Source organism: Amblyomma mixtum, chromosome 3, assembly GCF_055824585.1.
Source record: "Amblyomma mixtum isolate Tamu chromosome 3, ASM5582458v1, whole genome shotgun sequence".
Classification (NCBI taxonomy): Eukaryota; Metazoa; Arthropoda; class Arachnida; order Ixodida; family Ixodidae; genus Amblyomma; species Amblyomma mixtum.
This window is the reverse complement of record NC_143014.1, coordinates 397,653,183-398,229,898: the sequence shown is the minus strand read 5'-3', so window position 1 is coordinate 398,229,898 and position 576,716 is coordinate 397,653,183. Positions and strand designations below refer to the sequence as shown.

The window sequence follows — 576,716 nt, the reverse complement described above, 5'->3', positions numbered from 1 at the left end:
GGACAGTAGCCGGCGTCGTCGTCTCCATGGAAGGAACTCCACCAGCGAGCTCCGGTCACGCAGGGATCGAAGTCCGGAGACAACATCAAGAAAACAAATAACTTGCCTCAAGAATATGACTTAGGAGAGTTTCTAGGCAAAGCTAAACTCACTGGCATACCGGACTTTTTGAAGTTACGTCTTCTTACTAAGCCATGGTCGCCAAATGTCACATATGATTTTAAGAAGGATGTAACACCTGGAAAGAGGCCTTTTCGACATCAGTGGCTGGGAGATTACGCCCCCTGGCTTGCGTACTCAGCGACAGCGAAAGGCGCCTTTTGTCGTTTTTGCGTCATTTTTCCTCCGCGTGTTCACCGGGGTACTCAAGGTAGTTTTATCGTGCGCGCTTTCAGTAACTACAGAAAAATGCACGAGGCGTGCAGGGATCACGTAAAATCCCAATGGCACCAGGAGGCAATGACGGCCTCACAGAACTTTATGGATGTGATGAAAGGCAAGCAGCTACCCGTTGTACAGCAGCTGAACAGAGCACTGCACGCGCAAGTTGAAAGGAACCGTGAGAAACTATTTCCAATAGTTTCCACCATTGTCTTTTGCGCGACGCATGACTTGCCGATTCGCGGCAAGCAGTCCGATAGTGGAGTCTTCAATGATCTGCTTGACTTTCATGTAGAAGCTGGAGATACTCTACTTCAGGAGCACTTCGCTTCTTCTGCTGGCAATGCCAAGTACACTTCTGTCCGCGTCCAGAACGAGATCATCACAATCTGTGGCGACATCCTGAGAGAGCAGATAGTTACCGAAACTAACAAAGCGTTTGCTTTTTCCGTTCTTGCTGACGAAACTGCAGATATTTCAGGAAAAGAGCAGATGTCTATAGGCGTTCGCTTTATTGACAAGGCGGAAGTCGAAGTGTGCGTTCGAGAGCAGTTTTTGGGATTTGTAGAGCTAGAGCAATTAAACTCCGCTTGCATCGCCGCGGCAATCTTGAAGCTTTTGACGAATGTCGGACTGATTCTTTCGAACCTCGTTGGACAGGGGTACGATGGATGCTCTACAATGGCTGGAAAAGAAGCTGGAGTGAACAAAATTATACAAAAACAGTTCCCCAAGGCACTATTTTTCCACTGTGCAAGTCACAAACTAAATCTCGTCATCAACGATTTGAACGACGTCTCTGAAATTCGAAACACAATTGGGATAATCAAACAAACCATAAACTTCTTCCGCGAGAGCGTGCTCCGGAGAAAATTGGTGCCCAACATTCCGATGCTGTGTGAGACAAGATGGTCTGCAAAGTACAAGTCTATTAGGATCTTCTCTCAGCATTACGTGGCCATAGTCGAAGCACTCGAGCAGCTCGCGTCCACGGAATCATGCTCGAACGCTGCAACTAGACAACGAGCTCACATCCTCTACTGCGCAACAACAAGCTCATCTTTCATCGTCTGCTTGCATATTGTAGCGAAGTACAGCGCTCGGCTCGAACCAGCTACGAACATTCTGCAAGGTGTATCCATGGACTTCCATTCTGTGCATGGCCACATCACTGAGCTACAACGTATTTTTCGCGGCCACCGGACAAACGGTGTAGAGGAGTTCTCTAACATCATGAATGCAGCAAGGGAGGCAGCCAATCACTTAAATGTGGTGATATCTGTACCAAGACAAGTCTCTCGTCAGGCCCACCGAGACAACTACGGGATTCAGTCGCCAGAGGAATACTACCGTGTGGCAATATATGTGCCGTACTTGGACTCCCTCACTGCTTCTTTAGCTCGGCGCTTTTCTGAAAGCAATGAGAGGAGCTTCAAACTTCTCCAGCTGCATCCATCAAAAATGAAGCACTTGAGCCGTGTTGAGTTCGCTGTTCTCGCCGAAGAACTCCAGTGCTTTTACGGCATCGACAACTTCAAGGAAGAGGCCATCTCTTGGTACGAGATGTGGTGCAACAAAACTGGGGACCCATCAGAAATAACTTACTGCGAGCTTCTACATCAGGCCAAGACATTCTTCCCTGGTGTTGCAAAAGCCATTGAGGTGGCTCTGGCTTTGCCAGTTACTACCTGTACGGTCGAACGCTCCTTCAGTACAATGAGGAGAGTGAAAACGTGGCTACGCTCAACGATGACAAACGACAGACTGGACGGCCTTTGTATGATGAGTGTGCACCGAGAGCGTGTAATGAAGCACAGAAATGAATTTATCACCAGTGTCATCACGCAATTCGCCCAGAAAAATCCGAGGCGTCTACAGTTTCTGTTCAAGGAAGACTGACTGAGTGACTGTCGTTGCGTGTTTGTGAACATATTGTGCTGTGTGCTGGTCATCAATCCGGGTGTGTCGAGAACCCGTATGAAGCAAGATTGAGCACTCTTCTCCACGAAGTGATAGTATCTTTTTGCATTTTTATTAATTTTAATTGTTTCTTCGTTGATAAACTCCAATGTATCTCTCCTAGCCTCGCTTTAATTTGCTGTATGTAATTTTTCTTTCATGTGTGTATTTTACTTATTTATTTTATTTGCATATAAATAAATAAATTTACTCCGCAAATAGTGCCTTTTTGCTACGAACATACCCCCCCCCCCCTCCGGCGCCAACAACCAATGGGGCCCCCCCCTGCAAAAAATTCTGCGGACGCCCTTGCTTGCCTTTGTATATTAGTCTCATCCTGCTCACTTTACAGTCTTTTGGAACCATGGAGGAAAAAAAAACTGAGGAGGGAGCGGCCGGCGACAACCTTGAAGCCTAGTCTTAACAAGTAAAGATATAGTAAAAAAAAGAGAGTGTGTCCCCCCCGTGATCACACCACGTGATAGCGTGCGGTAAAATCACGACCCCCTCTATAAACTTCCGACCTGTTCATGCTGGCGCTCCCCCCTGTCGACAGATTTGCTTTTGCTTGTCTAGTTTTTTTAGTTCGCCAAACTGCCGCTGCAAGCCGTGGAGCTGCAACTTACCCCCATCTAAAGTCACTCTTAGCGAATGCAGTCAACAACAGCATTAGGGCATGGCAGCATTAACACCGTTTCCCGCTATGGTGCACTGTTGCGTTCTTTTCTGCAAGTCAAGAGGGCGGCGGGCAAGGATCACGACTGGGATATCGTTCCACGAGTTTCCCGTTACCGAAATTCGACACGAGTGGTTGAAGAAGATCTCTCGACAGGCAGAAGGTAAGCTGCTGAGAAAGTTGAATTCCATACACCGTGAGAATTGGCTAAATGACTAGTCAGTTTTCACGTCACGTGTCTACCTGTCTACGATATGCAGCTAGAAAGCTAGACTATTGTGTTTTGGTGTAGTATGTTTGCTGACGGCTAGAAACACAAGCGAGGCTCGTGGACGTCGCTTACAGTGCTGAGCAACTACATTTGCCTTTTGTCATGCTCTAGCCTGACCAAGCCGTGCACATGGCCGTGGCAGGGGTACACGTTTTATTTTGATGAGAAGCTTGTTTTAGTGCATTTTACTCTGTTTTGTGCGAACGCTGTGCTTTGACAAAACTATGACTAACCCGGCAGAACAGCGTGGTCGTTCTCATCAAAGGCGACAGGTACAAGTGCAGCTGTCGTTAACGCATACAGCCGGTAGTAAATTGGAGTAGTGATTAGATACTCAGCCTACAAGCATTCCTTAAGTGTCATGCAGTGGTCTCCCCATTATTAGTAAATTTTCTGCTTCCATTGCCTGCCACCAGAACTTTGTGATGCAAAACATTACACACACATATATTCGCAGGCCCAGGGAAGCAGCCATGGGTGCCGAGCGACCGCAGCAAGGTCTGCAGCTTGCATTTCAAACCTGAAGACTTCAGGGAAGAATTGAGGATATGAAAGTTGAAACCAGATGCCATACCTTCAATATTCCCAAGTTACCCAGTCTACCTGCAGGAACCACCCAAGAAGGAGCGAAAAGCTGTGAAAAGGAATGCTGTGCAGGGGCTGTCGGGAAGCAAGCCTCATATGAAGGCCAAGAGAACTAAGCAAATGTTTTGCATCAATATTCTCCATTTGGGCTCACCTGAATATTGTGTCTAATATAGGCTTCATCACTTAACTCGAAAACCACTAAACATATATATACAAAAGAGGTTCTTAATGTTCCAGGCCAGACATCCCCAACCCTGATTGCTCTCCATCTGAAAGGACCGACCAACAGACAAGCATAGGTGTGTCTGACAGTGATACAGCCCATGAAGATGCTGGAATATTGACAGAAGCACTGTTGCTACTTTCCCAAGGTCATTCACAGGTACCACCGGTGAAGGTACCTGTGAGTGAATTTCCATCTGTGCTTCCATATCTGCCTTCACCTGAATCTGCTTTTTGTTTTCCTGAAACATATGAGAAGCCCGAGCGTAGCAAGTCCTCCCACAGCCTCACAAGTTCATCAAAGGCGACCAGGCCATGTGCAGTTCAGATGAGGCTTTCTTTCTCACGGATGACAAATCTTCTGAGGCAAGTGAAAAACCTCACCCGGAAATGTCAAAGGCTCCGGAAAAAGCAGGAAAAATTGCAAGGAGAGCTCACTGTCTTGAAACAGCAGACAAAAAAGATGGAAGTTTTGATGAAGAAAACAAACGTCGCAGTCCTCCAGGTACGAACTGATCTCTATTTGAACATTCTTTTACAAAAGTTCCCATTCATGCATGCAGCCTGCGACGTGTTATTCAATGTCATACTTGCAGGAAAAGGTGGAGGAGAACAATGAAAAAGCACTCTTTCTTCAAGAGTAGCTGGCTTTCATGAGCAGAAAAAAAAGGGCGATGGCGAGAGGAGACAATACGCAAATGCGTTCTTTGGCATGCAAAGTCACCAGCAGGGTACCGCCTTCTTCGGGAGACTGGTGTCTTGTCTCTGCCAAGTCGGTCTACTCTCAAGCGGTACATTGGTGCATGTACTGGAGAAGTAGTGTCCTCTCTCATCAAGCAGCGCCTTCACGCAGAAGTGAAACTGCACTCCAAAGAGGTAAGTAATTTTTTCCCTAGAGGTGAAAATATCAGAGCCATGGTCTTGTGTAATTCTTGCAGACTCGCTGTGGATCCCTAGTGATGGACGAGATGTCCCTGTTTATCAGAAACAGTCAGATGCCGTGCTTGGATTGGTGGACCTTGGAGGAGCTGAAGTGGACTTTGGCTTAGAAGAGGAACTCGCAACTCATCTGCTCTGTTTTGTCTTTGTAGGACTTTCTACCCACTACAGGTATATAGGATATTTGGCTAGTGCACATGAGCGTCACGTGGACCTGTGCAAATTGTTTTCAATCCCGCAAGAGAATATCTTGTCATTCACCTGACACTGAGTTTTTTTACAAAAATTTCAGGCTCCCTGTAGGGTATTACTTCACTAAGGGTCTGACAGGAGAGCAGCTCGAGCTCCTTGCTCTGCAAGTGATGACATCAATCGAAGAAGCCGGCTTTCAGGTGGTGAGGTTAGTTGCTGATAACCACAGCACTAACTGCAAGTTTTTTGCCAGCTTGTCCGGCGGCCATATACTTCCTGTTGTCACGTGAGTAGTTGCTAAGCCAGACTTTCGGTATACGTTGCAAAGCCTTTTATTATGGATAGATCTCCTATCATAACAGCAAAATATGCTAAAAGCAAATATGTACGGTTAACAGTTTCACTGACTTGCTAACAGTAGTGACTGTTTCCGTCCAGCCACCCTCTTGATCCAGATCGGCCACTCTTCCTTTCATTTCATTATTGCCATGTAATCAAGAACGTAAGGAATCAGTTCCTGGACACAAGAAGGATTTTCAGGAATAATGGAGTGCTGATCGTTCCAGACTACCTGAGGTAAAAGTGTAGCTTTTCTTGCCTTTACAAAAACATAGTGTAACATTGAATTTTGTCACAGGAACCTACATGGCATACAAGAAAAGCAAGGTGCTTTCAAGCTCATCAGGTGCTTGACGAAAAAGCCCCTTTGGCCGAGTAACTTTGAGAAGATGTCTGTCACCAGGGCGGTTGCCATCTTTTCTCCTCAGGTAAAGAACACAGATTCGTTTATTTGTAGCAATAATGCACATTTCTCACCCCTGCAGTGTGACAGTGGTCAGCCTGGTGATAATCAACAGGAATATAATTTCATTCTAGGTAACGTCAGTCCTCAGGTTTCTCGAAAAACATGGATGCCAGCTTGGTGCTTGTGGATTCGATGGGTCTCTTCCAACCATCGAATTTATGGAGCTTGTGTACAAGTGGTTCAGTGTCCACAATGTTAAAAGCATGACACTGTTCTGGTTGAGCAAGAGCCCCTTGAGGATGCCATTTTATGGTCCAGATGACGAAAGGTATGCCAGGTGATAAGCTGCTTGTGATTGCCATTTATCTTGCATTTATGTGAAAGCATATGAGTGGCCACACTTTCCTTGAGATGCACGGTTTTGTACATGGGTATTCTTTCCCGATAAAATTGAAACTTTTGTGGCTTATATATATGCTAAGCAAAACTTTCTAAGTGATCACATTATACATCATTTATTCCTGCAGGCTCACTTGGTTTGAAAATGAGTGCCTTGCCTATTTCGGAAAATGGAAGAAGTATGCCACATTCAAGCTCGAGTTCTTGTCCGAGGAAACATACGAGGCACTCAGAATCACTACAATGTCAACTGTGCTTTGCACCAGGCATCTCCTTAGCCTTGGGTTCCATTTCGTTTTAACTGGAAAGTTCTCCAGCGCCGATGTGGAATCCTTGTTTTCAACCAAATGACAACTCAGTGGATTAAACGATAAAACTGATGCCTATGCGGCACTGTCATCACTTCAGAAGATTTTAGTGACAGGCATTATCCATTCTTCCCCAAGTGGCAATGTGGGCAGTGTAATAGGCCCCGTTGGGGAGGCCGCAACTCTTTCCCCGCAACTTGCATCAGTAGCAGCACCCCAGAAAGACATCAAGAAGCTTCTGGTTCCTCACCTGGCTGCACTGGAGCGCTACCCAAGTGTGTTTGCATCATTTTATTAGTTATCACTGTCCATTACTCACAGAGGTTTCTGTTATGAAAACATTCATGTCATGAAGGTAAAGTCTATCCAGAATTTTTAGGACTTGTGTCGAAAGCTGACATGCAGCTGCATCAAAACAAGAAATTTTGAGTGGCAGTCATAAGTCCTCTGTTATAGCTGCTTAGTGGCTGTTGCTTTCTGACACATTTATAAATTGCTGAAATTAGTTCACTTTGCCGCAGTGGAGGCAGACTGCATTGTAGTACAATTTTTTATGTTGCTACTGAATCATTCATACTAATTTCCAACCTTTCTTCATTTTCCCAGGTCCACCTCGACAAAGTATGCAAACGAGCACTCTGGCACTGATTGCTGGGTTCCTTGTTAGAGCAGTGCAAGATAATTTGAGCTGTGAAGGCTGCCTATCAAAGATACAGGCTCTAAAATCAAGCTCAACCACAATTGCTCTGATTGCAGGAGTTGATCGGGGAGGGCTTTCTTATCCCACTTTGGCGTTTGTTGGGTTTGTCAGCCTGCTTGAAAGTACAGCCTCTACAGCAGCTGCTGTCCTTGTGAAAGGGCTGCAACCATTGAAGAGATTCTCCAGCACAGTGCTCCCTGCACTTATGAGGAATCCTTTTTTTGACTGCAGCATGAATAAGAGTGTGTCACACAAAATGGTTCTCCTGAATTTACTTCTAAGAAAATTCATGAGGCCTTTCTTGGCAAATTTCACAAAAAATTTAACTGAGGCACATGCAAAAAGGAAGCTACTGAACAAAAAACCTTTGTCAAGGAAAGTTCTTAAAGTATGAGTGTATTTTTCACTCGTAACAACTGTGTAGGCATTTTTATCATTTTTTGTGCATCATCGGGCCACAACATCTGCTCTTTGTGAAAGGGCCACAATCACTGTAGTAGATTTAAATGTATGTGTTTTTTCACCACTTCTAAAAATTGTTATGCAATTTAAGCTTACTTACTCAGTTTTTCATCAATATGACACATACTGTTTCAACTGGAACTGCTTTCTGTAGGTATCAGGGTTTATTTTTTTTAATGGAAGTGTTAGTGTTCTTTTAAATATTTCTTTCCAATGAAAATGCATTGAATTGCTGTTAATAATGCTATCCTTTTTATCTGCTTAATGCTCTTTGTCTAATTTGCTGTACATGTCATCTTTTGATCTTGAGTTAAGTGCACTTTGGTATGCTGTACAATCGCCAAAGTATTTCTGGGAAGCCGGAGCTAGTCAGGCTGCTTCTCAGCTTTTTCTCCGTGCCTTCCTCACCTTCATGATGAAAATTAAAGGAACTATTATTATTCTGTGTGGTTTCATTTTAGAATTTGTCAAGTCCTAGGTCAGTAGTCGTAGCCGCTAGAGCAGGGCTGATTTTATTCTGCCAGAGGAAGTGGGGAACTGATGCCTGTATAGTACTTGCTTCAGATTTGATGTTGGTGGGCTGTCGGTAAATTGCTGGGTGCTAGGCAGTGGGAGCTTGAACATATACGATTAGGTCCTTAGTCATACAGCCTAATTTTAACTAGTAGTATACTGGTTGTACTGCGCAGTGTTAATGATGGTGGGTTGCACATTAATAAGATATGTTCTGCTGGTCTGAACATTTCAGTTTCAGATTACTGATTTTCCTGCATTTGTGATGCTCCAAATGCAATGTCTGCAAATGTGAACAGAAATCGTCACTACAAGTACTGGTGCTGGTGCTGGAATGTACCATATATTCAGGGAATAAAACTTTGCTTGAACTGTGAGCTTGCTTCTTACCTCTATTTCTTGCAGTGCAAAACTGCTACATACAGCTGCGTGCAAACGGTTTACAGCATGGAACTTGCATGGAATTCCAAATTTTCGTCCATTAGTACTGAGCATGGAAACCGTGAAAATTTGTAGCAGTCATAACGAGATTTGACCGCTATAGCATTTCACTTTGAGAAGGAATGCATTCGCTGCAGCAGAATATCGTTCCTGAATTTCACTCTGCAGAGACTTTTAAGGTGGATCTAATCTTAATAGGTGTTGATCAAGATCAACCACCCAGGTTCATGTCAACCACGGATATCCATGGTAGGTCCGAGTAAGGTCCGAATCTCCAGTGCCAGGCTGGGATGTCCATAGGGCATGCCTACGTATGTCCATATTCGGATATACGCATCGGAGATTCTGTGTATGTCCGATGGACGTTCTTTATCGGATGGCTGGCGGACATCCGCAGGCGGATGTCCGAGGAATATCCGTAAACATCCCTCTTGGGATGTGAGCTTAATTGGCATATATATTTTGTTTTCCCCCAGACAAACATTTTAAAACATTCTAGTTTGCAAATGAGAAAATTCACACAATCACATTTCTACCACCAACTAGTTTATTATTAAAGGGTCCCTGAAAGGGGTGTCTGAGGTTGGCAAACAAATACTTGCATTATGTAGAGCGTAGGCCACTGAACGTTCATGCCGCGTACAATACATCAAAGGCGAGTAGATAATTTACAATACATTTTCAAAAACTACCTCTCCCGAGCCTCGCGGCGACCAGCGGCGGTGAACTTCCGCCCGAATCCGTACTCATTACGTCAGTTTGTACTCTTTACGTCACAAGTGCTGGGCTATGATTGGTTCGCGGTGCCAGCGTGAAATCACGCATTTAACAAACTAGAAGCTCTAGATACTTCACACTCTTACTCTTTTCGGAAACATTTCGCATTTCAGCAAGCAGAGTTGTCGTTTATATGCATGTTTACGCAGTTATTGTGTGTTTGGTGTCAGAAATTAGTACTGCACTTCCGGTTTACAATGTTTTCGTCTGCTCGTGCCGCTTTTGTCACTCCGCCGGCGCCGCCGTCGAACCGAATCGAGAATCGAGGTGCGATTTGGAGTCACGCACTACTGATTTCTGTCGCGACCTCCGTCGCATGCGCAATCAAAATGGACCGGCCGTGCTGTGTCGTTGGTTGCAAAGCCAGGGTTCGGCAAGATGTTGCCCTTCGGCACTGTCTGCCGAAAGATGGAAGTGAGCGAGCCGTCGTCGTCGTCAGGATTCAGCGCTCGATTTCTGAACGGCGTGTCCTTAAAAGCTTGGCCGACTCGCTGCACCGATCGTCGCTTGCGAACTGCCGCCCCACTACAAGCAGGGAGACACGGAGCGGTGAGCATCGCTGCGCCGCCCTACCCAAGCTCCGCTCACAAAACGTGTCGCACTTCGCCGCCGTGCAGCAATGCCTGAGCGCTGCTCGGGATGGTGTACAAATATCACAAGGAAAGATCGCCTTGTTATCAGAAATACTTCTCGAGCAGCGACAAAGCACGCCTGCTTATGTTGCGAGCTTTCGGCAACGGCACCGCTCGCGGGCGCTCAGGGCGACGAGCTCTGCTGCTGCCTGGCTGCCGTGGTCGTCGTTAGGCCTATTGCCTCTTTGGCTTCGAAGCTGCAGCGGCCGGCGCTTCGGAAGTACAAGGTTTACTCTACACATCGCTTTGCAGTCAACAGCATCATCTCACAATAAAATAATAGTATGGTCACTTTCCGCGACTCCTTCTGCAGCGAAGCGAGCGGGCGCCAGGCGAGCCGGACCCCACGTCGGACCAGCGGCAGCTGCGAGACGGTTGTGGCAAGAAATTTGCTCGTATCACAGTCGTTACCTTTACCAGCAGCTCAGTATTGGTCAGCGATCCTCAAAAATGACACATTTTTCACATTTCTTATCCCAGGGTTTATTATTTACGTCAAGAACACACTTTAGCTCGTTTTTATGTCGCCGGCAGACGGGATCCAGGCTGGCCGGCCGGCCGGCATGCTCGGCGTACATCACGTTCGCACAAGAAAATGCAAAACAGCCATGATACCAGCGAGGATGCTTCCTAGATTCGAGCAACGAAAATGTCTGTGCAATAGTGGATCTTTCGGCAACGACACCGCCTGCGGCAACGCCGCGCGACGAACTGCGCGCTGGTCCCAGGCTGCCCTAGTCGTAGCTAGGCCTATATGGTTTCGCATTGAAACCGCAGCTGACGGCGCTTCGGAAGTTGCATCTTCGAAAAACGCAGCGCGAAAAACAAGACACAGGTAAGGTGTAGACAGGACACGAGCGCGTTCTCACGACTGAATTTTTTATTAGGAAGGATATCAGAATATATATCAGAATATATATATATATATATATATATATATATATATATATATATATATGTTTTTCGCGCTACGTTTTTCGAAGATGCAATTGCTCCGACTAGCCCAGTTTAGCTTACTTGTGCTTCGGAAGTTGCCTGCGCTATAATAAAAGGCCTACTATTCACATCGCTTTACTGCGAACTCGTCCCATAATAAAAGATATGTTCGATTTCCACGATGCCTTCAGCAACGGAGCTAGCAGACGGTAGGCGAACTGCACTAAGTAGCAGCAGCACCAAATCGGCTGTTGGATTAAATTTGCTTGTATCGCAGTCATCACTTTTACCAGCAACTCGGTATTGGCCAACGATCGTCAGAAATTATGCATTTTTGACATGCATCTATCCAAGGGCTTGCTATGGACGAGAACAAACAATACTAGCGCGTTTTTCAGTCGCCGGTGGCCGGCATCAAGTCTGGCAGGCCGGTCCGGCGTGGCTCGGCCCCGAGCGCCCTGAGCAGCGCGCTGTACGGCATCATGACGCTGCCGCTCTCCGCACTCGTATTGGCTCCCGCTTCCCGTCGTTGCGTTTTCCGCGCGCGGCTTGTCGTAGACATCCGGCAGGTTGGACGCAGGCGACGGGCTGCGATCGGTTGTTACGACGTCGTTCACAACGGCGCGCCGCAGCGAATCGCACACACTTTTCGCACATGTGTCCCCGCCTTAAGGCTGAAATCCCATTTCGGCACTCATCCGCAAAAGTCGTTCCTTCTGCTCGGGGTCTAAAGTACGAGAGAAGCCGCAGCGACAGTTGCGAGACACAGGTGAACATAGCAGACAGCGGGAAAGCGAGCGAGCGAGCGATCGAGCGAAAGAGCGCGTCAACCGGAAGTAAACAAACCGATCTCGTCGATGACGTAATTGTGGGCGGAGCATGGTCCCGGCCTGTAATCTTTATTTTTTTTATGGTTCGCTCCGGTGTACGAGTTGAGAGGGAAAAGGCTGGTGGTCATTTTTAATATCCATTATCTCTGGTTCCGCACAAGGTAGATCAAAAATTTTTGCGGTAGGATGATGGATCGTTCAATGTCTATCAATACTTCGACTTCTCTTTGCCTACATGGACACCGTTTCAGGGACCCTTTAAAGGGACACTGAGGAGAAATTGAAGTTGGCTTGTATCGACAGAATACCAGCTCCTGATTACAAAAACGCCACTCATACTGACAACAAAGCTCTTGTAACGTAGAAAAGAGCAAGAACCAAAATACAGGTATCGCCGCCACAGGCCAAACTCGCAAGTACAAGCGTGATGAGATCATAGAACAAAACAGTGTTGCTAGAACGAATGGTTCTATAGTCGGATACAACTTAAGTCTGCAGTGAAGCTCCGCCCACATTCAGCCTTCGCGCACAGAATTTCTCCACGACGAAAAAGTAGTCCACGGCTTAAACGCTTCTTGTTCCATAAACAAGAAGCTTATGACAAGCAAAAAATTATGAGCTCTAGAATTTTTATACACAGATTGTTTGATATAGCCAAACATTGAAAAGCTGATTTAATTTACTGTTGCGATTGGCCAGCGGAGTAATACAAGACGCCGCGGACCGCGGCCCAGTGTTAGCAACTGATGTTTTTTTAAGTTGTATCCTACTATAGCAACACCAGGAACCGAGAAACCATGCATCACTGAGGCGCAGCCAATGCATGCGCAAATCTCCTTGACGTCGCCAGATGGCGCCACGTGCCCGGCTGCTACGCGCGCTCCTGAAGCATCGGGACAAATCAGCGCCTGTTTTCCGGCGGTAGGCGGGCTCCCGGTATTCCGCTAGCGGTAACAAGGTACACGGTATGCTAAAGGTGTCTATTTGCGAGAACTTCGTTGACGACTTCGAGAACGAGATCCATCGTAACGCTGGCAAAACGCCAGTGCAAACGTAATCGAAGCGACTGTAGCGACGGCCGCAATAGCCGATAGATGCCTTCAACGTGAGGCCAGCGGTAGCTTTCTTTTCGGCTGCTGCTAGGCCGCACTGCTGGCAGCCAGAAATCACGGAGTCTTCGTTACGTCATGTGCACGTCATGTTTCACGTCTCTTACCCCCGTATTCACAAACCACACTTGCCCTTATCTTTAGCGCCCCTTCACTTTTCTGCTCCTTAACGCGTTTCAGAAACAGACCTTACCCTTAACGGTCCCCTTTAGCCCAACTTAAAATTCAGGTAAAGGGAGCCATTTAAGGTGCCAACCCAGGCACCTTAAACTGCTCCTTACCACAATTCAACATGGCGGCGTGCTACGATGACGACTTCAGTGATGCTGAATTCCAATGGCAGATCGAGACCGCTCCGTCGGATCGCATACGGAGCGCGTCGGAGCGCGTAGATTTGCCACCTCCCATTTTGCGATTGGAATGCCAGTGCTCCCTCGGGAGCGCGATGCCAGCGCCGCAGCGGCGAGCCGCGGAAACTAGGCGCGCCGCCGGAGCGGACGCCCTGCTAGCTTCGTGTTCGAGTGCGACAGGAGTTGCGCGAGGCGCGATCTCCGCGCTGACAGACGCCGTCTCGGCGAAACAAAAAGGAGGTAGTACGAAGGCCGTAATGTAAAACCAAAACCAAAGCGTATGTACAGGATGGTCCACTCTCCGTGAACACGCGAGTATGCGGCCGCGGTCTTCGGAGAGCCAGTGAGTCTGTCCCTACCGTTCACGAAAGAAGTGGCGGACGACGCGCACGCAAGTTGCTCGCTGCTCGATTTTCCAGCCTTGCGACTGCGAGACGCAAACCGCTGAACCAATCAGCGAGACAGTCGAGCTTTCGGCAACGACGCCGCCCGCGGACACGCCGAGCGACGAACTGCCGAGCGACGAACTGCGCTGCCCCCCGGCAAACGCTTCTCCCTGGCTGCCGTAGTCGTCGCTAAGCCTAACTGTTTTTCATCGATGCCGCAGCTGAGGGCGCTTCGGAATTGGTCAGCGCTGTAGTAAAGGTGCTACTCGTGTCACCGTTTTACTGTGTTCCTCGTCTCATAATAAAATAAAGACATGATCGATTTCTGCGACGCCTCCAACAGTGGAGCTAGCAGACAGCAGGCCAGCCGCACTGAGCATCAGGAAGAAATTTGCTTGTATCGCAGTTATCACTTCTACCAGCAACTCGGTATTGGCCAACGATCCTCAAAAATGATTCATTTTTTAAATTCCTCTACTCCAGGGCTTGTTATGAACGCGAACAAAGAATATTAGCGCATTTTTCTGACGCCGGCGGCAGGCATACAGGCCGGCACACTCGCAGTCCGTTTCAGACGAATCTTCACTGCTGGACTCTGAGCTTTCAGTGCCCGAGTCGGAACTGTCACTTCCATGAAGCAAAATTAGTGCCGCACGGCTTGAAGCAAGATCATTGCCGTCCACTGTTGACTGGAAAGTGCGCGGCTGTCCCGGCTCGCCCGGCTCACCACGTAGCGACGACAGGAACGAAGTGGCTGCTGCCGGTCGCAACAGGAAGCAGACGCGGCGGAAAAGAAAACGACACGCGAGGTTCCAGTCAAATCCGCCGATTTCGGCGGATCAAGTATCGCTGCTCCACGGAGCGATCCGGGATTTACGCCTGATCCCGATCTGCCACTGGAACATACAACTCGCGCTCCCATTTTACCATTGGAATACGACTGATCCAAACCGAGCAGAAAAACTTGATCCCGATCTTCCATTGGAATTCAACATGAGTTCGTCGATTTTGTTCGCCGCGCGGAAGATGTCATCGATGACGAAGGGTACAGTTTTGCGCACCCGTTGCGGCGGAACCTTAGGGATCGCCAGAATCCCATGGAAGTGTACAACAACCAGGAATTCCTCGCAAGGTACCGCTTTTCCAAGGCTGCTGTGGCCAAGCTTCTGTCCATGTTGCCGCTGCGCCAGAACACAGACGGACGAGGTTGCCCTGTGCCGCCGCTGTTGCAACTGCTCGTGACGCTGCGTTTTTACGGAGCGGGGACCTTTCAAGTGGTCTCCGGAGACCTTGTAAACGTGTCCCAGCCGACAGTTTCCCGAATTGTAACTCGATTGTCGAACCGACGTCGAGAAGCAAACACTCGCAAAAGAGGCGGGCGGCGTGAAATCAACAAGCACATTATTGTGACGGCTACACTACAGGGTGGCCTGCAAAAGAAGAAAAAATGTCAAAATTGGAAAATTGTTTGCCTAAAATCTCTGATGCTTACTTGCAAGCGTGCTAGGAGAAATTTTTATTCACTTTTTGTCGTAGGAATAAATTATTCGTGTATCTCCAGATGATTCCAACATAAAAACGCGAGTAGCCTCGCTCCCATATCACCAACATTTTCGGATAGGAGCCCCTTTTCGTAAGGCGCCCTTAAAATCGCGTAAGGTTGGTTTTTGAGGCTGACTTCAGCCTTATCTTACGTTTCAACCAACTTAGGCCGTCCTTGCCGAAGGCCCACTTGAATCCCAAGTTTGAATCAGAGCGGCGGGAAAAACTTTTTCAACTTCGAATCCAAATTTCTTAGAAATAAATGCATCTTTCGCTGCCGGCCAAGTGGCAACAAAGCCATGACATGCCGAACTATCGGATTTTACTATAAAAAAAAATATTAATAGTGCTCTCCTCAGTGTCCCTTTAAGATTGATTAAGATCACTCAACTATGGTGTTGATGTAAAAGAACCAGAATTAAACTAATTGCTTGGCTTTCTGGCGCCAGTGCTCAAAATTTGCGCCCTTTTATCTTGCAGCACTCCTTCGAAGCAACCGAGGCATGTAGCCATGCATGCAGCCTTCCATGAAAACAAAACTGACTAAACTCCTACCAGGAGCCGCGGCAGAGCGACAGGCCTTAAAGTCGATCCAATCCAATCCATCAGTGAATAGTTGCGGCGCGATCGTCTCGTTGAGTCGTTGGTTTTCGCCGCGTGGTGCTCCTTTGGACCTTTACTTTTGCTGCAATGTGCGGTTTGTTCGCTCTGTGGTTGCTTGACTGTGCTACAAATGTGATGTGTCACCTACGCGTTCGAAAAGACCTTCGTTTGCTTCTGAAGCTCTCGTGAAAAAGCTCCAGTCCCCTTGCCGAGACATGCTTTGTTGCTTTGGATGAAGAAGCGGCCATGGTGTTACCACTTGCGAGGTAAGTAACTGTGCTTGAAAATTACTTTCAGGATGTTGCTGTGGGATGGGTAAAGCGCATTAACGCAGTTGTACTCTGTTGCGCAACTTGTTTGCCACGGAGTGGAAATTACAAGCACTATATGCATTAGCTGCCGCAAACGTGTTTCTCGTGTTTGTGAAAAAAAGTTGAGACGGTGTGTAGTTGCATGGTGTGAATCTTAAGGCGCGTAGGTTCATAACTGCGATAAAACAAAACGCACGAAAAGCATAGTGCCAGGACGGTGTTAGTTTTTCAGTGCTTCATGACTGAGTTTTTCTTACTTTTCTGTTGCCTTTGCAGTGTGGATGTGGCCCGGCTACCGAGTGTATTGGTGCCTACATTAATTATGCCAAGCCATGGAAAGCACAGGTAGGTTGAAAATGTCATATAAAAGTTGTGCATACTTCCACAGCTTATCAATTTGTTCATTAGGCTTGCCAAATGGAAGTCTCCCACCATCCACTATGCAGTACTTTGCACTGTGCAGTAGCATTGTTTAGGACAGCTTAACTGTTGTGTTAAATTTGCGAGCTTCAGTCACACATTTTTCACTTACTTACCAATCACTGAGTGCAATGAGCTCTTGCAGTGCTTTGGTATAACTTTGCCAAACATGTTATGCCCACAGGGCTCAATGCTGAGCCAGATAGCAGGACCATATATGGCACCCCTAGAGCCACATGTTCCTGGATTGTGACCAGACCTCTCTTCCTTTCTCCTGTGCAGCTGTGGATCATCAAATATGCTGTCAGTGCCCTGATGCCCACAGGGCTCAATGCTGAGCCAGATAGCAGGACCGGACCCAAAAGACGCGGGTTCGATCCCGGCCGCGGCGGCTAGAATTTCTTTGGAGGAGAAATTCTAGAGGCCCGTGTACTGTGCGATGTCAGTGCACGTCAAAGAACCCCAGGTGGTCTAAATTTCCGGAGCCCTCCACTACGGCGTCTCTCATAGCCTCAGTCGCTTTGGGACGTTAAACCCCATAAACTAAACCAAACCAGATAGCAGGACCATATATGGCACCCCTAGAGCCACATGTTCCTGGATTGTGACCAGACCTCTCTTCCTTTCTCCTGTGCAGCTGTGGATCATCAAATATGCTGTCAGTGCCCTGATGCGTGCTTCATCAGTGAACCCTGTGGGCTTTGTAGTTTCGACAGAGATTGTGTTTTGCTGCATCGTTGACAACGTGTGGTATAAGTTGCTCTCTCATACTTTATTTTCTTGTCCATACAGTGTGGATGTGACTGACCTAAGCTAGCAGCTATATAGTGCCTGCAGCGTACAGCAGCAACCTTCAGGTAAGTTTGAACTACAGTGCAAGTCTGACCCTGTCACATAATGGATACTTTCCTTCTGTTTGCTCTGTGCAGCGGAGGGTATCTAGCTATACTGCAGTGTACTTGTACAGTAATGGATAAAAATTTGTGGGATGAGAGTTCTTTGTAAAATATTTTCTCTGTGCTGTTAGCCAGAGCAATTCAATCAAAAGCCTGGAATCATGAGGGGACATGGGTACTCGATCTTATTGAACAAATTTCAGCTGACTGCCTGGTGAGGCAATGCAAAAATAAATATTTTCGGAAAATCGGCATCCAGCAAACTTTTCTCTATGAGTGTACCTTGTGCACAGTCTAGTCATTAGCTAGCTTGCAACGGTGTGGTAAGGATCCCTACTCTTACACTTCAATTTTTTTGACCATCAGTATGGAAGTGACCGCCTGTGGGAGTAGCTGTGGTGTCTTGCAATGTAAACGCATTTTTCATGAACTGGTACAAAGCTCTGCAGTGGGGCATTTGTTTTTGCAGTTTTTTGGAACAGCAAAATATTTCGTATTGCAAGAAATATTCTCAATTCTGTTGCTTACAGCTTATTAGTTTTTCAAGATGTAAACATGCTTTCGGAGCTACAGATGACTAATTTACTTGGCACAGTGGAGTTACTGCATACAACTGAATGGTGTCTGTCAAATTTGTTTGCTCTAATGGCATATTCTGAACTTAGTGTTTACTGTTTTCTGCAGAAGACGGCTTGGCTACAAATTCATCATGGTCTGTACAGTATCCTTCCTGCTGCGTTAATTGTATCTATGGCCAGCTTGAAGAATTCCTCGTGAAGACTGAAGACAGCATTTGTCATAATAAAATCATCCCGACTTTGATATGCCTGCCATTTTGGTTGATTGCTTTACAGATTCATGCCAGCAAGGTGTACGTCCGATTTCAGACACTCTGCTGGCTTTTAATAAGCCCAGTGGCCCTGCGAGGTGCACTGATTGGTGGTTGTAGTACTGACTTGCCTCATAATGGTGAAGAAGGCATTACCTGCAAATATCCTCAAAAGATCCGCCGGCGGATATCCGAGATGGATATCTGTCGGCAGTCTAAATAATTATATTTGTACCTCCGTCGGAGGTCCGTGCGAGAGCCGTTGGACGTCGGCGGATCTCCCACGGATATCCGTATATCCACTAAAGGACATACTTCGAACGTCCGATGAATGTACACTGGTTGATTGGGATATATATATAGTATTGCAAACAACAGGATGTCTAAAAGTGTTGAACCAGAACACATGTCCTTTTCTAAGATTAAAATCCTACGGAAATAAAGTTTTTCAGCACAAGATTTTCATAGGTAGAGTATTAAAATTGGCTATACTACATAAAGCTTGGCTTTCTGCATAACATTCCTATGGATCAGAAGCGCTCACAAGAGTTGCTGAATGAAGTCCAGTTTGCCTCGTAACGCTTTTATCTGAAGCATCCTCAAGGTGATGTAGCCGCAGTAATGAAAGCGCGGGGCACCTCCGATGCGAGATATGCGGCAGTTAATGCCAGCGAAGCTCCACTGACGCTCGAACAGTGGCCATAACCGCGAGAATTAACGGTGTTAGGGGTCATTGTGAAGGTATTGTAGGCGCGAATAGTCGCTGCAGCATGTAGCGGCACGCCGACTTGTGTTGCCTGATCGTCCTTAGAAGGTCGCTATTACTAGACCCCAACGCGTAAAACACGGTTAACGGAACCTGGAATGAGCAGGTCGTAAAGTTAACCGACTTATACGGTTGACAGTGTAAGCTAATTGTATTTTTTTCGCGCTGCAGGAACTTGGTTTTCAAGATCAATCTATTGACTAGCCCATGCACGAATTACTTTTGCACTAGACAGCAAAGCGTTGCTGCACAAAATGAAGCAAGGAAAGGAATATAAGACTTGCATTTTCCAGGCCATGCGCTGTATATCACTGTTGTTTGTTTTTCATACTTATGCGTTCCCACGGCAAAATCGCTCGTGCATCAGGTAGTCAATCGTATTTCGAAACCCGCCGCTACGGCGCTTCTAATGCCCAGAGTGCTGCTTTGAGACGTTGAACCCCACGAACCAGTCAATCTACGTGCTAGGAACACGAAAAACAAACAGAAGAACGCGCACAGCGGTGCGCCAGGACCACCCAAGACCGTCGCGCACGACATCGCGTCGTCTGCTGTGGGTTTAGGGTCATAGAGTTTCTTACTTTTACCTAGAGGGAAAGCTGGCGGCGCTGCCCTTCAGCCACCATGGACGCTCAAAGCATCATGGGGCGGTGAGCTACTTGTTGCTGAACAGTCGTAGTTTTTCGGGAACACGGAGTGTTATTACTAAGATGTTTCATTCCAAAAACGCTGTTCGTGTGTGCGCAGACGACTTTCGCGCGAACGCAGTGTGCAAAAACCATAGTAGTAAAAACGCATAGCCACACGACGCCAATAAAAGGTTTCACTTTTCCGAAATACCTTTAAAAAACTTCTTGAAGTATCTAAGCAACAACATTTTTTTTTAAAACGTTTTTACTTTTAAAAATGCGCCTGTTAATTACGAAATATTAGTTTTTATAGTGTTCAATTCTTGGCCAATAGGAGAGCGAGTCGTCTCTTATTTTGGGCAAACTTTGCACTTAAATCCTTTTCTGCTCGTTTGTTGCAATCATTAGACAAGATTTTCAATGTTAGGACGTTTGTAGTTATCAAACAGTTTTATTTTTTTATTATTTTTTGGCCAAAAGTTGCATTTCCGCAACAAGTAGCTCACCGCCCCATGATGCTTTGAGCGCCCATGGTGGCTGAAGTGGTCTCGAGGGGTCGCCATGCAAACTCCCATAGACGGGCTGCCAGTATTCTAGTTCACTATACCTCTAGGTAAAAGAAACTCTATGGGTACAGTTAGGGTGCCTCGATACCAGCGCTGCTTTTCAGGGTGGGGACACCCACTCCTTTCGGCGCCATCTTGGTTCTTTCGAATGCGCTGGATATGTTGCGGCGGCAGGTTATCTATCGGTCAGAGAGAAGCTAGGGGACGGTATGGCTGCTTTTTCGACGGAGCATGTCATGTACTGTTTCTTATTGGAACAAGTTAAGCCTGTATGGGCTTTAATTCGTGGTGCTTGCTGCAGTTGACTTTTAACAGCGCTTCTCACGCGCACTGCAGCATTCGTCTTTCTTGTCAGTCGTTCCTCTCGCGCTGTGCCTTTTCTTTGCTGCACGAAAATTCGGTTTTAAGATGACCTAGCCTCATCGTCATTCCACTACTTCTCCTTTACGCTCGGAAGACAAGAACCAGGCAAGAACATAGTGTTTAAAGGGGTGGAGACACCAAATTTGTGGTTCGCGCGTTCTTAGTTTCAAACGTTTCTTATGGCTCCAGGAAGCATGATACACACTCAAAGATTCATATATTCACAGTGAATAATTTATTATAGCATTTTTAGGTGAACGATTTTCGGTTTCGGTTTCGGAACGCCGAGTTGTACAGTGACGTCACAGAGGGGGAAGATCAACTGCTTCGCTTGGTCACGTGGGCCCACAAAAGTTGTGACGCACCTACTGCTGCATCGTCTGCTTTCCCACACACGTGCTGACCAGCGCATACGAAAACAAACAACTGCACGTCTAGTCCCAGCAGCTCGGATTCTGACAGATCTGATTCCAACGAGTGAGGACATCGACTTTTTTTTTGTTCGCACGCTAATATCGCCTTCGCGGGTTCGCGTGAGGATGCGAAACACTTTGCAAAATGCCAGTAAGCATCGCTGCGCCGCTCTACCCAAGCTGCGCCCACAACCGGTGTCACACTTCGCTGCCGTGCAGCAGTACCTGAGCGCTGCTTGGGATGGAGTACAAATATCACAAGAAAAGACAAGATCGCCTTGTTATCAGAACTGCCAGCTATACTCGAGCAGCGACAAAGCATGTCTGCTTATGTTGGGAGCTTTCGGCAACGGCACCGCTCGCGGGCGCTCCGGGCGACGAGCTCTGCTGCTGCCTGGCTGCCGTGGTCGTCGCTAGGCCTATAGCCTGTTTAGCGAGCGGCCGGCGCTTCGGAAGTCGCCTGCGCTATAATAAAAGGCCTACTTTTCACAAATAGCTGTAGTGTTAACAGAATCATCTCACAATAAAATAATAGTATGGTCAATCTCCTCGACGCCTTCGGCAGCGGAGCTAGCGGGCGCCAGGCGAGCCGGACCCCGACGTCGCGCCAGCGGCAGCTTCTAGGCGCGGTTGTGAGAAATTTGCTCATATCACGTTGTTACCTCTACTAGCAGCTCAGTATTGGTCAGCGATCCTCAAAAATGACACTTTTTCCACATTTCTTGTCCCATGGTTTATTATTTACGTCAAGAACACTCTTTAGCTCGCTTTTATGACGTCGGCAGACGGTATCCAGGCTGACCTACCGGCCGGCAGACTCGGCGTACTTCACGTCCGCACAAGAAAATACAAAACAGCCATGCTTCCAGAAAGGATGCTTTCTAGATTCGAGATACGACAGCATGACTGTGCTAAAAGTGGATCTTTCGGCAGCGACACTGCCTGCGGCAACGCCGGCCGACGACCTGCGCGCTGGTCCCAGACTGCCCTAGTCGTCGCTAGGCCTAGCTGCTTTCGCATATCGACTCCGCAGCTGAGGGCGCTTCGGGACTGGCCAGCGCTCAGAAACGTGCTCCGCTCGGCACCCATTTACTGTGAATTCGTCCCATAATAAAAGATATGCTCGATTTCCACGACGTCTTCAGCAACAGAGCTAGCGGACGGCAGGCGAACCGCACCAGGTAGCAGCAGCACAAAACCGACTATGGGATGAAATTTGCTTGCATCGCAGTCATCACTTCTACAAGGAACTCGGTATTTGCCAACGATCGTCACAAACGATGCATTTTTGATATTCATATATCCCAGGGTTTGCTATGAACGTGAACAAACAATACTATCGCGTTCTTCAGCTGCCGGCGTTCGGCATAAGACTGGCGCAGGCCGCCCGTGTTTTGGTATGTGTTTTGGTATGACGTCACTAAAACTTTATTTTTCTACACCCCTTGTGACGTCATGGTTGATGGCGCTAGCGAATGGGTCTAGGTCGTGAGAGTGAGCATTTAGGTAATCTTTGGAACCGAATTAAAATATTTTTTAAACGTTTGTTGCGTCCAACACCTGGCTGTGACTGCCCTTGCATACATAGGAATCCCATAGCAGGCTTTTTATAGCTTCAAAATTTGGTGTCTCCACCCCTTTAATGCACGTACCCGTTTGCCGAGGCAGGGTGAGACCTGCATGCCTGTTTTCTTCGGTTTCTCTGAAATTACGGGGTCCTGCACACAATGCTCACATTTCTCGCGTTCAGCTTGCTTGTTCCTTTCATATAACAGCAGACATTACACGAGAACAACGCAAAAAACTGAGAACGAAAGGGCGAAAGACGCGACTTTTTGCATTGAAATACACAGCAGACACCCGACTTCCGGGACAAGCCGTCCAACTTCCGGTGGCTTCACTCGCGTTCGTCTCGGAAAGTGGGGATGCGGCATCCAGCCACCTAGTGGAGATCAGTGGCGCCGGCCACTGCGGCCACTAATCTCCATGAGTTGGTATAAAAAAAAACTTTTTTCCCCCTCCATGGCTCTATTATAGCTCTATGCATAGAGTTTCTTACTATTACCTGGAGGGATAGCTGGCAACCCGTCTATGGGAGTTTACATGGAGACTAGGGGCCCGATTCTCGATATTCACATTCGCCTGTCGGCGCCATATTGCCTCTCTGATTGGCTGTCAGAAGTGTCAATCGCCGTCAATGGGCGTGTCAATCAGGGTCGGTTACGCGAGCACTTTTCGCGGTGACGTCGATTTGACGTGGCACTGAAAATGCATTTTCGTAGCGCTTTTCTTGGTGCCCGGCTGGTACATATATGTGATTGTGAAGGGAAAAGAAGCTACAAGCGGTCCGTGCGAGAGCACTTGCGCTCGACTTGCCAATTCGGAGAAAATAGCTGCACACCGGAAATGGCAACTTCCTAAAATCTGATTGGTTGGAACAATATCACGTAAATCACGTGATAGGCACACATTTTTGAGTGATGTCAGAATGACGTTTCATCACGTTTACGTTGTGCCGCCATTGCAAAAAATGGCTGAAATTCGCCGCCATCATTTCGCCCGGCGAAAGGTACCCGAATCATGCAAATGAGTTAGTGAAATGCTGATTTATACGGCGTTAGGTAGCCGCATTTTAACGGGTATTTATTTCAAGACAAAACTAAGCTTACAAAAGTCTTGTTTTGATTGCACAATGTAATGATATCGCGTTGTAAGAGCTCATCTGAAATAAGCAACCCTCGAGAGCGTTAATAGTGAAGGCTTAAGCGTACAGCCGCATGGGGGCGCTAACTGCTCTCCCGTTGCAAACCCTTCGCTCGCGGTGAGAAATCATCCGTCCGTGCGGTTAGTGAAGCGCGAAAATTGCTCGAATGGCGGTGCCGGCGCTGCGATTTGCTGCTCCTTGCATTCATTCGTCGTTTGTTAAACCCTAGAAGTGGGAAAGGTGAGCGACTTTCGAGGTCACCGCGATGCTTTCGAGTTGTCTCTGACTAGACAGCTCGTCTGTGCAATCATCTGACGAGGCATATATGTGGTGGCTATGCAAGGATGCATTGCGGCGAGAAGCAGTGCCGAACTGTCGAGCTCTGAGGGACGATCGCCAGCTGTGAAACGTCGCTGAACGGATGGGCTTTGCCTCGCGTGATGAGCGGATGACGCGAGAGGTGTTCGCGCGGCCGAGCAACAAACTCCAGGAATGTGTCGGGCTTCTTGACGAGACATCCGTGTGTGTGTAGCATCATTCTCATTCCTTTCGCATGCATGCTGGAGATGACTTTAAAACAAGAATCCGAAATTTGTATTCGGCACTTCGCGTTGCTTTTTTCATACTGTGTTTCAGTTTTTGCACACAGCGCCAAGTTGAGAAAACAAAGCCTAGCATGCTAGTACGTTGATCGATTTCTTTGTGTTTGGTGTTGATGAATGTGAAAGGCAGCATCGGTGAAATCAGCTGAAAGGCGTCGTTTCCTTAAGTGTGAAAAAAAAAAAAAATGCGTGAAATTGTAAAAGAATACTATAACCTGTCTTAAGCATTATTAATGAAGCACACTAAAGTGATTTCGCTATTCAAGCTGAAATTTTCATAACAGTGTTACATCATCAGTTACGCAGCAGTCACGTGGAAATTACCGTAGGAGGGTGGAAAAAATTATTTCTCTAAGGGCACACGGAAAACAAATATATATGAGTCTTGTACATTTTATTTACAGGTGTGGTGTTCCTGCCGGTGAAGGTTCCAGCTCACAAGAATCTGTGCGGGATCCATCCATGACCCATTTATGTGCAGTCTCTCTCCATGTGCTGCCCGCATGGAAATCGTTAAACTGGTGAGCACGTGCTTAGTGTGTTGTGGCAGGCATGAAGGGATAGCATGTTTGCCTGCAGTAAGATTGCATGCGGCTAATGATATCTGTCTGCATTTATATATAGTTTATTGAGCAAGGAAGAACAGTGTAAATAGAACCACATGTAAATTAATCATGTCTGTACTTTTCAGGTGACAGTGGAGATAGGTGTGGGTGACACGCAGTGTTGTTCTCTGGCTTTGGATTTCTCTTAGTGACCGCAATGTCAAGGTAGCCTCATTTCAATTGGTGCAAAATGAAAAAGCATGCATATACTAAAAAACTCATGGTAGTCATAAACAGTTGAACTTGTGCCCTTCCTTGCAGTGCATTCTGTGGTGGTTTTCTTGAGTATAAAAAGTGTGTATTAATTATTTGTATCCGTCAGTTTGGGAAATGTGTCATCAAGTACCTCTAGCTATATGGCAACACTTCGTTTTGATACTAATGATTGATTTTGCAGTCAGCGTATTTTACATTTGTGCGTAAAACTAGACAATAGTTGAACTTGAGGCTTCAACAATTTCTCATATTTGGAAACGCAATGTCTAGCTCGTTGGAAGATTTCAGTGCACAGCGTTGATTAATGTGCAGGTGATGGTTTGCATCTTATGCAGATGTGGTGGACTACTCTCACCGTGGGGTCTCGTGTGCTCGGGAGCCATGATGCCAGATTCATCTTCGCTCACCCCTCGGCTGGACTGGCTGCCTAGCTGGGTGGTGATACCGGGTTCCTGAACGATTACATGAGGTGTCTGCAAAGGTGTCATGGTCATGGTACGCCATGGTCAAGAGTTCTCTGCAAAGGTCAGCGGAGCTTGCACTGTGCAACACAACATATTCATCCACACTCAGCTGCAGGACCATGACACCACTGGCAGGTGGTGATAACAGAAGGAGCACCAACATCTACAGCAGGGAGGAGGACACAGCACCATTTGGATTCTACCTGACAGACAGGAAGTGCATGATCAGCAGCTGCTTTCGAGAATTGCACTCACTGCCGTGATTGTCATGTGTAGCTATGCCACAAGTAATCAGCATACATTTGCTCTGCTTCAAGTTTGATAGCATACTGCCAGGAAGCTGATGAAGTCTTCATCATTTTGGTGCTGTTCTTTGAATAGGACCATATTGGTGATATCCATGACAGTAGAAATCATTTTTGTCTGGTGCTGCAGTTTTGTGTGAGTCAGGAAGTTTTGACATTTTTCAAGCGCTAAGACAACAAGGACGAAGAAGGAACAGACAAGGACGAGCGCTCGTCCTTGTCTGTTCCTTCTTCGTCCTTGTTGTCTTAGCGCTTGAAAAATGTCAAATCTGCACCAACTAGCCCGATCCGCTACCCTACCAGTCAGGAAGTTCCCCAAGTGTTTTCAGCCTACCGTCTGCCAACTTTCTGAGTGCATGCTTCAACACATGCTTTGGTGATTGTGAAGAAGTGCCATCCCTTCGTGTGGTGCCTCCCTACGTGTTCTGCTTGTACACAACGCACATTTTATTTGGTGCTTAAGTTCAGTGAAGGACAGGAAAGCACCAAAATGTTTTCCTTCCAGCACCTGGGTGTTGACTGGACATGCTTTCACCAATGCATTGTTTGCTTTGGTGTTTGTTGAGAGCCAGCAGTCCACAACATGCTCAACATACAGCATGGTCGCTGTGTCTCTAGTCATTTACAACATCTGTTCTTCAGGGTGCAATACGTCTTGTGTGGCACTGTTTGTGTGATGAGATCACAACATGTTTTGCCTCATGGCATTTGGTTGCCTCTGTCTGCTTGCTTTTGACTGCTTCTTTCACATGCTGCACGTAGTTATACAGCAGTGAACTATTTTTCCTGAAGGAAAAGTCATGTAATTGTTTCACGGTCAATTTCCCAGATGAAAATGCAAGGCCTGGCCAGCGTTCTGACACGTGTACCCATTCCCATCTTCTAGCTGAAATTTGCACCCCTGACGAAAACCTACAAATTGTACATTAATTCAGTTGAAGGTAACTGGAAGTATAAATTATGCAGCTGGACATAATTTGTGTTTCAATAATAAAGCTCTAAGCGCTGGCATTTTGTCCTTCTTTTGTGTTGTCTTTCACTGCGCTGTTTTTCCAATTCGTAAAACATGTATCAACCAGCCCATATTTGCCCTCTTCTGGAACTCCAAATGGCATTTTGTAGCTGGAAGGGCATGATTCGGTTCAATAAGTTAGCTGGAAATGGATCATAATAGTAGTAGTAGTAGTAAACGCTATTGATTTTTCTGGGTTACACATACGGTCTTCCCAGGTTCGGGATCTTTTTCTCTTTCCAGGATTTGAGGTCCAAGATCTTTTTCTGTGCTGGGCTATCAACCTTGAATGCAACCTTGAATGGAAGGTCACTGCCCACCTGTCCTCCCAGTGAAACTGTGTTAGATCCCATTTTCATTGACTCATCCCCTTGCACTTTTCATTCATATAAGTTGGGGTTGCTGTTTGGTCATTTTAAGACAAATCCTAGACAACCTGTTTACCCTCTGCACCCTTAGTGTGACTGGACCGTATCAGTGTCCGTGCTGCCATTTTTCTGTTTAGCAAAGGTGGCTACTTCAGCTGGCTACTTAAGTTTGCAAACTAGGCAACACTAATGTGCATGTACACCACTGTCAAACGGTTATGAAAGATGAGTCTGTCCCAAAAAAATTCTTATCTCTGTAGACGAGACATATTCGTCAATGTGTATTGTTGCACTAGGTAATGATTCGCAGTTAGGCTGCATAATGAATTCTAGGATGCATGAAGTTCAGTGATGGAAATAAATTATTTTGCCAATAATGGCTTCCACAAACTTTTCACTCTGCATGTAAAAGACACCTCACTTTTTTTGAGCAAATTGCAACACCTAAGAGGCAATGCAACTTGTCTCGCTCCCCAGAAATGTAGGGGCACACTTAAGCTCAGCATTCATGGGTATCACACAACAGTGTTCATGGCTCCCTGCAACGGTTTCTCTTCACACACACAGTCACTGTTCTTCATTCATGTTCACACATTTATCAGAGTTGCCTCAGCACAGGTTCCCAATTCTTGTCTTTGAACTCTTCCACACTGCAGTTCACCTATGTAATGTTATTGTAATTAGTTTCTCACTAATTGGCACATCTCTAGTTCACTGCAGTAATTACATTGCTAGGCTTCAAATTAAGCCAACAGCACCCACACATCACTCCCCCCCCCCCCTCCCCCCCCCTTTGTACCTCAGCAAAGTCAATGTGCCTACACGGTCTAGTTGGTAGCGTGCCTGGCTGGCGATCCAGGGGTCATGGGTTTCAAGGCAGAAAGAAATTTATTAATTTTCTGTACGTAAAATCTATTATTTTATAAAGTGAAGTAGTTTCAGACGTGTGCTGACGTTTGATTCAGATTACAAATCCTCTTTTCAGTGACTTTCACTGTGGACATCCACGCGTGAAGCTTGTCTTTTGACGCAATGCCGGCTGGATAACACTGGGTTTTCTGCTGAATGGCAGCCTCTCTCCTTGACAGTGGTGTGTGCAGGCTTTCCGTACCTTTCTTTTCTGGCTGCACATGGCACCCAATAACTTCTTAGCACTAATTGCGATGCCATCACATACCATACAGCACTAATAATATTACCTGGTGGTAGTCGGAAAAACAAATTATTCTTATAGTGTGAAAAAAGAATAGCAGCCTGTTTCCACCTGACTTGGTTTGGTTTCATACTTCTGCTAGAACTTTCAGAGAAATTAGCCAGCAAAGCTGTACAAGACGGTAATTTTTCAGGGAGCTTAAATTTTATGCACAGGCACTTGCAATGACTCCAATTTCATCAACATTTTGCAACCTGTTCTATCATTATATTGGTGGTGAATAGCTTCTGTTCATTTATTTAACACTCTCCTCGTGGAAACTCTGAATCAGACTTGCTTACCATTTTTCAAGCTGCCTTAATCATGCTCAAAAAAACAATTTACCCTCCATGTGCACACACCACTAGGCATTTTAAGTGTTCTGTTTTTTTTTTTCATGCAGTGGAGTGTAGTACATACATAGAGGGGAGAAATCTCCAACCTGTCACTTATGCTCGAGCACCAGAGCGGATTTTAAACGCTCATATCAGGCTTGCCCAAACAAACCGAAACCTCCTTTCCAAGGGGTGGAATCACAGGAGCGATGGGAGGCTTCTCTGCGCAGCTCACAGGCAGAGCTTCAGCTTTGCATCATGGCCTGGGCCTTGAAGGTTGCTGCAGCCAAACAGTGCCTGGTCACCTAAAGTGGCCTGAGGGCCGTCGCCGACCTCTTCAACACCCCTTCACTAACCCTCACCTGATCCACTGAAGTGGGACTAATAAAGTTATTACCAACCAAGGGCTGTAATAGCCTTCCTGCCAACGCACTTCACCATGGTACTTTTGAACTGCTTCTTTGAACAAATAATCTCTGAGCTGTACACAAGCTTTGTTCTCAGTACAGGTAGGCCCTTTGTTATTGGAATGTGGTAATCTACTGTTGCAGAGCAACTTCGATTAGTCCTCAGTGTCCTTTCAGACATTTGCCGACATTTCAGCACCTACATCTGGTATGGTGCCCTTCACTGAACTGTAGATATCATATTTTGAGTGTACATAGAGGGTTGTCTATTTTAGTTCACAGTAAAGGAAGGTACTTCGAGAGTGAACGCATTTCATTGAGCATTACTCTCCTGCAGTGCGCAATAGTGGCATCACGGGGTCTTTATTGCATCAGTGTATGGTGTAAATGTTGCCTAACGGCATTGTGATCCACCCCTCAAAGAAAACCAACAATGGCCCTGATATGTATGTGGTCAGGAGTGTGCACAGAGGGAAAGTCATGCATTTGCACATCAGGCTAGAAACATGACTGAGGCCTCTTGTAGATTGCTCGTGGCGTGCACAGGGCTTGCCAAAACCAATCCACATCATCCAATGTTATCATGCTGCATTAAGAGACCTTTTGCTAGAATACCACTGCTTGTCTGTGATGCTGCCTCCCTCAAATACTGTGGGTCATGTTAGCCTTGCATTTATTGCCCCCTTTGTGTGTTATCTTGCTGCTGTGCATGCTTGTGCTTTTCTTGTTGTGTTGCTGTTCTTCCTTCTTAACTCACCGTTGTTTTTGTTATCCTTCAGCTCCTTGACCTGACCCAGAGCCATGTTCAGGCTTAATATGACATGCGCACTAGATAATACGCGTGTATGTGCATGATATGATAATAACTTGCATGCACGTTAAAGAACCCCAGGTGGTCGAAATTTCCGGAGCCCTTCACAACGGCGTCTCTCATAGCCTGAGTCGCTTTGGGACGTTAAATAACCCCAATAAACCAAACCGATAACTTGCATGAAGCAAATAAAGCAAGTGTCTTGCACACTGCATTACCTGTTTGTGATGTGGCATCACACTCCACCTTCATTATCCCCCTCTATATTCGTCCCGTTCCCCAATGTTGAGTAGCATATGTGAAGATATCTTTTTCCAGCCGACTTCACCTTTCTTGACATCACACATTGCCCTCTTACAAGGAATCTTGCTGCATTGAAAGGAGCTGCCTGGTGCTGCTGTGGATGCATTACTGTTGTCCTACAGCAAAGGAATTGTAGGGATGGGCATGACAAATTTTGTTTCACCTCTCACATTTTGGTGCGTACTTGCATCACACGAGTGGTGTACCTGCCTATATGCCCTTGGTAAGTGCTGTGTGCTCATTGTTAGACAGAATTAACAAGATTGAGGGCCTTTTCAAACATTGAAATCAAATAGCATTATTGAAAGCCTTTTTTTATTTGAATGAAATTATGTACCTGCCACTCTATGCCATGCATTCGTGAGGTGCTTTTATATAAAGTCCGTGAAGTCTGCTTGCAGGCAGGCTTAGTTAATGTTCACAAAGCAAAAGATGAGTGCCATGTCCTATTGAGATTAAGTGAAACGCCAACACTGTGAAATACATGCTTCTGTTCACAGTGGACTTTTAGCTTTGTCTGTTTTTCTTTAAGTACTGGCGGGAAACAATATCTCCCTATTTTGCTTTCGCATTTGACGCTTTTGATAATAAGACGTACGCGCTCATAGCGTTGCACTTGACGCGATTCGCAGTCGCGTTTCGTGCGCGGCCGCTTGCAAACGTAACCAAGGGTAGTGTTAAGGTCTATGCACCTGAAGAAGTGACACGGTGAGGTAAAGCTTTCCAACGCCACTGACGCGTTGAGATTACGATCGAGAGCCAGCCGTTTCTCCGCCAATTCCTCTCCCCGTGACGCTGATCGCATCTCACAAGTACGGAGACGCGACACGCTACGCGATGGCTTCGGGCAATAAGCGTTCGCTTCATGCAGCACAATTACCGCTAAACTCTTATTTCCGTGACGACCGGCCACAGGGTCTTTAGCGTCGCATTCAGCACCATCACTGTGCGGCGAGTACGCCGAGACCGCCGCCGCAACGCAATTCACCGTCCATCTCTACGGCGCTACTTAGCTAACTCCCCTTCGCGCCGCAACTCGGCGGTGTTTTTTGTACTTGGCGCCAAGTAGCAGACGACACCGTTTATTTTTTTGTCATACTTTTTTCTTTATTCTTCAATGTCGTCATTACATTCTGCTGTTACGCATTTTCGGACCGCCCCGATTTACACGTCACGGGTACGCCCCGCTCATGGCGGATTGGCGAATATCGAGAATCGGGCCCTAGAACACTGTAATGGAGACCCCTCGGCACCACTTCCGCCACCATGGGCGCTCAAAGCATCATGGGGCGGTGAGCTACCGACTGCAGAACTTCAACTTTTGGCCAAAAAATAATGCAAATATAAAGCTGTTCGATAGATACGAATGTCCTAAGATTCAATATCCTGTCTATAAATTGCAACAAACGATCAGAAAAGCATTTAAGTGCAAAGTTTGCCCAAAATAAGAGATCGCTAGCTTTCCTATTGGCCAAGTAATGAACACTACAAAAACTAATATTTCGTAATTAACAGGCAAACTTTTCAAAGTAAATATATTTTTAAAAAAATGTTGTTGCTCAGATACTTTAATAGGTTTTTTAATGGCATTTCGAAAAAATAAACCTTTTATTGGCGTCGTGTGCTGTGCGGTTTCGCTACTATGTCTTTTGCACACTGCGTTCGCGCGAAAGTACGAACAGCGTTTTCGGGATGAATAATCTTAGTATTGACACTCCATGCTCCCAAAAAATTACGACTGTTCCGCAACCTTCCCATGATGCTTTGAGCGTCCATGGTGGCTGAAGTGCAGCGCCGCCAGCTTTCCCTCTAGGTAATAGTAATGGTGTCTTCGACTGGTCGTTTCAGATCGCTCTAGAGCGCTCTGAGATGCAGCCGCACGTTCGGCTGGTCGAAATCAAGCGCTCTGACTACATTCGGCTGGTTCTTTCAGAGCGCCCGCCTCCAGCTCAGAGCGCTCTGAGGCGCTCCGAGAAAAAAGTCGGAGCGGCCCCGAGATGTGTTCACGTGACAGAGCCACTTCCGCCGTCGTTGCTGTCGCTGACACCAGCGGCAGCGGCGGCGCCACTGCGGTGTGGCGGTTCCGGAAGTTACGTCCTTTTCTGCTTCCTGTGCTTTCGCTCTGAAAACTTGTTGACCATTCGGCTTGACCGGTCTCGCCATGCGCTCGGAGCTAGAGCGGCTCTCACTTTGCCAAATCCGAACCGGATCGTGGGAGCGACCAGTCGAAGACACCATAAGAAACTCTATGGCTCTACGTAACCGTGGATGGCAGCCATCTTGCTACTTCGCTCATGGTTCCCTGCAAGATACAGGCGGCCTATACTTCGTCTCACAAGATGTTTGCAGCACTCAAGGAGGTTATATTAAAACTTTTAATATAACCTCCTTGGCAGCACTACGGAAGGTAGAGCTCTCTCGTCCAATCAGGACTGCAGAAACACAGAAAATAGTCCCTCGAATATTTGAGGAGTGTATGACTATTAATCAAAACAATAAGAATTGCAACTAAAAACATGGTTTGGACAGGTATATTTAAATGGTAGGGAGTGTTTCAATCACTGGTGATATTACCAGACAAAGCCCGTACGGACACAGCTCTGCGGAGGCCTGCTGCGAGGTAGTGATGCGTCGCCACTTTCCAACATGGCGTCGGTCGAGTGTGTTGTGTCTCCTGTGTGCTCTACATCGACAGTGCGCTGTTTCCCCAAGCAGGCGAAGCAGGTGGCTTCGCGACAACAGAGGAACTGATCAGAACAGGTTGCGACAAAAAAAAGTGGGGCTAGTCCCTTTGGAACGGGCGTCCGCCTGTCCAAAAACAAACCAAAAAAAGAATAAAAAGACATCAAGCACCACCTGCTAGAGGTAGAAAGAAGCCACCTGGACATCAGGTGGATCGAGCCAAAGGCGCGAAGGAACACACTAATGTAGTGCGCGCCATCCTGATTGGACGAGAGAGCTCTACCTTTCGTAGTGCTGCAAACATCTTGTAGTTTAACGAGTACCTGGCAACTTCGCCCAGCATGGCCGCGCGCTGCGCAGTGCGCGCTATAGTGCGCGCTAAAAAGCTGTGCGAGGAACGGTGCTGTGGCTTACCGTGGCTTGCTTACGTACTGTGTTGATTTCTTTTCTTGTTCACGTGCAAAATATGTTCGCAACTGTGAGCGCACAAAGACAGTTACAGGTGGTGGTGCCGCTCATTACGTGTGATTTGTGTTTGTGTGAGCCGAGATCAACGAGGATTGGTGGTGAGGTTCGGCAAGGTTTGTTTTGATGTACGGGGCGTTATAAAAGACGCGGTCTCTGCGTACGACGTCGTGATCTTGAACCGGGAAAAGTATGCGCACGACGCGACCTTAGCCAGGAGGCGCTGCCTTAGCGCAGCCACGGCGGCGAAAGTAGGATGCGATCTCTAGCAGACGAAACCAGATCTATCGCGACTCACAGATGGACGTGGGGATTGCCTTTTCGGCGCATTCAGACCACGGTGTAAGAAATATTCTTACACCGTGATTGAGACTACTCAAATCGGCAGCCGGACGTACTGCTCGGCGCGGCGTCGTGTGCTCCGCATGCTCACGCTGGCGTTGCAGTCTGTAAATAAAGCGATGTGCGGTGGCAGTTCTATTCCGCTTTATTTGAAGTGATTTTACGGGGGTATCCGAACTGCTGACAGCGAGATTCGTGGCAGCTAAAAGTTGCGCTCAAAAGCACAACGCCGTGCTCGTGACGTATCGCTCCGAATCAGAACTGACCCCTTACAACAGTAAGGCCCCGACCCTAATCGTCGTCGGGCTGACTCGGGCGCGGGACTCGATTTTCGGTTGGTGCTCCTGATCACATATAACAACAGTCAAACTCTACGACATACGTCAGGTCGAAGCAGGCGCAGCATTTTCTAAAGGCGCGGCAAGCGCTGCTGTCTATGCAATTAAACGTACCTCTGGTATGAAACGAAGCACATTCAACCAATGAGAACTCAAGCAGCAGTGACTCGCACTTTTTTTTCTTTGTTATAGTTTTATATCTGGTGGATGAATGAGAAATTTCTTTTGTGAAGGAGTAACAGCTAGAACTGGTTGTTTTGTGCAACATGACCTCTCCTTAGCTAGCTTCACACTCTACCTGTACTTCGTGCTATAGAGCATGTTCATACTTCAACAACTGAGGCAACGCAGCGCAAGGATGAGGACTAGCAAAGAAAGAAAACAAGGACGCTGATCAGGTGTCCGAAAATCGAGCCCGCACCGTGATTAGATGTGGGACGATAAAAAGAGCAAAAAATAAAGTGTCCCTGCCCGTGCCACTAAGTATATGGGCTTGTGAAAATAATAAGCCCCTGCCTGCACGACCGAGGTATAACAGGCTTAATCCAATTTGAAGATAAAAGAAAAGGTCCGAGGGCAATGGTATAATTTTACCACCCGCAGGTGGAAAAAAATGAGGGGCGAAGGGGGGGGGGGACTACCCTCCGGCGCCATGAGCTTCAACGTAACACCGTCGCGCGGCACATGCCGCTGGTCACGTGTTCTGCGGCGGCAACCAGGACTGCGGGCTGTGCTCTGTTTGGCCACTGGTTTGGCCCTCTTCCACCCCTCTCTCCCTGAGGCCGCAACGCGAGTTTTGGCGGGAAAATTTTGCCGGGCCACTGTGATAATTACCCGGAGAAATGGCCGGTAGTGGAGGACGCTGTACCATTAGCGGGAAATTTGCGTGGCTTGGCGGTGCGCTCAACTATAGGGCAGCGCCCGAGCATGGCCATCGTGCTTGGAGCGCGGTTTAACGACTTCGCTGAGTTCGACAAAGCGTTCCGTGAGTTTCAAGTGCAGAACAATGTCCTTTTTGTAGTTAAAGCTACAAAGATGGTGGAAGTGGCGAATGCGCGGCTCAGTGCTGGCTTGGAGCGACTGGAGAAAAAGCTGAAATATGCAAATGCGACATATACATTTGCAAGCATGGAGGTGAGCTCAGGTGCACAGCAACAGGCGTGCGACCTCAGATACGGTGAGATTCAATACTTTCTTGGTTGAGGTGACTCCATCCAGGGCACTTTGTGGGCTCAGGCCTGTGGTTACTGGTTACTATATTAATGGTTAATGGTTACTATGTTCTCATATGGCAGAGAAAAAAACGTCAGGTTGCAGCTATTTATTTGCAGTGTGCAAACGTTTTGAAAACTGACTGAAATTTTAGTGCAGCGGCACTCGTATACAACTTAAGTCTGCAGTGAAGCTCTGCCCACATTCAGCCTCCGCGCATAGAATTCTTGCACGACGAAAAAGTAGCCCGCATGTTTAACGTTTCTTGTTGCGTAAACAAGAAGCTTATCACAAGAAGAAGAATTACGAGCTCTAGAATTTTGATACATGGATTGTTTGATATAGTTAAAATTAAAAAGATTATTTCGTTTACAGTTGCGATTGGCCAGCGGAGTAATATAGGACGCCGCGGCCTACTATAGACGCATTTTCCGGTTTCCGGCATACGTTCCCGGGCGGCGGCCGCGTTTTGATGGAGGCAAAACTCAAAGGTGCCCGTGTGCAGTGCGATGTCAGTGCATGCTAAAGATAATTATTCCAGAGCCGGGCACTCTGGCACCTCTTTCTCTCTTTCGTCTTTCTCTCCCACCTTCCTCCCTTCCCTTACGGCGAGGTTCCGTTCAGTGTCCACCGAGATGTATGAGACAATTACTGTGCCATTTCCGTTCCTCAAAAAACGAAATACTCACGCCTACGTCCCTGAAGCCTGCTTTGTGGTAGGCGGCCCACAGGGTTGTAAAACCTGCCAAGTGGGTATACCTGGCAGACCTTCACCTGAGTGAAGGCCTTTAGTGCGAAGGCCTTCATGGTAAATGCGTTCTGGGACCTGCCAGGTGTGTGCACCTGGCAGGTCCCAGAACGCATCACCTGGGTTAAGGTCTTCAAGGTAAATGCTATCAGGGTAAAGTCCTTTGTGTCAGTCTAGGTGAATTATACTGAAGGGAAAATTTTCAAATCTGCACAGGTGTCTAGAGCGCGCACTCCGATGCTTCGCGTGAATAAACTGGATTGGCCTGGCTACAGCAATGGTCTTGTCTCTCTCCTTCCACTGCCACACCTGAGCCGGTGAAAAATCTCCCCCAGAACGCAACAAAAAACTACAAAGGTGTGACGCACAGAAAGATGTGCGTTTGATTCAGGAAAATTTGGAGCTACGCGCTACGCTTGCTGGTGCGAAGGCAGCAATGTTTTGCCGAGTTCTGAAGCGGGCTGCTCACCCACCGAGTTTAGCGCATTGTTCTCAAAGGGGTAAGGAAAAAAGACGAAAAGCTTCGACCGTAACATTGGAGAATACTCTCATTCCGTACTTCTTCAGGCGTCTTCCTTCTCGATAGGTAATGCGCACAGCTTTGATTGCTGAAAAAAAATTGATTGTATGCTTCAGAGACAGAGCGATTGTGAACGGATAATTACTAAATACAACATCAGCATTTGTTTCAATCTTCCCGCCATCCCAAGCAACCTGATGTTATTCTGCCGAGATCTTGCTTGAAAAAGACATGACAGGACGAAAGGGCAGGATTCATGGACCGTTAGGTGTGCTGTTAAATTCCTACATAGCAAAATTGCCCCACAAATTAAATGTGACAGCTGTACTTATGAGTTGCAATGTAAATATATCTCCCGAACGCAAGTTTCTTTCAAAGCAGCACTGCGGCAGTGCAGTTGGGCGTCACAAATTTTCTTCATGACAGCAGCTAGGTCGCGTCGGAAGTCTCAATGGCGGTTTCCCTTCTACTTCTTGTTCGTCTTTTTCGAATCCTTCATGTGCAGTATTATAAGCGACGTACCGGTAATAACCCTTGACATTTAAGAAGGCTTAGCGTCTTGCAGTTTAGATGGCGCGGTGGTTGGTAGTGGTTGGTTGGTTTATTGGTTTATGGGGTTTAACGTCCCAAAGCGACTTAGGCTATGAGAGACGCCGTAGTGGAGGGCTCCGGAAATTTCGACCACCTAGGGTTCTTTAACGTGCACTGACATCGCACAGTACACGGGCCTCTAAGAATTTCTCCTCCAAAGAAATTCTAGCCGCCGCGACCGGGATCGAACCCGTCTCTTTTGGGTCAGCAGCCGAGCACCATAACCACTGAGCCACCGCGGCGGCAAGGTGGTTGGTAGTGCTGCAGCTATGAAGTGCAGAAAGGCATTGGACACAAAAGAGATTGTTGCACACACACGAAGTGCTTTGTAGTTCGCAGGTGTACTTTTCTCTCGACTGTGTTCGATGCCTTCTAGCGCTTTAGTCACATCATGCGAGACTAGCTATCCCGCCAGGTGACCTTCGTCAACAGTGAAATTCACTGAAACTTTTTTCTGAACAAATCGTGTATTTATTTGACGAACAGTACTCCAGTAAATATCAGCAACACGCCGAAAAAAAAATCAGTTAACAACATTGGGTGAGAAATTTAAACAAATTTAAGAAATTAACATATTATATTACATGATGAGACCGTAAAAATAAAGCAGTCGATGAATCTAAATCACATGTAATGTCCAATAATTCTCAACGAAGCCGAATCCACGAGGTCGGCCAACGGCGGAGCTCCTGACGTGTCCGAAATGTACTTGTCCTTGAAGCGCTGGCCAAGGCGATCTTCAGCTTCAAGTACATAATCATGCCAGGGGCGCTGCCGGGCGCAGCAGCAGCGGCCTCACGTTGCATCAGTTGAGGTCGAACGCCAGTGCTTGCCTCATCTTCATTACTGTTACGACCGGCTCAATCATTCGCTTTGAGGACGGCGACGAGGAGCGCTTCACTGGCGTTCGATCTACTTCATCTGCGTGTGCGGCGCCCCACAGCCACCCCGCAGGCAGCTCCGACGTCATGCTAGCCGTCGATTGCGCCAGTCGTATACTGCACGACATGTGGTGCGACGACGCAGAGGCCAGACGGAACCACAGCAAGAGACCACCACCAGCGAGGTCTATGGCGAGGTGGAGTGGACGACCGCCAACCTGGACGGACACCAGGCGTAAGTCGACGAGGTCGTCCTCTTCTTCCGGTACCTGGAGGCAACCGTCTGGGCCAGGTTCATCGACAGCGGGGTCTATCGAATGGAGATAGACTCGAGCAGCAGCATGGCCAGGCCCGCGGTGGTTGTGCGGACCATGCGAGCGCAGACGACGAGCGCGGCGTGGCCGGCCTCGATTGCGTTTACGTCCGACCAGCTTTTCATGGTGACAAGTGAGATCACCTTCGTCAGGTTCAGGCACCTCGCAGTCATAGAGAATGGCAACAAGGTCAGTCTGCGCAAAATCGCGATGGCGTTCCAAGATCTGGACGAAGAGCACGGCGTTCTCCGTTGCGCCGGTGAGATGAACACTGGCCACATCTGCGCGAAGACTGCACGCACCTCCCTTGACAAGTGGCCGCTCACTTCCTAGCAGCCAGGCATGAAGCATGAAGTTGTGGTCCCACCGTGGCTGCAGCTGTTGAAACTCGAACCGGTAGGGGTGATGCGGCTTCATCGCAGCTTCCAGTAGAACAGGGGCGCTCCACGCTGGAAGACCACCAAGGGCTCGTAAGCCGCACCAGGCGCCAAGACACGCTCCGCAGCAGGGCCAAGGGTCGACGTTGTCGTCTCTGAGCGCCGCCGGTGCCGCCTGAGTTGGTTCAGTGGAGCGCTGCGTTGCACCGACTTGGGGGCAGCGAGGGACGACTTCACCGATGTCTTCGAGCAGTGCAGCAACAATTACGTGGCTCTTTGGGCTCGAAAACTGTCTGCGGCCAACACGAGACTTTCGTCGCGTGACTAGCGCTGAACGCGTTCGATGGCACGCATGCCGCGTGACACGCGAGGGTGAAATGAGCTCCCTTCATCTTTCTCTTGGTCCTGAGTACCTGGAACGGTGCCCAAATGCCGGCTGATGTGCTTTTTGTGGGCACGCGATCGCCCGTTTGTGAGGACACAATTTTTGTTACAGAGAGAAGCTGTTTAAGCGGTTTAAGTACTGCTGAACCTGGTAGAGAGCGAAAGCTATGGCGTATCGGACAACTATAAGCGGCTTGGCGTCTGTAACGTTGAGTGCGTTCCGGACACTGGATAGGCAGCGCCCCCACTCTGCCACTTAATGGTTGATCGCGAGATCACCTAATGAACGCTGCGGCCGATGCCTGCAGTGCCGCATGTCTGCCACAACGTTGTCAGCGCTAACTCAAGCAGGCCACATCTCTTTCTCTCACTACCCCACGTGCCTCAAAGCGCGATTCAGGCGTCCACTGACCCATGGAGCCAGTTATGCGCACTTCCTTTCCTTAAAATAATCGGAGACTAAAGCGTTGTCAATGCCAACGCCAATGAACGCCGACGGCCTATGGCTTCCGTGCCGCGTTTTTGCCACAGTGTTGTCAATGCCAACGCCTGCAGCGCACATACGTCACTATACCACCACGTAGATTAAAGCGCGACTGAGGTGTCCACTGTCCCAGGGGGCCAGTTGTGCACTTTCCCTTCCTTCACTTTATCTGAAGGTCAAATGAAGGTGAAAACCGCAATCGCCGCGAAGAAAGCCCGAGGTCCATTTGTGGAGCTTTCGCTTCAAAACATCAGTACAGTCAGTTGTTTCGTGACGTCACCGAAGAAAAAAAAAGGAATGAAGAAAGTGACAAGTAGAAGAAGGCGAGAAGCGTAGGCAAGACACCCCACCCAATACTCCGCTGCGGGTATGTGCCATTCCACCAGAGGCCAACAACAACACCAAGGTCCACCCGTTAGGCTTCGCGGTCAAGCTGAGCATCGGCGTCGCAGTGCAAACTGCATGCTTGCCTCGTGCATTGCGCTTGATTACGCTAGGTGAGCCCAGCTGTTCTGGCGTGCTCGCACTTCAGCGGCACCGGAGACGCAGATCTAAGGCGAAAGCCTTTAATGCCTCAACGTTGTAAGCAAGAGTTGTCGACAGAAACGTCACGCTTCTCAATTGGTTGAAATGGTCGTGACGTCACAGTGCGCGAATTTCAAACGGGGCCAATTGTACTTTGGCTAGTAACCACGCAACCAATTAAAGGGATAGTATAGTGATGCTCCAATTTAAATAAATAAATAAAAAACCGAGTAAGAAATTGGTCGAGTAGGGGAATCGAACCAGGGTCTGCAGAGTGCGAGACGAGCACGCTAACCACTCCGCCATGCTAGCTTTTATCTTTGTTGTTCGTTGGTTTGGAATGAACAAAGGCGCATCTAGTGAATGCAGTGTCTTCGTTCACTCCCATCTTCCTCCCTTCCCTTACGGCGAGGTTCAGGTGTCCACCGAGATATGCGAGACAAATGCATTTCCTTTCCTCAAATACAAATTTACCAAGAAGCAAGGCGTAGAGCCGAATGGGCGATGGCGTTCTGTGGACTCCCTGGCAGCGTTGCAAGACGCTGTTGCGTTCCACTCTTAGAGGTGAAGCTTAGCATCTTAACCACACATCAGTGACACAAGCAGCAGCACCGCGCTTAAGGCTTTCACCTCACCGCACTTTAGGTCAACAAAGTGCCCCCCCCCCTGAATTTTAGAATAGGAGAACACTGTTCTAACGGCAGGCCTCAGCTCATGGGGCGCAAGTACCGACCACTTCTAGAGTTGGAGTTATGTTGCGAAGGCAGCACTACGCTTGTAGCCGAGCCATTTCGCGAAGCTCTGGAAAGGCCAAGCGGCGCATGCATGCGTGAGGAGTGGGTGACGTCACACGGCGCACAGCTGGCGCGCTGGGGCAACACCCTCTAGAGATAACTTCTTTAGATAAAATAGATAAATTTATAAAAGAGACAAAATTATTTAGAGGGTGTTGGCTGGGGCCGCCGCCGGAGCCGCCGCCACGCGCTCTCCATCGCCTCGCCGACAGTATCCCCCTCTCTCTCTCTCCCCCTCTCCGATGCGCAGTAGCGATTGCGCATCGCTATCTGCGTGGTTTGTGGTGTATATAAAACTGGCAGTGGCTTAGCTCTGCTCCGCTCCGGCGGACGCAGTTGTTGCTGCGACGCGCGTCTTTCCTTTCCTCTCTGTCCTTCCTCTGATCTTTTAACTCTCCTCTATCTGCACGTGGCAGCGGTGGTGGCTTGGCTCGAGCCAGTAGCAGGCCCGTGCAATTTCCTTTTCATCCTTCTCTCAGTCACAACAACAACAGCTCTGCTATGCCAGGATATACGTAGCGTGAGGTGAGGGCGAGGTGTCCACATCTCGGTGGACGCCTGAAACAGAGGGAAGCCACATAACTGCCCTCTTGGAACTGTGGACACCTCAACCATGCTTTAAGCTAAGTGGTGGTAGTAAGAGGTGTGCGATGCATGCGTTGGCATTGACAACGCTGCGCCAGAAACGCGGCGCTGAAGCCATAGGCCGTCGGCGTTCGTTGTGTTGACTGGCGTTGGCGTTTTACACTCCGATCATTTTAAGGAAAGGAAGTGCGCATAATGGCCCCCTGGCTCAGTGGACGCCTGAATCGTGCTTATAGGTACGTGGGGTGATGAGAGAAGGATGTGAGCTGCAGGCATTGACAAGGTTGTACCCGAAACGCGGCACTGAAGCCATAGTCCATCGGCGTTTATTTCCGTTTGAGTTGTCCACGTTTTACACTATACGACCATTTTAAGGAAAGGAAGGCGCGCGCGCGCGGTGAGGCACTCCAGCTGTGCGTGGCGACGTCACCTGCTCCTCTCGCATGCGCAGTATGGTCGTGCAAGAGCACGCGAAACGACGAGACAGTGGGCAATGTAGCTCACGCAACAATATATGGCTACGCGCAGATGTTGCTTTCGCAATCCTCCAGGTTTAACCAGAGCTAAACCACAGCCAATGTTTTTCGCATGCAACGCGCCTCGGTCGCGTTGATAAGATGTTGACGTGCATACTTTGTTCAGTTGAGAGACCCCCCCCCCCCTATGTAATACCCTCGTAATGAGGGCCTTGAGAGGTTGTGGAAATAAAATAAAAATAAAATATTGGGCTTACTCCTGCAATAAAGAAAGAGGTTCTAAATATTCCTATCTTATTCCTAGCAACAGTACTGAAAAGCTTCGAGCCCCAAGGAGGCAAAAATTCTGCTTTTCCGCAAGAATATTTTTGTGGTGTAAAATTGAGCCTGTGACTCAAAATGACACGCGAGGAATAGTGACACCCTTCGTATGGTCACTTGGAGTGGTATGTGTGTTTGAACGACCCAAAGCAACGTGGGCTATGAAGGACGTTGTAGTGAAGGGCTCCGGATAAATTTCGAACACTTGTGTTTTTTTCTTTAAGTGACATGTATTGCCTCAGGGTATAAGAGGGTTCTAATGGACGATTGAAAAGAATGATTAAATAAATGAAAAAAAAACTTGGTCGATATAATGAATTCGAGGGACGCGCTGTGATGCGGTCCCTGCGCTCAAGCAGTATATGACGAAGGATTGTTTCACAAGAGACCCGCTGTCGCTATGTGCTGTGTTCTCGTCGGCTTCAGTGCCGGGCTAATCCGCTGCAGGCGGTGTATATCGGCCTCAGTATTCCGGTACCTCAGACAGGACACCCCGGGCGAGGATCATCATCATCACCGGCCTGCCTATACGCCCACTGCAGGACGAGGCTTCTCGCATGTCTCTCCACTTAACCCTGTCCTGTGCTAGCTCTGGCCTCCTTATCCTTGCAAAACTTCGTACGTACTCTCACCCGCTCTCCTAACGTTCTACCGCTCCCTGCTACGCTTGCCTTCTCTATATACCAAGTCCGCTACGCATAACGACCATCGGTGACCTTGCCTTCACATTATACGCTCTGCTCAATCTCATTTATCCTTCCTGATTTCGACTAGAGTGTCATTAACCTGCCTTTGTTCCCTCACCAATTCTGCCCTCTTCCTGTCCCTTCACATTCCTTCTATCATTTTCCTTTTCATCAGAGCGGGGATATAAGTCTTGAAATTGAGGCCACATTACGTTTCGACAGGAGTAACAGCAACCCCGACCCTGATCCTCAGAAGTACAACCACCTTTGCACGGCACACGTGTAAATCCGCGGGGGAGGGTTACCGCACCGGCAGGGAGTAGAGCATGTGTTTGGCGCCAGGGGTGCTCTGTTCTTTTTCAAGAGAGGGTAGCATCACCGAGATTGAAGAGTCGAGGCATTGACGAGGTTAGGTTCGCTAGGCGGGTCTTAAATCTGCACGGCTTTGGGAACTCAGGAGGTGACGAGGGACGCACTCAATATGTTTTGGCAAACTTCTGGGCTGTGACTGACGCTTCGGAATAGCCGCGCTACTGTAAGGGCGTCAGTGCGGATAGAAATACGGGCTGTGTAGGGAGCGTGGCCAAGGGCGTCCGCAGAATTTTTTGCAGGGGGGGGCCCCATTGGCTGTTGGCGCCGGAGGGGGGGGGTTATGTTCGTAGCAAAAAGGCACTATTTGCGGAGTAAATTTATTTATTTATAAATAAATAAAATAAATAAGTACAATACACACATGAAAGAAAAATTACAAACAGCAAATTAAAGCGTGGCTAGGAGAGATACATTGGAGTTTATCAACGAAGAAACAATTAAAATTAATAAAAATGCAAAAAGATACTATCACTTCGTGGAGAAGAGTGCTCAGTCTTGCTGCATACGGGTTCTCGACACACCCGGATTGATGACCAGCACAGCACAATATGTTCACAAACACGCAACGACAGTCAGTCAGTAAACAGCAACTGTAGACGCCTCGGATTTTTCTGGGCGAATTGCGTGATGACACGGGTGATAAATTCATTCCTGTGCTTCATTACACGCTCTCGGTGCACACTCATCATACAAAGGCCGTCCAGTCTGTCGTTTGTCATCGTTGAGCGTAGCCACGTTTTCACTCTCCTCATTGTACTGAAGGAGCGTTCGACCGTACAGGTAGTAACTGGCAAAGCCAAAGCCACCTCAATGGCTTTTGCAACACCAGGGAAGAATGTCTTGGCCTGATGTAGAAGCTCGCAGTAAGTTATTTCTGATGGGTCCCCAGTTTTGTTGCACCACATCTCGTACCAAGAGATGGCCTCTTCCTTGAAGTTGTCGATGCCGTAAAAGCACTGGAGTTCTTCGGCGAAAACAGCGAACTCAACACGGCTCAAGTGCTTCATTTTTGATGGATGCAGCTGGAGAAGTTTGAAGCTCCTCTCATTGCTTTCAGAAAAGCGCCGAGCTAAAGAAGCAGTGAGGGAGTCCAAGTACGGCACATATATTGCCACACGGTAGTATTCCTCCGGCGACTGAATCCCGTAGTTGTCTCGGTGGGCCTGACGAGAGACTTGTCTTGGCACAGATATCACCACATTTAAGTGATTGGCTGCCTCCCTTGCTGCATTCATGATGTTAGAGAACTCCTCTACAGCGTTCGTCCGGTGGCCGCGAAAAATACGTTGCAGCTCAGTGATGTGGTCATGCACAGAATGGAAGTCCATGGATACACCTTGCAGAATGTTCGTAACTGGTTCGAGCCGAGCGCTGTACTTCGCTACAATATGCAAGCAGACGATGAAAGATGAGCTTGTTGCGCAGTAGAGGATGTGAGCTCGTGGTCTAGTTGCAGCGTTCGAGCATGATTCCGTGGACGCGAGCTCCTCGAGTGCTTCGACTATGGCCACGTAATGCTGAGAGAAGATCCTAATAGACTTATATTTTGCAGACAATCTTGTCTCACACAGCATCGGAATGTTCGGCACCAATTTTCTCCGGAGTACGCTCTCGCGGAAGAAGTTTATGGTTTGTTTGATTATGCCAATTGTGTTTCGAATTTCAGAGACGTCGTTCAGATCGTTGATGACGAGATTTAGTTTGTGACTTGCACAGTGGAAAAATAGTGCCTTCGGGAACTGTTTTTGTATAATTTTGTTCACTCCAGCTTCTTTTCCAGCCATTGTAGAGCATCCATCGTACCCCTGTCCAACGAGGTTCGAAAGAATCAGCCCGACATTCGTCAAAAACTTCAAGATTGCCGCGGCGATGCAAGCGGAGTTTAATTGCTCCAGCTCTACAAATCCCAAAAACTGCTCTCGAACGCACACTTCGGCTCCCGCCTTGTCAATAAAGCGAACGCCTATAGACATCTGCTCTTTTCCTGAAATATCTGCAGTTTCGTCAGCAAGAACGGAAAAAGCAAACGCTTTGTTAGCTTCGGTAACTATCTGCTCTTTCAGGATGTCGCCACAGATTGTGATGATCTCGTTCTGGACGCAGACAGAAGTGTACTTGGCATTGCCAGCAGAAGCGAAGTGCTCCTGAAGTAGAGTATCTCCAGCTTCTACACGAAAGTCAAGCAGATCATTGAAGACTCCACTATCGGACTGCTTGCCGCGAATTGGCAAGTCATGCGTCGCGCAAAAGACAATGGTGGAAACTATTGGAAATAGTTTCTCACGGTTCCTTTCAACTTGCGCGTGGAGTGCTCTGTTCATCTGCTCTACAACGGGTAGCTGCTTGCCTTTCATCACATCCATAAAGTTCTGTGAGGCCGTCATTGCCTCCTGGTGCCATTGGGATTTTACGTGATCCCTGCACGCCTCGTGCATTTTTCTGTAGTTACTGAAAGCGCGCACGATAAAACTTCCTTGAGTACCCCGGTGAACACGTGGAGGAAAAATGACGCAAAAACGACAAATAGCGCCTTTCGCTGTCGCTGAGTACGCAAGCCAGGGGCGTAATCTCCCAGCCATTGATGTCGAAAAGGCCTCTTTCCAGGTGTTACATCCTTCTTAAAATCGTATGTAACATTTGGTGACCATGGCTTAGTAAGAAGACGTAACTTCAAAAAGTCCGATATGCCAGTGAGTTTAGCTTTGCCTAGAAACTCTCCTAAGTCATATTCTTGAGGCAAGTTATTTGTTTTCTTGATGTTGTCTCCGGACTTCGATCCCGAGCAAGGAGAAAGGGAATCGTCTCGGCTTACTGAGTGACCGGAGCTCGCTGGTGAAGTTCCTTCCATGGAGACGACGACGTCGGCTACTGTCCGGTGATGAAAGGTTGCATCGCTCTGGTCAAATCCGGACTTAAATCCCAAGAAAGGAGAAATGGAATCATCTCGGCCTGCTGCATTACCTGAACTCACTGTTGACAGAGTCCCTTCCATGGAGTCGACGACATCAGCTACTGTCCGGTGATAAAAGCTTGCATCACTCTGTTCAAATGCTACACCGTTGTCACATATCACACCAGAATCTGCAGGGGCGCATTTGGATAACGCTTCGTCAGACAACCGCTGACGCTTGAAGAAGCGCCGAATGTCCATCATTCGGAACCGCGCGAGACAAAGCTGGCTATGGAGTTCTTCGGGGTTGGTAGTGTTAAAAATATATACACATATTGATTGAAAAAACGGTTGAATGCGTACGTTGAAAACAAAAAATGACTATATATACAACGAAAACTTATTTACAAGATAAATGCACGCTCGCAGCTTCATACACCTCGCTCCATCTTGCTCGCGCAACCGCACAGTCGAGTATTTGCACACACACTACTCGCCGCTCGTCGTTTTCTCGTCCGCTGTCTTGATTGTTCTCAGCTTCGTTGACAACCGGCCACTAAAAATACCGAAGCACAAACACAGAGGCGCGCACACATGCAAGGGCCTACTTGCCGCAGTATCCCCGAATACGCACTGTTGGAGTTGAGGGTTCAGGACAGGAGTGCCGCTGAGCGAAGAGGTAGATGGCGAAAGGAGAATAGGTTTATTTACATTTTACATTGGTGGTTAGAAGTGAGACGATTCTGCCGCATCCGTTGTCGAGTTTTATATCCTTCTTGTTCCCTAAAGTCCCTAGGTTGAGGACGCCCTTGCCGGAGTGGGAGGGGCCTAGAGCTTTCACCTGTGCGCACACACACGACACTGCACTCATGGTCACGCCCCCTTCACATGTGGAGTCTGAGGGAAAGAAGGTTGTCGTCGAGGTAGCGTTGACGGCGGTAGGTGATGGCCTCCGGCCAGCCGAAGGTTTCTGCGGGTCACCGACATCTGTTGATCATCAAATGCCACCCGCCGCTCGAGGCCAGACGCGAGGTCACGAAAACGCCGAAAGTGGTTCCTCGTGCTTGGGTCGGATATGAGGCCCGCCAGCTTGTCGCGGTGCTTGGGCACGCCAAAGAGCAACCGGAGACGAGGCCCTTTGTTCCCTGGCACGGTCACGGCAAATGGGGAAGATAACGTTCGTCTCCCCGAGGCGGCGGCGGCGTTCTACACGTGCAGGCACTTTGTGAAGGGGGTCTGGTTTTGTTCCTGCACTCCAACCGGGCAAACTCCGTAATTGAAGTCAGCTGGCACCTGGGTCCTCTCGGTGCTTGTGGTCCATGGCGGCAGGCCCGAAAGCAATCACCCTCAAGTCGCTAGCAGCCATACACAGTAGAAACAGGCGTGCTGGCGGCCACCCGGCGAGACTTGTTGTCGTCGTTCCTAATAGCACTTTGGGGGTGAAAGGAACGCCTCGCGACTTCCGAGGGGAAGGGACACTCGCCACTCCGGTCGGAAAATTTGTTTTGTGTGTTTTTATGGGGTTCGGAGCCCCAAAACGACTCAGGCTATGAGGGACGGAGTAGTACAGAGTTCCGGATAATGTCGACCACCTGGGTCTCTTTACCATGCACTGACATCGCACAGTACATGGGCGCTGTTGGGATTTGAGGCCCAGCCAGAGGTGACAGGCGAGCCAGGCAGGCGCCATCGGGCTGCCTTGACCAAAGGCGCTGGCTTCCGGAGAAGATGCAAGGAACGCTGGTGTGGGGGCGCCTCTGGAGACTGCGTCGCCGTGAACAAAAGCAACTGCTAATCCCCTTTGCCGAAGATTCTGAAAGCGGCGCTTCTACCGAACTGCGCTCTCCCGTGGATCGGAGGAGACAGCGAGCGGCGGCGGTGCCAACTCATCGCCTGCTTGCCCTTGAGCAGCCCGACAAAGCGGGGGTGGACACGGCTGATTTGTCCCTCCCTCCTGAAGAATTCATCGGTGGCCGGATTGTGCACTGTCTGCCTCCGTGTGGCTATCTCTCTAGAGATCAAAGAAACAGGCACCCATCTCAAGACGCCTCGAAACACATGCTCGCCGGTGCCGCTGTATGTCTGCAACGACGCGTCCCCGGACGCGGCACTTCGCAGATGTGACCCAAAGCTGGAAGCGGGGCCGCTTTTACTCTTTTTGCTGAGCGCACCGCCGCCCCTGGTGTGCGGCCATCACTCACGGTTAGAGTGAGTGATTTTCCAGGGGGGTGCAGCCGCCCCCCCTTGCCCCCCCTCCGGACGCCCATGAGCGTGGCAATAGCGGCTAGTGCACTGCACGGGCTCGGGCCGGCCCGAAAGCCCGGGCCCGGCCCGGCCCGCGGGCCGGGCCGGGACATGATCTGTTCTGCCGGGGCCGGGCCTGAAGTTTCGGGCCCGGGCCGGGCTCGGGCTTAAAGCTGCGGACCCGAGCCGGGCTTGGGTCCGTACAGAAACGGCTGGTGTCCGACTATTCATTCACTATTGCAGAGTGAAGTACACAAGGGCGGTACTGGAGCTGCGACACGTATGAGATATGGGTTATAGTACGCACAGAGAAAAATCTAAGCTTTAGTCATTGACTTATTTATTTCGTTATTTCCACGCCGCGGTGGCTTAGTGGTCAAGGCGCTTGATTACTGAGCCGGGGAACCAGGGTTTGCTCCTAGCCTCGGCGGCCGCACTTCTATTTAGGCGGCAAGCATGACACCCATGTACTTTGTAGTATCATTGCTTGTTGAAGAAACCCAGGTGGTCGAAATGATCCGGAGCCCACTGCTTCGGTGTCTCTCTCAGCCCGCCTCCCCTTGGGCCCTTAAGCCCCAAAACAGCTTTTATTTTATAGCTATATTTTTCTCATGTGAGAAAATTCACAAACTAAAGCGCGTTTGGCTTTCTTTTTGATCAGCTGATCGGAACGTCTCGTAAATGAAATAGCCACAACAAGCTCGCGAGAGTTTGTAAATTTCATGTCATAACCACATCTATCCTTCCTCGCTTCTTCAGCCTGGTTGTCATGACAATAAGTGTTTTTCCCTGTAAGTTATCACGTGGTTCGCGCGTTATCTTCTGTTTCATCAGTAAGAGTAAAATTCAGCCGGTCTTAATTGGCCATTGATCGTTCGTCATCCCAAAACATACCTATACACTATTAGAATGCATTCGGGAATAACATTACTTTAGCACGCTTATAGTTTTCAAACACACACCGTGAAATACTCAAGCCTTTTAGCTTTTTGTTTCTGCTGAAAGGCTACCACTTCGGCTATGAGTTCAACCTTTGAGATCGCGTTCACTAAAAAAATGTCATCCCACTGCTCGCTAGGCACTTTTTGAGACTGTGTTGAAGTTCTCATGAGCAGACTCAACACGCCATGTTGAATTTTTGTTGTGACCAGGATGGGCTCGTGTTGGTGAATTATTGAGGCCTAGTTGAAACTCATTGGAAAAGTGGCCACTGTGCTAGAGTTGAGCATTCTCAATGAAATTTCTGCTTTGCGTTCATGTTGAATTCATGTTGTAATTACGGGAGTGAATCAACACGCCATTCTGAATCTTGGCTGGGGTAAAAAGCAAAAAAATCCTGAGAATACATTCGCATTGCGCCAGCTGGACCGACTACCAATGCACTTTTCGGTGGTATATTGGTATTTATTGCTGCAATTTCTCGTTAACGTGAAGCCGCCATCCCCTGTGAGTAGTGCTCCACATATACGCACAAACACGTATGTATATAAATATATATACATACACTCTAGCTCTACACATCCATCATATAAAGAGCATGGGACAGTACTGCACACGAGGCTATAGAATGAACTGACTAAGAGTTCTTTTTTTTTTCTTGATTGCTGACTAAGAGTTCATCTTACGATCGTAAGTGCCACCTCGGCTTCGCCCTTATATAGTCCTACTCAGGGGTGTCCGGACCTGCGCAGGTTGTGGCCTGCTGATCAGCAAAGTTATGTCAGTTATTACTATTAATATTTATTTATTTTATGTGTAGTAGAAGTAATCAAGTTCATATGCGACAGTCTATTATTTGACGACCTTGACTCATTCATAAACAACATAAATAAAGCGTTAATTAAGCGCCCTTTTTTATGAGAGCACATACGAATCCTCCAAAGTAGGTATGACTGAATGAGCATATCGCACTACTAGCACTTTTTTCTATGCAGGACAATGACTTTGAGCGGTTTATGAGAGTTTTAACGGGTGCTGCATGTGTTCTTAATATGTGTAATGGGATCAGGTTCTGTTTACACGATGCATGTCGAAATTATTTCATTTAGTTAGGCTTGGAAACGGCTGCCTTGAGATGATTCAACTTAAATTCTCAACAAAAATTCCATGTAGCAGGTGTTGAGTAGGCTCAACATACATTGAGTTCATGTTGGTTTCCAGTTGATTCAACAGGAGCTCAACAAGGCGTCAACTGAAGCCGCGCGGCAAAATATAACTGATTCAAATCATAAGGGGATGCAAAGGAGTCAATAGACCTTATGCAAAATTGCTGCCATCTATCGGAGAAAAGAAGAACCAGTGGAAATCCGCCATGTTGGAGGATGACAGAAGCTCGTTCCGCCTCTGCTGTCTGGATCTAGGCGTGCCCTGCGTTAGCTTCCTTACTGCTGTGCTGGCTCGAAATCTTATTTCCTGTCACTTGAGCCTGTAAACATGACTGAATGGTCAGTCGACGGGTTTCTGCTGCCCGAGTTTCTAAGTGACTTCGCAGACACTTACTACGCGTCCAACTGGTTTATGGAACAATTTCCAGTGGGTTCCAGTTGGAACCATCTGGGTTCCACTTGGTTCCAACTGGAACCAGCTGGAAATTGTTCCATAAACCAGTTAGGCTGGGAAAGATTTTCACCAGGGGAACGCCACCGAGTACGGAGCTACAAGTTTTTCACGGAGTCCTATGTCAGTTTGCCGACGCTGAACACCAAGAAATGTTCGAAGAAAGTGTAATTTTCGTTTACGGCTAAAAATGTGCGCATTTCGGTCTAGTTTGAGTCAGTTTTTATTTGGTTCGATACTTTTTGCGGACGGGCATGCTGCTTGAATTGCTGTTGTGGTTGCGTTTTCTGTGTGTTGTGTCGGCGCCGAAAGCAAACATAGTAAACTTCACGCTCATGTTGGTAGTGTCGAAAAAAGTGGCCTCTCAACATGCGACGCTTTTCATTTTCCTTGAAAAGTTCATACAGCATTTGTTTGTTTGCCCTAGTGCTCTAGAGCCCCTAATTTGCCCTACTGCCCTAGACCGACGGATAAAACATTTTATTATTATTACCGGGCACATAGACCCCTGGGTCGCCGCACGACCCCACTACACAAGTGCTTGCCATTCTTGGACTATCGCCGTCAAAAACACGTAGTCCGTGAATGCAGCAGTGTCTATGGTTTTACCACGACGAGCAAGCAGTTGTGCACTGAGATTTTTGGAGTATTCTACACGCGTTATGCATTCCCGCTACTAGTTGGAACTATGGTACCGCTTGAGCGGCTGCCCTTACGGTCCTTTCTTTTTTCTTTTACACAAAACACGGTTTCGTGGAAACCGGCCGGTTCAGTGAAATCGCTACACGCATACAAGCCGTCGCTCCACAAAATAGGCACCTTTCCCTGGTCTAACAAAAACGATTGACTGACTTGCAGAGCGCAAACATTCTGTGCCACGGGCACTTGACCCTTGCTAGTGTTTCCGTCGAAACAAATATTCGCTCTAAAAACTAACGCGTGTAACCGCTGCAGCGGATAACGCTAGGAGCGACGGTTCTCACAAAGCGCGACCCGTACCACTGAACAGCTGATCACGATTACTCTCTTAATTGCGAGGCCGATAATCGCAGCACTTCACGGGCAATCGCAGCAGAAAAACAGCTTTTGTGTGACATTTTCTTCCTGCCTACAAATCTTATTTCTAATTTCATTTGCTACATGGCGATACCGAAATGTGTTGCGCGATGTCTCGACATGTAGGGACGGTTCTGCAACATTTGTGCCGCGGATGTCGGGGATCGCAGTCCAAAAATAGAAATGCGCTCAAATCAAGCGCTCTTGCCTTTTTTCCCTGGGCTTTTTGTGACCCTTCTGCGTATACAGCAAGGCAATGAGCAATATGTGAGCATATTGAGGGCGGTTAGACTCGAGCGCGCGCGACGAGCGTGTGCCTGTACGTGCTGTGAATCCGGCGGCTATCCTCCAACATGGCGGATCGCGCGCGGCGACCGCTAGATGGCAGTGCGTTTCGCATAAGGTCTATTGCGTATGCAGCCCTTTTTATTTGGCTCTCGGAACTTCCTACTTTATCCGCGCGCCTACACGAGATCACTGTCCAAAAGACGGGCCTGGCGAGCACTGCTCTTAATCGATTCCTTCTGGGTTAAAAAGAGCAAACTTTCTGCAAGCCAAACTGTGGTTTCAGAATCTTTGTCGGCCAGTTTCTTATCGGTCTAGTAGCAGCCTACTTGCTCAGAGTGAGCAGTATACCTCAAGCCTCACTGTGAAATGGGCCGGGGCGGGCCCGGGCTGGGCTTCACTCCGGGATTCACGGGCCGGGCCGGGCTCGCTAGAACGATAATTTAGCGGGCCTGGGCCGGGCCCGGGCTTGAAGCCGCGGGCCTGGGCCGGGCTCGGGCTTCAGGTCTCGGGTCCGGGCCGGGCTTGGGCCTCAGATTGAGGCCCGTGCAGTGCTCTAATAGCGGCCACATAGAAAACCGCCTCTTGGACTGCAATAAGCTCCACACAGAAACAAGGAGGAGGTTCCGGTAGCCGAAACTTGGACAGTAAACTGCAGTTGCTCTTTCACAGGCCTGGATGCTTGCATCCACGTAGATAACCATGGAGCCGATGATAATCTTCCTCAGTAATTCGTCGTAAAGGGACGACGCCGCATGAGTTAACGTTGGTGGACGCATATCTGTTGGTTGCTGACAATCAGTTCACCCAAATGCCAGCGAGCAAGAACTGGCAGTGGCAGTTGCTGAAAGGAGTGCGATGAATCGTAAGCCCTGCGCGCTCGGGCAGCGTGCGAAAGGCTGGCCTTAAGACTACTAACATCGTGACGCTGCACGAGCCCATCTAGTGCTTTGCTCTGTGCATTTTCGGAGAAGGCAAAGGATGGCCCTCATTGACAGTCGATAAACGGCTACAGGGTGATCCTATTGTGCACTTCTCAAATGCTTAAAATGGGCTTGGTAAACGAGGTACCGTTGCACAGCCGCCCTCACCAACTGCCATGCAACAATGGCGCATTCCAGTGGACAAACAAGAGCAGTCAATAGCACTCCTCAAAAGTGCTTTCGCGAGAGCGAGCGCCTTCCACTGGACGAACCAGAGTGGGAGTGCTTTCGTCCAGCGGTAGAACAGTAGCAGCTTCACTGCAGCGAGCGCCTTGAAGAGCAGTCCATGCTCGTAAAAAGTCACGGACATTAAAACGTTCTATCCTTGCCGTGGTTCGTGTGTGCGATTTTGGTGATTTTGGAGAGGGAATTCATAACATTGAGTGAGTGCAGATGGGTATCGAGTGCACTTTTGGCATCAGTGGCCTGAAATTACATCGCAGGAAACAGTGGGACGTGGCAGTGTGACCCGGTCTGCCGATCAATGCCGTCGTCGCTTGTGGAAAACAAATTAAGCTCTTTCAGTCAGTGAAAACGGTCACCAAACATGCTTCGGGATAAAGTGACTTCGAGAGAAAGTGCTGTTAACTGAAAATGGCTTTATTATTCATATTTTTTAGTGTTCAGATGCAAATGCAATTTACTTGTCTCTATGCCGACCTGCCAGACTGCCAAAGTTGGAGCCAGAGGCCCTGTCAAGCTGTCAAACGGCAGCTTTTACTCCATCCACCCCCCCCTTCATCATTTGTACCATAATGGCAAATGAATTCAATTGCAAATCAAGTATTGGTTACATCGTAGAAAGAAAGTAAGTACAATTAGCGAGAAGCGCCAGTCCTACGAACGCGATGTCAGCAACCCGGCTGTCGAGTGTTTCCCAGGCGGGCGACGGCATCGGCGTTTCCTGCAGAGTGGTCTCACTGCGTAAACAAGCTGGTTGGTTGGCTATTGGGGTTTAACGTCCCGAAGCAACAAAGGCTATGAGGGACGCAGTAGTGAAGGGCTCCGGAAATTTTGACCACCTGGGGTTCTTTAACGTCCACTGACATCGCAAAGCACAAGGGTCGGGTAAAAAGCAAAAGCACAATCGAAGCAAAAGAGAAGATATTATTTAACATAAGTAAAGCGAAATTCGCTTTTCATGTCGCAACTGTTTGTACGCAGCTTTGTAAACAAGTGTGTGCACTCGTCGTAATCAGCGTGTTCCTGGAGAAATCTCGCGCTCACGCGGTAAATTCTAGATGGCGTACTATTACGTTAACGTGCTCATTTAGTGAGGATACGCGCTATATTTATTAAAAAGCATCAGAAAAAAGCGAGCAGAAGTTGTCTAAATCAACAACCACAGAGGTGAAGCTGCAGTGGCATCCGAACATTTCGAATGTCTGCGCGGTGCTTCGACAACTCGAATGCTATATCAACCGAATGCCGCTGAAAAACGTCGTGTACGAGCGCTACACTGTTAGAAAAAAAACACCCAAAAGGGAGTAAATGTCTTGTCCTCTAACGCACACCCAAAAGGAGGTTGTTTTTATTTACTCCCTTATATATGGGAGTTATTAAGGAGTGAAACGGGAGTAAATTTTTTACTCGCTTATAGCAATAGAGCCCGAAAATGGCGTGATGTTTATAGTTTATTTATACTCATTCAGGCTCATTTACAGTGACAGCGGTGGAAACGGGCAGTAGCTCTGCGGGACGCCGGCAACCCAGCTTGGGAAACTGCGCTGCCCTAATGTAACTCCGCGTCCCGCATTCTATTCGCCGTCTGCAAGCCCAGCGGCGGCGTAGGCGGCAGGAGTCGTCTGCTTGTCGTCTCCCTTTGCTGTACGAGCTCGTTTGGTTGGCCGTGTGTGTAGATAAAGGGATGTAACATTATAATCAATACTTCAAAACTGAGAAGGAGTCGCTGGGTAGTTTTCACGGACATGTACCACGCTGTATATGACTAAAAACCAGAGCATAAAAGTTGAAAACACTCCTGATGGTAGTTTTGAATGGCAGTGTTTGCTTCCATATTCACTTCATTAAGGCTTGGCTTTTCAATATGACTGAGGAAAAAATTAATGTAGCCTCATGAGCTCAATCAAGAGCTCGGGGTTGACACTATATTCTATCACAGTTCCATGTTCATGAAACACATAATCTGCTGCAATACACTGCGAGGACCACACTGAAAAAAGCCTGTGAGAATTAGGCCTAAGCGGGGGCTGTAACGGGGTGGCGACACAAACAAAGGAAAGTTAGGTATGGTTAGAGCACTGGAGGCTTCACAGGAGCAATTCAATTATGTACCGTACTGTAGCGGAAAACGGCGACAAGCCGATATCTTGTACCGCGGCAGGCGCCCGTGAAGGAGCAGAAGTGAACGGAGATCCAGCGACGATGGTAACCAAGCGGTCCTCACTCACCGTCATTATCAGACGACTGACCAGAAGCAGACGAGACGCTAGGTGGCGGGGCGGATTGCACAAAATGGTGTTTTTTTTACTCCAGTTCGGCACTGGTGGAGTATTTGGCACAATTAACTCCCTTTCTAGACTGGCGTAAATGCTGGTAAATCCTCATTTTAACGCCATTATTCCCTCATGGAAGTAAAATGGAGGACAGTCCACCTTTTTACTCCCCATTCATGGAGTAAATGTTTTCACAAATGGAGTAAAAAGGGTGGTTGCCACCATTTTTACTCCCTTTTGGGTATATTTTTGTTTACAGTGTAGATAGGCAGTCGAGTCGAATAACATACGGTTCGAAGCCATTTGAAACACCTGGCACGCACCCAGAGGACAGTGGGTAAGAAAACATCGTCATGTGGTAATGTGCTCCTGGAGCGCAGTGGCCGTTCCAGTGGCAGTGCAAGTACTCCTTTCGCCAAGTTGCTACTAGCGTACTCCTCCAATCCTCTGTTTCTGTTCACCCACTGGAATGCGCCATAAGACGAAAGCGATGCAACTCAAGAACGAAGCGGCAAGGTGACCCTCAAACGAGGCTCTGCAGCCAATGGTGTTGAGCGAGTTTCCTGACGCCGTGGTTAATCCTATTAAGGCACGGTTATGCCCACTCATCTGCCACCCCGCGCGATTTCGCGCTAGCAGGTTCGAGGGGATCGGTCAAGGGGAAAAGGGGAGAATCAGCACAGGGGGAGAATCGGTCGGCGCCATGGCTAAAGGAGCTCTTTTGTGAGGCATTTGCCGCTTCGTTCGTGGGATTTATCAGACTGTAGAAAAAATTCTAAGAATATGGTCTATAGCGCCCATCATAAAAGAGCGACCATGATTCTTCAAAAAGAAAGGTTAACAATCACATTTCATGAATGCCGTCATGAACTCGGGAACCTGGCCGAGTTTGTTTTCCAAGTGAGCAGCGCTGAAGACATTTGCTGCACGTTATCTTTGTACAAAAGCCCATACATAAAGTGAATACCCATCATGGCGAAACCGTTACTTTCGCTTCCACACATCAGACGCTTTGGTGACAGATCACACAATATCTCTCTGTTATAGCTGCTATGGCAGCAGGCACGAAGAGAGAAGTGTTCTGGTCGAGATATCGGTCCATTGAAACAGCTAGGTCTGCATTTTTAACTTGACAGTGAATATGTCGATTCCTTCCTCTCATGAACGGTTGTCCATCTTCGAGGTCGTTGCATATGGCTAATAAGGCAGGCCTCGAAAAACCATTTTTGCGCAGGGACGAGCACTGCACAGGGTGCGGCTGCCAGATAGCAGCGCCGGATACCTGGTGCTGCTCTGTGCCTTCCGTGGTGCTGTTTACAGAGCAGAATCGACCATAAGTGTTCCCGGCCCGCAATCGAAGAACCGCCGATTCTCCATGTACACACCACGGACAGCGAGCGCTTGGCCAAGGTGTCCACCCGATACGCAAGCCGGGTGCAGAGCCGCCAGCTTCGTAGCGGGGACGGTGTCGATGTCTTCGGCGTGTCCGAGGTTGCCAGTCTTCGAGGTGGTCGTGCGGAGGATGTGACGCGGCTCGCCATTGAGCATCAGAGAGCCATTCGTGGACAACGGCTGTTGCACCTGATGAGCACGGGAACCCTCTGCCTGGTACTGCTCTGTGTCTTCCATGATGCACTTAGCTACGGCGTATCGAGCCCCAATGTTCTTCAGGGAGGCCCTGGGCCCAGCGCCGAACGCTCGTGAAGCCATACCCTGGAGGCAGCAGGCGATGACCGTTTGGCTGTGGCGGTCCCCCGGGACGCACAACAGTTGGAGGGAGATCCGAGCTGGGTCACTGGGCGGGCGACTGACGGAGAACGTCGAGGACCGCCAGGCACCAGGCATTATCGGCAAGACGGCTGAAGGCTGAAGCGTACGACGAGCAGAGGGTAGGAGCAAGGGAACGTTGTTGTTGTAGCCTTTGACAGAATGGCACATACCCACGGTTTGGTGATTGGCCAGGGTGCATAGCGGATAAAAACACACTGATGTACATTATTTGGATAACTTCTTGACTAAGACTAGAATTTTTACACAAAAATGAAAAAGGAGAAGCAGCGAATTCTCATTCAAACAGAGGAGTCTTCCTGATGAAATTATATAATCGTGAATATAATCGCACACTCGTTGCACTTGGCGCTTGCTCCGAAGAGGAGAAGAATCGGAATAGATAGAGGAAGCCCTAACCGAGCGAAGGGGATCTCCAACTAAATTCTGCATAGAGCAGTGAATAGCCGGCAGAAGAGGAAAAAGTGCTTCATGGACTCAATTTCGTCACAAAACTCACACAGGTTGGTCATATATGACCCCGATATACGTAAAGATTCAGCCGCTGTAATCTGCAGCCCAAGAGGGTCATGGACACCTCACATGGCCTTGAACTGCACATCCGCACACTCCAAGGAAATGCCAGGTGCTGAAAATCCACAGCATCAAGGAGAGGCTTATGGCTCAAGTAGTAGAGATGCTGAAATCACTGGAAGCGTGATTTAGTCAAGTAGACAGTCTGTGGGACGAACGGGACAAGAGGTCCACCGAGGGCGGACTTTGCTAAAAAAAACAGCCCTCTCATTAGGAACAATGTCACAGTGCTCAGGGACCCGGTGAAAGCGTACTTCTGTAATATGTGGGGGAATAAAAAATTGAATAGAACGGCTCATAGCAGTATCCCTCGATTTTTCGAGCGCTCTCAAGACAGAAAGCCTGTCTGAAACCTGAGAGATATACAGGGAGTTTCACGTAACATGAACCAAGGATTAATAAAAAAGTCATGAATACCTTCTTCCGCAAACGAGCAAACAGAAAGTGACATGGAAGAGCCCCAATGGTGAGACTAAAAATGAAATAGACTTCATACTGTGCGCTCACACTGGCATCATACAGGATGCGGAGGTCCCCGGAAAGGTCCGTTGTAGCGACCACAGAATGATAAGGGCTCGTATAAACTTAGATTTGAAGAGGGAGCGGAGGAAACTAGTGAAGCAGAAGGCTATTAGCGAGTTAGCGTTAAGAGGGAAAGTAGAGGAATTCAGGATTTCGCTGCAGAACAGATTTTCCGCTTTAACTGAAGAAGACGACCGTAATGTTGAAACAATGAGCGATAATCTCACAGCTATCATTACGGAGTGCGCCATAGAAACAGGCGGTAGGATGGTTCGACAGGATACCGGCAAGCTATCTCAGGAGTCTAAAGACTTGATCAAGTAACGCCAAAGCATGAGGACGTCTAACTCCAGAGACAGAATAGAACTAGCACAGCTATTGAAGTTAATAATTAAGCGCAAGGTAGCCGACATAAGGAAGTTTCACATGGAGAAAATCGAGCATGCTCGAAAGAGCTGAGGTAGCCTAAAAGCGGTGAAGAGAAAACTAGGCATAGGTAAAAAGCAGGTGTATGCGCTAAGAGACAAAGAGGGCAATATCATTAGCAATATGGATAAGATAGTTAAATAGCTGAAGAGTTCTATACAAATCTGTACAGAAACGAATGTAATCAGAACGTTTTGAGACAGGCAGTAGAGCACAGCAATGGGACATCCCGCCAGTAACGAAGAAAGAAGTAAAGAAAGCCTTAGGAGCAATGCGAAAGGCAAAAGCAGCTGGTGAGGGTCAGGTAACAGCAGATTTGTTGAAGGACGGAGGAGAAATTGTGCTCGGAAAACTATAGCCACCCTGTATACGCAATGCCTTGTGACCTCGAGCGAGCTTGGAAGAACGCTAACACTATCCTAATTTCTAAGAAAATTGACATCAATGACTTAAATAATTACAGACCAATCAGCATACTGTATGTAGGCTACAAGTTATTTACTTAGGTATAATTGCTAATAGGGTCAAGAAAACATTAGTCTTCAATCAACCAAATGATCAGGCAGGCTTTCGTAAAGGATACTCGACAATAGATCATATTCACACGATCAATCAGGTGGTAGAGAAATGTGCAGAATATAACCAACCCCTATATATAGCCTTCATTGATTACGAGAAAGCATTTGACTCAGTGGAAACCTCAGCTGTCATGCAGGCATTGCGGAATCAGGGTGTAGAAGAGTGTTATGTGAAAATAATGGAAGATGTTTATAACAATTGCACAGCTACCATAATCCTCCATAGAGTCAGCAATAAAATCCCAATAAGGAAAGGTGTCAGGCAGGTAGACACGATCTCGCCAATGCTATTCACCGCCTTTTTACAGTAGGTATTCTGGGGCCTGAAATGGGAACAGATGGGGGTAAGAGTTAATGGAGAATACCTAAGTAATCTGCGATTCGCTGATGACACTGCATTGCTAAGTCACTCAGGGCACGAACTGCACATGCAGAAAGCCAAAGTAATGTTCAACAGCTAGCAAGGGAACAACAGTTCTCAATTCGCAGCCAGGCGCTGGAAGTAGTAAGATAATATGTCTGTTTAGGGCAGGTAGTGACCGCTGATCCGGATCATGAGAGGGAAATAACTTGAAGAATAAGAATGGGGTAGAGCGCATATGGCAGGTTCTCTCAGATCATGAATGGCAGTTTACCAATATCCCTCAAGAGAAAAGTACACAACAGCTATATCTTACCGGCACTCACCTATGGGGCAGAAACATGTAGGCTGACGCTATGCAAAGAAAAATGAAAGGTGTAACGTTAAGAGTTCGGAAGAAGGCGGAATGCGAGAGGGAACAAACACGGGTTAGTGATATCCTAGTCAAAATCAAGAGGAAGAAATGGGCTTGGGCAGGGCATGTAACGAGAAGGCAAGACAACCGCTGGTCCATAAGGGGATTCCAAGAAAAGGCAAGCGTAGCAGGGGGCGGCAGAAATTTAGGTGGGCGGATGAGATTACGACGTTTGCGGGGATACAGTGGCCGCGACTGGCAAAGGACAGGGTTAACTGGAGAGACATGGGAGAGGCCTTTGGCCTGCAGTGGGCGTAGTCAGGCTGGTGATGATGATGATGGCGTCCCAGAGCTGGTTAAAACCGAATGCATATTTTTCTTCGTCATGTGGCGCTCCTGAAATTCCGCTTAATTAGTTAATTCCGCTTAATTAGTAGAGATCTCACAGAATTTGCGCGAAGATTGCGAATTAAGGAATTCTTCGCCGAAAAAACGAACACCCCGATTACTAGCCTAGCTCTTTCCTGTAACACGTGGTCAACACGTGCTCACCCTACTGCAGTAACCAGCCTTAATCCCATCCCTCTCAAAGCCGAAAGCACGTGGACGCCGGAAGCGCAGCAGAGTCCCGAATTAGACTTGTACATTAAATCTGTCTCGAAAGAAATTATAGACCAAACAAAGCAAGCTCGAAAACGCAGAAACGTCACCCCAACGGAACAGGCTACTCTGAACCACTTAGCTTCTAGAACCGATATAGTCATTAAGCCTGCAGACAAAGGAGGTAGCATAGTCATCCTGCCGGCCGAAAAATACAAAAAAGAAGCTTTTAGGCAACACAACAACCCTTGTCATTATAGGAAATTAGATTCAGATCCCACTTCCGAGTTCTGCAAATTGATTCTGAACAAACTGGCAAACTTATTATCAAGGGAACTAATCACGCAGTCCGACTACCACTTCTTAAATCCGCTAAACAAACAGGCAGGACGCTTTTACCTACTTCCCAAAATCCATAAGGTTTCCGCAGAAGACTTGTTTACCGCAGATATCCCCGGCAGACCTATCGTTTCAAACAATAACACGCCCACAGAGAACTTATCAATTTTCCTGAACAACTATCTTGCAGATATTCCCACCCACCTCCCTTCCTTTGTCGAGGATACACCGCACTTTCTCCGCATAATCGAATCTCTGAATGACGCTTCCATTATCCCAGCAGATAGCATACTTGTCACACTTGACGTCGCCGCTTTGTACACAAATATTCCCATAAATGAAGGTATCGACGGCCGCCGCGGTGGCTCAGTGGCTATGGTGCTCGGCTGCTGACCCAAAAGACGCGGGTTCGATCCCGGCCGCGGCGGCTAGAATTTCTTTGGAGGAGAAATTCTTGAGGCCCGTGTACTGTGCGATGTCAGTGCACGTTAAAGAACCCCAGGTGGTCGAAATTTCCGGAGCCCTTCACTACGGCGTCTCTCATAGCCTTAGTCGCTTTGGGACGTTAAACCCCATAAACCAAACCAAACCAAGGTATCGACGCACTCTCCAAAATTCTAACTCAAAGTCCTCACCCGCACGAAACTGAAGTGTACCTCACGCTACTTGAATTGGTACTAACACTCAACTACTTTGAATTCGATTCTTCTTATTACCTTCAAGTATTTGGAACAAGCATGGGCACTCCCTTCGCACCCACCTACGCGAACATTTTTATGGGGCTACTAGAATCTAAACTTCTAAATTAATTTCTAAAAAAACCACTTATATACCTGCGTTACATAGACGATATATTCATGATATGGGAGCATGGGGCTGAGACCCTGAAGACATTCGTCACAAATTTCAATTCATGCCACTCCAGCATTAAATTCACCTTCAACTCCTCGAAAACGCAAGTCAATTTCCTTGACACCACTGTCCATTTAGAAAATAGCAAGCTCAAAACCACACTTTACAGGAAGCCCACTGACCGACAACAATACTTAGATTTCACTAGCCATCATCCAAGACACTGCAAACAAGGTATATTCGTAGGACAGGCAACGAGACTAAGAAGAATATGTAGCGACGACGACGACTACCTGAAACACCTACACTCGCTAAAAAACACACTAATCACCAGAAACCATCCACAGACAACCCTTAATAATGCGTTGCAACGAGCAACCACTTTGAAACGAGATGTAGTTCTTAAAAAACGAACAAAAGCTAACAGTCAACTACCTCCTGCACTTATAACGAAATACTCAAACGCGCTTCCAAACATAAACAATATCCTGCGGAAATACCACCCCATTTTAACTGGTAACGACCGTCTCAAGAAAATATTTCCCGACGCACCAAGGGTAACATAAAGACGCAACACAAACCTGAAGGACATCCTGATGCATGCTAGGCTCGGTAAGAAACCACCACCGACATTAACTTCATGCTCTCGACCTAGATGCAAGACATGCAAACATATACAAAGGGACACTACGGTTAAAAGTACGGCAAACGATTTCAGTTTCGATATAGAGACCAGTTTTGACTGCACATCGTCCAATATTATCTACATGCTCCAGTGCTCCTTATGCCAGAAACAATATATCGGAGAAACCGGGCAAACAATGAGTGCCAGATTAAACGGGCACCGGGCTGACACGACACGGAATGAACAGAAGGCAGTGTCGACCCATTTTAATCAACGCCATCACAAATTCGACGAACTCAAATTGTTCATTCTTCAGCCAGGCTTCAAATCGACTAGGGACAGAAAATACAGAGAAGCATTCCTAATCCACAAATTTAAAACACTGCAACCAACAGGGATTAACATGTCCAGAGGAAACCTGGAATCTCTCAGGTACATTCCAGGGTTAGCATAATTTTAAATTAACAAATGTCTTGCACGTGCTCAGACCATTTCCTAGAACCTCGCGTAAGTATATTATCTGTTCAGGAGGACACGGGGGCGCGATGGGGGGCGCGGGCGTGGAGGTAGACAGGGAAAAGCGCTTGTCCCTGTCTGCTTCTATGTCCGTGTCTTTTGTTGCGCCCCTGTGTCCTCCTGAAAAGTTATGAATCAACACGCCCAAACACAAGTACTTCTGAGTATACTATAGCTCTTTGCACCCTTCTCATGTCATAGCTTCCACCACATTTCCGGCCTTCTCACCCTCTCCCTTTGTTCACCTTTTTTTTTCTTTCTCCTAGCCCTTACTATCAGTTCTCGGAAACCATGACATTCCTGTTACCCCCCCCCCCCCCCCCGACTCCTCCTTTTGGCTTTCTCTAAACTCGACCATTCCCCCCCCCCCTGCCTTGTCCTTCCTTGGAAGTGCCCCCCCCCCCCCCCCGTTTTCTTTCTCCTTCCAGTGCCAGCCTATTTTGTTTGCCTTGTTCTCATTTCCCTGTACCACGCTGACTAATCCCATTATCTGAGTTTTTCAGGTTCACCCAGCGCCAGCCCCCCGTCGCAGCCCCTTCAAAGCCTTTGTTCAACACACCCCCGGGCTTTATAAGTTTTTCCACTATTGCAGCTTAACGAATCAAGATTCACCTCCCTCCCCTTCCTGACACGCATCCCCTCTCACACCACTTTCCTTCCCCACCCCCCGGGCCTTCCTCCTCGGAGCGAAGGCCCTATTTATTTAATCCCTGCCAATGATGAACGCTTTGCCCAGACGAAGACAAGTCCCCTTGTCGAAACGTTGGCTCAAGCAACCTGAGGTTTTCCCCTCCCTTGTTCATTTTGTGATCGCTTAATTAGTTAGTTAGCTAAGCAAGTTACGCAAAATTTTTAAACTTCGCTTCACGGTCGCGTGCGTTTCATTAAGCTCTAAAGGGGGTTACGAAACAACCGATTGAGTTTTTTGTAGGAAAATATCTTTTACGTGGTCCTTTTTTCCACCTTTTTAGGAAAGCCCGCGAAATATGGAAAAAATCCACGTGATTGCGTTCTTGCGCTACCCTATTGCAGCGCTGCCGAGCGCATCCTGAGCGAACGAAGCCTGCGTCCTCACCGTCTCGAAGTGAGCGGCAGAAGCCGCTCTCAGCATTGAAAGCGCGTCAGCACAATCTTCGTGAACATGGAAAGCGCGCGGCGTGATCCGCGATAAGTGATAAGCAGGCCATCGACAGCCAATTCAGACGGAACTTCTATTGAACCATCGCATAGGAAGAACAAAAAAGGAAGTGGAGTAGCGTACTTCATGGCAGCCTCCGTTTTTTTTTTATTTTTATCAGTTTGCCGCCGGTCGAATTGAGCGGTGGCCACTCACTTGGACACGGTCACCGCGCACGTTTAGTTCGTTCAAAACATGGTTGGGAGCACTCGAATAGGGTAGCGCATGAGTGCAGTCACGTGGCTTTTTTTTCACAGTTTGCGGGCTTTCTTTTAACGCCAAAAAAAAGGGCCGCATAGGAGATGCGTTGCCGCAAAAAACTGAATCGGTTCTTTCTTTACCCCCTCTACAACTTAAGGGAACGCACGTGACCCTAAAGTGAATAATAGCAAGTTTGCACAATTAATTTTAGCTAATGAACTAATTAAGCGGAATTTAAAAAATACTCTGAGGAGCGCCACGTGACGGGAAAAAACAGAGGGCACGGCAGCGTTCATCGGAACATGCCACATTTTGCATGGCTTGTTGTGCAGGTGCTTCTTCTTCTCCGGCCGCTGTCATGTTCTGCGCACCCGGCTTCCACGGAGCAGGCGCCGCAGAACCTTCTATCAAGAAATGCTTGGGAAACAGCAACTTCTTCTGAATGTTATCCGGACTACAACAAGACAGTCAGCGTCTCACCGCATTGGAACCACAGGGCAGTGACGTCATCGGATCCCCCTATAAAGGCTGCACGCATCCACGATGGGCTCAGAGGGCACGGCAGCGTTCATCGGAACATGTCACATTTTGCATGGCTCGTTGTGCAGGTCAGTTTTCACAATTCATACCATTGCTTACGCACCAGTTGCTATGGTCTTGTGATGCTGCCGTGCCCTCGGACGTGCATAAGCATTCTTTATGATTGTTGGTCTGTGTTCTTACTTTTATTATGTGGTGATGTGGAAACGAATCCCGGTCCTGGCAGTGATAATGAGCCAACACTGAGCACAATCTTGGCAGAAATAAAGGGTCTGAAACTTACTGATTCAAAGCGCGACGCTACCCTTGCAGAAATTAACGAAAAGCTGTCCAAACTAGACGAAGTGCTCACTATATCCAAGGCAAACGAAGAGAAGATACTAAAGCTCGAAGAAACAGTTCAGAGCTTACAGAGTGTTGTGGCTGCACAAGAAAAACAACTGATAGATTTTGAGGACCGCAGCCGCAGGAATAACTTAGTAGTCTTCGGAGTAAAGGAAGATGCTAGTGAAACCCGGTCTGATCTCGAAAAAAAATTTCTTCAAGACGTTTGTATTGACAAACTAGGAGTGAATATTGATTCTCTGGAACGTATACACAGAATTGGCAAAAAACGCGATGATCAACCAAGTCCTGTTATTCTTCGGCTCTACAACTATAACGAAAAAATAGCCGTACTTACGAATGGCCACAAACTCAAAGATTCCGGAGTGTCAATATCGGACGACTACTCGCAGGCAACTTTAAATATAAGGAAACGGCTTTGGCAATCCTATAAGAGCGAAAAACGCCCCGGCGACAAAATAAAGCTCGTCTACAACAAACTGCATGTAAATGGTAACATTTATGCTTGGGACGAGCAGAATAACTGCAGGGTATTGCTGCACAAAGCAGCCTCCACGTCCCAAGATTGACGAACAGATACCACTACACGCGCTGCGGAAAAATCACTTCGACTAATATGTTTGAATGCGCAAAGTTTGTGCAACAAGCAAGACCGACTCGAACACTTATTACTCTCCTATGATCCACACGTGGCGATTATATCTGAAACTTGGCTTCATGCCGACATTCCTGATAGCTGCGCCGTACCGCCTTCATACACATGCTACAGAAAGGACCGTGCCACGAGGGGTGGTGGAATTGCGATTCTCGTGAAAGCTGGATTGTCTTCTATCCTTTTGCCCGATGTTTCCACTTATCATGAAAGCGTCTCGTGTAGGCTGATGTTCTCAGGCAACCAAATAACTATTGTTGGCATCTATAGGCCTCCTGGGGCGGGACCAGATTATCTACTGGAATTATATGATCACCTAGAAAAGTATTTAAATCAGAATATTATAATTGCAGGTGACTTTAATCTTCCCCACATTGACTGGGGCACCATGAAGTTTAGTCCCCCCGATGCAAGCAGTTCAGAAGTATTACTTGATACATTGTTGGCGTATAATCTAGTCCAGACTGTACACTCTCCTACACGCGTAACTAGTTCAACTTCATCAATTCTAGACCTCGTTTTATGTTCCGCAGGCATAAAAAACTGCATTACTGAAGTTTACGAGGGCATTTCTGATCACAAACTAGTCTATTTTACCTGCATGCTCCCTCGTCAAATGGGAAAGTGCATGCCAAAATCACACACTGTGAAGCATTTTGACGCGGCAGACAACCCACGTATTATGCATTATCTGGAAGATGCTCTCTCATCGTTTTGTGAGGACGACGTAAATGCTTTGTGGGCGAGGTTTAAATACCTCTGCGATTACTGCATACGAAACTTTGTACCGGAAAAAATAAAGAAACTAGGGAGGAAAAACCCTTGGTTAACCCGAGATCTAATACAATTAAAACGAAAAATCAAGCGCTACAGGAAGAAAAAGAATAAAAATGCGTCAGTAATCACAGAATTAACCGCCTCCTTCAAGCACGGATTGCAAAAAGCAAGAGACAGGTATTTTTCCGAGACACTTGGTCGTTTTGCAACGGAAAATCCTCGGAAATTCTGGCAGTACCTGTCGAATAAGGAAAATAAAAAGTTAGAGCAAGTAACGGTTGACAGGGTAGTTGTCACAGACAAAAAGGAAATGGCAGACAGGTTCAACCTTTATTTTCAGAGCGTTTTTTCAAGACCTGATGCGAGGATTGATAACGCGCCAGTTAGCGAAGGCGCAAGCGACATTACTATCTCTTTGGAAGGTGTTACCGAACTTCTTTTGCGATTGGATCCAAAAAAATCAGCAGGTCCTGATAATATTCCCGCAGCATTCTTAAAAAGGTATGCAGAAATTCTGGCTAGATTTCTCGTCGTAATCTTCCAAAAATCTGTAGAGTCAGGCGTTGTACCCCATGACTGGCGTGTTGCGCGTGTTGTACCCATATTAAAGAAAGGAAATCCATCGGAAATCAATAATTACCGCCCGATATCTCTCACCTCTATTCCTTGCAAATTAATCGAGCATATCATACTCAAATACTTGAACAGTTTTTTAGACACGAATGAAATCATTAGCAACAGGCAACATGGCTTCCGGCAACGTTTTTCCACTACTACACAACTAATTGATACCGTACATAACCTAACAAGAACTCTCGACAGTGGGGGTCAGGTCGATATAATTTTTATGGATTTTTCCAAGGCGTTTGATAGGGTTCCTCACTCTAAATTAATAACTAACATGAAAGAAATAGGTATCCCTTCCCATATCATCGCTTGGGTTATGTCATATTTACAAAATAGAAAACAATATGTGGAAATTGATGGCAACTGCTCCCGCTTTTTAGATGTTCATTCAGGTGTTCCCCAGGGCTCCGTCTTGGGGCCTGTTTTATTTAATATTTATATTAACGACCTGTTAGGCGTTCTGGAACTAAGTACGTCGGCCAGGTTATTTGCTGATGACTGCATTATTTTCAAAAGCATTAATTCTGTATCCGATCAACTTGTCCTAAATTCGAACTTGCAGCTTCTTGCAGACTGGTGTCAGAAGTGGGACATGACAATTAATTATGACAAAACCGTTTATTTATGTACTACGAATAAGATCAACAAAATGAAATTTGCGTATGCCATTGGAGACAACAGAATTAGTCAAGTGGAAGAATATAGATACCTGGGCGTGACTTTAACATCTGATCTTAAATGGTCATCCCATATCTCCAACATCTGTTCCTCTGCAAGAAAAAAGCTAGGCTTTTTAAAACATAAATTAGGCAATTCTTCAAGCATACTTAGACTTCAAGCGTACAAAACAATTATTAGACCTACTCTTGAATACGCCAGCATAGTATGGGACCCACACACCACAGCCAACATAGAAAAATTAGAGAAAATCCAGAGATTAGCAGTAAGGTTCATATACAACCGGTATAAGCGAAGGGACTCTCCATCCATCATGTTACATCAGGCAGCCCTTGAGTCATTAGCTGGAAGAAGAAAGGCTGCCCGGCTGCGTTTTTTTTTTCACTCTTTGTATCTTCAGAAGCTAGGCATTCAGCCACATGACTACTTCGAAAGGGACACAACCAGACCTTCGAGACATAAACATAATCATAGCATCAGGCCAATATTTGCCCGCACGAATCTCTACAAATATTCATTCTTCCCAAAAACAGTATCCGAATGGAATTCTCTGCCTCATGACTCACCTCTCCTGCCTTCAACCATTTGAGAACTTACATATCTGAGTGTATGGTTGGAAATGTTTATCATTCATTAGCAGTGCATAGTGTGCTTCGTTGCCTATGTGCCTGTGTTTGGGGAATGTAGTACATTCACATAGTGTATTTGCTTTGTAACCTTGTTTTTTTGTTATTATATTTTCTTGTCATGATTTCTAACTTCACCATTGTTGCTGATCCTAAGGCATTGTATTTACTAACAAATGTATGTACCCTCTCCTGCTTGGACCGATTCGGTCTGCAGTATTTTGTAAATAAATAAATAATTGTGCGCGGTTTCGCCCAGCTCCGGTGAGCCACTTTTTTTTTCCTTCGCCCATGAAACACCCTGTATACTGCAGGGAATCCTTATTAAGGACTACTCAGTGGCCAGAAACTCAGCGAAAAAATAGGGGTATATTAAGGGGCTCGAAATGATTAACTGCAATCAAGGTAAATGCAAATCGCTGCCTTTTCATTTTGCTGGGAGGCGTCTGTAAAAACGGCAATACGGTTGGGAAAGTTACCTAGGTACTCCTCTATAAGGTTCCCATTTAACCGATTGGCAGGCAGATTCTTAGCGTTCCCTGGGAGGGTGTCGTCAAAGGAGACTACCGTGTCGGCCCGCCTTTGGTTAACTTGTACTAAAGAATTCATTAATACAGAAATTTTCGACAGCAGGGGATTATCGCACACAGCCCGAGGGAGCTTATACCTAGGCCAAATAGTACCAAAGAAGAGAGTTGGGTTCGTTGTAAATATGGGGTTAGCCAATCCAGGAACAGGTTCCAAAGACCTTAAAAACTTCCGCACAGTGAAAAGCTGAAACCGCGAATTTAGATAAAGTATCCGCACCTCCATGCACAACAGGGCATTAGCCACCGTTTTAGGCAGACCTAAGCAAAGGCGCAGAGCGCGTCGCTTCGTAAGAAACAGGGGTTCAAGCTTGTACCTTGGGCACCGAGAAAAGATAACGGAGCCGAATTCTCAGTATTGGCCATACATATATGTCTTATAAAGAAAGAGCAGAGTGTACCGACGCATACCGAATTTTTTGTTGCTGATGCTCACCAACCGGCCAAGGGCACGCTCACCTTTAAGCGCAACGCTTGTACTTTGGGGCCGCCAGTCTTACTGCGGGTCATGTATTATACCCAAATATTTAATAGAATCAACTTTCGGGATTAGGATAGAGTGATGCGATAAAGAAATGTAAAGAGAGAAAGGCTGCAGGAAAACATGTTGATATGTTAAAGTTGATATTCAAAGTTAGCTCCAGGCTGTCCAGCAAAACTTCAGAGCATTTAAATACTCTTGCAACAATTGGTACAGGGTATGAATATTTTTGGCAGAAGCGAAAAAAACAATATCACCCGCATACACATAAACTTGGACGACCGGGTGAATAGGGTTAACACACGTTAGTATATTAAACAATAAGGGCGAAAGAACGGAGCCTTGTGGGACACCTCTAGACTGGGCGTATCTGTTTGCATTATTCATTCGTGCATTCCTTCCTCAAAACAGCTCTTCTACTATTTCGCTTATAAAGCATCCCGTCTTCGTATGCTTGAGCGAGTTGTCATTACGGAACTCGTAAGCTCGTGTTTCATTCAAAGTCCTTCATGCAGCAACCTACGTATGAAATATACTGTTGATTTTTGTATCAAGCAACTCTGACTAAGAGGCTCTACTGTAAAATTTGGTCAATAAAAATTTTGAACAACAATACAGTTGAACACAGCCTTGGATTTGGGTAAATGCACGTGACACGCAGAAACGTGTAGAGATGAGTTACTCCCTGCATTTGATGCACTGACCATTTTTAATCGTTAACGTCGGTATTCTGATGATTGATTCGAAGGCCGTCGCTTCCTAATACAGCCCCCGCATGGAGGCCTGCGGTGCGAGTCCTTCGGGGTCGCCTCCACACTCTGGCCAAGGACGGATGAAATTCAACGTTCCAGCTTTGAGCACGCACTGACGTCCGATGGGCCCGCCAAGGGGCCACATGCTTCACCCCGAAACTGCTGCAGGCAAACGCACTCGGTTGGTCAGCGGTGCGTCGCCCATGCGCCGACACTGTAGCGCTAACCAGCGGCTGCATCGAGGTCACGCACTACATGCCAATGTTCCCTGGATAAACTGCTAAGCAGAGGGTATACTGTATTTGTTCTGGTAGTACAGGTGTTCTGTATCTGGCCAGGTTGAAGAGGAAGGGTGATAATACATCCCGTGCGGGGTTCCTCTGTCCCCTAGTTCTATTGATTTAGATTTGAGGGAGCGCATATCGAGTTCCAGGGTTGTGTTGCTCAGGAATGCTTTGATATAATTAAATCCTTTCTCCAATTCCGCCATGAACGACAGGCGCTCTGGGATCGTGTGACGTGAGACGTTGTCGAAAGCTTCTGAAGCGGAAGCTTAACTGCGTTAGGTAAAGCCAAGGTCACCGTGTCTGGAGATGTCTGCTTCATTTGACGTGCAGATAAGGCAAAGCAATGGAAAGACTATGCAAAAGAACCGAAGCTTGGGCCAGTTGGTATTGATTCATATTGAAAACCAAAATAGACACAGGTACGACAGGATAAATGCTATGGATAAATGGATAAATGCAGGACAGCATTTATCCTGTCGTACCTGTGTCTATTTTGTCCCCGTTTTTTCGTGCTGCTACGTTTTCAAGATGGAACAAAGGAAAAACTCATGACTGGTCCCCTGGGTTAGTGGACACCTCGCACTTTAAGCTACGAAACGGATGCATGCCAAATGCCAGCGAGGAAGAACCGGCAGTGGCAGCTGCTGAATGGAGTGCGATGCATCATGAGCCCTGCGCGCTCGGGCAGAGTGCGAAAGGCTGGCCTTAATTCTACGAGCATCGTGACGCTCCACCAGCCCAGCTAGTGCTTTGATCTCTCGATAAACGGCGGCGATCTTACTGTGCACTTCTCAAATGCTTGGAATGAGCTTGGCAAACGAGGTGCGATTGCACAGCCGCCCTCACCAACTGCCATGCAACAATGGCGCATTCCAGTGGACAAACAAGAGCAGTCAATAGCACTCCTCAAAAGTGCTTTCGCGAGAGCGAGCGCCTTCCTCTGGACGAACGGGAGTGGGAGTGCTTTCATCCAGCGGTAGAACAGGAGCAGCTGCGCTGCAGCGAGCGCATTAAAGAGCACTCTAGGCTAGTAAAAAGTCATGGACATTAAAACGTTCTATCCTTGCCGTGGTTCGTGTGTGCGATTTTGGTGGTTGTGGAGAGGGAATTCGTAACTTTGAGCGAGTGCAAATGGGCATCGTGTGTGCTTTTGACATCAGTAACCTGAAATCAACGACTGCTTACATCGCAGGAAACAGCGGGACGTGCCGGCGTGACTTAGTCTGCCGATCAATGCCATCGTCACTTGTGGAAAACAAATTAAGCTGTTTCAGTCAGTGCAAACGGTCACCGAACATGCTTAGGGATAAAGTGATTTCTAGACAAAGTTTTGTAAACTGAAAAGAGCTTGTGGGGTTACTGACACGGTTCGGACCCTGAACTCAGGGCCAACGCCACTCCGCTAGCTCGACCACACCTGTGGCCGCGAAGAACACACCTCCGAGGAATAAGCCCGCAGGCAAAACCTTTAATTGGGATCTCCCAATGTCTTTCCTCGGTCGCGCGCAGGCAGCAGCGGCAGGCAACAGGCACAGGACACAGGCACAGGGGACAGGCACATAACAGTTCGGGTCACCTGGGCCGCCGCTGATGTCGCGTCCGCTCTCTCTCAAGGCTCGCTGTCAACTCTCCATCCGACTGTCCCGTGGGCGCGGCCCGCGCGGCCGCCGAAACCGAGAGCGGTGGGCAAGGAGGGCTGCCCACGTGACGACGCGTAGAGCGGGCGCCTCCCCTCCGCTCCCTCCGCCGCTGCGCCTAGTCGGGGGCCGCCCGAGGAAGAGCCGCGGTAGGCCACGAGAGAGAGAAGGGTGCATCCGGCGGGCGAGGGGCAACATGGATCCCCACAAGCTATATGCTTTGTATTTTTTTTTCGTTTGTATTCAGATGCAAATGCGATTCACTTGCCTTTATGCCGACATGCCAGACTGCTAAAGTGGGGCTCGTGGCCCTGTCAAGCTGTGCAACGGCAGCTTTTAACCCCCCCCCCCCCACCCATCATTTGCACCATGATGACAAATGAATTCAAAATCAAGTGCTGGTTACATCGTAGAGAGAAAGCAAGCACAATGTAAACGAGCAAGGGTACAATCGAAGCAAAAGACAAGATATTATTTAACGCAAGTAAAGCGAAGCTCGCGTTTCATGTCACAAGTGCTTCGTACGCAGCTTTGTAAACAAGTGTGCGCAGTCGTCAAAATCACCGCGTTCCTGGAGAAATCTCGCGCTTACGCGGTGAATTCTGGATGGCGTACTATTACCTTAACGTGCTTATTTAGTGATGACACGAGCTATATTTATTAAAAAGCAAAAGAAAAAAGCGAGCAGAAGTTGTCTAAATCAATAACCGCAGTGGTGAAGCAGCAGTGGCATCTGAACATTTCGAATGTCTGCGCGGTGCTTCGACCACCAGAGTGCCACCTCAACCGAATGCCATTGGAAAACTTCGCGTGGCAGCGCAAGATCGGCAGTCGAGTCGAATAACATACGGTTGAAAGCCATTCGAAACGCCTGGCGCGCACACAGAGAACAGTGGGTAAGAAAACATCGTCGAGTGGGAAATTGCTCTTGGAGCACAATGACCGTTCCAGTGGCAATGCAAGTACTCCTTTCGCCGGGGTGCTACTGGCGTACTCCTCCCTGCCCCGATCCTCTGTTTCTGCTCACCCACTGGAATGCGCCATAAGACGAAAGCGATGCAACTCAAGAACGAAGCGGCAGATGCCCCTCAAAAGAGGCCCTCCATGCCAATGACGTTTACCGTGTTTCCTGACACAGCGGTTAATCATATTAAGGCATGGTTAATCCCCATTCATCTGCCACCCCGTGCGATTTCGCGCTAGCAGGTTCGAGGGGGTTGGTCAAGGGGAAATGGGTAGAATCAGCCCAAGGGGAGAATCGGGCGGCGCTGTGGCTAAAGGAGCTCTTGTGAGGGGCATTTGCCGCTTCGTTCTTGAGATTTACCAGACTATAGAAAAAATTCCAAGAATAGGATGGATAGGGCCCATCATAAAAACAAGCGACCATGATTCTTCAAAAATAAGTTAACAATCACATTTCATGGATGCCGACACGAACTCGGGAACCTGGCCGAGTTTGTTTTCCAAGTCAGCAGCGCTGAAGACATTTGCTCCACGTTATCTTTATACAAAGCCCACACATAAAGTGAATACCCATCATGGCGAAACCGTTACTTCCGCTTCCATACATCACAAGTTTTGGTGAAGCATAAGACAATATGCCTTTATTATGGCAGCTATAGCAGCACGCACGGTAACAGAAGCGTTCCTGTCGAGTTATCGGTCCATTCAAACAGCTAGATCTGCGTTTTTAACTCGGCGTTGAATATGTAGATTCCTTTCTCTTAGGTACGGTTGTCCACCTTCCAGGTCGTCGCATATCGCTAATACGGCAGGCCTCTCAGAACCATTTTTGCGCAGGGAAGAGCACTGCACAGGGTGCGGCTGGCGCATAGCAGTGCCGGGTGCCTGGTACTGCTCTGTGTCTTCCGTGGTGCTGTTTACAGAGCATAATCGACCATCAGTGTTCCCGGCCCGCAATCGAAGAACCGCCGATTCTCCATGTACACACCACGGACAGCGAGCGCTTGGCCAAGGTGTCCACCCGATACGCAAGCCGGGTGCAGAGCCGCCAGCTTCGTAGCGGGGACGGTGTCGATGTCTTCGGCGTGTCCGAGGTTGCCAGTCTTCGAGGTGGTCGTGCGGAGGATGTGACGCGGTTCGCCATTGAGCATCAGAGAGCCATTCGTGGACAACGGCTGTTGCACCTGATGAGCACGGGAACCCTCTGCCTGGTACTGCTCTGTGTCTTCCATGATGCACTTAGCTACGGCGTATCGAGCCCCGATGTTCTTCAAGGAGGCCCTGGGCCCACCGCCGAACGCTCGTGAAGTCATACCCTGGAGGCAGCAGGCGCTGACCGTTTGGCTGTGGCGGTCACCCGGGACGCACGCCAGTTGGAGGGAGATCCGAGCTGAGTGACTGTGCGGGCGACTGACGGAGCACGTTGAGGACCGCCAGGCACCAGGCATTATCGGCAAGACGGCTGACGCGTACGACACGCAGTGGGTACGTGCAAGGAAACGTGCACCAGAAGCTAGAAGCTTTCTTCTTTCACACGTCATGATGATGATGATGATGTCCTCGGGCTCAATGGCAGATATACCCACGGTGGCGACTGGCCAGGGTGCATAGTGGTTACAAACGCACTGATGTACATTATATTAATAATGTTCTGACTTAGATTAGAATTTGTACACAAAACTGTAAAATAAGAAGCAGTGAATTCTCATTCTAGCAGAGAAATCTACCTGATGGAATTATATCGTCGTGAATATAATCGCACACTGGTTGCACTTGGCGCTTGCTCCGAAGGAGTGGAGAATCGGAATAGATAGAGGAAGCCCTAACCGAGCGAAGGGGACCTCCAAGTAATTTCTGTGGAGAGCAGTGAATCGCCAGTGGAAGAGGAAAAAGTGATCTATGGACTCAATTTCGCCACAAGAATCACAAATATTGGTCATAGATAACCCCGATATACGCAAAGATTTAGCCGCTGTAATCTGCAGCCCAAGAGGGTCATGGACACCTCACGTGGCCTTGAACTGCACATCCGCACACTCCAAGGAAATGCCAGGTGTTGATAATTAGCTGCAGCAAGGAGAGGCGTATGGCTCAAGTAGTGGGCCTATAGGTCCATCGCGGACGGACGTAGGGAAAAAAACAGCCTTCTCATTAGGAACAATGTCACAGTGCCCAGGGACCCAGTGAAAGCGTACTTCTGTAATATGTGGGAGAATAAAAACTTGAAGGGAACGGCCCATAGGAGTATCCCTCGATTTTTCGAGCGCTGTCAGAAAGGAAAGGCTGTTTGAAAGTATAACCTGGGAGATATACATTGTGTTTCACGTAACCTGAACGAAGGACTGAAAAAAGTCATGAATACCTTCTTCCGCAAACGAGCAATCAGGAAGTGACGTGGAAGAGCCCGAATGGTGCGACTAAAAATGAAATATGCTTCATACTGTGCGCTCACCCTGACATCATACAGGATGCGGAGGTCCCCGGAAAGGTCCGTTGTAGCGACCACAGAATGGTAAGATCTCGTATCAGCTTAGATTTGAAGAGAGAACGGAGGAAACCAGTGAAGCGGATGGCTATTAACGAGTTGGAGTTGAGAGGTAAAGTAGAGGAATTAGAGAACAGAGAGTAGGGAACAATTTTTCCGCTTTAACCGAAGAAGACGACCGTAATGCTGAAACAATGAACGATAATCTGACAGCTATCGTTACGGAGTGCGCCGTAGAAGTAGGCGGTAGGATGGTTCGACAGGATACTGGCAAACTATTTCAGGAGTCTAAAGACTTGATGAAGTAACGCCAGAGCATGAGACGTCTATCTCCACAGACCGAAGAGAACTAGCGGAGCTATTGAAGTTAGTAAATAAGCGGAAGGTAGCCGACATAAGGAAGTTTAACATGGAGAAAATCGAGCATGCTGTAGAGAGCGGAGGTAGCCTAAAAGCAGTGAAGACAAAACTAGGCATAGGTAAAAACCAGATGTATGCGCTAAGCGAAAAAGAGGGCAATGTCATTAGCAATCTGCATAAGATGGTTAAAGTAGCCGAAGAGTTCTACACAAATCTATGCAGTAGCGAATGTAATCAGAACGTTACTGAGACGGGCAGTAGAGCACTGCAAAGGAACATACCGCCAGTAACGAAGGAGGAAGTACAGAAAGCCTTAGGAGCAATGCAAAGGGGGAAAGCAGCTGGTGAGGATCAGGTAACAGCAGATTTGTTGAAGGACGGAGGAGAAATTGTGCTAGGAAAACTAGCCACCCTGTATACGCAATGCCTCCTCGAGCGTACCAGGAGCTTGGAAGAACACTAACATTTTCCCAATTGATAAGAAAGGAGACGTCAAGGATTTGAAGATTTACAGACCGATCAGCTTACTGTCCGTTGCCTACAAGCTATATACTAAGGTAATCGCTATTAGGCCAGGACAACCAAATGATCAGGCAGGCTTTCATAAAGGATACTCGACAATAGACCATATTCACACTATCAATCAGGTGATAGAAAATGCGCAGAATATAACCAACCCCTATATATAGCCTTCATTGATTACGGGAAACCATATGACTCAGTGGAAACCTCGGCTGTCATGCAGGTATTGCGCAATTTGGATGTAGAAGAATGTTATGTGAAAATATTTGAAGAGGTTTATAACGATTGTACAGCTACCATAGTCCTCGATAAAGTCAGCAATAAAATTCCAATAAGGAAAGGTGTCAGGCAGGGAGACACGATCTCGCCAATGCTATTCACAGCCTGTTTACAAGTATTACGGGGCATGAAATGGGAACACATGGGAATAGGAGTTAATGAAGAATACCTAAGTAATCTGCGCGAGCCAGTCTGCAAGCATGACTGTGCAAATTTGCACTGTCGCGCTTGCAGACTGGCTCGCGCGAATGTTGCAAACACCGTCGACATATCGGCCTGCTGGAGCAATGGGGTTGTCGTGCCTTGCCAGCAGCTGATTTCATTCACTCAAGCCACGGTTTAGAGCAGCACCATCGTGACGCGCGAATTCGCTAGTCACGTGATTTTTTTTATTTCGTGGGCTTTCTTTGGAGCTTGGGAAAAAGATACACGTGAGGCTTTCTTTATCGCAAATAAATGGAATGGGGGTTTCTGAAGGTGCGTTCCAACTTTGCTGTTCACATCTGCTGTCTAAAGTTAATATATCGCATTTAGAAAAATTATCTTAATTGCTAATTAATTAATTGCCAACAAAATAATTGCGTATGATGCGCAAGCCGGTTGGTAGCTGTATGTAAGTGGCTTCCTTGGCCTACCTCAAATATCTGATTTTTTAACCCTTGGCTAAAGTTAGCCTGGACACCCTGTACAATGACGGATGTACGCTGCATGCGTTGGCACCATGGTTGGCACTGACAAGTTTGCGGCAGAAACGCGGCACTGAAGCCACGCACCGCCGGCGTTCATTGTATTCATTGGTGTTGACAACGTTTTAGACTCTAAAAATTTTAAGGAAAGGAAATGAGCATCACTGGCTCCCTGGGTCAGTGGACACCTGAATCGCGCTTTGAGGTACGTGGGGTGGGGAGAGATGTGGGCTGCATACGTTAGCGCTGACAACGTTGTGGCAGACACGCGGCACTGCAGCAATAGGCCGCAGCTTTCATTGGCTGAGCAAACTCTCGCGACGCCAAACCGCGTACAGTTGCCCGACAAGCCATAGCTTTCGGTTTTGTTAGAGCACGGCTTTGTAGGCGCTGCTGGGAGCCGTGTTGATGATCTCAGGGTGAAGCTGTAGCGACGTCTTGAGTGGAGAGACCGTTTCTGACTCCCATCATGGAGTCGGCAGGCCGGCCGCGAAGCTACCTCTTCGCACATGATCCCCTCGGCCTGGCCGCCGCTGCTGCCCCAGGAAACGGAATCTACGGTTTGCGTCGCCGGCGCGCTCCGCGGTCCTCGCTCCCGACGCGCGAGAGCCATCGGCGCCGGAATCGCGCCGCGTGCTCGTGACAAAACAAACCAGGTCTTCCCGCACCGTGCGCAAACGAGACGCACATGTAGCAAGTTGAAGAAAAACGAAGAAACGGAGAAGGAACGCACGCAGCTAATCGAGTGATCTCGCACGTTCTACTCCGTTTAAATGCATTAAAACCCTACCATTTGTTTAGTTTATGGCGGGGAAGGGGGAAAGTAAAAGGACAGTGAGGGTGTGAATAGAGGATGATGATGTCATATTAGTACAATGAATTAGGTTGCAGACTAAGCTAGGATGTAGCCATGCATGACAGCATTGTTCACGACTCAGCCAGAAGCAGACACGTGATCACTCGTTCAGCATAAAGCTGAGAGGGTTGTGCTATCCATTAGAGAGCGCGCGATTTCAGTGTGACAAATATGTCAGCCACTTTTACAACTACAATAACATGCAACCAACCCACCATCAAAAACATTGCTCGGGGATCTCGTCCATGAAATTGTAAATTCATTCTGTAGGATACAACTTGAAAAAACAGCAGTTGCTAACACTGGGGCCTTGGTCCGCGGCGTCCTGTATTACTACGCTGTCGAAACGCGACTGTAAACAAAATCAGCTTTTTAATGTTGGACTGTATCAAACAATCCACGAATCAAAATTCTAGAGCTCACAACTTTTTTCTTTTGATAAGCTTCTTGTTTATGTAACAGGAAACGTTTAGGCAGTGGACTATTTTTTCATCGTGGAAGGGTTCTGTGCGCGGGGGCTGAATGTGGGCGGAGCTTCACTGCAGACTGAAGTTGTATTACTGTGATTCTAGTACACTTTAGTTGTATTTTTTCAATACTTCATGAGCACGCTTGACAGCTGTCCATTCAAAAATCATTATATGCTCTCAAAGCAGAAAGCGTTGCGGAGTGGCAATTAAATATAAGAGTTGTGCCAGCTAGAGAAAGCCTCCAGAGTAGCCATGTACGGCAACTTTTCAGGAAGCTTAAGTTTAAAAGCGGTACTTTTATAAATACAGCGTGATTTAACGCATAAAGTGAAAAAAACGAAACGAAAGATGACACGCAGTGCATGTTCTACCTATTTCAGTGGCACCATGTGTAACAGTTTATATCAGAAAACAAGAGGCAGCCTAAACAAGGAAGCTCTTCAAAGTGTATGCTAGATTTGGTTCTTTTTTTTTCTGCTATATTTTGGCAGTAGCTGTGTCAATAATGAATGCCCCAGCTCAGTTCTCACTCATATTTCTCACGACTGTACAGCAAAATACTGCCTTAACGAACTTCATTTGATGATCGTTTTTTGTCATGTGAACGCTTTGCTATAGAATGTTTATTGATTCGGTTTTTGCGGGCTTGACTTCAAGGGTAAGTAAGTACACTATGTACAAAACCCGCCTCGGTGGGGTACAATCGTATAGTGCTCGGTAACAAAATATAACAGTAAGGAACGAGCTGGTACGCTTATTGTGTTCAGAAAATCAACCAATCTGAATTGGATTGTTAATATCGGGGTTGCGACACATGAGGGGCCCGCCTCAGTGGAGAGCTCCTCATTAATTTAGGTCACCTGAGGTTCTTAAACTTACGCAGAAAACGTCACATTTCCGGCTTGGTGACCCGCCGTGGTGGCTCGAGTGGTTAGAGCGCTCGGCTACTGAGCCGGAGTTCCCGGACTCGAACCCGGCCGCGGCGGCAGCGGGCGAAACGAAAAGGCGCCCGTGTGCTGTGCGAAGTGGTGGAAATTAGTCCCACCTTCCTCCGTTCTCTTACGGCGCGGATCGGGTGCCCGAGATGTGAGAGAATTGCTGTACCATTTCATTTCCTCAAAAACAACTTTTTCCGGCATGGTGGTTGTAATCACTGCGCCAGGACTGCAGTGAAATGAGAAATGCACTTTTAAATATACCAGTGTTGCTCAAACACTGTGAATGCTGATGCTGCACATACCAGTACAGAATGGAGGGAAGGAAATACTGTCTGAAAAAGATGGGGTTCCTCAGCAATCGCAGTCATAGAATTATACCCAAGGAGATGATGACTCATCTAGAGGCTCTAGTGCACAGTGATCACAAACTGTGGAAAGAAAGTCAAGGCTGATCTACAGGTTTTCCCACTGAATTTAATCCTAGTGCCAGCAGAAATAATCTGAGCGCCGACAGATATAATCTGCCTGCCATGTAATTTAATCTCAGTGCCATGCACTTAATCTATGCGCCAGCGTATTTAATCCAAGCGCCAACTCGAGCAATGCCAGCGCCAACCAATTTAATCCCAGTGCCAATGCAAATAATACAAGCGCCAGCTGTTTTAATCCAGGTGCCAACCAATTTAATCCGCATGCGGAAAACGAATGCGGTAAACGAATGCGGTAGAATATTCCAGAGCGCAGAGCACAAATGCCAGAAATAAAGCGAAGTTAAGATAATTTCTGAGACCATGCAAGCCTGTGAGTCACATTCTCATGAACTATTTCGGTTTCTTCGCATACCTTGCAACATCAAAGAGCCACTAGCAGCTGTTAAACCTCAGTATTTGATGCAACTCTTGCGGCTTGTGACTGTCGTGTATTAATTAGTAAGCACTGCTGATTATGGGTTGTCTTGTGCGCTGAATCTGCATGCTAGTTACAATTACGGCCTTCATACTGTTTTCATATTGCCGGCCATTTTCATGCAACCGGTGCGAAATGTTTTCGGGAGGCTCTGATAAAGATTCAACACCACTAGCAGAAACAAAAAGGGAGTAGTGTAATACAGAGTTCTTCCAGGTGGGACGAGTCATAGAACCGGAGTAACGGTTCTTCACTTTACGGTTTATTTAGTTTTAAAAGGGAAAGTGAGCGAAGGTACACCGGAGCTTACAGCCTAGGTCAAGAATGGCTACTGGCGGCTGCCTTATAGCGGTGTTAACAATCTAGGTTTATACAAGCACAGAAGGGGCCGTCTTTGAAATGCAGTTTTATTTTCTGTAGGACATTAGGTCGAGCAAAGTGTGACCTCACACTTTTTACATGTCATCTTCACGCAAAACTGCTGGTACAAAAGAAAAGTTATGGCGGTCGAAAGCAGCGCACTCTATTCGCTGCACTTGCTGCATACAGTGTCGAGCAGCGTCGAGCAACAAACTGCGCCGATGCTCCCTTTTAGTCAGTCCGGGCGGAGTGGTGAGCGCCAAGTCTCTCCGCTCGCTGAGGAAAGCTTTGACTTCAGACTTGAACTTCGAAAACACTTCCTCTATAGGGTTAAAAAATGGGCTGTAAGGACCTTTTGACGGGTGTCAATAAATGTTATTTCTCTCTCTCTCTGTAAGGAGGCAGCCTCTTGATTGAGTGCAGCTGACTGGCCAGGATTGCCTGTTCTGCATGGCTGTGAGCGGGGGCATTATCAAAAATAAAAACGGCTTCTGAACCAGGCTCTTCACTTTCGACACGGGCTGATATATCGCTCAAAAATTCGTTAAACACGACCCAGTGAACCTTGTCGACAGCCGTCCAGTGTATGACACCATTTGCTGACATACAGGCGATAATGTTAAGGTTTGCGCCTCTGGTGCCAGTCGTCGTCTGCACTGCATGGTTGCCCCTTAACCGCACGGCCGAAGCTCCTTGAACACCTTATGTTATAGTTGGTCTCATCAACGTAAAACCTGCACAAGCGGGGTCCATCACACTGCAGCCACTGCGCGTATGCTTTGCGGGTGCGTTTCACGTCATCTCTGTTGCGGTCGATCGGCCTCTGAGTCGCCAACTTCATAGCCATGCGCATCCAGTAGGCGATCAATGCTACTTGTGCTGATGGCAATTCCGGGCAATTCTTCTTCCACCGCCTGTTTGATTTGCTTCAGCGTGAAAGCAGGGTTGTTGCCCACAATATTTTTGAGAGCCGCTACAACCCCATTTCCGAATTTCTTCGACGTTCCGCCTTTCTTCAGCACCTCTCTATCGGTAGCTGCAATGGACCTTGCTGTCTTTAAATGGATGCCCAGCGTGTCTGCCATTTTTTTCACATCTCCTCCACGCCTTGACACATCGAGAATTCTGGCCCTGTCATGTTCAGAGACTTTGCTGTTCTTTCTTCTTGGTGCATCTGGGGGCTTGAATGGCGGTCCTCGTTTTCGGTGTCCAATTAGGACGTAAGAGCACGGCTCATCGGCTTCCATGGAAGAAAATACTGCGCGTTAACGTCCATGCGAGATGAAGGAAAAGTCGTACACTATCACCTGCTTGTAGTATACGAGTGCGTACTACCACTGTCCAGCTCTACACCGTTGTGCAAATGCAGCCACAATGCGGCACACACAAACCCATCTGCTTTGAAACTTTCTTGTCTTCTGTGTTTTTAACAATGTTTTTTTTTATGTGCCTGAGAAATAAATCTTATTTCTTGAAAAAGAAAGTTCACAGATTTCTAGTAACGTGTGCACTTTTCTGTTGTTGCAAAAGCAGACGACAATCCACAGGAAATGGAGGCGCAAAACTTGCCTTCTGCTTTAGAACTTTCCATCATTGGCTGTGTACCTTTTTTTTCACACGAAACTACGTAGGACTAATCTAGGGTCTGACAAAATAATCGCATCTTTTATTAAAGACATGGATTCAATGTTCCATTATAAACAGTGTGTGCTCCCCGCCGCGGTGGCTCAGTGGTTACGGCGCTCGGCTACTGACCCGAAAGACGCGGGTTCGATCCCGGCAGCGGCGGCTGAATTTCTTGAAGGCGAAATTCTAGAGGCCCGTGTGCTGTGCGATGTCAGTGCACGTTAAAGAACCCCAGGTGGTCGAAATTTCCGGAGCCCTTCACTACGGCGTCTCTCATAGCCTCAGTTGCTTTGGGACGTTAAACCCTAATAAACCAAACAGTGTGTGCATTCGTGCCCTCCTCCGTTCTATAGTCATAATAAAGAGCCAGCTAGTAAGCCATAGCACTGAGCCCCTGTGCACCTTTTTAATGCTGATATTGTGCGCTTTAAGCGGCGCTTTAAAACACTTGTATCAAAGCAGTGTTGGTTATAATATTGATGAAATCTATGTAATATATGTGGACACTTCGCTCAGGCATCGCATGGTTTGAAAAATTATCTCATCTTTATTCCTGGCATTCGTGTTCTATGCTTTGGAGTCTTCTACAGAATTCGTTTTTCGAGTGTGGATTAAATTGGTTGGCACCTGGATTAAAACAGCTGGCGCACGTATTATTTGCGTTGGCACTAGGATTAAATTGGTTGGCGCTCGCATTGTTTGAGTTGGCGCTTGGATTAAATACGCTGGCGCGTGGATTAAATGTTTTGCACTCGGATTAAATTCATGGCCCGCAGATTATATCAGTCAGCGCATAGATTATTTCCACTGGCACTAGTATCAAATCCAGTGGGAAAACCTGTAGACGTCAAAGGGGTTATTCTCTGCCATCTGTCCAGGAGTTTCCTATTGAGTCAGTTGACTCATCTGTCCATCCGAACTGAACCGCGCCACGCAGCCGCCATGTTGCTGCCAACATGGCGCCGCCAGCAGCGTGTGTTGATGAGCTAGTGCAACATATTTCTTTACACACGCGAAAACCTTTTCTCTTGGACGGCTGCGTGAGCCCGTTTTTGACTCTGTACACAGCGTGGCTCTACCTGTGGACGTGTGTGTACGGTGTGTCTGAGTACTACGAAGCCGGACTGATCGCACTCGCCTGCATAGCGGTCGTGCACATACTGACGTGCTTGTTCTGCCACTGGTCGGTGCATGTTCGGTGCCTCCTTTCCTGCAGCAAGGTAGGTCCGTCCCAATTAATCGAGTTCGAGGGGCTTGTTGCTTTGCCAGCAGGGCGAGTGCAGTATGCCGGCTGCCACATGTGACACGCGTTTTCATGGTAACCGAGCGAGCTAAAGCGGGCTGCATTGACCGGCTCGTTTTAACGCCGCTCATTGAACGATTTCATTCTTTCCCCCTGGAAACCGTGCCCCGCAGATTGCTATCGTTTGCGGCAGGCCTGTTTTATTTGTGCCTTTTACCTTCATGTTTGCGCAGTGTGTGCGGTCTGCCGCGGAGATTTGTGTGTTAAACATCGTAGGGTTTCCGGCGTACGACGCGTTTGCGTTGGTCATGTGGGGGGAATGTGAGGCGGCGCAGACTAGGTAGTTCAACTTTGTTCCACGCATATCTTTCAAAAGCAGCTGTGTTTGAGCCGCGGTAGCCGTGGGTTTCGACCTCAACCCACGGCCACCGTTTCACGTCGCAGCTGTCCGAATACCCGGTGAATCGCGATCCACCGACGTCCCAGAAACGGCGCCGGGTCTAGTACCTACGAGCGGGGGCGCCACGCGAGTACAGCCACTGTTAGAAGAAGGAAACCTCTCCACTCGCTTTGGGAGCCACCCGAGAACCACTTTTAGGAAACCTGTCAGTCTGAGTGGTCTGAGCTTTGCGCGTAATTCGAATACGTGAGCACTGGAACGTTGCCCGACTCCGCGGCGAATAGCTTTTCGGACGGATCCGCGCCTCGAAGCTTGCCCCAGTGCTTCCGCAAAAGGTCCACGTATACTTCCCAAGCCCCAGCCTAACAGTTGGCTTGACCGCCGTGTTGCAGGCGGTGTAGTCAGTTTGTATGAGCGGTAAACACGCCACAGTTGCTTTCGGAAGCAGTCGCCAGCCGGCAAAAGTCCCCACGGGGAAATATGGGGCTCACTACCCGTTGGCGGCGGGGCCGCAGATAAGTGGTTGGGCGTTGCAGCAGGGAACGCCGACAGCTCCCTAGGTGACCCGTAACTAGGTGCCAATGCAGTGCTTGGCCTGCTTTTGAGCGTGTGTCTATGACGTACTCTGCTGCTGTTATTCTTTTTCGTTAAACACTAAACGGGGGGGGGGGGGGGGGGGGGGGGGGACCTTTTTCTTCCTTAAGCTTATTCCACTTGTTTAAGCGGGGTCGTTGTTTCTAATGAGTGTCTTCCATATTTTACTATGCTAGAGTGTCAAGCACTTAGGGGATCCTGGATGTGTAGTTGAAAGGTGGTTGCTTGGAACTCCTGCTTGTATAGTTTAATGAATTTTTGTTTGATGTATGTGAGGGCTGTATGAGCTTCTGCGAAGTTTTGTTAGTTCTCTTGCTGTTGTAATGAAAATTGGAAGGGCTGGAAATGGAAAAATAAGTGTACCTAATTAGGGAAGGTTTCGTTCGGAAAATACCTGACATTTTCTAATTTTAAGCCATACGTGAGTCAAGCAAGATCCGTCTAGGAAGGAGTTTGCAGATTTAAATAATTACACATAACATTTGTCACCTTGAAAGACGCAGTTTATTTTTGGGTTTGTCTTGTATCATGATGGCACAAAACGAACAATGGACTTCCTTTCCTCGAAATCACTTTTTCAATGAGAGTGTAGCCCCAGTCCGCCAGCCAGCGTTTCGACATGAGGACTTTCTTCGGTTGTTGAGAATCCACCTTCAGTTTCCTCTCCTTGCCATTGACTTCTGTCATAATGATATGCTTCTAAATTTACTTTGCAATAAATTTTTCATTCAATATTTTCAGCAAAAGCTTGGAGATTTTATACGGGCCAAATCTGCTCCTTACCCCTCCTCATTATACCCATTTTCTTTTATATGCATGCTATAATAGCTACAGAGCACGCGGGTTCGATCCCGGCCGCGGCAGTTGAATTTCTTTGGAGGAGAAATTCTAGAGGGCCGTGTACTGTGCGATGTCAGTGCACGTTAAAGAAACCCAGGTGGTCGAAATTTCCGGAGCCCTCCACTACGGCGTCTCTCATAGCCTTAGTCGTTTTGGGATGTTAAACCCCATAAACCAACCAACCATCACTTTTGATGTTAGCTTAACTTGCCAGTTGGATATGTCATTCAGGCATTTTAAGCCTTAATTAACCTATGAAATGTTCTGGTTAACCTTTAATTACTCAGTTCTAATCAATCTGTGCAAAATAAAACACCTTTATTTCCAGCAGCAGGGCTCACATGTATTGGAAACTGCAGAAAACGATTCTTCCAACAAGGGTGTCATTTCCCGTATCATTTCCAGTCAGATGACTCAATTACACTTCAGAAATGGCATTAGTGAGAAGTTTTTAAGGTGCATGTGGTCATTGGTCTAGTGAACTGAAATTTAACTTTCCACTCCACCGATCAGATTGAAACATAATGGATATGTTCTTGAATATTTGAAGAGTTGTTTGAAACTTTAACCCAAAAAAGCATTTTTTTGGTCAAAATCATGGCCTCTTGTCCACATCCTCCATTAAGGGCCTCACGTGATGCAGTGGCACAGTGCGTAGATTTTTTCTAGATTGCCTTACTTTTCACACAAAAATATACTTGCCAGGAAAGCGCTGCTGTGTGTGTCTTCTTCCTTGTGACATGTCCTTATGCTTACTGCGGTTAGACCTTATCTGCTGGTCTGTTGTACTGCAAAACTTGTCCGAAAACCTCGAGACAGAGTTGCTTCTCTACTTTTATATGATGCAAGGTGGCTGTTATGTTGCATGAGCAGGTGAAACATAGGATGATAATATTGCTTAGAAAGTGCACAACTGTTTGCTATTTGGGGATTGCAGGAAAGGGTGCACCTCTTCTTGATTGTCCTTTTATCTTTGCACCCTGTTGTGTTTCATAAATGGGCACTAAAGGGAAATAAATATCAGTGGAAACAAGGAGTTTTAGTAGACTGATAGGTTGCCCTTCAAGAGCACTATCAGAGTATTTTCTGCAATCAAATGTGACGGCATTGCTCAGAAAATTGCCAATGAAGTTCACAATTTTCTCATTCTTTTACACAGCCATGCAATGTGGGTGGTATTATGTCACTTTTGTGACATGTATTCTTCCGAGCTGTTTGGAAAATCAGAGTATGGTGATGATCAATTTGTATGGCTCAAGGGCAGCTTTGGCCAAAGCGCGTGCCATGGCACAGGGTAGTTTTATTACGCGAGGTTGGATCCAAGACGCATTTTCCAAGCATTTCACCCTGATGAAGCCGAGCACCAGGCCAGGGGAAAGCTTGTACCTGCTGTATGCCTGGTGGCAGTGGGGCCGGCACCTAACGCGTACGAGGTGGCTGCTCAAACCGTTGTGCCACCGCTTCGGTTTGCAGATCTGAGTAAAGGAATGATAATGAAGCCGTTTGGTCCGTTGACCAGATAGCCTTTTTTTTTTACAGTATTTATCAACAGAGGGCACTATCGTACTGTTTACTGTTAGCATCACTTACATATTTATTTAGGCTGATTTTACCACTGTGTCTGTTTAAAGAGCATGAATGACATGATAGCTTCACCCAGCCTGACTGGGCAGTGTGTGGAGTGCGCAGCGCTTTGCATTCTTGTATCTTGGCCACTCGTGGCTTTGGTTTCCTGTTTTGACTGCTGGAATAATGTTGCATATGAAAACAAGGGAGCCCATTATGGCTCGCGAAGAAGTCTTTTGGACCTTGCACTTATGAAGTGTTTTAAGGAGGTCGCAATAGTCTTGCGCATTTACGTAATATTCTGGATTGTCCATGCTTTATTCTTGGTAGAAATGACATTTATCTTGAAACACTGATCTCTAAGTCTAGCCGGACTTGCTATTCTCTTTTAGTATCTTTTTTTTTAATCTGAAGTTTGAACATTAATGAGAAAAGGGGAAAATAAGGCGAGGGCTAAAGGCGCAGCCTGACAATGGCTTTTGTTTCATCCTGCAGTCACAGCAAACAGGATTCAAATATAAACATAAGTTACGGAAACAATGTGCTTGTGTAATAAAAAGGCATCCATGCACACATCTTACTGTAGAGTTACATCGTTCACAAGCACTTAGTTGGATAACAATTTCCAAACTGTACGCGTACAAAACATGCACTGAAATCAGTACTGTTTCTTAAATTGTTCAATACAAGAGGGATTTGATAATTTACATGTCCTATTGTACAGTTAGTGAAAACTTGTGGTGTTAATATGACTGCTCTGTTTCATCTGTTTTGGGAAGCCTTGACAGTTTCATACCCTTCGACTTCTCTCCATGCCTTCCCAGGAGCCGAACCCGGCGAAGGCAACGCTTGCAAAAGTTGTGCCCACACCCAACAATGGCTCGGCCGAGCTTGTCCGCCTCCACATGGACAGGGTATGGGTGAAGTTCTCATTTTCTTGCCCTTCACTGCGGTGCCCCTCATAGCCTGAGCCGCTTTGGAACGTTAAACCCCTATAAACCAAACCAAACCAATCTTTTTCTTGCTCGCTTTTTGTGCCGGAATTGTGTGATATTTATGTGACACAGCTGGTCATGCCTGGTTTGTTGCAGAGGTGTGGGATGCACATTTTGTGCAGCAAACATTTTGGCCACATTTTCAGCCTGGAGCTTCTTCAATGTTTAAACTTGCCCCTCATTCTCACTGGAGATAACATTCAGTACTTGATGTCTTAAGTTTGTTAGCTCGGGTTATTTTCTTCCAGCCATTATCGGTTGTATTGTTTATAATGCCTGAAAACCAGTTACGTTTCACCTGATTGATTATACAGAGTGCTTGCATGTCACATTGTACAGGGGGTGTCAGAATTTTCTTGCTGAAAATACTGCAGTTTACGGTTGCCAAGTTGAAAAACTTGCCTTAAATTGATGTGTTAGTACATAAGCCAAGCAGTGTCAAAATTGCTGGTAAAAGTGGCACCAGACGCAAAACGCATGTTGTGGAGATTTTGTTTTTTCATTGAAAGTTGTGAATAAATAATTTCCTACATCAGAGGAGGTTGTTTCATTTAGTTTATAAATGCTTTTGTGTGTAAGGAACGAGAGAGAGAGAGAGAGATAGGACACACTTCATTGGTGAATAAGTGGTGGTGAACTGATAGATTGTTAATGGTGTTAGAGTGAATGGCATTAAGATTTGGCACTGCACAGATAGCATTGAAGCTGAACACATTCACTGCGGCAGCGATTTTTGGCGCCCTAATCCCTGTGCGTCATGGCCCACTGTGTGCCACCGTTAGATTTTCTTGGGTGTGGTGGTAGCCTCTGGCGAAATCAACTTATTGGAACCAATAACAGATGGCACTAGCAACCTATCGTGTGGTTTAGTGAACTAGCACTAAAACCCCCACTCTCAGATTTCACTCAAGTTTGTCTCTCCGAAACCTCTGGCATTGTGGTCCACCTGCCATGCTGGGCAGATGGCAACCTGCCAGCAGGCGTTATGGCCAACTATGCAAAATGCTTTATGGCTAAGCACTCTATGGCCGCAGGTGGATTTCGAACCCGTGGCGACGCGAAAAGGTCAGCTTCGCTGGCTGCAGCCGAACATTCCTTGTATTTAACTGCCAGTCTCTTGCACTGTGCTTTGGATGTCATCATCTTCAACTTCCATCCGTGTGCAATGGAACCAGAACACACCGCTATTGCATTGCCCTTTTATAAAGGGCTGGAGACACCAAATTTTTGGTTGGCGTGTTCTTTGTTTCAAACGTTGCGTATTGGCTCAGGGCACATGATACATGCTTCGCAATTCATATATGCATGGTAAATTATTTATTGTTGCATTATTTATAGTACTGAGCGATTTCGGTTTTGGTTTCTGAGCGCCGAGGTGTGCTATGATGTCACGCCCAGGGAAGAGCTGCAACCCTTGCCACGTGCACCCCAAAAGTAATGACACATGGTGTGCTGCGTCGTCTGCTCTCGTACACATGCTTTGCATGCGAGCACCTTTTGAAACGCCAGCAAACTTGGTCGCTACTGAGATATGCTGAGGAAAGCCAAGCGAATGGGGCACGACACTGAGTTCTGAAAACAAGCGGCTCGCTTGGACCGATCTCGGTTGGCGTACTGCGTATGCCAACGTGGTTTCTACGTTGTATTTAGCTTTGCTACACTATGCCGATGCTTAGCGGACGTCTGTGTTGGTGGCTCATAGCCGACAGCGCGTCATTCGGCCGATCCCCTGGTCCGATAATAATGACATGATGCCCCTCTGTTCATACCGACCAATACCCGTCGCTGTCTTCGGAGTGCCGCGGGACTGCTCCAAATCTTGTGGCTGCTAATTTCGATATCTGTTGGTTTTTTTTTTATGATGCTTGTTCAGCAAACAGTCCATGTATTCACTAAATGAACGCTTCGAGCCAATTCTACAGGATTCAGCATTTACCGCACGAGTGTGTAATTTCCCCAGGAATGTGCCCATGACGACAACTGCACGTCAGTGCTACTTTTATTTACATATGGTTGTATGTGCACAGGCAGTAACTGCACATTTATTCAGCATGAAATATAAGCTATATTCTCAGGATGAACAATCTCTTCTCTTTTGCGCTGGTTGTATATTTACTTGTTCACGCAGTGCAATAACTCTGAAAGAATCGCTGATGAATGCGAGCGCCAGCCTGGGGAATGCTGCATAGCCAGATTGTTGACACCATGTAGGTCTGGCGTTTCTCGCTCATTGTAACTGCTTTTTGTGATATGTCCAGTACTTGACTTTTAATTTCTTTATCTAGAAGTATGTTGAGCGCTCATTTGAAATAATTGAAATGGCTTAATTTGTTGTCCAGAAGCGATGCTGACGACTGCTACTGGGTGCCTGCTGCTTTAGTCGGCAGACTAGGTCACACCGCCTAGCATTGGTACTTCCTGATCAATATGTGTGTCCTGATATCTAAGCCATCGTTGATTTCAGGTAACGGTTGTCAAAACTATGCTCGATGATCATTTGTATTCGCTAAAACTTGGTAACTCGCTCTCCACAGTCACCGATACTGCATATACAGACTGTTCCACAGTTAAATGCGTGCCGTAGAATGCTTCTTTCAGCTAAGCAGATGAATTTTTTGAGCTCAGATTTTGCACAGAAAGGCCATTTAGTTGGCAGAATTGTTTTGTACCACATATGTTTGGGGTATTTGCTTAAATGGGTAGGAAGAAGTCGGATATTCGCCCAGTCTGCGATGACAACGAAACAAAACAAGCAGCTCTGTCAGCAATTGCACCGGTGGCACCATCTTGTTTGTCGGCCGTGCAGATTATGTAAAGGAGTGGGGTGTTTTGCAGGATTTTTGAAGATGCCCCTTCAACTGCTTTATCAGTGACCACAGAAAATTTTGTTTTGCACTAAATTCTAAGACCTTGAAAAAGCGTCTTCAGACCACTTTCAAAATGCTCCCCCACCCCCTCCTTTGCCGAATCTGCATGGCTGGCAAACAAGATGGCGCCACCGTTGCAATTGCTGAGAGCATGGCTTGTATTGTTTCATCGTCGCTGCAGATGATGAGAATATCCGACACCTGATTGAGTTAGGCGAGTACCTCAAACAAATGTTGCATAAATCAATTCTGCCTACCAAATGTCATTTCTGTGCAAAATCTGAGCTCAAAAAATTTGTCGGTTAGCTGAGGGAAGCATTCTGTGGCATATGTTTAATTGTGGAACACGCTGTACGAATCCTGCGGGCAAGCCAGGCCTACTCATACCGGTGCAGAGTGTCAAAGGGTGAACATATGAAATGTAGTCACCTGTTTCGCTTAATCGTAGCATAGACAACAGCAACTAGTCAAGGTGCCGTCTCATTGACATGAAGGTTTTACTTGGCCGTCAATGCTAGTGCCAGCTGATGCATCAGCAACGGCATATATATGCTGATCAGCTCACTCTCCATGCAGTCGCCAATGTACTGCCTGGCTGTTGTTGTGTGTTGTCGTTCATTGTACATCAGATTACTGTGCTGTGATGTTACTAATAATCACTGATATCGTTCCCAAGGGCGTAAAATGTTTTGGCACCTGGTGTGCTTGACAGGCAAGAGAGGAAGCAATGCACCGCTGTTAAAGATGAGGCAGTGGGGCCCTAAGTTCGGGACTAGAATAGCTGCATCCACTGCCTCCGCACATTGCACCAGCCATTGTTGGTGGCATTTTTGACATGGGGTTGCTTGAAGTGAAAAAAGATTGTGCACTGCAGTGTGATTGGCTAGCTCAGATATACATTTCCGCCTTTGCTTGTCTAGAGAAGTTTTATTGGTTTCCAGAGATATCTTCTGTCAAAGAAGAACTCTAGTTTGGGCTAGTTGGTTCATGATTCAACAGGAAAATGGCGCAAAAGACGTGGACAAAAGAGACAAACACAATTGGCGCTGGTCCTGTTGTGTTTGTCTCTTTTGTCCACGTCTTTTGCGCCATTTTCCTGTTGAATCTGTCAAAGGATTGGGTGTTCATTTTGGCACAGGCTTACAGTTCTCTGCTTTGGCTTCTGGCTTGTGTGGTCTGAGTACAAATGTATGCAAACAGGTGGGACTGTGCAAAAACATCTTGTGTCATGGATACTTGGCTGCTTGCAAAAATATTCCCACTTTGACCTTGTCCCCTGTAATAGCTTGCCACAGCTTTCTGGGTGACTTGCTGTTGCTTTGTACAGAGGCAGTAGAATCCCACTTTTTTGTTTGCCGATACCTGTGTTTGCTGCTGGAAGTGACTGCCACCTGGTGCAATATTTGCAGGTGGAAGGGTCGGTGTGGTTCCTGTTCCAGAAGACCAAGTATGTGTACGACTTTGAGCGCAAGACCTTCCGTGGCATCGAGTTCCCCACGGGGCTGCCCATGCGCCTCTACCAGGAGTGCAAAGGATACGTGGATGATGCCGAGTTGGCCGCAGCCGAGCGCCAATACGGCAAGAACGAGTGCGCCTTTCACTTGCATTGGTCATTGCATTGCATGCGGACCTTAACTGCCATTTTGGTAAAGCTGCTCGGCTGTTTAGCACTTGGGCTCAGTTTTCAGTCAGTTTTCAGCCTCTGCAGTGTACCAAGCTTTGGTAGCCCTCTGGCAGCCAGCAAGTGTGCTCCTGATGAGAAATAGCATCATGGCCTCAGAGGCTGGCAACCACTGCCATCTGATCTGAAGGTCAGCCTTGAGGGGAAAGCTGTTTTATATTGCATACGACTGTGTCTTGTTGCTGTGTATGGCTGGTATGGGCTCCTATGGTGTGAAAGGAAAGCCATCAAGACGCGTTACCTTGGTGCAGCTGGAGACTGCATACTGCCCTGTGCATGGAGGGATTAAGTTGCTTTCTCTGAATTGCTTCTGATTCGGAAAATATTGGCTGTTAACCTTTTTTCCTCAAGGACATCAGAGGTTGCTGCCGCCTGCATTGCAGGCAGTGGACGCACTCACTTATGCATGCATCGGTGCTATGTTGGCAGTAGTATGAATGAAGCGCAGTGATGCAAGCATGTGGCCCTGTCGTGTGCTCTGGTGAAGTGTATATCCTTTGGGAGGTCCTAACAAATATTGAGTAGCAATTGGACTCCCGCGTCTTTCGTTGGGTCCCACTCTTGAATGAAAAAGCTTGTGAATGTCACATGCTTCTTGACTGAGAAGTGGACAGCAGTCACTCAAGGGTGGGCAGGCGATAATTCATGCAGTATGCACAGGCTTGGATTACTGCATGTTTCTCGTTAGGTAGTCCACGTGATTGGAGAAAAATCTTCTGATCTGATCTGCAGTGCTTGTCAAGATTTTTGTGTTCTTAAAGGTGCACTAAAGAGGAATCTGAACTTGTCTTTTTACCGCGGGAGCTCGATCTACACATTCCGAGCATTCTTAGAAACTTCGAATTATTGTCCTGTGCAGCCAATTTCCCTAATTTAAATCGGATTAAACGTCCCGGCTTCTGCCTTTTTTTCAAACTTGCCGCAGACAGTAGGAGCAGTCAGCTAACGTCTGGAGTGCCTTTCAGGCAGTCGCGTGGCGGCTTTGCTTTCGCTTTTATTTTGTTTTTTAGGTTTCCATGAATAAATAGATCCAGTCAGAGGCTGCATAACTGCAAACTAGGTCCACTGAAATAAAAATACGCATGGACTCTTTGCTTTTGCTGATCACTATGTATCACTCCGCCGATGGCAGAGTGGCAAGCCGCCACGGGACTGGCTGAAAGGTTGGTTGACTCCTCCCACCGTCTGCGGCGAGTCCGAAACGGGACGTTTAATCCAAATTAGGGAAATCAGCCGCACAGGACAATAATTCGAAGTTTCTAAGAGTGCTGTAGCAACGTGTAGATCGAGTTCCCCCTGTAAAAAGACGAGTTCAGATTACTCTTTAGTGCACCTTTAAAATGAGTATAGACATCTAATTTGAAGCTCAGAAATTACTACAGCTACCTTCCGGTTATACAGTGATGCCTCCCAGGCAATATAGATCATTGCATTGGCAGGGAGATATTTGATTTCAGGCTTAAATGCAGGCCAGGCAGGGATCTGGCTATGCAGAATCCATCAGTAGCAACATCTAAGAGGCATTTCGTGTGGTAAATGACGTAACATTTGGCCGTGTATAAATGGCCGGGAACAAGTCCCGTCATCCACAAGGATATCTGCTTGAATCCATTTCCCATGCTTCTGCGTACGGCTTTTGTTCGTTTTGTATGATTTGAAATTTCTGATGATACGAATTTTTTCGTGACCCTGTGAGATTTGTATCACTGAGGTTCTACTGTATGTGATTGCGTACCATTGAGGGCTGCTGTTGTGGTGCTCCCATTAACCACTGACACTATGTCAGGCTCATCAACCTGGAGATTGAAATCGAAACTGATTGTGATAAATGCTCTAGTAATTAGTTTGTTGCACTGCTCTCGTGCTTTTCAAATTGCATCTCCTCCACCATTGCCTCCTCTATTTCAACAGCTGCTTTGGTTTGCGTGCCTCAAGTCGTTTACGTGTTGTTGTATGGCGCTGCTTCCATGGAGAGCTGGCTTACGTCATTGCACGAGCTGCTCTCTGAAGTGCCTCCTTGTGAAGGAAACAAGAACAAAATTTGTTCACTTGTTCCCTGCAGTTACAGGGTGCTCTCCCCCTTTCACTGCACGTGCGGAGCAGGCATGAAGGAATTGGAGAGTTGAAGAAAGGGTTGGAGGAGAGGGCTTGATTTATTGAAACTGGCTGGTGTGGCTGGCATTGAGCTTAGTGGGCATTGCCTCCACATAGGACCTTGTAGTCAATTCAGGGACAAAGTTGAAAGCACGAATTGTATGTGCATACTCTCAATATGGGGTGATACCATGACCACACTTCAAGAGAGACCGAAACTGGTCCGAATAGATGTACTGTCTCGGACTTCTCATTTGTGATACCGTTTGGACGGACGCCATTCCGAATTCCTTTCTTCAAGCAATGTAATGCCAAAACTTCTCTGGAGATGAGAGCAAAAAATTTTTCAAGGGCGCATTTTTTATAATGATCTTAGCTTTCTTGCTGCTGCTGCTGCCTTTCAGCAGTATGTGCAAGTTGCACATTCTGTTTGTGTGAGCCGTGAAAAGATGTTACCTGCACTGTTTTTTGCTTCTTAGTTTGTACTACACAAACCATTTCTTCATTCATTAATCCATGGATTACAGTAGCCTAGTATCTTCCGCTTGAAGGGCACAATGTCTGATGTGTTTTAAAGCCACATTCTTGAAAAGGCATAGCTGGCCATCAGAACAATCATTGAAATCGTGAATGGTAACAAAGAAGCAAACATGAGCCAGTACATCAAATAATACGTTGACGTCGCTGACGGGAGAAAAAGACGGAAAAAAACACAATATATTTTCTTTCCCTTTTTGTAAGAAAATTCGATTGCAAAGGTGTGCTCATCATTTTGTGACCTGAAACACCGTCAGAGACGCAGATATTGGCAAGTGACGGGTCTAATACAAGATCCTGCGTTGTTCTCAAAGTGGGTGGCCCATTTAAATGAGTGTGACGTGTTCTGGAGGGAGATGAGGCCAGCAAAACTTCCAAGGTAGGGCACGGAGTGTGCAGTTGCTTCATTTGATGTGCCTGCTGCCTTTTCAGCCTGGAGATGGAGGTCCCCGAGTTTGGGGCGCTGTTCAAGGAGCGTGCCACTGCGCCCTTCTTTGTGTTCCAAGTGTTCTGTGTGGCGCTGTGGTGCCTGGACGAGTTCTGGTACTACAGTGTGTTCACGCTGTTCATGCTGGTGGCCTTCGAGTGCACCCTTGTGCAGCAGCAGCTGCGCAACCTGTCCCTCATCCGCAAGATGGGGAACAAGCCGTACATGATACAGGTGTGTGGCTGGCACTGCCATGCCTCTCATTAGTAGGTGCAGAATAGAAGTCAGTTTAAACTTATGGGCAGCTGTATAATGCAGCGGATATTTCCCTATGACAGCAAAGGTGAGCAGACTGTATTGGAAAGAGGAAATTGCAGAAAATTGTGTATTATCTCAATATGGTAATAATGATAAAATATAGCAACAGTAATGTGCCTTATGCGAGAAATCAGTGCATACTTAAAATTGTGCAGCTCAGAGCGTCGAAGTACAGTGAAGAAAATACAGAAGGGTTTTCAGTTGACTTCTAAATGCACAGAACATGTTTACTTGATAAGCATCCCTTTATGCAGCGCACAGAGGAAGAAAAAGAAAGCATGAGCTTTTGTTTAGGCCAAGGTATCCAGTAAGTGTTTTCGAAACGCTGTGCAAAATGTTGACCATATATGACATGATTGGCTGCTGTGTGGTAATGGATTCCTGATTGATATTCTTAAATACAAGACTTGCCTGCTGTAGTTACTGCTGGCTTTTGGTAATGCATACTGTATATTGCTGCATATAAGTCGACAGTTTCTTTCCAGAAACAGTTGTCTGAAATTGTGCGGTTGATCTATATGTGGAATCATTCTGCTTGAGGGGTCTCAGGTAGTTTCGGCCGATCCGCAGATAGTGCGCGCCTCGTGGCGGTGCCTGTTCCTGGCACGATGCATGGAGCATCATTTGTCCGAAAAAGAAAATAATTCGTGTGAAAATCTGTTTCACTGTGAAAATTCGATTTGCGCCCAATTTGCCTGGCTTGCTCACGCTGGCAGTCATTCCTCTTGACAGGCAGTAAACAGAACAAGAGCAAACTTTTAAACTCCAGAGCGGGGGTCACACCAGAACCTGAAAGCACAGGAGCACTGGCAGTTTGATTTGGCACTAGTCAGGAGGCTGCACGCAGCAGGGTGGACCGCCATTTCATGGTCTTTAATCTCCATTTGCTTCTAGTTGCTGGCCGTGCGATTGCATTTATTTGTCAGGTGAGGGCCCCCAGTTTGGGGGGTTGTCCTATATCGGAGCTGACTTACCGTATTTACTCGATTCTAACCCGCCCTTGATTGTAACACGCACCCACTTTTCAAAGTCAGAAAAAAATTAATTACAATGATGATTGTAATGTGCGCCACATTTTCATGATTTGATACACAACATCACCTTATTTTAAAGTGTTAGCTTTTCTTTGCTGATTCCTTTGCACCTTTGTCGGCGTCTGTAGTGCATACCTTGGCAATGCCCCAAGATGCTGTGCTCCGATAGCATCATGGCACGTTTATCTTTCCATGGGAGCTCTAGTGGGGGTGGTGTGCTCAGCAAACTTGGCAGAGGGCCAAATGAAATGAAATCAAATCAAATAACTTTATTTCAGCATCAACAGTGAAATTGCAACACTCAGGATGCTGCAGGGTGCTAGCAAAAAGCCTGTAATGGCTTGATAAAGGCCAGCACCCCGTTTATAAAGCGAAACAGCAGGGGACAGAGAGGAGCAAAGAAAAGCCTTACAAGCATAGCAACGGCATTATAAGAACCACGTACATTAGGTGACAGGGCTAAAAACTGGGTGGCACAAGATTGCATATGTTAACCGTAACTTCAGGAACGATGCACAGACTGCTGTATAGGTTAGTTTGACAAGTTAACGGAGGCATTCAGAGCTTGTGGCAGTTAAGGATTTTTGTACTCAAATCTAATGCGCATGTCATTTTTAGGCAATTTTTTTCCAGAAAAAAAGTGCTCGTAAGAATCGGAGCAAATACGCTATACATGGCAATATACGGTAGTGAGTTATTTTACTCTGAAAACCTTGTGTTATTTGTATGAACCAACTAATGTACATCAGTACTATTAATTAGCATACCTCTGCAATGAGCCTGCAAAAGAAAGGTGTCCAATTTTTCGTGAGTCTGAAGAGTTGTTGAAAAAATATGGAGACTGCAGTAGCTATCGGAAATGTGTGATGTTAAGAGTGTCTGTTTCTGTAGGAATTGAAGACATGAAAGGTGAGTGTTGTAAGCATTGTCCCATGCTTATATACTGGTAATTGCTGTAGGGGGGGGGGTAATGCCAGCTATTCAGGTGGGATGTGCTGTCTTTTTTCATTGCAATGGTGTCTCCATTGCTGTGACAGTGACTTCAGGCTTTGCACATTGTTTGTTCTTTAGTGTATCGTAGTGGGAATGAGCACCAAAAACATGAAATATTTTTCAACTTAATTTGTGAACATATTGGTGCAAGTTGTTTCAGTTGACCTCACATTTCAAGTTCAAGAATAGCCTTGGTGTTTGCAGCTGTGACTGTGCAAGCAACTCTGTGACAATGTGCTGTGGTCCCTTCAGGTCTACAGGAACCGAAAATGGCGGCCCATTCTCAGCTGTGACCTCATTCCTGGAGACATTGTGTCAATAGGTGAGCTTGCCATTTTTGGAATGACCTCTCAAATGGTGCACAGGCTTGTCTGGACTGGAGTTTCATCCAGAGCTTAACACGTTCACTGTGGCAACGATTTTCGGAGGCCTAATCCCTGTGCGTCGTGGCCACTCTTAAATTTTCTTGGGTGCGATGGGAACCCCCCAGTGAGCCTCTAGCGAAGCCAGCTTATTGGAACTGATATTAGATTTCAATAGCAACCTGGCATGGGTGTTTTTCACAGGCTCGTTGAAAAACCTGGTCTGTCCCATGGCTTCATTGGGCCACTTGGTATTTGTGCCGCACAACATAAATACATGAGGTGACCCACTGGTCACCTCATGTATTTATGAGAGCAACTCCGACCAATTGTTCTCGGTAAACATTGATTCTCTGGCTCTTTCTGGCTGTGTTGACATTTGTCTGGCAGCAAAATGTGCGTTTATCGACGGGAAAATTGGATTCAAAAACCTTCCTGCCATTGGATGCAAACTTGTGATGTCCTTACTTAAAAGGACAGGTTGCCACCATGTTGAGGTGAATGGCAGTGTCGATGAATCGTTATCGATGCATGCGTTACGTAGGAAATCGGCTGCTGATGGTGAAGCCTGTATTTAGCGTGATGGTCTTTTCTAGCTTACAAAAGGCCCATTCTCTTTGTGGTTGGAACACGGTATTCTGTCGATGCAGGCCACCTTTTATTTTTCCTTAGTGTCCCTTTGAACATCAGCTTGCATCGTCTAGCTGTTTGTGCAGATTAGTGAAATTGCTTCTGCAAGATAGTCAAACCTCGATATAACGAACACGGATATTGCGAATTATTGGCTATATCGAACTCTTCTTAAATATTTTTGCCTAATTCATGCAATTTCTACTTTATATATCGAACGCGGTTGGCCATGAAACGGGTATATCGAACTCCCCGGCGGCAAACTGTGCCCGTTCGGATGGCAGGCGGCAGGCTTCGCCGCACTGCACAAGTGACTGGTGGTGATGCGGCACGCGTTCGCACCAAGGTTTGCACTTTCATCTCGCACTCGCCAACAGCGGCGTGTAGGGTTGCAGTCCGGGAGTCAGCATGCGTTCATGCTTCTGGCATCCGTCGACAGCGCCATGGAAGCAGTACTGGTGGTTGTGCGCATGCAGCAACAATCCTGCGCTCATGTTGGCTGTCGCGGAGGTGGTGCAAACTGCGGCAGCTTTCGCTCTGACGTACCGCTTGCCACGCGACGCGGCTGTGATGCGGAGAAGCCACACTAGCTGGCGCTTAACCTGCGCTTGCGGTGCTGTGCGGGGGAGCCAACCTAACTGGCGCTCGGTATTTTGCGGTCTTCGGAATAGCCGCGAGCGTCTTCGAAACGCCACCAAAACCTGGAAAACATCTATCCGCTTCTCATGTAAGGATCGCCAGAATTGCTGTCCTTTCAATGACTAAATTGCGCCGCTATTGCGCGCGTTTGGGATGAAACTTTATATTACAAATTTCGGCTATAGCAAACTGTTTTACGATTTTTTACTAGTTCGCTATAACAAGGTTGCACTGTACTTTCAAAATGTTCTGTACCACTGAAATCTTAAGTCACAACCATGACTCAGTTCCATGGCATGTCATTTGAAACATCATAGGTAATCCTGATATTTGGATTTAGTGGCACGAAGTTTCATTTGCCATGTGTTGCACTGAGGCAAAATGTATTAGGTTGTCCTGCAGTGTAGTGAGATCGGTATTAGGGCTTCAGATCTCCCAGTAATTCATGCAGGTGTCGTCAAACGCTTTTGTTGGTGAGCTTGTTCTGTTTGGTAAATGTCACTGAGTAAGAATAGGGGCCAAAGTACTTGCCCTGTGGTACACCGGAAACTTTGTTGCCAGGAGGGGAATTGTATTTTTTGGGAGTAAAAAAAATCTGGTTACTCTTATGCTTAAAGCAAGCTGAAATATTTTCGGTTGTTAGAATCCAAATTAGGCTTACTGAATTGAAAAAGCATGGTTGGCTGGGCCAGTTGATGAGAAAAAAATAAAGAAACAGGTATAGGAATGTGTGCATTGAAAGATTGAACACAACTAATTTATTCTTTTTAAAAAATGCTCGATAGAGCAGGACACGCCTGCGCACATAGGTCACTGTAGAACACACAAAAGGCACAAAGCTATCACACCACCACCTCAGAATAGCTTCGTTAGATATGTGAGTAGAGATTGTCTTCCAGGAACTGAAATTCTTTGGCAGAGTATAGACTGCCACTGAGTATTCAGTAATGCAATAGCTGATCATTGGTACATCTTCTTCCGTTACTATGAATCAGAGAAAAAAGAGTAAATTTTCCTGATTGCACAGCAGGGAAATTTGTGCATAATTTGGATTGCGAACCCTATTTGTTCTCCTACCAATAGCGTGGGCAAATAGTGAGGAAAGTGCACATAGTGTTGAAGACATGACATTTGCACTGTGCTTCATAGCAACTTTTTTGATGTGTGAGACTTAGCGAATGCGTGGTACTGTTTTGTTTCTTCCTTTTGCTGGCCCCATCCTTCTGTTGTGGAACATTCTGTAGCTGTAGCTGTCTTGAAAGAAACTCAGCAACTGACGCCAGGACCTGGTTAGGTAATCCGGCCGACCCTAGGTGACCAACCTGCTCTTCGTTGCTGCTGTGCAGGACGTAGGGACAGTTTTTTTTGCCAAGCATTAGTGGGGCAGAGGTTGGCTGTTCTGTTTTTTACCAGTTTGGAATGTGAAGGCGTACCCTTGCTTAGTTGTGAATAGTTTTCTTATTGACTTGGCTGCCCGGGTTTTATTTTTCCTTTGGTCCTAAAAATTTGTTCTTTGAGTGGCAGTTACCTTATGCCATGCCTAATAAGCGTCCCTTTAAAAATCGTTTGACATTGGTTATGGTTAATAGCCTTTCATCAGTACAGGCAGTGAGTGTCCTTTTGAGCATTTGCTCCATCTTGTACGGCCACATTTAAGTTTGTGTGCTAATCAGCACTTCTGGCAAAGCAGTGCACTTGCACTGGGCACCAGAAAGGACAGGCTGAATGAAAATGCCTGTGACGGTGTGAGCAGGGAGTCTGGGTGATAATTCCTGTTGTGCCAGGCCCAGTGTGCCCAGTGCTTTTGCAGCGCAGGGGAGAACAGTTAGGCGTACCTGCTTGCTGACATGTTTCTTTCTGTGGCACAGGCCGTTCCCAGAATGAGAACTTGGTTCCGTGTGACATGCTGCTGCTGCGTGGCCCGTGCATCGTGGACGAGTCCATGCTGACTGGTGAATCAGTGCCGCAGATGAAGGTGAGTGCAATTGGTCCGCATGGGCACTGTGCAGTCTTATTCCTCCTGCCATTCTTGCTGCTGTGCCTTATGTCATTGCTTTCCCTCCTTTCAAGATTCCCTTCCCTGTCTCACACATTTGTGTCATTCTTTCACCTCTTGGTACAGGAGAACCCTGCTGTTGCGTTTTACGTTTTTAGCGCACCTGTCAGCTGTGAAGCCTGTTGCACACTTCACACCTGACAGCCTCGCTTCTCACTCAGACGATGCGTGTATGTGTGAAAAAGACACACACGCGCTTATGGCGGAAAGCACAAGGAGCGGGGTCGGCCTGATTTCATTTCATTGCTTGGGGATTGGAGCACCTTCTTCTCGCTCTCACTGCTAATATGGAGAAAGAAAGGAGAGTAAAGAGGGGGGGGGGGGGGAGACGCTGTGGTCTTCCTCGAGGCCACTGGTGACAGCCACAAGGTCGTCGTGCCAGCTCTGTGTTCGGGGAACTTACAAGAGGATGATGGTGACAGCAAAACCAAAACTCAGGACGGGTGCATTGTCCTCGTCTTGGCACGCTACGGTGGCCGGCAAGATAGATGTGCTGAGGCGGCTCATGAATTCACTACATGAACAAGACATGCGTAACGCCACTGCTGCTGGTGAAGAAAGGGCAGAAATAAAGGACCATTTTAATTGCAAATAACAATTTTTCCCTTGAGTTATCCGCAGCACATTTTTGGCAGATTCTTAGCATGCTAAAAGACAAATTTCAATGTAGTGAAATTTCAGTATTACGAAGTAAACTGCCGATTTTACCAAGTTTGTTAAATTGAGGTTTAACTGTAAAATAGAAATTTTGGCTGCAAGCTCACAATGGTGCAAAGCACAATAAAATGTACGATTTAAATGTACGATTTTCTCTTAAATTGCTGAAGATTAGGGGCCTTCGTAATTGCTTGGGACCTCCTTGACACCACTACTGCCTTCCTTAACACCCTCACCTAATCTTTTACCTGACTATTTGTTCTGTGCAGTGTTTTATAAGTTTACCAGCTTTTTTTGCATTTCCGCATTACTTGAGCAAATAACTGCTGCTGCATGAGAAAAAAAGTTAAAGATGCAGGAAAAATTTACTTGAGGCTGCTAGTCGAGCACTTCTTTGTAATGCCCGTTTGTCCCTCGGTGGCTTGGTGCAACAAGCAAAATATGCTGAATAGATTGTGATATAGTCTTGCTTACCTGTTGGAGGAAACAAAAAGCTTTTTTACTTCATGTTTTTAGTTGTCTAAGACATCTTTGGGTTTAGCTAGCGCTTGTTGCCCCTTTTGTGGGCCATGTGCACAATGTTTTGGGAGAGACGCTGTTTGAAGGCTGCTTGTTGACCATCATTTAAAAGTGTTGTGTCAGCCTTTTTGTTGCGCTGCCAGGGTTCATGGTGCAGTCCCAAGACATTTCTCCCACCGCATCGGGCGTCGCATGAAATAGAAGTGGTAGGTTAAGCCGAAGGGCTGAAAGCTCTTGAAGCTGAAGTAGCCAGTTGGAATCATTGCGTGTAGTCGCTCACCATTACACCACTGACGCATGTGTGTGGCAGGAGCCCGTGGAGGATTTGGATCCGGAGCAGCTGCTGGACATGGAGGCGGACGGCCGGCTGCATGTGCTCTTTGGGGGCACCAAGGTCCTGCAGCATACGCCCCCAGCTAAGGCCAGCACTGGACTGAGGCGTGAGTTGACTGGGCCATTCCTTTTTTTACACATGCACTTCGGATCAACTTGGGAGCGCAAGCTAGCTGGCAAAACACTTCCACATCTAGAATTAAGAACCACTGGCACTGGGTCATGTTAGTGGCGCTTCATTCGTGATGGGACAGATAACAAAAAAAGTAGCATGTCTGCAATTGCTGCAGAGTTGAGAAAACTGCTACTTTTGTGTGCTCCTGGGCGCCGTGCATTGCCACGGATGTTGAGTCAGCATGGGATATGCATGGCAGGAAAGAACTGCATTCCAGTGTAACTGTGCTGAAATTACTGATGGAGGACAAACTGCATTCCCTATAGACAGAGTGCTCACAGTGCTTTGGAAACACTAATACCGTATTTACATGAATATAGCGCAAGTTTTTTTCCCTCGCTTCATCGATTTCAAAACACATCTTGCATTGTATTTCAAACCAAGATACAAACATTACGTGATCTTTTTTTCTTACTGCTACTTAAAGGGAAGCTGAGATGGTTTCTTGAGAATTCTACATAAGAATTTGAATCTATGAAGCTTCTAGGCAAAGCATGCTGGGTATTTTTGCACTAGCATTTAAAATGGCAACGTAACCGTCGTTTAAAACCGTGACGATGTTCAGGCTTCTCCTCACTGCGTTGGAGAATGTGGGGAAGCTCGTAGTGACGTCATTGTCGCCGAAATCTCGTATGTCCGCTGCCTTTGCCTGCATGCTGCTGTGCGTCATCCAGTGCCGCCAAACAATGCTTCGTGAGCTTCACCTTCGATGGCATTGGCCTTCTTTGATGAAACAATTGTTTCTTAGCTGGAAACGTAGCGGTGGCGTACTTGACGTCATTATATCAGGGTCTCTACCCATTGCGGTGCACTGCAGAGAACACACATAGCACTGGTAGTGTGGTGACAGTAGTGATGGTTGCTGCATGGGAAACTGTGAATTAATGCATCGAAAGCTTTGTTGCAGTCGATGATGTCGCGCACATTTCTGAAGTGTTTGTTCTCAAACAGTATTGCTGTATCTGTTGCTTCCTTAATTTTGCATGCCGTCTACATTTTTTTTTCTTCCAAGCCTGCGACATCTGAGCTGTAGCTGCTTGAACAAACTAATCGCGTTATAATTGTAATATATATTTTTCACATTTTTGTTAGGTGTCAAACTCTCCTCTCGCATTACATTTGTGCTCGCTTAATATACGGGCAAATAATGGTAGTTTGACTGCAAATGTGTTCTGCATACTTGTTAATACAGTTCTACCTAAAGTGCTGTTTACAAATAAACAAATTTTTCATTCCTTTTAAACACAGCCACTAATTTCATTCATGTTCAAGAAGGGAAATGCATGAATTTCCTTCGTGCAAGGAAGCAGTTGCTCTGCCTTTTCAAGGCGAGGTTTTGTGAAACAAAAGCTTCTTATGTTGCTGTTGTAAACAACTTTATTCGTAAAGAAGCTTTTTAACTCTTGCAACTTTAAACTTGATGCTCTGTGTTTGCTCCAAATGCAGGATTTTGTGCCTGAATAGCTGTGGTTCCAGAACTCATAACTGGTGAAGGGCCTACAAGGTGATGAAAAGTCTTTGGAGGCTGGGCTTCTTGTAGAGCTGTAGCTGACTGTAGTTTCCTCTGGTTCTGGTCTCCTCCTCAGTGTGATCTGAGCTCTCAGCCCTCCTTGCTTAGCTGGCTGCTACATCGAAGGTGTGCTCAAACACCTTTTGCTGAGACTAGTTCTGGCTCATCAGCTAGCTGATGGTCTTGACCCGAGGCATGGCGGATGCTTTGTGTGCCGTGGCCATTAATAATGTTTCTTGCGCCTTTCAGCATCGGACAACGGGTGTGTGGCGTACGTGCTCAAGACGAGCTTCGGAACCGCCCAGGGCAAGCTGCTGCGCACGATCCTCTTTGGGGTGAAGCGGGTGACGGCCAACAACCTGGAGACGTTTGCCTTCATCCTGTTCCTCCTCATGTTTGCCATTGCGGCTGCCTCCTACGTCTGGATCAAAGGTGACCTCCTGGTGCTCTTCTTGCACAGCCTGGTAGAGGGCAGTTGGTGCATGATGGTACGAAGAGTGGAATGGCATGTGGTCCCCTCCATTCCTTTTCTGTGTCTGTGGCCTGGTTGGCGCCTTGCCGTGGCAGTGATTCGCATATTGGGCTACTCCAGATACTACTAGTATCTGGAGTACTAGTAAAGGAGCACACACACACAGCCTTGTGTGTGTGTGCTCCTTTCTGCGAGGCATCCGTTTGTTGGCTGTTTTCCAGCATGTCACACCAACTAGCCCAGACTCAAGTCCTTCTGCTGCTCCAGAGTTTGGAGAGGGCGTTTTGAAAAAACAGGTCGGCCTGTATGTGAGTGAATACAGTGTGAGTAAATACAGTAACGCGTGTAAGGGCCACACTTTTTTTCCAGATTCCTGGGCCAATTTTTGGGGTGCGGCCCATGCACACAATGTGCGAAAAAAAATTTTTTTTAAGTAAAAACACGCCAGTCATAGAATGAGCGGCATTTATTTTATGTTCAGCCATCACTCGCGGAGTCTTCCGACTCCGAGCTGGTGCTGTGCTCTAGTGCATGCTCATCCCACCAGAAGTTGTAAATGCATAGCCGTTGTTCCGCACCTCCATCACACAGCAGAGCAGCTCTTCTTCCAGTTCGGGAAATTGCACGCCTTGCCTCGGAAAGCACACTTTTTGCAGTTTGTGTTCCTCAATGCATCCCTTTGGTTGCACCATTGTCGGACGCACTTCTGTGCCATGTCGAATTTCCTGTGTTCAAGAGCAAAATCCCAGCCATGTAGCTATTAAGGTGCTTGCCCACATCGTGCTAAAATTGTAACGCTCGGCAGCAGCATATGAAAGCCACAACTATGGTGAGCTAATGCGCTACCGCAACTCCTGTGCCTTTGACAGCCATAAAAAGCTTGTGCTGGTAATACTGATGCTGATATGGATAGCAGGAGCTTGCAGCAGAGGAAAAAGTTGACGATGATGGTGATGACCCGCGGCCTCGGGCGTCATCCGTGGACGGCACCAAAAAGCTCCTGTGTGCATGCGTGGCCTCTGCAATCAAATGCATTGTTGCTCACAGCCAGAGCTGATTGCAGAGTTCACGGCACGTGCATTTCGAAGGCTATTCTCGCGTGGGTCGGGGAAAATTTGGGTGCGGCCCTTACGCAGATCTTTTTTTTAATATTTCCTTCGGGAAAACAGGGTGCGCCCCTTACATGCGTTTATATGGTAAACGAAATGCCAGAGTACAGGTTACAAACATCTTTGTTTGCACATTATTTGTTTTTCTTTTCTCCCAGGCCAACCCATGGGGAACTATAAAACAAAGAGCGGTGGTGGAACGAAGCAAGGGGGGGAGGGGGGTGTATGTATCGACATTTATTTACATTTGGAATCAACTTTTTTTTGGCCAGCAAGGGCTATGAGTTTGGGGAGTTGACTTTTACGGGGCAGTACGGCAATTGCAAAGTTCGTCCAATCAAGGTAGCGCATTCCCAGAACAAAACTTTTTGCCTGGTTTCCATTGTCTTGCTGTACTGAGTTAGTTCGAAAACCCAGTTAGTTCTAATATTTTTCAGTCCCAGTGACTTCAAATTAATGAGGTTTTACTGGACTCTGTTTTTGGACGTACAGTGGACAATTAAATTGAAATCAATTTTGCAAGAAGCTGGTACAGTAGAACCCTTCTATAGTAAACTCGTGTACAGTAAAGTGAAACTGCAGTCCCATTTTGCCTCCCATAGACGACTGTACATTTTTTTTTCTGTTACAGTAAAGATTAAAAAAACAAACAAACAACTATAGTAAAGAGCATCTGGCCTTGGAGACATACCTCCCGTGGAATGACGACAATACTGCATGCGCAAAGCCGACATTCGAAGGCAGATGCATACGATTAAACGATGACGATTAGACAATGCTTTTTTTTTTTTTTTTGAGATAGCTTCACTACCATGATCGGAAGCTGTGAGGAGAAGCCAACTTATTAAAGTCCTTGGGGCGGTGAGGCAAAGCGCGCGGCGCACATGGGGGAAAAAAGAAAAAAGCTGGCTATGAATGCAGAAAGAAGGAGCCGTGGGTCGCTGAGAAAGCCAAGACAGTAAAAATGCAGTGAAGAGTAAGGAGGGGGAGAAAAGGGCGAACATTCGCAGCACAGCAGCGCGAAGCACAGGGAACGGAGGCACAGCAGTACTGCATGAGTAGTACCGCCGTGCCTCGATTGTCGCACATGTAACTGTTGCCTTTTAAAAATGGGGGGGGGGGGGGCACTACTCTAGAAAGTGAATGCTTGCTCACTGTCATTGAAACTCGGGCTGGTTTGTATATAACTGCTGGGACCATCTCTGCTGCCAAATTTCATTATTCAGCTGGGAGGTTTTCTTGAAAATTCGAGCGATGAATATAAAGTGGGGTGACTTTCAATCTTGTGAGTCCTTTTTTCTCATTCATCGTCTTTTCAGTAACCTGCCAGCTCAGGAAAACTATTGTCTCAATATTACTTGTCAACATTACGCTCCGTTTCATACACAGCAGGCAACGCTGCGGAGGCTGCGGAAGGAGTGTGTCCGTGAAACCATATTACTCTGCCACGTATCATTCTTCTCGAAACTTCGGGGAGCATTTGGACAAAAACAAATAGAGATGTAAAATGAAGTGGTAGCATTAAAAGTCACGATTTAAGCTGCGAGGCGCTCAGTGCTCAGGCCCACTGGTTATAACTTTAAGATGTGTGAACTACTTTTTGTGTGCGGATTGAGTAAGAGCGATTTGCTGCACCATCCGCGTATCATATTGCCACATGTAAATCTTGCTTCTCGAAGTCTCAATGAGTCGCAGGACAAAATTGTTGCAAGAGGTAAAACGAAGTCCAGAAGGTGCCAGCCACTGCACTTTAGGTTTGTTGCAATGAAATAGGCTCGTGTTCACTTTGGTTGTGTAGCGAACTACTTTTTGGGTGCGCACTTAGCCTGTGCGAACAGGTGCGCTACCTTTGAAAGCGTTGCCTGCTATGCATGAAACGGAGTATAATATTGTAGCAGACTTTCTGGAGCGAAATTTTGTGAGGAACACAACTGTGCACTCAGTTTGTCTATTTTTTCCTTTTTTTCTTCAGACTAAAACGTGAGTTTAAAAAAATGGTGCAAAATGAAAAACCAGTGTCATTCTTTATGTGGTAGCATTCTTTTAAAATATAACAAGACTAAGAAAAATAATTTCACAGTTCTCTGCTCTGGACATCCCCAAGGCCACATAAAACAAAGAATTGGAAAAAATTACCCTTATTTTCCAAACGATGGTTTTTCCAAACAGGCGCAGCCATCCTTGTCATAAAGGTTGCATAACATGCTTCATACTTATTCTCGAATAATGAAATTTAGCAGAGACGGTCCCAGCAGCGATGTAAACTAGCCCCACAGGTTTCAATGAAATCGAGCCAATGGTTCAGAAGTTCGCTCTTTAGGGTAGTGTCCCCCCTTTGGTGACGCTGAGGCTACGGAAAATGACGCTGTGTTCATGCAAAACTTTTTTTTTTCACATGAAATCAAGCTCTCGTTATATTTGTAGCTACATTGTATTTATGCAAATGTGGTACTTCCTCAAGACGTAAACAAAATCGTAAACACAACAACTTTCTCACCGCAGACCCACACAAATTTTGGATACACTTAACAAAGAAGAAGGATACAGTTAGTAAAATTCGTTTGAATAACAGAGAAAGTAAGGATCCTTACGACATTGCATCAGCTTTCAATAATTACTTTTCTTCAGTGTTTTCTACTGACAGTAGGCAGGAGCCTGAATTTCGATCCACGTGCCTTATCTTACCAGACTTACAAATATCTGTCGAAGGAGTTTTTGCAGCTCTACTCAATTTAGACAAAAAGAAGTCGCCTGGGCCCGATGGCATCCCAAATGCGTTTCTCTCCCGCTACGCAGAATGGTGCGCGAAATATCTTGTCATCATTTACAATGAAAGTCTTTTAAATTCAGAAGTTCCGGCTGACTGGAAGACTGCAAAGGTCATCCCTATCCACAAATCGGGTGACAAACTTTGTGTAAACAACTACAGGCCAGTTTCACTCCTGTGTACCTCGGGTAAGGTTATGGAGCATTTCATTTTCAAGCACTTGATTTCTTTTCTAGAAAGCAGTAACTTCTTTTCTAGTAACCAGCATGGGTTTCGGCGTGGCCTGTCCACCGTAACACAACTAATTCACACAACCAATGAACTTTTGGCATGCATTGATCAGGGTGGGCAAGTAGATGCAATATTTCTCGACTTTGCGAAGGCCTTTGATCGCGTTTCGCACCGTAATCTAATAATAAAACTCAGACATCTATTACAAAATCAGCGTCTTGTTCAATGGCTCGATTCCTACCTCTCTGAACGGCACCAGTACGTCCAGATCTCGGGTTCCAATTCTATGCCAGCTCCAGTTCTCTCAGGAGTACCCCAGGGCTCCATTCTCGGTCCACTATTGTTCCTTATTTACTTAAACGACTTAAACTTCGACTCCCCTGTACGGTGCCGTTTTTTCGCTGACGACTGCGTTGTATATCTGCCTATTCAAAATGCGGAGGATCACCACGTGCTGAATGACTACCTTTCAGAGGTCTCAAGGTGGTGCCTAGTCTGGCAAATGTCACTAAACACGTCTAAGTGCTCAAAAATGACATTTACGCGTAAAAAGTGCGCTCTTAATTACACATACACAATTAACGGTGCAGCTGTCTCCCCCGTAAACGAATACAAATACTTGGGGGTTGTATTCAATAGTAACTTGACTTGGAGTTCGCACATCGGGCATATAGTCTCAAAGGCGTCCAACAGGCTTTGGCTGTTAAGAAACCGTCTAAGGCACTGCACATCTATAACTAAATTAGCAGCTTACACTGCACTCGTACGGCCATTACTGGAATACGCAGATGTGGTTTGGGATCCGCACACCCAAGTAGATGTACAGCGCATTGAAGGCGTTCAAAGGAAGGCGCTTAGATTTGTCTACAACGCATATGGAAGGCACGTTTCGGTTACTAATCTATTGAGGCAATCTGAACTGCAGACACTTCAATCTCGTCGCAAGTTGCACCGTCTAAAAATGTTGCATGGGATTGTTAATAACTTAACAAACATTCATTTTGAGACCTACATGGCATACAACACTTCACGACCAACGCGCAATAAACACAATTTGACAATCATGGTGCCACGGTGCCGAACGAAAGCGTATCAGTTTTCTTTTTTTCCAAGAACGATATTGGAATGGAACGGGCTTCCGTGTGACGTGGTCCGTTTGACAGATCAGAAGTCTTTTTTATCTGCTGTCATATCGTCATTTTAAGCGCAGTGTATTCATTCATGCTCTTTTGTTGGCTTTCTTTTGTATGTTTGGGTAACCGAGTGCATTTAACTTTGCTCTTTGTCTTTCTATAAAACCCTGTGTGTTAGCTTTTGCTTCTTTATTCGCATTTTTACTTGCTTTGTTTTGTCGCGATGTACGATGTACCCTTGTACCACTCCTGCCTTGGCCACCAAATGGAGGCTGGCAGTATTGAATAAAATAAATAAATAAAATAAAATAAATGACATGTGATAACTGAAAATAAATGATTATCACATAAAGGGGCAATAAGAGCAGGATAGAAGGTATTTGTGAGTGTTTCTTTTGTAAACCTACACTGTGTTTAGTAAGTAGCCAATTAATTACCAGAGAGCATCCTCAGAGCCATGCAGTCACTAACAACTGATATAGTAAAGACCTTAATACAGTAAAGATTTTTGCTGGTCCGAGTCACTTTGCTGTAGAGGGTTTGTACTCTATAGCTAAATTTGTAGATTGAACCACTCTGTGGACTGTTGCAGCCTGCTTTGTGTTTTATTCCTAACTGTGCTCTCTTATACCCTTTTCTCTGTTACCGTAAAAACACGTGTAAGGGCCGCACCCGTGTATGGGCCGCACCCCGTTTTTCCAAAGGAAATGTTAAAAAAAAATAAATCCCTGTAAGGGCCGCACCCGAACCTTCCATGACCCAGGCGGGAATAGCCTTCTAAATGCACGCGCCGTGGCCTCCGCGATCGGCTCCGGCTGCGAACAACGGTGCGCTCGATCACGGAGCGCTTAGATCGCAGAGGCCAAGCACGCGCACAAGAGCTTCCAAAAACCGTCCATGGATGGCGCCTGAGGCCGCAGCCATATCATCATCATCGTCAATTCCCCCCCCCCCCCCCCCCCCCGCGATTTCCTGCTATCTAATCGGCATCAGTATCGCCAACTCCAGGCTTTTATGGCGTATTAGCGCGTTCGCCGTAGTTGTTGTGGCTTTCGCGTGCTGCCGCCGAGTAATGCAGTTTTAGCACGATTGGCAAGCATCTTATCAGCTACACGGCTGGGAGTTAGCTCTCGAACGCAGCAAGCATGCGGCGGACAGGGAATTCGACGTGGCCGAGAAGTGCGTCCGATGACCGTGCAATCAAAAGGGGTGCATTGAGAAACACAAGCTGCAAAAAGCGCGCTTTCCGAGGCGAGCCGTGTGAGTTTCCCGAACTGCTCTGCTATGTGATGGAAAGCGGAACAACGGCTACGCGTTGACAGCGGACATGCTGCGCGGCTTCTTTGGGATGAGCGTGCACCAGAGCACAACACCAGCTCAGAGTCGAAATACTCCGCGAGTGACGACTGGAAGCAGAATAAATGCCGTTGATTCCCTGATTGCTGTGTTTTTGCTTAAAAAAAATTTTTTTTTCTAAATCGCGTGTATGGGCCGCACCCCGAAAATTGGCTCCCGAATCTGGAAAAAAAAGTGCGGCCCTTACACGCATTTATACGGTATTTTACGCACTTCTTCTGGCTTGCAACTGTTTTATTTTTTTGTAATTCTCTATTTGTGCAAGGTTACCCGTTCTTAGATTGAAGACAGGAGCGCATAATGGAGTTAAAATTCAGCTTTGCGGAGCGTCACACGACAGTGATGTCCATGTGGTTGTGCACGTGCTTGCAGAAACCATGACAGCTCCCTGTGCTGCGTGTGCTTCCTTGTTAGTTTGCAGGTTCCAGCGTAGGCTAGATTCATGTTTACGCCTGTAGTGGATGAGCATTGTGATGGAGGCAAAGCGCTAGTGATTGTGTACTGTGCGATGTCGATGCATGTCAAAGAACCCCAGGTGGTCTAAATTATCCGGAGACCTCCACTACGGCGTCCCTCATAGCCTGAGTCGCTTTGGGACGTTAAATGAAACTAACCGAACCAGCAGTGGGTGAGCCTGCACATTTCATGTGGTTCAGTGTGGAACCATGGTACACTGAGAATTTTACCTAGTGAAAGTGGTCTCGGCTCATTGTGCCTCAAACTGAATTCATATAACAGGGCTCAACTCATCAAGATGTAGTGCCAGCGTGCACCCATCAACGAGCAATTGGTTAGCCCGGTGTTTCGCTGTACACCCAACTCTGCTGGGTGTACTGAATGTGTGACCGATTGCCTGCCCCCCTGCTCTCCCAGGCACTGAGGACCCGACACGAAACCGCTACAAGCTGTTTCTGGAGTGTGCGCTCATCCTGACATCGGTGGTGCCCCCTGAGCTGCCCATCGAGCTCTCCCTGGCGGTGCACACCTCCCTGCTGGCACTCACCCGGCTGGGTAAGACCTCCCACAAAGGGTCGGAGCATTTCATGTTCAGTGGGGCAGCGGAAGCTGTCACAATGCAACACATGGTGCTCCAATCACTGTTTCTTCCAGACACATGCATGATTTTTTTTTTTTTCCGTAAATCTGTTCTTATTCTGAAAGAGCTCCTAGTGTACTGCGAGCTCTGCTGCCCAGTTGGGTAGATAAACTGAGTGCTGAATTCTGAGGAGTGCACTTGGAATGCGCAGGAGCAAAAGAAAGTAGCTGACTCTTAAAAAGATGCTCACCTCTTTTTGTTCTGGCGCAGTGTGTCTTTGATGATTCTTCGATCAGCGATGCAAGGCTGAAATCGTTGATTGAGGAAAACAGGTTGCATTTGAACTCAAAAATTGAGAAAAGTCACACTTCGCTTATGATCATAGTCTTGCCATGAATACGACTGAACTCCACGACAGCAAATTCCAAGACAGCCAAGTTCATACCACAACCAAGCGTTCCTGATTGTGCCCCTTCTGTGAACAGATTTCAGACTGGCGTTCAGTTTCAACGTTTTAATGCGACAGCATTGTGGACCCCTTTTCTCCAAAGTCACGGTAGTGTGTTCAAGCCCATGTAAATTTCACTTCCAGTGGCCCTTGCAAAGGAAAAGCTCTGGCTGACGCATGCCGTGACATCACTCCATGAAGCGCGTGTACACACTGGTGCTATAGCTTGAGGGGAGCACATGATACTTGAGTGCTGTACCCAGGCAGCCTCTGATCACATCATGATAGTGCAAGCGCCGCATTCGTCATGCCAGCTTAGTTCTCCTCCTGCTTTCAAAGTGTTTGGGCGTGTGTAATGTTGACTTCCAATCCTTCCACCTTGTCTGGCAACGGCAAAGATGCCACGACAGCAGCCCATCGTGCTTGGCGACCGGAACAGCTGTGGCTTAAACGCCAATGCCAACACGAGGAACAAAGTTGCTCTGGGCTCCAGTGATGCCAAGACGCTCAAATGAAGAGCCTGTGGTGGTCCACCTTAGCGTCGGTAGCAGCGGCGACGAACAGCAAGAAAATGTGAAATGAGCTCCAGCCATGAAATGAAATGAAATGTTTATTCGGCCATATTTACAATATGCCCCCGGGGAGAGGCAAAAGGAGGCAGACAAAGCATGCCTCCTGACGAGGCCAACACCCCGGCAAAAGGAAGAAAACTGAAAAGAAGTAGATTAAGAAGGATTTTTCAACTTAGAAATGCTGCTTCATCCCTGAGCTGGGGTCAGCTGTCTGAGTCACTTGAGTACTTCGGCAACTACTTTCCGGACAGGATTTTTGTTCACCTAGCTCATTTCACCAACATGTGTGCACTGCAGAAAGACGGGAGTTCAGCTGAATGCCACACCGGAGGAAATCAAGATTTTTTTGTTGTTGTGATGCACAATAGATGGTGCCTTTTACAAGAAGGGTCCCTACTGAACAGTTTGTTAGGAACAAGCCCAGTCCTGAAGGCATTCAGGTGTTTGTGCACCACAGTTCAGACGGCATGGCTCATGATTTTGAGTTATACCAATGTAAGGGCACTGGTGTAAGCACACACCAGTCTCACTTGGGCCTTGGTAGGTCTGTGCTAATTCATCTATAGAACACCTTCCCCTTGGTGAGAACATGAGGTGCTGCATGGACAGCTACTTTTTGTCTTTGCCGCTCTTCTGAGAGCTGAAATGGCTTGGTATTTTGTCTTCCGATATGATTAGGTCCCACAGACTTCTTGGCTGGGAGCTGAAAATGGAGAAGGAATTGAAGAAGGAAGGGCTTTAAACTTAAACCTACAACTTAAAGATTACCGAGGAAGAGGATATGGTCATTGTTCGGTGGCACTACAGTGGTCCTGTTAATGTGCTCTCCATTGTTGTAGGATTAGGGAACCTCCCCAAGGTGAACACATGGAGTGAATCAGCGAAGGAACACATTGACATAGGCTGCCCGTGGGTATGTGCTAAGTACCATTTATGGGCGGCGTAGACATGCTGGATTTTTTGATGTCATCGTATCCCCTCTGCAGAAAGACCAAGAAGTGGCTGGTAGGGATAATCTTCAACTTCATTTCCTTTGCAGTTTGCTACAGCTTGACTCAGTACATCCGTGACATGATTGAAGAGGCACTCCCAAAGAAGGAAGTGAAGGATGTCGCGGCATTCCAGTCAGTTATTTCGCAAAGCTTGATTGCAAGCAACAGGAATGCACCAGTAAGGGAGGCCTAGCACCTACTTCACAAAACCTGTTCAACAGTCTCGTAATGGCAGGCCCATGCTGACTAATGCCACAATATTTGACGGCTGCAGCCACTGGCTGACGCATGTGACTGCACACTTCCCACAAAGGTGCCAAAACACAGGCTGTGTCTCTAAGCCTCGCATTTGCTGTTGCAGGTGTAAAGTTTTCCTCTGCCTCAGTTGTGCCGAGGATTGCTACTATGAATTTCAAAAGAAAGTAACAAACCAATTGGGGTGCAGAAGTAGGTGCACTTTGGAAAAGCACTGTGAAGTACTCCTGAAAGGTTAAGGGTACCTGCAAATCACTGTTTCTTGCATAAATGGTTGCTGTCATATTTTTCAGCCTAGAGGCTCCAAATGTACATATGTACATGCCATGAAAATGAGGAGAGAAAGGCTAAGCGGGCGGCCGAGACGGCTGAAGAACGAGAGGAACGTATCGCGAAGAGACGCTGCCAAACTGCTGAACGACAACGGCGGCGTGTCGCTGCCGAGATGTCAGTAGACGAAGCTGCTTTTGCAACGTATATCCTGGCCTAGCTGAGCTAAGCCACTGCCAGTTTTTTTCGCCCACAACGCCGACGCCGGATTTTCTGCATAACGGGGCCGTTAACACTATCACATGAAAAATGTTCATAATAAGTGACGAGGCGTTGTTATTGAGAGGTATCACACTAGATGATCCTATGGGAAGGGTAACAAGTTGTTAACAGCAAGGACCGTGTCCAAGTAATTTCCTAACACGAGTGTATTTTGATGCCCCCCCCCCCCCAGGGAGCAGTGGTGAATTGCACCCCCGTAGCCTTCTGTGGGTGAGCCTGTGTGTCCCTTTGCAGGGGTGTTCTGCACGGAGCCCTTCCGGATACCGTTCGCGGGAAAGGTGGAGATCTGCTGCTTTGACAAGACTGGCACCCTCACCACAGACAGCCTGGTCGTCGAGGGCATTGCTGGGCTGAAGTGAGTTGCAGTGCTTTTGCAAGGGCTCCCTGTTTCACATCTTGTGGGGCAACCATTACAGTGCTGTGCCTTCTGCTGCTTGCCCCGTGGGTCTTGCTGCTTAATACACCCTCACCCACACAGAGCAAAAGGTGCCAGGTTGGACGTGTGTGTCCACTGAATGCTGATGGCATAGGCCGGGATTAATTGGTGGTCAGTGGGAGTGGTCTTTGACCTGCAGTGGACGTAGTAGTTGGACTGATGGTGGTGAGACAGCTTGCATAGCCTAGGTTCAGGGGGCATTTGTAAGAATTGACTCGCATGATGGTGTATGCTCTGAAGCCTCACGTGCGTCTCCCATTTTTCTTAGGCAGAGGATTGGCATTGAAGATAAGGGTGCTGATGTGGTGCACAGATAATCTGTATGACTTTTAACTGCAACGCATTCACCTTCGAATCTGTGTGCCGCCCACTGTGTGCCCCATGGCAGTTGCCTCTTTATGCTCACACAGCTCACACCACAACTCGGGCCTCTTGGGTTTGTATTGTCCACTGTTTGGCACAGCTTGCTTGGGTCACGGAATAAAAAAAGCCAAGATGTGACACCATTTGGGCAGCATGCAAAAATCTATGTGCCATGCAGAAAGGTGTTTGAAAGCAATCAGACATGGATGGTACTGTGTGTTCTTGAAAATAAAACTGCATCGCTGCAGTTGGCGTTCACTGCAGTTGGGCTGCTAGCAGCGTGGCTGAGCAGTTAAGCCTAATGAATGCACTGCCTGCACTTTCAACCGACACAAAAGCGTGTCTTGAATTGCGGGAGAAGGCAGATAAAGTGCGGCACCATGCAGCAATGTAGAACAAGTGGATAGCGGGTCTTTATCGCAAAGCAGCTGCGTGCATCCATGCTGTAGCCATCAAGAGGGGTGATTCATAGAGCTGGCTCCGGGCAGTGTGAACCGTTTCGAGCACGGGAAAGGGCACGTACAAGGTTGGACTTTGCTTTCTCATTCCACTGTGTAACTACTGCCAGCCAGCAGTCAGCACTGGTACATAGTGAGGCACAATAAGGGAACGCTTGTGGTATACAGGCAGTTAGAACAGACCTTTGGAACATGAAATGGTGAATCATGGACTTGCCTATTTTGATCAGTGTGCTCCTTTTTATTTCTTTTCTTTTTGTTTATTTATTGTGATGTGCTCACTAACAGCCATGGGCCTTTTACAGTGGTGCACACGGAGCAGTGAAAGGGGAAGGAGCAGTGAAAAGAACAAGAAAGAGAGAGCAGCAGAAGTGCAATTAAAACGGTGTTGATGATGGCATTGACAACAAATGATAGAAACAGTTAACAGTTGAAATGTGTGACGAGTCCCAATGAGGACAGCAGGTTTTTGCCTGCAAGATTTCAAATCCTGGTGAAATATATTAGGACCACATGGTGCCATGGCGTTATATGTGCACATCATTCGAACAATGGGGCTTATTTTGAGCAGTGGCACATCAAACACATGGCTTTGTCGCATGGACCGTCCTGGCACTTGAGGCTTGACCAGAGATGCCAGGGGCATGCAGTCAGTGTGTAAACACTTGAAGAGGAAGAGAAGGTCCTGAGACTGCCGTCTAGTCTCCAAATCGATTACTCCCACAGCATGCAGGGCAGCCCTGTAATTGTCTTGAAGGAACATTGAAGTCGCCAAAAAGTGCAACGGGGTAGTGCTCCGGACCAAGGCCATCGGCAAGAGGTTCGAGGGTACGCTCTAAGGCATCAGCCCCAAAAGATGGTTTTGGGTAGTATAAGCTAACAGGGAAGCTTTTTGTGCCTTTTAGGTTAACTTCAGTCTAGAGGCATTCGTTGTGAAATTCCAGGTCATTGCGGCGAAAGGGACGGAAAAAATTTTTTGATAGCAAGGAGAACACTGCCACCATATTGCTTGCCAGTCTGTTTGTAATTTCTGTCACAGCGGTAAACTTCAAAATCATTATGAAAATAGAAGAGATTTCCTTGTGAAGTCAGGACTCGGTTATAAAAACATTCATACTTTATGTGAAGGCCACGCATGTTCTGATAATTTAAGGACAGTGAGCTAGCCATCGCTAATCGTGTTTACGAAATGATTTGATGAGTTGGACAAATACCGTAATATAGGTCGGACCGGAATATAGGTCGACCCCCCAACTAACCAATTCTAAAAATGAAAAACATTTTTTTCAATGGCAGAAGTACCGAAAAACACCCTTACCTTGAAAGAAATGCGACTCAACCGGTTGCACAATGGTGACAGTATTTATTTTCATTTATGGGCTGCTGGTAAGTACATCCGGCCAATTTTTTAACACTATCGCGCAAACATCGCCTCGCGTGCTTGTCACCGTCTTATTAACGGTGCTGAGCGGCGAAACAAACGAGATACGCATATGCATCCACACGCGCTTACTCTCGCTTCTTTCGCTGCTCCGTGCCGTGATAAGGTGCTGACAAACACTCGAGGCGATGGTCGCGAGATAATGTTAAAAAATTGGCCGGGTGTACAACACAGAGAAGGGCACAAAGTGAGCAAGCTACTCCGAGTCGTCAGAGTCGGCCGAACTTGAGTCGGATGACGATTGCTTATCGCTGCCCACGTCCCACAGAGCGTCATCCTCTGTGCCGTCTAGCGCGTTGCTAATGCTGTACTTCCTAAATGACTTGCGCACCATCTCTGCGGGCAGAGATTTCCACGCTGACGACACCCAGCCACAAACAGTCGCAAGCAGTGGACGTCGCAGGCGGCCGGTGGGGGTGGTGGGGTTGTCGCCCAGCATCCATTCATTGTAGAGTTCGCGCACACTCTATCTTTGAACGGCTTGTTTAGCACAACGTCTAGTGGCTGCAGCACAGATGTCAATCCACCAGGGATGACCACAAGGTCTGTCTTGCCATCGCCCAGGGCCCGCTTTACGTTGGCTGTAAGGTGACCTCGAAACGCGTCCAGAACGAGCATGTTTGCTCGCTCAAAGAGAGCACCAGGTCGCCGCTTCCGCACGAGCCGGATCCACTCCAGCATTAATGATTCCGTCATGAAACCCTTTTCATAACTGTGCGATGTCAGTGCACGTTAAAGAACCCCAGGTGGTCGAAATTTCCGGAGCCCTCCACTACGGCGTCTCTCATGGCCTTTGTCGCTTTGGGACGTTACACCCCATAAACCAACCAACCTTTTCATTAACCCGGACGATGACGTCACGTGGGAACTCCTCTTTCGGCAATGTCTTCCGTTTAAAAATGATGAAAGGGGGCAGCTTGTACCCATCGGCTGTGCACGCGAGCATCACTGTGAATCGCGAGTGCTCGTTGCCAGTCGTTAGAAGCTCCACTTGCTTAGCTCCTTTTTCTGAAACAGTACGACTTGAGGGCATGTCGAACCAAACGGGCGTTTCGTCGGCGTTTCCGATTTGACCCATCATGTAGTCGCGTCGGTGCCGGAGTGCAATCACATATCTCTGAAACTCGACCAGCTTATCTTCGAACTCTTCGGGCAGTTTCTGGCACACAGAAGTACGGCGCCGTAGCGCAAAGCCCTTCCTCCTCGTGAATCGCCGCACCCAGGATGGCGAGCCCTTAAACTGCGCCCTCGAGAATCCAGACGCACGCGCGATCTCTATCGCTTTCACGCGGATGTGTTCAGCAGTCACAGGCAGCGATCTCGCACGCAGCTGCCGGACAAACTCCGCAACCTTGTCCTCCAGTTCCGGATACGCTGCGGTCCGCCCACGAAATGATGTTTTTTTCTGGTTGCTGCAAGTTGTAATGCGCATCTTCTGCCTCCGCCAGTATCAAACGCTCTTTTCGGATACTCTAAATTTGCGCTGTGCCGCCAGGTTGCCGTGAGCTTCCATGTACTCGATCGTCTTTTTCTTGAAGGCTACGGTGAACTGCCGTCGGCTTCCGCTTATTTTGAAAAAAAGGTGGAAAGCAGCGTTTAGGTAACCAAAATAACTTTGTCAACGGAAACACAAAATGGCTGTGCCATGAAACACAGCGCTGCTGCCGATGGCGATGAAGGCTGTTGACTTCAGTAGCCTATTGTTGCAAGACTTCCATAGTTTTTCTGCCAATGACCGGTATATAAGACGGGGGTCGACTTTTCGGCATGGTTTTTTGAAAAAAAATTCGACCTATATTCCGGTTTTTACGGTAATGTTGCTTTAACGCATCTATGAAAGCGCGGAACAGTAATCCAGTAGGCCACATACAGAGGCATAAGTATGTACTATTAAAAAACCTAGCACTGTTCATGTGTCTACTTGCGCAGCACAGGGCATCAGCCTTTTATTTCGGTCAGGCTGTTTGAAATGCATGTACGAGGGGGTACCCAAAAGAAACCGGACTTATTTTTGTTTGAACTTATTTGTTCACATTTTAAGCACAGACCTCCAATCGCCTTCAAAGTATTCCCCACTGGGAATGATACGCTTGTCGAATCTTTCATTCCATTTTTCAAAACATTGTTTAAATTCATCTTTTGTGATGCTTGACAGTGCCTCCGTCGTTTTTTTCTTCACCTCAGCAACATCAGCGAAACGCTTTCCATTCACCTATTTTTTCATTCTAGGAAACAAAGAAAGTAGCACGGGGCAAGGTCGGGAGAGTATGAGGGTTGAGGAATAGGGGTCATGCCATTTTTGGTCCATAATTGTCGTAGAGACAGGGCTGTGTGAGCAGGGGCATTGCCATGATGGACAAACCAGTCACCCGACCGCCACAAATCTGGCCGCTTCCACTGCACACTGTTGCCCAATCTTTTCAAAACATCCAAGTAGACAGCCTGGCTAACTGTCTGACCCTGCGGAATAAATTCTCAATGGACGACTCCTCTCACGTCGAAAAAACAAATCAGCATTGTTTTGAGGTTTGGTTTCACCTGACGAGCTTTCTTGAGGCGAGGTGAATTTAAAGTTTTCCATTGGCATGGTTGTTGCTTTGATTCAGGATTCGATTCAGGAACACTTGAGTTGTCCCCATAGCATCGTCCTTGTACGTCTTTCTTAATATTTCAAGAGTTTCCATTCAAATTTTTCCGAGCAAAAATCAGAATTTCACCGGCGCACGCTGTTCACGAAAGTCAGCCATTGCAAAAACGACGTTCACACAAAACAGTCGTCACTCTAAAATTCTGCCTAAACTAGCCTGACCTCCTTCAACGACGGCACTCGGCTTACTGACTCTGGAATGTTCGTTCTATGTGCTCCTAGTGGCAAAACGCGGTACCAGAGAAGCTTTGCCGACCAAAAAATTTAGTCCGGTTTCTTTTGGGTACCCCCTCGTAATTCAAACATTTTCTTGTTTAAGTTTGAGCTATCGAGAATTGGTTGTAGCTTTTCTTCTTTCATTATTACCATATATTATAGGTATGGTTTCTTTTGTCATACTGATTGTAAATGCATGCTGAGACACTCGATCCTGTAGCCGTTTGTGCTGCTCGTGCTGTTTCCACCCTGCCATCTGTCAGTGGATTCAAATCGGAGCCTTGTGCCGGAGGAAATAGGCCCCTGAGCTGATGGGGGGCTGCTGCAGGGACCGGCCCGAGATGTGTGCTGTGTCCGAGGCCCCCCTGGAGAGCGTCCAGGTGCTGGCCTCGTGCCAGTCCCTGGCTCAGCTGGACGATGGCCTGGTGGGGGACCCCCTGGAGAAGGCTGCGCTCACCGCCATCGAGTGGAACCTCACCAAGGGTGAGCTATTCCCAGGTGGCCTGGGCCACCTGCTCACGCTGTCTTCGCACTCTTTTGTTACCACGGGAAAAAGTGACTTTTTGACAGGTATCGGGGAAAACTTTTTTTCCCGCAAAATATGTGAGGTTTACAAAAGCATAAAATGCATGAAAATAATGGCAGTAGAATGGGTTTTCCGAAGATTTTTATTTCAACACAAATACTTGGCATTAATATTGCGGAAAAAATTGCTGAGTGCACAAAAAGAAGTTGATAGTTTGAAAAGTTGAAAGTTGGAGGTGAGAATTGCGTAGCATTAAAGTGGCTGCTGCAAAAATGGGGCAGAAGCGCGCATGCATGCCCCAACTTTGCCTGCTCTGCGCAACCTCTCTCTTTGCTGCTGCCTTCCTTTCACCAAAAGTTGCTCAGGCGAATGGAGAGCCTTTGGCAGGGTCTTTGGGCCATTCTGTACATGTGAATGATCACGAAAGCCTTGCAAATTCAAGAGGAGCTTGTTACCAATATTACAAGTAAATACAAGTAGAAAAAAGAAAAAAGAAAGTGCCAGACAACAGTGTACATTTTTTTTTTTTTACACGCACTTCCCGGCTGCTGCGTTTCTTTAGCGTGGTGCTGTGAAAAACGTAACAGTGAGCTTCTACTGTATGTGGCTTTCAAGCTGTGATGTGTGAAAAACAGCAGTGCTTGAAGCATTCCGAGGGGATGTGGATCTGCTTGGCTTTCAGGGCTGCTGTACAGGCATTTAAGTGACTGGCATTGGTTGTAAAAAAAACAGTTGGAGAGAGCACAAATGAGGCATCACCGCAGGCTAGAGGGAAAAGTCATTTGAAGGCAGCCTCGGCAACCATTGTTCAGGAAAGATGTGTAGACTCTGAGCCCTGCTGTAGTGTCAGTTTTCTAGAACGAGTGTTCTTTCCATGTCCCTCTGGTTGTTGCATTCAGCAATCTCTGCTCAGTGCTGATGGCTCTTGCTGCTACTGGCAATGTATTTTGCGTCTGAAGCTGTGTTCCACGGAGGGGACCTGTTGGCCCTTTAGGCAGATATCTAGTGGCCGTTTCTCCGAATGTCATCTGCTTAAGTGTCCAGCCTGCTCCTCTGAATGGTGTTTCGCGTCTGAAGCTGTGTTCCACGGAGGGGACCTGTTGGCCCTTTAGGCAGATATCTAGTGGCCGTTTCTCCGAATGTCATCTGCTTAAGTGTCCAGCCTGCTCCTCTGAATGGTGTTTCGCGTCTGAAGCTGTGTTCCACGGAGGGGACCTGTTGGCCCTTTAGGCAGATATCTAGTGGCCGTTTCTCCGAATGTCATCTGCTTAAGTGTCCAGCCTGCTCCTCTGAATGGTGTTTCGCGTCTGAAGCTGTGTTCCACGGAGGGGACCTGTTGGCCCTTTAGGCAGATATCTAGTGGCCGTTTCTCCGAATGTCATCTGCTTAAGTGTCCAGCCTGCTCCTCTGAATGGTGTTTCGCGTCTGAAGCTGTGTTCCATGGAGGGGATCTGTTGGCCCTTTAGGCAGATGTGCAGTGGCCATTTCTCCGGAAGTCATCTACTTAAGTGTCCAGCCTGCTCCTCTGAATGCAGAGTGGTGGTTCAGTACCTGAACAGGGGTCGGCCATTTTCAGGAGACTGTGTGGTCCCCAAGAAAGGCCGGGCCCCCGGCCTCAAGATCTTCAGCCGCTTCCACTTCAGCAGTGCCCTCAAGCGCATGTCCGTGGTGGCCGGCTTTGTGTCTCCAGGGGCCATGGAGACCACCCACATTGCAGCCGTCAAGGGTGCCCCCGAGACCCTCAAGCACATGGTGGGTCCCCACTAGGGTTGATGGCCCTGCATAGGGCCCACTCTAGGGAAGTGTGCTAAAGGTGTCTGACCAGTAACTCTGGGAGGGCACAAAGCCTCAGTGGCACATCAGCTTTACTAACCTCACGCCACTGACTGGGCTCAAATGGCAGACATTTATTTATCCAGTTTTTTTTTTACACAGTGCTGCGGATGAAAGCAGGAGAGGGAACACTCACTATAACATGGAGACCACAACAAATAAACAAGATCAAGTTTTATGCAGGGTTACTGAGGAAGTATCTAGGTGCACAACATGGGGACATGCAGTAATGCTTCACAAAGAGGAAAGAGCTTTCATTTTCTAGGCAAGAGCATTAAGCACTCATGGCGTTGCAGAAAGGAGGGGTGGGTCTTGAGACAAGGAGTTTGAGGGGGATATTGACGAGTTTGAAAGAATGAATATATTTTTAGAAATTTGTGGATGCAAAAATTGGTTTGATACCACAACTGTGCTTGCGCCGAGAAGCTCCGGATAGGTGTTTTTCAAAGTAATCTTGCAGATGGATGCCTAGTTGATGAATGTACAACAGGGTACAAAAAAATGTTGCTGGGTGACCTTTCTTCTCTTGGCCAGTGGTTGAAGTCCTGCTTGCTCTGAAATGGTACAGGTGCGGACAAAAGTAAACGGAGTAAGCAACTGTCCGGGAAAATTTTTCACGCGTCACCTAATTCAAATTTCCAGCAGTGGTGTGCGCATGCTGGTAGTGGAGGTTGGTGGGCTTTTTTGTAGACAAACAACGCTTCTTCATTACCAATGGAGAAAGCGTGATTGCACTTCAAACGCAATAGCGTGCTCTGTTTACTTATGGCCGCGCCTGTACATAGCAAGTTTCTTCACTTATACTGGCTATGTACAATCGAGCCCCGATATACCGTGTATACTCATGTAATGGCCGTACCCCCCAACTTGGCAGCTGGTAATTTTGAAAAAAGAAAAAGTCAGCCAAAAGAATTGCTTCATGTGTGCATACTTTTGCCCTCGTAGTACATTCTGCTGGGAGCTAATAGACGATGATGCCTGCGGCATTCGGTACTACCACGGACGCGTCTTCCTGCGCGCCAGACTCGGCCTAGAACCATGAATACTATGTGCTTCAGCGCTTCCAACTCGTCTTGTGCACATGGTGTTCATACAAGAAAAGACGAAACGTTATTCTGCGCAAGAGCCGGAATGGGATGCTGCAGCACTAGTGGCGCGTTTCCTTGTGGAGATGCACCACATTAGCGCGCCGTTTGCCTGATGTCACTAGCCCTAGCTTCTTTGCATCGAAGCCACAGCAAAGGTGCTTGGAATCATGTCCTAGCTTACCGTCAAAGGTCTGAACTTGGTACCTGTTTCCTGTGTTCCCCCTTTTGGAATTTCCTGGCTTCAGTCTTCCAGAGTCCAGTGTGACAACTTGCACTGTTCATGGTAGAGCTGCATTAAAGGGCCGCTGAGGACAATTCCCTTCCTAGTTTTGTTCCGAGTAAAAATCGATTCTGTGGCTCTGTCTGGGTATGTTGTGGTTGTCTGGCAGCAGAAAGCTCATTCGTGGCTGAGAAAGTTGAGTTTAAAAATTTCTCCGCCACTGAATTCGAATCGTAACGTCTACAACAAAAAGGACTTCGTTACCACTGTATTTTAAGTGAATGGTGATGTAGCTTAACCTCCAAGATCCACGACCAAAATTGGTTGCAATGTGTGCAGTTAAGTCGCGAAATCTAGCTGTGTTGGAGCCGCCGCGGTGGCTCAGCGGTTACGGTGCTCGGCTGCTGTCCCGAAAGACGCGGGTTCGATCCCGGCCGCGGCGGCTAGAATTTCTTTGGAGGAGAAATTCTAGAGGCCCGTGTACTGTGCGATATCAGTGCACGTTAAAGAACCCCAGGTGGTCGAAATTTCCGGAGCCCTCCACTACGGCGTCTCTCATAGCCTTAGTCGCTTTGGGACGTTAAACCCCATAAACCAAACCAAACCTAGCTGTGTTGGCAACACCGTTATTTTGTTCCTTGGTCTTTTCTAGCTTATATAAGCATTGTTTTCAGGTAGAGTGGTCTCTCTGCGTAATATGTTGATACAGGCCTGCTTAAATTTGTCCCTAGTGTCCCCTTAAAGAGGTGAAAGACGAAACAAGAGGCAGTGGGACAAGTGCAGGCTTTACATTGGGCTGCTTGGTGCTTTAGCGTTACTCTCAGGAGGGAGTCAGTGGTCTGTCTGTGAGTGTTTGTGTTGTGAGCAGTGCACCTCTGTGACCCTCCTGCAATCTGCCAGCATTGCTTTTGTTGGGGCTCATCTGTGGGCGCGCTTGCATACCTGCCAGGTCTTCCGAATTATCCGGGAGACTCCCGAATCTTGATGCTTTTGTACGATTGTACGACCAAAACAGAAATCTCCCGGAAGCGCTCCCACGTTTGGCCAAATCCTTTTTCTAGTCTGGCCACATAGCTCCAAGGCTGTCTACCGCTTGACACCAATTGACATCGTGATCAGTGAAGGGTCTAAAAAGCGTAGTCGGCCAAGCGCAGTAGTGAAAACTGCCAGAACTACTTCCGCTTTGCTGTTTGAGACTGTAGCGCCGCCACCGCCTGGTGCGGTTCAGGCGTGGCGCTACGGTCGGGTTTTGTCTGAAGTTTCAGTGGCCAAGGTTCTGCCTATAATGTTTCTACACTAACACCGGTTTTTGCTTAGGCAACTTCCGTGCTTGCTTCTGTTCTTTGTTACCTTCGGCAGTTGAGTTGCATGGTCGAGTGCAGTTTTCTGGAGGCGTGCGTTGTGTGTTGTTTGGCCGCGTTAACGTAGTCTTCGGCCATGGCGCTAAGCAGAGAGCGCAAAAAATATCTCCAGGTCTTTTTAAGGCAGTATACTGCTGAGTTTGGATGTATTGTGCTGTCTCGGAAAGGCGAGCATCATGCGTTCTGCACAGTCTGCAATTGTGACATAAGCATCTCGCACGGCGGCAGAACGGACTTGTCTATGCACATTTCATCGAAGAAGCACTCAAGCAACCTTCAGTGCCAAGACAAGCAGCAGCGTCTCCAAGATTTCTTCAGTGCACAAGACGACAGCGATGTCATCCGTGCGGAGTGTTTGTTTACCGATTTCTTGTTGGAACATAACATCCCGCTGAGTGCCTCTGAGTACGTGGGACCTCTGTTGCGCAAAATGTTCCTGAAGTCTGACGTTGCGAAGCGCTACGCATGTTCTAGAACCAAGACGACAGCAATTGTCGGTGAAATGGCGCGCCACGCGCAAGAGAGCACGGTGAGTGCCCTGAAAAAGAGTGTGTTTTCAGTGGCCGTGGACGGCAGTAACGATAGTCAAGCGCAGCTGTACCCGATCGTCGTTACGTATTTTGTTGAAGAATTGGGCGTGATTGAGAGTAAGCTTCTTGCGCTGAGCACCGTAGAGGGCCAGTCAACTGGGCGCAATATAGCCAGGTTGCTGATAGATACTCTGAATTCCTTGGACATACCATTGTCTAACTGCATAGCTTTTGGCTCTGACAACGCCAACGTCATGCTGGGAAAGAAAAATGGCGTAGCGGCAGCGCTAACTGAAGCCCATGAGAACGTTATTATAATTGGCTGTTCATGCCATTTAATCAACATTGCAGCAGAAAAAGCGGCGTCTTGTCTCCCAGCGAAGGTGGACGAAGTCCTCGTAGATATTTTTTTTTATTTGGAAAAAAGTGCAAAAAGAAAAGCTGCCCTTAAGCATTTCCAAGAAATGCATAACGTTGAGTACCGAAAAATTCTAAAGCACGCGCCAACCTGATGGCTGTCGCTTGGTGCCTGGAAAGGTTATTGAATCAATGGGGACCTCTGTTGAGTTTTTTCTTTCATGAAGTGAAAAAAGAGGGCACAAGTGCGCAATTTCTGTCGTACTACCAAATTCCAAAGACTCCAGTGGTGCCAGTGCAAAGTGCAGAACTGGAACACATGCTGTGCAAATTGCAGAGAAAGAAGGCAGCAGGTGCTGCACCAAGTGGCAGTGAAAAAGGCCACTGATGTGGTGGACCAGAGTGGGCCACCATGCATAACACGTGAAGAGAGGCTGTTTCAGTTTTTGAGCTCCGACCTCAATAAAGCGTGCTGTCTTTTTTTGAATGACACCATTACTGCCTTTGAGGCATTGAACTGTCGGCTGCAGTCTCAGGCTCCTCAAATACACGTATTGCAATCTTTACTTTTTGGGCTTCTTGAAGACCTCCTTTCAAGGTTTGTGCAGCCACGCCTTCTAAAGGAACACAAGGACCTACTTACTGTTGATTACCATGACAAAGATGGACAGAAGGATGATGAAGGCATTGTGGTGGGACTGGAAGCCAAACGCATTGTTGAGAAACTCAAGCCAAGTGAGCAAGAGCAATTTTACGAAGCTGTTCGGAAGTACATGATCACTGCCTGCGATTATATTCGCCTCAAATTTCCTTTGGCTGAGAATGCAGTAATTAATTCTAGAGTCGCAGATCTGAAATCCATCGACACTATGTCCTTTCAGAATGTGCTTTTCTTTGTGGAGCGGTTTCCGGCCTTACTACCACTTAAGCAGCAAGAGTCGAAAGACCAAGCTTTGAATTCTCTGGAAATGCATTTTGTCAAACTTCAGGCGTTTGACATTCCCCAAGATGTGCTGCAAGAGGAACGTGCTGACAAGCAGTGGAGCGCCATCTCCCAGCTGAAAGGTGCAGATGGGCAAAAGAAATTTAGCCGTATCTCTGCAGTCATGCTTGGAATTCTCTGTGTACTACACAGCAATGCTGAATGTGAGAGGCAGTTTAGTGTTGTAAAAAAAAAAAATCGCACCCAGTTCAGATCATCGATGTCCGACACAACCCTTGGTCACATTCTTTTGGCTAAGTGTCGCAGGGGCGAACACTGTTACTCTCGGCAGTACTCAAAGGAATTTCTGAAAAGGGCAGCGTCTGCCACATCGAAGGTTCCCCAACAGTGAGCAGTGATGTGGTGCGTAAGTGGTTTTTCAAACAAAAACCACCCTATTCCCGCTCTTTTGAACCAAATAAAAACAACTCATTCAGTATAAATGCCTAGTAATTCCTTTCACCCCCCCCGGTCTAAAGAAATCTCCCTAATGCCTTTTCTGTGAACCTGGCAGGTATGCGCTTGGACTTGGTGTAATGTGTCCTGCTGCTTAGGCTGAAACTCAAGAAAAGCATAGCACATGTGCCATGAGTGTGCTTTTAAATCAATGCTTTATTGCTCCCAAATGCTCCAGATTGAAAATGTTGCTCCAAACTGCTCCTAAACTGACTTTCCTCTGCTCCAAAGGGCTCCAAATTGGAAGTTTCAGTGCTCCAAAATTGCTTATAATTGGATTTTATCAGTAGCATCACAGTATGAAGAGAACTAGTGATTGTACCGGCTTCGTTAAATTGAGGTTTAACTGTACGAGCATTTCACCCAGTGCATTATGTGGACACCATGGCTCCTCTTGGGTGAATGAACTGCAGAGGTGGTAGCTAGTAGAGCTTCTGGGAAGCACCTTATTTACTCGCATAATAAATCCACCCTCCACTTGTGTCAGTGAGAATTTTCTTTTGATGCAATAGCATTTCGGTTATTGTGTTACAAAAACTACCCGATTTTTCCGTAACGAAATTCCTTGATTGGTCTAGAGGGTCGTGATGTCATCAGCGCCACCAAATTTGAAAATTTGAGGACAAGAACATTCCAGTACCTTCCATTGGATTATCATATGGGATTATACTAATGGACCCACCCTTCCACCTTAATCGACTGCTAGTCATCCTTAATCCATTTTCTGGGGTGGGCTTACTTCCAGAATTTGGGGGGGGGGGGGGGGTCCTTTTTTTGGGACATTTGGGGCTAGGCCAACTTCCAAATGGTATGGCACTTTTGTTCTTTAATGTCGTTAAGAAAGCCCAAAAAGTTTTTTTTTTTAAGTGCTTGGAAAGCCGGTGAACACTTGAGCATCGGAGAGGAGCATAGCAGTTTAAACCAGAGCGTTATGAAACATCCTCTGCATCGAAATGATGTCGACGAGGAACCAGGACCTTCAAACCCCCAGCAATTTCGTCAGCTCGAGATCGGGAGTGAAAATGCCCAACCCCTCTCACACCACAGGTAACGCTTAAAACATCCGCGTTATACACCCATAACCATCCTTCGAGTTTTTTTTAACCTCGCGTAAAAAACGTGCACTTGAACTTGGGGGCAGATGTTCAGCATGTTCGCTCATCTCGCCGCGACTGGCCAGTGTCGTCAACTTTCACAAAGTCGTTGGATCGTGCTGTGATACAGAAACACCTTTTGAAGCGAATGAGGATAAACATCAGTGTCATGGAGTGCGCCTGACTACGTGCTTTTTTTTGGTGATGGGCGGACGGACAGGTGTATAATATGAATCTCAAAAAAATCTGTTAAAAGCTTTTTCCCTGAAGTAATGAACCCTCCCCCCAAATTGTTGTCTCTTCCTGAAAGAAAGTGGTTAGTTTAGGGAGTGAACGTGGTAAATGCTTGTCCTAATTGCGCGTGCAGTTTGCCCACGTTCCTGAGGATTATGACGAGGTGTACCTGCGCATGTCACGCCGTGGTGCTCGGGTGCTCGCCATGGGGCGATGTGTGCTTGGACAGCTGAGTCATCAGCAGGTAGGGCTCTTCTTCTCTTCACTGTCATTGTGCCGGCTGAAATTTGGTCCCATCTGGATCTTGGAAGCAGCTGTTGTAACAGCCGGCCAGATCGGTTTTGTTTCAGCTTTCTGGTACGGTCGGATACAAGTCAAGCAACAAGTGGCTTTTCCCTGTCAAAGGACTCCCTTTTAGCCCATGGCGTCGGCCGGTACTCATGAACGTGCTAGCATAAGTAGCATGACAATGCAGTTCAAAAGGGTTGAAAATTGGGCGAGTTGGTACGAATTCATACTGGTGTGGCACCACAGGGACAGGGACAGAGACAGAGTGACAACACAAGTGCTCACTAATAACTGACAAAGTTTATTAAAAGCACAAAAAATATATAGACGAAACCTATGGTTACATGCACAGTCATAACATGGTTACAAGGGTTACAAGCAAGAACACGCGTTAAATCGCAACGAATCTATCTGTTATCATGGTTTAGTGTTCTTTGAAGATAATCAACCTCGGCGTCAAGCAGTAGCAAGGATGGCAAACTCACGCATACATCTGCCGACGTTTTTATGCGGAAGGCCTCCATAATCTCCCGGGAAGTCTTATCTTTATGCTTTCAGAGAATGCGCGTTTCCTTGAACAATGGGGCACACTTGTGGCTTTTTACATGCTTAGCCAGGTGCGTCCCCGAACTCCCGTCAAGGGACCTGGCATGCTCCTGGAGGCGTACATTCAGACAGCGTCCAGTCTGCCCCGTGTAGTGTCGACCGCAAGTTAGGGGAATGGAATAGACCACACCGCAAGCACAGTCCACAAAAGGGTTGGAGTGCTTCACCCCACAAGCGTTCCTTCTCTCCCGCGGTGCGTCACACCTCTCAATGGCGGCACATATCCGCCCTACCTTATTCTTGGCTGAAAACACCAAGTCCACCTCATAACGGCGAGCCACCTTTTTAAGGCTATGAGACGCACCATGTATGTAAGGGATGCGGTGTGGTCTATTCCATTCCCCTAACTTGCGGTCGACACTACACGGGGCAGACTGGACGCTGTCTGAATGTACGCCTCCAGGAGCATGCCAGGTCCCTTGACGGGAGTTCGGGGACGCACCTGGCTAAGCATGTAAAAAGCCACAAGTGTGCCCCATTGTTCAAGGAAGCGCGTTCTCTGGAAGCATAAAGATAAGACTTCCCGGGAGATTATGGAGGCCTTCCGCATAAAAAAGTCGGCAGATGTATGCGTGAGTTTGCCATCCTTGCTACTGCTTGACGCCGAGGTTGATTATCTTCAAAGAACACTAAACCATGATAACAGATAGATTCGTTGCGATTTAACGCGTGTTCTTGCTTGTAACCCTTGTAACCATGTTATGACTGTGCATGTAACCATAGGTTTCGTCTATATATTTTTGTGCTTTTAATAAACTTTGTCAGTTGTTAGTGAGCACTTGTGTTGTCACTCTGTCTCTGTCCCTGTCCCTGTGGTGCCACACCAGTATGACAATGCAGGGAGTGGAGTGACAATGTAGGGAGGGGGCTGTGCCCATCAATTCAGGGAGAAGACCATCCCCTTTCATCTTCCACTCCCTAGTCATGCTAGCAGATTCATGAGAATCAGCCGACAGTGTTGGCTAGAAGAAGGCCATTTGAGGGGGGAAGAGTCACTTTTTTCTTGGTTTGTATCCAACTTATAGCTCATTTTGCTCTTCTTTGAGCAACTTCTGTTGCAGTGCTTAGCACCACGGACAGTGCTGTGTTGAGCTGCTTTTGGCAGTGTAGCTTGGTGGGGTGTGCAGCAACAAGAGAGTCAAAGCCTGTCTATCATTTTTGCCAAGTCGGTATTCTCTGCAGTGCCTTGTGAACTTAAAGGGATACTCAAGCAAAATCTGAAAATTGAACAAAAACGCTGAAAATAGATTCTCGGAATGTGATTACACCGAAATCTAGTCGTCACTGCGCATATTTTTCAGCGGATGGTTTTATTTTCGATGTTTCATGAGCGCGCGTCAAGCCCTCCCGGCCAGCCAAGGTGAAGAGCGTGACGTCATGGCACCCTCCCTTGGCGACAAATATGGCGGCGCCCTTCGATGCATGAAACCTCGCTTCGGACTGGTTGCGTCGTTGTTACTGGCTTCATCAGCGCGTTCACTGGCCATAGATGGGCCACTGGTCTTTCGCTTCGTCTCCTGTCGCCCATAAAAAAAGTTACGAGTAATAAATTTGCTTTATTTTTTATTTAGAATGACGATTTTGCCCCCTTTAGGCTAAGAGGAGTGTCGGTTTGTTGACAACAATGCTTCCCCTCTTAACCACCAGATGGCGCCACTAGTCTGAACATCGCCACTAGTCTGAACATCGTCGTGCTTCTGTTTTAAAAGTGAGAATGTTAGAAATGGCGTAAGGTCCGGAAAAAGTAGCTGCATTTAGCGGACGTAAGCGTGCATACGGTTATGGTATGTAGACAGCATCGATTAACATTTTGACATATCTGTGTACGCCGTGAGCAGACGACAGACATCGAAAAGCCGCGAGTAGCGATGGCAATCGTGCTTCTGCGGGAACGGTGGGCGCGCGGGTGTAATGACGTCTAGTCGCAGCTTCTACAGGCTGCCGCCAGGTGCAACGATACGGCAGTAAATCGCGAAAAAAAGCGTGTTATCCGCCTTTTGCGCTAAAATGCTTGTCATATTTATCAATTTTAGCAGTCAAGCTCTTGTTTACATGCAAAAGAGCAGCTCCAAAAGTTTGGTTCAGTATCCCTTTAATGGACTGTGCACCCTCTAAATGGTGAGCAGTGCCATCTCTCAGCTGCAGCGTCGAGCTCTTTTTCGTGCCACCAGTCGGTAGGCTGACGCTGTGCTCTTTCGGTGAGCTTGCATGGCAGTGTATCTGGGACTCCTCCAGGTGCGAGACCTCACACGAGACAAAGTGGAGCGGAACCTGGACTTTGTTGGCTTCCTGGTGATCTCGTGCCCTCTCAAGAGTGACTCACTTGCAGTCATCAAGGAGATTCAGGCCTCCAGCCACCATGTGAGCTTCACCAGAGCTTGTTTCTGGATCTGGTAGACTGTACCACATCTCTTTGCAGCACTTGTCTTTCATGCCCCGATTCTTGATGACGTCAAAGGAACGACCACATCTCTTTGCAGCACTTGTCTTTCATGCCCCGATTCTTGATGACGTCAAAGGAACGCAAGGATGAGAAGATGCGCATACAAATGCTAACTGTCAGCTGGAACATTATTCAGCTCATGGTCAGCTGAAGAAAAACCTTTCCCAGTGCTCTAAATTTCAAGGTGGCTTTCCTTTACTTTTTACCACACCTGTGGAGGATATTGGTTGTACTTATAATTATTCCGACATTAAAATCTTCACTGTAACTGCTGAGTAACTTGATCAATTTTAAAGGGGCAGCTGCTATAGTGTTAACCCTTTCCCTACTGTGGGAAAAATGGCCATATTTTTCGTTTTTCATTAAGCTTTCTTGGTCCAAGAACTAAGAGGTTTAAAATTTAATGCAGTACGTCAGAATGAGGTCAGTTAGACACACTTCTTAGCAATATGAGCTTCAGTAAAATGTTTCTTGTCTTATTATTGAATGTTATTTGTGAGGCCACGATTTTTAAATAAAATTGAAACTATATTTGCAAAAGATATGCTTGTATCCAGAAAGAAGAAAATTGTAAAGAAGCTCTAGAATACCATGTATACTTGTGTTAGGGCCGCCCCCATGCAGGGGCTGTACCCCTAACTTGGCAGCCGGTAATCTAAAAAAAAAGCGAACTGAAGTAATTATTTCATGTGTGCGTAATTTTTCCCGTGTGGTACATTCTGCTGGGAGCTGTTATATGGTAACTGCCTGCGACACTTGGTACGACCATGTACATGTCATCCTGCACGCTGGACTAGTTTTGCCTTGAACTGCGAGCACATGGTTCCTTAGGACTGTTAACTCGTCTTATGCGCTTGGTGTTCGTGCCAGAAAGGGCAAAACGTTAAGATGTGCAAAAGCTAGTAGGGGGTGCACTCATGCTAGCGGCACATTTCCTTGCGGCGACACGCCGCCTGCCTAGCTTGTGCACCGATGGAATGCTTGCCGAAATAGCGTGGCGTTTGCCCGGTGTTGCTAGGCCTAGCGTGCTTAGCATCAAGTCGGAGTGGCCGGAGCAACCGGCCGCCCCGGCTGCAAGGCTTAAAATGGCCAGGACAGTTTTTTCCGGCATGGGGGTACTAACGCTCTTGCATTAAAAAGTTTAGCTCTTACCAGAGTATGTACGGCATACAAAATGTCTGCTTATCCATTAGCAAATACCTTTGAAAAAATCAAAGTTCTAGTTTGTAGAGTCTTCCGACTAGAAAGCAAATACTTTAGGCAAGTAAAATCGAATGAGACAAGTAACACCTGTAACATCAATGCCCTCTTCTGGATTGGTTGTTGAGCTGAGCAAAGCAGGCCCAAATAAGAAACTAACCTAGTCACTGCCACCAGTGTTTTGGGCTGGCTTCTCAGGTCTTTTCTGCCCTCAGAGCTAAAGTCGGTTGATGAGGTGAAGTGCTAGAGGCCTGCATGTTGTGCAATGTCAGTGCATGTTAAAGAACCCCAAGCTGTCGAAATTGTCCAGAGCCCTCCCCTGCACTGCGTCTCTCATAGCCCGAGTCGTTTTGGGATGTCAAACCTCATAAACCAACCAAACCAACCATTCTCATCTTCTACACTCTCCTGTTTTCACAAGCGGTGCAGAAATCGCCACCACGCAGGAAAAAGACAACTGAACAGGAAATTAAACTGCAGATTTCTAGCTTCGGGGCAGATAGTGCATCATGTTCAAGAACGGTGCGGGAGCGTTTGAAATTGGCATGTAGTTTGAGTGTGCTTTGGTCAGTCACCCTCTCAGCCAGGCCTAGGAGGAGCTGGGCTGCCTTTGGTGGTGCTGACTTTGCCCTGCTCTACTGCAGGTGTGCATGATCACTGGTGATGCCCCACTCACCGCTTGCCATGTGGCCAGTGAGCTCAACTTCATCTCCAACCAGCGGGAGACTCTTATCCTCACCGAGTCCGGGGACGACAGTAAGTGTTTATCCTCACACTTGCATCTCTAAAGCTTTGTTGAATATTTGCAAACACGAAGTGAGTGCGTGGCAGCCTGCAGTGTTTATACGAATCTAATGCGAGTTCTTTTTCTTCACTTCTTCAGTTTTGGAATGTGTCTCGCATTATATTCGGAACCAAGGTGTGACTATAGCACAATTTTTTTTTGCCTGCTGCTGAAGGTAGCTGCAGCAATTTTCGCCACAAGACTTGCAAGCATTTCTGCAGTATTTTCCATAAAATAATATTGATGCATTCTTTGCTTCCGTGTTTTTGTATGCCGTCATCTTTTTTCATGTGTCCTTGGCTGTAGTTAGCTTGAACTGCGGAAAATTGCATTTTAATCGTAATACAGTTAAAACTCGATCTAACGAAACCCAATTTTACGAAGTTCCCGATCTAACAAACAAATTTTAATTCCCCGGCAAGTACCCATAGGGTTCAGCATTCTGAACAACCCATAATAACAAAACAAATGATCACTAAACCTGATTAACGAAGGTTTTCTCTAAATACAGTAAAACCTTGTTGATACATTTTTTTAAAAACACGAAAAAAAAATTATTATCCAAGAAAACATATGATCCGTACTCACCTTGTTTTTTAAAAAATTGGCTCGAAAATGATATGCAAAAATATTTATTTGCATTGTCACTGCCTGAAGTAGTCGGGCAGTGTTCACTGGTGAAAGATGCGACCAGTGGTTAGGTACAGCTGCTTCTCTAAATCGCGCAGGCTCTGATCTGCAGCTCTGTTTTCTTTAGAGCAGAAAAAACTTCGCAGCGTATCTAGTCCGGCAGCGGCCTGAGCAAACGTAGCCGGGATGTCCTCTTTGTCGTAGTTACCGTCGAGCTCTTGCTGGGCAAAATCCTTTGCTGGGCAGGCCACAGGGCCGAAGCGGTGGCCTTGTGGTCGAGCGTCCGCCTCGCATGCGGGAGGTGCAGGGTTCGATCCCCAGTGCCACCGGGTGCCCAACGGTAATACAGTGGGTACAAGCTCTCCCCTGGCCTGGTGCTCGGCTCTTCTAGGGTGAGATGCTTGGGAAAAGGGCCGTAGACCAAACTGTTGCATTGACGGGCCAGTGATTCGTTCTGCCGTCAAACAGCAACCCTAAATCCACCTCGTCCAGTAGGAGCCCACGTGTGGCCCTTTTTTTTATGACTGCTGCTTATGCTGCTCTGTGCCACTGGATCAAGGTTCAGTGAGAGTTGTGCGTTCTGTCGAAAGAACTGCAGGCGACGGTGTGTGCATCGCGCGAGAAGGGAGGCGTTGTTGCGCAGACACCAGGGCACTGAGGGAATTTACCTTTCTTGCAGGAGGGCTGTTTTGTCCTTACGGAGGAGGAGAGGCCATGGTGCTAGGGCATGCGCACGTGCCCAGTGACAGTGCATTAAGGCTTTGCTCGCGTTTGAAGCAGGCTGCGAGGTCGTTCGAAACTTGGCTTAGCCCGCGAGGGGTGCAGCGGGGTTTACGGAGCTTCTCCCAAGCGCACACCCTAAAAGAAAGCCGGGCACCAGACCAGGGGATGCTTGTACCCATTTTTACCGGTGGGGCGGTGGGTTTCGAACCAACCACCCCGCGCTGCCGAGACGGGCGCCCAAACTACGAAAATCCTTGCTGGGCAGGCCCAGCTTTGTGTTGTGAGAGTAGGCAACACCTGGAATGGCATCATTTTTTCAACTGCACATTCAGTCAAAAAAACGTGCTCAGTAACACATCGGAATTAACTCGTATAGTAATTACAGCTGTGTTAAATGAAAGCTTTATGTTCACTTGCCAGCCAGTGGGAATGCGCTTTGTTATATCGCTTTATTTCAGCATCACAAAAAAAAAAAATACAACACCACAATCATAAAGCCAGAATGCCTCAACTCGGTCCAGTGCTCCATTCACTGCTGCAGCAGGCAAAAAAAAAAAAATGCTCGTATGTGTGCATGCCTTGTAAATTGCAGTGAAAATGTGTAAATGTGTAATTAGGCACCAGACGCCATTATTTTGAAGTTAGCAAAATTACATATATACTAGTCAGCCGCCACGGTGGCTCAGCGGTTATGGTGCTCGGCTGCTGACCCAAAAGACGCGGGTTCGATCCCGGCCGCGGCGGCTGGAATTTCTTTGGAGGAGAAATTCTAGAGGCCCGTGTACTGTGCGATGTCAGTGCAGGTTAAAGAACCCCAGGTGGTCGAAATTTCCGGAGCCCTCCACTACGGCGTCCTTCATAGCCTCAGTCGCTTTGGGACGTTAAACCCCATAAACCAACCAACCAACCATATATACTAGTCAAACACATTTAGAAAGGAGTTTATAGCTTGTCGGATTGAGTACCTCACCATTGTCCGTAATCGATGCGAGTTGTTTGTTTCAGGCAAGCTCTTCATTGGGTGTGGAGTGCAGCTGTCTCATCTTGGCCCCAGAGGGAGATGATGGAAAAGAAAAGGCTCACAAACTTGCGCTGCCTGTTGTGGCAACCTCGTGAGCTCCAAGGACTTAATGTAGTGTTTAGGAAAATTCTCACGAACTTGCCAGGACTGCACTTTCACGAGCTGATCAAACTGAATTCTACAGCGGCAGCCGTGGGAGTAGTGTTCCAGGAAGATAGTTGCATCGGGCGGTTTGTGAGCACAAAATGAGAGGAACCTCCTCCCCTGTTGTCAGTAGAGTCCTGAGAGGAAAGAGAGGACTTCCTCGCGGTCTCTTCCCTCACTGCTGCAGCCACTTTGAAGAGCAGCATAGCAGCGTAGCTAGAGTTCCTCAGTGTTCAGCTTCGCCATTAGCGGAGGGACAGCTAGGCCAATAGGGGTCATAATTGTCAATTTGCGGCAGCGCAGGATTGTTCCGGAATGCTACGTGGTGTTTGAAATGTTACAGATTGTGTTGGAAGGAGGAGCGAGCAAAGCACTTGCTCAAGTAATGTCAGTTAATCCCATGACATTAATTAGGCAGAGGGGCTGAGAACACTTTAGGCGTTTTCAGTCACTCTGGCAGCCATCTGTAACATGTTGAAAATGCTTGTGCTCTGAAGTTTTGGCATGAACCAGTTGGCACCGTCTGGTTAAGGTGAGTCTTCTTGAAGGCTTCAGTTTTCCAGGGATTTTTCGATTATATAACAGCACCCACACATGATAGGATGTCAGTTATTTGTATCTTAGAAGTGAGTTCAAACCGTCAGCATTTCATTTGGAGCTATCTTCTCAGGTGCATCGTGGGCCACAGTGACCGCGAGTTGGTGAAAATCATTTTGGTTGGTCCAGTGGGGGAAGTGATTGATCCTCGGGGACTTCTCTGGTGCAGGGTGGGAGTGGGTGAGCATTGATGAGACGGAGCGCATCCCCTTGGATGAGTCGTTGAGTGACCACAGCCTCTACATAAGGTACAACCTCTGCATCACTGGTGAGGTGAGCAGCCACTCTTCCGTTCCCTCTAAGCTTTCACCAATGCAGCGGGACTCGAGGGGTCATGGTTGGAGCCTGAAGCCTTAGTCTGAGATTTCACTCGTTTGCTTACCCTAAAAGAATGCAACATTTTCTTCAACGGGGGAGGCAAACTAACTTCAAGGCACGAGCGAATGGACACTGTGGCAAACCATGAAATCTGCGTCGTGTTCAAAACTAGTTGATGTGAAGAGGCAGGCAGTGTTATCACATAGCAGTAAGGTTACTTTGCTCAGGCTACTTTACACAGCAGTAACTTTACTTTGGATCAGGCTAAAGTGGTCCGCACTTGGGCAAAGCCGGGTTGTCTTCACGTGTTGCAGAGAAGACTGCCAAAGCAAATCTTGCTCTTGTGCTTCAGGGCCTGAGCTACCTGACAGCGACGGCCAACAACTTTCTGAGGCGGATGCTGCCTCACGTTCGAGTCTTTGCACGTGTTGCCCCAAAGCAAAAAGTAAGTCTATCGTTTCCTGTGCCGTTTTGATTCGCATGAGAAATTCACTTTTTTTTCATGAGAAATCTTCAGAAACGTGGGGAGTTGGTTCATTATGCCGGGTAAGATTTATTAGCTAAAATTTTTAATGAAGAAAATGGGATAAAAAGCGTGGTAATTTGAAGTCAGATTGCATTTTGCATGACCCCATCCGTATAAAATGTAGGGTTTTTCTTTTGTTTAGAAAAAAAAAAAAAAAAGACGTTCACAGAAATGTTTGCTGCTTAAATAGAGAGCGCAACAGTATGCAGCCTGTAATGTGATGTGAAGTCCACGAATGTGAAGTCCCACAAAGGGCAGGAAGCAAGGAAGAGGAAGTTCATTGAGGTGTCTTCGCTCGTTTGACCTTGCCGTGTGGCATCTGTGTTGCTTCCTGCTGGCTGTGTTCCCTTGTACTGTGGAACTGGCTAGAACATCTCGGTCGTGATGTTACGTACTGCGCAGTATACAGGGTGTTTCACCTAAGACCTTACACAGTTTTTAAAAATAGCCTTTTTTGAGTTAGAAGATGAGTTAAAGAGCGCTTTTTTCGTCATAGCAATGTCAGCGGTGTAGTGCATCAGAATACAGCTAAGACGAGGTAATTAACAGGTTGGTTAACTAACCTTGAATGGTTAACTTTTTAACTATTACTGTTAGGCTCCATAATTATTGAGGGTCGTGTAGCCCACCGTAAGTAATATCCATATCAGTTTTTAGAATTTCGAAAATGCGGTTACCCTCAGCTCTGTGGTGCAACAACTTTTGGCTCCAGTGCGCCAAAATACATGCGCTTTCGAGAAGCTTGCAGGCAAAGCGACCTCTCCAGCGCACGTAACTCGTCAAAGTAGCCAAAATTTGCTCCACTACGGCACCTCTTTCTCTCTTTCTTCTTTCACTCCTACCTTCCTCCCTTCCCTTACGGCGCGGTTCAGGTGTCCGTCGATATTATGTGAGACAGATACTGCGCCATTTCCTTTCCTCAAAAAACCAATTTACAATTTATTTACAATTTAGCCAAAATTTGCTGGACAACAGCGCCAAGGGTAACCGTGTTTTTGAAATTCTAAAAACTAATAAGGGTATTGCTTATGATAAGCTATGCACCTCTCAGTAATTAAGGAGACTAACAGTAATAGTTAAAAAGTTAATTATTCATTATTAGTTAACCAGCCTGCTAGTTAGCACATCTTAGCTGTATTCTGTTGTACTACACCGCTGACAATGCCATGCCGAAAAAAGCACTCTTCTAACTAAAAAAATTACCGACGATTACGTTACTTCCTAATGCGAAATTTGAGCGCAGCAAATAAGCTGTTTCACCTTTTCGATAGATTGAGGCAAAGAAATCGAGCAACACATGTATGCGCTATCACAGAATTTTTTTTAAGCATGAAATGCTTTTAGCTCCCGTTGTCGGCAGTGTGGTGACGTCACGCCGAGACCGAGAGCCATCATCCGGGCACTGAAATCCACTCATCCGGGCACTGAAATCCACTCATCCGGGCACTGAATTCCAGTCATCCGGGCACTGAATTCCAGTCATCCGGGCACTGAATTCCAGTCATCCGGGCACTGAAATCCACTCATCCGGGCACTGAAATCCACTCATCTGGGCACTGAAATCCACTCATCCGGGCACTGAATTCCAGTCATCCGGGCTCTGAAACGAGAACATCCGGGCACCGTACGAGACTTAACGAGATTTAACGAGACTCTCTAAGCCCTCCTACGCGACCGGCATGCAAGCGCCGGTTGGTCTCCAAGTGAGACAAAAAATAACTGCTGCCAGTGCCTTCTCATTGTTTATCAAGATATCAGTGGAGCTGTGGGTTTGATAATGCACGGAATTATAATTTCCGATTTCTAATAACGCGTGCAAAAAGCACATAAATGCCACGTTACACTTCGTTGTCATACGTGATCCGGGGGAGAAGCGCTGCGTTCAAAGGGCAAGGCATCGCGCCGAACGGGTGGTGGCGTTCCTCCCTTCCTTTACGGTGCGGTTCGGGTGTCCACCGAGATGACATTAGGCCCGTAAACATTTCATGCTTACTCTACTCTCGTTTACGGGAGAGGCAGAGATTTTTTTATTTTTCACACGTATTCGCAATTTCGGCTCGGGCGGTGCACATATACAGATCCGCCGCCACCGATCTGGCTCTCTGATTGCCACCGCACAGGGGTTGCATTGGAGGAGGAGCGAAGAAAGGAATTAAGTTCGAGCCGGCGCTTTGACAACCGGAGACTCGCAGGAAGAGGGGGGAGGGGGGCGGCGTGTACACCCAGCGGCAAACGATGGGGGCAGAAGCGCGCGCAGCAAGCGGACAACACGATAAAGGGAGGAGGGAAGAGATAGCAGCGACTGACTGATGCCGCTGACGCCGATAGCGCTGGGGGGATGAAAGGGGGGCAGAGCTGGTTACTAGGCCGACGACAACGCCGACGACGACGCGAAACCCAGGAACGGACGCCAAAGAGCTGCGCTCTAAAAAGCCTATTTTTAAAAATTGTGTGAAATCTTAGGTAAAACACCATGTGCATGGACACACTAGCATGGTCACATATCTTTGTAGGGGCAATTCTGTTAAGACGAACTTTTGATGAGACGGCAGATTTTCTGGTGCCTTCGCGGAATTGTGTTTGTCACATTATACAGTGCGTTCCACAATTAAATGCACATTGTAGAATGCTCCTTTCAGCCAAACTGGTGAACTTTTTGTGCTCAAATTTTGCACAGAAATGCCATTTCTGTGCGAAATTATTGGCCAGAATTATTATGTGGTACATTTGTTTGGAGTTTTTGCATAAATCGATCAAAAGATGCTGAATATTCGCACTGTCTGCGTGAATGAGCATGAGTGAGCGGAGGTGTGGAGGCAAGATTGGAGTCATGCCTGTTGAGTGCTTGTTAATATCGAGCATTTGCTAGTAGGGCAGTGATCTGTGTAGCGTGGTATCGCATGGTTGAAATATTTCTTAGTCTTTAGTTGGGTTCACAAGGCGCATCCCCTGTCATGGTCCCTGCCAGTTATCCTTTGTCCTCATAGTAATATTGGTGCTCGAGGGTCCCTGGCCTATGTCCACTATTCTGTAGTGTGTCTGAAGTGCAATTGATTGAAAGGTGTTCTTGGTCCACTGGAGCACGTTTGTGCATCAGTGACGTGATGTAAGTATGCCTGCCTAACCTGGATTGTCTGTCCGTAGGAACAAGTGATCACAGCCCTCAAGAGTCTCGGCTTCGTCACCCTCATGTGTGGCGATGGCACCAACGATGTGGGAGCCCTGAAACACGCTCATGTCGGTGAGTCATTGCGCGTGCACTGTTGCTGCTTGTCAGCTGCATGGCATGTATAGCTGTGTCGGTTGCGTTCTTGCAGTGTAGTTTTCTTGTGAATAAGCTGCCCCTGTCGCAGTCTTAAGATTTGGCGTTGTTTGACTTTGAAGTGAACGACATTGCATATATTGAGAATGACATTTGCCCTCTTTCAATGGTGCACAATAAAATTTGATGTCGGCCTCCGCGGTGGCTCAGTGGTTATGGTGCTTGGCTGCTGGCCCGAAAGGCGCGGGTTTGATCCCAGCCACAACAGTCGAATTTTGATGGAGGTGAAATTCTAGTGGCCCGCATGCTCTGCAATGTCAGTGCACGTTAAAGAACCCCAGGTAGTTGAAATTTCTAGAGCCCTTCACTACGGCGTCCCTCATAGCCTGAGTCACTTTGGGACGTTTAACTGCCATAAATCTTAGAATGTGATGCAAATTCATGAACAGTAACAATGGCAATTGGGCAATAAAATTACAAATTAAGAAGTGTTTGTTCAAGGTCTTTGTAATGTAATGTAGTGTAATATTGCTAAGCACTTCGTCTTTTTTATATTCATTTGGAGCCAGGAATCCAATTTTACATCGCTGATTCAGTAGTACCTTTCCATTGCAAGTCAAGACAAGACTCAAGCAAGAATCTGCTTAATGTAAACAAACATGGCGCAGCAAGATGGTAGTGCAAAGTGGTGTGAAGTCTATTTGAGACTGGCATTCATGAGGTGAAGGCCTTTGCTTTGCAGGCACAGCCATTGTGACTTTGTTGGATGTTGAGCGAGCGCAGCAACTGTGTATAAGGAGCTGGTGCAGTGAAATGTAACTCGGGGCAGCTCACTTGGTAGTAACCTCGTGCTGCTGAGATCAAGAGTAGTAGCTTTCTGTGGCAAGCTACTGTACGGATGGCTTTTCACTAAAAATAACCTAAGTGCAATAAAATGCAAAAAATAATGACTTCTTTTATTGATGGTGGTGTACTGATTTCGAATTATGTGGGGTTGGTTTTCACTGCTTTGACACCAGCATTGGACAGTAATCACTCTGTTTAATATTGAATGCAATTTAGTTCGCCATGATCATTTGGTCGGGAATGTCATTCAAGCTAATGCCATAAAATAATCTCAACTGGACTGCGAAGCCACAATAATTTTTTATATATACAGTCAAGCCCACTTATAACAATATTCAAGTGCCATGGAAATACCATTGTTATAGCCAATAATTGTTATAACAGGGTTGTGCCAAAAAAAGAAAAGATGACAAACTTCAGAGCATTTATTGACAGTAAATATCCGGAGTGGTTTGATTGTTCTAATGCCTGTAAAAGCTCGTTAATTCGAACTTCAGGGAACCGGAACAATGTTCACCGTTCACCGATGACCAAAGCACCGCCATCACTGCGCCACCGGGAGTTTCGCGCACCTCCGCGTCACAGGAATCAAGCCGGCTTTCCGGAAGTGATTCTTACGGGAAATTCAAGAAGCATGCAGAACTAAGGGTGCGGTGACAGCTGAGAAGAGAAAAACCATGCTGGCTGCACGCACGCGCATTGCACTGACTGATTGGGGGTATGCATGGCGCGCGTAGCCAATGCAGCAATGCAGCAGCTCTCCTGACGCGATGACGCCTGCCTCTTTTGCTTTTGTGGCGTTGCTGCGCCAGCTTAGTCCATTGGTCGGCCCCACATGTGCGCACTTTTGTGTTGTAAGCATGGTTTTGCTGGTGTGGTTGTAGCATTCCCTTCTTTTTTTTCTATAACGGTTGACGTTCAATTACCGGATTTAATTGTTATAACCAATAACGTGCCTTGACAGCATTGCTATAAGCAGTTTATTTTACCATAGAACACAAAGCAAAGCTGATGGTGCCATGACTGACCATTGTTATATCCGATATATTGTTATAACCAGTATTGTTATAAGTGAGCTTGACTGTACTCTTATTTTCACTGCTCCCATGGTAACCAAAGTACTGTAGGCCAACAATTGCAGGACAGTTAAACCTGGGTGTAACAAACCTCCATACGTATAGCGAATGCCTTGATATAACGAAGTTTTTTAATTGCCCGACGCCACCCCCATTGAAGTGCGTATATTTGAGACCTCCACGCAATGAACGTGCAGCGGCGGTTGACCTTGATATAACGAACTCGCTAAGCCGACTATCCCTTAGCTTGTGCTTAGTTAAGAAATTTGGCAGAAAAGTTTCACGACGATAAAGCATGAACTGACGTGAGAGGAACGTCAACGATTGCAATGAGCGACCGCAGTTCAGACAACGGGTCGTGGTCAAGTGCCGTTGGCGCAGCTCCATTGCTTTCATGTTTGGAACGCCATACCACGTGGCACTACAACAGTTCATGCTCAAAAGCAGCGAAAAATGATAGGGCATAGGCAAAAATGAAACGGAAAGAGCAGTGCGCGCCCATCGCTGCCGCGTGGCTGCTGGAGCGATTCCGGGGCCGATAGCTCTCGCGCGTCGGGACGCTGGAGCGGGGACGGCGGAGAGAGCCAGCGACGCAAGGTGAAGAGTCCGTTTCCTGGGACAACAGCGGTGGGCAGACTGAGAGAGGGAACAGGGAGGGAGCATGCGGGAAGAAGCGTACCTCTGCGGCTGTTCTGCGGCGGCAGCACGACCACGTGCGCTCTGCTCTAGCTCGGCTGTGGTACCACTGTCTCTACCACTCTCCCATCCCCACTCGTGGCGGTGTTGCGCCAGCCGCAGAGAAGGCGGTGGCAGTCGCGCTATCAGCGCGATCGCGAAACGTTTGTCCGCTTTTATAACTTCGAGCAACTCTGTTTTATTAAACATTTTAAAGATGATTTCACCTACATTTATTTCTTGTTTTGGTTTCCGTTCTTTAGTGTTCTTTCGACTCTTCTTGCAAAAACTGCATGTAACGAAAACGTGCAGGTAACGAAAAATCTCTGACTTTTTTCAACTTCGTTATATCCAGGTTTAACTGTAATCACGCATTAACTTTAAGTTGTAAAAAGTGCAAAAAATTTCGAGATAAACTGTTTATCGACATATGTCAAGTGTCCGTATTTTCTGCTCACTGATTGTGCATTATAGAAGTTTAAGCCATCTGTCTACCCTTACTTTCCAATGTGAGCTCCATGACGCAAGCCAAGTGCTCCGCTGTAAATTATAATCTGGCTCCTAGTTTCCTGTGATTCCACAAAAATCGCCGATTTCAGCATTATTCGCGGAATTGTGTTTCACAGGCACATTATGCAGCCTGTTCCGCAATTAAATGCATGCTGTAGAATGCGTCTTTCAGCTAAACTGGTGAATTGTTCGAGCTCAAATTTCGCACAGAAATGACATTTGGTTGGCAGAATTTTTATATGATACATTTGTTTGGGGTACTTGCCTGAATCATTCAAAAAAAGTTGAACATTCGCACCGTCTGCATTGACGACGAAGCAAAACAATGCGTTATCTCAGTGACTGCACCGGTTGTGCCATCTCATTTGTCGGCTGTGGAGATTCGGCAAAGGAGGGGGGTTGGTTGAAGATGCTTTTTCAACTGCTCTATCAGTGGTCACAAAAAGCTTAGTCTGGCCAAAACGCCACTGAATTTCAAGTGTTTTGTGGAGAAGTGTCTTCAAACCTCCCGCAAAACACCCCCCTCCTTTGCTGAATCTGCATGGCCGTCAAACAAGATGACACTGCTGGTTCAGTTGCTGAGATAACAGCTTGTTTAGTTTTGTCGTCGCCACAAGTGGGGCGAATATTTGGCTTTTTTTTATCCATTTAGGCAAGTACTCCAAACAAATGTATCATATAATAATTCTGGCGAATAATTTCACGCAGGAATGTCACTTCTGTATGAAATTTGAGCAAAAACAATTCACCAGTTTAGCTGAAAGAAACATTCTACAGCGTGCATTTAATTGCATAACACGCTGCACAATGTGGCTGCAAAACACAGTTCCGTGAATAATGCTGAAATTGCTATTTTTGTGGAATCACAGGGGCCAGATTATAATTTCCATCGGAGCACTAGGCTTGCGTCATTGAGCTCACGTTGGAAAGTAAGGGTAGGCAAATGGCTTGAACTTGTACAATGCACAATCAGTGCACTGAAAATTTGGGTACTTCACATAGCTCGATATCCAGTTTATGGCGAAATTTTTTTCACTCTTTACAACTTCAAGTTAGTGGGCGATTACTGCAATTGTTGGCCTACAGTACTTTGGTTACTATGGGAGCAGTGGTAGTAAGAGTACATATGAAAATTTATTGTGCCTTTGCAGCCCAGTTTTATGAAATTGTGTGTTCAGGCTGTGACATTACCCAGAATTTTGTATTGCTCTGTGTTGCTCTGACAGCTTGTTGCTTGAAGTTGCAGATGCAGTAGTGCTCAAAGCGGGCTTGTGTGGAATGTAGCAGCGTCCTATGAGCAACTCGGTGGATCAGTTGAGCCATCCTGCATGCGACTGTAGCTTAGCCCCTGTTTGAAATGGGATTTGCAGGGGTAGCTCTTCTGGCCAATGCACCGCCAACCCAGGACCGGAGCAAGCGCAAGAAGGAAGACGGTGCCGGCGCAAGCAACCATGCCGATGGAGCAGACGGCGCTCCAGATGCGGTGAGCTCCCGCTTGGAGGCTATGGCCGCCCGCGGTCGCGTGGGCAAACGGCCAGACGGCAAGCCGAGCGGGCCCAGGCCGGGATCTCGAGCTGACAAGATGGCTGATGCCCAGGTAACGCGCTTGTCACCCTGGCTCCCTGCCTGGTGCATCTCCCTCTCCTGGGCTCCCGTCTTGCGCCTGGCCTCTGCTTGACTGGTGCCTCCTTGTGTGCACTGCTTTCCATGTGTCCCATTGGTCCGTGGAGGAATCTGTGTGCACTGTTGGTGAGCAGCGTTGGGAACTGCAACTCCTCTGGCTTCTGCACGCAGCATGCAGACTGCAGCTTTTGTGGGCAACTGGGTCCTTGGCCTGAGCTTGCTGGGCAAAGAATGCGTGTGGACTGGGTTTTGGTTCTTCTCTGCATCGCGAGACTTGACTCTCTGCTCAACGGTGTCGTGCATTGTGGCTGGGTGTTGTGTGTAGTGTGAGGTACTGCTTGAGGGAGGTTTGCAACTGTGTGCCTCGCGGTTAAGCGAGTGCTTGTCATGGTCGCGTATTTTCCCACGACTTCTCAGGGGGTGTGCTCAGATAAGCGTTGTGTGTGAGTGAGTCTTGCTCTCTCTGGTGCGCTGGTCTACTCTGCTGCTCATTTGAAAGGGCCAAGGACGTTATCAGCCTTGTGCCCGTGAAGAAGGAAACTTTCAGGCACCACTACCAGTACGCACGTCTGTTGACGATGCTGCAGCACTGAGCTGTGGGGTAACTGTGGCATGAAATTTTTACGCTTACCTCTGTGCATCATTGTAAAAATTCCCAAGTGTGCTAGGAAATTTCACGGGTATGATGGTAGCCTTTTGTGAACTAATTAGGTGTGCCTTGCAATGACTTGCCTTGTGCGATGAAATGGGCCCTGCATCATTGGCTGTGAAAAGCAGTGTGAACAAAAAAAAAGAGAGCAGAGAAATTTTGCAGCACCTTGAAGAGACTTTGCCCTAATTTTTAGAACAAGGCTAGGATATGCTCTTACCTAAATCAGACATAGACAGGCCGAAAAATGGTGAACAGGAAGATAAAAGTAAGATATGGTAGAATCTAAAAGGGATCCAGTAGAATCCCGGTGATACAATTACAGCTGATCTGAATTCTGTGCAGTGCAGAATTCTGAATTATATGATCTGAATTATATGCAGTACATTAAAGCTCAGGATGATGTGAATAATTTTTTGTGCCTTGGCAAGTGGTACAAATATGCAATCCACTGGGCGCCTTCCAGCGTGCGCCCGACGATGATGAGGCCATTTAAAGGGAACCACTTGGCAACATTGAGGGAAAAAATGTCCAGTGGAGCACTACGGACTTTTTTAGTTGAAAATAACTGAGCCAAAAAAAATAGATATGTATGTAATAACTCCGTAGCCATAAGAGGGGCTTGCTCAGATTGAAGGCGGCAGGCTTCGTTGCACTACACAGGTGGCTGGTGGTGGTGCGGGAAGCATTCGCCCGATGCCTTTATGTTGCATTAAAGCCTCACTTGCATTTGATTAGAAAGGCCCTTTCTTTTAAATGTAAGCTGGAAATCCTGAAGAAAGTTGACAAAAACCCGGAGAGAAAGCATGCTGACTTAGTGAAAGAGCAGCAAAAGAGCTAGGCTTAGCACTGTCGATGCTCTGCACCATTGTGGGGCAGTGGGATGTAATCATGAGGAATGTGCAGGTTTACGCAGTTTGTCGCATTTTTCTCGGCAATGTAGACGGGGCAATCGTCCAAATGAACAGAACAGCATGTACTTTTCCGGCCGTAAATAATCTCGAAGATTATATTTTCTTTGTTTTCGTATTCAAGTTGGCTTGTTTTAGATTATACGAATTTTGGATGGTGTGAATATTTGATATTTCACGTGGTCCTGGGGTATTCATATCGTTGAGATTCTACTGCATTCATATAATCATGCTTAGCGGAGCGCTCCAACTGGATCTCATGGACCGCTTTTTGATGGGCTCTGTATCGCTGTATGGATGTTGCTTAGCTGGAAATGACCTTGTAGTGCAGTTAACTGAGCCATTGAAGGGTCTTGCAGTCCAAGATACTTGGGTAGAGGTTTTTGCCAAGTTTTGTCGGTGCGTATAGGTGTCCATGCCTGTACTATCGAGAGCATGCCTGCTGTGCGTGCTGAATCATGCCAAACTACATGTGAGCACTGCCCGACTGAGCACTCAAGGTGCCAAGTCTGGGGCACGGCGTGATCTCGAGCAGCTCAATGCAGTGTGCGCGCTGCACCGGTCTCAGCAATAGGAGCGTTTCGTCAGGTGGCACCCATATGTAGCTTGGCATGGTTCAGCACGCACTGGCAGGGTTTTCTAACTTTAATTACGATAGTGCATTGCCATCAGGCCTGAATTTCTTGGCAGAAGGTCGTGTCAGGTGCTGGCCCTCACTGCTGAACTGTGTGAGCTGCTGGACTTTTCCTGCACATGGGCGACTAGCAGTGATGTCAAGTTAGGCCTTAGCCATGATGAGCTGTATAACATCAAGGGTAGCCATGACGTCCGCTTTGTGGACAAGCTTGAAGGGCAAAGATCCCACTTGAAAGATGGTGTCTCGGTCTTGCATTCAGCACTGATGTGTAAAACAGATGGTGGCGGTGGTCCTATTCAAGCAACCTGTGAGGTTTAGTTTGATGATGGCGCGCAGGTTACTCTGAATTGCTTCTGTTGGCTTGGCAGCACATAGTTCCCCTGTCTGTGACAACAACTTTGAGGGCACTGTGCTGGAAGAGGATTTATTCGCCTGAAAACGGTTGCTGGTTGAGGCAGTTAGCAGCTGTCCTAATCCATCCATCTCTGGGTTGGGGAAAACGTCAAGCAGGTCTATCCTAATCTACTTGTCTCCTCAGTGGTTGGCTGCAAATATTGTGCCAACCTTGTGAGTGGAATCTGTGGCGACCCTGGCAGGTTTAGATCTGTCTCCTCAAACTTGGTCGCCTTTTGGTTTTTCCTTCGGGTCATCCACCTGCATGCTTTACACTGCCAGGGCCGCAGTGTCGTGTTTGTTTGTTTGTGTGCACCTGTCACTTGAGCATGTCCATCTGTTGTTGCACTTTGTGTGCAGCCTCTGATGCCACTCACTGGCATTGTCTGTGGCTTAGCATGCATTGTTCATTGGTGCAAGCAAGCATGCAGGCAGCCCCTTTCCACCATCGACCCAGGTGGACGGCAAGTAGTGTTAGACATCAGGGCCTGTCTGCTTTGTTTGTGGTGGGAACTGTGGTTGGGTGCCGGCTGCCCGGGGAACATGGTGGCTGTAACAACCCTCCATTTGTGTGGTCTATTTGCATGAGCTGTTGAGAGAAGCAAGTTTGGCAGCTTGAAAATTTCATTTAGCTTTGCCGCACATGGGGCACACAGTTGCAGTACGGAAATACTATTGAGAGCAGATTAAAAATTCTTATTTTGGATGTTGTTTGTGCACAGCTTTCATGTCCCTGTAATTTTTGTGAACAGGTGGGTAACTGTCTGTTTACTTCACGTAAAGGCTGCCGGTGCGTGTCTGACAAGTGAGGTCAGGTCTTGTAGTGTACGTTAGTGTAGCCTCGTTAGGTGTAGTTTTGTATGTTGGTGTAGTCGGGACTGTGCAACAAACTTCTCAAAGTAACCCAGAAAGTGCATGTCTCCTGAAGGAAGGTAACCCAAAAAGACAAAAGGTTAGGACACCACTGTTGCATTTTTCACGGGATCACGGAAAAAAAAAGTAACAGTCAGAAAAAGTAGTAGCCAAATGCAGTGAAACCTCGTTATAGCGAACTGATGATGATGATGAAAACGTTTATTTAAAGCCACAATGCCTTAGTTGAAGGGAAGGCTCATCGGGTCCCTAGTCCGGGACGCCGTTGGTGAAAGCCGCTGCCCGTGCTCTGGCGACGAGGGCTCGTTGTTCCTCGAGGTCCGAGCTGGACAGGGCCGCCTCCCAGCCCTCCCGCGTTGGCTGATTTATGATCTCAATGCTGTCATTTTTCTGACAAGCCTATACCATATGCGAACTGGTAAAAATTGTAAAGTAGTGCAATATAGCTGAAATTTGCAATATAAAATTTCGCCAAAACTCGTGCTGGAGAAGCGAAATTTAGTCAGCGGAAGAACGGTAGTTGGGAGAGACCTGTTTCGTAGTTTTAGCACCACTTCGAAGCCGTTTGTGACTGTTTCAGAGGCGGCAAAACACAGAGTGGCGTTGGCTTTCCCGCACAGCATGATCAGTGAGTTTTACAGGCAGAGCAGTACTGTGGGTCTAAAAATTAATATGCAGAAAACCAAAGTACTGTTCAACAGTCTCGGAAGGGAACAGCAGTTTACAATTGGTAATGAGGTGCTGCAAGTAAGGGACTACGTCTACTTAGGGCAGGCAGGGATCGCAGATCCATATCTTGATTCAAATAACTAGAATAAGATTGTGACAGAAGCCAACAGCCACAGAAACCAAGGGCCACAGGGGATTTTTTTTTTAATTAATATGTTTATTTTGTGGTGTTGATCAATTTAGAATATTACTGAATATCTTATCGCTTAAAGCTAATTGATAGAAAAGCGGAAGAAAAAACAACCACATGCCGCCGGCGGGATCCAGGACTCAGGACTTACTCAGGTAACTCAGGACGTTCTACGTCCCCCGCTTATTAACGTGGGTGGCGCTGATGAACACTCTCAAGGTTAGATTACTTGTAAACATAAATACCCGCGAAAGCAGAAGGTTTGACAGCCGTCGCCGTAGCTCAGAGGTAGAGCACCGGACGCGTAATTCGGAGGTCGTGGGTTCGGATCCCGCCGGCGGCATGTGGTTGTTTTTTCTTCTGCTTTTCTATCAATTAGCTTTAAGCGATAAGATATTCAGTAATATTCTAAATTGATCAACACCACAAAATAAACATATTAATTAAAAAAAAAATCCCCTGTGCCCCTTGGTTTCTGTGGCTGTTGGCTTCTGTCATATTTATAACGAGCCCCTCATTCCCCTTCCGTTGTTTGCTTAATAGAATAAGATTGGGGTGGAGCTCATTTGACAGGTTCTCACAGATCATGAATGGAAGTTTACCAATATCCCTCAGGAGAAAAGTATACAACAGCTGTATCTTACCGGTGCTTACCTATGGTGTAGAAATGTGGAGGGTTACGAAAAGGCTTCAACTTAAGTTAAGGATAGTGTAGTGAGCTATGGAAAGAAAAAAATGATAGGTGTAATGCTGAGACAGGAAGAGCGCAGAGTATGTCAGGGATCAAACGTGGGTTAATGACATCCTAGTTGAAATCAAGAGGAAGAAATGGACTTGAGCAGGGCATGTAATGCGAAGGCAAGATAACCGCTGGTCATTGACGGTAACGGAGTGGATTCCAAGGGAAGGGAAGCATAGCAGGGGGCGCCAGAAAGTTAGGCGTGCAGATGAGATTAAGAAGTTTGCGGGGATATTGGTGGCTGCTGCTGGCACAAGACAGGGTTAATTGGAGAGACATGGGAGAGGCCTTCGTCCTGCAGTGGGCGTAGTCAGGCTGATGATTATGTGAAAAGAAAAAAAGAAAAAAAATTCCTATTGTCATGGTTGTCGTGGTTTTAACATTCATGTGCTTCCTGAGTGGGAAAAGCACTCCGCGAAATCACTAGAGGTTCCTCTAGAGGAACCACTAAACCCCCCATAAGCCGTAAACCATCACTATGAACAAAGATTGGATTAACTGTATGCCTTTGTCAGTGTCCGTTTAAGGGCAGTCATCTCGCTGCATGTATTTGTGCATCCTGTGGCCTAGTGCTGTGGCCTGTTGTGTGCGCCTAATGGGATCTTTTCACTGTCGCCTGCGTTACAGAGGCAGCTGCAGAAGCTCCTGAAGGACCTGGAGGAGCAGGACCAGGCGCAGGTGGTGAAGCTGGGCGATGCCAGCATTGCAGCCCCCTTCACATCCAAGCTGTCATCCATCCAGTGCAGTGAGTCCTTGTGCTGATTGGTTTGTACTGTCAGACTGAGACTGGTTTCCCACCACGTGTAGAACGGTGTGAGGATGGCACAGGACAAGGAAGAACGTGACTACAGTTCAACCTCGGTTTAACAAAGTCGGTAAAATCGGCAGTTTATTTTGTCTCGTAGCATGCTAAGAACGAGCATCCTCTGCCAAAAACGCGCAGAGGATAACTCGCGGGAAAAACCTTTGTTTACAATTAAAGTGGTCCTTTACTTCTGCCCTTTCTTTGCCAGCAGCTACGGCGTTTTGCGTGTCTTGCTTATGTTGTGAACTAGCGAGCTGCCTCAGCACATCTGTCATGCCAGCCACCTCATGGGTGACAGGGACGATGCACCTGTCTTGATTTTGGTTTTGCTTTCATCATTATCCTCTAAGTGCCCTGAGCACACCACCGATATGACGCGTTCAGTCACTGCCGCAGCTGCGACCTTGTGACCGTTGGCGGCAACCTTGCTACGGGCCACGGTGTGTGCCCCCCTCCCCTTCCCCTTACACTCCTGTCTTTGTCCGTGTCGGTGAGAGCCAGAAGTATCCTCCAATCACCAACCAGAGAAATGAACTCGGGCCTACCCAGCTCCTCGTGTTTTCTTGTGTAAAGGTGGATTCAGACGAGCGGACCGGATCGCGGATGGTCCGCGCGCTTCAGCGCAGTTATCGTGACGCGTGACCAAGCATCTGCGAGTCGGTCCAGACATCGAGCATTCACACGAATGCAGTGGACAATCCACGCGTACTCTCCCCCGCGGCATGATTTCGCTGTTTGCGCGGCTGCAAAAACTCGGCTACCGAGAGTTTCAACATGGACGCCGAGTGAAAAGTCTCTCTGCACTGGCTGCAGCCATTGAAGTGTCCGATCTGAGGGTGACGAGGAAGCTTTCGCGGCTAAAAAGCAGTTATGTTGGAGAAAGCCATGGTTGGAAAGGAAGTGTTTGGGCGTGCAGAGATGCAGTGACTGCTGCGTAGGGGTGCATGTATTGAAATCTACGAGTGCACAGCAGGCACGCCGCGGCATCTCTCAGTACTCATCATCAACTTGTTGCTTTTATACAAGGCCTGGCATTACCCTGGGCCTGCGCTTTTGTGCATGTGCATGCTGTCAGCTGATTCTCTGAAGGAAAAGGAATTGATGTGACTAGTGCAAGATGCTCTGATGCTGTAACTGTGGTGGACATTGCTTTGAAATGCCGCAGTGTTAGCCCCAAGCTCAGACAAACAGGAAATTTTGTGGTTTCTGAATGCTTAGGTGTTTTATTCAGTAACTTCAAATTGGAAAGGGTGTGGTGAAAATTTAATCGAATAGCAAATAGTATTCACCAACTATGTTTGCTATTCAATTCAATTTTCACCACATACTATTTGCAGTTTCGAATATTCATGCACCCCTAGCAAATATCTTTTTCACAAAACATGTCTTCATGGTCACCGAACTTGCACAGGTCTATTTCTGTTTAAGAGTGAGCATTGACAAAATTGCCATTAATGTCCATGGAACTGCAGTTTACCAGCTGACGTGGTGCTTCCCTCCAGGCATTAAAAAACAAAATTGTTGAATGTGTGCATTGGGGGAGCCCTCCAAGTGGGAGACCAAGAAAGTTTTTGGAGATTGAACAGGCATAGCAAACCTTGATGGTCAGTGCCCGACATATAGCAGCGCAGTCATTGCCTCAGGTCGAGTGGAACTTACTGATGTCCTTGGAAGCTCGAAGAAAGAGTTGAAGGGTGGATATTATCTGGGCAAGTTGGCAGGGATTCATTGGTAAGCAGGAGAAAGACCGGACCAAGTGCTGATCAGTTCTTGTTCCTGCCTTTCTCCTCTGTTTGTGTAGTCAACATTGCACTGAAACTAAATGACTTCAAGTATCAATTATCACTTGAGGCCACTTCTCTCTAGGCCGCTTCTCTTGGAGAGAAGCTCACCAGGTAATTTAGTCTGTGATTTATTTGCGTGCTAGTGTGCTGAGTTGACCAGTGAATTGAATGGCTGGCTGGCTGCTGCTTTGTGTGATTTATGGCTGAATTTGCCTATGAGCTGATTGTTTGCTGACTGTTGTGCGCAGTTTGCCACGTGATCAAGCAAGGCCGGTGCACCCTGGTGACGACCTTGCAGATGTTCAAGATCTTGGCCCTCAATGCTCTGGTCCTTGCGTACAGCCAGAGCGTGCTCTACCTGGATGGCATCAAGTTCAGCGACACCCAGGCCACCCTGCAGGGGCTTCTTCTTGCAGGATGCTTCTTCTTCATCTCGCGCTCCAAGGTGGGCATGATTTGATGGTGTCTAGAATTATGATCTGAACAAACTAGTACGTGTGCTTGTTGGTTTTGTCTGAAACACCAGAGACAGGACATGGAGCGGTGTTGATTCTGACTGTGAGTATAGTCGTCCGTGGCACAACCTGACGTATCCTTCATGATAGCACTGCCAGGAAGGCAGCACTCCGTCTCTTGACCACACGCTTACTGAGACAGATACTGTAGAGGCTCATTAGTCCGAAGCTTGCTGGTCAACAGAGGCTGGCTTTATCAGGCTGATTATTGAACTGTTCTGAAAGGAAGGTGATCAGAAAAGCCTTATTCTTCCCGGTTCATCTTCTTTCAATCTAGCAGTTAAGTCATGCTATTCTAATTGCCAACTAGCCCATCTTTCTGCTTTAAATAGGTAGGGAAAAAAAAATTGCTGAAGAAACCTGTCAGCTCCGTCAATATGGGACTGTTTAACCTTGTGGCTTACAGCACATATGGTCACGTTTTCTAGAAGGTAGGCCAAAAGCACGGCACTTTGGAGTCGTCACTTGCACTGAGCTAAACTGCAGTTGAAAGCTTGCAGTTGAGCAACTGCTTTTGCACTTGTGCAGGTCATCATCACTGACCACTATATTCAGATGCGCTGGTTCCGTTGTCTCCATACATGTTTGTGCACATCCTTTTCTGTTGAGTGATTGGCATAGTTCATCAATGCTTGTTGGCTGAGCTTTGCTGCCATCTATGTGGCAGCACATGGTGCATCAGAGCAACAATGAATTCTTGGAACACACAGTGACCGCTTGTTTTCCTCGACAGACGCCTAAAACTTTAAAGCCTGCTTTCACTTGCCGAGCAGGGGGTGGGCTACGGTATTTTCTGCAGCAGAACTGTGCATGTCTCCATGAACATTCTTTGAATGAGAAAGAAGAAAATGTGTGCAAGTGCTTGTGCTCCAGGCAGCAAGAGAGGAAAACTAGGAAAAAGAGCAATGCAGTGAAGCCCAGAGTTGTGAGGCGCATGGGTCAGTAAAGTGGAAATGCCAGGTCTGGATGCCAGCGTGCAGAGTGAGCATTATGCTGAAACTTGTAACAGAGGCATTCTGGGTGCTTCAGACATCCAGTATACCGTATTTACCCAATTCCAACGCGCCCCCGATTCCAACGCGCACCCAATTTACGGCACCAAAAAAAAAAAAAAAATCAAGCCTCGATTCTAACGCGCGCCCAATATTGGTAATGAAAAAAAAAAACTACAAGCCCCGCTTCTAACGTGCATGTGACTTCCACGAATGAAAATAATTTGCAACCGTTTTTGTATTTTAAGGAGAGATGCGGGTGAAAAAACCGATTTTTTTCAATGCACCGACGAAGTCAATTTTGTATTTTATTACGTTTTGTATTCCCCCAAGACTCTTCTTTTATGTATAAAAAAAAATCACAGCCGATAATCAATAGGAAGTTAGTAAAAAATGCAATTAAAGCACTCGCGGTGGCTCGCAAAAGTGCGAATTTGAGCGAATTTCGGGAACGCGGCATTTCGCTGCACGGCGTCGCCCGCTCTTGAATTTTCGCGGGGAAGTAGGCCTACCCATCACCTACCAGAAGCCACTTCGGCAGCGGCGCATTCTTGATAAAAATACGGAAAAAAAAGATCGTTTCCCGCCCGAGTCAAGCGTCGCGACTGGCCCTTCAAATCACGTGGTACGATCGGAGCCCTTCCATTGGCTACGAGCATTCCACCGCACGGTCGGACGCAAACGCTCTTTCTTCGTTCTGCCGCCACCGAGACGTGAACCAACGCTTCTGCCCGGGTTTTTCTCCTTTCTCCGCTACGGATGTGACTGAGAAACGAGATTTTCGTTCACGCAAGTTCCTGACAAAGTGCAAGCGGAGAGCTCCGGCGACGGGAGGTTCGTCTGCTGCTAGGCGTAACTGCGGCAACGGCGATGCACCATTGGATCCTTCAAGCTTCTTGCGGAGCATCCATGACTTTGTCGGTGCGTCTGAGCGAAAGATAAAAATGTTCGACAGCCAAAACAAACGTAAAAACGAGCGCGGAAGCGCTGTTATCTGTGAGATCGGCATGATGCACGGCCTCGCCAGAGGCGCGGCGTGCCCCGCCTGCGGACGATGTAATCTCTGTCAGAGAATCGGCCGCGAAACAGAAAGGACTGTCATCGTTTTTGGAACTTTACCGCCGAAATGACGCGCTTCCGACAACCATTGTTTCATCAACATATTCTTCGAGCCGCGTATCTCGATCGTGCAAAGGCAGTGATGAGGCGTCCGCCCGCGGCAGTGCACGGGATAACGTCGCAGTGAACGTGGTCCGTGGTCGCTGAGCACACGACCAATGACAAGCGCCACACCGGTTGAAAACGCTTCCTGCGACGCAGAAAACGACGAGCAAACGTGCTCCCATGTTTGCCAGCAGTTAGTGAGCTCCCACATCGTATAATGGCGATGACGATGGGCAGCTATGGGGCAGTTTCGGTTTCCACTCGAATCCAACGCGCATGCGATTTTGAGACGTATTTTCCCCGAAAAAAGGTGCGCGTTGGAATTGGGTAAATACGGTAATTTGTAGCATAAATTTTGGGACCATTGAAGTTGACCGAAATCGATAGTGTGTTGATTTTGCATTCAGATTTCACATACTGTATGTACCACTTCAGTGCAGTGGCAGCATTGAGAATTCTGAGCCTCATCCTTGAACACCACCTATCGCAAGGAGTGCCTTGCGATAGTGTATGCCATATCAAAATTCTGCCCATACTTGTATGGCAGGCCTTTGAAAGTTGTGACTGACCACCACACACTGTGCTGGCTGGCCAACTTGAAGGATCCGTCTCTCCGCCTCACTTGCTGGAGCTTACGATTCTAAGAGTTTGATGTCCATTGGCCATGGATGTCGCCTTTGTGAACTACTGTCTCCATTCGTACACTTGGTTCCTTGACAGACTTGAGTCACCATACTGGACCTTCATTCTGTGATGAATTTCTATACAGAGACCGAATAACCAAACACTGTTTCTTCTTGATGCAAGTTGCTACTGGGGCGGCCATTTTTACGCTGTTCCTGTAGTGGTGTTTCTGTATCTTCACATTGGTGCCACCTAGTGAACACGAGGCGCACTGTTAGGAACATGCCTACCAATTTATAGGCTACTGGCACCATCTTTCGCTTTTTTGTTACACTTGTGTGGTTTTCATTTGACTGACCCTCGTAAAATTCCAATCGGGAAGTGTGGAAGGCATAGGGGACATAATCTCACCACTACTGTTCACTGCATGTTTACAGGAGGTACTTGGAGCACTGGATTGGCAATGATTGGGTATAAATTTTAAGCTAGTAATCTGTGATTTGCTGATGACAGTGGCGTGCTAAGTAACTAGGGACGAATTGCAGAAGATGACTGAGGACCTAGACAGGAAAAGCTGAATGATGGATCTAAAGAATAACAGAGCTTTGTTGAGTAAACTAATGAAAATGAAATAATGAATAAAATTAATGTACCGTATTTACGCGATTGTATGTTGACTCGAATGTAAGTCGACTTCCCCGTAATACATACAGTCAAACCCGGATATAACGAACTCGGATAAAGCGAATTATGCTTTATATCAAACACTCGGAAGTTCTAACATTACGCATGTAAAATGTACTTTTTATAACGAACTACACATTGGATAGCACAAGGACAAACACAGAAGCTAACAGGACAGGTGCTGGCTGTTTGTCCTCGTCTTTTCGAGCTGCTCTCTCTAGCCATGCAACAAGATCAACAAGCCCAAACCACTACTCTAGTACACACTGGATATATCGAACTCTGAGCACCTGCGATTGGTCACCAAACGCCCGCCAGTGTACTGCTGCTCTGCCTCCGGGTAGTTTCAGGGCAACCATGCTGGCCAGCCATGCTTCAGTGAAACCCGTGAAACACAGGAGGAGTGGGAGCAGCTCTTTAAAATCCACGCAGTCGGCCAGCCTCGCTTTGCAGCGCTCCTATTTGACAGCTGCCTACCACGTGATCAAATACGTGCGAGCAGCTCCAGACCTTATCGCACTGGCTTCGGGAGAGGCAGCACAGCATCCTACAAGTGCTACGAGACATAGTCGTCCTCCATGCGTTTTTTGTTTGCATTTGCGAGTCATGCTGCTGTTCTTCTCTCTTGACTCCGGCTGTGCCTGTGTTGCTGCGTGCTTGCTTTCTGGTGCTTCATCCTGCAAGATGATGACGAAACAGCGGAAAGCCGTGCCGAGGAGCTTGCAACGAGTAGGCGCAATATTTGCCTCCTCCTGGTTAACTGTTGAGCACACCACTACTGTGTCTCACTCAGAAACATTGAGCTTTGCTTCCTGCCACCGAGCGCAACAGCAGTTTTACAGCCACTTAAGGCATCATCCTTGGGTTCAAGCTAGGCTACCGGAAGCACGTGGCAGAGTGGCTTTTAGTGAAACTGCGGGTTATGACGAGCTAAAGATTAATTTGCTGGCTGCAATTGAAATGATCAGTCATGCCTGGCAAGACATGACTCGAGATGCTCGAGACCACCATGCTTGAGAGAACTGCTTCCATCATGCTGGACTGTGTCATGAGGATGCGGAAGCTGCGAGTGCGGTGTGCGCAGTGCAAGACGATAGTGACGTTGCCATGCATCGGGAAGAGCTTGCCGATGTTCCAGACGCTGTGCTAACAGAAGTTGCCTTCGAGGATTTTCTGACGGATGATGACGACATAGCCGTGATAGCAAGTTCGTTGGACTCAGAAATTGTCTCCAATGTGCTGGTGTCTGGTGCCATTGTGCAGCCGCCTCCGGAAGATGATCGCCCTCACCTGATGCTTCACGAAGCGGTTTCTGCTACCTGTGTGCTGCGGCAATACTGCTTGGGAATACCAGGAAGCAGACTGGAGTTTGTTGAAATGATGTCTCATGTTGGAAATGAGATTCTCATTGATGGAGCAAAACGCTGTGTTCAGGAAAATAATTTCTGCCTACTGTGAATACTAGGTGTACACTTCTCGCCAATAAATTACTTTTGGATTCATGTTGAGTAGCATGGTTTTTCTTTCATCAGCATGTTTTCGCTCCACTGTTCACAACCTCGTATATGACGAATTTGGTACTCAAGTTTGCTGTAAGCGGGTTCGAATATATCAAATTATTCCATATATCAAACAAATTGCGTTGACTCATGCTGTTCGTTATAAGCGGGTTTGACTGTATGTCAGGAAAAAAGGGGGGGGGGGGGGGTGCCCATGGGCACATTCCATAGCGCAAATGTAGTAGTCACTGGACTACTCATCCACAGTTGCGCCATCATTCTCACTAATGCTGCCATCGTCATCACTGCTGCAGTCCCACAGCATATCGCTGTACTGTCGTCGTCCAGCGGAACAGCTGAATAGTACCGTATTTACACGATTGTAAGTCGACTCGAATGTAAGTCGACACCCCACATCACAATTGTGAAAAAAAAAAAAAAACGAGGTCATTTAAACTTGGCCTTTATTAGTAGAACTAGAACGCGACAGTACTATCCTGTGGCCTCCGCTGATCACCAGCCGCTATCGGCTGCCGCACGCGGGAGTGCCCGTGGGCACATTCCAAAACAAAAATGTCTTAGTCACTCGTCATATCGTCCTCGCTAGCGCTGCCGTCGTCATGTCGTCATCGCTGTTGCAGTCCCACAGCTCGTCGTTCTAACATCGTCATGCAGTGAAATCCTGCACTTCGCAAAAAGCCACATCATGACATCGCGAGCAACAGCTGAAAATTTTGCCTCGTTGTAGCTGCCACTCCTGTATCACTCAGTGCGAAGGTCGAACTTGCGGCCTGGCGCGCAGTTCGTTTCTTCGGCATAAAGAATGACAGACATCTTGAATGTAGCCGCGAACGAGCACCGGTCGCTTATCAGACCTGAAGCACAAATGACGAATGACGAAGCACTACATTAAAAACTTGTGAAACGCGGCCGGCAGTAGTCGAATGCGTCAGAGCCAGAGAGAAATTACGCGCGAGCGGCGTCGGCTCTTCCGTCGGCTACCGACACTCCCTGGTGCCGCTGCGGTTCGGAGGGGGGTGCCGCCACGATTGGAACAGCAGCCCTTCCATCAGCTACCGACGCTCCCTTCGGCGCCGAGTGCGCGGTTGAAAGTAAACAAAAAAAAAAAAAATAAGAGTAGAACGCGAAGGCGCTATCGGGCCGCCGCCGCTTATCAGCATACGCAATCTGCGGCCACGTGTGGGGAGTGGGTTGGTGCTGGTTTGCTGCTTATCGACAGCCACCATCAGCGGGCCGCCTCGCGCGGGGCGGGGATGGCGGTTCTGCGCGTTGACATAGCTGCTCAAGGCAAGAACGATGCGACGGAGCCGCGGAGGCAAGAACGATGCGACGGAGCCACGCAGCAAAAAATGCAACCACGCTTGTCTCGTTCGTTTCGCCTTTATTTATAGTGTGATGCTTTGGTTTCGATTGTAAGTCGACCCCCCCACTTCGGATTTTCAAATTTTGAAAAATGGGTCGACTTACAATCGTGTAAATATGGTATATTGCCTCGCTGCAGCCACCACAACTGCATCACCTGCCCCGAAATGTCGAACGTGTGGCCTGGCACGCAGTTTGTTTTTCGGCGCAGAGAATGACAGGCGTCATAAATGTAGCCGCGAACGAGCACTGAACACTTACTGGACCCAGAGCACTAATGACAGCTGGTGAAGCACGACAGCAAAAACTGGTAGTGTCCGGCAGTCAAGTCAGATGCTTCAAACAGAGCGAAAGAGAAACTATAGAGAAACCATGCATGAGCGGCGTTGGCTCGTCCTTTAGCTACCGACACTCCCCAGAAGTGCTGCTGTTCTGAGTGGCGGTGCCATCACAATTTGAACAGCAGCCCTTCCATCAACTATAGACACTCCCATGATTGCCGAGTGCTTAGTTAAAAGTAAAAAAAAGAAAAGAAAATTCTTTCGAATAAGTGCGCAGAATAGCCGAAGGGGGTAGAGCCTGAGAGCAAACATGAAATTGCAACCATGCCACAGCATCCTTGATATGTCATTTATCGCACCTTTACTGATGGTGCCATGCTTAGGTATTGATTTTAAGTTGACCTCCCCAAGTTGTGATTTTCAAAAGTAGGTTGACTTACAGTCGTGTAAATATGGTAGTGTTTGACACTTTGGCAAGGGAACAACAGTTAACAGTAGGCATTGAAGCATTGGTAGTAGTAAGCAAACACAACTACTTTAGGCTGGTAGTAACCAGATATCTGTATCACGAGAGTGAAGTAACTGGGAGCATAAGAGTGGGTTAAAGTGTATTTGACAGGAACTCTAAGATCGTGAATAGCAACTTACGAGTACCCCTCAGGAGAACAGAGTGTAATAGTTGTATCTTGCCAGTACTCAAATATGGGGCAGAAACTTGGAGGCAAATGAGAAGGGTTGAAATGAAGCTTAGGACAGCGCAGGAAGCTGTGAAAAGGAAAGTGGTAGGCGTAATATAAGAGACAGGAAGAGAGCAGAATAAATCAGGGAGAAACATCAGTTAATGCTATTGTAGCTGAAGTCAAGATGAAGAAATGGGGGTGGGCACGGCATGTTTTGACGGGAGCGCCAGTGACAGTGGTTTGTCGGGCTATATTGGTTAATGCATACAGCTGCACCAGCACACGCATGTTCAGAACGCCAGCAAGATGGTGTGACGCTGATGACAACTCCATCCTATTTTTGCTGTCAGCAAAGTTGATTCTGTGCGGCTCAGTTTGGCTATGGTGATATTTGTCCGACAGGTCAAGACTCACTTATTGCTGAGAAAACTCAAACTTGTGATGTTAAGACTGAGAAGGATCCCATGATCATAGTTTGGAAGTGAATGATTGTGTAGCGTAGCATTGGGGATCTGTGCACCAAACACTGTCATGGCACCGCCACGCTGTGCTCGCAAGAACGGCAATACCCATGTTTAATTTTTTTGGTCTTTCACAAGCTGAGTTCTTAGTGAAAGTAGCCTCTTTTTTTTTATTAGAAAGTGGTAATCTATGAATACAGGGCAGCTTCATTTTATCGTCAGTGTTCCTTTTGACTGGAGGCATTGCAACTGGGGGCACTGGATGAACAGCGTGCACCTTTGTTCTCTGTGCAGCCCCTGAAAGTCCTGTCTCGTGAACGTCCTCTGCCCAACATCTTCAATGCGTACACTCTGCTGACGGTGCTGCTGCAGTTTGCAGTCCACTTTGCCAGCCTGGTGTACCTGGTGCAGGAAGCCACTGCACGGTCGCCCGCTCGGTGAGTTCGTTGGTGTTGTCGCCCAGCACTGGATGTGAGGCAGGGTGCGATCCAAATACCACTGTGCTTCATGCACTCCCGCTGGAGTTTCCCCCCTCTGGGGCACCACATAGTCTGTACTGAGTGGCCCTCTCTCGGATCCTACCCTGATGGCTGGCCCCGACTGGATGTGGCCGTTTTCTGTCTGATTCATAATCCAACCTTGCCAGCATACCTGCATAAGAGCAGTTAAAGTTTTGTTGTGTAGACATTTGCATCGGGCGAGGGAGTTGTCGGAACGCCTCCTCTCTGAACTGTCTGAAACCGGTTCTGCGCCCGCTTCCACTGTATTAGCATGAGGCTACAAAAACCGGAGGCTATGAAAACGGAGCCGTGCTGAGCGGGAGCAGCAGACGGGTAGCAGATGAGACATCACGCCAGAGAGACGCTCTTCCGGGGCATCGCCCTACCACTTTGTGCTAGCCCGTTGTGCTCTCAGCCCTTGTGCCGATTATTTGAAGCCCTTGTAAGTACATAGTGTACATAAACGTTCCGCTGACTCACTGCCGCCTCGACCATTTCATTGCTCAGCTCTGCGCAGCAGTGGCAGCAGGCTGAGATGCTCCAGTAGCAACAGTTGTGACAGGGTGGGAGGCCCAGTCGTAACAGTGGTAGCAGTGGTGGGGTGCCCTAGTCCCAACAAGGCCTACCACTCGTACGCCTGAAGCTTCACAGGATTCCAGCGCCTCCAGGGAGGCGATGGATACCACCCCCAGCACGGCTGTGTTGGAGGGGCGGCAAAACTCTGGAGAAAAAAAAGGGAAGCCAAGAATAATGCCTCCTGAAAAGTTACATTTCCCTAGCTGCCAACACACTTAAAATATAGCATATTTGGTTCAGTGGAACTGTAGAGGAATAATGAAACTACACAGACATTACAAACATACTTAAGTCAACGTTGCCCATAGATTTGTGTCTTCAGGAGACAAACCTAGGGCCAAAACACACAAATATCTTGAAAAAATTCCAAATTTTTCGACGAGATAGAGAACGGTGAGCAGGCTCTTAGGTGGCATTGCAATCATAATGCAAAGCGGCGTCCCTGCACGAGAAATATCATTGAAAACAAACTTTGAGGCATCAGCAGTCAGTGTTGTTACACACAAAACAATAATAATATGCTCTGTATACATACCACCACACCTCACAGTTACTATCTGCGATTTGGAGAGACTGTTCCAACAATTGCATGAACCATATGTGGTAGTTGCGGATTTTAATGCGCACTCCCCTTTTGGGGCAGTGAGCGCACAGACACCAGAGGCCAAATATACTTACAAGTAACATATGCCTAATGAATTAAGCAAACAAGGGAAGGGGAATGAGGGGCTCGTTATAAATATGACAGAAGCCAACAGCCAAAGAAACCAAGGGGCACAGGGGATTTTTAATTAATTTATTTATTTTGTGGTGTTGATCAATTTATAATATTACTGAATATGTTAGCGCTTAAAGCTAATTGATTAGAAAAGCAGAAGAAAAAACAACCACATGCCGCCGGTGGGATCCGAACCCACGACCTCCGCTAACATATTCAGTAATATTCTAAATTGATCAACACCACAAAATAAATAAATTAATTAAAAATTCCCTGTGCCCCTTGGTTTCTTTGGCTGTTGGCTTCTGTCATATGCCTAATGAATACAGGCAAAACCACATATTGCTGTCCCAGCTCAGGAAAAATGAGCTGCCTTGATTTAACCTTCGTATCACAATCAGTTTTTAATGATTTTATTTGGCATGTTTTAAATGATACTCGAGGAAGTGATCACTTACCCACAGTTTTAAAATTATCATCCTCAATACAAATCATTACAACACGACCTCAGTGCTGGAAACTCCAACTAGCTGACTGGTCACTGTTTGCGGCAAATGCCACATTACATAAATAATTCGACGATGGACTAAGCATAGACGGAATAAAAGAAAAATTTACCACCTTCATAATTTCTGCTGCAAAGATAGCAATTCCACAAACATTGGGACAAATAAGAAAAAATCGTAAAGTTTGGGGGACACAGGCGTGCAGACTAGCAAAAAAAGAACAAAACAATTGCATGGGGAATATTTCGAAGGTACCCGACAGTGGAGAACTTGCTATTGTTTAAAAGGGCGAGGGCCAAAAAGGGACGCATTCGCAGAAGTGCCGACAAAATGTCCTGGAAGAAATATGTCTCCACAGTAAACAGTTCACTACCATCCAAGAAATTGTGGGATGAGGTCCGTAAATTCTGTGGCGACTATTCTTCCTATTCTTTTCCACTTCTGTCCACTCCTGGTACATATACAACATTAGAAGAACAGGCAAACATTAGGTGAGCACTTTGCTGCTGTTTCCAGTTCTTCCAACTGCGCAGAGACATTCCAAAATTACAAAAGCTTTGTATTTGTATTAGTACTAGCAGATAAACAAAAACTTCCCACAGGAGCAGGCATGAATGAAAACTATAACACAAAATTTACTATACAGGAACTAAATAGAGTCCTATCTGCAGGCATAGACAGCAGCAGGCCCAGATAATATATACTACACCATGATTGTACATCTGTCTGAGGCTGCCGTTGAGGCACTCCTAAAATTCAACAAAACCTGGATTTCAGGGAAGATACCTGACGCATGGAAAAAAGCCATCAAAGTGCCTTTCTTGAAACCTGGAAAACCATTGTCAAGTCCTGGTAGTTATTGGCCAGTTGCACTTACTAGCTTTGTAGCAAAATCATTTGAAAGTGTGGTGAACATCCGACTAACCTTTGTTCTTGAATCTGGTCAGCTTCTCAACATACACCAGTGGGGGTTCAAAAAAAGCATGTTCCACCATAGATCATCTTGTCCGTCTTGAAAACACAGCGCGGGAGGCGTTCATACATAAACAGCATTGTCTTGCGGTCTTCTTTGACATACAACACCAAGGCATACAAGGCATACAACACCACATGGAGGGATGTTGAACTGATTGAGTGACTTTCTAGCAGACCGTTCATTCCAAGTACATCTAGGTACTACCCTATCAGTGAATTTCATCCAGGACAACAGTGTACCTGAGGGGTGTAGTCTAAGTACTACACTTTTCATAGTAAAAATGAACTCCGTAGCAAAAATAATCCCCAAGTCGATTATGTATTCAGTGTATGTAGATGACCTGCAAATTGCATGTACATTCTCCAGCTTATCAACGTGTGAGAGACAGGTACAGATGAATGTAAAGAAATTGGCTAATTGGGCAGATAGAAATAGATTCAAATTCTCCCCACAAAAATCAGTGACTGTGCTGTTCTCGCTCTAACGAGGCTTACAGAGTGACCCCACCCTATACCTCAATGGATCTCCCCCTATACCTCACTGAAGTTGTGTTACCAGTAAAACAGGAAAACAAGTCCTTGGGAATAACAGTTCATAAAAAGCTTACATTCCTAAGTCACATAAACAACTTCATAAACTTCATAACTTCATTCATAAACAACAACAACAAGAAAACATCTCGAACCCTAAACGTACTCAAGGTACTTTCTCGAAAACGCTGAGGTTCCGATAGAACTTGCCTTTTGCACATTTATCGCTCTCTGCTGCACTCCTGTTTAGATTGTGAATGTGTGGTTTATGGTTCAGCCAGGCTGTCAACTACACCCAGTTCACAACTTAGGTCTTCGTCTTTCGACCGGAGCATACAGGACATCTCCCATAAGCAGCCTTTATGTGGAAACAAATGAACCATCCCTAGCAGACAGAAGAACAATGCTCACGTGCGCATATGTACTGAAACTAAGATCTCTAGCGAAACATATTTGCTTTCCAATTGTTACGAAGCGCACCTCCAGAACACGGTCCAACATTAAACCACTATCAAACAGACCTCTGCTTGTCCGTTTAGGGAGAGTTGCGAAAACTTGGAAATACGGGACAGCCCTTCTGTCCATTGTCACCTCAAGGCATGACCCACTGCCCCCATGCTACAGCCTTCCCACTGTATGTGACTTCACATTAACACATTTCCGAAAAAAAACAAACACCACAAGAGTACATATTACAGGAATACTGGGCATTATAAGAAAAACATGAGAACTACACAGAATTTTACACTGATGGCTCAAAAACAGCAGACTGTGTCGGAAGTGCAGTTGTACAAGGAAACTGGCAAAAATAGTAAGGCTTCCTAAGTGCACATCCATTTTTACTGCCGAATGTTATGCAATCTCTGTAGCTATAGGCACAGTAATAAATAACAGCATTCAAAAGAGCATAATATGCTCAGATTCACTTAGCGTGCTCTCGGCATTATATGTCCAATACGGAGACGGCATAAAATTACTCCTATGAAACTTTCTTGGTGACTACAGGTTTTCCATTCACTGAGTATGGGCTTCATTAATGCAGTTTGTTATTTACTTCACTGTCCCAGGCTTCCTGCCATTTAGCCTTGAGATTACTGTGTATTAATTTCAAGCAGTCTCTATGGGGTATGCTGACTTTCTTGATTTCATGACTGCGAGCTTGTGCAACACATTCATCGGCTCTTTCATTACCGTCTATTCCAACATGGCTTGGCACCCAGCAGAATTTATTATATGTCCCCATGTTGAGATTTTTTCTATGCTGTGTACTATGTTTCCTACAAAGGGCTTGACTGCATTTTTGCAGTGTTCTTGTTCCTGAGAAGAAGGCTGAGGTTTTGTATTTGATGGTTTGGGAGCCTTGAGATTCTTGCCCAGACAAGGATGGCCGATGAGGTTACCTTGACCCTCTTTAAAGCTTTCCTAATAGCCAATTTCAAAGTTCCTTTCTTTTCTCACTACTGACAAATATGAACTAAAGTTTTAGTCCCCCTACACCAATGATGGGTTTTCACATGTTTGCAAAATTCAGCAGAAAAAAATATTCCTACTCCTTGAGCTTGGCGCATGATAACCTTAGATGCTTATGTGCCATTAAACCCAACACAACACATGTCCTGTTACTGAACCCTGCACGAGTGCTCATGTTTGTCTTTCTTTCTTTGTGTTTCTGTCCTGGTTACGCTACAAATATGTATAATTTGTCACCAATCCAGCTAGCCCAACATCTAACTCTTTTTAGAGTCATGGTACTTGGGGAGCAGAGAAACAGTGGGGCTTGCTCCTTGCATGGCGTAACCTAAATGAGCTCTGTGGGGGAGTGCATCGTGAAATGCAGTGGCGTTTCTGGTAATGAAAGCTCCGGAAATGGACTGCCTTTTACGAGACGTGTCTTCTTTGTGCTGCTCCAGGCCTGAGAAGTTTTCCGATCGGGAGGACGAGTTCAAGCCGTCACTTCTTAACAGCACTGTGTACATAATCTCCATGGCACTTCAGGTCTCGACCTTTGCCATCAACTACAGGGTGAGTATTCGTGTGTGTGTTTTCTTTATTTTTTTGTGTGGCCAGATCCTGCAACATTGAGTGCCACTGCAGTAGACTTCCAGTATTGTAGATAACCTCTATGGATATGTGAATATGCATGTGCATGTGCTACCAGAGCCCGCCCTGGCTCCGCACCGTGTGCCTGTGCTTCCACGCGCATGCCGGAGCCGGTCTACGCATGCTTGCGGCAACAGATGCGAGCAGGCGGAAGCGCAGCGCCTGGATTTGTACCTGCCAGTGGTCTCGGGTGTCTGCAGCCACTCTACCTGCAGTGCACACACGCCATAACTGTCACGGCAGTGGGCATGAATAGAGAGATTTTCGGATAGCGCAATCTGCTTTCGCGCATTGCCAGTGTGCATGCACTGATTGGTCCTGATGGAGCAGGTGTGCAAACTGCAGGCCGGCGCGTGGCACCTTGTGGAGTCCTCAGTGTGATCTGTGCATGCACAGTGGCTCCTTGTGGAAGCGAATTGCGCTATGCTTAAACCTCTCAAATTGTCGGACGCGCGGCTCTCACGACTTTGCAGTTTCAGTTGGCAGTATGCATCACAGATGCACGCTGCCAACTGAAAATCTTTGGTGACACTGCAAGCAGAAGACAACAAACACTGTGACAGAGACGGAGACCTGAAAATGTGAACCAGAGGTCATCAGTTCATTGATAAAAACACGTCACAGCCAAAGCATTCTTTCTTTGCATGTTCTTGGGCAAATGGGGAATGTGCACAAGTAGCATACTCTTCTCAGGTGCGATAATTTAAAAGGCAAGTTGCCTCTGTCTGTCTTAACAACAGTTTTGATCTGCTGAGACAGAAATGTGTTTATTAATGCATCAGAATTGCTTGTTGCATGGGAGCAGTGATACAGTTTGAAGAAAGGGTCAGTACAGTCAAGCCCACTTATAACAATATTCAAGTGCCATGGAAATACCATTGTTATAACCAATAATTGTTATAACAGGGTTGTGCCGAAAAAAAGAAAAGATGACAAACTTCAGAGCATTTATTGACAGTAAATACCCGGAGGGGTTTGATTGTTCTAATGCCTGTGAAAGCTCGTTAATTTGAACTTCACGGAACCGGAACAATGTTCACCGATGACCAAAGCGCCACCATCACTGCACCACCGGGAGCTTCACACACCTCCACGTCACAGGAATCAAGCCAGCTTTCCGGAAGTGATTCTTACGGGAAATCCAAGAAGCATGCAGAACTAAGGGTGCGGTGCCAACTGACAAGATAAAAACCGCGCTGGCTGCACGTAAACGCACTGCCCCGACTGATTGGGGACACGCATGGCGCGCGTAGCCAATGCAGCAATGCTGCAGCTCGCCTGACGCAATGATTCCTGCCCCTGGGACACGGGAAATTTGTGAAGTGGGGGCCGTGGGGAAGTTAGCAAAGAACAGCGGAAGATGGGACAACGTATGCGCTGCCAGCGCCAGTCATAGCTCAGTGTAAAAACAAAGAAAAACTCGTCTGCACATTTTTTTTTCTGCGAGCGGCGCACCCCTCAGAAATACCGCTCCGCCAAGGCTCCCTATCATGCTCCCTACTTTCTTCTCTGCATGGGCCTTTTTTTTTTTTGCCTCGCCACGGTGGCTCAGTGGTTACGGCGCAGGTTCGATCCTGGCTGCGGTGGTTGAATTTCGATGCAGGCGAAATACTCGAGGCCCGTGTGCTGTGCGATGTTAGTGCACATTAAAGAACCCCAGGTGGTCGAAATTTCCGGAGCCCTTCACTACGGCGTCCCTCATAGCCCCAGTTGCTTTGGGACGTTAAACCCCAATAAACCAATAAACCAAACCAATGGGTCTTTTGCTCAGGGGAACGCATTCACTGATTCTTTTGCTTTCGTGGCATTGCTGCGCCGGCTTAGTCCGTTGGTCGGCCCCACACGCGAGCGCTCTTGTGTTGTAAGCATGGTTTTGCTGGTGTGGTTGTAGCATTTCATTGTTTTTTTTTCTATAATGGTTGACACTCAAGTACCAGATTTAATTGTTATAACCAATAATGTGCCTTGACAGCATTGCTATAAGCAGTTTATTTTACCATAGAACACATGGTAAAGCTGATGGTGTCATGACTGACCATTGTTATATCCAATATATTGTTATAACCAGTATTGTTATAAGTGGACTTGACTGTAGTACTACTTTCAACACTTAGAGAAGTCTGGGATGCTGGTGCTTGTGATACACTGTAAGTACAGTACAATGATGATGAGGGTGTGTATAATAAAACATTAATTGGGGTTAGTGTGCATTTAGCTTTCACTTCTTTTGTCGGATACTCAGGCAGCGGTTAATCTGTCTAGTCTAGATTTCAGCATGCTTGTACTGTCCACTTCACCTGCATGGTTATCACATGTTGTAAAAGCACACCAGCGAGGTCACAAGGGGGGCGCCACAAGCAACCAAATGGGGCAAAATACGCAAGGACTTAGTGTGCCAGCAATTTTTCTCGCTCACTGTGCAAGATTCATGTGGAAATGCCCGCTGGTCCGCAGGGGTACCCTTTCATGGAGAGCCTGAGTGAAAACAAGCCACTGCTCTATAGCCTGCTCATATCGGGGACCTCGGTCGTCGCACTTGTGATCGGCATTGCACCTGATGTGGCCAAGCAGTTTGAGATCGTCCCATTTCCAGCAGACGTGAGTGTTTGGTTGTTCTTTGGTACTTCGTTTGTTGTAGTTTGCTCACACCTTCTTGTCTGTGTGGCATGTTGTGCAGTTATTGTGTACGCTTGTTTTGAATTTATCCGGAAGATAACTGCGCCCAGTCTGCATTTTTAATAATGGTTATGTAATCAACACATTGTTTTTTTAGGTATGAGGTGGAGCCTCCGCGATGCGGCCACTGCGCACTTGTGGGTCAGAAATGAGAGGGAGAAAAAGTGTTATTCTCTGCTCCTAGAGTCTTGAGAGTTTTTATGTTTGGAGTCCCTAGTCCAGGACTCCCACGATGACTGCGGCAGCTTGGGCCCATTCAGCATCACATGACATGTCACTGTGTTGTGCCACGATGTAGTCTACAACTGGCAGTGATCCTTTTGTTTTAGTCCACTATGATAAGAGACGGGGTAAACATGGAAGCGGCCTGGCTTGTGAAGGATATCAGAAGGAGCCAAGTTGCCTCTTTGGTCGTTCTCAGTTTTCATCAGAATCTAGAAATTGCTTATCTTAGGCTACAGAGTGCAAGAAAATTGCGGGCGACATAAACATCAGGCTCTAAGCCAGCCCGCACAACTGCACTACATACAGCGCAACCTTTGTGCTGGAGCATCTTAATGGTGTGGTTTCGTTTTCGCACCTTGGGTTCGTGACATAAAAGCTTTTAGGCCAGTCATCATCAGCCTTACTATGCCCACTGCAGGACAAAGGCCTCTCCCAAGTCTCTCCAATTAACCCTGTCCTTTGCCAGCTGTGGCCACCGTATCACCGCAAACTTCTTAATCTCATCCGCCCACCTAACTTTCTGCTGCCCCCTGCTACACTTGCCTTCTCTTGGAATCCACTCCGTTACCCTTAAGGACCAGCGGTTATCTTGCCTTTGCAGTACATGCCCTGCCCAAGCCCGTTGCTTCCTCTTGATTTCAACTGGGATGTCATTGATCCGCCTTTGTTCCCTCACCCACTCTGCTCGCTTGTGGTCTTTTAACATTACACCTTTCATTTTTCTTTCCATAGCTCGCTGCGTTGTCCTTAACTTAAGCTTAACCCTCTTTGTTAGCCTCCATGTTTCTGCCCCATACGTGAGTACCTGTACGATACAGCTGTTGTATACTTTTCTCCTGAGGAATATTGCTAAACTGCCGTTAATGATCTGAGAGAGCCTGCCATATGTGTTCCACCCCATTATTATTCTTCTGGTTATTTCCCTCTCATGATCCAAATCAGCAGCCACTACTTGTCCTAAATAAACATTTTCCCTTACCACTTCCAGCACCTCGCTGCCAATTGTGAACTGCTGCTCCCTTGCTAGGCTGTTGAACATTAGTACTGCGGTCTTCTGCATGTTAATTTTAAGACCTTCCATTCTGCTCTGCCTGTCTAACTCACTGACCATGCTTCGCAGCTCATCTCCTGAGTGACTTAGCAAGGCAATGTCATCAGTGAATCGCAAATTACTTAGGTGTTCTCCATTAAGTCTTATCCTCAACTGTTCCCATTCCAGGCTTCAGAACACCTCCTGTAAACAGGTGGTGAATAGCATTGGCAAGGTCATGCCTGCTTGACACCTTTCCTTATTGGAATTTTATTGCTGGCTTTATGAAGGACTAGAGTAGCTGTGCAGTTGTTATAGATATCTTCCAGTCTTTTCACACACCATGATTCCTCAGTGCCTGCATGACAGCTGAGGTTTCCACTGAGTCGAATGCTTTCTCATAATCAATGAACACTATATATAGGGGTTGGTTATATTCTGCGCATTTTTCTATCACCTGATTGATAGCGTGAATATGGTCTGTTGTCAAGCATCCTTTACGAAAGCTTGCCTGATCATTTTTTGGTTGATTGAAGTCTAAGGTTGTCCTGACCCTATTAGCGATTACCTTAGTAAATACCTTGTAGGCAACGGACAGTGAACTGATTGATCTCTAATTTTTGAAGTCCTTGACGTCTCCGTTCTTATGAATTAAGATAATGTTAGCGTTCTTCCAAGCTTCTGGTACGCTCGAGGTCATAAGCCATTGCGTATACAGGGTGGCTAGTTTTTCTAGCACAATCTCCCCGCTGTCCTTCAAGAGATCTGCTCTTACCTGATCCTCACCAGCTGCTTTCCCCTTTTGCATTGCTCCTAAGGCTTTCTTTACTTCTTCTTTCATTACTTTCGGGATGTCCCATTGTTGTGCACTACTGCCTGTCTCATTAACATTCTGATTACATTGGCTACTGTATAGATTTGTGTAGAACTCCTCGGCTACTTTAACTATCTTATCCATATTACTAATGACATTGTCCTCTTTGTCTCCTAGAGCAGACATCTGGTTTTTACTTATGCTTAGTTTCCTCTTCAGTGCTTTTAGGCTACCTCCGTTAGGCCAGTCACGGGGATTTTAGCTCAGAGAAACCAATACTTGAGGACTAAGTGGACTACGTGAAATGTACTCTGCGTTTGGGGCAGCATTTCGCAATCGGCGGTTTGTCTTCAGGCGTCCCGAGGAAGCGTGGAAGGGATGGTCTCGCTCTTGTTGCTGCTCAGATTGCTGCTGTTGTGTCCGTTTCATGAGCCGTCTTGTTGTATTTTGCCAGCAATGCCTTGCCCCCTCCGATAATCCACCGCTGATGTCACGCTTCTAATAAGGAGGTAACTGGCCACCTTCTTGAAAACATTAACTAAGCTCTTTTGCCATGCAAGATTTAACTGTGATACTTTTTTCACTGAATCCAATTGTTATCCAAAGAGTTGTAAACAAGGTTTAAACAAGGCTCTGTTTTTGCTGCAGCCGCTTTAATCCTATGCAGTCTACCTCTAGTAGAACCTAGACTTTGCGTTTTTAAGCCACAGGTGACAAGGCAAACGTGGATCGTCTGAGCCAGCCCGTGCATCTACTCTCGTACAGCGGTGGCCATGCTGCATGTGCCATGGCATAGTCTTGTTTTTGCGCCTACGATCATTTGCGTTTGTGCCGCACTGGTGATGGAACTGCACCAGCAGCCACAACATGATTCACGGCGCCCGTAAATGCTCTGATGCAGCGGCTACAAGTTTTTACCTGGCCTCGCGCTCAGCTTATTTGAGGTGAAATGCTTTGGAAATGGGTCTTCAGCCCCACCTTATGTAGGCAGAAATACCTCGTGCCATGGCACTCTTTGGCCAAAGCTGCCCTTGCACCATAAAAATTCATTACCACCATTAACAACGGCTGGTAATAGTGCACTACTAAAAAAGACAAACTTACCTTCAAGTGCATTAGGAGGTTTGATGAAGCCTTGGCACTGGATAACAGTGCATTCGGTCTAAATGGACATGCTTGACACTATGACAGTGTTGCTTATTTTGGCCTTGAGTCAGTCGACACCTCTCGCAAGTGTTGAGGTTTGTGAAATATGAAACAGTCAAGAGGGAACGACTTGCATGTGTCGTTCACGCTACATCTGTGCGTGTGTATAGTAAGGAAGTCAAGTTGCTCTAAGCCTGTGGTGCGTGGTGAGAGACATTCCACGATCCGCTGGGGACGTGTGTGTGGGTGTGTGAATGCCGCGTGTGTGGAGCATGGTCGTGGTGTAGGCTGAGAGTGCAGTACATACGGGATTGGTACGTTAACTGCGGCACACGAAGGGTACCAACGTGGTGAGGTGGGCACGGCGGTGTGTCTTCCGCTGATGCAATAAAACGTGTCCTTACTACATTTATTGTGACCTGCAAGGCAGAGCCTTGGACATCCATTGACTGAAGTTGTGCCTCCTTTTTGTTGTCCGCAGATGCAGCAAATCCTCCTGCAAGTGCTGGCGCTTGACCTTATCTGCAGCTTTGTTGTTGACCGCGGCTGTCTCTTCCTCTTTGGCAAGGGGAAGCTGCGGAACTCTTGAGTGATGTGTGTGTGGTGCAGTGGCCTGGCAATTCCCGCCTGCAGTGATACACACTCTGTATATGTGTACCATCACTTCACAATGATTATGTGGGACACAGGAGTCTATTTAAAAGCGTGCATGGAGAAGTGAAGAAGAATGCATGCATAGTTTTGTCTTTGAGAATATGTTGTCCTGTCTTCTTGCTTTGGTTTGAAATGTGTCTTTCATTCCTGCAGCTGCTTAATGGCTTGGCTCAGGAAACAGCAGTGCCAGTTTGTCTTTTGCTGCATAAAAAAAAATTATCTGATGATTAACTGACTGTTCAAACGAATTGATATTACAGGAAATGCACATAGTTACACATGACCAAAGCATGTGTGTATCTGTGTACCTTTCTTGACACCTGATTTCAGTAGGATTGCCCAGAGAAGAAGATAAACCTCCAAACTCTTTAGGAGAGAAAGGTGGTTGGGGGTAATAGGATGAAAGAGAGAGAGGGAAAACTTTCATCGTGAGCAAAGGTAAGCAGGTAGGACCCCCCCCCCCCCCTTCCAGGTTTGAGTAGTGCTGTTCTGATGCTCGCTTGCCGCACCGGTCGTACTTGGACGTGGCCTCCGTTCGAGTTAACCGGTGCGAGGCCCGCAGCGTCCGAATTAGCGAGCGTCCGACGCCACAGGCTTGCATGAGCATTGGCCGGGACCGTACCGGCTGTTACAGTTACGCAGATTTCCGAATTAACAAGCTGATACGGGGCTAGCGCGCGATTGACGATGGAGAACCTTGTTTTGACGGCACTCTAATTTTTCCTTTGCTGGGAACTTACAGAATATTGTTACAGAATTACGAGGCACTGCACCAACAAAAGCACCACTGCAGCAGCCAGTCTCAAATGTCTAAATTATAACTGCATTGTGCATACCACATGATCGTAGGCCCAATGGCCGCGGCACAACAAAAACCAGCAACAGCTTGTGCCAGAGCCCTGGCTGGAGCATCGGTGGCACGGGTGGTGCCCGCTGCGCCAGCCAGTGGTCCGGCAGCTAAGGCCCGCTTACAGCGTGCACCAGATGCTACGGTGTCTAGGCAGTGTACCGGAGCACAGGCTTCGGCAGCCAAGTGCACATCTCGCCTCGTGTGAGCGGCTTGTTCTCGTTTCATTGTTTTGCTTCTACAGTAAATTTGCAGTGTGTTGGTACCCGCTATGGACAGACTTCTATCTGCGAGGAGCAGTGTAACCCAGGGTCTGCTGGTTCGAATTAACCGTTGTGGATACCGACATGTTCTAATTATCAGTTTTCCCCCATTGAAATACACGGGGCTGTGCCAGGACTTGGGCGTCAATTCAAATTAACCGTAAGTTTGAATTAACAGAGTTTGATTTCACGAGCTTTTACTGTAGAAGGTTAATGTGCGCCATAAACCGTGTGGGGTAAAATGTATGCCTAAGCGCAAGATGGGTGAAGTGATAGTCTGGATTTGGCGCCAGTGGCAGGAGGCCGCCACCTCTCGACGGAGATTATTGAGGTAGTGAGTATGTTCTCCAAGAGTGGGTAATGTGGGAGTGTGTGCAAATAGGTGAGTGGGATGGGCTCGGCCTCCGCCTTCCAGTGGTGCCCGGACGATAATTTCTCGGGCTGTCAAATGAACGTGCTCATGGCCCGGTAGAAAGGCCATGCCCAGGAGTCCAGACGCTTCGGGTTTTTGGGATTTGTTGCTGGCGATGTAGGATGCTATGCGAGATAGGAGAGATGCATGTCTGTGCGTGGTTGTGGCAGACAGTTTGCAAGTCAGTGGTGATTGATTGTATTTGTTGGTATTTCAAGGGCTATGGCACATTCTTCTGTCTCTGTGCTGTTTCCAATGCTTACTGTGGCCACGGCGACTGTGCCACCCTTCCTGTCAGCCACCGCCGCCGTCACAAAAGGGTGTGTTGCGGCGTCTGTGTATAGAGTTTCCTCATTTTACCACAGATATGGTGCAGGGCTTTAAACGCTATCGCATTAAGGAGCCCGTGTTGCAGAAAAGCTGGCATCGTCGTCAGTGTTGTTGGCCGTGAGCGAACAATCCACGAAAAATTCTGAGAAGCAGCCTAGGTGCCAGGTGGGCCACCTGCCACCGGATTGTGAGCGAACTGTCGTTGTGGCAGGTGGCAGTTAATGATTGGTCGTGAAAGGATGGACGGAAAAACTTTATTTAGCAAGAGAATTCGAGGCCCTCAGGCCTCCAGGTTCTCCGCATGACCCCACTCGTGGTCTGAACGTTCACGTGGTGTTGGTTCATGACGTATGCGGCCCGGCTGATGGCGATCTTCTGCCTGGCCTGGTCCGCTGACCACAGTGAGGTCTCCCAGTCCTCCCAGGTTCGGAGAGGCACCGGCACGGCGGAGGAAGGGGACGCCGGGCATGATAGGAGGATGTGGGTAAGGGTGGCCTTGGGGGGGGGGGGGGGGGGGGGGGGGCACAAAATGCATATGGAGGGTACTGGCATAAATTTAGAAAGATTGGCTGATGTAGGCAGTGTTTGCATCTGCAGGCGACGCCAGATTGACTTCTCTGGTAAGGATGGTTGGGGTGGCAGGTAAATTAGGCGCCCAGCGCGGGAGTTTGTGGTGAACTCAGCAAAAGGGTGCATACGCTCCGAGAAATCCCCACGAGGTCCACCTGTGCCAGGTTTCTAGACCCTTGGGCTAAGGAGTCGGCGGCCTCGTTGCCGGGATTTTCCGAGTGCGCAGGCACCCAGCAGCGCATTGGGGGAAGTGGGGAGTGGGCATGTGCAGCAGGCATTGTGCAGGGGGATGAACCCTGCCCCTGGTAACATTTAGAATGGAGGTTTTTGAGTCACTAATAATGTAATGGGCATCTGTGTATGCCACAGCATGGCTATAGCGGTCTCCTCGGCTTCCTCAGAGGTGGTGCCTGAAGGAAGCTCGAAAGTTAGGGATGTTATTTGTGGGTTGTGGACAGCTGCAGTGGCTCCGTGCTCATCGCAGGCGGCATTGACCCAAACAGCATCGGCTCATCCCCATACCATTTGTGCAGGGCGGCCGCGCACGCCTTCCTGCGATCGTGGTCATGGTGGGGGTGCATGTGCCTAGGTAATGGTTTGACATATATTTAAGTGTGAATGTGGTGGGGAGTGTTCTTAGTGATGTATTGTTTGCAGGGATAGTGATGCCTAGCTGACTTAGTATGTGTCGTCTGGTAACTGTAGCGGCTTGTGTAACACACTGTACTCTTAAGTGGACCTCGCGAAGTTCATGTGGGGTGTTATGGACTCCGAGTTTTAGTAGTTTCTCGTTTCTAGAGTTTTTTGGTAATTTAAGTGCTGCTTTTGTTGCTTGCTGAATTAAGCAGTCTTATCAGGTATGGTGTAGCATAAAGAATTCGGCTGAGGGTATAGGCGTGCACTACGCGAAAGGTGTTCGTCTCTCTCAGCCCATGTGCGCGTCCAGTCACCCTTTTTATGAGTTGCGTGGGGGCTGCGATGTCCTTTTGCGGTCGCTTAATTGTGTCTCTGTTTTTTTTTTCATCCTGTTGAAGTTAAAGTCCTAGAATGCGTATGGTATGGACCTGGGGTGCCTGTCTGACCTGATTTCGGATTTCTATGGGGGTTTGATATGTCCGTCTCTTAGGGGGTATGACGAATAATTCTGATTTTTCTGGTGAGCATGCTAATCTGATTCTTGAGATGAGTTTAGTAACGGTATCTGCTGCCGTTTGTAGTGTGTCCTCAATTTGACCGTCTGATCCGTATGTTGTACAGAATGTGATGTCATCGGCGTATAAAGTGTGACTAAGATGGGGGGATATTCTGTAATTCTGTAGCTAAGGGGATAAGTGTGATGTTGAACAGAAAGGGGGAAAGCACAGCGCCTTGCGGCGTGCCCACATTGGCAAGTGTGTAGGGCGAGATGTGAAGATTATTGATGTAAGCTTGGCAGTCCTGTGTTGGAGGATGGCTTTTATGTAGTTGTATACCCTAGGACCTGTTTGTGTGTTTGTGAGTGCCTGTAGTATTGCTGTGTGTTGCACATTATCAAAGGCTTTTTTCAAGTCTATAGCTAATATCGGCTTAGTGTGAGTTGGTATAAGTGGGTCAAGCATTTCTGATGCTAGCTGTAGCATAGCGTCCTGTGTAGATAAGTGGGGTCTGAAACCGACCATAGTGTGCGGGTATTGTCCCGTGTCATCCATGTGAGCTGTTAGTCGAGCGAGTATGACCTGTTCAAGAAGTTTCCCTAAGGTGGAGGTGAGCGATATTGGTTGCACATTTTTTTTTTTTATTCGAAAAGTCTGCCTTGAGGCATAAGTTGAGAAAAGGGGGAGTGGAATGTAGGTTACAGAAAGTTAAAAGAAGGAGTGGAGACCAGTTTCGGCGAGGTAGTCGCATAGGCTGCTGGTGAAGTGATTGTCCATAGTCCACTTCACATAGTCCCCTTCGCGGTTCCACCACAGGCCGACCTAGCTGGGGTGATTGGCTTGTTGGGCTTTGGGATTAGTATTACTTTCCCATGCGTCCATTCTGCTGGGAGTGTGCCCTCTTACCAGTGTCTGTTATAGAGGCCTGTTGGTTCCTGGATTGATTTATTGTGTAGATTTCTAAGGGCCGCATTTGTAACCTGGTCTTCGCCTGGCATAGGGCCCCTGAGCCTTTGATGTGCTGCCCGTACTTCTTATGCTGTTATTGCAGTATCTAATTTATCATTTGGTTCTCCTGCATAGGGGGGGAGGGCTTGTGGTTGTCCCGGAGTAGTGTGCAATATCCTTTAGCGTAGCTAGAAGGTTATCTGTGTCACGTCTGTGTTGAGGTGTTAGTCTAGCTGTTATGTTGCATGTGTTCGTTTTGGTCTGGGTGGGGTAGGTGTCTGAGTAAGTGCCATGCACGCGTTGTGAGATTCCCTCTTAGCCCTTGACATATTTGTGTCCAATTCTGCTGACACAGTTGCGCTCCATGTTCTGTAATTTGGGTGGCCAGATCATTAATCTTCTGTTTAAGTTTGTGATTGTGCTTCTGTGTAGCATATCGTTTAGTTAAGCTGCAGGGGGCTTCAAGTAAGTGTGCCATTCTGGCATCTAACACTGGCACCTCTTCATGTTTATCAAAGCTCTGCGTATTAGTCTCTTGGTCCTGAAGGAGTTCTCTCACCCAAGACCCTAATTCTTTGTGGTCTTTAGCAAGGGTATTTTGATATTGCTGTTGGAAATTTTCCCAGTTCACCAAACGATGCTTATATGATTTAGGCGTACACCGTGGACCTGCTAGAGTAAGGGCAATGATATAATGATCACTACTTAATGTGTGTGGGGTTCGTTCCTACTGCAGATGCGGGATGTGTCTGCCAGGCGTGAGATCTAGGCTGGTGTCCATCATAAGTAAAAGTATACACAGCGCAAAAAACAGGGACTGAAGAAAAGACACAAACAACAGGACTGGCTCTGAACTAACGACTGAAATTTTATTGAAAACGGCAGAACTTTAAATGCAGACAGGCCGTCACATGTCCAAGAAGATAATGAATTGGCATAAGATTGTCTTACCAGCATCAAACCACTGAAACGTTATCACAGAAGTCGTGAACAACATACAGCCCGAAAATCACGGGAAGGCATGTGCAGCTACTCAAAAAACAGATGACTCAAGAAAAGAAGTCATATCGTATCAAAAGGCTCAGACACGGAAGTTAATAAGCATAGCAAACGCAGAGTCAAAGAGTAAAAGCAAAACAACGAAATAACACCCGAGGAGACCCCCAGCAACAACAGAAGAAGTAAAAATGTAACAAAAGCAGTGACATGAAGTGAGAGAAAACAATATGGGAAAACAAGGCAACGAGCGAAGGGAAACCTAAAAGCACAAAGGTGGAGCTAGCCAATGCTACCATCCAGAAACCCGATGCGATATGACTTCTTTTGATGCGCTATGACTTCTTCTTGTGTTGTTTTTCATGAGTCGTGTTTTTTGAGTAGCTGCACCTGTGTTCCCGTGATTTTCGAGCTGTATGTTGTTCACGCTCTCTGTGATAACCGTTTGAGTGGTTTGATGCTGTTAGACAATCTTGTGCCGATTCATTATCTACTTGGACATGTGATGGCCTCTCTGTATTTAAAGCTCTGCCATTTTCAATGAAATTTCAGTCATTAGTTCAGCGCAGTCCTGTTATTTGTGTCTTCTCTTCTGTCCCTGTTTTTTGCACTGCGTATATTTTACTTAAGATGAGCCACCAACTAGCCCATACCAAGATTTTGATCGATTGGTGTCCATCATCCCAACCGTACCCTGTCTGGTGGGGCTATCGAAATCGTTATGCATGGATAGCTAGGACTGCTGTATCTGATTCAATGGAACCTCTCCTCGGCTGTTTGTATGGTTGCGTGCAGTATCATCATGTGTGCAGTTTAGGTCCCCCACTATTAGTAAAGGTATTTTCTTGGCCTCCTACGCTATTGTCTTAATTATATTAGCGCAGCGAGATACGGGGCTACTAGGGGGGTTGTCTATATTGGAGACTGTTAATGATTCTTTGGTAACATCATTTGGTATGATTTCTACAGTGACGTGTGCTACCTCGTGTGTGTGTTAGTGTATTGTGTGTCTGAGTGTGCGTCTGATGTATGTTGCAACCGTGGGTTTGTCCACGTTGGGTGCATGGTATGCTGTATGTTAAGTATGATAAGTTTTGTATGCATTTCTTGTAGCAGTATAAGGTCGGGGGGTGACGAGTTGCTAGTTATGAGCTGTACTAGAGGATCCCACTTTTGCCTAATGCTCCAGCAGTTCCAGTGCCAGATTATTAATGAGTGGCTGTTTACGTTATGAAAGGAAGGATTAGCTGCCATTTGCTGCACTTGGGGTACTACGGGGGTACGTATTGGCGGTCGGGCTGGGAGGGGGTTGGGATTGAGAGGAATGGGGGATGATTGAAGTGGGTATCCAGCCAATTTGGCGTCAACCGCATGCATGATTCGGGTAACTGCCGCTTCTACCATTGTTTCTACCTTAACAGTAAGTTGGTCACAGAATTTGTTCAGCCGCGCCTCTAGCTGGGCCGTTATAGTTTGGAATCGTTCTTGCATTTGTTGCTGAAAGATTTAGAATTTTGCCTGGAATTTTGCCTCTAGGCGGGCTTCCAATGCGGGCAGTGGCACATCGCTTAACCGCTGCACCACTGCACCCGGAGTGATGTAGGGATTCCCAGGGACCTCGGAATGTAAAGTAGACAATGACAAACCCCGCATTTATCAGCATTAGCGCTATTGCGTCATGTGTGAAACTTTAGAATTTGTAAAACATGCAGGTAAAGCATGCGAAGCCCTTTTGGGCTAGCATTTGAAATGGTGACATAATCGCCTCGGGATGACTTTCAATCTGTGCAGTGCAGAGTGCCAGGGGGGGGGGGGGCGGAGACAGACATATGATGACGTCATCTATGGTGCCGGTGCCTTTCCAATGCATAAAAGCTTGCTTTGAAGGATGGAAACCGCATGATGCCACTGAAGGCAAAGCCCGCCGAGCGTTGTTTGGCAGCAGACAATGACGCACGTTGGTGTGTGGTTGACGGCAGCAGAAATTTGAAATCTTGCTGTCCGTTACGTTACACTGAGTTTGTCCGCACTCCTCCGGTGCTGGGAGGAGAAGCCTGATATTAAATCCTTGATTACGTTGCCATTTTAGAATGCTAGAGGAAAAAAGATCGCATGCAGAGCAACTGCACAATTTCATAAAGTTCGCTTCATTTTCTTCCTCCAGTTGGCCTCCGTGTCCGCCTGGGTTTGCGAGAAAAGGAGCTAAAAGCATTTCATGCTGGAAACTGCGCGCTACAGTGGTATTATAAATGAATTTAGCCCTTGCTACCAATTAAGTATAATTGCTACTTTCTAATCACATTTCCATACTCTGCTGGTATAGGCATTTATCCAGAAAAAAGAGGTCTTCATTTTATGTGTAAGCTGTCTAGGTATGATTCTCTGTTAGCTCATTTCAGGACAAGCCAATTAATGAACAGAGTGTGTATAACCAGCAAATGTCAGCATTTATAGACCGTAAGTGCAGACCTGACCGCACGTTATTTTCGAATACATATACTAGCGCTCAATCACAAAATCGTATCAAAGCTCGAATCAAAACTGGATGTGGAATGAAACCAGTTCCACGACACATTCCAAACATTGTAAACTGTAACTCTGGAATGAAGGCGGGGGTGTCGTGAAGTGCACTGGATGAGGTGCTGAGACGGGGAGCATGTGCAGCGCAGGGAAGGAAGGAGTGCGGGATGGGAGGACAGAGAAAGAGAGTGTGGAGGTGACATGCTGGTCTACCTCATCGGTGTCTCCGATCCCACACTGTTAATAAAAAAACGTCCAAATGAGAGCAAACGGCTTCTCCTCTAGCATGCACCCAAAAGGAGGCTTTATTTACCCCATATAAATGGAAAAAGCCAACAGCCACAGAAACCAAGGGGCACAGGGGATTTTTTTTTTAATTAATTTATTTATTTTGTGGTGTTGATCAATTTAGAATATTACTGAACATGTTATCGCTTAAAGCTAATTGATTAGAAAAGCAGAAGAAAAAACAACCACATGCCGCCGGTGGGATCCGAACCCATGACCTCCGAATTACGCGTCCGGTGCTCCGGAGAGCACCGGACGCGTAATTCGGAGGTCATGGGTTCGGATCCCACCGGCGGCAGTGGTTGTTTTTTCTTCTGCTTTTCTAATCAATTAGCTTTAAGCGATAACATGTTCAGTAATATTCTAAATTGATCAACACCACAAAATAAATAAATTAATTAAAAAAAAAATCCCCTGTGCCCCTTGGTTTCTGTGGCTGTTGGCTTCTTTCATATTTATAACGAGCCCCTCATTCCCCTTCCCTTGTTTCCATATAAATGGAGTATTTTATTTACTCCATTATACAAGGGAGGTATTTAGGAATGCAGGGGAGTAAAATATTTACTACCCACAGAAATTGAGCCCAAAAATGGTGTCACGTTTATTTATACTCATTCAGGCTTTATTCACGTTTATTTATACTCATTCAAGCTCATTCTTAGAGCAGTGCCAGCGGCGGAAAGGGACAGTAGCTGCGGGGGCCGCCAGCAACTCAACTTGGGAAACTGCGCTGCCCTAATGAGACCCCATGTCATGCGTTCTTTGTCTGCTAGTCCAACGGTGGCACAGGTGGAGGCGGCAGGAGCCGTGTGCTTGTCTGCTTTTGGTGTACGAGCTCGTTTGGTTGGCTATGTTCATAGATAAAGGGATGTAACATTAGAATGAATAGTTCAAAACAAAAGGAGTCTCTGGGTAGTTTTCGCTGTCATGCACCACGCTATATTTGTCTAAAAACCAGAGCTGATCAAGTTGAAAATGAAAACACTCTTGAAGATAGTTTGATATGGCAGTGTTTGCTTTCATATTCACTTTAAGGCTTGGTTTTTCAATATGACTGAGGAAAAATATAGCCACATCAGCTTAATCTAGAGCTCAGTATTGAAACTATGTTCCATCACGGTTCCATGTTCATGCGAGGCATTATAATCTGCTGCAACACCGTGAGAACCGCACTGAAAAAAGCTGTGAGAATTAGGCCTAGGCGGGGTTTGTAACGGGGGATGACAAAGGAAGGTCAGGTATGGTTAGAGCACTTGAGGCTTCACAGGAGCAGTTGAGTTATGTAGTTTACTGTAGCAGAAAACGGCGACAAGCCGATATCTTGTACCATGGCAGGCGTCCGGGAAGGAGCAGAAGTTACTAGAGATCAAACGACGATGGTAACCAAGGGGTCGTCACTCATCGCCATTATTAGACTGAGCAGAAGCAGACGAGATGCTGTAGGTGGCGGGGTGAATGGCGAAAAATCGTTTTTTTTTTTACTCCATTGGGGACTTGGGGCGCATTGAGACCAAGCAACTCCATTTAAAATGGGAGTTTTGAGGAGGGGAATCCACCTGTATGCCTCATTGTTGAGTGCAGGGAGTAAAATAGATCATTTAGCACATTTTTACTCCATATTGATGGAGTAAATGTTTCTGCTTATGGAGTTCAAAGGGTGATGCCAACCATTTAAACTCCCGTTTGGGTTGATTCTTGCTTACAGTGCTGTGACATCTATGTGTGAGGTAATTGGTATAATATATCAGTTGTTCTCCTCGTTCGCTTTTAGAAAAAAAAACGAAATGAACTTTCTGGAGCATATGTCACTTCCGTCTTTATTCCATCGTCTTATATTTTCTGTCCAGAAGGCTTGGTGCAAATTGCACACAAATAGTCATGTTGGTGTCTTACTGCTACTGGTTACTGTTTGTATCTCCACCGGACGTACACATGGCGTCAAAATTTTACGGGGCACGTGAGTCTTGAGAAAGCGGAATCTCGTCCCAGCCATTAGACGGAATTAGAAATGGAAATGTGTAGCCTGCGCTTTAGTGCAGGAACACAGCAGACTATAGCTGCCGGTTATTTTCGGGCTGCTCGCCAGTTCTACATGGACACAGCCTTTTCAGTGACTCGAGTTCCCCGTAAACTTTTGATGCTGGATGTACGTTTGCCTTCTTGACCTGCCTTTGATGCAGCTGCTGGCCCACTGGTCTCTGTGGCATGTCAGCTGTGGTGCCGGAGGCCCATTTAGATGAATGATGTCATTTTTAGCCTCGGCCCTGCGGCGAAGCAAAGAATATACCCGCGTGCAAGAGGGAAAGAAAGGCAGGTAGGTTCAGTATGTAAATTTAAATAAAATAAAATTGGGACACTTAAGCTCCGCCTTAAAGGTATGATGCGATAGCGTAATGGGTTAATGGCCATATATGCAGGTCATTCTTTACATTCATAGATCAGTGGGAGTGTACCCCTCCTGACGCAGCGGTTGCGATGCACCACTGCCCTGCGATGGCAGGTGCTGCCAACGGTGGGCCTTGTTGCACTTCCCGAGCGACCAATCATTCCTTTAACTGCCACGGTGGGCGGTTGCTAACTATCCGGAGGGCAGGTTGTGATGACGCCGCAAGGTCACGTGACTTTGGTGGCCACCTACCAGAGCCATGCTCGTGATTTTTCGCTCACAACGCCGACGCCAGATTTTCTGCGTAACGGGGCATTAAACGCTATCGCCTTAAAAATACGTTGCAGAAACCACTACGCTGGTTGTCTATGGAATGCGAAAGAATTCATCATGATACTCGAGACTCGGCTATGAATACAACGATGCAGCGGGAGTATCTCGTGGTGTCGACCTTCCACACGCGTGAGGCACGGCATAAACCACAGTCTATCTTCCAGACAAGCATTTTAATTCGGTAGCATTAAAGGTGTCGCCACCGAATCCCCGTCGAAGTTCGAGACGGAATTCACTGGTCGAGAAAGGTCACTTGGCCCTGTGGTGTCATCACAGCGTGCCTGCCATGGCAGGTGGTACCCTGGCCACTGGGCTATCATCAACCTGCACACCGTGGTAGGTGGAAATTAAATTAATGTTTGTCCGAGGGGGTCACGTGACCTTGTGACGTCATCCCAACCTGCCCATCGGGTTGTGAGCACCTTGGTTTCCGAAATAGAAAATCAAGAAAAATTTTGACCATTCAAAATTTATACATGTTTAAGCCCACGTTTAAGAGAAACGTGGAGGCTAACAAAGAGGGTTCAGCTTAAGTTAAGAACAACGCAGCGAGCTGTGGAAAGGAAAATGATGGGTGTAACGCTAAGAGATCGGAAGAGGGCGGAGTGGGTGAGGGAACAAACGCGGGTTAATGACTTAATGACATCTTAGTTGAAATCAAGAGGAAGAAATGGGCTTGGGCAGGGCATGTAATGCGAAGGCAAGATAACCGCTGGTCCTTAAGGGTAACGGAGTGGATTCCAAGAGAAAGCAAACGTAGCAGGGGACCGCAGAAAGTTAGGTGGGCGGATGATATTAAGTTTGCGGGGATACAGTGGCGGCAACTGACAAAGGACAGGGTTAATTGGAGAGACATGGGAGAGGCCTTTGCCCTGCAGCGGGTGTAGTGAGGCTGATGATGATGATGAAGCCCACTTGAGCTTACAACTGCGGTGGAAAAAACAAAAGCACAATCGCACCATCAGAAAGAGGATAACACAGCTAGAAAGGAAAATAGAAGCGTACGCATTCCAGCTCGAAAGACAGCAGTGAGGCCAGGTATGCGACAGCATGAATTTGGGCATCCGAGTCAGAAAAACACCCGGCTCCTCCTACAATACTTAATTACTCGACCCCACACAGTCCAAAACGGCTCAACGCAATAGACTCGCTCAAATTGTGCACGAACATGAATAAAATGTAGAGGACTTAATCAAAGAACTCAAGAATAGATATCTAAACACAACGCAATCCAACGATCCACTTCCCTGCTACACGGGCGAGCCGAACCCAGAATTAGACGAGCAGTTCAGCACGGCAGAAGTATGGCAGGCTATTCGCCAACTTAAGACATCAGCCCCGGGACCCGGCGGAGTCGCCAACAATATGCTGAGAAATTTAGACCTTGCGTCAGTGACGGCCCTAACTGCCCTAATCTACAAGCATTGGCAAGAGAGTGAAATCCCACAGGAATGGAAACATGCCAGAATCATCTTTATACCTAAACCAGGCAAGCAGCTAAGACCCATCTCCCTCACATCCTGTTAAGGGAAACTGAGTTTCATGGAACATCATTCTTAACAGGCTCCAAGGATACGCAGAGGATAGCAACCTCATAACCCCCTCCATGCTTGGCTTTATAGAGCCCACCTGACCACACGGGACGTGATGCTCCCTACTCCAGCTTAGCGAAGAAGTGGTCCCAAAAGAAGACTAGGGCAATCCTCGGATTAGACTTGTACAAGGCCATTTACAACGTGCAACATGAGGCCATCGTCACTAACCTATCGAGGCTAAATCCAGAACCTTCAACTACATAAGTTCGTTTCTGGCCAAGAGAACGGCAGAAATATCGCTCGGCGGGACAACCTCGGATCCCATTCACTGGGGTGTCGGGGGGGACCCCGCAAGGCTCGGTACTTTCGTCGTTCCTACTTAACCTGGCGCTCGTAGAATTACCGAAACAACTCGAGGCCATACCAAAACTCAGACTTACCTTTTATGCCGACGACGTAGCCCTCTGGATCACTTAAGGAAATGATGGGGAGATAGAAACGCTACAAAGGGCAGTCGATACCATAGAAGCCTACGCCATCGTGGTCCGGCCGGAGAAGACTACGACAGCCCCAGCACGCGAAATACTCCACTCCTTGAACATGAGTGCGTTTGTATTCGCTATGCACCCTGGCCAATCCTCCGCCGTGGGTATGTGCCATTAAGCCTGAGGACATCCATGGGCGTCCGGAGGGGGGGGCAAGGGGGGGCGGCTGCACCCCCCTGGAAAATCCCTCACTCGAACCGTGAGTGATGGCCGCACGCCAGGGGCGGTGGTGCGCTCAGCTACCTGTAGCTCAGCCAAAAGGGTAAAAGCAGCCCCGCTTCGACGCTTGGTCACATCTGCGAAATGCCGCGTCCGGGCGCGCGTCGTTCCGCCGTTTTCAAACCACGCCACCGCCAGCTCTGCTGAAGGACGACCTGTTGCAGACATGCAGCGGCACCGCCGAGCATGTGTTTCGAGATGTGTGTCTGTTTCTTTGATCTCTAGAGAGATAGCGACACGGAGGCAGACAGTGCACAGGGCACAGGTGGTGGTGGTGGTAGTGGTTTATTTAAAAAAAAATAAAAATAAAAAGTGAAGCAAAAGAGTGTTGCCGGCCGCGGCAATTGCTATCTAATATCTTAAGCACCCGAGCTGCAGCCGGCGGAAACGAAAGGGAAAGGGAGAGGATAGTGAGGAGAAGTATAGAGGGGAGCGACAGCGAGAAAGGACAGGGGAGAGCTTTGTACACTATTTACAAAATACAAAAGTAATCAAGTTCGCGCCGCTCGCGCGCTAAGAGGGCACAGGTCGCTCGCTAGAATCAGGTTACGTTCGTACGCCGGCCACTGATGAATTCTTGAGGGGGGAAGGACAAATCAGCCGTGTCCACCCCCGCTTTGTCGGGCTGCTCAGGGGCAAGCGGGCGACGAGTTGGCGCCGCCGCCGCTCGCTGTCTCCTCCGATCCACGGGAGAGCTCAGTGCGGTAGAAGCGCCGCTTTCAGAACCTTCGGCAAAGGGGATTAGCTGCTTTTGTTCACGGCGACGCAGTCTCCAGAGGCGCCCCCACACCAGCGTTCCTTGCGTCTTCGCCGAAAACCAGCGCCTTTGGTCAACGCAGCCCGATGGCGCCTGCCTGGCTCGCCTGTCACCTCTGGCTGGGCCTCAAATCACAACAGCGCCCATGTACTGTGCGTGTCAGTGCATGGTAAAGAGACCCAGGTGGTCGACATTATCCGAAACTCTGTACTACTCCGTCCCTTATAGCCTGAGTCGTTTTGGGGCTCTGAACCCCATAAAAGCACAAAAACAAATTTTCCGACCGAATTAGTTGCGGGTGTCCCTTCCCCTCGGAAGTCGCGCGGCGTTCCTTACACCCCAAAAGTGCGCATTCGTGGATATTGTGGCAAGTAAGCCCTTGCACATGTGCGCGCCTCTGTGTTTGTGCTTCGGTGTTTTTAGTGGCGGGTTGTCAACGAAGGTGAGAACAACCAAGACAGCGGACGAGAAAACGACGAGCGGCGAGCAGTGTGTGTGCGGTTGCTCGACTGTGCGGATGCGCGAGCAAGATGGAGCGAGGTGTATGAAGCTGCGAGCGTGCATTTATCTTGTAAATAAGTTTTCGTTGTATATAGTCATCTTTTGTTTTCAACGTACTCGTTCAACCATTTTTCCAATCAATATATATGATGACTGTGCACTGAGAGCGTGTAATGAAGCACAGAAATGAATTTATCACCCGTGTAACTACGCAATTCGCCCAGAAAAATCCGAGGCGCCTACAGTTGCTGTTCAAGGAAGACTGACTGAGTGACTGTAGTTGCGTGTTTGTGAACATATTGCGCTGTGTGCTGGTCATCAATTCGGGTGAGTCGAGAACCCGTATGCAGTAAGACTGAGCACTTCGAGTATTGATAGTATCTTTTTGCATTTTTATTAATTTTAATTGTTTCTTTGTTGATAAACTCCAATGTATCTCTACAATCCGCGCTTTAATTTGCTGCTTGTAATTTTCTTTCATGTGTGTATTTTACTTATTTTTTATTTATATATAAATAAATAAATTTACTCCGCAAATAGTGCCTTTTCGCTACGAATATACCCCCCCCCCCTCCGGCGCCAACAACCAATGGGCCCCCCCCCCTGAAAAAAATTCTGCGGACGCCCTTGAGGACATCATCATCATCACGCGCAGACTGGATTTCGTGGCTGCTCAACTGGATGCCGGCGGCACGCTGTCCCGCTCCCGTTTGGCTGAGCGGGTCCTGCCAAATATATTTGTGGAGACCCGATAACGACTTGTGTTTGTGATTCATCTCCACAAATTTGGCGACTCCGGACTTCGGGTCTTTGTTCTCTGCTCCTGTCCAGCTGCGCTGCATCAGCCGCTTCGCTAGGCCTACCACCGCCCGGAGCTCGAGACCCCGCCTACCTTCCATCGTGTAAGCCATGGCCATGGATCCTGCCGTCTCCGTCGCCTCACGCCGCCACCTCATGAGTCCGCGGTCTCCGCTTTCAAGCTCACCGACTTGTGGTCATCGGACTCGGAACTGGTTCCTCCCCATCGAGGCCTTGTTCCGCCGGCACCGGGTCACTTCGCAGGTGACCATGTTCGACCGCGTCATTGGCGCGCTCACGCCTACTACTGCTGCTGTTGTTCGCGACGTCCTCCGCTCTCCGCCTGCCGATCGCCCTTACGATCGTCCTAAAGCGACGCTCATCCAGCAAACTTCTGAAACTGAACCGCGTCGTCTGCAGCAGCTGCTCACCTCAGAAGAGCTCGGAGATCGCAAGCCTACCGAGCTGTTGCATCGCATGAGTTCCAGGCTGGAGACTTCGCTACTTCACACGACTGGCGCATCACAACTCATCCTGCAGCGCCCGCCACCGCAGGTGCTCCTGAGCGTATCTTCGTCTCAGACCCTGAAATCCCTGGCTACGCTGGCAGATAAGATAATGGACGTCGGTTTTCCCTCCGTTGCAACAATTCATCGCCCTCTTGCCCCTCAGCTACCCAGCGCATCTGCTGATGATTGCTGTGTCCGCCTCACCGATGCTAATGAGGAGCTAACCCAGCAGGTAGCGCGGCTTACAGCTGAGGTTGCGGCCCTTTGTACTCTCCGGCCGCGTTCCTCGACTCCACCCCGCCGTACAAGCCCCAGTAGTCCTGGCAACCGTTCTCCGCCATCCAGGACCTATTGCTGGTACCACCGCCGCTACGGCTCTCGCGCACGCCAATGCCGCCAGCCCTGCTCCTTCACGGGAAACTGTCCGGCCGAACGCTGAAGGCGACCGGTGTTCTCGGCTCCCGATCCAGTCGCCTCTTCCACGTCACTGACCGTGTTACGAAAGTCCGCTACCTCATCGACACTGGTGCCGAGATCTGTGTTCTTCCGCCTACGTTGGCTGAGCGACGCCGTCCTTCCGACTCTCCTCCTCTGACCGCAGTCAACGGATCGGACATACGGCCAGAAGTCGGTGACTCTTGACATTGGACTCCGCCGTACCTTTCGCTGGGTATTTATCATCGCTGACGTGCGCTCGCCAATCATCGGCGCCGACTTTCTATGGCACTACAGGCTCCTATAGTTGACATGCGGCAAAGCCGCATCCTGGATTCTGAAACGAGCCTAGTCGTCCAAGGCGTCTCTTGCCGCGATCCACCACTCCGGCTCCTCCAGGCGCACAGCACCGTTTGCGACCCTTGGTCCAGTGTACTTTCCGAGTATTCGGATGCCTTCCGACCCCCGTCCCTTCAAGCACCGTTCGCTCACAGCGTGACTCATCATATTGTGACGACTGGGCCTCCCGTCTTTGCTCGCGCTCGTCTCCTTGCACCGGATCGCTTCGCTGTCGCCAAACAAGAATTTGAGCATATGCTGGAGCTTGGCTTCATTCGTCCCTCCTCCAATCCTTGGGCATCGTTCCTCCACATGGTGCCCAAAAAGACCGGTGACTGGCGCCCGTGCGGCAATTACGGGGCTCCTACAAGGCCACTGTCCCTGACCGCTACCCGATTCTCCACATCCAGGATTTTACATCGGCCCTTCTTGGTTGCACAATCTTCAGCAAGGTCGACCTTGTGTAGGCATATCACCAGATTTCTGTGGAGCCCTCGGATATCCCGAAGACCGCCATTAATAGGCCTTTTGACATGCTTGAATATCTTAGGATGCCTTTCGGTCTTCGCAATGCGGCCCAGACTTTTCAGCGCTTAGTTGACCAAGTCCTACGCGGTTTGACGTGCTGCTTTGCCTATTTTGACGACTTTCTCGTCTTCAGCCCTACGGCAGAGGCCCACCCTGCAGCTCCACCTGCGTCAAGTTCTCGCAAGACTCAGCCACTTTGGTCTTGTGGTCAACGGACCAAAAAGCGAGTTCGGCGTTGCAGAGTTGTACTTTCTCGGCCATCACGTCAACGCCCATGGCATTCGCCTGTTATACCGGCCCGTGTCACCGCCATCAGTAAGTTTCCCCGGCCCACCACCACCCGGCAACTGCGCGAATTTCTTGGGCTCGCCAACAAATATCGGTGTTTAATTCTTCGCTGCGCCGCAATACTGCAGCTTCTCCACGACCTTCTCTCGCGGTCAACGCGGTTTTGCAACAATTCGTCGCTGGTGTTTGGCAGCCAATCGCCTTCTTTTCCAAGAAGCTTGCGCTCCCTGAGCGCCGCTGGAGATGAATCACAGACACAAGTCGTTGTCGTCTCCACAAATATATTTGGCAGGACCCGCTCAGCCAGGCGGGAGCGGGACAGCATGCCGCCGGCATCCAGTTGAGCAGCCACTAAATCCACTCTGCGCGGGCCTAGCAGGCGTGCTGGGGCTGTCGTCGTCTTTTGCGGCCGGGCCACGATGGCACGCTATATTCTCATTCCAAATCTGAGCTTCTAATGAAAAGCGACATTCCGAGGGCACAGAAATCCAACCCCCCGCCAATCAACATAAACGTACAAGCGCAAGGTAAAATCATTAGACAAGTCAATTTTATTTGGATCCTTGGACTGATCGATCATCCAAGAGAACCGTAAAAACAACGAAATAATCGAAAAGCTAAGCGTCTCGGTACGCCAGACCATTAGACTGATCCGACACATAGCAAACAGGAAAGAGGCGTTAAGGAAAATGATCTATGCTGATTGTTACAAACCTTTGTCATCAGTAGGATGGCCTCGCCCTCCCATATCTCCAATTATACAACTGCTAGAAATTAAACATATAAGGACTTATCAGGCAGGCCTAAAGGCACTCCCCATCAACACCTCTACCGACAAGCTACTGCAACTCGTTCTGCACAACACGCTAGGCGAGTTGACTGAGGCCCATAGGAGAATGCAAGGGCTCAGGCTCGCTCGCACGAGTGCGGGTAGAGCGATCCTAGAAAGGCTCGAAATTAACGCGGAACCGCTCAGCGCGGACACCCGTCAAATCCCGTACTTCGTCAGAAACGTAAAACCATTACCGAAAAACATGCACCCCGTCCACCACGAAGGAAGACGCAAGGCCAGAGCAAAAGCCAGCCAAGAAACTCTGGGGCCGACCGGAAGTAATGTACGTAGACGCGGCCGCTTACCCAACACCCGAGAAAGCGTACGCGATAGCCGCGGTGACTGCGGAAGGCCAACTAGTAGCAAACGCGACTGTACGAACAAACTCTTCAGAAGTAGCCGAAGTGGCAATTGTCTTGGCGCTGACAAACCCACGAGCGGAAGTGATTGTCAGCGATTCAAAAGCAGCAATTAGTAATTTTACAAAAGGGCAAAATATCTCCTATCTCCTTGGGGATTCTCAAGAATTACCGAAGGACAGGAAAGACGTGGAATTGGTCTGGGTACCGGCTCACTCGTCAAACTCGGGGAATGAGGCAGCCCACGATAAAGCTCGAGGATCTATCGGCCGAGCTGTAGATGCTAGCTCGGATGTCGGAATGACAAGAGACGACCTTAATACCTATCGCGAAATAACGCAGCATTAGAGGCTAGAAAGGCTAATATTCCCACCTCCGCTTAAAAACCTAACCAAAGAACAGGAGGTACTGTCCCCGCTGTCCTAAGCCCTGTGCGCTCGGATAGGTTCCCGAGTGCAGCAAATGCAGTGGTAAAGCCACCGTAGACCACATCTGTGGCTGTCCGTCAGATCCCCTTCCAATATCGCTTCAGAGGCTCGCGCACCCGGGCTCGTGGGAGACCTTGCTGCTCAGCTCCGACCTGGAGACACAAGTGCAGGTCGTGACAAGAGCCCAAGAGGTCGCCGCCAGTCTCCACTGACGACCACTTAGCAAGATCAACTAATCTACATGTTACTCAAGCCGATAATAAAAGTTTTCCAATCAATATATGCAAATGTCGTCACCGTCACAGCCTGGCGGATGCCTGCTACAGCAGCTATAGCTGACCAAATATGACGGTTGATGGATCGAAAATTGCAAAGAAACTTACGCACACAGAAGTTGCGACTGGAGATGCGACAAATGTGAAATCTAATTTTTATTTATTTTATTCACAGACCCTGCAATCACCACGCGGTTTTTTTAACAGGGTGGTACAAGCATGTTTAGCAATACAATGACATGCACAGAAAATGCACTTTACACAGGTTAATGCAATTGGAAGTACGATAAATGCACCGGATAGAGGTTGAGCATACAGGGTCTGTCCTTAAAGTAATGAGACAAGTCGCAGTGTGGCGCCTGCATGCGCTTACCGCTTTTGGGAGAAGGAGGGGGAACCTTCAGCTTCGCAATGCAAACACCTCAGTTGGCTTCGAGCAGGTCAAGCGAGTGGACGCCCTATTGAAAATATTGAGCGTGAATTCTGCGTGCCTATCTTTGCGTGTTTATTGCCACGCAAAATGCGACGATTGAACGAGGTCGCAGAACGCGAGACATATTTCACATAATTTGCGCAAGCCGAGCAAGCTCGCAAACGCGAGACATCTCTCACATAAGTGCGCAAGCCGCGTAAGGCTCGTACAGCAGGAGACATCCTCGCGTAATATGCGCAAGCCGGGTGAGGCTTCCAGAATGTCCGAGAGCCAAGGGTGAGTCCCAGAATGTTCAAGAGCCGAGTCTGGCTCACAGAGCACTAGACAGTGTCTAATGGAGTTACCATCATGATACCGATAATACCTTGCATGGCTGCAAGGCTCCTACATCACTGCTCAACACGGTACGCTAATGTACTGCATTAAGGCCTCCTCATCTGTCTGTCACTGCCTCATTCAGCATGCATGTTGTGAGATAACAAGCTTTGCAGAAACGGTGCTTCGTGGGATGGCTCTCATGTGTGTAGCATGCTTGCAAAAGGACATAGATAAGGTCACCTTAACTGGCTTTATTAATGCCACATCCCTCATGATGGGTGCCACACAGTGGCTAAACAATTTCTTCAGTTTCTCCAAGTCCAGCAGGTTGGCGTCTTGATACAGGTTCTCACTATGCAGCACCTGCAAAAAGGTAGGAGTATATGCAAAAAAATTCAGTTAATCTGTTTTCTGGAAATTCCAGAAAAGGGCACAAGTACTTCTTCCATTAATGAACCAATGATGATTTCGAAAAGTTTCAGGTTTGAAATACAGACACTGGAAAACCCGACTCAAGCACGCAGACTGCTCAGCATCAAACCTGCACAAAATCTAATAACCGTGTCACACAGGCATTTTGAAGGCTTTCAAATGGCTATTAACTCAACGGCACTTGAATACAGCTAAATGGGCATTTCCAATAGCCACTGAGTCCCTAGAATAGTGTGGACATCTATTAAGATTTTGAAGGCTTTTCAGTGGTAGAAATTTGCACTCAGACATGGAGCACTCGCAACTATACACTAAGGAATAAAATCAAAGCAATTTAATCGCTGAAAGAATACTCAACATGAAATGTACAACTTATTTCACTAAAAAAAAAAGAAGGCTAGCCACAAAACACTGCAGCAAGCATATTATCACTGTTGCCAATAGCACAAATACAATGAATACCACCTTTTCAAAACTGTGTGAGCACTACAACAGCTTCCCAGCAAAATTATCAACTGTGACAGTGGCGCCACAGCAGCTTGGTGCGAGATGATGAAATATCTCTACGGCGATCAAGTATTCTGTGTAGCAGTGGCATAACTCCCAAGATGAAGTGCAAATCTCGAAGCTCAATCTCCCACCTTAACTGTTATCTTTAAATACATATTTAAATTCATTGGAGCGTGCTGCAGAAGTAGGTGGTCAGATCATTCGAGAGGATACCTGCAAGGTATCTCAGGAGACGAAAGGTCTGATGAAGAAACGCCAAAGCATGAGGACGTCTAACTTCAGAGATAGAATAGAACTAGGAGAGCTATCGAAGTTATTTATAAGTGCAAGGTAGCCAACATAAGAAAGTTTAACATGGAGAAAACCTAGCATGCTCTAAAGCATGGAGGTAGCCTAAAATCAGTGAAGAGAAAACTAATCACAGGTAAAAACCAGATTTATGCGCTAAAAGACAAAGAGGGCAATGTCATAAGCAATATGGATAAGATAGTTAAAGTAGCCGAAGAGTTCTGCACAAATCGCTACAGTAGTGAATGTAATCAGAACGTTACGGAGAGAGGCAGTAGAGCATAGCAATGGGACATCCCGCCAGTAACGAGGGAGGAAGTAAAGAAAGCCTCAGGAGCAATGCAAAGGGGTAAAGCAGCTGGTGAGGATCAGGTAACAGCAGATTTGTTGAAGGACGAAGGAGAGATTGTGCTAGAGAAACTAGCCACCCTGTACACGCTTGCCTCGTGACCACGAGCGTATCAGGAGCTTGGAAGAATGCGAACATTATTTTAGGAGAAGGTAAGTGACGCCAACCAAGTAAAATACAGGAAAAACACGACGTTTCGGGACCGGCTCGGCCCCTTCTTCACGGTGTGACTACGGGCGAGCGCAGCTTGGCTTTTTAAGCCCCTGTGTGGAGGACCTGCGGGTCAATGGCCGCAGCCCATGGACGTAGGATGAGGGGAGAGTCCCCAGGGAACGATTAACATTCTCTCGTGTTTGCTGTATGTGCCACGACTCGAGTAGAAGCCTCCTGCGTGGGTTAGCTTCCGTTTCCAATACAATGGTGCTGTCGAAGTCAATTGGGTGGTCACACCCTTCACAGTGTTCGGCCACGGCGCTGCGTTGACGATTCATGTGACGGACGTCCGCTTTGTGTTGGTTCATCCTTTCCGCGAAGTTCTTCGTTTCCCCTATGTACGACGCCGGGCAGACGGAACACGGAATTTTGTACACGACGCCCTGGGCCTTTTCTCTGGGCTGCCGGTTTTTTGGGCGGGGGAGAAGGCGACCGATAGTGCTGGTCGGTTTGTGCGTTGTCAGCACCCCTTCTTTTCCGAGAATGCGACCGAGCGTCTCGCTCACGCCTCTCACGTAGGGGATGCATCCCCTACGTGAGAGGCGTGAGCGAGACGCTCGGTCGCATTCTCGGAAAAGAAGGGGTGCTGACAACGCACAAACCGACCAGCACTATCGGTCGCCTTCTCCCCCGCCCAAAAAACCGGCAGCCCAGAGAAAAGGCCCAGGGCGTCGTGTACAAAATTCCGTGTTCCGTCTGCCCGGCGTCGTACATAGGGGAAACGAAGAACTTCGCGGAAAGGATGAACCAACACAAAGCGGACGTCCGTCACATGAATCGTCAACGCAGCGCCGTGGCCGAACACTGTGAAGGGTGTGACCACCCAATTGACTTCGACAGCACCATTGTATTGGAAACGGAAGCTAACCCACGCAGGAGGCTTCTACTCGAGTCGTGGCACATACAGCAAACACGAGAGAATGTTAATCGTTCCCTGGGGACTCTCCCCTCATCCTACGTCCATGGGCTGCGGCCATTGACCCGCAGGTCCTCCACACAGGGGCTTAAAAAGCCAAGCTGCGCTCGCCCGTAGTCACACCGTGAAGAAGGGGCCGAGCCGGTCCCGAAACGTCGTGTTTTTCCTGTATTTTACTTGGTTGGCGTCACTTACCTTCTCCTAACATTAAATTTCCCAACCAGACAGACTTCTGTCGAATGTTTTCTTTTGAACATTATTTTAACTCATAAGAAAGAAGATGTCAAGGACTTGAAGATTTACAGACCAATCAGCTTACTATCCATTGTCTACAAGGTATTTACTAAGGTAATCACTAATAGAGTCAGGACAACCTTCGAATTCAATCAACCAAATGATCAGGCAGGCTTTCGTAAAGGATACTCAACAAGAGACCACATTCATGCAATCGATCAGGTGATAGAGAAATGGGCAGAATATAACCAACCCCAATATATAGCCTTCATTGACTACCAGACAGCAATTGACTCGGTGGAACCACAGCTGTCATGCAGGCATTGTGGAATCAGGGTGTAGAAGAGTGTTATGTGAAAATATTGGAAGATATTTATAACGACTGCACAGCTACCATAGTTCTCCATAAGGTCAGCAATAAAATTCCTCTATATTCCGAGTTTTCTAACACCACCATCATTTTTTGGCACCGTGACCATATCATACAAGAATGTGAGACCTACTGCATACCTAAAGAAAATATGTGTGTAAGCCAAGCATCAGCCGTTCTATGCAATAAGAAGTCTAAGTGAAAAAGATTCGATGTAAATTAGAGAAAGCCTTGCCATTTTTGTACTTCTGCTTCTATGACTGCTTGCTGGATTTTTTTCTTTAGTTGGAAGCATTCTTCCATCCCTTATCTCTATACACTATTCCTCTGCCAAATGACTGAGTAACCCAAATAGCAATTCCTAAGTAGGGAGGGGGCCTTCCACAGTGACCACACAGGGGCCTTCAAGTTCTTGCAGTAATCAAAACATCCCTTTGTAACACTGGCCTTGAATGCACCACTATACTTTTGTGGCAGGGCAAATACTTATACAATTTATGTTTTAAAACCACACAGAAATCCACAACTGCCATTATGAAAACAACCTAGTAATGTAACCATAAGCGTACCTGGCCAGCATGATCAGCATGGAAAGGCGCACAGCTTGTGTGCAGCTCCTAAAATGAAAGGAAATTCACATGATTAATTGCAATTTCCACAAAGACATTCTTGAAAAATCATGTTTTTGCACCACTCAGCCTCAAGCCTGCCTTATTGCTCCTGCAGCAATGAGGCAAATCTGAGCACAGCTTGAGGTGAGCTGGTGGTATCACATTACGCACCTGACACTACGTGCATCAATCCATTTGTATGAATGAATTTCAGAATGGCGAAGAAGACACACAGACAGGAAAAAATGGTGGGTGGATGAGATTAAGAAGTTTGTGGGGATACAGTGGCCGCAAGTGGCAAAGGACAGAAAATTGGAGAGACATGGGAGAGGCTTTGCCCTGCAGTGGGTGTAGTCAGGCTGCTGCTGCTGCTGATGATGATGACAGCCTGAGCACACCTACAAAGTAAAACTGTGATCTCGACCCAGCAGCACTTTACTGTGTTGAAAGAGAACAGGTACAATTGAATTACTGCATTACCTTGTTATTATCATTAAAAAGTACAGGGCTCTAAGGACTTCCTAATTTACATCGAAACGAATGGGTTACAGTGAACTTTCACGGATTACACTAACAGGCACTGAAAATCCAACACAGCTGCCCAAGAGAATATTAGGCAGCCGCGCTAGCCTTCTTTTGCGCTATGCTACCTGATACCAGATTAAAATTCCAGAGCAATTTACTCATACTCTAGCACTGGGATACGTTATGCCCCAGACTGACGCAGCTGTCTTACTAAAGGCAGAGAAGCTTTCAGTGTGGGTCATGTGTGCTGTGGCGTGAACACATGCACAGCATCGCCTGCTACCATTCAAGTCCTCTGTGTACACAAATGCAGGTGCAATAGAAAACCCACATCACAAATTTGGCTAGTCTGGTCGGCCAAGCATGGGCCAGCTGATAGCACGAAGCAGCAGGTGCGACACATACCATCATCATCAGCCTGACAAGGCCCACTGCAGGGCAAAGGACTCACCCATGTCTCCACATTAACCCTGTCCTTTGCTAGGTGTGGCCACCATATCCCCGCGAACTTCTTCATCTCATCCGCCCATCTAACTTTCTGCCGCCCCCTGCTATGCTTGCATTCTTTTGGAATCCACTCCATTACCCTTAAGGACCAGCGGTTATGTTGTCTTCCCATTACAAGCCCCGCCCCGGCCCATTTCTTCCTCTTAATTTCAAGTAGCATGTCATTAACCCGCATTTGTTCCCTCACCCACTCCGCCCCCTTTTGGTCTCTTAATGTTAGACTTATCATTTTTCTTTCCATAGCTCACTTTGCTGTCCTTATCGTTTGGCACGTGTTTTTTTCTTTGTAATAAGGCATAAAGTATTATACACGGATTACCACATGGCATCCTCCTATGACCGCTAAATAATTTATAATCAAATTTCTTTCTCCTGCTGTATTTGTTTCGGTTTCGACAGCTGAATGATGGCTGTGACTTCAAAGCGAGGTTATTGGTCACGTGAGGCATGAAAAACTGCAATACAATTGGTACTTCTGGCTCTTAAGGAATGCTGGCGTCAGCGCTGTAGCGAATTAAAACGATGAAGCAGCGATTATAAGTGCAGTTTTTCCACGCCTCACGTGACCTATAAGCTCTCTTTGATGTCATAGCCATAGTCAAATTGTTCACCGAAACAGGATGGCAGAAAAAGTTGATTATAAATTATTTAGCGGTCTCACACGAATACCAGATGGTGATTCATGCACAGTAGTGTCTTCCGCATCATTATAGAGAAGAAAACATGCCACCAAGATTAGGTGTCTATACTCTTTTAAGCTGAACTCTCTTCATTAGCCTCCACGTTTCTGTCCCAAAAGTGAGAAACATGCAGGCTAAAGAAAAGATTTCAGCTTAAGTACCAAAGTGGCTCTAATCACACGATGAAGCGGAAAAACTCTCGACAATTGGACAGAGAACAAATAGGAATTCCAACAAAATTTTAGATTCTTGTAAGGCTATCAAGCATTTCTGAATATTGTAAACTGCACTTTCACACATACAGTACGCATGTATGCCAAGCTCACATTCAGTAGCCCTGTTTACCGGCTGTAATTATCACGGTCTGAGCTCAGTTACAGATTTAAAACCAGCCAAAAGATGCAACACAGGAAAAGAGAAGAAAACAGGTTGGACTATCAATTGAATTTTTTGTAAAGGAAAAGAAGGCTCGCATGAAGATGCGCCACACATGACTCACACCAGCGAAAGGCAGGACAACAAATAACTGTCACTGATATACAAGCACGTCATCTAAAAGAGAAAATTCTTTCCGTTGAAGATTGACTAATGGCTTCGCTACTCATACAGCCGTTGCCTTGGAGATATGCATCAAATACCTTACAGATTTGTTTACCACTTCTATACACCACTGAAGTGTCACAGAAATCAGGCGTACATACTGATGGGTCATCTTATGATTTACACTCACGACATTGGCACTGTAGTGCCAGATTAGAAGCTGCCTTCCCCCTAACGAGTTAGTGCTCACTCAGGAACACATTAAAGACACCTGCACATATCCCTGAAGTAGTTTCTTGCACAAGCTAGCGGAATGTGATAAACCACTTCCTGCAAGTCCTGAACCTAGTTTTATGGGATACCATACTGCTATCCCGGTTTTTAACAGCAGTGCAAAGGCCATCAACACAATGATTGGCGCAAAAATTACATTTAATAATTTTCCCGCCACTCGATTTGAACTCATGAAGTCTACACAAAGGACTCCATGATAACCGTTCTGAGGTGAATGGCAGTTCAGCCTAGCCTCTGGAATCTGTGCCAAAAAAAAAAACGGAGTCAGCGCATCGCAATTTACTTCCGAAATCAGCCGGTGCTGATGAAAATTGTATGTTTTGCTTTCTCTGGCTTATAAAGCTCCACTTTCAGAAAAAGTGTCGTCTTTGTGGTTAGGATGCGGAACTTCATCATCACAGGTCAACTTCAGCTTGCCATCAGTGTCCCTTTAATGCCTCAAAGTTGAACAATAGCTCCATTCATAGAGGAGGGCTGTGCATATATTTCGACCACCAAAGATTCTTTAACATGCACTGACATTGCATAACACACGAGCAAATATGCATTTCGCCTTGTCGAAACGAAGCCACCACAATTCAATGCCGCGTCTTTGGGCTCAGTAGCCGAACACCAATGCAGTAGGCCACAGCAGCAGGTGAAAAACAAAAGAGAGCCCTTAATAGGCAACCTAACTTGCCAAAATCAACATAACGAGGTGTAAGGGTTCGGTAGCGTTCGCGGGGGTCATCAGAATGCGGCTGGGGTGCTCAAAGCGAAGCGTCTCCTTTCTTGGAACGCGGCCGCTCGCGAACGCGCCGGCAGGTATACGGGTGTCCCCCCACCCGCGGTACTGATTCGCACACGTGCTGGCACGGATGTCTATTTGTGTTTGTTTTTGTTTATTTAGTGGTAGAGAGGGTGGTTTTACCTTGTTGAAGCCGGAGGGCTGGACATGCCCTTGAAGAACCAATCATGTTGAGACCGCAGCATGATTGGAAGCTATGGAATGTGGGCCGGGCCTTTAGGGCTTTAAAACCGGGCCCCGGAGCTGGAAGCGGGGTTCTGCGCTAAGGTCAGATGCAACGCATCTTCGGCAACGCCGAGCAGGGGCCTCCCCTAGTATTAGCCAGATCCACCTTTTTGTTGTTTGTCTTTTGCCGTTTAATTTGTCTCGAGTGTCTAAACTTCTATACGCTGTAAATATCTGTACATAAACCTCAGTTATTGCCTTTTTTTTATCCCTGCGTGTCAACTGATCACACGAGCGTCTCTGACGTGGCACCCCTGGTGCGAAGAGCTTCAGTTCGAGTTACCAACCATCTCTGGCGGTGCACCTGTAGTGCAAAGAAGAAGAAGAACCTGATCTTTACTGGCGCAGTCGACAGGATCCTGCGGCCATCGGAAGACGGCGCAGGAAGAAGACAAGGCAGGGAGAAAGGTGACGACAAGGCGACAGGTCAGCGATCGTGAACGGACCTGCGGAGACACGGCGGCAAGGACGCAAGGACCACGGCAGTAGTCCAGCGACGCGGGACTGCGTCCGGTCAAGGAAGCAGCGCGTCGGGAACTCGACGATCACCGGCGGCGGACCAGCGGCGTGCGACAGCTCATCGCAGCGTCCGGGGAAAGTGGCGGTGGACCCCGACGCCAAGGAGCTGGCAATGCGGATCGACGCATCGAAACCGTGAGTTTCCTTGGTCGCATTGTTCACGTCCCTGTGTTCGAGCCGATAGGACATCTGAGGGGTACGGAAGGCGGTATGGAGAGCTATCCAAGCCTGCCCTCACTTGATGTGAGGTACCAAGTGGAATTAGCGAAGGCGCGCTTAGCGTACTTTCAGGCTGAACTTGCGAAAGTAAATGGAGGAAAGGCGCCACTGTGCGAGGAGAAACCTCAGGATGTTAAGTGCGTCTTGGAGGAATTAGAAGCAAAGCGCCAGCAGCTAGCGCTGGAGCTCGCTGAGCTCAAGGAGTCTAAGAGAGCTAGTGAACTAGCGAGGGACAACTACTCCGAGTCTCGAGAGGCGAGGCCGCCTGTGCTAGAAGACAAAGGAATATACCTGTCAAGCACAGGTCAAGAAAACAGCCAGGCAGAAGAAAAGAGGGAGCCAGCTTTCCACGAAAGTGCAATCTCTCGTGAAGAAAGTATCGTGACGGAACGCAGCGTCGCGGTAGTCGAGGCGGTGAACGCGCACTCCGACGATCCAGCTGCACAAGTTAGCTCAACCCCTAATGAGACCAGGGACGCGGACGCGAGTTCAGGATTGTTGGAAGTCACTCTGACAATTCCGAAAACGCAGTCCCAAGCAAGCTGTGAAAAAGAGCATTTCGTGCAGCAGGAAACGGTCGGTGAGGACAGACGTCAGATCGGCGAGCGAGTGAAAGGAGGAAGTCTGGCGTCGCCGCAACCGCACACTGTGTCGGGTATGGAGCATGAAGTGCCCCGTAGCGTTTCTGGTGGCAAGAGCCCTTCATCCGAGGCAAAGAGCGGAGGTGGGCCTGTTGGGCCGACCGGGCAGAACGCCGCGCAGATGAACGCACCCGGTGTGTGCCCGACCAGGTCAGTTGAGGACCCGGAAAGGTGTGGCGACTTGCCGCAAGGCAAGCCCGGGTCAAGTGACTGTCAGGAAGCTCATGGAGCCTCGGAGTCAGACTATGCCACGGGGCCAGCGGGCGCTGATCAAGCACGGAGCGGCGGTTTCAAAGTTTGCTCGTGCAGTAAAGGTGCAGATGACCCCGGGCGAGGTGGAGTGGCAGGAGGCAGGTGCGTGGTTTTCACGCTGAAAGTCGACGCGAGGAAGAGTATGTTCCGTGCTAGAGGTCGGCGTATCAAGTGTAGCGAGACTGGCTGTACTGCTATATTTGGACGGGCCAGGGGCTATGCTCTTTACGCACCACGCGTGTCGTACTGGTGCGCCGGAGAGAGAGTGCTCTCAAGTGCGTCGCATGGTCAGAGATTTTCACCTATCGATGACCAGGACGTGTTTGATCCTGGAGGGCACCGTCTTTTCAGTTCACGCCCCGCTGTGGCACCAGCCTGACGAGCATAGTGGCCATTAGGTGTTAATCGTGTCGAATGAGGCACGTGTGGGCTCGAACGCGCACAGGGACGCTCGGTGCGACTAAGGAGGCTCACGTGGCCCATATCAGTGCTACTGAACGCTCTAGTTGTGAGTGTCGGTGTGTGTGTCGAGCAGGACGCGGGTGTGCATGCTGGTGAACTGGGTGCAACGCACCAACTTGGACGCGTGTTACGGCGCACGGCAGGCATGCCACCGTGTGAATTTGTGGAATTTGCTGATGTTGTGTGTGCATTTTGCATTTTGTTTTGGTTTTGTTGGTGCCAGCGCTGGTGTAGCTGCGGTATGTCACCCACAGGGTGGTTTTGTGACCCGTACCGATCCCTTTGTTATAATTCTAAAAGTGGCATTTGAGCCCTTTGTAGAATCTTGGGAAGGGCGTGTAAGGGTTCGGTAGCGTTCGCGGGGTCATCGGAACGCGGCTGGGGGTGCTCAAAGCGAAGCGTCTCCTTTCTTGGAACGCGGCCGCTCGCGAACGCGCCGGCAGGTATACGGGTGTCCCCCCACCCGCAGTACTGATTCGCACACGTGCTGGCACGGATGTCTATTTGTGTTTGTTTTTATTTTGTGGTGGAGAGAGAGCTCTATTTTACGGCAGCTGGAGGGCTGGCCAGGCTCTTGAAGAACCAATCATGTTGAGAGCACAATATGATTGGAAGCTATGGAATGTGGGCCGGGCCTTTAGGGCTTTAAAACCGGGCCCCGGAGCTGAAAGCGGGGTTCTGGGCTAAGGTGAGATGCAACGCATCTTCGGCCACGCCGAGTAGGGGCCTCCCCTAGTATTAGCCAGATCCACCTTTTTGTTGTTTGTCTTTTGCCGTTTAATTTGTCTCGAGTGTCTAAACTTCTGTACGCTGTAAATATCTGTACATAAACCTCAGTTATTGCCTTTTTTTTATCCCTGCGTGTCAACTGATCACACGAGCGTCTCTGACGTGGCACCCCTGGTGCGAAGAGCTTCAGTTCGAGTTACCAACCGTCTCTGGCGGTGCACCTGTAGTGCAAAGAAGAAGAAGAACCTGATCTTTACTCGAGGGGTCACACAAGTAGCAGTGGACTAGGAAAATAAAAGCTACTTGTGTCGGAAGATGTCTTCAGTGCTTACCTCAAAAGCCTGCTTGCTTGCTGGGCATCCTAGCACCAAGTGAAAGGCTGGCACAGCCATACTGGAGAGCTTGGAAGAGGCATTGCTGGTAAAGCTATGTGGAGATTGCTGCAAGGTAAAAAGACACATTTAACAGCAGCACAGTGCAAAAAATGGACTAGAATCAAGCATGTAAGGCAAAGTGCAAGGCACAAAAAGGAGCCGGTCGCAGAATGGAACACAACTGTTTAACCACATTTCGAAGTGGGCCAGGCAACAAGAAATTCATAACCACGGCAGTCATTCACAACCTAGCCTCAGACGAGACATCACTTGCATATCGATATCCAGCATCGTTTCTACAATACATGCCACCATTCAAAAGAACAGACCACAGCAGGACGATATTTTCAGTAGAAGGCTGGTTTGCTTCAAATTCTGCATGCGTCCCTCAATTTGAAATCTGGCATGATTAGCAATGATTTCACATTCTCACAGGTATGATGAATTAATAGTGCCAATTGCAGAAAAACCACACTTTTTCCTTTAACATCAAATAAGGTATTGGAGAGGTACCTCAGCATATTTAAGTCAAAGTCAGATTTATTTGCGCCATTGGTTATAATCATGAAACAATCAAGTTTATTCTTCGTACATATTAAAGGCTCAATTACCCTTAAATTTCACTGCAACTTCGGGATTTAGGGCAAATGGAGCTAGGGCACCTGTGTGCATTTTGCAGTTGTTTGTACCATTTCAGCTCCGAGCCAAAGTATGAAAAAGCGAATGCCAAAATAGAGGCGAAAAACTTCAGAGCAATTTGTTTTTATCTCACCGTTCTGCTATTCAAGGCTCGACTACACTGGCTCGGCTATAAGTACGAACGCAGCTGGATCATATGGAGCTTCGTACCTTAAATACACAATTTATAAAAGTACAAGTGAAATACAAGTGAAAGAGGAGGAAGCTCAATCCAAACGCATACAGCTGAATCGCAGTCTACGTAGTTAAACTGCTCGAGCGCTGTTACTTCAATTACAGCGTAACATGCGGCGAGAATGTAAAGCCCGGGCCGAAGATCTATTGGTGGGCACATATTCCATTCTCGGCGAGAGATGAATGGCAGTACGGCGGCAGTACGGCGCCGATATCGTGCACCCCGCGATCGGATCAGCTGTGCATATTTGCATGGCATACTGACCAAGACCGTGTGACCACTGACACTACACGCGCATTCATGCCCGTGTGCCGCCAGCAAACAACCTTTCAGCGCTGCGTGCTGCCGCGATACGCACTGCGTCTTCGCGTCTCTGTACTAGCTGTGTTGACGTGGCCAGTTGTGCGCAAAGGCTTTGAAATAATGAACAGGTTCGAAGAAAATTAACTTACCCCCAAGATGCGAGATGTCACCCGGGTAGTGGTCTCCCACCAGCTGCTCCGCCATGGAGGAAATGAGCCCCACCGTCCGCATAGCGTTTCCAGTGAAGGCGCGCAAAGGACGACGCGCTATCCGTCGAGCCCGCTGACGCACGCTATAAACACAGGTTTACTCAGCACCTTACCACGTTTTCGTACATCGCACCAGCGAATTTCACTGCTGTCGGCACATCACATATCGGAAGAGTGACAAATGCTCATGCCAGCGATCGTTCACGCCCTCGGCACCACAAAGGACCACGACAAACGTAGTAACGCTGACCGCGGCCCGCCATGCTGTCCCTCCCCAGACGCTGCGTTCGTTGGCTAGCGCTTCGGCCAGTTCCGGCTTCCTTCGACCCGTTTAGAAAGGCATCGCCTCCAGGCATTCCTCCAGGTCGTCTCTTTCGGGCTCTATGCTTTTGGGCAGTGCGATAGCAAAGAACTAAAACCAAATGAAACTTTCGTTACAAAAATAATTAAGTTCTTGTGCACATATTAGCATTAAAAACTTGAGAAATTTGTGACGCATGGACGCATTAATATGCGTGTCGGTACATTCGTGCGTGCGTGCGTGCGTGAGTGGGATGGTCTAGCTCGTCAAATCCAAAGCCTATCCGACATGCTGCATGGTTTCTGAGATCACCGCCGTGAGCTTCGCTTGTTTTCTCGTGCTGCTGCTGGGCTGTCTTGCGCGCCGCTGTTACTGTGCTGGAATCGCAAAAGAAGAAGGATTACCGGTGTGTGCTGCCGGTGGGCGCGCTCTCATCCAAGAGTAGTAGCAGCTCCCAATTAAGCGATCCGTCGGGGCATATGTGCTATGGATGTCTGGTCGACAACGATAATGAGGTCAGCAGTGCGGTGCCGTCGTTTGATGAGTCGAACCTTTCGGCCTATTGCACTGCTAACTTCGTTGCAAAAATGCCTGGCTCATAAGCAGCGACAGTGGCCATTGTTTCTGTGGTGTGTTTCGATTACAAGACGGCGCCCTTCTACAGTGTGGCTTCCTTGGAAACTTAGTCGGCGGTGTGCCTGCAACACCTGTCGCTGTCAGCTCAAACTGACCGCCTGCGAGCGCTGCCTTCTTTTGCGATGTGAACGGTGACGGGACACTTACTGCCTGTGGCCGGAGCTTATAGCAAAAGCGAAGAGTGTTTTGTGTGAAGGTTTGACGAAGTGCGTGTGTCAGTCTGGACCCTTAGCAAGTCATACGAGATGCGACATGCAAAAGTGGTCCACCAGTCGCTTCAGCAGAAAGGAGTGCGGATGTTTTTTACGTTACTTCAATCGAGAACTGCCCATGCAAATATTTCAACTCGTCCCTTGCCTAAACAGCATAGTTAAGAAGCTAAAGCAACAAAACTGCTGTTTCCATGCTGTATATTGATTCCGCACTCGTGCTAGAGGTGGGAAATATGTAGTAGTTATTGGCGGAGTTACAGCCTATGAAGCACGTGCAGCTTCCTGTAATTGCAGGTTAGGATATGTGCCTTACTTGGTATTGACTTTGTAACCAGACATAGCCATCTGTCAACTAAAAGAAATTTTCTTGCTATAGGATTCTGCAGCATTATGTATGCTTCTGGACACTGAATACCGGGTGCGTCACCTCTCTTGAAAGCACTCAGATTTGTGTACTTATCAGTACGTTTGAGATGAGAAAATTTTATCAGCTTCTTTTCTTTATTTTATAATTAGCTACACAGCATGTCGCAAAAAAAAATGTTTTAAGGAAAAGTATTTCAGTTTAGAGTAGAACAGTTCAACAAAGTTGTTTTGGACATTCTGGTAACTTCAAGATGGTATCTGATGGTTGCATACAGACGCGCAAGTCAAACCTCAAAGGGCATCAAACTTAACAGTACCGCTGAGCTTATCCTTTCGTGCTTTTTATGTGTGTGTAGATCACCTGGGGAAGTTCAGTATTGGATGTTGGATTTCATAGTTCTGCTACAACTTTTATCTTCCTTTCTACACATGAAACATGACTGAACTCGATTACATTCCCCAAGCAAATACCTGACGCCTTACAAGCGTTCCTTACTGTGCACAGTTGTCCCAGTGCATTATATCCACTCATGTGCAGCACACTGTTGTGTTGCTCTTGGTCTCCGAATGTGACTCTCAGCAATATGACGGAATAATAGCACATCCAGATGGTCTTTGTGGTAGTGCAAATTTCAAAACAGATTGATAAAGAATGAAGAGTGTGATACTTCGTCATGCATCATGCAATGCTGGTGCTAATCAGGCAACATGTGTGGTATATATACTTCGCACATTTGAGATTCATTGGATTTGTTCTGGAGCCATACTGGGAATTAATTAATCGATCTGTGATTTGTCACTGAATTTGAGAGAGGGCACTAATTTCTGAACTTTTGACACCAACTGTGAATTCAAAACTGTCTTTTCGTGTAGGCTTACATGGCCTTTTTACGTGTATGTAAATTTATGCTAATGACTTTGGAAATTGCTTTGGAAATGGTTTTGGAAATTGCCTCGTAACATTCCTGTTACAGCTCACAATTCGCTTTCTGCACGTCATGTTTGATTGAACCTGATTATATCCCCAAGCTTGTTTGTTGCACCTAACAAACACTGTTGCCCTTTCAGAGTTATTCCATTGATTGACTCCTTTCGAGTGCAAGCAACAAATGGTTGTGTTGCTTCTGATTTCGAAATATGGCTGTCTGCATGACGGGCAACAACATAAGTGCTCTGGATGGCTTTCATCATGCATCTATAAGATATCTGTAACTTTCAGGATTGGTTAAAGGAAGAACTGAAGGATGCTGTAAGAGTCATTAGCAGCTTGTTTTTTACATTATTTTACTATAAACTTGCAATGTTGACAAGCTCTTGCTCAGTGTGCATGTTGTCATGTACAGGTCCCTGCAGTATCCAAGGAAACCATTTTGCACTAAAAGATAATTTTTTGGTTATTTGTTTGCTGAAGTTGAAAATGATTAATGGGTACTTACGCCAAGACGAAAATTATAAAACAGCAAAACGTGAGCTTATTGCTCATTATTGAGAAGTAATCATTAACTGAATGCTCGAACCTTGTTTGCTTTCACCCTAAATGGGCCTTTACAGTCTCGACAAGTTGCTACTAAGCAAGCAAACGCACACATGGCCACACGCAGCCTCACTGAGCTTGCTCAGTACGCACATAAGCACGCACAGCTTCGGCAAGCCCCCTCTCAGCACGCAGATGTCCACGTACAGAGAGTTCTCCACGAGAGTCCACGATTTTTTACACGCAAAGAGTGTGCGTGAACGTCTATCAGCTCACAGTACGCGCATATGTACACACAGGACGCACAGAATGCGTACAGGTAACGCACAATTTCTGCGCATTTGTGTGCAAAATGAACGTGATCGTACAAAAATCACTGTTCTCGTGCAAACTCACGCAGAGTTTTTTCAATAGGGCGTGTTCAAACATGTATCCCTGTTTCGTCGCTGCGTCGAGGAAACCATGGAGCGAACGTTGGAACAGCGCGACGCGGTGAATCTTTGCAATAAACTGAGAAAATCACCGACCGAGACATTTGACAGCATGTGGTAATGATGCAATGTCCAGATCGCAAGGGTTCCAATGGCACAAAGCATTCACAAATGTCCGTGAAGACGTTCAGAACCACACCGTCAACGTTACCGTCCGTAACCGTCATCGACGGGTGCCCGGACCGTTTCTCATCGTGAACGTCGTCACGACCGTTTGTAAATGCTTTGTGCCATTATAACACTCGATGGGGACATCGCATCGTTCCCACATGCTGTCTTGATCACGCTGATTGACTCGGTAGGGGACTTACTCAGTTTATTGCAAAGCTTCACTGCTTAGCGCTGTTCCAACGTTCGCCGCATGGTTTCATCGACGCAGCGACGAAACATGGGTACACGCTCGAAGACGTCCACTTGCTTCGCCTGCTCGCAGCCAACTAAGCTCGTCGCACTGTGAAGCTCCCCCTCATTCCTCCAAAATCTCTTTCCCAATCTAGTGTATGCACGCGTCACGCGCCGTCTTGTCTCATTACTTTTAGGACAGACCCTGTGTGACATTAAAAAGATAGGTACAGAATTCATTAACAAAAATTAAATATTTACACACTCGGTTACACCAAAGACGCAAAACATTTTGCAAATAATACGATAAATAATGTCACTAAAACGTGATAAGAACGCAGTTAACGTTAGTGCAATGACGATGTTGTTGTTTAGCTGATTCAAATGAATATTTTTCTAAGTGTTGTTACGCAGGGAATACGGGGATATAGTTAGATTATGCCTTTGTTGAGTAACATATCCGGAAGAGAAAGATAGCATTTTTGTTATGTCAGTCTTATAGTTACCCTTAATTAGTCGATATAAAAACTTCAGTCGTGAACAAAGTTTCCTTTGTGCCAAGGAAGAAAGATCAGCCCTCTTTCGAAGACCTGTAACAGAAGTTGTCGTAAATGCGGCTCTTCTTTGTACCTTTACTAGTTTTGTGATATTAGTGCTTGTAAACGGGTTCGAAATTATGACAGAAGAGTCTAAAATAGGCAATGCACCTCATTTGTTAGCCAGGAGACGTACAGGAGTAGTAAACCTGAGCGTACCCTTGAAGAAAAAAGTTCAAGGCTAGCGTTTTCCTTTACATAATTAGTATGAGTACTCTAGTTGAGATCATTCGAGACCCACAGCCGCTATCGCACTCCTCTCTAAAGACGATTTAAACGACCCCATATTTTTATAGCTTTGTTTTTGTGCAAATCAATAAGATGCACGGGCATTTACCCGGAAACGTTTTGGTCGAGCCTTAACTTTGACCATATGTTCTTACGATGCTTTTTTTTTCTCGCGAGGTCGCTACTTAGAAACAGATCTACGAAGATGTGACTGAGACTCATGAAGAGCGTAGAGACGAAAATAAATATCTTTACTTCGTGGCGTAGCTATATTTGTTTCGCAGAAAGTGCAGTAATCAAAGAAGACAGCTTTGTTGAAACTCGTGCACGCGAGCGCATTCCTTCGCTGAACGGTGCTTCATTGGTGCGTTCGTTGGTGAATGTACTTACATCATTTCTTGCCGCTAAAATGGAAGTCTCGTTATTCGCAGTCAGCAAAATCAGGGACTGAAAATTTTTTCGACGTGTACGGAACCGCAACTCTAGTACATGATGATGACTGCGAATTTTCATGGCGCAAAGGCATCCGGGTCCAAAGAGCGCCATGGCACAGGCTGTTTTCGTCTTCTCTTTCTCAAAAAATGGAAGAAACAGAGAACCGAAGGCTCAAGCTACGTATTGGATAGCTTGAAAAGAAAATTGAACACCATGCCATTAACCTTACAAGGAAGAACTAGTATCAAGTATGCAATAGGCTTAACGGGTAGCTGGGACACAAAAATACGTGGAAGCTTCTCCACCACCTTCTTGACCCAGCTAAGTCTAAGATAGTCACCAGAAACGCCACAGAACAGGTCATCCACGCATACCAGGGAAGCGGGGAAGAACTGATGTCGTCGCTATAAGACCAATACGTCAACTCTCATCAAGATGTCGAATTGGACCCCAAATACACTGGATGCGAAAACCCAACTCTGAACGAGCCTTTCACTGACGAGAGGTCTGGGCCGCCCTGAATCAACTCAAGACGAAATATGCGCCCGGACCAGATAAAATCAATAATAAGATGCTGTGTAACCCAGGTCTGAAATCGGTCACCGCACTCACGGACTATTTGAATGAGTGCTGGGAGATGGTAGCATACCCCAATCCTGCAAACTTGCAAAGATGATTTTTATCCCCAAACCCAAGAAGATAAACCCTGATAACCTTATGGCGATCTTTCTTACCTTCTGCTTAGGCAAGGTAATGGAGCACGTACGTTGTGCTTATCGGACTAGAAGCCTAAGCCGGAAACTACTCCCTCCTACCGCACACCAGGGTGAGCTTCAGAAGGGGACTCTGTAGGCACGACGTCATGCTGCAAATGACTCATGTCATTATTAACAGATCTAAAAAGGCAAACACACAGGCCGTCCTGGCTATTGACGTAAAGAAAGCCTTTGATAATGTCTCCCATTATACAAATCAAATCAAATTTATTTTCCAAGAAGTGGATGGTCGCCTGGGCTAAAAGCTGTACAAACAGCTTGACAAAGGCCCAGGAATCCAGTACACAACATAGCAGGAGCAAACAGCAAATTCTAAAAGTTCATTAAACAGTGTTATACAATGCATACGTCACTGTAGCACGAGATGGAAACAAAACAAAAAAGTTGATCAATAATAAAATCAATGGAAAAAGCTCAACAAGGCAGAAAGTTTGTAAATGCGAGTATAATATTTAAAGAACACATGTATGGATATATTATATTTGCACGAAGTAGGTTCTCAATTGCTTAGGACTAAAACCAACAGTGTCTCTATATTTGTTGAGAAAAACGGGAAGATTATGAGCCAAGGATTGTAATTTGTAGTCTGTTCCAAAATGTGGTAGGGTCCATGTGTCAGTGCATTTAGTGTTTACTATTGGAGTGCGATGTTCAAGAGATGCAAGTTTTACCAAGAAATTACCCATACCTGCCGAATCGAAATAAGTTAATTGTAACAAGCGATATTCATAAATATTATCCACACGGATCATATTAAGTGATGTTATTATTGATTGAATATTTTGACGTTGGTTCTAAGTTTACGATGAGACGAATAACTTTTCTTTGCAAGACAAGAAGCTTGTTCATAATTGTTTTAAGTGGTTGTTGTCCATACTAGAGTACAGTAGTTAACGTGAGAAAGGAATAGAGCATAGTAAATTGGCAGTTACTATACTAGAGCACCTAAACGAAATTAGCCCTGGGAGAAAGGCTTAAAGTTTGGGCCCTAGTGAGCGTACGGTGGAACTCCACTTCGGCACTATCAAATCCGACTCAATAGCGCTGGGAATCAGGGGCACCCCTCAGGGGGCTGTCATGTCTCCGTTTTTTTAATTCTGGCACTAATCAGGATCCCGGATAGAATGGCCAATATCCCAGGAGTACAGCACAGCCTATACACTGACGATATTATGGTATGGACAACGAAGGGGGCGAAGTTAAGGCCGCTCTTCAAGCGACCTCAGACGTCATCGATTAAGATGCCAGGAAGCGGGCCTCGAATGCTCCCCTGAAAAGCCGAAGATTATGGTCTTCCACAAGCACAAATAAAACGCGCCCTTAACGACAGGCATGGAAGTCACAGAGGTCCAGGAGATGAGGATCATGGGGATCAGGCTGCAAACGGGCTTCGGGCAACGCGTCCACAATCAATAAACTCAAATGATCAGTCCACCAAACAGCCAGACTAATATACAGAATTACTAATAGAAAATGAATGAATGAATGATCCGCTAAAGCAAAATTTTTTACCGTTACGATCATAGAAGCAATCTTCAGTGATTGGCTTGCTAGCGAGCAACAAAAAAATATCAATTTATGGTCCGAGATTCCATCATGCACTTCGGTAGTACAGTTTGTTATGCTATTTGGACAGAGGATTAGATCTAACACTGCAGCTGATGATTCAGTTACACTAGGGGGGGGGGGGGGGCTAGAACCACCTACTTAAGATTATAAGCTAACAGCATGTCCAGGAGAGTGTCTGCACTTGGTACTTCATGTGTGCCAGCAATCAGCGATTCCCATTCAACACGTGGAAGATTAAAATCACCTGATATTATCATGTTATCTCTTCGGTATTACCTAGCTGATCGTAAAGTTTTAACATAAAGTCATGGTGAACTCCGGGCGCCCGGTAGACACCAACGATAACAATAGGATTACCACAAAAGTCAATGTGGCACAGCACACTTTCATGGTCACTGTCTGAATTCATGAGCTGAGTTTTTGAAACGAAAGCTTCACTACGCTAGGTAAAGCCAAGGTCACCGTGTCTGGTGATTTCACCTTCATTTGACCTTAAGATAAAGCAAAGGGGAAAAAAAGGTGTATAAGTGGCTCCCTGGGACAGTGGACGCCTTAGCCGCGCTGCTACGAAGCCTATGAAGAGCGGGAGCTTCGAAAGCAAAGGAAGGGCGCATATCTGGCCCCCTGGGGCAGTGGACACCTCAGTCGTGCTTTAAGCCATGTGGCGATAGTGACAGATGTGCGCTGCATACGTTGGCAGACAAGTTGTGGCAGAAACGCGGCACTGAAGCCATAGGCCGTCGGCGTTCATTGTGTTCAGTAGCGTTGGCGTTGACAATGTTTAGACTCCAATGATTTTAAGGAAAAGAAGTGCGCACAACTTGCTCCCTGGCTCAGTGGACGCCTGAATCGCGCTTTCAGGTACGTGGGGTGGTGAGAGAGAGATGTGGGCTGCATGCGTTAGCGCTGACAATGTGTGCCAGACATGTGGCACTGCAGCAATCGGCCGCAGCGTTCATTCGTTGCGGTGAGCAAACTCTCGCGATCAACCATTAACTGCTACATGCCAGGGTGGCGCGCTGCCTGTTCAGTGTTCGGAACGCACTCACCGTTACAGACGCCAAGCCGTGTAGAGTTTCCTGATACACCCTAGCTTTCGCTCTCCAACCAGATTCAGCAGTAATTAAACCGCACTTAATTTTTGTAGTGTGGTTTGTGGATTCTAGCTGCTGTCACTGTGCTGTCGTCGCTAGACTAGGCCTCATCCCGTTCGGCAGCGCCGAGAGCTTTGCGCATGGCGGTTTAGTCCGTGATTCGCCTTTGCTCCCTCCCGCTCAGTGAGGGGATGCAGTGGTTGCTGCCTAGTGCCTCGAGGGCGAGGATGTTAGGTCCAGTGTAGTGCCCCGCCTGACGCTCGTGCCGATACGTGTCGGGGGGTCACCCGCCGTCAGCGTGGCGCATTCCTCCTCAGCTATTGATTCCATTAGCTTGCGGCCTGTTGGGGTGGTGCAGCCGTATTTCCACGTGGGGTATGCACATTGAAGTCTCCGAGTACGAGGCTTTGTATACCGTGGTCGTGCGCCTGCACTAAAAGCATGAAGTTGGTTTGGCGGTCGCGCACAGAGCTTACACGTTCAGACGTTCAGCAACCATAGCGTATATGTGTTTCACGCGCTATTTTGAGGCAGTATAGTTCAAGAAGGTGGTGGGAAACGGACTAACTGTCGTGCGAGAGGTCAGTTGCATTGAGGGTGCGTCGAAGTAGCGTTGTTACCAAATTCCAAGTCTGGGCCTTGGAATGAAGTCTGGGAATACGTGTTGCAACTTGGCAAGGTTGGGTGTACGCGAAGTTCCTGTAGGGCGATGATCTCAGGTCTGGTAATATGCGCGGTGATGTACAGTCGTGGGCAATCTGAGAGGGAACGAAGTTTGAGCACTCATTTGATCGTCATCATCATCAGCCTCTCGACGCCCACTCCAAGGCAAAGGCCCCTCCCATGTCTCTTCGATTAACCCTGTCCTTTGCCAGCTGCGCCCTCCGTGTTTCCGCAAACTTCTTAATCTCATCCGCCCACCGAACTTTCTGGCGGCCCCAGCCGCGTTAGCCTTCTCTTGGAATCCGCTCCGTTACCCTTAAGGACCAGCGGTTATCTTGCCTCTGTATTCAATGCCCTGCCCAAGCGCATTTCTTCATCCTGATGTCGAATAGAATGTCATTAACCCGCGTTTGTTACCTCCCGCACGCTGCCCGCTTCCGGTCTCTTAACGTTATACCTATCATTTTTCTTTCCATAGCTCGCTGCGTTGTCCTTAAGCTGAACCCTTTCAGTTAGCCTCCACGGTGAGTACCGGTGAGATACAAGAGTTGTATACTTTTCTCTTGAGGGATATTGGTAAACTGCCATTCATGATCTGAGAGAACCTGCCATATGTACTCCACCTCATTCTTATTCTTCCAGTTGTTTCCCTCTCATGATCCGGATCAGCGGTCACTACCTGCCCTAAATAGACATATTCTCTCACTACTTCCAGCACCTCGCTACGAATTGCGAACTGCTGTTCTCTTGCTAGGTTGTTGAACATTACTTTGGTTTTCTGCATATGCGGTTCGTGTCCTGAGTGACTTAGCAAGGCAATGTGATCAGCGAATAGCAGATTATTTAGGTATTCTCCGTAAACTCTTATCACCATCTGTTCCCATTTCAGGCCCCGAAATACCTACTGTAAATAGGCCATGATAGCATTGGCAAGATCGTGTCTATCTGCCTGACACCCTTCCTTATTGGAATTTGATTGCTGACTATATGGAGGACTATGGTAGATCTGCAATCGTTATAAACATCTTCCAATATTTTCACGTAACACTCTTCTACACCCTGATGCCGCAATACCTGCATGTCAGCTGAGGTTTCCACTGGGTCAAATGCTTCCTCGTAATCAATGAAGGCTATATATAGGGGTTGGTTATATTCTGCGCATTTTTGTATCACCTCACTGATCGTGTGAATATGGTCTATTGTCCAGAATCTTTACGAAAGCCTGCCTGATCATTTGGTTGATTGAAGTGTAAGGTTCTCTTGACCCTATTAGCGATTACCTCAGTAAACACCTTGTAGGCAACGGGCAGTAAGCTGATCGGTCTGTAATTCTTCAAGTCCTTGACGTATCCTTGCTTATGAATTAGGACAATGTTAGCGTTCTTCCAAGATCCTGGTACGCTCGAGGTCTCAAGGGATTGCGTATACAGGGTGGCTAGGTTTCCTAGCACTATCTCTCCTCTGTCCTTCAACAAATCAGCAGTTACCTGATCCTCACCAGCTGCTTTCCCCCTTTGCATTGCTCCTAAGGCTTTCTTTACTTCCTCCTTCGTTACTGGCGGGATGTCCCATTGCTGTGATCTACTGCCTGTCTCAGTAATGTTCTGATTACTTTCACTACTGTATAGATTTGTATAGAACTCTTCGGTTACTTTAACTTCCTTACCCAGATTGATAATGACATTGCCCTCTTTGTCTCTTATCGCATACATCTGGTTTTTACCTATGCTTAGTTTTCTCATCACTTCTTTTAGGCTACCTCCGCTCTTTAGAGCATGCTCGATTTTCTCCATGTCAAACTTCCTTATGTCGGCTACCTTGCGCTTATCTATTAACTTCAGTAGCTCTGCTAGTTCTATTTTGTCTGTGGAGTTAGACGTCCTCATGCTTTGGCGTTACTTGATCAGACCTTAGACTCCTGAGATAGCTTGCCGGTATCCTGTCGAACTATCCTATCGCCTGTTTCTACGGCGCACTCCGTAACGATAGCTGTGAGATTATCGTTCACTGTTTCAACATTACTGTCCTCTTTTTCAGTTAAAGTGGAAAATCTGTTCTGCAGCGAAATCCTGGATTCCTCTACTTTCCCTCTTAACGCTAACTCGTTAATAGCCTTCTACTTCACTATTTTCCTCTGTTCCCTTTTCAAATCTAAGTTGATACGAGCCCTTATCATTCTGTGGTCGCTACAACGGACCTTTCCGGGGACCTCCACGTCCTGTATGATGCCAGGGTGAGCGCATAGTATGAAGTCTATTTCATTTTTAGTCTCACCATTGGGGCTCTTCCAAGTCACTTTCTGTTTGCTCGTTTGCGGAAGAAGGTATTCATGACTTTTTTTGTTAATCCTTGGTTCAGGTTACGTGAGACTCCCTGTATACCTCACAGGTTTCAGACAGGCTTTCTGTCTTGAGAGCGCTAGAAAAATCGAGGGATACTGCTATGAGCCGTTCTATTCAATTTTTTATTCCCCCCACATATTACAGAAGTACGCTTTCACCGGGTCCCTGAGCACTGTGACATTGTTCCTAATAAGAGGGCTGTTTTTTTAGCAAAGTCCGCCTTCGGTGTACCTATTGTCCCGTTCGTCCCACATACTGTCTACTCGACTATAGCATGCTTTCAGTGATTTCAGCATCTCTACTACTTGAGCCATAAGCCGCTCCTTGCTGCAGCGGATTTTCAGCACCTGGTATTTCCTTGGAGTGTGCGGATGTACAGTTCAAGGCCATATGTCCATGACCCTGTTGGGCTGCAGAATACGGCGGCTATATCTATGCGTATATCGCGGTTATCTATGACCAATATTTGTGAGTCTTGTGGCGAAATTGAGTCCATACATCAGTTCGATCCCGGCCGCGGCGGTCGAATTTCTTTGGAGGAGACATTCTTGAGGCCCGTGTACTGTGCGATGTCAGTGCACGTTAAAGAACACCAGGTGGTCGAAATTTCCGGAGCCCTCCACTACGGCGTCTCTCATAGCCTTAGTCGCTTTGGGACGTTAAACCCCATAAACAAAGCAACCAACCAGTCCATACATCACTTTTTCCTCTTCTGTCGGCGATTCGCTGCTCTCCGCAGAATGTACTTGGAGATCCCCTTCGCTCCGTTAGGGCTATCTCTATCCCGATTCTTCTCTCCTTCGGAGCAATCGCGAAGTGCAACCAGTGTGCGATTATATTCTCGACTATATAATTACATCAGGTAGATTCCTCCGCTAGAATGAGAATTCACTGCTTTTTCTTTTCCATTTTTGGGTACAAATTCTAGTCTAAGTCACAAAATTATCCAAATAATGTACATCAGTGCGTTTGTATCCGCTATGCACCCTGGCTAATCGGCCAACGTGGGTATGTGTCATTGAGCCTGAGGACATCATCATCATCATCATCTCGTGTGAAAGAAGAATCGTTCTAGCTTCTGGTGCACGTTCCCTTGCTCCTACCCACTGCGTGTCGTACGCGTCAGCAGTCTTGCCGATAATGCCTGGTGCCTGGCGGTCCTCAACGTGCTCCGTCTGTCGCCCGCACAGTGACTCAGCTCGGGTCTCACTCCAACTATTGTACGTCCCGGGTGACCGCCACAGCCAAACGGTCATCGCCTGCTGCCTCCAGGGTATGGCTTCACGGGCGTTCGGCGGTGGGCCCAGGGCCTCCCTGAAGAACACCGGGGCTCGATACTCCGTAGATAAGTGCATCATGGAAGACACAGAGCAGTACCAGGCAGAGGGTTCCCGTGCTCAACAAGTGCAACAGTCGTTGTCCACAAATGGCTCTTTGATGCTCAATGGCGAGCCGCGTCACATCCACGGCACCACCACCTCGAAGACTGGCAACCTCGGACACGCCGAAGACATCGACACCGTCCCCGCTACGAAGCTGGCGGCTCTGCACCCCGCTTGCGTATCGGGTGGATACCTTGGCCAAGTGCTCGATGTTCGTGGTGTGCACATGGACAATCGGTGGTTCTTCGATTGTGGGCCAGGAACACTGATGGTCGATTGTGCTCTGTAAACAGCACCACGGAAGACACAGAGCAGTACCAGGTATCCGCCACTGCTATGCGCCAGCCGCACCCTGTGCAGTGCTCTTCCCTGCGCAAAAATGGTTTTGCGAGGCCTGCCGTATTAGTCATATGCGATGACCTGGAAGATGGACAACCGTACATAAGAGGAAGGAATCGACATATTCACTGTGAAGTTAAAAACCCAGATCTAGCTGTTTCAATTTACCGATAACTCGACAAGAACACTTCTTTTATCGTGCCTGCTGCCATAGATGCTATAATAAAGGCATATTGTGTGATCCTTCAACAAAGCGTCTGATGTGTGGAAGCGAAAGTAACGGTTTCGCCATGATGGGTATTCACTTTATGTATGGGGTTTTGTATAAAGATAACGTGCAGCAAATGTATTCAGCGCTGCTGACTTGGAAAACAAACTCGGCCAGGTTCCAGAGTTCGTTTAACAGGTCACGTACTCTCCGTCTTCCATTATCCAGTATCTGTAAACTTCCAATATCTGTCAAAATGGCTTTTTCTTCTTTCACTGGTGTCCGCGCACCGGACCCATTTCTTCAGCATCCGGGTCGTCCACCAGTTCCATTTAATCAATGGATGCAAACTTTTGAACTTTACCTGACTGTATCAGGTGGGTCGGCAGCTACCGCCGAGAACAAAAAAGCCCTCCTCCTACAGTCTAGGAGATGAAGGAAGGAGAATTTATTTCGCTCGCGCTGCATCTCAGTGTGAGACGCTAGCTCCCTCATCGACAGACGCTGGCGCTGAATCTCAATGTGAGACGCATGCTCCCTCATCGACAGGAACAGCTGATGCCGCGTCAGACATCTACAAGTCAACTGTTGCCTTACTGCAACAAGGATTAAGCACCCCTTCCAATCTAGTGATGGAACGGAAAAGATTCCACAACAGGCAGCAATTACCGGGCGAGTCAATCACAGAGTACATAGCTGCCCTGCGTGATTTGCTGCAGCTGTGTGATTATGCTGCTCCTGAAGAAATGCTGGGAACGATTTGTGACAGGAGTCTCTTCCCAAAGGGTTAGAGAACGACTTTTGCTGGAAGGATCCCGAGTTACGTTCTCCGGAGCGTCTAGCATTGCGCTGGAGTACAAACAGGTGACTCGCGATGCGCAAGAGTTCTGGCCCCTCTTCAGCCCATAAGGAAAGCAACATCGAATCACCCAGTGTACTCACAAAGGCCGGCACCCAGGCAATTTTGTCCTCGTTTTCCGTCACAAGCGCCGAGCTTTTGTCAGCAACCACCGTCGCTGGCTGTAGAATAACAACATAGACTGTACAGTCCGCGGCACACTCGTCCGAGTTATCCTCCGCAAAATATACAACACCGTCAATGTCGCAACAATCTATGAGGCCACCCAATATCAGGCATTTTCAACCGCAAAATCAGCGTTCAAGGCAGTCGCCTTGTTTTCGTTGCGGATCAAGTCGTCACAGTGCCGCAGCGTCTAATTGCCCAGCTCAAGGCAAGACATGCTTCTTCTGCGGAAAAATTGGTCACTTTGCTTCCTTGTGTAGGCAGCGCTCAGCTGTACGAGAAATACAGCAGGAACAGGAAGAAACAAGCCAGCAAGAACAATTTCCTGTGGAAACGATCCAAGTGACAGAACAAGCGAGGATAGGCTTTCCTGCAATGCAGCTCCGCGATCAGCTGATACCGCAGTCGCACAGCGGAACGCTGGACGAACCGGGTCACAACCAAGGGTCACAACTTGATCTTGCTCATTCTTGTGTTCACTCATCACCAAGCAATGGTCAAGCCTCGGAACTCGAAGAAACAGCGTCCCTGTCCAACCGACTTGAGGTCACAGAAACCCAGGGTGAACATTATGCAGAAAAATCCTTGGCCAGCAATGTTTACGTTATTGACAAAGACCTGGGGCGCGATTACGAGTCGCTCAAAATCGTCTCAATCGGAAAGTGTCTCAAAAAGTGTCCCATTTGCCCCGTTCCTATTGGTCGGTCGTGACCAGCGACCATATTGGTTTTTTGCGTCACCGGCCGACGTCATAAACGTGCAGAAGTGTTGACGTTGCTTACATAATTGTGCGAGCCGATTGAGACGATTTTTAAGGCGGAAGCCTTTAATACCTCATCGTTGTAAGCAGGAGTTGTCGACAGAAATGTCACGCTTTTCAGTTGGTCGAAACGGTCGTGACGTCACAGTGCGCGAATTTCAAACGGGGCCAATTGTACTTTGGCTAGTAAACATGCAACCAATTAGAGGGATGAAGTGATACTCCAAGTAGTGGAACTGAGTTTAGTTAATGCTTAATTAACCAATTAGCCTAATTAACCCTTCTAGTCACGCCAGATAAATAAATAAAACCGAGTAGGAAATTGGTCGAGTTCGAGAATCGAACACCGGTCTCCGGAGTGCGAGGCGAGCATGCTAACCACTCCGCCATGCCAGCTCGATGGTTTGGAACGAACAAAGGCGCGTCTAGTGAATACGGTGTCTTCGCTCACTCTCATCCTCCTGCCTTCCCTTCCGGCGAGGTTTAGGTGTCCACCGAGATATGAGACACAGATACATTTCCTTTCCTCAAAAACCAATTTACCGACGAGCGAGGGGTAAAACCGAATGGGCGATGGTGTTCTATGGACTCCCTGGCAGCGTTGCAAGACGCTGTCGCGTTCCACTCTTAGAGGCGAAGCTTAACATCTTAACCACACATCAGTGACCACACTTTAGGTCCAAAAAGTACCCCCTGAATTTTGACGGGTGTCCACCGAGATATGTGAGACACTTACTGCGTAATTTCCTTTCCTCAAATACAATTTTCATTTTCTTCATTACGGCCTCTCTTTCTGCTTTCACTCCCACTTCCTCCCTTCCTGTACGGTGCGGTTCAGGTGTCCACCGAGATGACAGAGAATTACTGCGCCATTTCCTTTCCTCAAAAAGCGTTGCGTTCAAAGGGCAAGGCATCGCGCCGAACGGGTGGTGGCGTTCCGTGGACTCCCTGGCAGCGCTACAACACGCTGTCGCGTTCCACTCCTAAAGGTGAAGCTTAAGCGTCATTAATTAGCAGTTAATTAGTATTCAGGCATTAGTCAGTAATTAACCATTAATTAGTGATTTGTCATCACCTACCAATTAGTACTCAATTATATGTGACGCCACCAGCGCCACAGAAGCAGCGAAAGTGGTGCGGAAAACGCTTTCGCCTTTACGCACTTTAGACAGTCAAAGTGCCCCCTAATTTTTTCGGGATTGGAACGAGTGGTCTTAAACCGCTTGAGACAGAAAATGGCGGTTGTTTACATCGCCGGTGGCCGCGCGAGCAACGGTGTAAGAGGGTGCATGAAGACGGTTTTGACGTGCCGGACGAGCTGTTTCGACGTTTTGACATAGGAAGGAGCACAATCGCTGTGCGGCGAACTCGCCGTTGAACTGGGAGGTGTGCGGGTGAGTGCGCGGTCAGTGGAGCGGCAAGTGCTGTGCGCGCCTTCGCCGCCGGTGGGTTTCAATACACCGTAGGAAATGAAGTAAACGTCGGCGTAGCCCAACCGACTGTGAGCAAGTGTTTGCGGTGAGTTGCGGAGACCACTGTCAAAGTTAAGTCGCAGAAGATGCGAGCTTTCCGGCGAGACCCTCAAGACAAGGCGGCGGCGAAGGAGGACTTCCTTCGCATAAACTTTCGCCACCGCAGTATCCCCGGCGGCGTCATCCGAGCATCATCCGAACGAAACGGCAACAACACCAACACGAATATCAAGTGCTTAACCCGAAGCGGGCGGCATGAGTTGGTTACGAAGCGGCATGAGTGATTGTTGGCGCAGTGACCGGGCGTGCCGGCTTTTAATTCCCGCAGTGAGATTGCAAGCTCCCAGCAGCTGCACCGGTCTGCTCCCGTATGTCGGCAGTTGCTGCAGTGTAATTATTGATGGTCGCCTGGTATTTTCTGAAGAAAAATAAATAGAACCACGTATCGCCCTTAGAGCACATTTACCATCGATAGCAGGCTAGGTGAGTTCACACTGGCGAGTCGCGAAGGTCGCGCGACAGGCTGCTTAAATCGATTTGTTGCGCTCCCTCCCCGCTCTACATGTGCTTCGGAAACCGTAACTAATTGACCGAAATCGGTGTTCTAGAATACTAGCGCGACGTTTGCAACTCGCCAGTGTGAACTTGCCTTAAAGCTGCCTTCGCCGGTTTTCGAGCCAAGCGCTCCTTGCAAATTGATCTCGGCAGACCCGTAGCAATGACTGCCTTTAAATAGATTTTTCTGTGCACTTAAGGCGTCTGCACAGTACCTTGATTCTATGTAATGTGTAAAAAAAAGGGCAGCCGTCGAATCAACTGATTTTTTTCTGGCTGCCATGTTCACGATGGCTGAATATGTGCGTGGAGGGATAAGGCTGAATCCTTTGAACCAGGCGGCAGCTCACGCCACCTAGCCGACGATGGATGGATGGATAGGAGCGCCCCCTTTGAAACGGGGTGGTGGCAATTGCCACCATGCTCAGCTTTTCTTTATTTATTTTTCTTTTGTTTACTGTGTTGGCAATTCTCATTAAGATTCTCCATCACCTTTGCCTACGGTTTCCTACAATTCTAACCTTATGCCACATCTCTGCTTTTCAGCCACCAATCCTCCAATCCTCCAATCGCTTTTTGCTGACTTCCACTGCAGATTTATTTACATGACCATTATTATCTTTAAACCCTAGGGCCTCAGAAAGAGTGACTGTGCCTGCATCGACATCCGGATGGATACCATCACATTTGATTATGAGGTGTTCAATTGTTTCCACAGATCTACCACGCTTTTACAGCGTCAGCGCACCCTCGCGGCAGCAAAAGTGACTGAAGAGCAAATTTAATTGCAAAACTGAGAACACTTCTTGTTTTGCTTGATGTTGTTAGGTTTGAAACATAGTTTGTTAGGAAAATAAAACATTGTTCATTTTATTAATGGTGTGTTTACAGCGAAATGTTAGCATACGGTCCCTCATTGCGCAACTAAATGCTTCCTGGGTGGAACCCTACCATTAGCCACCACAACCTCGCTGCTAATTCGTTGATTCCGCGGTAAACGTCTCGCGGAGTCTCAAAATTGAGACAAAAACTCGTAATACCGTCCCTGAGGTCTGGCATTCATATCCAGCTGCAAGTGGCAGAGGTGACTTTGTCTTTCCTAGTTGATTCTGTGTCTGCTGTTTCCATCATTGATAACAGTACTTTTTCAAGGTACTTTTCAACCTCTCAACTACTTGAAGCACCTCGTGTAACACTTGTGGATTATTCCAAGCATTCTATTAATGTACTAGGATGTTTCACTGCACTAGTCAAGTATCATGACAGAATTGTTCCTATTCTTTTCTATGTTGTCTCCGAGGGTACTACACTTATTGGCTTGGATGCCATTCGAGCTCTAAATTTATTTATTGTGGGAGCAACCTTGCAATGTTTCCAGACGGTGGCGAATCCTTTTGAGAAAATTCCCTCCGCACTAGCGACAGAGTTTCCGAAACTCTTTTCAGACGAAGTGGGACTAGCTAAAGGGTTCCAGCATGAAGTGAAAGTGCGTTCGAATGTGCAACCTGTAGTTTCCAAACTGCGACGGTTACCACTTGCTATCCGTTCCAAAGTATCTGAGGAACTCGAACGGTTAGAGAAGCAGGACATTACTGAAAGAGTGAACGCTTCAGAATGGATTTCACCGATCGTCGTTATCCAGAAGCCGAATGGAAACATCCGCTTGTGCATTGACTTGCGTGAAGTTAATAAGGCCGTGGCACCTGTGTGTTCCCACTTGCACATGCAGAGGAACTTCTCTATGCTCTGGTAGGTGTTACACACTTTTCTAAGTTGGACTTAGCTTCTTCATACTACCAGATTCCTTTGCATTTAATAGTCGTGATTTAACAGCATTCCTCTCACATAAAGCAGTCCTCCAGCAAGTGGGTCCACACGGACTCCAAACGGTAGCCTTCGCGTCTCGGACCTTGTCTCCTACAGAGCGAAAATATTCAGTGGGCGAGAGAGAAGCACTCGCATGTCTTTGGGCATGTGAACGATGGCATGTGTACTTATGGGATCGTCCATTCACACTGCGAACGGACCATCAAGCTTTGGTTTCATTGCTTTCAAGTCAGGGCACCGGTCGAAGACCGCTTCGAATTGCAAGATGGTACAATAGACTATAGTGCTATAATTTTGACGTTCAGTACCACAAGGAATCTAACAATCAAGTGGCACTTTCTCTACTGCCAGTGCTAGTTTCTGACAGAGTGTCAGATGACAGAGAAGTGGTAATCGCTTACATTGAGCCAGCTTGTACCACAGGTCAGGACTTTAAGACAGTTTTCACAAGAGACGCTTGCCTACAGAAAGTGCAACAGTATGCTGTTTCCAATTGGCCGATTGCCAATAAGTTGCCTTCGGAACTTCAGCCTTTTTTCCGTTTAAGAGATGAACTCTCTATCATTGATAGTCTTTTGTATCGAGCTGACCGAATTGTAGTTCCTATTTCATTGACTAACCAGTCGATTGCTACGGCTCATGAAGCCCATCAAGGGATTGTCCGCACTAAGACATGTCTCAAGGAAAAGTTTTGGTGGCCTGCGATGGACAGGCAAATTGAAAATACTATTAAGAACTGTCCTGTGTGCATAGAAACAGACAAAACCATGAAGACTTCCGTACCTCCTTTACAACCAGTTCCTTATCCAGAGCGGCCATGGCAAAAAGTGGCTATAGACATAATTGGTCCTTTTGAGAAAGCCCCTGCCAACTGTCGGTATGCCATTACATTAGTGGACTACTATTCCAAGTGGTCTGAGGTGAAGTTCACCTCACAAATCACAACCACAGTCATTACTGATTTCCTTCTTGAAATTTTGGCTCATGAGGGTTATCCTGAGGGGGTCATTTTAGACCAGGGTCCGCAATTCATGTCCAAAGAATTCAATGCATTCCTCAGCAGCAGAGGTATCAAACTGAGTCATTCATCCAGGTACTACCCACAGGCCAATGGCCAAGTTGAACATTTCAACCGCACTCTCAAATCCTATGTTCAAATGGCATTGTGTTCAGGAAAGTAAAAACAGCGCTAAATTCTACACAAACCACACAGAAAGACGGACAGGACGGGCGCTGCCTGCCCGACGGGCGCTGCCAGCGCCCGTCGGGCAGGCAGCGCCCGTCCTGTCCGTCTTTCTGTGTGGTTTGTGTAGAATTTAGCGCTGTTTTTACTTTCCTGAACACAATGTCACACCAACTAGCCCAGCAAAAGGTACTGTCAAATGGCATCTTTGGAAAAGCGTCCACTTAAAACTGCTGTGCATGAGTACTTGGGTATCTACCGTTCAACTCCACATGCTACTACAGGCGTAGCTCTGTCAGTATTACTCCATGGCCGGTCGCATAGAACTCGACTAGACATCATTGGATTTTCTTCCGTAGCGCCTTTGTTCCATCGCAATTCATTTGAAGCTATTCAGAAGCTCAGAGAGCGGGTGACACAGAAGCAAACATACACTAAGGAATATACTGACAGGAGGCGTGCTGCAAAGCCTCCACCATTTCAAGTTGGAGATCATGTGCGAGTTCGCAAACACATAGTCCATTTCAAAACTGACAGAGCTTTCTCCAAACCACAACAAATAATTGCAAAACAAGGACCTCCGACATTTCGTTTACAAAATGGAAAGGTGTGGAATGCATTAAAGCTCGCCAAGAGTCAACAATCCAGTTTCCAACAACCAGAAGAGCTTGACTTGTTTTTGATGCCGCTTACATACGACGCCAGGAGCCATCCAACTACATCTACAACTCAAGTCTACACTCATAGTTCTCCTACCATATCCGGACAGCACATGAGTCCTGAACCTCCTCTACGAGTCTCCGCAGAACGTGCGTCACTTCCTTCAGTGTGTGATGATCCTTCAGTGTGTGGTGATCCTTCAGTGTGTGGTGATCCTTCAGTGTGTGGTGATCCTTCAGTGTGTGGTGATCCTTCAGTATGTGGTGATACCGAATCTTCACATAATAGTGCAATTTTTTTTAACAGTGGTCTGTGCCTACAAGTGTCCAGAGTGGTGACAGCCAGAACTCTCACCACTCATTTTTCAAGTAACCAGGTGATCACACGGACTATTCTCCAGGGAACTCCAGGGACTTTTCTCCAGGCCAGCAGTCTGAGAGTCCTCATCCAGAACACGCACAGCGGCCAAAGAGGACTATTCGGAAGCCTTTGTGGCTCGAGAACTTTGTGATAAAGTGACTTGTGTGCTTGTATGTACATTTCTTTGTGTGTATAGGGAGAGAGAGAGTGTGTGTTTGCTTGTTTGTGTCCACATTCAATGTAGCTGTGAATGTTTTTCCCAAGGGAGTAAGTGTGTTTTCTTGTTTGTGTCAATTTTCAATGTATCTGTGAATCTTTTTCCCCAAGGAAGGGAGTATGTTGTATTGTGGTTCATTTCTTTTCCGTACTTGTTTGAGTTCTTATTTCGGTTTTGTGATTTGTCTTGTATTGTTGTCTTGTGACGTGATCTTGTGTATATATAGGCTGTGTCCATCAAATAAAGGGTCTTGGTCTTGGTCATGAGACAACAGCACGGACTCGACTCTTCTTACTAAGACGGCCAACACCACAGGCAGCACTCTCATAAACGTGGCCGCGGTCGCCTCCTGGGCCACCTCCACATCGTGGTGACCTGGCGACCCGCCCCTTCTTCACCAGCGGCGTTCCAGGATGGCAGGCTGGCAGGACCCAGGATTCGACCCGCCGCTTCCAGCGTTCCGGTCACATGGCGTTGGCGGGTGGTTCGCTCAGTTCGAGGCTGCGCTGTACATGAACGGCATCACTATCCAGCCGTTCAAACACGCAGCTAGTCCTCTGCGATATCCCCCTACCAACCTGCTGCGTCGACTCACCTGCTCTGTCTTGGTCTGCCGGCCATACGATGAGCTGCGTGCGGCCGTCCTGGCGGACTTCGGCGCCTACTATGTTCCGCTGCCACTCTACGGCGCAGCCGACCCGCTTTCGCCACTGCCAGCATCTGGCCCTGCACCGGCCTCACTCGCGCCCACACAGCCTTCATCAGAATACTGCGCGCCTCGGCAGCCCCTGACTGCCTTCCCGCCACTCCTGCCCAGCGTCTTCGACCCGGCCGTCCCTATCCACGACACACCAGGTGGTCTCAGCGCGAGCTTTGCCTCACATCCTGCCACCACTACTGTCCTACCCACGTTTTTGGCCCTACCCATTTTTGCTTCACTGCCGTCAATTGACGCCAGAGCCTCCTGCAACAAAGGAAGACTCTGCGGCAGTAGCCGTGTCGTGACTTCCGGCATCACCGTCTCCCTCGTCACTACCGCCAACAGCTGAACAGGCCTGTGCAGCAACGTCGACGCCGCGTCTAGCTGATTCTCAAGAGCTCTCGGCAAAGACCAAGCCTGCTAGCCATCACCCCAGCCCCTCCAAAGGTTCGTACCGCACTGAAAGTCACCCGAAGCAGGATAAGAAGGCCAAACAGATGACAGCAATACCAAGCATGGCGATTGTCACCCGCCCTACATTGCCTGAAAATGACCTGAACCGGTGCCAGAGCCTGTCGCCAAGCCAAAGCAGGGCACTGCTGTGGACCCTTCTTGCTCCTCGCTGGTATTAGAATCTTCAAAGAAGCCTGACAACACTGGCTCGGCCCCCACCCAACGCAAGTGCGCCGGGAGACCACCGCCCACACCCTCTCGCCCGCAGCAAATTTAGGCTCCACCCACGCTGCAGCTTCATCAGCCGCTATCTCGGAGGATTCCTAGGCTGACCAGGCCAGCTGATGTGCCCCCGGTTGCTACCGCGGTGCCGAGGCCGCTTCCGATTGCCGCTACCTCGCCGGCGTTCCCCTTCGTGAACGGATCGGCGCCAGTGGCAAGGGCGCCCCTTGTGTGGCCATCCGTCACGTTCACGCCAGTGAGTGCACAGCTGGCTGTGAGCGTGTCCTAGCAGCAGCTTGCAGTCCCCCACAGCCCTTCCTCCGCCTCGCACCCCGCTGCGCCTCCCGTGGCCGCCCGCCTTGGCAACGGGCAGCTCCGCCCGGCAACAGCTACCCGAATGTCACGACCCGCAGCACGCCTAGCTCCCTCTGCTGTACCAGAACCGCAGGCGCTGGGTTCCCATACCAGGTCTACCCACATCCCTCAACTACCACTGCTCGTCCCTCGATGCCCTCCGAAAGTTCGGCCGCAACGCCGCAGCCAGGGTCGCCCGCCCGAGCCGCGCCTTCGGGCCCGGACTTGGCCAGCCATTTGTTTCCACCCCACTGTTGCACATACCTGCTCCACTTATCGACTCATCGTCTAGGGGGGAGGGGAGGCCTAGCGACCCGCGCGGCAGGCGGTGGCGACATGCGGAAGAGGACGAAGTGTCGTTAGCATGCGCTGGAGAACGCTCGGGACCTTGGCTCCGGCCGGATGCTGCCGCCGCCGCTCCGCTGCTATCTCCTCACCGGCAGCACTCTAATAAATATCTCTCACCGGCAGCACCCTGGGCGACCTCCCCACTAAATCGGGCAGTGTTGCTGTCTTGCTTAGCGACGATGCGTTCGTTGATGCCGTTCTGGTGTTCAAATTGCGCGAACATCTCTTGCGCGCGTTCCATCTTTTCGATGCGAGGCAGCAGTACGTGTAGGCAAGCGTGGCGGGACACCAGATACCGCTCGGCTATTCAGTGTGTTTGGGGAGGCTGTGCGGCGTTAACTAACTCGTCGCGGAAAGTGCTGTTGGGTAGGAGCTCAGGATGGTCAGAAGGCGTCATGAGACTGGCTGCCCAACTCACCCTTGCCGTGTTGGTAGCGACCCACCTTCGAGAGATCTGCAGCTGTGGCGACGCAATATTAGCCATATCGGACACCAGAAGCAAACCCAGCGAGCTGCATATTTTTGACAAAGTCTGTAAATTGCACACGCCGAGGAGTAGAAGACTCCTTCAACTTTGACCATAAGGTGTGCATGCCGTATCGTCTGCTGCCGTATCGTCTGCTGCCGTATCGTCTGATGCCGTATCGTCTGATGCCGTATCGTCTGCCGTATCGTCTGCGTTCCACTCCTCCTGCTGGAGGAGGAGTGGAAAAGGCATTTAGCTCAAGAACAGTGGCTGGTTATTTTATGTGGATATTTGGTTTTCACTGCTACTTCTGCCTCTCTCCCTGTTATTAGGTTGCGTTTGTGCAACTGAGCCTCTGCTGTGTCAAGTTAACTTTCCAGTGATTATATGAATAAACGTTACAGTATATAAAATGTTCTATTCGCGTTTTGTTATCACGCGTTTCCTGCCCCTGTTATTAGAGCTGATTTCTTTATGAGATCCACAGATTGTTTCGGGAGAAATGCTGGCGTGAAGTTTCAGCAATGTAACTCACTTGCGTGTCTGTATAAGAATCAATAAGAGGTGATAATTATCGTAGCGTTTGCGGGTTTGTATGACAGGGACGAAGCATTGTCTCGGGCGGGTATATGGAAGAGAATGAGTGACCGCACAAAGAAAATACCGGCCGAGGGAGAAGGCATATTGCCAATGTGGTCGATTGGAAGACGACAGGAAGAAGCTGCATGTATACTTCCTCCTTATTGCTCTGCTCAGTCTCATTTGGGACGCGCTTACCGTTCCAGCCAGAAGCCGCGGGTGGTCAGGCGCGAGCACAGCGGGGATCTCCAAATCCTGCTGGCAATTATTAGTGCGCGAGAAGGGACCGCAAACGCAGACTCTTTCCTTGTCTGTGTATTCTTTAGTTTGTTATTTTGTTCCTACCTTGGCCGAGAGGTAAGTTAATGGGTTTCCTCTGTGGTCTTCGCGATATATCTGCAGTTTGTAGAGCAACGCTCCTCTCCAAGAAACTGTGATGCGATATGTGCCTCATAGAGACCCCAAGAGTTATGCACAGTTTTTTAATTCCAGTACAACGGCAAGTTGTAAGCTAACTGGTACATGATTGCTCACAAAGCGCAGTGATGAAAGTCGGAATTGTATTTTTTCGGTTTTCTGAAATAAACCCTGAGTTGATTGTCAGCGCCGGTCCTGCATACACACTCCGTCCTATGTCGCTGCGCTCTTTCTGCGTGAAAAAGTCTTTGAATTTGGTGGAAATGTATTATTCTTGTTTATTTTTCAAGCCAGAAACTTTAGAGCTCTTTCTTTTTGCTCATTTCCCAGCTACAAAGGGACAACGGGCCGACTGGTCGCTTATCCAGTCCTCGGGTAGCTGGTCAACGGTGTTTCCCGCCTCGTATTCAGTACCGAAAATGCCCGCTGTGTTCCGACGCCATCGACCCGAAACGACGACTCTGAACCCGACTGAACTACAAAGAACGCCGACTTCACAGCGTTGAGGCGTCGCCATGCAGAGTCTGGGTCGTGGGGCTTCTTCAAAGGCTCGCTGATCGGTTTTGTCACGTGTCAACGCCATCACTGGCGGGGAAGGGGCGCACCGTGCAAAGCGCTCGAGACCGTTTGGCGCGCCGACGGGATGTCGTTGATTAGAGGAGCAAGTCTGATCTGAAGGTGCAAGTGAGATGAGGCACACGCAGCAGGAAGGTCTCCGGGAGAAATTTTCCATAAAACAGACGTTTATTACACTATAAATCACGAGCACACACACACATTCGGTTCCTACGCGACTAAGTGACAAATATTGCTCTAAGAGTCGGTGTTCTGAATTCTACGGTGACCCACTATTACACTCAAAGAAAGTAAAAAACAAAGACGAACAGGGACGCACATTGGTACAGACAGATAAACCTTCTCGCCGCGCGTGCGCTGCACAATTCGTGGCATTTTGTCGTGCTTCGCAAATGACTCGTTCAAAGACGAGCGCTTGGCGCAACCTAAAGCAAAAAGTTACCGCAGGTTTTGTTTTCGTTACGTGTGACCAGCGCGCGTGCCCATCGCCAAGGTCGATTATTGGTTTGGCGTGTGAGCACTGGGGTTCAAACGAAAATATTCAGGTAAAAACAAGGGCTACTGCCTTCCGGAAGCGTTGCTGGTTACTGCTGCCAAAGGAATTTTCAGCATGAATGGACACTGGCATGTGCTGGTGAGCGCTGAATATTTCGTTGCAAACATTTCGTACAGCGTGTTTTTGTAACAAGGCAGCAGTAACAACAAATACATTGCTAGCAAATTTTGTTGATATGAACTGCGGCTATTTATTTCTCTTCAGACGTTCGCGTCTACGTCAGCACTGACGAAAGCGGCACAGATTTTAGGGCTGATACGCATTAAACGTCGGGTGAATTTTTGGAAGATGCCTTACTGTGGGAGGTAAGTGTTGAATGATGGTGGCAAGAGGAACGAAAGAAAATACTGAAAAAGTAAAAAATGCTTTTTGGCTCAGGCTGTACACGTGTCAGGGTGGGTTTCTTTTATTCGAACACATATTTGTTAAAAATAAAAAAAAGACTGCCTGATGTGCCCCCGAGGTGTCTGATGCTCTGTCCTGATAATCATAAAATGGTGTGTGTCCTCCGGTCGACTTTTGCGTGCTCCAGAAGCGAAAGATACCATGGTTACTTAGCACATCGATAACAGCGCGTGGGCAAAGATGTTTACGATGGCTTACAGACAGGCTGCAATATATGTGACACGAGCTCAAGACACAAAAATGCACACAGTTTTGACAATTCATGCATAAATTACCGTTCACGTAGTGTGATGATAAATGTATGGGAACACACATAGACTGGACGAAGTACAGAGTCCCCGCCAGCCCTCTCTTGTTTTTTCCCTTTCCCCTTCCCCGACTTCACACAGTATCCTGCGCTTCCCTTCCCAAACGTTTTTTCTCTTCCGGCGTTCACGCCTTCCGTATTCCTCCTATTGCAGTTGTTTTCATTTCCATTTCCGCGACCCATGCCTAGAGGAGCTACTGTGATACCACTTAGCTCTGCAAACGGTTCAACGAGGCACGCAGCTGTCCTCTCCCTTGAAAAAGCACGATCTCTCCGCATAAAACTGTCCGCTAGAAGCACGCACACATGCAAAAAGCCGCGTGAGTTGGCTTACGATAAACACTCGTCAAGAAGTAGACACTGTTGTACAAACGTGCAAGCACATGACAACTGCCCTTTTCTGCATGGAAACTGAAGCTCTCAGGGCTGCTACTTTAATCTTGGTTTACTACAGGTTAGTGGGTCATTTTCACGCTGAAAGGTGATGAAACACGTCTCTTGTTTCTCGCTGCAGAACGCATATGCAGCTGCAGAGCAATATTCAATAACGCCGTGCCCAAAGGCGCTTACTCTGAAAAACACTAGTGCCTCGAGCCTTCGGAGCCACTTGCAAACGTCTCGGCTGCACATGGTGCTCGGGGCTTCAGACAGACGTTCCTGCGGCATGCGCCGGTGCTTTGCCGAGAAGACCGCGTGCCGAAATTGGCAGCCACCGTCCGATACCGCTAGCTCGCTCGACAGGGCGTCGCTCCAATGCTGTAGGGACTACAGACGCTTTTTGCACGCGCTTCGCTGTGTAAAGAGTGACGAAAGTTTCTTTTGGTAAAAGTTTGTTGCAAGTTGTGAATGTTCTATTCTAGGTATAGTAAAGTCCAGTATGACTTCGGCCTAAATCTTTGTTGAATGACTGATGTCATGCTGTCTACACATGTTGTTCCCCCCTAAACTCCAGTTAAACAGACTCGACCGGATTCGGACTTCTCAAAGTAAACCCATTTTCACCTGTGACAGAAAGTTGTCGACTAGAATAAGCACATGTATCAAAGTTTCGAAGCTGCTCGTGTAGTAATTTTTTTCACAATTTCCAACCTTTTCAGCGTACTCTCTCCGGCAAAGTGGTTAAATGTCGGCGCCAATTTTTTTCTAGGGCACGTCTGATTATGACTGAGAGCGTATGGCTGAAGATTTACGGTATGCCCAAATCGAGTGTTTGTTCATATTTACATGCCCCTGAGCCAAGCGTTGTTTTTGTGCACTGCACCTCGATGCAGGGACTAATTCGCTTCTTTCAGTTTGTCAGCGGCATCGGCTCCGAAAATGTTTGGAGTGAATACAAAGAACGCTAAAAGCTGGCTATCGGAGTCATGGACAAAGGCGTCTGAAATAACTCACTAAATAATAAAAGCCCGCAAAATAATAGGCTTTTAATTTGCTCGTACTCTGCGTGATTTATACGAAATGGTCATAGACTAAAGCGTCCGAAATAACGCCTGACTATAACAAAAGCTGGCAAAATAATAGAACCTTTTATTTCCTCAAACTACACCTAATTTATAAGATATGAAAAAGTAGGATACCCAGCAGCACCTTCAGGCTAGTCAGAGGTGTGCTGAAACTTCGTTAAGCATTCCAAGGCCAAATTTGCGCAAAGTGATTTTCGGAAAGTCGTGGAAGGGCTATCGGCTGTAGCCTAGATTTGCTTTGCAACCCATCATTTTCAGGGCTGCAGTTTCCTGCGACATTTGGGCTGATATTATGTTGAATATTTCTCGAAAGTTCGAACGTACAATAACGCAGTTATTTTCGCTGCCCGTCTATACTTTCAAGTCTTAAGTGAGCACTTCCGACCCCCACTGTACCCGTAACTTTCGCTGAGAAAGTGGGCTGTGAGGCCTAATACAGGGGGAAATTGCCCACTGCTGGATTATGCGAGATGACGGCCTTTACGCTTCCCTTGGGTGCGATCCCGCGGTGCTCATGAAGCTATGGCATCAGTACTGCAGCGAAGATTGTCCGTTTGTCGGAGTGAATTTATTCATCATTATTAAGCCACTCTTTGAAGGCGAGCTAGGATGCATTGTAATGTTATGAAAGCATTGATACGCATTCTACATGGTCTCTGCACATCCCTGCAGAACGCCGGCAACATGAGTCAGCCTGCAAGTGTTCACAGGACGTGCATGAGAGGCCTGCAGGATCAGCACACATTCGCTTGTATGTCACTGTGCCCAACGAAGGATACTTGGACGTCACAAGGTGTCGCGAGAACGCACTTTCAAACCAGCATACACAACCACTCAGATTATGACTTGCTGCGTGCTTACCATCACCTTGACTTAGCGTGCTGCTTTTATTGAAGCCTTAGTTTGCTTGCAAATAGAAAAAAAAAGTTGGCACCGTCACATCATAACGCATGCCATTCGGACCTGCCAGTCATGTAGATACGGGAATGCCAATGTTCGCCAAATAAGGAAAGCGATATTTTTTGGCAGTTGTAATCGAAGCACTGACACTACTCTGCTCTGCGTGTGAAGAATTGTTTTTTTGCGAACGGAACTTTTGTAATGGTAAATGAAGATCAAAGCAAACGACCCAAGCCACTGAACGTACTTGCGTACTTGTTAACCGCCTAACGTATACAGGCTGCTTAAATAAACGTGTTACGCCACCACACCACTGCGTGTTAAAAATATCCACTCGTTCCGGCTGCAATCTAGCGAAAGCATAATACTGTTTAAGTAGCACCTCCAGCAATCTTGCCTCTTATGCTTAGCAGCCGGCAAGCAACTTCTCCACCAAACCCCATGAGCACGTTCGCAGAAAGTCTAATGACAACTTACAACACACGACAGAACTTTATACCAGCATGAAAGACCACACCAAACTTTCTTTCTTTCCTCGATTATGGATATGCTGAAGGGATATGTGGTGATGTGGCAGGTAGAACTCGTTTTCGCCGCTTTTCTAACTGAGAATACTGGCATCCTACAGCATCCACAGACTCGCACATACGCAAAATGAAAGAAGAGAAGAAGGTAAAATCTGCATGGCTCGCTCAAGACGTTCGTAGACTTCATTTCTAACGATTGGTACACCTTTTCATAATGACACATAAAATACACTGCATTCAGCTAGATCCCCACCTAAAACTTTGCCATAAAGAAAAGTATCACGGAAGAATTCAAGTTATTGCCAGATGAAATGGTTTCAAGCGTTCACAACATGCCTATGCGGGTGAATATGATGGAACACAAAAGTTAAACAAAATCAGTGATAACGAATGCGTGCCAGCTTTTCGAAGTGCTAGCGTCGCTTGCGCACAAGTTCAGTATTTTTGCGCTTCCAGCGTCCGGTTTACCTGAAATTCCAACCTGAAGAAAAAAACTGCCACCAACACGCTGGCAGAAAAGTCTGCAGCCACATTCTTTTGTGGATGATTTTAAGAAATGCGCTAAGGACAAGACAGTAACGACAGTACTGAGTTGAGATTCGCGGCAGCACGCGCCACGATGCACAGATGCTGCCTGTAGGACGGTCTAGGTTGCTTGACATTGTTTTCCTCCAACGCATATCACAAAACAATTCCCTTTAATTATGTTGGTAAAGCGTCATCAATTAAAGCCATCGAAACCACGGCATCGTCACACGCTTCTACTCGTCTCGTTCAATACGCCTCCTGCTGGGAAACGCGGCAAGCTTTCGCGGTCCTGTGAAAGAATTCACCAGAGGCGATTGCATCCCAACTGCCACAGGAACGACAAACAGAAAATGGCTGTAATAGATATAAGCAAGAACGAGCACGAACATGGGGACCGTGTAAAAGAAGCTGGCGCTAATTCTTCAAGCGCTGCCCGGTGTGGTTGAACATGTGGCCGTACCTTTTTTGTTTGTGGCAGCGGAGACAAGGAGCAGCTAAATTAAAACGTTTGATATGTGGGGTTTAAGGTCCTGACGCATGGGCACCGAGAGACGCCGTAGTGGAGGGCTCCGGATAATTTCCACCACCTGGGGTTCTTTAACGTGGGTTGACATCGCACACTACGCGAGTATTTTTGCATTTGGCCTCCATAGAAATGCGGCCGCCGCGGCAAATTAAAAACGCGTTGCTAGAAAGTGTTTGAAGGAAACCTCCAACACTATTCAGTTGGGCCCACTTTTCAATGTCCCTACGGATTCAAAAGTTCTGTTAGAGTAAAACTGCGGCGCTCTCGGAAGTTTTTTTTTTTTTCGAGAAAGAAGGCTACGGTTCAACACAAAAATAAAGTGATTTGAAGAGGCGCTGGAAACTTTTACACAGTGATGGGTTTGGAGGTTTGCGAAATCGGGCAAAAACAGGCAAACTCTGAAAGTCAAGTTCGTTAAAGTCACTCGCGACCTTCCTTCTTTGTAGACAGTATACACAAACATGTGCCGCAACAAACTCACAAGACAAAATATAAACAAAAATGACACATTACAAGGGACAGGTGAATCCCGGAGCCACTTGCTGGATCAAGTTCATTCGAAGCCAAACCTGCTTCGAAGCCAAACGCTGCTCGTTAAAAAGCACACGCACACACACACACTCACACGTGATCCTTGTGAGAGAGGTCGGGACTACTCGTTCCATCTAAAAGGGCCATATCTGTATATGACAAGGAACCACGTCACAGCCATTGTTTTGGATATCTCAAGTGCAACCGAGGGCAGTGCGCGTGAGAATACCACAGTGCATGACCAGCTTGAATGGCGCAGCCCCCGCCAGAACGCAGCTGGTCACACCTGCCTATGTCATCTCGTGACCAGAAAAAAAGCAATACGAGAATCGCCCGTCGAGGGATTTTCTCAAACTGCAAGCACGTCCAAACAAAGTGGTGCGCAAACTGCGCAAAATAGCCTTTGCCTTCAAAGGTGCAGCGCACCTTGAAAGGGAGCAAAATAAGTGGCCTGCACTCACTGCTAAAATAAAGACAACCACCCGACGGATGACGCATTTCCCGCTAGCCACAGCTGCGGAATTCCGGGCGTGTACAGGAGACTGATGCGGCCAAATTCAGCAGGAAAATTAGTGAACCTTGAGTACGGTTCGCTGTTGGATTCTTAGCTGTAACTGCAGCCTTTACGCGTTGCTTCTGCGTTCTTACCGCGATCGAAGGAGCAAATGCGTAAGAACATTCGGATTCTTAAAACAAGATTTGAATTCGATCCGTCAGAGGCTCGAAGGATTCAAACTTTTCTGAACGCACCATTTTCTTGTCAACCGATTCGCCAGCTTGCTTACAGTCGCTCGAAACTTCCCCACCGATTTCGAACGATTAGGCACGGCACACGACGAGGCTTTCCCGGGGAGAAAAGTATTGCTGCTTTGGAACAGGTGGCTTGGGCTGTGACTCCCATTGCCCTCCGCGCTTTCGCTCAGGCGTCGCATTTCAGGGCGTATGCGAATAAAAGCTCCCCGAACGCGTTAAGAAAGTGGCCGAGACTCGTTCATGGCTTGGAGTTCCGCTCTTGGTGCTGCGAGGGCCACAGGGACCTCCACCAGAGCTCCCACGAGGACAGGGGCGGCGCGTGCACGGGAGCCAGGGGCAGCGTGCGGTTGTTGCTGCTGGCGTGGCGTCGGCGCCGCCTTCCGTGCTGCTGCTCCAGCTGGTCGTGCTGCTGGCTGGTCACCTCGACGCACAGCACCACGAAGTTGCTGGCGCACGAGTGGCGCTCCTGACCTGCGGCGCGCGGAGGAAAAGCTCGTCTTATTCGCTGCTGCGATGTCGCTTCATTAAAGGTGTCGCTGAAGAGGAATCTGAACTTGTCTTTTTGCCTCGGGAACTCGGTCTGCACGTTCCGAGCATTCTTAGAAACTTCGATTTATTGCCCCATGCGTCTGATTTCCCTAAATTAAGACGGATTAACGTCCGGCTCCCGCCATTTTTTTTAATTCCCCGCAAACGGTGGGAGGAGTCGACCAACGCATGGAGTGCCTTTCAGGCAGTCGCGTGGCGACTTTGCTTTCGCTTTTATTATGTTTCTTTTAGGTTTCCGTGAATAAATAGATCTAGTCAGTGACTACACAACTGCAATTTAGGCCCACGGAAATAAAAATACGCGTGGACTCTTTGCTCTCGCCGGTCGCTATGTATCCCTCCGCCGATGGCAGAGTGGCAAGCCACCACAGGACTGGCTGAAAGGTTGGTCGACTCCTCCGACCGTCTGCGGGGAGTTCAAAAAAAGAGGCGGGAGCCGGGGCGTTTAAGCGGATTTAAATGAGGGAAATCGGCCACACAGGGCAATATTTCGCAGTTTCTAAGAACGCTCGGAACGTGTACATCGAGTTCGAGCAGTGAAAATACGAGTTCAGATTCCTCTTCAGTGCACCTTTAAAGGAGTACAGAGACACCAAGTTTTTCCTTACGCGTTTTTTCCTTGATGATGCGCAAGACATTATTAGGCGTGCACCACCACGTAAAATTGGTGTACGCATGCTGAAGAATTTACAGTTGAAGATATTTTTTTCATGTAGCTCGGCTTCAGCAGCCGTACGGTGACTGTCACGTCAAAAGAAGCTTCGTGATCACTTGAGGTATACATAGACTAAATATGATGGCTGTCTGTTCAGTCCCTATCATTCCCGCTCCCAGGGCAGGCTAGCATAAGAGCTGCACGGAATCAAAATAGCAAAACAGTGATTGCTTCGGTGACGTCATAAGTAGATTTTAGATCACGTGTGACACATTAAACCAGCAACATAATCGCTGCTTTGTAGAGACGCGATTCCTGACCGTGAACCAAAAGCGCACGCCACAGGAGATTTATGTCCGGTGGAGAAAAAAAAAAGTGCTTCACTGTAATGTGCAGTACCCTTGCACCAATTCATAACCACGGAAGAAGCATGATTTAACCTCTGCACTCGCGAGCCGCAGCAGCAGGTTTTCAGCAATAGACAACGTCTGGTGAAGGCACTCCCAAATGAAAGGTCTATTTTGTCGGCTGGGAAGGCGATGGCCGCTGGGTCATCCGACAGCCAGTAAATAATTCCCGTCGGCTGTATGCAGAAAAAGCGATAGAATATTATGTACGCATTATGGACTGTTATAAGGGAGTAATTACTCTGTAGTATCCACCCGAGTACAGCCATACGGCTAAAACAAGTCCATGATTCTTGGACAAAAGTTTTGAATATTGGAATATTGTAAGGTGCTGTTAAGAAAATATTGAAGGCATTAGTCCAGACTTTCGATGCGTGGCAAAATATTTGAAGTTTTTCTATAGCTTTCATCGAGTAATTAAGGCCGTCATATAAAACCAATGGGGAACGTTCCTTACGATAGCAAAAACATTAATAGCAAAAAGAGAAGTCTGCTGAGAGGAGATCTGCGGATATAATGCACGTTATACTGAAGTCTTGCAAAAATTGGGTTCATAAATTATTTTCCGTTGAAAAATGCTTCAGTCCTGAATTTCTGGGTATGAAGGAAAGCTGTAAAGCTATCAAAGAAGCTTCGCAGTTCATGAAAAATTTCTCCTTGTTTGGGGTTCGAACCCGAGACCACCGCCAGACCGGAGCAGTCGCTTTACCAACTGAGCTAACCGGGACGGCTATAATAAGGTATGGCGAGAGCGAATTGATCAACATCTAGACGTGCGAACAGAGCTGGTCCTTTTTCGTTAGCGTCCACCCAAGTGAATTCATAGGGGTGGATGGTAATACACCCTTATAACAAATCTACTGCACCTTGGGGAACTACCCTAAACGATGGATCAAGTATGTACTGTCATTGAACTTGACGAAAGAGAAGTCGGAAAAAAGACTCGGGCCCAAAGTGGCGCACAAGAAAGTGCCGTTTCGCAAAACACAGCACATCCTACCACTAATTGTCTGTCTTAATGCCAAATTTCGCGAAAGGAGGCTTCGTCACTCCTCCAGTTTCGGGATTTAGTACCATCTGATTGCTTCTTGTCCGAAAATTTAAAAATCTGATAAAAACAGTTCTTTACTTTCGTAAAGAAGTTTATGCGTTGCTTAGAAATTCGCGTTCACAGAAAAACGTGGAGGACGAAGTACACAAAATAATGCACAACTAGCAACTGTCTGCCCCACTTCGGCGCCGGAGGCGGTACCGTGGAACACGTGTAAAAACAGAGAAAACACATAAAGCCGTGTGATAAAACATCCACTGAAGTCGCATCAGCGAGTTTTTATTAATTGGTAGCGTGCTTCTTTCTAGGGCTCTGCGATTTAAGTTTCTGGGATGGCTTCTTGCTTGGGCAAGTGCGTATGAACCCAGAAATTCTACCTCCTTATCCGTTAGAGCAACAGACTGGGCGCTGACGCATGCACCCTGTTCTCCGGATTTCATGCTATACACCCTTCTTGTATCTCACGCGTCAGTCTATCTTTAGAGTACACAGCAATGACTGTTTCGTGAAACTTCGCCACACACTACCTGCATCTTTTAAAACGATCGGCCAAACTGCAGGGCGCTGTTAGCAACCTGCATGTGTTTTTGTGCTCTGATAGTCTTCCACTGACGAATCTTTCATTCGGCCGATATAGGCTTACACGAAAGTGGACTCATACACAACACCGGTGGTGCGCGGTATATACTGACACTTGTGCTTAATGTTGCATGTCCTTGCATGACGTCTGCGTCTTGTCTTGTTCGCATTCTCGCACATACCTGTTAGCTGTGAGGAAATCCTCGGCTCATACGCCCGTTGCCAAGCTAGAAACCATCTCAGAAACTGAAAACACACATCCTCGCACGGAAACGCGCCACTGATACGACTTCAAGGAACGTGTAATATCACGTTTTTATGGGTTTTCTTTGTTTTACGTCAAAGGTCCCGTTCAGCGGAGAACCCCGCGTCGTAGCTGGAGTTGGCGTGTCGCGAAAAACCGGATTGGTCGAGGGGTCACGACGTCACACGTGGTGCTGTGGAATTGAAAACTGATTAAAACATTAGATAAATTGTGATTTAAGGTCGCAACGCGACTAAAACGTCATTATGACATGTAAGAATGTAAATTAGTTGCGCTAAAAAGAAAATTGGGGTAACTAGATCGGAATCAACCTTGTGACCCTTCGGTTGCGAGTTAGACACGCTACCCCTATAGGCCATTAAGCAACGCCCATTCGACTTGATTGAAGGCAGCATGTGTCTTGACTGACAGTGTCCGTGTCTGCGAAGTGATCTGCAGAGAGGACCCCAGACCGCTGAAGAGGCCCATTAATGATATAGTGTATCACACATATTTACTAGCGAAATTCACACACACTGGACAAGAGAAGGCGACAGAACACACGCTGGACATTTAACACGGGACAAGAGAAGGCGACAGAACACACGCTAGAACACACGGTTCTGTCGCTTTCTCTTGTCCCGTGTTAAGTGTCCCCCGATTTTTTTTTCAAGTGCCCCGCAAGTCTGCCCCCAGCGGTGGGGTGAAGCTGACTATTGCTAGTTTCGCTTCGTTGTGTGTACTTCGTCCTCTCCTTTTTTGTTTTTCTGTGAATGTAAATCTCGAAGCAGCGCTCAAACTCCTTCAACAGCGTTATGTTACACTAACTAGCCTCAAACAACCTTCGATTAAAAATATTCTTGTCCAGTGGAGATGACATCATTGAGCACTTTGCTGTTTTCGATAAGGCTAATTTTCTAGTGGGAAGAAAAGAAATAGGAAATTCGGTGGGTCTTGTGTAACCGCCAGTATACATACCACGTTGGGAAAATATATCAATTAACAACAAAAAAAGTCGAGAAGAGGGCTCTGGGGAAACGCTTTTCAAAAAAGGGTGGTTAAAGAACCCCAACAAGTTAACTCCTACTAGTCTGTATAGTTAAAATTAAATGTCTATGTTACTACGAATCTAATCTGTAATCGCTAATCTTCACTCTACTTAGGGAAAGAGACACAGAAGGAAGTTCGTATTTTCTTTTCAAGCAGCGACTCCCATTTTCTCTCAATGGTGCATAAACCTACAAAATTAGCGCAGATTATTACATCTAATCTTACTGGCTTAGCGCATTAATCAGCGAAAGCTGATTAGCCTAATCGGCCGAGAGGTCTGGAGTGGCGGGACTCTTTTGACGTTTCACAAACAACTGCCCGGTTCGGAGTCTCACAAGCCCGATTTGGCGTCTCTACGGTCACGTTCATACTCTGCCTTCTTCCGCTTGCGGTCTTTGGTTCGGTCGCGTTCCAGAGCCACTTCACAGGCTCCAGGGACCGCTTGCACGAAGCAGATAGTCTAGTTCCCAGTGTTATCTTATTCCCAGCCTAAACCCTCCATTGGTTCTGAGGAAAGGAAAGGCGCATAACTGGCTCATCGGATTAGTGGACACCTCAATCGCGCTTTGAGGTATACGTGGCGGTGGTGTCCACTTAACGCGTTATACACGGCTGCCGTTGTACACCCTAAATCGTTTCTACTTGTACCAAGCTATTGCAGCTTTCGCTGTAAAAGCCGGGATTCAAAAATTTTTTTGAAGAACACTCCATCGATTTAATCTGCTCCCGGAGAACAGCACCGGGCTCATTCGCCACGGAGCACAAACGAGGAAACCTCCTCACCCAGAAGGCGCGCCTGGGAACCCAGAAGAGAGGAGGCGAGACCGTATCGGGCCGGGGCGCCCGAGTGCCATGCATCGCAGTAGTTCTCCATGTCACGGGAGCCCAGCACGTCGGCACCGTGCCACACCATCTTGCGGTGCCTGCGACGGAAATGTGGGCCCAACAGTGTGAGCACGGCAGCTGGGCCGCCTCAGTAAGTGAACCTGCGCCGTAGTAGTAGCTCGGTACAGCAGTGCAGCAATGCAAATACCGTAGCGCTGGGCCCCAAAGCAGCGGGCTGGAGGGATGCGGGCGTCGCCAGTCTCCACACCTCAAAAGGTGGTAGTTCTGCAACGTTGCGCTGAACAGCCTCGATGCGGTGTTGCCGCCGTTGTATATGGCGCGACCACAGTTGTGTATATGAGGGCAAGTCATGATATTACGTCTGTGGTTCTTGTGGCCATCGCGTAAAGAGAATTCGTAGCCATACATAGGGCAGGGTAAATTTATTTTTACTTGGTATTTTAAAATACACATATTTGAAGAAAGCGTGCATCATCTCTTCCTCTGGGAAAACAGGGTGCTACGTAATGTTAATTTGAGATTCCTTTCATAACCGGCAGAGTTCGCCTCCGACTGCCTTTAGCTCATTTTCGCAAACATCCAAAGTGTCCCCGCTATGCGTGAAATTCGATTCGCAACCACACCCCTGAAATCTTGTAACAAGAGACTTTACTTCCCTTCCCCAGCCTTGACAATATTGCGGATGATCACTTGATTTTAGCCTCGGAAGCAACTCCCTTTTTCGCGCATGAACTGCCGAAATACCACAAACTTTTCTTTATCTTTTATTTTTCTTATATCTTTATCCCTGTACAAAATTTTCATTGAAACTTTGTGCACTTATTTCTTATACATCTAGACGTGGAATGAACTACAAATAATAAAATTGTGCAGTTTGTTTTCTTACTGCGCCATTTTTTCTCAAAATATGCCTGTACAAAAACCTCTGTTTTTGGTAATTAAACTATCATGCAATGACAACTGATGGTGTCACTTTTATCGTGGTTCATTGCACAGCTCCGGCCTTTATGTGTATAAGAGGAAGAGCAATTTAACTTGCGATGAACTAAATTAGTTATGACTGCTGGCGTGAGATGTATATTTGGTTAATTTTTTAAATTAAAAACAAAATTAATTTCTTTTTCACCCGTTTTGAGAATTTTATTAGTAAAAAACAACGTCCTTATTAAGGCAGACAATTTATTTCCTGTTTTCATCTGCCATTAAAAATATTTCGGAAAGTTGCCTCATACCTAAAATTAGCCACCTTACGCATAATACCGGAAAGATGGAAAATCGCGACAAAGGCGGCAATGCGCGTTATGCTGTACCAGAAATGCGTATCGTATAACGGCTGAAACGTTGAGAAAACAAGGAGAATAATTACGTCAAGAGTCTCTCGAATACGATTGTGGAGTGTGTATCGGGCTTCATCTGTCAGATGCACCTGCCGTACGTCGGCCACAATGAGGGATGCTTTAAGGCCGCATCAGGCACCCCAGTCTTTGTTAATAGTCTTTGGTAATATTTCAAAAGTACTGCATTGCAAGCAGTACAGTTGCAGACTAGACTTGGAAAACGGTGAGTTTCTTCAGACATAGAACAGCGTCTCCATTAGTAAAAGTCGACGTGAGCGATGCAGGTGTTGTGAAACAGAGAATTGGCGATCCCTGGGCCGGTGCTTACGGAAAGTTTTAAGATGGCGTACACGTCGCATTTTTTTCCTTTATCGCCCTGAAAGAACATCCGGGCCGGTCTCTGAAATTCAAGTCATTTCTTCGTATACGCCATCCCGATCCACGCCGGTTTCCAACTCATGCCATTCGCCCCCTGTGAATAACACCAACGCTTGTGTTATCGTGAACAACAAAAAGAGCTTTGGTAATGTCAACGGTCATCGAAAGACCTTTGGTTGCCATCGCCCTGTTATTCTGATCAAGGTGCTATGCTACACGTGCCTTACCAAGTGGTGTCGGTGAGGACGTTGCGGCCATCGAATGAGTAGATCCTTGGCGGGTAAGGGAACATGCCACCGCCACCGGTGAAGAGTTCTCGCCACGAGTTGAACACCACTTCACCCTGCGAGAGGATCAACGGCACCGCGTGATCACGGCCCTTTTCTTCTCGACGGTAAAGGAACTTTATAAAGCGCGCTCGTGAGCAGCGCACACCAGCGGCGCCTGAAAGGCGACGCGCAATATGTTGCAATACTGTCTTAAATCGCAGCGGCCACCCAAATAAAAAATAAAGAAAGCCCAAATCGCTGCGCTGCCACTTTCGCCGAGTTCGGGTGGCAGCGCATCGTGATCGTAACGGCTTTCTGCTTTCTTTCTTTCGTTTGCTTAGCAAATGCCCTGAACAAAAACTGAAGTGGTTTTTAATGACAGAAACACTGCTGTGCTTTTGTTTGCTAAGGAGATGTCGATGTAGATTCCTTTCTAACTTCTGTACGGAGCCGCCTAATAGCGTGCTTCACAAAAATCGCACATGCGCTGTTCTGCATGAGAGAGACTTGGAAGGACCGCCGACAAGCTCTCATTTGTGACATCAGCGCATGGCAGAACTCTCGCCTTTGACTCGTTCCCGCTGTTTGGCGAGGGCAGGAGTAGCGGATCTTGACGTTATCAGCGTGTACTGACTGGAGAATTAGGGCAGAGGGAATAGGCGATATGAGATGCTTTCAAAAGGGGAGAACAAACAAAAAAGTCAGCGCTCAGTAAGCCTGTCATATGCGAAAATAACAAAATATCTTATTGAAAAAACCGCGGACACAGCCTGGAACTTCACAGTGGCCTCACACTGCCCGACCTATTGACCCCGACGTCCTCCCCACCTGTCTGGTCGATCTATCGACGCAGGGCCACGCGGCTACTGATTTCCAACCGAGCTGATATTTATATCTTAATCTAATATAGGCCCTAAGTCGTAGCGGCGATCAATGGCAATATCGACTTAGCTGAAAACGAATCAATTTACTTTCAGACGCTGCTTTCGCTTGGATACATTTTGCTCCTTTAATTTTTTTTTGCCGTGTTAATGTTACGGGCTTTCATTTGTTTTCTCTCTTCGGCCGTGTATAACTTTGTTTTCGAGGAGGGCTGTCTTCTGAGCCTACGTCATCTGTCTACCACAGGGCCGTTTTGCTGAAGTGATGGGGCGTCAAGGTTGTGTTCTGCGACACATAACCGCTGCTTTGCTGCACAAAAGTTTGAAGTTGCGCCTGTGTCTTGTCCTTATTGTACTGTGCACTCTAATGCGGGGTCTCGAAGGCGGTGCAGAGAACTCCACCGCGTCTCTATGAGGAGTTCTCACGGGAATATCAGTTACGAAAGATATTTCGCACCAGTTAGCAAGGCGGTCTCAAAAGAGCTACAACAATTGTCGCCGCAGTGCATCCGAGATGACAGCGTTCACTTTTCCGTGATTTCGGCATATGTTCGACAGAGTTAGCTGAAAAAGGTGGCCTGCCAGAATTTTATGCTTAAAAAAAAGTCATACAAGTCTGATGAGGGCCTAAATTGTCACAGCAACGAGCGACAGCAGATTCACCTGGTAAAGAAGTGCGTAAGGAAGATTTAAGAACTTGACGCATCGCGAGTATGAACCATAGTGCACTGTTAGAGACTATACTAACCTCGGCCACCAGCTGCCACTGCGCACATGTAGATGGCGCCAGCTGCTATCACCTGACCCGTCGGTGCGTAGGCGCATGTGCACTGACGGGTGACAGTCCGCAGTAAGGGACGGCGGCGGCGGTACACGCCAAGCGGCCGCGCAACAAAAATATGCGCGCATCATAATTTACCAGTGAGAGCCTGGAGTCCAACGGAGGCCTCCTTTGAGTTCTGAACAACAACAACAACAAAAAGGCGCGCTTTGTGGGGAGAGGTGCCACCTTGAGGTTGACCAGCGGCAGGTCGGCGTCCTTGGCCCGGACGATGCTGTCCAGGTTCTGCACCCGCGAGGCCAGGAGAGCTCGGAAGGTCCCCCGCAGGTGCGCTTGTCGCGACTGGCGATAGCACTCGTAGTCGGCGCCCCGCACCCCGTGCAGGTCGCCCGTCCACGGCTGGTTGAGCGCCGCCACGCGAAGCTGCACAGCGAAGATTGCGTCACTCGAGGCGCGCCGGCTTTTTTGTAGCGAGAGCTGCACTACGCTACCCAGTCGAGCATTTCGCCGTGTGTCTGGGAGGCCGAGAGTGCGCATGCGCGAAGCCAGAGAGGAGCAGCAGGCGCGTGGCGCATGACGTCAGAGTTCGCCGCCGCCGTAAGAGCCGCGCCGGCCGACTACGCCCGCCGGCGCCGCGCGTGAATGAGCGGCGGAGACGCCTGAGCAAAGAGAAGAACTTCTTGCCAAGCGGAGACGCCAAGGTAGCTCTCGCTACGTATATCCTAGCATAGCTGAGCTAAGCCACTGCCAATTTTTCTGCTGAGAAACGACCAGCCTTCCACTGCAAGTGGTATAACAGCTGCGCTCGAGTTCTCCACCTAATTGAGGTGTTATCAAGGACTAAATCTTGCATTGATATACTATCACCCCGTTCTATTGACAAAGAGGCTGCTTTGGATGAAATCGCGAAGAAATGAAGTACAGGTGTCGCCATCCCTGGGCGGTTACGCAAGTAAACTGCTTGTGTGATGTCAGTTCCTTCTAACGCGAATCTCTGAGGCTAGGCTACACCTCCGTTTAGCTGCTAACGGTGATCACTGAGTCCTTTTCGGTGTTCGCGCCACGAGTTTGAATAGGGTGGCGGGAAAGCTTGTACACCTAGCTTTGTCAGAAATAAATGCTCATTTGGCTGCCGGACGAACGTGCATGAACGAAGCCAGAAACAGACAGCCACAGAATCGGTTTTTACTTGGAACAAAATTTGAATAGAGTTTCCCTCAGTGTCCCGTTAAATGATGGGGTCAGCATGAGAAACTCCAAGTCCGCAGAGCTACCTAAATTTGTTTAGATAGTTCTGTTTTCATATTAGAATAGTTTCCAAAGAAGGAATCCAAACATTCTTTAACCATACACTGAGGAGAAAATAAAAACAGCTGAAAATATTACCGAAACGCTCATTTGCATATGGCATGCCGTTACCTGGGTGCCTCTGCCTGAAGGCAGGAAATTTTTTAGACATCCGAGTCACTTTGCACTGGCGACAAAGTAGCCGCTATTTTCAGAGCTTTTCAAACATTTCATTGTGCGCTTGCGCTACAGATTACTTGCAGTACTCTCACTTGTGGTTTCACTGTACTTGTGCCGAATGTATTCTGATGCAACGCGCTATACAAGACTTGCGCATGTCGGTACTAAACGTTTCTACGGAACAAGTATTATTTTTGAGTGTGAAGTTTTTTGGGTTGCATTTTCTTAGAAGGACAAAAAGGTAGGTTTATTTATAACAGAAGCTTTCGTGGAAATCCTGCATTCTACGGATGTCCGACGCCGTTAAACACCAGTCATGTGCCCATCTCTATACTCTAATGTGCCGAACCATGTCAGAATATCTCTTCACTGACACGGCACCATAATGCTATCAGTACAGAACTTCTTTAGAACTCCATAACGAATTCTATAATATTCATTACCGTGCTATGCGCTAGAAAGACGCAGTGGAGTAGTGTACATACTCCCCCGAGGGCAGCTGTTGCCTATCGATGACCCCATGAAAGCCAAATGAAGGCGTTGTAATTACCACCGATGCTGCACACTCAGCATCATTGTGCGCACGCTGACGAGTCATCCTGCCTCGCGCGCTTCCGCTGCCACGGGAGTAGAAATAGGGATGGCCCACCGGGTCGCTTTTGCGAACGAAATACTATTTCAAGCACAGTGACGCGCAGCAAGCCTGCAACGGGAGCAATTCTCATAGAGAATGCTGGCAAAAAATTCAGGGGCCACTTTGGCTCTCTAAAGTGCTGCAAGGAGAAAGCCTTTCCTTGCGCACTGGTTTACATTGATTTCTGTATATTTTACTTGTGTTTTTATTTTTTTAACTTTTTCTTTCTGTTTTCCTTATTTTTATTTTTTGTTGTTTTTTAATTATTCCGTCAGGGAAGGGAGGAAGATGAGAGTGAACGAAGACACCGTATTCACGAGACGCGCCTTTGTTCATTCCAAACCATCGAGCTGGCATGGTGGAGTAGTTAGCGTGCTCGTCTCGCACACCGGGGACCGGGGTTCGATTCCCCGACTTCACCAATTTCCTAGTCGGTTTTACTTATTCATTTTACATGGAGCATCACTATATACCATACCCTTAATTGGTTGCATGGTCACTAGCCAAAGTACAATTGGCCCCGTTTGAAATCCGCGCACTGTGACGTCACGACCATTTAGACCAATTGAAAAGCGTGACATTTTTGACGAGAATTCCTGCTTGCAACGATGAGTCATTAAAGGATTCCGCCTTAAAATCTACTCAAGGGGGCGCGTCTTATAAGAATTCCTTTGGCCGTTACGTCCATAGTGACGGCAGCAACAGCAGGTGGGGGAGCAAACGAGCAATCACAGGCGCGGCTGGTGGCTAGTCGCGGCGCCGCCGCTAGGCACCCTATTGCAGCTGCATCCAGTACGGCCCCGGTGAAAGAATAGGTGTGAGTACAGCTGGGACCCAGACATCACGCTCCGCCAGTTCGTTGCACAACCAGAGCGCCGTTTCATTGCTGAGACGGGATTAGAGCGGGTGAAGCCCGTCAGGCGTGCCGAGCGCATCGTCGTGCTTCGTAATTCGCCGGTCGGCCAGTGAGGCGCACGTTTTTGAAAGTGGCATCGTGGGCGTGTTTCTGCTGCGTCCAGCGTGACGTCATACAACGCAGTTTACGTCACTGGGAGCAGCGACCAATTAGCAGAGGACCAAACGAAAATGAAATGCTGAAATACTTGGGACTAGTTAGTTAGTTAGTTAGTTTATGGGGTTTAACGTCCCAAAGCGACTAAGGCTATGAGAGACGCCGTAGTGAAGGGCTCCGGAAATTTCGACCACCTGGGGTTCTTTAACGTGCACTGACATCGCACAGTACACGTGCCTCTAGAATTTCGCCTTCATCGAAATTCAGCTGCCGCGGCCGGGATCGAACCCGCGTCTTTCGGGCCAGCAGCCGAGCGCCTTGGGACTATATTGACCAAGATACATATAAGACAGATGAAAGCGGCTCCTCGAACAGCGCTCATTACACAGCCGTCGGTGCCAATTTAAAGCGTCACGGTACAGCGTTTGTGCCATCGCTGTGGAATCTTTGATTGTCGTTCACAAAGTTCCACGTTCGAATCACTCTCAAGTTCGGTTCCCTTCCTTTTTAGATTTCTGATTTGCACTCAGATCAAAAACATGCGCCAATAAACTTCGCAGCTGTGATAAAAAATCTGCGTGTTCTTATCCATGCTGCACTGCAGGAATGCATGCGCACTGTTCAATGTTTTGATCTCATGCATGCGCAAGGAACAACAAAAGGAAGGACTGACTTAAGCAACCTTTGTGCACTCTTTTCGTTGCGTCACTTGTAATCACCCACGTGACAGCAGTACTTAGAATACTCGCCTGTTGTCGGTGTCTCGGTGCAAGCTGTTGTTTTAGAGCTAAAGCTCTACTTCACGACCAGAGCTGCAGAAGCCGTTTTATCGCTGAAGCCTAACGTTGAATAAATATATCAATAAAATGAATATTGCCGCAACTGGGTTCCGAACCTTCGGCGGAGCAAACAGATCAGCTTCGCTGGCGAGAGCACTACGCTATCGCCGCAGCCGATCACGCCTTGTGTTGAACGGCAACACACTCTCGCTCTCTGCATTGTACATCGTCCTCTTCACCAACTAATACTACTCTCCGACTGATATCGTCGCCAGACGTGCCGACGACCCAGCAAAACAAAACCATTAGCCAAACAGGCTAAGCACGTGCGTTCGCACGTCTACTCGGTTGAACTACGTTAAAACCCTACCGCCTTTTTAACACTATACTTCCCAATAGTGTCAAGCGTTCCATGTGAGGGCGGTCTGGCAGATGCAAGAAACGAGGACGCTAGCGTTCGCACAAGCATATCTACATACATTTTATGCACGCAACGATCCAACCAGACACACAAAAACTATCGCACACGAAGATACCAAACGCGGACGCTACAAGCACCTGCAAGCGCAGAAAAGAGCATGCGCGGGGGTGTACGAACGCGTGCTCGAACGCAACAGAGAATGCATAAAAAAGAAAGACACTATGCGCGTTCAGAAAGGACAAAAGCTGCAGCATAAAGGAACCTCTCTTTGGTCATCTCGTGAGGTATTGCGCATTCATAAGCGGATAAAATTTGCCTCTTGCACGGCTCTTTTACAAAACTATTCGCTTTCTTCCTTGTGCTTCGCGGAGCACGAAATTAGCGCCAGTTTCTGCCGCGCTGTCATGTCGCACTAATTTCAGGGTATCTACTACATGAGCATGTGCCCTTTGCATAAGCTGCTCCCTGTATGCCAGGTGAATAGAGCATCAGCGCCGTCTGTTCGCGTCGGCTCAAACGTCCACAGTGCACCGCGTTGCCACTGCCCATACTCGCACCTAGGAAGCGTGGGTTCGAATCACGCTATAACCTATACCGTTGCTCATGTTTTAGTTCGTCCTGGTGTGGACGGACGGAGGGAGAAAAATTTGCGGACGCAGGAGCCAGCATTTCTTATCGTAGCGGAACTTCGGCGAGCTGCCTCGCCATTACAACGTTCGGCGTTTTGCGCACTTTCTCGTGGGGTTTGGAGACGAGAACAATGGCGTGGGTAATAGCTTCATTTACGTGCCACGGCAGCTTTCCCTACTGCATGACTGAAGCCCCTGTCATTTACGAGGAGGCTCCACCTTAGACTGTAAGCACTTTTCAAATGCAGGCTGTTTGAGTTAAAAGAGAGCTTTCTTCGACATTTTATAAGCGGTTATATGCATCAGAATACGGCCAATACGTGCTAACAGGTTCATTAGTTAACATCTAATGGATTGATTTTTAACTGCTACAGTTCAGTGCCTGATTTATTTAGTGGTTTGTAGCTCACCGTTAGTAATATTCATATAAGCCGCTGCAGCGCAAAAAAATTTAGGCCCTCACACGGGCCAAACCGAAACCGCGCGGCCGGGAAAGGCACGCAGCCACGCTTTGACGCCCTGTATTGAGGTTTCCAACCAGGGCGTCGCCTCAGTGTTGGCTGGTCTGCCGTGTGGAGCTGGTGCAGGAACGATGGAAGTGGTGGCCCCAGATGCACAAAGTAGTGCAGTGAGGTATGAGGCGACGCCCAGTTTGGAGAGGTATATGATACGCAAGGAAAAAAAAATCCAGCGTGCTGACGCTGAGGGAGTGGCTGCGAGGGACGAGGTAGTTGAGGGCCCCGGATCAACGTGCGCTGACTTAGCGCATCGAACGGGCGTTCTTGCATCTCGCCGGCACTGAAATGCGGCCTCCGCGGCCGGTAATCGAACCCGCGAACTTATGCTCGGTAGCAGAACTCAAAGCAAAAGATGCATCGCAGTAAGAAAAAATGTGGAAAGCTTTGCTACGCTTCCTGTACTACCTAAGGAGGAAACGGTGCCATGTATCACAGCGCCCATCGTAATCTGAGGCAGTGTATTAAATAAACAGTATCTGTTGACCTTTGGAAACGCACGAAAAGTTTGAGTAGGAAAGTTGTGGAGCGTCATTTTGCTCTTGCCGACTAGTGCTACCAGATAGCGCGGGGTGGCCCAGGCCATCCGGATAGCTACGGCAAATGGGGCCCTGAACTAAGAGCTCTGCTCCCGGGGGTCGTGAACCATACTTGGTAACAAAAGTTTCTCTCTCTGTCTCTCATCTTTCGCGAGCTTCCTTCGGTGGCTGCAAAAAGAATGTTGCAAAATGAAGCTTGCTTCTTAGAAATTACGCCACTGAACATTCCCCCTGTAAACCAGATGCAGGATAAGAAGGCGTTACACTGTTATTTCAAGGCGTAGTCTGTTCGTTAGGGGTAGGAATTCGCGAGTTGAAATATCGCCGCCGCATCAATGAGGTTTAGTACGCATTCATCATCTCATGGCTTTCAGGCTACAGGAAACCGCATGTCCCTCTCTGTCTTTCCTGCGTGCCGAATTTTCGCACTTCTTCCGAAGTGCTGCCCCGACCAGCCCATTCTTTCGTACAACCGCAACCAGAATCTGCCATCATCCGAGAAGTTAATACTTCATAGGTGCGCAAATATGATTTGATTGATTTACAGGGTTTAAAAACCCAAAGCGACTCAGGCTATGAGAGACGCCGTAGTGAAGGGCTCCGGAAATTTCGACCACCTGGGGTTCCTTAACGTGCACTGACATCGCACAGTACACGGGCCTCTAGCATTTCGTCTCCACGGAAATGCAACCGCCGCGGTCAGGATCGAACCGGCGTCTTTCGGGACAGCAGCCGAGCTCCGTAACTCAACCACCGCGGCGGCGGTGGTGTGCAAAGCTGGCCTTGGAAAAGTTGAAATGCCGAATTATAAAATGACGCACGGACCAAACTACAAAGGAAACAAGCGCAGAGTAGTAAATGGTGGTTTATTGGCAGAGCTGAATCTTCGTACTTTAGCGAAGCCCTCAGACGGAGGGCCAATTGGACATACCAATACGTGTGTTGTGTGTAAAGCTTTGTTGGTTTTATTACAGCAGCGAAGAGCAAACAATGCCGCGTGAAGGAATGCCCCTCGTAAGTTATGTTTAGCTAAAAAGAAAAAAGATTCAAGTAAACCTTGTCGACGCGCGAAAAGCTTAAAGAGTGATTTTTCACCCTTCAAACAATCAATGGATAAAATTGTTTCGTCAGGCAGAGCCCTGGTTTCTTAGCGCGCTGCAGTTCTAGCAGAATTGGAAGCTCTCAAATAAACATAACAGGTCACATGGTATAGAACATCGAACACGCCGCTTCTCGTATGATTGCGTCTGAAGAGCAACTGTGCATGTTTGCGTGTCTTGACCATCATCTTCAAGCAAACAGCGCATAAGAAGACAAAAATAAAAGAAAAGACCAGGAAACATACTGGTGTGTTCAGCTGGTCTTTGTTGATCTTTACTTCTTGTGCGCTGTTTACTTCAAAGACCGAGAGAGCCAGCAACTTCATTAGCAGAAAATGGCAGTACCTAATGATGCATTTCTGTGTCATTAAGAAAGAAAACTTTTCTTACCTTTCTTTTTATCTGGTTTTCCGTAGCAAAAAAGAGAAAGAGAGAACAGAATCACTGACGATATTTTCCAACACGTTAGGCGGCACATTAAAATACGCGCTACTATGCTACACGAACATTTCGTTGGCCAGCTGCTTACATGGGTCACTCATCCTTCATTACTATACAGAGTGTTTCATCTAAGACTTCACACAATTTTTAAAAATAGGCTTCTTGAGTTAGAAGAAAGCTTTTTTTCAGCATAGCATTGTCAGCGGTGTACTACATGAAAATACAGCTAAGACGTGCTAACTAGCAGGCTGCTTAACTAAAAGTGAATAGTTAATTTTTTAACTGTTACTGTGAGGCTCATATTGAGAAACGTGTAGCCCACCGCAAATAAAATCCATATCAGTTTTTACAACAGCGAAAACGCGGTTAGCCTCGGCGCTGTGGCCCAACAAATTCTGCCTACATCGCACCAAAATGCATGCGCTTTCGAGAAGCTTGCAGTTAATCTCCTGTGAACGTAACTCGTTGAAGTAGACAAAATTTTTTTGGCCACAGCGCCGACGATAACTGCGCATTCGAAATTCTAAAGGCTGATATGGAGATTACTTACGGTCTGGTACATGCCTCTCAATAATTAAGGAGCCTAAAAGTAACAGCTAAAAGGTTAACTATTCAGTATTATTTAACCAACCTGCTAATTAGCACGTTTTAGCTGTACATTGATGTACTACAACGGTAAAAATTCTATGCCGGAAACAGCGGTCTTCTAACTCAAAAAGCCTTTTTGAGATATTGTGTTAAGTCCTTAGTGAAACACCCTGCATACAAAAGTTAAAAAGTTACACAAAGTTCAAGATTAAAAAAAAAGTGATTTTTTTTCACAGAACTGTACAGTCGGGTACAAAAGCTCCTGGACCGCGGCGCCGTAAACGAAACCGTTTGCGCTGTTGTTAGGGGAAAGTCGAAATCCGGTTGCTTCGCCTGCACAGCTGTGGTCTCGAGCTAGCGGCTAATAATGGAACTATCGATTTCGTTTACGGCGCGCACTGGCCAAGGACTTTTGTCCCCAACTGCACTTTTACCCCAAAGTGACTCCTTACGCAGCCCTGAAATTAGGAGTGCACAAAGGTCCGTTTATCTTACACATCTGGAACCAGAATCATAGCCAACGTGAAAGAAGTGTTGTTTATAAAGTTGACGTATTTTTTCTCAGTCAGATATCCAACTTTTGTGTATTCAATAAATACACAACAAAATTACTCACAAAATCCATGTACACACAAAATACACGAATTGCAATTATATCTGGATTGCTACTTTTACTCCTGAAAAAGCATCACTGTGCTGGGTCCCATGCTTCTTAAGAAACAGGTATAAGAGCACAAAGAAAGGAAGGTTTGAGCAAACCGAGTGTAAAGTTTCTGTTCGGTGGTTACACAGAAATAACCCCCGGTTACAGCGTATCCCACTCTCAGCGTCAGCGCAGCCGCTTCCTTTGTTCCTTTTCTGCGCTGTTTCCATGATTCCATGGGTCCGTAGCCACTTCGTTTGGATCCGCGGTGCAAGTGATGACGTCAGGGTAAACGTGCATAGCGACCCAGGAGTGGCATTTAACTGTTTGCGCATTTTGATTTTTCCCGCGTTTCCATAATTCAAATATAAAATGGCCTCATAGGCAGTTATCTGAATAGTCTTCACGCTTACAAAATGTTGTTTTTTTTTTTCTTTTAATGAATGATTAATATTATTAATGAAATGATTAATATTATTAGCGCGAAAGAGCAAATTAGTGAAAATTAGGTGCGATCCCGTCGGGCCGTGTCCACTTTTCGGCCGCACGGGCCAAAGATAGCGGGAACAATTATTTTGGGTTCCAGAAAGATAGAAACATTCCTCTATGCATTCCTTGGTTTCGGTGAATGTTGGCTTCCTTCTTATGTATGTCCTAATTAGCCTCTCATTTCTCTTCCCTTTGTCTGCTCAGTAGCTTAACGAGGATCTCGGTTCTGGAATTCTTGATGCCACAGGTAGCATAAGAGGGTTGTCACACAGTTTCTGCTCTCCCCGTTCGACCACGTTCCTACGTGGTACTCGTGGCAATGCAGGGCGTACTACGTCCGCCGCTATGGACGAGGGTGGCGCTGGTGAACACTCTCAAGGTTCACTTACACTACACATACCTGTAAATACCCTCGAAAGTGGAAGATTGGACAGCCGCTGCCGTAGCTCGGTTGGTAGAGCACTGGACGCGAAATTTGGAGGTCGTGGGTTCGGACCCCACCGGCGGCATGTGGTTGTTTTTTCTGCTTTGTAATGAATTATCTTTCAGCGATAAAATAACCACATTATAAATTTTCCACTGATCAACACCAGCTATAAAGAAAAGATAGAAACATAGCCATATGCTACTTGGTTTCAGGCTATCAAAGAAGTCTGAAGTTCAAAAATGAATTTTTCCACAAAATAAATTCTCACCCCACCTTAAGATGCTTGGACGCAAGCTTAGCCGGGTAGGCTTTTACTAGTAAGCGCCAGAGAGATACTTTATTAAAGGCTTTTGCAAATTCTAAAATTATAGCGCCAATACGAAGGTTCAGGTAGGTTAGCATACAAGTTATAAAAAAACGCCTTGTTAAGTTGTGTTTTACAGGAGTAATTCTTCCGAAACCCTTGTTACGAAGTATGAAAAGAATGATCACCGTCATGATTTCAGAGTGTATAAATGAGCTTGAATGAGTTTGAAACGAGTGACGGGAAGAAATGTTTCACATATAACCCAAATTTTTTCAGCAATAAGTATATCTTTTGCTGCCGAACGAAGGTCAACAGAGCCACAAAAACAAGAAAAAAAAGGTTAGAATTTTACCAAGAGCAGAAAGTACACGAAGTCGCGTCCTCAGTGTCTTTAATTGAAAGCTATGCACTCAAGAGGTTGCTCGCAGCAATCTGAACACCTCCATTTCCAGACTTTGCGCAATCAGAGCTAAAGAGAGTAAGTTGGAAAAATCAGCAAGCACTTTAATATGTCAGTGAGGCCGTACAGGTGCGGACAAAAGTAGACGGTGCACGCTACTGCGTTTTAAAATATTTCACGCTTTGCCTAATTGAAATTGTAGCTGCGGTATGCGTATGCTGGTAGTGGACGCTAGTGCGGTTTCTCAAGCACGAAGTGTTTCTTCATTTCCGGCAGAGAAGGCGTAATTGCACTGAGAACGAAACAGCGCGCTCCGTTTACTTATGTCCGGGGTTCGATCCCCAGTGCCGCCGGGTACCCACCGGTGATACAATGGGTACGAGCTTCCACCTGTCTGGTGCTCGGCTTAACCAGGGTGAAATGCATGGGAAATGGGTCTTTGACCACTCCTCTTGTAGGAGAAAAAAACCCTGTGTCATGGTGCTCTTTGGCCACAGATGCCCTTGCGCCATCAAAATTCACTGTCATCATCATTGCTTATGTCCGAACCTGTACCTGTTAACTTGAGCAAATTGCTATGAAAGGTTAGAAAGAGGTTTCACATAAGATTAGAACGAGAACATGTCTGGAGATGGCGCAGCGCTGACTTCATTCATTTTACTGTTTTCGAGAAGTGACCGAAAATATGCGCTTGTGGCCAATGAGTGTTTTGTACGACGTAGAAATGAAACAGATTTTGGTTTTTTGAAAAAAGTGACCAGGAGCTTTTTTCACATTTTGAACGTGGCGCGAGTATTCTTCACCAGTGCTGAAATTTGTACCCTTTAACTTATGGTCTTATAAACAGATTGTTTCTTCTGTTTTAAAGAATGCATATTTCGCAATTATGGGGAGACAACTTGAGACAACTGTTTTCAGAAGCCTGCCGCACTGCGTAAATAGCACATATAAAATATTATTCGCTTCGTACCAGAACGGGAACCTAGGTGCTAGTTTTCTACCTATGGTCAGAAAAAAAAACTTGATCGCAGATTGTGCCGCCTTTTCTCGCGCCGCCTGCAAACGAAGTGCGGTTTGCACAGCCACGCATTGATGCACGGTTGGTGTCCAGGTGATTTAAGTGACGTCTTTGTATTGCGATTTAGAGCTGGTACCGTCTTTGTCAAAAGTAACCAGGCTGCATGGTTTGCTTCTAGCTCGTACAGTGGAGCCCTTACAGCTTCCCTGAAGCTGAAATGGTCGTTAAAGGTAAGGACTGGGGCTCTTCTTACCTTCCAACAACTTTTGGTCTTTAGGAAAGTCACAAGGGCTCCACTGTACAAGCTAGAAGCAAACCATGCAGCCTGGTTACTTTTGACAAAGACGGTACATGTGCTATAGGCACCGGCATTTATGTCTGCACAGTTCTGGCACACTATGAGCGTGAAGCGAGCTGCGGTCATACAAACAGCTTTAAGTCTGGACCAGCATACCAAACTAGGGCTTTTATTCGTTTATCTCATAGCCGCACAGGGACCAGAACACGTAGAGATCAACGCAGTGGGTTTCGCTGTAGCCAAGCATCGCTGTCAGCTGATGCTTGGCTACAGCCATGACACCATGCCCAGCTTTCCTGGGCGTCACGAACTGGCGCCATCTGTCGGCCGCCAATAGCGAATACCGCGTAGCTGAATGACTGATTGGGGACATTTTTGAAAGCAAACTAAAGCCTCCATTTAAATAATGCGCAAAGATGTTGATACTGATGGTTTACACTTCCTGCACGCTGCAAAATCTGACTCATAAAATGCTTCCTGCGCTCGGAATGGAGATTTTTATCGGCCATTGGAAATCAATGGGGTGTGCCAAACTTTCAAGCTCTTCGCATTAATTTTTTATTCTCAGCGTCATGCAGCACGTGGTGGTAGCCGCACAAACAACAGGCGCTTGACCAGATTTCCTTGTTTTGGAATATACGTTTAAGGCAGAAAGGAAATACTTCGAAAACGAAATCCTAGTTAAGGGAAGTGCGGTGTTGCTAACAGGACACAAGGCGACAATGAGCTAGTCAGAAACTGGAAATTTCTATACATTTTTGAGAACATCTTTTAATACTATACGCCAAAGGAAGGCTGTATGTATTTCAGAAAACTCAGAAAGTGAAGAAAAAAAAAATACCAGGGCCTCCACCTCCAGGCTCGTCCAAAACTTTCGACTAGCAAATGTTCTTAATGCAAATACTAGTCACAGAACATTCATCATGTGTTCGTCGCCATGGCTCTGTTACGTCGCGGGGAGTCGAACAGCTCGCCACCGTAACTAATGCAGAAGTCCATTCTGTGCATGGTTGTTCTTGGCAGTAATCACATTTATATGCAGTCATGCTCAAACGCAATGTAACTGGCCCCTCGACTAAATCGCACTGGTGGGATGCGGTGCTCTATAACAGCGATGCATATGAGAAAAAGAAAATATTTAGTCAAAAACAAAATACCAGAGATGTTACACGGTTTAGCGGTACCATTGTCCTCCTCCTGCTCGGCTTCGGCGCTGTTTTATGCTCGTGCTTACGCGCTAGTGTATTCCGCGATGGCGCGGAGCCTTTCTATAGCTGAGAGTACATAGAGTTGAGATCCTTTTTGAACACTACACAGCTCACCCGCAGAAGTTTGCAGAAGAAACGTTCCAAACACGGGCCTCAATTAGTGATCATAACGGTATGGCCCGAGAATAATTCCTCTCACGTGAAACAATCACTGCGCACGAACACCCCCCTTCTTTACCAATACGTAGCTTGAAAATCAGGACCCTTTGTTGTTTCTGGTCAGTAGTCAACATGAGGAGGCTAATTTCCTCCGGTATTGCGCAATATGAGCACTCCTTTCCATTTTTTGACATCGCATCTTTCTGCACCTCTCTGCATTGCAGGGCCAGCAGCTATGCGCGACGACGGCGCCTATCACCAGTGTGCTGCTTCGGGAGAGGACCGCGCGGCGGCGCCGCCGTCGCTGCTAAGCGCGTATAGTATTAGCTTCACAGCCACATATGCGTGTGGCCAGATGAAACTGGACACTTCCGGTCGAGCTCGGACTGAACAAAGAGCAACCAGAGCGCCGCGCCGCGCTGACGAGACGCCGACCGATCACCTGTGCTGCGCCGGATGTTTGTTCCACCTGACGCCGCGCACAAACCACGTCTCGAATAAAGACAGACACACTCACGCGCAACCTGTGGGAAGCGTAGTTGAACGCTCGAGCGAACGAGTGCACGACAAATTTATGTTCTGTGAGGTTTAACGTCCCGAAGCGACACATGGGCTGTGAGGGTCGCCGTACTGGAGGGTTCCCGACTAATTCCCACCACCTGGGGACCTATAACGTAGACTGACATAACCCAGCAAGCGGGCGTCTGATGCGTTTATGCCTGAACTGAAATCCGGCTGTCGCGGCCGGGACTTGATCCCGCGCCCTTGGGCTTATTGCCACAGCAACTATACACCGCGTTGGGTGAGTACACGACAAATAGTTACCGGCATTGTCCTGTTCCGGCTTTGTTAGGGGAGCAGATATGACTGACGCTTAAGAATGCACGAGTAAACGACTGAAAGACCACCTACCTTTGCTACAGATCCATCAAGCCGCAGACTATCTGGTGGCAACAGTGGCGATGCTGTTGACGTAGTCTGTGTAAATAAACAAGAAAACCAGCGTTGTGAGATCAGAGAGATAATTTTTCACCATCAGTAGAGCATCGAAACAGAGAGACGTGATATAAGCCAACAAGATGCAATAAAACGTGTATGTAGTACAATGTGCTACTGCAATGGGCCCAGCACAGTCTTGGTTCTCTCCTTGCCGCTCGCACAAGGAGGACTCAGGGTGTCGAATCGTATTGGTTCTGAACCGCACGCATAAACTCATTTTTTTTTATTACGGAACCTGGAGATTTTTTTGCGTCATCCCAGGAATAAAACTGCAACTGAGAGAACAAAAATAGACATTCTGTGCTATTTCATAAGCGCTTGCAATGCGTTCGAGCTTTTTTATGTTTACTTCCTGCTGCTGTGTTTGCGGAAGAAGGCGCTCATATTTTCTCATAATTTTTTCTCGTGACAAAATAGCTAGTATGCATGCAAAAAAGTCCCGGTTATTTTGAATGGTAGCTCTGTACGTGCTCTAGCATACATCGCTTCGGCACGAAACTATTTCTAGAGCAGTGCTTCTCGTTAGCTAGTACAGAGTCGATCACACTTGTCTAGAGTGCTCGGACGGTGTGCTTCGGCGCAAATGAACTGAAATCTTTTCGCAGCTGCTTTGCTAGCGGTAAGGCCCTGGTGCCTGTGCGTTCATGTCTCTATTCAGCTGCTTTCCAGTGCAAGAATTATCAACGAAAGTCAATTCCTGCTTCATAATTTCTCTTTATTCGCCACGAACTGCACCTTTCCAGCGCTCTAGACAAGTGTGATCAACTTTGTTCACCTTCAGCCTAGCTTCGTATCTTTGCTGCATGAGATGAGGCAGGGGATGCAGCAGCACCGTTTTGTGCTCAATAGAAAGCAAGTAGTAGCGGTTAACAATAAAAATGATTTAATATTCTATAGTACAGCCTTCGAGAACTGTTTCTCATGCGCGCAAGGGGAGGGCTTTCCGAGAAAGAACTGTGCTACCGAATGCCAAACTTTGGACATTTACAGAAACCCCGCCAGGCATGCACTAGAACTCAAATATATGCACAAAGAACGGTAGACAAACGAAGCATTGCCGGTTTTCTGCCCAACAACTGCTAACTAGCCCCCTTTACTGGTCTGTTGTCAAACCTTGGCTTCGCTCTTTTTTAGATAGACTGTAAAAGGTACACCAGAACATTGCGAAATAAACGTGTACGTTACTAGAATAAAATCAGTAAAGAGCAAATCTCATAGAGCCATAAGAGTGTGTCTCATGGAGCGTAATAAAATTATGGACACGTTAAAAAACATAAATTTAGCGGGAACTAAATGGGCATATCACGCAAGACAGCTCTTTTTTGGCATTGCTAGCTTCTGAAATAACATCACATGGGGGAGGCAACAAAAAGCAAATTACCGTTGTCGTCTTCTTGGGTAGCTGTACCAGAGATCCGAGCTGCACACACACAAAAAAAAAATTCTTTGAGTCCCAAAGCACTCAGAGGCCACGTTGGATGGTTCTCGTTACGTTTCTATCTGAGTGACGCTGCTGTTATTTTCTTTCTCTGCTTAACATAGAGCACCTCAGACGGCCGGATTTTAAAGCTGTGCACCTTTGGAGAGGACAGAGTGAATGAGCGTGGTGCGTGCCTTATTTACAACTCATCGTATTCAAAAAGGGAAAGCATACGTGAACACGAGAAAAAAAAAAAGAAAGAGCAGGTGACGTAAGCAGGCTTCGCGGTTATTGAAAAGAAAAAAAAAGGATGAAAACGCGTTGAAAAACCCTTTGGCCGGACGAGAACAGAACACGAGGAAAGAAATGTGCGCGATAACTTCGAAATAAAATCAAGCGGACATGCACACCAAGTGCCTCGCAGCCAGAGCATGTGCACGAGAGGCGCAGCGAGTATACTCACAGCCACGTACTGCCAGCCACTGCTGACACGGACGAGTAGTGCCTCCTCGTCGAGCACGAACGCCTGTGTTCCCAGGGGGCTGATGTCGGACATGCGCAGCAGAGACTCCATGTTCTTGAACGTCACCGCCTGCAGAGGAAAATACAAATCTGGCTTTTAGGCAGCTGCGGAACAAAGCACGGGGGCCGCACCCTGTGCTCGTTATTTTCAATACGCGGCTTTGTACGCTTTAAATATGTTTGTTTTGAACTTGAAACATTTAAACGCGACACTGCTTGGCTTGAAGTACGTACAGCGCCAGCTGTTATAGCCTAGTGGTCCGATTTCGCGTAGTCAGCGTCCGTCCGTCCCGAGGGCACCTTCGTCGTCGCAGCCTGATGGGGCGAGCGGTCGCAACGCGACCAGGTCACAAGCCTTGAAAGGCGTCCCGGGAAAGCATCCTGATATTCGCCGTCTTCCCTCGCCTCTTTCGACCGCAGTTTGCCAATACTCCTCGCAGGCTACTTGAAGGTCGACTTCACGAAGCACAATTAATTCACCGTCGACTTCGCATTAGGGGACATTGCTCTCGAAACCTATCGAATTCAGTCGACATCACGAACATGTCTTTCGGTCAGGAGTTCAACTGGCAATGGAGCTTAAAAGCAATAACGCCCACGTAGACGCATTTCCGTGATCACAAAAGTGGCATAACCAGGATTCATGCAAGAGAAGGAAACGGTACAGGGTGTATAAACGCAGTAGCGAAGGGCAATAATACATATTACTGTCATTTAATAGTTTGCCAGTTTGCCTTACGGAACAGAAAGCTAGGACAGTAAGGGGCGTTAGAAAGTCTTACAAGCATGCAGGCCCGTTTGATGTTAGTACGGACATAGACAACAAAAAAGTGCTAGTCACGAACCCACCATCACCCCCACAGCAACAATCATAAAACTCGTCATGCTATGCGTTTCAAATTCGTCAATCATTTCACGAACTAGCTAGCGCTCATCACTGTCGCCCCATTAGGGTAAGCGTCCGCCATCTTTGAGATTAGCCGCACATTGCTTTGATATTTTAGCCGACCACATTTCAACAGGCCCTTCGTGATGGAAACGATTTCGTAATCTCACAGTGCGTATGCATCTAAAACAATGCCGTGATGTGTGCGCCGAACCATGTGCGGAGGGAGCCTTTCCCTGCATCGAGGCAGCACTATTTTTTGAAATTTTCGGACAAGACTGCAGCGTAAAAAATGATATTCACAAAAGAAGACACTTTACGCAAGGACGCCCGCCGCAGTTAGGTGCTACATTACGTAGGTTTTATTTTTGACGTTGCAGTTAGGCCCGAAAATTCAAACGAATTCGCCCAGATTTTATCTGATTCCCGAGGAAGTTGCCTTTGACAGTCTGCGAAGTGATAGATCGACATATTGACGTACGTTCCCTGTCTGTGTGGTATTGTCTATGCGTAAGTAAACAAGTAAATTGCTTGAAAGCGCGTTTCACCGCCATGGGTGTTTCAGGAACATTCTGCGGAATTTGTATCGTTAGTAGTAACGAATAGAGAAATTCAGTATTAAATATTGCAGTAGAAAACGAAATGACTTCACCACTCAATTCCCATTCCAAGGAACAAATCAACGGACCTTCGCGCACAAACTCGCGGCATAAGGGCTGAATTGTGGGAGCTAAAGGCACACGTAGAGAACCGTACTGGTATTGCAAAGCCTCAAAGGGACATCCCGAAAAAAAGAAAAAAAGGTTGTCAGCACTAGGACGGCGCAGGAGCAACGAAAGGAAAAATTGACCAGATAGAACTGAAACTAAAAAAAAAAGTACGAAAATTATACCTGACCAGCGCACCTACTTTTTGACGACCAAATTACCGTGGGGAAGGGCAACCCAACGAGCCCAAGGCCAGATACGCCTCGACCCGTACAAAGCTGCATGTCTCGTGAGAACACTAGAAATCGCATTGAGTGCGTTATTTAACAACGTTTTAAGGCGAGCAGCGTAGACCGTTCTCAAAATGAAAGCGGACAGTAGGCGTCCTTTGCGTAAAGCATGCATTATCACCTACACCCTTTTTGCTCATTTTAGAATAAAAGAGCAGTAAGCTTGTAGAAAGACTTAAGACACATTCTCGTGGGAATGAAGCTTGATGCACGAGCAGTTTAGCATTTCGTGCACTGCGCTGTTGAAGTGCTACCGCGAATGGCGTTTGCCTCACCCCTGGCACGATGGAGGGCGGAGGGACGGTGTTCTTGGGCGGAATGTACGCGGGGCCAGGCGGTCCCGGAGGGCCCGGTGGTCCCGGAGGTCCAGGAACAATCTGTCCCCCTGCGAAAGGAGCAGTCAGTGAGCAAGTGCACGGTCGAAAATTTCCACGCATTGCAATGAACAACTGTCACCCCTTCTTCAAGCTCGATTCATCGTCGCCCCGCGGCTACTCTGCAGTGAGTCGGCCAGTCATATAGAGCTCGCACTTAGAGAAATTTTTCAGAACACTGTCTCGCGGCTGCGATGACAGGCACGGACGCAGGTTTAGACGACGGAAGGGCGCACAGTGCAAGAAAACTGCTTATTGGGGTGAACCTATGTCCACAGACACTAAACAACTCAGTGGCGACGATAGCCGCATATGCACTCGGCCGTCGTCGGGGTCAAGAATGTCCGTTGCTATCGGCCGCAGAACTTTCAGCATAAGAAGCTTAAAACACTCATGACAATCCCGAACTTTGCAGGAACTGCCGTGCGCGGTGATGCTCGTTCCAGGGGACCTGGTCCAGTTCGACCTTGCAAAGATAAAGTGTCAAAGCAACGTGGCCTTCGCAACAAACAAAGAATATGAAAAACAAACGCTATAAAGCTTGGCGTCAGTATGACGCTTTCTACTTACTAAGAGGAGATGGGAGAAAACACGGCGCAAATTTTCAAATCATCGCCTTCTTTTTATTGCTCGCATGTATCAACAAACAGCTATTAAAGAATTATTTGTTACCGTCCTGGCAGCGCGCAGTAAATATCAAAAGGCCATCTGAAGCGAAACACAGTAAAATTTTATGTCATTCAGAGTGTCAGACTTAGTCCCAACACCCGGTACAAAATGACACGCCCTTGAAAAATTAATACATTACTCATTCTTGCAAATGAATACACAAGAAGTCGGCTGAATGGGACCCTACATCACCCGTGAGATCTTATCCACACGAAAAGCACAATATGCATGAAGAATCCGGCCCTGTTTTGTTCTATGACCCGCTACAGGCATGTTCGATAAAGCCATGCAGTTTGGACAGCCTCGCTACGCGATCCTTTTGAAGTTCCTGCCTTGTTCTCAACTTTTTTTTTCTGTTTTAGTGTCACAGCCGTTGCTCTTTCACTTAGGTTGCGTCGAATGGGCATGAGATTCGGTCAGAGTTTGCTCTGCTGTCTGAAAATGTTACACAAGGAACCGTTCTTGGCCGGCGGAAAGGGTTCCAAAAAAAAAAATTCAAGCAGTTCCTCTCCTTCGCAATATTTCCGCTTATTTAGTGTTTTGGGGTGAGAGTCTTCAGGGGCGCCAAAACGCTAGGTGGTGACGTCAATGATTGACGCTCTCAGAGCTTTATTCACCTCCTATTTACGCCAATAGGCAATCAATGGTTTCTATTTTCTAAGTTTGGACTACCCTAGAGAGGGGTAAAACAAGGGCAAAGCATTGGCTCAATCAATAAAGCCATGATCGTTACTTTCGGTCCTGCAGAAACCACGATGTCGCGGTTCGCTCCACGTGTAGCCTGCTGCTAAAATAATTCCCTCGTCAGAACGCGTGGCGCACACATTCTCAAAGTTTGACAAGATATAACCGATACCTAAATGCATTATGTGCGATACTTGCGCTAATCAAGAATACTTCGTAAGTGGAGCTAGACAGTACCGAAAAAGTGGCGTGCAGAAAGTTGCGCCTTTTCAAGCACTTTATCACTCATTAAGGCTCACTTCGCATTTTTTTTGCTCTGCTTAAGAAAAAACAATCTCTTCAGCCTTAAATTGAGTAGCAAAGGACGTCCAGCGGATCATGCCAACTAAATATGCCACTAAGTTAATAACATTGCGTTTTCCCCTTTCTCCCGTAATCCTGGAACACATTAACATACATCTTGTAATCTATCATTTTAATACATACCCGGCTCTTTTCAATTTGCAAAACGCCAGTTTCATTATCCGCATCATTTGTTCCTTAGGAGAACAAGCGACGACTATTAGGCTCTCGCACTTATATTATGCTGGGCTATCTTTTCTGCTGCAAATTGCGAGGGAACCGCGAAATTTTCATAGTGCTCACTGTAAGAAAAAACAATAATTCAGATATTTCATGCTGTGTAATGACGATATTGTTACTTTTTGATTTCAACATTTGCTGTGCCGTTTCGAGAATTAGCGGTGGCAGCAGACCGGTGTTACCTCTCGTGTTGATCGTGTTAGAAGTGTCGGACCAATGGCTCAGTCCGGGGGGTCCGGGAGGCCCCGGTGGTCCAGCTTCTCCCTGAAAGCAGACATCCACCCGCAGCTGACACCCCACGCCATCTCTGCAACTGGAATTTTGCCCACCGCGGTGTACGAAGAGATCAAGGGCCTACACACGAAAACTCCCGTTGGTCGAGCACGCTACTCAGTATGGGATATTTGCAAGCAGCGTGTCAAAAGGAATAATGACAACTCTTCTGCTGAATATGTTACAGCAGACAACAATCATGTCGCATTAGCTGGAGGACACTGTGCGCAAATAACGTGAATAGTAACGCTCGACTGAAAGATCTTTGGTCACAAACCTTCTCTCCTCGCCCCGATCCAAAACCGGGAGGCCCAGGTGGCCCGCTCTCGCCCTTTTCGCCCTGAAAGACACGCATATCGCAGTCAGGATCAAGTCCATTTTATTACGATCAAAATGAAAAAAAGTGCTACAGATTCTTTCTAGGTTCAACTGAAAAACGATTGAACCGGTAAAATAATTTTCAGCAGATGCAGCCAAATGAACAACCGTTTCTTGGCCCTTGGTATTCGTTCTGACTATATGTCAAGGACAGTATGTAGGCGATGTCATCAAATACAAGGGCCTACAGCCTAACCCAAAGAACATCGGAGTCATTTTGGCTCAGAGGTCACAAGATGTGGAAATGCTCCGGTGGTGCAAATTTGTACATCAACTGCCGACGTAACTTCACATACTCAGTTGTCTGCTGGGTCCAGTCATACTAAGGTATTGAACGTCACCTCAAACGTTCTGTCACAGTCATTTCTGGCCAAGGCATAGGCCACAGCTGAGCTCGATAATGAGAAAACTAACGTGTTGGTTATTACCGCGTTTCTTAAAAGTCTCAGTACGGCCTTTGCCAAGCTGCAAGTCAGGAAAGGAAGTACCAATAACTTTTTGCGTCATGGTGCTTGCTTGCTGCTGAACGGAACTACAACCTCCTTGACAAAGAGGCACGGATTGTTTCATTCAGTCACATGCTTGAAAGAGTATCTTGGAGGGCGCCGATTTGAGGCTGTAAGCGATCATAAGCTTCTGTTAGCTCTCTTGGATTGAGACATCCGATTCCTAAGTTAACCTTAACTCTTGTGCTACACTGGGGTGTTGTTCTTTTCGGGATACGAGAGTACCTTGAAGTACAGGCCCAGCGGACAGATGCTTCGCACGGGTGGACTTAGTCGGTTTATCTTTCCGACAAGCTAGCCGCCGCGGTGGCTTAGTGGTTATGGTGCTCGGCTGCTGACCCGAAAGACGCGGGTTCGATCCCAGCCGCGGCGGCTGGAATTTCTTTGGAGGAGAAATTCTAGAGGCCCGTGTACTATGCGATGTCAGTGCACGTTAAAGAACCCCAGGTGGTCAAAATTTCCGGAGCCCTCCACTACGGCGTCTCCATAGCCTTATTCGCTTTGGGACGTTAAACCCCATAAACCTAAACCTTTCCGACAAGCACATCCAATGTCCTACGGAGGTATCTATGCTCCAGGGTTGCTATTTAAGATTGCCACTGGTGTCGGTGTGGTGGCCGGGACAGGGCCAGTGTATCACAGCGGTGGTGCAGGCATGCCATATTTGCAGAGAGTACCAGTGAATGCAAAGGGCAGCGCCGGTTTGGCCGCTGCCTTTTCTCGAGGGGTGTGGGCTTCGCAGGACTTTTGAGGTATACAGCAGTTCAACATTGTGGAAGGATTCCCCAAAAGAATAGCGGTATATATGCAATAACGACTACATCGGCAACGGTTACTGCCCCGTGTCTAAAAATGATATACGTTCAGGTCAAAGCCGACCAGATGTCATTGTATTGAACAGTGGTCCGGTATTGGGGACTCAAGAGTTGAAAGTCTTTTTTGCAGAACGAGCCGCCGCGGTCCCTTAGTGGCTATGGCGTTCGGCTGCTGACCCAGAAGACGTGGGTTCGGTCGCGGCCGTGGCGGTCGCATTGCGATGAAGGCAAAATGCTGCAGGCCCATGTACTGTTCGAGGTCAGCGCACAATAAAGAACCCCAGGCGGTCGAAATTTCCGGAGCCCTTCGCTACGGTGTCCCTCATAGCCTGAGTCGATTTGGGACGTTAAACCTCCATAAACCATAAGCCATAAGCTGTAAACAAATCTTTTTGCAGAACGAAAGCGTCCGACAGATAGTTCGCCACTACAGTATAGACATAGCGTCCACTGCTGCAGCGGAGCGGGCGATGGAAACAATTCAAGAGAAATTAAAGAAAGCCGCATCAAGATACATCCGTACGAAGCCTTCGATAATCCTTTTGACATATTGGCCGTCACAATGCATGAAAAGCGGTAGGCCTGCTGTTATACTGTTCGATCTGTAGTTAAAAGCTGCTCTGGACTTCGGCCCGATCTTAAAACTGCTTTCATGCCAAATAAGTTACTAACAATTTTTGCTAAGTAATAAGCATTACTGCTAAGTAATAAGTATTTTAACGCGGAACTTCTCACACTGATATGCAGTTCTCATAGTTGGGTGCCGGCTACAGTGAAATAGGGCTGAGGATTCGAATCTGCGATTGCCAGAAATGGGAGATAAAAACATTTTTTGCATACTTAGGCTTCAACAGTTTGTTATATATAGTTCTGGCAGTTTCAAAACAGATACGGCTTAACGGGTGCCGTTTTATTATCTTTCTAAAAAAAATAGGAGGTGTATTTAATTTGCTTTACTCTGTCGCACTGAAGCACTCTGCTTAAATTATATGCGCGCTGTTTTATCGATGGCTGTGAACAATTACAGAAAAAAAGAAAAGCGTGTCAAGTCTATCTGAAAAACACTGTTGAAGAGTAAGTTTCAAAAAAATGCGGTATGACATCTAATGGTGTGGTAAGGTGTGTTGTGTCGGGTTAAGCGTTCAATAGCTGTACGTCTTTTATGAGGGACGTCGTTGTGTAGGGCTCCGGATTAACTTCGACCACCTATGGTTCTTGAAAACGCACTGAAATCGCACAGCAGGCGAGCATTTCGCATTTTGCCTCAATTGGGACAACGGCCAGGACTCTATCTCGCTGCCTTTAATTCAGAAGCCGAACGGCAAAGCCAGTGAGCAACGTCGGCGGGTGCCACAACTGCACAGTTAACTGAAAAGAAACACTGATGTGCAGGTTCGCCCGAAAAAAAGAATAGCGCTGAACACAGAATTCTCTCTTTCGCGTATAGCTTACAGAGCCGCCGTTTTTCGTCGATTCATAAGAGCAAGAAGAGAGGAAGCAGCACCCACCTTCATACCAGGGAATCCCATTGGCCCTCGATCGCCTGGCGGCCCGCGAGGTCCGGGCTCTCCCCGCTCGTTCCCTGCGTTTGTCGAAGGAGTGGATGTTGGGGTCGGCAGTCTTAAGCACGTCTTTGGCAGATCCTCTTAAGGTATCTGCGGCGCCTATGCGGGCCAGTCCAGATGCCTGCCGGGAAAGGCGGCAGCGCCCTCTAAGGCGAGAGCCACACGCATGCTCATCATTTGAACCATTCTCGCTCGGAGAACCGGTGCGGGCTTTCACTTCACCGCCAAAATGAGGCATTTGTTTCTGCGATCACATCTGCATTTTCGTCGCCTTCTTGGCTGTCATGTGTACGACCGGTGTTGCGCCGGCTGACCTCGTTGCACCGAGCTGGCGTCGGCGCCGGGATACGGAGTGTACAGATCACGCTGTCGCATTGTTTGCTGCGACGTCCCAAAATACTCGAGCCAAGCCAAATTCACTGCAGAATCAAGTTCCCTGAAACTTGCGCTTTACACCTTACCGTCACCACGCACTGGTTGCCTCATGTGTGCGCTAGAAACGTCCGCAAAAAATATATATGAAAAAAGATAGTTAAGCCTCCTGTCTTAGCTCGCAGTGAGATGTGTTGTTACTTTTGATGAGGCGCTTTAATTGTTCATATAGTGGTCATGGTTCTGAGGAAACGAAAGGCCCCGTAATAATCTTCACTTAGCCGATCCGTGACGGAAAGATGAGAGAGGATGTGAAAAGGGTGAGATAGAAACAGTCGTCGTGGTGGATGGCACTGCTTTAATTTTAGCCTTCTGTGATTCTGAAATGCGCCCTGAAATCACACAGCAGAGGGGCGTTTTTGCCTTTCGCGAATTCGATCCCGCGACTTCATAACCCCCAGCCGAACACCGCAGCCACTGAGACACCGCGGCGGTCTTTGTTTAGAAATGTCACGATACACTGTCAAAAGAGAGAAGAAAAAAAAAAAGCAACACGAGCGACAGTGGCAGATAAGAGCCAAATGTACCTCGAAACGCGACAGCGATTTTTTAACATTGCTGAGTTCGTATACGTTGACCTTTTGCCTATTTCATACTCCGCTGTCGCTCCGGCTTTGTCTACGGGAGCAGTACGTTAATTTCTGCATACGCTCATTACTACATTACGTTGTAAAAAGTGCTGAAGTTGAACGATCCAGACTAACTCATTACGGTGTGTTCTTTGAATGTTTGTCACGCAGTTACTTCCTTGAGGAATTGCGAGTTCATACATTGGCCAAAATAATCATAAATGCAATGAGGGGGGGGGGGGTTCCAGCCGCCCGCAAAGCCGCCCGCATGATTTACAGCCGCCCGCACTCTTAATACGAATGACGCACAGCGTGGCTTAGACTGACGCTAGTGCCATGAAGGGTTAGCCGTCGGGCGCGAGATGAGGCTCCATGCGTTTGCAGCAGCTGACGATATCTGGTGTGCAGTTCAATTTCACTATTTGTAGAGCGGAAACGCTACTCCTCCCATGAAAAACCCCAAGGTCATGTAGATCCGAAGAATGACCTTGAAGCGGCGGAGCAAGGGGGTGTGGCTGTGACGTCATACCATACGAATCTCCGTGCCTCGTGGCAGCAGCGGCGCGCGGAGCCAACGGCGTTCGCTCGCCTTCGCAACTGCATTGAACAATGTTATTCAACGCTCACCTCGTAGTTGCGCTGAACCACGTGACTCGCAGTTTATCTGATGAGATAATAAAAAGCGCGAAGGGTTGCTTGACGTTCGCAGGTAGCCATGGAGGAGTCGTACGCTGGAACAAGCGCTTCGGCTGTCTATCGTAGACGGCGTAATGAATCTGCTGATTCTTATAATTAAGAACGTCTACCGGGCGCGTTGGCGAAGGCTAGAGCGAGGAAACGTGCGAAGATTGAAGCAGAAAGCGAAGAAGAACGAGAGGCTCGTCTGGAGAAGCGGCGACCACAGTGGCGTGAAGGTAACGGACGCTGCCATTGCCTCCGCTTCGAAGTTAACCAGATTCTAACCGCAGCAAACTACTTCACAGATCACAAGACAGTCTTCTCTTTAATCAAGCAACATCAAGTCACTGATATGCAATATAGTTAAACCACAACAAACCGTGTCTGACCATGCTGAAATCGAGCTGCTGCTCTGTAAACTGGGTGCAGGCGGGTTGAACCCCAGCTAATTTTTTCCCCCTGCGCCCGATCGCCGCGTAGATAGCGCGCTCGTGAAGGGAGCGTTTTTCTGCGTTTCCCTTGCGGTGGCTGACTTGCGCGCCCAGACAACACGTTGTAGCTTTCTTATGTCGGTAACTCGACATTGCGCGCTAAGTTGCCGCAGCTCGCGCGTCTTTCCAGTTTGGTCCCAAATTTGCCGATCTTAAATTTTGTCGGGCACAGGCGAAAAAGTAGCCAAATCAAACTGCGCACCAGCTAACGTCAGCCGCCGCAAACATGCTGAGGGCATGGTCTCGCGCTGGGCGGCTACCGCTTCGAGGCGCTGGCGTTAGTCCAAAGAGACGCTGTCTGTCATTCGTGTTAAGTGTGCGGGCGGCTGTACAATCATGGATAAAAGTTTACGGGATGCGGGCTCGCGGAGAAAAACCCATTTCAGAGCTGTCAGGCAAAGCTGGTCAATGAAAAGCGTAGAAGTACGAGCGGACAAGTCTGGTTCATCCTACGAATGTATATTAGCTGTCTGGCTATCGAGACAACGAAGAAATATTACATTTTCCGCGAATCCACATCCCGAAAATTTTTGCCCACGGCCCTACGTTACGCTCGCTTTCTAGGACACGGAGAATGATCATCGAGCAGTTTGCCAATAATGTGCTACACGTGGCTTTTAAATTCGCGCACCGACGAAACCAGCTAACCCACAGTTGAACTTCAAAGTGGTTAGGCCTGAACTGCGAGCGCATCAAAAAGTGCTTGCCCATTTTTCATTTTCGCTACTCTCCTTACTGTGCCAGACACGGTTTGGCATGGGAGCTTGGCCATTTTATGTGGGAGCAGTTGGGGTAACCACACACGACAGCATTTACCAAAAAGTCAGCCACACATGCGAGAAGTGCACTTACTTGTCACGTACGTGAGGCCGTCCTGAAAAAAGTAAAAGGAGATAGGACACATATTAGACACAGCTTTTGCATGACAAGTCAACGAAAACTTAAGAACACTAGCACACACCTGCAGACACACATCAGGATTCGCAGACTCTTAGTGGCACTTTTCCACTGCCGTGAATATGTACGCCACTACAGCCTTCTAGTTTCATGCGGTTGACGTAGCCAAGTGCAGTCCGAGGAACTTGGCTACTCAGGCCTAAATGCTGCAACTTCATTGCCTACCTTTCAGAGGACCCTGCCCTATGGCCAAGGCCCAGCCTGTCGTCATACCAGCCCTATCTCTACTCTCACCTTCATTCCGTGTTAGTTGGTGCTGAGTAATGCACTCCCCTAACTCAATCAAAAGGAAACAAGCAACACATCAACAAATCATCAAGATTGCTGTCAGCAAATGCACTATCATTGAAGTAAAGGGGTTGCAGCTAAGTATTCAAAACAAAAGTAATGTCATTCCGGCAGATGATGAAACAAACAAATAAACAAGCAAAAAACAGCGCAAGTCATAAGTGTCCGTCTAAAAAAAAAGAAATTTCTTCGTAGGCAAGAAAAATCGATGCTCTGCTTGCACATATGTCACCGGATTTGCAAATATAAAAATGTCCCGATAATGCATCTCACTGCTTCGCAGGAGGGAGACTAGTAGCGCCGCCAAACAGCCCCATTTAAGAGCGGCGCTTTGAACAATTTCCAAGATGTCTTCCCGCAGTCTGTCAGTAGTTTTGCCACAAAATAGAATAGTTGGACGTTGCACACCATAAAATTCGTATGCGTTCCTTTCCTTGCACTTGTCCGCATTACCTTGGTGCGTTGACAATAAATGTGGCGCTCTCGGACAGTCATGTTTTTACTGTGGCATGCAAGACGCTGCGTCTCGAACACAGGTGCCGTGTGAGCCAAGTGGTTTGACATACTGCGAAAGTTTCAGCTTTCTAGGACAGTCCGCAGTGTCGCGTCTCTCGGGCTGAAACTTTCCCTGTACTTCAGGACGTAGCTCTGCCCATACCTGGATTGCTAAACAAACTTTGATTATTTCTTTATTTTTACTTGCATTTTTTACTTCCATCAACTTATTTCTGTACTCTCTATCGGTTTCTCGCTCACCTGTTCTGTGTCCGACCCCGATAAAAGGGGAAACACCCGAGAAGACAAATCACACTTGAAAAAGTCCACTGATCGAAACGTCAAGTCAAATAAAAATGTTTCCTTTAACGAAGCGTATCCTCCGCTATATACTTTTTAAGCAGTCAAGCACGTCATGCTCTAGCAACTTATACATATATATATACATACATATATACACACACACACACACACACACACACACACACACACACACACACACACACACACACACACACACACACACACACACACACACACACACACACACACACACACACACACACACACACACACACACACACACATACACACACACACACACACACACACACACACACATATATATATATATATATATATATATATATATATATATATATATATATATATATATATATATGTAACAGGATTTAATTCACGACGTTTCGGCTGGAGGAACAGCCTTTTCGAGTGCACTACAGCATTCGAAACACGCAGCTTTTAAAGCACGCTCGAGGTGCAGGAATAGCGTAAAGCACCAGTGAAACAAAGGGGGGGGGCAATGAAAAAGAAGAGAAAGGAAAAACAGAATCGGTGACATCTTGAAAAGGCGAACCCCTGACGGGATGCAGGTAGGCGCGTATATACGTATATATATATACGCCTACCTGTTAACAGAACAAGATGTCTCCGGGAGAAGAGGTAACCGATGATCTGCTAAGCTTAGAGTGGATTCCTAAAGAAGGCAAACGCAGCAGGGGGCGACAGAGAGTGACGTGGGCGGTTGAGATTAGGAAGTTTGATAGGTTTGGGCTGTCGCGGCTGCCGCAGGAAGATCTGAGACAAATGGGAGAGACTGATGTCCTGAGCGTAACTTGCTGATGACTATGCTCATTATGTCTTAGGGAAAGAAAGTTTAGAGAAGCATCGCGGTCAGTTCCGGTTTGTTGGTATTTTACGAGTATTCGCAGTATGCGTGTTAACAGAAGAAGAAAAAACACTGTCATATCTACGGATATTTCAGGAAGTCTGACTTGTAGAAAAACTCGTACGTGTAGACTGACCTTCATTTACCTCAGATCGCCTTTTTTAACTTCACAAAAGTGTCAGTAGTACACCCAAAAAGTCGAGGAAGGGTTGTACAAGGGGTCGAGTCCTATGCCCATTACTAAACATTCCCTATTTATTTGTGATTGGGAGGTCTTGGTACAGTTGTATTTCACCTGGTCTCTGTTTCGTCATTGTATAGTCTGCGTAACCCCAGAGAGAATGTATTAAAAAAAATGCCGCAAAGCCAACGTGCATTCAGTGTGCGAGCCAAGCGGTAGCTGTTGTTTGCTGAATAGCGCCGACAGGACACTCACCGCCCCCAAGAAGGTGCCCAGTCCCGGAGGTCCTGGAGGTCCCGGTTCACCCTTCGGTCCGGGCTCTCCCCTGGGTCCGTGCGGAATCTGCGATCGAGAGATCTCTCTCTGAGGCACACGTGTAAAATAACACAGACGGGTGATTTCTTCTGGACAACGAGAGGCAGCTTCCGCTGGAAGCATGGCGGCGCTATGCTACGCAGGACCGAAACTAATGGGAGCTTGCCCGGCTGCAGGAGTTCAAAGCTATCTGGATTCATTATTTATTCATGCTCACGACCCTGGTCGCACAAGTGAGAAATAGTGCCAGCGGTGGTTTGTGGAACGCATGAAACACTGCTCCACATGTCGCCCTCCCGCATACCTCTGAGTTGAACGGAAGATGATAAAGTGAACGCGGCTGGCATTCTGGTCATAGTTGCATAAGAGCGTTGAGTTGTGGTTGCAATAGAATATGGTAATGTAATACGAGAGACTTTGTTAAGACCCTCTGGCCGTAGAAAGTTTTAGGGGAAACCTAAACGTAGAGGAGGAAAGAACATTTGACGTATACAGACGCACCTCGCGAGTGCCGAATTACCCAGTACCAAAGAGTTTCAGTACAGCCTGCTCTGGGAGATGGCGTACCTGGCCTAACAGCGCAGCCAGAGTGGCCACGTACAGAACAGCGGATATTTCGCTACGATACGCATGCACCTGATGGAAGTTAGCATGTGACGTCCCTTTTTAGTGCGAAAGCAATGTTTCACTAGCAAAGCTGGAAAGCTGAGGTATGTGTGAAGCCTAAACCTTGACATTTGACCTTAAACTTTGACTCTTGACCTTGCATGCAGTTTGCATGCCTTTGAGGTGGTGTTGCCTTAGGTGCTTTCGCACGTCATACTGTTTACCTAGGTGAAAAGCCTGCAATTTTCATTCTTTCTTTTGTATTTGCTTACGAAGATGTGTTTTCATTTTTCCATGCAATTGGTGTCGTTCTCACAATTTCGCAATGATTAAGTAGACCTTTGCTAACATTATATTGTGTGATTGTGCTATTGTGATGATTTTTGTGAAAGCACATTTCCTTCTTTACTCATATCCTGAGGTCTCGTCTACGCTACCCGACAAGGGTTATCTGGGCTTGACAAGCTGTTTGACTACAACTTTTGGCCCAGGTGGCCCATTAGAATTTCTGGTAACTAGTGTTCAATGTTCCGTGGTTTGTGCAGGCAGCGTGAGGACATGCCTATGGCCTTCGAAGAAACAGCAGCCCGCTTTGAGCTGAATGAGCCGCCATTACTGTTGTGGACGGGCACCTTTACCGAGGATAACGGATGCTTTCGGCTTTCGTTATGGCTCCTCTTGCTTTTGCAGCAAAGCGTACGTTATATACTGACGCTATCTTTAGGATGAGCTCTCGATTCTAGTGCATCCGGGCCTACTAAAGGGTGTGGCCTGGTGTTAAAACACCCAGAAGGTAAGAGAAATATTTTAAGTTTTGCCGTCAAGTTTAAGATTACCGGTTTAGACAAGCCAAAAGGAAGCCTTACGAAAACACTTAGAGCATGAACAGGTGGCAGCTTGGGGCCACGCAGTGCACCACTGAAACTGCCGCCAGGTGAAATTCAGTAACGGACGCTGCCTTTTCTGCAGCAGGTGATGCAAAGTTCTGAGATGTTTTCTCCACAACTGCCTGATAACAAAGTTCCGAACGGGGCTCAGTATGGTGCTGCCCCCCAAAAAAATCAGGCACGAAGAAGCGCAGTAACGCGGATCGGAGGAAAGAGGCGCAGTGTAACGTACAGTGCTAAAGTGTGGGTTGGCGGGCGAGGAGGAGGAGAAAACATTTATTAGAACACTGTACCGAATTGGGAAAGGCCATACCATGCTGAATACGCCGGTTCTCGTCCGAGTGAGGAGGAAAAGCCTTTACTGCTGTTCATTCGCCGCGAGAGAAAGTGGAAAGTCATTTTTTTTATAGACCTAGGCGAAAGCAAGGGTAGAGATCGATGGTGTCCACATAAATTCAATGGGCAAGGCAAAGACAAGACACTACGGCGCTTGGAGGCCGAGATTTCGAAGCTCCAGTCGTACAAGCCACAGGTTCTCTGCAGTGCATAGAGCAGACTTGACTTGCAGTGCATCTTTCCTCTAACGTCTTTGACACGTTTTGTGGATGGAACTTTCGCAGCACGACATCAACTTGCGCCACTTTCTTGTATCGTGTAGTGCTGGAAGGCTCTCAGGCAATACAGAACCCCACACAGTCTATGAGGGTGTGGTTGTAGGGCAGTTGGTTACTCACGGGACGGAGGCAGTGGACAACACAACTATGCAGACCATAGACTTAAGCATCTCGGATGCGTGCATGGTCCACTGTTTCTCAAAGTCTGTGAGTTTTTGCGGCCTTTTCCAACAGCCCTTCGCAAGCGTGGGTCGACCGAGCATAAGCGCGCGTGCTGGTTGCTTCCGCCTCTAGGGGCTATTGGCCTGAACGTTTACCCTCTCCTCCCCTTAGGAGACTGGCCTCTCTGTGCAACCTAGTATTCGGCGCAGTACAGTAGAATATTTCATTACGCGAACTTCTCATGCCCTAAGGTTCTGCGCTCAACTGTGGCTCGAGCATCTTCAGAGAAGAGCACATACTGACGTCCCGCAAAGCACGTACCGTTCTTCCGCTCTCGTCCACCAGCAACCCTGGAGGTCCAGGCGGGCCCCGTCGGCCCCGACGACCACGCTCGCCCTTCTCGCCTTTCTGCAAGCAGCGCGACAGAGAATCGCAGCTTCACTCTCACGTTGCACTCATCACGCTAGACTCTCAACATTGTGCATTGAATGCTTTTGCTTTCCCAATGGCGCGGCACCTGTTTCGTTGTTGATTCTGAACCACTCTCTCATGCCTCAGACGGCGCATGTCCAGATCAAGTATCAGTGTTTGTAACTGCTGTCGGCATCCAAAAGACTTTACCTGCCTTCTCTTACGAGATGCAGCCAGGAGGGCTGAAATACGAATGTACTCAAAACAAGAGCAGTATTTCTCAGAAGGACCTATTATTAGGCTAGTGGCATATGCTTTGGAAGAAGAGCGTTGCTCGAAGAGGAAGACACGCTCAGTAACGACACACAGGGAGTGTAGCTCATACTGTGCCTTCTTACTGTGCGTGTGTCTTGCTATGAACAAGAATCTTCTTCACAGAAGCAGCGCTATTTATTTCTTTCAAATGTGGGCGCGCTCACAACTATGTGAACTCCAACAGCACCTTGAAAATCCTGAAGCTCTTCCTCAAGTATGTTTGACGAACTATGCGCCCTTTTGGAGCAGACAGTAGGACTGTATAAGAATTTTGTGACGCAATCGCTTTTCGACAGTATGCGCCCTTGTTTCCTCCTGGCTGTCAATCATTGTACTGCGCATAACGAGACGTGAAGATAAAAATAATTCAAGACAAGCAATTACTTCTGAATATTTGAACAGGTATGACAGAGAGACGACGTCTCGTTAGGATATAAATACACCAAAGAAGCCAACAGTCATTGAAAGCACGAAAAGGATTGGAGAATGTTCACTTTTTGAAGTAGCGTCGTTTAAATGAGGAAATGAATGACGTAATCACTGCATACAGAAAACAGTTTTCGCAGAAGGTAGGCAAAATAACCACACGTCGCCTGCAGGATCCTATCCCATGGCCTCCACATGTCGCATCCATTGCTTCACAAACTGAACTACGGTCGAATATGTTTGTGTTACGTGCAGCATAACCTTGAAAGCGTTTACCAGGGCCACACCCGACCAATACATGCGGTAGACGTGGTAGGCACTGGTATGCCGCAAGTTTCATCCTGAAGTACCACAAAAGTACCTCCTATGTAAAACGATTTCGAAGCTAATTCCCCGCTCTAAACTGTGCCACCTGAAAGAAATTCCGTTCCGAATGCTTTCCTTGATTCCAACGGCTGTTGGCTTCTTTTGTGCATATTTCTGAACTAGATAGTCTACTATGACATTGTAAAACGCAATTTTTCAATTGCAGCCCACACTTATCTTCATTTAACTGCTTGAAAGTATGCACGAGCCAGGTTTCAATACTAAACGTTCGGTGCTTTCTCCCGTGGGACAATTCGCATCACAGCTTTAAGCTGCCCGTCTCATCCTCAGCCCTGCATCTGTCGCCATCATCCAATGAGAAATAAGCTCAGTGCAGTACGCGTAAGTTAGGCAAACCTGCATATTTTCTAGGACTCAGTGCCCTTTGCATTTTTTTTTTAGAATTGTGAAATTTTCAAAGCGACCTACTCTCTACTACTCTCCCTTCAAGTTTCACCTGTCTTTGCAAGCTGGATGGTGCCTATAAGTTGCTGCAACGGAGTTGTATAAAAGCGCACAGCGTTTCAGAGGTCACGCTCTTCACTTGTGATCATGTGCAGGGGAACGAGCGGCCTTCCTGAAATCCCAGCCAAGATGGAAGTAAAACACGCAGCATATATTCCCCTCACGCCACAACTGCTGCGCAAAAGTATTGGGCTCATGGTTGCAGCCTCCATCCGTGATGAATTTTTGCTCAGGTTCGCTGGTGTACTGTTGTGTAAGTGGCCGGTATATTTCGGCACTCACTGCACATTAGAAGTGTAAGGGGCACAAAGCTAAAAAAAACAAAACATTACAATTATTCTAGTTTGGGGTGACGGCGAAACATCAGAGCAGCTACAGGGGAATGTTGGCAGTGCGTATGAGATCGTCGTGCAGAGCTCGTTACCAAATAAGGCTTCGATATCAGTGTCAGCGCATTAGGCTGCTGCAGTTGATCTCCAGAAAATACAAGTAAATCGAGCCACTGCTGAAATGTTGCATGTCAGCCGCGCATACGGATTTATGAGAACACGGAGTCCGTAGGACATGGGAAGATATAGGAAAATCTGTACGCGCTGTAAATATGTTTTCTGGGTAGTTTTCTGAAATCTCTGTATGGTTTCCGCATATTGCCTTATGGTGGGCATGACATCAGACGGAGACTGTAAGTATTTTGATTTTATCGTATATGCGTTGTCCGTAATGATTTCGTATGTTCTATATGGCTTCCGTACGAGCCACAAGGAAACCGTAGAATGAGAGGATCTGCATGTGGAACACTTCAATAGAGGTAAATGCACAGTTCGGTCTCGCCGAGAGGCGCAGGTATGACTGCGCATCAGCTTTTGAAGTTTTCAGACGACACACTGCGGGTTCACCTCTAGAATGATAGTTTTTCCTTCCAGCTCCTGGTAACGAACGTGGCCCGGGTCTCCTCGGTCTCCTTTCATTCCAGGGATGCCATCCAGGCCGGGCTCGCCCTGCGAAATGAGGACATTCAGCCGCTTTGGCAGCGGGTGCTGACAACAGTATTTACGGAACAGGTGCAAACAGGTCGCCGTCGAAAAGTTATCCAAATATTTTTGTTATTGGATTTTAGCATAAGCACCTTAAATGTAGGCAGATCTAAAACAGTAGGAATCGCATTCAGTCCAGCAAATTATCTCACCACACTCTCTCCATTATTCATTAAAGTCTCTCTCTCACCACACACAACTGGCAAGAAACGTTGGTTTGCTCGTGATCCACGTGCGCGGATCCCTCATAGAGCCACTGGATTTTTCAGAATACCGCGATCCTCCTCTCCCCGCCACCGGATTTGGAAGCCTCATTTGGGAGCTCAATATCACGATTGATAGCCAAAAGAAAGAGCGCGAGCAAAAGACTTGACTGCGGGCAGTTAGGAGAGAACTGCAGTATGATTTTTAGAATCCTGGAATTTAGCGACTAAAGAGAATTTTTGCGGACGGGGCCAGAAGTTTAAGGTTCCTCGTTCTCAATTCGTGAAGACGCCGTCAAAGAAACACATGAACGAGTAAAAAATTAAGCAGGCTGACAGATACAACACGACGCAAAGACGCACTCACGGCTCTTGACGAATACGGTTCTGATCTATACGCACCTTTATTTTTATTTATTTATTTATTTCAAGATACTTTCAATCCCCAGAGGAATTATTTTTATTTATTTATTTATTCATTTATTTATTTCAAGATACTCTCAATCCCTAGAAGGATTGTACCAGGGGTGGGTATGCCAAAACAAAATGACACACACTGCGTTTAAATTGAACAAGAAGCAACCATGAATATCAGAGGACACAGGGCGGCGGTGGGGCGGGACGTACAAGATCCCTCGCGAGTCAGAATGGTAACACTAATCAACTGTACTGCATGTGGCCCCATGCAATCTGAAAAAGCTCCAAGTGCTAGAAAACACGATTTCGCAACTTGCTTGAAGGATCTAACTAAATGTAGACACTCCGATGACGATATTTATAACAAAAGGTTGAGCGACCCCAATTGGCACTCGAGGCTGAATGTGTTTTTTGAAACTAAGATGAACAGTTGACATTTGGAGGGGAACAGTGTTACCTGCCTGTCGTGAAGATCGTGAAGGTATAAGAGAAAGTATAACGTACCTCACTGCTTTTTCGCCCCGAATGCTCGATTCGCCCTCGCTACGCCAGCGGGAGGTGACCAATATCAAGAATCTGGTTCATATCTGCCTTTGGTGACGGTGTAATTCACCTTGAAAAGGATGTTGCACCTCAGGACATTATAATCATTTTGGAAAAACACATTTGCCCAGAACTGCCTCTTTCAGCAATATGTGGCCGGCTGTCTCTTCTCGCGTACCTTGTTCTTGTACGCCTTGTTAATGCATCAGTATGCGAACTGATAACTGAAAAGAAACCGCGTTCAACTATTGACTGCAGCCACCACTATTCCATTTTGCATAATGACGTCACTAAGTCTTCGATTACACACAAGTGACCCGCTGTTAAACTCCCAGTAGATGACCACGTGATCGCACTCTGTACCAGCATGGCGCGAGCTGCACCGTTCTTCTGCTCAGGAAAAGAGGTAAGTGTGTGCGTGCATTTTGATCAGCTGCAGTGCGCAGCGGTGATTTTTCCAAACGAATAAAGAACCACGACGCCAGTTTTATGCAGTGCAATACGCGCGGTTCACTGCAAACGTAATGAGGAGTACCTTGGGGCCCACTCTTCCTTGGGGTCCCTGTGGTCCTGTGAAGCCTCGGTCTCCTTTCTCGCCCTGCCAGAGAGAGACAGGATGCGCTTCGTGAAGGTGAGCGCGCAAGCGAGGTAATCAGCCACGTCCTTACCTTTGGTCCCGGCAGGTAGTGGGACAGGCCGCCGAACTCGAGGTCGCCGTCTCGCGGAACCGTGTACACGCTTCCCGGGGGACCCGGCGGTCCCGGTAGACCCACTCCGGGTTCGCCCTGAAATCGCAAGTCTCTAACATGTGTACACCACTCAGAGTAGCAAGCCATCTCGTTTCGAATATTGGGCAGACCAACGCCACCATCAGTGCCTCTCAGACAAGCTGAAAATGGTGATTTAGGCACTTTCATCTCTCTTTTACTTGCTTTTTCCCCTGCGCGCTACATTTTCTGACTCTGCCGGTACAGGCTGGTAAAGTGAGGAACCGCCGGGCAACGCCGCGTCGCTAAGAGTATAGAAAGGGCCGCGCGGCGCCGCAGCCTGAGTGACGGAACATGGGGTTCCAACCCCCCCCCCCCCCCCACCTCCTCAGGGCACACCTCATCGCCGATGAGCGGTGAACGAGGCATCTAGGCTGATCCCATTGGAACATGGCCGGTCTGACCGACTTAAATATACATGAGCCGTTGGCCAGTGATACACCTAGTTTGCCGTTTTAGGTCTTCCTTACCGCCGAATGTTCTCACTGGAATCATCAGCCGAGTTTCTATGTTCCTCTGAAATTTCGTCACCCTTTCTACCCACTATGTACTTTGTTCACTTGAGCTTTGATTTCACCTTCGCACAGAGTTGTGCTCGGATCCATGACCAAGTTTTTATATTCCTTCCCGCGACGCAATTCATGTTTATTGACGTCTGCTTTCAGTGTTCCTTCACCACACTCTGTTTTCACAGGCAGTGTACTTGTGTGCACATCTTAACACTACAGTTGAAGATTACAGCTCTGTGCATACATGCTCGCCTAAGCTGGCCCATCGTTTACGTGTTATGAGCGTTTCAGACTTCAAAGGGAAGGCTTTTTAGCGGTGTCTCAACGTCGCTTTGTTGTCTGTCATATAAGGTACACTTTAAGATAATTTTTAATGCGGTGCAGATTTCAAAGCCACCAGTGAGGCAGACTGGCCTATGCACGCAATGTGAACAGATGAGAATTCACTCAGCTGATGCAGAACAAAGCGGCATTTTCGTAGACGAAATGCATAACAAGTCGTCAGCGAAGTAAAATGTAAAACGCCTTGCATTTGTCGCAGAATGCACTGTACTCAGGACTTTTGTTGATTCCACGGAGTTAGAACATGTAAAATCAATGCGGATTATTCGAAGCTGGACATAAATATGGGCTCACGAATAATTACTTGAAATATGCGATGAAAGAAACATTTACTCGCGATCGGATTTGAAGGTGATCACTTAGGCTGTACAGAAATGAAATCAAGAGCTGCTTCAACGCTTATTTTATTAGAAGAATTAAAACAAAAAAGAAGCAGTAGCGTATCCTACGCGTCCCTCATGCAGCTGCAGCTGCATGTTTGCTGGAAAACACGGGGCCGCCAATCCAGGAAAGACGTGCCTATTCTGTCTGGACTACGCACTTCTAATAACCAAAGCATGTTGTGAGCCCTAACGGACGAATACGTGAAGAAAAAAAGACAACACAGGCGCTGCTACATTAGCAAGTCGCTCATTTTGGGTGGCTCATAAAAGTGGCTTCTATTCTTGTTTGGCACGGCATCTCATATCCTTTAAAAAAACTTGGCTAACAAGTTTGGTGTGCAGTTGTCTTTCGTGGCCGAAAAATAAGACTGGCGAAGTGTGCGCGGCTGTTAAGAGGCTAGGCTAGAAACAGTGCATCGACCAGAGAATCTTGGAGTAAGACATGATGTTGGTGTAGTCGCTTCATAGTGATTGTCAAAAAAAAAAAACTGCGCGAAGACGACTGGACAAGAAGAGGCACAAAGACGCAGACACAAAGCGCAGAACTTCCAACTGACTTTAGTTTGTGAAAACAGGGCGCTTATAAATTTTATCAACCTAACACTCAAGGTACACACGCAAAAACATCGTGCGCAGGCCGAAGGCAGTATCAACAGTGCCACAGTGTGATTAGGACCGGTGGAAAGCCCGGATGTGCCCATCTAAGAATTCGATCTCCTTCCTTGGCAGAGATAACGAAAACGAGCTTTTGTGAGCGGTGCACGTAAACCGGATTATTTCAATAAAAAATATGGTTTGGTTTGGTTTATGGGGTTTAACGTCCCAAAGTGACTAAGGCTATGAGAGACGCCGTAGTGGAGGGCTCCGGATATTTGGACCACCTGGGGTTCTTTAACGTGCACTGACATCGCACAGCACACGGGACTCTAGAATTTCTCCTCCAAAGAAATTCTAGCCGCCGCGGCCGGGATCGAACCCGCGTCTTTCGGGTCAGCAGCCGAGCACCATAACCCCTGAGCCACCGCGGCGGCGATTAGGGCGTAAGATTAACTAGCAAATGAGAGTTCATTCCGGGGAACACTCTTATGTACCCTCTTCACAGTGAGACAAAGAATGCTCAAAGCAAACACCCATACATAAACCCTTCTTCATATATAGTCCCCGGTTTAACAGGCAATAATAATAATAATAATTACGCATCAATAGGACTTTCTACGAATGCTTTTCAGTCTGAACCTTTTTCTCAAGATAAATGCTGTATTCAGAAAATTATTTTTTTTGCCTGGTGCGTAAATTTTTTGAAAAACGCAAAAATTCAAAGAAATACGAAAAAACACCTAACCCACTTTAAAAGGCTAACGATTCTGATTCTTTTCTCATGTGAGAGCCACGTCGAGGAAAATTAAGCAAATGCGTAGGCCACGAAAGAAACAAGGCTGTATCAAAGGAGTACAGAGGCCTAACCTTTGGACTTTTGGTTGCGTGTTTTCTTCTTTGTAATGACGCGTAAGACATTATTATACGTGGATTACCACCTGGTATTCTCCTACGACTGCTAAATAATTCACAATCAAATTTCTTTCTCGTGCCGTTTCTGTTTCGATTTCAACAACCGAACGACGACGGTCGCTTCAGAGAGCGGTTATAGGTCACGTGATACATGTAAAAACTGCTATATAATCGTTGCTTCTACATGTGTTGCCATTCCAACTCTTGAGGAATGCTGGCTTCAGCACTATAGTGATTCAAAACGATGAATCAGCGATTATATCGCAGTTTTGTTATTCCTCACGTGACATATAACCATACTTTGATGTCACAGGCATCGTACGGCTGTTGAAACAGAAACTGAAACAGCATGACAGAAAAGTTCCAGCATAAATTATTTAGCGGTCGTAAGTGAATGCCCCATGTTTATTCATGCATAGTAGGGTCTTTCGCATCATTGTAGAGAATAAAACTTGCCACCAGAGTTAGGTGTCTATAGTCCTTTAACAACTTTTATGGCCCATGGGCCGCGATATCAGGGGCGCTGTGACCAATGCCTTGCACTTCTACAGCCTCCGGTGCGAGCCTCAAACTTAATCACAGCGCCACCTCACCTTGCTAACTACGACAGGACAAACTAAACCATTGAAAGCCCATCAAACCTTATGTAAGAGGGAAGCTGACCATACGGGTGACAAGGGTAGAATTTGCAAGAAAGCAATACCAGGACACAGACGACCTAAAAAAGTATTTAAGGCTAAAAGCCCTCCAAAAATTCAGCAAGTAACAAACATTCGCGACAAAATCTAAAAAAGATTGCACTAAATACTGAATTCAAGGCGAAATTTCTTCGCGAGTACTTTGGAGGGACCGCTCGGTTCTTTAGTGAGAGATGAAGATACATAGACTATCTGTACCCTTAAAATGAGGAAGGTCTTTGGCCGACAGTTCCAAATGGTGCAGATGCTTTGCAGGGTAAACCGCACGGAATATACGAAAATTGCAAAAGAGAAGCGCAGCTGTAGGCCGTCGGTGTATTAAAAAGGCCGGAAAGAAGCTGAAATGCACACAGTCCATTTTTCTACTCAATTGCGAGTTTTAATTTGAGGATGGTTTTCTTCAAAAGTGTATGAGTGGTGTATCTAAGGGGCATGTGCGCTTCCATCATGCACACTGGTTTTCAGCTCTTCATCTTTAGCTTTGTGGCGTCTTTTCCTGACTTAATTTTTCCAGCGCCTATCATCTTTAAGCGGGGTAATTTGTTGACTTTCGGATTTTTGTCTAGATCTTATAGGGGCTTTTTTATTTAGCTTTTGCCCCGCAGTATCTCTTTCTGTTTATTGAGCATGATGTATGACCTTTTCCATGTGTTTTGGGTTCTTATAGATTGCTCAGTTCGCAAAGTGCTTCGCCCATGGCCGCTCATATGCGTTTACTCAGAGCCTTTAATAAGGATGCATTGTTCTGCAATAAAGTTGAAAGTTAGTGGCTGTCCTGCCCACTGTTCACCCTTGTTAGTGTTTCTTGCGCAGAATTTTTGTTACTTCAAAAAGCAAACAACGCACGCAGGATGCAGAATAGCTATGAATAGCATCTTCACAAGTCTCCTATAACAATAGGCGATGGAATGGGCCTGTGTGACAGAAGTCATTCCTTCTATAACAATTCCCGACAGCCCCACCTGCCGTCTCACCTTTGGTCCCGATGGGCCTTCCGGTCCGGCGGGACCTCTAGGCCCAGGGAGGCCGGGCAATCCCGACTGTCCTTGCTCCCCGCGTGGCCCAGGCGGACCCTGCGAGCAACAGTGGTTAGAGCAATGCGCAGGTTAGCAGTCTAAACAACAGATTATAATGCCACCTAGACGTGCACTGAGGCTCCTGTTTTCATATAACTGAATAACTGAACGCAAAGGACGCTGTCATCGGGAATTACCGGTAGCCTCAGGATAATGACCAGCGGTAGTGTTGAGGAAGAAGAGGAAATACCAAAACAGGCTATGGGGATATTGGAAGAGGCCAAGCGCTGCTTAGGAAAAAATAATTGCTCGCGGCTTGGCATTGCCAAGCATAGTTTTTCGCAGGTGGACAGCCCCGCCACTGCCCCAGGGAGTCAGCAGGGAGTTTCCACTGACACAGGGAGCCAGTTATGTGCATCTTCACCTTCTTCATCGCCAATGCCTATTCACTTAATGTACGCCGGCGGTCTATGCTCCTGTGCCGCGTTTCGGCAGCAGTGTTGCCCACGCCAACGCCCGCAGCACACATCTGTTCGTCATTACCGCCACATAGCTCAAAGCCCGAATATTAGTTGGATAGTGGTATTAGTTGAAGAAGTGTGCAATACACAGCGCGAGAGTGTGTTGCAGTTTAACACGAGGCATGTTAGGCTGTGGTGATAGCATAGTGCCCTCGCGCAGCGGCCTTCGAAACCGATCTGTTCGCGGTGCCGCGGGTTCGACTTCAAGTCGTGGATATTTATTTCATTTCTTTTTATTTAATACTTTCACTTGGCACAAACCTACAAACACCGCAAGCGTACAAACATCCCAAAATCTTGCTCGAGGTTGACCCATCGGAACAGTGCTTCCGCACTAATCCGGACTCGGCAGACAGCAGCTGCAGTGTAACGCGAAAATATCCCATTGATGTCACATAGGTCCCTATAGAGGGCGCAATTAGCGGCACGTAGCAGGCGCCACCGGAGAATGCTGTACCTTTCCGACACCCGATGCAGGCCGTGCACAACTCCAAAGTTGCTCACCTGTTGTCCGTCTCGACCTCTGGGTCCTTGATCACCCTTGGGACCCTGGTGGCCCCTCGGTCCCGGCAAGCCTTGAGGTCCTCCCGGGCCTGGCCTGCCGTTGAAGGGACCTGCCCCGCTGAACAGTCCTGACGTGTAGCCGTTGTCCAGCTGCCGATTAAGGAGGGAGAGCAACCTTGCTTTGAAGATACTCGCGGCTCTAGTGTGTCTCGTTAATTTCGAGTGCCTTATAATCACCTTTTTAGTCCGGCTTTTCTGCCCGCTCAGACAGCTTTAATAATCTTAGTGGGAAATACCAATGGAGCTTAGCACAGGCCCCAGTGGGAACGGGAGCGATAGAAGGGTGGAGGTGTAATGAACACGGACCAACACAGAGGAGGAAAATCATAGCTTAGCAGTCCGGAAGTTGCATCCAGAAAAAAAAAAGCACGGACAACTAGATCCTCACATGCCACTTTTCCCCTTTGAATTGCTTGCAAAGCTTATCATAATTCCTGCTTCGTTACCCTCGGAATAGACATTTCCGCGGGCTCACTTTCTCTGTCAGTATCTGCAGACTATAATTTTCACTGATGGCGAACTACTTTTTGGGCGTGAATGTAGCCAACGCGAGCAGGGGCACTAGATTTGACAGCGTTGAATGCCAAGTATGAAATATTGTAAAGCACAGAAGTTCTTATAAGCTATTCGAACCCCGAAGCCCACATATTCCAAAATGGTGAAGAGCACCCCTTGACATAACTCATCCAAAGACTTTTTGAGGTCGAAATGTAACATTGTCAGCTTACTGAAATCGACGCGACAGCATTATAGTAAGCTGCTTACTATACAGATGTTGGTAAAAATAGTCGTTTCCTTCCGGCCACGACTAGTTTCCTTTGATATGCATGCCGAGGTTCTTGTCTTTGTGAATAAATTAGCAGAAAGTGTGGTCAGGTGGAAGGATCCCCTCCTGTATACAGCCAGCCAGAGGTGCGCCGAGGAACCGTCTCTGTCCCTCTCCGGTGGCGGGAACGGCGTATACCTTCCCCCCCCCCCCCCCCCCCCCCCCCTGGGAATCTGGTAGACAGCTCCCGAGTTCGGGGGCGCGTGGAGCTGGGTGGCGGAATACTAAGAGAGGATGAGGGCGGGGCGGCGCCAAGGGGAGCCGGCGAACGGGAAACGCCCCAGAAGCTGTGCCCGGGAGCCAGACCTATAAAGGGGACGCCTCTCCGTTGCGGCACGTGCCAGCCAGCTCCCTGCCTACCTGCTGTTACAAGAAGCTCCCATAGATGGCGCCAGCTAAACCAGCCGCGCAGAGGAAGGGCGCTGCAGCGACAGACAGGGCGACCCGCCAGGCGCCCTGTCCTGTGGGCCGCCTTGTCCCTCTCACCCTCGAATAAACTTCGAGCAGAGGATGACACGGCGCCGCTTGTCGATGCTACGCAGCACGCCCTTCAGTGCACTCGAACTAACACCTATGTAGGCCAGTAAGCAAATGAACCCCAGTTATCCCCACATAAAAGGCCTCCCTAGTTTACTCAGTCACAAATGTACAAGAGGCACGAAATTAACTCAGCACGAAACAGCAGCCAGCGGCACCGAAGGAGACAATCTGTGTCTGGGTCCCAGATAAACCATTTGCCTGCCAGCGATCAATTTAAGTTGCGTGTGTTGTTCATTGAGACCACAGGTGTGGACGAAGCTGGAGATGCGGTCTTGAACTTGAATGAGGGTCGCAGCCGCGGAAAGGGCGCTCAGAAAAGTCATTGCTTGTGTTGCTTTTTCTTGCTGGTTCCTTGCGTCCCGCCAAGATCTTATATGAGTCAAGGCAGCCTTGATTATGCATAATGCTTTTTGCGTACTCGACGAGAAGAGGAAACAAAGGATACTGTTGGGACAAGTGCTTACTTTTTGATCAATCAGGCAGTTAAGGTCAAGGAAGCTTAGGAGAAAAGGGGTATGCTACATCGAACGGCGCTGATCGCACAGTTATGCGGTGTCTAACACGGTTTGACTAATGAAAACAACCAGCAACCTTTACTTTATTCTCTGGAATGAGCGCTAAAGAGCAGCAGGAAGTAAAAAATAAAAAAAACAGCAAGCACCGACCCACAAATCAGTTTTAATGGTGAACCACGAAAGCATGCAGCCAAAATTTCAAGTCATGCGCATATCATGCGTACACAACATAAACTAATATGCAAATGACACAAAATGCCGAGAAAAGTCAGCTCCTTTTGGGAAACCGCAGGAGCCAGCTGGCTGAAGTTGCCTTTCCGCGTAGCACAGATAACCAGTTCATTTTTCTCACCGTTATGCGTGAAGAAAATCATGTCCAGCCGCGAAGGAAAGGACAAGCATTTGTGTGTCCTGTTGTCCCCCGATGCTGATTCGAGGCGTGTGCATTTGTAGCAACCCGCACACTGTTTTATCATTGCGCAGATCTTTTAGTTTGCCATACACCAGCCATATTCGAGCGCCGTTTTCCTAGAAGACTTAACCGCTGTTCTGAGAGCGCTTGCTAGGCTTCCGAACAATTTTGACAAATCCTCCTGTGTCAGAGACTTAGCAACTTAACTTTGGCCATGAGCTGATTTTAGCGCCGCGCATTTTTTCTGAAAACTACAGGAATCGACGACGACTGGGCGGGGGATCGGTGGGCTGACTGCGAGGCTGTCTGTGCATCCTTAACCGCAAAAGAAACAAGAAAGCCTCCTAAGTTTTCTGCCAGCACGTGCACCAGATTAATGGCTTCCTTTAAGAAGAGCAACGCTACGAATGAAAGCGCACAGCGATGTAGCTGGCTTTACAGAGGTAGAGTTTGTTGCAAAATCCCGAATTGCAAGTAAGTTGAACAACAATTTCTTCGGCCGTGCTTGTTGCGTGCACTGGGCGTCAAAAGGTTAATAAATGAGTCACGGAAAAATAAATTCTATATTATTTTTGCATCCATTTTTGCATTCTATATTATTTTTGCATTCCTTCGTGTTTATGGTACACGAGCACTTTTTTGTCAGAATTAGGCTGTATACATGTATACCTATTCAGCCTGGATATAAGGCTGGCGTTGAAATCGTGTTTTTTTTTCTTCTCGCGGACATTCCTGTTCCATGAAATTTTGACGGCGGGTGTACGTTGCCGCTTCGTTACCTGATGCCCTTATTTAGCACATCTGTCCACTGCTTTTTTTTCTGCACCATCACTGGACCAAATACTGCAACAAATGAACCCCCGCTTAGACTCGGAGGAAGAGACAAAGTTGCTGATGCCTTACCTCAAATATTCGCGGCGCGGATGGGCCTGGCTGTCCCGGAGGGCCTGGCAGGCCCCTGGGTCCGGGAATTCCAGGCTGTCCGTCCAGTCCGGGCTGGCCCGGTGGGCCCTGAGGTCCTGGAACACCCTGTGGTCGAATGCCTACGCGTCAGCAACTTTGGCGCTATTTGGTTTGCCAAAAAACACTGACAGCGTCTTTAAGCTGGCTGTGCTAACAATGCTGTGTGTAATGAGCAAGAAGACAGTACTCTGGCATCCAAGTCTGTTTGCTCCTCGTCCTTGTAGGCAATCTCAATGAGGCCGAGAGCTACGTACTACAGCTCATATGGTAATTTAGCTTGCTTGCTTAGCAAATTACTTCATGCACTGACATTTTTTCATCGTTGCTGCCATACAAGCTAACTGTCTTTTTTGATGATTTGCATTAAAGGAAACATTCGTTAGCGAGCAAGTTTAGTGGCATCCAGCCAAGCATCATGCCCAGTGGGTAGCCGCTGTATGTTTTTGCGATTGGTTGAGAAGTTACTGTGCCAAACGATTCCGTACTTCCTACAAGAGAAAAAAAATTGAAGCTGCAGAATCAAACAAGTGGCAGAAAAATAGCAGAGAAAAATGATTGGCAACAAGTGCCATAAGGGCCCCGTGGAACCGGTGCTTTCTTCTTACCTGCGGTCCTGGTGGGCCTTGCGGACCTGGCGGCCCCTGAAGTCCCATGACACCAGGAGGGCCCTGAGCGGTATTGAAATTTCATCAGTGATCCAGGTCGCCTGCCGAGTAGTCTGCCGAAACTAGTTCATGTTGAACATTCGTGCCGAAATGGCGGGAAAGGTAGGGAAACCTCATCCACCCTCATCGCTATAAAAAGGACTTCGTTTGGGGCCAGTCGGACACGGAGAGTCGTGAAGAAGCCTATCCATATATTGTGGTGAAATTTAGAAGCGCGCGTTTAGTCTAAACAAGGCGGCACTCTGTGAAACATGTGCGCGTACAAGACAGCAAACCTACATGTACCAGTTTCTACCTTCATCTTCCCGTCGCACGTTTATGATAAACATCAATTTGGTTAAGTAAGCGACGCATATTCGGTCTCCCCACGTTCTTCGGTAACAGTTAGCGCATGCAAGACAGGACGAACAAGAGTATGGCGGATAGCATGACGCGTTTCCTGTCCGCCCGTCGTCCTGTCTATCTCTGTCGTGTTCGTTCTATGTTGCGCTAACTTGTCATCGAATAAAATGATGCGCGAGGCGTGAACTCGATGCCTCTAACTATTGAACAACTGCGTTTAATTCAGAAAATAAGCGCCACGTGATGGGATACTTGTAAATTGCGAAACACGGCGCCGCACAATATTCTCCTGTCGTATACACCCAGAATATGAAACCAGTACAGTTCTGTACCTTGACTTACAATGAAGCCCGTTTTCGATTATGAAGTGCTGACAAAAAATGTTATTTTTTTTCTCTCTTTAGAAAGTGAGCGTTTATGGCGGGGGTACCAGCTCGCTGTGTGCAGCATGTGGTGCCACAACAAGCTCTGGTGGTTCACGCTATCTACAAAGCGCAACCTTATTTTGGGTGGGATCAAGCGTTGCTTTCTCTGTATTCTTTGGTTCGAGTTAGTTCAGGAAGTGTTCTTGCGTAGCTGAATTTCTGCGTAGGGCGCTGTCCTTTGCTCATCAGCACTGCCACCATTGCACATAACTCCAGCCCGTCTCTCCATGCATGTTGCTCAACGAGACTTTTTTTTATGCCCGTGCAGTGCACAAGGGATGGTGTTCTTAAGGAAACTGTTTGATTTGTAAGTCGACAAAACTTGCATGACACATGGAGATCTGCGTCATAGTTCGGGTTTAGCATTACGGCGGCAGCCCCATCGGAATGTTGCAATGAATTAAAAAACGTGAACTGGGGCAGTATTCTATAAGCTGTACATTTTTCGTTGTACGTTTCTCGTCCATTTAGTCCTCTCTCATTGGTCACTCAAATACACCCGCGGCTCAAATACACTTGCCCCACTGGCTGCCATCGGCTCCTATATGCAACCAATGGTCAGGTCAGGTCGCCTGCTGTTGTCAGAGCTCCACGATGTACCTCACCATTGGCGGCTTATTGTATCCAATTTCAGTCAGTGGTAAGGTGCCGTCTCCATCACAAAGTGGCCGGGTCGCTTGCTAGAGACGCTTCTAAGCGCAGGTATATCCGAATAACCAATGAGAGAGGACCGAATGAACGCAAAATAGACGACGGAAAATGGCAGGTTATTGAGTACGGCCTCTGGTGACTTGTCCCACAGGATCGAGCTATAAACTCAGGCAACACAAAGGTGCAATATAGAACCCTCAAATATCTAGCGCTTAATTTGACCACCAGAAATTGTATTTTCAGCCAGAACACGCTAAACAGTTTTCCTAATACCGTTTCCTAATACAGTGCAAATAAAGCCTGCAAGGAAGCAGCACACGTACAGATGTAACAAAAGACAACTTGATTGCTTTCAATTTAAAGTGAGACTGATAAGGACAAGTGAGTGCTGTAGTAATTAAGTTGTAGAGAATACACACTTGATAATCATCACATTGCACGAGAAGTAGGAGTCAGTGCCAGTAAAAAAGCATTAAAGGCTGAAACTTACACCTGTACATCCTGCGGGTCGGTTTAATTTAATTGGTAGAAGCTATCTAAAGATGGCGCCATTCTCTAATTGGTGGTGGCAAAACTGAGCGCCTAAAGCAGCGTTGAAAAGGTATGCTTTGACTGATTGTGGATTTTTGTGTCGTGTTCCTCTTAAATACACTCGCACTTTACGTTTTTACTGCGTTATGGATCAGTTAATAAATCCATTACTGGTGCGCGAGTCTGGCGTGATTTAGTGTATTGAGTATTTCTGCTTTGTTAATAAGCTCAGTGAGTGTTTCCGTTAGTTCATACTTGTTGTAGACGTACCCTTTCTCTGGCCCCGACTAATCTGTCGGTTAATTTGTCCCGAAAATGGAACGAGGCGATAGGCGCATACTTCAAACTGGGTAATTGAGTAAATTGTAATGAGCAATAATTATCGCAATTAATAAGCAAGTGTAATGAACAAGTAACGAATATTTTTCTTGCACACTTGGTCGTAACTAGCTATACTATAATATATAGACTGTAACAGCGTCAAATAACTAGTAATATGCAGACTTTGTGATAACCTCAAAAGCTCAGTTTTGCAAGAGTCATCAGGCAAAGCCCATGTTACGCATCTGCAAGCTGCGCGTACAGAGCGTTTGCTGAAAAATCACGCACTATCATTGAGCATCTACCAGTCAGCACCCTGAAGACTGGCTGCGTCATCCGCTGCGCTCACCTGCAAGCCGGGAGGGCCATCCTTGCCATCCTGGCCAGCAGGACCCCGCGCAATGGTGGAGTTGGCGGTGCAGTAGCACATGTCCAGCTAGACGACACCAGAGGACACGAAAGGAAGTCAGTGCATGGGAGGAGACCCGTGCAGGATGCGCTGTCAATGATTCGAATACGCCATCGGCCTTCCATTAGTTTTTCATGCGCTACCGCGGATTTTATATTTGTAAGGCTGGTATGGGTGCCCACTCTGAGAGGACCTCGCCTATTCGGTTTGAGAGGGTCTTCTACGACTTCGATTCAGAGCTCGAACCGATCTGGGCTTTCTGGCTCACATGATCAAAGCGACCAGTCGAAGACACCATTAGCTTGCTTAAACATCCAGATTCATTTTGAAGCCGCTGCTCGCAAAGCGTTCGTACGTGTGAAGTGGACGACACATTTTTGGTGGCACTGCTGGTGGCACAAGCCAGAACAATGTTGCGCCTGCAAGAGCCTGCAAAGCATAGTTTCTTACTATTACCTAGAGGGAAAGCTGGCGGCGCTGCACTTCAGCCACCACGGACGCTCAAAGCATCATGGGCCGGTGAGCTACTTGGTGCGGGACAGGCGTATTTTTTCGGGAACACGGAGTGTCACTACTGAGATGTTTCATTCCGAAAACGCTGTTCGTGTGTGCGCAGACAACTTTGGCGCGAACGCAGTGTGCAAAAGCCATAGTAGCGAAACCGCAGCAGCACACGACACCAATAAAAGGTTTCTTTTTCCGAAATGCCATTAAAAAACCCTTTAAAGTGTTTAAGAAGCAACATTTTTTTTTAAAACATATTTCCTTTTAAAAGTGCGCCTGTTAAGCACGAAATATTAGTTTTTGTAGTGTTCATCACTTGGCCAATAGGAAAGCTAGCCACCTCTTATTTTGGGCAAACTTTGCATTTACATGCTTTTCTGCTCATTTGTTGCAATCATTAGACAGGATATTGAATGTTAGGGAATTCTTGATTACCGAACAGCGTTAATTTTTGCATCATATTTTGGCCAAAAGTTGCGGTTCTGCAGTCGGTAGCTCACCGGCCCATGATGCTTTGAGCGCCCATGGTGGCTGAGCTGGTCCTGAGAGGGCTCCACGCAAACTCCCATGGAGGGGTCGCCAGCTTTCCCTCTAGGTAATAGTAAGAAACTCTATGCTGTAAATGTACAGCTGCAGCGGAAATACATTAGAACAAGGGACGTCATCGGAGTGACAAATGTCAGCGTGTGGCTGGCGCGGCGCCCCAGTTTGCGAACACGCCTGGCACTCTTGTTATTGGCGTGTTTGTAACCGCAGCTCTCGAGCGTTCTCATCTGCGGCTCCGGTGGCACGTCACTTGCGATAATCTTTTTCCACTGCTGCTGTACAAGTACTGCGAAAGGAAACGTGTTCCTCCAAAGTCGCCGAACCACGCGCTTTGGTATTTTATTTTTTTCAGAAGGAGGAATGACCCTCGTAGTACTTTTTCACGCCCAATGCTGAGGAGACAAAGCACAAAAAATAAGAAGGCCCGCCGCGAATGTTGCGCACGGTGTATCGGCGGAAGGCTGCCGTGATACCTCTCAACGAAAATGGCGGCGACAATGTAAGCGACGGCCTCTCGCTTGCTGCTGACTCCGCCCATTTGAGTGCATCCTTCTGCGACGAACGCCGCAGCAGGATTTTTGTGTAGCGAACAGCAGATTCCAGCTGTTCGCTAGGCTGCGCCTCTACCTCGGTCGCCTTTTCACCTCCGTCGTCATTGAGAGAGCCGGCAAGATACTGCGCCTCTCCGGCGCCTGCGTGGAGTCTAGCCCCGTCACCCCTGAGAGCGAGCACTGCTAGGAGTGTCAGTGGCACTAAAATTGTGGCCACAGCAGCTGACGCTCATGTAACGCCACAAGTTGCCCCCTTGTGCTGGCCGCTTGATACCGCTGAGGACGACGCCTTTCAGGCTTTAGGTAAGCAGTGGTATTGCACGTGGAATGACAAAAAAAAAATCTCACCTCTGAGATCACGTCAAAATCTGTCCTCGCAGACGTCCGGTCCACATGCTGTACAGCCGGTGTCTTGAGCAAAAAAAAATATAAACCAAGATTTAGGAACCAAAATGTTACATGTAGCGCTGGGATAAAATGGTACAGGAAGTGATTCGATACCCTTCTTCAAATGGCACAATAGACAAGAAGAAAACCTAGTACTGCTCAGCATTTTTCGATGCCGTAAGACGAATGCGAGCACCGGGTGTGTAATGTTAAATGAACCAAAGCGGCGACAGCGATCCATTTACTCGAATTTTAACCGAACCGAAAGTATTACAGCCATGAAAGCTAGCCCACAACTTCCGTCCTCAGCACCGCGCCGCTCGTTTAGTCCTGTTCCAAACAGTGAATTTCTGGGCCAGTAGGTTCATGTCTACTAGGAAAATGAACCAGCGAAAAAAACACTCAAGACGCAGTTGTCCCGAACTGACAGTGTATTGGCTGTTTTACTGTGCGTTAAAATTATGTGTCTAAATAATCACTTCATTTCTTTCATGGCAGGACAAAATTTTACACTGGAATATGACGTAGTCAAGCCATCCTTTTACTTTTATGCTCAGGTATCTGCATCGCAGCATGCACTCCTTACCGTGGCTTCGTAGGCTTCAGTTGCCTCTGCAGCTTTGGAAACGATGCCTGCAAAAACAAAACACCATGGAAGTCCTCCGTCCGTGCCTGACTCCAAGAAGAAAATATTTCCGCTTCGTAAACATCGCATTCTGCCCATAAGGTTCCTTTATGCATGTCTACGACCCATAGGGTGCGGCAGATTTTGGCAGTGTTTTCGCCCCGTAAGAAAGACGAAAGATGCGAATTTTCAAGCGCTGAAGCGTTTGTACGACGGGATGCCGGTACGAGTGGCGCACGAAGTTTTTGCTCAGTGGAAACCTTGGCCGTGATTTCACTTGTTTAACTCAGTTAAGAGGAAAACAAGTGGAATCGCAACAGCTTTCGGGGCTAAGGCTTAGTGTCGATGATTGGCACACCAGCGAAAATTCCTCACTTGTGCGGCGCACGTTCGTGTTATTATTCATTGTTTACCCATGTAGGCATGTTAACGCGCTCTCAGATATGTTTACTATACAGACAGCTGGCTCAGTCCCTCAAAAAAAAAGAGAAAGAAGCATTTGTACAAATCACTGGTGCGCGGATTTATTCGAAGCACTTTTTTTTTCCTGCAAGCGCATCGAAATGTGTCGAAATGGCGCGGTCCAAGAGGTAATTTTGAGTAGAGAGGCGGGAATCCACTCCGAGCCAGAAATATTCTGTGAGAAAACCGCACATACACATGTTCTTGCGACGAAAAAAAAACTAAGAAAAATGCATTGCGCACACAGGAACCCCGTCTTCCTTACTGAAATAGTTGTTAAAAAATCAATCCCTGCTGAATGGTTAGCCAATCATTGAGGGCGTTCGTTTCTCTACCAATTTACTCGACACTGTGAGCGAAGACTATTGCGGCTTGTTACGTAATTCACCTTTTGTTCGTCCATTTTAACTTTACGATACAAATGTCAGAATGCTAAGCTGATTCTCACGTGTACAAGGGAACTAAATTGAACTGATCAAATTTATTTCAGAATGAGCAGTAGTTTGAAGGACCACATTAGTGGTGGGGAGCGCAAAGATTTGATAGAGTGATGATAAAAAAAATGCTTGGGCAAGCTTAGAGGCTCGTACAACTTAAATATTCACTCGTATGGAAAACTTTAAGCCGAAATATTATTCATAGGCTGAAAAGAAAAACTTTCGGTTATTGTTGAAATGTTTATCATTCTAAAACATTCCTTGAAATGGGGTTCTCTGAAGCTAGAGCTTACTGCAGCTCTTTTGACAACCTCGCTTTTTGCAACAGTTAACGGCCATGTTATAATATTATGAAACACAAGAACAAATAAATTTTTTCTTTTGGGGTGTAGAGATTATAACTGCAGACTTGTGTTAAGCGTTGATCCTTGCAGTAAACATTCGGTTCAAGTTTGACTGACTTTCTCAATCTCGATCGTTCGATTGCGAATATCACTCACACCTAACTACATGAGATATACACATGTAGTGGGGGAATTATTTTCATTCCGGGATAACGAAATTTGTTGTAAATCCCATTAAACATTCAGCGTGACAGGGACACAAGCACTACAGAAATAGATGCACAGAAATAGATGTATACAACACTGTGGAAGCACACGCAAATATTTAACTATTTAACTATTTAATTCACGACATACCATTCGCACGCCACGTACTCATTACTACACGGAGTTTGCAAAGCAAGTTTGATGCCGAAATGGTCTCAGTAGCCAGGACTTCCTAAGCAAATGGATTAGCATTACTGCGACGAAGCTGTGTGAAGGAAAAGGGGGCAGGAATGAGCGGCTTCCAGCCACCGTTCAATAACTCCTCGTTCTTCGTTTTCTGACAAAGTTTTCGAGAAATATAGGAAGTCATTTATTGGGGAAAAAAATTGCCTACTGTCCCTCCTGGCCCCTCGAGATTGTTTGGGACCTTTGAGTTGGTCTTCCACAACTCGGACTGCCTGCACAAAACGTCGCGACATACCAATTTTTCGAATTTCAGCGGCGTTAGCAATTGTTTGATATTGGCTTTTGAATGTCGGTACACTAGGTAGGGTAATGGGGAGGGAATTTTTTTAAAATTTCCGGCGCCCTATAACGTTCAACTGGTCTCAGGCGCTGCGCGCGCCAGAGACACAGTGCTCAGGTGAGCGACGAGCGAGATCCTGGTAGAGATGTCGTGTTAGCCTTTCAATGCTGCGAGCCCCAAGTCCCCCTCGCTGTGGCACATGCGCAGACTTGCTGCGGTGTCCGTCAGAATAAATGAGGATAGAATTGAAAGTGGTGCGGAGAAAGTTGCGAGACAATCAGATGCAAGAAAGCAGGCGACACCATGCAGCACTCGTCGTGTTTGTCTGCGCGCTTTCTGTTTAACCTTCTTTGCAGCGGCTCCTGATATTTATTACGTCCCTCCCCCCCCCCCCCCCTTTCTCAAGGTTCGTTAAAAGAACGCTGCGGACAATTGCATCCAAGTACTGTTCGCAGTAAAAAAAAAAAATGGTTCTCTGGTTCTTTACGGCTACGTCCGGTAGCAAAAGACGCATTTAACGGCGAGAAAACTGGGTTGAAATATCTTCCCGCCAGTTGATTCAAACTCGTGACGTCCTCACAGAAAATAACGGGTTGCCCACGTTTTGAAGTGAATGGTGGTGTAGCGTTGCCTCTGGGATCCGCTCCCAAAAATCAGTGTCGACGCACGCATTTTAGTTGCGAAATCAGGCGGTGATGGCGACACGTGTATTTCGTTTTATGGTGTTTTCCAGCTTTTAAAAAAAGCTTCATTTTCGGTGACAGAGGTCTTGTTGTGAATAGAACGCGGTACCTTATCGATGCAGGTCAACTTCTGACTGCGTTCTTATCAGTGGCTTTCCTCCGCACGGCCATATTTGTACTCCAGTCATGGACTTCTACTGCCGGTGGTACTCCGAATGAGTCGTCGAAATAGGAGGCTCCTTGCTTTGGTACCCGCCACTATCGTTGTAAGCAACGATGCGCCACTCTGAGTGCCGCGTGCATTTCTGAAGCGGCCGGTACATCCCGCATAAAATATTTTCCGGCTTAAGTTACTCAAATGCGCTCGGCTAAAGAAGCACCGTGTCAGTGTGACAATGAACAACTACTATTCCGCATTAGCGGTGTGTGAGACGCTTTGTTGCCCTTAAGGAATTAAATAGCTAAATCACTTCAAAGTCTGATGCTGCATTCAATCGAATGCAGCGCAAAGTTGATAACGCTTCAGGTTGATGTACAGAATTTGAGCCAACGTGAATCAGCGCTGCCGCTGATTCGTATTGGCAATTTTGTGGCTTCGGAACCTCGAAAGCTGCACCAATATTGTTAATTCTAATCTCCGTACCTTCACTCCCATAAATAGGCCTTTCTGCAAGCGCCATTTTAATAAAGAATCCCTAACTGACCAGTCGGAAAACATGGTGATCGTGGTTTATACAGACCATAGACCTTACAACAGTAACCACAAGAAATGAAAAATCCTTGAAATGCAGCAATTTTAGGCACAATCTTGAGTATTTAAATAACGCTGGCTGGTTCCCGCTCTCACTGTGGCGGCTAACGTGAATCGTTTTATCGACACTTGGCCACTCACTGCATCCGTTGGTAGTGTGGAACGTGGGGCGCCCCGAGGACCTTGTATGCAGCTATATGCGTTCATTCCGGGCAAAATGTATTAAAATAAGCAAAAAGACTCTCATCATGGAAAACTCAGCTACACAACTGGAGAGCATACGAAAGAAGACACACACACACACACACACACACATACCGGTTGTGCGCGTGTGTTGTCCGTGTGCTTTTCTACGGTTGCAACAAGTCCCCCAAGGTAAAAAAAAAAAAAGAACCAAAACAACTGAAACGAAAGTTAACGCCAGTACTCCCTCGCTTCGTAAGGTAGCGAACCAGGTCTTGCTACTTCTCGTGCTTCGCCGCCCACTGTCTGTGATACAATGGCCTACTTAGCGCTCCATTATATCTGCAGCACAACGCGCGCGAGAGCGACGTGCTGACCTTTTCTTATCATTATTAATCACACGGCCGGAGCCTCATTACAGCCACACCACAGTACAGAGCCACCCTTCAGTCGATTGGCCTTCGCCGGTGAGAAAGAAAAAATGAAAAAGAAAACCGCGCAATAAAGAACAAACAAAAACTCACCGAAAGGTAACAGCGGCGGCGGAATGGGTGGCATGGTGTCTTTTCGACGCGCGTAGAGGAAGAACAGAACAAAACGTAGATGAAAGAGCGATATACGCACAGCAGGCAACCGAGATAGCATGCGGGCGACACACGCACTCAAAGAACGCGCTCTCGTGACATTCCTGACGCCGCCTATTAATGGGGCGCCGTTCTCTATGTCAATGCCGTTTAATCGCCACAGCGCCGCGCAGTGATTGGCATATCCATACGAGTTACTGTATGCGCCGTCTTACGTAGTAACTTCGGAGTTTTGAAGATGAAGGAAATAAAATATGTAAACAAAACAACTATTTACAATTTTCCGTTTCTCTAGGACGTACGCAAGCACAATGAGCATTTAGAAATTATTATCGCAAATAGTGTGGTTTAATGTCCCGAAGCGGCACATGGACTATGAGGGACGCCGTGGAGGAAGGCTGCGGATTAATTCAGACCACCTGGGGTTATTTAACGTCCGCAGTCTCGCCGTGTCCTCAGGGACCGAATAGAGGGCGAGCCAACGTTAATTATTTTACCAGTCTTGGTGGTGCGTTTGGCTGGGAACCGTTAAAACCTGCGGAGACGGCATCATCATCATCAGCAGGCGCCAGGTACCGCCTACTCAATGTTCTATGCCTTTCCAACTTTTAGTTAGCACCGTCCTATGCCAGTCGCCGCCGACCCTATCCCCACAAATTTCCTTATTTATCTCCCCACCTCACTCTCGGCCGCTCCGGGGTAAGCTTTGCTCTCCTTTAGCGTAATTCACACACCGTTGGGTGTCTCTTCTCTGCGTTGCATGGCCAACGTAGGCCTCCTCTTGACTACTACTTGGAAATATGATTAACTCGAGTTTATTCTATATTACACGCTGCACTCTTCTTTCCTCTCAACGTTTTCTATATTTTCTCAGCTCGCTGTGCTAGTCCTATGTTTTAATGATATTTTGGTAGCTTAGAAGTTCTATCCCCAAAGTGAGTACGGGGCCTGTACAACTATTATATGATATACTTGTATTGTGATGTAGTATACCGTCTTTGCCAAAAGTAACCGAGCAGCCGTGACGGCAGCTGAAGCGGGCCATCATCAGCCGAGCGGCGGCGCTGCGGTCCCCGGCGCTGGTCGCTGTTCCCCGGCTGCGAGTGCAAACTCGGTGACGCAAGCCTGCGCTCTTGCCCTCCTTCTTTGGATGATAAGAAGCATGATAAGAAGTAAGCTGGTAGCATGTGCAGAGAGCAGTTTCGCGCTTTTGGAGTGCTGTCATACTGAGCGAGGGTGAAGTCTTGCGTCAGCCAGTTTACACTCATGGCCGGGGAGCAGGGGCCAGCGCCGAAGATAGCAGCGCAGTCGCTCGGCTGTTCGGTTACTTTTGGCAAAAGGGTACACAAGGTATCATGCCCTGAGGCGGTCTGTGGAGCGGTGTGTGAGGCGGTCTGTGGAGTTCTTACTTGGCCCAGATAGCTGAGCGCCCTTATTACTTCCATTGGCCCATTACCTATTTTCGACCATGGCTATACTTTCTCAGGTTGTTAAACATTACTTGTTAATTCCCAAGTCTGTCGTTGTAGTTCCCCTGTTAAGTCCGCAATCATACGCTGGAATTCCCACATTTACTCAGCGGGGCAAAATCCTTACCACATCGCAGGTTATTAAGGTGTTCTATACCGAGAACACTATTAAGGTGTCCTCCAACTCGAATGTCTAGTTAATCCCAATCCAAGTTTTTGAATACCGCTTGTAGGCATGCAGTGAATAACAGCGGAAGCATTGTCTCCCTTCTTGATGCCCGTTTTCTGAATGGCATTGCCTCACTCCTATGGTGCAGTTCTGAGGTCGCTGTGCAGTCCCCGTAGATATTTGATAACGTATTTTTGTTTCCTCCCCGCCCTGGTGCCTCAGCACCTGTATGAATGCTGATGTTGAGGCCCAGATAAGCTTTTTCTAAATGTGCATCTTTAAGTGCGGGAACCCTGTGAGCATGATTCGTGTTGAGAAAATTAGCAGAGCCAGGCTGCAAGCGTCGCTGGTAAGCCAGTCCACGGGCACTAAGGCGATAAAGGAGGCTGACCTTTCGCTACCTTCCGCTCAGCACATCGCTTTTCGTATGGTGTCGCAGAACTTGGTTGCGTAGTGCCTCACGCGAATGGTGACGCGCTTCTGGTCAAAGCCTTCCACTATGTAAGTGCGCCGCAAGAAGGCATCGTGGGACTTCGCTGATCGATACTCGTGGGGCCTTGCTTTCAGTCGTGAAATATTCGAGAATTACCTTCATGTACCCCGTGCGGACATATGTAGTCAGTTGACATTAACGAGCTGGTGTTTTCTTAGTACAATGGGAAACCGAATTAACACCTCTGGGTCTGGTCCACAAGTGTTAGCAGTTTTTATGGCAAGTAGGGACTCCTGCGTTCTATGATGATCCGATTTAATCTCTAGCCTTCTTGACGTGCCGTCTAAAACTGCTTGTCAGAACACATTAGTAAAGAGGAATAGTGTGCGTGTAACTTTTCCGACACAGTCGCACTCTCTAGTAGAAAGAAAACTCATAGCTGATTAACTGAATCAGTCCCTTAATCACTGTGACAAGCATAACGGAACACAAAAGAAAAATGATGGGAACAAGTGCTACGTCGATCCATTCTTTTTCGCTGCATTTTTCAAGGCGTAGCACCGACTGACCCATTCTTGAAGCATGCTGCCTTTAATCACTATCTGAAGGGGGAAGCGTAAAAGGGCTATGATCAGCCGGCTACGGGTAGGAGTGGAAGATGTTGATGGTGAAATTTTCATTTGCTCTTTGTAAGGTAGGAATCGACCTGTGCCCGCATTCTCGGTGCTCCAAAAGCTTCAACGTTCGAGCTAGATCCGAGCTGGACCGTTTTAAATTGTAATTTATTCGATGTTATTCTGACGTGTTTGTAGCAGCCGCGTTTATGTTATACACGCTTTTGCTACAAAATTAATCCTACAGTCACCAAGTATAACCGCTTCCCAGCGGCGGCTTAAAAAGAGGTTCTGAGACACAAATAGAAAGAGAAACGACCCATTCATCTTGCGACTACTATCTCTTCCAGATTATATGCTCAAAGAAGGCTGACCCGCATACACGGTAATTGACAAAGTGGTGCGCTTTTGGCCTGTGCGAAGGGCAAATTTCTCTGAGTGGATATGTGACCTACGGCATCAGTCGCACTTTAGCTTTAACGAGACGCGGCAGCCAAATCTTATTGTCTGCCGTCAACAACGCTTAACTGCAATATAACTGCCTCTCTCTCCTGGTGCATGAAGTTCGCCGCGGTTGTGGCAGTTTAAACCACCTCCGTTGAACACGATGCACTTGTTCTTTCTTCGTTTAATTGTGGATCCAAATCGATATCTTAGATCTTCAAAATTGCTTCCAATAATTAATGAAAGCGGTTGCAAAAACATGGATAACTCACCAAAATCTCCACTTCCTTCGTCGTAGTCCGCGCCAAAGAGGCTGGCATCCTTGAAATCTTCCTCTGCGTACTGAAAAAAAAAACAAGGACGCTGTGGAGTTTCTGTATTAATTAGCATGATGAGTGACATTAAGCTACGCTTATTTGATTGCTGAAAACTGGTTTGGAATTCACGGTGAACGGCCGAAGAAGTTTATGGAGGCGTTCTCCATAAACACTTATACCTATCCCTTTCCGATTGTATCAAGTGCAAACGTCACTTAAACTTGCACTGATAAGAGCGGATGAATTGTGTCCACCTGCACGGGATCTTTTCTGATCGATACTTTGTCAATCGACCTTTCGATATTTACTAGGATATTTACACAGGCATCCGCCATGGCATTGTTAAGCAGTGCTTACATTGTTGCTATTTCAATACACCCAGATAATGTCAGTTATATATCAAGTCGCTAACAGGGCGTCAGAGAATGCAACCGAAAGAATCTTGCAGTCATCATGCGTAGTAGCCGCTAGTATGTTTCTCATTGTGCCTTCGTTATGAACAGGATGAGGTTAGTTAACCAGCATTTATGTATCGGGTTAGATATGGAAAGTTGCCGAAAGTCGTGAGGAACGTTCAAGTGAAGTGTTTGCAAGCAGGTAGCCGCAGCATATACCTCCTTTTCTAGGCGATAAAGGAAACCCGCTAAATTGAAAAGAAACTACAGAGAATGTTTACTACATTCGAATCTGAGCGAAAGCACGGATTTGTGCCACATAGAAGACCACCGTGAGCAGGCAGTGCCGCGAGACGGAGCAGAAGGAAGTTGATGAAGACAACGCTCCCCAATGCACAGGGCGATAACAACAACAGCGAGAGTGCGGTGCAGTTTAACAAGAGGCGTGTTGACTGCGGCGATAGCCTAGTGATTTCGCTGAGCGGCCCTTACATGAGATCTGTTCGCGCAGCCGTGGGTTCGACTGCCTGCCATGGACCGTGGACCCCCCTGCTCCTCGAGGAGCCGCCGCCGCGCCTAACAGACGGTGTGTTTTCAATTGTTCGAAATGGTCGTGACGTCACAGTGCGTGAATTTCAAATGAGGCCAATTGTACTTTGGCTAGTAACCATGAAACCATTTAAAGGGATCGCATAGTGATGCTCCAAGTACATGGGTCTGAGTTTCGTTAATTACTAAATTAATCAATTAGCCTAACCAACCCTTCTAGTCAGACCAGAGAAATAAATAAAACCGAGTAGGAAATCCATCGAGTTGGGGAATCGAACCAGGGTCTCCGGAGTGCGAGACGAGCACGCTAACCACTCCGCCATGTCAGCTCGATGGCTTGGAATGAACAAAGGCGCGTCTAGTGAATACGGTGTCTTCGTTCACTCCCGTCTTCCTCCCTTCCCGTTACGGCGAGGTTCAGGTGTCCACCGAGGTATGCGAGAGAGATACATTTCCTTTTCTCAAAAACCAATTTACCGACGAGCAAGGCGGAGAGCCGAACGGGCGATTACGTTCTGTGGACTCCCTGGCAGCGTTGCAAGACGCTGTCGCGTTCCACTCTTAGAGGCGAAGCCTAACATCTTAACCACACATCAGTAACACAAGCAGCAACACCGCGCTTAAGGATTTCGCCTCACTGCACTTTAGGTCAACAAAGTGCACCCCCCTCCCTGAATTTTATGTCTTTTCCACTGTTTGACCTCTAGCCCAGCTGAAGGTCAAATTTACACGGTCCGCGAAGAACGCCCGAGGTCCCGTAGCGAAGCTTTCGCTTCAAAATGAATATCTCGTACCCCAATGCCACCACGTAACCCAATCGGAAACGCCAAATATGCCCGAGCTCATGAGATGATGGATAAAACCGAGCTCCCATCAATGATCTCATCCTGGGCACAACGATTTTCGCCCATCCCCCAGTCGCGTCAGCTTTAAAAACACCTTCTCCGTTTCATTGCCGGACGCATCGCTCGCTTCGCAACGAGACCTATTTGGTTCACTCGGTCGGTTTGCTCATCGCCACTTTCATGGAGCACACAGCTTGCGTAATAGCGCGAACATGAATGCCGAACACTCCTCTGCGAAGCAGCGCCTTGTGAAAAAAGAGGAAAAAATTTGTTCGCCTATGTCCCGTGGTAAGCCGCAGGCACGAAGCCTTGCGGATGGTAGAGCGGAGGAGAGGGCAGTGGGAGAGAGCTGGATTGGCCGGAACCGACTGATCCTGTTGGCGTTGAAATCAAGAAGGCGTTGCCTTTTAAGACCGGCTTAAAAAGAAACGCAATCGGGACACAAGGTCTGATGTTTGGAGAGTAGACGTGTCGGTGTTAGAGCACGGACGTTAGAAATAAGTCGAAAAGGCGATCCGACGCGCGGTCCGGACCGAAATGCCGGGGACATCAGCCTGGTGAGCGCGGTCGAAGTTCGTACAGGCGCAGACAAAAGTAAACGTAGCAGGCTATTGGCCACCAACATTTTTCGCGTGTTGCCTAATTGAAATTGCCAGCTATGGTGTGCTCAGGATGGTAGAGAACGCCAGTGCGCTTTCTCATGGACGAACAATGTTTCTTCATTTCCTGCAGGGAAGACGGGTTTGCACTTAGAACAAAATCGCGTCCTCAGTTTACTTATGTCCGCACCTGTACAGTGCCGGCGCATTATTTAAGAAAGCTGTAATATGAGTATACACCAGGTGTGTCAGAGAAGCCTGCCACTTATTTTTTAAAATTTGGTTTTGGAGGTAAAGAGTAGATTTTAGTGGCACATCAATACCTCTGTTGGCGGGCGTGAGAAAACAGGCGAATCATGTTAACTAGTGAAGTGATTAGCTAAATTGTAACAGTATACTTTTTAACTATTCCCGATAGGCTCCTGGTAGCCATTAGAGATTGGTAGCCGGCCGTTAGCAATAGACATTTTAGTTTTTATGATTTCGAAAATGTGGTTACCCTCGGCGCTGTGGCTCACCAAATTTGGGCCATTTCTCGTGCTATTAGAAAACCGCGTGCCTGCGAGGAGCACAAAGTGACGTGTAGCCCGCGTCAAAAGTATACTGCCCAAGGGGTTTGCTTCAAAGCTGTTTCGCGTGGCTCCCTAGAACGTCTAGCAGTCCAAAGCTTGGGAGGATTGAGGACGAAAAGCCATTCCTCTTTCGAGAGGTTACTGTCGCTGAGGATGCGTAACGAGGTATGCTGCAGGCCTCACAAGCAAAGCTCTTGGGCTTCGACGGAGGGTATACATCAAAACTCGTTATTCCGTAAAGCACATACCACGCGATAATTTCTGTCCTACCCGCGCAGTGGTGCTCCCCGCTTCTCGCCACTTCACTGCTCCAGCGCGGGCAACGTGTTTTTCTCATTTCTAATTCAATGGTAGACATCGATAAACTTCTATTTATTACAAACTGTGCTTCACGGGATTATTCTTTAGTGTGCTACTTGCGGAGGAGGTAAAAACTGTTATTATTCAAGTATGTGCAGGAGGAGGTTCCACATTTCCTGCCCCAAATACGGCTCTTTGACGTGCAGCCTTCACGTCTGAACCGTTGCTAGTTTAGCAGGCAGATATGCTGGGGCCACTGATTGCATGCAGCATAGCGCATTAGTTTGTCGGCAGTGGTTCAATATTGTGAGACCTCACTGGGACCATCTGTGACGTGAAATGGGTGACGTCACATGGCGCACAGCTGGCGCGCCGAAACCGCCGCCGGAGCCGCCGCCGCAGCCACGCGCTCTCCATCGCCTCGCCGACAGTGTCCCTCTCTCTCTCCCTCTCTGACGCGCAGTAGCGATTGCTCATCGCCATCTGCGTGGTTTGTGGTGTATATAAAATTGGCAGTGGCTTAGCTCTGCTATGCCAGGATATACGTAGCGTGAGGTGAGGGCGAGGTGTCCACATCTCGGTGGACGCCTGAACCAGAGGGAAGACGCATAACTGCCCTCGTGGAACAGTGGACACATCAATCATGCTTTAAGCTAAGTGGCCGTAGTGACAGCTGTGCGCTGCATGCGTCGGCATTGACAAGGTTGTGCCAGAAACGCGGCGCTGAAGCCATAGGCCGTCGGCGTTCGTGGTGTTCACAGGCGTTGGCGTTTACCACGTTTTACTCTCCGTTCATTTCAAGGAAAGGAAGGCGAGTGCGCGCGGCAAGGCGCGCCAGCTATGCGTAGAGACGCCACTTACTCATCGCGCATGCGCAGTATGGTCGCCCAAGAGCACGCGAAACGGCTAGACTGTGGGCAGAGTAGTTCACGCAACAATATATGGCTACGCGCAGATGTTGCTTTCGCAATCCTCCAGGTTTAACCAGAGCTAAAACAAAGCCAATTTTAATTGTCATGGACATTCGTGAAGCTGGTACAGTTCAAACGTAGATTGAAGCTGCAAAACCTAACGTCAGCATTGAAAGCCCTGAAGTCAGTATCTAATATAGTGAATGGTTTATCATGTACGATTTTTTCTGTAACCATTTGCATAACGTGCAGGTAATCATTCTGGTTGCCCCTACCCGGAGGTGAACATAATTCACTACAACAAGCTTGTTCGGCCAATCTACAAAGCAGTCATTTCAATATCCCCTTCAGGCACGACATTCACGCATGCGGACGCGACCTAAACCAAATTGTATTCTCGTATTCAAGGCGAGCTTCCCGGCTTTGCATGGCGCGTCCTAAACATTTAGACCTTGCCTGTCAAGTCCATGGTGCCATCTTGTGCAGATACAGCGAAATGTAGTTGAAGAAAAGAAAAGATGGGTTTCTGCACATTCAGTGGAGGGAAAAAAGAGTAGCTTTTACTTGTACGCCTATGCTCAAGCTGAAGTTGTTGCCATGATCAACATAGTACACACATGGCAGCTCTGTAATAGCTAAGACTGCATGCACCTATCTTGCGTGGCACTGTGGAACACAGGTACATACGTACATCTGTAAATACTAGCGAAGGTTTTTGCAAATAGAGAAACCTGTAACCCAAGCACAAACTGAACGACACCTTGAAGTTAGCTTGGTTACGGGCAACTGCCGCAAGTGGAACAGAAATTTGCCACAGATTGCAAGTTGTTTCACAGATCTCTTCTCGTACTCATATAGCCTTCGCAAATTCTTTATTGTTGCCTTGGACCACAGCAGATATTTTTGTACGCGGTACTCAATACTTACATTGAATAGATAGCGGGGCTGTAATGCACACGAATGGCTGTTCCTCAAAAAGGCACGCATTGTAGCTCGAAATAACGTGAGTTACTTCGTTCAAGGCTTCCTCTGAATTGAGGTAGCAATCGTATTCTTGAGCGCTCCTTATTTCTTACAGCAAGGATGTTATTCTTATTTCCCACTTTCCTGCACCCAATTTGGTTTCCTCATTTTATCCGCACTTTGTTGGGGAATCCACTTTCACCGCTTAACTTTGAACCAAACAAAAAACATACCAAAGAAAGCACAAATATGGCCTTAGTAGAAGATTTAGACGCCGGAAAATATCTATGCTTCGAAAGTTGAACACGGCGGCGCTGATCGCACTTTGAAAGCGGGAAACTATTGACGGCTGTCCTTTACCATAGAGAGATACAAAAGAATGGAAGGCTGGGCCAGTCGATGACGCCTTTCGCAAGAGCATACCGGGGCAGAGAGCGGAACGAAGCCGAAGAAAATATAAACACAGCCCCGACTCGCGACTACCGAAGATGCACTGGATAAAAACTTGCTAATATACGCCTGCAACCGCGCTGCGATGACGTCACCAAATGTAGAACAAGCCAGTCCAGACTTTAAACATCGGTGTCAGTGCACTCGAGTAGTTGCTCAGGGGTATTTGGTTAAGAAATTTGAACTTGCATGCATGAGCCTCCGTTCAGTGTAGCGGTACGGGAAACAATATTCGTTTATTGACAATCGAACGCTGAAAGTTCTCTTGTTTTTCTTTTTAGTTCTTCTCTCGGAGACTTGGCTGGGCTGTTTTGTGTTTGGTGACATCATCGTAGGGGTACTGCGGGTTTATGTTCCCACGATTTTCCCGATAAATCTTTAGTGCGGAGTAGCGCGGCGTTATTCCGTCTTCGCCTTCGCCCTGTCCCGCTCGCTGTCCGTTCCTTCGAAACGATACTTACTACTCTGCCTGTGGAGGTGTTCACCAATTTCTTCTTGCTGGGTTGTTTCTGTTTCAAGTGCTATGGTATGTGACTTATATAAATAAGAGATAAGTTTTAATGAAATTTTGCACAACAGTACAATTTTGTCAGCGTCCACTGCTTGCAAACTCGGGTGCTCAATATCTCCAAAGCCGAAAGTTGCTTTCTGGAACTGCTCCACTATGCGTCAAGCTGGAGGAGTTGGCTCGTTAACACCTCGAAATTCCGAGGGACCTGCTAGACGACGACGAAGAAAAAGATTTACAAGCGCCGACTAATGTGTCGCGGTTGTGTAAAATCGCAATACGTTTAAGGGTTTCTTTTTTCTTTTTCGACAACCTCCTTAGTGACCGTTTAGTTTTTCTCTCGCCAGATGAGTTCGCGCACCTAAGAAATGGCGCTAAGCACCTCGATCCGCCATGTCTTTGACGCCCAGGCTTCTATGGAAGCTTTACTGCCACTGCGCATGCTTGAACGGTGAAGTGGCAAGCGCTGTTCACGGACTTATTCCCTTTGCTGATGGCATTTCTGTATAAGTATCTACTGCTTGTTGAATGCCTAACCCATCTATGTCTGACTTCTCTTTTCTCCTTTCAAACATCCTTCGCGCGTTCTGTTTGCTAAGTCCTGTGCATGTCAAATACTACCTTCGAAAAAAAGAAAAGCCGGGACCACACACAATAAAACTAGCGCAAGGGGCACAACCACAAACAAGGACACATGGCGGCGTAGCACTTTCAACTGACTATATTTAAATGAAGATCACATTTAAACCCCTCAGCGATGATTCCTCAGATTGCATGTGAAAAAGAGGGCGCTAATTTTCCACTGAGCCTACACATTGAACACTTCCCCACGCGTAAGCACTAGTCCGAAATGGGGAAAAAGAGATTTCAATCATGTTGTGGTAACCAAATTAGCGCATCCTAGACGTTTGGAGAGAATCCGGGACACAGTTTACTCTCAGGGCCTGAGGAGGATATAAAGCTAAGCCAGTGACTTGCAAGGCGAGTCTAATGACTTAGGATTCTGTAGAAAGTGTGCAAATAGAGCTAAAGAGCTTTTAAGCGAGTAGTGTGATCTATTGTGCCGAGCAGGGCGACTGGAAAATGCCGTTTGTTGTCGTTCTTAAGAACACGAGCGTGGGATCCGGGACTATGGAGTGCTAAAGAATCGACGATACATAGAAGAGAGACGACAGGGCATGCACTACCTTCAACTGCTTATAGAAGAAAAGAAACGCATAGGTGGTTACACAGCTGTCAATGGAGGGGCAAGGTTCCAAGAGGCGCGAATATGAGCGAGGGAAGGAATTGTCAATACAAGAACAGAGATGAAAGAATGCACCTTCATTACACCGCGGTGCACTGCTCACACCGATCCGGTAGGACTCTACCGATTTTCGGTGTCCCATCTTTGTTTCTGCACAATATACCCGTATCTGGGAGCCGTGCGTCAAGGCTGTAATCCTCGCGGCGATGCTGTAGCTAGGAACTCGTTCTGTGCCGCAGAGGTGTTGACGTTCGCGTAGTCCGTCCTGCACCGCCGATGTGCACATTTCTACGCACCAATGAATGCATTGATATCCCCGTATCCCCAGGCATCCATACGCACCGACAGGCAACCATGAGTGTCTGTAGTGTCCTGTAAACGCATGGGCCGCACATCGCAGTCCGACGAGGGCAGCGACCATGCGCCCTTGCCGATTATGACTCTTCATGACGTATACCACGGATGAATGGTGTCAGAAGCTACCTCTTTGAAGCGGGGCGGTGGCAGGTGCCACCATGCCCGCCATTGCTTTTGAAGCGAAAAGCTTCACTAGGCTAGTCAACTCCGAGCCTCGCGTGTGCTCCGTCGTTAGAAAAAGCCACAGCTGCGCATGCGCGAAACCGAGCGACGTCACGCGGAGCGCAGGTGGCCGCTGCTGCCGCAGCCGTCGTCGCCGCCGCGCGTTGCCGCTTCTCCTCCTCACCACCGTTTTACCCTTCGCCGCTGCCGCGCGGTCGCCTCCCAAGAGGAGAAGGTTCTTTCGCAAGGCGTTGCGAGAACGCGTGAGCGGCGGCGGCGGCCATTGAAGAGGCGGCCATCCTCGCCACCGTTTGACCTTACGCCGCAGCCGTGCGTAGTGATACCTATGCAGCCACCGCGGTGGCTCAGTGGTTATGGCGCTCGGCTGCTGACCCGAAAGACGCAGGTTCGATCCCGGCCGCGGCGGTTGAATTTCTTTGGAGGAGAAATTCTAGAGAGGCCCGTGTACTGTGCGATGTCAGTGCACGTTAGAGAACCCCAGGTGGTCGAAATATCCGGAGCCCTCCACTACGGCGTCTCTCATAGCCTTAGTCGCCATGGGACGTTAAACCCCATAAACCAAACCATAAACCAAACCCGATACCTGTGCTACACGGGAACGTTCGAATGACATCTGAGGCGAATGACATTCGAGGATTGGAATGACATTCGGGCTGGACGGACTCTTGCGGTGCTACACGGCACTTTCCAAACGCATTCGAAAGCCTCAGCTCGTTTTCAGTGTGCAGCGATGACTACGGCGGCGGTCATACTAGTCTGACAACGACACTATATATCACGCTCAAGAGCAGCATGTGATTATAGTGAAATATCTAGTTTACTATAATATGATTGAAATGGGACAAGTTTTTCAGGCCAATAACACCGACGAATTCGATCGGCGGACAGTCAGCCTTGTCGGCGGCCGAGCGAAAGCACGGTGATGTGGCGGCGGTGTGAATATGTTCGCGCTTCTAAATGAGCGAAACGAACGGCTATATTTCACATGTGCACACCTGAAAACTCACCAGCGATAAATGTTTGCCAGGTTAATTTCAGTCGACGACGACTCTGTTCCCTTCCGCGACGACTAGGCCTAGCAAGTCCGCAGGGTTGGTTCTGTGATTGCGGCGGTTGTGAAGAGCGAATCACAAGCTTTAGCGAATGCAAATAGCCACCGAGTGTAGTTTTGGCAACAGTGACCTGAAATCAACTATTGCTTACATCGCAGGGCACGCATATGATGAACGGGATACGCCGGTGTGTCCCAGACTGCCGAGCCGTGCTTTACGGCCAGCAGCAGTCGTCGCCGTCGCTAGCTTGTGGTTAACAAGTTAGGCCGTTTCAGTTAAAGCGAACGGTCGCCAAACATACTTCTGGATAAAGTAGTTTAAAATAAAGTACTGATCACGTCGGAGGAAGCCGGGACAGGAAGAGAGAAGCGCCGATCCAGCGCGATGTGAACAACCCGGCTGTCAAGTGTTTCTCAGGCGTGCGATCCCATCATCGCTTCCCACACATTGTCGCACTGCGTAAACAAGCACTGGTACAACCGGTAAAAAAGAAAACAGACTGTTTAATAGAACTAAAGCACACATCGCGTTTTATGTCATGAAAACGAGCACTCGCTGCTCGTACGCGGCGATGTAAACAACAGTATGAGTGCAATCGCCCTCATCGGCGCGCTCCTGGGGAAATTTCATGCTGACGCGGTGTTCATTGCTGTAATATTATCTTCAAGCACTCCCTTAGACAGAACACGAGCTATTTGCTAAACAAACAGCACAAAAAAGAGAGCAGCGGGTATCGAAATGAACAGCCACAGAGCCGAAAGCTGTCGCACGGCTGTGGGCGGGGCGAAGCGACGGCGGCGGCGACGGCTATTGGTCGGTTCTGTCTGCATTCGCGTTTCGAAGTCATTCCAAAATCTGGAATGTCTCCGCGGAGCTCCGTCGACTCGAATGTCATCTGAACCGGATGCCGTCGAACAACTTCGTGTAGCAGAGTTAGTTCGGCAGTCGAGTCGGGTGACATTCGTTTGGAAGGCATTCGAAACGCCCGTGTAGCAGGGGTAGGCGCGCTTGCCCATAGAACAGGCGCAGACACTTGCCATGGGAGGAGGAGAAGAAGCAACAGTCGGACGGCGCAGAAACACCGATCCAGAAGGGGTAGCTTGGGAGTTGGCTGAAAAGCAGCGAGAGCTTTTCGCTTATCCAGGCTTAACCTTAGCTAAGCCGCAGCCAATTTTTTTTCTTAATATTGCCCTAACCAGTCTCTCAAGTTTAGCGTAACTATCCATGACTTCCATTTTATATTTACATTTAAATTATGCTCACTTCTAGATTTGGAGAATTTTTAATCCTGAACTTGTATCCTTATGTCATCTCTCTGCTTTTGAGACACAAATCTTCCAATCACCTTTTGCTAACGTCTACCGCCGACTGCGATTCACATTACCTTTCTTATCTTCATACCTTAGGGCCTCATGGAGAGTGACTGTGTCTGCATCGACATCGGATACCATCACATTTGAGTATGAGGTGTTCAATTGTTTCTACAAAGTTACATAACACTGCACATGTGTCATCTTGGTTAAATTTATTTTTGTAGCTTCTCGTTCTAAGATGGCCTGGTCTAGCTTCAAAGAGTAGGACACTGCCTCTTAAGTTATCATAAAGCGATTCCTTCCTGATATGCTTTTTCGAATTTCGATACAGTTCTAAATTCTGCTTCTTTTCCATTTACTTAATCCAGTTTTTACCTTCTAATTTTTTACCTGTCGTTTATAGCTCGTTATTTCTCCGTTCTTGTGTCCTACATACATATTGGTTAGCTTCCTGGTCCTTTTGCGCCACTTTGAGTCAACTCTCTTTCTGTATAAGTGTTTAAATACATTAGCTGACCACCTGTTATCGTCAAATTTCATCAGGCGTTCTTTATAAAATATTTTAAAAACTCTGATATTCTCATGCCTCGAACGATGTCTCCCTGTACTGCCTCGTTTAAAGTTTTGCAGCTCTTTATCCCAAGTAGTATTTGGTGCTTTTCCATGTATATTTGTAATTTACCCATACCCCGAGAAGTTTGTACTCTGCAGCATGGTATCTCATGGCCTTGTGCCGTGAGCGCCTGACCTAAAGAATGAATCGTTAAATATCATAAAACCTGATGTATTGGGGCTAAAAGTCAAGCCTAGCTAGACCGTCTCCTTCTCCTCCATAAGTAATAACTAGAGTCTGTAAATCTTCCTGGCTGTCAGCTGTTCGTACAATATCGCCCGCATGCATTAAACCCAGGAGCCTCTGCTCTAGAACCATTCGGTCTAGTCTGTACGGGATTATGACCTAGACTACTTTCTTGTAACAACACCACGCGTCTCAGAGACACCAAGCGTAGTTCCTCTCTGCCTACGCCAGATGGCGACTCTGCCTTGTATCGCTTCTCGCGTTTCCAGTGGCTAACAAGAGAAGACTTTAGTACCGATGGAGTAAAAGCACATTGAAAAAAAAATTGCCCGAACCATCATAAATCTCAAAAGGAAATGCGCTTAGGACATCGAAAATAGATTACAGTAATTTACAGTATCAAAAAATAGCTTGGGATGGCCTCTTCTTTCCTCACGTCAGCAATTTATTCCAATAGTTTTTCTACTATACGTGTTCTTCAGTCGCACTAAACTGAATAAAGCTGCCTATCTTTTCCCACCTACGCATATTTCCCAGTGGCGAGATCACCTGAATAATATTTAAGAAATATGAGCGTGCACCTCAGTTTTCGCACAGTTTTCTGGCAATTTTTCCACGCGCAATCAGTTCATGGAACCAAACGTCCCGCGACATAGCAGTGGCTTCATTAGATTCCGAATTTACCGCAGCGTTAAAGCCTGCCCTTGCTGTTGAGTACTGATATCACTGGTCTGTTTGTCAACTTTTTTTGCGAAACATTCCTTCCACTTACCATGTTTTAAATTTTGTGCGTGCCGTGATAATACCATGCGTTTTTTTTAAGTGAAAGTGTTACGTGCAGGGTACGTACGTAAACAACTAGCTGGAACGCAAGTAAAACGTAACTTTGCCGATCTGAATTCAGTCTGAACGCAATCTGAATCCTTCTAATACAAAGTGACAATATGAGCCTGCATGTTTTCTCTAGCGCAGGCTCACACACACATGATCTGACTGGGGAGTTCCTCAGTACAGTGACGACCACTCATCTTTTCACAGTTTTCGAATGAGTGGACAAGGAAAATATAAATTCTATTTTTCTTTTTAGTGTGGAGCGTATGCCATGCTCTTCGCCGCAACAACACAAAGCACTAGTGCAGAGCAACGCGCCAATAGGTGCGGCCTGATTAAAACAGCAGGGGCTTGTTGCCCCGCCCAGTTACTGCAGTCACATTGAAATTTCCGCGGTCCACGGCCTGAAAAAAAAAAGAAAGCCGGGGAAAGCTTGTACCCACTGTGACCCCATTGGGTACCCGGAGGCACTGGGGATAACAACCCGCAATAGGCCACCGATACCAATAGGCCACCGCTGCGGTGAAGTTGAAGAAAATAAAGGATATAATGCAGAAGAATAAATCCGCAGCTGCCACTTACGTCACTATTTTCCGGCTCCGAGTATTCCCCGCTGCCGATGGTCTGTAAATAAAAAAAGAGAGATTTAGATCCACCTCACTGCGCTAGAATATGCAAGGATAAAAAAAAAGCAAAAAGGAGACTGAGTGCTTCTGATTAGCAAACTCTCAGGAAGCTTCAAGAGTATTCTTGGCGAATTCAAAATAAATGTGGAATAGTTGACGGTGGCGGCAGAGTATGCGTAACAAGCAGCTGGCTGAATCCAAAAACACGCTGACAAGCAACATCGGTGAACCTGATCAGCGGTTCCCAGTCACGACCACATTGCACCGAAACTGGAACACTGACAAGATGTTGGAATTTTTGTCAGACCTCTATCTGTCGAAAGATTTTTGAATCATAACCATAGAAGACGGCCTCCGGTGCTACTACAATATGATTTTCCTTGTCAGACTTCCCTGGAATGCAGCAGGAACGGCCTTTTAAGGTGCGTTACTGGCGAAAAGAGAAGCAGAGTGTATTGATGGGCGAGTTAGTTGAGCATTGTTTAAAACCAGCTCTTGAAGACATGGACTGATAGGACGAGACAGACATATACACTGCGCTGAACTGACAACTGAATTTTATTCATGAAATGTTTCTTTATATACAGTGCAGATCATAAAATCGTCAACAATCAGTCCTGTCCCATGTCACTTTTCTTTACCTTCTCCCTTCCAAAATTGCCCTTTCATTCTCTGGAAATGATAAGGACATGCTGCTCAAGCATGTTTCTTTACAATAAATGATGTTCTTAGCACCGACGATTTCCTGGGCTGGTCATTCTCGGTTTAGGTCGATTACCACTGTTCATCGATGACAAGGTTCAGACTTGCGGGCCCGGCAACAGACAGCGAGAACTCTAGAGAACGGAAGCCATCTGGACAGCAGGACTTTGTGAATAGCGACACAAAACCAACAATACGTGGGAACCTACCACCCCCATCATTATTATGGAAATTAAAAGTATTATAAATATATTAGCGAAACTTGCAAAGTCCAAGCCCGAGGTGCAGACGACCTCGAGAATCTAGACTCACACTGAGCGTCACGTATTGCAGCGCCTGACAGAGTGCAATGGTGTCTTTACTCGCCTATTCCATCACCTGCGCAGAGTATCATGGCAACGAATATTCACGCTGGCTAAAATCTCTGTTTTTCATTAAAGAGCTCTCTCTCTCCCTCTAGTGTGTAGAGGCACTTCTGCTGGCGTGGAAATGCATCGCTCCGCACTTTGAGCATTTCATCGTCAGGTGATTAAAACAAACTTCCTCGGAGACTTCCTGAAGGTAGTCCTGGGCCCGGGCTGAGCACCGAGGAGAGGCAGTACGAGAGACAATGGACATATCATCCGTATGAGCAAAATGTGCGGGGAACTTGGAGAGACATTGACCTAGAGAGAAAACAGGGTTAGGCCCAGAACGGATCCCAGTGGGACACTGGAGAGGGCGGAGTAGCATTGGAATGTTAACCCATGATAGGGAACACTCGGACTGCGAAATCGAGCTATCTAACACAGCACAGGACCACGCAGCCCAGCCTGAGCCACCTTATTTATGAGCAGGGCGTGATCGACTGCATGGTGACATCGAGTTGGACTATGTCCGCAGGAGTGTTGCTATCGAGGCTGTAACTCACGTATTGCGTGTGCGTGGCCAGAGCTGTTGAGCAGCTGCGACCAGGCCGGAAGCTATGCTGGGAATTAAAGGGCCCACGACAAGGTTGTTCTTCATGTTGCAGTTTTGCACTTCAGCAATTAATACAAGAGCCTCTGATCCAATTTCCAAAATTTGGATGCCCAGGGCGCACTGTATATCCGAAAAAATGCGATCGAAATTGTGACCAGGAAACTCCTCCCACCGGCAGAGACCGCCATATTGAATGCTTTCGTGACGTCACTAGGGCACACACGGAGCAACGTCGTCTGCTATCGTTGCTGCAATGCGCGCCGCGAGGTCTCTTGTCCCCTGTACTTTCGCGGGCGGTCGGAGTAGCAGCCGTCCCTCATATATGAGTGACTGGTGCCGCAAAAGCGATAACAGTAACGTATAGTTTTCCGGTAGGAGTCTGGTCATTAGGCCGGTGCGACGTCGATCGACGGTCGGTGGGCTCGTCGGTATGCAGATGCCGTCGCTGACGCAGCGGTATGCCACGCTGGAAGCGACAACGACGTCAACACGACCAACGACCGCGTATCGCAGTCGTGTAAAGAGTGAGTTGCGGTGAACTTTTGCCATATTCTTAAATTTCGGTGGACGGCAGAGCGCCGGCCCCTTGCCCCTTTTGTGACGAGGCCTAGCGAGTCCGCAGGATTCGTGTGTGCGATTTCGGCGATTACGGAGAGTGAATTCACAGCTCTTAGCGCATGCAAATAGCCGTCGAGCGTAGTTCTGGCTACAGTGACTTCAAAGCGACGACTGCCAACATCGCAGGACGCTCGTACAGTAAGGGAGAAGTGCCCATGTGACCAGGTCTGCAGAGCATGTGTGTTGAAGGTCGGTAGCCGGCGGCAGTCGTCGGGGTCGGCTGTGGACAACAAATTCGGCGGTTTTCATGAATGCAAGTGGCGCCAAACCTATTTCCAGGTAAAGCGATTTAAAATCAAGTATTGGTAACATCGGAGGAAGCAGATACAATTAGCAACAAGCGCCGTACGTACGCGAAGAGTTTCCCAAGCAGGCGATGACATCATCGGCTCTTACTGCAGTGTTATCGTAGCGTGTAAACGAGTCAAAACTAGATTTTCTAAGCAAGAGTAGATAATATTTAAGATATGGAGAGCCCACCTTGCGTCTTGGCAAGCGAACAACCAGTACTGTTTGAGCACAGCTGTGTAAACAACCTCAGCGCGGGGCTGCAGTAATCGTAATCGTCGCATTTCTGGCGGACAAGCGCACGCAGAGTAAATGCTAAGTGATGCACTACTATCTTGAAACACTCATTTAGGTGGCGCCGACTATTCGTCGGTGCGGGCAGTGAAGCATTCGAGTCGTGTTGGCTTCTGCTAGCAGCTGCAAAAGGGTTCTACGAGCCGAAAGAAATGTATGTTCGATTTACACACACACATATATACACGCAGCGGGGAGGCAGTCACATTTGGCACTTTTCTCTGCTTCTCTCGTGCCGCAAGGTTACCACAGTGCCACCTTGTGATAATTTGAGTTTATTTATCGAACCGACTAACAGCGGGAAAGAACAGCCAGCGACAGATCGCCACGCCGTTCACGGCGCACATCGGCGAAGGCATGCATGGCACGTGCCGTTTTTCACATACGGGAGCACTTCACTGCTTCTAAGTGTAAACAATAAAGCAGGGGTGCACGGATTTGTTTCCTGAACAGTAAGAAAACAGGCGCCACAAGCAAGTCCGCTTTCCCAAGGATCACTAAGATCGCGTACTGAGCTGAAGGCTTCGGAAACGAAAACACGGAAATTGCACTTTATTTCGCTAAGCTAAACGAAAGAAAACTTTTCGAGCAATCGCCGTCCACGGTGTGCGAGCAAGCAGCCCAACGCAGCGAACAGCGCGCAGCAGACGACGCGGGGCGGGTATGCCCTTGTGACGTCAGCAAGCAGAGATTGCCAGACCAGGAAGCAGCTCGCAAGAAAAGCAAAAAAAAAAATCCTTTTAAAAATATCTACCTCACAGAATCAACTGAAACTGCAGGGAATTGTAGTTTAACTTGTTGGGAATCATATGCAATAAGCGGGGCATGCGCGAAAATAGGCTGCCGTCGCCCCTTTGAAGAAATACCGCGAAATATGAAAAAAAAAAAGAAAGCCACATGACTGCGCTCATGCGCTGCCACGTTGTAGCGCTCAACCGCGTTTTTAACAAACGAAACATGCGCTTTGACCGTACCCAATTGAGCGGCCGCCGCTCACTTCGACGGGCTGCACAATAAAGAAAACGGAGGCTACCTTGAACTACGCGACATCACTGCTTTCCTTTCCTTTTTATTTTGTCTTTGTGATGGCTCAATAAAAGCTCCGTCTGAATTTCTGTCGCTGAGCTCCCTATCACCTATCGCTGATCAGGGCACGCGCTTTCCGTGTTCCAGAAGAATGTGCTGACTCACTCTCAAGATTGGCAGCGGCGTCGATCGCTCACTTCGAGGCGGTGATTGCGGTGAGACGGTGGTTGCGCGCAAAAGCGAAATCACGTAGATTTTATTATTTCGCGGGCCTTTTTAAATGCTGCAAAACTGGACCACGTAGGGGAGAAGTCGCAGCAAGATACAGGATCGGTTGTTTCTTTACCCCTTGTCCCACTTGACGAAAGAGCGCTCGGGCCTAAAGTGAATATTAAATATTTTGGATAATTAGTCTTCGCTGATTAACAAATTAGGCGCAATATAAAAATACTCTGAGGAGCGCCACACGACGGGAAGCAATGTGTCGCTGGTTTTACGCAGCTGCTGTGCCCCGCTTTTTCTTTTAAAACTTGGCTCAGGTTACGTGAAAGACTGTATATAGGCTCTCTCCACCACCGTGTTTCAAGGGAATCAAATAGGTTTTGATGATATATGAAGACTATATGTGGAGAATAACGCATGCTGAGCACACTTCTGCAACGTACATACATCCTATTTTTCGTTGTTCAATATCCTTTCCGAAAAGCAGCTTGTTTTTAAGCACGAAATGCTTTTCGCTCCCATTGTAGGCGCAATGCGGGTAACCTTTAAGCCAGAATGGAAGAAGCGCACGGAGCCGAACCTAAATGAACAGTGGCGAAATTTTCCTTCGCCCACTGGTGCCTATACGTGTGGCGGCGCCACCGAAGCGGCACATGCATCGACAACAGCGCCTTCATAGTCCCGTGGTGGACGAAGCTAGCTGCAGCCTGAGAGGCGCACGAGATGTGGCGGCGTCTGGCCGAGGCGAAAGTCCCAGCCACGTCTCAGCGTACGGTGTACCGCTTGCTGGAACCATCCTCTCTTCTTCGGCACGTGGCGAGCGCTGGTGCCGTGGGTCGCCATCCAGAAAAAGCGGCAAAGAAATCCCGAGCGCGCTGTCACTCGTTAAGAAAAGCTCAGCAAATACAAATAGCCGATGAGGGACGCTTCCCAAGACTCGAGTACGGTTATCAGCATCCATGAACCGTCCTAGAATGCGGTTAGCCTTTCTGCAGTGCATTTCATGCTTCCGTCTACTCGCGACGACGCGGCAGTGTGTGAGTTTTTTTTTCTTGAAGTGTAACGTTACTACGATCGTATTAATAATTGCCGGTGCATAGTTGTCATCCGCAATCGGTCTGTAATCTCTCGTGTCTGTGACACTGCCCTCTTTATGTTTTAATGCTATGCAAGCATTCATCTGTGCTTTTGGTGCAGTTATATTGTAGGCATGGTGTGCTCAAGGTTTTTATAGCACATCTCGGCTGTCCTTCTACATACCTGAAATAACATGATGAGGACCTGCCGCTTTTCCCCTCTGCATTCTCAGGACACCATGCAGATGGTGGAAACTAAACTAGAGCTCTCCAGTCCGGCGTGAATCATAGGCAACGGTGCTTATTTAGTACGTAAAACACCATGGTTTGGAAAGAAAACTTCCAAATTGTCAAACTGGTACGAAACGCTTGACTCCTCCGACGTGAAACGAGTCCAGTTTTCCCTGTGCCTGCCGGCAGAGAATGAGCAAACGGCGAATGGGAAGCCTCCGTGCTCTAGCCAACGTTTCGACCAGAGGACGAAAAACAGGTCGTCTTGTCGGAGCGGTGGCTAGCGAGAGGATGCTTCCCTCCCGCGGCATTCTCCTTCCAAGAATTCCACGTACAACATTCCCAGACAAAAATTTTGAAACTTTGAAAATTGTGAGTCACTGTTATGGAAATATTGAAGGTAATGGTCCATTAATCTGATTTGTAGCAAAACCTTTCTTTTAAAATATTTCCATCGATCGCATCGAACAGTTAAGACTGCTTTAGAGAAGAAATGGGGAACGCTTTTGACGATAGCAACAACGTGAATAGAAAAAAAAAATACAAGCCTGCCGTGTGGTGATCTGCGGTTATATTGAGTGTTGGAGTGAAATATTACATTATATGAAAAAATCGCGTTCGTGAACTGTTTCCCGCTCAAAAACGCTTTTGTCCAGAATTCTTGGGTATGATCCACCACTCTTTCTACCCTGAATCCTGTTTCTGCCGGGTAATATATAGGTTGCGAGAGCATGAAGTACTTGACTGCTTAAAAGATTTCGAAGTATACGCTTCGTTAAAGGAAACATCTTTGGCACGACGTTTCGATTGGAAGACCGATCTTTTTCTAGAAGTTGGAAAAGGTCGGTTTTCTGATCGAAACGTCGAGTCAAATAAATGTGTACTTTAACGAAGCATCTACTTCGCTATATGTATATATATATATATATATATATATATATATATATATATATATATATATATATATATATATATATATATATATATATATATATATATATATATATATATATATATATATATATATATATATATATATATATATATATATATATATATATATATGAGCCAGGCGCCAGAACCACAACATGTTACGTCCCTGGTTTTCGGTGTCGGCTGCTCACAATGCTCAAAAAGCGCAAAAGATTGTTTCTAGAGCGTAAGATAATACTTTAAATCGCTGCCTCTCTATATTTTTAATTGCAGATAGACATAGGTAGGCACCCGACAGCTAGTTATATTCTAGCTTGCTGTTAATGAGTGAGCAATCTTTTGACGTATGTTTAGCAACGTCCACGCACAGTGGCGAACGCCACTTGGTGCTTAAAAAAAAAGTTAGACTTAGGAAAGCCCATGACGGAGTAGAGAAGACGAAGATGCAAGCAGGCACAGTTAGTACTGTTAGCTGGAGTAGCTGGTCAGACATCAATAAGTGCAGGAACACAAGAACGTCACGCTCAAAGATCTGGCTTGACGGCTAAAGACCTAATCGCGAAACGGCTCAGTGGCTTCACTGATCCTTCTCTCCCGCAGAGTCGGCGTTCAGGAGAGGGACGCTTTTGTTGCCATTCATGAGGTATTAATGGCTTCTGGCGATGGCCGGCCGACTCGGAGGAGCGGCTACTCGGCGTTAAACACACACTCCCGCCGGGGAGAAGAAAAACTGCCCGGCGGTGGAAAAACGAAGGAAATCAGCTGACACACGCCGTTTCTGAGTCGGTCCCCGTAAGCCCGGCTGTGCTCGGGGAGGATTTACCAGCAAGCGAGGCTGAAGCCATCCATCAGGAGCTCGAAAGAAGCTCGTTTGAATTACAAAGATGGTCTCCTCCTAGAGCGGGGGGGTCAGCCGGACAAGCCCCTCTGCCGAGAGGGACGCTGCTTACGACGCCGGAAATGAAGTCTTCGATCGGCAAGAGACGTATCATGCGTGAGGATATCATCGTCACGAAGCGTGTGAAACTTCCTCTTTGTTGGCGCTTTTTCCATGGCCATGGTTTCAAGAGCACTTGCTTCCCAGCGCTACGATGGCACCTTTCTCGGGAAGCTGCCGATAATTGTGAGACACAGCACAAAGGCGCGAAAAGGCGCTCGCCTAATTTTGTAGGATCGCTGAATCATGCGTGGCTTTGCCAACAGCGATCAGTCACACTTCTGCAAAGGGCTGGGAAAAAGAGTGTACTTGCATTAGCGCATTTATCAAATAGGAATAGCAATGGAAGATGGGGGCCTAGTTTGTTGTCGTTGTCTAGGATTTCATCACCATCATGATGATGATCTTCATCAGCCTGACTGCACCCTCTGCTGGACAGGGGCCTCTCCAATTAACCCTGACCTGTGCCACCTGCGGGCACCCTATCCCCACAAACTTCTTAAACTCATCCGCCCATCTTATTCCCTGCCGCCCCCTGCTACGCTTGCCTTCTCATGGTACCCAGTCCGGTATCCTTAACGACCATTGATTATCTTTTCTTCGCATTGAACGCCCTGCTAAAGCCTATTTATTCTTCTTGATTTTGACTGGTATATAATCAACCCGCGTTTGTTCCCTGACCTACTCCGCTCTCTTCCTGTCCCTTAACCTTACACCCATCATTTCCCTTTCCATAGCTCGCTGCGTTGCCCTCAATTGAAGTTGAAGCCTTTTCGTTAGCCTCCACGTGTCTGCCCCATAGGTGATTGCCGGTAACATACAGCTGTTGTGTACTTTTCTCTTGAGGGATATTGGTAAACTGCAATTCATGATCTGAGAGAACCTGCCATATGCACTCCACCCCATTCTTATTCTCCTAGTTGTTTCCCTGTCATGATCCGAATCAGCGGTCACTACCTTCCCTAAGTAGGCGTATTCATTTACGAGAGAGAGACAGACAGCGAGAGAAAGAGATACAGACACACGGCAGCCGAGTGCTCAGCAAGCAGATGCTCTGAGTGAAATGCTACTTTAAATGGCGAAAAGAAAAAGAAATAAAGTTCGCGCACTGGTCTCCAAGAAAAGAAAATCATTACGATAAAAAGGGCAGTTTTAAATAAGTGTTGTGTGTGTACATCTACATTCAATCGAGCTACTTTCAAGTAGTTTTATAAAGTTGCAGAAAGTGTTCAGTAAGCGGGGGTGTAGCTCAGTGGTAGAGCGTTCGCTTTGCATGTGAAAGGCCCCGGGTTCGATCCCCGGCACCTCCATGTTTTTTTTTTTGGCACTCTTCTGTTCCATATTTTCTTTTTCACCGGAAACATCGCACATTGTGATTTCAGCGATGAGGAGTCGCTTGCTACCAAATACAGAGTTTGGAAACACAGCTGCCGTAAGTATTAGATTGATAGATAGATACAGAGAGGGGGGAAAGGCAGGGATCTTAACCAGAAAGGATTCCGGTTGGCTACCCTGCACAGAGGAAGGGAATGAGGGGATTAAAGAGGGAAGAGAGAAGGAACAAATTGACACAGGTGCGCAGAGTGCAATTAGAGCTCACCGTTTTCGGGTTTTGTCTTTATCGGAGTTCGGGGTTGAAATTCTTAAAATTGTGCGCTATTTTTCGAGTTCTAATTCGGGTAAGAATCGGACTGTTAAAAAAGTTTGACAATGCGGGATTTTTTGCGTTATTTTCCGAGTAAATATAATTTCTTGTTAGCGCATGTTTTAGTGTGGGACAAGAAATACTCTCTTTTTTACCTGTTACTTTTACAAACAATAAAAAGCTTACACCAAGAAACTTCTAAGACCTGCTTCCTTTCTCATTTATTACAATTATTTCATTCCGTATTTCCGTCCCCGCCTTCAGAGTCTAGTACAGACACCTCCGTGTACAGACACGTCCGTGTCTGTACTGCACCAGCCTTCCTTTGTTCGTACGTTGCAAAAGCATTACACATCACTGCGGCCATTTGAAGCGCCCAGCCGCCTTGGAGCAGGACGCCGTTAGTGTCGGCAGCGCTTGATACAGTGTTGCCAACGAAACATTCCCTATGAGCCATTGTTTTCGCCCCTGGCTTCCGAAACACACTTTTCGAACTTACCCAGAGTATAAATCATGTGTTGAAGGATATTTAAAAGCATCAACCGCTAATCTAAATCTCTATTTAAGAGCAACTGCAAAACACCCGGCAGTTTCCGTACGGTGTCGTCAGTTTTATTCCTAAACTATTTATTCCTAAGCGTGGGTTATCGGGTTTTACTCAGGTTTAACCCAATGTTCAAGGAATCCACTCGAGATGCAAGAATCGGGTAAAACCGGGCTTTACCTAAGCGCGAAGGGCCCCACATATAATTGATGCAAGGAACAAGGATGGGCAGCATTTGCTATAGAGCAAGATGGTACGTCTAAGGTTTAAATTTGGGATGCGTAGAAAACATTGCACGCTGCTAGATGCGAAATAACTTAGGTTGCAACATTTTACAGGTCAAACTTCGAAAAATTAACTATTCAAGCTGCGAAATCAATAAAAATCGGCTCCATAGCTTCCCGCAGGGGCAGGATAACGAAGCGCAATAAAATGATGCGGCTTCAAAAGGAGTTGGTTAACTCGTGCGTTTTATTGCAGCCAGCCCTAATCCATAGAAATAAGGAAAAACGTTTCTGCCAATTATGCATTGTCTAAAGAGAGGTTATAAGCTAAGCGAAAAGATCGAAAGACATTTCGAAACCAGATTGAATACAACATTCCTCTACCTGCTTGTCACAGCCATATTACTCAGGAGACCAAGAAATAAAGGTAAAAATAAAATCATCAAGCTCAGTAAAGCAGCAAGGACCTTTATTCACAAGCTTCACTCACGGAGTTGTGGGGAGCAGAAAGAAGCTCAAACGTTTCGCAAGCTGCATAAACACACAAGGTAGCAACATTCAAAGCCGCCGCGGTGCCTCAGTAGTTTTGGCGCCCGGCTGCTGACCCGGAAGACGCGGGTTCGATCCCGATCGCATTTAGATGGAGGCGAAATGTTAGAGGCCCGAGTATTGTGCGATTTCAGTGCGCGTTAAAGAGCCCCAGGTGGTCTGAATTATCCGGAGCCCTCCACTATGACGTCTCTGATAGCCTGAGTCGCTTTGGAACGTTAAACCCCCATAAACCATAAACCAAGCCTTTTTGCAGAATGGCAGCGTCTGACAGACGGTTCGCCCCTGCACTATAAACCTAGCGTCCACTGCTGCAGCGGACCTGGCGGAGGAAACAATTCAACAGAAATAAAGAAAGCCCTCGCCAACCGGGTGAGCAGAGCGGACGCTGTTGTTCATCGCGATATGGTCGGAAGTAAAAATCAAGGCCATCTGCGGAACAACAAGAATTACATACGAAGCACTGACGTGCTACGTTACAACGCGCGCCGACGCAGGCCACATTTTTTGCCCACAATTGCGTCTGCATTGCAGAGCTCGCCTGGCTAACTATCTGGCTGAAGTATTTCGAAACATTTCTTTTCGTTTTCCTTTCATTCAATCCTCCGTCATTCGTAGTGGCTTTTCTGCTTTTATTTCCCTCGATTAAGCCCGGAATCCAAAAGCAGTTGGGTGGCTCTCCGAGCGACGTAGTTGCACGATTGTTCACCGGGACACAAGGCCTTGACGAATTGGTTCCTGGTGACGACACGTGCCGTTAAGAAGCAGCTGGCAAAGGTAGGCCGGCCTCAGTGGAAGCAGCGAACGATCCACTACACAGGCTAAGCAGAGTGCGTAAGCTCCGCCCACGGCTCTCCACCGGAATGCATCGCGAGTCGCGCGAAGGCAAAAGAGAAAATTAGAAAGAAAAGTGCGTGAACAACAAACGAAATAAACAAGTGATGGGCGGAGCTATATGGCTCAACAAAAAGAAAAGTGCCCGATACGGCGACTAGTGAAGGGGGGGCCCACAGGGCAACATGAAGGTCGCCACTGCAGCTGGGAAGCAGTTGCGAGCAATTTTTTCGTGATACCTCCAGCAGAGAACTTGACAGGCGTGCACATGTTCGCCACCTAGGGGGAACCAGCACCTGTGCTATGCATAGCCGGCCCTCCTTTAGGATGCGGCGGTGCGTAAGCAAAACAACAAATGCTGCCTGGCTTGTACTTGTCTATATATGGTCATGCATATGTTGTTACAGTTATCTCGTATGACAGGACACTTAGAGCGGAGCAGTGCTTTGCTTTCGGGCATATGTGCTCGAGTCTGCGAATGCGTACAGGGTCAATCACACTTAGAGGGAACACGGCTCTGCGTGGCCACGCACCTGCGGAGTGCCATTGCACCTAACCCGTTAACGAATCAATGCAGAGTGGCGCACGAGAAGAGGGACCTCGACGTGGTGCTTCGTGTCATCTGCCCCTTTGCACGGGTTTGCGACCAGCTTGGTCGCAATGGTGCTCCGCGTGTGCGCAGCCACGCGGAGCCGTGTTCCCTCTAAGTTTGATTGACCCTGTACATATGTCTTAAGTAGTTCCTATCTCTACGTTTTTTTTCTTTCTATGATCAATTCTGGCATTTTTTCCTCTCGCTAATAAACTATCGTGCTAGTTTTATAAAGGCCGGCCGCAGGTCAGTTGTCCGGCGGATATTCGGCAGCTTACGCGGTAGGGATCCTTCTTTTTCTTCGTTTCATTATTTTTAATCTCAACAAACTGCTTACTGTTCGCCATGACACAGTGAAGAAGCTGCGGGGAGCGTGCAGCCATTCTGACGCAGTTTTACTTGCACTGCTTCGGGAGTAATGTGCCAAGCTCTTGCATCGATTGAAATTATGCTTGCAGAGTGGAACAATTTTTTTTTTAGGAATAGACGCTCTGGTATTTTATGTTGACAGTGAAAGTAAAATGCAGCTTTCGTAGCGGTTGCACCATTTGCGATATCCTGTTGGCTCTGGTTCCGTGGCACTTCCGGACACTCCGAATATCACAGGGAGACTGGCAAGAACGCGCGTTCTGTTCGCACGTTCATTGGTACGGAATAGCTGTGAGTGGCTCCCAGTATGCTCCGAATAAGGACGTTCGTGACGTCACACCTCATTGTGTGCATGACGCCACGTCTTTATTAATTAACGGCGATTACCTTCGACTCCATATACATTGATATGATACATTTTTACATTCTGCACCATTCGGCTTTAAATTCGCCACAATTCGTCAAAGTCCGGGATGACGTGCCCCCGAACGGGTTTCGGGTGTCCGGTTAGTAGTTTGCGGAGTCTAGTGAGGCCCTTACAATTCGCATAAAAGATAGCCTTGTATTCAGCTCGCGCCTGTATTCAGGTTGCTGGTTTTACTCTGCAGTTTCGCTAATCCTTTAGTACAAGGAGGCGAAAAACAGCTTTTGAGGCTAGTACTATAGGGCCTGGTGGGAACTATACGAGGTCTGAGTCTGCGAGGCAGGCTCCTTCGATTGTGCACACTTCTCATTCTCGGCCTTCGGTCTCACTCTTGCCAGAATCGCGCTAAACCAAAAAAAACCCGGGAACAAAACGAATATGCAAGCGCGCACAGAATCCTCCAATTCGGGCATTCGACGTTTACGCGCCGAGACATGGTCGGAACAAAAAGAAAAAGAGGCGTTCAGGGCGTTGAGGCACACGGCAGGCGCTGTCTCGTCTTGGTGGGCGCGCGTGACGGGCTCGACAAGCGCGCGTCCGTCGCCACAGCGGGGAGCCATCGGCACAAGTGCGCGTGAGGAGCGCACGACGAAGACTTCGGTGGCCGTGACGCCGTTGGCAATTTTCTCTCACAGCACGGAAAGACTTGTTCGCCACGGTAAGTTGGCCTCTGAGGCTCTTTGCACTGTCGGTGGGGTCCAAGAAAAATGAGAGAGCAGTGCAAAAAAAGAAAAAGAAAAACGCACGCTGGGCATTGGCAGATTTAATATAGCCGTTCGTGCCTCAAGATACCCTGGAACCTCAAAGTGCCGCAATAATGAAAGGTATTCGGCACGCCCTTTCACAGCTCAGGCCACAGTAATAGGAGTCGCCTCTGTCAATTACGTTGTGACCTTATTATAGCAGTTTTTGAAACGATTTTAAGTATAACGAAGGGACTACAGAGTGGTTTCCAGGAAAAGTGAGGTCGTGGACCCGAAATAACAAAAGGACAAATAGACGTTTATGCAGAACCTGCGGCGCAGAGTAGGAAGAAAGTCTTTTAAATTAGATACATTCTTTACAAGTTTTCTGAAGAATTCACAGGAATTTTCATTTTTATTGCTTCATAACAAAAGCTGGTCATAGCGGAAAACTGATTCCCGCCAGCGTCGAGCGAGTCATTGGTGCTGAAAATTGAAAATAAATATAAATTAGCCTTAAACCCCACAAAATTATCAATAAATATTTAAAAGCTTCACACAACTTCAACTCAGCGTTTCGCTTTGAATAAGGATCGGCACGGGTCCTGCGGCACTGGTATTGCCTACCCCTCAATATTTACAAGATGGCTGCCGTACGAGTTGGCTTCGCGTCTACGCTCCTGCGTTCACCACAGATTAGATAGCAAGGTGAGTAAAGTACCTGGAGCACAATCTGAGAATGCTAATCCATTTCGCCAATACTATTTAGTGCTCACACTAAGAAGAGAGCGCGTAGTGAAAATGGCTATGTTTTCTCGGGGGCTAGTCGTCTCATGGTTCAGAACATATTATTTTTAAGCGCAACGCATGGAAAAGCACAAACAAGTAGGTGGGACGATCGCTTACTCACAACTGCCCATTTGAAAACACGCCTATATACACACATTCTTCAAGTATTTTATCTGAATGAACAACAAGCAAGACATCTGCGAACGTGTTGTCCGGAAATTTTTTTCTTTGTAACTGAGAGACACCGACGTGTCGCTGACTGATTCATCAGCTCTCTTGAGAATAAAAAATGCTTCCAGATCACGTGCCACAACATCACGACTTCTGCCGAAGATCTCGCTATGTCTTGGTTTACAATCTTGGTTGACCACTTTGGTTTACAATCACATTAAAACTGCCTCCATCTACTGCGACCAGTGCCTCCCAGACGGCGTGTAGTGACTAAAAACAAAGAACTCTTGCCGGTCGTTACAAAGCAGGTCGTTACAAAGCCGATGTCGTGTTTTCTGCCCTTTAGAGACAAGAAAATGGGCAAGAAAGTTCAGCAGAAACACACACGAAAGACGTAAGGCTGTTAGGTACACCATGTTTCCTGGTCATTTTATGCGGAGCGTGGTATGAAAGATTTAGTTCCCATGCGGCGCTGTCCAAACAGAGAGATGAATGAACACGTGGCTTAGAGAACATGACAAAACCATAATCGGAGATTCACTTTCGCATATCGCCATCCATTGTAGGGATTGCGGCAAGAGCAAATGTATGCCCGTGTTAACACTGTCATGTTTTCTTTTTTTTTACTGTGAAAGCACTATTTCACGAGGTTAAACCGGCTCACCGAGTTTGTGTGAAGCTTGACCTTGAGGTGTAAGCAGTGTGCTTACGATTCGCAATAGGTCACTTAGCATTTCGCTTGTAAATAACTCCCCATCAGGTTGACCGATACCAGGACTTGTACACATGCTCTGGCAATATTCCAAGTGGCGATGGTTTCGCTCACTATTTGGTTTCACTTGTTATTTTCAAGTTTTGCTTGATTTTTACCTGGCAAAGATACAGGGTCGGCCCAAAATTACCAGGCCACAGGGTCTGCTTTTGAGTACTATAGCCAAGCAGCCACGACACCGTCGACGCTCTAAATATCTGTAGAGGGTTGCAAAAGTATCGTTCTGACCTCTGACAGCCTTGATAGTTTTATCGGCATTTTAAGTGCCAGAATATACCAATGAAAAGCAGACCGCGTGGCCGGGGACTTTTGACCAACCCTGTAGGTATTCTGTGCCAACACATAGGTGAATGACTAGTCAGAGGATGCCGTATCTGTTTCTAAGCAGGCTGTTTTTTTTTTTGCGAAGAGCGTTTTTAAAGTGTTACTGCGAAAAGTGCAAATTGCTTCCACTTGCCTGTGGAGTAGAGAAAAAATGAGAGTGCAGCAGGAAAATTGGCTCTTCAAATTGATTACAGCAAATGACAGTTTTTCGGAGATGCAGGTAGCAATATAATAAAAAAATGTCTAATATGTCAAGGTCGGGTTTTGCAGAGCTTTGTTCCATATGAGTTGCCACTCTTTTACTCATACCTTGACAAAAATTCTGCGCTGATTGGCCTTCCAGCTTATTTGTTTGAGGAAGTGGGTTTTATAAAGGTGTGCAGCGAATCTCGGTTGTATCGACCAAAGCGATTGAAGCAGAGACCAAATTTAAATGTGTCGCCACTGCTGAAATAACCACATGCGCGTAAACCATCCGCCATCATCAAACAAAGCATTGCTCTTCAGGCTTTGCGGAATTTCCGTACTGCACGCTGACAAAAAGGCGCAAGGTACAGCGCTCAGCACACAGTGTAATAGATTTATACTAGGAATCATACAAACAAACAATATCTGTTACTTATTAAAAAAAATTGATTGGCAATATCTGAGACGCACACAAAAAGTAAAAAAAATTGAAACATATCTATTCCGCTAGTAGGAGAATAAAATATCTATAATATATGTTTCGTGCGCTACTGTCACTTTTTGTAAAACTTCCGGATGGACTGATAGTTCGGGTATTATACCGGCAACCTAACTCATCGGTGACGTTTTTTCTGGGAAACTTTGAAGCTGTCCTTGCAGTACTATTTCGTGCCCGTTACAATGCAATCGTTGTGGGAGAGTTTAATATTGAGCTATCATTCGGCAGAAAAAAATAACTATACCCTTCTCCTCGAATCGTTTGTTTTGCGTAATCTCATCTCAGACCCAACCCATATACCAAGTACCTCAAGCACTTCAATTGACTTTGCACTATGCAACATTGACACAGGTGTGCGAACTGTCACTTGTGCTAGGCTGATTGCTGACCAGTCAACCATTTTCATCGTAACTGAAAAAATCTGCGTAAGCGAAAACGGACATTAAAGAGAAAAATTATTACTAAAATAAATCATGCCTTACTGCGTACAATACTTGAACAAACAATTCTACTTTCACGTATGACATGGGCGTCAATACTGAGTTCAAACAATTTCTAGCTCTTCTAGAAACCGCTATTAACCGTAACTCTGCACTGCCCACTAGAAGATACAGCCAGCCTACATCTGTCTGGATGACAGCTGGTATCTTAAACATATTTGAAGAAAAGGACAAATGGTGCCATAAATGGAAGCAACTAAGATCGAACGACTATTATCTAAGCTTGTTTAGGCGCTACTGCAACTTATCTGTCTCTCTTATGAGAAACAGGAAAAAAAGTATATTATTCGTCACTTGTACAGCAGACTCAGGGTAATACGTAAAAAATGTGGGACACAGTCAACGACGCCATCGGCCTTCATTCAAGAGTGGATGTTCTGCCTGAATCAGCTGATAAAGATATGGCTGAATATTTAATACTCATTTTGCCTCCATAGTGTCCTCGTTAGCTTCACAGATACACATTGATGAAGACTCGCTCAGGATGTCTGAGCGAGCGAACAATACTTGAGCATTACCTCACATATCTATACAAGACATAGTAGCAGCGGTGAGCAGCCTCTTAGTAGGCAAGATGGCAGGCCATATAGTACCTGTGAGACTTAGGTTTGGTTTATGGGGTTTAACGTCCCAAAGCGACTAAGGCTATGAGAGATGCCGTAGTGGAGGGCTCCGGAAATTTCGACCACCTGGGGTTCTTTAACGTGCACTGACATCGCACAGTACACGGGCCTCTAGAATTTCTCCTCCAAAGAAATTCCAGCCGCCGCGGCCGGGATCGAACCCGCGTCTTTCGGGTCAGCAGCCGAGCATCATAACCGCTGAGCACCATAACCTGTGAGACTTATAAAAATCATAATAATGCGAAAATATTATATAGCTCAATTGTGTCCGCAGATCTTGTACTCAAAATGTGTCCGCAAAATCTGTTCACACGATGACGTTACTCTATGTGAATGAATGTGTAAAAGTTTAATATTATTGAGTAATAGACTAATGGTGTTGTATGCTGTGATGAATAATGATGTCGTCACAGCGTTAGTTAGCAAAATCAATTGAGAAAGTAATGTAATTAGGACAAATGAGTTAATCAGTAAAGTTGATAATAACGAAATGATAAACGATGAATTCATCACTAACTAGCGCGACTAATTAAGCGAAGTGATTAGTGCGCCACGCGACAAGATCACTTTCATAAAATGAAAGCCACGTAACATGATGACTTACAAAATTTAGACTGATGACACCACTCCAAAGTCACGTTACAGGATAATGCCAAATTTTGAGAGTGATGACGTCGCACCAAAGTGATGTCCTCACACCCGCGCTGAGTCACACTCGATGCCGCGTGCAGACAGGAGAGAGGAAGAATGATGGAAAGAGACGCGCGGCGCAAAACCGTGTCCGCCGAAGCGACGACGCTGCTTTGAGCAACAGATACCGCAGGTACAGACGAAATCCCAGCGATGTCATCACTGGCTGACCTCAGTGTGGTCGCAGTATTCCCGAATACTTTCGCATCAAACTTTTGAGCAACCGTTCGTCCTACAGCATTCCGGGTGGTGTCATAGCATTTCTTCTTTGCACATAGCTTACATGTTTTAGTCAAGTTGGAGGCTAGCTTGCGACAGGGGTTCGGACCAACGACATACGCACCTTCAGTTGCATGCTTTAAGGCGCGGTTGAGGATCCCGAGATGTAGAGATCTCAGAGCTACTGCGTCCTTTACTTTCCTCACAAAAACCTTTCCTTTCCTCAGAATACATGCTTTCACATTACTCCTCGTAAGCAGACTGAAGTGCCCTCAGAATTTTGACATCTTAAGTAATTTTTATTGCATCTTTTCAATAACATAGTGAAAAGCGGAGTGTATCCTCGTGAACTCAAAGCCGCTAAAGTCACTGCTGTTTCCAAAGGCGGAAAGCGCTCCACACTGTCAAACTACAGGCCAATTTTGGTATTGAGTGTAATTAACACAGTGTTTGTAAAGGTGCTTTGTAAGTGAATACACAAGTTTTTAACTAAGTGGAACATCCTCTGTCCTAATCAACATGGCTTCCGACCACAAAGATCCACTTCCACTGCGGTTGTGTTCCTAACGCAGCTCTTAAAAACCGCATTACATAACAATAAATTAGCTGTTGTAGTTTACTCACACATATCAAAAGCTTTTGACACGGTTGACCATCCGTTATTATTGCAGAAAACGGAAACTTACGCTTTGAGGGAGAAAACTGATTATTTAATCCACAGTTACCTTTCCGAACGGGAGCAATGTGTTGTGGTTAAAAACAATATTTCAGTTCCCGAAAAAATCGCACTAGGCGTGCCGCAGGGCTCTGTACGCTATCACGCCATATCCTTAAAAGGACTATGCGATAAATTAATTGAGATTATGTAAAGCAGACGAGAGATGACACAGCTTTTATCCCGTCACCCTCGCCACACCTCGTACATGCCCTGTATTTGTTGAGTGAAATAAACTGAAACTGAGACAGGCATTCCCTCACTCGCCACCCCAGTGCACGAATATTTGAGGTAGCATCAATTAGAACGAAGATATAGACGATTAAAAATTACGCTCCTCCTCCCCCCCTCAACTCCTGCACGCGGGGCACCAGAAAAAAAAAGAAAACAGCTCTGGGACTGGGCCCTGCCCATGAATACGTCATTCGCTGACATTAGGTTAGCAATTTCTGGTTGTTCGCACCCAGCACCCCAGCAGCAGCGTCGGCAGCATCTCTCCGGTCTCTCTTCGCCTTCCTGGATTATCGCGAGTGGCTCCGGACTCCTGACAGAAAGAGGCGGCAGAGGTAAATTGAAACCACATGCGCGAAGGCAATGCCTAGCTGCTCGCGCTTGCCCGAGGGGGTCGCGCGGCGGCACGAGCAGGCGATTTTCACGGCTACCGGAAGCGTGCCCACGACGTCGTGGCTGCCGTGGCTCCAGCGAATGACAGAGTGTGGTGGCCTGTTGACGTCACGGTACTAGTGATATCTATTTTCACGATTTTAGTTTCAAAATCGGTCACTACGAGGACGCCAATCGGCCCGCGAATTTTAGAAAACACAGTTTTTAAAAATTCACAATGAATTTCCGGCTCAGTTCCGAAGACTCATACTTGGTGTGAATGCTTCTTAGCACCATTTCTAAGCACTGAAAACATTTACAAGCGACTTCCAATTCATTGCACAGTCCCTTTAAGGCGGAGCTTAAGTGGCCCCTCCAAGTTTTCTTCTTTGCAGCGAGATATTCCTTTAGAATCGGTTTATGAATATACACCCCGACAGGCCCTGGACTTAGAAACACGAATCAGGCTAGTTGTGCACTGAAGCTGAAAGAAGAAAAATATTTAGTTGTGTTCACAGGTGCTGTTCGTGCTTCATGCCGGCCTGACTGTAAAGTCCTTTTGCAACATACTGAATGGCGATGCTTGGCCAGAAGCGGCCAGGATTGCCCAGAATGAGGCATTTTGAGCCATCGTTCAAATCGAATGATTTGATTAATTTCGTCGGCGTTTAATGTCCAAAAGCGACTCAGGCTATGTGGGACGCCATAGTGGAGGGCTCCGAATAATTTTAACGTGCACACTTTAACAATCACTCATACTGCACAGTACACGGCCCTCTAGCATTTCGTCTCCATTGAAATTCGGCCGCTGAGGTCGGGATCGAATTGAACGATTTGAATAGGCGCAGTAAGGAAAGAGTTAAACAGGTTTTTCCTCGAGGGTACTCTGAACGCCATCATGGTGCAAGCAGCCCAATGACTCTAATTCATTTGCCAGCCATGAATAGACCCCTCAACGCTTTGAATGTCCAACATTCTAGGACAGAAATTTTTAAAACTTTATAATTGTAAGATATTCTTATGAAAATATTGAAGGCAATGGTCCATTCCTGTGATATGTTGTAAAGCTTTCTTTTAAAGTGTTTCCATCGATCGCATGAAACAATGAAGAAGAAAACCAACGTGGAACGCTTTTAGTTTCATCAAAGCGTGGCTAGAAAAAAAAAAACGCAAGACTGCCGTCGGGTGATATGCGGTTATATTGAATTTTATAGTGAAATCTTCCAATGTATGAAAAAATTGCGTTTCTAAAAGGTTGCCTGTTCAAAAATGATTTTGTCCAGAATTGTTGGGCATGTTTCCTCTTTAAAACATTTAGCACTAAATAGCAGTCTTGACCTTCACAGAATAAATTAATCCGCTTGATTCAACCCTTACATGCGATATTCGTCGAGCAGTACGACTGCATGATGAAAAGAAAGAAACATATGCACGTCTCAAATGGATATATTAGGTAAACTGTTTTTCTGCAAAATTTTGGCGCAAGAAAAACTCTGAAGAAAATGAAGAAAAAGCTTGATTGGTTTGATTGGTATGTTAGGGTTTAACGTCCCGAAGCAACTCAGGCTATGAGGGACGCCGCAGTGAAGGGCTCTGGAAATTTCGACCACCTGGGGTTCTTTAACGTGCACTGACATCGCACAGCACACTGGCCTCTAGAATTTCGCCTTCATCGAAATTCGGCCGACGCGGCCGGGATCGACCCGCGTCTTTCGGGTCAGCATCCGAGCGCTGTAACCATTGAGCCACCGCGGCGGGGTAAGAAAAGCTTGAAGTAACATTTTTTTTTCCAGACAAAAAGAAATATTCAGCCTAAGTGAAGAAAATTTCTGCATCCTGACGAGAGTTGACCCATGATTTGCTATTTTTACAAAACAGTCTGTTACTGTGCATGCTGAGGGGGCAAGTGTCCCCGGGAAGCAAGCCCCCATGTGGCGCCAGCCATTGTTTAGAAAGCGCTCACTGACCCTGACGGGAAAACAGATATTCATAACTCCATACAGTTACCGCAATTCTTCAGGCAGGCTACACCACGACTTCGAAGCCAGTCGAAAGAGCACCTATAGCAGAAGCGATGGCACTGGTCCGAGCCTTCTGCATTTTTTGCGAGTATGCTTTTGCAGGCTAGTTGGTGCCTAAGCATTCTGGGTTTTTTGCGCAAAAGACACGACACAAAAGAAACGAGGTAGACAGGACAAGCGCTTACTAACAACTCAGGTGTTTATTGCCGGAACATTTGCTTAAATACAGCAGCTGCTCTTATCAAACAACAAGAGGGAAAGAAGAGTTCTTCACATACATACATATCAGATCAGCACACATCCCATCATCGCACGAGTGAATGCATGCTTCGAGCTCTAATTCTGCGCAAGATAACTGATTTCTTTTTTTGAGAGCAAAATTGAAGGATTGCTGACACACGAGTTACCAGATTTTTCTATCTCATTAGCCTCAATTATCTCTCTTCCAAGTTGTGTGTTGCACCGGCGCAGTACTGACGTTTTTTCGAGCGCGGGAGCGCAGTTGCAGCAATCTCGAATATGGTGCAATCATTTTGATACCTGAATTGTTCCTGATATCTCTTGCGTGCTCCCTCAGCCTTTCATTAAGGCACCTCCCAGTTTGGCCAATATACTGCTTACCACAGGCAAGCGGTATCGAGTACACAACGCTCTTTTTACAGGCCACGAATCGCTGCTGGTGTCGCTTCGAACAAGCGACGGCCGCATCCTCCGCATTCACTCTCTTGCAATTCCTGGAGAGTTTTTCTGGAGCGCTAAAAACCACTCTAACACCAGCCCTAGCACCGATCTTCCTAATATTATGCGAGATTCCGTGAATGTACGGAATAACCGCCACTTTCTTCCGGTCAATTTGATCGGGTATGCTGGCTGATTTCTTCAGCAGGTTCTCGGCAGTTGATGCCAGCAAGGCCGGCTGGCAGCCTGCGCTCGAAAGGCGCTGCAACTGGACGTCAAAGCTGCGTCCTACCAAATGCAGGTAGGACTTGCTCAGAGCGTTGGAAAGGCACGATTTCACACTGCCTCGTTTTACGGCTTTGGAGTGTGCCGAGCTGAAGGGAGCAGGGGCTTGTTGCCTCTGGGCTCGAAGGCCCAACATACGTGTTCACTTGAAAAATGAAGCCCTATATCTAAACACCTGATGAAATTATCTTCCGGTAACTCGTGCGTCAATTCTAATGGTGCTAGGCACTCTGCAAACGTCGTCAGATGCTTATGTACACTAGCCGAAAAAGATTCTTTGTCGCAACCCACGAACACATTGAAATCATCAACAAATCTAAAAACCTTTAAAACGTTAGTGTCGCGAAGGCAGTCATGCAGCATCTTGTCACGTGTCGCTAAAAAGATATCACTAGAATTGACGCACGAGTTACCGCAAGATAATTTCATCAGGTTTTTAGATATAGGGCTTCTTTTTTCAAGTGAACACGTATGCTGGGCGAGCCCAGAGGCAACAAGCCCCTGCTTCCCATCAGCTCGGCACACTCCAAAGCCGTAAAACGAGGCAGTGTGAAATCGTGCCTTTCCAACGCTCTGAGCAAGTCCTACCTGCATTTGGTAGGACGCAGCTTTGACGTCCAGTTGCAGCGCCTTTCGAGCGCAGGCTGCCAGCCGGCCTTGCTGGCATCAACTGCCGAGAACCTGCTGAAGAAATCAGCCAGCATACCCGATCAAATTGACCGGAAGAAAGTGGCGGTTATTCCGTACATTCACGGAATCTCGCATAATATTAAGAAGATCGGTGCTAGGGCTGGTGTTAGAGTGGTTTTTAGCGCTCCAGAAAAACTCTCCAGGAATTGCAAGAGAGTGAATGCGGAGGATGCGGCCGTCGCTTGTTTGAAGCGACACCAGCAGCGATTCGTGGCCTGTAAAAAGAGCGTTGTGTACTCGATACCGCTTGCCTGTGGTAAACAGTATATTGGCCAAACTGGGAGGTGCCTTAATGAAAGGCTGAGGGAGCACGCAAGAGATATCAGGAACAATTCAGGTAGCAAAATGATTGCACCATATTCGAGATGGCCGCAACTGCACTCCCGCGCTCGAAAAAACGTCAGTACTGCGCCGGTGCAATACATAACTTGGAAGAGAGATAATTGAGGCTAATGAGATAGAAAAATCGGGTAACTCGTGTGTCAGCAATCCTTCAATTTTGCTCTCAAAAAAAGAAATCAGTTATCTTGCGCAGAATTAGAGCTCGAAGCATGCATTCACTCGTGCGATGATGGGATCTGTGCTGATCTGATATGTATGTATGTATGTGAAGAACTCTTCTTTCCCTCTTGTTGTTTGACAAGAGCAGCTGCTGTATTTAAGCTAATGTTCCGGCAATAAACACCTGAGTTGTTAGTAAGCGCTTGTCCTGTCTACCTCGTTTATTTTGTGTCGTGTCTTTTGCGCAAAAACCCCAGAATGCTTCTGCATTTTTATCTGCATGTTTTGTCCCCTCTCCTAGCATTAGCAGTCACGTATCGTGCTCATTTAGCGGCGATGTGCTGGCATCTGCCTTGCGTCTGTTAGATGTGAAAACAGGATACTTATGCAAATCGTAGCCTTTAACAAAAAAGGGGTGAAAAGGGAACGCGAGGAAAAACGCTGTGCAAACATAGCTTGACAAAGCCAGATAGTCTCCCCGCCCCAAGGCAACAGTGACAAGACAGTTTATGTAATCAGCATAACATAATGACATGCCGATAATAATATTATTGGTAGTAAAAATTCGGTCCACTGCTATTCCTCGGCTGATAATTTATTTTGCCGCTGTGTCCTCCTGCTACCACTACCTGGTTCATCATGAACTAACAAAGCAACGTTTGAAAAAAAAAAAAAAGACAGGAAATGCGTTAAGGTGGCAAATGCTGCGTGAAGGCGTCTGAAACAGTTCGCTGCCCTCGGGCATTTCTCTGTCAGCCTCCTTTAACGCCTGCTGGGCTCCGTGGCAATGAACGCGCCGAAGGACACCAGGCTTCGCGGGTTCTTGAAATGAGACTCGAATAAGTCAAATTAACTCCTTTTTTCCCGCGCGTGTACGTAGTTTACCGAGAGGTCTACGGGTAAGTACACGGCAATAAGCGGAAGCTGCGTCCACGTGGGCCGGTCCCCCTCGGGTATGCGTAACTGACGTGCCTCATCTCGTTTTTGTCATGTGTCAAATGAAGCGGAAAGGGCCTTTATGCAAAGGAGACAACGCTCGTGCCTCCGCGCAGGAGCGAAAGGCACCGGAGGTGCGCGCAGCGTGCGTTCAATTTGCATCTACTTGAGCGGATAAGACAGGCGCGTTTTATTTCCGCCGGGGCGATTCTGAAAAAGCGGCCAGATGGCGCTGTCGCTTTTCATTCCTCCGCCGTCGCCACTGCGGCGGCGCCCCGAGCACGCATCGGGCCGGAGCTGAAGGGAGATTCTCCCGGCCTCGCACACCCGGCCCACGTGGGGTTCATCGCATGAAACCAGCGGAGAGCGTTTTCCCTGGTCGAAGGGAAGCTTCCGGCCGACTCCCCATCAGCCACCGCTTGAAACTTCCGCGCCAACATAAGCTCGGAGAGGTAATGATGCCGGTGAACAAAGGAGCTCCCCCTTTATTTGCATGAGAGGGCGTTGCAGGACATATTTCTCGCAGGCCTACGTGATCCAGATATAACTTTCATAATTTGCGCAAAACTATCAAGTATTAAACTTGGAGGCCGCGCATCTAAAATCTCTAGTGCGTTGACAGGAACCCGTCGCGAATGATATACCTGCGGCTACGTCGAAAGAAAGCAACGCGCATGCGCAACGGGAACTGGGGAAGAGGTGAGGGCCGCAAGCGAGCCCTTCAATACTTATTTTAACCAAGCTAAGCTCCTCTTGCATCATCATCATCATCATCAGCCTGACTACACCCACTGCAGGGCAAAGGCCTCTCCCATGTCTCTCCAATTAACCCTGTCCTTTGTTAGTTGCCGCCACTGTATCCCCGCAAACCTCTTAATCTCATCCGCCCACCTAACTTTCTGCCATCCCCTGCTACGTTTGCTTTCTCTTGGAATCCACTCCGTTACCCTTAAGGACCAGCGGTTATCTTGCCTTCGCATTACATGCCCTGCCCAAGCCCATTTCTTCCTCTTGATTTCAACTAAGATGTCATTAACCCGCGTTTGTTCCCTCACCCACTCCGCCCGCTTTCGATCTCTTAACGTTACACCTATCATTTTCCTTTCCATAGCTCGCTGCGTTGTTCTTAACTTAAGCTGGACCCTCTTTGTTAGCCTCCACGTTTCTGCCCCATAGGTGAGTACCGGTAGGATACAGCTGTTGTATACTTTTCTCTTCAGGGATATTGGTAAGCTACCATTCATGATCTGAGAGAACCTGCCATATGCGCTCCACCCCATTCTTATTCTTCGAGTTATTTCCCTCTCATGATCCGGATCTGCGGTCACTACCTGCCCTAAGTAGACATATTCTCTTACTACTTCCAGCACCTCGCTACCAATGGCGAACTGCTGTTCCCTTGCTAGGCTGTTGAACATTACTTTGGTTTTCTGCATGTTAATTGTTAGCCCCACCGTTCTGCTCTGCCTGTCTAACTGATTGATCATGCTTTGCAGTTCTTGTCCTGAGTGGCTTAGCAAGGCAATGTCATCAGCGAATCGCAAATCACCTAGGTATTCTCCATTAACGCTTATCCCCAACTGTTCCCATTCCAGTCCCAGGAATACCTCCTGTAAGCAGGCAGTGAAGAGCATTGGCGAGATTGTGTCTCCCTGCCTGACACCTTTCCGTATTGGAATTTTATTGCTGACTTTATGGAGAACTATAGTAGCTGTGCAATCGTTATAAATATCTTCCAATATTTTCACATAGCGCTCTTCTACACCCTGATTCCGCAATGCCTGCATGACAGCTGAGGTTTCCACTGAGTCAAATGCTTTCTCGTAATCAATGAAGGCTATATATAGGGGTTGGTTATATTCTGCGCATTTCTCTATCACCTGATTGATAGTGTGAATGTGATCTATTGACGAGTATCCTTCACGAAAGCCTGCCTGATCATTTGGTTCACTAAAGTCCAAGGTTGTCCTGACTCTATTAGCGATTACCTTAGTAAATACCTTGTAGGCAACGGACAATAAGCTGATTGGTCTGTAATTCTTCAAGTCCTTGACGTCTCCTTTCTTATGAATTAAGATAATGTTAGCGTTCTTCCAAGCTTCTGGTACTCTCGAGGTCACAAGGCATTGCATATACAGGGTGGCTAGTTTTTGTAGCACAATCTCTCCTCCGTCCTTCAACAAATCTGCTGTTACCTGATCCTCACCAGCTGCTTTCCCTCTTTGCATTGCTCCTAAGGCTTTCTTTACTTCCTCCTTCGTTACTGGCAGGATGTCCCATTGCTGTGCTCGACTGCCTCCCTCAGTAACTTGATGATTAGATTCGCTACTGTATAGATTTTTGTAGAACTCTTCGGCTAATTCAACTATATTATCCATATTGCTGATGATATTGCCCTGTTTGTCTTTTAGCGCATACATCTGGTTTTTACCTATGCCCAGGTTTCTCCTCACTGATTTTAGGCTACCTCCGTTCCTTAGAGCATGCTCGATTTTCTCTATGTTAAACTTTCTTATGTCGGCTACCTCGCGCTTATTTATTAAATTCGATAGCTCTGCTAGTTCTATCCTGTCTGTGGAGTTAGACGTCCTCATGCTTTGACGTTTCTTAATCAGATCTTTAGTCTCCTGAGATAGCTTGCTGGTATCCTGTCGAACAATCCTACCACCTACTTCTGCGGCGCACTCTGTAACGATAGCTGTAAGATTATCATTCATTGTTTCAACACTACGGTCGTCTTCTTCAGTTAAAGCGGAAAATCTTTTCTGCAGCGACATTCCGAATTCCTATACCTTCCCTCTTAATGCTAACTCGTTAATAGCCTTTCGCTTCACCAGTTTCCTCCGTTCCCTCTTCAAATCTAAGCTAACACGAGACCTTACCATTCTGTGGTCGCTACAACGGACCTTACCGAGGACCTCCACATCCTCTACGATGCCAGGGTCTGCACACAGTATGAAGTCTATTTCATTTTTAGTCTCACCATTGGGGCTCTTCCACGTCCACTTCCTGTTTGCTCGTTTGCGGAAGAAGGTATTCCTCTTGCAAGAAGCTTTTAACAAAAAACTGATGAATTAGAGTTACGTTTCAGTCGTTAGCCCGTTTGGGTCAACTGACTCAACGGTAGTGATCTCCATTTCGTAAATGAACGAATGCAGACGGCTAAGGAGATAGCGACAAAGCAGCACGCATAAAACGCACAGCGAAAAAACTTCGTGCCTGTCTCGCTACCAAGGGTAGGTGTAAGCATGGAATGTATCGCAGGAAAGGCGCAGCCTATTTCAGGGCGGCTCATAGATGGCGGTAGCTGCACACCGGTGTTGTCCAGGGCGTTTTGCTTCCGTCATCACCTGCTTCTGTTCTTCAAGCTCCTTGCTTGCTTTTGCGGCTTGAGGAGCCTCCGCCATGAGCCACATTTCTGAGGTAGATAGCGCGTCGGGATTCCTGGTCCTTTACATGCTGGGCAACGCCCTCGGCATCCTTCGCTGCTTTCGCTTTTTGAAACGCCATAGCACTCGCGCCCGCTCTACATCGGCCTTGGCGACGCGTTTGGTCGCCTTGGCCGCCTTCACACCTTCCTGTGCGGGTACGTAAAGTTGCCACTGGCGACACAGGCAAACCTTTCTATCTCTGTGGCCACTGCGGCAACACTACTACATAGCGCCGAGTATCTGGAAGCGTAGAACGCATGGTTGAAATAGACGAAGGTGACTATTCCGAACACGAAGCGTGAGAGGCAGCGGCGGGAGCCAAGAAACGAAAGTGCTCTGTTTGCGCCTGGGCTGGTTTGACTCCCGCTTGGAGCTTTAAGCATGGTAGAGTTTTGTTTTTCTGCTGGACCCCACACGGACGGAAAAGTTTGTAATGTTTCAGACAGAGGTTCGGCTTCATGATCGGCCTCAGATTCGCTGCGGTTTCCGGACGACGTTCCTCGTAGTTTGCCGAGAATGTGAGCTTATAGCGTTTCATATTTACAAATTGCGGAATGACGGCGGATGAAAAAAAGAGAGCGGCGAAGCAGCATGCGCGAACGTCATGGTTGTGACTCCGGTCGCGGCGCTTCTGTTGAGAATGAACACCAAATGCGAAAACGCCCGTGTACTCGCTGCATGGTAACGATGGTAGAAAAATCCAGAGCTCACGAATACGGCGTGCCTCGTAGGGAGGTAGAAATAAATCAACGAATAACGGAAACAGTCAGTTTTTCTTCATCTGTGTTGGCCTTGGCAGGAGATTCAATGCTAAAGCGGACACTGTAAACGCACGGGTTAGGCAAATCGGTTAATCGAACGTTTTAAAAGAAGAACCTAATAATGCGGCTGAATATCTGATCGAAAAAAAATTATTCTATAGCGTTAAAGGAAAGGTCGCAAGACGCGCGAGATTGTGAAACACTGTAATCCTGCAGCGAGTGTGACAGGCAAAGTGTAAGAAAGCGCCTATCCTGTGTTAATTCGCACTGTCTCCGTTTTTAACGCTGTCGCATTGCGAGAGCATTATTCGTTTCTTCACTCTGCCCGTGAATAAAAAGGCGGCATTAACACCAGCCTGTTTCAGAAGCGTCTAAGTGTTATTTGTGGTAGACACGATAAGCACCGTGAAAGGTCCCATAAGGGCTGTTTTAGAGAGGCGCGCCCACCTATCAACAAGAATTGAAGCTGGCGATCATATATATACATATATAGATATAAGGGCTCTCCCTTATGTATATATAAGGGAGAGCGGTAGACATGCTCTGATCTGCACGTGTGCGGTGTGCAAGGACAAGGCTTGGCGTTGCTCTTACTTTCTACTTGAGTTTAAGTTGGTCCAAGATGGCAAAACAGTTGAGTCGGTAGAATACACATCAATTCTGCGTAGGATGTCGCAGGCCAATATGGCACTGTTAGAGACGCGCCCGGTGGTGAACGTCTGCGTACCTTTTTTTTTTTTTTTGGAACGGGGGGACTTCCACGGCTTTTGTGCCAGAAGATGCGGTAATAAAAAAGATCTCGTCAGGTAAGAGTGTGGAATGAGGTTTTTATTTTTAGCATCATTTCAAAACGCGGTCTTAATCGCGCCATCCCAAGCTTAAAATGCACTAAATCCTCAGTGGCACAGCCCTCTGAATGCACGAACTCACCGTTAGGCTTTTGGCAGCATGACATCGTGTATTAAACTCGCTGCCTCTTGAGGTAAATGAACGTGTGGCGCCACACATCCCTCACAGTATCCGCGCGTGCAATGAAAAGAATGTCGTCTATCATGCAACCGCGCTCTTGACGCCTTCTCTGCTGCCGCCGCACGGCACCCTCGGACGCTGCTTTCCCTTAACGGAGAAGCCGTGCAGATTCTTCGAGTTCCATCACAGATGCAAAGTCGGGCACCAATAACGGCTGTCGCGACACATTTCACGTCGGCGTGCGCGCGAAATTCGCCACAAAACTGCTGCGTAGCTCGGGGCCTGCAGGGCAAACGTCAGCTCCCGCACGTTGAACAACAGCCCCGCGAGACGCACTGACACAGAGGGCGTGTTCAGAATTTTCACGCAGTGAAAGAAGGCGGCAACGGGAGCATCGACCAACAAACATCCGCGGCCTCCGATCGGCCAGCCGCTTGCCTCTGGGCGCGCGGAGGGAGCTCACGTCGCCGCCTGCCCGGACCCATCGATATCGTCCCGAGATCAGGGCACGGGATTTGGGCCGCGAGACACGGCCTTCCCCCGGCGCTCGTCTAGAGTCCCCGATGGGATTTAGTCTCCCATCCTTGGTTGGATTGAACCCGAGTCCCGCTGAAGCCGCTGTTTGTTTTTTCTTTTTAGGTTGAAAGACGCTGCAGGGGACTCGTGGGCTGGGGCTTCTCACGCTCCGAATCACACGCAGTACAACCTCGTCAAAGCGTGGCAGAGTCGCAAAGCGCTATCGCTTCCGTCCGACTAACAGACAATGCTATCGGGGTGAGTGAGCAAGGCGATAAAGTTCAGATGCGGTGGTGGTGCCCGCCGCATCGCATTCAGTGCCCTGCGTATACAACGGACAGTCCACAAGCACGAGGATTCCAGCTACCTAATATCGCAAAAAACACACACAAGACAAAATGTAGAGCATGCAAGGAATGTCGTAGCACAGACGTGTATATAAGCACATACCGGGAGTTCAGCACCAACCCTCCGCAGTAACATGCAAGCATGTGGTCACCCTTGCCTGTTACGTTCGCACTGCGCATAAACGTATCATTCTAAGCGATAATGTGTGGGCCCTAAAAAGATGTGCCGAAGAATTGCATTTGCGCAAATAGCCGGTTGCGACATTGTAGCTATCGCAAAAAAAGACAACAGACAGATAAAAAAGAAAACGACGGGACACAGCACCATCTGTAGTCCTAGCATCAATTGCGTAAATAGGGCGCACCTAAACAGACGCCCCACTAATTCTGCCAGATAAAAAAGCAAAAGAAAAATGCTCATAATGCCAGGGAATTATTTCGATTAGCAAATGTGTACACACTGCCATGGCATCTTTGAAAGCGAAGGATTTGTTCGGTGGGTAGGCATAGACGTCTTCTCGCACAGCCGGTAATCGAGTTTGAACGACAGCGGTTAGCGGGCAGGAAAAAAAACTCACTCAACGCCACGTTTCCGGTCCCTGCAAGTTTCCCCTCAAGTCCCTCAGCTCCACAATTTTCGTATATGAGTACGGTGCGATGCAATCAAGTTTAAGTTTCATCTAGCACACCTAAACCTAATTAAGGCTCGAGACACTCATAAAGAATGCAATAAAGGTCGCCCTGGGCATACTCTCAGGAACAGGAAATAATATGCTCAGGCAGACTGGCCAGCGCTGCACTGTAGAACTAATTTGAGAACTCATTTCAATGCCTGCCATAGTCTAAATGTGTCTGACAAATTATAACATTCTTAGGTTACGCAGTTGGAAAAGAACGAACACTATGACAGAAACCCTGTCTGCGGAACACCACGCGAATTATACTTAATTCGTATCCTTACATGACAATATGCACGCAGGAAAGAATGTAGAAAGGAGAAGGCTTAGCGCATTCTACCACCGAAAGCTTATCAGCAGTGTTCCGAAAAAAAAAATAACTTCAGGCACCTTGTTTTACGAACAATCATCAGTCGTGAACAAGCTCACTGATCGAAGGCGGCGTAAACACGAGGTGAGGCTGAAGTCTAAGCTTTGGCCGCAAGATCAAGCAGAGTCGCCACCCTGCGGCGCAGAAGGGAACCCTCGTTAGTCTGGATGTCCGCTCGCGTCGTCTTCTAGTCAGCAGTTTACGTGCGCACGTACGGCACACATTCCTGGCGACTCTTTGTTTCGCGGTTTTAATGCGCTCCTATTACTTGTACGCCTGTAATGAGTGAAATGTGAACACGGTATCATGCTACACTGCAATGAGGGCAATTATTGTCCACATCGCTGATAATGACATCGCTGATAATGCTGGATAATGACATCCACCATCCGACTTCGGCACTTCAGATTCCTTGCCGCGCGTCCTCCCAAACAGAGGGACGGTGGCGTTGCTGTTTGAAAGCAAAACGATCAGGTCGCTGTCGTTATACAACCGAGTGCCCCCGCCCAGCGGTTGTATATTCCCGTGCGTTATGTTTGGAATCTGACGGGTACTGACACAAGAGTGCGAATGAAGACTGCTGCCAAGCAGAATGCAGTGTGAGAGAGCCATTTTCTGCCCTCTGCCTGAAGGATTAATATGCTTAAGTGTCTTCTTCTCGCTATATTATTGTAGCGAAAGCTACATTGGCCACGAACTTGCGATTGCGCTGTGGCGGTGCTCAGAGGAGGCACAGAGACCTGCCTTGAGCCGTTGCCTAGCAACCGCCGCAGCTGGCGGACGCCCCGCGCTCGCCGCGCCATCTGGCATGACGTCACACCGCGCGCCTTGCTGCGGAGCCGCCGCCGCCGTTTGGTATGACGTCACACCGCTTGCCCTGCTGTTGCGCTCGCCTCTGCTCACTTCGCCAGCTGTGTCGCATGCGTGATAACAAGCTTTTGCTACGCATATCCTTGCATAGCCGAGCTAAGCCACTGCCAGTTTTTCGCTTTTGAAAGATACATGTAAAGCGTTTAAATATTATTTTTAGCTGGTAAATATGAAGGCTGCCGTGCATCCGCCACACTGCAGCAGTGAGCAAAATTTGCCATCAAGAACTGGGCAAACGTTTGAGGATCCAAATTATGCCCAACACATTAAATGGCGCCGCTAATATTAGATGGTCAAACTTGATAAATGCATGCCAATGTCAGGCTAGTAACGTTGCTATTGAGGTAAGAGTTAGTGCTCTCTCCAGAGCAAGCCGGCTGTTTCTGACAAGGAAAAATTAACAGAAGAATATGAGCAAAATATGTGACATGTAAGTCTGTGGATAGGAATATAATAGTTTTTAATATCGTACGCACTTAACTATGTCGCTGTCCTCGTTTCATGGCGGTGTTCACTTGGTGAAGACAAATAGATCTTGATAGTCGCATGAATACGATGACAATGCCCTTCTTAACGAACAGTGCAATATTTTATTTTTATTATTTAAAATACACCTCAAAAGCGCAAGGTTTGGAGTACTACATAAAGGGTAGCTCTGATACATCAAAAGCAAATCAAATACATCACTTATTACAGGAGTATAATATTTTTTCGATGAATATCTTAAAATGCTGTGGATTTGAGTGCACCACTGCATCGGCGGGAAGATCATTCCACTCTAGTCTATTGCAGTATAGATGAAAAAAAAAATTCTGGGGGGCACTTTGCTCTTACTAAAGTGCGATGAGGCGAAAGCCACTTCCTCTTCTTTTGCTGACCTGGTTACTGTGGTGATGACGTCATAGGTGACGTCACGCGCATGCACTGGCAGCCGCCAGGGTGGAGTCGGAGCTGCGGTCGACGCTCCATATATAGACTGTGATGATGACATCATTGGTGACTTCACGCGCATGCGCAGTACATTTCCAGTTACGACATACCACGGCATTTGATGACGTCATCAGTTTTCTTATCTGTTTTTATTATTTTTAACTTCGAATTAATTAATTTTAATTAATTAATTGATTCCATGTTACGATGTATTATGTAATGTGGATGATGTCATCAGGTTTTATTCATTATTGTGTACTATTATTGTCTTGGTCAATTTTTAATTATTAATCTTAATTAATTTCGTTTACGACAAACCACGCCATGTTGATGACATCATCAGTTTGATTGACAGCTAGGGTGGGACAACTTCTGCGGTGCACACGCCCAACTGTCATGAGCCTTAAAGGCTTTCGCTTTAAAAGAGAAACGATGCAAAGTAGTATGGGCAGACGGCGGGTATACACTTTTGGTGCAGCTGACACGGTGCGAAGTCCGGTGAGAAGGCAGGATGACGGAGTTGGATGGCTGTGAATGATGAAATTTATGGGAAAGGCAAAAGTCCTGAAAATTTACGTCGATTAACGAGAACAGGCAGGTTAGCTTGAAACTTTAGATTAGATACACTAGTGAAATAGCTGTAGTTCGAGTACATAAATCGGCCAGCTCGATTATGGACTGATCCAAGAGTGTTAGGAAGAAATGATTGATGCAGGTCTAAAGTAGCGCATGCGTATTGTAATTTCGGTCGAACAAAGTTAGATAGGCCATTAGTTTTACAGAGGGGAAGGCGAGTTTAAAGTGACGGCGGAGAAAACCAAGAGATCGGTTGTCATAGTTGGTGACTGCTGATATGCGACTGGACCAAAGTAGATCGTGGGTTATTTTAATACCTAAGTACTTGTAACAAGGAACACGGGCGACTACCGAATCGAAAATAACGTAACTGGGTGGCTTGTAGGCGTGTTTTAGATGGAAGGATATGAGGGATATTTTATCAGTTTTGATAGTCAATAACCATTTATTACACCAGGATGCAACGAGATTTAGATCATTCTGCAATGCGGTTTGTCAGTAGTGCTACAGATGGGGCTATAAATTACACAGACATCTGTGAGTTATGTTTTGCCTAAGATTGAAGTCACGGTCCAATAATTACAATGCCGAAAAAAACTTCATTTCTGAAACCTAATTGCAGGAAGTTCCTGAAATTTGCTTCGCACCGCTGTCACTCGGCCTAATTTAGTGCCGTTTTCAACGCTCGCGTTTAGAGTCAATTAGCTATTTATTAGTTTACCTACAGCGCCACACGGTAAAGTTCACTGACACTGGCTGCAAAAGCACTTGCTTCGTAGTGAGTTAATCAACTCAGCACACTCAGCTGAAACAACCTTCACACTGTGCACACAAACAGTCAGTTTTCCTGTGGGCCTAAAATTCTTGTACAATGCCAGCACGATCTCATTTTGAGGGAATAGTTCAGAGTAATGCTGCGTCTTCTCGCCGGAGTAAATGTGCGTCCGTCATATGCGACACACCTACCAGGCACTACGCTGTCAGCGATACATTCAATCTGCTTAATCCTCGATCATGGATGCTAGCGAACAAAACTGCCTTCTTTCTTGAGGCAGGTGGGATCTGACAGTACTGCGTGCGCATCTGCGTTGGCTTAAAAGATGCTAGTAGAGCACCTAATATATCGTCCCGTCGTGTCTTTGCCCAGTGAAACATCCGCCGTGAAAAACAGGCGGCTTCGCCTTGCAAAAATAGAGGACGGGGGAAAGCGCATGCGCAGTACGTTGCTCGAAAAAAGTTCATTTTGAACGACATGGTTTCTTCCCAATATAGCACCGTGTCCCCACAGTGACGTTTCCAGAGGCGGAATGCACTAACTGGCACTAAATCTGCCTTTGGACATAGTCAACTGGACAGCGCTAAAGAATTTTTTGAACGAAAAGGAAAAGCGCTCGTCCTATGTGTTTCTCGTTATTTACTCCAAAAAACTGTCCTCTTTAGCGCTTTTCAATTCAGCATAACTATGTGACACTTCTGCGTGTGCAGAAGGTGAAAAGTCAAACAAAAAAACAAAAGTGGCATTACGAAAGTGGGATGCAATAAAAATATCAGACCAGGGAACGCGCTGAACGGCAAACGCATGCCGCTCTTCTTTCACCTAGGGTTTGCCGATTTTACGCTTTTCTGTGCAAACTCGGAACATTTTCAGCAGTATATCACTCATTCATTGCAGAGGGCACGTTTTATGCGACAGAAAACCCTCCATAAACTTGGAAGCGAACCGCCGCCTTTTATACGTTCCCTTGACGGCCGCCGGCTGGCGATCCACAGCAGCGGAGCGACGGTGCCGCCACCTGTAGGTCGATCTCGCGGTGAATTGCAGAAAATACATTTAATATTGGAGAGCCATCACCACATGCAGACGCTCCGCCCCCCGTAACATTTACAGATTCACCAATGGCATGCAGAATCATCATAAACAACTTCCCTACTACCCATATCAGCCGACATTTTCAACGAGCGCTTGTGCTAACACTGCTGAATTTTTTGCAACTCGGGTCATGCTGCTTTGAAACTGAACACCACACTCGCTGGCGCGAGCAAGTACTTGTCATCACCGTCAGCCTAACTACGTCCACGGCAGGACAAGGGCTCTCCCATATCCCTCAAATTAAGCCTGTCCTTTGCCAGCCGCGGCCACTTTATCCCCACAACTTTCGTAATCTCATCCTCCCACCTCACTCTTTGATGCCCCCTGCTAGGCTTTCCCTCTTTTGGAGTCCACTCAGTTAGGTTTGGTTTGGTTTATGGGGTTTAACGTCCCAAAGCGACTCAGGCTGTGAGAGACGCCGTAGTGAAGGGCTCCGGAAATTTCGACCACCTGGGGTTCTTTAACGTGCACTGGCATCGCACAGTACACGGGCCTCTAGAATTTCTCCTCCAAAGAAATTCAACCGCAGCGGCCGGGATCGAACCGGCGTCTTTCGGGTCAGCAGCCGAGCACCATAACCACTGAGCCACCGCGGCGGCTCCAAAGCGACTCAGGCTATGAGAGACGCCGTAGTGGAGGGCCCCGGAAATTTCGACCACCTGGGGTTCTTTAACGTGCACTGACATCGCACAGTACACGGGCCTCTAGAATTTCTCCTCCAAAGAAATTCAACCGCCGCGGCCAGGATGGAACCCGCGTCTTTCGGGCCAGCAGCCGAGCACCATAACCACTCAGTCACCGCGGCGGCACTCAGTTACTTTAACCATATATGTCTGGCGTCCTATATGTATTACACTGTTTTTTTTCCATAACTCCAAAAGCTTATGTTATAAAAGCTGGGTTCAAGAGGCTCTAAACTTTTCCTGAGCGAGCATTGCTTTGTGTGCGTTCCGCCTGGTGCGTTGTATACATCCATAAAGAGACGCCAGTCTTCTATGGAAGCAGACAGCAGGTTAGACCGTATAGACTACATCGTGATTCCGCAAAGAAAAGCAAGCAAGGTTTGCGTATTACCCTGAGAATACCACCACTTTCGATGAGAAATGTGACAACATTCGACGTCAAATGTTTCAAGCTTTGCCAGACAGAATAAGTAGCGCATTTGCTTAGTGTTCTACATTGTAGAAGACAGGAAAATGGAGAGAGGTGCTCGTTATGTTGTAAATGACGGAATCCAATAGTCAGCGAAACCAAGGAGAACATATGAGGGATTTTTTTTGCAGTTTTTATCAGTGCCAGATTAACAAAAAGCAGTAGAAAAAACAACCACATGCCACCGGTGGGATCCTATCTCACGACCTCCAAATTTCGCGTCCGGTGCTCTACCAACTGAGCTACGGCGACGGCTGTCCGAACGTCCGCTTTCGGGGTTAATTATGTGTAGTGTAACTGAACCTTGAGAGTGTTCACCAGCGCCATCCTCGTCCATAGCGGCGGACGTAGTACGTCCTGTATTACACCGAGTGCCACGTAGGAACCTTGTCGAAAAAGTGATGTCCGAAGCTGTGCACGAACCCTCTTATGCTACCTATGGCACCAAGGCTGCCAGATTCGAGGCCCTCAATGAACTATTTAGAAGGCAAGAGAATGGAAAGAGGTGCTCGTTATGACATAAATGACGGAAGCTAACAGTCACCGAAACGAAGGAGGATAGGGGTTGTTTTTTATTTTTGTTGTTCTTATCAATGGGAGATTAATAAAAGCAGAAGAAAAAGCAACCACAGGCCGCCGGTGGGACCCGAACCCGCGACCTCCAAATTTCGCGTGCCGCGCTCTACCAACCGAGCTACGGCGATGCCTGTCCAATCTTCCGCTTTCAGGGGGTATTTATGTGTAGTATAAGCGGACCTTGAGAGTGTTCACCAGCGCCACCCTTTCAAAGCGGCGGACGTATTACGTCCTGTATTACTCGCGGTAATACGCGGTAACTACGGTAACAACTCGCGGTAACAACGAGCAGTAAACTGACTGTTCTCTAATTTTTCAAGTCATTGATCTCCCTTGTTCTGTCTCATAAATGAAGGTGATGTTAGCGTTCTTCCAGCATTCCGGTAACGTAGAGGGCGCGACTCCATCATCCTTCAACATATCTGCAGTTACCTGACTCTCCCCTACCACTTATCCTCTTTGCATTGCTTACACTACTTCCCGTTTAGTTGCCTGTTAGACACCCAATTCGTACACACCATTGGCTTCATCATTAACATTCTCATTATTCCGCCTGGTCTCGAGTTCGTATTGTCACCGACAAACGGGTGAAGAAATAGCCCAGGTTCTAAATAGGCGAGGTGGGCGTGCCAGCCAGCAGGCAGCTCGAGCCAACGTTTTTAGATCCCTTTCAGTTTGCAAGCTCCCCCGCGCCGCGCCCGAGAAAGCGGCCCCCGTCCGCTTCCACTCACCACGCGGCGCTGCTGTCGCTGTCGGCCCGGAGGCGCCGGAGCGCTCGCGCTTGGCAGTTGCTGTGACAGCCTGTTCTCATCCGCGATAACATTGGGAGCGAACACGTCGAACTCAAATTTGCTGTACTTTTGGAGCTGTCACGTTGAAACTTCAGCCTCATGGTTAAAGAAATGTTTCACCTGGCTAGTAAGGGTGAGATAAAGAGCAGGCTGATGCCAGTTCGCAAAAAACCAATCGTTTGCATTGCGCTTTATCGCATCACGTTTGCGACGTTTAGCGCTGATGATATGCGTATGTTGGAGTAGAGCTATCAATATTTCTTCGGGAGAATGCACGAAACATTAATGAAAGGATAAAACTAGCGATGTTCCGCTTCTAGATCAGTCACGAAATTCCGCGCTATATTATCAACGAAGCACCGCACATGCGAGCAGCATTTTGCTCGTTCTTTAGAATTCCAATTTCAGAGAACACAAGTATAAATGCAGACACACTTAGCTGGATACAGGGAGGGAATAACTATAGAAGAGCTTTTTATTTGCAGTGATAGCACAGACAGGAGCAGCGTACTGCACTGTCATTTTTAGAATGTTAATTTCATTGAACACAGACAAGCATTAAATGCAGACACACTAAGTCGGAAGCACGGAGGGAATGGCTACTTGAAGGCGAGCTTTTTTATTTGCAATGACAATATTTCTCTGTTCTCTAGCCGACGGTTCACGTCTCTCGCCTAGAAGTGGATGCGTGCCACTATGACAAAATGCAGCACTTGGCATGTAAAAGTGGCCATATGCTCTGCACATCCAAGCCGAACAAGGTTTTGCAATTCAAGCTCGTCTAGCAGCTCCCAAAAAACGTCCCTTTCAAAAACGCGACCTTCCATCAAAGAAATCGGGATTGCTTTGTTTACAATGTTGGTAAACTCTAGCATCTTTTTGGTGGGATGCTTTAAGCACCCTTGCTTGAAGCTTTTGTATACTGTAAGATAAGCGTCACTGCCAACAACTGGCACAGGACAGCTGATATCTTCCATGCTGATATCTGCTGGCTGCTCCAAATCAGGCGGCGGCGACCATGGCGTAGACGCGAAGGGCCACGCTGGTCGGGCAAACAGCGTGGCGAGCGCCACCGCACGGAAGGAAACGGAAAGGCGACAATCCGCGCAGCGCAGCTTTCAAACTGAAAGGGATCTAAAAACGTTGGCTCGAGCGAGGAAGACGACGATCTTCGATCACCTCGAATGCCCAAGGCTTGGCAAGTCCCTGCTTAAACAGTTCGGCCGCGGTACGGCGCCACTGATTGGTCGGGCGGTGGCATTGCTCCCCCTCTCTGAAGGGCACCGACTCGGTGCCGCAGCAATGGGCAGCACGAAGAGAAGGGACGCTGCATGTGTCCGGCGGCAGGTGTAGACATGCCTGTAGCGCTAGCGGGCGTGGTATGGCTTCATCCGTGCGACATGGACAACTTCGGAGGTCGGCCGTCTGGAGGAGCGAACTGTTCCTTGGGGAAGGACCTCATAGTTCACCTCACTTACTTGGCGGAGTACTTCGTAGGGGCCGAAATATCGGCGCAGAAGCTTTTCGGAGCGTCCACGCATGCGGATTGGGCTCCAAACCCAGACTTGTTCGCCGGGCTGGTAACTAACAGCTCTGTGACGGAGGTTATAGCGGCGAGCATCGTGGGCTTGCTGGTGCCGGATGCGCTGTCGAGCGAGTTGGCGGGCGGCCTCGGCGTGACGAACGAAGTGGTCAGCACCCACAACAGTTGAGGTAGTACTAGTTGGAAGCAACATTGCATCCAGCATGGTGGTGGCTTCGCGACCATGCACTAAACGAAACGGAGTGAAACGCGTCGTTTCCTGTAGTGCAGTGTTATAGGCGAAAGTGACGTAAGGGAGTATGGCATCCCAGTTCCGGTGGTCTGCGTCAACATACATGGAGATCATGTCGGCGATCGTCTTGTTTAGCCGTTCGGTGAGTCCGTTCGTTTGAGGGTGGTAAGCGGTTGTTTTTCGGTGACTCGTGCCGCTAAGGCGCATAACCTCCTGTGTGAGGGCCGAGGTGAACGCCGTTCCCCTGTCAGTTATAACGACGAGGGGGGCACCATGACGAAGCACAATGTTTTGAACGAAAAAGTTCGCAAGTTCGTCAGCGGTACCACGGGGAAGAGCTTTAGTTTCACAGTACCGGCTGAGGTAGTCGGTGGCCACCACAATGTAGCGGTTACCCAGCGAGGACTGCGGAAAGGGGCCGAGTAAGTCCATGCCGACTTGGTGGAAGGGGACTTGTGGCGGATCAATGGGCTGTAGTAGTCCGGCAGGCTTAGTCGGTGGCGTCTTGCGACGTTGGCACTCGCGGCAAGTTCGGACGTAACGCTGTACAACTGCCGCAACCCTGGGCCAGTAGTACTTTTGGCGTATCCTCGCCAAAGTGCGAGAAAAACCCAGGTGACCAGAAGATGGGTCATCATGGCACGCCTGCAGGACTTCTTCGCGCAAAGCCGCAGGTACGACGAGCAGATAGACAGCTTCCGACGGGCGGTAGATTTTCTTATACAGAACGCCATCGCGCAAACAGAATGACGACAGACCACGTGAGAAGAGTCGCGGGGGCGACTCTGCGCTTCCTTCAAGATACTCAATGAGAGGCCGGAGTTCACTGTCGTCTCTTTGGTGTTGAGTGAGGACGGACGTGGAGATGGCGCCGAGAAACACAGAATCGTCGTCGGGATCAGCTCGGTTGTCCTCGACAGGGGCACGAGACAGACAGTCGGCATCACTGTGCTTCCTACCGGACTTATAAACGATGGTGACATCGAACTCTTGAAGACGAAGACTCCAGCGTGCAAGCCGCCCCGAGGGATCTTTCAGGTTCGCTAGCCAACACAGCGAATGGTGATCACTGACAACTCGAAACGGGCGGCCGTATAAATATGGACGAAATTTGGTCACTGCCCACACAATTGCCAGGCATTCTTTTTCAGTAGTGGAATAGTTCGCCTCCGAGCGTGACAAGGTGCGGCTTGCGTATGCGATTACGCGTTCGAGACCATCCTGCCACTGCACAAGGACCGCACCGAGGCCGATGTTGCTGGCGTCTGTGTGCAGTTCAGTGTCGGCTGACTCGTCGAAGTGGCCAAGGATGGGCGTACTTTGCAGACGACTGCGGAGGTCTTCGAAGGCCTGTTGTTGCTCCTGGCCCCAGAAGAACGGTTCGGCATCTTTTGTGAGGCGGATGAGGGGCTCAGCAATCTGGGAGAAGTTCCGCACAAAACGCCGATAATAGGCGCAGAGGCCCAGAAAGCGGCGCACACTTCGCTTATCGGTTGGCATGGGAAAAGCAGCGACGGCGGCTGTCTTATCGGGATCAGGGCTTACCCCCTTAGCGCTCACGATGTGGCCCAGAAACTTCAACTCCTGGAAAGCGAAGTGACACTTTTCGGGCTTGAGGGAAAGACCGGCTGAACGAATGGCGGCGAACACGGTGCGCAGGCGCCTCAGGTGCTCTTCGAACGTAGCGGAGAAGATGACAACGTCATCCAGGTAGACGAGGCAGGACTGCCATTTTAGGTCGGCAAGCACGGTGTCCATCCTTCTCTGGAAGGTGGCAGGAGCCGAGCACAGTCCGAAAGGGAGCACCCGGAATTCGTACAGACCATCCGGTGTAATAAAGGCGGTCTTTTCCCGGTCGCGCTCGTCCACCTCGATCTGCCAATAGCCACTACGTAAATCTAGTGACGAGAAATACGTGGCGTGGCGTAGCCTGTCCAGGGAGTCATCAATCCGCGGCAGAGGATAAACGTCCTTTTTGGTGACTTTGTTGAGACGCCTGTAATCAACACAGAACCGTAGGGTGCCATCCTTTTTCGCCACAAGAACAACAGGCGATGCCCACGGGCTCGTCGACGGCTGTATCACGTCGTCCTGGAGCATTTCTTGAACTTGTCGGCGAATAGCGTCGCGTTCCTTCGAAGAGACCCGATAAGGCGGCTGGTATAACGGTCGCTGGTTTGCGTCAACAATAATGCGATGCTTTGTGAGCGGAGTCTGCCTAACTTTAGAGGTCGAGGCAAAACAGTCGCGGAAAGAGTCGATAATGCTCTCCAGGCAGCGTTTCTGATGAGACGGGAGGTTCGGGTTGACGTCGGTCTTTATGGGAGTGGTCGGTGCCTCCACTGATGCCGGGATTTCGGACAACGCGTGCTGTCCCGCGAATTCACAAAGTTCTTCGAAATACGCAATAGCTGTTCTGCCAGGCAAACACTGAGGTTCAGAACCAAAATTGGTCACCAGAAGTTCGGTTCGCCCACTGTTCAATTCAATAATTCCGCGAGCAACACAGACTTGCCGACCAAGGAGCAGCGAGATGTTGGTTTCAGCGATGCCACGAGTGCTGGGGCTGTTATCGCACTCTACGGTAACAAACATGCTGGCTCTTGACGGGATTACTACCTGGTCGGCACAGACGCATAGCTTAGCCCTGCGTGGCTCGGTATCGTCGTCGACAGGGCCTTGGGTGGAAAACGACACGATGAGCTCCTGTAGATTGATAACGGCACCGTACTCTTGAAGAAAATCCAAACCGAGTATGAGGTCCTTGGAGCAATCGGGTAACACAGCAAAGCAACCAGGGAAAGTAACTCCGCGGATCTGGATTCGCGAAGTGCAGACACCGATCGGAGTTACGACGTGGCCACCAGCTGTCCGGATCTGCGGCCCAGACCAAGGGGTCAGTACCTTCCTCAGGGCCGTGGCTAACCGACTGCTCATTACAGAAAAATCGGCGCCGGTATCCACCAGTGCAATAACGTCGTGGTTGTCAGCGGATACCGGAATTTCGGCAGAAACCAGTCGGTCGCAGCGCGTCGTTGAGGTCGTCGGGTCAGGTCGTCGTCGGTCGGAGCGTCGCGGCGAATCTTCGAATGGAGGCTCTTGACACGGTCCAGTAGCGGCGGCCCTACCCCCGGAGGACGCCGTGTTCAGTTTTCCCGACGAGGGGACGCACCTCTGAACTGGCCAGAGGTCGATGGGCGGCCGAGCGAAGAGAACCGCCTTGGGGATGGCGATCTGGACTGGCGCCGCTGCGGGGTCGAGGACTGCACGTTATCAGCCAGGTACAGCTCGATATCCCGTGGCCTTTCACCGTAGCGCGGTCGAGGTACGTCAGGTGAAAACCCTCTTAAACCCATTCTGCGGTAGGGGCAGTGGCGGAGGATGTGCCCGGGCTCCCCGCAGTGGTAACAGAGCGGCCGATTGTTTGGCGTACGCCACACGTGCGCTTTGCTCATGCGGGGTCTGTACTCCTGCGGCACAGATGGTACTGCTGCGTTCGGGTACTGCAGTGATGGCACTGGCATGGGAACGACGGGGGAAAAGGCTTGCATCGCTGGCCCAGGACTTCGTAGTGCCTCGCTGTACGTCATAACAGAGGGCGCCGGGTGTGGAGCTGGGGGCGGCTGCACAGCTCGTCGGATTTCGTCGCGGACTACGTCCGTTACGGCAGCGACACTGGCCTGTGGAGCTTCCAAGCGAAGTTTCGCCAATTCCTCGCGCACAACGCTTCTTACAAGCTCCCGAAGCTCCTCGGCGGGCAGCGACGTAGGCGTGTACTGGGAAGCGGCTGCTACAGTAGCCTCACGTCCGTAGTGCGCGCCCCGTTCCTGCAGAGAGCGCTCAATACTCGTTGCCTCCCTTGTGAAGTCGGCCACTGTTCTTGGCGGGTCACGGACAAGTCCGGCAAATAGCTGTTCTTTTACGCCGCGCATTAAGTGGCGCACCTTCTTCGCCTCTGGCATAGCAGGGTCGGCCCGATTGAATAGACGCGTCATGTCCTCGACGAACATCGCGACGCTCTCGTTGGACTGCTGGGACCTCGAGTGCAGAGCGCGTTCAGCCTTTTCTTTTCGTTCGCTGGTCGTAAACGTCGCTAGGAGTTCTCGACGAAACACTTCCCAAGTGGTAAAGGAGGCTTCGTGATTTTCATACCATGTTTTGGCTGAGTCCTGCAGCGCAAAGTAGACATTGCGCAATTTGCGCTCGCCGTCCCATTCGTTCAAGCCCGCCACTCGGTCAAAGCTGGCCAACCAGTCTTCTACGTCCTCGAACCTGTCCCCGTGGAACGGCGGCGGCGTCCGAGGTGCGTGAAGGACGAATGGCGGGGCATTCCCGGAATGCTGAGTCGTCTGGCTAGCCACGGTTGAGGTCATTGCTCTTACCGCCCTTACCGGCGCGGTCAGTTGGCTGAACTCCGGTTGTAGGCCTCGCAGACGGCGGCTCGCTTTGTGGACGGGTGTTGTGTCCACGCGTGGAGAACAGGTGTCGAGAGTGTCCTCGCAATCCGAGTACATGGGACGTTACCCAGCACCTCCACCAAATATGTCACCGACAAACGGGTGAAGAAATAGCCCAGGTTCTAAATAGGCGAGGTGGGCGTGCCAGCCAGCAGGCAGCTCGAGCGAGGAAGACGACGATCTTCGATCACCTCGAATGCCCAAGGCTTGGCAAGTCCCTGCTTAAACAGTTCGGCCGCGGTACGGCGCCACTGATTGGTCGGGCGGTGGCAGTATAGAATTCTTCGGTTACTTTAACTATCAAAAACAAGCTGGCAATTACTTTGCCTTCCTAGTTCCTTAGGGCGCACATCTTGTTTTTGCTAATGGTTAACTTCCTCGAGACCGTTTTCTGGCTACCTCCCTTCTTAAGAGCCTGTTCGATTCTCTGCATGTTATACTTCCTTATGCAAATACCTTACGCTTATTGATGTGATTTAACCGTTCGGCCAGCTCTATCCTATGTTTTGGGTTAGACGCTTTCATAATTTAGCGATTCAGCGATTCTTAATCAAGTCTTCCGTCTCCTCAGAGAGCTTTCCTGTATTCTTTCTAGCTACCCTATCGCGTACTTTTATTGCGCATTCCGTAACAGTATTTGTGAGATCATCCATCCCCTCCTGAATACTAAGGTCACCGTCCTCCATTGAAGCGGAATATCTGTTCTGCAGCGGGAATCTCAATTTCTCTACTTTCCCTCTTGCCGCTAACTCGTTGATGTTCTTCCGTACCAGTTTCCTCCGTTCACGGCCCAAATCTAGGCTAACTCGAGACCTCACGATCCCATGGTCACTGCATCTCACGATGCCGAGCACCTCTACATACTCCACTGTGCCAGGATGCGTGCGCCGTATGAAGTCTATGTGATTCCTAATCTTGTCGTTCTTATTCCCAGAACCCATGCCGTAGTCCCCCACTGCCTCCACGCCTGCCTGCTTCTTGCCTACCTCGGCATTGAAGTCGCCCATCAGGACAGTGTACTGCGTTTTTACTCTACTCATCGCCGATTCTGCGTCTTCACGGGACCTTTCGACTGCCTCGTCATAACGATTGCATGTAGACGTGTAGGCCTCCACGAACTTCCGTTTGTTCCGTTTATTTATTAAGCGTTACTACGATAGCTGCAATCCCCATGTTAATGCTGCACAATTCCTGTACGTTGCCAGCTATATCCTTATCCTCGCCTAGTTCTCATCTCTCCGCCAAACCATGATAGCAAAGTACGTGCCCGCTCTTCAGCAGTGTATATACTTCATCAGTAATCCTAACCTCGCTAAGCCCTATGAAATTCCCTTTATTACCCGCTAGTTCCTCGAACAACACTGCTAGGCTAGCCTCACTAGATGAGGTTGTAGCGTTAAACGTTGCCAGGTTCAATTTAAATGCCGGTCTGTATACGGAGCGAGATATTCTTAGCACCCTACGCACAAGCCTGACTGTTGCCTGGATGATCTGCTCAGCTGCGATCTGGGTCTGAGGGGCGTGATTTAAGTGGCGTATCCATAAAGGAGGTGGTGACCAAATAATACAAAAGGTAGGCCAGATCCTGCACTGGTGAGAGAGTGCATTGTCGGCTCTGGTCGCCAGGATCAGGTCGCACTTGAGGCCTGGTTATTCAACTCCATCGACACTCGAACTTTTACATTTTTTTATCCGGTGTATAATTGTGCGCACCGGGATTCGAACCTTGGTCCTCTTGCACGCGAGGCGGATGCTCTGCCTCTACGCCATCACTGCACTGCAGCAGGTATTAAGCGGACACCAAGGTTTCCCTGAGAAGGAAATTAATGAACTCGAAGCACTGTATCACCTGCACAACATGATTATTCCACACAGACAGTCACCCGAGTAACAGAGATAACTAGTCATCCAAACAAAAAACGAGAACCACATGCGCGCCATTCGGGCACCGGCAAGGCCATCCCCCAAGCATGTAAATTTTACTAAGATTTACCCCCCTGTTCAAACATTTTATGGGATTGGTCCGAATGAAAACAAGTAATTGGCAAAATCAGGAATAGTAAATTTTTTCCAGCCTTGGAATCCTTGCGGCTCACTGCAGCGAAAAATTTAATAGAACAGCTAGCTTTAGTAAAACACAGAAGAGAAGCAGTACAGCTACACCAAGACTAAAAAACTACGTCACAAAACCCCAGGCCGTGTCTCTCATAATGCCATCTATCAGAGTTTTTCTTCTTCATCCTCCGCTATTCTTGTCTCTTAACTTAGCGAGGGTGTCCGTTCTGGCACTCATTACGTCGTACGTAGCATGACATAGTTGAAACGCAGCCGCCACTCTCCGCGGTGGCTCAACGGTTCAGGCGTTCGGCTGCTGACCCGAAAACCGCGCTGCCGTTCCCGGCCGCGGCAGTCACATTTCGATGGAGGCGAAATCCTAGAGGCCCGTGTACTGTGCAATATCAGTGCACGTTAAAGAACCCCAGGTGGTCGAAATTTCCGGAGCCCTGCAATACGGCGTCTCTCGTAGCCTGAGTCGCTTTGGGACGATAAGCCCTCATAAACCAAACTAAGCCAAACCACAGCTGCCTCTTTCAACTATTCACCAGGTCCCATATCGCACTTGTGGAATAAAATGGCTGCGGCTTAGCTTGGTTAAGCCTGGTAATTGCGAAGGCAAAATTCAGGGGGGCACTTTGTTGACCTAAAGTGCGGTGAGGCGAAAGCCTTAAGCGCAGTGTTGCTGCTTGTGCCATTGATGTCTGGTTAAGATGTTAAGCTTCGCCTCTAAGAGGGGAACGCGACAACGTCTTGCAATGCTGCCAGAGAGTCCATAGAACGCCATCGCCCGTTCGGTTCTACGCCTTGCTCGTCGGTAAATTGTTTTTTGAGGAAAGGAAATGTATATGTCTCTCATATCTCGGTGGACACCTAAACCTCGCCGTAACGGGAAGGGAGGAAGATGGGAGTGAACGAAGGCACCGTATTCACTACACGCGCCTTTGTTCATTCCAAACCATCGAGCTGGCATGGCGGAGTGGTAGCATGCTCATCTCGCACTCCGGAGACCGGGTTCGATCTCAAGCTCGGCCAATTTCCTACTCGGTTTTATTTATTTATCTCGTCTGACTAGAAAGGTTAATTAGGCTAATTGGTTAAGTAAGCAATTAACTAAACTCAGTCCCACTTACTTGGAGCATCACTATACGATCCCTTTAATTGGTTGCATGGTTAGTAGCCAAAGTACAATTGTCCCCATTTGAAATTCGCGCACTGTGACGTCACGACCGTTTCGACCAATTGAAAAGCGTGACATTTCTGTCGACAACTGCTGCTTACAACGATGAGGCATTCTACGCCATGGTTCAGCTGGTAGTGTAGCTGGTGGTGGTGCTTGTGGTGATGCATTGGTTATACAATCCAAACCAATCCAATCCAATCAATTCCAATCAAATCCAATTCAATCCAATATGCTAATATGGTAGCTACCGGCCACGCTACGCGACGGGCTGAAAGTGCAAGTAGTATTGCTTTCGCAATAAAAAACACGTTGCACTTAGGTCGCTAGGACGAGTGCGTTCGGTGCTTGTGAGCACTCTCAGCATCAGGCTGGATCTTAACGACAAAGTTATGGTTGGAAATGTAGAAGGGCAGGTATTCACCGCCATAGCTCAGTTGGTGAAGCCCCATACGCGACACCCAGAGACCGTGGGTTCGGCTTTCCGCTGCAGCATCTTGCCTTTTCATCTATCTCGTCAAACTTTTGTGCGTGTAAAAAGCTTGCTAGTTTTCCTCTCTGACAGCGAAAGAAGTAATGTCAATATCTCCTTCCGCTCTCTAATGCTTATGAGTGCTAGCTTTGTATATATTGTCGCGAAGCTTCCAGTGTTTGTTTTTCTTCAATGTCCTCAGTTTATTGCAAGCAGCACGCGCCTTTATCAAGTTCCTTCTTGGCGCAGGAGTCGAAGAGCCATCGGCTGTACCGTGGCTGAACGCAAACAGATCGTTCTGGGCAAGTCGCGATCACGCGCAAAAGCTTCTGCGCGGTTCGCGGCTGCATGGTTGCGACGTTGAAGACGCTTCATACGGATATTCCCGTGTCAACTATAAGCGGTCCTTTAGCCCGAGAGCGACGGTCGGTGTAAGCCGACGAGAGCCAAGACCAGCTTACTTCTGGAACAGCAGAGAGCTTCGAAGCAATTGTACTGCTATGAACCGCTCCTTAAAAACGAATAAAACCTCCCATAAAAGAAATGTTTTCGATGTGAATCGCCTCAGTTAGTCGTTTGTTCTCACTACAAAAAAAAAACTACTGAGTAAAACACTGGCACTTCCGTAGCTAGCATTTGGTTATGTCCATGGACTGGTCGTGGTAATGCACTATAGGATTACTTGAAGGAGTCTAGAGTGTATATCTCAACCTCTCTTGTCTGCATTGGAATCACTTATATCCACAGCGCAGAATGTGGCAACTGCGGCTCAATTGAAGCAGTGTGGCTCATTCTATAGACTGCTCAGTTCATATAGACGAGCGAGCATATTACGAGCACCAAATGGAATCTTTCGGACAAGTGTCTCTATCAATGAACTAAGTTTATGTCTTTCAGGCTGTCCTGCGTAAGAGTGTCATGCACTGAACTTTGTACAACCTATGTGTACAATATTTGACTAACTGAAAAACACTGAAGCCTTCTCGAACTCCCCTTGCTATATTTTCGCCGTGCACTGAATTGTGTGTGTGTGTCCTTTTCTAGAGTATTGGACTTCTCCGCTACCTTTAAAACTTTTCTACATTCCCCTTTGATGTATAGTCACCCCAGTTCAGTGACCTACTATATTTATTCTTTTTTTTAAATTCTCTCAGTTTACCATCTTCTGCGCCCTTCTTTTTCCGTCTTTTGGTTCCAAAAACTCCTCGCCAGCGCAGAGTAGCCTGTGAGCGCTGTTTCAAAGCCGACTAAATTGTATGCCTTTCAGAGGTCTTCTTTCTCTCTCCCCAGACGGCTACGACTAAGGATATGGGTTCTATGAGCATTTTATTTCTGTTCTATTTTGTTTTACAGCTTTCGCTCTAAAACAGCTGGCAGTGACACGTATCCTGTGTGTTCTTTTGTACTCTGTGTGTGTCCTTCTTTGAGCCAGAACACTCTCCAGCGCATCAAACAGTTCACTTTTGAGTCGCCACCGCGACGATGGAGTGTGTGGTTTTCGGGTAATGAGGCGCACAGTGGCGATTTAGGGACCACTTCTTGCTATGGCCTTGATGCAGTGAAGTCGGAACAAGTTACTTCTTTGCCTCAGCTGCGTTGCTTTTAAATATTACAGCGTAATGTAATTAGTCATCGATGTTCACAAGTCAAAGCTACGGCAGCGCTGGAAGGCATAACGCCGTCTCGAGATTAATTTTGGTTACCTGGAGTTTACTTACGCACTCCACACTCGCAGTACGACAACTTTCGCCCGTTGTTGGCAGCGAGATGCGACGCCGTCGGGGTCAATCCCAATAATGAGTGGCCATTCGCGGAACGCCGTCACCAGTGAGCCACACCAGCGGGCGGTTTTAAACACTGCTCTTCGCTGAAACGGAGCGCGTAGTACTGAGTACGCTGTAAAAAATTTGCACCCGGAAAGGTGCAGCGCTAATGACGGCACCCTTTGCAAATCCTCATTTTTTCTTGTTTTTTTCGTGTTTTTTTAAAGGTGCTGAGCACGTTACCGCCTTTAATGCACCCATGCACCCTTCAAAGGTGCGTGGGTGCAAGGATGTTGTAGCTCCTTCGGGTGCAAGGGTGCGTAAGGGTGTACGGGTGTTCTTTGACTTGTCGAACAACACTGCAGCAGTTCAAACAAGAGTGCTTTTAAAGAGATGTGAGCTATTCGAGCTTTCCATTAAACCACAGCTGCAGCCTTGATGCGAGCAGCTATGACTACAATTTGTGCCCCCATAATGCGATAATTAACTGAATTATTGTAGCTGAAGTGCTAAGCACCACTGACTCCAAAGAGGGGCTCACTGAAATGGCATATATAAACGTGGAGAAAGTATGGACGTTATGGCAAGAAGTATCTCTTGCCATAAGAACTCTCTCTCCTCAGTAGCTTTTGTATGACTCATTCTAGTCAAGCTGATACCTGTTTTTGTTCCGCTGGCAAAAATATGTGGCATATTATATCATCGTGTTACTGAGAGAGCTGGTTTGCTGAAATTTGGCCTGTTTTAGCAACCTCTTTTTCTCTCTCTTTTTTAAAATATATTCAGAAAAATCACGCCGCCAACATCATGCAGACATTACAAATGTAACTCCACAGCAAGGAGGCTTGTTTTATTAAGGTTTAACGTCCCAAAGCGACTGAGGCTATGAGGGACGCCGTAGTGAAGGGCTCCGGAAATTTCGACCACCTGGGGTTCTTTGACGTGCACTGATAGCGCACAGTAAACGGGCCTCTAGAATTTCGCCTCCATCGAAATTCGGCCGCCGCGGCCGGGATCGAACTCGCGTCTTTCGGGTCAGCAGCCGAGCGCCATAACCACTGAGCCACCGCGGCGGGACAAGCAGGTTCAGAAACACCGTGAAAGACACACCTGGGTATTATAGATATAGTTGGAGATGCCGTAACTCTAGTCGAAAGTTAGACAGGTTGTCGGCAGCTTTTCGTAGTAATGTTTAGCTTCCCTCCAAGAGTGCCCCCCCCCCCCCTCTTTCAAAGAAAAAAAAAACAAATGATCAGCGCCTTTTAAAGCAAGCAAGACCTATGAAACTGTAAAGCAGTCGGAAAAAGGGTTAAACTTTCATGATCTCACCCATACCATGAGTACGGCAAGCATACTTTGCACCCTTTTGGGAGGATGCAAGGGTGCGAGTTATAGACAAGGAAATGCACCCTTAAGGGTGCAAATTTTTTTACAGTGTACATGTCACTAAATAAACCCGGTGTAAACAAAGGAAAGATAGAATGGAACAGCGACATCTCGCCCCGTTCGACGGGGTCTTAATGTTGCCAAGAAGGCAAACAACGACCGCGATCCAGATCCATTGTCGCTAAGGAGCTTTCTTGGTCCTTCCGTGGCATGCGTTGTGCTTCATGAAAATAAACGGCTTATCTTTCTCTTCCGTTTGTTGCACCCCTCGTCTCGACTGTGTCCTCTCGCCCCCTGTTGATTGGGAAGGCGCTTCTCTAGACTTTCTCGTGGGCTTTTTACGCCAGGACCGCGAATGGCGCTCTCTCGCGGCGGACGCGTCCCCTCCGTCGGAGATGAAGCGACGAAACGTGCGCGAAATTTGTGGCCGCCCGCGGCTATCGTTTCAACTCGCCGCGACGAATCGCGGAAATAAAGAAGCGTTCGCTCCGGTGCCCTTCTCGGCGCGTGCCCCTCAGTCCCCCCCCCCCCCCCCCCCCCCTCCCCTCTCGCGGTTCAAATCGCGAGAGGTCCTTCCGCGTTTCGCTGTTCTTTTTTTTTTCCTTTTCTGGGCGAGAAAGAGACGCTGCCACTCGCCGCCGTTGGAAATCTGAAACGTGCTCAGACTATGCGGGCGCCTGGAGACGTGGGGCTGCCGAAGATAAAAAATCGATGGCTTTCCCTGTTCACGAGATGAGCAGAAAGAAGCCCTTGTGTACAGGAGACACAAGAGTCGTAAACGCCTGCTCTATACGAGCGCGTCTCTCGCCGCTTGCCGTCGAGATGTGCCGCGACACTCGCACGCTGTTTCGTCGGCGCTGGTGTCAGCGATTCTGCCGCGCGAGCAAAATCCAGTGTGATTGCCCGCAGGATGTGGAAAACTCATCTCGGAAACCCCTCCTTGAAATGCACCACGGTAGTTCCGCCGCATCCTCCTCCAGCACATCGTGACGAAAGCTCCGAGTCTTGCTCATTTTAGGGATAGCGTCGTACCTGCTGTGTGTGGCGTTTGTTACTTGCGCTGCTCAGCGGTGTTAACGGAAATCACACTCGCCTAAATCTGTTGTCCGTGCCCAGCGTAGCATGGCGGCGGTCAAACGTACTTTGTTCGGCCCGTTCCTTCCCCAAACCCCCGATTCTATCGAAGAGCTCTCAGGGGTCGTTACGAAACACGTGCTCTACAGTCTTAGGCAGCTGATTAGCCTCGCCGTTTCTTTAAAAGCCTACGCAATCGTTTCTTGCACTGTTGAACGCGGGCAGCGCTTGAGGACATCACTCGAAATATTCTTTCACCCTCACTTATTGTGTGGAACCACGTGCTATGCGCGACATCGTTTCAGTTACGTCATATATCGACAACCTCGCTTTGCTGATATGAACGAAGTTACTAGATCTACGTTAGTATAGCAGCGGTAAAACTTCGCGGGTACCCATTCCTTTCTCACTTCGTTTGCAAGTGAAAGTAACTGCACAAAAGAAGCAAGAAGAAGTTCATAATGTGTATTCAGAGAAACAGGCCCACACAGTTGCAGTAATCACAGAAGCACCTTGAGGCAGCAGACAACCTTTTTTTTTTGCCGTACTGCTGTCTTCCAAAGAGTTTTGTTGATGCGAACAAGAACAAGAAGCGTTTTGTAGTGCGCAAGAATCCTCTGACTTGGTCTTGTCCTACAGAGAGAAACACAGATTTGCCTTTCAAATGAATATGTTAGAATTGATTAGGCCACCTTTTGTTGATTGCTTAATTGGTTCGCACACGTTTGTTTTTCTGTGTTCGCATTCTTGGATGGAGTCCGGAAGCAGCCGATGCGTCGGACAGCGGCTCTCCTGCGCATTTATTGTAGATTTAGAGGCGTTAAACATAGAGCCTGCCTCACGCGCACGCACACCCAGAGGAGGATACGAGGCGTAAATAAAAAAGGGTAAAGGAGCTAAATAGCATGTTTATACCAATGCAATTATAGAAGCTTTCGCTCTCGTTCACCGTGAGTGCTTTCAATTATTTCTGTCTGATTTCATTAGCACCTGAGCACTATTTACTACGTTTAAAACAATTTTAATTTTTCTGTCCGTCTTTCCCTCTCCGTGTCCGTGCGATAGGATCTGCGCCGAACGCTACGAAATCTAACCCACGACCACCCCCAGAACCCCTTTTTTGGGGTGCTAGACGAGCTGATTTTCAGCATCATTGCGAGTTGTGCATGCAGGTCTCTTGAAAAGCAGAACAACGTTTTCCCTCGCTGAGAAGGGGAAGGACACCGTAACATGACGGACGATGCCGGCCTAGTGGCAATGACGGCGCCATGTGGAGGCGAGAGGTGTAAAAAAATGGGGGACGGGGGGGGGGGGGCACTTCAGCTCCGTCTTAAAGGGTATGACGCGACATCGATTCCTCTTGCCTAAGCAGACACAGACACATGTTTCCTCTTCCGCAATCACAATCATATATGAGAGACTTCTCGACATACACATAAAGCCACGCTTTCGCCAAGCTGTACGAACGAGCCTGCGCGGCCTAGAGGCGGAAGCCTGTCTGTCTCGCAACTCAAGGGCCAGGGGATGCAGCGATGGGTCTGGTGCGTAGGAGCCTGAGAGGCGACGCTAGTAATATGAGTCGTCATCTGCTGTGTGTTTATATGAGGGCGAGGAGGAAGACGGCGGCCGACAGCCAGTGCGCTTGGGCCGTTGCTCGCGGTTGCTGCGATCGTTGATGATCCGATGCGTCGGGCCATCTATGGAAGCCACTTGTAAGAGCCCCCTTTACGATCAATCCGGATTTTTCGGTAAAAACAACAACAACGACGACGGCGACGCCGCCTTTTCTGCAGAACGAGGCCCTTACGCTGCCGCAAAAAAAATTCGCGAGGAGCCAAACATTTCTCTGAGTGAAAAATCAATTATATGCAGCCCGCATTAGGAGACAATGATGTGAATCTCTTACCGCTACATTCACTTATTTTATCTTTATGAAGCGCAGTGCCACAGATGTATCATGCCTGCACAGCATATTATGCCTCCTCCCACCCTCCTCTCCCCCCTCTGCTTCGCCACGTCACTCAACGTCAATATATATATATATATATATATATATATATATATATATATATATATATATATATTAAGCAAACAAGGGAAGGGGTATGAGGGGCTCGTTATAAATGTGAAAGAAGCCAACAGCCACAGAAACCAAGGGGCACAGGGAATTTCTAATTTATTTACTTATTTTGTGGTGTTGATCAATTTAGAATATTACTGAATATGTTGTCGCTTAAAGGTAATTGATTAGAAAAGCAGAAGAAAAAACAACCACTGCCGCCGGAGGCAGTGGTTGTTTTTTCTTCTGCTTTTCGAAACGTTGAATAAATCTGTTAAGTTTTTCAATGTGACTTCCCCAACTTCTTATATATATATATATATATATATATATATGGTTGGTTTGGTTGGTTTATGGGGTTTAACGTCCCAAAGCGACTAAGGCTATGAGAGACGCCGTAGTGGAGGGCTCCGGAAATTTCGACCACCTGGGGTTCTTTAACGTGCACTGACATCGCACAGTACACGGGCCTCGAATTTCTCCTCCAAAGAAATTCAGCCGCCGCGGCCGGAATCGAACCCGCGTCTTTCGGGCCAGCAGCCGAGCACCATAGCCACTAAGCCACCGCGGCGGCATATATATATATATATATATATATATATATATATATATATATATATATATATATATATATATATATATATATATATATATATATATATATATATATATATATATATATATATATATATATATATATATATATATATATATATATATATATATATATATATATATATATATATATATATATATTGTGGCCGGTGGCAGTTTATGTCGACGTTTTCAAGGGAGGGCTCGTCAGTGCCGGCTGCCGCGGACGCAAAACAAACAGGAGTATCGATAACAGGTTCGGCAGAAGCAATAGCGGTTCCTTGAAAAAGGTGTCGGTATTCATTACAAAAATTAGTGACCAGGACCGCAGACCGGCCACCACGAAGCGTCAGTAGACTGCGAGCGGCACAGATGCCTTGAGTAAGCAGGAGTGAACAGTTAGCCTCGGCGACTGCTTCTGCGTCATGCAAGTCGTTGCAGGTGACTTCAACCAAAACACTGCTACGTGGCGGCAACGTGACACTGTCAGCAGAAACACGAAGGGCGGCACTGCGGTGGCAAGAGTCGGCGAGGTGGGTGGCTTGACTGGTCGAAAAGGTGATGATTCGTTGCCGGAGGTCGATAACAGCACCATACTCCCGCAGAAAGTCAATGCCGATACTGAGATCGCGGGAGCAATTGCACAGAACTACACAACTGATGACGAACGTAGATCCGTGAATCTGAACGCGAGCCGTGCAAATGCCCTTTGGGGTAACGAGATGACCACCGGCTGTACGAAGATGCACCACAGAACATGGAGTAAGCACTTTTTTCAGAAGAGTCGCCAATTTATCACTCATAATTGAATAATCGGCCTCGGTGTCCACTAATGCACTGACTCTGTGACCGTCGAGAAGAACAGGTATGTCCAAAGAAACAGGGCTGTTTAGGTCGGATGACGGTGCCATCTGTTCACGGTCGGAACGTAGCGGCGGCGACGGGAGGTCTTCAGCGCAGCGACTCCCAGCGACCTCGCCCCCGAAGGTCGCTGGTCTCAGTTTTCCCGGCGAGGGCTGGGCGAGCGACCCTGTGCTGCTCGCGAGGGGCTGTGGGGGTTCGGGGAAGAGCGCCTCGGAGACGATGAGCGCGGCTGATGCGGCGTGCGGGCTGAAATTCGCTGTTCCGCTAGGAAGTCTTCAATGGCAGGGGGCCGATGGCCAAACCGGGGTCTGGGCGAATCGGCTCGAAAGCCCTGGAGACCCAGGCGCCGATAAGAGCAGTTACGGCAGAGATGTCCTGGTTCTCCGCAGTGAAAGCAGAATGGCCGGTTATCAGGTGTGCGCCAGACATCGGCCTTCCGCTAGGGCGCTCGGCGATCGTCGAAATACTGCACTGGTGGAACTGAGGACCGCGGCTCAGGAGGCGTTACCGGAAATGGTGGCGGCTAAACCGCAGCCGGGCGCCTCGCAATTTCAGCATAGGTGGGGCGGTGGCAGTCTCCTGGTAGAGGAGGTGTTTCGACAGCAGGAGCCCTGAACGCCTGTTGCACCTCCTCGCGAACAAGAGCAGAAATCGAACCTAGCGCTGGCTGCGAAGGGCTGCAAAATTTCAGGACCTCTTCACGCAGGATGGTGCGAATCAGTTCACGCAGATCGTCAGGGTGGCTCCCGGAGGTAGCAAACGATGCGGTGACAGCAGCAGCATGCACGGGCCGGTCGTAGGTCGCAGAACGTTGTTGCAACACCTTTTCCATCGTTGTGGCCTCTGTAAGGAATGCAGCAACGGTCGATGGTGGGCTGCGCACGAGGCCTGCGAAAAGCTGCTCTTTGACGCCACGCATCAAATGCCGGAGTTTCTTTTTTCCGGCATGGCCGGGTCAGCTCTTCTGAAGAGGCGCGTCATGTCCTCGACGTACATCTGGACCCTTTCGTTCGGCAGCTGGATGCGAGATTGTAGTGCACGCTCAGCTCGTTCACGACGATCCAAGCTTGTGTAGGCCTCCAGCACCCGACGACGAAACTCATGCCACGTGATTAAAACGTCCTCTCGGTTTTCAAACCAGGTGCGAGCGCCATCCTAGAGGCTGAAGTGAACGTTCCGGAGTTTGGCTGCGTCGTCCCATTGGTTAAACGCAGCTACGTGCTCAAAATGAAGGAGCCAGTCCTCCACATCCTCAAAAAGTTCCCCACGGAGCGTCTTGGGAATCCGCGGAGTCTGCAAGGTGTAGTGGGATGGCGCGGCAGCGGCAGTTTGCAGAGGAGGAGGAGTGGCTGTCTCCATGGCGCCGCTCTCGACTAGTCCTACCTCCGAAGGCAGTCCCTGGATCCTCCGACTGAAGCGATGTACCGGGGTGTCAAGTGGTCCAGGGCTGGCGCGACGGCTTCCTGGAGGGGTCTCTTGCATGGGCTCACGGGTACCCAGCACCTCCACCAGACTGTAACGTACTTGTTGACGACGGGGGCTTTAATAACAAGTGCGAAGACAGACAAGGCCACGGCGACAGACTCCACACGGCGCGAGCCCTACTTCTTCGTCGTCAGCAGCTATGCGCCACCTGGCAATGCTAGGTGGCAATATATATGTATAGGGCCCGCCGCGGTGGCTCAGTGGTTACGGCGCTCGGCTGCTGACCCGAAAGACGCGGGTTCGATCCCGGCCGCGGCGGCTGAATTTCATGAAGGCGAAATTCCAGAGGCCCGTGTGCTGTGCGATGTCAGTGCACGTTGAAGAACCCCAGGTGGTCGAAATTTCTGGAGCCCTCCACTACGGCGTCCCTCATAGCCTCAGTCGCTTTAGGGACGTTAAACCCCCAATAAACCAAACCAAACCAAACCAAACCATATATATATATATATAGGCAGAAGGTGGAACATGTGGCACGAGGGGATTGAAGTTGTAGTAATACTTCAAGCTAATGCGTTTAAAAAAAACAAAGCACAAGTAAAAAGAATCTAACGTGTGTAAACAAAGCAAAAGTTAAAATGTCACCAATGAATTTATGCTATGCTGCGCAATGCTATGCTACGCTGCACCACGCAGTGCTATGCAGCATCTCGCTACCACCTATAAACTGCTCTTCCCTTCCGAGACCGTTGAACTTTTCTGCACGGAACTTTTAGACCCACCGTTCTGCTCCGTTATACCACTAAACTGGTATACGTCTCCGGTACGCGAAGAACGTCTATTAGCAGGTATCGTTTTAAACAAGATAAGCAGAACCGATCTTTTTAAGCTTTGGAAGATTAAGAACAGTTGTTTGTCACCCTATGACGGTGTCAAAAAAGGGCGGCGTGAACAGGCGACTTAAGCACGCGGGAAGCAGGGAACGGGCGCATTTTTTTTTCGTCGGAAAACGGCGTGAGAAGACGGTGCATCTGCTGCCTACTATGAAGCGCTGCAATTAGGGCAAGGACTCCCTTTTTTTGTTTCCGCGCGAAAGCTACGCTGTGGGTATCTTATTTTTATCACTTTTAACCCGGGGTTTTGCTAGAGTATTGTTTTCTGCTTCAGAGGAGCCGTTTCTCTGAGCATTTGCAGCCTTTTGCTCTGTCTCAATAGAGGCGACGGTTGTGTTTCCCTTGACACGCGTTATTGTTGAACGACCCCGCTGCTCAGGAATCACTTTTAACCAGGATGCATGACCTTTACTGGATTCATGAATGCTGGCCTAAACAGCAACTCCGGCGATTTTTCGATGTCCATCGATCAAAATGAAATTTTAAGTCTGTATTCTTTACGGTAGCCTGATATCTCATGTAAAATTTCGCACCTGAAAGCGGCGTAGGTTTTTCGCAAGCGAATTTTGAAGAACAAGCGCTCCTCGACGCGAGCGGCACCCATTGATCGAGCAACTTCTACAGGCTACCCTGTACTGTGACGTCACTAGCGTGTCGGTGTGTCAAGCTGGTAGGGCGCGCGCTGGCGTTGACAGTGCAGGGGAAAACTGAAAACTGATTTTGAGGAAATTAAATGACACAGTAACGGACGCCCGAACCGCGACGTAAGGGAGGAGTGAAAGAAGAAAGGAAGAAAGAGGTGCTGTAGTGCATGTCTCCGGAATTATTTCGACCACCTGTGCAATTTCGCGCCATCTCAACGTGCCTGATGTGATGTGTACACCAGAGTGATGGGTCACGGCAACTTCTGTTGTGCTGGGGCTGTTCATCTGTGACAACGGGCGTGATCTACCATAGGTTTCCTAGCGATAAGAACCTTCGCGACAATTGGGCAAGAGCTGTCCGCCGTGTCAATTGGTCTCCGAGGAATCATTGCCGCTTGTGCTCGGAACATTTCGCGCCAGATTGCTATGAAGACAGCGTGTACCTCAGAGGGAGCTTTGGACTCGCTAAGGCTTCGTTCAACCGGCGCTTGAAGGCAGATTCTGTGCCAACGTTATTCAAGTACAACCGCCCATTGCAGCGGCCAGCTGAACGAAGCGCGGCCGTCAAGAGGAAGCAGACCACAGTGAGCGTGCTCAAGGTATGTTGGATTGTAGAACTGTAGCTGGCGTGAATTCACTTCCAAAAGCTCGCCGTCGAGACAAAGCTTCGCAAAGAGAGGACTGTTGGTGATGCATGCCCCTGTGCACCGCGGCAACGTTCCGGCAGCAGATTCTTTCATCAGGCTGGGTCGGCCGGCACTCGCCACACGAACCGCTATCAGCGGGAGCATCACATTAACTTTTGTTCTGACGAGTGTCACAAATGCATGCACGAGAAATGACTCAAATACTTACTTCTCCGAGTTCAGACCGTCTCCAGGCTGCAGGTGATGCGGCCTGTGGTGTGACTCGGCTATCTAGCGCGACGGTGGATCATACCTGAAAGGCGACTCGTCGAGTCCGAAATCGTCGAATGAGTCATCTCCTAAAGACTCGCTGGTCTCAGAAAAGCTGTTCTCCGCGCTCCAGTCACGTCGACAGCGCGGCTCTGAACTTCGCAGAGCGGCGAACACGCCAGTGACGTCACAGTCAATACCGCACGAAGGCACCTCACCGGTTTCGGTTTCGCGGTTTCGGTTTCGAGTTTTGCTGTTTAAAAATTATTTTAGGGTTGCTTTTGAAAACCTTGTATCCTACACATTACAGGAGATTCTTAGGAACACAAAACAGCCATTAACTTAAAATGGCTGCCAAGAGTAAGCACACCAAGGACGCGTGAAGGGGCATTGGTGTGTGCTGCAGTAGTGCCGTTTGTGTAGTCATGTCTGTTCGTGTGATTAACGGAACAGGGTCTGACAGCGGTGATTCGGCGCGGGTCCGTCTGTTAAGGACGGCGTGGCGTAGAAGACAGCACGGAAGGCTGCGAAGCCCGCTGGACTCGACCGAGGATGAACAATTGCTGGCGTTCATCCTGAGCGGGGTTTGGATTTATTTGCACTAAATGCTGTGGTAACTTGGAGCGGTTTGCGAGATGCAAATTCTCCCCGTGAATATTTCATGCAGGGCAGCACCAAACATTGCGTGTGTCGGAGCAGCCATCGCGGCACTCTCTCTACGCCGTTCCGAGATTCGCTGTTATCACATTTATTGCCGCGTGGCTGCAAAGAGGCGGCTGCGAGGATCAAACTCGTGCCACCGCTATTCGCTGTCGGTCTCCCGCAGATACGCGCTGAGACGTGACTTGCAGAGGAGAGTGCGGGAAATCCTGCGGGCGCGATCTGGGATCAACTCAGCGGGGCCGCTTTCAGCGGGGAAATCTCATGCGGGCGCTTTGCTGCTCCGAAATACCGATCTCGAGAGAGGAGGGGGGAAAAAACGCCACCGCCGCTTGACAGGACGCATAAAGACCGCGGGGTCTGGAACAGTGGCCCACCCCGCCAGTCGTTGGCGAGTCTCCCGGAACAGAAATGTCTCCGAAGGCGGTGTACTGGGAAAGTAAATAGGCGCCATTTCATTCAGCTCCTTCCGTAAGCCCGTCTTCCCCGACGCCGACTTTCTCCGGGCAACTGGCGTGGCCAGTTTGAAGAAGTCCCCTTGGAGGCCGGCATACATGAATCATTGCGCACTGGTTCTACCCCCGCTGTTACTGCTTGGCGCTGTGGTCGTTGAAAGGGAATGAAAACAAAAAAAAACAAGAAGCGCATCACGCAGGGGCGAAAACTTACTGAGACACTCTTGGGATAACTGCTCGTCGAGCTGAAAGCGCTTTTTTTTTGTTTCGGGTTCGCGTCAACGCGCAGAAGCAAGCGTAGAAGAGCTCATTTTGGCGTCCCTCCGTTCCCGCGACCTTCTCTCGATGAGAGATGAAACACGGTCGCCGCGAAGGGAAACGGTAATCGGCGTTTACAAGTCGCCATCGCCTGACCTCCCTCTCAACGAGTGGCGGTACAAAGCTCTTGTTACGCGTGCTCTTTGGCCTGCACTGCACTGCTCCTCGAAATCAGGCACGCGCCACCGCGCTTGAATACAGACCGCAACATGCATACGTATATACTCCACAAGCGACAAGACGCGGTTCGCATGCTTCATACGAGTTTGATTTCATTCGCTTCTCTTTCACCGAGAATTAGGTGCGCAAACATGGTCTCGCAGCGATGACCAAACCACGAGGCAGCGAGCACCTTGCGCGTGAATGCACAGGGTTGGATCAGGAGTCTGCCGCACTTACGACGGCGCGGCGACAATGATCCGCGCGTCCTCTCGGGTGCTCCGAGAATCAAATGGGCTGACAACCTTCGCTTCGTTCCAGTGTTTGCCGAAGGGGCTACCGCGCTCGCGCTACTGCGCTGGGGAACAAAATGGAATCGCGCACAGAGGTAGGTTCATGTGGACGCAAGTGTCGAGACCAAGACAACGCACGTCAAACTTAATAAAAATGAATACTGCATATGCGTGCACAACAAAAGCTAACCTTTACTGGCCTTTTTTCGAAAGACCAAACACCTAAACAGGAGAAAAGTGTTTCTTGTTCGGCATTAAACAATGATTGAAACTTTGCTTATTACAGGCAGACCTAGAATATGCCCCAGAGTTCTTCCTTAAAGCCAATTCACACGACGGTCCGTTCGCCCGCGGCCCGCGCATCACGTGTTCATGCGTCGCCTCACTGAAAGGCGTGCTGTCGGCCCGTGGACTGGTAAAGCAAGGAAGCTCAGGTGCCTCTCCCCTCGCGGGAATTAGCGGCGGCCCGCGAAGATGCATGCACTAGCTCTGGCAACTGGGCTAGCAAGACGGCCCAGGACATCGAGGAATCGGACAAAGGGCCACACCCGCCCCGCAGGGGTTCCTCTTAACTGAACTGCAGTTCAGTTAAGTTTTTCTTCCATTCAATCGCACAGTCATGGGTAGGTAGGAAAAACCAGTGCGACCAGCGTTGCCAAACACTTTAAAATAATCTGGCAACTGTGGTACACTCAGCGAGTCGTCTGCTCTTTTGGTCCGTCGCGTATCCGCTTGACGCCATGGGATTGCAGGCCAGTTTTCAGTGGCGTATGAACACGTGATACGCGGGCTGCGGGCGAGCGGACCGTCGTGTGAATCGACCTTGACTCTCGAACTAGTGGCAATACGGAGCTTGTGTTCTGACTTTGCGGCATCTGTATTGGCCGCTAGTGTTGCTTCAGTTTCCTAACTGAATAATGTTTACGCGCTGCAGAATACGAGGCGTAGTTAATTTTGCAGTCAAGAGCTAAAACATTCGTTTGCTTTCCCAATTAGAAATGAATGCAATTCGCCCAGAAAACGATGCCGCGCTTCGCGAAATTAGCATTTCTTTAAGATTTTGTACAACCACACCTTCGACGTTTGATTTTGAAGTTTTTTTTTCTTACTTGCGACCTAAACAGACCGTACGTTTGAATCTACTGAAACACAGCGCCAACTTAAAGAGAAGCCTACATTCTTAGCCAGAGCGATCTGACAGGGGCAGGAGAATTGGTTCACATGTAAACTCGGACAAAAATTTTGAATATTGAAGATACTGTTATGGACATATTGAAGATTGTGGCCCATTCTACTGATGTGTAAGAAAATATTTCTTTCAGCGCGTTTCCATCGATCGCATTGAGCAGTTAAGACTGCCATTGAAAACCAATGGGGAACGTTTTTGACGATAGTAAAAACATTAATAGCAAAAAAATCTCTGCCTCTCCCGTAAACGAGAGTAGAGTAAGCATGAAATGTTTACGGGCCTAATGTCATCTCGGTGGACACCCGAACCGCACCGTACAGGAAGGGAGGAACGCCACCACCCGTTCAGCGCGATGCCTTGCCATTTGACCGCAAGGTTTTTTGAGGAAAGGAAATGGCGCAGTAATTCTCTGCCATCTCGGTGGACACCCGAACCGCACCGTAAAGGAAGGGAGGAACGCCACCACCCGTTCGGCGCGATGCCTTGCCCTTTGAACGCAGCGCTTCTCCCCCGGGCCCCTGTGCGCCTGCGCGGCTTTGCTTCGATGCGCGAAGCCCCTAAGAGATCACGTTTGACAACGAAGTGTAACGTGGCATTTATGTGCTTTTTGCACGCGTTATTAGAAATCGGAAATTATAATTCCGTGCATTATCAAACCCACAGCTCCACTGATATCTTGATAAACATTGAGAAGGCACTGGCAGCAGTTATTTTTTGTCTCGTTTGGAGACCAACCGGCGCTTGCATGCCGGTCGCGTAGGAGGGCTTAGAGAGTCTCGTTAAATCTCGTTAAGTCTCGTACGGTGCCCGGATGTTCTCGTTTCAGAGCCCGGATGACTGGAATTCAGTGCCCGGATGAGTGGATTTCAGTGCCCGGATGACTGGAATTCAGTGCCCGGATGACTGGATTTCAGTACCCGGATGACTGTATTTCAGTGCCCGGATGACTGTATTTCAGTGCCCGGATGACTGTATTTCAGTGCCCGGATGACTGGACTTCAGTGCCCGGATGAGTGGATTTCAGTGCCCGGATGATGGCTCTCGGTCTCGGCGTGACGTCACCACACTGCCGACAACGGGGGCTAAAAGCATTTCATGCTTAAAAAAAACGCAAGAGTGACGTCGGGTCGCCTGCGGATGATTGAATGTAATACTGAAATCTTAGATTATACGAAAAATTTGCGCTCATAAACTGTTTTCCGCTCAAGAATCCCTTTGGTCAGAATTGTTCGGTATGGGCAACAAAACTCGGTTGCCACCATTGTGCCTTGTGGGAACTAGTGGCATTGAGGTTAACCGTTGTTTTGTTTCAAATCCCACGATTGGCAGTAAGCTTCGGTCGCATAAGCAACGCCATTTTCTTCAAGATCGAGCAAAACTATATATTAACTATACCTTTTTTTCCACCCACGTAAATTACAGTTCCCCTGTTTGGGCCACAACGCCAATGGTAAATTTTGAAACTATTCTCTTTTACCAAAAAAAAAGCACTGCATTGTATTCGAAATGTGTAGTACTAGCGTTCATCTAAACTACTGTTAACTAAATACAAGACAGTAACGGTTTAATGAACTTGCGAGTTCCGTGCACCTATTTTCTAATAAAAGCAAGTACATCGTTTGATGTGCTGCTCAACACGAAGAATTCAGCGAAAAGCTGTCCCAGGTGGCGTTTACGCGCCAGTTCGACTTCGCGAGCACGCTTCTCATCCGCGAGCGCATGGTTTAATGCGAAAGAGTTACACGACTCTTTGGCAACGAAACCGGGCCTCGGCGTTTGACCAGCAGCAGCGGCTCCAAAAATCACCGACGACGTCATCGTGGCATCAAAGAAAAATTAAATTTCTTCCGAAGGTGCGGTCAATTGAATGCAGGGCTGCGAGGCGAGAACGTAACCCACAGACCACAAAACCGCGTTGCTGCTTGGCGAAGAAAGGTGAACGTAGTATGTGCATCGATTAATACCTTAGTGTGGGCTAGTTGGTGAGTCATCGTGGAAAGCGGCAGCGCTTTCAAGAGGCGGTGAATGTTGCGTCAGTGCGCCATCAATCTCCTTCTCAAGTAAAGGAATTGCCTTTCTGGATGGCGGCATTAAACGATATCATACTTTTGATTTCCCATGACCTCCTGGTTTCGATGGCATTTTAGAATTCTTTTTTACCCCCTGACACTGGTTAATGTTGTTCCCCTTATTTTATTTATTTCGTTTTCGTTGAGGAGTTTTCTTTGATTATGCTTTTGTTATGACGACGTTCTGACTCTGCTTTTGCTTTGACATGTTGACTCTGCTTTTGCTACGACGTAAAGACGCATTCTGTACTTATGCACTTTGTTCCTCCCTTCCGCGTTTGGTGGCACGCCCTTGAGATGTTTGCTCGTATGTGGTCTCGAGTGATAAAGTATAGTGTTGAATCGGCACTGGTTGCACGTCATGGTTTCTCATGTCACTGGGCACGTGATGTATTGGGTTTTATATAATGTGGCCTGTTTTCAATAAAAATTCAGTAGTTCAGCGCTTGTACTCAGTTCTCGTGTCTCTCTTTCATCTATGTTGCTTCGCGCGGCCGCTTTCCACGTATGTGCGTTGCCTTATGACTGTATGCTATTGAGTGGGTGTTTCATTAGAAATGAAGAAAAAAATGTAAAAATAAGTAAGAAATAAAAAGAAATGAAAACAATAAAAACAGTGACGCATTCAGAAGCACGTAAGTGCAACAGCCTCGGCATGAGGCTAGCAGCGTGTACTAAATAAAATAAGTAGTATTAAGTGCCCTCCACAATTTTTGCAGGCGATGGCTCCGTCGACGTCCGGGCACGGCCAAGGGGGCAGCTAGAGCGGATGATTCGCTCAAGCAACTCAGGCTATGAGGGACGCCGTAGTGGAGGGCTCCAGACTATTTCGACCACCTGGGGTTCTTTACCGTGCACTGACAATCGCACAGTACACGGGCCTCTGGAATTTCGCCTCCACCGAAACTCGACCGCAGCGGCCGGGATCCAACCCGCGACTTTCAGGTCAGCAACCGAGCCCCACAACCACTGAGTAAAGGCAGCGGAAAAAGGAACAAAATATTGCTCGTGAATTGTCTTGTAAGAACATGAAATACGAAAGAATCTATAAAGATGAACCAAACCATTCACACCAGCGCTGAGAGGTCATAAAAAGCAGTCGCACTGCATAGAAAAAAAGGATGAAATCCGACAAAAGCAGTGAAGGTGCTGTGAAATGGATAGGGTGTTTCACCTAATATTTTACACAATTTTGAAAAATAGGCTCTTTGAGTTAGAAGAGCGATTTTTTCGCCATAGCATTGTCAGCGGTGTAGTACATCAGAATACAGCTAAGATGTGCCAACTAGCAGAATGGTTAACTAATAATGAGTAGTTAACTTTTTAACTATTGCTGTTAGGCTCCTTAATTATTCAGAGGCGTGTAGCCTTGCGTGAGTAATATCCATATCAGTTTTTAGAATTTCGAAAACGCCGTTAACCTCGGCGCTGTTGGCCAGGAGGCGTATCATTTGCTTTTTTTTAGGTTCGTAGATCGGAAAGCCCCCCCATCAAGAACAGTAATTGCCAGTTCACTGGTTGGCGGTACACTTGTGTACAGCTTGGTGCGAGCCCATACTACGTAATCGTAGTCTAGCTTAGAGCGTACCCGAGAGTGACAGATTTGCAAAAGGCATGCTCTATCAGACCCCTACCGTTTACCTGATGGCACTTTTAGGAGATTAATAGTTTTAAAAGCTTTCTTCTTTACGGTTGTTTATGTGTGGTAGAAATGTTTCTTGGCAAAACTGACGCCAAAATATTTACGTTCTTGTTTAATTGGTAGGGAGGTTTGGTTCAGGTATACATTGGGGTCGGACTGTAGGCCCCGTCGCAATGATAACTTAGCAGCTACAATTTTTCGAGGGGAAAACTTAAAACCATTTCTAGCTGCCCAACCAGCCAGTTTATTTAGTGTCAGTTGTATTTGTCTCTCACAGGTATACATGCAGGAGGAAGTACATGCTGTCTGTAGGTCATCTACGCAAATTGAACACATTATGGAATCGGGGATTATTTTTGCTAAACAATTCCTTTTTACTATGAAGAGTGTCGTGCTTAGAATACACCCCTGGGTTACGCCATTCTCTCGGGCGAAAGTGGGGAGAGAGTTGCTCCTAGGCGGACTCGAATGTGCGGTAGCCAGGAAGTCGTTGGAGCAATTCAGCATCCTGCCACGGATACCTACGTACGCTACGTCACGGAGGATACCGGACCTCCACGTAGTATCATAGGCATTTTCCAGGTAGAAGAAGGTTTCCGATGCAGTGCTGCTTGTGGATGAACGCCTCCCGGATGGTGTTTTCTAGGCGGACAAGGTGATCAGTGGTCGAACATACTTTTCTAAATCCACATTGATGTATGTCTAAAATTCGCCGGGATTCAAGTACGAAAGGCAGTCTTATGTTCACAACACCTTCGAATGATTTTGCGATACAGTTGATGAGGGCTATCGGTCAGTAACCGCTAAGGCTTGTGGGTGGGTTTCTGGGTTTCAGAAAAGGTACTATAGGTATTACAACTGCTTTTTTCCATACCTCAGGTACTTTCCAGGTTACCCATATTTTACTGAAGATTTCAACAGTGCCTCTACGGCAGCTTCTGAGAGATGGGCAAGCATAGCGTAATGCACATAGTCTAGGCCTGGCGGTGTATTTTTTCCGGAGCATAATACTCTATTTAATTACTGCAGGGTGATCAGCTGATTGTAGTCCTCATGCATGCCTGCCCAAGAGGGAAGTTTTTGTTTTTCTGCTATTGCTTTGTGCTCTTGGAATGTGTGGAGTTGGAAGAACTTGAGACCAGCAAAATGCTTGCCCAATCATGGCCAACATTCTCGCTAAAAATTTTGAATATTGATAAATTATAAGATACTATTATGGAAATACGGAGGGTATTGGTCTGTTGCTCTGATGTGTAACAAAACCTTTCGTTTAACGTGTTTCAATCGATCAGTTGAGACTGCCATAGAAAACGAATGGGGAACGCTTTTGACGACACAAAAAACTCTAATAGCAAAAAAAAAAATCAAGACTGCTGTCGGATGACCTGGGGATATATTGATTGTTATACTGAAATCTTACATTGTATGAAAAAAATTGCGTGCATATACTGTTTCCCGCTCAAAAATGCTTTCGTCCAGAATGGTTGGATATGAATGCTGTTTGTGTACCAGGTGCTGTCAACAACGAAAATGTAAAAAGAGTGCGGTCACCAGTGAATTTGCGAACTTGTTCCCACATTTTCTTCGAGGGCGTTCAACTGTTTACAGAGGACACTGCTTTCTTCCAGGAGGTTTTCTCCGCAATTCTTGGAACGTACCGCGCTCTAGCCTTAGCCCACTTAACGGTAAGTAAATTCTCTGCAGTGGGCTCTGTTTCGCTGGTTTTTTGCCAATGTCCATTCTTGTGTCCGCCACACTTTGTCAACAGTTCAATCTGACGCGCGCCTTAGTTTAACAGAAGTGCGGGCGTCGCGCATTACAAAGTCACGCAACTTCCGGTTATCCACTTGCCGCGCCTCAGTACCATCACCGTGAGGTTTTCCACCTTGCGCAGTAGTACGTGCATAGGGAATATAGGGTCGTTTCTGTCGTTGTCAGCATCCAGTGATGCACAATGCACATCGTCGCCGCAGGTCGTTGCCGAGCTTCTGGTGATAGGCCTATTGTCACAACCCCTCCGCCGGGTGCAGGAATGACACTTGTACGTGCTTTTTCCAATTTCCATGAACATATTGTATTCATCCGCATCGATGCTAACGAATTTTGGGTGAAAATGTTTTGAGCACTCACAGGAACTCATAAAAAACTGCTGCTTTCCTTGGAAAGCAGCGTAGCAGGAGCCGTATACGCCCTTCTTCGACATCCTGTGTCGTGTGTGGACATGTGTTCGTCCTGTTTTAATCGCACTAAAAAATCATGGCTTGAAATTCTCGAAACCAACTAGCCAAACTGTACGCACTGTGTGTACTGGCTCCCCCTCTTTACTCCCGCAATTTCCACTATATCATCCGCGGACTCTATATATGTTTAAAGTTAGAACTCTGTGCTTTGCGGACAATCTATCGGTAGCGAGTATACTGCGTTTTTTATTTTCAAGAACGTCCATCATAATATATCCCATCCAACAAGATTCGTACTGTCACGATGCTATTCTTTTTATTCAAACTAGCACTGTGCTTCCTTCGCCATCGCGCAGCTGACTTGTTTTGCGCGTGCTTACTGGTACTTATTGGTATCTTGATCGCTGAAAGCGTTAATCGATGGATTTATCTTTAGAACAAAAAAAGTCAACGCCACCAGTCACAGACACTCGACTTCAATATACACGTGCTGCTGGGAGTTTCGTCCCGCGTACGGAAAGATAGAGAAGGGTGTGCGTGGTAGAAAAAGAGCATCGGTGCCTCCGAAAAGAAGGCGAGTACCGCAGTTTGCTCTTGTGAGGGACTAACGCAGTTAACGTACTTTTCGACGAGTGCCATGCAGACTTTTTTTTTTTTAGGCAAAATAGAGGCCTGAGAAGTGCACAGCGACTGTATTTCGAAAATTGCGGCGCTTTCGTCATGTATTGCTCCCGTCTTTCCATTTTCCCGCTTGAACCTATTACAGCTTGTTAGTGAGGAATTTCGTGTGCAAGCTTTTCCCTTCCCGCATTTCACTAACACACTGAGAGCGTCCCTCAACTCGGAGCAGTCGTGAGGACGCGGCGCAATCAAAAGGCCGCGCCTGTGACCGGAACGAGTGAGGAAAGATAGCTTTGTCCTCGCAAGCCGTTCATGTGTGGGTGCCACAGTGCCTCAAGAATTGCCGGCGTATTGAATTCTCGAGGCTGCCGAATCCGCGAAGCGTCACGTTTCCCAAATACTTGCGAAAGACGCGGGAGGACCATTTAGACGCGAAGCCGCGCGTGAGTCCACTGAGGTGCTTCACGTCTCGGAAGCCGGCCCCGAGCGGCGCCCAAATGAAAGCAACGAGATCTCTGTGTTTGCGTTTCCTTTCCTTCTTGACAGCAGCGCGAAGCAACGGAGTTGTAGTGCAGCAGGTTTTCCGGCGTCTGCAAAGCGCATTTCGTGCAGGGCGCATTTTTTGTTGCTGGCGTTTAATTTTTGACCAGTAAAAAGCGCGAAGCCTGTAGTGATTTTTCCGATGTCATGAACTTTTTTTTTTGGTTTGCAGTACAGGCCCCCAAGCCCAGCAATTCCTTCAGCTTCGGTGCACAATTTGGGTTCGCACGATACCTGGCGAGAAGACCGACCGGTACTGAATTGCGAAGACACTTTTGGCTTTCGTTTCGTTGCACTGCAATCATATCGCACTATTCCGCGTAAGGTGGCTGCTTGGGCGATTCGAAGTAAAAAACGAAACAACTCCGCCGGTGGTTAGAGGTCTTAGTACGTGTCCTGACATGGGACAGCTTTGGTTTGCTTAAACACGTCGCTTTTCGTCGGACCTTAACAAAGGTTCGCACCGATGGCAACGATATACAAGTACGGAAAAATGGAGGAGGGGATGAAGTCCATGAAAAGGCGAAACGCAAGTTGGCCCTGCAACGGCTTAAGTTGTAGTGCAGTGGTATGTGAGGAATACGGTAATTGTCTGGCGTTTTTCCACTTCATGACACTTCATGACACTACAGACACCTGGATGGGAAACAAGCGCCTCGTATGCGTCCGCTGCAACTAAAAACGGTTCGAGGCCTATCATCTGTGCCTGGTCACGGATACGACGAGGTTGCATGTGCGCTGCACCGGGGGGCGCTGCACCGCAGGACACCTGGGGCTTTTCCTTTGACTTTCTGAACGCGCGCGACGCCAAAGACTTTGGCTGTCATTAGTGTCGACCATGTTGACGCGACATCGCAGCGAGAGAGCTAGAGAAGCTCGTTGCCCACCGAGCAGACGGACGCTGTTCCGGTTATATATTTTAAGAACTCCCGGCGCGTCTTTCGGCCGACCTGGCTGACTATGTCAAAAAATCAGTCTACGGGTACAGTGAAAAACGACACCCGTCTTGCAGCTTAAATACTGGCTATCAGCAGCAGCCTAGATACGCACACAGTAGGACAAAGTCTTCTCCCATATCTCTCCAATTAGCTGTGTCCTGTGTCCTCATGCTCCAAAACAATCAAATTTCTTCCGCCCACCTGACTTTCTGCCAACCCCTGTTGCGCTTGTCTTCATTTTGATTCCAGTCCGTTAACTCTTACGGACCACCGATTGTTTGCCTTCGCATTAAATGCCCTGTCCATGCCCATTTCTTCCTGTGATTTCGACTAGAATGTGATTAACTGACATTTATCATGAACTTGGGAGGGCATATAGTTGCAGGCCAGTTGCTTTGCACTCTTCCTGTGGGTTAACATTACACCTATCATTTTCCTTTCTATAGCACGCTGCGTTGCCCTCAGTCTATGAACCCTCTTTGTTAGCCTCCACGTTTCTGCCCCATAGGTGATTGCCGGTAAGATACAGTTGTTGTATACTTTTCTCTTGAGGGATATTGGTAAACTGCCGTTCATGATCTCAGAGAACCTGCCATTTGCACTCCACCCCATTCTTATTCTTCTAGTTGTTTTCCTCTCATGATCCGAATCAGCGGTCACTACCTTCCCTAAGTAGGCGTATTCATTTACGAGAGAGAGACAGACAGCGAGAGAAAGAGATACAGACACACGGCAGCCGAGTGCTCAGCAAGCAGATGCTCTGAGTGAAAGACTACTTTAAATGGCGAAAATAAAAAGAAATACAGTGCGCGCACTGGCCTCCAAGAAAAGAAAATCATTACGATAAAAAGGGCAGTTTTAAATAAGTGTTCTGTGTGTGTACATCTGCATTCAGTCGAGCTACTTTCGAGGAGTTTCAGAAAGTTGCAGAAAGTGTTTAGTAAGCGGGGGTGTAGCTCAGTGGTAGAGCGTTCGCTTTGCATGTGAAAGGCCCCGGGTTCGATCCCCGGCACCTCCATGTTTTTTTTTTTGCACTCTTCTGTTCCATATTTTCTTTTTCACCGGAAATATCGCATATTGTGATTTCAGCGATGAGGAGTCGCTTGCTACCAAATACAGAGTTTGGAAACACAGCTGCCGTAAGTATTAGATTGATAGACAGATACAGAGAGAGGGGAAAGGCTGGGATGCCAACCAGAAAGGATTCCGGTTGGCTACCCTGCGCAGGGGAAGGGAATGAGGTGAAGAGAGAAGGAACAAAATGACACAGGTGCGCAGAGTGCAATTAGAGCTCACCGTTTTCGGTTTGTATACTTGTAAGATGCAGCTGTTGTATACTTTTCTCTTGAGGGATATTGGTAAACTGCCATTCATGATCTGAGAAAACCTGCCATATGCGCTCCACCCCATTTTTAGGCTCCTAGTTGCTTCACTCGCGTGATCCGGGTCTGCGCTCACTACCTGCCCCAACCCTTACCACTTCCAACACTTCGCCGACTATCGTAAACTGCTGGCTCCTTCCGAGGCTTTTGAACATCATTTTTAGTTTCTGCATATTAATTTTTATACCCACCATTCTCTTTGCCTGCCTATACGCCATGAGCGCTGCCTGTAGGGGCACCATTGAATTCTCTCTCGCGGCCGATTCTGAAAACACCGGCCGGGTCCGCTAGCCGCGCTCCCCCGCGCTTGCACGCGGCCACAGTGGCTCAAGTTAACGGCTGAGATTTCCTCCTCGTGTTTCCCAAGTGAAATGCATTTCTGTAGGTGCCGAAATAGAGGTAGAGATGGACCGGCGCTCAACGAGAGTGGTCGGATCTTCGACGCCGCTGCAGTATGGCGAGCCCAGTGCACGAGTGCGCAAAGTGCAACCGTGCGCCACGGATGGAATGTCTTGCCTCTAAATTACCACACCAGTGCAGAAACCTAACCTTTCGGTGCAGTACCGAAGAGTATTGACAAAACGGTGAGATGCTCGATGAAACTGTATTATGTGGCACCACTATAAGCCGGTCAGCTACTGACACCTGAGCAGACCGAAAAGAGGGGAGAATGATCGCCTTCTACGCTGCATTTATGGATCCACCACCGATGTGCTCGTTTTGAAACTTAGCGAAGCAACTATAGCGTTGTTTTCATGTGATTGACGCGCTGACAATAAGACCTAATTTATAAATATATCACCGTAATCAGGCGTAACTTTTATAATATCCAGTTTTCGATCGCAACTTTTCGAACTCCAGACTACTGCACTACAGCCAATATTGTCGGTGTAAGGTATGCTTTAGCCTTTGCCACTTGAGGCTCCTTGGTTGAAAACCAAAACAAAATGCTAGTAATTTAGAAAAAAATAAAGCCACAAAAAATTCACAAAACTAACAAAATGCTAGTTTCAGACATTGCTCGCTTTCGTTATACATTTAGTCACTAACATTATTTCTGAGGGGGCTAAAAAAACCTGCAAAACTTACCCACCTTGGTGGCTTGGCGGCTTTGGCGTTTCACCACCGATATTGCCATATTAAACCGAAAGGGCGACAAAACGGAAGCGTGCGGCACGCCCATTTCAACAGGACGAGACGCGGAGAGCCCCTGAAACGCGAACACGCAATGTGTCCGCTCAGAAAACCCCGTCAGTAGCGTAACAGGCGCCCACTCACCCGTGGCTACTGAGCCCGAAGCCGTGGATCAAATGCCGACCGCGGCGCGGCGACCTTAGTTTGACGGAAGCAGAATGCAAAAGCATTCCCGCGATGTGCAGTGTTAATGCACGTTAAAGAACCTCGGATGATCCAACTTATTCAGGATCTCTTCGTTACGCCATCTTTCAGAGTCCATGTGTGGTTTCGGGATGTTATACGTTACATATATTTACACCAGTTTTCTCTCATTAAAAATACCGAAGAATTAGCACAGAAGAAAAAAGGAACACAGCGAAATCACTATATATTGGGAGTATTATTAGTCTTCTGCAATAAAAAATATTGGAAGCAAATAGCTAGTACACTATGAAGTTTCGTGCTTCAGTAAATTTACCTGGTGGATTCCGGAGCCCTTCACTACGGCGTCCCTCACAGCCTAAGTCACTTTGAGACGTTAAACTCCCATAAACCAGAAAGCTTTCGAGATTTCGAGGTACCATTCGCGAGGTACCATTTCGAGGTACCATTCGAGGTAAAGCTTTCGAGGTACCATTCGCAGAATCGTGCATAGGTGTCGCAATGAAGCCTGTTAGTAAAATCGCAAGGACATGCATCCACACGCTGTAAAGATAATTTAGCTGTTTAACAGGGCGCACAGGAATGAGCCAGAAGCACAACGTGCCACGGCACAGTACATGGCAGAGGTAAACAGGCAGCACAAAACACAGTCATCCCATGTCACCTATAGCAACCAATGAATGTTGCCATACTAGAGCACGGTTGCACGGTAAGGAGTGCTGAACAGTGCTTAACAGCGTAAAAGGAAACCGGGTCAGGGATAGACTAAAATTGATTACATCCCCAGAACACTCTCTTTTTTCGCGATATTTAGCCATGGGTCGGTTCCGAGTCACGTCATCATCATTTATCATAATTTGTTGTCCCTTAAGGGCCCTGGGTTGGGCATTACATGGGGGGGGGGGGGGGGGGCTGTAGCGAGTAAAATATGCACGTGGTCATCTAATCATACAGCGAAATAAAAAGCAGAGAGGCAAGGTAATGTTATACATTTCTATGGAACCGTGGGTAATGAAAGAACAATACGAAAAAAAAGACGAAAAGAACATCCTTGCGATTCATATCCGCATATGTTTACAAGATATTCAATACAAAGTTTTATAGGCACAATTCTTACAAAGAAATAAAAAAAAAACATGCAAGGCAAAACAGAGAGAGAGAGAAATGGACGGAAAGGCAGGGAGGTTAACCAGGCGATGCCCAGTAGGCTACCCTACACTTCGGGAGGGGAACAAAGGCGAGAAAAGGAAAAAGAGCGGCAATGAAATGAGTTTTCCAAGTGTCCAGCGACCACTATGTCACGGGGACAGAGGGCGCGCACTGAAAACTTAATGATTATAGACGGGAATACAACCCCGTCCCTTAGGAATCTCAGGAGCGCTTTCACCGCTTCCCTTTGTGATGAAGGTTGTGTCCACGGCCCCAGAACGTTGGACTCTCTTAGAGGACGCGAGTCCAAGCTGTACAGAGTAGCAGCCAGGAAACCGCGCTCTCGCTCAAAACGAGGGCAGTCACAGAGGAGAAAATATGACATATACATGGGCTTAGGGAAGAGCTACAAAGCAAAATTCGCGTTTCATACGAGGGGATGCTGAAAAGTTCCTGGCTTTGCCCCTTTACATGTCGAATTGAAAAATTAGTTTGGTACCATAAAAAAGCATGATATCTTTTTATGTAACTGTGCAAGTATCAGATGTTTTTTTTTATAACTATTTTTAATTTGAGGTAGAACGTGAGATGGCAGAGGCACAAGCAAGTTTCCCGCCTGTGGAGTTACGGGTCGTGATGAAGTTTTTTTTGTGTGTAGGGAAAGTCTGCAAAGTAGATTCACAGTGAGATGTCACAAACATTAGGGAGAAGTGTCCCTCCGACAGCACTGTCAAAACCTGGGCTGCTCGTTTCAAGACTGGGTATTTCACCGTTGAATATGAGCCCCGTAGTGGGGGGGCCCACAACCTCAACAGACCCGGCAACAAGCGATTTTCTCCATAAGCTGATTCTTGAGGGTCGGCGAATGTCCACCAAAGAGATAGCCCAGATACTGGACATCTCCCTGGAGCGCGTTGGTCTTATTATTACCGATATCCTAGACATGCGCATGCTTTCAGCGAAATGGGAGTCGAAATGTTTGAACAGTGAACAGAAGGAGGCTCGAGTTGAGGCATCCGGAGTTGTTTTGACCCATTTTGATGCTACAAAAGACTTTTTTTAATAGATTAGTGACTAAGAATGAAACATGGCTCCACATTTATGATCCCTAAACCAAGGAACAGTCAAAGGAATGGCGCCACAGTGTGTCTCCGCGACCGAAGAAATTCTGTGTCCAGAAATCGGCCAAAAACTCATGGCGTCCATTTTCTGGGAGAAAGATGGAGTTCTGTTGGTAGACTGCCTATCTCAGGGCTGTAGTATAAGCAGAGAATATTGCGCCAGTCTCCTCGACAAGCTGAAAGGGGTAATTAAGACGAAACGCCGGGGAAAGCTGAACAAAAGAATCCTTTTGTTGCAGGACAGTGCACCTGCGCACACGTCCAAAGTTGTGGCTGTCATACTGAAGGCCCTGGGTTTCCAATTGGTTCACCATCCTCCCTATTCATTTGACCTGGCCCCTTCTGACTACCATATGTTTCCTATCTTGAAGAAAAATCTGAAGGGTCGTCATTTCGACGACATTGCTGACGTCAAACTTGCTGCTGAAGGCTGGTTTGACGACTTGTCGCATAATTTTTTTGAAATGGACTACAAAAGAAGAAAGAACAATGGAACAATTGCACCAAACTCGGAGGGGAATATGTTGAATAAATGTGCACTTTCAAAACTCTGGCTACATTCTTTATGTGCAAAGCCAGGAACTTCTCAGCACCCCCTCGTATATGAGCCAGTCAGCAAATGTTTCATAAACAAGACAGCGCGCCCGAACTGCGCAGGAGGGAAAATTGTGATTTCCAAAGCTAAACCTGCCTCTGCGATTACAGCATGCTTGTTCGATTATTACTTGAATCCATAAGGCCTGCGTGTGGCGGCACGTGAATGTATGCAGAGTTTCTGGGAGAGACGCGTAAGCAAACGGCCAGCGAACAGCAGTAACAAGCCAGGGGAGCAGCCCCGTCGCTGCTTCGCAAGAGCGACGACAGGCGGCGCAGCCAGCGCTGGGTGCATGGTATGTAGTTCGTTCATCATGCTTTGCAATTCGTCCCATGAGTTACTCAGCAAGGTAATGTCATCAGCGAGCCACAGATTGCTAAGGTGTTCTCCATTAACTCTTATTTCCTATTCTTACCAATCGAAAACTCTGAATACCTCCTGTAAACACACGGTGAATAGTTCTTAGCTTGACAGATGTACCTTTTCTGTGTGTTGGGTTTTATGGCACATAGGCAACTAAGGGCCACTATGCGCCAATCTGAAGGTATAGAAAAATTGTTTTCTGCAGAAATTATGCAAATATTAAAAATCATCGGTAGTGATCAAAGAGGAAAGAGATTTTATAAATGGCTAAGAGTACTAGCTTTAAAAAAGGTCGAGTAGCCTCAGCGGCCATCCTTGGCTGGGCAAGGATGTTGAGCCTCTTAACCAATCAAATAAAATCTTCAGCATTCTTCTCAGGAATGAGAAGGTGGCTGAGGTGTACCAAAACGCTAGCGAAGCAGTGGGTCAGAATTTAGTTTGCCAAGAAAACCTGCATCTCTTAAAAAAGTTAAAAACACAAGACATGTTAAGCAATGTGTTATCACCTAAGAGCAGCATTGGAGGAAAAGGAATGCTTTCATTATAAAATTGAGTGAAGTACGTTTTCCTCAGTGTTTCCAGTTTTGTGCATGACAACAAAATACGGTTTAGTGTGAGCTCGTCTACACATCTTTCACAAAGAGGTTTGCCTTGTTTGCCGCCGTGGTGGCTCAGTGGTTATGGCGCTCGGCCGTTGATCCGAAGGACGCGGGCTCTATCCCGGCCGCGGCAGTCGAATTTCGAAGGAGGCGAAATTATAGAGGCTCGTGTACTTTGCGATGTCAGTGCACGTTAAAGAACCCCAGGTCGTCGAAATTTCCGACCACCTTCACTACGGCGTCGCTCATAGCCTGAGTCGCGTTGGGACGTTAAACCCCAATAAACCAAACCAAAGTTTGTTTTGTTTCGTCAGTAAGAAGTTGTGTCAGGTGTATGTGCCCTATGCGAAGACGGTATAAGAATACTTCAATGAAACTTTCCTGGTGTCTGCATGACCTTTAATCTTCTAAGGTGAGCTTTACGAAGTGTAGTTTGTTGTTGAATTCATTATCCTACTCCTTCTGCCATTTGTTCTTCAATTTACTATGCATCAATTTCTTTCGTCTTTACGAGGTATGCCACTTTTTTTTATTTCACTACTCCGAGCTCGTGCACCACAGTAGTCGGCTCTCTCGTTACCGTCTATCCGACGTGGCTCGGGACCCAGCAGAATGTTATTATACGACCTTGCCTTTTGACTTCTTCTATGTTGTGTATGACGCTGCCTACTAAGGGTTCAACTGCATTTCTAGACTGCAGCGCTCTCAGTAGGCTCAGGGAATCAGTGTAGATTATGCTGTTTTCGATGTTCTCATATATTATTTTACTCAAAGCCATGCACACTGCATAACATTCAGCAGTAAAAATTGACAGATAACTTAGCAGTCTTATTTTCTGCCATTTCCCCTGTGCTACTGCACTTCCTACGTGCTTAGTTGTTTTGAGGCATCTGTGTAAAATTTCGTGTAAAGTGCATATTTTTATTTCAGAGCCAGGTTTTCTTGTAGTGTGTATTCATGTGGTTTTTGTTTTTTACGAAAATGTGCTAGCGTAAAGTCACACGCAGTGGGGAGGCTGTACCATGGCGGCAATAGATCGTGTTTGGGGCAATTTCAGGTAGGGTCTAGTATTCACCAGGTGGTCTAAACTTCCGGCGCACTTCACAATGGCCTACCTCTTGGCTTGAGTCGCTTTGGGACGTTAAACCCCCAGAACCCAAACCAAATCCTCTAATCCGTGGTTAATCGCCTCGCACCTGCCAGCACCCTGCAATGTCATACTACCTGGTATAAGGGCATTAACTACGACGTCATGAAAACCGGTCGACGCCGTTGGCTGAAGAGTCTCCTTTGTGGGGAATTTGTTACAGAGCTCTTGAGTTGTATGCAACTATAGTAAATTTCACTGTCCAATCGTTTTGGTTTGTCTTAGCTCCTGTATCGACCCTCCTCAGCACAACCGCACAGCCGCGTGAAAGCTTAGTAGCGGCTGAAATATCCGTTATAATGGAAGATTAACGGCGCCACGATTGTTTTTCTTCTGGTTTTATTGTCATAGACTCCAGATACTGGCGTGATAGCCCACTCTTTTCTTTGCCGACGACCGATGCCTATTCCCAGCCGAACTTGTGCTTTGTGGATTTGATATGTTACACAAGCGCGCTGGACTACCTCACAAGACGTGATTTCGTCAGAACCTTAGATTAAAGCCTGAACCCAGCAGTCACGGTAATGCCATCGCCAACAGTATATCTAAAGCTCCGGCTGTCAGAAAGCTCGTGCTTGGAACTTGGTTCACGATGAGTGGTGCCCCCACCCGATCCGACGGCTCGAAATGAACAACGCGCATTGCGTAATCAAGGCTCGCCGCCGGATATTTCCGCGATTGTGCCACCTTTCAGGATAGAAGCGACGCAATCGCTGAAGGCCTCGGGAAGCTCTGGGCGACAGGGGTGGAAAGGTTCGTGACGTCTCACCATGCTGGCGACACGCCCTGTCGACGGCTTAAAGCCCGGTAAGTATGCGGTGGTGTTAGATTAGCGAGCTTCTGCAGCGCTGGTAAAGGACGAGCTGACACTTTTTCTAAGCGCTTCACTCGTGGGAAGCCTGGCGCCTAGACGGCAGACTCGTTTACCCAGCATGAAATAAGTTGGTCTGTGGTGGTATATTGGGATTCGAATCAAGTACCTCCCTCATCCTAGCCTCATGCGCCACCACTGTTCCCGATGTTCACGACTTAGATGGGGCCCCTCAAGTAATCCATTATGGAGGTGCTACGGAGGGCTTCTTCTTTATTTATTTATTTGAAAATACTGCAGCCCCATTCTAGGGGCTATAGCAGGAGTGGGTACACAAATTGTGGAACAATTCCACGCATAAAAGGGTACATGACAAGGATTGCAAATATAAACGCTGAAAACAACACCATACAACGCTACGACTCAATTGTCGACGCAAAATCAGAGATTGATAATGCACGACTGTTGTCATGCAGAGAGTTCCAACTCTCCACAGTGCGCGGAAAAAAGCTGTATTTGAAAACGTTAGTGCGGGAAAACGAAGGTTGGATATTAAGATCATGATGGCTCCTTGTGTAGTGCACTGAGCAATAACAAAGTGTGAAAACAGTGAGAATGAAAGTGAATTTGGCTGAAATCGTATGCCCTTCTAGTGAAGACAAATCATCCTAGAAATATAGGCTCAGTGCATGACAAGAACTGCGCCGTCATAATCCTGCAAGCGCCCTACCAGAGCGGGAAAACTTCCTATTTCTGTGCTCTCTCCCTGTATTGCGGGCGCCAGAAATATTGCGTAGTGACACTTGGCTACTCTTCTGTCTCGTTAGCGGAAAACTATTAACAGCGCTTCCGCACCGGATGGTCACCTTTTTGTATATAAAGTTAGTGTACAGCCAACATTGCGTTACGCGGACATCCTTTGGTATACCCTTGTACTAAAAAGCGTATTGACTGAATATACCAGGTGTTTTAGCGAAGGTGAACCAGAATTTCTATAAATAGGATTTTTCAGGTATGAAGGCGGCTTTTGCGATACAGTAATACATGCTTTGGCGGTCTGTTTTTTAACAGGTTAATAAACTTAACAAGTTGGAGGTTTAACTAATTTCTGGTAATTTACTTTTTAACCATCGCAGTTAGGCAACCGGTTGCAATTAGATATTTGTAGCCGGTCGTTAGTAATATCCATATCAGTTTTTATAATTTCGAAAACCCGATAATGCTTGGTGCTGTGGCCTGACATTGTGCCAAAATACGTGCGCTTTCGCAAAGCATGCAGGCAAAACAACCCAGCCAGTGCACGTAACTAGTTGAAATAGGAAAATTTTGTCGAGCCACAGCGCCGAGGGTAATAGCCTTTTCGAAATTCTAAAAACTGATATGACTATTACTAACGACCGGATACACATCTCTAATTACACCGAATATCCTTAGAGTTATAGCTAAAAAGTTAATTATCTGAAATTAGCCAAGCAGCTAACTAATAAAGATTATTTACGTGCTTGTTAAACCGGAAAAGCCGAAAGCCGAAAAGGGTTCCGCTTAAGTTAAGGACAACGCAGCAAGCGGACAGACTGGATGAGAGAACAAACGCGGATTAATCCCATTCTGGTCGAAATCAAGAGGAAGAAATGGACTTGGGCAGGGGATGTAATGCGAAGGCAAGATAACCGGTGGTCCTTGAGGGTAACGGAGTGGATTCCAAGAGAAGGCAAGCGTAGCAGGGGGCGGCAGAAAGTTAGGGTGGGCGGATGAGATTAAGAAGTTTGCGGGGATACAGTGGCTGCAGCTGGCAAAGGACAGGGTCAATTGGAGAGATATGGGAGAGGCCTTTGCCCTGCAGGGAGCGTATTCAGGCTGCTGCTGATGCTGATGACCTGTTTTCTGATGTCCACCAACGCAGGTATTAAAGTGCGGAAGTAGCCGCCTTCATACCTGAAAAAGTCAATTTTCAAAAATTTTGGTTCGTCTTCGCTGAAACACGTACCTCGCACAGTAGAAAGCGAACACCATGTCTCCGACCTTTCGCGCGAAGGCCTACACGACGGTGACGAGCTCCGCCTTCACGCGAAGAGCTTTTGCCTCTGTTGCTTGCCTCGAATCCAGGTTAAGGAATGTCCCCCGTCACCCGAACGGGCCTCGCGCGACTAGTCGATAAAAGTACGCTGGCCGGGTGCATGCTTCCGGTTACTCCCTCACGTTCTGCTGTGGAGTATACGCGTTCGCCCCGGCAGGCGTCAAGTTGTGGTCATCGCCGCTGGCGCCATGAAGCGCCGTAGGTGCAAATTAAACACGAGAAGATGTCGTCTGTGGTTTGGCTGTGAGGCACAACGGCAAAACTTAAATGAACATCCGTCAATGCGTTGGCATTGACAAAGTTGTGGCAGAAACTCGGCACTGAAGCGATAGGCCATCGGCGTGCATTCTGTTCATCGGCGTTGGCGCTGACAACGTTTTAGATTCCGACGGCTTTAAGGAAAGGAAGTGCGCATAACTAGCTTCCTTGGTCAGCGGACGCCTGAACCCCGCTTTGAGGTGCGTGGGTTGGTGAGAGAGAGATGTGGGCTGCATGCGTTAGCGCTGACAACGTTGTGGCAGCATTAATTCTTTCGGAAGGAAAAGTCTTGATGAATTCAAGCATTTGTGTCGACGTCTTTTTCTTTTCGAATTACAGCTGGTTTTGCAGTGAAACGTGATGCGATTTCGTTTTTACGGCAGTGGCCGTTATTCATGGGGAAAGCAAGCCAATCCGGATTTTATTAGCGTGACACGCATGCAGTACTTGGAAATGGGGCAGATAAGGAGTACGCCCTAGGTCGGCGATAGCTAGAACGCGATGCGTCGAGAGCAAAAGATAAGACCTGCCCCGTAGATTGAGAGCAGCCAGAGAGAGGAAATCGGGGCTTTTCAGGTAGCGTGAAAAAAATGGCTATGAAGAAATGATTTTATGCTTTATGGAGGTTTTAACGTCCCAAAGTGACTCTGGCTATGAGGGACGCAGTAGTACAGGGCTCCGGATAGTTTCGACCACGTGGGGTTCTTTAACGTGCACTCACATCGCACAGTACGCGGGCCACTAGAATTTCGCCTTTATCGAAATTCTACAGCCGCGACCAGGATCGAACCCGCGTCTTTCGGGTCAGCAGCCGAGGCCACCGCGGCGGGTTATGAAGAAATGAAGGGTGCAATAAGTTTGTGTTTATAGGATCTGTGCTTTTCTCTCACGAATTAACGAATAATTTGTATTTCCACCGCGCTAAAATACTTCTTGGAATTCGAGTTTATTTAGAGAATGAGATAAACAGTAAACGAAAGATAAAAAAGATAAACGAAGGCTTCAACCTTAGGTTTTTTCTTTCTCATTGAAGTAGGAAATTGACTTTGGCTGTCATAAACTGCCAGTTGGGCCAGGAATACTCGATTTCGTGGTTTAAGGATCAGCACAGTACCGACATAGCCAAGACAGGAGGACATTCGGCATTTCCGCCAATAATTTAGACTTTCGATAAGCAGCCACGAAGCAACCACTTCTGTGACCCAAACTGTCGACATTCGAATTTTGCGCACCTTGAACTGTGGCGCTCTGGAACGGATGCTTTGTCCCTTACACTCTCTTCGAAGCTGATAGATTGCCAAATTTCGTATGCAGTGCCAGCCATGGCTTTTCCTCAAGAACGGAACTGACAGTTCAGTGGTCACGATGATCAAATTTTTATTCCAACACAGCGCCCTGTTGTGTCCCTGTCTGCGTCCTTCTTCTTGTCCCGTTCGTTGCGCTGTATTCATGGAATATTGAAACCAACTACCCCAGCAGCTTACCTTGTCAGATTTTTATGCGATTTTTTTTTCCTAGGAGGACGCGACCAAGACAAGAGGTGAGGTTCCTATATTGAGTAAGATTTTGCTAATTTTTGTAGTTGTTTTCACTTTAATCGTTTTTGTACTTTTGCTGTGTTACTGACGGCCTTTGAAACATCATTTAGCTTTTTATTCTATGTTTTTATGTTTGATTGAACACCCCCAGGATTCCGGCCCATGTGCCTCGGAATAGGGAAGCGCACATGAAGTTTGCTCCCACTGCACCAGCGCCACTTCTCCCCTGCCGGTCATTTTGGCGTTCCTGTCCGGGCACGTCGCCGGCGGACCGCATTGAGCCAGCAGCCTGTCGACTGGTACGCGTGTGCTGCTCGCGCAGCTGGCACTCTCTCTTTCATTGTGAGCACGCGCCGTCCTGCTCGCGGGCGCACAAAAGTGTTGTTGCCGCTCGCTGTGAATTCCGCGACGTTCTAAGAGTGGAGAAACTTGTTGTGTCTGGGGCTGTCACAATAGTTCTCTGAACATCGACGGCCAAGGACTGCCCGTGGAATTCTACAGATTTCCTGGAGATGTCCTACATTCTTGGGGGTGTGCTTGGCGCATGATGGTCTTAGCTGCCTATGTGCTATTAAACCCAACACAACACAACACATTCTTGGGGGAAAAAAAATTTAATATTGGAAAACTGTAACGGACAGTAACGGAAATATTGAAGGTAATGGTCCACCCTTTCTATATGCAGCAAAATCTTAAATATTTTTCATCGCTCGTATCGAGCAGTTGACGATAGGAAAAACGTTAATACGAAAAAAAATGCAAGCCTATCGATGGGAGATTGCTATAGTGAAATCTTCCAGTATATGAAAGAAAATGCGTTCATACACTTTTTCCTATTAAAAAATGTTTTTGCCCGGAATTCGTGGGTATGAAATGGATGAGAACGAGAAACAGCAGGCCTCGATAACTGCTGTGGGCAGGGTGAAGTAAGCTTTTTCCTGTTGCTAAACACGTTTGGCATGTTGCACGCGTAATATTATTTCTGAGCAGTTTTTGCTGCAATTCACTAAGCATGCAGTGTTTAGTAAAGCTCGCGCTAACGAAACTCATTTCTTTTGCCATTTTTTATTTTGTCGACTGTCAACAGCTAGCGGCATTATGCAGACGCGTGTGAGCCAAGGTCAGTGATCGCCTCAATATTCCGATTTGTGACGCCTGGCTCAATTTTCGAAGTTGCTTCACATGTAAAAAAATTCTAAAAACAAAAATAATCAAAATGCTTGCTTGCACATGAATGAGCGTTTGCATATGAGCGATGGCTCTGCAAATTGTTTTGGGGATGCGCGTGCGCTGTAATCAGCATTAAAATAAATATACCAACCGCTTATGTCTGTTGCAGCGATTGACCAAACAGAGCATTTTTTCTATTTGCCGTATATAGCAAGAGCATTTCGTGAGTGTTTTCGTTTTTCTCCTCAGCCTCGCGTGTCGCCTTAAGGCCACTTTATTTTAAGTTAAAATAAAAATTATTTCCATTATTATTCAGCGAAACACGTAACAAAACCCTTATTATTTGGCCAACAAACCTGCATGCACCTAACTGCTCAGCCACCCAACGAAATTAAGCATCTTGCGAAGATGGCCGCGCCAAAAAAAAAAAAAAAGGTATTTACCTCGAATTCCACGTCTTAAATGACCTCGTCATTTACTTGCGATACACATTTCGCCGTTATGGTACCGGCTTTTTCGTCAACAATCTGCTTCACGTAGTGGGCCTGATCCACTAGCAGTTCATTTTTCAAGTTTGCGCAGCGAAAAAAAATTTCACTGTCCACTATTTCTTTTAACCTACATCTCAGAGCGTACTGCCGCGACAGAAAGAAATGCGAACAGCGCAGTGCCTAGGCGCTCCGCTGTTGCAATTTATTTTCGTCGCGCTTATACTTGGCTCGCAACACAAATACGCTAGAGATATCCGTGATACAATAATGTACCACTCTAGCGTCTTTTTGTTACTACCGAGATAAAAACGCATTGAAGATAAATTCCGACTGCGCAGCGCGTGGGCGCCGTGCTGTCCGCATTTTTTTCTAGCGCCCCTGTACATTTTGCTAATCCTCTGAAGCTCGTCAGCGTTCAAGCACGAGGGAAAAAGCTCGCGACTGCACAAAGAGATTTGCAGGCTGGCCAACACGTGCAAAGTACGTGCAGAACTGGCTCTTTTTCAGGAGAAAGCGCGCTGCTCGCGCAGCTACTCAATGGGAGGGAGATCGGTTTGCCCGGACAAAAGTGCGGAGTCGGCCGGAGAGGGCGCTTTTCTGTGGCGTCCGCAGCGCCCCCCTGCGAAGCTGCGGTCCCCTTTCGATGCCAGCGCTGCTTACATCGAGGCACCCTACCTCGGAAAACCGGTCGCGCCATCTCGCGACAGCCGGCGGCGCGGCGGCGCGTAACTGAATGGCGACGAAAAATAAAAATCAATATCTCGTCACGCATAGCAGTTACAAGCGAGCTCTCACGCTGACGTGTTAAATACCTCTTAAAATTTCTTTTAATAAGGTTTCATCAGTGTGGCTTAAATATTGCGTTTACCCTGCGCTATGAGATATGGTCGCATGAAGCCTATGACGAGGTCGCGAAAAAAACCGCACAGTGTCCTCACTTGATCACTTACCGCTGCCATGATTTACAATATATCGGCTAGATCACGGAGATTTCGGTAGCGAAATGTCCCACCTTATAATAGATATAAAGTATTTTACTTTTGAAAGAGGCAATTTTTTTCCCTGGCTTTTTTCCAACTGCCAGGCTGCCGTACATACACATAACGCGAAGTGTACGGCAGCCTGATCGGCACCCTCTTCTTTTGGGATTTTCTGTGCCATCTGCCAGTACACACACACGCCGGATTTTCTCGTAATAGGACTAGCCGCACCTTCGCATTTAAAAAAAAGTTGGAAAAAAGCCAGGGAAAAAAAAACTCTGCCTCTCCCGTAACCGAGAGTAGAGTAAGCATGAAATGTTTACGGGCATAATGCGAAGCGCACGCGGACACGACGAGACGCAGGCCTGACAAGAATGTATACGAGTATGCAGCGCGTTCGAAACTGTCCGAAGTGCGTAGAGGCGAAAGCGTTTTCAGCACCACTTTGCGTATGTGACACTGGTGATGTTACCACTGGATTACGTCACACATAATTCATGACGAAGTAATGACAAATTACTGATTAGTGTGTAATGACTGATTAATGACTAAATACTAATAAACTGCTAATTAATGACGCTTAAGCTTCGCCTTTAGGAGTGGAACGCGACATCGTGTTGTAGCGCTGCCAGGCAGTCCGCGGAACGCCACCATCCGTTCGGCGTGATGCCTCGTCCTTTGAACGCGACGCTTTTTGAGGAAAGGAAATTACGCAGTAATTCTCTGCCATCTCGGTGGACACCCGAGCCGCACCTTACAGGAAGGTAGGGACGCCACCACCCATTCGGCGCGATGCCTTGCCCTTTGAACGCAACGTTTTTTGAGGACAGGAAATTTGTGGCATGTATGTGTTTTTTGCACGCGTTATTAGAAATCGGAAATTATAATTCCGTGCAGTATCAAACGCACAGCGCGACTGATATCTTGATAAACATTGAGAAGGCACTGGCAGCAGTTATTTTTTGTGACTCGTTTGGAGACCAACCGGCGCTTGCATGCCGGTCGCGTAGGAGGGCTTAGAGAGTCTCGTTAAATCTCGTTAAGTCTCGTACGGTGCCCAGATGTTCTCGTTTCAGAGCCCGGATGACTGGAATTCAGTGCCCCGATGACTGGAATTCAGTGCCCGGATGATGGCTCTCGGTCTCGGCGTGACGTCACCACACTGCCGACAACGGGAGCTAAAAGCATTTCATGCTTAAAATTTGCCTCTTTCAAAAGTAAAATACTTTATATCTATTATAAGGTGGGACATTTCGCTACCTAAAGCTCCGTGATCTAGCCGATATATTGTAAATCAGGGCTGCGGTAAGTGATCAAGTGAGGACACTGTGCGGTGCTGCGATGCATTAGGCGACAGGGTGGCAATGATGCAGCTCGCAAAGACCTTTGACCGTGTATCTCATGAGGTTCTGTTCAGCTCGCTAGATCATGCTAATGTGGGCTGTGTAATAACGGAGGGCGTACGAATGGCGTACGCAAAGTGCAAAACGCTCATCATTGTTAATGGGAAGCTGACTGAAAGCCTACACGTACGCTCTTCAGTGAGGCAGGGATGTCCTTTGTCACCCCTCTTGTTCGCAATCTATCTTGAGCTCCTTTGTCTGGCTATACTAAACTCCGAGTGTACAACTGGCTTCAGGTTACTGTGAGCGCATGTAAAAATCTTAGCTTATGCTGACGACATCGCCGTATTCTGCTCAAGTAAACAGAGCATCTGTGAAGCCACGGCTGTTGTTGAGAAGTTTTGCAAATGCACCGGGGCGCAAATAAATAATAAATTGGGAGAAGAGTTATGGATTCTGGCATGGTGACTGGGAGGAAACGCCAGACTATTACTCCCGACTTCGGTGGGCCACAACTCCGACAACGTATCTTGGAGTACCGCTGAACTCTTATAGCAACCCCGAACCATACTGGAATGAACAGGTGGCAATGGCAAAGGAAAAGGCCAGTGGGTGGCAAAGGCAACCACTATCAATTTTCTCGCGCGCCACTGTGTGTAACCTGTTCCTCATCTCCAAGATATGGTATGTCATGAATGTGTTGAGCGCCTCGCGGATCAATATTCAAAGGATCCATCGGGTTTTTGCTGTATTTATTTGGGCGTCGATATGGGAAAGAACTAGTCGAACAAACTTATTCTTGCCCGTGAAGAGAGGAGGTCTCGGTCTTGTTCATTTATTTGTACGACAAATCGTGTCCCGCTTTATGTTTCTTCGCGACCAGAACGATATTTTTCTTCGCACAGGTATGCAAGTTCGTTTATGTCGATTGCTACCAGGAGTTGCAGTATGCTGTGTTGAAAACATGCGTGGTACCGTGAGAGGTTATCTGCGTGAAGTTGTGCTTGCATACAGAATGTTACAAGTGCGATTTTCAATGCAGTACCTCTCCAATGTCACTAGAAAAAATCTGTATAAATATTTAATTGAATCAATGCTCCCTGTACCCATTTACCGATTGTCAAACTGCGGAGGCCCAGGAGCACATGTGCTCAAAAGGGTTAAAAGAATGCCAGTTTACCCATCTTTGAAAAATTTCTTCTTCAAACTTCACACCGGAACACTGTCGGTCAAAACATGAATGCATGATAAAGGACTCTTTGTCCCTTGGTCAACAGACTGTTTTCTATGTAAAAAACCTGAAACAATAGATCACGTGTTTTTAGACTGTCGGGATGCGTTTTTCTTCTGGGATGTGCTTCAAAGAACCTTAAAGAAAGATTTACCGCTACACCCGCATGGCATCAGGTTCTTACCGGTAGGAAAACAGGACATCCCTTATGACACTATTATGCTCATTGGCCTCCATAGTTTATGGAAAACAAGGACACAATTCAACAATGCAGAAGTAGTTGTGAGATCTCCACGCGAGCATTTCATTGAAGGTGTCATACGTCTGAGGGAAGTGTATCAGGCACTGCCTGATCAGCCAACTTGGTTAAATGTGTTGGATGACTTGGCTGAAGTCAGTGCAAGTGTTGCTGACATGTTTTACTTCTTTGTACCCGTTGTGAAAATGCAGTAAAGAAAAAAAAGATCAGGCTGCCGTATGACGTGCTGTACGACTTCAGACAATCCTGTACATGTCGTTTGTCCATATATACTCACCACTGGCCGTCCTCCATGTGGCGCCAGTTCTCCCTACCACATTCGTACTAAATTGCGTTCGTGAAACAGCGTTCCGGGTGAAGCCATACGATTTCTCGGTGCATATAGCTCACACGTGTTTGTCAAGTTGGAGACTAGCCAGCGACAGGGATTCGAACCGACGACATATGCACCTTCAGTTGTATGCCTTTCCAGGCTTTCGCATCAAAACTGTGACGCAGCCGTTCGCCGTACAGCGTTCCGGGTGATGTCATACGCGCGTGTGTGAGTCGCAGTGCAGCGAGAGGGTGCGAACGGTGGGGTCTAGCGGATAACTAATACGCAAACACATACACTCGTAGAAAAGAACTTCAGTTGCATGTACAGACATTACGCTCAAACAATGCACCCATGGACAGTAATGCTTTCGCATTCCCAAAACCTAAGCTGTCGAAAGTGTGTGTGTGTGCCGAATGTTTTATTTTGTTTGCGTTGTTTGCTAGCTCGTTCGGGAGTGAGTCCTCGTCCGCGTGTGGAAAATGTCTGCGTCTGTCCCATTTACGGAAAAAAGTCTTTTTGTGGAAATGCCTTCTGTTTCCGAAGACGAAAACATAAGGCGCATTGTGCAAAGTGGCTGTGATGGCTTTTTTCTGGTTGGGCAGTTGGGCATACTGTTGTTGCACTGTGCACCTGCTTTGAGCCGCCGCCCTTCAGGGGGGAGGAAGGTGGCCGCTTCTCACCGCCGTGAGTAGGGGCGGGTGGATGTCGTTCACATGGCTCCGCAGTCGCTCCTTTTCCGGCTTTCCCCAGCGGCCAGCGTCAAATGGCACTGTCAGCCGCCGCTGTTTACGCTCCTGCTCCCCCCGCCGTTTTCTTTTCGCTGCGTCATCGGAAGAAGGCCTTTCATCGTCCACCGGCGATCCTTTGTTTGCCCAGCTCGTCCCCCAACTCATCCCCCCAATTCTGCTCCGCCGTTTGAAGAAGCCTTTCCAAGACTGTCCGGTCATTCTTTCTTTCTCTTTTTTGCATTCCTCGTTTCGATGCCCCTACGTGCGCCGTCTCGCGACGCTTTGTCGCACCACACGCGGGAGGGTGGCTTCGTCGCTTTTGTGTAGGTATTGTGAACACGCTGCTCCGTTTTTACAGCTTGCATTTATATAAACTTGTTACTCCGCCGAAGGAACCGCAAGGTTACGGGCTTTCCGTTGCAGTGTCGGAACATCTCCTTTCTCTCTGCTGCTTATTACGGCACTGGTATACAAAGCGGCACTCCCGCCGCTTCAACGCTTTGTGCGCACGTATGTACGTGCGTGCGTCCTTCTGCCGTCGTCGCCTACTGCGGCTTCGTCTGAGGTTCCTTCAACAGGCCGGTGTACTCGAACAGCAGAACAAATACAGAAAGGCACGTATACCCTCGGCGACGACAGCGGGATACAAGCGGAGCACTCCCCCAGCGCGCGCGCGTCTCGGGCGCTTGTTTGGCAACTTCCCCCACGGGACACACGGGACGCGTGTCTTCCTCCCCCCCTCTTTGACAGGCTGCTGACGTCGGCTCAAATGGAACGGGCGACTCCTTCGATGCACGGAAGGCGTGCGCATTGTGCGCGCGCGACTTGCCTCCGAAAGACACTCTCCGAACAGCTGGAATGCAAGACTTTGTTAGCTGGATTTTCAGGATAGTCAGTTTCGATCGCCACGAACAAGCCTCACTGAGAGATTGTAAACTGCACCTTAGTGAGCCGCCTCATGCTTTCAATGATTGTTAATCAATTTCAATGATCTTGTGGCCAATAGTGAACATTAGTCTTGTACCCATGTTACCCATATATGGAATGGTTTGGTTTCGTTTATGGGGTTTAACATCCCAAAGCAACTCAGGCTATGAGAGACGCCGTAGTGAAGGGCTCCGGAAATTTCGACCACCTGGGGTTCTTTAACGTGCACTGATACCGCACAGTACATGGGCCTCTAAGAATTTCGCCTCCATCGAAATTCGACCGCTGCGGCCGGGATCGAACCAGCGTCTTTCGGGCCAGCAGCCGAGCACCATAACCACTGAGCCACCGCGGCGGGTCATATATGGAATGTCCAGCGTAACTCGAGCCAATGTTTATTAAATATACCGATGTGTGAAGCGCACAACTCAAACGTCCGAGACGCCACTGCACAAAACAACGAAACTAGTTTTCGTGTGATTGATGAATTAAATAATTTAATTACGAATTCAATGTTAGCAGTTACTTGCTCATGCTGTCCTACAGTCCAAACAAGATTTCCCATTATAAAGCTGTAGAGCGCCTATAAGACTCGTCTACTTAAGCGATTTTCTTTGTTTGCTATATTCAACAGAATAGCTTTTCTGTATTGAAACTGAGGTTCACAAAATATGAAAAAAAGTGACAGATGGCCAAACCGATTGATGCCGAGGGGTACGCATTAGCATTGCGTCTTCGATTGTGTGACTAATTTATGTTGACGAGCTGAATTCAGTTGCACCAACGACGACTAAAGTTTTGAGTAGACAATTAATCTACCGGCATGTTGCTCAATGAGTTGAAACATTATTGTTCACTAGCCATTAAGTTTCGGCTTCACACACCGACGACAGTTACTTTTTGCGATGATGGCAACAATAATGATAACGATTAAAAAATATACAGGGTGTTCCAAAATCATCTTTACATCTTTGATCGTGTATATTTCAAATATGGGGATATGTAGAAAGGTGCGGCTTTCGGCATAATGTTCACACACACGCATAAAGTTTTCTTTTTTTTTTCCGCAGGTTAAACGTTCGGTATGACCTTGTTATGAACGTGTGATGAGTCCGTATCTCTTCGCAGAGGCGTCAGCCACCTCGACTGTTCATCTAGACGCGTTGCAACTGTTTGCACTGCCACAGACCGAAGAACTGCAACCTGACATCCTCCTCCTGCAGGATGGTGCCCTCCTCGTTTGGCCTTGATCGTTAGGGACGCCCTGAACGACACAGTGCCTCACCAGTGACGTAGGGTGACGTGGTGCTCTTGTCCGCGGTCGGAAACAGTGATTTCGTCCGTCGTGTAGATCGGCCTTAAGTGACTGTTCGAGTGTGGGTATCATTCGAATAAAGTGCGGTGTGTCCTAGAAAAAGGAATCGACAGACGTTCACAAGGTCTGACACGATTATCTGCGTAAGAAGAATGCGCTTTTAGGATGATACCTTTCCATTTGATGCTTTTCCTTTTTGCCCATCAGATTGAACTAAAGTAGCGGCAGTTAATTTCGTTTTCGTTTGGATGGGTTTTCTGGCTCGTTATTGATTTAATGCTTTGCATTTGCTGCCTTTATGTTTCATTCTACATTCGGTGGCCTTATGGCTCGCTATTCAGCCGATGACGCGCCCTCACTTTTGGCGCCGCTTTCACTCTCTCCGCACTCGCCGCTCGCTTGGGGACACCGCTGCTGCCGTCTTTGTGCGTCTCTCCGCCTCTCCCGCTGCCGTTTTTCCTTTTTGCCTTTCGGCGGAGTAGTCGTAGGGCGGTTGTCGCGTTCGGATCGCTGCCTGCTCCGGAGGCTTCACTCTGCGGCCACGCAGAGGCACACGCCGGGATTTCACGTAATGGCACTCATACTGCTTACGCGGTGAAGAAAGGAAGCATCATCGCAGTATCTTAAGGGTGGTAGTAATCGTGACAGGCAAGCATGCGGACTAACTGTCCCCTTAGCCGTGCCCGGATCATGGACAGAGCTGCCGCCTGCTAAACGTGTACTAACGGATGAGCAGCGTGCCCGAAAATTCAAACAGCAACGTGAACGCCGCCTCCGGGAAAACTTTCCGCCGAATTCTTCCTGTTAAGCAGTAGCTACAGCATCTGTCGCAGGCCTAATTTTCTGTCGAAGGCAGTGAAGACTACGCATTTTTTTGTTGTGAGCATCGCGTATGGGGCCAGATCTAAGAGTCTTCACTCCGCGGTTGCTCGCAGCTAGCGTTAGTTTTCCCTTCTGACGCCTGCTTCTAGGCCCCACCTACTGCGCCCTTAGCGGATTATGTGCAGGGAGTAACGGCTAATTCCTCTGTATTCAGTACCGAGAAGCAACCTCTCGTCCGCTTTAGTCCATCTTTTTCCAGATTACAAGCTCTTAAACGAAGGTTGCCGATCTTTGCGTAGTTGTTTCTGTCAACATCGAGCGTGCGGTGGACACCTCAACCACGTCGTGAGGAAAGCGAGGAAGGAGCGAATGAAAGAAGAGAGAACGAAGAGCGTATTGGAGGGCTCGGGGTAAATTCCGACTACCCGGGGTTCTTTAGCGCGCGCTGACATCGCGCATAACTTCGGCGTCTTTTTGCGTACCGCCTCCATCGAAACCCGGCCACCGCGGCCGGGACTGGCCTATAGCGTTGGGCTCGGCTGGCCTGCAGGATGCGACAAGAAAGCGTTGCACAAGACGAGAGGCGCACGCCTCATTCATAGCGCTGTTCTGCATGATGGACTGCCCCTTTCACTCCTTTCTTCACGGAACAATCCAGGCGTCCACATAGTGTGAGACTGCTGCTGGTCTTTTCGTTCCTTATAACTACGAATAACGCAGGCGCCTACACTATGGATTGAACGCCCTTCGCTGTTTTAGGCAAACACAGCCACCACAGAGGAAGGACGCCCGTGGATAGACTTATATGCTATGAATGGTGACGTTGCAATACTGCTCTGGAGCAGCCTCAGCGCTGCTTCCTCTTGTCGCTGGACTATGCGGCTTTGTCGTGGGCTTGGGGGACTTCTAAAGACGGGGAACGTGAATGATTCACTACCAGTCCCGGAGCTGTCATGGCTGGGTAATGCTTGCATGCGTCGCATGGAGTAACAACGTCTTCCAGAAGCATGGGCGAAGGATGCGGCTCGCAAGCGGAGCAATGGACACAGGACAAACGTACGGAGCGCGCGACGAACAAGTTGAGAGCGCGCGAACTCCTATAGCCGCCCTTGAAAGAGGGCAAGGTCCTGAAGCACGGGCTCGGCGTAGAACACGCCCATTGAAGACGCCAGGACCCTGAAGTTCATCTACCCGCCGCACTGATGCATTCTTCTTAAAAGCGAGAGATGGAGTAGCGAATCATAAATCTTGAAATATAAACAGCAAAATGATTATTCGCAAAACCACCACGAAAAAGCTGCTGACGGTCATCATACAGTGCGTAATCGCCATATAATTATTTCTTTAGAGCGTGTGTGTGCCCTATTGGAACAACACTGCATATACTTAGCAATATTCCTTGCTTCAGTGTCATGTAGTTGCCTTCCCTATCCGTCGCCTCTTATTCCTCTACCTCTAGCGCAATCTTGTTACAAGGTGCTTTTTCGCAGTTTTTGTGCTTACTTTTTATTTGTGCTTCGCTGATAATACTGATTCTGATATTGTTTCTTGAACTAACCCTATTTTCCTTGTCTTCATGCTTCTCCTGTGCACTAAGAAATGATGGGGCAGTGTTTATGAGATCTTTTGTGACATTTTCACTCTCATATAGTGCTACACCAGTAGTTTGCGATCCTTCGTATGTGTGTTTTCAGCCTCAGTGCCTGCAGTATCTGAGCAGGCGCTACGGGTATTACGTATTTAAACACTTTGAACTAGATTTCCTCCTCTGCGTTTGTGTTTTGCACAGAACTTCTAAGACATTCTCGGCCGCTTGTTCCGCTCTTTCAGGTGAACGCAGGAATGGGAAAAGTACGGAAAGCAATAATTAAATATGATTTTCGCCTTGAAAATCAGGTAGCTGTGGAATAAAGAAGAGGTTTTCCACTTTCCTATCTTTTATACGGCGTGTAAGAGGTTACCTAATGCTGCACTTTTGTTACGCGGTCGAGCGAATTCTGCCTAAAGGCGACTACGGATGACCTTCTGCGCACGGACTACCTGACCTCGCAAGAAATATAAATGACAGCGCAGGGCCGTAGAGCCATAGTCTATCGACTGGAGGTTTTTCGTTTGGAACAAATTCGCAGCATCTGCCTTGAAGCTTAACACTTTGGGAAGTTACGACACTGCGACATCGTCGGCTCATCGGCGTAAAGTCACAAGAGTGATGCTGGCTCAGCGGAAAACCGGCAAATTAACGGCGGGGATTTCAAATAATTTCGGTGCGTAGGTTTGTTTCGCCGCCTGTGCTTGGACGACACACTGAGCTTAAAAAGAGGAAAGTCGGAAAGCGCGAGCTTCACCCTTTTACGTCGTCGGCGCTGTGTTGCTGCCTGTGCGGCTTCGACTGGTTTTTTCCACGGGAAAGCCATCCGCCATCTTGACAGCGCGGAGGTTAGGTTCGGCTGGCTTAAAGGATGCAACGCCCAAAACCAAGCGACAAGGGTCGGCCGATGGAGAAAAAACCGGATCACCGAGTAGGCCTCATTAAAAAGCTGTCCATCAGCCAGAAATGGGCAGCCGCCGAGGGCGGCATTCCTCGGAATCACTATAGCTCACTTCTTTGACGCGAACATGAAAGAGGGCGCAAACGAGCCTACTCAGTCCAGTCATGGTGGCCCAGACGGCGGCGACACGATTTAGAGGCCTTGCCGCGAACCGCTCAACGCTTCAATATTTGGTTGCTGAAACGGTGTAAGGGACGTAGATGGAGGAAAAGAGTCTACGTCCTCGTCCCTCCAGCTGTTTCGCCAAACATTATCACCCAACTATACCACACCTCAACCGATGCCCTTTAGCTCGAATGCTGGGCACTCGAGCCAAGCTGCAAAAGGCTATTCTAGGATATGACTCCGCTCACTCAAAGCTATAATGAAAAGAAATATTTTAGCGTCAACTTTTAATAATTTCTTGACAAAATCAAGAGTGCACAAACTACCGGAAAGATTTTCAAACCAAGTGTGCAGGCCGACACGATCAAGGCACCCGCGTGAACTCTCTTCTATCGGGGAAAAAGATGCTAAAAAGTACCAAGCACGAAAATAGCGGCGCCTCAGCTGAAGTGCGAAAGCGAAACGAAAAGGTCGCCGTTCTTCCATACGGGTACGAAGATTCCCATCACCTTAAAAAAAAAACAAATTGCAAAGAAGGGGGTAGCCGTGGTCTTTTCAGTCTCTCAGTGCCTGTTTAGACTTTGTTGAAGGGTAAATGACGTGAAAAAAAAATAAACACCGGTTGTACCAGGCGGCCAAAAAAACGCCTCAGTGACATGCGCGGAAGGAGTAGTCTTTTCTATCCCACTATCTTGCGGCAACGAGTACATCGGTCAAAGAAGCCGATGTATCAGTGGAAGGCTACTGGACCATCGCAATGATTTATCAGGGTCATCTCTCATAAACCTGTGAGCTTATTGCCGTAAATGCGACAGTAGCAAACAATGCTCCCCTTTGTTCGAAGCGAAAGTTAAAAAAAAATGCCAGAAGGAGATCATGCACCCGCGAAATAGTAGAAGCCGCCAGGATTTCGAATCTTTTCCTTTTCGGATAAAGAGATTGCATTTCTGTCTGGTTTTATGTGATCTTCCCTCGGTTTGTCAGGAACGTTTACACGCCCCTATATTTCTTAAATTATTCAGCCCACTCTCTTTTCTCCTTTTTAGTCCTCACACCCTCTCAAATGTCTTAATTTTAGCAAGCTTGTCTTTTACCATGTAGCCGTGTCAACTGTTGGCTTAAAATTACATTTCTGATGGTTAAAAAATTCTCACGCGCATTACTTTCTCTTTTAGGCGTTCGATCACCCCCAAAGCATATTCATGCCTTCCTGTCACCCTCGTATTTCAACTCATGTGTTCACGATGTTATGTATTCACCTCATTCTGATTATTTGCCTTCAGCTTTATGTTACGTTCGGTTTTCCGCATATATCTCGTGTTTATTCTCCTGGGAAAAAAGGATAAGAATCGTGTTCAAATTTTCTAGCGGTGCTTATTGTTGGTCATCTTGTACAAGACATCTATGTGTTCGTGACCACCATTTCACCACTTCGTGTTGCTTTTTGCTAATGATATGTGTGCTTGGCTTGCTGTCTGTATCCAGGACCCTGCCGGGATCATTTGTTCTATTTCACGGCTTCTACGCTTTTGCGTGTGCGGCCCCCGTTCACCACACGTCCAAACCTTCCGTACCCTCGTGATCGTTTTTGCGGGCAGTAATGCAGTGGTTCGGCGAGTTTCTGAAATAAAGTCGAAGTTCAGCCTTTGCGTGCTGTAATGTGTATCCGTGTTCCGTCCTTGGGTCGCTAGAAGCTGCTGAAAATACCAATGTTGATATTTGCTCAGCGGCTAGAGGCGCATTTAGAGACGAGAACATTGGAATTGAAAATCCTGCTGGCAGTCGATTAAAACTCGTTAAGACATGGCCGAAAAAGACCCCGTGATCGTAATTTTTTTTTGAATTGGCAGTGTATCGTAGCCTCATGAATCCGTCCGCAAAAATTTACCGTACTTACTTTTACCTGTATTTTACTTCAAACCTTTCTAGCTAATTGAATTCTCCTTTTTCAGTAACTGCCTTTTTGTCATTAAAGCACACAGGCCAACTTTAAAGGAGTACAGACACGTAATTTTTGTGGCATGTTTTCCTTTCTACAATAATGCCGAATGCACTAATATGCGTCAATCACCTTGTGATATTCGTCTGTGAAAGCTAAATATTTTATAATTGAATTTTTCTGTCATGCTCTTTCTTTTTCGGTTTTCACAGCCCAACGATGGCTGTGACGTCAAAGTGTGGTTATATGTTACGTGAGGCATGGAAAAAAGGCGATATAATCGCTGCTCCATCATATTAATTCACTGTAGTGCTGAAGCTAGCCTCCCCCAACAGCCGGAATGACAGCAAATGTAGAAGGAGCGGTTATATTGCAGTTTGTTTTTTCATGCCTCGCGTGACCTATAACCACACTTTATCGTCACAGTCATCGTTAGGCTGTTGGAACCGAAACGGAAGCAGCAGGAGAAAGAAATTCGATTGTAAATTATTTAGTGGTCCTAGAAGAATACCACGTGGTAACTCATGTACGATAATGATTTACGCATCAATAAAAAGAAGAAAGCACACACCTAAAAGTTACGTGTGTATACTCCTTTAAGTTGTGCTGAGTGTTTCTTCAGTTTGCCCTGAAGTCCAACGGCCTGGATAGAGGCGAACACATGTCAGCTCATTTGTATAGGCTGAACAATAAAATAAAATTAGGAAGCTGAGCAGTTTTAACTTACCCGTAACTGTGGGCTGATGCCTTGTCCTAGTCGGCACGAATAGGTGTTCGTTAAAGAGGAATTCAAGCGGCGTAGACGGCACAGAGATCCACTCAGACGACGAGGAAGTCGGTGAGTAAGTCTTGATTTTAGGTGCTGATTAGTCAAGTCTAGCAAGGTGTTATTACGGGTTGGTACGTGGCACAGCCGATTCCTATGTCAATATGCGTATCCCTAACACAGTATTTACTAAAGTAATCGTTAGCAAAATTACCGCTCCTTGAGGTTTCAGTCACCCAAAAGGCCAGGCTGGCTTCGGAAAGGGTACACGACAAGTGAACGTATTCACATCATCAGTCAGGTGATAGAGAAATGCGCATGCAGAGTAGAACAAACCCCGTATATAGACTTCACAGCTTACGAAAATGCCTTAGCTGAAGCTAAGCAATCACGCAGGCATTGCGAAATTAGTGACTTAGGAAAGGAATTACAGAGCATTATTGAGGATCTAAATAGGAAATGCGTAACGGTAGGTATGAAAATTAATATGACGAAACCTGAAATAATGTTGAACACCCTAGGAAGGGAACAGTAGTTTTCGATAGATACCGAAGCGTTGGAAGTGGCAAGGGAAGGAGTCTACTTAGAGCAGGTGGTGACTGGAGATCCGGACCATGACTCTTAAATAACTGGCAGATTAAGAACGAGGTGCAGCGCATCTGGCAGGTATTCTGAGGTCATGAATAGCAGCTCAGCAGTATTCCAGAAGAGGAAAGTACGTAATAGTTGTGCCTTGCCAGAAGTCTCCTATGAGGCAGAAACTTGAAATTAAATCGAGGACAGCGCAGATAGCCAGGGAAAGCAAAATGATAGGTGCGACATTTAGAGACACGAAAAAGTATTTCGCTTGGATCAAACATAATACATACACAGGTGTATGTATTATGTAATTATGACGAAATTTCAGTAATCTGTTTTCTTTATAAGGGAGCATTAAGTGCTAAAAATAAAGAAAACCCCTCCGTTAGATTTTTCTCGGTCCCTAATGGGTTGACGCGCACGACGAATACGTGGAAGAAGTGCAAGGGCTTATTCCCTTCCGTGTCCGCAATCGTGTGTGACCATGCCATTGTTCATAACATTCTGCAAAATTTGTCTCGACGCAGTCCTCGTAGAACAGTTTCCCGGTTGTCTGAAAGAGGCGCGTGATAATGTCATCAGTTCACGTAGCACCGACCGCTGCATCGGAACGTACCAAGTGATGCGAAACACACGGGGAAGAATACACCTGCGATTTTAGCCGGTAATGAAAGAGTGACCCAGGGTTAAAACCATCATTCCCCTGATCGCGGCTCCACTTCGCATCTAATTTTTTTTAAAGCACAGTTTCGCACGCATTTACAACATTGCATGCCGAAGGGTACCTCTCGAGTCGTGTTCACGGCAATTAGGCAAGGCACCAAGCTGATCCGAGGCTAAACTCCCAACGAGATCACAATAATTGGCCAGGTATTGAGTGAATGTGGTCGGCTCGCGAGGTTGCTCAACGCGGAAGAACCTAAAGCGTAATACTTCCCAAAAGCAGCTTCCTATGAGCGCGCCGTAACGAGGAAGGCCGGAACTAAAAAAAGGAACTGCTTTGCGCGTCGGCGCTTATCTAATGTGGCGTTTTTTACGTCTACTTGCGATTGAGGCCAGTGATTAACTCAGCACATCGAGTGCGCAGCACGCAGCTAAGCAGCGATTAGTGGCATGCTAAGTCGATTTAAGTTAAAGCAACACGACCCTCTTGTAGACGTCCATGCTTTGCATTGTAGAAATAGTCATCGCTTCCTGAGTCGGCTATATACTGTAAATGGGTGGCTCTCTGGGCGAGTTTCTCAGTGAGTAACCAAACTGATATTAAACTAAACCATGTATTATTATACTGTTACGTGACGGCCAGCCGATGAAATCAGAACGACATGACAGATGGTGACGACATGATTTAATGGCGGACGGCCTCGCGATAGGGCTTCCGCCCTCATCACTGCACAGTTCATTCTTCTAGTCCGTGACAGTATATATGACCTCACCCGTTATGTAATATTGAACTGAGCGAGTTACAGTTGAAATTCGATCTAACAAAACCGGATTTTATGAAGTTCCCGATCAAACCAAGAAATTTTGATTGCCTGGCAAGTGCCCAATAGGGTTCAATATGTTCGATAACCCGATATGCCCTCGGTGGCTCAGTGGTTACGGCGCTCGGCTGCTGACCCGAAAGACGCGGGTTCGATCCCGGCCACGCTGGTACACTTTCGATGGAGGCGAAAATCTAGTGGCCCGTGTACTGTGCGATGTGAGTGCACGTTAAAGAACCTCAGGTGGTCGAGATTTCAGGAGCACTTCACTACGACGTCTCTCATAGCCTGAGTCGCTTTGGGACGTTAAGCCCCATAAACCATAAACCGATAACTCGATATAACGAAACAAGCGAGCAGTGAACCCGATTTAACGAATATTTTCCAGGAATAAATTAGCAAAAAAAAAGGCTATTTCTCACTTATTTTTCGCACGATATCTCGCAGCTTGTTGGCAGCGTGCCAGCAGTAACAACTAGGCGCCGAAGTCGCGGCCCTGGTTTTGTTTTGACGGGGCAGCAGCCCGCGCCGCTGCACGGAACAAAGGACTCGGCAGTCGGCGGCGCTTCCCACGTTGGCTTCGAATCCCTTTACCATATGGTGCTTTCACGCACAAGCGATTCGAGCTGCTTTCGTGGACTTTTCATACGCGCAGGCGGAGTTTGCAGGGAAATGCGATGCCGTGGTAGCTTTTGTGTGCCGCTACGTTACAATTTAGGATTTCGAAGGGCGGAAAAATGCCTTCCTCAATTTTACAAATTTCTCGGCTTAACGAACTAATTCTTGGTTGCTGTTCACTTCGTTAAACCGAGTTTTAACTGTATATTCATTGCGGAAAGCTTTGTGAGAATAAGCACCTAGAATCTTCTCGCTAAGGCTTCCCAATCCCAGCATCTTTTCCTGTGTCCAGTACAGCAATGTCCCCGCACGAAGCCCCTCGTTTGGCGCGCGCCTATCTCTTGCACTTCGCAACCTGAAGATGCTACTGTATCTTCGCCCCTATACCCTGGCCTTCTGAAACACCCGCTTGGCAACATCAGCCCGTTTGATGCGCGGCCTCACCGTGATGCAACGCATGGATTGATAAAACGGTGAAGCAGGAGTGGCCCTAATTTCGGCCTCTTGCTTTTCATGCCAAAACAACCAAAGATATCACCATGCCAAAGACATGCCAAAGACATCACCAAAACAGCGGCTTCTGACGGCCTCTTAAGAAAGAGCGGCGCGTAATTCAACGGGGGTATTTTCGTATGTTATTGAGAGAAAACTAGAGTGCGGTGAGAGCAGCGTGACGATGTTGAAAATGATGGCCTGCGTTTTTCCGCCCTGCAGTACCTGGCTAACGCAATGCATTCTGCGCTCACAGCGACTGGTCCTGATGGCCATAGGTCATTCCCGCGGTGACTTTTGAAGTTACCGCCATGCACCGCGTGGTTCCAGCCGCACAAACTAGAAGCGTCTGTCCAGTTTTTCTGGGCGTGTCCCTTGTACTGTTGCTATTTCCTAACAACATTTAATGCATAACAGGCGAGCGCATATGAAATCACTGAGACCCCTGATAAACCCAGTGCATGTAATTTCCTATCCTCGCGTCTTCCATGTTCAGTCGTGCCACCAGCACGTCTGTGAAAGTGTCGAGAGGCAACCACGAAGGCTAAGGGCAGCTGGGTATCCGGGTGTACCCATCAACAGCGTAGGCCACGAGCGGGTCAGGGAGCTGCTTTCACCAGGCGTCTCTAAACAACCTCAAGGAAGCTCTTCCGAGAGTACAGCAGCAGTTCCGTACATTCGTGGTGGTGTTCAACGGAAGAAGAAGGTAGCGGGAAGGTGCGGTGCGCGCCTGCTCACTTGCGCAAAGAAAAATAATTTTCCGAAACCATAGTGAGCATCGCCATCACCACCATTTAATGTCCTGGTAGGGTCATTGCATCAAACGGGGTAGGGGGGGGGGGGGGAGTAGGCATGAATGACAGGCGGTCATACAAGGGTACTAAAAAAAGAAATAACTAGCAAAACAAAAATGCTGACTAGATTTTTTTCAACAGGGCTAGCAATGTCGAATAATGAAGTCAAAAGAAAACAAGATATGGCAAACGAGGTGACAATAGTTAAAAATCGAAAACAATGCCTAATACAAGCAGATAGGGCTGCTTGGAAAGGAGAGCGAAGGAAAGTGGCTATTGTAGGCTGGGGTGGTAAGTAGCGGAATAAATCTGGGAGTATTACTCTCAGTGACAACGTTCTTGAGAACAATATTCCATTCTTCTATGGCAATGGGGAGGAAATATTTGTTAAGGGAATTAATTGAGCTAAGCGAATGCTCCATGCTCAAGGAGATAAGGTGCGAGATGAGCGCAAAGGAGCATGTAACAAGCTTTCACGAAGAGCAGAAAGGATAGAATGTAATTTGTGCAAAACACAAAGCATCAAAATTTCGGCAGAGCGTAAGGTCTAAGGCTGAGAGATGATTTCATATCAGTAGCGCAGTGCTGAGATGCATACTGAGAAGGGGTAAAGCGTGCTGCTCAGTTCTGGATAGCGTCGAGTGAATGAATAAAGTTGGCCTGGTGAGGGTTCAGTATTGCTCCGGCGTGTTATAGTTTCGTGCGAATGTAAGTTTTGTATGCTAGCTGTATGGTGGGTGGAGCAGACATAGGAAATGATCTCCGATAAAGCGAAGTAATCTGGCAGTGCTAACAGAAAGTTTGAGCATGTGGTCTGCCTGAGTTACTTCGTTCGTTATCTCGACACCGAGGTACTTCTATGAAAATGTGACAGCGCCATGAGTTCAGATTGCGTGAGATGTGCATGCATTTATATTTCGAAACATTACGCTGCATGAGCTAATGAGAACATCATTTGAGGATTCGGTTTAGGTCATCCTGTAATATTTACTGATCGGTATTACTGATGACGCAGTAATAAATAAAGCAGTTGTCCGAATAAGAACAACGCACAGGTGACGAAATGCCAGATGACAGGTCGTTGATAAAGATTCGTTGATAAGGAGAAAGGAGCAAGAGCAGAACCTTGGGGTGCTCTAGAGAGTACTCTAGTAGTTTGAGATGCGTGACTAGCGTTGACAATGAACTGTGAGCGGTTAGTTAAAAAGCAGCGGATCCAGGATAACATTAGAGGATCAAGGACAAACATGCAAGGTTAGACATGAGACGTTTCTGAGGGATGCGGTCAAATCCGTTAGAAAAATTAAAGCGAATACATTCCAGCATTTCTGAGCTACTGAGTCAAGTTCACACGAAAATGAAACTTTTAGATTGCATATTAGCTCGCCAACAGCCACTCTCTCTACGGAGATAGGATCCGTATGCAGAAAATTTGCCTCTGGTGAAACGGGAACAGCGCTGAAAGTTGGCTGGTGAAAGAAATGACAAAAAGGAGTCGTTCAAAACATCGCAACGCCTGCGAGGTCAAAGCGGCACCTCTAAATGAATAAGCTGAAGAAGTTTGTTTTTAGTGCTAACGACAACCGACCAAAACTTGCGCTTGTTAGAAACCAACAACGACAAAACGACTTACTGTGAAATAAAATTACTCGGAGACGCAGCGACTCAGCCACCTGGCGCACATTCAGAAAAGCACGCGGGCAGGGATCCGGCACAGCAACACCTTCCAGTACACGCAAATCTGTGGCGCAAGTGTCACGTGACCTTCTAGGTCCCACCCGGGCTGCCCTGCTCGCAATTACAAAGCGTTAAATATTTCGGATCATACTTTATTTCCTTTCAGAGACAAAAAATTAAAGTCCCTGTGGGCCAGATTTGCGCAATCCTAGAGAAAAATTTCCTAATCAAATTTTAAATTATAAACTGTGGTTTCTCACGTGCAGAAGCGACAGCTGGGCTACGATGGACGGTGCAGTGCAGGGCCCCGGTTCTTTTACGCGCGCTGACATAGCACAGCATAGAGGCGTTTTTGTTTTGTACTACGCCTCCTTCGATTAAACCAGCAGCCGGGATCGAACCCGGACCCTTCGATCAGCAGCCGAACGCCAAAGCCACTGAGGCCTCGCGACATATTATTTGACAAATCAACGCTAAGTCGCTTTTAAAATTTCCAGGGATCTCCAGAAAAAGCACGGCGCATAAGCGCAAGAGTCTACCGCTTTGTCATGAAAAACTTTTTGTGTTTCGAAATACTTTTCCGGACAAACCAAAATTGCAGATCCATTATTCTTAGTAATGAAGCAATGAGATCGAAAAGTATTAGGGAGATCGAAGAAAATCGATAAGCACCAATTGCATGATCTCACCTTAAATCGGTGCTTTCTTTCTTTGATTCCGTCGTGATATGGGCCTAAGCAATTAAGGGTTAATTGCTGTAGAGGTATCATTTTAGTTCTAGAGCATGAGACTCCAAATGACCTCTGTCAACGTTCTTAGAGAATCTTTGGTAATGAAGTTCAAATTGAAGATTCGAGAACTGTGCGTTTTCGAATCCATTCAAATTGTCTGCTACAAGAAGACGAAGAACAGCCTAAACTCTAGAAGTTTTCAGGTCTTTATTAACCATTTTACAATGTGACTACCATGGCCAATATCTAGCACCCAACACGCACGCTCCTTCATAGAAGAAACGGGAAAATCATAAAATGATCTGCTTCATTACTCGCAGTCTTTTGACGACTGCCGTGTCCCTAAGAAAGACAAATACAAAATATGTAATTCAGGCGGCGGTTGGGTCCTTTGTCAAGAAAATATTACAGTAACTCTGGCCCACGTCGTCGTGCCAGCATGTTTGAAAATTCTCCATAGAAACTCGCACGTGTACGCAGCCGACGCTTTAAGTCGCTCACCGAAGCTCAAACTTGGATGACACATCCGATCGTTTACAGAAATGGGAGAAATAAACAGCTGTCGTAATTTCTGGCCATAACGCATTCCTTTCCTTGAACTACTTGGAGAGTTTGCAGGGGTTTCGCTGCACAGTTAACCAGACCTGCGGCATGACGAATTAAATTTTATGGACACCATGACAAATGTCATTAGCATTGTCACGACCAGAGGAGCCGTGAAGGTAGGCGTCGGGAAGAACCCTAGACTGGGAGCTTTCTTTTAATTAGAGAGCCAGGTTCCATTACACAGAACCGAGCAAGCCCGCCTCGAGAGCCCACCGCCGCTTCGTCGTCGTTTTCGACTCAGCGCGGAGGCCGCGCGGTGCGTTAGGCGCGTGGCAATATATATGATGATAGATTTTTATGCCGCAAGGGCATCTGAGGCCAAAGCGCGCCATGGCACAAGTTGCTTTCGACTACTCGAGGTGGGGTCAAGGACCTATTTTTCAAGTATTTCACCCAAGATAGACCGAGCACCAGGCTAGGGGAGAGCTCGTACCCATTGTATCACCGGTGGTTACCCGGCGGCACTGGTGATCGAACCCCGCACCTCCCGCTTGTGAGGCGGATGCTCAACCGCTTGGCCACCGCTGCGGTTATTATTACTATATACAAAAATAAAGCGTGCACAAAATTGTTTCAAAAATTTTTTTCTACGGTCTTTTGATGGTTGGTATGGCCTGCCTCCGTCTGTTTTGCCATGGTAGCACATTCTGAGCATGCCTGTCTCGGCCCATTTGGATGCAATTCTCTCTGCGTACTCTCGTGGTTTTTGTTGTTTTTTTTAACCAACCGGCAAGCACGTTTATAAACTTTCCTTCTTGTACGTGTATTACTTAGCGCGTACAAGTGTTTCAGGGCTTCCAGTGCTTTACTGTGCCTTTCCTCATAATATATGGCGATCTACCGTTGCACTTTTTGGCAAGTGTGTTACCACGTGGGGATTGATTTGTAGTTTCTCACCTGCTTCTTCATTTTGCAACCACACTTTATTGATCAATAGAAATGCAGTACCTTCTTCCGGTGACTGGGGCACGCGGCCGTTCGCAGTGACGAAGATTGCGGCACACAAGCACAGTTCAGCCTAAGCCTTCGAAGAGGTCCCTTCCTTCGTATGGACTGCGTTAAAGACGACTGCAGGCCACCTAAACTGTGCAAGCACCGCTTGTAACTTGTAAAGCAGTCGTAATTGCAGTGGTTATGCTTGTAAATCAGTAACAATCGCGAGAGCACAGAAGGACCTCAGCGCTTACAGCGTTGAAGCTTAACAGGCCGAGTGAAAGTTTGTCCCTCCTTTTCTCCCTCCCTTTAATACACGGCGCAAGATGGGAAGTGGCGGCACTTACCTCGGCCGGAAGATCAGACGCGTTCACTAGCGATGCGAAGAGAATGGCTCCCGCCAAGCACAACTTGGCAATCACCGCGAAGCGCTTCATCGCCGCCATGGCACTCACTCCAGGCTCTGACCGCACTCACTCGAGACACGTGGCGCCAGCCGGCATTTCATCCGCCTCCACTGCTCCTGCAAATCGACACAACAGTGGCTATTAGCGGTTTGGTCTTGCTGACCACTTCACAAACCGACTGCGAACAAGATCACGGTTGGATATGCATACGGAAGAAGACCCTTCTGGTCCCGCTGCCGTTTAGCAAGTTAATTCGAAGCGAACGCTGTAAAGGTTGCATGACTTGGTCAGGAACAATAGCGGCGTCCCAGTACTGCTTAGCATCATACTCGCAGTGAGATCCCATGAAAAGGACTCAGACTAACCCTGGATGCGTCAAAACAGCGCCGAACGTTTCCGTAACATGCATCTATTCAGGCTGAAAAGAAGCTACAAGCTGCAAAAGAAACTAAACAGAAGTGAAAGTTTTCGCTCGTACATTGCTTAAGACAACACAAACCGAAAGGAAAGAAGCATGACGAATAGAGATGGGCCGTCAGCGGTCCCACGGGTGCCTAGAACAAGGCTGTGGTCTTTGGCCGCATTGCACACGACGCCCCAGAGGTGCTTCGAGAAAACTCAAAAACTGAGTGCGGTACAAGCGTCATTGTGGACTGGAAGTTCTGCGCATGCGCGTCACAGACCATTTATTTTCTGCAAATGCGCAGTTTAGCTGAGCTCCGTTTGCTGCCGCGGACTTTTAAAGTCTGCAGTAATAGTTGCTCTGACACAGATTAAAATGGTGGTTATTGTTTAGAAAAAATTATCGACGATTACTTTTCTCCGCAATAAGTTTCCCCACTACGGGCCAGTGGCCGCGAAATACTGAATCTCCAGATATTTCACCGCACATTTTTCTTGTCTGCGCATTGTAGCAGGAAAGAGCGGCCGACAGCCACGGCCATGATTATCCAGCCAACCTCAGACTGCGCATATGACTATTTAGGCGCTTTTTCTGAAGCTACATGTTCACCAATATTAAGGAACGTCAAAGTTGCGTATGTTCTACTGAAAATGATATCAATATGACACGTCTAACTCATAACAATTTATGCAGACAAGGAAAGGGGAATGAGGTGCTCGTTATAATTATGAGAGAAGCCAACAGCCACAGAAACCAAGGGGCACAGGGGATTTTTAATTAATTTATTTATTTTGTGGTGTTGATCAATTTATATTACTGAATATGTTATCGCTTAAAGCTAATTGATTAGAAAAGCAGAAGAAAAAACAACCACATGCCGCCGGTGGGATCCGAACCCACGACCTCCGAATTACGCGTCCGGTGCTCTACCGCTGAGCTACGGCGACGGCTGTCAAACTTTCTGCGTTCGATGACGTTCTACGTCACATCAGCGGTAACTCAGGACGTGCTACGTCCGCCGCTTAAGAACGTGGGTGGCGCTGGTGAACACTCCCAAGGTTAGGTTACTTGTAAACATAAATACCCCCGAAAGCAGAAGGTTTGACAGCCGCCGCCGTAGGTCAGCGGTAGAGCACCGGACGCGTAATTCGGAGGCCGTGGGTTCGGATCCCACCGGCGGCATGTGGTTGTTTTTCTTCTGCTTTTCTAATCAATTAGCTTTAAGCGATAACATATTCAGTAATATAAATTGATCAACACCACAAAATAAATAAATAAATTAAAAATCCCCTGTGCCCCTTGGTTTCTGTGGCTGTTGGCTTCTCTCATATTTGTAACGAGCCCCTCATTCCCCTTTCCTTGTCTGCTTAATTGCTTAACGAAGGCCTCGGTTCTGGCAGCCTTGATGCCTTAGGAAGCATAAGAGGGTTCTCACACAGCTTACACCCTCGCCGTTCGATGACGTTCTACGTCATATCAGCGGTAACTCAGGACGTGCTTCGTCCGCCGCTTAAGAACGTGGGTGGCGCTGGTGAACACTCCCAAGGTTAGGTTATTTGTAAACATAAATACCCCCGAAAGCTGAAGGTTTGACAGCCGTCGCCGTAGCTCAGCGGTAGAGCACCGGACGCGTCATTCGGAGGTCGTGGGTTCGGATCCCACCGGCGGCATGTGGTTGTTTTTTCTTCTGCTTTTCTAATCAATTAGCTTTAAGCGATAACATATTCAGTAATATAAATTGATGAACACCACAGAATAAATAAATAAATTAAAAATCCCCTGTGCCCCTTGGTTTCTGTGGCTGTTGGCTTCTCTCATAACAATTTATGAATGATTTGATTCGTGACAAGATCCGGTTTCCAGCGAAATGAAAAGCCGCATCTAACCCTGCTATGGCATTCAAAGCGCGCATTTCATGAGTTCTGTCGAAGATATGAAACCGCAACTGACACACAGAATATAATTACGTTGCCGCCGTGTCACTGAAGGAATCCCATTAGAATTCAGGCCGCCTCGGTGGCTCAGTGGTTATGGCGCTCGGCTGCTGTCCCGAAAGACGCGGGTTTGATCCCGGCCGCGGCGGTCGAATTTCGATGCAGGCGAAATTCTGGAGGCCCGTGTACTGTGCGATTACAGTGCACGTTAAGGAACCCCAGGTGGCCGAAATTTCCGGAGCCCTTCACTACGGCGTCCCTCATAGCCTGAGTCACTTTGGGACATTAAACCCCCATAAACCATAAAGCCATTAGAGTTCAGGGCCCTGCGCACTCGAATCGGAACAGGAGGGAAGCAGTTTGTTAAGGTAGATTGAGAGATTATAAGTCCGCGACAATGGATATCCCATTTTTACTTACAGAAGTTGATCAAGCCGCAAACATCAACTAAAGTGAAAAAGATGTAAAAACGTCACTGCGTCAGCTAGTGTGCATTTTTATTTACCATTAGTTATGCCAACACAGCAAGGGAAGCATAGCTATAGGGCGGTTTGGTTACGGGAGCAGTAGAAACGTGAGAAGTTCACAAAAACTTGCAACAGCGGATTTTCAGAGAACACTAAAAGTAAAGAAAAAAAGGAGAAAACTGGTACATCGGCAGCTCGACGAACACGAACACATCAGTGATTCAATCAGCGAATAGGTGTCAAAAAAAGATATACAGCAACAAAGAAAAATAAATGAAAGCAGCAGCAGCATCCTCGAAAAGAAGCAACCATAAAAATAATTTCAATAATAACTGCTATTTCAGCCTGACCATCACTGCATTCGGGAGGTGATACCTGTCGGTAATTGTGTTAGGAAACAACTAATATTAGACGATATCAATGCGCCAATTATAATGTCTAATTTTCCATCAGTTGTTTCCTCTAGACGAAACAATAGTAGTCCTCACTGAAGAGTGTTTTATCAAAAAAGCGTAATGGATTAATTGCCATATATGCAGGTCATTCTCTACCCACCTGGCATAGTGGGCAGGTTGCATGTTATATATATTACACACCTCTACAGGCCGCCCACCACCGGGTGGGCAGGTGAGCAGCCTGTCACAAAACCGGCTCCACACAGACAGACATGCAAACAAACACACAGCGGATAAATGCGTGGAATGGCTACTATAAGTGTTAGCGCACGAAAAATTTGATGAATTTGATGCAGCAGCGCAAGAACACAATGGACTCGACGAAAGGAGAACGACACGGACGGAACGCTGAACTTTCAACTTCTTGAGAACAGACGTGTTCCATGATTTTGCACCGCACGCTGGCCAAGGAGATCGGGTGCAGTTGTTAAAATATGGTTTTTTGTAGCCCAGCTTGAAGACTGGAATGATCTTCCCCACCATTTTTGCAGTCTTTAGTGCTATTTGCACTGCTTCACCAAGAAAACATCTCCACAAGTATTTCAAGTTTGGTGGCACGTGGCATAGACGCTGTTCTAAGAATCCAAGGATTCTTTTAGCTGATCATATGACGGTAGTGCCATGTGCGTTTCAGGTTATATAACTGTACAAATCTACTGCGAGACATCTTGAAGACTGGGGTTAGATCTACCATGACGTGTGAGATATTGTAAGGGAACCGAAAAGGGTTACGTTTGTGAGCCTTTGGTTATTTATTTTATTTATTTATTCAATACTACCAGCCTTCGCATGCCCAGGCGGGATGAGCGGTACAATATAACATGAAGCAGTGCTAATATTAGAGCAAAAAAATAAAACACAAAGAAACAAAGGTTGCCCACGCATGGATTCAACACAATGTGGGCGAACCGAATACAGCAGATGTTTCGCGACAGAATTTTACATTCAAAATACAAAAGGCTCCTGAAATTTGATAATGAACTCTGTGCTCATTAGAAAATCCAATGGGAGCTAGTTTCATTCTGGTATTGTTTGAGGAAAAAAACAGTATTTTAAAATGTTAGTGCTGGCACTTCTGCTGGCGCCTTCTGGTCGGAACATGCTCCCGCCAGCCTCTCCCGTCCGGCCTCGGAGTCCTAGCGTGGGCGAACGTTCGCTCGTAACCGTGCTGGTGAGTCGGATGTCCTCGATTCCTCAGTTTATTTTGTTGCTAGCTGGCGTTATTGTTGTTATAGCAATAAATGCCTTCTTTGTGTCAGCCAGTGTGTCGTTCCTTTGTTCCCGCAGAGCAAGGCCCGCCGTGGTCGCCGTGCGCTCGGTAGCGCTCGCGACCACGGTGTGGGGTCCGCGCGGCTTTGAACTGTGTCAGCCGCGCTTAAGCAAGGAGAACGTGTTTATCTCCCGAATAAACCCCACACAGGATACATGCATGGGTATGTTGTTGTACAATAAAAATAGAAGGGGATCAAGGACTGACCTCTGCGGGATGCTTGATGTCACTGGAAGGAAATTAGGCGCTTGACTATACGCGTAAGCGAACTGGGAACAGTCAGTCGCAAATTCTTTTATGTACAACAATATCTTAGAAAGGAAGTTTAACCGAGAGAGAAAGTTTTCGTCTCAAGCGTATGTGAAGTACCTTGCCAAAAAAGGTTTTGGTTAAGTCCAGGAAGATCGCGCTAATTGGAAGGATGGAATAACGATTCATGGCTGGTTTTATGGAGTTTACGTACCAATGAAGCTCTGTCTATGACGGACATCGTATAGGATGGCTGTGGGTAATTTCGACCACCCGGGGATCTCTTGCGTGCACTGACATCACACAGTACACGGGCCACTAGCATTTGGAGAATCGGTTTGGTTTGGTTTATTGGGGTTTAACGTCCCAAAGCAACTCAGGCTATGAGGGACGCCGTAGTGAAGGGCTCCGGAAATTTCGACCACCTGGGGTTCTTTAACGTGCACTGACATCGCACAGTACACGGGCTTCTGCAATTTTGCCTTCATAGAAATTCAGCCGCCGCGGCCGGGATCAAACCCGCGTCTTTCCGGTCAGCAGCCGAGCAGCGGAACCACTGAGCCACCACGGCGGGGCGCATTTGGAGAATCAAGATACACGTTATAGTCATGGAAGCAAATAGCGACCTGCATTTCGCAATAGGCCTTTGCAAAATCCGTGTTCAGAAGGGTGAAAAAGTTATTATACTGAAGAAAAATCTATTATGTGTTATTGGACGACATGTTTCATGATTTTGAATCATACGCTAGTCATCGAGATGGGTTGGTAGCTAATAGTTATTCTTTGTTACCCGATCTGAAGACTTGAACAATCTTCCCCGGTCTCCATGTTCTGGTTATGCTACCTGTGAAAAATGATTGTGCAAACTGCAATGGTAGATATGCTGCGAAAACATGCCGAATGTTTCTTTAGAGTTCGAAGGCGATTTCGTCAGGACGTGCTGAGGATGGTATCTTCATATTTTCGCTGATCAAGTCATCCCGTGAGCAGAAAAAGTGTCTGAAGGCATAAAATCATGTCACTCAGGCACTCGTGACAGATTATGGCTTTTAAGTTTCTTTTATGAAGACGGATGCGAACATGGCGTAACATATGTTCGTACATTCAGATTCGCTACCGTCCTTCCAGGTTTGTTGATAAGATATGAAGTGTTTTACGAAATAATCACAGTACTGCAGCCGCCGCGGTGGCTCAGTGGTTATTGCACTCGGCTGCTGACCCGGAAGCCGCGGGTTCGATCCCGGCCGCGGCAGTCGAATTTCGACGGGGGTGAAATGCCAGAGTCCCGTGTACTGTGCGATGTGAGTGCACGTTAAAGAACCCCAGGTGGTCGAAATTTCCGGAGCCCTTCACTAGGGCGTCCCTAATAGACTGAGTCGCTTTGGGACGTTAAACCTTCATAAGCCATAAACCACAGCATTGTACTTGCCTCGCTGGTAGTACAGTCATTCTGGTTCCATACTAAGCTGAGCGAGAAGATGAAACCTAGGTACTATACAGGTTTACACAACCAGTTGAAATATTTTTGATATTATAGGGGAAGGATAGACTGGAGGGACGTGCAATGAATGCCGTTATATTTATTTCGTTAACATTACTGTGCATAAGCCACATGTGATACCATTACGTTAATGAAGTTAAGTCCTCCTGCAGAAGAGAATCACTGGGGTTGCTAATTTGGTGATAAATATTGTAGTTGTCAGCGTAAACAGGAAACTTCGATGATATGATGCTATGAGTAGAGGACGCAATAAAGATCAGAAATCGCTGTCTAATCTAGCGCAGTGCAGTGTGATCTACGCAATACAAGAATGCATAACTCATTGTTAACATGATAAAGGCGCCCTTAGAAAATCCGGTGTCGGCGTTGTGAGCGATAGATAGGGTGGCGTAGGGTGGCCCAGGAAGCCAACCCCAGAGATGCAGCCCAGGCGGGCAAGCTAGGTCGCATGACCTTTTGGGGTCTTCACATCCTACCCACCGGATTGTGAGCAAACTAACAATCCTGCGGAGGTGACAGTTAATTTAATCGTTGATCGCGAGAGGTTGCTTGGAAAGTGCAATTCGGGTTTCCCAAAACCCGCCGGTGGCAGCACTTGCCATCCCAGGCCAGAGGTGCATCGTTTAACCGCTGCACCACTGTGCCAGGATTAGTATGAGGACTCCCAGCGATCTTTTAATTTAAGCAGAGAATGACCAATTCCGCATTTATGGGCATCTACGCATTAACACGATCGCGTCATATCCTTTAGGTGGAGCTTAAGTGGCCTCTCCAATTTTTTTCAGTCAATCAAACAGACGAAATCTCGAATATCATACACCAATGCCGACATAATGAAAGATGTTATTACACAGGACCCAAAAAAAGCTATAGGGGACTTCATATAAGACAGAAACGCAAATGACATAGGACAGAAACGCAATCAAGCAAATGATTAAATGGCCAAACAGTAGAAAATACAACAATTAACCCCAGTAAACGTAACAAAGAAGGAGAAAAACAAGTGCGCGAACAACATTGTTTCTCTGCACTGAACTTTCGTCAGGCGCATCTAGCGTGAAGCTAGCAGCTTGTAAATACTTCGTACGACCGATTCTGGGATATTGTAGACTCGTTTGAGATTTCTACCAAGCATACCTCACTAATGAATTTAAACTAATACAGCACGGGGCCCTTCATTTTATCTGTTCGAAATACTACCTGCTTAATAGAGTGGCATGAGCATCCGTGACACTTGCTAGCCATCGATGTGTTTCTCGTTTTATCTTTCCTTTCCCTTTGGCAATTACATCAACATAATCGAAAGCACATGCCTAAAACCACCCCCGTATCATCACACGCTTAGGACTAGCCATGAAAAATGTGTCAGGCAATTTTCACCGCTCGGCGACACCTTCAAGTGTTCCTTTTTTCTACTGGTCATAGAAGACCGTAACAGATTGTTGCGTGAACTTTTGAGTGTGAACACACTTGAAGCGTCTATAAGGTAAGCTGAGACTGTTTACAGAGGTTGGAGACCTCATAAAATGTGCATGAAAACTTGTAATTTGTAATTGTAATATATGAGCAGTGCGTTCTGTATAATCTCGCCTATTCTCACAGCTGTGTGTGTATTGCCCGTACGGACTGGAACCAGTGTCACGACTGTTTGTGCATTTGGTACACCCCTGCGCCAAAGTGGAGAGGCCACACGAGCTGAAAGAACTGCGAGTCAGCGCTTTCTCACGGTGGAGCGCCTGCTTTTAAGATATTTATAGAGTGCGTGACGGAACAAATTAACCTGTATGTCTGCCCACTTCTGCCACATACGCCTTTGTGCACACAAAAAAAATCACAATCACCGCCATTCCAGCGATCTCTACTTCTGCGCACGACTGTACATTGTGCTCTCAAGCACATGGATGCATTTAATATTCTAACTCCTGTACGAACCTCCAAATCAGGCTTACAGAATTGACAAGTAAATAAATAAAGCGTAGCTTAGGTAGGTTTTAACCATACTAGCTCAGGTATACTATACTATAGTATACCTGAGCTAGTACCTAAGTAATTTGCGATTCACAGATGACATTGCCTTGCTGAGTCACTCATGAGATGCACTGCTAAAGCATGACCAATTAGCTACACAGGTAGAGCAGAACGGTGGGTTTAAAAATGAGCATGAAGAAAACCAAAGAATGGTCAACAGTCTCGCAAGAAAACAGCAATTCGCAATTGATATCGAGGTGCTGGAAGTGGTAAGGGAATACATCTACGTAAGGCAGGTAGCGGCCGCTGATATACGGATCATGAGAGGGAAATGCCTAGAAGAATAAGAATGGGGTGGAGCGCATATGGCAGGTTCTCTCAGATCATGAATGGCAGGTTACCAATATCCCTCAAGAGAAAAGTATACAAGAGCTGTATCTTACCGTTACTCACCTATGGGGCAGAAACGTGGAGGCTAACGAAGAGGGTTCAGCTTAAGTTAAGAACAACGCTGCGAGCTATTGAAAGAAAAACGATTGGTCTAACGTTAAGAGACCGGAAGCGGGCCGAGTGGCTGAGGGAACAAACAACGCGGATTACTGACACCTTCATACCCAGCAATTCTGAACAAAAGCATTTCTGAACGGGAAAAAATTTATTCGCGCAACTTTTTCTTATATTGTAAGGTTTCACTATGGAGATCAATATATCCGCAGATCTCCCGTTGGCAGGCTAGCATTTTTTTGCTATTAACGTTTTATCTGTTGTCAAAAGCGTCCCCCTTTGGTTTGTTGTGGTAGTATTAACTGCCCGATGCGAGCGATGGAATCATAATAAAATAAAAATGTTGCTACATATCGGAAGAATGAACCATTGCCTACAATATTTGTATACTAGTATCCTACAGTTTTTCAATTTTAAACATTTTTGTCGACGAATGTTGGACATGAAATCAAGAGGAAGAAATGTCTTTTGGCTGGACATGTAATGCGAAGGCAAGATAACTGATGGTCGTTAAACGTAACCGAGTGGATTCCAAGATAAGGCAAGCGTAGCAGGGGCCGGCAGAAAGTTAGGCATGATGATGTTTTAACTTACTATGCTTCCCTTAATATTAAAACTACGAAGTTTTCTTGATACGCGGTTATAAGTAGCCAGATGAAAATTCTCGTAGAGTGTACGAACACTGCTTCAATTTGACCTGGGTTGTGAATAATAAATTTCAGTGAGTAGCTTGGGAACCTGTGATTCACAGGATTTTCCTTTCTAACAGCCATGTTGATAGCAAAAAAAAGCAGATTGTTAGTGATCAAGTGAAGGATATCATTACTATGCAAACTGTTTTAAAGAATTTTAGACGGAACTGACATTAATAATATCGGTCTCTAGTTGGCACTGTCATTGCGATGGTCAGGTTTGTACATAAGAATGACGTAAGGAAGGGTCCAGTTATGTGGTGCAGTACTGACAGACCTTACAAACAAAAGCTTGTCTGGCATGCTGGCTCTACTGAGCGGGAGGTGAAATATATGGCAGCGACGTTGTCATTTCAGTAATGAAAACGTTGGCTGACGTAACGTCAAGTTTGTTGGTGGCCTCGGGTGGGAAGAACTGGTGATCTGCATTCTGTAGAGTAGGCAGAGTTCTAGATTGGGCAGTGCTGTGTACTTTAAAAAAGGTTGCGATTAATTTTTAGAACACCTGATAGCGCATATTGAAAGCAGAGTCTATAGACCCCTCTACTTCATCTTCACAAGACATGCGGCTTCTTGCCACTTAGTGCAGGCATTCGGCCGCGGACTTGTCTTCGAGCGTACAACTCTCTGCTTGAACAGTCACCAGTTCCCAATAAAATGCGTTCTAAAGACCGCTTGAAGAGGTGAAAAGGCTTCGTTGGGCACCAGAAATTGTAGTAAAATTTAGTTTTGAAAAGTCACAAAGAGTTTCTGAGCTGGTCTGCTTCGTCATTAACATTGGCGATAGGTGAAAACTAATTTCCTTGTGGTAACTGATCGCTTTCAGGAAATATGCAGAGATAGCTTCAGCGCGTGCGAAGAGCGGCCGTCTTACGAGTGGGTTTGTTCCCAATCTGGTGCAAAAAAAAAACAAGTACGAAGAAAAAGGACCAATTTTTGTTGGTATCAGCAAGAGATTGAAAGATAACCTGGAGGAATCGATTCCTGGGCGCTGAAGAATCCTATTTAAATCGCAAGAACGCGAAGGAAGCTGCGAATATTTTTTTCAATTTCCTGGCCAGTTATAGTATAGCAATAGCATTAAAGTTCTGGACGTCGATAGAGACCACCGTTAAGAGAGCAAGAAGAGCGTGAAGACATGGCGCGCACCATGACACAGCAAGTTTCGGTGGCCGATGAAAGCGCAGGGACAGTCCAAAACTGAACTGATTAGCGAAAAGCGACAAGACCACCACTGGAAAAAGGCTTTCTAGTGTTTCCGTGCATGCTAATCCCTAATAAGCATCAACAGCAGCCTAAAAGGCGACATACTGAAGGCTAGATTCTGTTAGACAGCGGATAAGTGTCATGCGCTGGCGTGCATTTCCTGGGAACACTTTGGCGTCGTTCTAGACTAGCCTAGTGTGGTGGCAGCGCTCTGGAAATTATTTATTCCTCGGGCCCTGCCTTCGAGATTCCATAGGAGCGCATGTAGGTGGCGTCCACCTGGGTGGCGTGTATGCGATGTATCTATGTTTCGCAACCTGGCGATGGCACCACCGCTCCTGCCGACTTTTGGCAGAAGACGGCAGTTACAAAGAAGCGTGTGTGAGAGAACTATGCAGGTTTTCGAACACCACGTAAGCGACTTTTTTTTCTACCTCCTTCTGCGAACGCCCGGAAATTCACGAGAAGGACGAGAAATGCTGTTGGGCGGTTCCAGGAATTCTGTTTTCTGGGAATATTCCTAGCCGTCGAAACGCTAACCACCGGCGCCTAAAATCTACGCCTTGTGACTCTTCCAGAACGTTGCTTACTTGGCCGACGTGCGCTGGTATCGACTCGGGCTCGTAGATCGCGCGCGCTCCCGACGAGAACAGTTGTTCGCAAAATACGGCTCTGCCGCGCTCTGAGAGGATACAGAGCCTTTTTTTTTTCTTCTACAGCAGTACTTGTGGCCCCACTACTCCGCACAGATCCTTGCGTAATTATGCGGAAATAAAACAATCCCGCTCTCCAAGCTCCAGCTTGTCGAGGCTGAAACTTTCCGCCAAGGTGGCGTTTCAACAGGCGTTTTTCGGGGAAACACCTTAGCCGCCCCTTTTCCAGGCATCCTGCACACTTTATTGGCTGTTCTGGCCTGTTCTTCGATCAAAGCGCAATGGGAGCCTTTTTTAATTTTCCCGGAGGAGGCGAAAAAATAATAAACTGTTGGTCGCACTCGGGTCGACTGTTGCAAAAGAGGCTATACCTTAAAAGGGCAACAAGGACAATTTCGTAGAAATTTGGTTTCAGCTAAAATGGATTCTGTGGCAATTTCTGACTCCGTTAATATTTATTCGATAGGAAGGCAGATTTTTTTTTTTTAAAGTGGCGGTGGCTGAGTAGTCCGTCAGGCGAAACGGAAAGGCGCGCGGGTGCTGTGCGATGTCAGTGCACGTCAACGATCTCCAGGTGGTCGAAATTATTCCAGAGCCCTCCACTACAGCATCTATTTCAATCCCACCTTTTTCCCTTCCCTTACCGCGCGGTTCGGGTGTCCTCCAACATGCGAGACAATTACTGCTCCACTTCCTTTCCTCAAAAACTAATTTTAAAATTTTAAACTACTCCCGCCACTAGAGCTAAACTGGTGAGGTCAAGCTCGATATGTACTGTAATCTATGATCGCCATTTGGAAGTGAAAGGCATTGTAGTTAAGCCTCAGGAATAGGAGCAGAAAAAACTTCCCTAACGCAGAGCAGTTCATCGAGGGCCTCGAGTCTGGCGGTCCTGATGCCGTGGGTGGCATAAGAGGGTTCTCGCACAGCTTCCGCCCTCACCGTTCGACCACGTTGCTACGCGGCACTCGCTGTAATCACGGCCGCCTCGATCACGCGCGCGCGGCGGGGCTTGCTCGGGCCGTCCCATTCAGCACGCACCCCATTGCAAAAGTGTAATCGGAGAAGTTCCCTCGCGCTCCCACTCCTGCCGACGGCGTCGCGGCATGGCACACGCTTGGAGAAGCGCATACATTGGAGGGTGCACGTGTCCAATCTGGCGTCAGCTTCGCTCTGAAATGTGTTGACAGCCAGAGGAAACCGCAAAGAAATCAAAGTACGCCGCTGTATTATATCCCCAAATCAGGTTTACACAGTGCACGTTGTTTTCTGTAGCATAATACGATCGAGGCGCAGTTAAGACTGTGTTGATGCATGACTTGATGTGCCGCATTGCACCTGTCTTGAAGTATCTATTCGGGCGTGTGAGCTGCCGCTGTGCCTGAACGCTGCCCCCATAACGCTTGTCTTCCTCTTTTTTATCCCTCTTTTCCTTTGAAAAAGAAAAAAAAAGACTACTGCTTACAAGCTTTCCTTTCAGCGGGGCTCCTGTCTGTCTTCTGGGTCTTCTTTTGAGGTACATGTTCTCTAGCCTCGTGCTGGACAAATTATATACTCAGGGCCCTTCCACGCATGGCTTTTTTTTTTACATTGTGTATGTTCAAGCGAACTTGAGTAGTGTTGGGAGTAGGCTTCCCAGTCCTCAAGTGTTGCTGCTGAAGGGGCTCTGCTGCTATCACCCATGTGTTACGTATCATCGCGTTGTTCGAATCACTTCGATTCGGACAAAACATTATTTTGATAATCATTGACTTTGACCTCATGGATCCTGTATTTTCAAGAACATGTCGCAATGCTGCGTGCCATGCTGCAAATCCAGCAAAAGAAAAGCATGGCTTAAGCTTCCACGAATTCCCAGCTGATGAAACTCTCCGGCACGCATGGCTGAAAGTTATATCGAAGAAAGATTGTACTCCGAATGACAAGTTCGCCAGCAGTGTGGTCCGCTCTTTGAACTCCGTGGGCAATGACTACCGTTCTGAATCCGCAAAGATACGGCGTCTGAAGTGGACTGCTATACCCAGTATTTTTCCTGGATACCCGAGCTATATGCAGCCGAAAATAGCAAAAAAAAAACGGCGAAACTTGGAGCTGGAGCAACCACCGTGCGCAGTTCCTTAAACAAATGATGATTTCAGTCCAATGAACTGCATTAGTGAGAAAAATTGGAAAACAACCGAGGGCCATGAAGAAAGCAGCCATCTGTTCCTGCCTGCTGTAAACAGCCAAACACTGAATTGTATTGTTCAAGCTAATCCTCAAGACATTCAGAATCATCGTCCAACTACTTCAATAGTTGAATGTGCTACTCATACAAGTGACGATATTGTTACGTGACGGCAAGCCGATGAAGACAGGACTACATGACCGATGGCGATGAAATGATTTAATGGCGCTGGGTTGGGTGGTTGGTCGGTTGGCTTCAAATAGAATGGCACATACCCACTACGGGGGAGTGGCCAAGACACAGGCGGTGAACTGGTGGAAAGAGGAACATTTATAGAGGAAAGGGAGTAGTGTCGTCTGCTCTTTGAACTCCTTGGGCAATGACTACCGTTCTGAATCCGCAAAGATCCGGCGTCTGAAGTGGACTGCTGATATGACTGTTTTCCGGGGAGCTCTCGTTTCCTATAGCATCATGACTGCCCGCTTCGGGCAATATGCGGCCGCAGCGTCTAGAGCTTAGTAATAAAAAAAATTACCTAGTCGCTGGAAGCATTGGTGTTCTTGTGTAGATTTTCTTCATTGTGGTTTTCCATCGTTTCTCTTCACGCAATAAGGCGCCGCAAAACGCCTCGTGCAAAGCCATAGCAGGGGAGGCGAGGAGTCGGGAACGCGCGCCGCAGTGCGGCGAAAGGAGCGGCCACGCCCCTCTCCGCAACTACGCTCTCTCCGTCCGAATGGAACGGCCGGAGAAACCCCGCCGCGCGCTCGATCCGGGTGGCCGTGCTGTAATACAGGACGTACTACGTCCGCCGCTATGAACGAGGGTGGCGCTGGTGAACACCCTCAAGGCTCGCTTACACTACACATAAATACATCCGAAACCAGAAGATTCGATAGCCGCCGCGGTAGCTCAGTTAGTAGAGCCTCGGGTACGAAATTCGGAGGTCGTGGGTTTGGATCCACTGGCGGCATGTGGTTTTTACTTCTGCTTTTATTAAACTCCCATTTATGAAGACTACAAAAGTAATAAAAATAAAAGACATCCCCCATGCTCCTTGGGTTCGGTGACTGTTAGCTTCCGTCATGTATGTCATAATGAGCACCTCTTTCCATTCTCTTGACTCGTTATTCTACGTGAATAAGCCATACTCTTTTCTCCTCCTCCAGGTTCTACTTGCTGTTATGATTACCTAAGTCACCCCGCATGTGGAATCCGCAGTTGATACTTCTGGCATCGTTCCATGGCGCACCATTCCTGCCCAGGCTAGGTCGTTTTTACTGTTTTCCCTGATGGTGTTTCCACAACTCCGTGCGAGTTGCTACCCGTCCTTTTCCAAACAGCGTGATCCCGAAGAGGTACTCTGTAACGGGCCGCCTTTAACTTGAAGACATTCGGGTTTCTGAGGAAATAAGCAACTATCTTGTTCATTTATTCCCCAGTATTTCTTAAGAGGCAAAAGGCCAAACAGTTAGGATTATTTGCACTTTCAAAACATTTGACAAGCTAGTCTAGCAAGAGCTTCGATGTCTACGGTTTGGTGCAGTGAACTTCTCGGCAGTATACCTATGTATTCCTCATGTTACAGCAGAAGAAGCTTTTTCAGTTGTTCATAGCAGGCTGCCTAAAACTAGAACTATGTTCGATATTTTAAACTTTTCTTTCGCATCTCTTAATCGAGAACCTCGAGAACAGCTATCCAGGATAAAGCGTCTAGACCCACAAGCAGTACAGCAAAGTTAAAGTTGGCTGGTTGGTTTAGAGGTTTAACGTCTCAAAGCGACCCGAGCTATGGGGGACGCCATGTGGAGGGCTCCGGATAATTTCGATTACCTGGGGTTCTTTAACGACATCGTGCGGTCCACAGCCCTCTAGCATTTCGCCTCCACCGAAATGTGACCTCCACGGCCGGGATCGAACTCGTGTCTTTCGGGTCAGCGGCCGAGCACCATAACCACTGAGCCACGGCGGCGGTGGAGCAAACAAATGCCAATCGGACAAGGTTGCCAGTGAGCGATTCCTCGAGAAATAAGACACCGTCGGTTTTGTTGAGGCGGACCTCAGATTTCTAGGATCGAAAATGTTCACCTAACAGTGCAGCCCTCTATCCCTCCGTCTCGGCTCCAAGTTGTGGTGAGTGGACCAGCGTGCGGTTACCTTTAGTATCCACCATGTGGCTGTCCGACATTCGTGCTACGCCGGCCGTAATGTGCCATTTGGCAGCGGCACGATATCAGCAACCGCGGCGACTGATGCACCGGCCAGAATTGTGCCCAGGCAGGGCCCCAGTGCCGAGTTCAGCTACATCGGGGAGTACTGCAAGTTCTGAAGCAGTGCGGATGATTCTTGTATGACGGTATGTTTTTGCATTCTGGCTTATTCATTATGCATTCTTGTTGTTTCTTTTTGTTTTGCTGATTACTGCATACATGCATGTACAGGTGGTTTCACTAAAGTCTATTAGTAATACTTAAAGAAAAAAGGTTGCTCGACTTGTAAGGACACTTTCTCCTGCATATTATTGTCACCGGAGGCAGACATAAGAAAACAGTTGAAGCATGTCGAACAACCCATCCGTTTGACTAAAACTGAATAGTCAACTTTCCAAGCATTGCAGGTAGGCGCCTTAGTGTTGAGATTATTGGCACGACGTAAGTCATCGCTATATCAGTTTTTAATCTTCGAAACGCCCATTCTAGTTCACTGTGCATCGCAAGCAATCCTGGCTTTTTGGCGCCCAAAACCAAAACTGGTTTACCCAGAAGCGCGGGCGCGCAGCCGCACCCACCAGAGCATACGGTGTGTGAAAAGGGGAAAGGGGGTTCGTGAGTTCGTGCGTTCTGTCCTGGCGGGGTATGGCTGTATACTAAGTGCAGGGAAAGTTGTTGCTCGTAGAGAAGAGGGGTGGAGTTAAACCGCCAGTGCAGCCGGCCGCCCAACAGTTTTCCAAAGATACCAGCTTTCCTCCTGTCGTGGTGGTGCGCAGCGAAATGCTTGGAAATGAGTCTTTGATCCCAGCTTGTGACGATCAAGCGCGTTAACCATAGCAAAGCTTGGCAAGGCTGCCCTTGTGCCATTGATGGTCACAGCCATGCTCGGGGATGTGCCACGAGCGATGGTATACGCGACCGTTAGTTCCCTTGTTTGCCGCCGAAGATTCGAGACGCAGAAGGCGCCTACAGAATATGGAATGCCACTGACGTCTGACGTCGGACAAGACACGCAACGGACTACTTGTCGACGACAGTGTTATGCGGAACAAGAGGACGAAGCGCGGCCCTGTGGCTGAGGAAGGAAGTCGGACCAACGCCGCCGTAAAACCCAGGCCGCGACTGATTCAGGGTGTGCGGCTGGCAGACTCTCCCAGTCTTCCTAGAATGGGCGACGAACCCCCGCCCGAAGAGCTGGTCCTCAAAAAGAGTTCTCAAAGGAGCATCGCCGCGGAGCATCTTACGCAACTCGCAGATGGTAGCCAGTGTTTTCTTTACTCCATTTTTGCGCACTTGTTTCGGTGAAAATGCACCGAACGTAACCTAAAAATCACCCCTCTGCCAAGTGCCTGCGTGCGCTGTGGTCTTACGTTCGGGAGCCGCTAGACATACAACCGGCGACGGCTACTTGGAAAGCACGTGTGTGTGGAAAACGATCGACGAGGCATCAGTGAACAGTGCATGTATATACGACGGCGGCCTTGGCGGCAGCGCTCGCTGGCGCGCTGGAAAGCGTAGTTATTTCGAGCGCTCCTCTGAGTTTGTTTTCAAGTCTGGCCGCTGCGGCAGCGTCTGCCCCGCACATCACGCCCGCAGCGCGAGTCAGCGCCGTCTCCGGAAGTTGCGCGTCTCTGTGCTACAGTGGCAACAAGGTGGAAAACGGGGCTGGTCCACGCTGACAGCTGCACTTAATCAATGGAGCCCGGAAGAAGGGACGGATTGCAGTGCCAGCAGCCGCGTTTCATTGCACCGGCGTGCCTGAAATACATCACAGCCGCATGCGGCATATACACAAAAAGCACAAAACAAACGCAAACCAACCAGCTTGTGAGCGACTACAAACCACGAGAAAGTAGGTAAGTGCTTTTTTTCTCAAACAGCACTCGAGGGGAGGCTGACGATAGCGTCGCTCAACACTGCCGTAGGCCTAGCGAAAATTCCTGTGGTACGTTAATCAATGCACGAAGTGCGGATTGTGTCTTTAGGGAGCTAGAGTGAATATCCGCACTTGCGTCAATGCGCGGGCAGGTTGCTGCAACAAGGCTCCTTCCAGAGCCCTATCAACACGAATACGCCTATACTGTAGTAAAAAGGGGTGTGCTGTCCTCTAGCGAGTGCACTAGGGGACCACTGAACCACTTTTTACTCATTTCTGCTGGGACTGCTGGTTACTGTGCTCACGAAGAATGTATTCCCTACGCTTCCTGGTTTGGCTGACCTTGTGCATTTCATCACCCCCACCGCAGGCTTCATTTCACATGCTTTTTTCTTGCCTTCGCCATTCACCTTGGCGCACGCGTTACTCAACTGGTTTGGTGCTTGTACTGGAAATTTCGTCACAGCCATTGCCGCAACCAAAGTAATGTGCGAAATTCCATGAATGTACTGAACGACATCATAGCGCGATTCTATGTGCAGAATAGATTCGTATCATACCTGCTGGTTTACAAGCACTGCATTGCGAAAGTTATGCAGTACCCCTACAGATTCTACAGATCAAACGGGATAAGAAACCTGGTGCTCTCAATCGATTAATCGAGGTGTCAGGATTGGGTCCTCTGACTTTCTCTGCTTACGTGCGGCGGACCACTGCGCCTACAAGTGATTAATGTGTACTGTTGCCCCAGCCTGTAGAATAACTTACCTGCAGGATACCGCTACCTTGGTAAACTAGCGCCAACTATAGAGTGCGGACTGGCATGGCCGCCGTATTCGATTGAGCGGCATGCTGCTAGAGCTCTCGGCTGTGGGACAGTAGGCGTGGGCCATGCCAGTTGTTGCATGTTTGTCGAGGTATACGTGCTACGCGTAATCCATTCTTGCACGATTGCAGCAGCTTAAAGTTGGAAGCTACTCGTTCGCTACTATCGGTGTTCAGGAAAAAAGCGATAACTGCGACAACAGTTCATGTGCTTCTAGGCATGTGGGCAAAATTTGCACCATTTTGCGTGCAGACAGCCTGATGACTACAGTTTAACTCGCTTCCACTCACACAGTTTGCCACACTGTAAAGAAAATAATATGCAGGTATGAAATGAAAGGAGCCGTCACTGCACTCTTATATAGCACACTGTGGGGACCGTTTTGGTAGCTTAGAACCTTCAGCTGATTCCTCGAAGGCTCGTTTTCTACCTTCTTCCTGTGTGCTCGGACAGAACGCTGCGGGGGAGTGGTGGATTACCGCGTCTTTCTCAGGTCGTCTTCTGACTGGAGCTCCCACAGAACCGCCTGTGTATACTATGTGGAGGCTATTTTATTTGCCTTCAACTCCTTCCTTTCCGCTTCATATCATTTTTTTTCTTTCGAGCCCACATTCTATGTCATGAGTAAGCTTTCCTCCTTCCTAGGAATCCGTTACGTAGTGCGTGTTGTAAGCGGTCATGAATGCGATGCACAAAGGGGTGCTCTATAAATTATCAGTGAGCAAAGCAGCGAGGAGCAAAGCAGCGAGCAAAGCAGCGAGCAAAGCGCGCAGCTAAACTCCCTCTATCAGCTTCTTGAAAACATGTTTAAGGTCGACTGAGGAAACTACGGTTCACTATCACATAAACGAGCACCAGGAACCAGCACGCACATACGCTGACCGAATATCCACACTACAGTGACACATTTAAACTCTCTTTCTGCCCCCTAGCAACAAGAGAATGTAACCGCCTGGACGCATCATGCATTACTAATGCTGAATCATATTAAAATTTTTTGTTCCGAACTCGACACCACGTTTTTAACTGCAGTGTTGTGGTTAGACACCATTTTTTCTTCTCTTTGTCTGTTGCCCTCAGCAGACGGTCTGTTGTGCCCATGTTTCCTTGCTGAAAGTGTGCAAATTTGTTAAATAGTTTTGAGTTTCCTGTGCTGTATGAGTTGCCTTCGATACTGTTCTCTTTGAGTTGCTTTGAGTAATCTTGAAGTGCCCCCCACCGACGCCACAACGCGGTGACGCTCAGTTCAGTGCTCCAAGCTAGTGCCTTGGCGCCACCTATGCTGCGCAATGCGGCAGAAGATGAGAATAAAGCACAGCGGCGCGTGCCCGGGGCGCAAGCCGGGCACGAGCAGTTCGGTCCTAGAAGCCTGCTATATTGATGATCACTGTGAACTTTTATGGCGCATGGGCATCTGTGGCCAAAGAGCACCATGGCACAAGGTTTTTTTCTTCTACTCAGGGTTGGGTTCCCAAGCATTTCACCCTAAAGGAGCCGAGCGCAGGGCCAGGGGAAAGCTTGTACTATCACCACTGGTTACCCGGCGGCTCTGGGGATCGAACCCCGCACCCCCCGCATGCGAGGCGGATGCTGAAACCTTGAGGCCACCGCTGCGGTAGAATCCTGCTACGATGCACGTTGTTACGACCCATCTTGAGACCCGCGATGAAAACAGTGGTGGATTCAACAGCGGTAATTTCGAAAGGTCATTTGACCCCCAAGATGACCCCACCGAAAAGAATGACCAGCTGCGAAATGGTCGATGGAAGCTCTTCCCACGCTCGGCTCGGTGCCAACGACCTTCGAGAAGCAACCGACGACTGGGGTAGAAAGGGTGCCCCTCGTCTTAAAAAAACTCGGAACGAATCAGAGGAAGCCAGCGCAGCTGCGGCTGCGACGTCATCAGGCCACACCTGTGTTCGATGGACGCGAGCTGCCAACACAGTGCGACAGGGATGCGGACTTACGCTTCCTTTTCGCCAGTTCCCACGGGTGGGCTCTACCACATGCGTCTTCGTTGGCTGTGCTGTGTAGTGCCGATCTTTTGTGTCGCGATGAATTGCCGCCTGGTGAAAGGGCGGAGCCTTGGGCTATTTAACCTGCGACCAAAGTGAGCACGAACGCTCTGGGCCCTGGGTAAAATGCTCATCCAGTCGCTCGACGTCATGAACTCTTAACTTTTGATTCCTTGCTCTTCTTTTGTAAATTTATGTAAATAAGTGTCTTAGTTTCTTGCCATTAAACCTGCTTGTTTTTGATATCCCCAATCTTCGAAGCTTCAGACCATTCCTCATCCCGGACGAGCCCCCTTGGTGATGCAACAACTGGCCACGCTACCTCGAGCCGTAAAAACTGGCCACGCTACCTCGCCCCGTAACAACTGGTGGCAGCGGTGGGATTCTGCTACCTTGAGTTACGATAACGTCTAGTTTTGGCGCTGCGCTGCAACTCCGCGATATCCCGACAATCTTGTGATGTTTTTTCCCAATCTGATGTGTGTAATGCCCATCTGCTAAGGTCTCAACCAGAAACTGACGGTATTCCAACAACAAAAAAAAAATCGCTTGCGAAAACGGTCGGTGGTAGCGATGAAAGTATTTCATATTTCGATCTCTTCTAGTTTCTAAAACCTCCTTTTCTAGTGAAAGTAGCTTTTGAGTGATTAGACACCGAAAATATCTCCACACAGGCCAATTATAATTCGTCCTCAGTGCGGTTTTAAAAGGACACTTTGGCAACTGAAGTGTCGAGAGGCGAAAACCGAGGACACTATTGCCGTGACGACTTCCGGTGGATGTGACTTCAGACCATTCCTGTGGCTTTATCCGTACCCACATTATACATCTTTCGGTGATCTTAAGTGTTAATTACGCATAATTACAAATTTTTTATTCAATCTGACACAAATCCGACGTTTTTACGACCATTCTGTGAGAAGCTTCACTATGCTGTGACGACTTCCGGCGAATGTGACGTCACGCCGTTCCCGTGGCTATATCGACGACGGCGCTATTTCGACGCAATTTCGACATATTTGCACATAATTAATTAACTAATCAATCTACAGTCACCAAATGCGGCTTCTATGTTAATTGTTTCCTCCTCTATCTGCAGCAATCATTCGTTTTCTTCTATCTTTTTTAGTTCCTGAGTAAAACGCGTGTGACACGCTTTGTTAACGGACGACAGTATGAGCCATTAAAGGCTTTCGCCTTAGTATGTAGTTCCTTTGCCCCTGTGTTTTAGCGCTCCTATTTTCGCTTAGGAGTGTCTCTGACCAAAACTCGAATGAACTGAGCGCCCCCAAAAGGTATTAAAAGAACGCAAACGTTGCATTTTCAAACACTGCGTAGCATGCACAGGGAATACGCCAGCTCGCAGAGGAAAGCGCTGATCCAGCTGTCCTCGTCCAGTCGCCCAGACAGAAATCGATTTTTTTCCTACACTTATAGAGGTAATTACGATAGTTGGAAGGAATGAGCCATACCCATGATCCCACCCGATTTTCTTTTTTTTTAATATGCTGACTTCCCTGTGGAGGTGGGAAACATGACAGTGGGTCCGTTGCTGCCCCACAGGATAAAAAGTTTACACCCATGGGAATGATGGAAACAAAGTCCATGCAAAGACGGTTGCAGTGGTTCGAAAGTTTGGACAGGGCACTGGGGCACCCGCCAAGCTTTTTATAGTCTTCCTTCCCATGTAGTTCCTATATCTGCAGCTGCTTTTACAAGCGTTAAACTGAAGCGCCTTTCATACGCTGTCACTGGATTGTGTCCCGTGCCACTGACAGGTGACCAGTCCATAAATATGCATTTAGTACTGCTTTTATAATTTACAGGAGAAAATCATCGTATTAATGCAGTAGCACTGGAGCTCACATTCTGCAAAAATGATGGCGTGCGTCACGAAATTCGCTGCATGGGCGACGGAGGTCACGTGACCTGTGACGTTATCGCAACCTGGCCTTTGGGGGCAGGTGCCCATCGGCCCACCGGATTGTGAGCAGCCTGCCCACCGTGGCAGGTGGAATGTATGGTTGACAGACAGGGGTTTTCCGACCTGATGACGTCATCACAACCTGCCCACGGAAGAAAGAGAAGGAAGAAAGAGGTGCAAGAAAAAAAATGGTGTGACAATCCGGTTGGAATAAATTCTTGGCTTCGGCTTGCGAAGAGTGCCCATCCTATTCTTGCGCTTGCCAAGTGACACCGAAACACCAAAGTAGCAACAACGAGGATCTCTAATCCTATCGCATTGCACTCTTACGGTGCCTTAAGCGTACCCCAAGGTTTTGGTTCATCGTGCTACATTGACACCAGAGTATGAGCTGAATGTGCAGTATTTCTGCAAAAAGTAGAGACAGGAATGCGGAACAAACTTATATATACAGAATTTAGCTCTGCTTGGGCATTGATTTCGCGGGTACAAAAAAAAAAGAGAGGACGAATATAAAGACGACACTTAAGCACTACACAAAGCTATGAGCAACATCATTAGAAGAGCCAGAAAAGTACAATGCACGAAAAAAACGTGCGGGTCCGTGCCATTGTCAAGTAGTCAATAGCATCGACTCCGGGTCCCGAACATGTTGCGTAATGCAGTGATCGAATGACACTTATTGATTTCCACTGTGAGAACTTTTTGTGGACCGCAGCCTTGACACTGGTGCTATCAGACTTGGCTTACTAGTCACGGCATAGAGTGGACGCGCAGACGTTGGAGTTATCTGGTTACCCAGACTAGACCTGCTCAGGCAAAATTCATACAAATGACCTTCCTATGTGCAGGACATTGTCGGATCATAGCGGCCATGGCAACCAAACACTATCAAGTGACACACTAAGCATTCTGCTGAGCTCTACATTCACTGGTTTCGACTTCGTTCACTACATTATCCAAAGCGGTCACTACGTTAGCTATTATGGGAAAAACAGCTTTCTGTACAACTACTAGCCTAAGTTTACTATGCTTAGAATCACGCGGGAAAAGGACTTAAGAGTGGTGCTGAAGCTCATAGTTAGTGGAATTTTCCGTCAAGGCTTCTATACATATCGCAAAACCTGAACAAGACGGCAGTACTCGCTTGAAAGAAATTTCCATGATAGAAATTTGCGGTGACAGGGCGGCCGTAACTCGCGTAGGAGACGGCTGATTACAGTTCACCCAGAAAAGCCCTTGTTTTGCAGACTACGTGACCGAGCTGGTGATGATGGTGACTACAATAAAGAATTATTTGAACATAAAAAACTGGTGGCACCCTTTCACCTCGCATCCAGCGCTTGCGCTCTGTGTGGTGACCATTTCAGTACAAAAAATTCTGAGGGCACCTAAGTCTGCTTACGTGGAGGAATGCGAAAACATGTTTTGTGAGGAGAGGAAAGGGTGCAGTAGCTCTCAAATCTCGACATCTCGGTGGACACCTCAACCGCGCCTTAAAGCATGCAAGTGAAGGTGCATGTGTCATCGGTCCGAACCCCTGTCGCAAGCTAGCCTCCAGATTGACTAAAACATGTAAGCTATATGCAAAGAGAAATGGTATGACGCCACCCGAAACGCTGCACGGCGAGAAGCTTGCTCAAAATTTTGATGCGAATGTAGTCGGCAATACTGAAACAGCACTGAGGTCAACCAGTGATGCCGTCGCAGGTATTTCATCTACATCTTTATGGATTAAGGATTGCGGATGGGGACTTGGTATGACATCACATCACATACTTGTCACGTGACTGGGTGTGACGCCACGTTACATCGTTGTCACGTGACCTGGTATGACGTAACATTACATTTTCACGTGACTCGGTATGACGCCACCTCATATGATGTCATTACTTATAATGCTTATTAGAATTGGCGTCACTTCATTACATTAATTATATTGGCTAGGTATGTTAATTAGCGTTAATTAGTTAATGATGTGATATCATCTTCATCACGTGACTCGTCGATTCGTGACTTCATATGGTGACTTTTTTTGCTGACATGACCCTGAAGGTGAGTCATCTATGCTTTCGCATTAAAAAGACTGATTATTAACTGTCAGAAAGCTTTGCAAAAGACTCTCACGGAAGAGGTACCAAGGAATCTTCCAATAAACGCGCGCTTATTCGAAAGCCTAAGAAAGTTGCAAGACCCGACAGTACCAGGTGCTTCAGGGAGGTTGACCACTAATTTTTAAAAATAGGGTTTTTGAGGTAAAGAGAAGCTTTTTGCGGCTTAGTAATACCAGTGTTGGCGGACGTCAAAAACAGGCGAATCTTGTTCACTAGTAAAGTGATTAACTAAATTATTTAACTTTTTAACTATTACCGATAGGCCCATGATTTCATTAGCGATTCGCAGCCGGCCATTAGTAATATCCATATCAGTTAGTAGAATTTCGAAATCGCAATTACCCTCGCCGCTGTGGCTCGACAAAATTTGGCTACGTCGTGCCAAAATATATGCGCTTTCAAAAAGAATGCAGGCAAAACAACCCTTCCTATGCACGTAACTAGTCGAAAGTGTACTTGTAAGTGCTACTGATATAGGCACGGCCGCGTTTGTGGCTTCCCTCTTTCCTGCATTCATTGAATAAGACCTTCTGTCGGGGCTAGTTGGTGCACTGCTCAGGAAAACACAGCGAGAAAGAACATGAACAAGAGCGAACACAGAACAATAAGCGCGGAACAGTGGGAAACCGGTGCCCGTTTTTAGGGAGAGCGTTAACGTCGAGACTTGTGGTAAGGATGGTGGTGTGCTCCAACACCGCAGGCCGCTTTGCAACCTAGTTCTCAGTTCGCTCGTTCGTAGGAGCAGCGAATGCAACACGTGCTTCTTATTCCAAAGGATGCAACATTTCTGGCCGCCTTTCCCAAGACAAAGCGGCGAACAACAAGGGCACGACAGAGTCTTCTGTATTGTGCGCAGCAAGTGGCTCACTGGGATGACGCCGACACGGCCTCCTGCTATATTCAGCATCAAATCGGAAGCAATTTGCGACACGACTGATCGCCCGGAAGAACGCAGAGCGATTCGCCGGAGAGGTCTCAGTTGTGCCTTGCAAGGATTCTTCTTTCACGCTTCCCAGAGGCACCTTTTCCATTAAACTCGGGAGGCGAGACGTCGGCCGCCGTCAAGGCTCTGCGTTTCCATGTCTAGAGAAGCGGGCACGTCAGAAAGAATGGACGTTCCCTTCCAGGGAGAGGGGGGGGGGGGGGGGGGGGGGGGTGCTATGTGCTAATTTCACCCAGCTCGACCTAACTGCATGGGAGGCGGAAATAGAGCTTAATTACGAAATTTATTAATTTATTATTAGAAAGCGTGCTCGTCCAATCTAATTACCACTACGTTTCAGTCGTCTACAAGCATCCTCATTTGTTCTGTCGCTCGCAATAAAACGGTCAGTTGTTAATGGAGCTTGAGGCGTTCGTCCCCTTCTTGCGCCCCGTTTATAAGCGCTAACATACGACGTTATAATGAACCAACTAGCCTAGTTTTACGCTCTGGTGAACAGCGCTCGTAAATATGCCGAATTCCATGAAAGCTATGCTGGCTTAAAACAGGTATAAAAATTGCTTACGGATCTTTTTGCTGTCGTGTACACGACGAAAGAAGTGAAAAAATCCTTGGGCACTTTGGCGTTAGTTCAACGGGCCGCAGAGGACACATCTGATGGAGCGCAAGAGCAAAAAACAGCAGCAACGGAATAAATCTCCAGTGCGAAACTGTACCATGACAAGCAAGATAAGTCGGCCTTCTTATCACTGTCTCACACTGTGTGACAAATGGCCGCTGCATTACTTTCTCTCCTGACCCTCGCATGGTAGGCCTCAAACAGAGGTCGTCAAAAGAGCGAATATTGAGCACTTATGGAAGGCACTCTGGCGCCGGTTCGATGCACTTGTTCGTAATGTGGGTTCTTAAAAAGCGCCCGCGTTTTCATGGCCGCCCAATCGAATCATTGTCAGAATAGGCTGAAATGGGCTCTCACTCCTGGGGCTGAGTGACAACGGCGGTCCGCTCGAGTCCGCGGGTTCGGTGGCGGAGTGAAAGAACTCCCGTGCACTGACATTTGGGCGCTTTTTTAAGGAGCTCGAATTGTCGGAATTCGCTCATCATATGAAATCAGTCTCGCAAGCTGAGTGTAGAGTTTGAGAGTGCAGTTCATTTTTGAAATGTATAGCAGACAGGGGCCTAGATGAGCCTTACGATGCTTAACTTTATCCATCTTTTTTACGCGCTCGCAACAGGTGAACGCTTGCAATCTCATAACTGAAGATACGATGAGCTAAAAGTTTTCGCGGTTATTGTCTCACAATGATGTGCCGCTGTTCAGTGCCTGTGCGAGCGATAATTCGGAGCACCTGTTACTGTCGGCCGCACACGAAAATGACTTGACACCAAGTAACCGCGCTTTTATGATGCGAGCCAGAGAGCGAGTGCACCCACGAGGAAATTTGTGGGACGGGAGTCGCGGCTCCGCGCTGAGACCGGGCGTGCGCGGCCGCCGGGCGACGACGATGAGTGCTTTGAACCCACGATGCCGCCGGGTCGCCGGCCCTTCAAGCGGCGGTCAGAGTTCAAGGCGACGACGCTGCCTTCCGCCCGCCGCCGCCAGCAGTGGGCGCAGCCGCAATATACGAGGAGGGGCCCTTCCCGGAATAACCGCGTGACTAAGCGAAGCACCACCTCGCGCTGACACAAGGGCCACTTGCGGAAGGCTCGCGGCCTAACTGGGGCACGCGCCGAGCTTCAGGGAGACAAAATCAGGCTTAATGCGCGTCGACCAGACGCAACATGCTTGCGCTGCTCGTTACGTCTCCACAACGACGCGGATCACCGCCTCCGGCCATTGTTAGGGCACCAACCGAGGAGACCCGACCGAACTGTCTGCGAAAACTGCCAACGCCTCAGACTCCGGTCAACTGACACGCGAGGGAGGGTGAGAAAGATGTGATACTTGTAGCAGAGCCGGCTGACGGGTTGTTCCGAACGCGTAACACTGCGTGACACTGCTGACAAGTTATTTCCGGTATGGGAACAAAAATACAGTGTAGTCCCGTTAAGGGCACGGGACGCGAGACCCTGTAGTGCCTTAAAGAAACAACCCCCCTCAATCAACTTCAGCAAGGACGGCTGCTACGGGTGAGGAGACACGCTCTATTGTCAGTATGCAGATAGTTTGGTTGGGTGACAACGACGCCACTGCCGGAAGTTAGACGCCGAAGGTGCACTTGCGATGGAAACATCAACCTAAAGGACAGAGTGCCATGGTTTTAGCGTGCTGGGCTAAATGCCGTGAGTACTTGGCTCAAGTCGCCGTATAAGTATGCAATATACTTTCATATTTACTTCCTGAAAGTTCCCTTTTGGGAGGCGCTACATAACGGCTGGAGTTAATGAAAGACAAGAAACAATAAAAAGTTAGGGGAACACTTAACCTCCGTCTTTAAGGATATGATGAGACAGCGTTAACGGCTCCCTTCAGACGATTCTCTCTACACACAGTCATTGTTCTTTTTTCTCATTCACACACTTATTACAACTACCACAACACTGTTTTCACATTCTTGTCTTTCAACTCTCACACTGCAGTTTACGCACATATTGGTACTATAATTTGTAGCTCACTAATTACCACGTCTCTAGTTTACTCCACTAGTTACCAGATTGCTGAGCTTCAAATTAAGCCAGCACCACACACCATCACCCCCGCCCCCGGTACCTCAGCCAAGTTAGCGTGCCTACGTGGCCTAGTCGGTTGGCTGGTGACCCAAGGCTCCCGGGTTCAAATTCAGACTCAAATGCTTGGAACTTTTTTTGGCGGTAAATCAATTATTTCGTATAGGTTACTCGTTTGGGACAAGCACCGACCTTTAATTCGCATAACAAGTCCTCTCTTCAATCGTTTTAATTGAAGACATGCACGCGTGATGGGGGTTTTTCGACAACCGTGACGACGCCGGGTTTTCCGCATAACGGGAGACTTGATTTAGAACAAGGCATCAGGTGGGCGGTGCGATTTAGGAGTTTGCGGGGATAGGGCGGTCACCGCTGGCGCAGGACAGGGTTAATTGAAAGGATATGACAGAGGCCCTCGTCCTGCACTGAATGTAGTTTGACTGATAATGCGATGATGATGAAGAAGGATTAAATATTGCTTTCATGATGACTGGTGCATTGTACCAGAATGCCTTGCGTTATCCGGCCGAGGTAGGGTGAGCAAGTTACAATTGCCACTTGGCATGAAGTCTGCCTGTGGGTGAACATGCGCCGCAGACGCGCCTGTGTAGTGCATCCTGATTTCGTATTTCGGTTGTTTTAGTTGCGGGCTTTCGAAGACTTTTCCTATATAGTTCCCATTTCATTTATTCATGTTGCCATCAGTCGGTACATTAGGACCTCCCCATGATGCACCAATTCTTATGGATATTATTATTATTACTGACGTATTCAAAAACAAAATAAAACGTAGGCAAAAGATGTTACCAGCCGCGGCATGTGCTAGCACGTGTATTTGTGGTTTACAGGAAAGGACAGAGCGCAGAAAGTGTCTCACTCCTCGGTGGACACCTCAACTGCGTCATGATGGGAGGGAAGAAGATTGGAGTGAAAGAGGAAAGAGAATAAGATTTGGCGTACAGTTGTGGGCTACCGAGCTGCGGCTGGCGGAAATAAAAAGGTTTGGTTTGGTTTGGTTTATGGGGTTTAACGTCCCAAAGTAACTCAAAAAGGGAGAGGACAGTGAGGGGGACAAGAAGAGGGTAGGGGTAACACTCTACAGAATATACAAGTTTACTAATTGCAATATAGTGCGACATCTGCGCTCATGTGTCTGGAGGCCCTGTGCGCGCGGGCGCACTTTTTCAGCGAAGTATATTGACGACCAAACTCGCAAACCGTACTTTTATACATCTGTGCACTAACCACACCGTGCTAATTAATATATTTAGTGATATATAGTGAATTTTATATAAATAGCTAAATAGCTGACGTCGGTTGCGGCTGAGGTTTCCCGAAAAAGCTTTTCTTTTATTTCAACCTCCCTATTTTCACTAATTCCTGAAATGATTTGGTTAAAGACACGGTATTTATAGTCCCTGACAAATCTCGCGGCTATGCTGTTATTTTCCCTCGTAGTGCGGCTCATCTTTTGATCCGCTACGCAGTCACAGCAGCAGGGTTTGGGGCCAACGATATTTGTGCCGCAAAAAAGAAAGCGGGCTGCCGTCGGGATTCCGGTTGTGCAGTTGCTGCTTGAGTATTTAGGTTTTGTTTTCATTTTGCTTTTCGTTGCAATAATATATCGAGTGCAGTGTCAAATGGAAAGAGGGGTGGGGGGCTGACGACACTTGTCAGGCATGGATATGCCTTTTTGCCAGCCCCCTAGAGAACTGAATCACGTTTCTCTAAATAAAGATTTGGTTTGGTTTGATTGCACCCCACGATGCAGCGATATTCCGCGAGGAACTGCTTTGTCGAAGTCGACTGCACAGCTGGGACATCAAATCCAGAAGCACCCCAGCGGAAGCTCTTCCCCGTACCGTTTCCTTCACGCCAAGAGAAGAACGCATGGACAAAACACTACACCGATTGACAAATGAGGATCCAACGTTACAAATTAGCCGAACATCATATACCCCTACCTCGGCACTGCTTACTGCCCGTCTTTATTACGTTTACTTTTCTGCGTTTCTGCACATTTCCAGGTCAGGTTGGACACGAAGTGTGCACCCGGGCACTCCGCGCAGAGATGAGCGCGCGATTATTTTTGCGTTCATACGGCTTGCACTCAGCTGATACTTCCGCGTGTGCTTGCATGCAGTCTCATAGAAAGCGTGATATCTTGTATCTGGCGCTCCCGACCAGTTCCCGTCATTTATTTCGCCCCGTTTACTTGAAAGCGGAACTGCGCCGTTCTCCGCTCACCCCCCCCCCCCCCCCCCCCCCCCAGCGGTTTCGGCCTCAGTGGCTGCACTGGTGGCCCGGCGATCGAGATTTGTCTTCGCCGCGGCACATAGTCGACGCTCGGAACGGAGCGACGGTCGCGCGCGATCATCGATTGCACGTAAGCCCCTAACGATGCTTTGGTCGAAATATAGCAACCTGCATCGACCGCCGTTTTTGTCGTTCATTAGTCGGACACTGTACGCTTCGGCCACCGCCGCATCTCAGCTCCACTCTCTCTTGAAACACAACGGCCCGTTGAGCGGGGATCGGCTTCCCTGCTTGCTCATGGGTATCAACGTGCATACCGGATGTGCGCCCATGTAGACCTCACTTGGCTTCCGGAGAGGCGCTTACGGCTGACTTGTGACGATACTTTCGTCGCGAAAAATGGCGCATACCCACCCTTGGGGATGGGCCAAGACACAGGCGATGGCTTGCACATGCTCGAAAATATTCGGCAAACAAATATTTGCACGCGGAACACTGACTGCTTAAAGTAAGTCACGAATTTGACTGTGGGAGCAGGTCGTCAACTACTGCCGCCGCGCTTGAAGCCAAGCTCATGACACTAACAAAAGCTTCCTCTCTTGCAAACCATGTGATGAGTGCTCTGGTTGGTAACTTTCGCACGCTCAACGACGAGCGTTCGCTGATAGCGCTCTTGGGGACCTACCGTCTCCTGCAGACAAGCTAGCGGAGATACTTAGTGGGGCTACGTAGCAAGATAGCTCCAGTCTGCTTTGTAATATCCAGCATCACGTGATCACTGAACGGAACGACTTCAGTACGCGCGACGCCGGCCTTGACTGCCGGGTGCCGCACTCGTATACGGTGGCGCGCACGAAACGACGCGGAAGCTGTTCCGGCCACGGATCGACCGACAGGTGGGAACCGCTTTGTGATGCGCACGGAATTGATTTTGTGCTCGTGTGACCCTTCTTCGTCATCGGCGCTACTGTTTAAAGACGGGGCGGTCGCCAGCCGGCAGGCAGCATTCAGTCGAAGAGCTCGTCAGTATAATGGGTTGCGTAACGCTAATAGAACTGTGCCTTTGGCTGACAGCTTGAATGACAGTCGGTTACTTTGGCAGGGATATGGACCAGGGTGTTTGACGTAACTTGAGCCGAGGCTTGAAAGAAAATGCTACGCCGCAGAAGTGCGAAACCAAGGGCATATGATTTGCCGTCGTGTTACGGAACTTGGTGTATCTTTAAAATTCAGCTGAAGTAGTTAATCAGTTACGATAAATTATACAAATATTGTAATATTTATTTTAAACTCAAAGGAGTTCAGTAAAGTTGTAGAGGCCGCTCAGAGTAACCAAGTCAGTTTATTGTGGAAACCGACCTCCTGTGTGGCCCTTTTGTCCAGTGCGGCGGTCGCATTTGGATGGAGGCGAAATGATAGCGGCCCGTGTACTTTGTGACGTCACTGCACGCTAAAGAACCCCAGGTGGTCGAAATTTCTCGAGCCCTTCACTACGGCGTCCCTCACAGCCTGAGTCGCTTTGGGCCATAAACGCTTGAAACAATTTATTGACATTTCGACCGTGGAACGGCCTTTGTCAGAATGTCTGAATCGAAAGGGATGGCACAGTACATGTAGGTAAGAACAACGCACAGGATAATTTACTCAATAAATTGTTTCAACCGTTTCAAACGTTGGTCTACGGTCTTGCTACTGAATACCGTGCGGAGATTTCTTATATATATATATATATATATATATATATATATATATATATATATATATATATATATATAAACAAGAGACATGTGACTGTGACCTTTCGGTATTGTATGCTAACTTCAACAGGCTGCACAATGATACAAAAAAAAACAGTGAGGCTGCCTTGAACAACGTAGATTCATCAATTTCTGTTCACCTTTTGGTTTATTCGAGACGGCGGTTCCCGATTTCCACGTCACGAACAAAGGTGTTGCACTCTTAGGCTGCACCTGACGGCGACGAGATCTCATTCCGGCCTGCTATGACACGGCCAGCGCGCACGCTTCGCGGGTGCAGTCACGTTTTTTTTCTTTTTCATATTCCTCGGGATTTCTTTATAAGCCGGCAGGAAGGACCACGCAAGAGATACGTTGCCACGAAAATCTCGATCGGTTGTTTCCTAACCCCTTTAACAATTTAACAAAACGCACGTGGTCCTAAATAAGAATTGAAAAAATTGCGCAATTAATCTGACCTGAATAATTAATCAGAATTAAAAAAAATGGCAGTGACTTAACTGCGGTTAAGCCTGGATATACAAGCGAAAAGGTTCAGTTACGCTTGGTTTGACGTCATGGCTGTCGCAGTTGGCGCACAATGCACTGGGAGCACTACGATAACGGTGGAGGCGTTCGGCCGTCCATACACTGCCTGTACGGAGGCGGAGACGCGCGTGTAGTGAGAGTACGGTGCTGTCTTAGAAGGTTGCTTTAGAGACATGTACTGTGGTGTCCATTCCTTTCGGGTGTACACCAAGATATGAGAGACAGGCATTTCCTTTCCTTAAAACCAGTTTTCATTTCATTTCATTTTCCTCAAGGCCCTAACGGCGCGGTTCGGTTATCCACCGAGATATGAGAGAGACAGGCGGTGTTTCCTTTCCTTAAAACCAATTTTCTTTTCATTTTCCTTCCCTTACGGCGCGGTTCGGGTGTCCACCGAGATATGAGAGTTTCCTGGCGCACTGTTTGTCTTTTATTTTTTTTCTGATATTTTATTTCATTCCTTTCTTTTTTACTCTCGTTTCTCTGCTTATTTTTATTCTTTTTTTTATTACGGAGTCGGCGGCCACCTGCGCTGCGCGTGAACTCGTTTCGCGCATGCGCAGAAGTGGAAAATCCGGCCTACGGCTCACGCGAAGCGCGGTGTTGACTAGCCTAGTTAATGAAGCTTTTCGCTTCAAAAATACATTTAGGAGCGATTTAGGAGCGCCAGAGGACGGGGAATAATATGTCGTTGGTTTCACCTAGCTCCGGTGCGCCGCTCTTTTAGAATTCTCGGTTCAAGTTGCGTGGAACGCGATGTATATGTGCGTCTCGGGGATTTTATATCCTGCGTCGCTCGCACAGTTCACGCCGCAATATAACAACACACTGCAAGTGTTACACCTTTGATCACATGCGGAAACTTTCGCGCAGCCGATCTCTAGGCCATCGGATGAAGCCAGGCGCCGGATGCGCAGTGCACAGCGGCCACTCGACCGCTTTAGACAATTGTGGACGGTTCTATCTTCCAGGTGTTTAGGAAGACGTAAAGTAGAACTCAAAAGTAGGTTTTTTGGGGCAAAAATATGGCTTTTTCAGCGGTGTTACCAGTGATGGCGGACACTAAAAAGACCGGAGAATCGTTTTAAGTAGTGAGCTGGTTATCTAATTTTTATCAATGAACTTTTAACTTTTAGAGTTAGGTGCCTAGTCGCATCTGCGATTTGTAACCAGTCGTTATTAATAGCCATATCAGTTTTTACAATTTAGGAAACGCGACTACCCTTGGCGCTGTAGCTCGACAAAATTCGGCTGACTAGTTACGTGGACTGTAAAGGTTCCTTTACCTGCATGCTTTCCGAAAGCGCGTGTATTTGTGCACGATGTAGCCAAATTTTGTCGAGCCACAGTGCCAAGGGTAATCGCGTTTTCTAAATTCTAAACACTGATATGGCTATTAATGACGACTGGTTACAAATCTCAGTTTTCAACTACGCACCCAACTCAAATAGTTAAAAGTTCATTAATAAGAATTAGTTAACCAGCTCACTACATAAGACCATTCACCGGCTTTCTGGTGTCTGCAGACACTGGTAAATCTGTGCCTCAAAAGCCATATTTTTACCCCAAAAAGCGCATTTTTGAAAATTATTTAAAGCCTTTCCTGAAACACCTGGCATTCGGCGTGTCCCACATTGACACCTGATGTTGCTTACAAAGCGGGCAACCAAGTCATTGGACCGCCACTGCTTAGCGATGTCGTCGACTGTAGGATTCTTGCGGCATCTTAACTCGAGGACCGGCTCTCACTCGACACACCCACGCTTCTTCGACGGCCTAAGGTCAGCATTTTAGTGGAGACCGGTACGGTGTTCGTAAACATAAACCAGCCGCGCCACTTAAGAAGGTTACGATGCCATGGTTTGGAACGCTCGTTTATACGACTGGCGGACAAGTCAAAACCCCGCTCGGATTGCGAAACACCTATAAAATCCAAATACTTGGCTCCACATTACTCTTCAGGGGCCTTGCTCTTCGTGACTCTAATTATGAGCTTATTCTCGGCGTAGACTTCCTCCAGGGATACATGACCAATGTCCGCTTCCGTGAGCGCACCTTTCATTTTTGGACTAAGGAGGCCGTCATTAGCAGCGCCGACATAGCGCCGCGCTTCGTGCATCCAACGACAGCGTTTCGCTACCGCTTGGAGAAGAAAGTGTCCCTGAAAGAAGGTGCAAAGGCAAATGCGACCTGTGCCAAATTAGACATAATAGGGGGACCCTGTCGGTTAGGGGGATAGGGACACAGTGGCCGCATTTGTTTTTCCAGTCCCGGACTACTTGCTGGCAGGTCTCGGCTTCCGCTCGGACAGGAAAAGCGTCATGGTCACATGACCTACTTGCCATAGGCATGCCATAGGCTGCTTTCGAACTCGCCGCCAGAGCCGGGCTCCCCCTCGGTTACCGTACAAGGACGCTGTCATCTGCTAGCAGACGATGCAAGCCACGGCCACCACGACGCCGAAGCAACGCCGAAGCAACGCCGTGCGCTCGATCATGATACTGAGTCGATTTAAAGACTACTGTCAGCTTAGCGTAGGTGCATTACAGAACTCAGCTTCGGAGGTATGCTCGCCGCTACTGCTTGCGGCGAAGTTCGCACAAAGTAGCCCAACTCGTTGCGGATAGGCAGATAGACGAAAGCCTTCGCAAAAATGTTGACAACAAGCTCTATAGCTGCTCCAGTATACGAGTGGTTCACCTGCGATGCTTTCAGGTAAGCGTACAGACAGCATGTCGCAAAACAAGCGAACGAGAACCTCTTGACGACAGGAGCAAACAATACGCGCTCGCAGCTTCGAACGCGCGTCCGTGTGCGGTGGATTTCAAGAAAATAAACGAAGATGCAAGAACAAAAAGTCTTGCGATGGCTCAGAGAGCAGCTACGGAGCTCATTTGAAGGTTTAACGCATGGTATCGACCTCCAGGAACACGAAAAGTACTCAAAATGCACACGGAGTCTAACTCAATATGGCTGCCAGCGCGGCGCGCAGCTGTCGTCTGCTGCCTTCTCAGCAGCCCGCGGACTGCCATAGGCTAAAAACGAACGCGTTGCTATGGCGATGCAAGCAGGTGGGCGGAGCTTTCGGGCTGCCCGAGAAAAACAAATACCGGATTCGAGTCCGCAAGTAGTCCCGGACAGTCCGGGACTGAAAAACAAATGCGCCCAGTGGAAGCTTGGGCCAGTTGTTTCGACATTATCCGAACTGCCTGTGTCTTCTTTTCACGTCTATGTCCTTGCGCTCTTCCAACAAAGGGATCTGGGAATAGCGGGGCACCAGTGCGCTGGCGTAGGGCAGTAACACCACTCGGGTTATTGTGCGCATGCGCAACAGCACCCCGCTCTTCCCCTATCTATCTCCCTAACCTACAGGGCAATTCTATCCTGAAAGTCTCTATTTAGCTCCATTTTCGCCCGAAAAACTTGTCTCGAGGCAGTCAGGACGGCCCGCAGCGTAAGGCGGGTACGCAATTCTGTGTGTACGTGGGGCTTGACGTCCTAAAGTGGCGCGTAGGCTGTGAAAAAAAGCTGAAGTGAAATGATTCGGACCAATCTTCATCCACTGAGGTTCTTTAACCGGCTGCAACGTGGCCCTTTTATACATTCCTGCGATCTCAGGCTCAGAGCAGCCGTGCGTCAAAGCCGGTGAGCCATCGTGGAGGGTTCGCTCGCTATTCTGCTTCTGGCTTTTCCAAAAAAAAAAAATACACCGGCGCTCACTGCGAGGCGCAGTGAACGAGACAAGGCTCGGACACTTCGTGCCGCTGCCGCGTCTTTGATTGGAGTCAGGGGATTTATGACCCATGTCGCAAAAGGCCCTCTTCTGCACTTACCGGAATTGGCACCGCTGCCAGAATGAACGGTTGTGACAGGCGAGGATCCCCTGTCGACGACGGCGGAGCATGCCACGGCCTTGTCTGATTAATGGCGGAGCGCCGTTCATTGTTGTTGCCGAGTCACTGGCACTGAGGTACGCGTCGCAAGGGTGAAAATACAAACGACGGCCGGCTAATTATTCAGCAAACGGCTTCGGTTGGCAGGTCAGTGAGCGCATGCCGTCGGAAGAAGAAACGCCAAAGTTTGGAAGTGTCAGAAGGAGAGACGCCAATTCGGGTCCACCCTTTTTTTTGCGGCGCCTGTACAAACACGAAAGCGAATGGCCGGCGATGTCATCATCATCGCATCATCAGCCCATACAAGTCCACAGCAAGACAAAGGCCACTCTTAAACCCTGTCATGTGCCAGTTGCAGCCACCCGCTATCCCCACAAACTTCCTAACCAAATCCCCCTCTGCCGCGCCCTGCTACACTGGCTTTTTCTTGTAATGCACTCCTCAAGAGACGATCGGTTATCTTCTTTCCGGGAGATGGATCGCTCGCAAAAGGAAATGCAAGCATCTGTGAAGTGCGAGCGCTTACGTTTAATTTTAGGCTGTGGCTAGAGTTCCGTCCGGACGGAACTACAATTTGAGCTACAGTTCCGTCTAGACGGAACTACAATTTGCGCTAGAGTTCCGTCCAGACAGAACTGCATGAAGCGATGGGGTTCCGTCCAGACAGAACAGTATCTGACACCATACAGTTCCGTCCAGCATTGTCTGCCACAAGAGTTATGTCAAGACGGAATTAAAGCTGGTGTTAGGGATTGAGAAACCAGGTTGCTTGCAGACTTTTGCATATTTATTTTAAAAAACGGCAATCCTGTTCTGCATAATGTGTGACAGGATATTCTGCTGCATTATTTTATTTTCCCAGCAGTCAGTGAGAAATGGCAATAGAACGAGTTTTGGCTTGGGTTTGTTGGTGCGTTTGCATAATGCTTGTTGACCATTTCTGTACGTCTTAGTCTTCTTCGCGCTACGTCATCTTGCAGCACAAACAGCGACAGGGCATCACATCACTTCGCGAAGAGTTTCTGCACTCCGCTTCTAACAGTGTCATTTTCCCGATCCTGCATGCGTGCACGGAAGTTATACCTTCGAGGATGTAACTAAACGCAGTACGCGGACAGATATTTTGGTGCCGTATACATGCGTAGAGAGAACATCTAGATACAGTTTTCTCCACTGGTTATTCCAGAAGCAAAGAAATGCTTTATGTGGGTAGAAATTACCCTTTTTGTATAGTATAGATAGTACGGACATTAGACAGTTTTAATTTTACGTACGTGGAACCTTCACGCACGTAAACGTGAGCAGTCTACGTAGCGTACGCTCGTGTCGCTTCGTACAGTTTTAGCTACACGTACGGACGCAAACTGTGTAGATCTGCCATAGAACGTACGGACATTAGACATGCTAGCATGTTGTGCCGCGCCATAATAAAACTAATTTTGTTTAGTCGAGCTGCTTGGAGCGGAGCCAGGCCAAGCCATAGTGCGGGCGCTAAATACTTTCCCCCTTTCTTCTGATAAACGTTGAGCGATTTCATTCCACCGAACTGTATGTTGCATGTTATCTTCAAAGGGATTGCATTCCTTTACGTCCCGCGGCATATTTAGATCATTGCTTTTCGAGAAGCGAAGCGCGCTGTCCCACTTATGTTGACGACGTGTGTGTATGGAGTCAAAACGTGCACCTGTTTTCCATGACCGTTTTGCTTTTCCCGCTGACTGTGCCGAGGGTCTCGCGATATCCCGCGAGGTTTTCAGCTTCGCGTGGTCTCGCGAGACCATCGGCACACTCGTTGCTATGACGACCACAAACGCTTCTTCGTCAGGCTTAGGAGCTGCTGAAACGGATTTCTATGTGAAAAACAAAAGCTAGTTCTCACCTAAAACTTCATGCGAGAGCAAGAATGGACCAACTGAAGGCAAATACAGCAGTTTACAGCACGATACCACATCGAGGGATTAGCGACAAAGCTGTTATCGTTGTGAAGCGGGCGGGCAGGGCGCCGCCATCTTGCCAACGCCACGTACGCAAGCAACGTGAAGACCGCAACGCAAAGATCCGAACCCACGCAGACACTTCACGTTGCGTGCATTCGCACTGGTGACCCGTAAGCGCTCTACTTACGTGAAGCTTCTACGTACGTGAAACTAAAACTGTCTATTGTATGGACGGAACTCTAGCTGCAGTAAATATTCCGTCTGGACGGAACTGCAGCAGCAGCAAATGTTCCGTCTGGACGGAACGCTAGACACTCCGTTAATTTTAATTGGAGCACGGCTTCAGCTTGCGTGAAGTTGTTAATGAGTCGGCGGTTGATACTCTCACTATTGTTAGTCGATGAGACAGAGTTGTGCTTCATTACAGGGATCAATTCAGTGCCCCGTTTCGCCGCCTGGAGCGCTGTTTTTACTCGTAACGAGATATAAACTCCTTAGGTTCGCTGCGCTGGTTTAGCACTGCTGCTGGGAGCTGCTAATTACATCATCATCCAGAGACACATTTCCTGCCGCTCATATCCTGGCATACCAATATCTCCAAACAACTGCCGCAATATACAGGGTGTTTCACCTAGGATTTTACGAAATTTTTAAAAATAGGTTTTTTTTAGTTAGAAGAGCGCTCTTTTAGGCATAGCACTTTCAGCGGTGTAGTACATCAGAATATAGCTAAGATGCGATAACTAGCAGGCTTGTTAGCTAATATTGCATAGTTAACTTTTTAACTATTAATGTTAGGCTTTTTTAATTATTGAGAGGCGTGTAGCACAGCGTAAGTAATATCCATATCAGTTTGTACAATTCCGAAAGCGCCATTTACCCTGGGCGCCGCGACCCAACAAAGTTTGGCTACATCGCGCCAAAATACATGCGCTTTCACGAAGCTTGCAGGCAAAGCAACCTCTCAAGTGTCCGTAACTCGTCGAAATAGCCAAGATTTATTTGCCAGACCACAGCAGCGAGCGCAATCGCGTTTTCGGAATTTTAAAAGCTGATACAGATATTAATTATGGTGGGCTACACGCCTTTCAGTAATTAAGAGCACACCGTTAATAGTGAAAAGTTAAGTATTGAATATCAGTTAACCAGCCCGAGTGTTAGCACGTCTTAGATGTATTATGATGTGTTGCACTGCTTACAATGCTATGCGGAAAAAAGCGCTCTTCTAACTCAAAAAGCCTATCTTTAAAAATTCTGTAAAGTCTTAGGTGAAACGCCCTGTGTATACCTGGGCGCCGCGCTTCTTGCATGCGGATTCGGCCGGCGTTTAGCTCTCAAGTGACTTTCGTTTCTGTTTGCGTTGTCTTCTGGTTCAAACATCGGTGAGTGAAAGCTAGGCCCTTGGGCCCTTAAGCATCCGACTAGTTTTGTACCAGGTGCAGACTTCCATCATCTCCGTCCGGAGCCGAACTAAGGCTGCCGTCTGTAATACATACGGTGCCGGGAGTTTCATCCCGAATGAAGCAATAGAGCGAAGGGTGTGCGAGGTAGAAAAACTCTCGATCCTCCGAAAACAAGGCGTGTACCGCTGTGTGCCGCTCTGGGGATTAACGCAATTCGCATATTCCTGCAGGTGAGCCGTATGGGCTACGTACTAGGTGCAGAAAATTAGTGAAGAAAATTGTTTTTCTTCGGCAGTATTGAACCCTGCTGATTATAGTCTGGAAATTACGCTACCTCGGACTAACCTTCTCTTAAGCCAATTCGGCAACCCTGTTCCAGCAAGGCTCCAGACCTCACCCCGCAACCTGATTTTCTGCTCCGGTTGAGCTTTGTTAGCAGGGCGAAGTAAGACGACTCGCGAAAGCGCCGAACCTTAAATTCGAGGGTGACACCGAAGCACGGAGAAGCGTTGGTACAACTCAAGAGAAAAATAAAGAGGGGTAAAAGGGCTGAAAATTGATACGATTTAAAGAGAGGAAAAAGGTTAAAAATTTACCGAAGTAAAAACCAACAATCACCACGGCTACATGATAGAAGAAGAATATCCATGATATAATGGCAGCTAAAAGAACAATAATTATTGTTTCGGACACAGTGCTAGACTTTAAAAAAACCTCAAAACCGACCGCGACTGTACAAATGAAAATGCCTTCAGTTCGTCTAGCACAATACAAAGCAGGTGGGAGAGCACTCCAAAATAAAGTAAGATAAAACCAGCTCTTTGCCCGAAAGCGAAACGAACAGCGAACTTATGCATTTGCCTCTGAGCTTCGCAATTTTGGCGGCTTCCACTATTTAACTTGCCACAATGTAGCGGCAAGCCTTGATGTGTTGGAACAGCACTGAGTGCAACTTTCGCATTTTCTGAAGCGAGCGGCCATGCGTCTTAACGCCTCCGGTAGCCCATTCCCACCGGCAGAAGAAAACACGTGTCGCCAGACATTCGCCTGCGTACGCATGGGACTCAATGGGCAGACACTTGCGAGTAAAGAGGAGTAAGAGGTGGGCAGCCGGGTGCAACCGGCGCATTCAGAGCATTCATTCCACCATTCATTGATCTATTTGGGCTGCGGTTCCCGTGTATGTCTCGTACACATCTCCAGATTAAATGTTTCCATTTGTGAATTCGTCGTTAATGATTTGCCCTTCCTATATGTGTCTCCATCGCTCTTTGGGCTGTTGGCTCGTGGGAATCCATTGCGAGCTTGGCCATTCGCCCTTTGTATATAAAATTCAATCGGAACCCTCACAGACCAACGTTTGTGCGCTCTCTGCATTGCACGTCTCGCCGAAATCTACTATCCTTTCAATTTGTGTCAGGATATTTCTGATTTGACCTTGTTTTCTAATTAACGCTGTTATCCCTCTGTCTTTAAAGTTAGCTGGATAAATTTGCTACCCGCAGTACGCTGCACTGTCCTCAATCTATTTCCAGCCTTTTCGTTAGCCTCCATGGACAGTTGTGTACTGGCATGATGTAATTTAGATGCAGGTCTCTTTCTAGGGAGATCGGTGAGCTACTGAATCATCATTTGACAGTGGTTGCCAAATCCATTACAACCTCTTATTTTTTATATCTAGGTAGTTTCTTTTTCGTGGTCCGGAGCTGCGGTAACTGCTTGGGCTAAATAGATGTGCTCTCTTATTACTTCCAAAACCTCAGAAATAATTGTAAATTTCTCTTTCTTGGCCACAATATGGAGCATACTCACTCCGTTTAGTTCAATTTATTTCGTTTGTCTTGTAATTCTACCGTTGTATTCCGTCTCTTCCAAAGCAAGCACTGCAGTCGATCACCTGAGTAAGACGGCAAATCGAAGGCTACTGAGGTGACTCCACCAATTTTCCATGCCCAGTTCTTCCCAATGCACATGCAGTGAATAACAGCCCAAAGATGGGTCGCCCTGCCCGACACCCTTTCCGATTGTATCCCCTCACTCCTCCAGTGGAGAGTCACGGTTAATGTGTAACCACTGGAGATATTTTCGAAGCAGGTTTACACATAAATCATATGCTTCCTGTTGACAAGGCTTGCATGACTGCAGTAAGTGAACGAAAATCTTTTTTTCGTGATATACGAAGCCAGCATTAATTATTGCACATCTTTCCGCAACTTGACAGGATGCATGAATATGGACTACGGTCGAGAATCCTCTCCGAAAAGTCTTTTTTTTCGATTGGTTGACTGAAATCTAATGTTGCGCAGTTAATGTGAGCAGTTACATTAGTATGTACGTTGCAAGTAACGGAAGGTGTCCTAATCGGTTTACAGATTTCAAGTATCTGACATAGCCCTCGTTACGGTTTAGTGTTATGCTATCCTTCTATATTTTCCCGGGTATAGTTCTAGACACGAGGCGCTGCGTGTACAAACCATAAGCGTTAATTATGAGGAAAAAAACCAAAAGTGAAGTTTGAAATAAAAAAAAAAACAAGCGCGTTCATAAAGGATGATCTCTGAACCAGTGGGATCTGGGTTGATCTGTACCACGGACGGTACCCCGCCTCGAGCACTGCATCTGCGCAGTGGGTGTTGGCCAGGGCGAAGAGGGCAGCGCCAAGCAGGAACAACACACCTGTGGCGCATTCTTTCTCCCCTCGCTTCCTAACTATCACCGTGGTTGGTTCCGGACTCGGATAGCCCCGGAACGCAAGTTACTCATAGCGCCCTCGGCGGAGACCGCGCGGGCCAGCGAGTCTCGCTATTTATAGCCCACTGCCTCCCGCAGACGGTTCGTTTGCACTGCGCGTTCGCCTTGCGCGCCGGAATGCAACGCGATTCCAGGGCGGCGTCTGCACTGGACGCCTGCGCACTATCTGTCCGACGATGACCGGACACGCTGGCGCGGTATCTTGACTGCGCCCGCAGCAGATTCTCCGAAGGCAAGGGTGAATAAGTGGCGAGCGCCTGCTCATGTAACTGATTGTCGTGCAGTAAAGGACCTACACTGATAAGCAGCCGACTTCGATGTTTTTTTCTACCGTACCGTACCGCTCTTTCTTTCTAACGTAGCCTCCAATGCGTGAAAAAGTGGAACATCCCGCCCTAGAATTCACACGCGATGCTGTTGAAACTCGACGCCGGCATAGCTTTGCGAGCGGAAGTGCCTTGTACCAGTCAGCGGTTTGAGGAGTTTGGCGTCACTGAAAAAAAAAGCCCCAGCGCACTTACCAGAGCGAAAGAAAAGAGAGTTGACGGCAATACAGTCCTCCCGAAACTGACATCTTTCCTTTGCGGCCGCCTCTGCCGCGGTCGGCGACCAAAGCGACAAAACAGACGTACAGTCGCGAGTAAAAAAGATTAGTACTAGTGACGTGCCACCGGAGCGGCAGATAGCAACGCTCGGCGCTGCAGTTACGAATACGCCAATAACAGAAGTGCCAGGTGTGTTCGCAAAGCACGGCGCTGCGTCAGCCGTAAAGTGCGGCTTTTACCGTTCCGGTGACGTCATTGTGCTAATGTTTTTACTCGCGACTGCACTATGCTTGCCCTTCCACAACTGCCGCTTGGCAGAAGTGTAGCGTTCAGTTTCTCCTGGCGCACTCGAGTGCAAGCATAGTACACCGCCAAGAGGTGGTGTACGGTACTCTAAAGTAATTTCTAGTCACATGAGAATAGTGGTTTTTAGGTTCGAAGCATACAGTAATTTCCTTCGAGTAATTTCGAAGCGAATTTTTCGAATACTTTTCTCACACAGAAAAGGTTTAACGGCACAATAGGCGTCTTAAAAATCACGTATTTTTCTAACACGTAAGGGCATTACATGAAAAAAAAAAGACAGAATCCATTGAAGCTCTGTAACTCTCGTTGCAGCTGTCTCGGCGTCCTGCAAAAATGGCCATCGGAAATTGAGGGAGACCACCTCCACGCGGAACCGGCGTACTTGGGGGGTGTGAGACCCATATGAGAGCCCTGACTGATGGTCTTAACTGCGAATGCATCGTCCCGCAGCAGTTACACTTAAGCGACGACTCCTTGAACACGAGCTAGGCGTACGCGCCAAGCGCTGAGCGCCGCCCCGCGTCAGGTATCGGACAGGGGCACCCATATCCATGTGCCTCGTGCTAGCTTCTTCTCGACCACGCGCCGCCACGCTTGATTCGCGAATTTCACGCGCAGATGGGCGGCTGCGGCACCTGCAGTCAGTTCAAACTCATTCGGGGGAAGTCGAGGGACGCGCGGTTAATTGTTACCAACTCGCCAAATCTGCAGCTATTCTTCTAGAGATTTAGCCCTGCGCGATCCGCGGCCGCTATCGCCAACCGCTTCCGCAAGGAGCCAATGGACATGCTCAGGTCACCCTGAAGACGCCACAAGGCGCCAGACGACGGCCATCTGTTTACACGCCTGCCCCGTCGGGACCAATCAGCGCGTGTGCACTGGCGGCTCACGGAAGCGGTCCGCGCTATGCTAAATAGCTATTTATGGAGGCCACAGATCCCGGAGAAGGTAAGTTGAACCGAAACCACACAACGCAAGAGTTCCAGGAACGACATTCACTTGAGGCGAACACTTGGAGATTTCGAATACCAAATATTCGTATCGAATCGAATACCGAATACTTTAAAATTCGACCAAATATTTGAAATTATCCAACACTCGCACAAACCTGTCATTTCTTTCATGACTGGATCATCTCTGGAACGAAACAGCGCAAAAACACGGGACCACAAAAAGGAAGAACACAGACGCAGCGCTGTGTCGGGGTTATTCCTTTCTGTAGTGCCGTGTTTTCGAGCTGTTTCGTTCCATTATCATGAACAAGCCATAGCCCAACAATCGTCCGTTTTGGACCATCTCGAAAAGACGTTGTGAAAACCTTCTGACCACCGGCCAACAGATCAACAAGGGAGTCATTGGCTGCGAGAAGCTACGCTGACGAAGCGGGCTCGGGGACTACGCACCTATCATTGCGAAACCTTGCGGCCTTTCCAAAGTTTGAAGAAACACTCCGGCCTCAAAATGAGGACAGATAAATTAACGCCAGAACTGCGTTTACAAATAAGGCGATGACATTTCTGTTAACTAACAACCTCGTAGGCACGTGAGGCGAGTGGCTCGAACCAGGCGTCAGTCAGGTACCAGGTTCAGGCAGAGGCCGGTAGTTTTCGCCCAAGGATGGTCCGTCATCGGGAATATTCGAGCCAAGAAGCGCCTCCTACGACGGAAAGCCCTGCTGCACCGAATGACCCATGAGATACTAAAGTAGAGGGCGAAGAAATACGCTAGACATGATGTACACTGTAACGGAAACCCGAAGTGCACGCGGAAGCCTGTAGGTAACAAAAAACAAAGGAAACCGATAAAATAGAAATTAAAGGAAGCAAATTTGAAGAGTTCTTCTCAAGCAAAGGTACACCCGCCTTCCGCACGCACACCTGAGACACACATCAAGCACACCTCGTGTGCACATTGCCACGAGCCTACGGGCAGCATAGCATGTACAGTACCCGATGCTTACAAATATCATATTTAATTTTATTTCTATATTCAGTTACGCTTAACAGACGAGTGTATTTTAAAATATATATATTAAAAAAACGTATGCATGTATGTTTTCATAAAACATATAGCTGCATGTTTTATTTTTTTTTTCGGAATAGGGTACCCACCGGTGATAGAATGGGTACAAGAGTTCCCCTGGCCTAGTGCTCGGCTTATCTGGGGTGGGGTGAAATGCTTGCAAAATGGATCTGTGACCCCACCTTGCGAAGGCGAAAACGCCTTGTGCCATGGCGCCCTTTGGCCAAAAATGCTTGCGCCATAAAAATCCGCAGTCATCAACATCATCATTTTTTTCGGAATTCTTGACTAAGCGTTAAAGGACCCTGAAGTGATTTCGATGGGCATATTCTAGTGCAGCAGATCCATAGAGGCGGTATTCGCGAGTATTCCAGTCAGAATTAAAGCTCGGCGTGGCCTCTATAATTCAGAAATAATTTTTAAAAATCGCTGCTCGCAATGGCTCGCAACCGATTGGGGCGACACCACACCGCCGCGTTCCCCACGCCGATGACGTCAGCGGGCAGTATGGGTGAGCCTAGCTGGAAAGTTCACGTTGTTAAACAGAATCCCACGCAAGCTGCATACATTTTTTCTCACAGTACGTAAAAAAAGTAGGCAAAATGAAATTTCAGGAAACAGGAATGGAGGTTCGTTAAAGGACACACTAGGCGTCTAGCTATCTCAGAAGCATGGTGAAAATACTAGATTTTTGAAACAGCTCTGCTGATGCACGAGCAAAGAGCGCATGCGCTGACGCTATATGAAAACTACGCTTGCGATAACACAGGTGCGGTAAGCTAAAGCGCAACGCGAAGTGCAGACATAAAATACTGTGCTTCCAAGATTTCGATATGAACAATTGCCAGGAGTTCGCTAATCAAAAATAAGAGAATTATTAGTAAGATAGCGCTAATGGAACCGTAACTGCAGAACGGAATCAACAAGCGAAGCTAGTAGAGGTGCATGTCGAAAAGAAATCCAGCGCGGAAAGACGGAACTTCACGAAGGACAACGCGAGGCTGTAGTCAACGTCCCGCCACCCCGCGCTGTTTTTTTTTTTCACCATCAGACCACAACTGTTGGTTTTATGCCTTCCTTGGACGCCGTAGTGAAGGGCTTCGGATAATTTCGACCACCTGGGGTTCTTTAACGTGCACTGACATCGCACAGTACACGGGCCTCTAGCATTTCGCCTCCATCGATATGCAACCGCCGCTGCCGGGATCGAATCCGCATCATCATCATCAGCATCACCCTAACCACGTCCACTCCAGAAGGACAAAGGCATTTCCCACTGCCCCCCAACTAACCCTGACCTGCGCTAGCTGCGGCCCCCTTATCCCCGCAGACTTTCCAATATCATCCGCTTAACCGATTCCACTCCGCTACCCTGGGGGACCGACGGTTATATGCTCTCCACATTACGTGCCCTTCCCGTGCCCATGCCTCCTTGAATGCAGCTAGTACATTATTTTCTGACGTTTGGTACCTGACCCACGCTGCCCTTTTCCTGTCTATTAACGTTACACCTATCGTGTTCCTTTCCATAGCTCGCTGAGCTGTCCTCAGTTTTCTTCAAGCCTTCTCGCAAGCCTCCAAGTTTCTGCCACATATGTATGAGCACTTGGAAGACACAAGTGTCACATGTTTTCCTCCTGAAGGATACCGGTGCCCTGGTACGCTGCTATTCATGACTTTAGAGTACCTTACGAATGTACTCCAGCCGACTGTTATACTCCCAGCTATTTCACTCTCGTGGTATGGAGATACATTCACTCGGATGTATTCCGTCACCACTTTCAATGTTTCGCTCCCTATCGTAAATCGTTGTCCTCTTCGCAGACCAGTGAGTATTGCTTTATTTTCCTGCATATTTAGCTTGTAGACCCGCCGTGCTTTCTGTGCCTGTATGTGTTCTCGATCATGCTCTACATTTTCTTCCCTGTGCTATAGTGCAGTGTCATCAGCAAATCGGAGATTACCAAGGAATTCACTTCTGCGAATACCTCTTGTAAACAAGAGGGGAACAACATTTGAGAGATCCTGTCACTCTGCTGAAACCCTTCATTGGGATATTCCCTGCGGGGTACTATGGTCGCTGTGCAGTCGCTATATTTTCTACTACCTTTACATACGCCTCTCTACACCTCGGTTAAGCAATGGCTGCGTGGGGATTGTAGGCACGGATATGCGCATTTAACACTTACAGATGTTGTTGCATATTGAAACGAAAATGAAAAACAATTTGTAGCCTATCTCTTCGTCGAAACTACGTGTAATCATGAAACGCATTTCAGAAAAGGCATAGCGCATTCAAGGTCGGCTCGCACATCGATCATGGAAGCCGCACTCAGGCGGTGGTCAGGGTTTCTGGCTGCTGAACATGCCCCCGCTATCACTCGCTTCGGTTCCTTGAGCTAGACAGCACGCATGGCCTCGTCGTCTATATTCGCGGCTTGCGGAGCCTCCGCCATCAGTCGCTTTTCTTAGCTGGGCAGCGCGCTCGGCTTCCCCGCCACCTTTGGGGCTTTACGTAGCGCCACGTTCACTTGCTTCTTCTTTTGGTGCGGGCAGCCGGCTCAGGATCCTTCGCTGCTTTCTCTGTTTGACGCCCATTACTTCTCGACCACTCTTCATCGGCTTAGTGATGTGTTCGGTCACCTTGGCTGCTTTCTCACCTTCGCGTGCGGCTATACAAAGCTGCCACCGGCTCCAATGCGCGGCCGCGCCGGCACCGCTACTGGCGCCGAGCATTTCGAAGCGCAGAACAGACGGAAGAAGTCTGACGAAGACGACGATTTCAAAAGCGGAAGGAGTGAGGCTGCTAAGTAGAACACGTAGCGTAAGAGGCTGCAGTGATGGCTGAAAAGCATAGATACAAGCCGGTTGAAGACAGTCGACGGCTATCGTCAAATTTAGCTGTGTAAGGTTGATTACGATATAATGATAAAATTCTTTGTTTACGTCCTTCCGGAGCGCATTGCAATACATGGATTTAATGGGCTCGCAACAAGCCTGTGGTACTCGCTGCCAAAGTCTCCAAAAACATGCCCACATTGCATGGTCAGTATTGCAGACGGTCGCAGGCGAGGTAGGCAGGTTGCTCTTATTCAGACTGAACATGCGAACACCTGTCATAAATTGCGTCATGATTTCTTTTTTTTTTGTCTTGGAGATTGTTATTATAGGCGTTTTATTGCTAAAGGGCATAAGGCTGTGTTATAAAGACTACTTTGCAAGGCTGACCGGTAATCAAGACCTCAAAGGCGCGCAAAGAGGATTCTGAGCTCATCTCTTCACCGTGAGAAGTCGATCTACACGCCCCGAGCATTGTTAAAAACTTCGTATTATTGTCCTGTGCGGCCAATTTCCTGATTAAATCCAATTAGACGTCCCGGCTACCACGTTTTCTTTTTTTTTTTTTGAACTGAGCTCCGAGAGTAGGAAAAGCCAGCCAACGCATGGGGTTCCTTTCAGACAGTTGAGTGGCGGCTTCGCTTTTTCTTTAATTTTTTTTTTTCAGGTTTCCGTTAATAAATAGTTTCAATCGCAGACCACATAGGCGCAAATTAGGCCCATGGAGATAAAAATACGCGTGGACTCTTAGCTTTACGTACCACTCCGCTGATGGCAGAGCGACAAGCCACCACGCGACTGGCTGAAAGACACTACACGCGTTGGTTGACTCCTCCTACTCTCGGAGGTCAGTTAAAAAAAAAATGCGGGAGCCGGGATGTTTAATTCGGTTTAATAGGGAAATCGACCGCACAGAATTATAATTCGAAGTTTCTAAGAATGCTCGGAGCGTGTAGATCGAGTTCCCGCGGATCGGTTCCCGCGGTAGGAAACAGTTACTGCAATTTGCGAAACTCCAACCACAGACATACAAACTCCGCCATAATAAACTAATTATTGATAACACTGTCTATATTTTCGACCATTCCTCACAGAAAGTAGTCCCCCTCCACCCCCTGCCCTCCTCCCTCCGCACGCCCTCCCCCGTCCGCACTCCCTCCCCCGACCGCACGCCATAGCTACTGCATAAACCTCCCGTCACTCCGAAGCTCTCCTCCTTGTCCTTCCTTTACACTAATGTCCGAAGCCTCCTGCCCAAACTTGACGCCCTTGAAAGCCTTACGCGCACAATAGACAGCAACATATTCATACTCACTGAAACTTGGCTAACATCAGCCATACATGACTCTGAAATACTTTCCGTTTTTCCCAACTACACCATTTTCCGTCGCGACAGAACTAATAGACGGGGAGGAGGCGTACTAATAGGAACCCATGATTCGCTTCGTTGTTCTGAAATTAAAACTTCATCCCCTCTAGAAATATTGTTCATTCAGTGCCACGCTTCATTTCCTCCCGTAATCATCGGAGTTTGCTATCGTCCACCTGATTTAACCGATTCTTTTGTTGCTAATTTTCACGAAACACTTCGCGCGATAACAGCGGCTCACCAACATACTCCCATTGTTCTTTTCGGCGACTTTAACTTTCCTGCAATAAACTGGTCCGACCTTTCCACCACTACATGTAAAGATAACATCGAAAGCGATTTTGTCAACACGTGCCTAACCTTTGGTCTGTCCCAGCTCGTATCAAACCCGACAAGACAAAGGAATCATTCCTCCAACATACTCGACCTCGTATTAACTTCTCACCCTGATAACATCCCGCCGCTTCTTCATTTACCAGGACTCAGTGAACATTCCGTAATTCAATGCACGTACTCCTGCCAGTTGTCACACACAAAAAAATACAAAAAACATTAACTCTATACGACAAAGGTAACTATGCAGCCATTAATTCTGAACTAGCTGATTTCTGCATGTGGTTTCTCCGAGATTTTTCAGCACGATCAATCGAAGATAACTGGTCCCTTTTCAAAAACAAAATGCATCAACTTATAGATAAACATGTCCCTACTATCACCATCACCGAAAAACCATCGTCACCATGGTTCAACAAAGAGCTGAAACGCCTCAGAAACAAAAAGAAAAGGCTTTTTCGATCCGCAAAACGCTTTGACACCGCATCTGCATGGGAAAGATATTATTCTGCAGAAAAAACATACTCATCTTTAACAGGCAAAACTAAACGTACATTTTTCTCGTCTGTTCTACCTTCCATGTTGCACACTAACCCCCGCAAGTTCTGGAAAACTATAAACCCATCACATTCGAAGCCTCTAACATTACATGACGACGACAACAATCTTATCCCGGAACACGAATCTAGCCACGCTCTTAATAAATTTTTTTCTTCAGTTTTTACTAAAGAACCTGACGGTGACTTACCGGATTTCGCAGCTCTCGGCCACCCAGCTATGCCACAGATTACAATTGATGCTAATGGAATCATGAAACTTATTGAATCATTGAAACTTACTTCTTCATCTGGTGTTGACGGCATAAATTCTAAAATCCTAAAAAATACTAAAAACACTGTAAGTGTAATATTGTGCCACCTCTTTCAGCAGTCCATATCAACAGGTGTCCTTCCACAAGATTGGAAAGTTGGTAAGATCATTCCAGTCCCCAAAAAGGGCTCACCTGTTTCATGCAAAAATTACCGCCCCATTTCTCTCACAAGCGTCTGTTCGAAACTAATGGAACATATTATTTATTCGCACATAGTCAAATTCCTTGTCTCCGTAAAATTCTTTCATACTAACCAGCATGGCTTTTTGAAAGGACGCTCATGTGACTACCAATTGGCTCTCTTTATTAATGACCTAAGCTCCAACCTTGATTTAAACGTTCCTACTGACACTCTCTTCCTTGATTTCGAAAAAGCTTTCGATAATGTACCGCATAAAAGACTGCTACTAAAGTTATCGTGTCTAAATCTTAATTCGTTAGTATTAGAATGGCTTTCTAACTTTTTGACTAACAGAGAGCAATTTGTCTATGCTAACAATCATTCTTCTCCACGTAACTCGGTCATTTCAGGTGTTCCCCAAGGTACAGTCCTAGGACCTTTGCTTTTCCTCATATATATTAACGATCTTCCGTCAAGTATTTCCTCTACCATCCGTTTATTTGCTGACGATTGTGTAATTTACCGCCCAATCACTAACAGTACTGACGCTGGCATTCTTCAACAAGATCTTAACCGAATCCAAACTTGGTGCGAACGTTGGTTAATGTCTCTCAATATTTCCAAAACATGTTTAATCTCATTCCATCGTCGGCAGATGCATACTCCTTCTAAATACACTCTTTTCGGTTCAGAAGTATCGTCCGTCTCTTCCTGTAAGTACCTGGGTATTACTGTAACGCAAAACCTAACATGGTCATCTCATATCACGAACATCGCTAACGAAGCTAATCGTACCCTTGGTTTCATACGGCGCAATCTACGTTTTGCCACCCCATCCATCAAATCATTAGCATACATAACTTTTGTCCGTCCTAAACTAGAATATGCTTCGGCAATATGGGATCCTCACCAGTCTAACCTCTCTTTAACCTTAGAGAAAATACAAAATCGAGCTATCCGTTTCATTTATTCTGACTATTCGTACTACACTAGTGTGTCTGCCTTAAAAACTAAAGCTAACTTACCCAGCCTTGAAACGCGACGAAAAATTTCTCGATTGTGCCTCTTTCATATGTTTTATCATTCATCTTTAGGAGAATCAGTCATATCACCCGCTTATCGCCTCTCAAGCCGTATTAACCACCATAAGGCCGTCTACGCCCCCACCGCAAGAACTACCGCTCATTCTCGATCTTTTTTCGTCACGTCATCCCGGGACTGGAATGATCTACCACAGGACGCCGTGCATCACATCAACGCCATCCATTTTAAGAACGCCATCAAGACCATTATTGTATAACTGTCATGCCCATCCCTCATGTAATGCCCCATACCAGGGGCCTTTGAGGTATCAAATAAAAAAAAAAAGGAGAGCTCAGAGTCCTCTTTAGTGCACCTTTAATAAACCTATTCCATTAAAACTATCTGTTCGGCGAGGTTGTCGACTAACGCCTTTGTTAATTGCCTTGTACCTTGAGACCCTTTGCCTCAGTATTATTCAATCCATCGATATCAGTAGCTTCTGAGTTGCTCAATGTGAAATTAAGATTTTAGTTTGTGGTCAATCCGGGGATCCTCTTCTGCTGTAATCAAAACAGTGTACTTGAGGCTTTGAATTTGACTAGACTGTTTTGCGAAGTTTAAGGAGTGAGTCTTAACATAGAGAAATGTAAAGGGGTTTGGCTGTGTCACTGGGGCACTAAGTTAAATCATTTAACTATCTCAGAGTTCCTATGAGCCAGGTTCGCAAGAGTAAAACGTTCTGGAAATCACATATATGTTCTCAGAAACGACAAAAGAAGGCGTGGTTGGTTCTCAGTGTACGCTGGGGCACAAGTCTGGGAATCTCAGTTAGGAAGTTCATCTACATTCGCAAGTGCTGCATTTCACGAGGAAGAAGACAAAATCGCTGAACAGAACATTGGCGACCTCCGAGAGGCGCTTTCAGTGGGAACCCATGCGTCATGATACCTCGTTTCCTCGTCAAGAGTCTGAGAGGGCAGGCCTTGTGCAGTTGTCATTCTAGCAAACTGTTTCTCACTTGTTTTTCAAATTGGCAAAGCAACCTTTTTAGTTGATCTGCTTAACACATGCCTAACGTGGAACTTTGGGCTAGTTGGTGTGACATACCGAAGAGATGCAGAGTGAGTGAGACACGAAACAGATGAGCGCTGCGTGTTGCGCACGGGAAGCACAGATCGGTCATTTCGATTCTCACCGACATGACATCTTCTTCAGAGAACTCTTTGGGGTTTCCGTAGGGAAGATGCCGATGTTTTCCACTTCCTCAATGTACGCTTGTCTTAACACTTTCGTTTCGAATTTCAGTGGAAATGTCCAAGGAGTGGCTGCGACAGAGGTGACGTTGGACACTGAAGCTTTAATTTTACGGCGCCTCCCGCTTTCATGGCGCATATCCTTTTGTAAGTTATGTGAATGGATCGGCGATCCGCGAGAAATCTTTCATGAGCCGTCTACAGTAAGTCCACAAGCTCATTAGTCGACGAACAGTTTTGTCCCCATTTGGGCACCGAAATTACGAGATAGCAGCCTTCTCTTTATCTGGGTGCACTATGCCCTGGCTGACGATCTGGACACGAAAGAGCAGTGCCTCGTTGGTGAAGCGTCACTTATCTGTCTTCAAGGTAGGTGCAGAAGACTTGATGGCTTGGATTACAGCCGACAACAGCCTTAGTTGTTCGCCTAAGTCTGTTGCTGAAGCAGCCGCGGAGGCTCTGCGGTTATGGAGCTCGGCTGCTGGCCCGAAAGACGCGGGTTCGACCCCAAGCGCTGCGGAAGCATTTCGATGAAAAAAAAAAATGCTAGAGCCCCGTGTACTACGAAATGAGCCCACATTAAAAATCCCAGTTGGTCGAAATTACCCGGAGCCCTCCACTACGACGTTCGTGATAGCCTGAGCAGCTCTGGGACGTTAAACCCCATGAAACGAAATCGTTTGTTGCTAAGACGAAGACGTCATCGAGTTAAACGAGACAAATTTCCCATTCGAGGCCTGCCAACACCGTGTCCGTGACTCGTTGAAACGTTGCGAGTGCGAAGCAAAGTGGAAATGGCGTGACCTTGAACTCAGAAAGACGTCAGTCTTCTCGTGATCGCTTTCGTTGACTTCGATCTGCCAGTGCCCGCCTTTCAGATCCATCGACGAGAAACGACGCTTGGCGTTGCACACTTTGTCCAGTGTGTCATCGATGCGGCGGAGGGGGTCGGCATCGTTTTTCGCAATGCAGTTCAGTAATAGACGTAGAAACGAAGTATCACCTTTCCTCTTGACCGATAGATCCGGTGACGCCCAGGGGCTCTTCTCGGCTAGATGACGTCGTCGCGTAAGATTTCGTCGACATGAGCTGGGATGGCTTCGCCTTCTCGGATTCACACACGGAAAGGGCTCTGTCGCGCACGTCGGGTGCATTCATCGGTGATTACCGGTGCCTGGCAATATTCGTTCGTAAACCCTCGAAGAAGTTGAAAATCAGTCGCTATAACGCTGATGACTATGCAGCTAGTCCTGCGTGTTAATGTCGAGGGCTAGCTCCTGTTGCGGGGTCAGTGGGCTTGCTTCTCATGAGTCGGAAAGGGCGAAGACAATTCGAACATCAGCGGTTTCGTTTAGGAAAGCGATCGTTGTGCTTTTGTTGAGGTGTCGGCACTCCTAGCAGAAGCTCACGACAACTTTGCCTGTTCCGAAAACTGGCGAAGACACTTGCGATACCAATAGCCCGGTCGATGGGCAAATCTGTGTTACATTCGATAATACACCTTCGTGGTTTGCGGCAGCTCCAGTGGCAGACGCATGAAATAGGCCGCTACCTGAAGAAAAATGGAGCTTGCGCATATTTAGTAATTTATTTATTTATTTCAAGATACCCCTAAAGGCCCTCTTCACGAGGGTATTACATAGGGGGTGGTAAAAATTACTAATTGTATACATAGAAGGAACATTTAACATGAGTAACAGGGCAAAAAAGAAGCTAGAAAAGAGCAATAACTGGTAGTCAGCAACAATCGAAATGTGGCGGAACAACAAGACGCAAAAAAAAAAGAAAAAACAGAAAAAAGAGAAATAAAAACATCGGAATAAACAGAACGAAAAGCGAAACTCAAACACATTACGGTTTGTAAAGATTGTCGGTCAGAGTAGTTTGTAATGGTTTGGTACACAACACAGTCGTCAGCAAACAGTCTAATTTATGAAGAAATGCAATTTGGTAAGTCATTAATAAATATTAGAAAGAGAAGGGGACCAAGAACACTTCCCTAGGGCACACCAGATGTGACATGCGCCAATGGAGAGTTAGAACCATTAACAGAAGTGAACTGAACGCGAGATGAAAGGAAGTCTTTAATCCATGCTAGTACCTGATGGTGAATATTAAGATGCGATAGCTTGAGAAGTAGTCGATGGTGTGGAACCCGATGAAATGCCTTTGAAAAATTTAAAAACAGAGCATCAACTTGAATTGCTGCATCCAAAGAAGTAAATAAGTCGTTAGTAAATCCGGTGAGCTGAGTGTCGCAAGATAAGCCCTTGCGAAAACCGTGCTGATATTTAAATATGATGTTATGATCTTCAAGATAATGAATGATCTGAGTGTGTAGGACGTGTTCAAAGAGTTTGGAGAAGGTGCAAGTCAATGAAATGGGTCTATAGTTTAGAGGATCAGAGCGGACGCCAGATTTGAAAATTGGAATTACTTTGGCTATACGCCAGTCGTGAGGGATGGAGCCAGATGATAAAGACTGAGAAAAAAGTGCAGACAAAACTTGGAAAATACTGTGAGATATGTTTTTAGTATTATATTGTTAAAGCCCAGTGAATCCGTGCTTGTGGTAATTTTAAGATTATTTAACAAAGAAAGAATACCATCTTCTCTAATGACTATTGGGGGCATAGAATAATCATGAAATGGGTCGAGAACTGGAGAGGTAGTGATGACTTCTTGAGTGAAAACAGATGAGAAGGCATTGTTGAAGAGCTGAGCAGAATGGACATCGTCCAACTGGTCACCATTAGAACTTGTCAAAAAAGGATCAGCACGCGAATGGCGGTTAATTACGCTCCAAAACCTACGGGGGTTATTTGATAGCATGGTGGGCAAAACACCACTATAAAACTGGCGACGGGTAGCTTTAAGCATTTTTTGGTAATTTTTATCACTTTGTTTGTATTTTTCCCATGTGTTTAATTGGTTGTTAGCAACTGCCTGTCTATACAAACGTTTTTTCTTATTATTAGCTCTTCGCAGCCGCCCACTGAACCAGGGCGCACTTTTGCTGCACTTAATTGTGATAACCGGAATGTATTTTGTAGTGAGGTTAATTAGAGTAGTTTTGAACACTATCCAGTTCTGTTCAATGGAACGGAAGGAAGATTCAGCCAAGAACCGCCCAGAAAAAGAGGTTAATTCATGGTTCATTCGGTCAAAATTAGCTCTGCTGTAACACCTGATTATCTTCGTGGTAGTTTTTCTTTCGATAATTCTGCCATTGATGCACCCAGTAATAATATCATGGTCAGAAAGACCATTAAGGTGAAATATTTTAGAACAAGCATCGGGATTATTGGTTAGAATCAAGTCGAGAATGTTTGCAGTGGTACCTGATGATCGCGTGGCTTTGTAATGAGCTGAGTTAGGTGAAGACAAGTCCGTAGGAAAGCGTGCGCATTCTTATCACTTGGAGAAACAGATAGTGTTTCCCAATTGATACCAGGGAAATTAAAGTCGCCAAACATAATTAGGGCAGAATTTGGAAAGCGCGTACACACATCGGCCAGTAAGCGACAAAATTCATCTGCAAAGCCATCACACAGGTCGGGTGGACGATATACAGCACACCAGCAATAATGTTCGTAGTAGTACATTTCAAGGATACGAATACACACTCGAGAAAAGTAGAAGCAACGATTGGTATAGATATCAGCTGTTGCTTAATCGCAAGAAGCACACCACCTCCTCTTCTGTTCTTTCTGTCGCACCGAAAAAATTTAAAGCACGATTCGCATGAAAGGATGCCATCATCTGAGATATAATCGGTTAGCCACGTTTCAGTTAATGCTATCAACGAGGTTCCAGAGGAGTCGAGGAATGCACCGAAATTTATTTTTCTTGTGTAGTACGACGTCTAGTTGATGGCCGTAAAATTGCCTGAAAAGCCTACAAAGAAATGGCATTATAGAAAATAAAGATGTTCATAACAACATGTTAGCAATTCCGTGTCATTTGGCATTATTAACAAATATGTGTATTTCCGCTAGGAAATCTTCAATGGCAGGGGGCCGATGGCCAAACCGGGGTCTGGGTGAATCGGCTCGAAAGCCCTGCAGACCGAGACGTCGATAAGAGCAGTTACGGTAGAGATGTCCTGGTTCTCCGCAGTGAAAGCAGAGTGGCCGGTTATCAGGTGTGCGCCAGACATCGGCCTTCCGCAAGGGCGCTCGGCGATCGTCGAAATACTGCACTGGTGGCACTGAGGACCGCGGCTCAGGAGGCGTTACCGGAAACGGTGGTGGCGAAACCGCAGCCGGGCGCCTCGCAATTTCAGCATAGGTGGGGCGGTGGCATTCTCCTGGTAGGGGAGGTGTTTCGACAGCAGGAGCCCTGAACGCCTGTTGCATTTCCTCGCGAACAAGAGCAGAAATCGAACCTAGCGCTGGCTGCGAAGGGCTGCAAAATTTCAGGACCTCTTCACGCACGATGGTGCGAATAAGTTCACGCAGATCGTCAGGGTGGCTCCCGGAGGTAGCAAACGATGCGGTGACAGCAGCAGCATGCACGGGCCGGTCGTAGGTCGCAGAACGTTGTTGCAGCACCTTTTCCATCGTTGTGGCCTCTGTAAGGAATGCAGCAACGGTCGATGGTGGGCTGCGCACGAGGCCTGCGAAAAGCTGCTCTTTGACGCCACGCATCAAATGCCGGAGTTTCTTGTCTTCCGGCATGGCCGGGTCAGCTCTTCTGAAAAGGCGCGTCATGTCCTCGACGTACATCTGGACACTTTCGTTCGGCAGCTGGATGCGAGATTGTAGTGCACGCTCAGCTCGTTCACGACGATCAGCGCTTGTGTAGGCCTCCAGCAGCCGACGACGGAACTCATGCCACGAGATTAAAACGTCCTCTCGGTTCTCAAACCAGGTGCGAGCACCATCCTCGAGGCTGAAGTAAACGTTCCGGAGTTTGGCTGCGTGGTCCTATTGGTTAAACGCAGCTACGCGCTCAAAATGAAGGAGCCAGTCCTCCACATCCTCAAGAAGTTCCCCACGGAACGTCTTGGGAATCCGCGGAGTCTGCAGGGTGTAGTGAGATGGCGCGGCAGCGGCAGTTTGCAGAGGAGAAGGAGCGGCTGTCTCCATGGCGCCGCTCTCTACTAGTCCTACCTCCGAAGGCAGTCCCTGGATCCTCCGACTGAAGCGGTGTACCGGGGTGTCGAGTGGTACAGGGCTGGCGCGACGGCTGCCTGGAGGGGTCTCTTGCATGGGCTCACGGGTACCCCGCACCTCCACCAAACTGTAACGTACTTGTTGACGAAGGGGGGCTTTAATAACAAGTGCGAAGACAGACAAGGCCACGCAAGCTGGGGCAGCAAGGGCGACAGATTCCACACGGCGCGAGCCCTTCTTCGTCGTCGTCAGCAGCTATGCGCCACCTGGCAATGCTAGGTGGCAATATTTAAGTGGCAAACATCTGATTTTTTTAGAATCTTTTTTCCCATGCGTAGTTTCGCTCCCAGCCTCAAACTTTAGAGGTGTACGAGCGATCAAATTTTTTTAACAAAAATAATACGGGACGGTACTATTCTCCGTACACCTAAACTACAGCATTTTTTTTGTTTTCAATCTTTGAGGCAGCGTAACTATTGTAGATGTTTCAGAGAAGAGCGCCTTTTCCCAAAACCAAAATCGGCAATTTGAGGTCAAAAGATTGCTTTTGCGGTATTGTGACACCAGTGTAGCTGGACGTCAAAGAAAAGGTGAATCATGTTCACTAGTAAGCTGGTTAACTAAACTGTTGCCTTTATCTTTTTCGCCATTATAGGTGCTTGGGGCCGCATTCTGTAACGGCCCTCTTCTTTTGCATTCCGTTTGGTCCACTGTCATTGGTCGTTGCTTCCATTGGTGTAGGGCGTTAGCGTCACGCTGGCCGCGAGAGCAATACTGCCCGTGATGACACATATGCTCGCGTAAACGCGTCGAGCCCATGTCCCACTAGCGGACAGGCGTTGACGCCCACGAGTGAAGGAGCACGATGACGCGTTCAACAGGCCTGCCGATCTTTATCGCCGCTAATTCGGTCTCGGCATAGAAATTGGGCGTAGTTGGGACACAGCCGGACTGGATGCGGTGTCTCGATGCAGGCTAGTGGCGCCGCCGCAACCAGACCGGCTGTATCTGTGAACAGCCCTTTGCTTTCTTATCTGCTGTTGCTTTCGCCAGATCGAAGTCCCAGCCAATGGAAATGAAAAATGAATCCCTGCAGGATACGGCCCCTGATTTCCCTTCGTGATTTCTAGCTGGCCATTAGCACAGCCGATGAAATAAACGCTGGCGCAACAAGGACACTAACAAGAAAGGGAAAACACATGCGCACATGCGCACATGGAACATGTAGTGCGCATGTGGTGTCCCTTTCTTGTTAGTGTCCTTGTTGCGCGAGCGTTCATTTCATCATGCACCAACTCGCCCCTCAGGCCGTTCTTCTGTAGCACAGCCATATCAGTTTTCACAACTTCGAAAACGCGGTCAATCTCGTCGCTGTGGCTCAACAAATTTTGCCCATTTGACGAGCGATTCGACAATCGCGCTCCTACGATGCACCCCCAGCGACGCCTGCATGCGCAAGTCAGTTTGTTGCGCACATACCACGTGACATTATCTGTCCCGCCCGTGATGCTGTGCTCGTAGCTGCTCGCTGCTCCAGCTCAGACGCGGCAGAGAAGGTCCCGTCGCATGCGCGCCTCGAAACGACGTGCACTGCTGGACGTCGCTATGTGCACGCACCGCAGGTGCGCGCGATTTTCGAATCTCTCGCGTAATGGCCAAAATTTGCTGAGCTACAGCGTATTCGAAGTGTTTAAAACTGACATGGTTCGGATCGTGGGTTCGGATCCCACCGGCGGCATGTGGTTGTTTTTTCTTCTGCTTTTCTAATCAATTAGCTTTAAGCGATAACACATTCAGTAATATTCTAAATCGATCAACACTACAAAATTAATAAATAAAAAATTAAAACAAAATTCCTTGTGCCCCTTGGTTTCTGTGGCTGTTGGCTTCTGTCCTATTTATAACGAGCCCCTCATTCCCCTTCCCTTGTTTGCTTAATTGCTTAGTGAAGGCCTCGGTTCTGGCAGCCTTGACGTCATAGGAAGCATAAGAGGGTTCTCACGCAGCTTCCACCCTCTCCGTTCGATGACGTTCTACGTCACACCTGCGGTAACTCAGGACGTTCTACGTCCGCCGCTTATGAACGTGGGTGGCGCTGATGAACACTCTCAAGGTTAGGTTACTTGTAAACATAAATACCCCCGAAAGCAGATTTGACAGCCGTCGCCGTAGCTGAGAGGTAGAGCACCGGACGCGTAATTCGGAGGTCGTGGGTTCGGATCCCACCGGCGGCATGTGGTTGTTTTTTCTTCTGCTTTTCTAATCAGTTAGCTTTAAGCGATAACACATTCAGTAATATTCTAAATTGATTAACACCACCAAATTAATAAATAAAAAATAAAAAAAAATCCCCTGTGCCCCTTGGTTTCTGTGGCTGTTCGCTTCTGTCATATTTATAACGAGCCCCTCATTCCCCTTCCCTTGTTTGCTTAATGGTTATTATAGGACTGATGACCAGCTAAAAATCTCAAAATGTCACCAGGCGCCACTCCGCAATAGTTAAAAAGCTAAATATTAGAATTTAGTCAATCGGATTAACAGTTAACATGATTTCTCTTTTTCCTGATGACCACCACAACTGATGTTACATACCGCAAAAGCGATTTTTTTTACCTCAAGATGCCTAATATTTTATAAATTACTGGCGGGCTTCCCTGAATCACATAGTATAGTGCAACAGAGCCCGGGCACTGTGAGTGTGCGCCAGCTCCGCGATCCGCAGAACCACGTACTCAAGTGTTCCCGCTAAGAGTGGTCCACGCTGTAGACTGCAAAGGCAGATTTGTAGCGGTTGTGGAGCGAAATCTTCTGCTCTTTTTTTCCAAGAAACACTATTACAACGGCCAACTGCGAGGTTCGGGCACTTCTTCCTCTTGCACATGAAGAATTACTCGTTGTGGTCTTCGAGAGCTGAGCACGGCTCGCAACGCGCATTCCGGTGGACGGAAAGTATGTAAGCGCCTTTATTTTGTGCTATTTCGGTGCACACCAAAGCACCCCAGGCTGTCGCAATCAATCCGGAGCCCTCCACAACGCCGAGTGTCTCTTTGTGCCTTTCACTGCCTCCCCCATCTCGTCCCTCGTGGCGCAGCATCGCGACGTCCATGCAACTTGAGAGACATTCACGGTGTCTCACCTTAACTCATTACTAATACAGATGATTATGTATGCAGACAGAGAGAAGGAGCCAAGCCGTGATCTCTTGTGACACAGCTGAGATTCATTCACCGATAAACTCTAAACACTAAGGGAGCAAGAAATTCGAAGGACGATTGCGATTCTCCTTATGAGAAATTTGAGCGCAACTCTGTCGGTGTCTCAGGCTCTGTAGGCTCAATGTTTTGCTTTACTGGGTCATCCGCACGTCTGGCGACGATATTAATTCTATAGTAGCATTAGTTGATGAAGACGACGACGTGCAATACACAGCGCGCGAGAATGTGTATATCAGTCCGATAGGAGTATTAGTTGAAGAAGACGATGTGCAATGCGCAGGGCGAGAGTGTGTTGCAGCTTACATCGAGGCGCGATCGGCTGCGGCGATAGCCTATAGTGTTCTCGTGCAGTAGCCAGCGAAGCTGATCTGTTCTCGGCGCCGCGGGTTCGAACACCAGTCGCAGCAGTGTTTCTTTTTATTTATTTATGGTTCGGTTTCAGTACACCGACGGCAGCGACACGACTGAACTCACAAATTGGCGCTTAAGAGCTGCGTTCCTTAAGGGAGTGAGCTGTCCTCCGGAGAACTTTGTTCAAAGGGCAGGGTATGTTGCGCAAGCCCGGGGGTAGATTTCCGTCACTAAAAATGCGGAATACTTACGGTTCGCAGCGGAACAAATCCCTCCCTCTTCACACCTTGAGAAGTTCTAGCAGTCGCGAAGATTTTAACCCAGGTTTCAGCCTCATCTGTTTGCTAACCTTAAGAACTTCAGTGCCGCATTTAGAAGCCTCCGCCCATTGCTAACTGCATCAAGTTACTGTGCTTTGCAGCAGATGAGCATTCTCTATATTTAGTGACCACAATATACCCCGGAACTTGGCCAGCATAATCCTGACTCTAAAAAGAAGTGTACTAGAGGTTTGGTTTGGTTTGGTTTATGGGGTTTAACGTCCCAAAGCGACTAAGGCTATGAGAGACGCCGTAGTGGAGGGCTCCGGAAATTTCGACCCCCTGGGGTTCTTTAACGTGCACTGACATCGCACAGTACACGGGCCTCGAATTTCTCCTCCAAAGAAATTCAGCCGCCGCGACCGGGATCGAACCCGCGTCTTTCGGGCCAGCAGCCGAGCACCATAGCCGCTGAGCCACCGCGGCGACAGCTTCGTTGTATCGCCGGCTGGCACACGCATCCAGCCAAGCAAGCACGACGCTAGTAGATGAACGAAGATGATCTTATGAGGAGAAGGAATAACTGCGAAGGTGGTCCTTTAATAGACTAGTCGCCGCAATACATACACAGCTAGGGCCACCCGTGGCGCTCTCCATGACAGGTTAATATAACTATAACAACCTTACTACCTTTTTACTCCCATATAGTTTTATTCGTAATTAGTGTGTACCAGCGGAGTCCACCTTGAGTCTGGTTGATTTTTGTTTTTATATTTTTTGTTTAGTTACGCCCCGCTATTTGCTCTGCCTGTAGCAGACAACTGTATCAAGGAAGCTCTCTCCCCAGCCGAGGGTACAGCTCGCGTCAGTGCGCATTGGCGTTCAGCTCGGTCGGTGATGAGGAAGGAGCATGCACAGGAGACGAAGGAGACAACCTCTGCCCGTTGCCTTCCCATAGAAGCAGTCCGAAGCTACCGGCTGCATCGAGATGACGAGCTGAGGTCAGCGCGAGAGATGTCGTGCACGTTCTGCAACGGCGACGCGTTAGCATCCCCGGCTTGCTCAGGCCACTGCACGTGAGTCCGAGCACCGATTTGGGGCTTGCGGTCTTTGGTAAACTAAATCCTCTCGCCGAGTGGGTGGACCGCTGCAGGTGTGCCACTAGAACTCATTGTGCGCAAGTTTTAAAGCGAAATGTGCAAAGCTGCTTTGAAGGGCTCAGTAGATAAGACAATTACGCATTGTATGGTTCACTGAGCACCTGTGCTGCGGTTGGTGCTCCTCCACTTTGTGTGCCAGACCGCAGAGTGAGGACACTTCAGCCGGCGCTAAACAAAGGATTGGTGATGCTCTCGGGCGTTGAGCTCCATAAGAAGCATTGGCGGAGGATTGAGGTCCTTAAGACCCGACATGGCAGTCGCTAAAATGTTTTTTACACCAAGAAATAAGATTAAGGAGCCACAGTTAGAGCAAACAGCAGGGAGAGTAAGCAAAAATGAGAGTGCGCTCTCATGCAATACAGAAAGACATAACGGATCCATGAACAAAAAAGGAGGCGCCTGTTCTTCGTTTTCTTTCAGTGCCGCCGGTGACGTTACAAGCAGGGATGCGGACGTATTTAGAGGCAGCAATAAAGTAGATTTCAGGATCTGCTTTCGTCTCGCTCCAAGAGGGAGCGGGGAGTATTATATCTGCGTAACATACGCGCTTGTTGCAGCTAACAACCGCATTCCTTATTTCTAATAGATTTTTGAGATAATGCAGTCGGCGCCTATTATATGAAGTGTTGAACGCAAAGAATGCGATTTAGATGAGCATGCAACAGACGCGAATCCCAAAGCCAACGTAACACAGAGTGCGGTGAAAGGGACTAGAAGGTGGTGACGTAGGGGACGATGCTAGGAAAAAAAAGAGACGACACGAGCCCTGAATACCCACTGGAGGCCCCATTGCCTCCATGCAGCATATACGAAAAAGTACAGGTAAACAAGAAACGCAAAATATACAGGAGAAATGAAGACAGGAATAAAAACTGCCAGTTAGTGGTCGAAGCCAAGATGCCTTGTTCCCTTCGGTAGCAGTGCCAGTGATTGTGTATTGGTACATGTCGCTCTATTCTTTTGTTTAGCATGGACCTCTACCATATCTTTTGCGCGCATATCAGAGGATTGGTGTAAAATTGAGCACTTGGTAAACTGTGGGATGTAATCCCACATGCGGCCACTTAGCCCCCTATGGGCATGCAGTTGGCCGAAAACTCGACCCTTCTGAAGCAGCCGAAACATGCTCCACTGGATCTCTCCTAGAAAAGGACGTCCACTTTGCCGTTGGCGAACTCATACTAACCGAACGTTGCGAAGCCAACAATAAGGCATTCAGGAGTGCCTATGATGTAGGAGCGACACGGGCGGAGTGCATCACAAGTGGGATCTCGTTCCGCGGTGCATATGCAAAGCAAAATCAGCAAGTCGGAAACAAATGGACGACCGAATAAGTCTGCACAAAAAAAAATTGGCGCCGCTTTGTGCACATCTCGTGGTCTCCGGAGATGCAATTTTGACCTATAAATAAAAATGATTCTATTGCGAAAGCAATACTACGCCAGGTCTAACCGCTCGTCGCAAGGTCCGTGGACCCCCCTGCTTTCAAAAACGAATTGGCCAACATGGGTGGCACATTTTCTACCGTTGGCTGTGATAGAAACAGCAACCGGCCAGTGCAGTGGTACATCATTTAACCGCTGCGCCACTGGGATGGTATTGGTATGAGGACTCGGCGCATCTATGACTGTTAAGTAGAGAATGAGCAATCTGCATTTATGGACATTAACCCACCACAGCGATCGTGTCTTACCCTTCAGGCGAAGCTTAAGTGTCCTCTACAACTGAAGAATGAACACCTGCTTACGCACATCTACTCGGTTTAACTACGCTAAACCCCTACCAATTTTTTAAAAACCGTTTACCAGTTGAAAGTTTATAAGACAGTATTTATTTGCCTCTCCACAGCTTTTTACTGTCTACTTATTGTATAATGAGAGCAAGGCTACTCTCAAGGGCCACTTCGATTCTAAAGGCATTCCGCGATTAAAACTTGAACGAATAGATTCTCATAGAGTCCACTGGTCACTTAAGACCTCCGTGTACCACTGGCCGATCCCTAAGGGTTTCGATGATGGTCTCAACTGACACTGAAACTGCCATTCTGACGGCATGTAGGCGGGATGAACTAATTGGGCTGCAAGCAACCGAGTCAGTAATTAAGATCAATCTCGGAGCTGCAAGACGACTCCGCTGAACCGCCGCATTTCAGCGCTTCCTTCTCAGAACAAGGATCCCCAACGTTGCGCGAAATTTTCAACTCGCGCGATGAACTATGCACGTCCGTATAGTACAGCTTCGTTTTTTTCGCACAGTTGAAACCAAGCACTGAATTGAAAACTTTATGAGTCTTCGGGAACTTAGTGTCATTAAGCGGCGTGGGAACGTGGGCAATTGGCGTCTGTGTCGCAAACAATGTTGTAGACGCCGCATCGGAGCACAAGAACTCTCTTGGACGAGCCGCCAGCTTTTGCAGACCGCGACGATCGAGCAATATGTCTCCTTTACTTACCTCTGGCCCGGTGGGCGCAGGTAGCTCTTCTTGCGACCTTTGCCCCATGCAGACAGCAACGAAAGCCTAGTCTTCAAAATTTCCGAAACGTATTCACATCTTCCCTTGCATCTAAATGAATGGGCGAACGGTCGTGACGGTGGCTTCACGCGGTGAGCACAGCAGCAGCACAGCAGCCATGAAGTCGCCGTTTAGCGGCGTAGCACAGAGAATTGCTCGCAGTCGAACACACTCGCGCCCAGGATGTAGCTTCATGCTCCCAACACAACGATGCGCCCACGCTTGTCGAGGGGCACCCGCCGTGATAGGAGCGTTAGCTTTTACTCATCACGTTTCGAGATTTCGTGGGGTCTGCTACCACCCTGAGATCACAGCGGCATCTGTGGCAGCAACTAGAAAACAGCACGTCTCGCATTGAGACTTGTAGCGCTATTTCCAGTAAACCAAACAGCTAACGCTCGTTACTTCAACGTGTTCTAGACGGTGGCGGCCTTTTTGATTGCAGCTCTGTTACTTCAGTTCACGGTGGAAGATATATAGGTGAAGTACACAGCGGCCTGCGCCGCTCTCAGATAAAGTCCGCTAGTTTCCAGAAATGCGACGAGATGGCTATTCGCTCGGCGGCCCGGGCCGTAGTGAGTGAGAGGCAATGTTTATCCATGGGGAATGCGCGCTTTGTGAACGCCATTTTCCCGAAACCTGTTGCCGATGAAAAGAAGAAAACACTTTTGCCGCTTTGTTTCGGTACCGCTTCGTTGCCAACTGCACTTTTGTAAAGCAGCGGCTTCGCGCTGGTTTAGTTTAAGGCGACGAAGGCGATGAGTTCTGGCGGGTTTTTTGAACCTGCTACACGAATAAGTGCCGGCGCCCTGATAACCGAGCATGTAACCATCGCTCGTCTTTTTTGTTCTCTTGACCTTTGACTCGTTCGTTCGTGTGTTAGTTGGCCCGTTCATTCGCTCGCCTGCTGCGCGCCCTGCTCGTTCCTTCGCTAGTTAACCCGTTAGTTCGTTCCTTAAATCATTGTAACATTTGCTATAGCTTTCGTGCGCGCCGCTCGTTCGTACTGCCATGCACTTGCTTATTATACCGTTCGTTTACTCAGTCGTTTGCTTGCTCTTGATATGGCCGCTAATTTGGATATGTTCGACTTTCTCCAGATAGCGTACTCAAGCACGCACATGTTTTACGGTAAGTTTGGTTTGGTCTATGGGGTTTAACGTCCCAAAGCGACTCAGGGTGTGAGAGACGCCGTAGTGAAGGGCTGCGGAAATTCCGACCACCTGGGGTTCTTTAACGTGCACTGACATCGCGTAGTACACGGGCCTCTAGAATTTCTCCTCCATAGAAATTCAACCACCGCAGCCGGGATCGAACCCGCGTCTTTCGGGTCAGCAGCCGAGCACCATAACCACTGAGCCACCGCGGCGGCCTTTACGGTGTGTTTCTAGCAGTCCACTAGCTTTAATTTACGCTAACTAAAAGTGCAACACCTGTTTCCAGAGCGCCTACTGTAAAATAACCGTGACTCAATTGTCGGCTGATATGCTCCTCACTCCACCACATTGCAACATCAAGCGCAACATTAAACTTCTCGCTGCGCTGTAAGGCGTAAGGAATGATTAGCCTTAACAGTATTAACTCGCCAATAACAAATTATTCTCGTCTTCGCTTCTGCCACTGATGCAAGGGTGCTCTCAAACTTTGACTGTGCCACAGTTTGCACTGAAACGAGATTAATGTAATGATTTGTATTTACTTTTTGCTACACATTTCATTCGTACCACACTTTATTGCGAGCCAATTTTCCGCTACTGAATTTTGCTGGTCTTGCCTTACCAACGCATGCCACAAACTCGTCGCACTGCCTTTAATTATTTTTCTTATACTTACAAAGACACCAAAATCGCTCACATCTTACTGGCCGATGCTTGGGAACGGCAACCCCGAAATACTTTTTTTTTTCGTAAGCAGGAGCTACTGATAACAATGTATGTGATCCGAACAGTTACATTGTACAGTTTACCAAAACGTTTGCTCATTGTCGCTGGCAGCGGTTTCAGTGAGTTTAAGCAAAACGTTGAAAATAAAACACCGTGATTGCACTGACAGATGTTGATGCACTGAAAGCCACTGTTGCAGTTTTCAACAAAACACTTCCGGCCCATTGCTGCAGTTTACCGACCACCACCGTGCCGCTGGGGAAGCACTGGCGTAAAACCGCACCGCCGTGGACCGCACTCAGCTTGCTTAGAGTGCCCCGACGAAGCTGCTGGTGATGGCGCAAGGAACAGTTCATGCCATGCCAACGGTTTTTGCGACGTAAACAATCCGTGCGATATCTGCATGCTATCGCAACGAGATAGTTCATTTATGTTTTCTTTCTCCCGGTGAAGTTTCACAACCTTCATCGACACTGGCGCTGCGATCAGCGGCCCGGTTCGGATGACGCGGCTGGCACTTTATCTGGCCGCTTGCGGAGGGTGCGCCGCCCGCGCAGTGTCCTCGCCTTATATCTTACACCGTACTTCAGCTGGAGCTTGCCTGAAGAAGTTAACATCGCGACTCTGCAGGACGTAGTGACTTGACAGCTTTGAAATCTCTGTCTATATCTGAATAAAAAAAATTATGAACTGTGCGGAAGTTAAGAAAATATCAGGAATGGGGATTTTTCGACACTGTCTGCAATCTTGAAAACTGCGTTGAAGTTACAATGGGGTCAACTACATTCAATTTTTTTTTACTTGATAAAACATCATCTTGAGGCTTTTACATACGCTGATGTTTGTCCGGCAGCAAAATCCGGCAGCAACGTCTAATAATAAAAAAAAAGCAGAATCACCGCCTTGAAGTGAGTGGTGTGCAGCCTAGCCTCTGGGAGTTGCGGCTTATTTTATAGCATATGGAAGCCGTTTAAAGTGAGAGTAATACCTTTATTGATATAATAAGGTAATCTATCAATACAGGCCACCTTAATTTGCCCTCAGTGTCCCTGTAAAACAACAATAAAAAGTTAGCTAATATACTTATATTGACAAATTCGCTGAATTGCAAACACATTGTGACCTGGTAAAGACGAGTGCCTAAAACCCTATACGAGTCGGATCTTCGTATGGCGCGTTTTCTTTTTCCTGGGTTTCCATTTCCATAAACGAGAACGCAGTTTTGATGACAGAACGCCTTGTTCAAAAATGTTGCCGACCAAATTACTCTCTTCCAACTTGCGGCATCTTGCGCTGCCACAGAAGTCTCACTTTCTTTTTGCACTAAGCTCAGAGAACCTCGCAACAAAAGTTATGACTTCATCCATTACAGCTAAGTCTCTGATTGCAGGAGCTTTGAAAACTATGAAGTTGGTTTCCCTGCTAAGTTGATGTTTAAGCACCGAAGTCATAGTGCCCTATGTTGGGACAAAACCAGAACGCGGTTGCAAGATTCCGCGTTTTATAGCATCCGAGCTGCCCGCTTGATTGCCGCTTCAAAGGTGCGGCGCGTGGTAGAAGCTACACTTGCGAAAGAAGTCGGCTGAGGTTTGATGCGTGTCGCGGCACAGTCTTTTCTTGTATCTATGTGGGTGTACTCTGTAGGGCAATTGAAGCCCGGCACTGTTTCTCACAAGCATAGTGGAAATCCCCGGCTGCTCCAGGCAATGTCATTTGCGGGAATAGTGTCCAACTCTTAATGAAAACAGCTTAGTAAACGAGGCACAACATGCACAGCTACTAATGCAGGCTCTAACCAGCAAGTCAGATTTAATCTAGTCCTAGTGGTCTACGTGAACCTGTGACCTGTTGGATTTCATTGCCCTACACCCGCTGTAAAAATCTCTCCTGGCCTCCACTGCAGCTGTGAAGAGAAGTTACAACTAAACCCATTTCGATACACACGCAAAAAAATAAATAAATATAGCTTCGTCAATACAAATACATTAGCAGTGTTTTTGTACGCTGCGGCACTGTTAGCGTTCATGTAAGCGCTGTGGTTAGCTGCCGCGGCTCCGGTTGGACTCCAAGCTTTTCCGCTAGCTAAATCAGGTTTGGAGAATAGCCAGCTGGGGCAACCATGCGGTGGCTTTGACTCCTTCTTTCCCTCTGAGCACGGCCAGCGACCCGAAACCTCCAGCTTGAAGTTTTAACAAGTAAATGAAATTCATGCAGTTGTTTTGCAAAGTTTGGATTAGGTAGTTGTAGCCAGAACTGAGGAAGTTCTCTCTGAACACGACGACATAGGGTGTACCGGATACAACTGGCTGTGTAAAGTGTTCGCGCTTATGTGCTTTCGGGCTGATCTCACAAGATTTTTCAGAGATTTAAGTACAGATATACTGCGGCCTGTTTTGACAGACCACATTCTACAATGATTCTAAAACAGAAGCTACAGGTATCCACTCAGCTCCACTCGGAAAATAAAATGAATCGAAAAAATAAACTTACTGCCGAAAACCATGGCGTCGTACAAACACCCCCCGTGGCGTGTCTTCATACCACGCAGACACTCCTGAATACGAGTTCCACTGGCCTGTAATGCCGTCATCAATCACCGTGCGGTGGCTCCTGAATTCTCTTTCTCGTGTCACTTGTTCGTGACATTTTCGTGCATGCAACTCGCTGATTCTGACGGCAGCACAATGAATCGGTGACTGACACGGCAACAGCCAGGAAGAGATGGGCCCAAATAACGTGTAAGCTGACATGACCACGCCGTAGATGTCCTATGCAAGTTTCCGACTGTGTGAGGGCAGCGTGCCTACACGAAGTGCACGCGCTCAGGATACACACCGGAAACCGGCCAATTCGCCGGCGGTAGACGCTGAAATACGAAGCACCGCGCGCATTGTACGCGAAACGAAACAAGCCCACAGTGATGGATGCCGTCCGGGCTGTTGGCTTCTTCCGTCGCGTCAACTCGCACGCGAAAGAGAAGACGAAAAGCGAGCTCACCGGAGCCGCCGTCCCAGTCCGGGAGGTTCCGCTTTGCCGCCCGCGCCGCTCGAAGCCCGCCGAGCGAGTGGTGGCCGGCGATTGTTCGCGGTTCTCGAAGGCGGCGCCTCCGAGGAGCGCCCCCTCTCGGCCGTGCTCAAACGCCGCCTCTGGCGACCGAGTCGAGAGCTGCGTGCCCCCTGGTACTTTTCTGCCTCATCTCCGGAGTGTGAGCGGACGTCCTGGCCGAGCATCAGTGCAGTCGCCGATGGGGAACTCCGTGCTTCTTACGCCCGTCTCTCCCACTGCGGCGCGTCGCGTACTTGCATCCAGTGTCAATACGGCAAATAACCAGTGTCCAAACAGAGTTTAGTTTGAAGAACAAAAGCGGATGGGGGCCAGGAAGCCAGTTGGTTCCAAAGGCACCGTGCGAATGCGCCAAGCTTTGAAACATTGTTCGCAATATGGACCAATACTTTACCGTTCCAGGCCGCACTCAAAGCTTTCCCGGTGAAGGCAATTCGTGGTTTGACCACGCGTCATTGAATTTTAGGCAGCTGAGCCGCAGGGACACTTTTTTCATTCGAAGACTCAACATATGGTATACTCTGGGACTGCCTATACACTATATAGGCAGTCGTGGAGGCTATTCGTATAAAGGAACCTCAGCAAGTTCCGGGTCTTATTCCTCGCTGTCATCCATATGAAGAAGTCTTGCTTCCTGGTCGTCGTAAGCCTTTTTTCAGCATCCTTGACCTTATATGCTCTGTCCCTGCATATGCCACAGCAGGTGGTGGGCGTCAACATGAGCAGCCAGAGCCGAGCACATCTTCTTGAGAATCCCATCGGCACGTCACCGATGGGGTAAAAGCCGCCCCAGTCCTTACCTTTCTAGGGCGTCTTCTTGTATACAACATAATTAGATTCGTTTTATCATGGTCTTATTTACAGGAGCTAAGTCCTGAGTTATACATAGTGTCTTGGTCATTATTTTTAGTTGCCTGATGGCCGCTAACGAGGTTGTGTATATATAAGCTTGTATTAGTGATCGTATATCTGTTATAGCCTGTATTGCATTGCAGAAAGAGTAAAGTTTTTTAAGGTTATAAAACAAAAACAAAAAAAAACGAAAGTGGTTTCGGGTTGCCCGATACGTACTCACGGTGCGCGATTAGCTGTTTTACCAGCCTTTTTCTACGAACGATACGTGAGAGTATGCCATGCAAGTTCTTGGCCAAACATCAGCCGTGATTCGATTTCTCGCTTGTCTTTACGACGGAGTGCTCTTCTTATTCGCACTAACTGTTTGCGCCGAAGGAGGAGGATTTCTCGTTTTCGGTGTTCGTGGTGTCACCTTGTTGAATATGGCTGAATCGGGCATAACGTAGACTTTCACTTCAGATGTCTTATAGGCTTCGGCTGTTGCAGAACTTTAGCCAGGTGTGGATGTTCCTGAAACATTGGGATGGATGTTAGTTTTTGCAGGTCCATGATGGCGCGCATGTGCGCGCCTGCTTATTTTTTCCAGGGCTGCCTACTCTCGTCTCATCAATAGGTCATCGTGACATATTCGGCATAATTATGAACTGCACTTGCGATATTTCAGCTAATTTTCATGCCAATGGTATAAATCAGAGACACAGAAAAGGCAAGTGGGAAGACAGGGAGGTTAAGCAGAAGAGTGTTCGGGTTGGCTACCTTAATTGGGAGAGAGGGAAGAGAAGATGCGAAAGGGAAAGAGAAGCAATGGGTGAAAAGTGAGTAATTAAGACAAAGATATGCTTTTCTGCGAAGTCACATTCTGTCGCACAAGCCGACGCCGTCAACTATCGAAATAGTGCTTTGTAGGCTTTGAGAGCCGTCGACTGCTATGACCATAGTTCTGTGGATTTTGTTCTGCGGCAAAGGGCGGGGATCGAGGTTGTCTAGAGTACAGTCCAGCGCGTGTCTTTCTGCGCTAAACACAGGACATTTACACAAGAGATGTTCTATCACCTCATCAAAACCACATGTGTCCCATGCAGGGCTTTCGGCCATGCCAAATGTGAAATGAATACCGCTTTGTAAAAGCAACACCGAACCATAGGCGCCAAAGCAATGTTGCTTCATGCCGCGGTAAAAAAACGTTAGAGATCCTTGCGGCGACCCGCATTGGGAGAAGGCGAAAGCAGTGACTCCACCACGGCACTCGCATTACATAGCCAGTTAATTACAATTATTTGCTCTCAGTGAATTGTCCTCATTCCTTATGGTATCGATTGAAATACCATTTCCTCATTTTCCTTTCCCGTCCACCCACTATATCCCCGTCTAGCTTAATCAACCGTCCAATGGTTTTTGCTTATAATCAATTAATTACTCTCTGTCTACAAACTTCATGTTTGATTAATTACCAGTCATCGAACACATTTCAAATCATTTCAGACCTTGTTTGCACTCCTTTGCCTATTTTTGCACTATTCTGCCGTGCACGGTTGTTTTCCCGTACACTCACTTTATCGGCGCCCGCGCTATCCCGACGGTTTTTGAAGCGAAAAGCCGGAAGCGAGGGCCGGAAGCGAGCTTCGCGAATGCTGTATGCCGCCTGTGCCGTGAAACCAAATAGCGAGTTCTGCGCATGCGTGAAACCGAGCGACGTCACGCGCGGCGCAGGTGGCCGCAGCCGTCGCCGCCGCGGCGTCACTACTTAAAAAGGAACTGGGTCGAGGCTGGGAATCGAACCAGGGCCTTTGGCATTTGAAGCGGAGACGCTACCACTACGCCACGATTGCTCAAGGTTTGAGCGTGAATAAAGGCGCATCTAGCGAATGCATGGGTTTCATAAATCAAATGAAATGAATAAAAAAATAAAAATAAAAACCATTAAAGAGAAAGACAAATAACAAATGGCATCACAAAAAATGCACTGCGCAAAAAACAAAAAATACAACTAGGAAAATAAGAAACGAAAAACAAAACAAAAATATGAAAAGTAAAAACATAAGAAGGAAAAAATAAAAAAAAATCAACAAAGTAAGCACAGAAACAAAAATAAAACAGAAATGAAAGAAAAAGAAACACAAATAAAAAAATAAATAAAAGACAAAAAGTAAGCCAAGAAACTCGTATCTCGGTGGACACCCGAACCGCGCAGTAAGTGAAAGAAAACGAAAAGGAAATTGGTTTAAAGGAAGGAAAACGACGCCTGTCTTTCTCATATCTCGGTGGATACCCGAACCGCGCCGTAAGGGCCTCAAGGAAAATGAAATGAAATGAAAATTGGTTTTAAGGAAAGGAAGTGCCAGTCTCTCATATCTTGGTGTAGACCCTTAAGGAATAGACACCACAGTACATGTCTCTAAAGCAACCTTCTAAGACAGCACCGTATTCACTACACGCGCGTCTCCTCCTCCGCCTCCGTACAGGCAGTGTGTGGACGGCCGAACGCCTCCACCATTATTGTGGCGCTCCCAGTGCATTGTGCGCCAACTGCGACAGCCATGACATCAAACCAAGCACAACTGCAGCTTTTCGCTTGTATATCCAGGCTTAACCACAGCTAAGCCACTGCCAAATTTTTCGATACATTTGACTCTAATTAATTACCTAATCATGCTATTCACATCAAAACTTTTGAGCATCATCCTCACATCATCCACTTTCGATTACAACCACTTTGTTTGATGCTACCTCCTCTGAGAACGTCACAACTGCTGCGGACATGTTTTGATGACACGACCCCGCCGACATAGCCTAGAAATGATTTCGCTTTAAAAGACCTTGGAAGACGAAGGTGTAGTCCAGGGTCCCGTCCATTGAGGCGAGGGTTGAAAAATTCTCCCCCAGCTCCATGCAGTGCCTGTGTGAATGCAATACTGAAAAATGACAGGGCTGAAACTATACCCTATTGCGCTCCTCTTATTTAGGGGTACTTTAGGAGTTGTCGGCCGTCGTGCCGGATAAAAAATATCGCAGTTATTATCTCCACAATGCTCAATATCGTAAAACTACTGCAACGCAATTTTCAAGTTACTAGTTAGAACTTGTTGTTTTTGAATAGCTAATGAAGATGACATCCTATTCCACAGTTTTAAGCGGAACACTTTCACGGTGACCATTTCCATAACCATATTAATAAATGGCAGAAATGCACTTACTGGCTCGGATTAATTAAGGAGGAAGGTGGGGTCGAAAGGTCAACCTTTTCACCGCTCTGGCAATTGTGATGAAATTTTCAAGGTTGGTGCATTCCTATTCCATTGAAACACAATAAAAATTTAATAATTTTATCTTGAGTGCGATAAACGTTTCTCGCATCAAAATGAGCCCATGAGAGTGTGAAAGCAGAAAAATATAATTTTAAGAATAATTGAAGTTCGTTTACTTTTTCAACATAGGTGACCCGAGGAAAGGCCCACGTACGGGATATTGGCAAGAGAAGTTAATTTTAGGACGACTTCTTTAGAAAGTCCCGCCACTTAAAACAAACCTTAGTGACCTTTCCGCCACTACTGTTTAAAAATGTGTTTTTCTTTGCCATTAGACTCAAACTGAGCGTGACAATTGCCTTATCTGTTTCTCCAGAAATTTTTAGTCCAGAAAGTACATTCTATGTGAATTTTCGTTGAGGTGTATAAAAAGGAGAATTTTCTTAAAATGATTTTTGTGGAAAGGAAATGGCGCAGTACCTGTCACACATATCTCGGCGGACCCCTGAACCGCACCGTAAGGGAAGGGAGGAAGGTGGGAGTGAGAGAAGAAAGAGAGAAAGAGGCGCCGTAGTGGAGGTCTCCGGGACAATTTCGACCACCTGGGGATCTTTAACGTCCACTGGCGTCGCACAGCTCTTCATTGTAGAGTTTGGTCCAAAAACGTGAAAACTGAGAAAAATGACTATAAAATTTCAGCCGCTGCAATTCGGTTTGACAGGGTTGCTCAATTAAAAACGCTCGCTGCTTGGGTCGGACTTTCTTCGATGCGATGCTGTTTGGCGACGACGATTTGCAGTTTTTGTCTCTTACTTTGCGGAATTTTAAACGTGCAACGACTTCGTTCGCGCGCAGAAAATCGTGGAAATAAGCTGAACAGTAAAGTTAAGCGGCACACACAGCAATAAAGATAAGGTCTTGCGAAAACTCAAGGCTAGAAAATCTTTTTAAAGGCAACTTGATGCATTTCCGCTAACTGACTTAGTTTCGGTTTTCGTATCAGTTACGGCTCGCAGGGCCAGCATTGTAATGTTTTTACTTCCGTTTTTTTCTGCTGCATTCCTGACAAAATGCCTTAACAGGTCAGAAAGGGTAAAAGCAAACTCCGATATCTCTTTGCTTCTGCGTTGCGTGTTGGAGGCGATATTTTTAGGACCTGCCGGCGACAACTCGGTCACCCCCTGCACAGGCAAAGACTTTATTCTCTACATTTCCTCTGCACAGATCATAGCCATATTCAGAAGACACGCTCCATTTTAGTTCATGAATCTTGTGTAACTAAAATCTAAAAATGAGTATTTTTGATCGGAATCAGTTTTTTTTGGCCCTCTATTCTCACCTAAATATCTTTGTAAAGCTCGGTCTTATCACTATCTAAAGATGGAAAGAAGAAATCGTTGCTTGCAATTGCGTATTATTGACCAGCTGACTAAGACGAGGTAGTAGAAGCGAAAACGCTTGTTTCCAGCCTCTGAAAGAAGGATGCACTCAAGCGCAGTTTGTGACTCTGCACTGCGCCACCGACTTTTCCCCGCTGCTCTCGCGTAGTACTCGCAATAAGGGATAAGCAGGGACAAATTCAAGGGGATCTGTAGGATAGGCCCGCTTCCCGAACAGAGAAATTTCCCTTGTAAACCAAGCTGAAGCAATATTTTTAAACGAAAAGCGCTGAAGAAACGCTGGGTTGAAATTGGACCCGCCTAGTCCAACAACCATCTCCCGGAACAGTGACCCACAAATACTGCCTGGACATTAGGCTATGTTTGAGCGGCCATATCAGGTATCCTAAGCACAAATTTGCGGTCAATAACTCTTTTATCAATCAGGAGAGAGCTGTTGCAGATTTTAAACAATACTTGGACAGAAACTAATTAGTGATGTTTGCTTCTCCGTGCATCTGTTAATGCCATGTTAATGTCGTTCATACGTGTTCGTGGGTCGCTTTACGTGATTGCCCTTATCTCTTCCGCATAGCAACAGATTTCTGGGCTCAGTCAGTCGTAATATTAGGTCCGCGTAGTCGTCTTTTTATACAAAAAAAAATACAATCAATTTGCGTTATTATTACTTTATATAAAATTGGCGAAGTAGGGGTGGTTCGTTGTCACAAAACCGACGCTGAAAGTCGCATTCTCAGTCAGAGCAATTATCGGTAAGTTCTTTCAGTATACCACTAATTCGCTGTAAATCAGGTGTCGCTGACGCTTGTTTTGGGTCTCTGCGGTCATTGCACGCTGCATCAGAATACTGTCTGTATTCATTTTGAATACGTGGTGAAAGTGTAAAAGCTAGAAACAACATGTCTCTTTTCCAGCTCACACGTAGTTTGGCCGCGGCATTAGGTCCTTATTCGGTCACAGTTCATCTGACTTCGCAATCGAAAAGGTCCGATGCTTATTTGTTCAAAAATTAAATTGCAGAATGCAAGGTTTAAGTCCCGAAGCGACTCGTATAGGTTTAGTTACGCCGTAGTCGAGGACTCAGGATTAATTTCATGAGTATGATGATGTTTTCTTTTCTTTTTTTTTTTTTGGGGGGGGGGGCGGCGTGGGACGGCGCGCAAAACCAGCATGGCCAAAGAAGGCCATAGTACAGTATGTTTTTCGTCGAAACAATGTGCAGTCGATGACTTATTTTCCAAATATTGCTTCATAGAGAAGCCGAGCAGCCGGCCAGGGTTAAAGCTTGTACACCTATTTGAGTCCGGTGTGTGCCCGGCGGCATTGCAGATCGAATCCCGCACCTCCGGCATATGGTTGGAATGGAATGAATTGGAATAGTTTTTATTCTAATTGCTGTTTTCAATGCCTTCCCATCAATAGAAACGCTGAACAGTGCAGAACCATTTCATTTCCTGCTGAATTTTTAAGAAACTAGCTATGTCGCGGATGCTGGAAAATGACGGTGCATTGTAGATCTCTGCCTAAAAATTATTTCCAGAGAGTTATATTTGAGATGACTTATCGGCCGCTCAAAACACTCAATTGCATCATCCAGCCCACGAAAAGGCAGGGATAATTGCGGGTGCTGCTCATAAAGCCTGCCCAAAAGTGACCACGGAAGATGCAGACATGGCCGCTGTTGCGGCGTGACGGCTGGCAAGCCGACGTCAACTGTTTAAGCAATTAAGATAATCTAAGCTGAGTGGTGTCTCTATCCCGACCATCAAGTGTCGCCTCTACGGTGCAGATCTCAAGAGCAGAACGGCAGCGCAAAGGCGATTATAGTTTGTGCCGCAAACGAAGAAAAACGCATTGGATTTTCACTGCAGCGTGAATAATGGGCAGAGGACGAACGGACAAAAGTCGTCTTCACGGAAGAGTGCCCATTTACAGAGGCAGCATCTTTGGAGCCCAAACTATCGGTAAGCATAAATAGCGTGAGCTTTCGCGTCATAGAATGTGTGCACGGACTTGATTTTGTAGAGTATTCCTGGCGCTCGTACTGCATAAAAGATCGTATTCATAAAAATTTGGTAATGGGAAATATTAGAATTTTAATTTAAGTTTTGCTTTCCTTGCCATGCTTGAACACAACATTGGAAGGATAAATGCCACCTGTTGACCCACGCTCTCAACACACCAAATTTTGGGTTTCAGCCCTGTTTAGGTATATTTTTATAATCAGTATTACTTGCTTTCGAAGAAGTTTGTGAATTTCTAAATCACAGGCATTTTCCTATTTACTGGTGTTGTGCCGAACAGCCTTGGTCAAAAATATACAGCCGCATAGATTTGCTTCTGGGTCATCCAGTACGGCTCGTTTTCCATAGTCTGAGCTACAAATCTCCCGAAGGTGACTGAAGCTTCCGTCTTCGTTGTGTCGGAGCTCACAGCTGCTAGGGGTGTGAACAGCCGCATTCTAGTGGTTAGGAAACAAGCATCTTGAGGTATATATTTCGGACACAGGCTGCACGTGCGAAAAATGTTTTGTCTGAAGTCGCGCACACATTATAATCGATGGTGTTACTGGTATTTTAAATTCAACACTTTGAAGCCACATACGCTGCAGGGGTCCTTGTAGTAGGGCCCTCCGGAAGAAGACAGACGATAGAACGCGTTCGCGTTCTGACATCTCACAGACCCGCCGCGGTGGCTCAGTGGTTAAGCCGCTCATCTACCGAGCCGGAGTACCCGGGTTCGAACCCGACCGCGGCGGCAGAGTTTCGATGGAGGCGAAACGCAAGAGGCGCCCATGCGCTGTGCGATGTCAGTGCACGTTAAAGATCCCCAGGTGGTCGAAATTATTCCGGAGACCTCCACTACGGCGCCTCTTTCTCTCTTTCTTCTTTCACTCCTACCTTCCTCCCTTCCCTTACGGCACGGTTCAGGTGTCCGCCGAGATATGTCAGACAGATACTGCGCCATTTCCTTTCCCCAAAAACCAATTTATTTACATCTCACAGATCAAGGACGTCTTTGCATTGCGCTTCCATTGAAACGCGGCCGCCGCTGCTAGGATTCGGTCCCGTGAGGTGTGGAACAGTATGCGAGCGCCATATTTTAATCTGGGATTTCTTTATTTATATTATATTTCGTGACAAGAAATTAAAAGACAAAAGAAAGACAGCGGTGGCCGTACATATGATGGTGGGGACAAATTCAAGTGTGAGCCCATTAGTGCCCACCAGGCAGCCCTAAAGGTCAAAACTTTTCAGTACCTCTTCCTCAGAGCCTAGACTTTGCTTTCTCCAACAAGGCAATAAATATTTGATTTTTACAGATATATCCTGCAGTTCATTCAGCGAATCACAGCCAGCGGCAGCTCTGCTGTGAGCATCTGAGGGCGTTATAACAATTGAAGGCTGCGGACCCCCTACCTGAATACAGGGCCGCTGCAATGCAGGATCCTACTGTCTCAGCCCGGACGACGCTCTGCTGCTATACCTAGTCGATGAACAGTTCCCTGACACTGAATTTATTCGTCATCAGGACAACTACCTAATTCACAAAGCAAAAAAGGTCGGTGACTGCTGGACGAAAGTAGCGCGTAAGTTACAGGTGCACAGGTTGTAAGGGGCCCTGAACCTAGTCAGGTGCAAGGAAGCACCTTTCGTTCGGGAGTGCTTTAGTTTCTCTGTGAGGAAATTGAGAATAAACTTCAAATTTCAAGTTCGCGATTGGCCTCCATGATCACTCGATGTCAACGTTACCGAGAATGACTGGGGCAGTATGGAGTCTGGGGCAGTATGAAACTTTCTATTGCACGCTGACGACACCACACCCTCCGGAAGCGCTTTGGACACTTGTGGAAGAAGAGTGGGAATGGCCTATGTCGCACTCTAACTTTTGTCGTCCACTATACAGCTCCTTGTCAAGCCGAATGCGAGCTATTATCGACGCTGGTGGCGAAGCCAGCCCCTACCGAACACAGTAGAATGTGAGGAAAGAGCTGCTGCAGAAAGACGCGAACAACGACCAGAGAAAAAATATGGTCGACGAGGACTCGCACCAACCCCCTCGCTTCTCCCCTTACTTAAACTTCAGCTTCGACCTTTTTTTCGCCACCTTAGCGCTCTCTGTGAGGTAAAGGTCACCCTCGCAATATCCTCATTAAGAGATATGGTGACTCGAGTATGTCTATTTTATGGCAGAAATATTTCTTCCTTCTGCGTCTACGTCTTCTTGGATGTCAGACATCGCAGAAAACCCCTTGTAAAAATATGTCACTCGGTGAGGTGGTCGATATTTCCGGAGCCCTTCACTACGGCGTCTCTCATAGCCTTAGTCGCTTTGGGACGTTAAACCCCAATAAACCAAACCAAACCTTTTCCCTTTGAGTTCACATCTCTGTGCCGCTTCTTTCTGACAGAATACAACTGAATGTAAGGCGGAAGATACACGTTGATTCTAGCTTTTTCACTCCAACCACGTATTCAAATCAGACACAATTATCATGCTGCGTGCACCGACCTCAGAGATTGCATGGATGAATGTTAGGAGCTTTCCCTTTGAAACGGGGTGATGGCAGGTGTGACTATGCTGAGAAGCCGTCTTTCAGCGGCAGGTGCGCGACAACGGACCTGCACGGCTTTGGCGATTTTACATGCAGTAGTGATAATCAAATTTATTTGATTTTTTTATTTCATATAGCAAGATAACTACAGGGAGGTAAGATTACCGCCCTCTGATCCCAAAAATCATCTGCTATGCGGGGAGAGCACAGTTCTTAATTGCTTGCCACATAGCGCTAAAAAGACTCGGACACAAGGGAGACACACAGGTCTTTTTAGCGCTATGTGGCAAGTGAACCATCACCGACTCGCCCAAGCTTCTACTCTGCTTAATTGCGTAAAGACTTCAGCAAAAACCTGCGAATGACATTTAAAGGGGTGGAGACACCAAATGTTTGGTTGGCGTTTTCTCTGTTTCACACATTGCGTTATTACCCCAGGACGCGTGATACGTTCTCCGCGATTCATATATGCGTGGTAAATAATTTATTATTACATTATACTGAGCGACTTCGGCTTCGGTTTCTGAGCACCGGTGCGTTGTGACGTCGCTCCCAGGGAAGTGCAGCAACCCTGGCTACGTTGGACCCAAAGTATTGACACTCGGACCGCTCCGTTGTCTGCTCTCGTACACATGCTGTGCATACCAGGGCATTTCGAAATGCCGGCCGGCACTGCGATATGCTGAGCAAAGCCAAGAGCGATATCGCGTTTTGAAACCAAGCGGCTCCCTTTGGCCTATCTCAGTCGGCATACCGCGTATGCCAACGTGGTGTCTGCGTTGTACTTAGCGTTGCCACGCCTCGCTCGATGCTCGGCGGCCGTCTGTGTCGGTGGCTTGTAACCAAGAGCGCGTCAGTCGGCCGATTCCCTGGTCAGATTACAACGACACGATGTCTCACTGTTCGTGCCGACCGATACCTGTCGCTCTATTCACGTCGCTCCACCCGCGCTGTTCCGGGTCCCGTGGCTACTGATTACAATATCCGCTGCTCGCATTTTTTTCAGCTGCTTGTATAGAAAACAGTCCGTGTATTCGCTAACAGAATTCGGCATTTACCGCGTGAACACAAGAATTCGTTGGAGGCACTCAGATATCTCTTAAGAGCGGGAAGGCGAAAGCCGTTTGCGACTGATTGCACTGATTTGAATTTGCCGCGCTTGAATTCATTTCAAGACAGAGGGTAGGAGCGTGGCGAGACGAAGTGGTGACGTCACGCAGCGCATGCGCAGTGCGTGGGCAGTTGTTGCTTGGCGGCGAATCACACGGGCCGCATTTGTTTTTCCAGTCCCGGACTACTTGCTGACAGGTCTCGGCTTCCGCTCTGACAGGAAACAGCCTCATGGTCACATGACCTACTTGCCATAGGCTGCTTTCGAACTCGGGGCCAGAGCCGGGCTCCCCCTCGGTTACCGTACAAGGACGCTGTCATCTGCTAGCAGACGACGCAAGCCACGGCCACCACGACGCCGAAGCAACGCCGTGCGCTCGATCATGATACAGAGTCGATTTGAAGACTGTACTGTCAGCTTAACGTAGGTGCATTACAGAACTCATCTTCGGAGGTATGCTCGCCGCTACTGCTTGCGGCGAAGTTCGAACAAAGTAGCCCAACTCGTTGCGGAAAGGCGGATAGACGAAAGCCTCTGCAAAAATGTTGACAACAAGCTCTATAGCTGCTCCAGTATACGAGTGGTTCACCTGCGATGCTTTCAAGTAAGCGTACAGACAGCATGTGGCAAAACAAGCGAACAAGAACCTCTTGACGACACGAGCAAACAATACGCGCTCGCAGCTCCGAACGCGCGTCCGTGTGCGGTGGATTTCAAGAAAATAAACGAAGGTGCAAGAACAGAAAGTCTTGCGATGGCTCGGAGAGGAGCTACGGAGCTCATGTGAAGGTTTAACGCATGATATCGACCTCCAGGAACACGAAAAGCACTCAAAATGCACACGGAGTCTAACTTAATATGGCTGCCAGCACGGCGCGCAGCTATCGTCTGCTGCCTTCTCAGCAGCCGCAAGCAGCCCGCGGACTGCCATAGGCTAAAAACGAACGCGTTGCTATGGCGATGCAGGCAGGTGGGTGGAGCTTTCGGGCTGCCCGAGAAAAACAAATACCGGACTCGAGTTCGCAAGTAGTCCCGGACAGTCCGGGACTGAAAAACAAATGCAGTCACTGCTTCGACGTCCTTTCGTCTGATCTGACGTCATCATTCCCTTTTCCCCGTTTTTGAGCAATTTCTAGCCAAATTATAGATCTTTCGCTGATCTTAAGTACTAATTACGACTACCTAAACATTTTTCAATCTATCTTGACACAAATCCGGTGTTTTTCTGCCCATTCTGCGATATTTTTTACTATGCTGTGACGACTTCTGGTGGATGTGACGCTACATTGGTCCCGTCGCTATATCGACGCATTTGGTTTTCTTTTTTTTTCGCTATAATTGACTATAATTAATTATATAATCATTGCACAGTTATCAACCTTGGCGTCGGGGTTACATTTTGTAGCCTCTATCTGATGCTGCCATTCGTTTTCTCCTATCCTGATCAGTTGCCGCGTTATTCGTGGAAGACAGCGTTGCACCGGACGTGACCTTGGCCGCGAGTATACGAGACATAAAAGGCTAGTTAAAATTCCGCCAGGAATGCGCTCATGACGATGACTGCCCCTCAGCGCTACCTTTGTTTATATTGCTGCCTTGGCAGCAATTGCGCGTTGTTTCGGCATTAAACGTAAAGATACGTTCTACTTGGGGTGAATAACCTCTTCTTTTTTGCGCCGGTTGCATGTTTACTTGTTTACACACTGTGATAACTCAACCAGAATCGCCGGTTGAAGCGAGTGCTACCCTGGGGAACGCTTCATAGCCAGATTTCTGCCACCACGAATGTCCGGCGTTTCTCGCTCGTTGCAACTGCTTTTTTCCGCTGTGTCCAGTACTTGACTTTAAATTGCTTCATCTAGATGCATGTTCGGCGCTCATTTGCAATAATTAAAATGGTTTAATTTTTTGTCCACATGCGATGTCGACGACTGCTGCCGGGCGCTGCAGCTGTCGGCAGACTGCAGGTCACACCTGCTATCAGCGGCGCTTCGCGCTCAATGTATGTGTGTCCTGCGATGTTAGCGATCCTCGATTTGAGGTCACTGTCGTCAAAACAATGCTCGATGACCATTTGTATTCGTTAAAACTTGTGAACTTGCTCTCTACAATCGTCGACATCGCACATATGAACTCCACGCACTCGCTAGGCCTATTCCTACCGCTGATGAGTCAAAGGGCGAACAATCCCAGCAAACCAAAAACCTCTCAGAGACGTCTAGCTAGACGTCTCTGAGAGGTTTTTGGTTTGCTGGGATATGAAATATAGTGGCTCCTTTCGCTTGTTCGTTGTATGGAGAAGGTGCAGGCAACATCAACTATGGTGATCGTCCCATCGAAGTTACGGTTTCGCTCGGCTGCCGATGCTGGTGCCGGCCGGTGCCGTCAGCAACGGCATAGTTGTTGATCAGGCTCAGCTGCTGGCCGATGTCGCACGTCGCCGTTCATAGTACGTCACGTTACTGGGCTGTGATGTCCCTACTATTCACTCGTATCATTCCCACAGCTCTACGTCACCAACTAAAGCGCTAGCGATGGGTCTCGATCGTGAGAAAGAGCGTTTAGGGACTCTCTGGAGGTTAACTAAAGTATATTTTGAGCATTTGTTGCATCCAGTACTTCGCCGTGGGTGACCTCATATACAGAGGAAGCCTATAAAAAGCTTTTTATAGCATCAAAACTTGGTGTCTCGACCCTTTTAACTAGACATAACAGAGTCACAGAGAAGGTCGAGATCACTCATTAACTTCTGTCGAAGTGCTACCTTTTTTTTGCCATGCTCAATGGCAGAATAAACGGCGAACACATGAAAAAATATTTGAACGGTTCAACAACCACTCTCTACTTTCTTGTAAAATTCATGAGCGCGTGATGGTCATTCTGAAGTCCTTTAAACACATTCGATATAGCACCAAGCGATTCGCGAAACTCATCACGTAACCACCCCAGCCAAGAAAACCGCCTAATGTGATGTCCGGACACAGGGCACGAATGGCAACGAGTGTAGAAAGAAAAAAATAACTGGCACCGGCCTATACAGAGCCTGCAAATATAACGCAACCCTTTGTTCCGTTACCCTCACCACTTAAAAAAAAAAGGCTAAGTAGTTGAGGTGCTGAGAAGCTCGCTGAATTTTATGTACTTAATTGAGGTTGTGACGGTGAATAAACATGCTCATCACATGCTTTAGGCAAAAACAGCGAAAATATGCTGCACTTTCGTGAAGCGCGGCCACCCGCTCCTGCGTCACCCGAAGAGTGGACGACTCTGTATACATCAGCGAGTTGAAACTGCCTTCCCGCACTGATAGCAGCTATCCAGTATTGTGCAATCAAGCAACCGATGCAACTATTTCATCATTGTTTGCTCCATTGCGTACCTGCATTAGTTTCTTTTTTTTTGTAACCACTCGCGTCTGTAATGCTGTTCGGCGCCAGGATATTCTAAATAATTACAAAGAAGCTAGTCGCTGAAGTCGAATTTTTTTTTATCGATTTATTTATTCACTTATACATGTACCCGAAAACGCTGAATAGGCATTAGATGATGAGAGAGGGGGGGAGATTAATTGTGAAAAAATAAGGCTATACAAAATTGCGATGAGTAAAAAAGTCGTAGAAGGCGACGCCATATTCAAAAGCTCATCGTACACAAACAATGTACAGACCGACAGAAACAAACATTCAGACTCGCCCAAACGCAAGGTTTCAAGAAAACTACAGAAAAATGGGAACGGTGAAGATCACATCTAGAAGCAAATGTTCCGGCCGACTACTAACTCTTCATGAACACTGGCAGATGCAAGGGTACCAGGGAGCTGATTCAACTGACAGATGGCGAGTGCAAAAAGGGGTTATTTCGGGAAAAAGTGGGTTAGAATGAAAGTGGGTTTCATTTCGATCACTGCGTGGAAAAACGCGATGCGCCGGCGTGATATGACACCAGCAAAGGAGGAATGACTGTGTTATAATTTGGGGAAAATGGACAGACTGGAAAATATTTCTCGATTTCGACAACAAGTAAAAGCTTTTATAGAATAGGAGCTTTTTTATCTCTGTTACGCTCGATGTTAGCGGGTAGCTCAAAGATATAAACCCGATGTCTTTTTTTTTGCAAAGACTGCAGTTTTCGTTACTAAGTATGTTTGATGCGGTTTGATGTGTTTGATGACGACTAGGGGCGATGCTTGGATATCACACTACCATTGCATATTTGACAAATTGTCCTACTAGTGTCTTGCATGAAAGTGTTTTATCTTCCGAAGTTGCTCTGTGCCATTTGTGCATTGGGATGTATAAGGCTTCGTTTCCCCTGCTGCATATTTGGTCGGTGTGAAATTGATCGTCTCTCGCGACCTACATGTTCGAAAGTAGACGCAATGGAAAAAGGCCTGCTGTTGTAAACAGCTAGAAAATGCCCTCGCGCAAGAAGCTGCACTAACATAACGCTCGCGAACAACACAGTAAAAAGCAAACAATTGATTACAGGAGGTGAATTTACAATTGGAGCCATTTGGAACTTTTCACTCAGAACTTGGAACACATTTTTATGCAATGACGCCAATAGGAGCGTGAGCGATTAGCCTTACCTGCTGGGGTTCGTTGGAGTGGCCAATTACATTCCATAAATGCGCCCAGTTGGACCAAGACCAGTTGTACCAAATAAGGCGGACAAAATCTAAGCAACTCAAAGATATATAGTAGTGATGATGATGGATTTTTATGGCGCAAGGGCATCTACGGCCAAAGAGCGCCACGGCACATGGTATTTTTCTTCTACTCACGGTGGGGTCCAAGAGCCATTTCCGAAGCATCCCACCCTAACCAAGCCAAGCGTCAGACCAGGGGAAACCTTGTACCCATTGTATCACCGGTGGATACCCGACGGCACTCCATGGGGATCGAACCACGCACCTCCCGAATGCGAGGCAGATGCTCAGACCACTAGGCCACCGCTGCGGTGGAGAGATACAGTAGTGAACATAAAGAGATGATATTTTGAAATTTTTCGCATAAATTCTAAATATCATGAATAAAAAAGACCTATTGGCTATGTCTAAATATATTATTATGCAATAATGTTCTCTTCCGTGTAGTTTTCAGGGTTTTTACTGTTTGCCTTCAGTTCATTTTACATTTTTGACCTTTCATAGGTGCTTCTCACTGCATTAGCTTTCCGTCTGTTCTAAATTATTATCAACTTGCTTTCATTTTCAGGCGACATATTCTGCTGTTACATATATAACTGCACATTTTTATAAGCCATGGGCGGAGTGTGAGTTCAATACAACGCCATCGGGGCCCCTCAAATAGCATTTATCTCTGGCACCTACCATGTGATCAAACTCCAACAAATATGACTATATTTCATAGTAGCGCAGTCCACGCCATCATAAGTTTTGAGGGGATAGAGTTTCAGTGGGGATTTGGTTTCTTGATCTTCGCAGGAGACAAACTAGAACGACCAACTAAGTTGTTCAGAAAGCCATTCTTCGCTCGAGCGTAAATAACTATGACTGTTACCGACATTTGCGAAGATTTCACCCTGTTACCGGGCTCTACAGTAACTCCATGGACTGGGAAACGTCATGTGCAATGTTCTGAACTAAACGACAGGAGCGCAGCTCAAACCTCGCATATCTGTGAGAAGAATTGGGTTTCCAGGATGAAGTAAGTAAAAGAACAGCCGCTGTGGATAGGTCCCGAATGGAAAAGTCTGATTTAATTAGATTAATCGGAGTTCTAGTCGAGCGGGAAGGACGACATTGCGTTGTATACGTCGCCCCAAAAGCAATTTATGTGGACCTCGTTGTGAGCTTACCACGTTGAACCAAAGAGATGGGAACGTAATGGCACCGGGCTGACTCTCCGCTCGAGGAGGTTGTCTACTTGAGTGTATTCAATGTACCATTAGCGAAAAGGTTGATCAGGGCAACTAGAAAAGGTTGTTTCCATAGGCACACGAGAATCTGGTATTTCGATATGTGTTTAAAAATAATTAAGACGAGAAGCACATTTCTAGGCTTGTGAAAGATTGGATTAAAAAGACGGTGGTCGTTATGGAGTGGTCAAGCTATCCCACCGAGATTATTTCAATTGTATATATTTGGACAATCGTCGTGCGTCATCCGAGGGACCAAAAAGTGAGCAGCACCTAGCGTAAAGTTGAGAAGCTGCTGCAAGAGTGGGGACCCTGGGCTAGACGTTCACTGGCAGCTTCCCGGACTCCATGCTTCGGCGGGATGAAGCAGTGATCGCAGGAAGATGTTTGCGTGTTAAGAATTGATGCATTTGGTTATTGTGAAAAGGCATTCTTGAAATTGTTTCCACATTTTGTAATAAAATAACTTATAATCGCTTATACCTTCACGGAGCGCAGAAAGGAGTTCAATAAATTTGCTGAGGGCAGAAATGGTCGATTAATATGATGATAATCAACATTGGTTGCTATTGTGCAAGAAGTCTCATATTGTCATCCCAACAACCTCGTGCGCAAATTTTAGTGCGCTAGAAAAAGTTTAATTCCAAAAACTTAAATATCCTATTTTTGTTCACTACATGTGTGCAGTACACGCAAGGACGAAGCTACGAAAACTTTATTTTGGAAAAAAAAGAAAGTATTCAAAGTATGCCTCCGAAAACTGTCTTCGGTCTCCTCCTGAAGCTTCTGTGCCGCTGCTCAACTTGCCTATCCTGCAGGGGTAAAAGGATAAACGTGATAGTGAATGTGCAGATAGTATACATTGTAGAGAGTGCAAAAATGAATACAAGTCTGCAAGAAACAAAATTGCTGCTAATTCAGTGACATATTTCCAGACAGCAGGCATTCGATTTTAGCCAATTTGTTGTGCTACCCAACCAGACTGTAGACACGTCGATCAGGTGCACGATCCCGGGAATCCTTGCGGCATTGTCGGACACATTCCTCGTGGGTCGGGTATCTCCTTCGCAGTCTTTTTTTTTAGAACTTGCTTGATCAGAATCCAATTCTACCAATGACCTTTACCGTTGTTGACTGTGCCCCTCTCCTCTTCATCTGTAGACGCTAAGTGAGGTGTAGCTCGAGCTCAATGAAGCCTCTTTCTTGCGCCCTCATACGATGCCAGAAACAGAAGTACATGAGTCGGTGGCACAGTGGATCTACATATAAAAAAGCAAACATTTTGGTAATAAATTACAGCCATCAGTAACTGAACTAGCAGCAACTAGCCTGCACTAACTGTAGATTACTTGCAGCCTGCAATTAATCTACAGTTCTACTTGCTATAGCATTCTGCTGCTTGGATGAGGCGACAGCTGTGTTGCGATGGGAGCGAAAGTGAGTATTACAAATCCTGTGTTTTTGAAAGGCATTAAGAGCCCTAAACTTGGGCTCTATAAATAGTTCAAGAGCGGCTTTTGGGACATCCAGTACCACAAGCAATTATCAGCTGCTTTCTAAATGGTGTTCACAACCCTCTTGAGTATGTGCCAACATGACTAAATTTCGTTATGCGCAAATAACGCCTCTTATGCAATGATGATATAGTAGTATAAAGCTTACAAAAAAAAAGACCGTTCACGCGGGCCGCATGTTGCTCCCAATCATTACCACGCTGTGTAGAGGCCTTCACCAGCCTGTTAATCCGGTCGGCTTTCTCGGAGGGCCTTAGACAGCCTCAGAGAGACGTTGTCGTCTATTCTGGATGCCTGCGCAATTTCAACTTGTGCAGTGCGGGTGAATGTGACCATTGTGATTTACACCTAAAAGTGACAAGAAAGCTACTAGTAACATATTCATACGTGAAAAATGAGAGCACTCGGAGTACTTAGTATGATGAGTGAGCCTTCAAGGCACATCATCTTACTAATGTTTTCAACCAGTCACCTCTCGGAATGAAAACTTTGCTCTGCCAGTTTCCTTCATGCTGGTCAAATATATGGTTTCTATACTTGATCAGAGACCCAGCGTAAAATGCTTAAAGGTGCACTAAAGAGGAATCTGAACTCGTCTTTTTACCGCGGGAGCTCGATTCACACGTTCCGAGCATCCAAGAAACTTCAAAGTATTGTCCTGCGTGGCCGATTTCCCTGATTTAAATCGGATTAAACGTCCCGGAACACACTTTATGGCGAACACAGCCATGCATCAATTGGAAGTGCGACGACAGCCTGATGTAAGTGTTGGCAAGTTGGGACGCATATTTAACTGGTTTTGTGTGTAGCCGCCAGAAGTTGTATCATAACGTTTAGTGTGCACGTAGTCGACTGTATGTTGCTAGATTGCCTTTGTGCGGACAGCAACTCTTATCAGAGGTGACTTCGGTTTGCAACATGGACTCGAATAAGTGTGAATAGAGGTATGACTGGACAGTTATTCAGCTTTATTGCCAGCTGGCAGCGTGTGTATATTGCTGTGTTTTACTGTAGCAAGCTCAGGCAGCGGAGCGAATACTGGAGTGATGACTAGCGTGTGCTTACCAGAAGCGAAGGAGGGAAACCTTTGTATGTACACACCATGCCAAACCCCAAGCACAAGTACTCGATTGGAAAAGAGCGTGGCATCAAGAGCAACGGGTTTTCACGGCCCCGCCTGGTGTGTAGAGTCTACAAATTGAATATAATTCGTCCGAACAGTCACTGTGACGGATCAAGCAAAGTTCCAGCTGCTGAGGTGGCTGAGCATCAAATGTGCCTGAAGCGGTGGCGACCGTTCGTGGCGAAGCTAAACGTCACGTGCCAAATAAAAGTGCCGCGACCATAGAGTAACACAGACAGGAGAGCAGACTCTGACGCGCTGCTGTGCATTCACCAGGAGCTATTTTGCTGCACGAACGCTCAGCGCGTGTCCGGCTCTCCGGGTTGCGCTGTACTCTCTTCCTCCGCTCCCTTTCGCTCTCCGACACTACTTAGTGCACATTTCTCCTCACCCTATCCTCCTTGCAAAAATAGCGCCAACGAGGCGCCATCTGTCGATACTGCCACGAAACGAAATGCGGTGGCCGTGGCCTCCGTGATAGAGCAGAACGCGGCGTTGCTCCGGCCATCCCATTCGCACGGAGAGAGCGTAATCGGGGAAAGATTGCTTCCCCAGTCTGACTGCTCCTCTCGCCGCACCGCGGCGCGCGCATCCTATGGCTCGCTTTCCCTGGTGCGGACGGGCCGGACGGGCGCAAATGTTGAAAACGCAGCTATCAGTGCCTGTGTACGACTCACACTAGAAAATTACCGCACAGCAGTGCCGGCGAAAGACAGAAAGTAGCTTGCTGGTGCAATTATGCAAACATTGTTCATTTCTGACGCAGGCTTAGGACCAGAGAGAGACAGATCGCCATGACAGCGTTTGTTTTGCAACACGGGTAGTTGTGCATGATCTCAAAACACGAAATATTTTGTAGTCGAGCAGACCGGTCTTTATTCTGCAGTTCTTATACAAATTAGTTTATAACCTGAAATTACTGTTCATATATATATACATATAGAAGTTCTGTCAGTTTTCCTGTGTACAAATGGTAAAAATGCGATTTGTACTTCAATGTTTGAAATAAATGTTATCTTTCGCAACTTGCAGGTGTAACTCAATGCACTGTCCAAATCTAATGATGGGCAGTGCAGTGCACAACAGCCTGCAATTGATAAGGTTCTTTTGGCAGTGCACCGAAGCTACAGCTTGACAGGAAGACATATAAAAGAATTTGAAGATGCATAGGACTCTATTTACAAACAATCGGAGCTATGATCTTTGGCATCAGTTTTTCACATTTTCTTCATTTTCAAAGCGCAGCCCTTTCCTGTGTATGAAAGCTGACGACGCACAAAGCTGACGACGCGACTGAAAACGCAGGCATTGCCGGTGACGCCAGCGTCGCTCGAGCCCTGGGCTAAGGTCGCCACCTCGCGGCGTGTTACAGAGTTTGCACAATTGCACTTCTCCGCTGGGCCGCGCGCTGAAAGGAATGGCTGTAGCAACGGCGCGCCGCCGGAGCTAATCGCGGAGGCCACGCTGTGGCGACCCGCGGGCGAAAAGTAGAGCGGATGCCGCCTTTGCGCGTCGTCTGTTAGCCAGGAAACGCATAAAGAGAATCGTGTTTATCGTTGAGGGTACGATAGCCTCTTTCTTTTCTAAGCTAGCACCTTTCCTTCGATGAATCGTCCGATGCACCATCAGCAACAAATGAAACGTGGGCAAGACCGTCCCAAAAACAAAACGAGACGATCTTAGCGGCGAGAAGCTGAGTGCAAGCGCAGGTAAATTTTACTTTGAAGGGGTCATGACTCTCCTTTAGAATTGTTAACAAACCTCGCGTTTATATCTCCGCCAGGGCGTAATTTTTTGTTTGTGTGTGTGCTCGCATTCCGGTTGTCTTGTTCGCCTTTCATTTGTTACCGATATTACGTACCTTACAGCCAGAGCCGCAAAATACATGTTCAGTGAAGGAAGCAGCCTGTTAAAATCGGAGAACACGGGCCTGGGAGGAATTACTACCAGACGTGAGTCATCGTGAAGCAAAGATACGGCGAAGGCTGGCGATGGCGGAAACAGCGGCGGAAGCAGCGGCGACGGCGGCGCCGTCAAGTGGCCGAGTCTGTTCTCGGGTCGCCGGACGACGGAGTGGTACTGCGCAAGGTCAAGCCGTTACCCTTAATTGAAAGACGGCTGTGTCCTCGGCAGAGGTTTCGTGCTTCGGACATCCGGCGGGGGAGTAACGTTCATTCACCTGCTGGGAGACTGCGGGAAACTTTTTTCCCATGAAGACAGCGAACAGAAGACTTGCTGCAGTGGTCACATTGACACATCAGAATTTGATGAGTCATTCTCTACCCCTTTCCATCGACCGAGCTGCGAGAGAGCCCGCACCGCCCCCTGCCGTGGGTGGTATTAACAGTGTCCACATCTGCTCACCTGATTGGTCATCGTTCTCCTAACTTTATTCCTTAGTCAGGGCTCTGGCGAATCCGAAGCCTATTTAACGGGGTGTTGTTTTGTCACCGGAGCACTTCCATCTCGACTGTAAATATGTAAAATAAACCTTCTGTTCTGTTTCCTCCATAATGGAGTTCGGCACTGTCCTTCGGAGCCGGGACCTGCGGTCCTGAACAATGCAGCCAACTCATGGGCCCCTCTGTCCTCAACAAGCCCGCTAATCTTGCTTGATTCCGGGTCGTCTGCACCCCGCCCTCGTCATTTTGGTGTGCTGTCTGCGTGTACCCGTGAACATGACTCGACAATGGCACGCCGACGACAAACGAACCCACGAGGTGGCCTGTACACAGACGGCACGGCATACGTGGGAAGCGCATACTGTGCAATGTGTTTTTATGCTGGCGCTCCGTACGTGAGGGTAAGCGATGAACTGTTTTGTCGCTGACTGCAAACCAGGATATGACAAAGGAAAGTTGTTCGTCCTTCTGCCACCGAATTCGCATTACCCAGCTGAGTTCCGGAAATTTACTAAATACGCGCTGTACCTGTGTGCTGTACGACGTGAGTGCGCATTAAGAGCCGAGGTGGCCGAAATTAATAAGCCCTCAAGTGCGCTCTCTCTGTTAGCTTATCTGCAGATCTGCATCTGAGATACCTTGCTCTTTTACTGATGCAGAACTAATGCTCACTACAAGGTCGTAAATGGAACGCAACAGAAAAGACTGAAAGAACATGCGCGAAACACGTTTGCATGGGGAATGTGCGCATACAGGAGCCAGCGCAACGCGGCAGGTGAACTGTATGAAGCAGGCGGAAGCAGGCGACAGAGACGGCAAGGCAGGTTACGGTGCCATTGATGGGACAGGAAACAGACAACCACCGCAGTGCATGCCACGGCGCATGCGCGCTTTTGCAAAACAAGGGCGACGAGGCGTCCGCACCATAGACCCCGGCACCGCCTGAGCAGTCGCGCGGCGGGGGTGCTGTACCAGCGCCAGTGCCAAATCCGAGAGCCATCTATCAGATGTCCCACCGAGCTCTCTCCCATGTAGCAAAACTGAGCCCCTGTTATTAGCGGAGTCGGCCCTCTTGTCTACCTTACTTCGTGGCCCCCGTCAGGCAGTGCGGACTCTGCCTTTGTTACCGATTCCGCAGACACCAATGAGGGTAGTCAGGTAGAATTGATTAATCATGGCGAAGGAACTAGAATATACAGTTCTGAAATCTGCATAGTCATATGATTCTTCTGGCCTGGCTTGTGTCTCGCCAGATTAAGCACAAGGCTGTTGCTCCCCTGCCAAGAATAGTGAAGTATCCCTGTTTACGTTATCGGGACCGGAAGGTGCACACTTTGAAATAATTATTTTTGCGGTGCCAACCGGATCATTGATGACTGAGGACATCGAAGAAAAGTCTAAATGTGGAAGCTCATCCGGATCGTTGACTACAGGCGGCGAGGAAAAAATTTCAGGGGAACTTTGTTGACCTAAAGTGAAGTGAGGCTAAAGCCTTAAGCGCAGTGTTGGTGTATGTGTCACTGATGTGTGGTTAAGATGTTAATTAAGTACACAATTTTTTGTGAATCTTAAATGCTGGAGACACTGGAGGGCGTTTGGAAGGCATCCGCCTGATTCGACGCCTTTCTGCAAACACTGTCCAGCGTCCTAGACAAGGAGAACTACACACGGGTTGGCAGGAAGTGGCGTAGACATTAGCACGCTCGGCTGCGGCACGGAAGGATGGTGGTTCGAATCCCATCATGCACAAACATTTTTTTTCTGGTCTGACTAGAAAAGCGTGACACCTCTGCTGACAACCTTCTGTCGACAACGATGAGGCATTAAAGGCTTTCGCCTTAATATTCCAGAACTTAGGGACATTCAGCAGACGGAATTGGTTCTCCAAGACCATCAAGAAGGGAGACTGCACTATTATCGTTCAGGTTTCGACCAGAACTTCTTCGGATTGGTTGTCACCTTATCTGACAACATGCTAGTAAAGCTGCACTCTTTCACAAACAGGATTGCGTCTGCGTACTTCTTCGAAGTTGAAAAATAGGAGTCCCACCGATTATGCCTATTTCCAGCATTAGGCGCATGGAACAGCCGATGCATATTGTTATAAGTGTGCGGCTTGGCCTGACAGCGCAGCTAAGTGACAGCGCTGGCTACGGGGCCACGCTCTATCATGTGTTTGCGGTAGCTGACAACTGCTGGTGCCCTGCAGCCATCCTAGCATGCGTCCACACACACCTTGCGTTGGGGCACTCTAACGGCATCTGTACAAGCAGGGAAGCCCATTCAAGCGCCAAAGGAAAGGTGCTCAAAGCTTGTGGTTTGTATAAAGATGCCATCAGAATAAAACTTGCAGGGATACTGCATTAAATGGCAACTTTCTGTCAAATCGCTGAAATTGGAATCAGAAGGGGCGATTATTTAAAGTTGCAGTCTTTATTTCATATATTTTTGCGTGGATAGCGTTATTTTGTAGGTTTGGCGCGCGCTCACAAGTTGCCGCTCGCCCAGCCAGGAGGAGTGCGTGGCGTCGCACGTCTCGCGGCGGCTTGCTCCCGTCACACCGTGCTGGCATCTGTTCAGCTGTCGCTCCTGGAAGCTCAGAGTTGGCGGCATGGAAACGTGAAACAGATCGAAAGGTGCAGCCTAGAAAGTGGCAGTGGTAGTAGCGATCATATCATTCAGGTATCGAAATGGTTATGGGCTATAGAGAGACGGCTACGACCCCGCCGCCTCATCGAACGACGACGGGTAAAATGAGCCTGGAAGACGACATATCGCCCAGGCACTCGCCTCGCAGCGGTAGCTCTACATATTATAATCCGGTTTGATATGACCCGGACAAGTTTTCCTGAATTAGGTATTAAAAGATTTCCTTTGCCGAAGGTAAGTCAAGGCATCACCTTCATTCATATTGCTTCAGACATGCAAAAAGAGCAGCCGCGGCGCTGGGATGGGACGGGGAGGTTTGATAGGACTTATACAACACGTAAGCTGCGCAACAGCGGAGTGAGTTCTCGACGTATAAAAACAGCCAAATAATTGCTATCGGCATGGCGAAAAAGTATGCAGCATGCAGTTTTTGTGTCTGGTTCATTGTCACTACGCCGCCAGACTTGCGTGCGTAACTGCCACGAACGGGATCTGGAGCGCGATTCTCGTGGTATTGGCCCCTCAGCAAATTGTCAGCGTGTTACTTTCGGAAGGTCTCGGGCATAAGCGAAGAACCTCTCCGCTCAGTTTTTCTTATGTTTGCGTATGCTTGCACGAAAGCACACGATATATTTATTTTTCTGTGCGTTCAAGCGTACATGTATATTGCCTCTCGGCGGTTTGTTTGGTGAATGTACTGCATATTCGGAGTAAGGGAGACGAGTGTGTTTATAATGTGTATTTATGTTCCGCGTCGCATCCGAGATGATTTTCCGTCGGAGGTTGTGAATCAGCGAAAAAAGTGGAACCAGTGAAAATATTTCCTAAATGTATTTTGCCAAGGAAAATACACCTGTAACAAATGCTCCAACTTTTTAGCCTTCATATTCTCTGTAATTAAGCGCACTAATATGTTTTACAGAGTGCACATTTCTTGAAGTAAACTGCGCTTTTTATAGGTTACCTGTAATTTTCATGTAGTTTAGGTCCTTTTTTCGCTAAATTGCGGCTGTCATCCTTGCGGTTTTGCGCTTTCTAGGGAATCTTGCTAGCCACTATTGCGAGGTGGCGCACAACTGACCTGGAACGACGATGCAGCGCTTGCGCTATAGCTTATCGACCGCCATTACCGCTATACCGAGGGCAGCAACAGCAACTGCTTCCTCCTGCCTGGCTCGAGGTCTTGAAGGACGTCTCCCTCACAAGAATATTATGTACGGCAAAGCGTCAGGTTTGAGGAGCTATTGTTTCAGTGGTATGATGAGGATTCGCTACAGAGAAAGATTTATATCTCAGTCGTTGTCGATTAAATTGCCGCGATAAAAATTCGGAACTAGCAGGTTTGTCGTGAATGCTAGCTGCGCCACACAGATCCATTGAGAGCTTAGTGTCTTTTGGGAAGGCATGGCATGGCGTGTCCCTTCCCCTGCCGCACTACTTTTGCAACATTTAGCGGAATAATACACTGGCACCCCCACCCTTCGCTGGTCTGGCAGCCGCGTGGATCAAATTTGAGCTCAAACGACTCGGACACAAGCAGCGGCGTTTGCAGCGCATCCCCTGCGTCCACGTTATCCACGCAGCTGCAGCAGGCTCACGCCATGACGCCGATGCGGCCGGGCCGGCCGGGCACGGAGGCAGGAATACGCGTGACGTCATAGCTTCCAAGGAGCAGCAGTTCGGGGCGCCGTCGCCAGGTGCACCGGTTCAAGAAAAAAATGAGTGGAAAAAGTGCTTTCTGCTGGCTTCGTGCAAAAAACGGTGCGGTTTCAGTCGACATAGGAACGGCAGCTTTCATTGCAGTAAAACTTAAGACCGCCTAAAATTTAATGCAGTATCCCTTTAAGCGATTTTCAGATTGATTCCTGATTTCTGGAGCTCCTATAGTAGGATAGAAATTAAAAAAAACAGCAGTTGCTAGCACTGGGCGCGGCCCGCGGCGTCCTGTATTACTCCGTTTGCCAATCGCAAAAGTAAACCAAATCAGCTTTACTCCACGCATCAAAATAATCAAAATCCACGCATCAAAATTATAGAGCTCATAATTTTTCTTGTGATAAGCTTCTTGTTTAGGTAACGAGAAACGTTTAAGCTTCGGACTACTTTTTAGTCGTGGATGTATTTTGTGGGTGGAGGCTGAATGTGGGCGGAGCTTCACTGCAGACTTAAAGGGCCCCTGCCCACCCCCGGGTAGCAAACACTCTCTACCTCTCTTTGGGAGAGCCTCCTCTCCTTCCGTTCCCTCCTCGAAATTTTTCTCTCCCGCTCCTCGTCTAGTAGGCTCGGCAAGGCAAAATCACCCCTTCGTTCTCCGATGTAAGCCGGAGGCGTGGTGTCTGTGGAGTGCGTCACAGGGCTACGTCATGGCCCCGTCTTCAATAGTATTCTTTTCTTGGTTTTTGCTGCTGGGTCTGTTCGAGGGGAGGGGGGGGGGAGCTGCGGGCGCGCACACTGAACGATCGAGAGGCGCGATCGGCTCAACCACCTAGACTTGTTAGCGAGCGCATCCTTTCATACATCTGTTTGTCATTCCCAGTTAGCGAGCCACCTTTTCATTTTTTTTAGGCCTCCCCACCGCTTCACGACCGGAGGGGCGGAAGTCGGTTTTGTTCGAAACACACGGCGAAGTGCGGGCCCGGCAACCGCCCGTTTGCTTTTCTTCATGTGTGTTTGTGTTCTGTGTGTTTGTGTCTTTTCTCCGCTCCGAAGCCCATGTCGTTCATTGGAGTCAAGGCGTACGCAAGATGCATGAAGGATAAGCGTTGTCTGTGCGGAGCGGTCAGGTGGGCGAGCGAGGGAAGGCTCTGCTGCACTAGTAATTAAAACCTTGTTCTGGGGGGCTTGCATAGAAGAAAAAAAACTGAGAAGGGAGCGCGCACGCAGAGCGTCTCGTGACGTGATCACGGCGGGGGGGCGAACCGACTCCCTCAGTTTTACTATTTTTTACTTTTTATGGCTAGGGTTCAAGGCTGTCGCCGCACCCTCCCTCCGCAGTTTTGTTTTTTTTTCCTTCCTGCGGGTTTGTAGGCATGAGCCAGGACAGAAGGCGCTGTGGAAAGCGTTGTGCAGACGACGCGACGCCAAGGCTACGCCCAACCTTCTCCCGTCAGTCAGAACGAGGCACCAATGGAGTGCCTTTAGCGAAAGTAACCCCCCATGACGTCAACGGAGTTCAGAGTAGTGGGGCGGGCCGTTTTTGTTGAAGGAAAGAACGAGCGGGCTTTGATTTGAATTTTCGCAGCTTTTCGGGGTGCGCATGGCTCTAGTATTTTGCAGAGGTTATCTTCGATGCCTCATCTATGCAGTGGGCTTGTTTTTCAAAAATGTCCGGACCCTGGTGAGTGGCCCTTTAAAGGAGTCGTGAAGTGTTTTCCCAAAATTTTGAACGACGTGTGTATTTAAAACTCGGACCCTTCATTCTATAGTATAGTTTGGTTCGTTTCATCGTCCGGGTTGACTGAATAGCGAAGAAAACTAAATTTTGGTTTCCCAGCGCGCGTCTCCCTCAACTCTAAAGCAAACGTCATCTTAAGCAGCCAATCAGAGACTTTTGTCGTCAACACAACATGGCGTCTTAGCGGGACCTGGTGAGCCATAGTTGACCGAGGTCACAGCACCATACGCACTCGAATGTGGCGTCAAAATGGCGGCACGCCAGGCAATTACAAAATGGCCGATCTTCGCGAGCTGCACCATCGCCTGCTTAGAACGGAGTCTGCTAGCTGTTGGGCTGACACATGTGCGAAAACTTGGCCGGCGTGCCACACCGGTCGCCGCTTGCGAACTGCCGCCCACTGCAAGCAGGGACACACGGAGCGGCGAGCACCTTTGCGCCATTAAACTCAAGCCGCCCAGCCCAGAGCCGGTGTAACGCTTTGCCACCGCACACCAGCGCCTGAGCGCTGCTTGTGTACTGAAATTCGCACCAGAAAAGACAAAATAGCGATGTTATCAGAAAGACTGCCTGCTGTACTCGAGCGGCGACAAAGCGTGCCCTCCCATGTAGCGCGCTTTCGGCAACGGCGCTGGACGCGGGCGCGCCGGGCGGCGAACTGCACTGCTCTCTGGTTGCCCTGATCGTCACTAGGCCTATAGCCTATTTCGCATCGAAGGCGCAGTGCACAGCGCTTCGGAAGTAGCCTGGGTTATAATAAAATGCCTACTCTTGGCATCGCTTCGGGGGGTGTCTCATGTTGCAAAAATGGTCCTCATGTCAAAAATCCTAAAAAATGGTCCATTTTTCACACTTCTCGCACCCAGAGTTCATTATTTACGTGAAAAAGAATCTTTAGCTCATTTTTATGGCGCCAGCGGACGGGCCCAGGCTGTCCGTCCGGCTTGCTGGCTAGGTGTATTTCATATTCGCACCAGAAAAGACAAAACAGTCATGCTATCAGAAAGGCTGCCTGCGATATTCTAGCAATGACAGCATGCTGAGCTTTCGGCATCGACCCGGGCGATGAACTACGACGTTCTCGGATGCCCTGGTCGTCGCTAAGCCTAGCTGGTTTCTCATCGATGCCGCAGCTGAGTGAGCTTCCGAACTGGTCAGCGCTGAAAACGGTACTGCTCTCGTCACCCCTCTGACTGTGAACCTGTCCGATAATAAAATAAAGATAAGATCGATTTACGCGACGCCTTCAGCCCAGGAGCTAACAGAGGCCAGGCGAGCCCCGACCAGGCAGAAAATAAAGCGGCCATGAGATGAAATTTGCTTGTATCGCAGTATTCGATACTACCAGAAACTCAGCACTGGCCAACGATTGTCAAAAATTATTCATTTTTGACATTAATCTAGCCTAGGGCTTGTTATGAGCGTGAGCAAATAATGCTAGCGCGTTTTTCTGATGCCGGCGGCCGACATCTGAGCTGAGACCAGCCCCGAGACAAGTGCCCCTACGTCACCATGATGACGCTGGCGCTCTGCGCACTAGCATTCTGCCCCTTGTCAGTGCGACGCGTCGCGTGCGGCCCGTCGTTGACATCGGCTGGACGCAGGCGGCGAGCGGTTGTCGGTCGTTGTTATGCCGTTCGCAACGGAGCCTCGTGCACCCGGCAAGTATAGCAGTCGTGCCGAGAGCCCATTGGCACCTATGCCCGAGGAAGCCCCGACCGTGAACCTCCCGAATCGGGTCGTGGACTCGACTGCTCATTTCCATTGCAAGGGGTGGGATGGCTCGCAGCTCCCTCCGCAAATTATGCCTAATCCTCTCGCTTGGGAAAGCATTTTTCTGCAGCGAAGAACAGAAGCGCGGAGCCGGTGCGCGCCACGACAGCTGACTCGTTCGTATCGAGTTCATGTAAACAGCGAGTCGTCGAGATGCGCTGACCTTGCTCACCTCAGTTCCCTGACTCAAATCACCGCTATCGGGTTCATGAAACGCCACCTAGATAGGTTGATGTAAGCAAGGCTACAGAGCCTGATACTGGAGCCACGGAGAATGAAGAAGAACCGAAACCGGTACCAAGTCAGGACCACGTTCTGCAGATTAACGGAGCACAATTACGTGTGCAAATCATTGACAAACTTTATTTTACTTCCTAACTTTCGCACAAAGCTATTACTTTAGGGTAAACGAAAGTTAAAGATATGTACACGTTTTTAAAGGTCTTAAGAAGACGTATCGAGTAATGCGTGTGCCGGCCGACAGTGTCGCATGGACGTTTCATGAGCGCAAAAAGACACAGATTTCGAACGGGCTTTATTAAATGCAGACTAAATATTGCGTCGAAATATTTCGGAATGAGTATATCTAATGTTTATGGAAGCGGCAAAAATTAAAACCGGGCAGCTTCATTTTCTTTTCACGACCCCTTTAAGTTGCATCCGACTAAAGAGTTAGCGAGTACGCGTAGTTTGGCGTCCATGAAAGTAAGACATCAGAGAGGGCGGGGGGTTCAAATAGGCTAGCGCTTTTGGTCCTTAAAAACAGATCACAAACAAATGACGGTCCGTCAACTCGTTGCCTTTTTATTTTTTTATGTGGCAGCAAATGAAATAGAGAATGAATTAAACTTTCTAGGTAATGATCAGTGTACGCTTCCTATTTAGGCCAGAATGGCGCTGCGCGTGGCAAGGAATCCAGAAAAGGTCGAAGGTAACCTTCGGTTGTTACGCTTGTTCTGGTCATTATACGCACATAATGTGCTGCAGGAAAGTAACGAGATATGTGGAAGAAAAACATTGTCGGATTGTTCATTTTTACTCTTTTAGCGTTTCTCTTCTTGGCCGTAATGTTGCTGCAATAAATGAACGAAGCTTGGCACGTAGAGTGCGGAAAACCTGCAATTTAAGAGTCACCAGTACGGGCGTCCGCGTAGCCAGGGGGGGGGGGGGGGGGGGGTTATGGGGCTTTAGCACCCCCCCCCCCCCCCCCCCGAATTTTTTTCGAACTGTCACCGACCGAAGCATGTCCCAAGTACATATCGCGACTTCTGCTATCATAGTTTTGTCCTTGCCCGGATCGTCTGTCTTTCCGTGTGTAAACTTTACTATCTGTGATTGCGCAAGATGCTTATTTGCCTTGTTTGACGCATTATATAGAGTGACTTTTGCTTAGGCATGTAGATTTAATGGAGACATGCGTGTATTTAAATATCCTGTTGCGAGGTTTTGTGTATACATACAGTGACTTTGTTTCTAGTGACACTTTTTTGTCCTTTATCAAGTTTTATCTTCGCATTTCTAATACTCCATTTTATCTTCGCACTTCAAATGTATATTTTGCAGAAATCCTCGTTTTTACATGTTCTCGCTGCGGACACTAAAATTTCGGTGCAATTACTCGCAACACAAGACCGGTGACAGCTGCTGCTGTGCAGTACGCTGGAACGAAGGACAGCGTCATTGAGATTTTTCCCTGGCCGTTGCATATGCACAAAAGTGTAAAGGTTCTTGAACGATAAAGATTCCTTAAAATATTTGGCCTCTACTTGCTCATTTCATGGCCGTTACGTTTTTCATATCAGTGGCTTGCACTGCTTTGCTGGTTTCGGATTGATATAGTTCTAAACTTCGTGCGATATTTATTAAATACGCAAAAACATGGAAGCAATGATATCAGGGTCTGCCACGATTTTTAAGTCATACGAATACATTCTTTTATTTAAAAAATGCATATTTCACTTCTCTGGACAGTGCGTAGCGTTATCTAATACAGAATGGCATTGTCAATGGCATTGCCAATGGCAATTATTCTTGCGTTTGATCTCTCCACAAATTCTATGAGGAGGCCGCGCTGCAGCATGAGCACCCCCCCCTCCCCCCCCCCGACCAAAATTTCTGGCTATGCCACTGGTCCGCATCACTGGGGCCCACGTTTTTCTTGGGCCCCTTAGTATTGGGTTCCCCTATTGTAAAGCTCTCTATTATGGGGACTTCTGTGAATAAAGTGCGGAGGCCGCGTCGAGGAGTAAAAGTGAGAGGTACAGACGCCGCCCCTGAAATAAAAGGGTTGCAATGCACAATGTTTTAATACACGAGAGCATTATTGCAGCTTTGGGCCGTCGTTTACTCGTACAGTGTTTTTTACATGTATTAGAAGCAGAATGTGCACTGCGGCAAGAACTCCAGCATGGATTAAAGATCTAGAATAAGTTAAAAAAAAACTATATCAGATTCTAACGACGTGTGTTCACCTACTTAATAAATTCGCCTCAATTTAAATGTGCCCACTTAGAAACATCATTGCTCTGAAATATAAGGTTCGACGAAATCTCGTCTGGTCGGGTAGCATTCCGTATGTGAAAAGGAAGGAATAACGTCGACCAAACGGGACTTGTTAAATATGAGAATGACGTTTCGGCTTCCGTGCAGAAGCCTTGTTCACTCCTTTACTCTGAGTTCCCTCGCAAACGATTACAGCCACCTTCATTTTTCGCTGCATGATAGAATGCCAGAAACCATCAAACGACCGCTCCATGCAGACGTTACGAGAGAGAAACTGCGAGCGGTTTCGGTTGTTATTCGCCCTTTCCGATGCCTTATGGACACGTGAGAATTATAAAAATCTTTTTAGAACGGCGGATATGATTGGTATGGGAAAACTAGCATAGCCGACTGAAGGTAGGTTTGCATTTTTCGTGAATGACAGATACTTCGCGAAAAATTGGTCCCGCGAAAATTTAGGGCAAAGGCTACTAAGAGGCCTGTCACCTGTACTTCGTGAAGCATTATGAAAAAAAAAACATTTTCCGAATTCACGAAATATTGAACTTGCGAGAAATCATTCGTTTGCAGTGTACGCCCAAGCACCTGATCAGAGGTTGTGGGGCTCACCCTTCTATTTTCAGTAGGTTTTCGTGAATCCAGCAGAACTTCTTTCGCGCTTCTTCACGTATGTCAGATTTCGTGAATGTTGTTTTGTTGTTTCTTATAAATCATGCGTCCAGAAGTGAACTTTTGTTTTACTCAAACGTTATTGTCTTGTCTTGTCTTGTTGCCATGGAAGCAGTACAGATTCGCTTTCCAAATAAGTTGAATATAGCAAGAGATGTTGTCGGGATAGTTGGCTTGATACTTGTTAGGCAATTAAAGGTTATGCGCAAGGAAAGACGACACGAAGAGGGAAGACACGACAGGACGAGCGCAAGTTAACAACCGTCCTAAATGGTAAATCCGCTTTATGAGTCTTTGCCAAGAAAAACACCTACAACGAGTTTCCAGTACACTTGTTTATACCTTTTGCTAACTGCCCTAGACCAACTTCATTGCACAACTTCATTGCATAAGTTCATTGCACAGGGAAAAGGCAGGCCAGGCAATCTGTAAGAACTTTAGGTCGGTTAGTAGGAACGTAACTAGAGTAAAAAGTAAGGCTGTGAAGTTGTGCAATGAGCTTGGTCTAGTACAGACAGCAAAGGGTATAAACAAGTGTACTGAAAATTCGTTGCAGGTGTTTTTCTTAGCAAAGACTCATAAAGCGGATTTACCATTTAGGACGGTTGTTAGTTTGCGCTCGTCCTGTCGTGTCTTCTCTATTCGTGTAGTCTTTTTTTGCGCATAACCTTTCATGGCATTACAAGTTGAATATAGCTGATCTGAAACCAAAGTAAAAAAAAAATTCGCATGCAAAGAAAACAAAGCGCTATGCAAGATGCTACGATACACTGCATATGGTATTAAAAAAGCTCTAAGGCAGCAAGCGCCCCCATAAGAAATATATCGGCAGTAAGATGTGGTGTTCATATGAGTGAAGCAGTGGACTTCCCCCAACTTAATTCATCCCGTTCCAGAGCAGTATATCCATCCAGAGAGCTTCATCCAGAGCAGTATATTCCAGCTCTTACCGAAAGCGAAGCACAAAAGTAATCATGTTAGAATTCAGCAGTCCAAGCAATTGTGGGCGAACCTGAAATGAGACTGTAACGTTTGTTTTGTTATGTGACGTTCAGGGCCATTTCTGTTGAGTGGATTTGGGTCACATTGATTAGCACAGCTGTCAGACTAAATAACTCATTTGTTGCTAAAAAATTGGAAAGCACTGCTATCTGACGCATTGGAGAAATGCGAAAGCATTTGCGTTTGAACGCCAGAAACTCTTTTTTGCAAGTCATTGCTGTCATGTGACACTTATCATGTGACCCTTGGATGACGTCGGCATCTTTTTTTTTGCAAGGCATTGTTGTCTAACAGCTGTTCCATCACAAATGAATAACCAACATGCCCAAGCTGCTTTACACACCACAACGCGTTCACTTCGTGTCCCTCTAGCACGCTGGAACCAACAACCCTTTGTGACGTACGCGTTGCGTGCCCTCCTGGCATCCATATGGCCTAGGTTCGAACAGCAATGCTGGCGGATATCTATTTTTGAATGATCATTTCCGTGCGGGCACAGGCTGATGACAGACCCTGTACACGGCACTCATGAGACAAGAAATGCTTCCGCATTAAAAAGCATCTGCCTCCAAGTTCGCGGTCGTTACCTTCATCCCTTTCGTTCCGGTAGTTTTTGAAGTAAACTTGTAGCTGCCGCGGCGGCTCACTGGTTATGGCGCTTGGCTGCTGTCCCAAAAAGCGCGTGTTCGACCCCGACTGGAGGGTTTGAGGCAAAATGCTAAATGGTTGAGGCAAAATGCTAAAGACCCGTGTACTGCGCGATGTCAGTGCAGGCCGAATAAGGCCAGGCGGTCGAAATTATCCGGAGCTCTCTACTACGGCATCCCTCGTAGCCGGAGTCGCTTTGGGCCGTGAAACCCCATAAATGGAATCAAAGTAAACTTGTATAGATTTGCTTAAGATCTAACATATTGTGTCTTAGTTTAACTTTGAGAACGTGACTTGATAATTTTGGAAAACGTCCGAAATTTTAGCTGAATGAAAGTTCACGTTATCTTTATATTGAAACCAGTATGCATTACATCATTAATATTGTAAGCCTTTCTTGTTCCACAGAGGTACAAAAAGCACCTATACAAGAGATCATGCAGCCAATACACTTTTTGTTTTGGTCATTAGGAATTAGAGCACTGCCCGGGCCTCAATCTGAGGCCCGAGCCCGGCCCGGGCCCGAGACATGAAGCCCGAGCCCGGCCCAGGCCCGCGGCTTCAAGCCCGGGCCCGGCCCGGGCCCGCTAAATTATTGTTCTAGCGAGCCCAGCCCGGCCCGTGAATCCCGGAATGAGGCCCAGCCCGGGCCCGGCATGGCCCGTTTCACAGTAACGCTTGAGGTATACTGCTCACTTTGAGCAAGTAGACTGCTACTACACCGATAAGGAACTGGCCGACAAAGGTTCTGAAACCGCAGTTTGGCTTCCAGAAAGTTGGTTCTTTTTAACCCAGAATAAAGTGATTAAGAGTAGGGCTCGCCAGGCCCGTCTTTTGGAGAAAGATCTTGTGTAGGTGGGCAAAGATAAACTCGGAAGTTCCGAGAGCTAAATAAAAAGGGCTGCATACACGTCTAGTAATCTACTTTGCGTTCCCCCATGATTTTAATTAGTTTTATTCTGCCGCCCGCGAAGTATAAATATTAAAGCTGCCTAACAAGCAGTACGATGACATTTTTTTTAGTGAACACGATCTCACAGGTTGAGCTCATAGCCGAACTGGTCGCCTTTCAGAAGAAACGACCAGCTAGAAGGCTTGAGTATTGCGTCCTAAACTAATATGTTCTTGCCAAATGCATTTCTAATAGTGTATAGGTATGTTTTGGGATTAAGAACGATCAATGGCCAATTAAGGCCGGTTGAATTTTACTCTTTCTGCACCGCGGCATGGAAATAGGGAAATAAATAAGTCAATGAATAAAGCTTAGTTTTTTTCTCGGCGCGTACTATAACCCATAGCTCATCCGTGTCGCTGCTTCAATGCCGTAGTTCTGTACTTCACTCTGCAATAGTGAATGAAAAGTCGGACACAAGCCGTTTCTGTACGGACCCAAGCCCGGCTCGGGCCCGCAGCTTTAAGCCCGAGCCCGGCCCGGGCCCGCTACTTCAGGCCCGGGCCCGGCCCAGGCCCGGCAAAACAAATCATGTCCCGGCCCGACCCGGCCCGCGGGCCGGGCCGGGTCCGGGCTTTCGGGCTGGCCCGAGCCCGTGCAGTGCACTATTAGGAATGTGTATCAGAATATTTCTTGGGCCCCATTCAAAACTGGTCTTAGTGCAGCGTCCCCCTTTATGTAATGCCCCTGTCCTGGGGAGTTTGGAGAATAAGTGGAGTACATGACTTTCAGAGCACTGGTGCAAACGAATTTATATAACTCAGAACGCAAGCTTCTCACAAAGAGAATATCTCCGCAAGCTTCCAAAAATATTGCGACCAAACAGCTGCCACCGGCGCTGACATCACAAAGCACACTTGCTTCCTCTGAGCAAATGCGATCATGCGGCTAAAAGTCCAGTGAAGCCATTGTACTCATGAGCTGCTGTGAATAAAAATCGACCTGAATAAGAAAGACTAGCCACTTTCCCTGAGGACAGAGAAAAAATAAATCCCAGTCAGCAGTTTGCGGAAAACAAGCCTTTATTCCCGGTTTTCTCTCGGCTTGCCGGATTTCGACGCTTCCAAGATGCACAATAGGAACACCGCTCCTTTTAAATTAAATAGTATTCACTTTTGGGAAACTAGTATCTAAGGCTCGGCTGGCGAGCTTTGAAAAGGCAGCAGTGTTGGATGCCACCTCCGAATGAAGAAGCCTCTAAGACTCCGTGGGACGCTTCCAGAGATTCATTATGTCGGACCCTTTAGTCTTCTCTTCGATCTTGGCGGCCATCTTCTGCAGGAGTTCCTGGTTAAAGTAGTGCTTCCAGTCACCCACCTTGGCTTTCCGCACAAAGTTGAACACCTTGACATCTTGTTGCTTTCCATCGGCTGAAGTTTCGGTCGATTCAAATTCCATGATCTTCTTCATGAACTCTGGGCTGCTCTTCTCCATGACTTGCTTGAAGATGTTTTCGTCGTTGTCCAGCATCTTGCCGTACTCTTCCCCAAGGAAGTACGCCAGCTTCCGGATGCTCCCTGGTGTGTCCTCTTTGAACTGCTCGTACGTGCTGAAGAACACGTTGGGCTCGTTCCTCATCTCGTACCCAGATAGGATGTGATCGAAGTAACCACCGAATCCAAAGTTACCCTCGAGGAAACAGTCAAGGAAGTCGTCAAAGCTTCCGTTCTCGAAGCGGAATTTAGCGATTCCTTTCACGTGGTGATAAAATGAAACGGAACAGTCCCATGGGTTCCGGGCCATGTAGACGTATTTGGCGTTTTTGTGGCAGGAATTTTTGCTAAGGATCGGCAGATTTGTACGCATCATTCGCGGAGAAGGCATCTTGTCAAGCAGTTCCTTCGTGCCGTTCATTTCCATGAACGCGGCCTTCTCGATATGGTCGTAGTAGTCCGTTGCTGACTCTCCCTTGTTGAGGATCAGGAGGATGACTTGCTGGACCCAGTGGGAGCCAGATTTCGGGTATGCAACAAGGATGATGTCACCGTCGCGAGGCTTGAAGTTCAGGGCGTTGCGCAAGCATTCAGGTTCGCAGTACGGCCCTCTGGGCACGCCATCGATGATGTTATAGTACGGCAGCTGCCTCTGCTTCTTCTGGACCTCCTTCTTGCTCATTGTCCTTGTCTTTTGCTCGCGACTTCTCCCTGCGTAAAACACCGATATAAAGCATTTATGCGCTGCTTCAACCCTTCCTGGCCTTCCTGAGGAGTATGAAAAAGCGGCATAACATAAGGCCCACATATTCCACATTTCGATATTTGATATTCGTTGTGAAACCGACACATCACTGAAGTATGCACTGTACCAAAATGACTTCCAGTTTCCAAACAGCATCAGGCCAAAGAGTCAGAAAAAAAATGTGTACGGGACAAATTACACAAAGCGCCCTTATCATCTCAAAACAGAAAGCCTCAGGGAGATTGCAACAAGAACACAAATCAACCTTACTGGTCCTTGCTACATAAATTGCTTCAGTTGTACAAGAATTTGCAATCATTAAACGGTAGAATAACGAGTAAGGTTTTTACTCTCAAATTTCTAAGAAATACAGTCTTTTCACAATAATGCAACTGCAATTTAAAAAACTCTAAAAATAGCGCGGTACCGATAAGTAGTAATGGCCGTAAAAAACACGGAAAAGCACCACCCACCGCTTGCGCCCCCACCAACAAGACAGACCATGTACTACATCACGCGTTTCCACCCTCACCTATAACCTTGTGTCAAATTTTACCGCAACATTTGAGCCGCTTGCAAATAAAGGCTTTTATTTTGGGACCTGCACAGAAGGAAGCAGAGGTCGATCCAATACCGCAAGCGCCATATTGAAGGCAAAAACAATGGATCCTTTTATTGCGAAAGCAATACTACGCCAGGTCTAACCGCTCGTCGCGTGGTCCGTGGACCCCCCTGCTCCTCGAGGAGCCGCCGCCGCTGCTAATAGATGGTGTGACGTCAGCCTCTCCGTTGCTATGGCGACGTGTGACGGCAGCTTGCTCTCTCCACCGCAGCCAGGAGCAGCCGGTCGTGCCGCGCTCCTCGAGGAGTCTCGCCATGGAAGTCACCGACAAAGAGTCTATCTCTCAATCTAGTACCTCTACTACATGTGAACAGTTCAACGCCAGGTCTAACCGCTCGTCGCGTGGTCCTTGGCCCGTGGGCCCCCCTGCTCCTCGAGGACCCGCCGCCGTGCCTAACAGATGGTGTGACCATCTGGTTGCTTTCGCAACCAACCAGGTTTAACCAGAGCTAAACCACACCAATTTTTTCTTGTTTGGCATACGCCGCTGTTATAACCTCAACCTAAATCGATAATTAGTAGCCTCCCTTTTGGGTAAGGGTGGTGATAACTGTCACAAAACTATTGAACCCGAACCTTTTATTATTCTTCGAATTCACGTTACAATTTTTCTTCTGCCTCTGTCTATCGTCTCGACGATCTTCACCAGTCAGCTAATCGTGTCTTACTTGCCTCCACTTTTTGCAAGTTGATCACACCCTGGCTGCTTTTAAATCCGTTAGCATCTGGTATACCTGCGGTGGCTTCGTGTTTTTGGGGCACGAGAGCCTTACACTGGAATCGAATATGTTCCATCGTTTTCCTTTCGCGTCTGTAGGAACAGTCATTGTCAACTGCGACGTGAGAATTTTCTGGGGAAGCATTTCATCATGAAGCATCCAGGCCTAGCCTCTAAAAGTAGAGCCTTTTCGTTGGAACTTTCGCAAAGACTTTTCATTTTATTCGTATTTAGCCGTTCCATACAGCTTGAACGTCGGCTTGTCTTGCTCGATAGATAGATAGATACTTGAGGCCTTACCCTTTGTAACGGGCGGGCACCACTAAATTGAGCACCCAGACCAAAAATAAAAAAACGAGATGAAAGCGCACAAGGAAAGAAAGAAAAGAGCGCACAAGAAAGGAAAGAAAAAAACGCAAAGGCTAAAGCAAGGAGGGGGTTTCATCATCGACCGCGTTCACATCCGACTCTACGGTTTCGCGCAGTTAGACACAGTGCGCAAAGTTTGGCGTTGTTGCGTCAACTATGCTCTAAAACTGAAAATAAAACAAGAGATTCTCCACCATACTCTGAAAGGCGGAGCCACCACAACCACCGATCTACACCGATCCACTTCAGCTCAGCAGACGTAGCGCTACTTAAGGATTGTATAGAAAAGCAGCAAGACTGACGGAATCTAAGGGCAGTATCTGACTTTACGCGGTGGCTGCGACGCGCGTCTATTCACACTTTCCTGCCACCTTGTTTTTCACAGCGAGGACTATGAACGTAGGGAGCGCACCCGTCGGCCGGCTAACACAGAAAACAAGAATGCACACGCCCACCGTTCTCGCTCGCACAAAGGACACTGATAAGGGCCATTCCATGCGAAAGGAGACGCGCCAATTTTTGGTATTTTTTATTGGCGTGAAAAAATTACCTTGTTTGAACTTCTACCTGCTTTGACATTTTTGACATGTTGAGCAGAAGGGATTCTCCTAACATTTGGATTATTCTAGAATGCCAAGGACCGGTGCCCACATAGAGTTTTCGGGGCCTCAATGCGGCAGTTTTCGCAAATTGAGGGCTCTTTGTCATTTATTTATAAAACAATGCTACAGAATTATGGGGTCGAAACATATGAAAAAGCGAAACCAGGTCCCTGCAAGCACGCTACAAAAGTATAGTGGGTGCAATGCTTTTAAAGTGCGAATAAAAAATTCGCGAAAATGTAAGAATTCAGCAATATTTATATCGTAATTTTGCATAAAAATCAGTTCATTCAAGTTTCATCTTTTTCGGTAGGAAAGAACGTCCACTTGGGCTTTTCTATGCCATGATAGGTGTCTGGGAGAGGAGAGGCGCTTTAACGAAAAATCAGAGAAGTTGCCCAGGGTGAAGGACTTCCTCGAACTTCCGGCCATGACGTCCGTCAAAGTTTTTGTAGTCAGCCTCTGAATTTTGATACAAATTGCATCGTGATGTGAATTCCCCATGAATGAGACACTGTTAGAGGTTGCGGTATCGTAGTTGGGACGCGCTTTGCATACAGCTCACAGTACTAATCAGGGACTTCGACATATTTCTAAAATTCCTGGCGCAAGAACAGCCACTCCCGAACAATTGCCCCGTGGCATTCAGGGCAAACAGACCGAGAAAAAGACAAACCAAACTGTTGTTTTTTTAGGTAAACTCTGCCTGCCAGAACAAGAAAGTCCCTTGCTTGGAAACTATGATAGCAACGCGCTCACTTCGAAGCCTTGGACGCCGCTGAAGACAGCGGTCTACTTAAGTTTAAGCCTCAGCCACCGTTGCTCCGATTTGGTTGCATCACCGAGGAATGACGTATCGTCCTGGCAATTCAACTTCATCATTGAACAAAGCTCACAAGGATAACCTCTCCTTCTGGCACTGGAGCAATGTTTGCTCATTTTCATGTTTCCTGCCCAATCCATGTTTCCTGCCCAATCCATGTTTCCTGCCTAAATTCATCCTTCTTGCACAAGCAGTTTTCCTGCTAATCTTCCTGTCGCAACGAATCAACCCTACCACTGCAACACCTGGCGATGCATGATCGCGATAAATCGGAAATTTGGGTGCGTCTGCCGAGGTAACATAAGATAACGTAGCCGGCGCGGTGAACATAAAAGGATAAAGCTGTATGCGTACCGTTCTAAACAAAGAGCGTTGTTTAAACACGGAAACTTAGAACGCTCGTCTTGCATATGAGGGTTGTATACTCTATCGCGGTTTTAGGAGTTTCTCCTAGCACACACCGTCTTTCTTGATGCTCGTAAAAAATAGTAAGTGGATAAGAAGGTCAGGCCTCGTGCGATAATCCACTTTAACGGCCCCCACTGGCTATTACTATTGCACAGCTCCGTTCGGTGCTGCTGCGGCACAGGGAGGTAATTTTCAGTTCTGAGCTGATTGCACAGAGACGCCGAGACGGTGCAACGCCTGTTTCATCCGACAATCATTCTGCTCAGAGAGAAGCCATCATTTATCGCCCCTTTTGAATGCAAGAAATTTTCATAAGCGGAGTGCCTCTGTCAGTGTTTAGAAACAGCAAAATATTTAATATATCTCGTACTTCGAGTTCATGTTGGAAGCTTCAGCAGAGCACTGAAATTAAGAAGGGTGCAAGCTACTGAACTCTTCAGAGCCTTGAGATTAGAATTGCTGTGAAAAAAAGCTTTCATCCACTTACGTTCTAACTTTTTATGTAGCAATTTTTAGCGCAATATGCCGGCTGCGCGGTCGGACCTAAAGTAAAAAAAAAATTGAACAAGCGCTCTCATTCATTACACTTCCTGAACCACAATGAGTAATCATGATATCTGTGTAGCTTTCGATTTAAAATTTATAATTGCATGGATACGGGCAGTGCGAACCCTTGAGGTGAAAACTGTCACGTCGCCGTGACACAGCACTCGCTTTCAGCAGTGAAATCCGGCCTAGGATATCTTCTCCCCTGCACCTTGCGGTTAGCTATTGCTGCTAATACGGGTAATAAAACATTATTAGGCCGGGCGAATAGCTTCCCGGCGTCGTCCCCAGTTGCATGCTGCTGTAGTGATTACTACAGATTTATGCTGTTGAACCTGGACGCAGCGGGGCTTTCTTATCTCCTGTCTGCGCATGTAATTAGCGCTTAGTTGCGGTGTTCATGTGACCATAAAAATTTGCTCACTGCGCTCTTATCTGCGCATTTGGTGACAGCCTTGGGAAATCCGGCGCCACCCAAAATGCTTTAAGGGCGGCGCAGACGTAGTTTCCGCTGCATAACGGTGAAGTAACCTCGAATTTGGGATTAGCGACCTTCCCGGATGGAAGGCACGCGACGTATAGTTGAAGGTCCTGTCGAATGCAAGACGAAAACGTCTGGAGAAAGGGAGCGCTTTCACCGAGCCTGTGACGTCTGTCGAACCGGAAATATCTGGCGCTTGCTAATGGAGCACCTTAGGGTATAATTACCACAAAGATCGGTGTATATATTCGCCCCAGCCACAGCAGGCCGCTGATTCCACCTCTCCGCGGACTTTCTCCCCTTTCTCTCTCTCGCGTCTCAGTTGTCGCTTTGCCACCGAGACCCTATTATTTCTTGTAAGAATGCTGTAACACCAGCGAGAATCTCCCAAAGGCGGAATTAAGCGAGCAGCATTTCCTGCTTCACTGACCTTAGCGTTCCATGTCATACCAATGTTTCTTCAAATGCGTCACCGAGTCGTGTATTCTTAGCGAAAATGACATGCCGTCACAAAATATTTATATAGTACAAAAATTGACAAGCAGCGTTCCATTTTGCCAATCATTTTGCGGAGAAAAGCAGCGTCGGAACGAAAGCACTCACAGCGTAGTCAGACTAGTAACGCGCTGTTGTGTCCGGCATTGCCAGGTTTTTTTTTTTTTTTTTCAAATTCCTACTTGCTCTGATCTGAGGACACAATTAGAAGATTGAGTGTAGGCTGCGCAAGTGTCATTCAGTTTGCGTAAAATGTATGGGCGTCAGCTCACTTATCCTTTTTGACAAATACTGAGCAAAAAAGGGTGTTTCTTCTATGGCCAGCAGCCTCGCTAAGATGTGACCCTGAGCCTTGTGAACGGCCCGGCCTGCAGTGATTCCCGCCGCCCAATTGGAAATTTTTTGCGAGACATTACTGGCGTTAGTCTTGTCGGAAAGTTGCTAAAGGCGGATTCGCGTGCTACCGGCACGTCTCTTAGTTGCCTCTAGTCGAAAGACAAAGGCGCGCAGCCGCAAGGCTCCGGTGAGGTCATGTACATTTGTTCAACCGCACATTGGTGTCTCTTGCCACTACAGTCACCTTACGGGTCACCTACGTAGGTTACCCGCCCTGAGTGATGAGAGGAGAAACCTTGGTAAGAAAAACTTCAGTATTGTATTAGTTGACAACTATATTTTGCGACAGCATCTGCATGTGCACTATATATAACTTAGATGGAGTAAGCTCAAGAAAAAAAAAACTGGAACGAAAAATTCATTTTGACCAATACTTTAGCACTCGCATCTGCAACTCCGACCTCTGCTCTACCTTTATGAGATAGAAAACAACCTGAATGCGCAGTTATGTTTCACAATTTATTTGCATTAAGGAAAAAATAGTTACTGAAAAGTCGTGCTTACGCGTTTTCATTTCCTGAATGCAATACAGAAATCAGACATTTGGTCTTTCAATTGTTTCACCACCAAGTTCTAAAAAAATTCCAAGAGAAAACGAGCGATGGTTTAAAATATCGTTTCTCATCAATGCGGAGCTTGTCATGTCAACTGAGGATCAGTCTCAACATGTACTGGGTCGGGCAATGATAGCTTCTTTTTTATGTATGCCGTACAAAGAAGACAGTGTATTGTTACGATTACATTTGTCAGATCGTATCTCCTATATATTAAACGTCTTTTGGTCCGGAATATTTTAATGCATTTTAGAGAATTTGAGAGAAAGCAAGCCTAAAAATGGGGTTTTAAAAAGGCTCGATGACTACATGGAAGTCCTTAGACTTTTCTATGGCATGCCGATGCAAGCATCGGTCAAGGCCAAACTCGGCGCTGCGGCTGAGACACTGTTTTCTAAACCCTGCGTTTCGTATAGCTGCTTTTCCAAATTTCATGATGTATGACAACTTTAGGTAACTCTAGCGGAGGAAACAGCCTAATAGACAAACCCGGAGTTATGAGGCATACACCGGGAGTCCAGAAATAACATTTTAATTTCAATGCTGCCTTCGTAGAAGTATACCTCTGAGCACGGCGTTCCGTAGCCCGTTCATAATAATTCCTTTACATACAACTCGTTCGCATAGTACAGTCGTGCTACAATTCCGCTGATATTCCAAGAATTCTAGTCTCGCGGGAATCCCATTTGACCAGAACAGTTGGAACCTCAAACTCTAGCGACGCGCGAATATTTTCTACATTCTCTCTCAATCCTACATGCCAAGAAATCACTGCAGTCAAGTAAGTTTTCGAGAATGGCTCTTTTATGCATATTTGTACTGTACTTTTTCATGAAGTGTAGGCGCACTGGTGCGCTTCCTAGAACGTCGCTGTAAATTAAGTTACTTTCCACTAAATTTAAACTCTATTTGGTTTCATTTCGCGCTCATTCAATGCGAAAAAAAAGAACAACAACGCGACATGGTAACTTGCGCATAAAAAAAAACAACACGAGAAAAAGGGTTCTCATAAGACAAAATGATAGAACACCTTGAAATGCGCCAAAATTTCTTATTGAACAAAAATAAAAAATAAAAGTCTGGCGGTTCTTTGCAGCCATCCTGATGCAGCCCCCACTTCAAGCAGAAATTGCTCAGTCTACGTTTATGCCCTTCAGGCAGGTAAAGGTCGCGTTTGTTTGTTGCCTTCTCTTTACAGAAGCAGCTCACATATCAGGGTTTTAAGGTCTGTAAGTCTACATTTTCGACACTAATTCCGGACTCAAGCGAGTTTGTTTGCATACTTTGACAGTTAGTGGCCTTGGATCCGTCACCTGCCTGGTTTACCACTTCATCGTGGTAATAACATTACAGTGCGCGCAGCCATAAGGTGCAAAAGAAAGCTACTGTACAGCTTCCCTTTGCGAACCATTAATGGCCAGTGACATTGTACAAATCGGTCACACACACACCGCAACAATATTGCAAACCGCTTGCGAGTAAAAGAGAGGTGTAGTGCTCACCACAGCTTCCGTATCCCTGTCCTCTGAGGTCTGTCCCCGGCTGTGCGAGTGAGTAGAGATGAGCGCGCCGCGACATTCATAAATGGAGCCTTGCTGACGTCATCAGCGACCCTTTCTCGCCGCTGTAATTGTTCTCCAGCCGCCTCATTGGTGGCTGCCTCGTGGCTCGGGAGAGCGTTGCCCCGACAAACTACCGCATGTGACTACATCGCGGCGGTTACATGTACATAAGCGTCGGCAGAAGGAAGCTGATACGTTCATAACCTCGCAAGGTGAGGGCTATTCTCCACGCGGGTGGGAAATACAAGAACAAAAAGCAAACATACTACGAAGCGCTTTGCCGGCAACAGGCTGAACAAGGAATTTACTTTTAGGGCGGGTCCAATAACTTTTTACAGCCGGCTGTCATCACGACGGTAGGTCTAGACAGCGAACGCAGTGATAACGAGAAAATCCGTCGTTTTCGTCCCCGCAAGCGCGCACGAGCGCAATCCTGCGCATTGCCACGATGCGCTGAAGTGCTCGTGTCTTCACAGTTATGTGCCTGGCGCCAAGTCCGAAGTAAAGTACGACTCATCATGATATACAGCAAACCGTTTTCAGGAGTTACAGGTCACTGCCAATCAACAGTCGAATTTTGATGAAAAAAGCTGTATACATGTACTAAAGGAACTTCGAAATGCGATGACAGCCAAGAGCAATTCGAATCTTTTTTTGTTTGTGTGTGTGGCAGAGCTATGCTTGAACAAAGAGTCGTAGTACCGACTGTATGCGTGGAATGAACGAGCTCCTAAATTTCGTGGCCTGAATACTGTTGTTATTCATTATCTAAATCCCACTGCACTCTTGTGCCTGACCAAAAAGCTCATTTGCATAAGGGCGAGAAAACAAGACAACTGAACACAGGGCTTAATGTGGAGTCTGTATAAAATGTATAAAACGCATAAAAGTAACAGTATAAAAGAAGCGAAAATCCAGAACAATAATAGAAACTAATGGACCTCTTTAAAAAAAATTACATTTCGGCTCTTCTAAGAAGCCCTTAAATTCAAGGAAACTGGGAAGAAACATTTTTGCTCTTTCATTGTCTCAGAAAAAAAGAACTAATCACATCAGTTCACCTTCGCGAAAACTACACCTCGTGAACATTATGCACGGTGTTCCTTTATCGATTTTAGTATTAAGCCTGGCGTGTCGGGTTGCCTTCGGTTGGTTCATAGTCTTCCAGAGCGCACTGCTTGTTTCACAGCTTTAAGTTTCCTGCTAGAGCAGCTGTGTGATTTAGTTCACTTGCTTCGGCGTCAGTGCTCCAGAATCCTGATGGCTCTGGCGATAGTATTGCTACGGGCGCAAAACCTTTGCTCAAAGTCGGCTCACGTCAGGCGTACCAAGTCAGTTCCCGGTGGCGTTAAACCAACCCCACATCCACCACGTTCGCACTCCAACTCCTCCGTCTTCGCTATTCCGTGGCATTTGCCCCCTGCGCAGCCGAAGCCCGCCGGGCGAGTTGTGTCGTGTCCCGAGAGTGGCATGGCTTCAGATGAGCGACATGTGACGGTTTAGTTTTAGCGGAACGGTGGCCAGTTGCGGTGAAGCGAGCAATCTGATATGTTAGGTCACTAATTCTGACCACAACCACGTAAGGGCCATCGTAGTGGGCCAATCGCTTTTGGTGCAAGCCACGGCGCCTGAGTGGGCGCCAGAGCCAGACCATATTGCCCGAAGCGTAGATAGCATGCCGACGGTGGCTTTCGTAGCGGTCCGTGAAGCACTCCTGAGAAGCAATGGATCGCAGGCGGGAATCCGACGGGCTCCTTCAGCTGAAGACAAGATTTCGGCATACAAGGGTTGTCAGTGGTAGAAAACGGTAGGATGGTGTCCAGGGTGCAGCGCGGCGGCCGAGCGTACAAAATGTATAATGGACTGTAACCGATCGTTTCATGAGTGGCGGTATTGAAGGCTTATGTGATGAAAGGGGTATGGTGTTGTTGTGTCCCTTTATTGCTTTTGTGTGTGTAACGACCACTCGCATCCTCCTCCTAACGACCACTCGCATCCTCCTCCTAACGACCACTTGCCCTTCGTCGCACGCTGTCGCCAGATGCCCCCCCATGGTGCGCCCCCGCATCCTCCTCCTGTTTTGGGAAGCCACTCCCTCCCGTGGACGCTTCTCCGCTCCCTCCTTTCTTCGGGCGGCCAGTTCGGCTCCTGCCTCGGTCGACGCTGGTCGCACCCTCATCGGCTTTAAATAAACGAAGTCTTAAAGTACCGTGTGCGTCTTTCGCTGCATTCAACACAGCGACCGGACACGACAGTGGCGACGAGAAAGTGGATTCGACCCGCGCTACGCAACGCTATTGACAAGCCATGGCTACGCGAGTGTTTCCCAATCAGATACCAGAGTTCAACGGCTCATCGTGGTCATCGTGGGTTGGACGCCTTCAGTTCTACTTTGAAGCTAACAACATCACAGACCCAGCCTTGAAGAGGGCCAACCTGCTGACGCTGTGCGGGGAGCAGACCTACGATACTGTCTGCGCCCTTATTCAGCCAAGCACACCAGCGGCAGTGTCTTACGACGACATCGTAAAAGCGCTGCAAAAGCACTACGACCCAAGGCCATCCGAGGTCTACAGCCGGGCTCGCTTCCAACGACGAGATCAACTGGGAGGAGAAACTGTGAGCGCCTACGTAGCCGCGCTCAAGAAGCTCGCTGCCGACTGCAATTTTGGAACGCTGTCGACAACAGCTACCGGGCAGGAGGGAGACGCAGCTTCTTCTGCTAACACCACCATGCTTCCCTTGGACGTGATGTTACGCGACAGATTTGTGTGCGGACTGAGTGACGAGTCACTGCAGCAGCGCCTGTTCGCTGAGAAGGACCTCACATTCAGCAAAGCTTACGACATCGCCGTTCGAGCGGAGAGCGCCGGTCACCAGCAGAGAGGGATTCGCCGGAACACCGAGCCGGTACACCAGACAAGCAACCAGGTGCGCAAGCCTTCTGTTGTTGTAAAATCGGTCAAAAAGGCACAACGCTGCTGGCGGTGTGACGACCAACACAACCCCCAGGGATGTCGATTCCAGTCAGCCACGTGTAATTTTTGCCACAAGCGAGGGCATATCGAAAGAGCATGCATTACGAAACGGAGACTTGCCAAGATAAAGTCACCTTCCCAGCCTAATCACAGCGTCAACGCCTCAGAGAATACGCCGCTATCTGATCTCCATGGAACAACATCAGCAACACCATCTGTGTTGTACGACCTGAACACCATGAATCTCGGCACGCGACCGAAGATTTTTACAGAAGTAAGCGTACATCACCAGCTGATTAAGTTCGAGGTGGACTCCGGCGCAGCCTGTACTCTGATCAGTGAGGACACGTTCCGAACTTCATGGCCATCTGACGCACCCGCCCTGCAACAAGACGACACGCACCTGCGAACGTGGTCAGGACAGAATCTGCCACTATTGGGCTCTGCCAACGTGCAGGTTAACTACAACGGCCAGACCCATACGCTACCTCTGCTTGTTGTGAAGGGCACAGGATCAAGCCTTCTAGGGAGAAACTGGTTTTCTCCACTAGGCGTGATGATATGCGGCATACACCAGACGCCGAGCCAGAACATGGTTGAGCAACTGCAAGAGAAATACGAAAGAGTATTCTCGGAAGAGATTCCAGGAAACGAAGGGCCCCCGGTCACACTGGAGTTGTTGGACAACGCGCAACCCAAATTTCTGAAGGCCAGGCCGGTGCCGTTTGCTCTCCGAGATTCAGTTGAAAAAGAGTTGGACAAACTGGAGCAGCAAGGTGTCATCGAGCCGACGCAGCATTCAGAATGGGCCACACCACTTGTCGTAGTTCGCAAGAAGAACGGAACCATACGCCTCTGCGGAGACTACCGGAGCACCGTCAATCTTGCGACTAAAGCGTCCTCTTACCCGCTACCGACACCTGAAGAAGTATTCAGTGTACTGCGTGGCGCAAGAGTCTTCAGCACATTGGACCTCACCCAGGCGTATCAGCAGCTGAAGGTGAGCGAGTCAACTGCTGAATTATTGGCAATTAACACACTGAAAGGCTTGTACAAAGTCAAGCGACTGCCTTTTGGCGTAGCTGCAGCCCCGGCCATATTTCAAAAATTCATGGAGACAGTGCTTCAGGGCATCCCAGGAGTTTGTGTCTACCTTGACGATGTCATCATCAGTGGCACTTCCACTGAAGAGCATGCAGTGCGCCTAGAGCTCGTTCTCGAAAGGCTAGCAAACGCTAATTTGTGCATAAGCAAATCGAAGTGCTGTTTTGCTGTGCCAGAGGTGCAATTTCTGGGACACCGAATTGATGCGGAAGGCATTCACCCTACCGAGGACAAAGTGCGAGCGATCACAGAAGCACGAGCTCCAACAAACAAGCAGGAGCTACAGGCTTTTCTCGGACTCTTGACGTTCTACGACCGGTTCTTGGAACAAAGAGCTACCGTGGCCAACGACTTATACCAACTCCTTCGGAAAGATGTGACATGGACATGGTCGCCACGCCATCAGCAGTCATTCGATGCCCTGAAAGACCTGATTCGAAGATGTACAGTCCTCCGCCACTACGACGAAAGGAAGCCTCTGCTTTTGGCTTGCGACGCATCACCGTACGGAGTCGGCGCGGTTCTATCGCAAACTGACGAGCAAGGAAGGGAAGCTCCCATCGCCTTCGCCTCACGTACGTTGTCGCAAGCAGAACGCAACTACGCGCAACTTGACAAAGAAGGGCTAGCCATCGTCTACGCGGCGACACATTTTCACCAGTACATTGCCGGCCGGAAGGTGACCTTTATAACCGATCACCGACCGCTATTGGGCATTCTGGGACCACAAAGGCCTATGCCACCAACTTTGTCTCCGCGAATGACACGTTGGTGCATCAAACTCTCAGCGTACGACTACGCTCTGGTCTACCGCAATGGGAGTAAACATCAAAACGCCGATGCGCTAAGCCGTCTGCCACTAGACGCAACTGTTGACGAACCATTTCCACCAGGAGACGTTCTGATGTTCGAAGCACTGCCAGAACCTCCGCTTACAGCAGGCACAGTTGCAGCATCTACGCAGAAGTGCGCAGCTCTCCGGCTAGTTTACACAGCTGTTCAACAAGGCAACGTGCATAAACTCAAAGGGGACAACTTCGACGCTTACCGCAGGCGAGCTACAGAGTTGAGCACCCATCGCGGCTGCATCATATTTGGGTCCCGAGTTGTGATGCCGAGAGAACTACGCGCACAAGCTATGTCTCTCATCCACGCCGGACATCGGGGCATCGTTGCAATGAAAAAGTGTGCCAGAAGCTACATGTGGTGGCCTGGCATTGACAACGACATCGAAACAGTGGTGCGAGAATGCAAGCCTTGCCAGAGCAGCCGGAGCGCCCCGCCGAAAGCTCCTGTCCCAGAATGGGAAAAGCCAGACACACCATGGCACACACTGCACATTGATTTTGCAGGACCAATTGAGGGCTGCACTTTCCTTGTGGTCGTAGATGCCTACACAAAGTGGCTTGAGATAAGGCAAATGGGACAGACGACTTCGGCAGCAGTCATTGACAACCTCCGATCACTATTTGCAACGTTCGGCCTGCCGCGCAAGGTAGTGTCGGACAACGGAACACCGTTTGTGTCTGCGGAGATCCTCAAGTTTTATCGCGACAACGGGATCTCATCAGTTACATCGGCCCCCTACCACCCAGCGACAAACGGACAAGCCGAGCGCTACGTAGCCGAGCTAAAACGCGCCCTTGAAAGAGATCAGACAGGCTCGCTGCAGCGCCGCCTTGCGCGCTTTCTCTTCAAGCAGCACACGACGGTTCAGAGCACAACAGGCGAGACCCCCTCGAAAATGATGTTCGAGCGTGAAATGCGAACCCAGCTCACAGCCATCCTCCCCGAGCCAAAGGCAGAGACGTTCCGGGAAGAAAAAGCAATTCCGTGCTGCGGCACGCTTAATGAGGGGCAGCGCGTCCTCGCCCGACAGTTTCTGAAAAAGCCACGCTGGGAGGAAGCTACAATTGTCAGACGCATAGGCCTGCGCTCTTGGCTCGTCAACATACATGGCACAGTAGCACGCCGACATCTCAACCAGCTGCGTAGATTTACGACGCCGTCTGAGAGCTGTCCGCCAGCGGAGAGAACACGTGCACCATCTTCCCACATAGCCTGGCACCTCTTCCCGGAAGAAGAGACTTCGCCCAGGACAGACCTAGGAGACACAGCGAACAACAGCCAGCCTACAAGTGTTTCTCCCCCGAGCGCACAAAGCCAGCGCGCCTCCACGCGTGAGCGCCGACCCCCTGCACGATACCAGGCAACTTTCTAAGGGGGAAGGAAGTGTTGTGTCCCTTTATTGCTTTTGTGTGTGTAACGACCACTCGCATCCTCCTCCTAACGACCACTCGCATCCTCCTCCTAACGACCACTTGCCCTTCGTCGCACGCTGTCGCCAGATGCCCCCCCATGGTGCGCCCCCGCATCCTCCTCCTGTTTTGGGAAGCCACTCCCTCCCGTGGACGCTTCTCCGCTCCCTCCTTTCTTCGGGCGGCCAGTTCGGCTCCTGCCTCGGTCGACGCTGGTCGCACCCTCATCGGCTTTAAATAAACGAAGTCTTAAAGTACCGTGTGCGTCTTTCGCTGCATTCAACACAGCGACCGGACACGACAGGTGTCCAAGTTCTTATGGACAGAGTCCACATACATGGAAACATATTTGTGAGTGTTCTGTTCATGTGATCTGCCATGCCTTTTGTTTATGGGTGATATGGTGTTGAGTGCCGGTAGGTAACCGCTCACGAACGTAGAAGCCCGAACGATAGCTCGAAGGATAGCACGAACGATATCGGCCGTGAATTGCCGGCCTCGGTCACTGATTACCACTCGCGGTTGTCCATGCCGTAAGAGGACAGAGTTCAGAAGAAACAGCGAGACTTGGTGCGTGGTAGCCGATGACAGAGCAGCCGTTTCACAATAACGTGTAAGGTAGTCCGCACATACTACGATCCAGCGATTACCATTTGGAGATTTGGGAAAAGGTCTAAGCAGATCAATTCCAACCCGCTCGAACGGACTGCTGGGAGGCGTCACAGGGTGAAGTAGGCCAGGTGGAGCGGAGGTGGCGCTGACACTGTGTGCAACTGGCCGCACATCGACCTGTCGTGGAACACATTTTCGGCCAGTAAAACCGCTCTTGAGCTCGATGGAGCGTGCGAGCCAATCCCTGACGTCCGGTAGAAGGGTGGTCGTGCATGGCACGCAAATGGAGGAGAACAGAGACGTTGCAACAAAGAGCAGGTATCGTGGACCTACAGGGGAGTAGTTCTTTTTCCATAACATACCGTCGCGGATACAAAAACGGCACGTAACAAGTAAGCTAAACTGGGCTAGTCGGAGCAATTGCATCTTCGAAAAACGTAGCGCGAAAAACAAGACACAGGTAAGGTGAAGACAGGACACGAGCGCTTTCTCACGACTGAATTTTTTATTAGGAAGGAAATCAGAATATATACCATAGATATGGAAGCGAAGAAGAAAGAAGGAAAAACAAAATAACAACTCAAAAAAGGAACAAGACGAGGAGATAAAAGGCCGGCGATGGAAGAGTGTACATAGCATAGCAACATAAAAAACACGTGCACTGTTACTTGACAACCGATTGGAGGTACACCATCTCACTTTTTGTTAAGGCGATGGATGCGTCACTGATGCATTTTTCCCCCCCTTTCGCGATATAGAACGCTTCAATAATCTCCCTTGTACGTTGATGAAATGCTCTGTCAAGTACAACAGTCTTATCGAAAAGGGGGCGGCATTTACAATCCCTGCAATGCTTCGGTAAATTTTCAAGAGCTGTTGGCGTTAAAGAATTTCTGTGTTCGAACAGCCGGACATTTAGACAGCGCCCGGTTTGTCCTACATAGTATTTTTCACACGAAAGAGGAATCTTGTAAATCACCTCTTTTTTACATGGCACAAACCTAGATTTGTGATTAACATGGCAACGATGATCACTTTTTAATCCCTCTGCTTTCGCTCTGACCACCGCACACAATCCAGATAACTTCACGGGAGCTGAGATTACTGTTCCCACCTCGTATCGATTGGCAACATTTCGTAACCCATGTGAAAAACGATGTACATAGGGCAAAACGACAGGTTTCTTTTTTGCGTCGAATAACATAGCCCTCTTGGCATCCTTGCCCTTGAGCCACAACAGGAGTTTTTCACAACTAGTGCTAATCAACGAAAGTGGATAACCGGACTTAGTCAGTCTATTAACTTGTTCATGAAAACTTGTGGCTATTTTATCATGGCAAGACTTAAGTAAAGCAGAGCGTAAGCATGAGGAGACAATTGCATTTTTTACTACTTTAGAATGCCCGGAGTGAAAATGGAGTAAAGGTTTAGAGGACCTAGGGTGGTAGCCCCAGCAAAGATGCTTATTGCCAAAATGAAGAGATAAGTCAAGAAATTGAAGAGAGTTTTCATTAGGCAATTCGAAAGTGAAACTCAAACCTTGACCACATGTCTTAAAAACCTTTAAAACGTCAACGACAGAGTGATTGAAACGATCAGAGGGAAGAAGAACCAAATAGTCATCAACATACCGAAAAATGTTCAATGATAAGCCGTCTAGATTCCTCTCAATTGTTTTGTCGATATGGCTAAGGAAAATGTTTGACAGAACCGGAGCTACCCGTGAACCGATACAGATCCCTGATTTTTGCAGGAAAAACGACCCTTTCCAACCCACAAATGTGGACTTCAGGTAGAATGATACCAATTCCAAAAAGGAATCAACGGGCATGCCACTATGATTGATGAACCGCGTCTCATCATTGCAGTCGCAGATGCACGTCCGAACACTTTGCAAAAGAGCATCGTGGGGTATATCATAGTATAGATTCTCCACATCAATGCTGAAAGCCCGGAGCCCCCTCGTGTCGGACGTCTGTAGGTGCTGGACGATCTTTTCCGAATTAGGTACTAGGAACGGGTCATCACTTTCTAAGGCCGAAAGGCTCCTCAGCAAGAAGCCTGAGATGGCATGTTGCCATGAGCCCGCTTCAGACACGATCGCCCTGAATGGAAAGTCAGGCTTATGTGTTTTGACGGAGAAAAAAATGTCCAAATGCGACACTTTTGCGCCCTTGACAGCTTTCGCTAGGCGATCCATCGACATCTCTTCAAGCAGAGATATCGCCCTCTGCTTGAATTTTTGTGGGCGTCGGTGCGGATCCGTCTTCCTGGCAAGAAGAAAAAACAACCCCCGGAAGAAACGGTGATCGTACTAGGAAATCAGCGCCTCCCAGAGAAACACCTGAGGACACTACAGCTTGGGCCGAAATACGCCTTCCAACCAGCTTTGAACCCCTTCGACAAACTGGCATTGGTGAGGTCCATTTCTGCTCGGACACGGGACGATGTGCGGGCTCGCTGTGTGGAAGAGTGTGTAGATGCTGTGACTAGGACATGTGACGTCGAGCAATGTAAGTCCCCAATCAAAAGTTTGGCTGATTTCTTGGTCTCTTCAAAATTAAGGGTGCTGGTTTCGGATAAGGAGGGCTTCTTTGTCGTCATGCCCAATGATATGTATCTGGAAAAAGCCAACGTTGCAATGGAAAAGAATTTTCACCAGGTCACTAAAAAAGCAGCCCAGGTCAAGCAGAGGGCGATATCTCTGCTTGAAGAGATGTCGATGGATCGCCTAGCGAAAGCTGTCAAGGGCGCAAAAGTGTCGCATTTGGACATTTTTTTCTCCGTCAAAACACATAAGCCTGACTTTCCATTCAGGGCGATCGTGTCTGAAGCGGGCTCATGGCAACATGCCATCTCAGGCTTCTTGCTGAGGAGCCTTTCGGCCTTAGAAAGTGATGACCCGTTCCTAGTACCTAATTCGGAAAAGATCGTCCAGCACCTACAGACGTCCGACACGAGGGGGCTCCGGGCTTTCAGCATTGATGTGGAGAATCTATACTATGATATACCCCACGATGCTCTTTTGCAAAGTGTTCGGACGTGCATCTGCGACTGCAATGATGAGACGCGGTTCATCAATCATAGTGGCATGCCCGTTGATTCCTTTTTGGAATTGGTATCATTCTACCTGAAGTCCACATTTGTGGGTTGGAAAGGGTCGTTTTTCCTGCAAAAATCAGGGATCTGTATCGGTTCACGGGTAGCTCCGGTTCTGTCAAACATTTTCCTTAGCCATATCGACAAAACAATTGTGAGGAATCTAGACGGCTTATCATTGAACATTTTTCGGTATGTTGATGACTATTTGGTTCTTCTTCCCTCTGATCGTTTCAATCACTCTGTCGTTGACGTTTTAAAGGTTTTTAAGACATGTGGTCAAGGTTTGAGTTTCACTTTCGAATTGCCTAATGAAAACTCTCTTCAATTTCTTGACTTATCTCTTCATTTTGGCAATAAGCATCTTTGCTGGGGCTACCACCCTAGGTCCTCTAAACCTTTACTCCATTTTCACTCCGGGCATTCTAAAGTAGTAAAAAATGCAATTGTCTCCTCATGCTTACGCTCTGCTTTACTTAAGTCTTGCCATGATAAAATAGCCACAAGTTTTCATGAACAAGTTAATAGACTGACTAAGTCCGGTTATCCACTTTCGTTGATTAGCACTAGTTGTGAAAAACTCCTGTTGTGGCTCAAGGGCAAGGATGCCAAGAGGGCTATGTTATTCGACGCAAAAAAGAAACCTGTCGTTTTGCCCTATGTACATCGTTTATCACATGGGTTACGAAATGTTGCCAATCGATACGAGGTGGGAACAGTAATCTCAGCTCCCGTGAAGTTATCTGGATTGTGTGCGGTGGTCAGAGCGAAAGCAGAGGGATTAAAAAGTGATCATCGTTGCCATGTTAATCACAAATCTAGGTTTGTGCCATGTAAAAAAGAGGTGATTTACAAGATTCCTCTTTCGTGTGAAAAATACTATGTAGGACAAACCGGGCGCTGTCTAAATGTCCGGCTGTTCGAACACAGAAATTCTTTAACGCCAACAGCTCTTGAAAATTTACCGAAGCATTGCAGGGATTGTAAATGCCGCCCCCTTTTCGATAAGACTGTTGTACTTGACAGAGCATTTCATCAACGTACAAGGGAGATTATTGAAGCGTTCTATATCGCGAAAGGGGGGGAAAAATGCATCAGTGACGCATCCATCGCCTTAACAAAAAGTGAGATGGTGTACCTCCAATCGGTTGTCAAGTAACAGTGCACGTGTTTTTTATGTTGCTATGCTATGTACACTCTTCCATCGCCGGCCTTTTATCTCCTCGTCTTGTTCCTTTTTTGAGTTGTTATTTTGTTTTTCCTTCTTTCTTCTTCGCTTCCATATCTATGGTATATATTCTGATTTCCTTCCTAATAAAAAATTCAGTCGTGAGAAAGCGCTCGTGTCCTGTCTTCACCTTACCTGTGTCTTGTTTTTCGCGCTACGTTTTTCGAAGACGGCACGTAACACCCTGGCTGGGCACGATGGCAAAGAGGAGTTGTAGAGCCGGATCTTCGCGATGCTTAGTTTTAAATACCTGAACGTCAGGAAACTCTGGAACGATGGCTGAGATGTAATGATCGAAATTGTCACTGTCACAATCGGTTCAGGGAAGCGACATTTGCGAAAGGCAGTCTGCATTGGCGTGTCGCCGTCCACTCTTGCATACAACATTGAAGTCATACTCCTGTAGACAAAGGGCCCAGCGCGCGAGGCGACCGCTTGGAACTCGGAGATTGACGAGCCAGCAGAGGGAGTGATGATCAGCCACAATGGTGAATGGCCGGCCATTCAGGCACGATCGGAACTCCTGCACGGCGAATATCACAGAAGGCATTCTTGTTCAGTTACAGTGCAGTTGCTCTCTGGCTTGCTGAGGGAGCGGCTCGCGTATCATCAAGCCGTGGAACAAGAACAGCGCCGATGCCAACACCACTAGAATCACTAGAGAGTTTTAGAATAGCGTCGTGGCGAATAGGGTGACCCTATCCGCATGCGCTTAGCGTTAGGGGAACGGGTTCACGTTTTCTCTTTATAGAATAGGGTCGTGGATGGTCGCTTTGCGTTGTTTGAAGGCAGCGCCATAACGGCGGGAAAGAGAAGCTTCGAGGACAAATAAGTTAATATATAGGCTGTATTTTTTCATTGTGTAAATAAAACGACATGCAAACTGTTGCAATTACCAATTTCCACTTAGGAAATGGAAAAAATGATGCAAATATTTTTTTTTATAATGCGGACATGCTCAATCTGAGCCAAGACTATCCACACAGGAAGACCAAAATTGCAAACCTGTTTGTGGAGATCAGTAGTTCGAACCTCCCGCGCTCTCTGACGTCAGTCGTCGAGTACTCGCTAAGCCTAACAGCTCTGTAAACAAGGAAGCAATCTGAAAATTAGGCGTGTTTTATCGCTTAAATTTTGTGGTTCAGGCAAGTTCAGCCAAAGCGAAAGCCTCGTTCGCCTTTAGTTTCCCGTGAGCGTGAGCCACAGAGTAGCGGCAACGACGAACGGTGTTGAAGCGAGAGGCCCCGCTTCGAGAGGCGCCGCCATGTTGACCCAACGTAAAGCGGCTTAGGGGCGCACGCTATTTCGCCGATTTAGCGTTAGCGTCGCCCGCTCACCCAAAGACCCAAGGGCCGATAGCGTTCTGCGCATGCGCAGTAGCGTCCCGCTATTCCCCTATGACCCAAAGCGATAGGGTGACGCTATACTAAAACTCTCTACTATGAACATCTGTTGGTGCGGAGGGCACCTCCCCCAAGTTTTTACGGGAGCAAAACCTTTACGTCAGTTCTTGATGGCGTCCAGCCGACCCGACTTCCACCGCTTATTTTCACTTCTCCTTCGTCTTCGCTCGTCCGTGGCAGTACTATTTGGCACTATATAAAGTGGTATGTTTTTATCTTACAATGGTTCAAAACATTAAAGAATGTGGAGTGGTATATGAAAGCTGAACTCTTCATGATAGACGACTGGGTTTTTCAGCAGCGCATGGCAGCACAAGCATCAAACACGGAGGAACAAGACGACACGCAAACGGGGAAGTTCGAGTTTATTGCAGAAAGTCCGCGAAAAACTGCATGAATACCCGCAAAAAGCCCCCACCAGGAATACGGAAGATGTAGGCGTGTGGCGAAAGAGGGTGGAAGAAACAAATGAATAAAACAACAACAACAACAACGAATAAATAGAACAAGTGATCCTACCAGATATAGTATACAGATGCAGACAGCAAGCCAAGCCCACGTATCGTTAACAAAAAGCAGTAAGAAGTGGTGAACATGAACGCAGTAGAAGCCTGGCACACAAAGGCCAGCATCTAACACTGCTACAAAGTTGCAAAAGAATGTTTTATTTCTTCTGTTTCTATGACAATAAACGGTTGCACAATTTTGTAAGCCAACAGTCGCATAAAGCTAAAAGCAAAAAATTCGAACACGGTCAACACTTAAAATCTTTAGTGAGAATACGAAGATGACACGAAGGCATGAGGACGCCTTGGGAATGATGTAACACATGAAATGGAAAGCGATGCGCATTAGAATTTTTAACCATTAATTTTTGGCGTTTGCTTTCTTGCCCCAGGTAAAAGAATATCCTTTCCTGCATTTTTTGACATTATTTTTTCATGGTAACTCTTAATTCAATCATTGTCATTTGAGCATATGGGTCCCGAACAATGCGATGCTATTCTTATTTGGCAGTTGAATGTTTCAGCAAATCAGAGGTTACGAAGACGTCCTTTACTAACTATTATCCTCAGCTCTTCCCAATCGAAGCCTCTGAATATCTCTTATAAACGCGGTAAGCAGCAGCCGAGAGATTGTGTACACTTTTAAGATTGACATTTTATTACTTTTTCACTAGCGGACAACAGTGGTTACTCTGGAGTCGCTATAGATATAATCCTAACACCGTATATGAATCTTCTGCACCACGTTACGCAATGATTGCAGGACTGCTAATTTTTCGCCTGAATATAATGCTTTGTCGTAATCTGATGAAGACAATGCGCAGTGATTGCTTATATCCTGTGCATTTTCTATAACCCGATATACTGTTCCCGCCGTAGTGGCTTAGTGGTTTGGGCGCTTGACTGGTGAGCCCGTGGACGTGAGTTCGATCCTGGCCGTGGCGGCCTGGTTTCGACGGAGGCCGAAATGCAGGGTGCTTGTGCACTGTGCGATGCCACTGCACGTTAAAGAACCCCAGGTAGTCGACATTATTCTGGAGCCCCCCTCTGCGGCGTCTCTCATAGCGTATATCGTTTTGAGACGTTAACCCCCTATACCATATACCATACCATAACCCGATACATTGCGCGAATGTGGGCCATTGTCGAATACTTTTGCTGCAAACCAGCAGTTTTTCTTGGATGATTGAAGAGTAAGGTGACTCTGATTCGATTAGTGATTGTCACCGTAAATACCTTGTGAGCAACAGACTGTAATCTACCTCTCTAATTCCATATCGTTGACCTCTTCATGCTGCAAACTTCTTGAACATATCGTAGCCAATTACATTAAAACATTCTTGATGACAACAACAAATTATCGGCTTTCCAGCATGGTTTTCGCAAAGGCTTTTCTGCGATCACCCAAATGAGATCCGTAATTCGCAATTTCACTTAGGTTCTTGACAATTCCGGCCAAATAGATGTCATATTTCTAGATTTTGAGAAAGCTTTTGATTTAGTTCCACACAGTAAACTTTTTCGTAGACTTGAAACTATAGATCTTCTTTCTTTTATTGTTAACGGGGTTGCGGCTTATTTATCTAACCAATTTCAATATGTTACTATCGATGGCCATTGTTCTAACAAACTTCCAGTCACTTCTGGTGTCCCGCAAGGCAGCGTCCTTGGACACTTACTGTTTCTTATCTATATTAATTACATTACCTACATCATCACTCATCCTGTTCAAATTAGGTTGTTTGCCGACGATTGTGTTTATTTAATGAAGTTAAGGTTCAAGGCGACCAGATTTTACTTAATTATAACCTACATAATGTTAGTGAATGGTGCGTTAAATGGGGGATGAAAATAAACGCTGACATGACAGTATTTATGTGGATCACTAATAAAAGAAACAGTCATTTCTTTTCATATAATCTTTCCACCCGGCACCTTTCAGAAGTCAAAGAATACAAGTACCTAGGAGTAACAGTAACGAATAATCTTAGTTGGAATAAACATATTGAAACCGTATGCACTTCTTCATTTCGCAATTTGTTTTCTTAGGCACAAGTTAAAACAAGCTCCCCCTAACATTAAGCAATTGGCATATTACACCATGATTAGACCAAAACTTGAGTATGCATGCATTGTTTGGGGTCCTCACACACAGACTAACATTAATGCCCTTGAAAGGAGGAGGAGGAGGAAGAACATTTATTTCCGCCGGATATGGCGCGGCAGCAACCTCCGGGTGCACACGCAGGCGTCCGGGGAGGCAGTCTGTCGCACCGCGGCCGGAGGACGTCCGATCTCGTCTAGGAGAAGAGGTCTTCAGCCTCGGCCGCCAGGCGGACGGCGAAGCGCTGAGTTTTTTCTTCGGAGCTTCTCATTGTCGTGTCCCCTTCATCGCTAGTTTTAATCGCGTTGCGCCCTGGGGCATGAACGCATCTCCAAATTATGGGATCTAATGTTGCCACGTGGCCGCAAAATTTACAAATTTCGGTTTCTGCACCGTCCCTCTTCCGCCCTCTGGCACCTGTCCAACTCCTCACAGAGGCGAGAAGAAATTTCGAGCTTGGAATCTTCTCCAGTCGTAGGACTCCTTTTTACTCAGGGGTCTATCCGGTGGTGTATATATCATCCGGTCTTTCTTCAGATTTTCGGTTACATCCCTAAACGTACCAATACTTTCTTTGCTTTTAGATGATGTTGTGTAGGCGTCCACAGCACCCCGAGGTAGCGAGGAGCGGGCGAGCATGTGGGCAGCCTCGTTGCCGGCGAGACCGGCGTGTGCTGGGGTCCAGATTATAGTCACGCTTTCGGCGAGAGACGACTCGTTCAGAATTTTGGCAGCACTATTGCTGACTCTACCCTTGCTAAAATTCCTAACCGCCGCTTTGCTATCGCTGACGACGTGTTTCCCGCCTGGTCGTGCAATGGCAATGGCTATTGCAATCTCCTCCACCTCTAACGGCGGCAGATCTCGGTTTCTTTCGATTCCTATGGCAATCCCGGTGTCTAATAGGGCGACCGAGCTCACGTCGCCTTCTTTCCCGATCGCTGCATCGGTGTATGTGACCGATCCCGGCGGGAGTTTTTCCAATTTGTTAGCGAGGTGCTTAGCTCTGCTTTTCCTCCTGCCCTCGTCGTGTACGGGGTGCATGTTCTTCGGTATGGGCGAGACGTATAGATGCTTTCTGATTTCTCGATGTATGCTTTCTCTGACACTTTCGCCTTCCCCGGGCGCTAGTTGGTTTACCCAATCGAGGATTTGTCTACCCGCCGTCGTTCTTGCGAGTCGCTATCTCTGGGATATACTGACCGCCTCAGCCAGCTCTTTCCACTCATTATGCAACACCATTTTCTCTAGAATGTCGTTAGAAGTAGTTATGGGGAGCCCTAGAGCGCACTTCGTGCATCTCGTAATTATGGTGTTTATTTCCCGTTCTTCCCTCTTGTTGATATTTAGGAATGGAGTCGCGTAGCAGATTCTGCTCGTGACGAAAGCTTGTACGAGTCTGAGTCTTCTAGCCTCCGTGAGGCCACTCCTTCTGCTGGACGTCTTCTTAAAAACTCTGACTACGGGCTCCGCCTGGTCTCTTAATTTCTTAATCAGGCTTTTGTTGCTACCCCTGCCGTTGATAATCATACCAATATTCTAATTTCATCTACTTTCGGCACTTCGTTCCCGTTGACTTTAATTTTGATATCTGGATTTATCTTCCCGCTACTGCTGGTCATCACCAGGAGCTTCGATTTTTCTGGTGAACAGCATAGACCTACGTCCTCTGCGTGTTTGCTGATTATATCTGCTGCCTCTTGGAGCCTGGATGTAATGTACGAGTCGTTCCCTTCGCAGATCCACACGGTCACATCGTCCGCGTAGATGCTTAGTTTTAAGTCATCGAGTTGCCCAAGCTTACGGGGGAGCTTCCTCATTACGATGTTAAAAAGAAAGGGTGAGAGCACAGTCCCCAGCGGAATGCCTCTGTTACGCAGCGGGAACTCCTCCGGTGTTAAGCCCTGAAAGCTGATGATCGCCGTCCTGTCTCGCAGGAATGGTCTAATGTAGTTGTAGGTTCTTTCGCCTACTCCTAGCTCAGCGAGCCAGTCGAGAATGGTGTCGTGGCTGACGTTGTCGAAAGCTTTCTTGAGATCTAAGCCTAGAATGGCTTTCGTATTTTTTTTCCTGAAGTCTCTGACTACATCGTTATGTAGTCTGAACATGGTATCTTGCGTACAGAGGCCGTGCCTGAATCCGACCAATTCAGCCAGCCACGCATCATTCTCTTCGGTGCATGTGGTTAGCCTCCTCTGAATGACTTTCTCTGGTAGTTTGCCTACGCAGGAGGTTAGTGATATTGGGCGGAGATTCTCTAAGCCCGGTGGTTTTCCCTGCTTGTGGATTAGGGTGACCTTAGCCATCTTCCACTCTTCTTTTTGAACATGTCGAATAGCCTGCTATCCATCGCCTCAGGGAGAGCTTCGCCTTTAAAATTCAGCGCAAATCTGTTCGGTTTATATTTTCTAAATATCGCACCCCTGACTCACCATCTGCTTCAACATAATATACAGTCCCTTGAAGCTCGGCGTAGAATACTATAGCCATCGCCTCAGGGAGGGCTTCGCCTTTAATATTCAGCGCAAATCTGTTCGGTTTATATTTTCTAAATATCGCACCACTGACTCACCATCTGCTTCAACATAATATACGGTCCCTTGAAGCTCGGCGTAGAATACTATATCCATCGCCTCAGGGAGAGCTTCGCATATAAGTAAAACAGCGCTGTACACGGGACGAAGGAAGAACAACACAGCACAAGGCGCAACTAGCCACTCGATTTTTATTCCGCCAGAAGCGAAATATATATGCGGAAAGTAAAAAAAAAACATTAAGATAAACAGTACAGACACTCAGATACATAAAGTGCAGTCATTACCGGTGCATGCACAACTCACAAGGTTAGATAGCGAATTTCTTTGTCAAGTAGCTTAATGGATGGCTTGCTGACGCAGTTCTGTCCTCTCTGTTGAATGATTAGTGCCCCGAATACTTCCCTTGCTCTTTTTGATCTATATTTATTAATAACGCTCGTGCGGTCCAAGAAAGGTGTGCAGTTTTTTGACTGGCAGTTTTTGTAGTGTATGGCTAGATTGCTGCCAGTTCCTGTAGAATGTAATCTGGCGTGCTCGCTTAGTCTGGTGTTCAGACAGCGGCCTGTTTGCCCGACGTACGTTTTACCACACGAGAGCGGCACGTCATAGACCACGCCGCACTGACAGTCAGTGTAGCGTCCTTGATGGTTGATGCCACACGGGGCGTGCGATGGTTCGTCATTGTTGACGCGCTGGCACAAGGCACTGAGTTTGTTGGGTGCAGAAAAGACCACTCGAATGAAAACGCGTCCCGCACACTTTTTGACCCGATGGGACAGTTTGTGAATGTAGGGTATGACGGTCGTCTTAGACGTTACATTATGAAGTCGCCTGGTCTTCTTCGCATTCTGCACTTCCCTCAGAAGGGACTCTGCCACAGCCATCACCACAGGGCTGGGAAAACCTTCGCCCAACAGTCTCTCGGCCTGGGATTGCACACTTGGGAACATCTCATGAGGGCAAGACCTGCCAATGGCGTTCTTAAGTGCCGCTTTAACTATCCCACGCTTTACGAGCTTCGAATGTGCAGAGGAGTATGGCAGGAATTTTTTCTTCGATCGTGGAGCGTATTTCCAGCATACGTGCTGCGCTGTGAAGCTGAGCTCCATGTCTAAGAAACGAAGGATCCCATTTGGAGGAAGCTCTTTGGTCAGATTGAAGTCTTTCAGGACTGACTTGAATACATCTGAAATGCTTGATGACCGACTTTCCGCGTCTCCTTCTTCATATTCAAAGAGGATCAGGAAGTCGTCAACGTAGCGGAAAGCTTTGACGACATCGCATGCTTGAAGATCTTTTTCAAGTTGTCTGTCGTGTCGTGCCAGCAGATGGTCGCTCAAGATGGGTGCCAAGCATGAACCGATGCATATTCCTTCTTTCTGAACATAACGCTCATTGTTGAACTCCACTGTCAGCGAGCGAAGATAACAACTTAGTGCGTCCAGAAACCTATCCACGCTCATCCCGCACGCGTTCTAGAAACGCATGGTCCCAAAGCACTCAATGCCCTCGCTGACGGCTTCCATAATTGCACCGTGCGGTAAGGAAAAGTACATGTCCTTGATGTCCAGTGAAAAAGCACTCACATATCTGTGTCCTGTTGCAGTTCGCTGAGAAACCAACTGTGTTAAGGCGCAGACTTGGGCAAGTTGGTGCATCATATATAAGTAGAACAGCGCTAGACACGGGACGAAGGAAGAACAACACAGCACAAGGCGCTACTAGCAACTCGATTTTTATTCCGCCAGAAGCGAAATATATATCCGGAAAGTAAAAAAAAACAAAGATAAACAGTACAGACACTCAGATACATAAAGTGCAGTCATTACAGGTGCATGCACAAGTCACAAGGTTAGATAGAAAATTTCTTTGTCAAGTAGCTTAATGTCAAGTAGCTTAAGAGCTTCGCCTTTAATATTCAGCGCAAATCTGTTCGGTTTATATTTTCTAAATATCGCACCATTGACTCACCATCTGCTTCAACATAATATGCAGTCCCTTGAAGCTCGGCGTAGAATACTAAGGTTAAGATTTTCCTCTCTATTGAAAAATAACAAACTGTCAATAGCTCCCGATTTGTATCTCCATCCGATAACGTCCAGGTCAACAAGAAACAGGCACACTGAATCGTTAAAACCTTACTTTGCCAGAACTAACGAATTCGAATTTTCTTTTTTCCTCGCACCATTACCTAGTGGAATCAGCTACCACCATCATCAGCAGTTGACACTGATGCTTTAGAACACGCCGTTCATTGAATTATTTTTGTTTCATGACTTGCCTTGTATTTTTGTTTTGTGCTTGTTGTGCCCCTCCTGCCAGGGCCCTTCACTGGGCCCGCAGTATGCTCTAAAAAAATAAATAAAATAAATAATACTTTCATCTTGAACATTACCTTCCTTAGGGACTACTATATTGTTGATGGTTTTCCATGCGTCGATACGTTCGAGGTCGTTCGGCGTTGCGCACACAGAGTGGCAAGGTTTGCAGCACGATTTTTGCCTCAACCTTAAGGTACTTAATCCTCACCTACCATTTTTTTTTTCTTTACAGTCACCACTTGCTCTTCGTTACTCCCCGGAGTATCCATTTCTTTAGATAAGGGCTCCACTCTCACACAGCTAACGTTGAAGTGACGCTTGACGGCAGCCTAGGCGAGCTTTCCGGCGTCGGCCGGCGCCTTATGGCTGCAATTATCCTTGCCTGGAATTTGTTATCGTGCGTCCAAGCATAAGCGTACGCGTTTGTTGCCGCACTATACTGCAGTTTTTAGGAGACAGAGCGTGTTTAGTACCTGCGAAGTGAGTTAGGCTCGGTTGTTTACGGACTCCGGGCTTGCAGGAGCTGGAGACAGATTGGAAAATTTTGCTCCTCTGTACAAGATAAGCAAGAATTACTGAATCCAGAGTAATAATAATAACAATAATGATAACAACGAGTTCATTGTCATCCTGCAAACAAATGCGTAAGAGGCGTGTCAAAGCAAATACACAAGCTTGCGTGTGCCGCCGAGGTGGCTCAGTGGCTATGGTGCTCGGCTGCTGGCCAAAAAGACGCGGGTTTGATCCCGGCCGCGGTGGCTAGAATTTCTTTGGAGGAGGAATTCTAGACGCCCGTGTGCTGTGCGATGTCAGTGCACGTTAAAGAACCCCAGGTGGTCGAAATTTCCGGAGCCCTTCACTACGGCGTCTCTCATAGCCTTAGTCGCTTTGGGACGTTAAACCCCACAAAACCAAACCAAAACAAGCTTGCGTGTCTAGCTAGGCCCCGCAACATTGCTGAACAGTAAATAATGGTAGTACAATTGCAGTCAAGAATATGGACACTGATCAAACTATTGAACAAGCACTTATTTGAAGCAAAGATAACTAATAAAAAGTAGGTAAATTGCAAACAAGGAGATAAAATTAAGAAACAGTTAACAGTTATTTGAGGGTAATTTTAGGTTCGATTTGTGGTCACAGGAAAACTACCATCAAGAAATTCATTGTTATATTTGAAACCTATAGACACATCTAGCGCTATCTTATTTCGTTGCACTGTAGGCTACACAAAAGCAGGTTCATCTTCGTTACTCCGAGATTCAGCACATCTATTTGTGAGCTCGGAATGCCAAAATTGAGGCCGGACTACTGTATGGTTTTGAAAGATAGGAAGACCAAGGGATAAAACTAGATTTTTACTGTCGGCCGAACATCAATTGTATGCGACACATTTAAGCACCTTTAGAATGCTATTAATGTGGCGCTAGCAGCGTGCAGGACAAAGTGCAAACACAGGTATCCTCTGTATCAATTTACTATACACTATGGCACGCAAGAATGTTTTTCAGCGACATTAGAACCGTGGTTTCGATATTAAAATGAAGCTGCGCAACACTTCTAGTCCTGCCGGAAACGTAAGCTCGGTGACTATGCCAGGAAAGGTCAGTAGCAAAGAGCAAATTATGATAGTTTATAGACTTTGAGCAATCTATTGCAGGACACCGACACGTGTAACATTTAAAGACATGCAGAAGAGAGTATTTTGTTAGCCAGTCATTACTGTGTTCGCTGGCTTTATCGGCAAGCCGTTAGAAAACTGAGACACTCCATGACACAATTTCTCCTTAGATCTTCGCAAATCAGGTAACGAAACACTTTCCAATTTCCTTTACCGCAAAATTTGGAGCCCCTCTAACGCTAAAGACTAAAGCTATCTGCCTCTACTGAAGGGTCAGCTGAAAATAAATGAGTAATGAAGGGCTTCTTCGCTTTTACTTCGAAACAGGTTTATTAAAGATCATGCTTTTTCTAGGATTTTTCTGCAATAGTTGAAAAGACAAAAAAAAAAGCACTGTCGTTTAGCAACTACAAATAGACCCGCCACCTTGTTTCTTGGAGTATTATATTTTGCGCGTTAAGTCTTAATTTTAGGCGAGCGTTTATAGCGCTTTCAAAGTACCTCTCAGCCAGTACTTGCACGCAATATATCTGCATTACGAGAGCTCTAGTTTTTCCAACGAAGTTCAGCAATGGGTCTCTGAAACAAATGTTCGTAATATTTTATTTTCCTGCAAAAGGTTTCAAAACCTGTTTGTGCTGAAATCGATGTACAAAAGCACCGACCAATCAAAGACACTAAATAAAATATTTAGCTCAGCGTCATAAACTAAACAACTTGCACAATTTGCCCTGGGATTTTTCTTGAGTTAAAAGCAACTGAGGCCATCGTAAGGGATGAGAAGTGACAAGCCACAAAGTAATAGTGTGCCAAGCGTTAGTAATGACACATGCGCAAAATAATATTTCGAAGCGCGGGGCGCTATGTGACTGACGCAGGATTTCATTAGCGAGCCCCTAACCAATTCTGCTCTGGTCAGAATATTTGTTCCATTTTCTGCACCATTCCAAGATACCAGAGGTAAGTTCGCAACAGCACTGTTCGTCAGATGCAAGATGAATATGTTCAAGTGACTCACAAAAACAAAGTTCATCCACAGAATTAAAGCGTTGAAGGAATTCTTCTGATTCGACTATAGGAAGCGATTCAAAATATTCCGCAGGCGTACGACAGCAAATAATGATTGACAGCACGTCTCAGGAGTCATTTGTGGGCTAAGAATCCTGAAAATGGGAAGCAAACGCTAAGGGCTGCTGCGTCATACTTGTCTATAACAAAGACAGTACCACCGCTCAATTGCAGGCGTCGTGTCACCAAATAAAAGCGATAGCGAAAAAGCTGAAAAGCATCGAAAGAAACTTTTCGGGCGTTTATTACCGTTAAAACAAAAAAGCACGAATAAAATTAATTTTCAAAACGGCAAGGACATCAATTCATCCCAGTACATGCGAATACTTCTTATTTCAACGTGTACAACTGTTAGAGCTTTACCAGAATCAGGATCAAAAGAACGACTGAAGGAGACAAAACCTGCTAGTTCGGAACATGTGCTTGCTAAGGAGTCACAGCTTTATCAACATACTCTAGCCTGTTAATAGTACTCAGGATCGTAGTTTCACTTCTGCTCTAAAAAATCTTGGCCCTCTTTACCCAGGCAGACTGGTAGCCCGTTTCCTTGAGCACCAGCCTAACACAACAGAAAAGCTCCCAGTCGGACTGAATAAAGTTGTCATTTAAAAACAATCTCGGACGACCTTCGGAATCGTAAAGCTGCATTAGTTTCTCGCGAGCTGTGAGTCATTTCTCTCTAGAGGCTAGAGAGGCAAAGTGGACAAGGATCGTAAGAGTAGCATCATATCTTCTTGGGAAGCCTTGAACAGTGACAACTCCTGACCAGGAGAAGTTAGCCAAGTCTTGTTTTGGAGCTAGCTGGTTCAGCATTCCGTTCAGATCTTCGCTTTTTTGTGTATTTTCGATGTTGGTATTGGGGTTGCACTGCACGCCCTCGTTTTGTACTGCCCTGGAACGCGGCAGCGCTTCTGCTTCCATAGGAACCGTAGCCGTATGGATACTAACTTCAGCCTAACACTTCGCATTGCTGCTGTTACACTCGTGAAGCTCTTCGGATACCGAGACATAATCGTTCAGTACAAGTGCTACAGAAACTTTCAAATCACCAGAAGGTCTGGCGAACTTCATGAACTCTGCATTGAAGGCAAGGAGCGAATACACTTTCTGGTTCAGAATTGGCAGGTATGTTTAGGACTTTTTTTTTCTTTGTCTTGGTTTTTCCAATAGGGCCGACTCTGCACGTGTGCTTGCAATGGCCTGACTATCCTAAGGCTGATGTGAAGTTTCTGACGCCGCGCGTGTTTGCCGCGTCTGAGTTCGCGAAAATTGAGCTTTTCTTTTTTTTTCTGCCCTTCGCACAGCGGCAGAGAAGGGGATGAGTCGCAACCGAGCGGGATCGAAGAACCCGGACAGCCGAGGATTTCGAGCATACGGGAAAGGTCAAACCCCTCCAGGAGCGTATACGTCGGGTCGTATCCAGGGTGTCGAACCGGAATTTTTTCGGGTTTGGTTCGGGTTCGGGTTCACACCTTTCGGGTTCACTTCCGGGTTCGGCTCCGGAGGGACATTCCGTTCCGGTTCGAACCGGTTCCGAACGTATCGAAACATTTCAAACAGGTTCAGACGGGTTCAGGACCAAAAAATTTAGAATGTAGATGGGTTTCAGTCAACCTTGCTATGCTGATTACTTTTTTCTGGCACATCGATATACAAAATAAAAAATGCAAAAATTTGTTTACGAGAACGGAAAACTGGACTCATTGGTAAGGGTGCACGCTTAAGCAGCGCAGTAAACAGGGCAAAAAGAAGACGGGAGACGACACGAGCGCTGGCTAAAAACTGGTTATTTCATTCTCGCGAAAGTATATAAAGGTGCAGGACACAGTGAACAACCAAAAAAACAACAACAGAAGAACAACGATTAAAACCCAAAATCATACTGCGCATGCACATCACAGTCAAATCATGACATCTTTTTCAACGTAATTCGAGTATTATCTTCCACAGTTGAAGGCACTCCCCTATCTCCTGGACCTCACACAGTTGCCCAGAAAGCCTAACTCCTTATCTGCCAAACTGATAGATGGTGAAGCGACACACTCATCTGCTTCCTTCCTGATCTTAAAGGCCTCCACCAGCTCTCTACAAATTCGATCAAGGTGATTAAACAAGGCACTTGTCTTATCTAAGGGGGGGGAACAATGAGCATTTGTTCGAACATCGCAGATGGGTGAAAAAAAGGAGAGGGGTCGTACAACTTGGCTTTGCATTGCAGAGAGTGCAACGATTGCTTCCCCCGCTTCGATAAGACAAGTGTCCTGTTTAATCACCCTGATCGATTTTGTAGGGAGCCGGTGGAGGCCCATAAGATCAGGAAGGGAGCAGATGAGTGTATTGCTTCACCTTCTAACAATTTGGTAGATACGGAGTTAGGCTTTCTTGGCAACTGTGTGAGGTCTAGGAGGTAGCTGAGGGCCGTCTGCTAGGGAAGAGAAGTTTTCGAGTTTCGTTGAAAAAGATGTCATGACTCGATTATGATGTACATGCGCAATACGGTTTTTAGGTTTTAATCTTTTTCCTTCTGTTTCCTGGGTTCACTGTGTCCTGAGCCTTCATATACTTTCCCCAGAATAAAATAGCCAGTTGTTAGTGCTCGTGTCGTCTCCCGTCTTCCTTTTGTCCTGTTTACTGCGCTGCTTAAGAATGAATATTTTCCTTAATGCGAGATGTTTACCTCTACCCATTTTATTATTGTCCGCAGCAAAAATACGAACTTACCGCAAGAGCCGCAAAATGAAATGAACTCAAAATTAACGTCAATCGGCTAAGTATACGCTATAATCCACCTTGTGACGTAAAAGGCGAAAAGCCGATGGATTTTGCATCTACAAGACCCTCCAGTTTGGGCAGTATCGGAGACCCCGTCGCGCGAGTAATAGGTCTCCCCCGAAGCTTGAGTCAGTCGGGAATTTCTCGCACTCAGTGTAATTACGTGGGCGCCGAAATGACCGCCGCACGCGCCCTCTACGTTCCCGCGCACCATTGAGAAACGAAGCTGTCACGTATCGGCACCTACATACAGACAGACGCCTTTCCGTCGCCCCGAAACCGACTTGCCAGTCCCTCCCCCCCTCCTATACTACATGGTAAGAAATTGTGCGCGAATCCCTCCACCACCCATCCGCCACCAAACGAGAGCCTCGTGGAAGCACTGGCTCTCTCTCTAACATCCAGAGCTTACCAAACATATTTTATTCAAATCACGTCTTCGGCATGACAAATAAATTGGGCTAGTTGGTGATGATTCATTATTGGCAGCGCGAAAAAACAGGACCAAAGCGAACGAGGAGACGCAACACAGGCGCAGACTATCAACTGAATTTTTATTACAGAAACGAAGCTTTATAGGTGCACAAAACCAGATACCAAAGAAATGAAAGAAAAGGAAACACTACCCTCACTTCCACACCAGCGATAGGAAGCCACATCAACACAAACCAACACGGCCTAAAAACAGACGACCACTTAAGAAAACAAAAAGAAACAGTATGTAATGCATCAACCCGGCTTTTTTGTCCTTGCGTGGTATTCCTAGCATGTTCTACTCCCGCGACAGCTGATCCTGAGGTCAAGGAACTGAATGAAGCCTTACTGTGTGAATTCAAAGGTATACCTCAAACCTTCGCCCCTTTCTTTGAAACACTTGAGGACGTCCGGAATCACCCGGGGGTAGCATTGCTTTAGGAAAATAAAAAAATCGTCGACATACAGAAAAACCCTTTCCCTAAGGTCAGGATGATCCTTCGCTAGTTTCTTATCCATTTTTCTGAGGAAAATATCGCTGAGGAAAGGCGCGACTCGGGAGCCAATACAAACGCCAGACTTCTGGACGTACACTTTTCTGCCCCAAGCCACGAAGGTGGAGCACAGGTAAAAGGAAAAGAGCTCTAGGAAACTTTCCACTGAGACACCACATTGCGCAATGAACACAACTTCATCATTATCCTCGAGGGTACAATCCTTTACACACTTCATAAGCTGAGCATGGAGAGGCAGGCAAAGCAGAGGAGGCAGTCAAAAAGAACTTCAAGGAAGTGGATCTGAGGTCTGCTTTCATCAAGAAACAAGCCAAAGTACTGCTATAAGGGGTGAATCTTCATGGATTGAGCGCCACTGTCAGCGACAGCAACCGTTCTGGTTCCATTTTTCACTGCCAAAACCCATAATAAGTCAGCCGTTCTGCTTAGGGCTACTGTGTTGGAGCGAGCCACTTGGCAACATGTTGTTTCAGGCTTTCTACTGCGACATCTGAGCCTCAGGCTCTCCGACCCTTTTTTGGTAAAGAATGCTACACAGCGCTTGTGTGTCATCGTTCCTCGTCGTGTGTCCTGCTGTTTTGCGCTGGTATTTATATGTTATGGATCACCAACTAGCCCGCACCCTTACTCTACACAGGTTGTCGAGTTTCTGTCACATCCGGAGAACAGGAAGCACTTCGCCTTCAGCGTAGATGTTGAGGATTTATTTTACAGTTTACCCCATGCTCAGCTTATGAAGCGTGTAAAGGACTGTATCCTCGAGGATAATGATGAAGTTGTGTTCACTGCGCAATGTCGTGTCTCGGTGGAAAGTTTACTAGAGCTCCTTTTCTGTCACCTCGGCTCCTACTTCGTGGGATGGAGCGGAAAAGTGTACGTCCAGAACTCTGGCGTTTGTATTGCCTCCCGAGTCGCTCCTGTCCTGAGCGTTATTTTCCTTAGCAAAATGGATAATAAACTAGCGGAAGATCTTCCTGCTGTTCCCTTGCTAGGCTGTTGAACATCACTTTGGTTTTCTGGATCTTAATTTTTAGATCCACAGTACTGCTCTCCCTGTCTAATTCAGTGATCACGTTTTGCCGTTCATCCCCTGATCGACTTAGCAAGGCAATGCCATCAGCGAATCGCAGATTACTGAGGTATTCTGATGATTGCGAATTTGGATGGCGCAAGGGCATCTGGTGCCAAAGAGCGCCATAGCACAAGGAGTTTTTCGTCTACACAAGGTCGGGTCAAAAGTCCCCTTTCCCAAGCATTTCGCCCTAAAGAAAGCCGACCACCAAGCCAGGGGAAAGCTTGTACCCATTGTTTCACCGTTGGGTACCCGGCGGCACTGGGAATCGAACCCCGCAGCTCCCGCATCCGAGGCGGATGCTCAAACTACTAGGCCACCGCGGCGGTGCGCTAAGGTATTCTCCATCATCAGAGAGGCGATACTCCTCCCGTGTTACTCCCATTGGCGTAAACATTGTCCTACTCTGTCTGTCAAATGTGTGGGCACAAATTTTTCAGGTGTTATCAAGCAGCGCGTTCTTGGGCAGCATCCTAAGTGACTCCTAGGTATGTTGGACGCGCTGGAGACCTGACACGATTGGATCCGCCACATGTCTTCAGGCTCTCACTCCCTACTAGTGCACTGCACGGGCTCGGGCCGGCCCGAAAGCCCGGGCCCGCCCCGGCCCACGGGCCGGGTTGGGCCGGGACATGAGCTGTTTTGCCGGGCCTGGGCCGGGCCGGGCCCGGGCCGGGCTCGAGCTTAAAGCTGCGGACCCGAGCCGGGCTTGGGTTTGTACAGAAACGGCTGGTGTCCGACTTTTCATTCACTATTGCAGAGTGAAGTATACAGCCGCGGCATTGGAGCAGCGACACGGATGAGCTATGGGTTATAGTAGCACTGAGAAAAAAACTAAGCTTTATTCATTGAGTTATTTATTTCCTTATTTTCACGCCGCGGTGGCTTAGTGATCAAGACGCTTGATTACTGAGCAAGGGAACCAGGGTTTGTTCCTAGCCTCGGTGGCCGCATTTCTATTGAGGCGGCAAGAATGACAGACATGTACTTTTGTAGTATCATTGCTCGTTCAAGAAACCCACGTGGTCGATATGATCCGGAGCCCTCTGCTTCCGTGTATCTCACAGCCTGAATCCCCTTGGGTCCTTAAGCCCCCAAAACAGCTTTCATTTTATAGCTATATTTTTCTCACGTGAGAAAATTTACAAACTAAAGTGCGTTTGGTTTTCTTTTTGATTTGCTGACCGGAACGTCTCGTAAATGAAATAGCCACAAAAGCTCGCGAGAGTTTGTAAATATCATCTCATAACCACATCAATCCCTCCTCACTTCTTCAGCCTGGTTGTCATGACAAGCGTTTTGCCCTGTAAGTTACCATGGGGTTCGCGTGTTATCTCCTGCTCCACCAGTAAGAGTAAAATTCAACCGGTCTTAATTGACCTTTGATCGTTCGTCATCCCCAAACATACCTATACACTATTATAAATGCGTTCGGGAACAACATATTAGTTTAGGACGCTTATAGTCATCAAACACACACCGTGAAATACTCAAGCCTTTTAGCTTTTCGTTTCTGCTGAAAGGCGACCAGTTCGGCTATGCCTTCAACCTGTGAGATCGCGTTCACTAAAAAAATGTCATCCCACTGCTTGCTAGGCAGCTTTAATATTTATACTTCGCGGGCGGCAAAATATAAATGACTAAAATCATGGGGGAATGCAAAGTATAGCCTATTACGCGCGTGTACGCAGCCCTTTTTATTTGGCTTTCGGAACTTCCGAGTTTATCTTTGCTCACATGCACGAGATCATTCTCCAAAAGACAGCCTGGTGATCACTACTTTTAATCACTTCCTTCTGGGTTAAAAAAAAAGAAACTACTTACTTCAACCCAAACTGCGATTTCAGAACCTTTGTCGGCCAGTTCCTTATCGGTGTAGTAGCAGTCTACTTGCTCAGAGTGAGCAGTAAACCTCAAGCGTTACTTTAGCGGGCCTGGGCCGGGCCCGGGCTTGAAGCCGCGGGCCTGGGCCGAGCTCGGGCTTCAGGTCTCGGGCCTCAGATTGAGGCCCGTGCAGTGCTCTGCTTTCTACCTCCTGGCTGCGTTTCTGAGCGTTTGGGACGTGTCATGACCACGCGACCCACCATTGCGACAGCTAAAACTGTACGAAGCGACGGGCGCGGTGCTTGCAGATTGTAGGCACGCCCCCCCCCCCCCTCTCTCCCTCCTGTCAAACGCGCACCCCATTCGAAGTAGGCGAAGACAGCGCGAGGGAAGTGGAGATGGCTGTTACGTAATCACGGAACGGAGCCACTCGTTGGTCGTTATGCAGCGTGCATAACGTAGTTATGCTGTAATAGCCATTCCTAAAAAAAAGAAGTGCTTTCACGTGGTGTCACGACTTCTAATGCGCTGAATGCAATATAGGTTGCACGGTGAAAGAAAACGTTACTCAATAATGGTTTTCTCTAGTTGGCTAAGACGTTACTGCCAGCTATGGGGTTGGTTTCTGATAGCAGGATGAAAAAAATGGCGCTGTGCAGATCATAAAAGCCTCTTTAAGGCCCATCTCCATGAGCCCATCCGAGGCGCACGAGCTCAGCACTTACGCGTACCAGCGTACTCCGAAGCCGGTCTGGGCATGTGCGACGCGCAGACGCGGGCTGGCCCTGGCGCTTGGCAAATACGAGGTCTGTTAGAAAAGTATCCGACTTTATTTTTTTTTTTTTGCGAACACCTGATAGATATGAAACAAGCGCGCTTGCATAAGCCGACCTTGAATCTTCGTGCGCATGCATGAATTTTTTTCCGCCTGCCGACAGCGTCATTCGCTGGGACGCAGCGTCTGAGTGAGGCATTGCGCAGTGCTCTCGTCGGTTTTTTATTGCTAGGAAAATGGCGGAGCGACAGGAGCAGCGCTACTGCATCAAATTTTGCCAGAAAGTGGAAACCATTCTGTGGAAACCAAGTGGAAACCATTCTGAATATTCAGACGGCTTTCGGTGACGATGCTATGAGCAGCACAAAGATTAAGCAGTGGTACAACTAGTTTAAAGACGGCCGCACATCGGTGGAGAGAGAGCCACGCTCCGGTCGGCCATCAACATGCAGAAATGACCTGGTCATTGCCGAAGTGAACGCTGTGGTGATGCGGGGCCGTCGTGTGACTATCCGAGAAATTGCGGAAGAGGTGTACATCAGCAATTTTTCTGCACATTCCATTATCACCGAAGATTTGGCCATGGAGAGAGTTGCGGAAAAATTCGTGCCGAAGCTGCTCACGGTGGAGCAAAAGCAGCTTCGTGTTAAAGTCTCATAAGACATACTAGATTCCACAAACAGTGACCCCGACTTCATCAACACTCTAATCACTGGGGACGAGTCTTCGGTGTACGGTTACGACCCGGAAACCAAATCCTAGTCGCCACAGTGGAAGCATTTCACGTCACCAGGACCAAAGAAGGCCCGCCAAGTGCGCAGCATTGTCAAAGTGACGCCGACTGCTTTCTTTGACTCCCTCTGTGTGGCACACCACGAGTACGCACCCTACAGGGTCAAACAATGACCAAAGAGTACTACAGTGATGTCCTCCGTCGCCTACGTGGTGCTGTGCGGCGCAGGAGACCGGATTTGAGGTCAACAATAAATTGGCGCATCCATCACAACAATGCTCCTGCACATTCCTCGCACTTTTTTGGCGAAAAACCAGATTCCTGTAGTTCAACAGACTCCTTACTCCCCTGATATGACCCCTGTGACTTCTGGCTGTTTCCCAAAATCAATAGGCCATTGAAAGCAGCGCGATTTCAGACAACAGAGAACATTATGGCTCCAACGACAGCTGAGCTAAACTCCATTCCGAAAAGGCCCTTTTCCGAATACTTCCAACAATGGCAGCACCGCTGGGAGAAGTGTGTGGAGTTCCAAGGAGACTGCTTTGAAGGTGATTAGGTTTCCAACGCTCCAGTTACGCCAGTTTTTTTTCCTTCGGCCAAAGGTCGGATACTTTTCTAACAGACCTCGTATTTGTCCATGTCAGATATTCGCAGCTCGCTCGCGCCAGCGCCGGAAGTGGCCGCTTGTTTGCGGTCGGTATAACCAATCAGAGAACGCAGTTCTCTTGGAATCCGGTACGCCCCCTCGCGCCGCTTTCTTCGCTGAGCTGAGCTGAGCGCGAGTACCAGCGACAGGAGGCGACAGGCCATCGAGTTGCGCATGTTTTTCGACGCTTGTCGCGGCGCGGCGCTGGGCACGTAAGCGCTGCGCTCGTGCGCCTCGGATGTGTCCATGGAGATGGGCATTTACACGAAATTAGTATTCTGTACATAGGAAACGTCAGTGTTCCATGAATGAAGCATTGAAAAAAACAAAAAACAAAACATGCTTAGTCGTTGTAAAAGTGGCTATATTTTTTCCCAGTTATTTTAGAAAGCACTAGTGAATTCTAAATACGAATTTTCGTCTTTGAGGGTTACTGGTTTGAACTGAAGCTTTAAATCCTAGGCTTCTGGACAGATCATGTATGAGACCTCGTATAAGTGTACTCAGCCAACTTCACTGTTTTTAATTTTTGGCAGTCACATAGTGTCAGTGTGAAAATTGGGAATATTAAGTTTATGGTTCTTGCCTCCAAGATCGCCTAGGCCACTGCATGTGTGTTTTTCAAAGCCAGCTTTTTGCAACAGCCAACCACTACGCCAAAATGAGCACATGGGCATGTCGGTGTGCGTTATAAAACAGCTCTCTATTTTCTTTTTACTTCATAACTGACATTACGTGTCTGAGCAATGATAAGATGTTTATAATTTTGAGCTGATGGGGTAAACATGTGCCGGTGTGGCGAGACAAACTGTAGCTAATTCATGAATGATTTTCCAGAGGCCCAGATATACTGACCTGCAGGTCTCTCACAGTGAAAACATGCTTTAATGTAGGGCTGGATTTATGCTTAACCTTTGGAGGGGGCGACACAAAATGAAAGA

General features: G+C 47.5%; 4 protein-coding genes, 2 non-coding genes and 2 pseudogenes across 10 annotated transcripts; 5 read left to right on the top strand and 3 right to left on the bottom strand.

The window, feature by feature from the left end:
* Positions 1-3,043: 3,043 nt before the first annotated feature.
* On the top strand, positions 3,044-7,774 carry LOC149357299 (uncharacterized; annotated as a pseudogene).
* A 76,567-nt stretch (positions 7,775-84,341) lies between these two features.
* Positions 84,342-176,789, top strand: LOC149357298 (endoplasmic reticulum transmembrane helix translocase). Of its 4 annotated transcripts, none has more exons than XM_089584496.1 (25): positions 84,342-84,618; positions 88,866-88,955; positions 93,313-93,491; positions 96,648-96,876; positions 99,240-99,309; positions 102,487-102,593; positions 104,161-104,290; positions 106,118-106,300; positions 113,810-113,947; positions 117,026-117,146; positions 122,681-122,835; positions 124,455-124,630; positions 131,167-131,277; positions 134,163-134,288; positions 136,215-136,326; positions 139,639-139,742; positions 140,140-140,232; positions 143,458-143,554; positions 148,053-148,165; positions 153,994-154,111; positions 156,204-156,400; positions 164,533-164,675; positions 169,955-170,066; positions 172,599-172,742; positions 176,517-176,789. In XM_089584496.1, exons 1-25 carry the CDS (start codon positions 84,355-84,357, stop codon positions 176,622-176,624), a joined length of 3,420 nt encoding a protein of 1,139 aa, XP_089440622.1. In that variant the 5' UTR covers positions 84,342-84,354; the 3' UTR covers positions 176,625-176,789. The 4 variants fall into 4 exon arrangements, with proteins under 4 accessions (XP_089440622.1, XP_089440621.1, XP_089440624.1 ...); XM_089584495.1 differs by having other exon boundaries at positions 148,053-148,279; XM_089584498.1 differs by lacking the exon at positions 84,342-84,618 and adding an exon at positions 85,783-87,125 and having other exon boundaries at positions 148,053-148,279.
* Positions 176,790-196,527: 19,738 nt separating this feature from the next.
* LOC149357297 (uncharacterized) lies at positions 196,528-210,618 on the bottom strand. The gene is made up of 4 exons (XM_089584494.1): positions 208,818-210,618; positions 207,450-207,557; positions 200,696-200,743; positions 196,528-197,177 (listed from the first exon to the last, which is right to left on the bottom strand). Exons 2-4 carry the CDS (start codon positions 207,507-207,509, stop codon positions 196,953-196,955), a joined length of 333 nt encoding a protein of 110 aa, XP_089440620.1. The 5' UTR covers positions 207,510-207,557; positions 208,818-210,618; the 3' UTR covers positions 196,528-196,952.
* Positions 210,619-230,802: 20,184 nt separating this feature from the next.
* On the top strand, positions 230,803-232,053 carry LOC149357296 (uncharacterized; annotated as a pseudogene).
* Positions 232,054-234,649: 2,596 nt separating this feature from the next.
* Mp (collagen XV/XVIII-type protein multiplexin) lies at positions 234,650-498,701 on the bottom strand. Of its 2 annotated transcripts, XM_089584492.1 has the most exons (29): positions 498,629-498,701; positions 427,827-428,002; positions 321,416-321,457; positions 308,916-308,985; positions 305,455-305,493; positions 301,299-301,345; positions 300,674-300,736; positions 298,665-298,751; positions 295,986-296,048; positions 295,321-295,446; positions 292,065-292,214; positions 290,998-291,096; positions 286,484-286,600; positions 286,351-286,413; positions 284,515-284,616; positions 281,957-282,043; positions 279,307-279,393; positions 276,794-276,815; positions 273,715-273,788; positions 270,785-270,847; positions 270,417-270,498; positions 268,201-268,310; positions 265,984-266,112; positions 265,482-265,520; positions 264,014-264,079; positions 250,256-250,450; positions 248,324-248,439; positions 246,319-246,458; positions 234,650-241,471 (listed from the first exon to the last, which is right to left on the bottom strand). In XM_089584492.1, exons 2-29 carry the CDS (start codon positions 427,923-427,925, stop codon positions 241,239-241,241), a joined length of 2,610 nt encoding a protein of 869 aa, XP_089440618.1. In that variant the 5' UTR covers positions 427,926-428,002; positions 498,629-498,701; the 3' UTR covers positions 234,650-241,238. The 2 variants fall into 2 exon arrangements, with proteins under 2 accessions (XP_089440618.1, XP_089440619.1); XM_089584493.1 differs by lacking the exon at positions 305,455-305,493.
* Positions 329,985-330,056, top strand: TRNAA-UGC (transfer RNA alanine (anticodon UGC)). The gene has a single exon. It is a non-coding gene; the product is annotated as a tRNA-Ala (tRNA).
* TRNAA-UGC (transfer RNA alanine (anticodon UGC)) lies at positions 393,193-393,264 on the top strand. The gene has a single exon. It is a non-coding gene; the product is annotated as a tRNA-Ala (tRNA).
* A 36,671-nt stretch (positions 498,702-535,372) lies between the features above and the next one.
* On the bottom strand, positions 535,373-544,258 carry LOC149357292 (amine sulfotransferase-like). Its single transcript, XM_089584490.1, has 2 exons — positions 544,063-544,258; positions 535,373-536,512 (listed from the first exon to the last, which is right to left on the bottom strand). Exons 1-2 carry the CDS (start codon positions 544,136-544,138, stop codon positions 535,566-535,568), a joined length of 1,023 nt encoding a protein of 340 aa, XP_089440616.1. The 5' UTR covers positions 544,139-544,258; the 3' UTR covers positions 535,373-535,565.
* Between the last annotated feature and the right edge of the window lie 32,458 nt (positions 544,259-576,716).

Excerpts from the sequence above, each read along its gene's own strand:
- LOC149357298 (XM_089584495.1), top strand. The coding sequence starts at position 84,355 with ATGGCGCCGCCAGCAGCGTGTGTTGATGAGCTAGTGCAACATATTTCT. Across the intron at positions 104,291-106,117 it reads GGCCAGCACTGGACTGAGGC|CATCGGACAACGGGTGTGTG; the intron begins GTGAGTTGACTG and ends TGCGCCTTTCAG. Across the intron at positions 122,836-124,454 it reads CGAGTGGAACCTCACCAAGG|GAGACTGTGTGGTCCCCAAG; the intron begins GTGAGCTATTCC and ends GGCCATTTTCAG.
- Mp (XM_089584492.1), bottom strand. The coding sequence starts at position 427,925 with ATGGCGGCGATGAAGCGCTTCGCGGTGATTGCCAAGTTGTGCTTGGCG. Across the intron at positions 301,346-305,454 it reads GCCGCCGCTGTTACCTTTCG|GCATCGTTTCCAAAGCTGCA; the intron begins GTGAGTTTTTGT and ends TTGTTTTTGCAG. Across the intron at positions 250,451-264,013 it reads TTGATGGATCTGTAGCAAAG|CTTCGCGTGGCGGCGCTCAA; the intron begins GTAGGTGGTCTT and ends TTCGCTGTGCAG.
- LOC149357292 (XM_089584490.1), bottom strand. The coding sequence starts at position 544,138 with ATGTCGCGGCGCGCTCATCTCTACTCACTCGCACAGCCGGGGACAGAC. Across the intron at positions 536,513-544,062 it reads ACAGGGATACGGAAGCTGTG|GGAGAAGTCGCGAGCAAAAG; the intron begins GTGAGCACTACA and ends TGTTTTACGCAG.
- LOC149357297 (XM_089584494.1), bottom strand. The coding sequence starts at position 207,509 with ATGGCTGTGCCAGCCTTTCACTTGGTGCTAGGATGCCCAGCAAGCAAG. Across the intron at positions 200,744-207,449 it reads CAAGCAAGCAGGCTTTTGAG|GAGCTGCACACAAGCTGTGC; the intron begins GTAAGCACTGAA and ends CTTTCATTTTAG. Across the intron at positions 197,178-200,695 it reads ATGCTGATCATGCTGGCCAG|GTGCTGCATAGTGAGAACCT; the intron begins GTACGCTTATGG and ends ACCTTTTTGCAG.